Raw genomic sequence first — 576,716 nt, forward strand, 5'->3', positions numbered from 1 at the left:
TTCAGCCATTTCAGTCATGTCCAGCTCTTTGTCATCCATTTGGGGGTTTCTTGGCACAGATACTAGAGTGATCTGTCATTTCCTTCTCCAGCTCATTTTACATATGAGGAAACCGAGGCAAACAGGGTTAGGTGTCTTACTCAGTGTCACACAAGCTAGGAAGTGTCTGAGCCAGATTTGAACTAGAAATGTGAGTCTTCCTGACTCCAGACCTAGTACTATGTGCACTGTGGCATCACCTGTGGTCCTTCATATCAGAGCTATCTAAAAGGAGACTTGCTTGCCTTGAGAAGTGGTGGCTTCCAAAGAAGCAGAGACTGGATGATTACCTGGTAGGTATGTTATAATGTAGATTTCTTGAGTATATGAATTGCACTGGGTAACTTCTGAAGCCCCTTCCAACTCTCAAATTATGTGATTTTTAAAAGGGATTATGTACTAAAGAATAGTAAAGTGATAAAAGTTCATCCAGTCATGATATGAAGAAGAGGGCAATACATTCCACCTTGTGGCCTTTAGTCTCTTCATCTGTAAAATAAGGAATGTGAATTCCGCCCCCCCCCCAAGGTCCCTTTCAACTCTACATATATAATTTTATGACTTATGAACTTATTATCTTGTCAGATGAGTAATGGTGGCTGGCAACTCCTTGATGAGGGATACTAAGCTGAATATCTGCTTAACAGAAAGGACTGCTGTTTCCCTGAGTCATGTCAGGTGGGCAAAAATGATACTTTCAGAGGAAGTTTTAAAGTATTGCTAAGGATTTGGAAGAAATGGCATAGACCAATATCTTACACTGTATACCAAGATAAGGTCAGAATAGATAAATGATTTAGACATAAAGGGTGATATAAGTAAATTGGGGGAACATGGAAAAATGTATCTGTCAAGATCAGTGGATAAGGGAAGAGTTTATGATTGAGATGAGATAGAAGGGATCATGGGAAGTAACAAGGGTGATTTTGATTACATGAAATTAAAAAGCATCTGCACAAACAAAATGAATGTAACCAAAGTTAGAAGAAAAACAGGAAAATGGTGGAAAATTTTAGATCAAATTTCTCTGATAAGTGCTTTATTTCTCAAATATATAGGAATTGAGCCAAATTTATAAAAATGGCCATTTCTTAGTGGATAAATGATATAAGAATATGAACAGGCATTTTCAGAAGAAGAAATCAAAGTTATAAAGTCACATAAAAAATACTCTAAAATCACCACTGATTAAATAAATGTAAATGAAAACAATAATGAGATACCACTTCATACCTGGTCTGGTTAAGATGACAGAAAATGACAAATGCTGCAATGGGATGTGGGAAAATTGGAACACCAATGCATGTTGGTGGAGTTGTGAACTATCCAAACATTCTGGAGAAACAATTTGGAATGATTCCCAAAGGACTATAAAACTGTGCCTACCCTTTGACCTGCCAAAACCACTACTAAGGCTTGTATCCTAAAGATCAAAGAAAAAGGGAAAAGGACCTATTTGCACAAAAAATATTTATGTCAAGCTCTTTTTGGTAGTGACAAAGTTTTGGGGAATTTTAAATAAGTTTTGCTATATGATTGGGTTGAGTTGATTTTTTGAGCCCACCAGGCATTTCATTTATTTATTTCATGTTCACTCATGCAAGCATTTCCATATTAGCCATATTGCTAAATAAAACAGATCCCCCCCTCAAAACACCAATAAAATAAAGTTTAAAAGTATGCTTTGAAGCAACAGCCTTGGATTTAGGAGGACCTGTGTTCAAATCCGGCCTCAGACACTTAACACTTACTAGCTTTGTGACCCTGGGCAAGTCACTTAATGCTCATTGTCCTGCCCCCCCCCCCAAAATAGTATGCTTTGATCTGCATCCAGACTCCATCAGAGTGCGCTTGCTCTCTCTGCCCCCCCACATCTCTGTCTCTATCTGTGTCATTCTCTTGATCAGAATAGCTAATCTTTTCCAGTTGATTATCATTACAATATTGGCTGTTACTATGTACAGTTTCTCCTGGATCTACTCACTTCACTTTGCATGAGTTCCTATAATTCTTACCAGATATTTCTGAAAACATCCTGCTCATCATTTCTTTTTTTGTTTGTTGGGGGTTTTTTGTTTTGTTTTGTTTTTGGGGTGTTTTTTTTTTTTTGTGGGCAATGGGGGTTAAGTGACTTGCCCAGGGTCACACAGCTAGTAAGTGTCAAGTGTCTGAGGCCAGATTTGAACTCAGGTACTCCTGAATCCAGGGCCAGCGCTTTAATCACTGCGCCATCTAGCTGCCCCGCCTTCATTCATTTCTTATATCACAATATGTGATGTATGATTGTGATGGAATACTATTGTGCTATGAGAAATGATAAGAGGATGTGTATGTTATCCCTTTATATGTATTCTTATACATATCAATCTTCATATACACACATTTACACATCTACTATACTCTATATGTTGTGTGTAATGTTCACATATAATGTGTATGGTGTACGTATATACACAGTATATATACTCAGTGTATTGTAAATGTACTTATATACATATAAAGGGATCACACACACATTTCCTATATACATGATGCATATGTATATACATGTATATGGATTATATCCACATGTACCCATACACATTGCCTTTTTATCCTCACGACATCCCTGGGAGGGGATAGGTGCATATGAGTGTGTGTATCTGTGTACAGGTTATGGACTGTAAGCTCAAGGTGAATCAATAGCATGATATTTCAAACTATATTACCTTTGGCCATAAAAAGAGAGCCATAGTTCTTATGAGAAGGGAGGTGAATACCACTCCATTCTGTCCTGGGTAAACTATATCTGGAAAATTTATTGAATTCAGGCTGCTACATTTCAGGAACTATATACTGACTAGAAGGCATCTGGATGAAAGCAATCAGGATGTTGAAGAGAATGGAGACTGTGTCATATAAGAATTAGTTGAAGTTATATATGTTTAGCCTGGCAAAGAGAAGACCCGTGGAATATACACTCACCATCTTCAAGTCTTTCAAGGAGGATCATGAAAGAAGGATTCAGTTTATTCTGCTTTCTCCCAGAGAACAATTAGGAGTAGTGAATGGAAGTTGTGGAGAGGTCGATTTAGATCAATGTAAGGAAAAACTTCCTAAAATTGAAGCTATCCAAAACTAGAATTTGCCTCAATTTTTTAGGTAATTGGTGTCCCCTTATTGGCAAGGTGACCATAAGTGAGAGGACATTCTTTGTCAGTTGTGACTTTGATCTAAACGGTCTATGAATTCCCTTCCAGCTCTTAGACTCAGTGTTTTATTAATAGTCAGACATGATTATCAAAGTAGCTTGCAATAATGATAAGGTGATACATTAAAAAGGCAATTCATGGGGGCAGCTATGGTGGCACAGTGGATAAAGCAAAGGCCCTGGATTCAGGAGGACCTGAGTTCAAATCCGGCCTCAGACACCTGACACTTACTAGCTGTGTGACCCTGGGCAAGTCACTTAACCCTCATTGCCCCCACCAAAAAAAAAAATTAAATAAAAGGAAATAAAAGGAAAAAATAAAACCTAAATGTTTTTTTTAAAAAGGCAATTCATTTGGGTCCTCTGCAATTCTATGATCTTTACATAACCAGAAATTATTAGATACACATCATTAATGAAAACTGACATCCACTTAGCCATCTGTAAGTTAGTAGTAGATCTTTTATTCATTAGAGATCTTGTAGAATATTCCTTTTGTGAGGATGGAGTAGGGTCCGATGTGTATCTTCACATGCGTATACTTCCATATTTTGAGAGATGGGGGAAAATATATTACAACCTGGTAGAAAAAGATGTTTTATGTTCCACATGGGAGGCAGGATGGTCAGTGGAGGGAACACAATTTGGCAGAAAAGGACCTGGGGTTCAAACCTCAACTGACTGTGACTTTTGGACAAGTCACTTAACCAATATGTGTCTCAGCTTCTCATCTATAAAATGAGGGAGTGCGATCTAGATGAATTCAAGTCCCTTTCACTTCTAAATTTATTATGTGAAGCAAGTCAAGTTTAACTTATGGTATCAGAATGCCCTGGAAAGAACTAAAAAATGTTACCTTCTCTCCCTTTATGAAGAAGTGCTGCCAAAAACATTATTAGATATTTCCTCTCTAATCTTGTTTTTAAATTTTAAACTACTGAAAAAAACCCAGCAGGTCAAGCGATCTTGTAAATGATTTTATTTTAGCACCTTTAAAATTTCAAATCAGGATAGAGACTAGACCTATTATTTTATTAGTATAGGACCTCCCTATGAGGAAACTCCCTTCCATGGCAGGTTAACTAACACCTCCCAGGTGAGTATAGAGCCTGAGAAAGGGACTCGAACAAGGGTCCCCAGCTGTGTAATGGGAAAACGAAGAGGTCAAGGATTTGTAGACTTCATAGAAGCTTCCTGCATTTACATCAAATATGTTCTTTGAGAAAACAATCTCTAGGCTCTTTGGACATGTTAAGCACAGAATAACATTGAAAAAAAAAAAGAAAGAAAGAAATTGTTTTAACACATTGGGAAAAGACTAGTTATTTTGTAGGATTCCTCCTGAATCATCTGTGTGTGCCATTGCCACATATTTAGAGTAAAGAAGCAGAACTGGATCAAAGAGGAAAGAATAGTAAAAATTTGGTGTGCAATTGAAAGAATTCAATCATGAACTATTTTTTTAAAAAAGTAACTGATAATGAAAAAAGTGGGTAAGGGCACCCAGAAAAGACATCATTGATAATGATGTTGAGATAGAAGTTACTGGTGTATGGGGCAGCTAGGTGGTGCAGTAGATAAAGCCCTGGATTCAGGAAGACCTGAGTTCAAATCTGGCCTCAGATACTTGACACTTACTAGCTAGGAAAGTCACTTAACCCTCATTGCCCTGCCCCCCCCCCCAAAAAAGTCGTATAAATCAATTTCTATAAGGCGGTCAAAAGCAAAAAGAAAAAATCCTTAGTTAGCAAACATTTGACTTGTTTGACAAAGAAAGAAAGATGGTGGCCAAAGCCAACAACAATTAAGAATCCATCAGTATTTATTGAGCATAAGGGCTTATGTTTTGCCAGGCACTAAGCTAGAACTTGGGGATACAAAGACAAAAATCAAAAGTCCTTACCCTCAAGGTTATATTCTACTAGGGAATAAATAACCTGTATATCAGTACAAGTATTGTACAAATATTTCCTATATGACAAATGTACACAAAGTAAATGTTTTCTTAGAAGAGACAATTTGTACTATATAAATTAATCTACAAAATAAATACAAATAATGTTGTCCACCTCCTTATAGAGAAGCGATAGAATGAACATGCAGAATGGGGCAAGTTTTGGGCCAAGCACCTCCTGGATCACTGCCTTGTCATAGCAGAGAGGCTTGCATAGCTCAGTGAAACTATGAGTTGTGCTATTTAGGGTTACCCAAGACATACAGGTCGTACTGGAGAATTCTGATCAGAAGTGATTGACTGGAGAAGGAAATGACAAACTTCCAGTATCTACTAACGAAACCCCACAGACAGGGCCTGGTGTGCTTTGGTCCAAGGGGTCACAGAGAGTCGGACAAGCCTAAAGGACTCAACAACGATGTGAAAATTTGTTCTGCTTGAGTACACATATTTATTACAAGGGGGGTGTTTTTCCCTGGGAAGGAGAGAAAATAAATGCTTGTGAATTAGGGGAAAATAAATTGTGCACATACACACGTGTGTGTGTATACACACGCACATATACACACATATGTGTTGTGTACATATAACATGTGTATATGTATGTATATGCATATATCTATATAGTGGGGAGCAAGGGGGTTCAGGAAAGGCTTCAAGTGGCACTTGTGGAGTCTTGAAGGAAGCTAGGGATTAAGTACGGTGTATTCCATGTCTGGGAGACAGCCAGTGCAATTAATGGAGGTAGAAGAAGATGTGTTATATATGAAGAAGGCCAGTTTGGCTAGATGGTAAAGATGGGTGTGGGGAGATATATACTTATAAATTTCTTTGCAAAAACTGATAAAGATGAATGTTGACTGATTAGAATGAAACCGTATTAAGCAGAGGAAAATAGTGGAGGGTAAAAACTGATCCTCCTAAATGTTACTTTTACAAAATTCAGAAAACAGTGGTTCTTGGAGTCAAAAGACCTACTAGCATTTAGATCCTGGTCTTGCGCCTTTCACATTATTTGACCTTGGACATGCTGTTACTTTTCCCCATCTGGGCCTCAGTTTCTTCATCTTTAAAATGAACAAATTGAACTCGAAGATCTTTTGTGTCCCAGCTCCAAATCCAGAGTTTATGAACATCAGGTGTTAAAGATGGAAACTTTCAGAGAAAATGTACTGTATATTGTCATCATTTCATACTTTCTTCTACCTTTCTAACAAAGGAGCGACTTGTGGTGGAGGGTGGTGTGTTAACTGTAATTGTTGTTGGTGGGTTTTTGCGGGGGGGGGGGAAGTTGTGGTTGTTTTTTATTGTTCTGCTCACACTCTTGTATATCACAACAGACACTAACACAGACGATTTTTTTTAACAGTTACCAAGGGAGAGGGTGAACATTTTCTCCTGTAGAATAAAGCACGTATACAGTTTGATCCTTTCTCCTTTAAAAAAATGAAAACTTATCCTGTTGCTATTGCCTGACAAATAAAGGCCGAGTCCGCAGCCCTCTCGCCATCTCCCTAGTACGCTACTCTCTTTAGGAATTGCTTTTCCCCTTCCATTAAGAAATTCCCTGCCTGGCCGGGGCACTAATGCACACTAAGACAAGTGGGATGGTCCAAGAATTTTGAGAAAGTTCCCGGCAACTGATGCATGCGCCCCTCCTTTGTGCTTGGGGCTTTCTCATTGGTTGTGGACCCCCGCGGCCCCGCCCCCTTTTCGTTAGTCACCGGGAGCCGGAGCAAGTGGACCGCGAGACCATTGTGACACCACTGGCTCCTCACAGGGGGGCCCCCCCCGCCCCTGCTGGTATAAAAGGCCCCGTTTGCGTTGAGTCAGTTTACAGGAGCCGCCGGCAAGGGGGCAACGAGGAAACGCTTAGAGCGTAGCTGAGAAGGAAAAGGTGTGGAGGAGCCTGGAGAGAAAAGAAAGACTTAGCTGAGGGCACATTCCCTGACCCCGGGGATGCCTGTGTCTCCTGGAGGGATGCACACAGCGCAGGCTTCGCGGGAGCCTTTGGAGAGATCGGGAAGGCGGGGGGGGGGGGGGGGGGGGGGGATAGCGGCCTTGCCCTGCCCGGGAAAAAGGGTTGAGGCTTGGGGGTGATGAGGGAGGGGGGAGAGGTATACCCTAACACGTGGGGTCTCAGAGGTGGGGGATAGGGGAGGGGCAAGGACGAGAAGCCGGCAGATTGCCGCCTGTAAGGGTTGGATCGGGTCGACTGCTTTTATATAGAGAAGGTGTGAATGTAAAATCAGCGACTTCGAACAAAAAGAAACACATGCAAAAAGAAAATAACCCCTAACTAAATGGTCAAAAAGAGTGAGGCTAAAACCACCTAGACTCGGGTTCCCAACTATATTGGGGTCTGAGAGAGGAGTATACTTTTGGGGGCTTCTTTTCCTAGGAAGTCCTGTTCTATAAAATCCCCACCCCGCGCCCCCAGTCAAATTTAAAGAAAAAGAAAAGAGAAGAAAATTCAAACTTAGAACTGGGCCAAAATATTAGTTTGTTGCCATTTTTAAATGTTTTCAGTTTTATTTCGTTTTACTTTTTTTTATGGGTCTTATGAGAAGGGCAAGATTAGGCATCGTTTTTCGTTGTGAGAACTAAAACCTCACTTGATTTTTCCCGTTTTGTGTGTAAATTATACCCCGGTAACTCTGAGGGCCTTTGCTTTTTTGCCCGTTAGTTCAGAGCAAAGTGCTCATTTAATTAAATGAAACTATGAAAATTGCCTGGCTTCTGCTCGCCACACCTCCACCCCCACCTTTTTGTTTTTTCTTCAATGTTCTTATTGGTCGAGTTTTTTCCCAAGCTGACTAATAGCAGAGTGGGGCCTAACCCTCAAAGCTCCTTGTCCATCCCACTGACAAAAGGGTGGTACAGCTTTTTTTTTTTTTTGCTTTTTTTTTTGTGTGTGTGTGGTATGTCAAGAATTTTTTAAAGAACTTTTTAAAAATGTTATTTTGTTAAGTAACTTTTCATAGTTTTAAGAAGCTTAATATTTTTAAGGTAACCATCCTCCGAGGCCAGTATGAAAAACCTTATTTCTAACAGTAATGGGAAATGTGTTTTTAAAATAGCTAGTAATTTTGCTATTTCAAGTTGCTCCTGTATTAATAGGTCAGCAACATCTGCTTTTGCCACCAAGGAAGCAAAACAGAGAAGGCTGTGGGGTCTCACTACTAGCCCTACCTAAATAAGGAGAGGAGAAAAGTGTAGGAGGGGAGGAAGTTGGAAGGGGAAAAAATATGAGTCACATGATAATTATATGCCTTCTCTGCCAATAATACAAAAATGGAATTAATCTAACCTGCATATAACATTTGCTGTGAAATAAGGAAGAAGTGACTCTTCATTCTTTTGGAGCCCTTTGTGAATCATTTCATTCATACTGGCGAAGGTGAGAGATGATAATCCGGGATATTTTTTTTAGAAAAAAAGATTTATTTACTGTTGCTTTTTTCATGTAGAAAACTACTTGTTTCAAGCCCTACCCTGCCTTTTCCTTATTTGAACCATCAGCAAGATCAGCACATAAAAACCAAAGATGAATGTCTACAAATTTGAAATGAAGGTAGTAATTATATTAGGAGGATGAATTCATTCATAGAAATTTCATTCATAGCATATTCAGTGGTAGGGAATATGATTTGTTCATAGAGAACACATTTGTGACTCTATTTCTCTTTGTTGTAGTTGAGAGAAAATCAAATAACAACATCGGCATCACCACCATCTGCCAAAATGATTTCTTCAAAACCGAGACTTGTGGTTCCTTATGGCCTGAAGACTCTACTTGAAGGAGTTAGCAGAGCCATTCTCAAAACCAATCCAGGGAACATCACCCAATTTGCAGCTCTTTATTTTAAAGAGCTTATTTTGTTCAGAGAAGGTTTGTTTCTTTTTTAAATGTAAGATTCTTTTAAATTCATTACTTGGCAAACAAAAGCATTGAATGTAGACATAAACTATCTTCTTTATTTCCCTTTTATTTTTTTCCTTCAGCAAATTCTTCATTGGATATAAAAGACTTGGTTAAACAATTTCATCAAATCAAAGGTAAGAGAATTTTGCTTATCATGACTTCTATTTTTTTTTTCAATTTTTGCAGGTCAATGAGGGTTAAGTGACTTGCCCAGGGTCACACACAGCTAGTTAAGTGTCAAGTGTCTGAGGCCGGATTTGAACTCAGGTCTTCCTGAATCCAGGGCCGGTGCTTTATCCACTGCACCACCTAGCTGCCCCTTATCATGACTTCTAGACTTTTAATACTTAGTTTAAGTTATTTTGCAATACCCATTGTAACACATTTTGGAGGATTTTCCAGTCTTTAAAAACTTCACATATTTTCAATTATAATTTTTTTGCTTGAAGATTTTTTTTTACCTAATAATTTTCCCCAATTACCTGTAAAGATGGTTTTCAACATTCATTTTTATAAGATTTTGGGTTCCAAATTTTTCTCTGTCCCTCCCTTCCCTCCCCCCTCCCCAAGACAGTAAGCAATCTGATATAGGTTATACAGGTGAAATCATGTTAAACATTTCTACATTAGTCATGTTGTAAAAGAAAAATCAGAACAAAAGGGAAGAACCACAAGGAAGAAAAAACAAAAAAGTGAAAATAGCATACCTCAATCTCCATATTTCTTTTTTTTTCTTCTTTTTTGCAGGGCAACAGGGGTTAAGTGACTTGCCCAGGGTCACACAGCTAGTAAGTGTAAAGCATCTGAGGCTGGATTTAGAACTCAGGTCTAACTGAATCCAGGGCTAGTGCTTTATCCACTGCACTACCTAGCTGTCCCTTCCATAGTTCTTTCCCTGGATGTGAATGGCATTTTCCATCATGAATCCTTTGGAATTCAGTTACATTTTTTTAAAAAATCCTTATCTTGCCAGAGAGAGAATTTGGAGGTTTTAACCATTAGATACATAACAAAGTGAAGCTTTAAAGACATGTCTTTTTTAGGAGATTTATTAAGAAAAGACTTGCTACCCTTCTACATTTTAGAGAACTTAAAACTTGTTTCAGTAATTTTACTCAGACTCATTTCTAAAAATAATAGTAGTGGTAATAATAAGATATAGATGTCATATCTGCAATTCCATTTTAAAATCTTTATTGCAAATAATAATCAATAGTTCACATTTTGAAAAGCACTTCTGTAATGAAGTGATTTAAATTTTGATCCTCACAACACAAATAGGTAGGTACTTATAGTCTTTTTTATAGAAGAGGGGAAGTAATTATAATATAATTACATCAACAATAATAACATCATATATAAAAGTGCTTTGAGCTTTACAAAAAGCACTTTGCACATATCCTTTTGAAACTTTGCAGCTCAGGAAATTTAGCAGACCAAATTTTCTCCCCAAGTGCAGTTCTAGCTCTTTTTTTATAATTACTTCACCATATGTGTCCAAAGGCCTCTCCAGGGCCCATATAGACAAGTATATCTCTGCATAATTCTGTTAAATGAGACAGGGTCTATTGTCTAAGGTATTAAACCCAGGTTCCTGACTCTTAAGTCCAGCCACCACATTTGATTCTCTTAATAGTTTAAGAACAAGTAGTAAGGGACATCTAGGCGCACAGTGGATAGAGCACTGGCCCTGGAGTCAGGAGTACCTGAGTTCAAATCCAGCCTCAGTCCCTTAACACTTACTAGCTGTGTGACCCTGGGCAAGTCACTTAACCCCAACTGCCTCAGTTGTTGCCTTTTAATTTAGAAAACAGAGAATGGAATTTCTCCAGGGAAGAAAGCATTGGGAGCATTCCTTACTCTGCTAGAAGAGGATAAGCTAATAATTATTAACATTAAGATCCACCCATCTGGAGAGCAATTTGGAACTATGCCCAAAGGGCTATAGAATGGTGCATATGGGGACAGCTAGGTGGCACAATGGTTAAAAAGCACTGGCCCTGGATTGCGGAGGACCTGAGTTCAAATCTGGCCTCAGACACTTGATACTTACCTGTGTAACCCTGGGCAAGTCACTTAACCCCTCATTGCCCTAAAAAAAACAAACAAAACACACACACACACACACACAATACCAGTGCTAAGTTTATATCCCCAAGACATCCCCAAAAGAGAAAAAAGACCAATTGTGGAGAAATATTTATAGCAGCTCTTTTTGTGGTGGCTAAGAACTGGAAATCAAAGGAATGTCCATCAATTGGGGAATGGCTAAACAAGCTGTGGTATATGATAGTGATGGAATATTATTGGGCTATAAGAAATGACAAGCAGGATGATTTGAGAAAGGCCTGGAAAGACTTGTATGAACTGATGTATAGTGAAGTGAGCAGAATCAAGAGAACATTGTGCACAGAGACAGCAATATTGTTTGATGAAGACTTGTGAATGACTTGACTATTCTCAACAGTACTATGATCCAAGACGATCCCAAAGGACTATTGATGAAGCAATACTATCCACCTCCAAAGAAAGAACTGATATTGATGAAACACAGACTGAAGCATGCTATTTTTCACTCTTCATTTATTTCTTTTATTCAAATTTTCCTATACAAAATGACTAATATGGTAATGTTTAACATAATTGTACATGTATAACCCATATCTGATTGCTTGCCGCCTCAAGGAGAGGGGGAGGAGAGAGAGGGAAGGAAGGATAAAAATTGGAACTCAAAACTATAAATAAAAATGTTTATTACTTTAAAAATTATTATTAACATTAAACATGTAAAGCATATTTATTTATACATCAGTGTTTTAGCATTCTTGGAAAAACTTGTTCCACTAATTGATAGAAGCTATAAAAGTTATATTATGGTAAATGTGTGAGGTTTTTAACTTTAGCTCCAGAGGCTCAAAATGCATTCCTGAAACTTGTAAAAATATCTAGACCTTAAGAAGGGAGGTATTTTATTGTGTTGAGCAATGCCCACGACGAGAGGAATGATGTTGAATCAAGCGAGCTTAGACCTTGGAATCATCTGAGCCCTAGGTGTCCCCAATGTGGTAATCACTTGGCTTTCAGTTTGAAGATATTGGTATCTTGTTTAGTTTAACCTAGGTCAGAAATATCATTGTTTTGAAGCTAAATTAGTGAAATTATTGTTTTTGCAAACCTATTTAAAGCTTAAATTTATCCATACATATAAATATTGACTTATGATATTGATTATCCCCACAATGCAAGCCAAGACTACACTTTCTTAATCCTTCTATATCTGAAGCCTAAGACATATTGCTTCATGGATGACTTGTTTGTATCCCTTTCATTAAAGAAACTGGCCATGAATGATCAGTAGGCATTTAAAAATACTGTTTTGTTGTTCAGCAGTATGGTGGGGATACCTAAGGATAGAATTATATGGCCTAATAAAGTCTTCATGTGTCAAATTGAAGAAGGGGAATAGGTAGAACTGGTAGCAGCTTTGTGATCTGAACTGAGCCACTGGCCCTAAAAGGATATTAAGAATGTTTGTCAAGCCAATCACGTACCTGTTAAGGCTTGGGAGACTCTGAAGGGGGCCCCCAAGGTACCAATGTAGGAGTGGAAAATGAATGTATGTGAGCAACCGAAACAGAATCATAGCATCGCTCTTAAGTAGTAGTGCAACTTAATGTTTCAATTTCATCTTTCCCAAGTAGTACTAATGGGACTGATATGTATAAGCTTGTTTATGTCTAATGCTAGGATGGTGTTCTCCTCTTTGCTTTTGTCTTTCCCTGTGGTTATTTTGCCACATGGTAAAGACAGACTGGACATCCATCCACGTCTTATCTCTGAGTTTGGAAGTAAGATATTTAATTAGCTAGAAGTTAACTTCCTCAAAGCGTAACACTTGTGAAACAGCTGAGAGTAGTCTGTTCTTCAAATCTATTTCTTACTGGAAAATAGTATGGCAGAAACTAGGTATATACCAACATCTCACACCATATACTAAAATAAGGTCAAAAGGGTACATAATTTACACATAAAGGATGATACCAAAAACAAATTGAGAGAATATGGAATCATTTATCTGTCAGATTTATGGGCAGAGGAAGAATTTAACAGGGGCGGCTAGGTGGCGCAGTGGATAGAACACCGGCCCTGGAGTCAGGAGTACATGAGTTCAAATCCGGCCTCAGACACTTGACACTTACTAGCTGTGTGACCCAGGGCAAGTCACTTAACCCAATTGCCTCACCAAAAAAAAAAAAAGAGAGAGAGAGAAAGAAAAGAAAATATAGAGAGTAAAACAAAATGTAAAATAGATCATTTTGACCATATAAAATTAAAAAGGTTTTGCACAAACAAAAGTAATGTAACCAGATTACAAGGGAAGTAGAAAAAACTGGAAAGAATTTTTGAAACAAATATCTCTGAGAAAGGAGGCTCCATTTCTCAATTATATAGAAAACGAGTCAAATTTATAAAAATACAAGTCATTCCCCAATTGATAAATGGTCCAAAGGATATGAACAGGCACTTTTCAGACAAGAACTCACTACTGATCAGAGAAATGCAAATTAAACAATTCTGAGGTATCACGTCATATCTATTTTCTTTTTAAACTAAATTTATTTATTTTACATGAATTCATAAATCACTAAGGCTTTTTTGAAACCTTGAAGGTAGGTCATGCATGGACTTCTCTCCCTCGACTATTTGGTTGGCTTTTATTTATATGCATTTTTACATGGTTGCATTTTGGTGAAATTGGTGCCTTGAGGGTGAAAGATATATACTTTGCAGGTATTTTGACGCCTTAAGTCATCAGGAAGTAAAACACACATTAAGTTCATATTTTATGTCAGGACACTGACCTCAAGCTCAACATTCCAGAATAAATATAAAATCCTTTGGCATGAAAATAACATAAAATAATTAAATTATGTGTATAAAATCCTGGTACATAATTATTTTCATGCTGTCTCCTCCATTAGACTGTGAGACAGACTCCTTGAGAAACAGGGACTATTAAGGTCTATCTTTTTATTCCTAATAGTGTCTGGCACATAATAGTGCCTTAATAAATGCCTAATTACTTTATATTGATCCTGAAGGTAATAAGAGAATTATTGTAGTTTATTTGTTGGGAGATGGTGATATGAGCAGACTTACACTGTGATAAAATCACTTTCTCAGAAGTAAATAATGGACTAAATGTAGAGACTTAGGGCAGGGAGATCAAGGAGTTACTGTAGTTGTTCAGGGTGAGAAGATCTGATGAAACCTTGAACTAGGGTGGTGGTAGTAGCAGCCGCTGTGTAAGTAGAGTTAGACACCATGTGAGAGATGTTTTATGAAAGGTACAAATGACAGAAGGTTTTAATTGGATTTGGGTATGTATCCTGTGACGATGGAGAGGATTCTAGAAGGTGTTTGAAACTGTTGTCAATATAATTCCTTTCCCCTGCATTCTCATGTCTTTCTGACCTTGGAATTCAGCTTCCTCTTGCTCTTATAGGCTTTGCCATAGCTCTTCCTTTCAGACTGGTCACCAAGTTCCAAATTTCATTCATTCATTAAAACAAACATACATCTTTTAAGGTTTCTTTCTATTTATTCACAAGTTTCTGCGATAAGTGTGCGAATTAAAATGAAAAATGACAAACTTCTTTTAGTCCCTGCCCTTCAAGTAACTTTATATCTCCCTGTGAAGATACAAACATGTACACAGATAACTGAAAGGGCAATCTCAACAACGTCTTTTATGGAAATTTGAGAAGATGAGAAGACAGAATGGGGAGAGTTCTGTAAAAAGGCCGGGTAGGAAGGAGAGGAATTAAGAGTAACTGGAGGGGCAGCTAGGTGGTGCCAATGGATAGAGCACCGGCCCTGGATTTAGGAGGACCTGAGTTCAAATCCGGCCTCAGGACACTTAACACTTACTAGCTGTGTGACCCTGGGCAAGTCACTTAACCCCAATTGCCTCACCAAAAACCAAAACAAACCAAAGCAAAAGAGTAACTGGAAAAGCTTAAAGTTATATCTTAGAATGAGATTTGAATGAAGACTAGACTTGCCTGAGTGAATGCATGGAGGAGGCAAGTTGATAGTTGCACATTAGATAATTGAATGGTGTTTGAGGTATAGAGAAAAGAACCTGAGAGGAAACTTATGTCTAGGACTGGATGAGAGAAAAAGCAGAAACTGGGGTGGGGTGGTGGCAAAAGCCCTAAGGAAGGCAACACCAGCTAAAATTGGGCAGGTGGACTAGACTAGTTCAGTTGTATAGCTAATCTGTCTTTAGCCTTAAATTTCCAGGCTAATAATTTTATATTTTATCCTAGAAGGAATAGGGAAACCAGTGAAGGTTTTGAACAGGTTGGGGAGGATTTATGAATTAAGGAATATTATTTTGGCATCTGTGTGAACGCTGGATAAGAAAAGGAGAGAGAGACTGGGGACAGGGAGAACATTTTGGGAGGTTTTCTGTTACCCTGGTGAAAGTTTGGGGATCCAACCCCAAAGCAGCTTTGGGAAGAAAAAGAAATGGAACAGATACAAGAGAATGGTATGTAGTGGATTAAATAATTAAAGAATCCTGCTTTGGATTAAAATATTTTGGATATTTGAACCCTGCCCTTCCTGCTGTGTTCTATTTTTATCATTCTTTCTTACTTCCAATATCTCTTAAACATGTCCCTGCTCCCCAACTTCACACCCCCCCCTCCTCCCCCAGCTGCCACAGGATATTAAATTCTCTGGTGTTTAAAGCACTTCACTGGGGGGCAGCTAGTGGCGCAGTGGATAAAGCACTGGCCCTGGATTTAGGAGGACCTGAGTTCAAATCCAGGCCTCAGACACTTGATGCTTACTAGCTGTGTGACCTGGGCAAGTCACCTAACCTCGATGCCCCGGGGGGGGGGTTTAAAAAGAATAAAGTACTTCACAACCTGGTCCTTACATGCATTTCTAGTCTTCTAACACTTTACTTTTCAACATAGTAGACACATAGACTATCGGGCTAACACGTACTTGCTGTTTCTTGCACATGGCATATCTCCCATCTTCATGTCTTAAATATTCTTAGAGTATTCCTGACATAGAAAACAGCCCAGTCTTTCTTGACCCCTCTGCCTGTTAGCTTCCCTCAAAATTTCAGCTTAAATCCTACTTCTGCAGGAGAGGCCTTTTCCTGATTTCCCTAGACTCCTTGTGTGACTTTGGGAAATTTCTTTCTCTGGACCTCTTAATTTCTTCATCTGTAAAAGGAGAGGAATTAGATTAGATGACCTCTGGTGTATATTCTACCTCTAATATCTATGATTTTATTGTATTGCTTGACCTTTAAATATTTAAAATAACCAAGTTGCCACATTTTAAAAACTGTAATATGGAAACTTTAGCCACTGAAGCCAAGACCTATCTCTGCTGTCAAATCTGAGGTGGTCCTAAAATTCAGGGAGGGCAGAAGCAGGTAATTTGCTGCAGGCTGCTTCCTTTAAGCAGTGAGTGTCCCAAATACATTTTTTTTAATATATATCAGTTTAATTTTCCATAGACAAATAAAACTATAACTTTTAAAAATGCATCTTTTGCATTTCCTCATTTATTAAATTAAAGGGTTGTATTAGATTATTGTAAAGTCCCTTGGAGTCTTAACATTCTAGATAGTATATTGATGAAAGTGAATTGTGAATTACAGGTAATTTTCAAACAGCCATCCTTTCTCAACCTTTTAATAAGGAATTATTTTGTGGGCAGCACAGTTACTAAGGGAATAAGAGGCAGAAATAATACCAAAAATCATCTGGTGTTTTGGTTCTTACCAAAGCCTGTCTTACTTAGAAACACTAAGGGTTTTTTTTGTGTGTATTCAACTCTGACAAAATCAGTGTACCTGAATTGTAATATTTATTTTTATTTTTTAAAATATTTTTTCTTGTTAAGATTTGAGTTCCAAATTCTCTCATACCTTTCTAGCCCCCTACCCCATCCAATCAGAAGGCAATGATATCAATTGTACTTGTGATCTCATGCATATAATTCCATATTAACCATATTGCAAAAAACCAAAAAAACAAAGCAAGAAATTATACTTCAATTTTGTACTCTAGAGTTAATCAGTTGTCTCTCTGGAGGTGGATGTATTTTTTCATCATGAGTCCTTTGGAATTATCTTGGATCAAAAAAAAAAAGGGGAATTATATTGGATCATTTATTGTTCAAGTAGCCAAATCTTTCATAGTCGATCATCATCTTTACAACACTGCCTGTTACTGTGCACAGTGGTGATCTGGTTCTACTCACTTCACTTTGTGTCCACTTCATATAGTCTTGCCATGTTTTTTTGTTTTTTTTTCTCTTGAAAACACCATCTCCTTTATTGTTTCTTTCTTTTTCTTTTCTTTTCTTTTTTTTGGTGGGGCAATGAGGGTAATTAACTTGCCCAGGGTTCACACAGCTAGTTATTGTTTTCTTATAGAACAAGTATCAATCACAGTGATATAACTCCATCTTTCCAATGATAAGCATCCCCTTTGCCATGGCAAAAGAGCTGCCATAAATATTTTTGTACATAGAGGTCCTTTTTTCTTTGATTCCTTGGATATATAGACCTAGTGGTGTTTTTTGCTGGGATCAAGCCTTGGGGACATAGTTATAATTGTTCTCTAGAATGTTTGGACCAGTTTACTTATCTACCAATGTATTTATTAGTATACCTATTTTCATTCTTCCTCTCCAGCATTAGGGCACTTCTGATAGGTGTGAGGTAGTAACTCAGAGTTCATTTTTAATTTGCATTTCTCTAATCAGTAGTGATTTAGAACATCTTTAATATGACGATAGCTTTATAATTTGACCCAATTCTCTTTATATTTGAGAAATTAGGCTTTTATCACAAGAAACTGTTATATTTTTGATATTACTTCATTTTCTATGGTACTTTTAGCAAAATGTAGTTTCCCTTGATTGTCTTTTAAAATTAGGTCTATTTTTGCTTTTGCTTTGTTTAAGATCATGCTTGCTACACCTGTCTTTTTCTACTTCAGCTGAAGCATATTCTGCTCCAGCCCATTTAACTCTGTGTGGTGTGTGTGTGTGTGTGTGTGTGTGTGTGTGTGTGTGTGTGAGAGAGAGAGAGAGAGAGAGAGAGAGAGATGAGAGAGAGAGGAGAGAGAGAGAGAGAGAGAGAAAGAGAGAGAGAGAGTTTCTGTTTCAAATATATCTCTGGTACACAACAAATTGTTGGATCCTAGATTCTAATCCATGTTACTATCTACTTCTGTTTTATGGGTTAGCTCATCCCATTCACATTCACAGCTATGATTACTGTTATTTTCCTCCATCCCATAAAAATTCTCTCTCTCTTATTCTGTCCCTCCTCTAAAATCTATTTTGCTTCTGCCCACTGCATCCCTACATGTACCACCCTCCCTTTTATCAGTCCCCTCTTTCTATTATCTCCTCCCCCTCCTATTTTCTATTGGGTAAAATAGATTTCTGTGCCCAGCTGAGTGTGTATATATATTCTTCCCTCTTTGAGACAAATTTAATGAGTGAGGTTTCAAGCATTTGCCCTTTCCATTTTCCCTTCCACTGTAAAAGCCTTGTGTGCCTCTTTTATGTGAGAAAATTTTCCCTCTCCTTTTCCTCTTCTCCCCCTTTCTCACCCCTTCATTTTTAGGGGGAGATCATTCCAACATAATCAATTTACATTTGTGTTCTCTGTCTATGTAAACTTTTTAATTGCCCTAATGATGACAAATTCTTAGTAATTTATTCCATATAGAAATGTAAATAGTTTAACCTTATTGAATCTCTTATGATTTTCCGTTCATATTTATTGTTTTATGCCTTTCTTGAATCTTGTGTTTGAATGTCACATTTTCTATTTAGCTCTGGTCTTTTCATCAGGAATGCTTGAATAATAGCCACCCCCCTCAACCCCCTGAAGGTTATACTCAATTTGATGTGTAGGTTATTCTTGTTGTAATCCTAGCTCCTTTGCTTTTGAAAACCATATTCAAGCACCTCCATTTCTTTAATGTGGAAGCTGCTAAATCTTGTGTGATTTGACTTGGCTCCATGATATTTGAATTGTTTCTGACTTGCTTGCAATATTTTTTTCTCCTTAATTTAAGAGTTTTGGAATTGCCTATAATATTCCTAGGAGTTTTTCATTTTTGGATCTCTTTCAGCAGAGGATGTATATTCCTTCCATTTCTATTTTGCCCTCTGGATTTAAGATATTGGAGTATTTCCTTGATAATTTCTTGAAATATGATGTCTAGGCTCTTTTTTTTTGATTGTGACTTTCTAGTAGGCCGATAGTTCCTAAATTATCTCTCCTGATTTTTCAGGTCAGTTTTCTGATAAGATATTTTGCATTTTCTTCTATTTTTCATTCTTTTGACTTGTTTTATCATTTCTTGATGTCTCATGGAGTCATTAATTTCCACTGGTTGAATTCTAATTTTTAAGTAATTGTTTTCTTCAGTGAGTTTTTTTTTTACATATAAGGTATTTTATTTTTTCCATTACATGTAAAGATAGTTCTCAACTTTTGTTTATACAAGCTTTACAATTTCAGATTTTTCTCCCTCCCTCCCCTCCCTCCCCCCTCTCCTAGACAGCAGGTAATCTGATATAGGTTATATCTATATATCTATATACATATACATATATATACATACATATATATATATATATATATACACATAATAACATTAATCCTATTTCTGCACCCAAAACAAAAGAAATAGTATGGTTCAATCAGCATCTATACTCCACAGTTCTTTTTTTTTTTCTTGGATTTGGAGATCCTCTTCTATCATGACTTCCCTGGAACTCTTCTGTACCATTGCATTGGTGAGAAGAATATAGTCCATCACAGTAGGTCAACACTCAATGTTGATGATACTGTGTACAATGTTCTTCTGGTTCTGCTCATCTCACTCATTATCAGCTCACGCAAGACCCTCCAGGTTTCTCTGAACTCCTCCTGTTCATCATTTCTTACAGCACAATAGTATTCCATTGTATTCATATACCACAACTTGTCCAGCCATTCCCCAATTGATGGGCACCCCCTCAACTTCCAATTCCTTGCTACCACGCAAAGAGCAGCTATAAATATTTTTTGTACATGTGGGTCCCTTTCCCCCTTCCATGATTTCTTTGGGAAAAAGACCTAAAAGTGGAATTGCTGGGTCAAAGGGTATGCACAGCTTTATCGCCCTTTGGGCATAATTCCAAATTGCTCTCCAGAATGGTTGGATCAGTTCATAGCTCCACCAACAATGCATTAGTGTTCCAATTTTCCCACAGCTTCTCCAACATTTATTATCTTCCTTTTTTGTCATTTTAGCCAATCTGATAGGTGTCAGGTGGTACCTCAGAGTTGTTTTAATTTGCATCTCTCTAATCATTAGAGATTTAGAGCATTTTTTCATATGGGAATAGATAGCTTTGGTTTCTTCATCAGAAAACTGCCTGTTCATGTCCTTTGACCATTTCTCAATTGGGGAATGACTTGGATTCTTATAAATTTGATTTAATTCCTATATATTTTAGAGATGAGGCCTTTATCAGAAGTACTGCGCCTCAAAAATTGTTTCCCAGCTTTTTGCCTCCCTTCTAATTTGGATGCATTGCTTCTGTTTGTACAAAAATTTTTTAATTTAATATAAGTCAAAATCATCCATTTTGCATTTTATAATATACTCTATCTCTTGGTTGGTGTGAGTTTTTAAGTACCTCAATTTCATTTGCCCTATTCTTCTTTTTAAGGAGTTCTTTGTTTTGTGCTCTTTTTACCATTAGGCCAATTCTGTTTAAGATGTTATTTTCTTTACTGTTTTTGTTGACTCTAACCAAGCGATTAATCTCTTTTCATATTTTTCTTGTGTCACTCTTCCAATTTCACCTCTGCCATCCTTATCTCTTTCTTTAATGCTTCCTGAAATTCTTATTGGGTGTGTGGCCAATTAGCATTTTCTTTGAGGCTTTGGTTGTGGCTGTTTTTGCATATTGTCATCTTCTGAGTTTGTATCTTTGTCTTCCCTGCCCCCATAGTAGTTTTTATTGTCAAGTTTCTTTTTGTTGTTCTCCTTTTTTCCATCCTGTTTCTTGACTTTGAACTTTCTGTTAAAGTTGGACTCTATTCACCTGGGGGATGGGAAGCACTACTGAAAGCTTCAGGCTTTTTTTTGTGCTGCTGTTTTCAGTGCTAATTCTGGGGCTCTACAAACTTTCAGAGCTTCCAAGTTGGTATGTGTGGGGAGAGGTGTGTCCACTGCTCTCCTGGTCTGTGCTCTGGTTTTTTCCCTTTAAAAGGGCCTCTGGTCCCCTTCAGCCCCAAGACCCTAGCATTACTCTTGGCCTTAGAATTGTGACCAAGCTCCCTGTTCCCCTGATGCAGCAAGTGCTAGTGCTCCTCTTGGCCCTAGAACTGTGATCAGGGCCCCTATTCCTTGTGACTGACCACGTGGTCTCCCTGCTGTGGAACTGCAACCCAGAAGAAGTAAAATATAGGTGATAGAGTTGCCAGTCAGCAACAACTGTACCAATCCCAGCAGTGGATCACCTTTGATCTCTGTCCAATCCCCTTACCATTCTGGGCCAAGACACCTCTATCCTAGGAGTTTTCTCTAGGTACTGAAAAGTTGGGGTAGGGTCAGAGAAGAATATAGAATTAAGAGACCACTTCTTGGTTCTCGAGGAACTTAACCTTACTTCAATAAGTATTAAAATAAGTTGACTTTATTTAAGCTTCTGTGAATGGATTTTGGGGGTCCTAGACAAAATGAGTTAGATGTAATTTCTGGTTTTGTGGAAGCTTGAAATATTAGATAAACTTGAGAGGCTGAAACTACTTATAAATAACTAAACAAACATCAAAGTGTTACAGGAATCATTCCAAGGTATTTATAGAATGTACTGCAGAGGTTTCCCAGAATATTGTAGAGAGTACCCAGTTGCCATCTTACAGAAAAGTTGCGTGTTTAGACAGGGTGGCACCAGGGCAAATATGCTATCTCTCTTCTAGTTAGTAAGGAAGAATTCATAGTGGAAGGATGTGGTTTTCTGTGAGTTGTCTGTGACAGGATGGGAGAAGAGAGCTCTGGATGATCAGGAAGCACATGATCATGTCAATAAGGGAATAATGAGCAGGTGGGAACGTGTTGCTGGATTTCTGTACTTTTTCCTCCCCTTCATCCTCAATAGACAATTGTGGATTAAACATTTTATCTACTCAGTCACTAGAATTGAGGTAGCAGATATAGAGGGATGGTACAGAGATGTTTGCTATAGGAGAGACAGATTAAAACTGCAAAGCTCTAATGTCAACCTAGTGTGACATATAGCCTTTGGTGGAAATTCAAGGTCTCTTGAGTTTTCAGAAATAGGTGTCTCTAGCAAACTTGACTATGAAACAGATCTCTTAATATAAGCAAATCTATTTTCCCTCATTGTTTTCTTTTAAGATTAGAGATATTCCCCAGGGAGGGGAAGTGGCTAAATAAAGTGGTGGACCCAGTTTGGACATTATTGTGTGGTAAAATGCTTTTCTATCTGGCTTTGCTTATTCTGTTACTCCCCACAACATAGGAGTTTTGTTCCAGTCAGGAGATTCTTTTGATCTCCCACACTTAAAGTTCCCAGAATATAGCTAGTTTCTTGCTCCTTTTATCTTGGTGTAGTAGCATCTATCTAATTAGGTAACACTGTTACATTCTACCAGGATGGTGTGCGCCATCTGTTGGCCTGAAAATTTGGTAATGCTTTAGTCTTCATGTTCTGTAAAACAAATTAGGATCTTACTCAATCAGTTTCTTTAAATTCAAAATTTTGTACAAATTTCCTTAAAATGGAGGGTGGAGATACTTTTGTTAACAATACCATTATCAGGGCAGCTAGGTGGCGCAGTGGATAGAGCACCAGCCCTGGAGTCAGGAGTACCTGAGTTCAAATCCAGCCTCAGACACTTAACACGTACCAGCTGTGTGACCCTGGGCAAGTCACTTAACCCCAATTGCCTCACTTAAAAAACCAAAAAAACAAACCAAAAAACCCCCCAATAGCATTATCATTATCCTAGAGAGTAAGTCCTTTAAGGGCAGAGATTGTTTTGCTTTTGCATTTTTATGCTCAGCACCTAATACAGTGCCTCACATTTCATAAATGTATGTTGATTAATTTGATTCTCATCAATAAGTAATCAATGGATAAAGCACCAGCCCTGGATTCAGGAGGACCTGAGTTCAAATAGGACTTCAGACACTTGACACTTACTAGCTTTGTGACCCTGGGCAAGTCATTTGACCTTCACTGCCCTGCAAAAGAAAAATAATAATAATCAATGGAAGAGTATACTGAGAGTTTGGGGTTTTTTTAAGGTCTCAGCAAAGGAATTCCCACCCTGATTCCCCCAATTATTATAAATGTGATCAGTAGTTTCTTTTCCTTATAAGTTTACAACTTGCATAATATGCAAGTTGCATATTACAATTTGCACAAATTTGTGGTTGTTTTCCTGATGATGACAAGGTTTATACCATTTTTATACCTCCTTGTTACATAGCAGATATTTGCCTCACAAGGGTGGTGCAGAGGGTGAAATGAGATAATGTATCCCAAAGTGCTTTTTTAAATTTATAAAGTATCATGTAAATATAAATTGTCATTATGTCTGAACTAGATGTAAGTATAAGTTGTTATTATGACTTAAGCAAAAAAAAGTACTTTAGAGAGGCCCTTTGAGGAAAAATGTCATATTTGGATACTAATTCAATTGTCCTGAGGGATGGTGGGGGCAGTTAGGTGGTACAGTGGATAAAGCTACAGGACCTGAAGTTGGTAGGACCTGAGCTTCAAATCTGGCCTCACTTACTGTGTGACACTAGACTAGTCACTGAGCACCCCAATTGCCTTAAACATCCGGGGCCATCTCCAGTCATCCTGAATGTATATCTTGCCATTGGACTCAGATGGCTCTGGAGGAGAGGACTGAGGTTGGTGACTTTGCACAGCCCTCCCTCACAAATCCAGTTCACTGAAAGTCATGACATCACCTCCCGCTGTCATGATCTCTTCAAGAAGAAAGGACAGGGGGCGGACTAGTGGCGCAGTGGATAAAGCACCGGCCCTGGATTCAGGAGTACCTGAGTTCAAATCCAGCCTCAGACACTTGACACTTACTAGCTGTGTAACCCTGGGCAAGTCACTTAACCCCCATTGCCCGCAAAAAAAAAAAAGAAGAAGAAGAAAGGACAAGCAAACAAAAAAACAAGAGCTGCTCAAACCCTTAGGCATACATGTGAGTTTGAAGACTATAAATGTTCTATGATGTCATAAAAGCAGCTCTAAAGTCAGTGGGATGGGGGATGGGGCAGTACACATACCTGCGACTTACCTTTTAACCCTTCTGCTGTCATATTCTTTAGTTGAGAAATGGTCAGAAGGAACGCAAGAGAAAAAACCAGAGAGTGCAAAAGAGCCAGAGCCATCATCTCTGTTTTCCGAAGACCAAAGCGGAAAGAGAAAGTCTACGGACACGGAGGAGGGACAACATCACGGGCCCAATGTTTAGCAACAAAACAAACCAGTTCCCATCAGTTCACGCTGAACTCGCAGAGCCTGAAGAGATATCCGAGTCAGTCAGTGAACCCTCTCCCAAAGCATCCACCCCTAAAGTATCCACCCCACCATCTTCACCATCTCCACTGGCGGCTGCTTCGCCGGAGTTTTGCCTACGTGCCTGCCGACCCAGCACAGCTAGCTGCCCAGATGTTAGGTAACGTTTTCCATCTGTTCTTCTGAAGTGTTAATGGTGGATGTGGCCAACAAGTATGCCTTCTTTTTCCGATGTGTGCATGTCCCTAGAGCTTCTGAAGACGTTTCCTCGGCCTGCCTTTCAGATTTAACGCCTCAGCTTCTGAGTCAGAATCCATCCGTATAGAGTTAGGTTCCAAAGAAACTAAGGCTGAAAAGTCCCGGCTTCCTCACTCCCTTGCAGGGTGAACAAGACCTTCCTGCTCACGATCAAGCTCTGACGTCCCTTTCCAGGCTGATATTCACATTACATCAACCATTCAATATATTCCATCTGAATTGAATGAGCCTGAGACGGAAGGAGCAGCTTTTGTAGAGCAAATATCAGAGCACATTATAGTCCCTTTTAATGAAACAGTGGCAAGTCTTACTGAGACTGAGCAGCCACCATCAGAAAGCCAAATTCAGATAGCTCACAGACAGCCTCCATGGTGTCTGCAAAGTCTGTAGCCTCTGCAAAATCCATAGCCTCTGCAAAACCGTAGCCTCTGAAAAAATCCATAGCTTCTGCAAAATCCCTAGCCTCTGCAAAATCCCTAGCCTCTGCAAAATCCGTAGCACCTCCTGAAAAATCCATAGCCTCTGCAAAAATCCGTAGCCTCTGAAAAATCCGTAGCCTCTGCAAAATCCATAGCCTCTGAAAAATCCGTAGCCTCTGCAAAATCCGTAGCCTCTGAAAAATCCGTAGCCTCTGCAAAATCCGTAGCCTCTGAAAAATCAGTAGCCTCTGCAAAATCTGTAGCCTCTGAAAAATCCGTAGCCTCTGCAAAATCCGTAGCCTCTGAAAAATCCGTAGCCTCTGCAAAGTCTGTAGCCTCTGAAAAATCCGTAGCCTCTGCAAAATCTGTAGCCTCTGAAAAATCCGTAGCCTCTGCAAAATCTGTAGCCTCTGAAAAATCTGTAGCTTCTGCAAAATCTACAACCTTAGAGGAGCCTATAAAAGATGGAACACCAATATCCTTTTCAAAATCAGGAATTTCAGTTTATGAAGAGGCAGAAGTAGAACCTCAGCAGTACACCTCTGCAAGGTCTCTGCAGGCGGAGGCCTCTGCAAGGTCTCTGCAGGCGGTGGCCTCTGCAAGGTCTCTGCAGGCGGAGGCCTCTGCAAGGTCTCTGCAGGTGGAGGCCTCTGCAAGGTCTCTGCAAGGGGCAGCCTCTCCAAAGTCTCTGCAGGCAGAGGCCTCTGTGAAATCTCTGCAGGCAGAGGCCTCTGCGAAATCTCTGCAGGCAGAGGCCTCTGCGAAGTCTCTGCATGAGGAGGCCTCTGCGAAGTCTCTGCAGGCAGAGGCCTCTGCAAAGTCTCTGCATGAGGAGGCCTCTGCAAAATCTCTGCATGAGGAGGCCTCTGTAAAGTCTCTGATCATTGAGGGCTCTGTAAAATCAGTGCACAGTGCTGAAGGGTCTGTAAAATCCCTGTATATTGAGGGGTCAGCAAAGTCCCTGCATGCTGAAGGGTCTGCAAAATCCGTTCACACTGCTGAAGCATCTCCAAAATCTGTGCATACTGCTGAAGGGTCTGCAAAGTCCCTGCAAGTTGAGGGGTCTGTAAAATCTTTGCATGCTGAGGGGTCTATAAAATCTGTGCACACTGCTGAAGGGTCTGCAAAATCCTTGCAAGTTGAGGGGTCTGTAAAATCCTTGCATGCTGAAGGGTCTCCAAAATCTGTGCACACTGCTGAAGGGTCTGCAAAATCCCTGCAAGTTGAGGGGTCTGTAAAATCTTTGCATGCTGAGGGGTCTGTAAAATCCGTGCACACTGCTGAAGGGTCTATGAAATCCCTGCATACTGCCGAAGGGTCTGCAAAATCCCTGCAAGTTGAGGGGTCTGTAAAATCCGTGCACACTGCTGAAGGGTCTATGAAATCCCTGCAAGTTGAGGGGTCTGCAAAATCTTTGCACGCTGAAGGGTCTCCAAAATCTGTGCACACTGCTGAAGGGTCTGCAAAATCCCTGCAAGTTGAGGGGTCTGCAAAATCTTTGCACGCTGAAGGGTCTCCAAAATCTGTGCACACTGCTGAAGGGTCTGTAAAATCCCTGCAAGCTGAGGGTTCTGCAAAATCCCTGCAAGCTGAGGGTTCTGCAAAATCCCTGCATGTTGAGGGGTCTGTAAAATCCGTGCATACTGCTGAGGGGTCTGCAAAATCCTTGCATGCTGAGGGGTCTGTAAAATCTGTGCATAATGCTGAAGGGTCCGTAAAATCCTTGCATACTGCTGAAGGGTCCGCAAAATCCCTTCATGCTGAAGGGTCCGTAAAATCCCTGCATGCTGAAGGGTCTGCAAAATCCCTGCATGCTGAAGGGTCTGCAAAATCCTGCATGCTGAAGGGTCTGTAAAATCCCCTGCATGCTGAAGGGTCTGCAAAATCTGTGCATGTTGAGGGTCTCCAAAATCCATTCACGCTGAGGGGTCTAAAAGATCTTTGCATACTGAGGGTTCTGCAAAATCTGTTCATGCTGAGGGTTCTGCAAAATCTGTTCACGCTGAGGGTCTCCCGCAAATCTGTTCACGCTGAGGGGTCTATAAAATCCGTGCACACTGAGGGTTCTGTAAAATCTGTACATGCTGAAGGTTCTGCAAATCTCTGTGGCTGCTGAGGGGTCTGCAAAATCAGTGCGTCAGGGGTCTGCAATTTCTGTGCATGCTGAAGGGTCTCCAAAATCCATTCATTCTGAATCAAGGGTCAATTCTGCATCCCCAGAGGACACCACAAATGTCATTCCTGGGGGAACCCCCAAGTCAGTACGCTCCATGGTATCTGTAAAAACTGCAGCTAGTGGGGCCCCTCATGTCCCCAGAAGGTCTTACTGAAACGGAAAATGAGCCAGAAGGGAAATCGAAGGGAAGCAGCGCCCTGAAGAAGGTTTGGTGCCACAAGGTAAGAAAATTAGATATATTTCTACAATTTATATGACAGGTGGTGCGTCAGCTCCCTGAAGTCTGGTTCATAAGGTCTTTAACTTCCATTGTGTGTTTTTAAATGTCAGTTCCTTTTAAATGCCTTGTTGTGGTTTGAGATTTTACATTCATAGGAGTGAGGATTTTAGAAATTGAATCCAGACAATGTGCCAACTTGGCCATGCTGCACAAATACTTGTGGGGCTCATCAGTTTAAAACACAAAAAACTGAATGAAGAGTGCTGTGAAGGGCTTTCATCAGTTTGAAATTTCTCACTTCTGTGAAAGGAAAGTGTCATCTATTGCAACTGCATTTACATAGGTGGTGGCATTTAAACCTCCTCTTCAAAAATAGAAGGAAAATGGTGGTGTGTTTGACTGCTTTCGCACTGGGTTAGGAGAATTCTGCATCTGGGTTGGAGGAACTGGATCAGGCATTGAGTTCCTCCCCTGTAGTCCCCCCTGCACTTGGAAGCTTTCTGCAGCTGAGAAAGCAACACAACAGTTGACGGGAGAGAGGAAAAGTTGGGATGCGCTCTAATTATTGGGGGCATCACAGATAGCTTTCGTAGCTTAAAGAACAGTCAAATTGGGGGCAGCTAGATGGCACAGTGGTTAAAGCACCGACCCTGGATTCAGGAGTACCTGAGTTCAAATCTGGCCTTAGACACTTGACACTTACTAGCTGTGTGACCCTGGGCAAGGTCACTTAACCCCCATAGCCTAAAAAAAAAAAAAACAGTCAAATTATTGTCCACAAATTGACATGGTTCACCCTGTGCCTCTCCTTGAGGTATATTAATATCAGGCTGTCTTCTCAGCTGTCAAATCATTCCCATGATGCCCCTTGGTGCACTAATTGGTCCTTCCTCTCAATCCAGATATATAAGGTGGCAAATTGGCGCCTCCTTTACAACAGTCTCAGAAGTCCTTAAATTTTTCTTCAGTGGAAGGGACATGCATGATCCAATCCCCCCATTCCCTTCTGCAGAATCTCTCTCAACCTGGGCTCCTAAAGGAGCCAAGTGTGACTAGAAGTGTTAGCAAAGCAGGTTTTTAGAAAAATAATCAAATTCTGTTTGGCAATGTGAAAGAGGTTCTGTACAGATGCAAAAGCAAAGCACTGTGCTGGGGTTTGTTGCATGTGGGACGGGATGGTCATTAGGCTTGTGGTCTTAGGCAGTACTTCCATCCCAAGTTCCTGTCTGCAAGTACTTAAGTATTTTTAAAGGAAAAAACATCCTCACTTTTGAGCTGACATTGATCAGGTTAATGGGGCTTTTCCTTTATTGAAAGAAGGCAGCACTAGGGGGTAAATCCCCGGTGTGCTAAAGACAGCATGCAGAGTAAAGCAAAACTCAGGTACCTCTTTTTGGGACACATTAGGTCCTCTTTCTCCCTTCCCTGTTCTGGGATTCAGTTCCCAAGACAGCACCAGAATTGATATGATAGTCTCTGTGGGGTAGTTGATAATGTGCCCAACCTCTGGACCTCTCCCTTCTTTGAAGGGGGGCCCCTAGTGGGACCTTTAGCAGATTGTTTTTACTTCCGCCCTAGATCTATCATTTCAAACACCTGCCCATGCTGGAGGTGCTCTCTGGGGCAATGAGTCAGGGAGCATGGGTCTTTTCATATGCAAAGTTGTATGAATGGGAAGCTTGTTGGTACCCGGTGGTGACCAGAATACTTGTTCCAATCGCTTGGTAAAAGTGCCCAAAAGATGGCCCCGGTTGCTGACTCCCTCCAGTAAGGAAAATGTCATTCTGCAGGTGCAGTAAATGGCACCCATGTTGTTTTCAATAGTTCAGCAGATACTTTGTAACGCTGAATTTAATAATCACCGTCCTCTCTGAGATCTCTGCAGGAATCTAAGTCTGAAGGTTGCTTAAGCACAAAGAAACAGGAACTTGGAATGAGAGGGGGGTCTCCATAGCCACAAGCCTCATGTCCCTGCTCCATGCCCGCGAGCCCAGCACTGTCCTCTTTTGCAGCTGGGCGAAACACTCTTTTTTTCTTCATGTTGCCAACACAATTCTTGTAGCCCTCTCTATAGCATGCTTATGGCACATAGCGTTATCGCTTGTTGATATGTAAAAGAATTGCAAAGACATTTCTGTGCATAGCGCTTGATACAGAGACCAAACCTTTTATGCCTGCAATTGTTTTTTGTTTTTTTATAGCGATAGCAGCAAGCGAAGCAGGACAATCACCACCATATTCTAACATGTGGACCCTTTATTGTCCTAACTGATATGAACCAACAAAGCCGCCTGTCACCACCACCTGCACCCGCACCCGGGCCTTTTTCCCAAGCAACCCTCTATCTATCTAATGCTAAGGATCCACAGTTTCTGCAGCATCCACCGAAAGTTACTTCTCCAACTTATGTGATGATGGACGACTCCCAAGAGGACCGGTGCCCCACCTTTTATTTTAGTAGGCTCAAATGTTCAGGAAACACAGGAGTGGAAACCTCTTCCTGGACATGCTGTGATTACACAGCCAGATCCCTCCAAGAGATACACTGCAGTCCAAGTGCCCATTGCTGTTCCTACCCGAGCAGCAGAAATTCCAGAAACACCCCCCAGCCCCCAGAATGGTAGCTCTCCTCCAAACGGACAAGATCCCCCCAGGCACAAAGCCCAGTTTTCCTTTCCGTTGCTATCCCAATAGAAGATGTAGCCAAAAAGGGGTTCAGGATCTGGGGACAAACGTACTCCCTTTGCGGGAAGTTACGGTATTGCGGGAGAAATTACCGTGACTACTGCTCACCTTCGCAGACAGATACTTAAAGTGGTAGGTAAATTTCCCTACCATAGGGTGTGACCTTTGGGAGGAAGGAAGTCTGGAAATCTAACATTGAGGCTTCAGAATCTTGATTTGTTTCATCTAGAGAGTGACTTTTTTTTAAAAAAAGAAAAAAGAAAATTAAATTGAATTGAATCAAGTTAATGTGTGATGAGTTGGATATATTCTTAACTTGGCTCTATTCATTTGTCTCCCCAAACTTCCCCATCAATGATATTAAATGCCTGTCAGGCTCACATCAGGCCCACAGCAAGGACTCAGTACATAAATAAGAGCCAATCCCGTGATCCGCAAATTATTATAAAAAATACAAGACCACAGCTCCTATTTCCAAGAAGCTTACTGGGTGGGATAAGACAGATAAACTTGAAACACTTTGAAAACGACAAAATAAATGCTGCTGCTTCAAAAAAGGGTATGATAAAAGAGAATGGAGAAATCAGCAAGGGTTGGAGTTAATAGGGAAGGCTTTGATGAAAACCTCCAATGGCCCTTGAAAGGCAAGTAAAGATATGGAGTAACCAGTTGGACTGAAAATAGGATGAATAAAGGCACAAAAATAGGAAGATTTGGGGGGGGGGCGGGAAGGATGATAAGGAAGCTGGCCTGACTCAGAAGTGGGGCGCTGCTTGTTGAAAGCAGTAGAAGATGGCGTCAGGAAAAGAGAGGCCAGATTTTGTAGGGCCTTGAATACTGAACTGAAGAGTTTGGACTTGAATTGGATAGGGCATAGGGAGACAGAGGCTTTTGAGTAGGGGCGTATGTATAGTAGCGAAAGTAGGTTTTAGAAAGGATTATTAGTCTGGCAGCAACATGGTTTGGAAATGGGGAGAGAGTGACTGCCTTGAGAATGGTGAGAGAGGTTAAAGGAGGCACATACAGGATTTGATGAAGATGAGAAAAGGCAGGAGAATGGGAAGAGTCCAAGATGACAAGATTTTGAGCCTGGGAGAACACTACAGGGCTATTGACACCCCCCCCAAAAAAAAAGCAGCTCCCTTCTATGACACTAAAAGAGATACTTTCCTCTTAGTAATCCCGTGGCATAGACATTTCAGTCATGGTCATGGGATTGAAGGACCACAGGATTGGCACCCCCAGCACTCTTCACGGAATTGCTCTGCCTCTCAAATTTGCAAAGTTGTGTGAAAGATAGTTGGTGGTTGTCTTTTGGCAAGGAGTGGGTAAAGATGATAAATTTGGCATGAACACTGGGGAGTTTGAGGTGATAATTACAAGAATGACAGGAAAATACAGATCTGCATGAAGGCCATGGTAGCTGAAATAGTAAAGAAAGATACATATCTCTGAAGGAATAGGAAAAAGTATAAAGAGCATAAGCAGAAGGCTGAGGCCAGAGATGTTAGGGGATATGCTGTGTGGCTGGGAGGGGAGTGGAAGAAAAGTCAGAGCTCAAGGGAAGAGTGTTTGTCTTTATCAGATTAAATCTTTGTTACACGGACAGATCTTTTTCCATCTTGAGTCTACAGCCCATTTTATGACTTTCCCTCCAGTTTCTTGGCATGCTTATCAAAATCGCAGACAATATCAATCTGTGATTGGATTAAAAGATTACAGGACTGACTCAGATCTCTGTGTTCAGGACAGAGCTCCACCTGGTGTTCGACTAGCTGGGTGACCTTGAACTAGCTGCTTAAACCGTTTCAACCTTGCATTCTCATCGGTCAAATGGAGATGTAACCCAGTCCTACTTGACCGAGTAAACCAACCGTATTCAAGGTGCACTGTTCACAAAACGGGTGGCTGTGAAGAAAAAAATTGCCAAACTGTTAAGTGCTATGGAAATAAGTTCGCTCTTAGTCTTTTACTTTATGTGTCTAAGCGCTAACTTATCAAGAACAGAGACCTGCAGCATATTAATGATGCTTCATTTTAGGGAGATGTTGTTTTGGCCTGCTCATTGACTTTAGTACCAGATTTACTTTGGTAAATTTATATAATCCAGCCTCTCTCCACACCCCACCCCTTAACACATATATTTTTTGGGGAGGGGCACGGGGCAATGAGAGTTAAGTGACTTGCCCAGGGTCACACAGCTAGTAAATATCAAGTGTCTGAGGTCGGATTTGAACTCAGGTCCTCCTGAATCCAGAGCTGGTGCTTTATCCACTGTGTCACCTAGCTGCCCCCGGCCCATATACTTTTTTTTTGGTGAGGCAATTGGGATTAAGTGACTTGCCCAGGGTCACACAGCTAGTAAGTGTTAAGTGTCTGAGGCCACATTTGAACTCAGGTCCTCCTGAATCCAGGGCCGGTGCTTTATCCACTGCACCATCTAGCTGCCCCCATATACTTTTTGATCTAGTGACACTAATCTCTTTGGTATTCCTCTGAGAAGACAGGGCATCTCTTAGCTCTGGGCATTTTTATCTGGTTGTCCCCTATGCCTGAAATACTGCTCTTCCTCATTTCCCATCTTTTGGCTTCCATCATGCCCCTTCAAGTTCAAGCTAAAATTCTATCTTTGAAAGCCTTTCCTAATCCTTAATTGTAGTGCCTTCCCTCTGTTGTTCACTTCTTCTTTTTTTTTTCTGTACATAGCTTGTTTGTATATCCTAGGGTTACACAGCCAGTAAGTGTCTAAGGTTAGGTTTGAACACAGGAAGATGTCTTCCTGACTCTAGGCCTGACACTATATCCACTGTGCCATCCAGCTGGTATGGCTAGCCATAACCGGTCAATATACCTCCTCTTTTGTAAAGTCTGCCTCCTCCCAGACAATTGTGAATACTAGAATCTAGAACTTCTTTCTGGGGCTAATAATGAATTTCTTTATTTCTGCTTCATTCTTTGGAACACAGAATACTGCTTTCTTCCCAAGAAGAGCCAGGTCCAGTCCTCAGTGGGAAGAGCCTTGGGTTCATTTTATAGTTCTGGTGGTTTAGGGAGCTTTTTTCTTCCTTCTCTGTTTCATTCTTTTATCCTCCAATCTCTTGATAGTAATTTAGCTTTTTGATTCATGTCTTTGGTTTTTTCCTTTAACTCATTTTTTCCATCTTGTCAAGGAACCAGCTGCTCTGGCAAGCCAGAGAGTGGGAGAACCATTCTCTAAATCTCCTGGCAAGGAGACAGACTTAGGTTATAGCCTACGTATGCCCACAATTGTTTATATATGCCTTTCCATTGCTCTTTGGGTGACCTTCACTTTAAAGGCAGTTGTTAATCCAATAGCTATCTACAATAATTGCAAGAAGATTGTTGCAAAAATATCCATTTGTTTCAGAGAAATATTTGGAATCAGTAAAAGTACTACTCAGTTTCCCAAATGCAGCCTATACTTCTATTAAATTCTGGGCCTTCTTCATTGTCCAACTGCAATAATTGTCCAAGATACATATTCTTATGGATCACCTGTCCATCTAACTGCATTTTATAGTCTGAACAAGCATTCTTCATCCAACTGACTTTTCCCAGCTGGATAGTTAGAAATGCTTTGAATGATTTTGGATCTCTCTGAGAAAGCTCAGTGCCTTTTTTAGTGTAATTTTGGGAATCAATATCAAGTCATTGACAAAGAGGAATATTTGGAGAATTTAACCATCTATGTGGAATCCCTTTTCAATTGGAACTCTGTGCTGGATGTCCTTCATAACAATGACAAGTAACTTTTGACAAGCATGTTTTCATACTTTATGCTTTAAGTGATAATGGAGGGTTTTATGGTTATTTCTGTTGTTGCATCTTTCTTTCTTTCTTTCTTTTTTTTTTTTGGTGAGGCAATTGGGGTTAAGTGATGACTTGCCCAGGGTCACACAGCTAGTAAGTGTTAAGTGTCTGAGGCCACATTTGAACTCAGGTCCTCCTGACTCCAGGGCCGGTGCTCTATCCACTGCGCCACCTAGCTGCCCCTGTTGTTGCATCTTTCAAGGAATCTTCTATGATTTTATTTATTCATCTTATCATTTATGATTTTAAAATTTGCATGTGAGACATCTTTTTTTGGAGGGCATTTTTTTTTTTTTTTGCGGGGCTACGAGGGTTAAGTGACTTGCCCAGGGTCACACAGCTAGTGGCAAGTGTCTGAGACTGGATTTGAACTCAGGTCCTCCTGAATCCAAGGCCAATGTTTTATCCACTGCCACCTAGCTGCCCCGGAGGGCATCTTTTTAAGGTTAAATTTTGCATTAGCAAATCATCCCCTCCCCCCTTTTAATGTCTGACATTGGCTTTGAAGTCTTCTTAGACAACTGCTTTTTTTTTTTTTTTTGGCGGGGCAATGGGGGTTAAGTGACTCGCCCAGGGTCACGCAGCCAGTACGCATCAAGTGTCTGAGGCCATATTTGAACTCAGGTTCTCCTGAATCCAGGGCCAGTGCTCCATCCACTGCGCCACCTAGCCGCCCCCAACATCTGCTTTTAAAGATGTGGTTTGTCTCAGAGTGTCATTTGTGAAAACTTACCTATTCCCTTTTCATGCCTTTCTTCATGTCCTTGATGTATATAGATCATTCTTATTGTCTAGATTAAATAGTAAGCATATAGATGGGAATACTTAAGAGTAATTTTTAGCTTTCCTCTTTTTGGTAATAAGCTATGTAATTTTTTGAAGGGCTTGGTTTGATACCCTTCCCACTTTCAGGTTGGTAATTGATCCTTCAACATCCTCACAATTATGGGTCATCTTTCAGCACTTTCTTCTGTACTTACTCTAGCCCAGCTGTTTTTCCTATTTTTTATTTTTTTTATAGCCATTTCTACTTTCTCATGTAGCATATCAGGGGACTGGTTTTAGAGTCCAAATGTAGTGGCTTCACTGTCACTGATCAAGAAAACAGTTATAGAAATACTGACAGGTCCCCCCCCCCCATATTTCTTATGATAATTGTCCTCTCACCTTTGTCCTTAAATGCATTCAGAACGATCTGGTTTAATTTGATTTCAAATTTTTTGAAAATGTTTTCCCTCCCTACTGTCTCTTGCTGCTTTATACAATGGTATTGCCCATAATTACCTAGCATCCTCTTTTGAAAGATTTTACAAATAAGTTTAAATTCTAAACTGATGTTGCTTGTGACTGACATACCTCCCTACTTATCAAAGATATTGTGTTTGATGGCTAAGGTGGTTTATAGGATCTTTTGGAGGCCTTATTATGATGACTCTTGATTTGAATTGGTCAAACCTTCAGAAATGATGTTTCAGTACTGTTCTTTGATCAAGTTCACAATTTTCAACGTTGTTCTATCAATTTGGATCTTCCTAATTGGACATAGCAACTTTTTAGTTTTTCTGATTTGATTCTGACTGATAAATGTTCTAATACCACTAGTCTGTATACAGATAGTCAATTTGGAAATTGTCATCAGTAACCTATCCTTTCCTATAAGAATATAATCAACTTCATTTTTTTTGTCATGTAATTTAGCACTAATTATGTCCAGCACCTTTCAACTCTCTTGCAAAGAAAGTTTGATGTATTGGTGTAAGGCATCTGTGTAGTCTACCAGCCTCTAACCTTTCATTTTTTTACTCCCAAACTACTTTTTAAAAAAAATTTATTTATTTTATTTTTTTGGTGGGGCAATGAGGGTTAAGTGACTTGCCCAGGGTCACACAGCTAGAAAGTGTCAAGGGTCTGAGGCTGGATTTGAACTCAGGTACTCCTGAATCCAGGGCTGGTGCTCTATCCACTGCGCCATCTAGCTGCCCCCCAAACTACTTTTAAAGACATTTTTCATCGTCTTTCCATGGTCATGTTTGTACCGAAGTCATTAAGTTGCTTTAATTTGGAGATCCTTACCTAGTTCTTTGTAGCATTTTCCTCACTTTCCTCTGTGGGTGCATAATCCATAATAATCTTCATTATGTCATTTAGCAAATCTTTGTCCTGAGCAGTACAATGTGGGTGACCAAGTGCTCAGTGACTTGTTTTTTCTTGTTGCTTCGAAATTCATGTTAAAGCTAACTCTATATCCTTTATCTCCAAAGAGAACCCGAGAGCCCTGCATCCAGGTAGCTTCTAGTCCCTCTCATTTTGAGAGCTTATTTATAGTGAAAATGTCAACAGTGACATGACCCATTTCTACCAGTTATGTGTTCACCCAGTCATTGGCCAAGTATCTCACTTAAATTATAAGTATTTTAATCTTTATCATGGTCAAAAAACTAATTTGTTTTTGTTTGTTTTTTTTGCGGGGCAATGGGGGTTAAGTGACTTGCCCAGGGTCACACAGCTAGTAAGTGTCAAGTGTCTGAGGCCAGATTTGAACTCAGGTCCTCCTGACTCCAGGGCCAGTGCTTTATCCACTGCGCCACCTAGCTGCCCCAAAAAACTAATTTTTAACACACTGTTCTTATTGCTTATAGTCAGCTACCATAACCTTAGCAGTAGATGATGATATAGGCCGTTTTTTTTTTTTTGGTAGGGCAATGGGAGTTAAGCAACTTGCCCAGTCACACAGCTAGTAAGTGTCAAGTGTCTGAGGCTGGATTTGAACTCGGTCCTCCTGAATCCACAGCTGGTCTTTATCCACTGTGCCACCTAGCTGCCCCTGTATAGGCCATTTCATAGTTATCGTTTCATGGATTACTATGGCCAAAGATGTCATCAGTGGTCATCCTACCAAGTGAGGAGCTTCTTGGCCCTTAGCTGAGCTGGGAGAGGATTCTGCTGGTTCCTAGGACTGTTCCTGTGGGCATTAAATTTGTGGTTTAGTACTAATGATCCATTCCAATACCCATACCATTCACAGAAGCCCTATTCCAGTGTCTTGTATGAAGAATTATTGAAGGCTATTTAAGTGAAGTAAAAGTTCTGGCAGACTCTACCAACTTGGAAAGGCTTGATCGAATGTTATCTGTCACCTAGGCTTATCACTAGAATTTTGGCTACCAGGTGATGAAATATTTCAACCACAGAGAATCAGAACACTGCATTCCAAGATGAAAAAGAGGTCATGCTTTGTGTCAATGGATGGAATTCCTACATTAGTGAAATCAGGGGTCCTTGAAGTAGTTAGCAGTGGTGCAGTGCCAAGAGCAGAGGGGTTAGAGTCAGATAACCTGAGTTTACAGATGCTCGTGGGGCAAAAGGGTAAATCACTGGCTCTCTTTTGAGTGTCACTTTCCTCATTTGTACAGTTGAGGGGCTTGGCCTAAATGATGCCTGAAGGCCTTTCCTGATCAAGAGCTGTGATCCTATTTCATCAATTTGTGTTCCATTAGGAATTTTTGTTAGAAACTTTCATTTTAGTTCTATGCCTTCCATGAAGCAGATAGCTTATATTAATGGTAACATAACCAAGGTATTGGTTATGGTAATTGTTTTTGAGACATCAATGACAGGAGAGAAATCACACGGTGAAAATGAAAACACATACTTAGAAAATCAGGATGATTCTGAGTGAGATGAAGTTCCTTGGGCTTAATATGAGTATGACATCACACTGTTCTTACACTGTGGTAACCTTGGGAGGGAAGAATAGGGAGAAGACTAATAGATACTTTATTTTTAACCTGAAAGTATAATTCACAATAGACATATTTTAAAAGAATAGTTCAGTATCCAAATTTTAAATGTCCATAAGCCAGAGTGTGAGATGTCTCTTAAAAGATTAAGACCTTATTAAGAGGCAGATGACCTATCCTTTGAAGGAAAAAAAGTCACCCTGAATAACATCTGTGTTATGTTTTCAGGCTTTAGTCATTCAGAGGGATACAAAGTCAAGCCCAGCCTTTACATAGAGCACTGTAGAACAATCTAATTATACTCTGAAAAGTGTTACCAGGATTCTTTTATAAGGGCTGTAATGGCCACTGAACATATTTGAAGATCTGGTAGTTATGTCCCATACCCTTCAAAAAAAAAAAAATGCCACCACTGAATTTGACCCTGCTGAGAAGGAACCATAGAAAGTTACCTATGAGTTTCAGACTAGAGACCTGAAGGTATATGAAAATGTGGATTCATTTGCTAATTGTTAAATAAACCTGTGCCCGGTAGTAATTGAAAAACCTAGATCTTCCCAAGTTGGAGGCATTTATGCCACTTCCCCACTTCGCTTAAATTGGTGTGTGTGTGTGTGTCTGTGCGTGTGTGCGCAGACATACACAGCACATAGTGTGCTACCATACAGATAACTATTTCCCAAAGTAACCTCTAATGATTTAGGTCCATGTAAGCCAAGGTTGAAATAATCTATTTTCTATCACACTTTCTATCAATTGATAACATACCAGATTTAGCATGAAAACAGGCTGTTTAACATCCCTACAACCAAGCATGGGTCCAAGGTAATTTAAATAAAGACTAATCAATCATTCTTGAAACAGATGTGGATGAGAACTGTGGATCTGTAATCCACCACCCATTTCAACATGTTCAGTATCATGCCTAAATTTAAGCATTAAATATGTACATTATTCCCTTTAACAGATGCCGAAAATGCTGTTTGAGACAACGTTCAAGGTGGAATCCACCACCATGAATAATATATCAATAAACTTCATGCAAGCATTGCACTGCTTTCCTGTTCATTTTTTCTGACTTAGACATTCTGTAGTTTAGAAGGTATGCGAGCAATTGAATACTTAATGCTTTATTTAAAGTTAGTCGTAGATCAAATATGGAGCTCAACTTACATGACGAGATGGCATGTATGTGGGGGGAAGAAGGCTAACCATTCCCACTCCACCAACTCTGTTAGTCACATGTATTTTATAAACTGGCTCCCCAACTAGAAGACTAAACCAACATTTAAATTCTCAAGTGTAACTTGTCTAGTTTATATTTAATTCACATTTGTGTTACTAGAACTAATCTGTTAACCATTAACAGGAGAATTTGCTGTAATTTGACACTGCATAGCTCACAATGGCCGATACTGCTAGCTACTATACAAATGGGGTAGCCTCAGAACAGTAAAGGGAAAAATGATAACAGGAGTCATTGTTAGTAGGGTATATTTTCAATTTTAAAAGAAACCACACATCTTTGGAATGTTCTAAAGTCTTTATTTAGCAGCAGTTAAATTTTTTTATTATAACACCTGTTAACTTTAAGATAGCAATTAAAACATTTTGCAGGAGCTACTTAAGCACTCCTAAGCTATGTCCCAGTTTAGTGTGTGTGTGTGTGTGTGTGTGTGTATATATTATATATATATATGTTTTCTGTATATATATGTGTATATAAATACCACAAGATTTAATGTACCCCAATTAAAGGGGCAAAGCTACTGTACAACAGGTCTCCATACATATCTTGAGTACACGGGTGCCTTGTACACTTGAAATGCACAAGACCTCCTTTTTTTTAATATAGTTTGATACTTACAATACATACACATGTGCAATTTAATTTGTCCAGTGGTATGTACCAATGGAACTTGACATTTTAAAAGGCTTTTTTTTTGATGGTCAACATCCTACAATTTCTAGTGAATTTTTATGAATTAACAAAAAATTAATTTCTTAGGAGCATACATTTGTGATTCAAATTTGTATAATTTAAATATTTTTTGATGCCTTAAAATCAGACTGGTTACAGGAGGTGAAAGCAAATTCAATACACTGCACTGAAGTGAGTAAACATAAAATACCTTGCCTATTTATTAACCATTTTAATCCTTGAGAAATTTTAAATCAATAATAATTATTCTGAATATTCTGGACTTGAGGTCAGGGTAATGGGTGAAGAGGAGGGAATTAATAGAAAGAAAAGCTATTTTTTTAATTAATGAAGTAAATCTTTAGAAAATGTCATATCCTTTTTTAAGTTTGACCACATGAACATTTGGGTGTGTTCTCAAGACTCCTTTGTTACATCTACCATATTTGCATAAAAAACTACCTCTATAACCTGCTTTGAGAATCCAACTTATTTCCACAAACCTAGAGTTTCTGTGTGAGTAGCAATTTCCTTTAACACACATGGTAGAAACAGCTACAAAAATCAGATTCTCTAACAGGTTCCCCCTTATATAAAACAGTATCCCAAGTGAGTATTTTCAGGTAGCAAAACTATTCTTTTCCCCAAGTCTTTCAGAACCAATGCCACCAATTACTAGTTGTATGAAATGCAAATTTTCATGGGCAGACTTTCCTTTTTTTTTTTAAAGAGGAATAAAAACAAAGAAAAAAAATCCTTTAGAAACACAGACTTAAGACTGATTTGTGGATTAACCAATGGTCCTGACTGCGTTTTTAATAAATGTCAGGCAAATTAAAGTAGTTTCTGTCCCAGTAGCTGCCTGAGTAAAGCCAGTCCTGTGCTCCGTTGTAGGGATTGGGCCCTTGGTGGAACCACCTGTTGGAATAAAAGGAGTGGACAAGGTTTGTGATGGAAAGATTACTCAAAATGAAACAAACACTAAACTTTAGAATTCAAAACTGCTTTGCTGTAGATCCAGACTGAAGTTTAATTTGAAGAAATGTCAATGTTCACAAAAGCAGTCTTGAAAAACCAGTGACATTGTTCACCCTGATTTAAATAAACCATGTTTAGAAATGGCTGCAAAAGTGTTATTTCAAAGATATGAAAACAGAAATAATTTTTGTATCTGGACAAAGATGTCAGGTTAAAGGGTCTGTTAAGTATTTTCTTCAAAGCAGATTTGAATAAGTGAAACAATTTATAAGCATGCAGATTAACTTCTTGCCAAAACACAGAACCACCACAAGCAATACACCCCCCAAATACAACAAACCTCCACTGGCATATAGGAATCCTTGAAGCACTGGCTTAAAATTTTCTTTGTTCAGAGAACAGAACTATGAAAATTTATGACTAAGCATTTGGGTTTTTTTTGTTTTTTTGGTAAGGCAATTGGGGTTAAGTGACTTGCCTAGGGTCACACAGCTAATAAGTGTGAAGTGTCTGAGGCCAGATTTGAACTCAGGTGCTCCTGAATCCAGGGCCAGTGCTCTATCCACTGCACCACCTGGCTGCCCCCTATGACTAAGCATTTGAAAAACTAGTACTGATTTCCTCCTTTCCAGGTGTGGTCTTCCTAGAGGGATAGTAACCCAGTTGAAATGTTGGGGGCAGGATTACAGCCATTCCCCAGTGCTTCATAGTTTAGTGTATGGTACAACAAGCCAGTCAGTCTTGCAGAGCTGCCAGAATGAATGGTTTTGCTTTGTTTGTTTTCTCCACTTTCTTTCCCCATCTTTATAAACCACCTGCATCATCATGGAGTCTTCTAACCAGAGTTTATAACATGAAATCTGTAGCCCAAAATAACTCCATACAAAGGCAACACACCCAGATGACCCTGTAAACCTCCCTGGTAAAGGCACCTTTCAGCTCTAAAACTGCCCTCTTATTCTTCAGCTCTAACTGCATTCTTAGGTCATCCTGACCATGATAATCCTTCCAATGGAGAAGATACTCTCTTTTCCATTTGGAAAACCTACACTCTTGGGGTGCTAGGAAGAACTGAACTACCTGCTCTTGGAATCTATCTGTATTGAGATTTGCTACTAACAACTTAAGTCTATATGTTAATAAAAATGAGAATTTCTCTCAAAATTTCTTCACGATGGTTTTAAAAAGCACCTAAGCATTCAAGAAGAAAAAGTTGGGTAATATTTGAAACACTTCCCCAAAATAGATTGTCTAACATAAACAAAACAAGTAAGAACCTAGGGCATTGGGTTAACTATTTGCAGAGATGGAACAGTGATAGCTTGTCAAACCTGACTTTCTGATGACCACTTTTGTAAGAGGCTTAGTCTGATTTTTATGCTTGTATATTAGTTTAATTGCTTTTCAAAAAACAAACTATGAGCTCCCAGATATATTTTTTTTGGAGGGGCAATGAAGGTTAAGTGACTTGTCCAGGGTCACACAAATATTAAGTATCAAGTGACTGAGGCCAAATTTGAACTCAGGTCTTCCTGAATCTAGGGCCGGTACTTTATCCACTGTGCCACCTAGCTTCCCCCAGCTCCCGGATATCTTAAAATGGATATCCTTTGCCCTTTTTTTCAATTGTCAAGTTTGCCTCCCTTGGCTACCCTTGGCTACTTAGTCCATGTCTGTTTCCTTTCCCCTCCTGGTCTGGGATCAGGTAAAGCAAACAGATTTTAGGCAACTACAATTAATTTCTGCAAATATAAAGAAAGTAAATTTTCTGTAGGAGAGTAAAAAGGCCATTGTGCAGAAAAATTCCATTACTATCCACTGCTGCCTTTATAATTAGACTGATAATCAAGTTAACTACAGTATAAGTACATGATAAAAGTGAAGCATCAACTCACAGAACACTTCCACAAATGTGCAACAAAAATAAACTATTTCATTTCATTCAGCTCTGAGTTAGCAAAATACAAAATTAGGTCTCATGTGTAGCTAAGTTTGAGTATCAGAACATTAAGAAATATGATACTTCTATTTGGATTGAAAGTAATTTTCAATGTGTGTGTATATCACATCCACTCACCCACCTACCCACTAACTCACTCACCCACCCATTCATTTACTCACTCACTCACCCACCCATTCACTCACTTACTCACTCACTCTAGCAGCCTGTGCCTAGTAACAATAGTGGGGCTTTAATCATGACATTTACATGTTTCCTCTTCTACATGAAGAAGTAGGTACAATAAAGGACTCAAAGGGGTTTGCATCAAGTTTGCAGGAAATGAGACTGCTTCACAGGCACATCTCCTATGGTAATATCGGTGAGGTGGTCTGTAAAGAAAGTGGTTTATGAAAACAGGAGTAAACTGAAAAGCAGTAATGAAGAATTAGAAAATAGGGTAACTAAAAGTCTAGAGCCGTTAAAAACAATGAAGTAACAATGCCTGAATTACCAGTGGTCCCAAAATACCAGAGTGCTGTTTAAAATTATTCAGATCTCTTTTTATAATCAGTAAACACTTAATAAATGCTTGTTGGCTGACTGATTGATGTACCTTAGATTTAGAGGCAGAAGGACCCTTCAGAGATCATCTAGTTCAATCCTCTCAAAACCCAGAGATGTTAAATGACTTTGGCCTTCTCTTTTTTCTCTACACAAATAGGTATGAGGGTTAAATCATGTGTGTTTGTGTGAGTGAGAGAGAAAGAGCAGAGGGGAGAGAGAGAGAGAGGAAGAGAGGGAGGGAGGGAGGGAGGGAGGGAGGGAGAGAGAGACAGAGACAGAGAGACAGAGAGAGAGACAGAGAGAGAGAGGGAGGGAGAGGGAGGGAGAGAGAGAGAGAGAGGGAGGGAGGGACAGAGAGACAGAGACAGAGAGAGAGAGGGAGGGAGGGAGGGAGAGAGAGAGAGAGGAGAGACAGAGAGAGAGAGAGAGAGAGAGAGACAGAGAGAGACAGAGAGAGACAGAGAGAGAGAGAGGGAGGGAGAGAGAGAGAAGCAAGCATGAGGGAGATTATGAACTGTCTGTAAAAGAGATGGACAGAAGGTCAGGGTTAGAGGGAAAACTGGAATGCAAAGATGGAGAACAAGAGAAAGGATAAAATATTTACCTTAAATTTCAGGGATTTGGGGGTCAATGCTAAAAAGATCAATTAAGCAACCATCAAACAAACATAGTTCTTAACACTAGCAGCATGATTTCACAGTCCAAGGGACTAAATCAAATTAATTTTTTTCTATGAAAAATAAAGTCTAACTTTAAATTCTCTTTAGTAACTGAGACTACGGAAGACAATAACAATTAAAATCCACTCTGAGTAAAAATAAACAGGCTAACACTGTTATTCCTGTGTTCTCTACGATGCCTTTTCTTTTTCTTTCTTTTTTTTTTTTTTTTTTACAGATCAGGGCTGTGATTTATTGTTTTGTGATTTTTCTAGACTTAAGAAAGCAAAGTAGAAAATGTTAAGATTAACAAATTTAAAAGTATGTTTTGGGTAAATTTTTTTTCCCCTGGATGATGCCTTTTCTAAGCAGAGTAGTAAAGCAAGGACTAGACTTGGATTCAGAAGTCATTGTTTGGAATTCCAGGTTGCGCACTCACCTTTAGCCAAAGTTCTTTAAGCTCTGTGAATGTTAATTTCCTCAGCTGTAATATTGGGATGATTCAATGCCTCCCTCCAAAAAAAAGTATGTAAAGTGCTTTGTGACCATAAATTGACATCCAAATAGAAGCTCTTATCACCTTATCATAGCCCAATCCTTTAGCTGAGTCTAAATTTCACGAGGAAGGGCTTGCCTACATGGTCAAATCCAATTGGGGAAAAGTTCTGCATGATGATTCAGGGGGTACAAGAAAATGTGGCTGTTCAGAAAATATTCAAGAGTCACTTTTGTACCATATGACTAGTAAATGTGGGTAAAGTACTTTTATTGATTGACAGGAAGCAGTGAAAGTTTATCCCATTTTAACAAGATTAGTTTGTTAGCAAGTGACTATTTGAAGAACCACAGAGCTTAATGTGATTCTGAGCTGTGGCTTCAGTATAACCTGTAATTTAAACAAATGTTCTGGGGTGCTGTGGGTTTCCTAAGCTCTACTGAGAGACACTTTTAACATTAAGCATATACCTCCTTTAGAAAGAAGTCACGTTAACACAGACAACAATTTATAATTTTCTAGTGGATATAGTTCACCTCCTTGCTTCCTCACCACTAAAATTGCTGTTCAAATGGGCAATCTTCACATCCTTATTCAAACCTTGGAAAGAACTGAAGAGGCAACACAGAATAACAGGAAACATCCTGGCCTTGGAGTCAGGAAGAATTACACTCAAATTCTCTCTCTCTCTCTCTGTCTCTCTGGGGCCTTTATCCTCCCCGAGACTTAGGTGATTCATTTGTAAAAGGGAAAGTGTAGTATCTGTAGCACCCACCTCACACCAGGTGGTTGTGAACACCCTTTGTTAGCTTTATGTAAGTTTGTATTATAAATGCCAGTGATTATTACTGTTCTTATCTCTACTCTATTTCCCCCAACATTTGTCACAGTGCTCTGGTTGAGTCACAGTGCAGTGGTTGAGTTTTGTTTCCTTGTTCTTCCCCTTCCTGCTTTAGCCTTCCAGAAGAATCTTATAAAGAGCACAGAGAAGGTAGACAGGTGGTAGGCAAGAGTAGGAAAGATAAATGGAGACGAATGGTATCCGGCCTAATCCAATCCAATGGAGTGGAGGGGGCCTTCCCTCTAACACTTGGAAAGGAGTCACAAGTTCTGTAATTTAGGGTGTGGAAATGTTAAGGCCATTGTTTTCCACTCAGCTTTAATGTTAAGAAAAATATTATTTCCAAAATGATAGTTTTCCCTCCTAACTGGTGTAAAAATACAAAACCTTTTTTTAAAAAAAAAAAACCCAGGTAAGACCACTACCTTTACAAGAAAATTGTGATTTGTTATTAAAGTACAGTTTAAACTTGATAAGTGATCTCTTGATATGATGTTAGTTTCCTACAATAATGATAAATGAAAATCATTTGGTTCATGGAGTAAATCATTGGAACAGGTAGCATCTTAAGGAAGAAATTAATATTTCTAAGACTCCTGCATAAAAAAGGAATTATCTCAAAAAGATCTGAGAGTTTAAATGGACTGCAAGCACAGTGAATCAATAGGATGCTATGACAGCCAAAAACAGATGCAGTCTTGGGCTGCTTTAAGAGGCATCCAGAACTAGAGGTTGGAGAGTCTCCCTATGTTCTACCGTGCTCAGGCCACTCCAAGATTTATTATGGGTAATATATTTTAGGAGTAACAGTAACAAGATGGAGGTGCGGCAGCTAAGCAGCTAGGTAGCTAGCAGTGAATAGAGCACTGGCCCTGGAGTCAGTTCAAATCTCACCTTGGACACTTAGTAGCTCTGTGACCCCGGGGCAAGTCACTTAACCCCACTTGCCTTAAATATCTAGGGCCATCTCCAGTCATTCTGATAATATATCTTGCCATTGGACCCAGATGGCTCCAGAAGAGAAAGTGAGGCTGGTGACTTTGCAAAGTCCTCCCTCACTTTAATCCAATTCAGTGCAAGTCATGCCATCTGTCATGGTCCTCTCTGAGAACGAAGGTCAAACAACAACAAGGTGAAAAGCATGCAGAGGAGGGAAACCAGGATGGTGAAGACCTTGAAGATCATATGTGAAGACTGCTTGAAGAAAAAGAAGGACTAGATACTCCACTGAAAGAAGAAGAGTCCTGAGGAGGAGCACAAATCTACCAAAAGGTTCACAGACTACGGCTAGCCCAGATGTCCCAATCCTGTGTCACGGCTTGAGGAAATACAACAGAAGCTCCAGCACCAGCACCCCAAGTTCCCTTTGTTCAGTCGATGTCCACCTTAGGATCTTAAGATTTAAAGCTACGAGGAATTTAGAGGCCATTCAGTCTAAGTCCTTCATTCCACAGATGAAGAAACTGAGGCCAAGCAAGGTTAAGTCACCCAGGAGCCAGTATTCAGTCTCAGGATCTCTGACTCTAAATTGAGTTCTCTTTCCCCTTTCCCCTGCGGCCTCCTCCCAAAGTACATAAGCTGCTTCTTACGAGGTCATTTCTGTTCCTGTGCCAATCTCCTCCCCTGCTGCTCTTTAGTTCTTTACATACCCTTACTTAGCAGTCAAGTTTAATGGGCCTGCCTAACTCACAAGACCCACGGGCAGGGCAGCCAGGCCTGTGCCCCATGTCTCTGCCCTCCTTCCCTGCCTCCCTCCCCCCCCAGCATTCCTTAGGATAGAGGAAGCAGAGTGAAGGAGGCATGAAATGATCATTTGTGTTTGGTGTGCTTAGGTTACATATGTACTATTAAGATCCTTGAGGACATTTATTTTGCCTAGCAGAGTACTTAGCAATACATACTTATACTATACTAAGTATAGTTAAGATATAAGTATAGTAGGACATAATCATTTAATAAATGTTTATTAAATTAAGTTTATTAAGACTTTTTTATTAGATAAATTTACCAAATCTATTAAATGAAAATGAATGAGAATCAGGCAATAGGTATAAGAAAAAATTTTTTAAATGCCATTCTCTCTGTGACCTTTCTGTTGAATTCTTCTAAGAACCTCTCTGTGGAGAACTGTGCTGCTGCATGGGACTGTGTGAGTTCTGTTTATTAATGTGGACAAGAGCAGAAAGTGGTTACGGAAAGGTGGCCAACTGGTTTTGAGGAATACAGATGTAGCAAATTCAAATTCAATGGAATTTTTATCTGACAGGTTTTGAAAATTATTTATAAGATAGTCCCAGAATAATATGCATAGATTCTACTCCTAATTTTATCACTCCATTCACCTATAAATGACAATAGTTAAATCCCTTGTTTCACACACCCTCATGCAAAAAACCAAAAACAAATCGAAACTTCAAAACAGCCAAAGCCAACCCTAAGACTAGGCAAATACTTATTCAATATAAGGTACAACGATGTTTAAATATTGATAAAAGAACCTGAAATGTTTGTCTTTTCAGACACATAATCTTCTCTCCTACCTATAGCAAACTTTTCCTGCCTATCCCTGAATGTCCCTTGTACTTCCTTGGACACTACTCAACTGCTGCTCCTCTGCCCACCTGCCCACAGGGGCTCTTCCTCTGTTTCTCCACAGAATCCTACTACAAACTAGGATGGGGACAGCTTTAAAAAGCAGTGGATTGTTCTTCAACGGAGGCTTTTCAGCAAGGCTGGCCAACCACTTGTCAGAGAAGTTGAAGGAGGGTTTACTGTTCACCTCTGGGGTGGACTACGTAGCCTCTGGTGCCCCTTCCAGCCCTGATGCTGTGACACAGTTCTGGTCACGTGACTCCCCTACTCAAAAAGCTTCAATAGTCCCTGCTGCCCCTGGGAAAAAATGTAAATTGGGCCTGGCATTTAAAGCTTTGATAACCAATCCAAGCCACCTTGTCTGACACTTCACGCTACTCCCGTTCTCGTTTTCTACATTCCTGTCTACCAGGTGGCTCAGCATTCTTGTTCCACTCTCCCTGACTTTCCATCAGTTGCCTCCATCCCCATCTCCCCATCCAGGCCCAATCTAGAACGCCCCCTGCCCTCCCACAGTTGTGTCTCCTAAGAAAATGCCTTGCCCGAGTCTCCCAGTAGCAGATGCTCTTTCTCACCCAAATCCCCATGCATTTACTGATCTAAATTGTAGTCTGCACCTCCTACCATGAGGGCAGGATTTTATTTCAGTCAGTCTTTGTACCCCCAGGACCTATCACAGTGACTTAGTATAATACAGTAGGTGCTTTAAAATATTAATTGAATTGAACTGTTCATTCAAGAGGTCTTTTCTTTTTAAAAAAAAAGAATAAATTTTGAGCTACACGTCAAGGAAGATAGTTCCCCAAATGGAGACTATTTTAAAGAAATTTTCAATATCTACCTCAGGTTCTCTTTAATCAGCTCCACACAAAATGAGAACCTGATTTGTACATATCTCTATTTTCTTAGCCACAGAGAAGATAGTGCAGTGGGGTAAAGCTGAGGATAACCAGCTTCTAAAAGCTTCACATCAAAAGCAGAACTTCTCCCAAATCACAGAAGTTAGTGAAGAAAGTCTCAGCACAGCTGCATTTGCCAAGAGTCCCAGGATTTTGGTTTAAAACAAGGGGCACAGTTATACTGCTGATCTCAAAAGGAGAGGGAGTAAACACACTCTACTACTTAGGCCTAGCAAAGTAAACCACTTCAAAGAGCAGGCAAATCAAAATCAAGGCCATCACAAGCAATCATAAATTATCCAACCTGGGACCCTGATCCATGGGGTTTCTTCTGTTTTAAAATGGAGAGGGTAGGGGAAAGTCAGTCAGTCATCAGTGCAACGAGACATTCAAAAGCCACATCCAGTAAAATGCACTCACTGAGGGATAGGTTTTATCTGAACCTTTTTTTCCTCATGTACAAATGCAGAGATTCCTAAGGGTCAGAAATTCCCTGCAAGTCCACCTGGTTAAGGTCTTTTGATATAAATCAGTGTGGTCTTTCTAAAGTTTGCCTAATCTCTGACTGTTTCTACAGAGCTATTTAATGTCCTGGGCTGTGGACAAAGGTTTGCGTAACTGCTCTTAACAGGCTTTTATCAGTCCCAAACTGAGGGATTCCCAAAAGTGATCTTTCTAAAGTCCAAGGGAAATGAGGAACAGAGAGGAGAAGACAAAAGAGAAGATTCCTTTACTTCTCTTTTATTGAAAAAACTTACCAAGCCCATGGCAGTCCTAGATCAATTATGCCTATATACATCAATATTGGTTCAGAGCTGTGATTTCAATGGTGTAGAAACTCCTGTTGAGGAAATTTCTCCCCAAACAGGCCAGTGGCTGTTCTGCAAAAGTCTTACAAGAGTTTCCAGGGAACTGGACATAAGTGACTTGCCCAGAGTCAGTATGTGCCAGTGCTGACATCTGACCCCAGGTCCCCAGACTCCAAGGCCTCCTAACCTCTCCATAATACTTTATATTTTATAAGATAGTAATTCTAGGGGCAGCTAGGTGGCACAGTGGATAAAGCACTGGCCCTGGATGCAGGAGCACCTGAGTTCAAATCTGGCCTCAGACACTTGACACTTACTAGCTGTGTGACCCTGGGCAAGTCACTTAATCCTCATTGCCCCGCAAAAATAAAATTAAATTTAAAAAAAAATTTTTTTAAAGCAGCAATTCTGTTCCCCAAGAGCAACAATACTCCTAATTATCTCAGGACCATAATACCCAGAACTGCTTTGTCATTGGTGCCTCAAACAGACTGTAACCCTTTCCTTCCTCTACCAAATGTGATGCCTCTCACCACCTTGCTCCACCAACTGTATTCCCAAAAACCACCTTGATCTCCTCAGATAAACTCTATTCCTACCTGGATCAGAACAAGTGGCCAGCCCGAAAGCAGGCTTTCCCATAAATATCTGACTCTGGTCTATAGGTGAGTGGACACCGTGTTCTCAAGGGAGACAAAAAAGCATTTATTGGTAGTAATGACTGACAGTAATGAGTGCCAGGCTTCTCTCCCTCATTTTGGACAAGCTCAGCAATGCCTGAGCTAAGCCCACAAGACAAATAATTGAGTCCCACAGGCCTAATGCTTCACTAGGCCTGGTGCAGAGCCTGATGTTGTGCCTACAAATATAGCAGCTGGTGGTGTATATTGCATGGCTTATTATTCATGGTAGAGTGTCTCTCAAACATGAAACAGGACATGAGGAACAATGTACATGATTTATGAAGAGAGACAACACAAGATAGAGACCAAAGAATTGTCATCATGGGTTGTTTCCTATCTGAAGGAACTGGGAATAATCCATTATCCTGTTCTAGGCAAATATATGTTGCATCTAGTATTTGGTCTTATTCTTTTGTGTGTGTGTGTGTGTGTGTGTGTGTGTGTGTGTGTGTTTTGTTGTTGTTGTTGTTTTTTTTGTTTTTTTGTGGGGCAATGAGGGTTAAGTGACTTGCCCAGGGCCACACAGCTAGTAAGTGTCAAGTGTCTGACGCCACATTTGAACTCAGGTCTTCCTGAATCCAGAGCCGGTGCTTTATCCATTGCGCCACCTAGCTGCCCCCTGGTCTTATTCTTCATGGTGCTCTGGATCTAGTTCATTAGAACTGCGTTTCCAATCATGACATCAGAGAGAGAGCTCTGTTCATAGTTTCTAATTAATGGAATTTGGGCTTGTTAGTCTCAACATAGTACTAATGAAGAAGAGACAGTAAGTGTGGCCTCTGGGGGTAGGGGTGCTGTAGAAAGAAGTTGGTAGCTTTCTAAAAGGAAAACTTTCTTTTTTTTGTTTGTTTTTTGGAGGGGCAATGAGGATTAAGTGACTTGCCCAGGGTCACACAGTAAGTGTCAAGTGTCTGAGGCTGGATTTGAACTCAGGAACTCCTGAATCCAGGGCCAGTGCTTTATCCACTGCGCCACCTAGCTGCCCCCAGAAAGCTTTCTTTTAAAAAAGAACCCCCTTCTAGGGTGTTATCCATTCACAGACTCAGTTACCAAGCCAGGTCAGCTTCTTTGGATCTGCATGCTGTTGGTTCCAAAAGGGACTGGTCCCATGAGTGTGCAAATCTAACACCGCTCCTGAGGGTAGCTAAGATAACTAACTCCAAGTGTACGTCCTCTGGCTAGCTAGTGGGCCCATGGTATCATTTTTGGATATAACAAACAGCATATTCCTAATGGATCCTAAAGGTCCAAATAGAGGGCTGGGTGAAAGAGAGTTGTGCACCCCTCTGGGTGTACTGTCTTTTTCCTGCAAAGCTGTCAACAAGCTCTCAGCTCTCAACGCTCGCAATTCCTATTTGACAGGAATAACCTCTAACCAACCCCTTACTTACAGAGTTTGAGCTCAGACTGGAAAATAAAGATCTATATTAGGAATACTGTTATTAGTGGTGGATTTTAGAAATAAAATTCAAAATAAAAGTACTGCCAAATGATTTATTATTTTTTTTCTCATCTCAAAAGTAAGGTTTCCACAGGGAAATAGAAGCACACATGAGGAAGAAGTATAATATAATGGAGAGAGGACTGGCTCTGGAGTGTGGGAACATGGGTTAAAATGCTGCCTCTCATATCTGTCTAGTGGCATTGGTGCAGTCTCTCAACCTCTTGGGCCCTGGCTTCCTCACATCTAAAATCACAGTCGGGCTGGATGGCACCTGACATCTCTTCTAGGATCCTGTGACTGGAAGACTAAAAAAAATGGACTGGAAGACTAAAAAAAATGGGCCAAGCGAAGGATGCCCTTGTGGTGGTAAAGCAAGCAGAGTGCTAAGCTTGGAGTGGAGACCTGGCTTTGAGCTGTGCCTTGGCTGCAGAGCACTTCTTGGACTCTGGGCAGGCCACTTCTCTCATGGACTTGAATGCATCATGTATAGAGGGGAAAAGGGTGAAACTGGATGATCTCTAAGGTTCCCTGGAGAACAAAAGAGTCTGTTTCTATAAAAAAAAAGCTTCTAAAATAATTTTGACATTTTTCAAAAATTGGAAAAATTTTTAATTAAAATTTAAAAACAAATTTAAAAATTGATCAAAAGACAACATACTTTTAACATATTGTACTTCCCAAACTGAGGCCAATTAGACCAGAAATTAGAGTCCTTTTCCATAGAGCCTCCAATTTGGGAAAATTATGTTTATTCTGTTCTCTTTATCCTACAGTGTTATCAAAGTGAAAGAGGTTCTAGTCCTCATCCTTCAGTCCAAGGCAGAAGGGCCAACAATAACAAATATAGTCAAAACATTTACCCTTTACTTGCTCTTTCGGTTTCCAAGCAGAACTCAAGATGGTACATTATGGTTTGGTCATCTATCAAATCCATTTTCTTTTGAACTATAAGAGCATTATAGGAATGTGGGAAATGATAAGAAGAGTACTCATTAATTAGCTACGACAGGGTTTGCAGCTGTAGCATTAGTTTCCTTTCCTACTGAGGAAAGGTAGAATTTGTTCTACTTAGCTCGTATTTATGTAGAGTTTCACGGTTTGCAAAGTACTTTGATCACCAACTATGAGGTAGATGAGGAATGCTTTGTTGTCTCCATCTTTTAGAATAAGAAATGGAGATTAAGTGACTTGCCCATTCATAATCACCAGTGTTTGAGGTTAAGACTTGAATTGCCAGGTCTATAAGCAGACTATAAACCCAGTGCTTTATCCTCTACTCTATAATAACTGTCAATTTGCAAAACAATTATTTAATTAGGCATTTACTTGTGATGATCGTCAGTATTCCCAAAATAACCAGTACATCACCCTTTCCAGATAATGACCATTTCTATGAGCTAGGGCCAGCCATTAGAAATCATTTTTCTTTTCCTCAAGTTCCAAATGTGGACTTTCCTAAGCATTTTCAAACCACCAGAAACCAAAGGAAATAGAAAAGGGAGCACTGTAAAAGCTGAGGAGACACACTATTCCCTTTTCCCCCACACATGGTTCAAAAGCTGTGTGTCAAGGCAAACGGTTTGGTGAACACTGGTCAGTAGCTATTTTTTATTTTTTAAAGCACAAATGGAACTAGAATGAGACAGAAACCTGGTGCCTGTGCATATTCCAAAGGGGGGGGGACCAGCCATACTTTTATGCTCATCTGGATCTGCTCTGCTGCTAAAAATAGGGAGGGGGCTGGACCTGTGACTTCACTGGTATAGGGACCTCCCAGGGGAAGGACATTTCTCCTACCAATGCAGCCTGACACCTTCTCCACAACTTAGCATCTCAGAGAGTTACCTAGAGCACTGAGAGGTTCAGTGATTTGCCCATGGTCAGCCAGCCAGGATGTGTCTGAGATGGGATTAGAATCCCAGATCGTCTTTGTGCTGAGGCTGGCTTTCTAGCACTTATGCCACATTACCTTTCACCCACTAAAAACATCTGACAAATGCATACACCCCCTTATAGTCACACACCTTGTTTTCCAGTCTTCTTCTGACTTGGACCTATTTTTGCGGGCTGCTCTTTGTTTTTCCTCTAGCCTTTTCTTTTCTTCACTAGCTTGATCTAAAAAAAGAGCATTTAAAAACATAAGCAACTCACCACGGTTTAGAGACAAAGAAATATTTCAAATAGTTCACTGAAGAGTCATGAAGAAAATTTGGGACACATAAAAATATTGACTTTGTATGAAAAGGAGACTCCATTAAGGTCTCTGACTGTAGAGACCTTGTAGAGTGTAATATCTTGGATGCCACCATCTCTGCCTCCTCCCTCCATCCTCAAGAGTCTCTGCCTCCTCCCTTTCCTCACAGTCATTTGCTTAGACCACTAATTCTTAAAGCATAGTTCAAGGACCCCTATCGAGGGCTGTTGAGACCCTTTTAGGGGTTCTCTGAGATCCAAACTACTTTCATAATAATAACTAAGATGTTTTAATTTCTGTTTGTTTGTTTTTTTGTGGTGAAATGGAGGGTTAAGTGACTTGCCCAGGGTCACACAGCTAGTAAGTGTCAAGAGTCTGAGGCTGGATTTGAACTCAGGTCCTCCTGAATTGAGGGCCGGTGCTTTATCCACCTAGCTGCCCCCTAAGATGTTTTAATTTCTAATATGGTGGGTATCAATAACTATAACTCACGGAAATAAAAAAGCTTTTTGGAGGGCCTCAACAATGTTTAAGAGTGCAAAGAGGTCCTGAGACCACAAAGTTTGAGACCACTTGGCCTTGACCCTGCAAGCACCCTTATCCCACTCCTGCTCATGCTACAGTTATGTATTGACTTGTCCCCTCCCTGTATTAGAATGTAATCTCCTTAAGTGCAGGGTCACTGTTGGATCTCTCTTTGAATGCCTAGTGCTTTGCACATAGTAGGTATTAAATAAATGTTGAATTAAAAGGTTTTCTTAAAAGTATTATCTGGCATAATAATACAAAGATAACATGGTTGGAGGAAATTTCTAAAATAAAAAGGGTTGATAATTATAATTAATTACTGCTAATTCTGTAGCATTCTGTCCATTTGAAGACGCCACATTTTTGGAGGAGCAGTGGCAAAGTGAGAGTAGTGGGTTCTCCAAACTGTGCCAAAGGAATTCTAGTTAAAGAAATTAGAGATAGTTCTCTATGGAGAAGAGAAGAGACATTATGTAAAATTAGAATTGGATTTCTGTTGCTTGGCCCCAGAGGCCAGAATTGGGCCAGTGAATAGAATCAGTAGGAAGGCAGATTTTAGTTCACAATAAGGAATATACAATTCCTAATGATTAAAGCCATACATACACACAAACATGGTTTGTGCATTGGTTCATTTTGCTGAAATCCCCCCCCCCCTTTTAAAACCTTTGGTATAAGTACAGGTTTACTAGTTAGGGGAAGTGGAATATGTTGAGAAATGATTTATACATTAAAAACAAAATACATCAATAAGATATTAAATTTAAAATTTTAAAGCCATCAATGAAAGGAATTGAGGGCTTCAAAGGATAATGGGTTCCTTCAGCACTGGAGGCCATTGGGCAAAGGCTGGATGACAGCTCATTGTGATGCCTTAGATAAGATGCATGGTTCAGACAAGGGTTGGGCCATGTGACCTCTGAGGTCTCTTTTCTTCTGACAGCAACTCCAAGGTTTAGTCTAAGGAATAGAGCCTTCCTTTGTCCTTAAACTGGGCTGCCAGGGGAAATACAAATAGCCCCAGAATCTATCACTTCCAGAATCCTGTCATTTCATTGTGTGAATGCTCCTGTCATCAAGCCCATCCACTCTTTGGGAGTCCATCTTCATCAGTCCCTGTGGCCAGAAGAATTCGTCAGTCACCTGCTATTCAACCTCTGGCGATGAGTTTCTACCCCCAACCCTAAGAAGGCTAATCATTAGATACAGAATTTGCTGATGGACACATTGCCAGCTTGATAGGACTTGACTGAGCTCACATTCTACTAGCACAGCCTTCAACAATTAGGGATCAGCTCCCCCAAACAATGAGGCATTGGAGAAGGATTTTAGTAGAGGACTGAAAAAATGTCCTGAAGTAATAAAAATTTAACCTGGGGATGGCAAGGATGCTGTTTCCTAATTTGTTCTGACTTGTATTCTAATTCCAGTCATATGGAATATATTTAATTATAAGTAAAATCACACTAGTAATGAATAATTCTATAAATTAACAAAGTCCACTTTAAAAGTTGGAGAATATCTTTAAATCTCACAATTACATTAAGTACGATGCTAAACAAATACCTAGAAGAAACATAAAATAATGGGCCCCTATTCATACAAATAATCAGTGATATTACTTAATGTTCTCAGAAGTTACCTATTTCTCCATTCTCCATTGCTCTGATATCAGGTCGTAACCTGCAGTCAGTCTTAGGAATCACACTCTCCATTTCTTTATCGACTTCATTCAAAACCATAGCAAAGCTAGTAAAATTATACATCTGAAAGGAGGAAAAATGAACAAAATTATGCACAGCAAGAAATGTTTTGAAAACAAAATGATAAGTCCCTAATATGCGATGTTTACTTAGCAGAAATACTCTTGTTAAAAATACTAAATTGGAGGATACATCTATACGTTCTTTAATTAAATCTAATTCACTTAAGGGTTTCAGCTTCAGAGATCTAAGGTCAGTCTTCCTATCCCCAGCACTATGCACAGTGCCCGGGACATAGCAAATATTTAATAAGTACTTGTTGATCAATATGCCCAATTTCTGAACCAAAGTTCTCCCCAGAAAATAATAGTTGAAATGTATGTATTGCTTGAAAGGTTTTCAAAGTCCTCTAAGGAAAGAGGGGGAGCAAACATTTATTAAGCAAGCTTTTATTAAAGTTATGTACCAGGCACTATGCTAAGCACTGTACAGATATCACCTCATTTTATCCTTACAACAATCTTGGGAGGTAAGTGACGGTATTATCCTCATGTTGTGATGAGGCAACTGAGGCACAGAGAGGTTAGGTGACTTGGCCAGAGTCATGCGGATAGTAAGTGTCTGAGGCCAGATGTGTCACATTATGTTATGTGAGCCTCCTCAGTATCCTATGAGGGGTATTATAATTCTCGTTTTATATATGAGGGAGAAGAAGTTCAGAAATGCTGATGTCCTTGTTCAGGATCCCATTGGCAGGAAGCATCTGAACTCTGGCTCCAAGTCCAGCATTCTATGAGCATGCTGCACCCAAAATATATAGATAGTAATTAGGAAAAACATTTACGTTTCCTCTTCATCATGGAAATCACTGTTTCTCTCCATGCCAGTGGCTCGTTCATACAGGTTGGGCTGCTCAAGCCTGACAAGTGGCATTACCAGGGCTGGCCTTTCTTTTCCACTGGCAGATGAACTAGGTGCTGGGAAAACACTCCCGACTTTCACCATCAACTCCAAAGTACCTTTTCCACCCAGATGCTACAGTGTATGAAGTTCTGCTCTTGGAGACTCACTGTCTAGTCTATGCAATGCAAATTTTTCTGGGAAGGGTTATATGTTAAATAATCGTAAAGGCAGTGTGGTAGAATGGATACAGTCCTAGACTTGGGAGTCAAAGAGCCCTGGGTTCAGATCCTGCTTCATATACTAACTATCTGTGTGATGCTGGAAAAGACATTTAAGTTCCCTTGTACCTCAATGATTTTGTCTGCAAAATGCAGGGTTTGGAGAGGATGAAGAATCATGATCTAACCTGTGCAGAGTTGGGAGGCCTTGGAGCTATCCTCCAGAGCAAAACACTTCCCGGGATGACGTGCACACTTTCAGAGTCTGGCAGTGGCATTTCATCCGGTTCCTCAGAAGTGCCCATCTGTAAGAAGCAAACATATGAGCAAAATGTATATGCAACTTTACCTTTTGAAATTTTACTACAGATTTATACGGTATTTTGAACTATTTCAAAACACTTTTGCAAAATTACTTTCATCTGTCAGGTGCCCTTGTAAACATCTTATCTCTTCTAAATGTCTAGACTGCAAGCTCCTGGATGGCAGAGACTATGTTTCAGTTAGCTTGTTCGCCTCCAGCACCCAGCAGATAGAAGGTGGTTAATAAATGTGATGTTTAAAATCTAGCATGTAGGGGCAGCTAGGTGGCTCAGTGGATAGAGCACCAGCCCTGGATTAAGGAGGACCTGAGTTCAAATCTGTCTTCAGACACCTGACACTAGCTGTGTGACCCTGGGCAAGTTACTTAACCCTCATTGCCCTGCCAAAAAGAGAGAGAGAGAGAGAAAAAAAAATCTAGTGTGTGGATTGATGCAGACTAAAACTCCTCTGTATATGTTTTAGTAGAGGGTCTTCTGGAGCTACCGCAGACCAAAATAAATAAACAAACATGGCCAAAAACCCCCCTAGCTAGGCAGCTCTTTAGAGGGCAGAGAGATATGGAGTCTCCTGTCACAACCTCTACTCTGCCAGCACAGCCTCTGAGAGAGCAAGGGTCAGTTCTACACTATGATGAAGCATCAGAGCACTAAGGCTTTCCTGGTAGGCTTGCTCATCCTGTCCTATACCTGCTGGGCCACCTATCTGCGTTATTTCTCTCTACCTCCTTGGCTTGGCTGCAGAAAGATACTGTCCAGGTGTCCTGCCCCGGGCCTTGCAGTATCTGATCTTAGTTGGTGTCAACCAGCTGACTGAATTTGGTTCATTCAGGGAGATCCAACTGCTCTTTAATGCTGTTTAAAGAAGTTTGGTGTTACAGAGGCTTGGGAGTCAGAAAGACCTGAGTTCAAAGCCTTCCTCAGACAGCTCTGTGACCCTGGGCAAGTCACAATTCTGGGTATCTCAGCCTGCTCATCTCTTAAATGTGTTTAATAACAGTACGTAACTCCCAGAGAACTGCTATGAAGGCCACATGCAAGAACTCTGCAAACCTGAAAGTGTTATTTATGTAAGTGCTAGCTTCCTGTTATTTAGTAGCACATTCAGAAGGGTCATGGCAGGTCTCTGCCCAGCAGTCGAACAAAAACCCTTCAAAAATCAGAAGGTAGTTAGTACGGCTCCTCTTCCTCAGGCCAAATTTCCCTGGCTATCTGACTCTGAAGAGGAGCAGCACGATTGATGCCGGCCCAGCCTGGCTCCTCCTCTTGGGATTAGCTCCAGGAGTTTCTGCTTTGGAGCACATTGGAACCATGACCTGCCTCTAGGGGGAGCTCCTCCTCTTTGCATCTGGCTATTTGCTGGACAGCTTTCACAGCTCTGAGAGGCACTAGTGCATGATGAGGTGCAAAGAGAGATCTCAGTGTTCAAGAAGGAGACTTCCAGCTTTGGCTCAGAGAAAAGAGATCGGACCCAATAATACAATAGGAAGGGTGAGAGAAAACCAAATCCAGTCTAAGGTGGCTGTTACTAGTCTCTCTCTCCCCCTCTCTATTCCTCATTGGTTCTAGTCTACCATGTTTTATATTGCTGGAAGGTTTTCAAAGCACTGTACATACATTATCTCATTGAATCCTCTCAACCATTTGGTTTTTGTCTTTGGATGCCCAGCATCTAGTGCTAGACCTGGCACAAGTGCTGGATGGCACTTATGTGGTTGTTGAATGAATGAACTTTTCCATTCCAGGTTCAATGAGATAAAAGTTCTAAATATATTCCAAGACTTTTGATGAAAAGAGGTGAAAATCACCCCATACCCTATTAAAGGGTATGTCCTAACGTGTCAAAATCTAATGTATTCCTGGCTAAAATTTATGTGCTAGAAAAAGATCCAAGGAAACATGCAACTGTAGCAAGAAGAAATCTCTGTGAACATGACTTTACACATGGTCCAATTGCATCTTGCCTGTGAAGAGAACAAGGTGGCTATGACAGTGTCTGATGTTGCTGTGAATGCAATGTTACCTGTTTGCTGCTTTTCTTCTCATCTGCATTCTTCTTGTCATTCTTCTTACAAGCCTCAAAGGTGGCAGGGTCAATGCTGTACAAGCACTCTGTCCACTTCCCATAGAGGGCCCGCAGCTTCTTTTTGCTGTAAACAGAGGCTAGTGTTACCACAAGGAGCCAGGGATCTGCTGTGCTCTCAATTATGGTAGTCAGAAAAACAGACAGAAGGTCAAACTACATTTCAACTTCTTGCAACACTTTGGCATGAAGTTGTCCTCGTAAACTTATTCACAATTTTCTTTTTTTGTTCTTGTTTTTTTTTCCCCCCCCATGATTTGTTTTTAATGTGGAAGCCTATTCCCTGTTTAGTCCATAATTAAAAATAGGAATAATTACCTTTTATCCTGAATGTAGCCTTCAACTTTGTGTAATTCCTTTCCAAAGAGGCCACATGGCTTGAAGTTTAATATACATTTCTCCCCAGTTCTATGAAAAAGACATCAAATTTAGATGACCAATCTATATTTATTGAGCAAACATTTATTAAGGACATGTCACAGAATGAGGTAAATTGTCCAAACAGACTTACCTGGACAATAATATTAAAAGTTGGATAATAAAGGTGATAATAAGAAGTTAGATGGGACTGGATCTATTTGTTTAACATAATAACAAATGCTCCCATTTACCTAACAGAGTTATAAAGAAGTTTCTTCACAACTTAGGAGGCAAGTAGTGTAACCATTATTATCTTGATTTTGCAGCTAAGGAAACTGAGGCTCAGAGAGGAGGTAAATACCTATGGGTTACAAAGTTATCTAAGTGTTGGGGTCTGGATGCAAACCTAGTGCCCCAACACTGATAAGTTCAGCCCTCTTTCCACTATCACTATATTGCTGTTACTTATATATTTTCATCAATTCCCACCATAGCTATTCTATTCTGAAGCTCTCAGATCTACCATTAGGCGTCATTAAAAGTCTAACTTACTTGTGGTTTGTGATTTCCATGTTGCCATACTGCTCAATCCAGAGTTTACCCACAATAATGTTATGCACGCAGCAAGTAGGATTTGTCCATGTATAGGCTTCATTGTGCCTATAAATTTAAGGGAGGAATTATGATGTAATTGAATATTATGTTATAAATATTATGTTATTTGATTTAGCCAATCAATCACTGCCTTATAATAGAAAATATCATAGAATATATAACAAGCTAGTCTCCTCTAAATGATACAGCCTAGGAAGTTTAAAACTAGCACTCTAATCAAGGTAAAAAACAAACAGCTGTGAATAAGAGGGAAGATTTAGCATTGATTGGTATTAGCATTTTTGATTAACCAAGTGCTAATGCCATTCTGCAGGCTAAAAAAACTTAGGCCTTCCACAATGACATTTAACAACCAAGTAATGTGCACAAAATATTTTCTTCATCAAAAGAAAACAAGTTAGTTTATAGAAGGGATTGTGGATTCTACTATGAGGCTTATACCTCAAGGAAGCCACCCATAAGAAGGAAGTCTTCATCTAGAGCAAAGTATTTTTAGTAGCATTTTTTGTGATAACAAAGAACTGGAAACAAAGTAAATGAGCACCTAAAGGGAAATGGCTATAAAAATGTGGAACATAAATGCCATAGAATTATCATTGTGCTGTTAAAGAATGATTATTATTATGAATACAGAGAAGCATGGAAAGATCTACAAAAACTGATGTAGAGTGATGTAAGTAGAGACATGAAAACAATAAATACTATGACTATAACAATGTAAATGGATTAAAAGAAATCACAAGTGAAATGGCAAAATTACAAAGAATAAGACTGTCTCCAAAGAAAAGAGTGGGAGGTCTATGAGTGTGATACGTTTTTAGACTTTTTCAGTATAGTGAATAAATGAATAAAAGCATTTATTAAAGTTTTTACTATGTGCAAAGCACTGTGATAAGTGCAAGAGATATAAATAGAAAAATGAGACAGTCCTTGTTTGCAAACAGTTCACAGTCTAATGGGAAAAGCAACACATATGGAAGGTCATCATTGGTATTGGGCAGTTATGCTGATATTTTCCTCTTTTCTATTTTTTTTTCCTTTTAGAAATAGTATTTGTTATTTGGGATAACTCTCTAGGAGGGGTTGGGGAAGGGTACTGGAGGAAATTATGCTGATGTTAAAAAAATATCAATAAAATGTTTTAAAAAGAAATAGTTTTATATATTTCCAAAATTTAAATAAACTAGTAACACGTTTATTTTAAGCACTTAGTGTGCAAAAAGTTAAACAATTTGTGTGAAAATAAGATAGGATGCACACAAAAAATGGAATATATACTAATGTGTATTCTGAAAACAAATATAGATGACAGGAATAATTCTGGACACTTCCCTCAAACTTCAAACAAACTATTATCACTAAAAAGTTTATGTGAAAATAACTAAAAGATACCTCTCCTCTTCCTCAAATGGAAATGAAATAGAAAATCAGAACAAGGTCCCCAAAGGCTTTCTATAGAAATTCCAAACCAGTTCATCAAACAAAGCAGGAAGAATTGGTGTGCTGTGAATGCTCCTTCAAAAAGCCCAGATTAGTACCCAGGCTTGATTTTATCATAGCTTTTGTTCTGATTTTAAAACCCTCATTTAGAAAAGGAAAGTAATTAAAAGATTGGATTAGGTTATCCTTAAAATATCTTCTACAGTTATCCCTTCCATATTGTGACTTTCCCTATTATAGTTTTGATATATCGCAGGTTGGCATAAGAAATTAAACGGGAAATTTTTGGGAGTTTTGCAGAAGCCACAGATGACACACAAAGGCCAGAAGACAACACAGAAAACATTTAGAAACTCAGAATTGCATAAAATAGATACATAGTATTATATTCTATCAACATATTTTATCTTTTAATACCATAATTATTCAGACTTCTCTTATATAAAGGAAGAGCCAAAAATTTTTATGCAGAATTTTTATTGTAGAAGCGCCATGCCCCTAAGTCCCATGATGTTGAAGGGATAACTACAGTTCCAAAATTCTATGATTCTATGCATTTGTTAGAAATCCTGAAGCCATGTTCACAATTAATAAACATGTGAAATGATGACAGAACTTAATTCATTTTAAAAAATGGCTAATTACAGACCAAAACACTGTTACTATGATTTACAAATGTTGCTTGGCAAGAATTGGGCAAGCATTTATGACTATACATTATAAAAGATTAATTCCATGTTGACAGTGTTCATATCAAGTTAAACTCACACGAACCTAATCAAGAGTTAGAAGGGACCTCAGAAGTCTGAATCTAAATAAATCTAAGTCCAAGAATTAGTTACCTAAAGCATGAATTCCCAGCTACAACATTCCCCACAAGTGGCAAGTCAATCTCTCTTTAAATTGCTTCAAGTCCCAGGGAACTCAATACCTTCTGGGGCAGCCTACTCTATTTCTGTACAGTTCTAGGTGTCAGGAAGTTTTTCCTCCTGAAAACTTTCTTTTCTGAAGGAAAAATAAACCTCCCTTTAAATTGAGCTGAAATGTACCAACTGAAACTTCTTTCCTTTAGAGTAAAGGTGAACAAAGTTATTTCTTGTTTCATATCTCAGTCCTTTCAAAGATCTGGAGAAGCCATCCAGTCTTTGTTAGGCTTCTACTTCTTCAGGAAAAACATTGGTGAAAACGTCAACCCATGATAATATGGTCTGGTTTTAAGTGTGCTCACTATCCTCATCACCCTCCTTTGGACACAATTTAATGTCAACATCTCTCCTAGAATGTGACCCCCAGAGTAAGAAAAAAATAGATACTGTTTTAGTTAATGTAGAATAAGAGTGAATTTCCTGAGTGCTTTTACACACGAAGTACGTTATTTGTTTTTTGGTTTGTTTGTTTTTTTAATGAGCGAGTTTTAGCTTTAGAAAGTGTGTGTGCGCATGTGCGTGCTCGCTTGCACATGCACACAGATAGGGAGGCTAATGACATCATAATAACTTACTCAAGAAGCTCCAAAGTGATGGTTCCCTTGGGTTCAGCTTCCACACTCTTACCCCAGAACTTGAGTTTGGGATAAATTGATCCATGAAAGATAAAGTCATTGTTTAATCCTTCAGCATGAAATGCGCTCACTGGAGGATGATGGCTCACCTGCTCTGAGATAAGTCTGAATCCAAGATCATCTCTTCAAGAATTAAAAACAAAAAATGTTGTCAGTTACCTTGTTCTATAACAAGTGAATTGCTAGTATTTCAGTCATTATACAGGAAAGAGCAGAACATCTTTACTGAAGATAACTGGATTTCAGTCTTGATTCTAACACTTCCTAGGTGTGTGACTTGGGGCAAGTGACTTAAACACTACCATAGTTTTTCCCAATGGGTACAAAAGCCTGTCTCACAGGCTAAACCCTAAAATGCTCCATCTTAGATATTGTTATTTCCGATAGAACTATTTTGCATCTTTAAAAGATGCTAGGTAAATAAACCTGCATTATAATCCTAATGTACAAAATACCTGTATAATAATTGGCTTAAGTCTGTATTAGCATTTTCAGGGTTGGTGAATCAAGACCCATTTTCACATCAACAACTCTTCATGTCAAAATTATTATCAACACATAAATGTGTGGGAATAGTAATGCTGACTATGGAAATTTAAAGCCCAACACTTCAATTCACTGTGGGGGGAAAAACAAACTAAAACCAGGTCTAGACAATTAAAAGCATTAGAACATGCAAAGTTGGATCTAGGGCTTTAAAAAGCAAGCACTGGCATGAGAGGTAGGGGAGGGAGGAAATGAATGTATGAAATATGAGCATCAAGAAAGATTCCTTATAATAATAATCATATATATATATATATAACCCATATCTGATTGCTTGCTGTCTCAGGCAGGGGGGAGAGGAGGGAGGGAAATAGGGATAAACATTGGAACCCAGAACTATAAATAAAAATGTTTATTACAATGGCAAAAAAAACCCAACACAACATAAATTAAGGTTTGTCCTGATAATTTGCTTCTTGTTTTAGAAACAAAGGGAGAAATTGGTGAATTAAAAATTTTTAAAAAGATTCCTTAGAAATCACACAAATATGCCCAAAGACACAAGCACAAGGAATTAAATAAAACTGTACTTTTTGTTCTATTATACATGGCTGCATATACTAAATTCTGTGATTTTCTATGTTTTTGAGAAATTTATTTGATTAACAGATCAGGTCTAAGGAAGTAGAGTAGATCTTAATTAGCCTTAATGATTAAATTATAATTTATTCATTTTCAACTTGAATAGCATATTAATCCCTAATATTAGTTAAAATAATTTCTTTTAGTAACTTTAGTGTTATCAACAAAAGTTTTTTTCAAGTAAAGCTTTAAGTTGTTCCCTTGTTTCCTAAGAAGACATTAAAATTGCCTTTTGACTCAAATCAAAATTTTTCTTAAGAAAATATTTTAACAATCAAATTCTGAAGTCAGATTCTAAAGGCAAGACTATGTAGGAAAGTTAGGCAACACTTCATTAAAATAAAATAAGGTAAATAGGTAAAAAAGAAACCAGAAGTTGTAAAGAAAACAGAACAAATCATAGGCCATACTCTAATTATTCAGATCCCACCAAGCGGGCTACCTTGTTTTCAAATGTAATGACAAAGAGATCTTTACCGGACTAATTCATATGTCTCTCCAAGCAGTGGGTTGAAAGGCTTCCCGGTGCGTTCCCACTGAGAAGCAACAGCAGATACAGCAAATGCGGCTACACACTAGGGGACAGAACATTGGCACAATGTTTATTGAACATATTTACTATGAAGTTATTTTTGAGTAGTTTGTTTACTCTGGATTCCCAAATCCTTCCATAACACCCAGGTAGTCTATGTGGACAATGGCATTAGCGGTATATAGAAAAACTAGGGTTTTTTTTGTTAAACAAAAATGACTTTGATCTACCAGTAAATTCTGGTTTTATGATCTGCCCCAAAGAGTCCTGAATTATCTGAAGGACTTTATGAAAATTTGTTCTTTTAAAAAAACATGAGCTAAACATATCTTAGGAAGATAAGAGAATGTGGTAAGAATAGGAAAAACCCCCAACAAAACAAAACCATACAATGTTTGTTCCAAGGGGAACTGGGACAATAAAGCTATATGATTGAAAGGAAAAAAACTGATTCAGTTTAAAATACTATGCACTGTAACAAGAGAAAAAAATGTGTATTTAAGAAGACTAGGTGGTAGCTTGTATAACACTGAAAAGTGTAAATTTTACATCCATGCTTTTGTTCATATCACAGCATGCTTTGTAGTGAAGAAGAGTCCCTGGAAGTCAGGCCTTTAGACTAGTTACCTGGTCTCCTTGGGGATTTCTGCTTCTCTTTTTCCTCCACCTCCTCACCTTCTTTCTTATTTTCCCAGGAATCAAATCTAGTGATAAAGCTGATAATCTGACCCTCCTAATGCCCTGTCAGAAGGGGCAGGCAGCAAATTGCCAACTTGGGACTGAAGCTGGAAAATATGGAAGTCTTGGAATGTGTGTGTGTGTGTGTGTAGAAATGGGGAGGACTTTAGAGGCACACCTGGCAAAATTTGGGGAATGCCACACCCATTAAGAACATGAAGGACGATCCATGTATACTGATAATGGCAATGATTTTAATTCAAAGGACATGTGGTTTAATTCCTCAGTTTTTATTTTCTTTTATAAAAAATGATAGAATCATTTTTAGAGCTATAAAGGATTTTAGCAAATTATCTAGTACAACCTCTTCATTTCACATATAAGGCAACAGCCCCAGAGAAGCACAGTGCCATGCCTAAAGTCCTACAGATAATGATTACAGAGCTGGGATTTGAACCCGGATCCTCTACCTCCAAATCCAAGGCTCTTCTCACTATGCCATATCTTTCAAGGCACCCTGAAAAATTACTAGTTTTTACCAATGGGGAAATCCAGTTTCACCTAATAAATTATGATTACATATTCAACTTTTGATTATCCAAGGACACATTATGTGACATTGTGGACCCTTAAATAATTTTCTTCAGTGTTAGCTATTTAACTCTACATATATAACTTCATTTACTACAGGATAAGACAGAAAAAGTGTAAACAAGAAATGGATGTGTGAGAGTCAAGAGACCCCAAAAGATATTTAGTTAGGGAAGGTACAAACCAAAGGTATCCCTTTTTTTTTTTAAGTGAGGCAATTGGGGTTAAGTGACTTGCCCAGGGTCACACAGCTATTAAGTGTTAAGTGTCTGAGGCTGGATTTGAACCCAGGTACTCCTGACTCCAAGGCCTGTGCTCTATCCACTGCTCCACCTAGCTGCCCCTCAAAGGTATCCCTTTAAAAGTTCCTTTTATTTACTTTAATCTTATTCATACTATGCTACTCTAAGTTAGTCTATATTCTGGAAAGAACCATTTCCTGGGTTCAATTATGTGTATAATTTCATTTCCCCACTTCAGACCAAACTGAGGATCCAAAATGGCAATGGAGTGGAAGTGTGTGTCTCCTTGTATACTTTTATTGTGATTGACTGCTCTATCAGTAATTTTTATGCTACTACTAAACCCAATAGCTAGATTACAGGAGGTTATAATTAGAGGGGGCTATAGGTTTCTGTTCTTAAAATCTTGAATGCATTATCATAGGTACTTAACCAAAAGAGAAAAGAACATATCTAGTGTTCTACATTGCCCCCTGTAGACTATATTACCAGTACCAGGCAAAGTTTATGGTATATAGCCAGCACTAAAAAAATAGCTGTTGATTGACTGTTGACAATTACGGAATCAAGTTTTTAAAATATTTTTCTTTTTTTTTGAAAACTTCATAAAAGAATGCACTTAATATGCTTTGGGGGCACAGAACCAATACAAATCAATATACTTAAAAATAATTACATACTTGCATCCTTTCAACTGCATCAGAAAGTGCACTGGCCTTGTGGATGAGGTACGTATGTTCCATATATTCAGTTAATCTCTGTAGGAAGCTCAAGGGTTCATTAAATATAACTGGCATCGTGATCTTGGACAGCTCCTATTTAATAACAAGGTTAAAAAGTTAAGTTTGTACATTCTAAATGTTGGATCTCCCCCAGTATCTAGCACAACACCCTGCACATAGTAGGTGCTTAATAAATCTTTGTTGAATAAAAAAATGAAGAGAAATACTGAACTAGAGAAATTACTATTATGGTTAACAGTGCTGGAGTACGAGGACCACAATTTTTAAAGTATTTTAAGTTTTGAACAGTAAAATGCTGGGCAGTGGACAGAAACTCAGTAGAAAATGAACTGACGATCAAATTGGTTTGCTTAACTTGAATATTCTCAGTTTCTAGTGTGCCCAAGATAAATCCCTGGTGCATATACTGCACACTTACCAGTGTAACCACTGAAAAGCTATGGAACGAGGAAGTGAAAAGATAGTCTTCTAAGTAGAGAAAGAATAACTTATTGCATTTGATCCTTATGAACCCTGTGAGGTAAGCATTGCTATTTATCCCTATTCTATAGATGATGAAACTGAGGATGAGAGAAGTTAAGTCACTTACCTAGAGTAATATAACTAATAAATTTCTGAGGCTGAATTTGAACTCAGGTCTTCCTGATTCCACATCTAATAAACTATCTGTTGAGCCACTCAGCTGTTCAAGGTAAGGTACTACATAAGTACATGCAGAATACATACAAGATCAATTAAAGGTAATTTTGGCAGAGGAGGCACTAGTGGCTGGGACATCAGAAAAGCCTTACGTAGAAGGTGTTGCTTTGAAGGAAGCTAGAGATGCTAAGTGGTAGAGGTCAGCAGGGAGAAGATTTCAGACATAGGGGATAGTTTTTACCAAGAGGGAAACCCAGGAGATGAAATACCAAGTCCAATATAAGCAAGTGGACCATTTTGGCTGGACTACAGCGTAAGTGAAAGAGAGTAAGTAATAAATCAAGAGAAGGAGAGAGTAATGAGGAATAAGAAGGTGAGAGCTGGTCAGGATGACAAATTCCTTTCACACATGTGGCCTAAAAAGAAGTAGTTGCTCTGTCTTGCCATGGAGAATCTGGGACACTTGAGAAGAAGCATCAGCTAGCTTCTCTAGGAGAGGCAGTGTGATGTACCACAAAGAATTCTGAAGTTGGACTCAGGAGAATAATGGGTATTGAGACCCAGATCCTATACTTCCTAACCCTTCATAGCTTCAGTTTTTCTACCTACAAAATGAAAAGAATAACACTAACTACCTCCTGGGATTGTGGTGAAAAAGCATTTTATAAACTTTAATATCATATACTTTAGTATGATATCATTCAATCCCATTCAGACTCCCAGATCATGCTTCATTCACTCCAGCCACCCACCAGGATGCCAGGGCATAGCATAACTCTCTTCCTAACATCTCTCCTCTCCCTCCTGTTTCTCATGGAATAATAATAAATCAATATATCTTTTGCTAATGGAATGATCATGACAGTCTACTTCCATCTCACACAATTCCCAATCACTGTGACTGTTGAGACCAAAATTCCCCACCCTGGATATCACTCCTCAATCAATGTCATAGTCCTTAATAGAACATAAGCTCCCTGAGGGCAGGGACTATCTCAGTTTTGTATTTATATCTTTAGTGCCTGCTTAGTAGGCATTTAATAAGTTTTATTTATTAGACTGGGAAAAAAAAAGAGGTGAGAGTCAGATTGTGAATGAGTTTAAGTGGCAAACAAAGGAATCTGTATTTTATCTTTGAAGTAACAGGGAGCCAATGGAGCTTCTTGAGCAAGGGGTCAGATCTGTGTTTTAGGAGTGTCACTTTGTCAGCTGTGTGGAGGATCTGGGAGAGGAGAAACATGAAACAGGGAGACCAATTAGAAGGCTTCTAGGATAGTCCCGGGTAGAGGGCCTAAAGTCAGGTAGTGGCCATGAGAGTACAAAGAAGGGAACAGATACCAAAGATGTTGTGGAGGTAGAACCAAGACTTGGCAGCTAATTGGATATGGAGATGAAAGTGAAAAATTGAGGATGACTCAGACTGTGACTCCTGGGTGACTTAAAGGATGCTGGTGCCCTCATCTCAAATAAAGAAGTGGAGGGTTTAGGGGAAAGATAATGAGTTCTGTTTTGAACATGGTAACTTTGACATGCCATAGCTAGTTCAAAAGGTTAAAAAGTTGGTGATGGGAGACTAGAGTTCAGGAAAGAGACTCGGGCTAGATAAAGAGATCTGGAAGTCTGCTACATAAAGATATTAATTGAACCCATGGACACTTATAAGATCACCAGGAAGGAATAGGGTGAATAAATATTAGGCCCAAGACAAAATCTTGGGATGAATCACGAATAGAGACATAGATGTGAATGATCTTCAAAAAATACTTGGGAGGGGCAGTTATGTGGCGCAGTGGATAGAGCACTGGCCCTGGAGTCAGGAGTACCTGAGTTCAAATCCGGCCTCAGACACTTAACACTTACTAGCTGTGTGACCCTGGGCAAGTCACTTAACCCCAATTGCCTCACTAAAAAAATAAAATTAAAAAAGTATTTAAAAAAAGACTTGGGAGTTGTTAGAAAATAGGAGAATGAGGAGAGAGCAGTAAACACTCTGATATACAAGTGATACTTAATAAATCTTTGTTGAATAAGTATATGAATTTACTTTTGATTAATTTATGCTCTAATTGTCCAAAATGAAATGAATGTAACATGTTTTGCAAACCTTAAAATGCTCCATAAATGTCAGCTGTTATTATAACATTCATTTATATTGTTTGCTGTTATTTTCTATGTATTAGTCTTTTGTCTTCTTAACTATACTTTATATTCCTTGTGGAGCCTTAACCTTCCCCTTTATCCCAGTCAGTACACAGGAAGTGGTAGGCACACAACAAATACTAAATAAATATAATGAGTGTAAAGTAAAAATCCTCCATGATTATTATTGAGCTTCTACCTCATAACCCAGAACTATAAAATTATCACACAGATTGGAAGGGTAAAAAATTAGGGAGAAGTTCTCTTTTCCCAGTGCTCCAGAATCTAAGCTACATTATGGTGCAGAAATTTTTTCCAATGCATAAAAGAATTGGCTAGAAAAGAGGAGGTAGTGTAAAGAAGGAAGAGTATGACTGGAGGCCAAGGCACAGGCCTAAATTTAAATTATGGGTTGCTGAGCAAAGTTTTGTAAACGGAATCATGCTGTCATATTACTGTACATTTGCCCAGCACCTTGGAGAGGTACCTCTTCTCATATACTGTCTAGACTTTATAGAAAGTAACTGCTGATTATGGGTGCAGTAATTCAAGAAGAGGAAGATAAAATAACAACTGCTGCTGCTTCTCATAGTAGTTAGGAAGGATCCTATCAAAATCCTTTTGGGTGTTTCAGTGTGACCAGATGGATGGATATTCTGTACAGAACCCACAAAACCTGAGGCAACAGGGACTGTTACTAAAATAGGTACCCACGGCCGAATCACAGCTGCTCTCTGACCAAGAAGTTATGTAAGCAATTTAATTTCTAGTTCATGTCTTTTGTGCTTTTTCCCCCCACTCACACCTCATTTTATACAAGTAAAATGCATTTACACATTTGAAATTAAATTGCAAGAAGGAGAACAGTAATTATCTAGAAAATGTATTTTGTCTTTTTTCTGGAAAACATCATATGGCAGAATACTTAAAAATACTTAACTTAGAGTAGTGTGCTAATTGCCTTGGGAATTGAATAGATTGTATTAATGGTATAAAATGAGAGACTGGAGGAAGAAGAAAAGGAAACCAAGGAAGGTAAAGTATTTCAACATGTACTCTTCCTTAACCAAGGGGGCTCAGGTAGGAATGCTTTCATTAATATCTATTTTTTTCCTAGCCCTGCAACTTTTTTTCTCCTCAGAGGTCATTTAGTTTAAGCATTCATTTGGCAGATGAGGAAATGGAAGCTGACAGAGGTTCAGTGATTTGTCCAAGAGCACACAACTAGCCTACAGCAGAACAAGGTTTTAAACCCATGTTGTCCGATTCCAAATCTTGTGCTTTTTCTATTGTACCATATTATTACTTCTTTGCTGCTAAATCCCGCTCCACCTCACTAAAGTTATAGCAGACAGAATACATTTTTGAAGACAAAAGAGAATAAGAACCTGTGTTCAAATCCTGGGTAAACAGCATGCAAGGCACAGTGACCCGGGTAACAAAGAGACTAGAGCTCAAGTTATAAGGATGAGCTGAAGAAACCAAGGATATTGTTTAGTTGCAGAAGACTTCATTAAAATTTTCTTCAAGGATCTGAAGAGTTCTCATGTAAAAGAGGGATTAACATCATTTCACTTGGCCCCAGGGGACAGGCCTGAGAGGTAGAAGGATCACAGGAGATAAAAAGGACAATTTTGATTGCATACGATTGAAAAGCTTCTATACTAACAAAATCAATGTAGATAAAATCAGCAGGGAAAAAGTTAATTGGAAATAAGATATTAATAAGATAGAAGATTGAGAAATTATGCTATTCAAGATGTATAGGGAAATGATTCAAATACATAAGCAAAAGAATCATTCCCCAATAGATACATACTCAAAACATATGAAGAGGGATAGGGAAGATAGTGACAGTGACACCAAAGAAGGAAAGAAAGGAAATCACTGAAGCATATTTAAAAATGCACAGAAGAGAACAAAGTGCAGAGGTTGACACAAGACAAGTGGTACCGGTTTGGAAGTGAAGGTACTGAATTTATTATTTACTTAAACATCAAGATGTACATAACAGATTTTGTGGTTTCAAATTGCAATATTTTATCTCTTCTGTTCCTGTTTGTTGGGGTTTCTTAAGTTCAAAATAACAAAAAGTGAAAATTATTTTAAAAAATCAAATAGATAAGGGCTCTAAGGAGCATGTATTTAATTTCATCTCAACTGGTCTGCAGTTTTTTCTGCTTTTATCTAAATTTAGTTCTGAGTATTGAAAAATCTAATTTTCTTCAGCAGGTAATAGGAAACTCAATAATACACAACTGAGTTGCGGTGGCTGGGTGGTACAGTGGATAGAGCAACGGACCTAGAGTCAGGAGGACCTGAGTTCAAATTTGGCCTCAGACACTTGACACTTACTAGCTGTGTGACCCTGGGCAAATCACTTAACTTCAATTGCTTCCCGCCCCCCCCCCCCAAATATACAACTAGGTCTTATTTTCACTTTCAAATATAGTTATACTTAAAACATCTTGGGAAATCAGAAAACTAACTCATTTTCTGACTTTGTTTTGTGTAATGTAATCTACATTTCATATCTATATTTATATCCCCAAACATTTCTAATAAAGGGAATCAATAATGGATATCATAATGATCACACTTTGAAAAGAATTATCAGTACGGCAGATTTAATCAGTAGAATTAAATATTCACATCAGATAGTCTCACCTTGTGACCCAGCTGAAAGCTAAGGTTTAAATTTATCCATGCAAATTAATAACAACCAATGATGAAACTGAAGAAATTCTTAATTGCATTTGCCTGTCAGGTGATAAAATAAGAGCAGGGAGCAATTTCCAGAAAGAAGATTTTTAATTCTCTTGAGTACTGTTAGACAATCTTTAAACAACCTGAAGATAGGTCAAAATCTGGCTCCCCACAAAAAAAAAACCAAACATTTTGTGAATTAATTTTTTTCACCTGAACATCTATATATTAAAGAATAAAATCTCTGGGAACAGAATTTTTTTTTCTTTGTAGTCTTAGCATCTAGCACAGTGGCTGACAGTGGGCACTTAATAGATAATTGCTGAATCACTTAATATGTCAATAATAACTTGATCTTGGAGAGAACATCAACTCCAGTTAGGGCTAGTTTTACTGGTACCATAGCAATATGTGATCTAATACTGTTAGTCAAGTTCTTGGTACAAATGATGAACAATAAACATTTGATTCTATTTCTTGGCTAAACTATCTTTTAGCTGCTGGTCCCACCATAGCCTCCTGGTTCACAAAGCATAGCCTAAGGAGAATGCAATGTGTGGGGAAAAGGCCTATATTATAGTTTGCCAAGTAAGAGGAAAACATGAAGGAGAGGTAAGAGGAGAAAGGAAAAATGAAGAACAATGTCGCTGTGGGATTAACAAACTATTCAGCTGGTAAGGAAATAAGGCACAAAGGTTACAAGCTATTAAGCTTTTCTTAAGATTTCTGCATAACTACAATGATTGTAAAGCTCTTTTAGAGAACAATCAGATTCTCTGGGAGATTTAAGATTGGATTCCATTTTATTGAAAAAAAAATGCACATTACTTAAATGTTATATAATCCATCTTGATGGCAAAAAACAAGGCCCAATTAGGCCCAGCAAGTATTCTCCAAAACAGGAGTAGGAAAAAAAAAATGCAATTGGATTTGGGGTTTCTTGGCCTTCTTGGTGCTAGAGTTTTGTTTTGTTTGCATTTGACAGGTATCTTGATGAAGTCAAAAGAGCAACTGATTTCTATTTTTGAAGACTTCTGGGTCTGTTGTATACTATCTTGGGCAAATCACTTAACTTCTTTAGAGCTCAGAGCCCAGTATCCTTTGTAAAATGAAAGGCTTGGATTAGAATCTGATTTTCACTTTATTCTCCCTCCTTACTGATTGCAAACATGTAGAGTCAATCAAAACATATTTCCACATTGGCCATGTCAAAAAAAAAATCTGACCCATTCTGTACTGAGTTCTTTACTTCTCTATTGGGAGGTGGGTAGCATGTTTCATTATTAGTCCTCTGGAATATTAGTTAGCCAATTATGCTAAGAGTTCAAGACAATGGGGCAGGTAGGTGGTACAGTGGATAGAGCACCGGCCCTGGATTCAGGAGGACCTGAGTTCAAATCTAGCCTTAGACACTTAACACTTACTAGCTTTGTGACCATGGGCAAGTCACTTAACCCTCATTGCCCTGCCCCTCCCCCCAAAGTTCAAGACAACAGTATCTGGACACATTTATTTACCATATCTTGTTCATCCATTCCCCAGATGATGGGTAACCCTGTATATTTCAATTCTTTGCCACCTCCCTTGGAGTCTGTTTTGCTTAGTTCTCCTTTAATCTACCTTTGCTGTAATTCCTGCTGCCCATTCTCCCTTCTCCCTTTCCTAGTGGAGTAAAATGTATTTCTGTCATCTGTGTATTTGTGTGTGTATTTGTACTTATTTTTGACCAGTTCAACTCAAGCACCAGCTACTCCTCCCCATCCCATCTAATTGAACCCCCCCAATATGTGAGATACATCACCCTAACTTTCCTTTCACTTCTTCCTGCCCTCCCCCAGTGTATTCCTCTTTTTCTTTTTTCATTTTTCTCTTAAGATCACCAAGACATGACAGATTCACTCTCAAGTCATGTCTATTTGACTCCCTCTATGACCTCTGATGATGTTAGTAGGGTTCAGAAGGCTCATGTATAATCTCCTTATAGTCGAATGTAAGCAGTTTATACTTTTTTATTCCTTTGTTCTTATTCATTCCTATGTTCTTTTTTATGTTTCTCTTTACTCCTATGTTGGAGCTTCAAATTAGCTATACAACTCTGGTCTTTTCAGAAGGAAAGTTTAGAAGTCCTCTATTTCATTAAAGATTCTTATTTTATTTTATTTGCCTTTGGGAATACTGTATTTCAAGTTCTCTGCTCCTTTAAAGGGATGGCTGCTAAATTATGTTCTCTTGACATGTTAGTTCCTCATTACTTGAATCTTTCTGGTTATTTATAGTATTTTTCTTTGTCTCAGAAGCACTGGATTTTGGCTATCATGTTCTTGGGAGTTTTCCACTTAAGGTTTCTTTCAGTAGGTGACTGTGGATTTCTTCTAATTCTACCCTGATCTCTAGTTCTAGGTGATCTGAGAAGCTTTCCTTTAAGATTTCTTGAAATAATATGTATAGGCTCTTTTTTTTTTTTGGTGGTGGTGGTGGGGAGGTGTTTTCATATAGTCCAGTGATTCTTAAATTTTTTTCTCCTCAATCTGTTTTCTAGATTAGTTAGTTTTTTCTTTCTTTTCTTTTTCATTTTTTTCTTTTCTTCTCTCTCTCTCTCTCAAGTGCCTGGAGGTTTCCACTTCAGGCTTTAATTAGTTAACTAATTAATTTTAATTCTGAGAGATATTTCCATATTAGTCATTTTGTTTAAGAAGATTCTAATAAAAGAAAAAATGAAAGAAAGAAAGTAAAAATAGCATGCTTAAGTCTGTTGTCAATTGGTATCAGTTCTTTCTCTGGAAGCAGATTGTATGCTTCATCATTAGTCCTTTGGGATTGTCTTAGATCATTGTTTTGCTGAAAATAGCTAAGTCATTCACAGTTATTCATTGAACAATCTTCTTGTTGCTATATAAAACATTCTTCTGGTTCTGTTCACTTCACTATACACCAGTTCATGTCTTTCCAGGGTTTTCTGAAGTCAGGTCACTTGTTTTTTGTTTGTTTTGTTTTTTTGCTATGAGATGCCTCAGATTTTATTTTTTTTTAAATCTTTTGACTTTGCTATAATATTTTGTTGTTTCATGGAATCACTGGCTTCTACTTGGTTCATTTCAATCTTCAGGAAGTTTGTTTTGCTTGGGTAATGTTTTATACCTCTTTTTTAATGTAAAACACTACCATATTTATTGTTTTGTACAAGAAAACTTGAATAAAAGAAACAAATGAAAGAAAGTGAAAAATAGTATGTTTCAGTCTGTGTTCAATCAATATCAGTTCTTTCTTTGGAGGTGGATAGTATGCTTCATCATTAGTCCTTTGGGATTGTCTTGGATCACTGTATTGCTGAGAATAGTCAAATCATTCACAGTTCTTAATCAAACAATATTGTTGTGTCTGTGCACAATGCTCTCTTGGTTCTGCTCTTTTCACTATAAATCATTTCATACATGTCTTTCCAGGCCTTTCTGAAGTCATCCTGCTTGTCCTTTCTTATAGCACAATAATATTCCATTACCATCATATACCATAGTTTGTTTAGCCATTCCGCAACTGATGGGCATTCCTTTGAGTTCCAATTCTTAGCCACCACAAAAAGAGCTGCTATAAATATTTTTGTTCAAATATGGTATTTTCTCTTTTGGGGATGTCTTCGGGATATAAACCTAGCAGTGGTATTGCTGGATCAAAGGATATGCACAGAATTTCTCCCAAAAAACCCCTAAACCCCAAAACCTCCAAACAGCCAGAAAACAACTCCTGGAGCAGCAGAACTCACAAAAAAATGGCTGAGATTATTTTCCAGCTAAAGATACCACAGAAGTTCGGCAGAAGTGTGAGCCAGGCTGAGAGTGGAGTCCAGCCTCACATTGCACCAACACAGATACTGCACCAGAGAAACTTACCCCCAAGCCTCCAAATCAGCTGTAGTGCTGTCGTCTTCTAGAACTAAGCTCATGGTCTGGTGAGAGGGCTGAATGGCTGGACAGGAGGGTGGTGGTGATGGTGGTGGTGGTGTCTAAAGGGGTGTATGCAGGAGCTAAGGGGGGATTTAGATGTCCTACCCCAGTAGGGAACCAGGAAGAAACCATGAGCGGTGGTGGCCCAGGTAGGGGAGGGATCCAGGCTCATAGGAGCTAATAACCACAGCACACAAAGTTTTGCTCTCTGGTTGATTGGCAAGTTGGCCTGCGGTTATCTACAGACCAGAGAAAGGGTCAGGTGAGTAAAACCACTTACCCTCATTAAATCATAACACCCGGAACCCCCAGAAGCTTGGAACAGTATATCCTGGAAGCAGGACCCCCACACTAAGAAAGAGTTAAAAGTCAAGTGAAAGACAAGCAGGATGAGCAGGCAGAGAAAATTGCGAACCATAGAAAGCTTCTTTAGTGACAAGGAACATTGAGGTGTACCCTCAGAAGAGGACAGCAACATCAGGGCCCCTGCATCTAAAGCTTCCAAGAAAAATATGAATTGATCTCAGGCCATGGAGGCACTCAAAAAAGACTTTGAAGATAAAGTCAGATAGGCATAAGAAAAAATGGAGAGAGAAATGAGGGTGATGCAGGAAAGACATGAGAAAAAAGTCAACAGCTTGAAAAACCAAATAGAAAAGCTTTCTGATGAAAATAATTGCCTAAGAATTAGGATTGAACAAATGGAAGCTAGTGACTCTATGAGAAACCAAGACACAATAAAACAAATCCAAATGAATAAAAAAATAGAGGGCAATGTGAAATGTCTTCTTGGAGAAACTGTTGACCTGGAAAAGATCCAAGAGAGATAATCTGAAAATATTTAACTACTTGAAAACCATGATCAAGGAAAGACCTTAGACATCATCTTCCAGGAAATTGTCAGGGAAAACTGCCCTGATATTCTAGAAGCTGAAGGTAAAATAGAAATTCAAAGAATCCACTGATCACCTCCTGAAAGAGATCCCAAAACGAAAACTCCCAGGAATATTATAGCCAAATTCCAGAACTCCCAGGTCAAGGAGAAAATATCACAAGCTGCCAAAAAGAAAGAATTCAAGTGGAGCTACAGTCAGGCTAGCACAAGATCTAGCAGCTTCTACATTAAAGGATATGAGGGCATGGCATTGGGATTACAATCAAGAATCACCTATTCAGCAAAACTGAGTATAATCTTTCAGAGGAAAAATGGGACTTCAAAGAAAAAAAGGACTTTCAGGTATTTATGATGAAAAGACCTGAACTGAATGGAAAACTTGACTTTCAAATACAAGACCCTAGAGAAGCATAAAAAGGTAAACAGGGATGATATCTGCAAAGTATTTATTTTTTGTTCATCTCTTTTTGTGGGGTGGTTGGAGTTGGGCGACATGCCTGGGTTCATAGTGGTTGAGTGCCTTCTGTCTGAGGCGAGATTTGGGCTGGGTTCCCCCCTGGGTCTGGGGTGGGTGTTTTGTGCACTGTGTCACCTAGCTACCCCATGATGACATCTTTAGGGTAAAATTGAGGGGTGAGAGGAATGAACAGGGGGAAGGGGAAAAGCAGAGGTAGCATGGGGTGAAATCCTACATGAAAGAAACAGGAAAGGGCTTATGGAGATGGGGGAGGAGCAGGGCAGTAAATGAACTTTACACTCATCAGAATAGGCTCAAAGACCTTAATCTATCAGAGTAGGCTCAAAAAGGGATTAACATACACACCTAACTGGGTGGAGTAATCTATCTAACCCTGCAGGAAACTAGGAGGGGAAGGGAATAAGGAGGGAGGGGCAAAAGAAGGGTGAGCAGATTGGGGGAGGGGGCTGTCAGAAGCAAATCCCTTTTGAGGAGGGATAGGGTGAAAGAAGATAGATAATAGAGTAAATATCATGGAAAAGGATGGAGGGAAACAATTAACAATAGTAATTGTGAAAAAGAGAAAAGGGAAAATAATTGTACAAAAAATATTTATAGCAACTCTTTGTGGTGGCTAAGAATTGGATATCAAAGGAATGTCCAACAATTGGGGATTGACTGAACAAGCTGTGGTATATGATTGTAATGGAATATTATTGTGCTATAAGAAATGACAAGCAGGATGATTTTAGAAAAACCTGGAGAGACTCATATGAACTGATATATAGTGAAGTGAGCAGAACTAGGAAGACATTGTGCACTGTGACCGCAGTACTGTTCTCTGAGCTACTGTGAATGATTTAACTACTCTCAGCAATGCAATGATCCAAGACAATCTCAAAGGGCTAATGATGAAGCATATTATCCACCTCCAGAGAAAGAACTGATATTGATTGAACACAGACTAAAATTTTTAAAAAAGAGTACTTGTGGATTGTACATATATAACCTATATTAGATTGGTTGCTGTCTTGTGGAGGGGGGAGGAAAAGGAGGGAGGGAGAAAAATTAGGAACTCTGAATAAAAAAAAATTAATGTTAAAAAAATTAAATAATATTAATTTTTTTTAAAAGGCTATGCACATTTCTATAGCCCTTTGGGCATAGTTCCAAATTGCCCTCCAGAATGGTTGGATCTTTTCACAACTCGAGCTTTCTCACATCCCCTCCAACATCCAATATTTTCCATTTTTGTTATATTTTCTGCTGACAAGTGAGAGGTGATAGCTCAGAATTGTTTTAATTTGCATTTCCCTGATCAATAGCAATCTAGAGCATTTTTTCATAAGATTATAATTAGCTTTGATTTCTTTGTCTGAGAACTGCTTGTTCATATCCTTTGACCATTTATCAATTGGGGAATGAACTGTATTTTTATAAATCTGACTCAGTTCTCTATATATTTGAGAAATGAGGTCTTTATCAGAGATATTTGTTTCAAAAATTCTTTCCCAGTTTTCTACTTCCCTTGTAATCTTGGTTACATTAGTTTTGTTTGTGTAAAAGCCTTTAAATTTTACAATGAAAATGATCTGTTTTATATTTCATTTCATTCTCTATTTCTTCTTTGGTCCTAAATTCTTCCTCTGCCCATAAATCTGACAAATAAATGATTCCATACTTTTAATTTGTTTATGGTATCATTCTTTATGTGTAAATCATGTACTCATTTTGACCTTATTTTAGTATGTGGTGTGAGATGTTGGTCTATCCCTAGTTTTTGCTATACTGTTTTCCAGTTTTCTCAGCAGTTTTTGTCAAATAATGAGTTTTTGCTCCAAAAGCTTGGATCTTTGGGTTCACCATATACTAGATTGCTACTTGATTTAATATAGTGTAATTTCTATCAATTCTATTTCACTGATCTACCTCTATTTCTTAGCCAGTAGCAGATTATTTTGATAATTACTGCTTTATAATAAAGCTTGAAATCTGGTACTGCTAGACCACCTTCTTTCACATTTTTTTTTTCATTGATTCCATGATATCCTTGAACTTTTGCTTTTCCAGATGAATTTGGTTGTTATTTTTCCTAGCTCTATAAAATATTTTTTGATAGTTTGATTGGTATATGTTTTATACCTCTTCTGTCATGTAATACTAATTCCTTTTCCAATTATCTCTTCCATAGCTCATTTCTTTTCCAATTTCTTCTTAAAGTACTCTCATTATAAAATGTTATAAAAACATTGTTTCATCTATTTTAGCCTCTTGCTTCATCTTCTATAGGCATTCTATTTGAGTTTATGCCCAAGTTGTGTTTTTCTCTGGGGATTTGCTTATTGTTTTAAGAGACAGTTTCTTCTTCTGGGTTTGTGTCTTGAGATCACCTCTCACCACAATAACTCTTTATAGTGGGATTCTTTTTCGTTTTTCCAATGTTCCAGTTAGTTCCTCACTTCAGATTTGATGCTAAGGCTGGGCTCTGCCACCCTTGTGGAGGGAAGGTCTAGGCTAGTCCTGTTGCTGTGTTTTTAAGATACTGAATGTTGTGTAACTACAGGATCCCAGGACTGAGATGGGAACCTGCAAGCTTTCAATGTTCCCAAAGTTGTTTGATCCATGGCAAAGTTTGATTGCTGGCTCCCAAGTCTCCCCATCCCATGGGTTTGGGTATGAGCAAGAGTGGGCTACCACTGGACTCAGTCCATAAATGCTAGCCAAAAAAACCTGTTAGTTCAGAGTGGAAAAATGTATAGGTTCCCCTTCAGTCTGGGATTTTTCCCTGGTTATTCCTCTGCAGGCTGAACCAAATGCTAAAATTTGAGTCTGCTCTGCAGATCCATAGGACACCACTGCTGCTTGCTTGTGAAATTCTTCCTTTCTAGATACACTACTCAAGGCCTTCCTCCCTCTAACCTGGAATACCACTCCTTTGGTCCCCTTCTCAGTCATCTCTGGACCTGTGAATTGGAATTGGGTAACAAAGTTTGCCAGTTTGTACCTGTCCCATTGCTAAGGTCTGAGACTTCTTCTCCTGGTGTACAGTTTCTCTGTGGGCAGTGGAGTGATCCCACCTAGGTACTCCTGGCCTAACCTCCTTCTCAGAGTCCTCAGACCTCTCTGTCTCCCTATGCTGAGCTGGGCAGGACAAATGATTCATGGTGACTTTTCTCTAGATTTCCCCATAAAGATTCTGTCTAGTATGATTTTTAGATTTTTTTAGCAGAGTTTAGTGCAGGGAAGCCTGCTTCCCACCAGTGTTGCATCACGGTACCATACCCATGATTCTAACTTTGAACAAAGTATAGGGAAGTCCAGTTTTGGAGAATGGTGTGGGAAGTCAGAGATGATAAAAAAACTGTGCACTTTCAGACTGTTAGAATCAGAAATGCTTTAGTCATTAAATCTATCCTACCTGACTACAGGATGAAAAATAGCTAAATGATTCTAAATAAAAAATATTCTGTTCTGATTTTTTGAGCTTACACCACTCCATTCTAATATTCTGATCATGAGACAGGCCACCACAAACACTTTGAGTGCACTGTGATAATATACAGCAAGAGTAAAAAAAAAATCAATTGTATCTTTTGATCCAGAAATTCCATCATTATGATCCCCCATCATAAAAGCATAAAAGGAAAAAAAGGCTCTATCTGCACACAAAAATTTATAATTATTCTATTTAAAACAGCAAAAACAAAATCCTTAAAGCCAAAGACACACACACACACACACACACACACACACACACACACATTTACAAATACTGGAAATGGTTGGATAAATTTTGGCTCATTAATGTAATAGATGCTACACTGTAAGTATCTTGCAAATATCTATTTATTTATGTGTTGTTCCCTCATTAGAATGTAAGCCCACTGAGGGCACAGATGATGGTTGCCTTTCTTTGTCTTAGTGCGCAGGGTAGTGCTTGGCATATAGCAAACACTTAATAAATCATGTCCATGTAATGTAATAGATGGGGGAGAAGGCAGGAAGATTAAGAATTACCACATCACTGGGGCAACTGTTCTGCAAGAAGACATGAAGAGATTAACTAACTTCCTCTATGTCCCATGGCTAGGATGTGCCAAAGGTGAGACTTGAATCCAAGCCTTAACACTTCTGATGAAAAGCAATAAATAGGAAGCATTGAAATTTGAGAAAATAATGGGGTTCTGGGGGACCCAAAGAGCCTTTTCTGACCTTTCTTAAGGCCACCCCTGAGTCAGTAAAGTTGGACCTAAGACTCTGAATACAGACAATAGAGATTAAAACCACACCTACCTGAAAGCCTTTCCCCTCAAAGGGTCTGTCCTCTGAACTCTTACCTCAGCACATACTGTTCATGGACCACCCTCAAGTCCAGTAAACCAATAGATTTGAATGGTGCTAGCCAATTACCTTGAAGCAGTGTGGGAGGGCCACCTCTCCTCCGGACCCAAAGGAAGCTTATGCTCACTCTCTTTCTTGGCCTGGGGTTTGTGGAAGAATCAGCCACGTGGCCCGCTCTCTCTCCTTTCTGAACTTTCTGAGTCACATGCTCTCTCTTTAGTAATATTTAATATGCTTTAATAAATGCTTAATGCCCCAAACTGATACTACAGCCTCTAATTTCTAAGTAGCTAAGTTCCCTAAAACTTGGGACAGAGATAGGCACCCCCATATAATTTCAAATGACATAGAAGAAAATATGAAAAGACCTATATGAGATGATGCAAAGCAAAATAACTACTACCAGAATTGTGTACCTACTGAATACAATCTGTTTTTGTTCTTCTTCTTAAAAAGAAGAAAAGAAAGTCAGAAGTAGCATAATTTCAGACAGATGTGGCATGGAAGGGGTATGTTTATTGTTTTTAAATTAATTTGGTTCTATGTTGTTAAATGTTTTGAGTTTTATGTAAGATTGTGATTCTTATTTTCTACTTCTGTTTGTTTTGTTTATGGTTATTTAGTTTGTAACGAAGTTTTTAAAAATCCTAATTAAGAATCCTATAAACCTATATTACACATCATAAATAAAGAACGTTAACTATTCTAGATTTATGGCCAAGTCTTAGTTATGTATATTGTGAAGTACAAGATGCTAGCACTCTATATTCTAATCTACTGTGCATTCCTTAAGTTAACAGCATCTTTTTGGGGGAAGACTACAAATTTGAGACTCATTTGATCCTGAAAGTAATAGGGAAGCACTGGAGTTTATTGAGTAGGGAGGTGGTAACATGATTGGACCTAAACTTGAGCAAAATCACTTTGGTGACTGAAGAGAAACTGAAATGTACTTTAGGTTTAAGATAGCAACACTGGACTCTAAACAAATCACGTGACCTTCTTGGACCTGTTTCTTCATGTAAAATGAAGGAGTTAGACTACATGATCTTTGAGGTCCCCTCCAGCTATATATTTATGATTTTGTTAACAAATTAAGAAAAAGCTTCATGAAGCCCAAGAGACAAAGTTAAGGGGTAGGCCATATGCAGCAAAAGGAAAGGAGGTTAGCTATGAAGATTGTTATTTTTTGTAATGTGTTTATAAAGTTGTTAGGGAGGAAAAATTTTTGAGATACTGCAAAAGGAGTCTTAAAAACTAGAGTCTTAAAATTTCACAAGAACACAAATAACCCTCTAATTTTGGGATGACCTTTCTTTTCCATCCTTTCTTTGCTGTAAACCCGACCTCTAGATATAGCTATTTTTCCAGCTTCTGCTTGGGTTTGTCTTTCTTTTCTTTTCTTTCTTTCTTTCTCTTTCTTCCTTTTTGCAGGGGTTGGGGGAAGAAAGGGCTGGGAAGTAAGGAAATTTAATCCATTCAAAAATAATCTTAAAAGAACAAAAAAGGGGGCAGCTAGGTGGCACAGTGGATAGAGCACTGGCCCTGGATTCAGGAAGACCTGAGTTCAAATGCAGCCTCAGACACTTAACACTTACTAGCTGTGTGACCCTAAGCAAGTAACTTAACCCCAATTGCCTCACACAAAAAACAAAAACCAAACCAAAAAAAAAAAAAAAAGAACAAAAAAGTACACTACTCTTTACCCCTAATTACAAAGCTCATATTTGTCTTTCAAAACATGTTACTGAAGATACTGTGGTTTGATACTCAAACTGGCAGGTGGTAACTAGTTGGCACTCATCCATTTCAGTGATCTGGTGTCTGTTCTGACTCTAAGACCTGACAGGAACATTACAACAGAGTTGGCATTTCTAGAGAAGCTTGACAATCTCCAATCAAACCACATTAATGAATGTTTTCTACTACCCTTGAGCTTCTGTAGTTTGCTCAACAAAGAACACACCCCTATTGGCACTTGCTCTGCAACTGTATTTTCATTTAGCAAATTCTGAGAATTATTGGCAGCTTTCAAAGTATGATAAAGACAGTCAAATGCCATGTAATTTTTCATCTTTTCAGAGACTGGCTCATCTAAATTTAGACAGGATTTCTGCTACCTAGACACAGACCCCAAGGAATTTTTGGCCACCAACGTAAGCAAATAGTTGCCAGCCCAATAAAACTGCCACTGAAATGGAGCAGAAAAAGGAAAGGCATCTGCACAAAAGCCAGAAGAATACATAAGCAAATACAAAGAGTTTTTTGGGTGAAACTATAAAACATGTTTGGAATTTTAAACTAAACCTTTGATCAGGTAGAAGAATTTAATGAAGTATGTTATCCATTTTTATCAACTTGAATTTTTAACTGCCGTCATATTAACATTTTATGACAAATGCCTAATTTCTCTAAAATGATACATAAGCCTCTTTAAACACGAAGGAATTTTGTTTTTATTTTAAAAAAAAAATTTAGGAAGGTTAGTGGACACTCCTTCAGGGCCTAGGAATAGCAGGGTAAAAAAACAATAACAAAAAAACCCTGCAGCTTCAAATTTGGAACCATACTTCTAAAGATAATATGGAGACCAATAAGGAAGCATGCTAGGTAGACCCAAAATGCAAAATGAAATATGCATTTTTTGGACACTGTTTGATAATACATATTTGTTATAGGGGTTTAGGTATTCTTTTTTCCCTCCTATGGTGGGTAGCAGGATTTGAAAGAAGATGGGAGTAGGAATAGTGTTGCCACAACAAAAAGAAGAGAGGGTCATGCATTTTTTAATGCATGGAAGAGAAGAGAAGGAATTCCAGAAGGAAATACAGACAAGAAGAATGACTTTGAAAGTTACATTTCAAATTAATCATACATTTAAAGGGAAAAGCAAATTGTATATAACTGTGATTTATAGTTTCATGTACAATCCTTTTTTCTTAGCTCTGTTCTGTGCATATTTCAGAAGTTGTATGACCATGTTCGACTCCAAGTTTAAGATAAGAGTGATATTTTATACAAAATAGAAGCTATGTAAAAAATAAAGTTTAGGAAACTATGGGAAGGCAACTGATATTATTTTATGTATTTTCTAAAATTTTCTGTACATAGTCAGGGAGGGAGGCTCAGTTGCTAATGATCTTTGGGAGCTAAATTTAGTATTTTCAAAATAAAATTCAACTCAACAAGCATTTATTAAGACCCTCCTATATGTCAGGTACCACGATAGGCAAGCATACAAATTTCAAGTAGTCCCTTTCCTCAAGGAGCTCATATTTTATTGGGGGGGGGGTGAGATAAAACATGTACAAACATAAGTAAACACTAAGTCGTTTGAGGGAGGAGAGTGCATTACTAACCAAGGGAATCAAAGAATGCTTCATAGAGGAAGTGGAGGTAGAGAAGGATGTGACTTGAGCTATTAGGAAGAAAAGGATCCTTAGAAGATGACTCATGGAAGTGAACTCCAGGCACAAAGACACATGGAGAAGCAGGAGTTACAAGGATGAGTTTAGAGAAAATCCAGTCCTATGGAGTCCAGCTGGATTAGAGTCCAGAGTTCCTGAAGGGACCAGAAAGGTGGGTAGGGCCAGATTACAAAGGCCTTAAGTATAAGTCGGAGGAATTTATCATTCTGATGCCTGGGAAAGCTCTCAGAATCATGTTACCCCATGTAAAGATAGAGGAGACAAAATAGAAAAATGTCAAAATGGTCAGTACCCAAAAGGGCCTCAAAAACAGAATAAAATTAAGAGGTAGCCATTATCTTCTAGTATAAAGGAAATTTCCAGTATTTCCTTTAGATTGATACCTTAGTATAAAATTGTTTAATTAAAAAGGTGAATCCCAGTCAGGAGCAGATTCTTTGAAAACTCTAATACTCATATGTTAAATTAAAAAAAAAAAACAACAAAAAAACCCTATCACACTTGTTGGACAGAACTGATTCAAGTTGGGTGTTGAAGGGAAAGGATGGGAGTGAAGAGAATGTAAAAGTATTATAATATGGGAGATAGAACCTTATGCTCAGTCAAATCTGAAGACATACATTAAAGGCAATAATGCATTTGTCTGTAATAAATAACAAAGGGGAGAGTTTCAGAGAAACCTGGGAAGATTACTTTAAATGGATGCAGAGTAAAGTAAGCAGAACCAGAACAATTTGTGCAATAACAACACAGTAAAGACAAACAATCAGAACTCTTATCAATGCAATGACCATCAATGATTCCAGAAGACTTATGATATGCATAATACTTAGCTCCAGAGAAAGGCATAATGGACTCATGGTTTAGAATGAGACAATTCTATTTTCAATATGGCCAAAAATAAAGGTAATATAACCAATAGTTTAAAACTGTCTTAGCATAGCGTATATTAGAATTTCCATTTCTGTAACCATCTCCCCCATACATTTAAATTTCACCATGCTAGTTCTATGCTTTGTGTAAATTTTTGAGATACTTAAAAAGTTATACGATTAAACACATTTCTATCTCATACTCTATTACATAATTCACTTGTTTATTTACCATTCCAATGCATTTTCTAAGGATGCTCCAGATACTGAAGTCATTTCTGGAAAACATTGGAGAGGGCAAGCTTGTTCTGGGAAAAGAAAGAAAAACAGAGATTGCATTTCAGTGCTTGTAACTTAAGGAAAGAAAGTCCAGGGTTATTTATGGCAGTATTGTATTCAGCCAGATGCAGAGAGACAGGAAGAATGAGCAGCTGGAGCTTTGCCACAGGTCAAGCAAATGGGAGGCTGTCCCCTGTATTTCACTGCTATTTTGGGTACCTTTGGGGTTTCTAAGGAGAATAGTTAATGAATAATTCTATCTTTTCAAGACTCTTTTAACCTCAGTTCCATTGGCCCATATATTCCACTCTAAGCATATTAGAACTATAACCCTTATTTTGGAGTCTGCTGCAGGGTTATCTTGTAGATTAAATATATTTTATGATCTTTTTGGAACTTCAAAACTAAATTCCCTTGGACAAGGTCTGAGACAGCTCAGCTTTATACTAAAGCAAGGTATTCAATCCAATTTAACTCAACACAAACCAAAAAGATGCTATTATAGTCCAAAGATATATTGAGAAATGTTAGCAGACATCTAAATAACGTGTCTTGTCATTCTATGCTGATAAATATCTTGGTCAAAAGGCCACCAACAAGTCTTTTTATACAGGTCTGGAAAAATGTGAATCGAAAAAGGATGACAAGACTATAAAAGCAAATTATTAGGGCAAAGTATAAACATTAATTCCTTTTAGAGCACAAATGTTAAAAAAAACCAAAACCAAAACACTACAGTTTGTTGACTTTAAAAAAAACAAAAGTTTATACCATGTAAGAATCTTTATAGTCTTCTGACCTATAAAATGTTTTTCACACTTAATTTTTAAGTTAGGAATATTTACTACAAATTTTAATGGTGAAATTCTTAACATTTTTCTATTGATATCTAATATACTCCAATGGTACTTCATTTCCCCCCTCCCCCCAAATATGCTAGTTGATGACCACAGATGGTTTCTAAATTTTTTTTTTGGTGAGGCAATTGGGGTTAAATGACTTGCCCAGGGTCACACAGCTAGTAAGTGTCAAGTGTCTGAGGCTGGATTTGAACTCAGGTCCTCCTGACTCCAGGGCCGGTGCTTTATCCACTGCGCCACCTAGCTGCCCCCACGGATGGTTTCTAAATGACACATTATTCAACTATCCAAGAACCAGCAATCTTCTGAGATATTAAAATGAGTGAGCCGGATAATAGAACTAAAAATCTATTGCATAGTAATCTGTTTATTTCTGTAATTAAATCATTTACATTTAATATTCAGTCTTGGTGCTATAAATAAACTTATTTATCCATGAAAAAGCCAAATCAGAAAAGTAACATTTATGACTTCTAAAACACTCTAAGAAAACATTGTTGCTGAGTGTATAATCAAAAGGTACTTTCAGGCCATCTTTTTTTCCAAGCCTAAAATACAAGTGCTGTGCATTTTTTTAAAAAATAAAAAGACAATTTTAAGGGGGGAAAAGAAAGTGCAGAGTAATGGAAAATCATATTTGATGGACAGAAGTATCCATTTTTTTTCCCCAAAGGATAAAGCTTTCAAAGTTACTGGATAGGAAACTTTGTGTTTTTATAGTATTTGTATATTTTATAGTATTACAAGCAACAGCCAAGATTTGAAATCATTTTTAGATTAGAAACCATCACAGAATTAGTCTGCAGGTAATCTTGTCCAAGAACATTCTGCTATTTTTATTTTCATGGCAATATAAGCTTGTATTGTGTTTTACAAAGGAAGATCAATGCTTAACTTATCTAGAGGTTAGACTTCCAATAACCTTAATTATCCAGGACACAGCCACAAAAGAGGAAGGGAAAAAAGCCTTTGAATAGCAAATGTTATCACAAAGCCCATGCACTTTACTTTATAGGAAAAATGAAGTCATCTTCAAGCTCTCGCTAGGACAACTTATTTGAAATAATTAAAAGCAGGAGGATACACATAGAGAGAACAACAGAAATGATAGCTTACAGCAGTGAGGACAGAAGAACAAAAAAAGGCAGACAGAAGAAATATAAAAGCATAGCAATTTGGAGCCACTTGGTGTAGGGGCAAACAGCCATACACACCTCATTAGTTCCTAAGGACATCACTGTATTATGCAGCAGTATAACTGATGTTCATAATGATGTCTCTGAGTCATTAAAAAAAGGTTAAAATCAAGGAAATGAATATAATTTAAAAAATTTTAATAATAGAAACTTTAAACATGTAAACCAATTATCTGTAAGTTCATTTATAAAAACACTTCATACTCAACCAAGCCAAATAATAATAATATGAAATAGGAGAAATTAAAAGTAGCCATTTAGATTTTTCAGAATATATGTGTGTGTGAGTGTGTGTATGTGTGTGTGTAAAAATCCCATTATTCCCGACTTCCTTAGAATATATTTAAGAGCCCCAGGTTCCACGCTCATTGTTTTCTTTGCCTAGATAAGAAATATCCTAAAAGAATGACTAGGAGTAAGATGCCCTGGTTCAATTAACCAAACATATTAATGATATTAAGGGATTGTACAATAGTACAAGAATTAGCTTTAAAGTGAAAATATCAGTAAACCAGTTTTGTTTTTTTTCGGACAGATTCTTTTCAATAAGTTAACTTCTCTCCCTTTCCGGGGATTACACAGACATAGCCTGTCTCAAATTCAATCTGCTTTAGTTTGCAAAACTTTGAATATCCAACTTTGTGCAGTTCTTCCCTACTTTGAAAAAGGGTTAACAATGGCAATAAGTCTTTAGGTACCCAATAGCAAAACAAAAACCAAGACAAACCAAACAAATTTAAAAATCATGTTAATTTGGTCAACTGGATTAGAGAATAGTGGGCCATCTATCAGTCAAGAAGACTCAAGTTTAAGTCCTGTCTCTGACACATACCAGCTGTGTGATGCAAGGCTAATCACTTAAAGGGGAGCAAACCTCTGAGTAACAGGTAAGTTGCATATCACCAATGGTTGAAGAAATTTTCACACTAAGAATATTCATAGGTCCAGACCAAAATTAAAACAAAACAAAAAAATAACTAATTTTCTCCCTCAAAAAAATCCACCTCAAGACCTAGTTAATTTAGTTTGTAAAATCAAAATGTCTGATTGGCATTAGAAACATCAGAGAAATGGTGGCTTTAACAATGTATGACAACAAAGGAAGAGTCCATTAATTTCTTCAGGGGTCTTTGGATTTATATTATTTTAAGTACATTTTAATTTAGGACAATTTAAAATATGGCTTTAAAAATTATTGGGCTTTGGAACATTTGCAGAATCACAGCAGCTCTGAGCTTCAAGGGACGTGAGGTCATTTAATCCAATTTATTCATGAAAAGGAATTCTTTGTACAACATGAAAAGGTGCTCATCTAGTCTCCACTTGAAGACCTCTAGTGATCTATTCCAATCCAACCTAAGAGTTATTTTTTAAGAGCTCAAATTACAAAGTCAAAAAAAGTTCTTGTCCTCAAGGAGATTACATTCTCTTAGGGAGATGAGAGATATAAACAGATAAATATATACCAATAACAAAAGGAGGAGGAGGAGGGAGTTAAATACTAATAATTAGATTCTGAGTATTAGCAGGATTGCAAAAGGCTCTCCATAAGAGGTGGTAGAGAAACAGAGCCTCTCAGGAAGCTCAATACTCTAAGAGGAGACATTGAGTACAGGAAGGAAAGTCATTATAATAAGCCTGGAAAAGTTGGTTGGAATCAGATCATGGAAGGCCAACTAAGGAGCCTGCACTTCATCCTAGAGGCATTCAAGGTTCTTGGGCAAGGGAGTGAAATATTCAAACTATGTCTACTACCTAAGCAAAAATAGAGAAATCTAGAGATAGGGTGCCTGGGGTGGGGTGGAGTGGAATAATGAGTTCTGTTGTGGGTATGTGGAACTTGAGATACCTCTAGAGCATCCAGGAAAAGGGCACAAAGACATATGCACAGAGATGAAAACCAAACCGAAGGGAGGTAGGAAACATTACTGAGAAAGGCTATAGAAACTGAACAGAAGACCCAGAATAGTTTTGGGGAACATTAGTTTTGGGGAACAATAGTTTTGGGGAACATCCTTAATTATGGAGTGGGTACCCAATATCTCAGCTTTTGCTAAGGCCTGTCAATTTCATCTTCATTCTCTTCTCTGCCACTGCCACCACTCTAGTATAGGCCCTCATCACCTCACACCTTGGTTACTACACAGTTACTGATGGGTCTACCTAGCTCAAGTCTCTCCCTACTTCAATTCCTCCTCGAGTCGGCCATCAAAGTGATTTTCCTAAATCGGCTCTAACCATGTCACCCTCCCTCCTTTCCTACTGCCTCCAGGAGCAAATACAAAATCCTTGGTTTGGCATTGAAAACTCTTCATAACTTAGCCCCCTCCTCCTTCCTTTCCAGTCTTCTTACATTATACTCTCTGCAATATATTCTTCAATACAGTGACACTGGCCTCCTGGCTGTTCCACAAGTCACTCCCTCTCTCAGCATTTTCTCTGGCTGCCTCCTGTGCTTAAAATTCCTTTCCTCTTCTGCTCCAACTACTCACCTCCTTGGCTTCCTTTAAGTCTCAAATAAAATCTCACTGTCTTCAAGACTTCTTCAACCCCTCTTAATTCCAGTGATATTTTCTATGTATCCCATATACAGCTTGCTTTGTCTATATTTATTTGAATGTTGTCTCCTCCTTTAGACTGTGAGTTCCTTGTGGGCAGACACCATCTTTTGCCTCTTTTTGTATTCCTAGCATTAAGCACAATGTCTGGCATATAGTAGGCACTTAGTAAATGTTGACTGATTGATTGGTCTAACAAAAGAGACTAAGAACAGTCAGAAAACTAGGAGATCTGTGACACAAAAACCCAGAGAAAAGAAATTATCCAGGAAGAAGGGGTCTGATTGACAGTATCAAAAGTACTAGAAAAGTCTGAGAAAAGACAACCATATTGAGCAGCTAAGAGATTGTAATAGCAACTCTGTAAGAGAGCAGCTATAGCTAAGATGTGGAGGAGAAGATGAAAGGGAGGTAACTAGAGGAGAAGGCTTTTAATAGAAGGCTGTTTTTTTGTAAAAGGGAAGAGAAATTTAGGAAAATAGCTTGAGGGGACAGAAGTTAAGGTTTTTTTAAGGATGGGCAGAGTTGGATGTGATTGTAGACAGTAGTTCAGGAAAGCTAAAAGAATAGAGGAAGGAGGGGCAGCTAGATGGAGCAGTGGATAAAGCACCAGCCCTGGATTCAGCAGCACCTGAGTTCAAATCTGGCCTCAGACACTTGACACTAGCTGTGTGACCCTGGGCAAGTCACTTAACTCCGATTGCCCCATAAAAAAAAAAAAAAGAATAGAGGAAGGAAAGGGCTGAAGGAGGAACCTGCTAGAGGAGGCAGAAAGGTAGGCAATCAGGGCACAAGAAGAGTGACTGGCTTTGTGAAGAAAAAGACTTCTTCATCACAGACTAAAGTACAGCAATTGAGAATGGAGTACACTCTATTTTAAAGTCAAGGGAATTTAACATACTGGAAGGGGAGAAGGAATGTATGATGAATAGCTTTTATTTCTCAAAAAAGTAATGTGCCAATTTTTCTGACACTGAGAGTACAGCCTGGAGAAGAATGAGACATGGCTGGCCTAGGCATCTTCCTTCAAAAGATCTTCTGAAAGGAGCCATCTAATTAGTGGGAAAAGCTGAAGGGGTAGAGGAAACTTCTAATGTGTAAATTCCAGGGTTGTACAGAGCCTCCGGGATGAGAGGGCTTCTGGCACATGGGAGACAGTTTGGAGTTCAGTCTGCAGAGGAGTGAGAGTAGTTATTAGCTGATATCTCTGGAAAGATATTTATTATATTATTATATTATATTTATATTTATTATATTATAGTATTTGTTTTTACAAATAGAGGTTCACCTCTCAAGTTATAATAGCAAAAGGAAGGTCTAGAAGTGGCAGGGAGAAGCAAGGAGTATGTATGTATGTATGTATGTATGTATGTATGTATGTATGTATGTATGTATGTATATACACCTCATTACTTTTCTGGTCCAGAGTGTTGGCAGGGAAGGAGAATAAGAAGGGACTGGAGAGGGTAGTCTACAAGGTAGACTGGAATATATACATTATATAAGAGGAGTAATGTCTAATAAGCCTAGAAAGATAGGGTGGAATCAGACTAATAAACCCTTTATCCTACTTGGTCACAGAAAACCATGAGACTTCTCCATGAGAGGAGTGTCATGGTCTGATCTGTGACTTAGGAATATAAGATTTGTTCTTCCCCCTTCCTTTTCTTCTTCCGCCTTGGAGGCCATGTCAACTCTAAGTTGCCTTGGTCTTCTCCACACGGCAGCCAAAATTGATTTCTCCTTCCTTGAATATTTAATACCACCCTCATGTAGAGGAAGGGGAGAGGAAGAGCAATGGATTCACAGGTTTGAATAATGGCTCAGTTCCTTACTTCCAGTGTGATCCTGGATAAATCACTTTGAATCTTAGTTTCCTCATCTGTAAAATTAAGAAGCAATACTGGGAGGGGCAGCTAGATGGCGCAGTGGATAGAGCACCGGCCCTGGAGTCAGGAGTACCTGAGTTCAAATCCGGCCTCAGACACTTAATACTTAACTAGCTGCGTGACCCTGGGCAAGTCACTTAACCCCAATTGCCTCACTTAAAAAAAAAAAAAAAAAGCAATACTGGAGCATCTCTAAAACCTCTTCCCACTTTAAATCCTTTGGTTCTATCTGAACCATTCCTCAGCATGTAGTATCAGGTGATCAAAGAATCACCGAAATAGAACTGAAAGGAACTTCAGAAGCAATCTTAGTCCAACTTCATAATTTACAAATAATGAAACTGAGACACACAGAGGTTGTGACTTGATAAAGATTACAAAGATAGTAGGGATCAGAGGTATTCAAGTCAACAAATATTTAGTAAGTAATTTTTATGTGCCAGGCATTGTACTAAGCATGGGGATAAAACACAGAAAAACAACAAAAACACCAGAAACCTTTCCTGCCCTCAAGGAGCTTATAACCTAGCGGGGCACAAACAAGATATATACAGGATAAACTGGCGATAACTTTAAAGAGAAGGTACTAAGATTAAGAAAGACGAGGAAAGGCTTCTTACAGAAGGCAGGACTTAGTCTGAGACTTGAAAGCCAGGGAAGCCAGGAAGTGCAGGTAAGGAGAGCAAGAGTTCTAGGTATAGGAGAACAACCAATGAAAAGACAAGAGTTGGGAGATGGAGGGTCTTACATGAGGAAAATAAGGAGGCTAGAATACATACAATATTGCAGATTACATGGAAGAGAGTAGCCATAAGAAAATTGGAAAGGGAGGAAGCAGACAGGTTATGAAGGGCTTTGAACACCAGAGAATTTTATATTTGATCCCAGGGGTAACAGGGAACCACTAGAGTTTGTTTAATAGGGGAATGAAATGGTCAGACTTGTGCTTTTAGTAAGATCACTCTGACAGCTGAATAGAGAATGGATTGGAGTAGGAAAAGAGTTGAGATGGGGAGACCAAACAGAAGGCTATTGCAATTGTCTAGGAATGAGGTGCTTAGTGCCTGCAGCAGTCTAGTGGGAGGGTCAGAAAGAAGGGGGCCTATTCGTGAGATGTTACAAAGGTAAAAATGAACAGGTCTTGGCCACAAATGGATAGCTAAGCTCAGTGAGGAACTGAGGATAATACTTAGGCTGTAAGCCTGGGGTACAAGGGGGTGGTGTTGCCCTCTACAGTAATAGAGAAGCTGGGAAGGGGGAAAAAGTTTAGGTAGACATATAATGAGTTCGGTTTTAGAGACATTGAGTTTAAGATGTCAATGGGACATCTAGTTCAAAATGTCTAATAGGCAGCTGGAGATGTGAGACTGGAAGTTGTAAGAGAGGTCAGGGCTAGAAAAGTGGATTTGAACATTGTTAGCACTGAGATGATAATGAATTCATGTGTGCTGATGAGAACAACAAGTTAAACAGTATAGAGGGAGAACAGAAAAAAGTCCAAGACAAATTCTTTGGTTTAGCCAAGTTTAGTAGGTATGACTTGAAAAAAGACCCAGCAAAGAAGACTAAGGAAGAGTAATGAGGTAGGTAGGAGGAGAACCAGGAGAGTACTGTAATGAAAAGCTATAGAGAAGAAGGTATCAAGGAAAATAAAGTAAATGAGTAAATTATGCTGTCAAAAACTGCAGAGATCATGAAGGATGAGGACTAAAAAAAAGGTCATTAGACAAAATCAGAAACTCTGAAGAGAATAATTTTGGCTGAATAATGAGGTTGGAAGGCATGCTTTAAAAAGAGCTAAGATGAGAGTGAGATGAAAGGAAGTAGAGGCACCTATTACAGATAACATTATTAAGTTAAAAAATATAAAAGAACTGATTTTTTAATGAAAATATACAATGACCTCCTGATCTACCTGTTATTCATCAGATTAGCAGCCACTTTATCTTTTACTGTTTTACCTAGAAACATCTTTCTAGAGTCATTCAACAGCCTACTAATGAAAAACAAGAACACAACAGACTATAGTTTACCATATTTGGTGACCTCATTCTTACAAAAAATTTTAAGTCAAATTCTAGCATTTAAATGCCTTGCTTAAAATAAAAGCCTCTCCCACTAAAATACCTAAACAATGTGAAAATGTTAAAAAAAATTCATAAAAAGCAGCATAATCTTTGAATTTTCTTTTAAGGTAAAATAACAATAACTTTAATAATAATAGGTGTTTTTTTTCTTCCACTCATCCATTCATGGCCTTAGAGTTTCTGTGATCTCTAAACATTTATACTCTTAGGAAGGAATAAAACAAAGAACATCCTCTGGAGCACTTAGATTTAAGCATCTCAGAGGGCCTCCTTACTCCTTTTTCTAAAGACACACTCCCCACCTTTCCCCAGTAATGTTCCTTTCAGTTGTGAATTAGCACATTCTTTCAATACTTGTAAGCATTTATCCTATACAAAACACTGGGTTCAACACTGAGGGAATTTGTGTATTAAAGGGAAAAAAAGCAAGAGTCTTTACTGGCATGAAAATCTTCCATTTGCTCAGGCCTGTGATTTCAGTGTTTTATGGAATTCTCCAGAGAAGAAACTCTCTGTCAATTCAGATGAGCAATGGCTTCACCATTTATTGTTTGAGAGAGTTGCCTGAATCACTGAGAGTAACGGAAAAATTACTTGCCAAAGTCACAAAGCCAGGAGATGTTGGTCTCTGAGGCCGATTCTTCATGCAAAACTACTTTTCAATATTAAAATAACACTAGTCAAGAAATAAAATGAGGTCTCCTTAAACTTAAGTGTGGAGATGACATTACCCAGATTTTAAAGTATAATAAGAACATAGTTAATCAAAAGATCATTTCTTTCTTTCAGAAATGAAACAGTTGCAGGATCTTACTCTCTGCTTGCAGATAAGTTATGCATAACCCTTCCTTCCCATTACACCCTCCCCACCAGGCATGTCAAATAAATTCTAGGTAATCCGAAGAAGGAACAACACTTTGAGGTGGGAAGATCAGGGAAGGCTTCATAGAGAAGGTAACAGGCTAAGATAAGGTTCATTCTAGTCATGGAGGATGATTTTACATGGAAATAGGAGATGGAATGTCAAATTTAGGTAATAGTATTCTAGTGTGGCTAGAATGCAGACTGTATAAAGGGGAGTAATAAAAAAGGCAAACAGAAGCAAAATGCTAGTAGTTAAAGAGTTCAAGTAGCTTTTATTTTTATTCATGAAACAATGAAAAGTCACCACAAGTTTTTGAACAGAGGAATGAGAAAGTCAGCCTTAGGAAGATTATTTTGGCAGCTGTATGGAGAATGAATTGAAGGAAAAGACTGCAAACAAGACAACAAAAGGTAGTTAGAATATACCAGATGATAAGTGAGGGGAGCCTGAAGCAGAGTGATGGAGAAGGTGGATAGAGTAGCATTCTACTTATACTCTCTTCTAAAATGCATTAAGAAGTTGATTGTCTGGGGCAGGTAGGTAGTGCAGTGGATAAAGAACTGGCCCTGGATTCAGGAGTACCTGAGTTCAACCGGCCTCAGACACTTGACACTTACTAGCTGTGTGACCCTGGGCAAGTCACTTAACCCCCACTGCCCCGCAAAAAAAAAAAAAAAGTCAAAGATGACACTGATTTTATGACCCTTCATGACTGCAAGTATAGTGCCTCAACAGATATACAGAATTCTCAAGTAAATGTGAGTCTGGAGCAATCAGCATGGTGAACTGGAAAGATTTTTGGATTTAGAGTCAGAACACCTGGGTTTGAATCCCTTCTCTGTCATTTGTAATCTAGGTCATCACCATGAAATCATTTAATGTTTCTGGGCCTCAGTTATTCCATCTGGAAAAAAAGAGGGGGTGACCTAGATGATCTTCTATGAGTATTGCAAATTGTCTACTGAACATTTTACACTGAATATCCTGTAGGTATCTCAAATTCAACATGTCTAAAACACAATCATCATTCACTTCATCTTGCTCAGGCTCAGTCCTACCACATCATTTGCTAGTTATTTCCATGCCTCACCACCTGTTCTCAAACTTTAACTCTGATCTGGAATTCAAGCTCCCACTCCTGAGCCTTTGGGTTGGTGAGCAGTCAGTGTGTGTCCCCACTACCTATCTATCCATATCTTCCTCCCAACCCTTCAACTTCAAGTCCAACAAGTTTTCCAATTCTAAGCCAACACCATCATTCCTGAAAAGGATGTCAATAAATTGCCCTATGACTCCTATCACCATTTCCTCTGAATTTCCTGTCCAAAACACTTGATGCTGGTCATTACTTGCCAGCGTGTTGTCTTCCCCTAATAAGTAAGCCTGAAGATCTAGAAGGCAAGATCTATCTTGCTTGCATTCATATACTCAACACTTAGCACACTGCTCAACACATAGTAAGCATCTAATGTTTATTCACTCATTCATTCATTTTTGCCCTCAAACCCTTAATCTTAATTTCTCCCTAATGTCACTATTTCTGTGAAGATATCACTAACCTCCCAGGTTAGAAACCTGGGAGTCTTCCTTGGCTCCTCACTCTCCCTCACTACATTTATTTAATTATTTGCCAAATCTCATCATTTTTACCTATACATCTTTCATCTGTTACCTTCTTTCTACTTATATACCATCATCCTGGTTTATGCTTTCATCACCACTTGCCTGTACTTCAAAATGAAAACTTCCTAACTGTTCTTCCTGACTCAAGTGTCTCTTCTTTCTAATTTATCCTCCCCAGTTACCAAAACTCTAACCATGTCACTACCCTATTGAATAAGCTCCAATAGCTAGTTTCTATTCCCTCTAAAATCAAATAAAGACTCCTTAGTTTGTCATTTAATGCCTTACAACCTGATCCCAAACTACCTTTCCAAAATTATTATACATTACTTCTCTTCACACACTCTGTAGTCCAGTCAAACTGGTCTTCATATGGTTCCTCAAAAACAATACTCCTCTTCTGTCTTGGTGCCTTCTGTACTGGCTATCTATCCTCCCATGCCAAAAGGTAGCCTCTTCTCATTTCTACTACTTAAATCTCTATTTTCATTTAAGACTTATTCAACTGCCTTATTCTTGATTTCTTTTATAATCCTATGTATTTTATTTTATGCATTTAAAAATATTCTAAGGAAATCCATAAGCTTCACTAGACTTCCAAGAAAGTACAGGACACAAAAAATAGTTATGAACTGTTTCCTTAACCCACTAATTGCCACTTCCTTCCCCCACCAAAAATCAACTTTTATTTAACTCTGTGTATATTTTCTGCATAAGTATATACATCAGGTTATCTTCTCCTGATAGAAATATAAACGCCCATCTTCCCCCCCCCACATCCAGCCAGTGTTTGACACATAACAGACACTTAATAAAAGCTAACAAATATTGACTGACTGAGTGCTATTCTGGACATAGTGAGTTTGGGCTACAGTTTGAATGGTCTAGTCAACAGCTCCATCATGAGCATACCTATAAAATATAAAATTTAAAAATTGCATCAAAACTTCTGGGACAACCTGGGTATGCATAGGAGTATACACACACACACACACACACACACACACACACACACACAGTCTTCTGTGTAAAGATAATTAAACCCAAAGGAGTGGATGAGATCACATGGGGAGACTACAGAGAGAAGAAAAGGCAGATCAGGATACAGACTAAGTTTTTCTCTTTCTAAGAGGCTGGAATCTGAGTCCTCTGTATAGACACACCCTTTCCAGTGTTACTACATGCTTACAGATAAACACATCTGCTAGAACAACAGAATAGGCACCTCTATAGGAAGAGTGTTATAAATGCAACAGAAAGCCAATTGATTTTCAAGGGAGGGCACACTATTAGAGCTCATTTTAGATCCTTTCTTGTCTTCAGTAGCTGGCCAGATGACTTTATAATAAGGCTTTGCTGTATTACAGTATGATTTGGGCAGAATATATTAATGATGCTATCGTCAAGTAATGTTAAACAAGTTACGCATGTATGATGTTAATTCTTTATGGTTAGACAACTTATATTCACCAAAAAATTGTTTCAGTATTATTTTCCTATTTTAAAAAAGGCTAAAGGATATTTTAATAATAATACCCAAACCATATAAAGGACTATCATGAATTTTGGAAAGAATACTAGATCTGAAGTCAGAAGACCTGAGTTTACTTTAGGCAAATCATTTAACATCTCCGACACAGTCTCCCCATCTGAAAAACAAGGGGGTTGGACAAGAGGACATCAATCTCTCTCTCCAGCCAAAAGTCCTATCATATTCACCCTTATGGAAAGCACAAGTGAAAATGCATTTAAATAGGTTGCAGGGTCCCCTCAACAATCAGTATTTAAAAGAGGACTGATAATGATACAACTAGTTTAGTTCATAATGTGGCAGCCAGGTGGTGCAGTCCACAGACTTCTAGACCTGGAGTCCAAAGACCTGATTTTAAATCTGGTCCCAGACACTTACTAGTTGTGTGACTCTGGGCGAGTCACTTAACTTGTGTTTCTCTCAGTTTCCTCAACTGTAAAATGGAATAGTAATAGCACCTACTTCACGGGGTTGTAGTGAGGATCAAGTGAGGCAATATTTGCAAAGCTTTTAACACAGCTCCTGGCACATTATTGTTGTTCAGTTGTGTTTAACTCTTCATAACCCCATTTGGAGTTTTCTTGGCAAAGATACTGGAGTGGTTTGCCATTTCCTTCTCCAGTTTGTCCCCATTTTACAGATGAGGTACTGAAGCAAATAGGGGTTGTGACTTGTCCAGTGTCACACAACTAGTAAATAACTGAGGTTAGATTTGAACTCAGATTTTCCTAACTCTAGACCCAGTTCTCTAACCACTGTACCATCTATCTGCCCCACAAACTTGCTTACAAAGTTTTAGTCTAATGTAATTGTAAAAGCCTGCAATGTAAAGTCTGAATTTAACTCTAATATGCTGAATGCCTTATATAATTAATGCTCAATCAATGCCCCAAACTGGACCAGTCTATCCAACCAGGAAGCCTAAAATATCTACTAAAAATTAACTGCTACAAGAAACTTCTGGCCATCAACTGGATAAATGACAATGATTAAAAAGAAACATAAGAGCTTCCTATAATAATTGCTAAATGGTAGTATTAAGTTGTCATTTGTAAAATCTAAATAAACTTTCTGGAATCAGGATTTCATAATCTTAGCTGAAATTATTATAGGGTACAGTTCCCAAAATTATACTGGAAACAAATACAGAAAGGGAAATATGGTATAGAAATTAACTTGCTTAATCCCATAATGTGTTAAACATTCTTATTTAGAAGTCATTTGAAAAATATCAAATTCCAGTGCTAGAAACTGACCACTCCTTTCTCTATTCAGGATTTCTCCTTACTAGGACATAAAGAACAAAACAATACAATTTTCTCCATACCTAAAAAGCCAAGAGTTGAAGCCGACATACAGAACCATCCATTCTGATTGGGAAGTATAAAAGGTGGGCTGTGTAGTTTACTTAAATATTTCTCTCCATTATGCTAGTTCTTTTCCTGTTAACTACTGACCCAGAATAATTAATAAGCTGAATTCTAAAAGGCAGGGACAATTATATTCTTTGTGTTTATATCCCCAGCAACTAGCACAGTTCGTGACATAAAGTAGGCACTTAATATATGTTTGTTGAATTGAATTTAATAGCTTCTTCAAAGTCCTTCCCACTGAAAACTAAGGCTCCTCCTTTTACCTTAAAAAGTTTCAAATACGGGTTGGTCATTTTTTGCTATAATTCAACTATCTCTGTCACATCACGGGCATCAGAGTAGCATTTTAAAAAAATAAACATTTTTATTTAAAGTTTTGAGTTCCAAATCCATCCTTCCTTCCCTCCCCAAAGTGATAAGCAATCAGATATAGATTATACATGTGCAATTATGTAAAATATTGGGACACCTAGGTGGTGAAATGGATAGAGCATTGGCCCTGAAGTAGGGAGGCCCTGAGTTCAAATCTCACCTCAGACACTTACTAGCTATGTTACCCTGGGCAAGTCACTTAACCACAATTGCCGTAAAAGCATCCGGGGCCATCTCCAGTCATTCTGATAAGTATTTTGCCACTGGATTCAGATGGCTCTGGAGGAGAGGGTGACTTTGGTGACTTTGCACAACACACCTTCATATATCTAATTCACTGCAAGTCATGACATCACTCTGATGTCATGGTCCTCTTGGAGAATGAAGGACAAACAAAAACCAATGTAAAACATTACCACATTAGTCATTTTGTATACAAAGACTTGAATAAAAGAAAAAAATGAAAGAAAGTAAAAAATAGCATTCTTCAGTCTGTGTTTATTCAATATCAATTCTTTCTTTGGAGGTAGATACAATGATTCATCATTAGTCCTTTGCGACTGTCTTGGATCACTGTATTGTTGAGAATAGTAAAATTCAACAATACTGCTGTCACTGTGCACAACATTCTTCTGGTTTTGCTCCTTTCACTATATATCAATTCATAAAAGTCTTTCTAGGCCTTTCTGAAATCATCCTGCTTGTCATTTCTTATAGCACAATAATATTCCATTATAATCATAATGCCACAGAAAGCAGCATTATTTTTAATTGGAAGTACAGTAGAGACAAATCTGACCTTTGAATTAGAAAGACTTGTATTCAAGTACTAACTCTGATGGCAACTAGCTGTGAGACTTTGGACAAGTCATGTAACCTTTCAGGACCATGGGCAACTCTCTTAAGACAGTAAGTTACAAATATCTGCTTTGGTGGAGGGAGTTTCCCAAGAACTCCAAGATACTGATGAAAGCCCAGGTCTATACCAAAATTTCTATATAGGATGATTTACATACAAAAATATGAAAACAAAATAAGTACCTAATATTTGGAATAACATGAAAAACTCAGAGAAACATGAGAAACTTGCATGAAACTGATAAAGAGAAAAGAAAAACAGGGTAAAATAAAAATATAAAATAAGTCAACATGGAGCAGAAAAAGTATTGCAGTCTAATACCATGTTTGTACTGTACTATCAAAGTTATATCAGTGTCTTTATTGTCTGTCTAAAATGGATAAACTGGTTGTTTTGTAAAACTATCTGCTTTTTTGTTTTAGGGTATTCACTGTAAGTATCTGTTATGTGATGAAATAATGGGATTTGGCAGATACTCAAAGACCCACCTGGAGATTAATCGAGACTGATTGAATCAAGTGAGAGTGGTTGACTGTTGATTAAGCCTACTTCAAGTTAATTGGATTGTAATCACACCTGGCTATCCCTTAAGAAGGTATTGTTCTCAGAAACTAGACTGTGAACTCAACTTGAGAACACCTTCAAAGCCAATGGATTTGGATGACGCCAACCAATCACCTTGAAGCAATGTGTAAGGACTGCCTCTGTTCCAGAACTATAAAAAAGCTTCCACAGTCAGCTTGAGAAGGAGTTCCTGATTAAAACAGGCTTGTGGGAGAGTTCCTGATTAAAGCAGGCTCGTGGAGGAGGATTTCAGGAAGAACCCAACCAGGCTGGAACTCTAGGCTAGGTAGGACTTCTTTTTCATAACCTTCTGAACTCTTTGTAAATATCTGTATGTTTTAATAAATGTTTAATGCCCAAAGACTGGTACTGAAGCTTTTTAATTTTTGGCGACCACAATTAAGATTTTAAACATCACAGTTAAAACATATCAATTTAAAAAAAAATTATTAATTGGATAAGTATGAACTGGGGAGCCCTAGGTGCTTGTGAATAAAACAAAACTACAGGCTTATAAATGGATAACCTGAAATCTAAAGAACTTTGTGCAAACAAAGATCAGCCAAGTGTCCCTCTAGTTATGTGTACATGCATGTGTATGTTATATGATATATGTATGCATGTGGCTGTGTTTAAAACTTTAAAAGGTGTAAACAAACCCCATGTCATTTTGCAAACAAACCCTATGTCATTTAGGATACATATTAACATTTGGAGCACTTCAAGAGTCTGCTATAATAATAACTAAGTGCTCAGTTGTATTAAAATTTTTTATATATCATTTAGAAAACAGAAATCAAATTTCTGAAATCCTGAGTTCAAAATTATTAATACTCATGTTCTGTACTATAATTTATTAGTGATTTCGTAAGTGGGGACTCTTTCTAACACTACAGATTATAACCCCTCTATACCTCATATGTACTTTTTTTTTTTTTTGGTGAGGCAATTGAGGTTAAGTGACTTGCCCAGGATCACACAGCTAGTAAGTGTTAAGTGTCTGAGGCCGGATTTGAACTCAGGTCCTCCTGAATCCAGGGCCAGTGCTCTATCCACTGTGCCACCTAGTTGCCCCTCTCATATGTACCTTTTATGAACTATGGGTGCTGAAAAAATCCATCACCTATTACCTCTGGGGATAGGTCTTTTAACAAAACCAGTCCATTCCAGCTTGACCGAACATATCAGACTTTACAACTCATTGGGTGTAGCTTTCAAGAGCCCTCCAAGCAATCAGATCTAAATAATTGAGAAAATATCAATTGCTCATGGATAGCCTGAGCTAATATAATAAATATGACAATTCTACCTAAATTATTTTACTCATTCAGTGCCATACCAATCAGACTACCTAAAAATTATTTTATAAAGCTAGAAAAAATAATGACAAAATTCATCTGGAAGAACAAAAGGTCAAGAATATCAAGGGAACTAATGAAAAAAAAATGCACAGGGAGGTAGGCTAGCTGTACCAAATATGAAGCTTTACTATAAAGCAGCAGTCATCAAATATTTGGTACTGGCTAAGAAATACCATGGAAGGTCAATGGAAAAGGTTAGGCATAGGAGAGACAGTAGTAAATGACTTTAGTAATGTACTGTTTGATAAACCCAAAGACTCCAGCTTCTGGGATAGGAACTCAGTATTTGACAAAAACTGCTGGGGAAACTGGAAGATAGTATGGAAGAAAGTAGGTAGAGACCAACATCTTACACCTTATACTAAAATAAGGTCAAAATGGGTACATGATTTAGACATAAAAGTTGATACCATAGGTAAATTAGGAGAGGAAGGAATAGTTGACCTCTCAGATTTATGGAAATGAGAACAGTTTATGACCAAACAAGAGATAGAGAATATTATGAAATGCAAAATGGATGATTTTGATTACATTAAATTAAAAAGGTTTTGTACAAACAGAAGCAATGCATCTAAAATTAGAAGGGAGACAGAGAACTGGGAATCAATTTTTATAGCCAGTATTTCTGATAAAGGCTTCATTTCTAAAATATATAGGTAACTGTGAAATTACTGACTGGATTCTGATCAAATCTAGGTATAATTTTCTTCTATGCACGCAAATCCTTTGGGCTAAACGGAGTATATTTTTTAAGCTGCACTCCTCTGCTGGTATGTTCTGTAACATCCTGCAGGGGGAGCAGTTTCTGCTGATCTAATTCTAAAGAGAGGTCCAGATCTGTTTCTGAACTCAGGTCATCTCCAGTCGAGGGAGCAGTCTTAGTGTCTCTCTGAACACATGGCCTACTATGGTCATATTCCTTTCTCTCTTTCCAGCTTTTTAGGGGACAATGCCATGTTACAATAATGATAATAGAATAACAATTATAGTCATTTGAGCTATGATTATACTACTGTAGTAAAGTCCAAATTTAGTTATAATGCTTCCAGTAATATTAGACATGTGCTCAGTGAGGGGGATAGGCTCTCCCATTCCATTATTCCAAAGATTTCATACTGTATGGATAAGGAGAAAACCTGTAACACTATGATGAAATACTGAGTAGATTATTTGCTTGAGCTGGGACATTATGCAGTCCCAAAAGATTCCAATGAGAAGAGGCATGAGGTAAAAAAATATTCAATCACGGAGCAGTTTAAAATGGACTGGCTTTTCTCTGACCAGCAAGATAAGCGCTAGTACTTGAGATAAGGCATTCAGAGGCTTTTAAAAGCAAGGGAGAAAATGGCCAAATAAGGGAGGCAGTGGGGCAGGTTAAAGAGATCCACCAGGTTAGTTAGCTCCTGGCTGGCCTGCCATCTGTAAGGGCTGAATTTAGTATGGGGAGAGTTAATTGGGTGGCTCGCCAAAACACTGGGGTAAGAAAGGAGATTAATAGCCTCTTTCAAAAAACAAATTTAAAACACAAGTGAAGTTAATAAAGCTAGGGCCAATGGAAAAGGGAATAGAGGAAGGAAAAAATATAACCTGCAAACTCACCACCACCCAGAAACACCAGTTTCAAAGAGAATCAGCTGGGCAGCATCCCTCTCCCTCTCTTGCTCATGCCAAAGTGTACTCTCCTTCCTTCTCTCTCCCAGAAGCCCCCTCTCCCACAGGAAACAGGGCCGACCACACATAGCCCCAAGCTAATTGGCTGGCAGCTCTGACTGACAGAACTAACAAGTGTCTCTACAGAGATAAGTTCCAGACACCCAAGACCACCTGACCTGTCCTCACTGGGCTTCCCTCATTATAATCTGGCCAGGCCTTTGCAGGTGCTCGGGTGTCCAGTGCGAGGCCAGCACGCACGGGCGCGTGCTGGGGCCTCTAATTGCAGCCAAAGATGGGGTCACAGAAACCCCAAATCACAACCAATTCCTTACAGAACTAAATCAAATTTATAAGAATGCAAGTCATCCACCAATTGATAAATGGTCAAAGGATATGAACAGGCAGTTTTCTGATGAAGAAATCAAAGCTATCTATTACCATATGAAAAAATGCTCTAAATCACTACTGATTAGAGAAATGCAAATTAAAACAACTCTGAGGTACCACCTCACACCTATCAGATTGGCTATGACAAAAAAGGAAAATAATAAACGTTGGAGAAGTTGTGGAAACATTGGAACACTAATGCATCATTGGTGGAACTGTGGACTGATCTAATCATTCTGGAGAGCAATTTGGAACTATGGTCAAAGGGCTATAAAGCTGTGCATACCCTTTGACCCAGCAATACCACTATTAGGTCTTTTTCCCAAAGAGATCATAAAAAAGGGAAAAGGACCCACATGCACAATTTTTTTTTTTGTGAGGCAATTAGGGTTAAGTGACTTGCCCAGGGTCACACAGCTAGTAAGTGTTATGTGTCTGAGTCCAGATTTGAACTCAGATACTCCTGACTCCAGGGCTGGTGCTCTATCCACTGTGCCACCTAGCTGCCCCTACAAAAATATTTATAGCTGCTCTTTTTGTGGTGGCAAGGAATTGGAAATTGAGGAGATGCCCATCAATTGGGGAATGGCTGAACAAGTTGTAGTATATGATTGTAATGGAATACTATTGTGCTGTAAGAAACGATGAGCAGGTGGATTTCAGAGAAACCTGGAAGGACATACATGAACTGATGCTGAGTGAGATGAGCAGAACCAGGAGAACACTGTACACAGTATCAACAACATTGTATGTTGATCAGCTGTGATACATTTGACTCTTCTCAGCAATACAATGGTCTAAGATAGTTCCAAAGGACTCATGATGGAAAAGGTTCTCCAGATTCAGAAAAAAGAACTGTGGAATCTAGATGCAGATTGAACCATACTATTTCCACTTTTTTTTGTTCTTCTTTTTGAGGTTTTCCCCTTTTTTTCTGATTCTTCTTTCACAGCATGACTAATGCAGAAATATGTTTAATGTGATTGTACTTATATAATCTATATCAGATTGCTTGCTGTCTTAGGGAGAGTGAAAAATTTGAAACTAGAAATCTTATAAAAACAAATGTTGAAAACTATCTCTACACATAACTAGAAAATAATAAAATACTTTTGTGATAAAAAATAAAAGAAAAATTTGGAACTCAAAAAATTTTTACATGTGATTGGAAAATAAATAAATAATAAATAATAAAATGAAAATAAAAAAGAACCCTCCAAGCAATGAAGAGGCATTAGAATAATTCAGTCCCAAATTCCTAGGTAATGCAAATAGAAAAGGAAATCAAACAGGAGTATATTTTGATAATTTGTAGCTGATAAAGGAATCAATATGTAGTCTTTCTGGCAGTTCAATTTTACAATTGAACTTTTATGACTATTGAGTAATAATTAATGATTTGTCCACTTATCATAAAATGGTGTATTATTGATGCGTTTGAGTTGGCTTGGTGAATAAAGAACAGGATATGTGAACTTCACAGCAAATTTCTGAAATCTAGTATTTATCCCATTATTCTAATATCCAGTTAATTTTAGTCATGTAGTAACATAAACTTGTTTATTGCTAGTGTTTAATTCATTACTATTATTTCATTAAAAGCAAAAGCTTAAAATTTCAGTGTCATAACCCCAATCAAAATTCATATTATTGACAAGTGTTCATGAGTGCCTACTGATAAAGCATATATTTTCTTTTCCTTTTTAGAATATTGTCCTTTTTGTTTGCAACATAACATTTGGTTTTTTAAAATTACTTTGCCCTAAGAACAACACCCTCAGAGGCAAATTTGAAAATCAGATCCTTAAGTGAATAGGTCAGCAGTTCTCAAAGTGAGGTAGTATTTGGATGCCATGGGTCACCAGAGAACCTTTCAGGGGTACTCCATGTCAAATCTATTTTCAGAATAATACTGAGATGTTATTTGCCTATTAAAAACTCCCTCCCTTTTATAATTGCATATTTGTATGAGGCTGGATTTTCCTTATGTACTTCAACCAAAACAATCTATCACAACTGACTGAATGCTGAAATGGATATGAGAATTTCAGCTGCCTTCTATTAAGCTAGACATGAAAAAGATTTGCAAATATATGTAAAACAATTCTACTTTTCTTATTAAATTATCTTTCTTTTGGAAAATGTTAATTTCACTAAAATGGTTGTATTAGCATATGGGTTTATCATTGTTATTTTTAAAGGAATTCATAAATATCTAAAAAAATTATGTTTTAACTTCTAACAACATTAAATACCTATAATACTAACCCACATAAACAAAAGTTCTTTGGGTTCCTTAATAATTTTTAAAAGTATAAAGGTTCAGATTAGATAACATAAAAGAAAAATGAGAAATGCTGGAAGGGAGGTAAAAAAAAATAGGTACACTAATGTACTGCTGGTGGAGTTGTGAACTGATTCAACCATTCTGCTGAACAATTTCGAACTATGTCTAGAGGGCTATAAAATTGTTCATACTCTTTGATCAAGCAACATCATGACTAGGTCTATATCCCAAAGAGATAAAAGGAAAAGGACTTAGATGTACAAAAATATTTAAAGTAGCTCTTTTTAGGGTGGCAAAGAATTGGAAATTGAAGGATGCTATGAATTGAGGAATGGATGAACAAGCTATGATAAATGATTATGATGGAACACTATTGTGCCATAAGAAATGACGAGGGACATGGTTTCAGAAAATCCTAGGAAGACTTATCTGAGCTGGAGCAAAGTAAGGCCATTGTACATAGTAACAGCAATACTGTAATGATGATCAACCGTGACTTAGCTACTCTGATCACTACAATGTTCCAAGACAATTCTGAAGGACCCACAATGCAAAATGCTATCCACCTTCAGAGAAAGAACTGATGAACTGAGTGTAGACTGAAGTATACTTTTTTCACTTTCTTTTTCTTGCCTTTTTTTTGGTAACATGGCTAATATGGAAATATATTCTGCATGATTCCACATGTATAATTGATATCATATTGGTTACCTTCTCAATAGGTGGGGGAGGGACTACAAGGAGGAAAAGAACTTGAAACTCAAAATCTTTTTTAAATGAATGTTTAAAATAAATAAAGAATAAGACCAATAAGCTTGAGAACTGCTGGAATAAGTATTTGTTTAGCACCTACTTTATAGAGGAGTTATAATTAGGCTAAGTGCTTGGGGCAGACTTCATTCAAATAAAATTTAAAAGACTATTATGAAATGGAAATAAAAGAAGTAATGAAGTGGATATTGAGAAGGTTTTCTTAACCTAAATGAAAGCATAATGAGAATATAGTGGCTTGGCTAGAGTTGCTCTTAGAGCAGGGAGAAGCTCTGTAACTATAATCTTAGAGAGAGTTACCTCAGATACAAAGCAGAGCAGGTAGACTGTACTGAGGACCTCCGTTAACAGTTTCAAAAATATAAGTAAGAAGCTAAGAACAAATCTGTTTCCCCTATTGGGAAAAGGAGCTCAAAAGTATAATTTTTATCTTTCAAAAATAGGCCATTACTGTTGCAAATAGAATTATATTGGTATCATAATTATGAACTGAGTGAATACATTATTATAGAACACATGAACAAAAATAGGCAGAGGTTGATCCCATAAAAAAAATGGTGGTGGAGAGTGGAAATCAGAGAACCTAAGATTGGATCCTAGATCTACTACTTACAACCTATGTGACCTTGGAAAGGCACTTCCCCTTTGCAGATCTCAGTTTCTTTAACTATAAAAAGGAAACAGGAGGTAGAGTTGACTCTTTTAAAAGTCCTATGATCCAGGAGTAGGTATTTGGCAGGGGCCCTAGAAGGACACCTGACCCTGAACAAGAGTGTCTGTGCAGAGCTTATTGATTTCTATAACTTTGTGTAAGTCTGGAGTCAGACTTCTGATAGCATTAGACTACCTGAAAAAGTACAGGAGACAAACACATAAATACCCATGAAACAGTGGCTTGGGATGAAGGACAAAGTCATAGACATAACAGATGTGACAGACTAAAGAGAATGCAGAGCTGGACTGGATACTAGAACCCTCTATATAAGAGATACCATTTTTTCTTGCATCTTCAGAGGCAGTGAGTTTTTTTAGACCTCCAAGCCTCCTCCAAGTCACATCCCCTATTTTAGAGTAAGCAGAATCTGATCTGTTTGTGATCTACAGTCATTCAGTTCAGCCTGATTTAAGTTCCTTTTTAAATACTGAGCTATTTTTTCTGCCTAGCACCAGAAGTCTAGAATTTCCAGGGAAAGAGTTGAGTTTCTGGTTCCTTCCTGACAGCTGACACATAATACTACCATGGTATTATCTAACATGTGTGTAAGTTTCCCTTCTATTTATTTTCTGAGTGCCCTAAGCATCAGTGGAGTAACTCTTCACCCTAGAATGAAAGCAATCTTTGCTGTCTATAGAGACCAAATAAAATCAAAATAATCTACCTAGGGCAGCTAGATGGTGCAGTGGATAAAGCACCAGCCATGGATTCAGCAGGACCTGAGTTCAAATCCGACCTCAGACACTTGACACTAGCTGTATGACCCTGGGCAAGTCACTTAACCCTCACTGCCCCGAAAGAAAGAAAGAAAGAAAGGAAGGAATCTACCTAATCAACCTCTGAGACACAGATGAAGTAGGGTTCACAGAGTTAGTGGGTGAATGAACCTTCTCTTGGTATTTCTTTTTTTGCAGGGCAATAAGGGTTAAGTGACTTGCCCAGGGTCACACAGCTAGTAAGTGTCAAGTGTCTGAGGCCAGATTTGAACTCAGGTCCTCCTGACTCCAGGGCCTAGCTGCCCCCCTCTTGGTACTTCTTAAAAAATCTTCACTAGATCGTATCATCTACTCAAGCTGTAATTCTATACCTCTTCTCTTCCTTTCTTAGCCAAATTCTTAGAAAAACAGTGCACACTCATTGCCTCCACTTCCTCCATTCCTCAATCCTTTGCACTCTAACTTGAGATCTTATCAAGCAATTGACACAGTCTTCTCCATAGCTGCCAATGATTTCTTAATCACCACATCTGGTCATCTTTCAGTCGTCATCCTTGCTTGACATATCTGTTGCATTTAACAGTTCTGACCACTCTCTCTTCCTCCTTTACACTCCCCCCCCCCTTGCTGAGAGCTTTGTAACAATGCTCCTTAGTTCTCTTGCTACCTGTTCCATCACTCCTCATTCTCTTCTGCTGGATGATCATCAATATCACATACCCTAACTGTGGGTGTTACACAAAGTTCTGTCCTCTTCCCCCTGTACACTCTTGGTAATGTCATCAGCTCCCAATAGTTTTGTAATCATCTTTATGCAGATGACTCACAGATCTATCTATATCTCTATCTATGTATCTCCAGCCTTAGTCTCTCACCTGAACTTTAGTTCTGCAACTTGCATTAGACATTTTCTTTTTTTTTCTTTTTTTTTTTAGTGAGGCAATTGGGGTTAAGTGACTTGCCCAGGGTCACACAGCTAGTAAGTGTTAAGTCTCTGAGGCCGGATTTGAACTCAGGTACTCCTGACTCTAGGGCCGGTGCTCTATCCACTGCGCCACCCAGCTGCCCCACATTAGACATTTTCAACTAGATATCCTGGAAGCATCCCAAATTCAAATGAGTCCAAACTAAAACATTAAATTTCCTTTGAAATCAACCACTTATCTAAATTCCCCTATTTTTGTCAAAGGCACCACCATTCCCAGGTTCATAACTTCAGCATTATCTTCTCCTTACTCTGCCTCAACCCATATAGCTAATCAGCTGCCAAACCTTGCCATCTCCTATTCAAGAGATGTGAGGGTATAAAGAGACCACTCAGTTCAGGTACAAATCATCTCTTGCCTAGATTATTGCTACTGCCACCTAATTGGTCTCCTTGTCTCAAGTAATTTCCCACTCCGAACTACTCAGATTTGACCATTTCACAACCTACCTACCACGGTTGTTGTGAGGATTAAATGATACCTTTAAAGAGTGTTGCACAGTGCCATGGCAGGCGTTTTATAAATTCTTGTTTCTTTCCTTTTATTTAATAAACTCCAATGGCTCCCTATTGTCTCTAAAATTTAAACTTTTCTGGGATGCCATAAACTTGCCCCAACCTACGTTTCCAAACTTACTGTGAAGTGCCCCAATCCCAGCTCTACAATCAAGCCAAACTAGACTTTGTCCTGTTCCTCTCACAAGACATTTGCTCATCTGCATATCTTTGTACTGGTCATTTCCTCCATCCCTGAAATATGTTCTCTCCTTATCTCTGGGTCAGAGATTCTATTTTAAAGCTGTAACTGAAGTACCACCTTCCACATGAAGTTTCCTAAATTCCTCAATTGCTAGTGGCCTCCCCCCGCCCTTTCTCAAACCACCCTGTAATAAACTACTTTGTATTTATAGTCTATGGATATGTAGACCTGTACTTGTTGTCTTCCTGGTTACAACATATAATCTTTGAAAATAAACTTTTATGCCCAAAGGACTACAGAACTGTGCATATCCTTTGATCCAGCAATACCACTGCTAGGTTTATATCCCAAAGACATGCCCCAAAAGAGAAAAGGACCTATTTGTACAAAAATATTTATAGCAGCTCTTTTTGTGGTGGCTAAGAACTGGAAATCAAAGGAATACCCATCAATTGGGGAATGGCTAAACAAAGTAGTATATGATGGTAATGGAATATTATTGTGCTATAAGAAATAACAAGCAGAATGATTTCAAAAAAGGCCTGGAAAGACTTGTATGAACTGATATATAGTGAGTGAAGTGAGCAGGACCAAGAGAACATTTTGCACAGAGACAGCAATATTGTTTGATGAAGAACTGTGAATGACTTAACTATTCTCAGCAATACAACGATCCAAGACAATCCTAAAGGCCTATTGATGAAACATACTATCCACCTCCAAAAAAAGAACTGATATGGATTGAACACAGACTAAATCATACTATTTTTCATTTTCTTCCATTTTTTCTTCTTATTTAAGTTTTCTTGTACAAAGTGACTAATATAGCAATGTTTTCTATATTTGCACATGTATAATAACCCACATCTGCTTACCGCTTCAGAGAGGAGGGGAGGAGGCATAAAATTTGGAACTCAAAACTATAAATAAAAATGTTTAGTGTTTCTTTTAATAAAAATAAGGTTTGTTTCATTCTTTGTATTTTTATCTCTAGTACTTAGCACAGTGCTTAGAATACTGTAGGTCTTTAGCAAATGCTTACTTATAAATGAATTGACTCCCATAAGACAGGTAATAGAAAATATTTTCTGTAGGAAAAAGGACTAAAATGTTCTAATTTTTTATGCTAGAAGATGCAAAGTTATCATTTTATGTAAATGTTTGCTTGCATCAGGTACTTCATAAATGTTTGTCGAACAGATTGTACTGAAAACCAAGTGCTATGTGCCAAGCATTATGTTACATCCTGGAGATACAAAAAGAGGTAAAAGACAGTACCTTCCTTGACAATTAACAGACATATATACATACGTATCATGCATATAATATGCATACATACAATTAACACATATGTATATATTTTTTTAAAGTTTATATACAGGATAAATAGGAAGTAACAAAATGAAGGCAGTAGAATTAAGATGGGTTGGGAAAGGCTTCCTGTAGAATAAGGGATTTTAGTTGGGATTTATCAGAAGCCAGGGAAGCCAGTAGGCAGAGATGATGAAGCTGAGTATTCCAGGCAAAGGGAACAGCAAAAGAAAATGCCTGGAGGAAAGAGATGGAAGTGTCTTGTTTGTAGAACAGCAAGGAGGCTAGTGTCATTTGATCCTGCAGGTAACAGGGAAGCACTGGGGTTTATTGAGAAGAGGGACAGTAACATGAATGGACCTGAACTTTAGGAAAATCCCTTTGGTGACTGAAAGGAGAATGAAATGGAGTTGAGAGAGACTTGTGGCAGATATACCCAACAACTACCTTCTGCAACAATCCAAGCATGAGGTGACAATGGCCTATACTACACTAGTGGCAACATCAGAGGAGAGAAGAGAGTGCTTTCCATAAATGTTGCAAAGGTGAAATTGGCAGACTTTGGCAACAGAAGGGGGTGGGGTGGAGAGGTGAGGGGTGAGAGAGAGTGAGGAGTCAAGGATGACATCAAAGTTAAAAGCCTGAGACTCCAGGAGGTTGGTGTTGCCCTCTACAGTAATAGGGAAGTTTGGAGATGGGGAGGATTTAGGGGAAAAGATAATTCAGTTTTGGACATGCAGAGTTTAAGATGTTTATAGGACCTCCAGTCCAAGACTCTGAAGGGCAGTTAGTAATACAAGACTGGCAGAGAGGTCAGGTAAATAGATTTGAGAATCATCGGTATAGAGATAATTAAATTCATGAGAGCTGATGAGATCACCAAATAACGTAACAAAGGAAGAGGAGAAGGACTAGGACAGTACCATCTGGGACACCCATGGTTAGTGGATGTGACCAAAATAAGGATTCAACAAAGGAAATTGAGAAGGAACAATCAGGTGGGTAGGAAGAGAAGGACAGCAGTGTTTCAAAAATCTAGAGAGAAGAGAGCATCAAGGATAAGAGGATAATGTACAGTGCTAAAGGCTGCAGAGAGATTAAGAAGGAGGGCTGAAGAGAGGTCACTGGATTTGGCAATTAAGAGTCCACTGGTAACTTTGGGGAGAACAGTTTCATTTAAATGAAGCCAAAAGCCAGATGGTAGGTAGTTAAGAAGAGATGGAAAGGAAAGGAAGTGGAGGCATCTCTTATAGGTGGCTTTCTCATGGAGTTTACCCACAATGGCTAAATATAGGAAGATAGTGGGAATAGAAAAATATGGGGTAGACATGGGGATGTTTCTAGGCATTAAGGAAGCAGTTAACAGACAGGGAGTGATTGAAGATAAATGAAAGCGAAGATTAAAAAAAGAGAGAGTGTGAAGATGACAAAGGGATCAATCAGTTGGAGGACATGGGATAGAAGGGGACTGCTTGTGCAGGCAGAAAGGTTTGCCTTGGCAAGTAGTAGAGGCACCTCTTCATGTGAGACAGGGTGAAGAGGGAGATACTGGTAGAAGGCATCCAAATGATATGAGAACAGAGAACTCTTGGTGAATAGTCTCAATTTTTTCAGTCAGATATAAAGTAAGTTTCTGAGCTGAGAGGACATGGGGGAGTGGTTTCTATGAGAAGCTTGAGGAGAGATATAAAGTTTTAATGAACTGCTATGGAGAGTGGAGGTATAGTAATATGGCTTGGCAGCAGTGAGAATCCATACATTAGCATTTTTGTACATCATCTGTAATTATAGTAACTTTGTGTTTGACAAAATTTTGTGATAAGAATTCATTATTTGGTTCAAATTATTGAGAAATCTGGAAAACCGTTTGGCAGAAATTGGGCATACACTAATATCTTAAACCATTTACCAAGACAAGGTTAAAATGAATACATGACCTAATATAAAGGGAGATATTGCAAGAAAATTAGAACATGGAACATACTATCTATCAGACTTATGGATAGGAGAACAATTTATGAATAAACAAGACAGAGAGCACTGTGAGGTATAAAATGGATAATTTCAATGACAGTAAATTAAAAGGGTTTTGTATAAATAAAACCAATGTAGCCAAGATCAGAAAGAAAGCAGAAAATTGGAGAAAAAACCATTTATAGACAGTCTCTCAGATAAAGGACCTGTATGAAATAATGAAAGTGAAATGAACAGTACCAAGAGAACATTGTACATAGTAACAGAAATACTGTCCTAAGAACAACTTTGAATGACCTGAGTATCAAAAATACTCAAACCAACTACAAAGGACCCATGAAGGAAGACAGTATCTACCTCTAGAGTATATTGTATACACACATACACACACACACACACACACACACAATCAAAGCAAAAGGTCTTAAGGACTTGAACTAGGGCTTACATAAGTAAAGAATAGTGGATGGATGGGAGACATGTGGATGTAGAAATGATAAGGTGTGGCAAATGACTAAATACGTGGGGTAATGGAGTGTCAAAGTTGGAAATCTGGATGACTAGAAGGATGGTGATGTCCTTGACAAAAGGTGTGGGGTTTTTTGGATACGATCAATCTGAGTTGGGGTTTTTTTTGGAGGTGGGGAGAGAGGGGAGAGAAATGGGGGAAGCTGACTACATAGATCTAAGAATCATCCAGAGAGGAGATCATTAAAGCCATAAAAAGCTGATAACATCACCAAGTGAGAGAGTGTACAAAGGGCACAGAAGAGAACATAGTACAGAGCCTTGAGGCATATGGGGTGTGATAATGGATGATGAGCCAGAAAGGAAACTGAGACAGGAGCAGGGATTTTATCTGTTTATTACCAGCATGGTCTCTGGCAGTTAGCATGTGCTTAATAAATATCTTCTCAGTGATTTAAAAGCTGTGCAGAAAGGAAAGTGAGGACAGATCACAGATGACAAATAGGTAGAGTAGCAAGGGGTAAGGAGACTAGAAGCCACAGTGATGGTAAAGAGTGAGTTTAGAAGAAGTAAGTTATGAAGAGAAATTGAAGGATGGATGGTTATGAGCAGAGTGGAGACTTTCAGAATTAGATTGAGGAAGAAGAATAGTTAGAGGTTATGATGAGGTCAAAGTTATGAGGGAAAAAGGAAGGAAATGTGTATTTATTAAGCACTTGTTATGTGCTAGGAATTAGCTATACAAATACAAGCAAAAAGAAAGGTGGTTGCTACCCTTCAGTAACTCACATTCTAATGGGGAAAGACAACACATAAAAGAGAACTGAAAAGGTAGGGTGGGGGTTAGATAAAGAGAAAGACCTTACCCTCTACATGGGTATAGTTTTGAAATCCAGAAGGTCAGGGACAAAGCTGGGAGGGGAATGAAGGCAGGATGATTTTGGTTTCTTAACAAAATGAAAGCTCTAAGAGGAACTCACCAATGGAATAAGGAGGGTGGGCCTCGCAGTGGAATATTGAAGGATGAGCAGACTGCAGGAATGGCAAACTATTCCAGAGTGTGGAGCCTCCAAGTGCTAAAAGGAAGTTACAGGAAATACCTATAGTAGAGGTGGTTTGGTTCTGAAGTTCAGAAAGTCAGGAAGAGGGACAAATGGAGAATGAAGGCAGATTGCCCTCGGGCCTCTCTCAAAATAGACACTCTAAAAGAAACTCATCTCTCTGTATGGCTGAAGTGTAGTGACACTGTGTTGATTGTGGGAGTTTGAAGGCCAGGTATTTTAAGGGACAACATTGTTAATACCTAAGCATTTAAGTGTGAAGGTAGGGTTAGTCTAGAGAGAAACACTGTGAGTCCTTGACAGACCTTGAAGAAGATGAGAGAATGGTGTGAGGGCCAATAAAGATCTACACAAACTGATATTTTACAGGCAAAGTAAAAAACTCAAAGGAAAAGAAGCTGCTGAGTGATGAGGGGAGAGGGAGGATCAGAAGTGAGAACTTAGATCAGGAAGTATGCCTATTTCTTTTTGCATAATGTGTTTGGGAGTGGAAAGACAAGTGGGCTAGAGAGGCCCTCGGGGATGTACACATCCCATATCATGACCCTCTGAATGCTATGGTAATAAAATTCTGGTTCACTTTCTGGATACCCCATTTTGAGAGCGATATTATGGAGGTAGAGGACCTCAAAAGAAGATCAGTTTAGATTATTGGGATGGCTGGCTAGAGGACTCAAAATCATGGTGTATGAGGAATAGTTAGAAAAAAATAACCCTGGAGACTTATCCTGGGGCTATCTTCAACCCTTCTTTTGAAGAATTATGGATTTCAGCAGAGGCTGAAAGATTTCTTGTTAAAGATTTGTAAAGAGGGGAGTCATACGATTTAAGGACTGGATGAATCTAAGAGCTCACTTGGTACAAATCCTCATTTTATTCATGAGGAAACTGAAACCAAAAGATTACGTGATTTCTCAAAGTCACACAAGTTTAGTTGAGAAACTTCAAAACTTCCCTTCTAATTTTGGCATTCTACAGTATCAGAAGGGAGATTTAAAGCACTATGTGAATGTGAGTTGTTATAGATTTTGTCATCATTTCAATAAGTTAAAGGGCTGGCTCCATCACTTCCATGATGAGATTATTCTTATATTACACTTTTGGAGATGATGGGGGAAAATAATGCATTTGGGAGATGCAGGGAGAAGAAATGGTTTCTTCATTAAATGTTGCTCAGTGAGAACTAATTTTCATCCTGCATCTATCTGATAAGATAAATGCATTCATGGATCTATTTAAAATCTGACTAGCTCTCAGTATGTTCTTGGGTCCTTTTCTATGTATGTGCTATTACTGTTAAGAAACTTATGGGCAGAGCCAAGATGGTGGAGGAAAGGCAGTGAGCTCCCGAACTCATGACAAGATCACTCCGAAAAACATCCAAATAACGCCATAGGAAAATGCCCGGAGCAGCAAAACTCACAGAAGAATGTGCTGAAATCATCTTCTAACCAAGAATGACTTGGAAGGTCAGAAGGAGGGAGCTGCTGTGCTGATACAGGAGTTGGGCCCAACCCCACAGTCACCCTGACACAGATCCAGTCTGAGGAAGTGTCCTCACCAGAGAAGGAGACCCCCAGAGTCTCTGAATCAGCTGAAGCATCAGTGTCATCTGGAACTAAGCTCAGAGTTTGGTGAGTGGGCTGAGCCCTGGGCAGGGGGAAGACTACAGGGGTCTATGCTGGTGCTAAGGCAGAACTTGGATTTTACACCCCTGCTGAGAACCAGGAGGTAGGCTTGAGTAGCAGTGGCTCAGGTGGGGGAGGGGCACAGGCTCATCGGAGCTGACAAACACAACATACAAAGCTGGTTGATTGGCAAGTTGGTCTGGGGTCATCTAGGACCAGGAAACAGGCCGGTGGAGGGAAGAACCTGATTCTCCTTAAATCATACCACCTGGGACTTCTTAAGCTTGGGATACTGCAGTCTGGAAAGAGTGCCCCACTTTAAGGAGCTAAAAGTCTAGTAAAAGAAAGGCAAGATGAGCCGACAGAGAAAGGTGAGGACCATAGAAAGTTTCTTCAGTAACAAGGAAGACCCAAGGGGCACCCTCAGAGGAAGATGTCAACATCAGGGCCCCTATATCTAAAGCTTCCAAGAAAAATACGAATTGGTCTCAGGCCATAAAGGTGCTCGAAAAGGACTTTGAAGATAAAGTTAGAGAGGTAGAGGGAAAAAGGAAAGAGAAGAAACTTATATCACCTGAGTAATGTGGAAATGTTTTGCATGACTATACATGTATAACTTATATTGAATCGCTCTTAAGGGAAGGTGGGGAGGGAGGAAGGAGGAGAAATTTGGATCACAAAGTTTGAAAAATCAATGTTAAAATTTATTCTTACAAGCAATTTGGGAAAATAAAATTCTAAATAAATAAATTTTTAAAAAGAAAGAAACTTATGTCACAGGTTCCTAGAGGCTAGATCCATGTCTTATTTGATATGTAACAGCATTTAGAATAGTGGCCAATAAATGCCTTGGAAGCATAATCTCGTCCTCTGCTTTGCCATTACATAAATTAAAGAGAAAATCAGTCCTTCGAGTGGGAAGGGACCCGAGAGTCCATTTAGTCCGAACCCTAATTTAACAAGAATCTCTTCTAATACAACCTATCAAATGATCATCCAACAAATTCCATTCCACCCTGACACAGCCCATTCTCCTCTCCTATAGCTCTAGTTGTTTATATCTAACCATAATCTACCATGCTGAACCTTCCATTCGGTGTTCTTCAATCTACTCTCTGAGACTAAACAGAACAAGTCTAATCCCTTCTGTCCATATGAAAGAACTACAAGAAAGTAATGGAAAGTTACACTTAAAGAAGAGTAAATATATACAGTTTATATTAAGAATGGAAAGGTTGCAATTTGGATTGGTGAAGGAAGTCTCTACACTGATGAAATTTTATGTCCTTAAAGTTTTACATAAGGTATAATAATTTCTAACAATAACAATTTTTAAATTTTAAAAATAATTTCTTATTTAATATTTGATAAGGGAAATATTACTAGCATCAGAACTTTTCTTATGGAACCTCTTGTTTCATTCTGTTGTGGTAAAAAGTTTTAACAGTCGGTTAGATAATGGAGAGACGCCAGTTTTTTTTTAGGACCGCCCTTTTGGGGAGGAGACCACAAGTAGGGTAGATTTATGATCTAATATCCAATTTTAATCTCACACTGTAGAATGATTCTGCTAAATATATTGGAAAACACTCCTCTATCAGTCACCAGGAAAGACAAGTAGGGTTCAGTTAATAAGTGCTTTATACCTACAGATTTAATACTTATTAAATCGAGTAAATTCATATGTTATACAAATGTCACATTTTGTTGAGTGAACAATTCAGAAATAGCATGCAGAAATTTCTTGTAAAGATAAGATCTATAAGAAATATGTAAAAACTTTTAAAATAACTCTTTAATCAACAGAACTATGCTACTCAAATGCTGTATGCATTGCCTGATGAACAAAGTAATCCAGACAAATGAAAAGTGTACCTGGTTTTTGCAATAAATGCAATATGGAAAGTTGTATGCAAACCACTTTTTAAAAAACAAATAATGTTTTAAAGTATAGGCAGTGTAGCATAATGCATAGAATGCTGACTAGGAGACAGGAGGATCTGGGGTTTAAGGTCTGCCTCTAACACATGATGACTATGTGACATTGGGCAAGTCACTCAACTTTTCAGTGCCACAGGCAGTTGGCTAAAACTGTAAGATAAAGAGCAAAAGATAATCTGCACTGGTAGAGGGGTTCTCAGTGTAAGAACCTTATGCCAAGGAAATAACAGGTTGTGTCCCCCCCACAGGAAAAAAAAAAGTTTTTAATGCATGCACCAAAGCAGCTCACTATTGAAAGGAATCTGGTGGTCAATTTTTTTTTTCTGAAAAGCATGTAATTGACCCTTAATTTATCTATTTTGCAATTATAATTTTTACATATCAGGTACATCTAGAATAAGGAACACCTGTATATGAACACAGAGAAGTCCCAAAGAAAGGTAACATTGAACAACTCCTCATCCCTTGAGGTAGTGTTCTCTTAAAGGCAAACTTTAGATTGGCAGTGCTCCAGTGAGAAAAAAAAAATCTGCTTCAATGTATTTGTACATATTAAATCCCTTATGCCAGCAGAAGCCAAGGTAGATGTCTGTTATTTGGCTTAGTATTTTTTCAGAATGGTAAATGCAAATCTGTAATTAGTGAAATATATAGACAAACTGGAAATGAGATTTCCTAAGAATACACACACACGTATACTTTCTAATAAACAAATGAAGATTAAAAATTAGGGATTATATTTTTAATAAATAATAATTTTTTACTCTGTCATTTTTGTAAAGTTAGGGCTATTCAAGAACAATGTTTTGCAATTATCAAGCATTTATATTTTCTCTATCCTACATCCCCCCATGTAGTGTGGGAGAAGAAAAAGAAAACACTTGTAACAAATAAGTATAAAGCAAAAAACAAAAAACCTACCCATATTGGTCCTAAGTGTTTATAGAGCACAATGAATGAAATAGGAAAGTGATATTTATATAAGACATTTAAACTCTTGTGATCAGTAGAAAGTAATGAGACCTTTGGATGAGGAAAAGTGGTATCAGGGGACCAGAGAATGAATAATAGAGCTAAGAGCCTCTAGTCACCTCTTGTTTACAGTTCTGACACTTAAGTTTATAGGCAGTTTTTGGAAACCAGCCAAATTATTGTTTCCTAAATAGAAAGAAACTCAATTTAATTATTCTAAGAGATTTAATTTATAAAATATGATACAAAATATGTCCAGTAACAGATTTTACTAGATAAGCATTTTTCTTTTCTACATATTCCACATCATTTTCCTACATATTCCACATATACTTTTCTACATATTCTACATACTATTATTCCAATAGTGAAGTTTTTATTCCAACCCTCTTACTGAAATGCCAGTTCAAAAGATAAAATGTTGACTCCTAGGGCCCACTCAATGATCACTTCTAATGAGACAAAAGAAATAATAAGGTCATGAATAATGAGAGCTAGTAGGGATCACTAAGATTATCCAATGAGAAAACTCAGGTGGGGGGGAAGTGAAGTGACTTATGAAGAGATAAAGATAGGAAATGTCATTGCTGGGATTTGAACCCAAGTTAGCCGATTCTAAGTTTAGCATTCTTTCTTCTGTATCTGCTTAATGTAACAATTTTTACTCATGAGTCATCACTCCTGGCAATTATCTTCATCTTACAATGCAAAATAAGATATATACATGTCCATGTCTAAACATTCTTAAAAAAATTAAATTTTCAATATAAGAATAATATTCATTCAAAGTTTTCATAATATTTCTAAGAGATTTGAAAGTGATTTTTCTTAGGATCTGGAATGTCAATACTAAATTAAATAAAATATTCTAGGCAGGAGGATGAGATCAAAATAATTTTATTTCTAAGTCTGCAAGTAACCTCTAATGGTTATTCGTTTTTAGTCTTGGTACTTTTAATGTGCTCTATATTTGGCAAGGTTGGATGCTTTGTTCCTATCAACAGGGACTGGTAACCATAGTACCTAAAATCTATCCATCTGATTTGAAGACTAGTCTTATATATTCAAGAAATTATATGAAGCAGCAGAATTTCTTTGAATCAGATGAAAACTGTTTAGCACAATTTGCACATACTTGGCCATCATAACTCAAGATATAAATAGTGTTCAAGTTTGAAGAGATCTCAAAAGCCATGTGTCTAACCAGATACCTGAACAGGTATATCATGTATTATTATACAACATGTTAAATACCATGTATATAACACCCCCAACAAGGTCTTTAAGCAAAGGTCAGATGACCACTAGTGAGTGAATCAACTGTTACTGAAGACAACTGATTTTAGTTTGGGATAGTTTTTTTTGGCCGGGCAATGGGGGTTAAGTGACTTGCCCAGGGTCACACAGCTAGTAACTGTCAAGTGTCTGAGGCCAGATTTGAACTCAGGTACTCCTGAATCCAGGGCCGGTGCTAATTCCACTGCGCCACCTAGCTGTCCCAGTTTGGGATAGTTTTAATTATTAGGAAGTTATTCTCTATAGTGAGTATAAATCTGTCATTTTGCAGTTTCAATCCACTGCTCTTAGCTCTGCCATGGCAGAACAAGTCTAATCTGTCTTCCCACAGGGCAGCCCTTCAAATACTTAAAGGTAACTATACTATGTCCCCCATAAGTCTTCTCTTTTTCCAAATGAAACATTCCAGTTCTTTTCACTGATTCTCATAGGGCATGATCTCAAGGTCCTTCACAATCCTAGACCCCTTGAATAGGTGTTAATCAATGTTCTTCCTAAATGTGAAATGCAGAACTGAACACTTTTGGACACAGGTTGCTGAAATTAAAGAAACTACTGTAAGCTGCTGACCTCCAGTTTCACATCTCCGCTGCCTTTCAACATCTCAGAAGTATGCAGACATCTTAAACTGAAGAGGTCCAGAACTGAACTTTTTATATTTTTCCCTAAACCTCCCCTACTACTATTACTAGAGAGCAAACACCATTCTCCCTGTCCCTCAGGCTCTCAACCTAGGAGTCATCTTGGATTCCTCACGATTTCTCACCCCCCTTCCCATATGCAAGCTGTTGCCAAGGCCTGCTGATTTCACCTTTGCAATATCTCTCCTCTGACATTGCTACCACTGTAATGCAGGCCCTTATTCACCTCACATCTTGACTACTGCAATCGCCTGCTGGTAGGCTGGCCTACCTCAAGCGTGTCCTCACTCCAATCTATCCTCTATTCAGTCACTAAAGTGATTTTCCTCAAGTACAGGTCCAACCATGTCCATCTACCTACTATCAACAAACTTCAGTGGCTCCCTATCACCCCCAGAATGAAATATCAATGCTCTGCTTTGCATTCAAAGCTCTCCATATACTAGCGCCCTTCTAGCTTTCCAGTCTTTTTGTACCTCACTCCCCAGCATGTGCTCTTTGATCCAATGACACTGGCTTCCTGATTGTTCCATGAACAAGACACTCCATTGTAAGGGCTAAAATTCTAGCTAGTCTGTCTAAAATATCTCATGAGTGGTCGCCAATAAATTATAAGCTTTAGCAAGAGTTCGACTTTTAAGCATTTATTAAGGAGAGTAAGAATTTGGTAAAGAGAGAGAGAAAGGGCTAGATTCCTCTATCTATTAGAGGGAGAAAGCATTCCTAGCTCCGCTTTCTGCCAGAGTCCACATGAAAGAGAGTGAGCCAGCGCACCAGCCTCCCCCTTCTTCCTCCCACAAGCAAACGTCACTTCCTGATGCCAAAGACCAAGACGCATGGTCCTGCCCTCAGAGGCCCTCTCCTCATGTTGGAGCTTTCCTACACTAAGTCTCCAGTAGGTGGCATCATTCCAATCCTTACACCATCTTGTGGCACTTTCTCTGCCCCCCCCCCATGTCTGGAATGTTCTCTCTTCTCCCCTCTACCTACTGACCTTCCGGGCTTCCTTCAAGAGTCAGCTAAAACCTCTTCTTTTACTTCTCTTCCTCATCTTTTATTTCTAGTTCTTTCCCTATTTATCCTGTATTAGAGCTTGCTTTGTAAATGTTTGTTTGCAGGTTGTCTCCTGAATAAAACTGTAAGATCCTTGGGGGCAGGGACTATCATATGCTGCTTCTTGTATCCCCAGCACTTAGCACAGTTCCTGGCACATAACAGAAGCTTAATTCATAGTTCAGAGAAGATGGCCTGGAGTAAATTGAAGGGTGGAGAGTTTGGAGGTTACAGTGTAGATAATGGGTAAAGTTTAGTAAGGGAGAGGTGGAAAAAAATAGTTTATAGTCAGATAAGAAGATGTAGAAATTCTTTAAGTTTGAGATGGGACATTTGTGGGCAACAGCAATATCTAGGGTATGACCATTTTTGTATGTTTCTGAGATGGAATGGAGGAGCAGGTAATAGGAAGTGAGTAGGTGAGGAACTAAATAGTTGAAATGCATGCTGAAGACCTCAAGTATGAGGGCAGGAGTTGGGAGGAGAGAAAAGGCTTGAGGTATATACCACACTTGTTAAGAAAGGAAGGAGAGGGGACAGCTAGGTGGAGCAGTGGATAAAGCACTGGCCTTGGATTCAGGAGGACCTGAGTTCAAATTCAGCCTCAGACACTTGACACTTACTAGCTGTGTGACCCTGGGCAAGTCACTTAACCCTCACTGCCCTGCAAAAAAACAAAAAAAAAAAGAAAGGAAGGAGAGTGGCCTGGGGTTCCTGTAGACAAGAGCTACCAGGTTTTTGAGCGGGTGGAAGCAAGACTCTAGGAGGATGGGTTACTAAGTGATAGAGATAGAAAAAGAACCTGGAAGTCACTATGGGGAGCAAGAAGTTATACCAATTCCCTCATCTCAACCATAAATTGAGGGGAATGAGTAGTAAGGGGCTAGCCAGTCATGGAAAGGGTGGCCAGGGAAGCTGTGCCATCAGGGAGGAGCCAGATTTCAGTAACAGCTCAATGGATTTAGGATGAAGGGAAGTTTGTTACCTATGGAACAGGCATTTTAAAGGGCACAGTGGAAGTGCTGGTTGGTGTTTGGTTGGAAATATTGGGTGAAGAGGGTAAAGGCAGATGAGAATAAGGAATCACTTAGTGAGGCAGGGGAATGGGATTTGGATAGTGACTTACGGGGGTTCTGAAGCACTGGAATGTGTAAAACACGACTGGGTGTAAGAAATGTTCATCATTAGTGGAAGCTACCACTCCTCTTCCCAAAGCAGGCTGGGATTTGGAAGAAGGCACAGGGTTCGATGGTAAGATGGGAGGGTCCATTTCATTACTCCCTTGTCTCTCCAAAGGCTGGCACTGGTGGAAAAGAAACTCTAGGTCTCTACTTTCCTCTTCCTCTTCCCATAACAGACAAGCTCAGTGGGCAGCAGGAGATGGAAGACCTGAGGTCACGGGGAAGATTGCTCCTCATTGCACTGGAGGAAAAGGAGCCAGGAGGGCCTTTTGTCTCCTTTGGTTCAGTGACAATGCCACAACAGGTAATGGAAGGCAAGGGTCAGAGGAAAGCCAGGGGAAGTTTCTTTGGGGCAGATAAAAATTGGACCAGATCCCTTTCCTTCCCTCAGGGGACATACAAATCAGGAGGATGGTACAAAGTAAGTTATTTGGTGAAGTCATATAGCATTATAATAATTATTAGTAGTAGTAGGATTAAAACATAGGTCTTTCCTGACTCCAAAGTCTAGTTCTCTGTCCACTATATCAAAACTGTTTCTGCAGTGTTTTTTACTTTGTATCTATCTATGTGGTTCATTTTTTAGTTTCTTACACTTGATTTTACTTTTGGTAAGCAATTTCTTTTTTTTTTTTTTAAGGCAATGGGGGTTAAGTGACTTGCCCAGAGTCACACAGCTAGTAAGTGTCAAGTGTCTGAGGCCGGATTTGAACTCAGGTACTCCTGAATCCAGGGCCGGTGCTTTAACCACTGCGCCATCTAGCTGCCCCTGTAAGCAATTTCTTTATTAATTACTTTGAATGCTATTCTTATTTTCTAATCTCATCCAATTTATTGTCATTTCTGTACCTGATGAGCATTCAGACATTTCATTCATGCAAGAAAATGATAAAAGTATTAGTACTTATCCAGTACTGATCCATTTGAAACACCCAACCCTTCATACAATTATCTAGTCACCTGACGATGTTTCAGATTAGTAGTGTCTACAGTGTTTAGGAAAGCCTAATCAGGGATTCATTGAAAGAATGTGGAATGTTTTAATTTATACCTGTTTTCTTTACAGAGTTAGCGTGGATTTCAAGGCAGAGGGGAAATGTAGAAGGGAGTTTGTAACAACTTTAGTAAGTGAAAATCATTGGTTCAGACCATCTCTTTCTAGCTCATTTATAATTATATATTAATAATGAAGGACACGATTTTATGAGAGTGAGGAACTAATGGTGTGATAAATCTCTCCACCAATAAAAACTTTTTTATATGATTAGAAAGGTAAGTCCTAGCCTAAGGTAGAAAGAGAGGACTGATTTGCCCAGGATCACACAGCCTAGTAATGAGGCAGGATTTTAACCCAGGTCTTCTGAGTCCAGGTTCACATTCTTTCCATTACCTGCCTTGAGAACAGAATATCACATGAGAAAATAAAAGTTTTAATAACATTTATTTAAATTACATTTTTTGTTCCTCAGTTTTCTATCTAAAACATTATCATATGAAATAATTATTTCAACCCCACATTTAAATAGATTTTTGATTTACAAAGCACTTGTTTCACAACCATCAGTGAAATAGATAGTTAAGTATTATTTCCATATTACTGATAAGAAATTTTGATCAGTCAAAAAGATTACGTCACTGGCCCTAGTGTTACTCTGGCTAGAGTCAGGATCTGAACACAAATCCCCTGAGCCAAAATCCAGAATTTATTTTGCCAGGATTTATTCTGCACTGTCACACTGATCGCTGCCCAAAGCTATATTCTTTTAGGAAAACTCAATTTTTTTTGATGGATTTGTGTATAACCTTCCATATGCTTTTACAATTTTCGTAGCTTACCTTTCTTACTTTTAAAGTATGAGAACTACATATGCCCTTTTTCATAATCCATACATTTTTTCTATCTTTGATGATGGCTTCAAAAATACATCTGATAGTTTGTAGTGACAACAGCAGAAAAAATACTAGGACACAGGTCACTAGATTCTGCTGACTTCAAACAACAAAAACAAAGTGAGGAGTGTTTAAGTGCTCTGACAACTTTTTTACATGTTTGATCTCTCATACTAAACATATATCACAGATGAGTTTTTTAACATAAAGACAGGGGTAGGAGGCAGGAAGAGACAATACAAACGCCTCTTTTATTGAAACAGGTGTCTTATATCAATTTTTACCACCTTATTTATCAAACTTACATTTTCCTTGGCTGGCTTGGATTTTTCAAATTTACCACTTAGGCCTGTGTTTAATTCCTGATCTGTAATAATGGGCAACAAATTCCAGAATAATACAAGTGTGTATATTCCATCAGAACTGTAATACTAGGCACAACCCTTAAAAAAATCTTCAAAAGATGATTTTATGTAGAGAAAGAATATATTAATTAGGCAACTGGACCACAACAAATATATAAGTAACCCCTTCTGACATTATTATGAAGCACTTTCCAAATAACCAACACAAACAAACAAAAGAAAGAAACAAAAACTCTTTCCAGAAGAAAGCAAGTAGAACTGAGGATGCATTCTTGATTGTGAAAGAGAAATCCAATAGTAAAAAGAGAAACTAGGGGTATTATATTGAAGGAGAAAAGAACAACAATGCACAATTTAAATTCTCTAAAAAGGAAGCTATGGCAAAGTAGCTAAGAAATCTGGATGTGGAATCAAGAAGACTGCATTTAAAACTTGCCTCAGATGCATAACTGGGCAAGTCACTTAACCTCTCAGGCCTCAGTTTCTTCATCTGTAAAATGAGAATAATAACAGTAGAGCTACCTTGCCAGGGTTGTTATGTAGATATGATGAGAAGCTAGTAATACCTGGTATTTAAATAGCACTTTAAAGTTTACAAAGTTCTTTACAAATATGGTCTCATTTAATATTAACATCAACCCTGGGAGGTAGATACTATTATTAATCCCCATTTTACAGATGAGGTTACTGAGACAGAGGTTGAATGACTTGGTCAGCATCATACAGCTGATATATGTCTAATGCAAAATCCGAACTCAAGTCTTCCCAACTCCTGGTCCAATGCTCTATCCATTGCTCCACCTATTGAAAGTGTTATGCAAAATCTGAAAGTGCTATGTAAATGCTAACCATTATTATAAATGCTAAGAATAAACGGCATGTTCATTTCATGAGTTAAACTCTGGCATTCAGGCTAGATGTGGTATCTTTCACTGATCCGTGATGGATTATTCTCCAGTAGAAAAAGAGTTACAAGTCTTGTTACTCTTTATAACTTTCTACAATCTGCATCTCTCTTTTACTAGTTTCCTATTTCTCTGAATTTCTTTTTTGGTAACCGGCTTGAATTGTATTTTCTAAAAAAATTGTTATTTGCCTTTCAGATCTCTCTACAATTCTGGCTTAACCATTTAAAAAATAAATTTGGATGCTAATGCATGGTTGGTGGAACTATGAACTATACTAAAAAATAATTTAGAATTATACAAAGTTACCGAACTGTTCATATCCTTTTAACCCAGAAAAACTCCCCTATTGGGAAAAGAACTTGAGAAGGTCAATGGCAGAAAGAAAGGGCCCACATAAAATAAACTATTCAAAGCAGCACTCTAAAAAACAATGAATGTGAGAAATTCAGAGAAAACAAAAGGTTTGTATTAATTGATGGATAATGAAGACAGTAGGGAGCCAGAACAATACCTATGCAGTGAGTACATTAATAGAAATCCAAATGACACAAAGATAACAAAATTATGATGAAGAATGTGAGACACAGAGACTTCTCCATCTCATTTCTACCCACCCCTCAGGAGGAGTAGTGGCTTTGCAAGGGTGGGCAAGTTACTTAGAGCACTCAGTGCTCTAGGGTCAGTGGTTTTCAGAAGCAAATAGAAATGGGGGCAACTACACACACATAAGGCTCCTTGTGAGTCACACACTGACTTAGTTTTAAATGTTAATATGATGTAAATTTTGTTGCATTTTTATTTATAATTTGAGTTCCGAATTTTATCCCCTCCTTCCTTCCCTCTCCTCCTGCTCCCTGAGGTGGTAAACAATTAGATGTGGGTTATATATTTGCATAATATGTAAAACATTACCATATTAGTAATTTTGTATAAGAAAACTTGAATAAAAGAAAAATGAGAGTGACAATAGCAAGTTCATTCTGTGTTGAATCAATATCAGTTCTTTCTTTGGAGGCAGATAGTATGCTTCATTATTAGTCCTTTGGATTTGTCTTCTCAACTATTTTAATCTGGTTTAAACTATGCTGTGGAGTACGGTGGGCCACATGTGGCACATACCAAGTGTGGACACCTCTAGGCAACTCTTTAAGACTATAAGTTGCAGAAAAGGTGATGACATGCACTGGTAAAGGGAGTTTCCTTTATTCAGAAGTTCTTTTTAAGAGTGAAATCACAGGTCTAGCATCAGTATCTCTCCTAGGAGAGGCAACATGATGTGAAAGAGAGAATTCTGGAGCCCATTATACCTGAGAACAAATTCTGCCTCTGACATTTGTAAATTGGGTGGCCACGGGAAAGTCACTTAAGCTCTTAGCCTCAGTTTCCTATTCGAAAAATGAAAGGGCTGCACTAGAGGTCTCAAAGTCCCTTCCAGCTCCCAATCTATGATCCTATCTATGCATTTAGATTAAGTGGAGTGATGAATCTTGGTTCCACAGGACAAATAGTGAAACAAAAGCAAAAATTTTAGTTGGACGGGACTTCAGTGGAATCTCTATAATTTGTTCGACCACCATCCAGCATTTGTTTAACCAGCTCCAGTGAGGGGAGGCCACTACCCAAGGCTGCTCACCCCATTTCTGGAGAGCTCTGATTGTCAGGCAGCTTTCCTAAGAGATTCCCCTTCTCTTGCCAGAAAGGTGGTAAGTTATAGGAACAGTGTGCATTCCAGTCTGTCAGAGGTAGTTGCTGCCTAAATTCTTAGTTATAAGGAAGAGCTTTATGGGAAAGGGCAGAAGGGTTCAGTGGGAAGTGACTATGGCCAAAAACAGGCAGAAAGTACCAATAAACCACTTAGAAAAGAACAGACTAAAGACTCCGTGAAGGCAAGATAAAGAAGTTTGTGACAAGGCATCCCCATACTGCAAATGTCCTCACTGTGATCCTAGTCAGATATACTACTTAAAAGAGTACTCTAGGGGCAGCTAGGTGGCGCAGTGGATAGAGCACCGGCCCTGGATCAGGAGACCTGAGTTCAAATCCGCTCAGATACTTAACACTTACTAGCTGTGTGACCCTGCAAGTAACTTAACCCCAATTGCCTCACACAAAAAACAAAAACCAAACCAAAAAAAAAAAAAAAAGAACAAAAAAGTACACTACTCTTTACCCCTAATTACAAAGCTCATATTTGTCTTTCAAAACATGTTACTGAAGATACTGTGGTTTGATACTCAAACTGGCAGGTGGTAACTAGTTGGCACTCATCCATTTCAGTGATCTGGTGTCTGTTCTGACTCTAAGACCTGACAGGAACATTACAACAGAGTTGGCATTTCTAGAGAAGCTTGACAATCTCCAATCAAACCACATTAATGAATGTTTTCTACTACCCTTGAGCTTCTGTAGTTTGCTCAACAAAGAACACACCCCTATTGGCACTTGCTCTGCAACTGTATTTTCATTTAGCAAATTCTGAGAATTATTGGCAGCTTTCAAAGTATGATAAAGACAGTCAAATGCCATGTAATTTTTCATCTTTTCAGAGACTGGCTCATCTAAATTTAGACAGGATTTCTGCTACCTAGACACAGACCCCAAGGAATTTTTGGCCACCAACGTAAGCAAATAGTTGCCAGCCCAATAAAACTGCCACTGAAATGGAGCAGAAAAAGGAAAGGCATCTGCACAAAAGCAGAAGAATACATAAGCAAATACTAAGAGTTTTTTGGGTGAAACTATAAACATGTTGGGAAGTTTAAACTAAACTTTGATCAGTTAGAAGAATTTATGAAGTATGTTATCCATTTTTATCACTTGAATTTTATACTGCCGGCATATAACATTTTATGACAATGCCTAATTTCTCTAAAATGATACATAAGCCTCTTTAAACACGAGGAATTTTGTTTTTATTTTAAAAAAAAATATTTAGGAAGGTTAGTGGACACTCCTTCAGGGCCTAGGAATAGCAGGGTAAAAAAAACAATAACAAAAAAAACCCTGCAGCTTCAAATTTGAACCTACTTCTAAAGATAATATGGAGACCAATAGAAGCTTGCTAGGTAGACCCGAAATGCAAAATGAATATGCATTTTTTGACACTGTTTGATAATACATATTTGTTATAGGGGTTTAGGTATTCTTTGTCCCTCCTATGGTGGGTAGCAGGATTTGAAAAGAAGATGGGAGTAGGAATAGTGTTGCCACAACAAAAAGAAGAGAGGGTCATGCATTTTTAATGCATGGAAGAGAAGAGAAGGAATTCCAGAAGGAAATACAGACAAGAGAAATGACTTTGAAAGTTACATTTCAAATTAATCATACATTTAAAGGGAAAAGCAAATTGTATATAACTGTGATTTATAGTTCATGTACAATCCTTTTTTTCTTAGCTCTGTTCTGTGCATATTTCAGAAGTTGTATGACCCTGTTCGACTCCAAGTTTAAGATAAGAGTGATATTTTATACAAAATAGAAGCTATGTAAAAATAAAGTTTAGGAAACTATGGGAAGGCAACTGATATTATTTTATGTATTTTCTAAAATTTTCTGTACATAGTCAGGGAGGGAGGCTCAGTTGCTAAATGATCTTTGGGAGCTAAATTTAGTATTTTCAAAATAAAATTCAACTCAACAAGCATTTATTAAGACCCTCCTATATGTCAGGTACCACGATAGGCAAGCATACAAATTTCAAGTAGTCCCTTTCCTCAAGGAGCGCATATTTTATTGGGGGGGGGTGAGATAAAACATGTACAAACATAAGTAAACACTAAGTCGTTTGAGGAGAGGAGTGCATTACTACCAAGGGAATCAAAGAATGCTTCATAGAGGAAGTGGATGGTAGAGAAGGATGTGACTTGAGCTATTAGGAAGAAAAGGATCCTTAGAAGATGACTCATGGAAGTGAACTCCAGGCACAAAGGACACATGGAGAAGCAGGAGTTACAAGATGAGTTTAGAGAAAAATCCAGTCCTATGGAGTCCGCTGGATTAGAGTCCAGAGTTCTGAGGGACCAGAAAGGTGGGTAGGGCCAGATTACAAATGGCCTTAAGTATAAGTCGGAGGAATTTATCATTCTGATGCCTGGAAAGCTCTCAGAATCATGTTACCCATGTAAGATAGAGGAGACAAAAATAGAAAAATGTCAAAATGGTCAGTACCCAAAAGGGGCCTCAAAAACAGATAAATTAAGAGGTAGCCATTATCTTCTAGTATAAAGGAAATTTCCAGTATTCCTTTAGATTGAACCTTAGTATAAAATTGTTTAATTAAAAAGGTGAATCCCAGTCAGGAGCAGATTCTTTGAAAACTCTAATACTCATATGTTAAATTAAAAAAAAAAAAACAACAAAAAAACCCGATCACACTTGTTGGACAGAACTGATCAAGTTGGGTGTTGAAGGGAAAGGATGGGAGTGAAGAGAATGTAAAAGTATTATAATATGGGAGATAGAACCTTATGCTCAGTCAAATCTGAAGACAAACATTAAAGGCAATAATGCATTTTGTCTGTAATAAATAACAAAGGGGAGAGTTTCAGAGAAACCTGGAAGATTACTTTAAATGGATGCAGAGTAAGTAAGCAGAACCAAACATTTGTGCAATAACAACACAGTAAAGACAAACAATCAGAACTCTTATCAATGCAATGACCATCAATGATTCCAGAAGACTTATGATATGCATAATACTTAGCTCCAGAGAAAGGGCATAATGGACTCATGGTTTAGAATGAGACAATTCTATTTCAATATGGCCAAAAATAAAGGTATATAACCATTAGTTTTAAAACTGTCTTAGCATAGCGTATATTAGAATTTCCATTTCTGTAACCATCTCCCCCATACATTTAAATTCACCATGCTAGTTTCTATGCTTTGTGTAAATTTTTGAGATACTTAAAAAGTTATACGATTAACACATTTCTATCTCATACGCTATTACATAATTCACTTGTTTATTTACCATTCCAATGCATTTTCTAAGGATCTCCAGATACTGAAGTCATTTCTGGAATCATTGGAGAGGGGCAAGCTTGTTCTGGAAAAGAAAGAAAAAACAGAGATTGCATTTCAGTGCTTGTAACTTAAGGAAAGAAAGTCCAGGGTTATTTATGGCAGTATTGTATTCAGCCAGATGCAGAGAGACAGGAAGAATGACAGCTTGGAGCCTTTGCCACAGGTCAAGCAAGATGGGAGGCTGTCCCCTGTATTTCAACTGCTATTTTGGGTACCTTTTGGGGTTTCTAAGGATAAGTTTAATGAATAATTCTATCTTTTCAAGACTCTTTTAACCTCAGTTTCCATTGGCCCATATATTCCACTCTAAGCATATTAGAACTATAACCCTTATTTGGAGTCTGCTGCAGGGTTATCTTGTAGATTAAATAATTTTAGATCTTTTTGGACTTCAAAACTAAATTCCCTTGGACAAGGTCTGAGACAGCTCAGCTTATACTAAAGCAAGGTATTCAATCCAATTTATACTCACACAAACAAAAAGATGCTATTATAGTCCAAAGATATATTGAGAAATGTTAGCAGACATCTAAATAACGTGTCGTGTCATTCTATGCTGATAAATATCTTGGTCAAAAAGGCCACCAACAAGTCTTTTTATACGGTCTGGAAAAATGTGAATCGAAAAAGGATGAACAAGACTATAAAAGCAAATTATTAGGGGCAAAGTATAAACATTAATTCCTTTAGAGCACAAATGTTAAAAAAAAAACCAAAACCAAAAACACTACAGTTTGTTGACTTTAAAAAAAACAAAAGTTTATACCATGTAAAATCTTTATAGTCTCTGACCTATAAAATGTTTTTCACACTTAATTTTTAAGTTAGGAATATTTACTACAAATTTTAATGGTGAAATTCTTAACATTTTTCTATTGATATCTAATATACTCCAATGGTACTTCATTTCCCCCCTCCCCCCAAATATGCTAGTTGATGACCACAGATGGTTTCTAAATTTTTTTTTTGTGAGGCAATTGGGTTAAATGACTTGCCCAGGGTCACACAGCTAGTAAGTGTCAAGTGTCTGAGGCTGGATTTGAACTCAGGTCCTCCTGACTCCAGGGCCGGTGCTTTATCCACTGCGCCACCTAGCTGCCCCACGGATGGTTTCTAAATGACACATTATTCAACTATCCAAGAACCAGCAATCTTCTGAGATATTAAAATGAGTGAGCCGGATAATAGAACTAAAATCTATTGCATAGTAATCTGTTTATTTCTGTAATTAAATCATTTACATTTATATTCAGTCTTGGTGCTATAAATAAACTTATTTATCCATGAAAAAGCCAAATCAGAAAAGTAACATTTATGACTTCTAAACACTCTAAGAAAACATTGTTGCTGAGTGTATAATCAAAAGGTACTTTCAGGCCATCTTTTTTTCCAAGCCTAAAATACAAGTGCTGTGCATTTTTTAAAAAATAAAAAGACAATTTTAAGGGGGGAAAAGAAAGTGCAGAGTAATGGAAAATCATATTGATGGACAGAAGTATCCATTTTTTTCCCCAAAGGATAAGCTTTCAAGTTACTGGATAGGAAAACTTTGTGTTTTTATAGTATTTGTATATTTTATAGTATTACAAGCAACAGCCAAGATTTGAAATCATTTTTAGATTAGAAACCATCACAGAATTAGTCTGCAGGTAATCTTGTCCAAGAACATTCTGCTATTTTTATTTCATGGCAATATAAGCTTGTATTGTGTTTTACAAAGGAAGATCAATGCTTAACTTATCTAGAGGTTAGACTTCCAATAACCTTAATTATCCAGGACACAGCCACAAAAGAGGAAGGGAAAAAAGCCTTTGAATAGCAAATGTTATCACAAAGCCCATGCACTTTACTTATAGGAAAAATGAAGTCATCTTCAAGCTCTCGCTAGGACAACTTATTTGAAATAATTAAAAGCAGGAGGATACACATAGAGAGAACAACAGAAATGATAGCTTACAGCAGTGAGGACAGAAGAACAAAAAAAGGCAGACAGAAGAAAATATAAAAGCATAGCAATTTGGAGCCCTTGGTGTAGGGGCAAACAGCCATACACACCTCATTAGTTCCTAAGGACATCACTGGTATTATGCAGCAGTATAACTGATGTTCATAATGATGTCTCTGAGTCATTAAAAAAAGGTTAAAATCAAGGAAATGAATATAATTTTAAAAAATTTTAATAAATAGAACTTTAAACCATGTAAACCAATTATCTGTAAGTTCATTTATAAAACACTTCATACTCAACCAAGCCAAATAATAATAATATGAAATAGGAGAAATTAAAAGTAGCCATTTAGATTTTTCAGAATATATGTGTGTGTGAGTGTGTGTATGTGTGTGTGTAAAAATCCCATTATTCCCGACTTCCTTAGAATATATTTAAGAGCCCCAGGTTCCACGCTCATTGTTTTCTTGCCTAGATAAGAAATATCCTAAAAGAATGACTAGGAGTAAGATGCCCTGGTTCAATTAACCAAGACATATTAATGATATTAAGGGATTGTACAATAGTACAAGAATTAGCTTTAAAGTGAAAATATCAGTAAACCAGTTTTGTTTTTTTTCGGACAGATTCTTTTCAATAAGTTAACTTCTCCTCCCTTTCCGGGGATTACACAGACATAGCCTGTCTCAAATTCAATCTGCTTTAGTTTGCAAAACTTTGAATATCCACTTTGTGCAGTTCTTCCCTACTTTGAAAAAGGGTTAACAATGGCAATAAGTCTTTAGGTACCCAATAGCAAAACAAAAACCAAGACAAACCAAACAAATTTAAAACATCAGTTAATTTGGTCAACTGGATTAGAGAATAGTGGGCCATCTATCAGTCAAGAAGACTCAAGTTAAGTCCTGTCTCTGACACATACCAGCTGTGTGATGCAAGGCTAATCACTTAAAGGGGAGCAAACCTCTGAGTAACAGGTAAGTTGCATATCACCAATGGTTGAAGAAATTTTCACACTAAGAATATTCATAGGTCCAGACCAAAATTAAAACAGAAACAAAAAAATAACTAATTTTCTCCCTCAAAAAAATCCACCTCAAGACCTAGTTAATTTAGTTTGTAAATCAAAATGTCTGATTGGCATTAGAAACATCAGAGAAATGGTGGCTTAACAATGTATGACAACAAAGGAAGAGTCCATTAATTTCTTCAGGGGTCTTTGGATTTATATTATTTTTAAGTACATTTTAATTTAGGACAATTTAAAATATGGCTTTAAAAATTATTGGGCTTTGGAACATTTGCAGAATCACAGCAGCTCTGAGCTTCAAGGGACGTGAGGTCATTTAATCCAATTTATTCATGAAAAGGAATTCTTTGTACAACATGAAAGGTGCTCAGCTAGTCTCCACTTGAAGACCTCTAGTGATCTATTCCAATCCAACCTAAGAGTATTTTTTAAGAGCTCAAATTACAAAGTCAAAAAAAGTTCTTGTCCTCAAGGAGATTACATTCTCTTAGGGAGATGAGAGATATAAACAGATAAATATATACCAATAACAAAAGGAGGAGGAGGAGGGAGTTAAATACTAATAATTAGATTCTGAGTATTAGCAGGATTGCAAAAGGCTCTCCATAAGAGGTGGTAGAGAAACAGAGCCTCTCAGGAAGCTCAATACTCTAAGAGGAGACATTGAGTACAGGAAGGAAAGTCATTATAATAAGCCTGGAAAAGTTGGTTGGAATCAGATCATGGAAGGCCAACTAAGGAGCCTGCACTTCATCCTAGAGGCATTCAGGTTCTTGGGCAAGGGAGTGAAATATTCAAACTATGTCTACTACCTAGCAAAAATAGAGAAATCTAGAGATAGGGGTGCCTGGGGTGGGGTGGAGTGGAATAATGAGTTCTGTTGTGGGTATGTGGAACTTGAGATACCTCTAGAGCATCCAGGAAAAGGGCACAAAGACATATGCACAGAGATGAAAACCAAAACCGAAGGAGGTAGGAAACATTACTGAGAAAGGCTATAGAAACTGAACAGAAGACCCCAGAATAGTTTTGGGGAACATTAGTTTGGGGAACAATAGTTTTGGGAACATCCTTAATTATGGAGTGGGTACCCAATATCTCAGCTTTTGCTAAGGCCTGTCAATTTCATCTTCATTCTCTTCTCTGCACTGCCACCACTCTAGTATAGGCCCTCATCACCTCACACCTTGGTTACTACACAGTTACTTGATGGGTCTACCCTAGCTCCAAGTCTCTCCCTACTTCAATTCCTCTCGAGTCGGCCATCAAAGCTGATTTCCTAAATCGGCTCTAACCATGTCACCCTCCCTCCTTTCCTACTGCTCCAGGAGCAAATACAAAATCCTTGGTTTGGCATTGAAAACTCTCATAACTTAGCCCCCTCCTCCTTCCTTTCCAGTCTCTTACATTATACTCTCTGCAATATATTCTTCAATACAGTGACACTGGCCTCCTGGCTGTTCCACAAAGTCACTCCCTCTCTCAGCATTTTCTCTGGCCTGCCTCCTGTGCTTAAAATTCCTTTCCTCTTCTGCTCCAACTACTCACCCTCCTTGGCTTCCTTTAAGTCTCAAATAAATCTCACTGTCTTCAAGACTTCTTCAACCCCTCTTAATTCCAGTGATATTTCTATGTATCCCATATACAGCTTGCTTTGTCTATATTTATTTGAATGTGTCTCCTCCTTTAGACTGTGAGTTCCTTGTGGGCAGACACCATCTTTTGCTCTTTTTGTATTCCTACATTAAGCACAATGTCTGGCATATAGTAGGGCACTTAGTAAATGTTGACTGATTGGATTGGTCTAACAAAAGAGACTAAGAACAGTCAGAAAACTAGGAGATCTGTGACACAAAAACCCAGAGAAAAGAATTATCCAGGAAGAAGGGGTCTGATTGACAGTATCAAAAGTACTAGAAAAGTCTGAGAAAAGACAACCATATTGAGCAGCTAAGAGATTGTAATAGCAACTCTGTAAGAGAGCAGCTATAGCTAAGATGTGGAGGAGAAGATGAAGGGAGGTAACTAGAGGAGAAGGCTTTTAATAGAAAGGCTGTTTTTTTGTAAAAGGGAAGAGAAATTTAGGAAAATAGCTTGAGGGACAGAAGTTAAGGTTTTTTTAAGGATGGGCAGAGTTGGATGTGATTGTAGACAGTAGTTCAGGAAAGCTAAAAGAATAGAGGAAGGAGGGGCAGCTAGATGGAGCAGTGGATAAAGCACCAGCCCTGGATTCAGCAGCACCTGAGTTCAAATCTGCCTCAGACACTTGACACTAGCTGTGTGACCCTGGGCAAGTCACTTAACTCCGATTGCCCCATAAAAAAAAAAAAGATAGAGGAAGGAAAGGGCTGAAGGAGGAACCTGCTAGAGGAGGCAGAAAGGTAGGCAATCAGGGCACAAGAAGAGTGACTGGCTTTGTGAAGAAAAAGACTTCTTCATCACAGACTAAAGTACAGCAATTGAGAATGGAGTACACTCTATTTTAAAGTCAAGGGAATTTAACATACTGGAAGGGGAGAAGGAATGTATGATGAATAGCTTTTATTTCTCAAAAAAGTAATGTGCCAATTTTTCTGACACTGAAGGTACAGCCTGGAGAAGAATGAGACATGGCTGGCCTAGGCATCTTCCTTCAAAAGATCTTCTGAAAGGAGCCATCTAATTAGTGGGAAAGCTGAAGGGGTAGAGGAAACTTCTAATGTGTAAATTCCAGGGTTGTACAGAGCCTCCGGGATGAGAGGGCTTCTGGCACATGGGAGACAGTTTGGAGTTCAGTCTGCAGAGGAGTGAGAGTAGTTATTAGCTGATATCTCTGGAAAGATATTTATTATTATTATATTATATTTATATTTATTATATTATAGTATTTGTTTTTACAAATAGAGGTTCACCTCTCAAGTTATAATAGCAAAAGGAAGGTCTAGAAGTGGCAGGGAGAAGCAAGGAGTATGTATGTATGTATGTATGTATGTATGTATGTATGTATGTATGTATGTATGTATATACACCTCATTACTTTTCTGGTCCAGAGTGTTGGCAGGGAAGGAGAATAAGAAGGGACTGGAGAGGGTAGTCTACAAGGTAGACTGGAATATATACATTATATAAGAGGAGTAATGTCTAATAAGCCTAGAAAGATAGGGTGGAATCAGACTAATAAACCCTTTATCCTACTTGGTCACAGAAAACCATGAGACTTCTCCATGAGAGGAGTGTCATGGTCTGATCTGTGACTTAGGAATATAAGATTTGTTCTTCCCCTTCCTTTTCTTCTTCCGCCTTGGAGGCCATGTCAACTCTAAGTTGCCTTGGTCTTCTCCACACGGCAGCCAAAATTGATTTCTCCTTCCTTGAATATTTAATACCACCCTCATGTAGAGGAAGGGGAGAGGAAGAGCAATGGATTCACAGGTTTGAATAATGGCTCAGTTCCTTACTTCCAGTGTGATCCTGGATAAATCACTTTGAATCTTAGTTTCCTCATCTGTAAAATTAAGAAGCAATACTGGAGGGGCAGCTAGATGGCGCAGTGGATAGAGCACCGGCCCTGGAGTCAGGAGTACCTGAGTTCAAATCCGGCCTCAGACACTTAATACTTAACTAGCTGCGTGACCCTGGGCAAGTCACTTAACCCCAATTTGCCTCACTTAAAAAAAAAAAAAAAAGCAATACTGGAGCATCTCTAAAACCTCTTCCCACTTTAAATCCTTTGGTTCTATTGAACCATTCCTCAGCATGTAGTATCAGGTGATCAAAGAATCACCAGAAATAGAACTGAAAGGAACTTCAGAAGCAATCTTAGTCCAACTTCATAATTTACAAATAATGAAACTGAGACACACAGAGGTTGTGACTTGATAAAGATTACAAAGATAGTAGGGATCAGAGGTATTCAAGTCAACAAATATTTAGTAAGTAATTTTTATGTGCCAGGCATTGTACTAAGCATGGGGATAAAACACAGAAAAACAACAAAAACACCAGAAACCTTTCCTGCCCTCAAGGAGCTTATAACCTAGCGGGGCACAAACAAGATATATACAGGATAAACTGGCGATAACTTTAAAGAGAAGGTACTAAGATTAAGAAAGACGAGGAAAGGCTTCTTACAGAAGGCAGGACTTAGTCTGAGACTTGAAAGCCAGGGAAGCCAGGAAGTGCAGGTAAGGAGAGCAAGAGTTCTAGGTATAGGAGAACAACCAATGAAAAGACAAGAGTTGGGAGATGGAGGGTCTTACATGAGGAAAATAAGGAGGCTAGAATACATACAATATTGCAGATTACATGGAAGAGAGTAGCCATAAGAAAATTGGAAAGGGAGGAAGCAGACAGGTTATGAAGGGCTTTTGAACACCAGAGAATTTTATATTTGATCCCAGGGGTAACAGGGAACCACTAGAGTTTGTTTAATAGGGGAATGAAATGGTCAGACTTGTGCTTTTAGTAAGATCACTCTGACAGCTGAATAGAGAATGGATTGGAGTAGGAAAAGAGTTGAGATGGGGAGACCAAACAGAAGGCTATTGCAATTGTCTAGGAATGAGGTGCTTAGTGCCTGCAGCAGTCTAGTGGGAGGGTCAGAAAGAAGGGGGCCTATTCGTGAGATGTTACAAAGGTAAAAATGAACAGGTCTTGGCCACAAATGGATAGCTAAGCTCAGTGAGGAACTGAGGATAATACTTAGGCTGTAAGCCTGGGGTACAAGGGGGTGGTGTTGCCCTCTACAGTAATAGAGAAGCTGGGAAGGGGGAAAAAGTTTAGGTAGACATATAATGAGTTCGGTTTTAGAGACATTGAGTTTAAGATGTCAATGGGACATCTAGTTCAAAATGTCTAATAGGCAGCTGGAGATGTGAGACTGGAAGTTGTAAGAGAGGTCAGGGCTAGAAAAGTGGATTTGAACATTGTTAGCACTGAGATGATAATGAATTCATGTGTGCTGATGAGAACAACAAGTTAAACAGTATAGAGGGAGAACAGAAAAAAGTCCAAGACAAATTCTTTGGTTTAGCCAAGTTTAGTAGGTATGACTTGAAAAAAGACCCAGCAAAGAAGACTAAGGAAGAGTAATGAGGTAGGTAGGAGGAGAACCAGGAGAGTACTGTAATGAAAAGCTATAGAGAAGAAGGTATCAAGGAAAATAAAGTAAATGAGTAAATTATGCTGTCAAAAACTGCAGAGATCATGAAGGATGAGGACTAAAAAAAAGGTCATTAGACAAAATCAGAAACTCTGAAGAGAATAATTTTGGCTGAATAATGAGGTTGGAAGGCATGCTTTAAAAGAGCTAAGATGAGAGTGAGATGAAAGGAAGTAGAGGCACCTATTACAGATAACATTATTAAGTTAAAAAATTATAAAAGAACTGATTTTTTAATGAAATATACAATGACCTCCTGATCTACCTGTTATTCATCAGATTAGCAGCCACTTTATCTTTTACTGTTTTACCTAGAAACATCTTTCTAGAGTCATTCAACAGCCTACTAATGAAAAACAAGAACACAACAGACTATAGTTTACCATATTTGGTGACCTCATTCTTACAAAAAATTTTAAGTCAAATTCTAGCATTTAAATGCCTTGCTTAAAATAAAAGCCTCTCCCACTAAAATACCTAAACAATGTGAAAATGTTAAAAAAAATTCATAAAAAGCAGCATAATCTTTGAATTTTCTTTTAAGGTAAAATAACAATAACTTTAATAATAATAGGTGTTTTTTTCTTCCACTCATCCATTCATGGCCTTAGAGTTTCTGTGATCTCTAAACATTTATACTCTTAGGAAGGAATAAAACAAAGAACATCCTCTGGAGCACTTAGATTTAAGCATCTCAGAGGGCCTCCTTACTCCTTTTTCTAAAGACACACTCCCCACCTTTCCCCAGTAATGTTCCTTTCAGTTGTGAATTAGCACATTCTTTCAATACTTGTAAGCATTTATCCTATACAAAACACTGGGTTCAACACTGAGGGAATTTGTGTATTAAAGGGAAAAAAAGCAAGAGTCTTTACTGGCATGAAAATCTTCCATTTGCTCAGGCCTGTGATTTCAGTGTTTTATGGAATTCTCCAGAGAAGAAACTCTCTGTCAATTCAGATGAGCAATGGCTTCACCATTTATTGTTTGAGAGAGTTGCCTGAATCACTGAGAGTAACGGAAAAATTACTTGCCAAAGTCACAAAGCCAGGAGATGTTGGTCTCTGAGGCCGATTCTTCATGCAAAACTACTTTTCAATATTAAAATAACACTAGTCAAGAAATAAAATGAGGTCTCCTTAAACTTAAGTGTGGAGATGACATTACCCAGATTTTAAAGTATAATAAGAACATAGTTAATCAAAAGATCATTTCTTTCTTTCAGAAATGAAACAGTTGCAGGATCTTACTCTCTGCTTGCAGATAAGTTATGCATAACCCTTCCTTCCCATTACACCCTCCCCACCAGGCATGTCAAATAAATTCTAGGTAATCCGAAGAAGGAACAACACTTTGAGGTGGGAAGATCAGGGAAGGCTTCATAGAGAAGGTAACAGGCTAAGATAAGGTTCATTCTAGTCATGGAGGATGATTTTACATGGAAATAGGAGATGGAATGTCAAATTTAGGTAATAGTATTCTAGTGTGGCTAGAATGCAGACTGTATAAAGGGGAGTAATAAAAAAGGCAAACAGAAGCAAAATGCTAGTAGTTAAAGAGTTCAAGTAGCTTTTATTTTTATTCATGAAACAATGAAAAGTCACCACAAGTTTTTGAACAGAGGAATGAGAAAGTCAGCCTTAGGAAGATTATTTTGGCAGCTGTATGGAGAATGAATTGAAGGAAAAGACTGCAAACAAGACAACAAAAGGTAGTTAGAATATACCAGATGATAAGTGAGGGGAGCCTGAAGCAGAGTGATGGAGAAGGTGGATAGAGTAGCATTCTACTTATACTCTCTTCTAAAATGCATTAAGAAGTTGATTGTCTGGGGCAGGTAGGTAGTGCAGTGGATAAAGAACTGGCCCTGGATTCAGGAGTACCTGAGTTCAACCGGCCTCAGACACTTGACACTTACTAGCTGTGTGACCCTGGGCAAGTCACTTAACCCCCACTGCCCCGCAAAAAAAAAAAAAAGTCAAAGATGACACTGATTTTATGACCCTTCATGACTGCAAGTATAGTGCCTCAACAGATATACAGAATTCTCAAGTAAATGTGAGTCTGGAGCAATCAGCATGGTGAACTGGAAAGATTTTTGGATTTAGAGTCAGAACACCTGGGTTTGAATCCCTTCTCTGTCATTTGTAATCTAGGTCATCACCATGAAATCATTTAATGTTTCTGGGCCTCAGTTATTCCATCTGGAAAAAAAGAGGGGGTGACCTAGATGATCTTCTATGAGTATTGCAAATTGTCTACTGAACATTTTACACTGAATATCCTGTAGGTATCTCAAATTCAACATGTCTAAAACACAATCATCATTCACTTCATCTTGCTCAGGCTCAGTCCTACCACATCATTTGCTAGTTATTTCCATGCCTCACCACCTGTTCTCAAACTTTAACTCTGATCTGGAATTCAAGCTCCCACTCCTGAGCCTTTGGGTTGGTGAGCAGTCAGTGTGTGTCCCCACTACCTATCTATCCATATCTTCCTCCCAACCCTTCAACTTCAAGTCCAACAAGTTTTCCAATTCTAAGCCAACACCATCATTCCTGAAAAGGATGTCAATAAATTGCCCTATGACTCCTATCACCATTTCCTCTGAATTTCCTGTCCAAAACACTTGATGCTGGTCATTACTTGCCAGCGTGTTGTCTTCCCCTAATAAGTAAGCCTGAAGATCTAGAAGGCAAGATCTATCTTGCTTGCATTCATATACTCAACACTTAGCACACTGCTCAAACACATAGTAAGCATCTAATGTTTATTCACTCATTCATTCATTTTTGCCCTCAAACCCTTAATCTTAATTTCTCCCTAATGTCACTATTTCTGTGAAGATATCACTAACCTCCCAGGTTAGAAACCTGGGAGTCTTCCTTGGCTCCTCACTCTCCCTCACTACATTTATTTAATTATTTGCCAAATCTCATCATTTTTACCTATACATCTTTCATCTGTTACCTTCTTTCTACTTATATACCATCATCCTGGTTTATGCTTCATCACCACTTGCCTGTACTTCAAAATGAAAACTTCCTAACTGTTCTTCCTGACTCAAGTGTCTCTTCTTTCTAATTTATCCTCCCCAGTTACCAAAACTCTAACCATGTCACTACCCTATTGAATAAGCTCCAATAGCTAGTTTCTATTCCCTCTAAAATCAAATAAAGACTCCTTAGTTTGTCATTTAATGCCTTACAACCTGATCCCAAACTACCTTTCCAAAATTATTATACATTACTTCTCTTCACACACTCTGTAGTCCAGTCAAACTGGTCTTCATATGGTTCCTCAAAAACAATACTCCTCTTCTGTCTTGGTGCCTTCTGTACTGGCTATCTATCCTCCCATGCCAAAAGGTAGCCTCTTCTCATTTCTACTACTTAAATCTCTATTTTCATTTAAGACTTATTCAACTGCCTTATTCTTGATTTCTTTTATAATCCTATGTATTTTATTTTATGCATTTAAAAATATTCTAAGGAAATCCATAAGCTTCACTAGACTTCCAAGAAAGTACAGGACACAAAAAATAGTTATGAACTGTTTCCTTAACCCACTAATTGCCACTTCCTTCCCCACCAAAAATCAACTTTTATTTAACTCTGTGTATATTTTCTGCATAAGTATATACATCAGGTTATCTTCTCCTGATAGAAATATAAACGCCCATCTTCCCCCCCCACATCCAGCCAGTGTTTGACACATAACAGACACTTAATAAAAGCTAACAAATATTGACTGACTGAGTGCTATTCTGGACATAGTGAGTTTGGGCTACAGTTTGAATGGTCTAGTCAACAGCTCCATCATGAGCATACCTATAAAATATAAAATTTAAAAATTGCATCAAAACTTCTGGGACAACCTGGGTATGCATAGGAGTATACACACACACACACACACACACACACACACACACACACACACACACACACAGTCTTCTGTGTAAAGATAATTAAACCCAAAGGAGTGGATGAGATCACATGGGGAGACTACAGAGAGAAGAAAAGGCAGATCAGGATACAGACTAAGTTTTTCTCTTTCTAAGAGGCTGGAATCTGAGTCCTCTGTATAGACACACCCTTTCCAGTGTTACTACATGCTTACAGATAAACACATCTGCTAGAACAACAGAATAGGCACCTCTATAGGAAGAGTGTTATAAATGCAACAGAAAGCCAATTGATTTTCAAGGGAGGGCACACTATTAGAGCTCATTTTAGATCCTTTCTTGTCTTCAGTAGCTGGCCAGATGACTTTATAATAAGGCTTTGCTGTATTACAGTATGATTTGGGCAGAATATATTAATGATGCTATCGTCAAGTAATGTTAAACAAGTTACGCATGTATGATGTTAATTCTTTATGGTTAGACAACTTATATTCACCAAAAAATTGTTTCAGTATTATTTTCCTATTTTAAAAAAGGCTAAAGGATATTTTAATAATAATACCCAAACCATATAAAGGACTATCATGAATTTTGGAAAGAATACTAGATCTGAAGTCAGAAGACCTGAGTTTACTTTAGGCAAATCATTTAACATCTCCGACACAGTCTCCCCATCTGAAAAACAAGGGGGTTGGACAAGAGGACATCAATCTCTCTCTCCAGCCAAAAGTCCTATCATATTCACCCTTATGGAAAGCACAAGTGAAAATGCATTTAAATAGGTTGCAGGGTCCCCTCAACAATCAGTATTTAAAAGAGGACTGATAATGATACAACTAGTTTAGTTCATAATGTGGCAGCCAGGTGGTGCAGTCCACAGACTTCTAGACCTGGAGTCCAAAGACCTGATTTTAAATCTGGTCCCAGACACTTACTAGTTGTGTGACTCTGGGCGAGTCACTTAACTTGTGTTTCTCTCAGTTTCCTCAACTGTAAAATGGAATAGTAATAGCACCTACTTCACGGGGTTGTAGTGAGGATCAAGTGAGGCAATATTTGCAAAGCTTTTAACACAGCTCCTGGCACATTATTGTTGTTCAGTTGTGTTTAACTCTTCATAACCCCATTTGGAGTTTTCTTGGCAAAGATACTGGAGTGGTTTGCCATTTCCTTCTCCAGTTTGTCCCCATTTTACAGATGAGGTACTGAAGCAAATAGGGGTTGTGACTTGTCCAGTGTCACACAACTAGTAAATAACTGAGGTTAGATTTGAACTCAGATTTTCCTAACTCTAGACCCAGTTCTCTAACCACTGTACCATCTATCTGCCCCACAAACTTGCTTACAAAGTTTTAGTCTAATGTAATTGTAAAAGCCTGCAATGTAAAGTCTGAATTTAACTCTAATATGCTGAATGCCTTATATAATTAATGCTCAATCAATGCCCCAAACTGGACCAGTCTATCCAACCAGGAAGCCTAAAATATCTACTAAAAATTAACTGCTACAAGAAACTTCTGGCCATCAACTGGATAAATGACAATGATTAAAAAGAAACATAAGAGCTTCCTATAATAATTGCTAAATGGTAGTATTAAGTTGTCATTTGTAAAATCTAAATAAACTTTCTGGAATCAGGATTTCATAATCTTAGCTGAAATTATTATAGGGTACAGTTCCCAAAATTATACTGGAAACAAATACAGAAAGGGAAATATGGTATAGAAATTAACTTGCTTAATCCCATAATGTGTTAAACATTCTTATTTAGAAGTCATTTGAAAAATATCAAATTCCAGTGCTAGAAACTGACCACTCCTTTCTCTATTCAGGATTTCTCCTTACTAGGACATAAAGAACAAAACAATACAATTTTCTCCATACCTAAAAAGCCAAGAGTTGAAGCCGACATACAGAACCATCCATTCTGATTGGGAAGTATAAAAGGTGGGCTGTGTAGTTTACTTAAATATTTCTCTCCATTATGCTAGTTCTTTTCCTGTTAACTACTGACCCAGAATAATTAATAAGCTGAATTCTAAAAGGCAGGGGACAATTATATTCTTTGTGTTTATATCCCCAGCAACTAGCACAGTTCGTGACATAAAGTAGGCACTTAATATATGTTTGTTGAATTGAATTTAATAGCTTCTTCAAAGTCCTTCCCACTGAAAACTAAGGCTCCTCCTTTTACCTTAAAAAGTTTCAAATACGGGTTGGTCATTTTTTGCTATAATTCAACTATCTCTGTCACATCACGGGCATCAGAGTAGCATTTTAAAAAAATAAACATTTTTATTTAAAGTTTTGAGTTCCAAATCCATCCTTCCTTCCCTCCCCAAAGTGATAAGCAATCAGATATAGATTATACATGTGCAATTATGTAAAATATTGGGACACCTAGGTGGTGAAATGGATAGAGCATTGGCCCTGAAGTAGGGAGGCCCTGAGTTCAAATCTCACCTCAGACACTTACTAGCTATGTTACCCTGGGCAAGTCACTTAACCACAATTGCCGTAAAAGCATCCGGGGCCATCTCCAGTCATTCTGATAAGTATTTTGCCACTGGATTCAGATGGCTCTGGAGGAGAGGGTGACTTTGGTGACTTTGCACACACACCTTCATATATCTAATTCACTGCAAGTCATGACATCACTCTGATGTCATGGTCCTCTTGGAGAATGAAGGACAAACAAAAACCAATGTAAAACATTACCACATTAGTCATTTTGTATACAAAGACTTGAATAAAAGAAAAAAATGAAAGAAAGTGAAAAATAGCATTCTTCAGTCTGTGTTTATTCAATATCAATTCTTTCTTTGGAGGTAGATACAATGATTCATCATTAGTCCTTTGCGACTGTCTTGGATCACTGTATTGTTGAGATAGTAAAATTCAACAATACTGCTGTCACTGTGCACAACATTCTTCTGGTTTTGCTCCTTTCACTATATATCAATTCATAAAAAGTCTTTCTAGGCCTTTCTGAAATCATCCTGCTTGTCATTTCTTATAGCACAATAATATTCCATTATAATCATAATGCCACAGAAAGCAGCATTATTTTAATTGGAAGTACAGTAGAGACAAATCTGACCTTTGAATTAGAAAGACTTGTATTCAAGTACTAACTCTGATGGCAACTAGCTGTGAGACTTTGGACAAGTCATGTAACCTTTCAGGACCATGGGCAACTCTCTTAAGACAGTAAGTTACAAATATCTGCTTTGGTGGAGGGAGTTTCCCAAGAACTCCAAGATACTGATGAAAGCCCAGGTCTATACCAAAATTTCTATATAGGATGATTTACATACAAAAATATGAAAACAAAATAAGTACCTAATATTTGGAATAACATGAAAAACTCAGAGAAACATGAGAAACTTGCATGAAACTGATAAAGAGAAAAGAAAAACAGGGTAAAATAAAAATATAAAATAAGTCAACATGGAGCAGAAAAAGTATTGCAGTCTAATACCATGTTTGTACTGTACTATCAAAGTTATATCAGTGTCTTTATTGTCTGTCTAAAATGGATAAACTGGTTGTTTTGTAAAACTATCTGCTTTTTTGTTTTAGGGTATTCACTGTAAGTATCTGTTATGTGATGAAATAATGGGATTTGGCAGATACTCAAAGACCCACCTGGAGATTAATCGAGACTGATTGAATCAAGTGAGAGTGGTTGACTGTTGATTAAGCCTACTTCAAGTTAATTGGATTGTAATCACACCTGGCTATCCCTTAAGAAGGTATTGTTCTCAGAAACTAGACTGTGAACTCAACTTGAGAACACCTTCAAAGCCAATGGATTTGGATGACGCCAACCAATCACCTTGAAGCAATGTGTAAGGACTGCCTCTGTTCCAGAACTATAAAAAAGCTTCCACAGTCAGCTTGAGAAGGAGTTCCTGATTAAAACAGGCTTGTGGGAGAGTTCCTGATTAAAGCAGGCTCGTGGAGGAGGATTTCAGGAAGAACCCAACCAGGCTGGAACTCTAGGCTAGGTAGGACTTCTTTTTCATAACCTTCTGAACTCTTTGTAAATATCTGTATGTTTTAATAAATGTTTAATGCCCAAAGACTGGTACTGAAGCTTTTTAATTTTTGGCGACCACAATTAAGATTTTAAACATCACAGTTAAAACATATCAATTTAAAAAAAAATTATTAATTGGATAAGTATGAACTGGGGAGCCCTAGGTGCTTGTGAATAAAACAAAACTACAGGCTTATAAATGGATAACCTGAAATCTAAAGAACTTTGTGCAAACAAAGATCAGCCAAGTGTCCCTCTAGTTATGTGTACATGCATGTGTATGTTATATGATATATGTATGCATGTGGCTGTGTTTAAAACTTTAAAAGGTGTAAACAAACCCCATGTCATTTTGCAAACAAACCCTATGTCATTTAGGATACATATTAACATTTGGAGCACTTCAAGAGTCTGCTATAATAATAACTAAGTGCTCAGTTGTATTAAAATTTTTTATATATCATTTAGAAAACAGAAATCAAATTTCTGAAATCCTGAGTTCAAAATTATTAATACTCATGTTCTGTACTATAATTTATTAGTGATTTCGTAAGTGGGGACTCTTTCTAACACTACAGATTATAACCCCTCTATACCTCATATGTACTTTTTTTTTTTTTTTGGTGAGGCAATTGAGGTTAAGTGACTTGCCCAGGATCACACAGCTAGTAAGTGTTAAGTGTCTGAGGCCGGATTTGAACTCAGGTCCTCCTGAATCCAGGGCCAGTGCTCTATCCACTGTGCCACCTAGTTGCCCCTCTCATATGTACCTTTTATGAACTATGGGTGCTGAAAAAATCCATCACCTATTACCTCTGGGGATAGGTCTTTTAACAAAACCAGTCCATTCCAGCTTGACCGAACATATCAGACTTTACAACTCATTGGGTGTAGCTTTCAAGAGCCCTCCAAGCAATCAGATCTAAATAATTGAGAAAATATCAATTGCTCATGGATAGCCTGAGCTAATATAATAAATATGACAATTCTACCTAAATTATTTTACTCATTCAGTGCCATACCAATCAGACTACCTAAAAATTATTTTATAAAGCTAGAAAAAATAATGACAAAATTCATCTGGAAGAACAAAAGGTCAAGAATATCAAGGGAACTAATGAAAAAAAAAATGCACAGGGAGGTAGGCTAGCTGTACCAAATATGAAGCTTTACTATAAAGCAGCAGTCATCAAATATTTGGTACTGGCTAAGAAATACCGTGGAAGGTCAATGGAAAAGGTTAGGCATAGGAGAGACAGTAGTAAATGACTTTAGTAATGTACTGTTTGATAAACCCAAAGACTCCAGCTTCTGGGATAGGAACTCAGTATTTGACAAAAACTGCTGGGGAAACTGGAAGATAGTATGGAAGAAAGTAGGTAGAGACCAACATCTTACACCTTATACTAAAATAGGTCAAAATGGGTACATGATTTAGACATAAAAGTTGATACCATAGGTAAATTAGGAGAGGAAGGAATAGTTGACCTCTCAGATTTATGGAAATGAGAACAGTTTATGACCAAACAAGAGATAGAGAATATTATGAAATGCAAAATGGATGATTTTGATTACATTAAATTAAAAAGGTTTTGTACAAACAGAAGCAATGCATCTAAAATTAGAAGGGAGACAGAGAACTGGGAATCAATTTTTATAGCCAGTATTTCTGATAAAGGCTTCATTTCTAAAATATATAGGTAACTGTGAAATTACTGACTGGATTCTGATCAAATCTAGGTATAATTTTCTTCTATGCACGCAAATCCTTTGGGCTAAACGGAGTATATTTTTTAAGCTGCACTCCTCTGCTGGTATGTTCTGTAACATCCTGCAGGGGGAGCAGTTTCTGCTGATCTAATTCTAAAGAGAGGTCCAGATCTGTTTCTGAACTCAGGTCATCTCCAGTCGAGGGAGCAGTCTTAGTGTCTCTCTGAACACATGGCCTACTATGGTCATATTCCTTTCTCTCTTTCCAGCTTTTTAGGGGACAATGCCATGTTACAATAATGATAATAGAATAACAATTATAGTCATTTGAGCTATGATTATACTACTGTAGTAAAGTCCAAATTTAGTTATAATGCTTCCAGTAATATTAGACATGTGCTCAGTGAGGGGGATAGGCTCTCCCATTCCATTATTCCAAAGATTTCATACTGTATGGATAAGGAGAAAACCTGTAACACTATGATGAAATACTGAGTAGATTATTTGCTTGAGCTGGGACATTATGCAGTCCCAAAAGATTCCAATGAGAAGAGGCATGAGGTAAAAAAATATTCAATCACGGAGCAGTTTAAAATGGACTGGCTTTTCTCTGACCAGCAAGATAAGCGCTAGTACTTGAGATAAGGCATTCAGAGGCTTTTAAAAGCAAGGGAGAAAATGGCCAAATAAGGGAGGCAGTGGGGCAGGTTAAAGAGATCCACCAGGTTAGTTAGCTCCTGGCTGGCCTGCCATCTGTAAGGGCTGAATTTAGTATGGGGAGAGTTAATTGGGTGGCTCGCCAAAACACTGGGGTAAGAAAGGAGATTAATAGCCTCTTTCAAAAAACAAATTTAAAACACAAGTGAAGTTAATAAAGCTAGGGCCAATGGAAAAGGGAATAGAGGAAGGAAAAAATATAACCTGCAAACTCACCACCACCCAGAAACACCAGTTTCAAAGAGAATCAGCTGGGCAGCATCCCTCTCCCTCTCTTGCTCATGCCAAAGTGTACTCTCCTTCCTTCTCTCTCCCAGAAGCCCCCTCTCCCACAGGAAACAGGGCCGACCACACATAGCCCCAAGCTAATTGGCTGGCAGCTCTGACTGACAGAACTAACAAGTGTCTCTACAGAGATAAGTTCCAGACACCCAAGACCACCTGACCTGTCCTCACTGGGCTTCCCTCATTATAATCTGGCCAGGCCTTTGCAGGTGCTCGGGTGTCCAGTGCGAGGCCAGCACGCACGGGCGCGTGCTGGGGCCTCTAATTGCAGCCAAAGATGGGGTCACAGAAACCCCAAATCACAACCAATTCCTTACAGAACTAAATCAAATTTATAAGAATGCAAGTCATCCACCAATTGATAAATGGTCAAAGGATATGAACAGGCAGTTTTCTGATGAAGAAATCAAAGCTATCTATTACCATATGAAAAAATGCTCTAAATCACTACTGATTAGAGAAATGCAAATTAAAACAACTCTGAGGTACCACCTCACACCTATCAGATTGGCTATGACAAAAAAGGAAAATAATAAACGTTGGAGAAGTTGTGGAAACATTGGAACACTAATGCATCATTGGTGGAACTGTGGACTGATCTAATCATTCTGGAGAGCAATTTGGAACTATGGTCAAAGGGCTATAAAGCTGTGCATACCCTTTGACCCAGCAATACCACTATTAGGTCTTTTTCCCAAAGAGATCATAAAAAAGGGAAAAGGACCCACATGCACAATTTTTTTTTTTGTGAGGCAATTAGGGTTAAGTGACTTGCCCAGGGTCACACAGCTAGTAAGTGTTATGTGTCTGAGTCCAGATTTGAACTCAGATACTCCTGACTCCAGGGCTGGTGCTCTATCCACTGTGCCACCTAGCTGCCCCTACAAAAATATTTATAGCTGCTCTTTTTGTGGTGGCAAGGAATTGGAAATTGAGGAGATGCCCATCAATTGGGGAATGGCTGAACAAGTTGTAGTATATGATTGTAATGGAATACTATTGTGCTGTAAGAAACGATGAGCAGGTGGATTTCAGAGAAACCTGGAAGGACATACATGAACTGATGCTGAGTGAGATGAGCAGAACCAGGAGAACACTGTACACAGTATCAACAACATTGTATGTTGATCAGCTGTGATACATTTGACTCTTCTCAGCAATACAATGGTCTAAGATAGTTCCAAAGGACTCATGATGGAAAAGGTTCTCCAGATTCAGAAAAAAGAACTGTGGAATCTAGATGCAGATTGAACCATACTATTTCCACTTTTTTTTGTTCTTCTTTTTTGAGGTTTTCCCCTTTTTTTCTGATTCTTCTTTCACAGCATGACTAATGCAGAAATATGTTTAATGTGATTGTACTTATATAATCTATATCAGATTGCTTGCTGTCTTAGGGAGAGTGAAAAATTTGAAACTAGAAATCTTATAAAAACAAATGTTGAAAACTATCTCTACACATAACTAGAAAATAATAAAATACTTTTGTGATAAAAAATAAAAGAAAAATTTGGAACTCAAAAAATTTTTACATGTGATTGGAAAATAAATAAATAATAAATAATAAAATGAAAATAAAAAAGAACCCTCCAAGCAATGAAGAGGCATTAGAATAATTCAGTCCCAAATTCCTAGGTAATGCAAATAGAAAAGGAAATCAAACAGGAGTATATTTTGATAATTTGTAGCTGATAAAGGAATCAATATGTAGTCTTTCTGGCAGTTCAATTTTACAATTGAACTTTTATGACTATTGAGTAATAATTAATGATTTGTCCACTTATCATAAAATGGTGTATTATTGATGCGTTTGAGTTGGCTTGGTGAATAAAGAACAGGATATGTGAACTTCACAGCAAATTTCTGAAATCTAGTATTTATCCCATTATTCTAATATCCAGTTAATTTTAGTCATGTAGTAACATAAACTTGTTTATTGCTAGTGTTTAATTCATTACTATTATTTCATTAAAAGCAAAAGCTTAAAATTTCAGTGTCATAACCCCAATCAAAATTCATATTATTGACAAGTGTTCATGAGTGCCTACTGATAAAGCATATATTTTCTTTTCCTTTTTAGAATATTGTCCTTTTTGTTTGCAACATAACATTTGGTTTTTTAAAATTACTTTGCCCTAAGAACAACACCCTCAGAGGCAAATTTGAAAATCAGATCCTTAAGTGAATAGGTCAGCAGTTCTCAAAGTGAGGTAGTATTTGGATGCCATGGGTCACCAGAGAACCTTTCAGGGGGTACTCCATGTCAAATCTATTTTCAGAATAATACTGAGATGTTATTTGCCTATTAAAAACTCCCTCCCTTTTATAATTGCATATTTGTATGAGGCTGGATTTTCCTTATGTACTTCAACCAAAACAATCTATCACAACTGACTGAATGCTGAAATGGATATGAGAATTTCAGCTGCCTTCTATTAAGCTAGACATGAAAAAGATTTGCAAATATATGTAAAACAATTCTACTTTTCTTATTAAATTATCTTTCTTTTGGAAAATGTTAATTTCACTAAAATGGTTGTATTAGCATATGGGTTTATCATTGTTATTTTTAAAGGAATTCATAAATATCTAAAAAAATTATGTTTTAACTTCTAACAACATTAAATACCTATAATACTAACCCACATAAACAAAAGTTCTTTGGGTTCCTTAATAATTTTTAAAAGTATAAAGGTTCAGATTAGATAACATAAAAGAAAATGAGAAATGCTGGAAGGGAGGTAAAAAAAAATAGGTACACTAATGTACTGCTGGTGGAGTTGTGAACTGATTCAACCATTCTGCTGAACAATTTCGAACTATGTCTAGAGGGCTATAAAATTGTTCATACTCTTTGATCAAGCAACATCATGACTAGGTCTATATCCCAAAGAGATAAAAGGAAAAGGACTTAGATGTACAAAAATATTTAAAGTAGCTCTTTTTAGGGTGGCAAAGAATTGGAAATTGAAGGATGCTATGAATTGAGGAATGGATGAACAAGCTATGATAAATGATTATGATGGAACACTATTGTGCCATAAGAAATGACGAGGGACATGGTTTCAGAAAATCCTAGGAAGACTTATCTGAGCTGGAGCAAAGTAAGGCCATTGTACATAGTAACAGCAATACTGTAATGATGATCAACCGTGACTTAGCTACTCTGATCACTACAATGTTCCAAGACAATTCTGAAGGACCCACAATGCAAAATGCTATCCACCTTCAGAGAAAGAACTGATGAACTGAGTGTAGACTGAAGTATACTTTTTTCACTTTCTTTTTCTTGCCTTTTTTTGGTAACATGGCTAATATGGAAATATATTCTGCATGATTCCACATGTATAATTGATATCATATTGGTTACCTTCTCAATAGGTGGGGGAGGGACTACAAGGAGGAAAAGAACTTGAAACTCAAAATCTTTTTAAATGAATGTTTAAAATAAATAAAGAATAAGACCAATAAGCTTGAGAACTGCTGGAATAAGTATTTGTTTAGCACCTACTTTATAGAGGAGTTATAATTAGGCTAAGTGCTTGGGGCAGACTTCATTCAAATAAAATTTAAAAGACTATTATGAAATGGAAATAAAAGAAGTAATGAAGTGGATATTGAGAAGGTTTTCTTAACCTAAATGAAAGCATAATGAGAATATAGTGGCTTGGCTAGAGTTGCTCTTAGAGCAGGGAGAAGCTCTGTAACTATAATCTTAGAGAGAGTTACCTCAGATACAAAGCAGAGCAGGTAGACTGTACTGAGGACCTCCGTTAACAGTTTCAAAAATATAAGTAAGAAGCTAAGAACAAATCTGTTTCCCCTATTGGGAAAAGGAGCTCAAAAGTATAATTTTTATCTTTCAAAAATAGGCCATTACTGTTGCAAATAGAATTATATTGGTATCATAATTATGAACTGAGTGAATACATTATTATAGAACACATGAACAAAAATAGGCAGAGGTTGATCCCATAAAAAAAATGGTGGTGGAGAGTGGAAATCAGAGAACCTAAGATTGGATCCTAGATCTACTACTTACAACCTATGTGACCTTGGAAAGGCACTTCCCCTTTGCAGATCTCAGTTTCTTTAACTATAAAAAGGAAACAGGAGGTAGAGTTGACTCTTTTAAAAGTCCTATGATCCAGGAGTAGGTATTTGGCAGGGGCCCTAGAAGGACACCTGACCCTGAACAAGAGTGTCTGTGCAGAGCTTATTGATTTCTATAACTTTGTGTAAGTCTGGAGTCAGACTTCTGATAGCATTAGACTACCTGAAAAAGTACAGGAGACAAACACATAAATACCCATGAAACAGTGGCTTGGGATGAAGGACAAAGTCATAGACATAACAGATGTGACAGACTAAAGAGAATGCAGAGCTGGACTGGATACTAGAACCCTCTATATAAGAGATACCATTTTTTCTTGCATCTTCAGAGGCAGTGAGTTTTTTTAGACCTCCAAGCCTCCTCCAAGTCACATCCCCTATTTTAGAGTAAGCAGAATCTGATCTGTTTGTGATCTACAGTCATTCAGTTCAGCCTGATTTAAGTTCCTTTTTAAATACTGAGCTATTTTTTCTGCCTAGCACCAGAAGTCTAGAATTTCCAGGGAAAGAGTTGAGTTTCTGGTTCCTTCCTGACAGCTGACACATAATACTACCATGGTATTATCTAACATGTGTGTAAGTTTCCCTTCTATTTATTTTCTGAGTGCCCTAAGCATCAGTGGAGTAACTCTTCACCCTAGAATGAAAGCAATCTTTGCTGTCTATAGAGACCAAATAAAATCAAAATAATCTACCTAGGGCAGCTAGATGGTGCAGTGGATAAAGCACCAGCCATGGATTCAGCAGGACCTGAGTTCAAATCCGACCTCAGACACTTGACACTAGCTGTATGACCCTGGGCAAGTCACTTAACCCTCACTGCCCCGAAAGAAAGAAAGAAAGAAAGGAAGGAATCTACCTAATCAACCTCTGAGACACAGATGAAGTAGGGTTCACAGAGTTAGTGGGTGAATGAACCTTCTCTTGGTATTTCTTTTTTTGCAGGGCAATAAGGGTTAAGTGACTTGCCCAGGGTCACACAGCTAGTAAGTGTCAAGTGTCTGAGGCCAGATTTGAACTCAGGTCCTCCTGACTCCAGGGCCTAGCTGCCCCCCTCTTGGTACTTCTTAAAAAATCTTCACTAGATCGTATCATCTACTCAAGCTGTAATTCTATACCTCTTCTCTTCCTTTCTTAGCCAAATTCTTAGAAAAACAGTGCACACTCATTGCCTCCACTTCCTCCATTCCTCAATCCTTTGCACTCTAACTTGAGATCTTATCAAGCAATTGACACAGTCTTCTCCATAGCTGCCAATGATTTCTTAATCACCACATCTGGTCATCTTTCAGTCGTCATCCTTGCTTGACATATCTGTTGCATTTAACAGTTCTGACCACTCTCTCTTCCTCCTTTACACTCCCCCCCCCCTTGCTGAGAGCTTTGTAACAATGCTCCTTAGTTCTCTTGCTACCTGTTCCATCACTCCTCATTCTCTTCTGCTGGATGATCATCAATATCACATACCCTAACTGTGGGTGTTACACAAAGTTCTGTCCTCTTCCCCCTGTACACTCTTGGTAATGTCATCAGCTCCCAATAGTTTTGTAATCATCTTTATGCAGATGACTCACAGATCTATCTATATCTCTATCTATGTATCTCCAGCCTTAGTCTCTCACCTGAACTTTAGTTCTGCAACTTGCATTAGACATTTTCTTTTTTTTTCTTTTTTTTTTTAGTGAGGCAATTGGGGTTAAGTGACTTGCCCAGGGTCACACAGCTAGTAAGTGTTAAGTCTCTGAGGCCGGATTTGAACTCAGGTACTCCTGACTCTAGGGCCGGTGCTCTATCCACTGCGCCACCCAGCTGCCCCACATTAGACATTTTCAACTAGATATCCTGGAAGCATCCCAAATTCAAATGAGTCCAAACTAAAACATTAAATTTCCTTTGAAATCAACCACTTATCTAAATTCCCCTATTTTTGTCAAAGGCACCACCATTCCCAGGTTCATAACTTCAGCATTATCTTCTCCTTACTCTGCCTCAACCCATATAGCTAATCAGCTGCCAAACCTTGCCATCTCCTATTCAAGAGATGTGAGGGTATAAAGAGACCACTCAGTTCAGGTACAAATCATCTCTTGCCTAGATTATTGCTACTGCCACCTAATTGGTCTCCTTGTCTCAAGTAATTTCCCACTCCGAACTACTCAGATTTGACCATTTCACAACCTACCTACCACGGTTGTTGTGAGGATTAAATGATACCTTTAAAGAGTGTTGCACAGTGCCATGGCAGGCGTTTTATAAATTCTTGTTTCTTTCCTTTTATTTAATAAACTCCAATGGCTCCCTATTGTCTCTAAAATTTAAACTTTTCTGGGATGCCATAAACTTGCCCCAACCTACGTTTCCAAACTTACTGTGAAGTGCCCCAATCCCAGCTCTACAATCAAGCCAAACTAGACTTTGTCCTGTTCCTCTCACAAGACATTTGCTCATCTGCATATCTTTGTACTGGTCATTTCCTCCATCCCTGAAATATGTTCTCTCCTTATCTCTGGGTCAGAGATTCTATTTTAAAGCTGTAACTGAAGTACCACCTTCCACATGAAGTTTCCTAAATTCCTCAATTGCTAGTGGCCTCCCCCCGCCCTTTCTCAAACCACCCTGTAATAAACTACTTTGTATTTATAGTCTATGGATATGTAGACCTGTACTTGTTGTCTTCCTGGTTACAACATATAATCTTTGAAAATAAACTTTTATGCCCAAAGGACTACAGAACTGTGCATATCCTTTGATCCAGCAATACCACTGCTAGGTTTATATCCCAAAGACATGCCCCAAAAGAGAAAAGGACCTATTTGTACAAAAATATTTATAGCAGCTCTTTTTGTGGTGGCTAAGAACTGGAAATCAAAGGAATACCCATCAATTGGGGAATGGCTAAACAAAGTAGTATATGATGGTAATGGAATATTATTGTGCTATAAGAAATAACAAGCAGAATGATTTCAAAAAAGGCCTGGAAAGACTTGTATGAACTGATATATAGTGAGTGAAGTGAGCAGGACCAAGAGAACATTTTGCACAGAGACAGCAATATTGTTTGATGAAGAACTGTGAATGACTTAACTATTCTCAGCAATACAACGATCCAAGACAATCCTAAAGGCCTATTGATGAAACATACTATCCACCTCCAAAAAAAGAACTGATATGGATTGAACACAGACTAAATCATACTATTTTTCATTTTCTTCCATTTTTTCTTCTTATTTAAGTTTTCTTGTACAAAGTGACTAATATAGCAATGTTTTCTATATTTGCACATGTATAATAACCCACATCTGCTTACCGCTTCAGAGAGGAGGGGAGGAGGCATAAAATTTGGAACTCAAAACTATAAATAAAAATGTTTAGTGTTTCTTTTAATAAAAATAAGGTTTGTTTCATTCTTTGTATTTTTATCTCTAGTACTTAGCACAGTGCTTAGAATACTGTAGGTCTTTAGCAAATGCTTACTTATAAATGAATTGACTCCCATAAGACAGGTAATAGAAAATATTTTCTGTAGGAAAAAGGACTAAAATGTTCTAATTTTTTATGCTAGAAGATGCAAAGTTATCATTTTATGTAAATGTTTGCTTGCATCAGGTACTTCATAAATGTTTGTCGAACAGATTGTACTGAAAACCAAGTGCTATGTGCCAAGCATTATGTTACATCCTGGAGATACAAAAAGAGGTAAAAGACAGTACCTTCCTTGACAATTAACAGACATATATACATACGTATCATGCATATAATATGCATACATACAATTAACACATATGTATATATTTTTTTAAAGTTTATATACAGGATAAATAGGAAGTAACAAAATGAAGGCAGTAGAATTAAGATGGGTTGGGAAAGGCTTCCTGTAGAATAAGGGATTTTAGTTGGGATTTATCGGAAGCCAGGGAAGCCAGTAGGCAGAGATGATGAAGCTGAGTATTCCAGGCAAAGGGAACAGCAAAAGAAAATGCCTGGAGGAAAGAGATGGAAGTGTCTTGTTTGTAGAACAGCAAGGAGGCTAGTGTCATTTGATCCTGCAGGTAACAGGGAAGCACTGGGGTTTATTGAGAAGAGGGACAGTAACATGAATGGACCTGAACTTTAGGAAAATCCCTTTGGTGACTGAAAGGAGAATGAAATGGAGTTGAGAGAGACTTGTGGCAGATATACCCAACAACTACCTTCTGCAACAATCCAAGCATGAGGTGATAATGGCCTATACTACACTAGTGGCAACATCAGAGGAGAGAAGAGAGTGCTTTCCATAAATGTTGCAAAGGTGAAATTGGCAGACTTTGGCAACAGAAGGGGGTGGGGTGGAGAGGTGAGGGGTGAGAGAGAGTGAGGAGTCAAGGATGACATCAAAGTTAAAAGCCTGAGACTCCAGGAGGTTGGTGTTGCCCTCTACAGTAATAGGGAAGTTTGGAGATGGGGAGGATTTAGGGGAAAAGATAATTCAGTTTTGGACATGCAGAGTTTAAGATGTTTATAGGACCTCCAGTCCAAGACTCTGAAGGGCAGTTAGTAATACAAGACTGGCAGAGAGGTCAGGTAAATAGATTTGAGAATCATCGGTATAGAGATAATTAAATTCATGAGAGCTGATGAGATCACCAAATAACGTAACAAAGGAAGAGGAGAAGGACTAGGACAGTACCATCTGGGACACCCATGGTTAGTGGATGTGACCAAAATAAGGATTCAACAAAGGAAATTGAGAAGGAACAATCAGGTGGGTAGGAAGAGAAGGACAGCAGTGTTTCAAAAATCTAGAGAGAAGAGAGCATCAAGGATAAGAGGATAATGTACAGTGCTAAAGGCTGCAGAGAGATTAAGAAGGAGGGCTGAAGAGAGGTCACTGGATTTGGCAATTAAGAGTCCACTGGTAACTTTGGGGAGAACAGTTTCATTTAAATGAAGCCAAAAGCCAGATGGTAGGTAGTTAAGAAGAGATGGAAAGGAAAGGAAGTGGAGGCATCTCTTATAGGTGGCTTTCTCATGGAGTTTACCCACAATGGCTAAATATAGGAAGATAGTGGGAATAGAAAAATATGGGGTAGACATGGGGATGTTTCTAGGCATTAAGGAAGCAGTTAACAGACAGGGAGTGATTGAAGATAAATGAAAGTGAAGATTAAAAAAAGAGAGAGTGTGAAGATGACAAAGGGATCAATCAGTTGGAGGACATGGGATAGAAGGGGACTGCTTGTGCAGGCAGAAAGGTTTGCCTTGGCAAGTAGTAGAGGCACCTCTTCATGTGAGACAGGGTGAAGAGGGAGATACTGGTAGAAGGCATCCAAATGATATGAGAACAGAGAACTCTTGGTGAATAGTCTCAATTTTTTCAGTCAGATATAAAGTAAGTTTCTGAGCTGAGAGGACATGGGGGAGTGGTTTCTATGAGAAGCTTGAGGAGAGATATAAAGTTTTAATGAACTGCTATGGAGAGTGGAGGTATAGTAATATGGCTTGGCAGCAGTGAGAATCCATACATTAGCATTTTTGTACATCATCTGTAATTATAGTAACTTTGTGTTTGACAAAATTTTGTGATAAGAATTCATTATTTGGTTCAAATTATTGAGAAATCTGGAAAACCGTTTGGCAGAAATTGGGCATACACTAATATCTTAAACCATTTACCAAGACAAGGTTAAAATGAATACATGACCTAAATATAAAGGGAGATATTGCAAGAAAATTAGAACATGGAACATACTATCTATCAGACTTATGGATAGGAGAACAATTTATGAATAAACAAGACAGAGAGCACTGTGAGGTATAAAATGGATAATTTCAATGACAGTAAATTAAAAGGGTTTTGTATAAATAAAACCAATGTAGCCAAGATCAGAAAGAAAGCAGAAAATTGGAGAAAAAACCATTTATAGACAGTCTCTCAGATAAAGGACCTGTATGAAATAATGAAAAGTGAAATGAACAGTACCAAGAGAACATTGTACATAGTAACAGAAATACTGTCCTAAGAACAACTTTGAATGACCTGAGTATCAAAAATACTCAAACCAACTACAAAGGACCCATGAAGGAAGACAGTATCTACCTCTAGAGTATATTGTATACACACATACACACACACACACACACACACACACAATCAAAGCAAAAGGTCTTAAGGACTTGAACTAGGGCTTACATAAGTAAAGAATAGTGGATGGATGGGAGACATGTGGATGTAGAAATGAAAAGGTGTGGCAAATGACTAAATACGTGGGGTAATGGAGTGTCAAAGTTGGAAATCTGGATGACTAGAAGGATGGTGATGTCCTTGACAAAAGGTGTGGGGTTTTTTTGGATACGATCAATCTGAGTTGGGGTTTTTTTGGAGGTGGGGAGAGAGGGAGAGAAATGGGGGAAGCTGACTACATAGATCTAAGAATCATCCAGAGAGGAGATCATTAAAGCCATAAAAAGCTGATAACATCACCAAGTGAGAGAGTGTACAAAGGGCACAGAAGAGAACATAGTACAGAGCCTTGAGGCATATGGGGTGTGATAATGGATGATGAGCCAGAAAGGAAACTGAGACAGAGCAGGGATTTTATCTGTTTATTACCAGCATGGTCTCTGGCAGTTAGCATGTGCTTAATAAATATCTTCTCAGTGATTTAAAAGCTGTGCAGAAAGGAAAGTGAGGACAGATCACAGATGACAAATAGGTAGAGTAGCAAGGGGTAAGGAGACTAGAAGCCACAGTGATGGTAAAGAGTGAGTTTAGAAGAAGTAAGTTATGAAGAGAAATTGAAGGATGGATGGTTATGAGCAGAGTGGAGACTTTCAGAATTAGATTGAGGAAGAAGAATAGTTAGAGGTTATGATGAGGTCAAAGTTATGAGGGAAAAAGGAAGGAAATGTGTATTTATTAAGCACTTGTTATGTGCTAGGAATTAGCTATACAAATACAAGCAAAAAGAAAGGTGGTTGCTACCCTTCAGTAACTCACATTCTAATGGGGAAAGACAACACATAAAAGAGAACTGAAAAGGTAGGGTGGGGGTTAGATAAAGAGAAAGACCTTACCCTCTACATGGGTATAGTTTTGAAATCCAGAAGGTCAGGGACAAAGCTGGGAGGGGAATGAAGGCAGGATGATTTTGGTTTCTTAACAAAATGAAAGCTCTAAGAGGAACTCACCAATGGAATAAGGAGGGTGGGCCTCGCAGTGGAATATTGAAGGATGAGCAGACTGCAGGAATGGCAAACTATTCCAGAGTGTGGAGCCTCCAAGTGCTAAAGGAAGTTACAGGAAATACCTATAGTAGAGGTGGTTTGGTTCTGAAGTTCAGAAAGTCAGGAAGAGGGACAAATGGAGAATGAAGGCAGATTGCCCTCGGGCCTCTCTCAAAATAGACACTCTAAAAGAAACTCATCTCTCTGTATGGCTGAAGTGTAGTGACACTGTGTTGATTGTGGGAGTTTGAAGGCCAGGTATTTTAAGGGACAACATTGTTAATACCTAAGCATTTAAGTGTGAAGGTAGGGTTTAGTCTAGAGAGAAACACTGTGAGTCCTTGACAGACCTTGAAGAAGATGAGAGAATGGTGTGAGGGCCAATAAAGATCTACACAAACTGATATTTACAGGCAAAGTAAAAACTCAAAGGAAAAGAAGCTGCTGAGTGATGAGGGGAGAGGGAGGATCAAGAAGTGAGAACTTAGATCAGGAAGTATGCCTATTTCTTTTTGCATAATGTGTTTGGGAGTGGAAAGACAAGTGGGCTAGAGAGGCCCTCGGGGATGTACACATCCCATATCATGACCCTCTGAATGCTATGGTAATAAAATTCTGGTTCACTTTCTGGATACCCCATTTTGAGAGCGATATTATGGAGGTAGAGGACCTCAAAAGAAGATCAGTTTAGATTATTGGGATGGCTGGCTAGAGGACTCAAAATCATGGTGTATGAGGAATAGTTAGAAAAAAATAACCCTGGAGACTTATCCTGGGGCTATCTTCAACCCTTCTTTTGAAGAATTATTATGGATTTCAGCAGAGGCTGAAAGATTTCTTGTTAAAGATTTGTAAAGAGGGGAGTCATACGATTTAAGGACTGGATGAATCTAAGAGCTCACTTGGTACAAATCCTCATTTTATTCATGAGGAAACTGAAACCAAAAGATTAAGTGATTTCTCAAAGTCACACAAGTTTAGTTGAGAAACTTCAAAACTTCCCTTCTAATTTTGGCATTCTACAGTATCAGAAGGGAGATTTAAAGCACTATGTGAATGTGAGTTGTTATAGATTTTGTCATCATTTCAATAAGTTAAAGGGCTGGCTCCATCACTTCCATGATGAGATTATTCTTATATTACACTTTTGGAGATGATGGGGGAAAATAATGCATTTGGGAGATGCAGGGAGAAGAAATGGTTTCTTCATTAAATGTTGCTCAGTGAGAACTAATTTTCATCCTGCATCTATCTGATAAGATAAATGCATTCATGGATCTATTTAAAATCTGACTAGCTCTCAGTATGTTCTTGGGTCCTTTTCTATGTATGTGCTATTACTGTTAAGAAACTTATGGGCAGAGCCAAGATGGTGGAGGAAAGGCAGTGAGCTCCCGAACTCATGACAAGATCACTCCGAAAAACATCCAAATAACGCCATAGGAAAATGCCCGGAGCAGCAAAACTCACAGAAGAATGTGCTGAAATCATCTTCTAACCAAGAATGACTTGGAAGGTCAGAAGGAGGGAGCTGCTGTGCTGATACAGGAGTTGGGCCCAACCCCACAGTCACCCTGACACAGATCCAGTCTGAGGAAGTGTCCTCACCAGAGAAGGAGACCCCCAGAGTCTCTGAATCAGCTGAAGCATCAGTGTCATCTGGAACTAAGCTCAGAGTTTGGTGAGTGGGCTGAGCCCTGGGCAGGGGGAAGACTACAGGGGTCTATGCTGGTGCTAAGGCAGAACTTGGATTTTACACCCCTGCTGAGAACCAGGAGGTAGGCTTGAGTAGCAGTGGCTCAGGTGGGGGAGGGGCACAGGCTCATCGGAGCTGACAAACACAACATACAAAGCTGGTTGATTGGCAAGTTGGTCTGGGGTCATCTAGGACCAGGAAACAGGCCGGTGGAGGGAAGAACCTGATTCTCCTTAAATCATACCACCTGGGACTTCTTAAGCTTGGGATACTGCAGTCTGGAAAGAGTGCCCCACTTTAAGGAGCTAAAAGTCTAGTAAAAGAAAGGCAAGATGAGCCGACAGAGAAAGGTGAGGACCATAGAAAGTTTCTTCAGTAACAAGGAAGACCCAAGGGGCACCCTCAGAGGAAGATGTCAACATCAGGGCCCCTATATCTAAAGCTTCCAAGAAAAATACGAATTGGTCTCAGGCCATAAAGGTGCTCGAAAAGGACTTTGAAGATAAAGTTAGAGAGGTAGAGGGAAAAAGGAAAGAGAAGAAACTTATATCACCTGAGTAATGTGGAAATGTTTTGCATGACTATACATGTATAACTTATATTGAATCGCTCTTAAGGGAAGGTGGGGAGGGAGGAAGGAGGAGAATTTGGATCACAAAGTTTGAAAAATCAGTGTTAAAATTTATTCTTACAAGCAATTTGGGAAAATAAAATTCTAAATAAATAAATTTTTAAAAAGAAAGAAACTTATGTCACAGGTTCCTAGAGGCTAGATCCATGTCTTATTTGATATGTAACAGCATTTAGAATAGTGGCCAATAAATGCCTTGGAAGCATAATCTCGTCCTCTGCTTTGCCATTACATAAATTAAAGAGAAAATCAGTCCTTCGAGTGGGAAGGGACCCGAGAGTCCATTTAGTCCGAACCCTAATTTAACAAGAATCTCTTCTAATACAAACCTATCAAATGATCATCCAACAAATTCCATTCCACCCTGACACAGCCCATTCTCCTCTCCTATAGCTCTAGTTGTTTATATCTAACCATAATCTACCATGCTGAACTTCCATTCGGTGTTCTTCAATCTACTCTCTGAGACTAAACAGAACAAGTCTAATCCCTTCTGTCCATATGAAAGAACTACAAGAAAGTAATGGAAAGTTACACTTAAAGAAGAGTAAATATATACAGTTTATATTAAGAATGGAAAGGTTGCAATTTGGATTGGTGAAGGAAGTCTCTACACTGATGAAATTTTATGTCCTTAAAGTTTTACATAAGGATAATAATTTCTAACAATAACAATTTTTAAATTTTAAAAATAATTTCTTATTTAATATTTGATAAGGGAAATATTACTAGCATCAGACTTTTCTTATGGAACCTCTTGTTTCATTCTGTTGTGGTAAAAAGTTTTAACAGTCGGTTAGATAATGGAGAGACGCCAGTTTTTTTTTAGGACCGCCCTTTTGGGGAGGAGACCACAAGTAGGGTAGATTTATGATCTAATATCCAATTTTAATCTCACACTGTAGAATGATTCTGCTAAATATATTGGAAAACACTCCTCTATCAGTCACCAGGAAAGACAAGTAGGGTTCAGTTAATAAGTGCTTTATACCTACAGATTTAATACTTATTAAATCGAGTAAATTCATATGTTATACAAATGTCACATTTTGTTGAGTGAACAATTCAGAAATAGCATGCAGAAATTTCTTGTAAAGATAAGATCTATAAGAAATATGTAAAAACTTTTAAAATAACTCTTTAATCAACAGAACTATGCTACTCAAATGCTGTATGCATTGCCTGATGAACAAAGTAATCCAGACAAATGAAAAGTGTACCTGGTTTTTGCAATAAATGCAATATGGAAAGTTGTATGCAAACCACTTTTTAAAAAACAAATAATGTTTTAAAGTATAGGCAGTGTAGCATAATGCATAGAATGCTGACTAGGAGACAGGAGGATCTGGGGTTTAAGGTCTGCCTCTAACACATGATGACTATGTGACATTGGGCAAGTCACTCAACTTTTCAGTGCCACAGGCAGTTGGCTAAAACTGTAAGATAAAGAGCAAAAGATAATCTGCACTGGTAGAGGGGGTTCTCAGTGTAAGAACCTTATGCCAAGGAAATAACAGGTTGTGTCCCCCCCCACAGGAAAAAAAAAGTTTTTAATGCATGCACCAAAGCAGCTCACTATTGAAAGGAATCTGGTGGTCAATTTTTTTTTTCTGAAAAGCATGTAATTGACCCTTAATTTATCTATTTTGCAATTATAATTTTTACATATCAGGTACATCTAGAATAAGGAACACCTGTATATGAACCCAGAGAAGTCCCAAAGAAAGGTAACATTGAACAACTCCTCATCCCTTGAGGTAGTGTTCTCTTAAAGGCAAACTTTAGATTGGCAGTGCTCCAGTGAGAAAAAAAAAATCTGCTTCAATGTATTTGTACATATTAAATCCCTTATGCCAGCAGAAGCCAAGGTAGATGTCTGTTATTTGGCTTAGTATTTTTTCAGAATGGTAAATGCAAATCTGTAATTAGTGAAATATATAGACAAACTGGAAATGAGATTTCCTAAGAATACACACACACGTATACTTTCTAATAAACAAATGAAGATTAAAAATTAGGGATTATATTTTTAATAAATAATAATTTTTTACTCTGTCATTTTTGTAAAGTTAGGGCTATTCAAGAACAATGTTTTGCAATTATCAAGCATTTATATTTTCTCTATCCTACATCCCCCCATGTAGTGTGGGAGAAGAAAAAGAAAACACTTGTAACAAATAAGTATAAAGCAAAAAACAAAAAACCTACCCATATTGGTCCTAAGTGTTTATAGAGCACAATGAATGAAATAGGAAAGTGATATTTATATAAGACATTTAAAACTCTTGTGATCAGTAGAAAGTAATGAGACCTTTGGATGAGGAAAGTGGTATCAGGGGACCAGAGAATGAATAATAGAGCTAAGAGCCTCTAGTCACCTCTTGTTTACAGTTCTGACACTTTAAGTTTATAGGCAGTTTTTGGAAACCAGCCAAATTATTGTTTCCTAAATAGAAAGAAACTCAATTTAATTATTCTAAGAGATTTAATTTATAAAATATGATACAAAATATGTCCAGTAACAGATTTTACTAGATAAGCAATTTTCTTTTCTACATATTCCACATCCATTTTCCTACATATTCCACATATACTTTTCTACATATTCTACATACTATTATTCCAATATTGAAGTTTTTATTCCAACCCTCTTACTGAAATGCCAGTTCAAAAGATAAAATGTTGACTCCTAGGGCCCACTCAATGATCACTTCTAATGAGACAAAAGAAATAATAAGGTCATGAATAATGAGAGCTAGTAGGGATCACTAAGATTATCCAATGAGAAAACTCAGGTGGGGGGGAAGTGAAGTGACTTATGAAGAGATAAAGATAGGAAATGTCATTGCTGGGATTTGAACCCAAGTTAGCCGATTCTAAGTTTAGCATTCTTTCTTCTGTATCTGCTTAATGTAACAATTTTTACTCATGAGTCATCACTCCTGGCAATTATCTTCATCTTACAATGCAAAATAAGATATATACATGTCCATGTCTAAACATTCTTAAAAAAATTAAATTTTCAATATAAGAATAATATTCATTCAAAGTTTTCATAATATTTCTAAGAGATTTGAAAGTGATTTTTCTTAGGATCTGGAATGTCAATACTAAATTAATAAAATATTCTAGGCAGGAGGATGAGATCAAAATAATTTTATTTCTAAGTCTGCAAGTAACCTCTAATGGTTATTCGTTTTTAGTCTTGGTACTTTTAATGTGCTCTATATTTGGCAAGGTTGGATGCTTTGTTCCTATCAACAGGGACTGGTAACCATAGTACCTAAAATCTATCCATCTGATTTGAAGACTAGTCTTATATATTCAAGAAATTATATGAAGCAGCAGAATTTCTTTGAATCAGATGAAACTGTTTAGCACAATTTGCACATACTTGGCCATCATAACTCAAGATATAAATAGTGTTCAAGTTTGAAGAGATCTCAAAAGCCATGTGTCTAACCAGTACCTGAACAGGTATATCATGTATTATTATACAACATGTTAAATACCATGTATATAACACCCCCAACAAGGTCTTTAAGCAAAGGTCAGATGACCACTAGTGAGTGAATCAACTGTTACTGAAGACAACTGATTTTAGTTTGGGATAGTTTTTTTTTGGCCGGGCAATGGGGGTTAAGTGACTTGCCCAGGGTCACACAGCTAGTAACTGTCAAGTGTCTGAGGCCAGATTTGAACTCAGGTACTCCTGAATCCAGGGCTGGTGCTTTATCCACTGCGCCACCTAGCTGTCCCAGTTTGGGATAGTTTTAATTATTAGGAAGTTATTCTCTATAGTGAGTATAAATCTGTCATTTTGCAGTTTCAATCCACTGCTCTTAGCTCTGCCATGGCAGAACAAGTCTAATCTGTCTTCCCACAGGGCAGCCCTTCAAATACTTAAAGGTAACTATACTATGTCCCCCATAAGTCTTCTCTTTTTCCAAATGAAACATTCCAGTTCTTTTCACTGATTCTCATAGGGCATGATCTCAAGGTCCTTCACAATCCTAGACCCCTTGAATAGGTGTTAATCAATGTTCTTCCTAAAATGTGAAATGCAGAACTGAACACTTTGGACACAGGTTGCTGAAATTAAAGACAACTACTGTTAAGCTGCTGACCTCCAGTTTCACATCTCCAACTGCCTTTCAACATCTCAGAAAGTATGCAGACATCTTAAACTGAAGAGGTCCAGAACTGAACTTTTTATATTTTTCCCTAAACCCTCCCCTACTACTATTACTAGAGAGCAACACCATTCTCCCTGTCCCTCAGGCTCTCAACCTAGGAGTCATCTTGGATTCCTCACGATTTCTCACCCCCCTTCCCATATGCAAGCTGTTGCCAAGGCCTGCTGATTTCACCTTTGCAATATCTCTCCTCTGACATTGCTACCACTGTAATGCAGGCCCTTATCACCTCACATCTTGACTACTGCAATCGCCTGCTGGTAGGTTGGCCTACCTCAAGCGTGTCCTCACTCCAATCTATCCTCTATTCAGTCACTAAAGTGATTTTCCTCAAGTACAGGTCCAACCATGTCATCTACCTACTATCAACAAACTTCAGTGGCTCCCTATCACCTCCAGAATGAAATATCAAATGCTCTGCTTTGCATTCAAAGCTCTCCATATACTAGCGCCCTTCTAGCTTTCCAGTCTTTTTGTACCTCACTCCCCAGCATGTGCTCTTTGATCCAATGACACTGGCTTCCTGATTGTTCCATGAACAAGACACTCCATTGTAAGGGCTAAAATTCTAGCTAGTCTGTCTAAAATATCTCATGAGTGGTCGCCAATAAATTATAAGCTTTAGCAAGAGTTCGACTTTTAAGCATTTATTAAGGAGAGTAAGAATTTGGTAAAGAGAGAGAGAAAGGGCTAGATTCCTCTATCTATTAGAGGGAGAAAGCATTCCTAGCTCCGCTTTCTGGCAGAGTCCACATGAAAGAGAGTGAGCCAGCGCACCAGCCTCCCCCTTCTTCCTCCCACAAGCAAACGTCACTTCCTGATGCCAAAGACAAGACGCATGGTCCTGCCCTCAGAGGCCCTCTCCTCATGTTGGAGCTTTCCTACACTAAGTCTCCAGTAGGTGGCATCATTCCAATCCTTACACCATCTTGTGGCACTTTCTCTGCCCCCCCCCCATGTCTGGAATGTTCTCTCTTCTCCCCTCTACCTACTGACCTTCCTGGCTTCCTTCAAGAGTCAGCTAAAACCTCTTCTTTTACTTCTCTTCCTCCTCTTTTATTTCTAGTTCTTTCCCTATTTATCCTGTATTAGAGCTTGCTTTGTAAATGTTTGTTTGCAGGTTGTCTCCTGAATAAAACTGTAAGATCCTTGGGGGCAGGGACTATCATTTGCTGCTTCTTGTATCCCCAGCACTTAGCACAGTTCCTGGCACATAACAGAAGCTTAATTCATAGTTCAGAGAAGATGGCCTGGGAGAAAATTGAAGGGTGGAGAGTTTGGAGGTTACAGTGTAGATAATGGGTAAAGTTTAGTAAGGGAGAGGTGGAAAAAAAATAGTTTATAGTCAGATAAGAAGATGTAGAAATTCTTTAAGTTTGAGATGGGACATTTGTGGGCAACAGCAATATCTAGGGTATGACCATTTTGTATGTTTCTGAGATGGAATGGAGGAGCAGGTAATAGGAAGTGAGTAGGTTGAGGAACTAAATAGTTGAAATGCATGCTGAAGACCTCAAGTATGAGGGCAGGAGTTGGGGAGGAGAGAAAAGGCTTGAGGTATATACCACACTTGTTAAGAAAGGAAGGAGAGGGGACAGCTAGGTGGAGCAGTGGATAAAGCACTGGCCTTGGATTCAGGAGGACCTGAGTTCAAATTCAGCCTCAGACACTTGACACTTAACTAGCTGTGTGACCCTGGGCAAGTCACTTAACCCTCACTGCCCTGCAAAAAAACAAAAAAAAAAGAAAGGAAGGAGAGTGGCCTGGGGTTCTGTAGACAAGAGCTACCAGGTTTTTGAGCGGGTGGAAGCAAGACTCTAGGAGGATGGGTTACTAAGTGATAGAGATAGAAAAAGAACCTGGAAGTCACTATGGGGAGCAAGAAGTATACCAATTCCCTCATCTCAACCATAAATTGAGGGGAATGAGTAGTAAGGGGCTAGCCAGTCATGGAAAGGGTGGCCAGGGAAGCTGTGCCATCAGGGAGGAGCCAGATTTCAGTAACAGCTCGATGGATTTAGGATGAAGGGAAGTTTGTTACCTATGGAACAGGCATTTTAAAGGGCACAGTGGAAGTGCTGGTTGGTGTTTGGTTGGAAATATTGGGTGAAGAGGGTAAAGGCAGATGAGAATAAGGAATCACTTAGTGAGGCAGGGGAATGGGATTTGGATAGTGACTTACGGGGGTTCTGAAGCACTGGAATGTGTAAAACACGACTGGGTGTAAGAATGTTCATCATTTAGTGGAAGCTACCACTCCTCTTCCCAAAGCAGGCTGGAGATTTGGAAGAAGGCACAGGGTTCGATGGTAAGATGGGAGGGTCCATTTCATTACTCCTTGTCTCTCCAAAGGCTGGCACTGGTGGAAAAGAAACTCTAGGTCTCTACTTTCCTCTTCCTCTTCCCATAACAGACAAGCTCAGTGGGCAGCAGGAGATGGAAGACCTGAGGTCACGGGGAAGATTGCTCCTCATTGCACTGGAGAAAAGGAGCCAGGAGGGCCTTTTGTCTCCTTTGGTTCAGTGACAATGCACAACAGGTAATGGAAGGCAAGGGTCAGAGGAAAGCCAGGGGAAGTTTCTTTGGGGCAGATAAAAATTGGACCAGATCCCTTTCCTTCCCTCAGGGGACATACAAATCAGGAGGATGGTACAAAGTAAGTTATTTGGTGAAGTCATATAGCATTATAATAATTATTAGTAGTAGTAGGATTAAAACATAGGTCTTTCCTGACTCCAAAGTCTAGTTCTCTGTCCACTATATCAAAACTGTTTCTGCAGTGTTTTTTACTTTGTATCTATCTATGTGGTTCATTTTTTAGTTTCTTACACTTGATTTTACTTTTGGTAAGCAATTTCTTTTTTTTTTTTTTAAGGCAATGGGGGTTAAGTGACTTGCCCAGAGTCACACAGCTAGTAAGTGTCAAGTGTCTGAGGCCGGATTTGAACTCAGGTACTCCTGAATCCAGGGCCGGTGCTTTAACCACTGCGCCATCTAGCTGCCCCTGTAAGCAATTTCTTTATTAATTACTTTGAATGCTATTCTTATTTTCTAATCTCATCCAATTTATTGTCATTTCTGTACCTGATGAGCATTCAGACATTTCATTCATGCAAGAAAATGATAAAAGTATTAGTACTTATCCCAGTACTGATCCATTTGAAACACCCCAACCCTTCATACAATTATCTAGTCACCTGACGATGTTTCAGATTAGTAGTGTCTACAGTGTTTAGGAAAGCCTAATCAGGGATTCATTGAAAGAATGTGGAATGTTTAATTTATACCTGTTTTCTTTACAGAAGTTAGCGTGGTTTCAAGGTAGAGGGGAAATGTAGAAGGGTGTAACAACTTTAGTAAGTGAAAATCATTGGTTCAGACCATCTCTTTCTAGCTCATTTATAATTATATATTAATAATGAAGGACACGATTTTATGAGAGTGAGGAACTAATGGTGTGATAATTCTCTCCACCAATAAAACTTTTTTATATGATTAGAAAGGTAAGTCCTAGCCTAAGGTAGAAAGAGAGGAACTGATTTGCCCAGGATCACACAGCTAGTAATGAGGCAGGATTTTAACCCAGGTCTTCCTGAGTCCAGGTTCAGCATTCTTTCCATTACCTGCCTTGAGAACAGAATATCACATGAGAAAATAAAAGTTTTAATAACATTTATTTAAATTACATTTTTTGTTCCTCAGTTTTCTATATAAACCATTATCATTGAAATAATTATTTCAACCCACATTTAAATAGAATTTTTGATTTACAAAGCACTTGTTTCACAACCATCCAGTGAAATAGATAGTTAAGTATTATTTCCATATTACTGATAAGAAAATTTGACAGTCAAAAAGATTACGTCACTGGCCTAGTGTTACACTGCTAGAGTCAGGATCTGAACACAAATCCCCTGAGCCAAAATCCAGAATTTATTTTGCCATGATTTATTCTGCACTGTCACACTGATCGCTGCCCAAAAGCTTATATTCTTTTAGGAAAACTCAATTTTTTTGATGATTTGTTTTAATACCTTCCATATGCTTTTACAATTTTCGTAGCTTACCTTTCTTACTTTTAAAGTATGAGAACTACATATGCCCTTTTTCATAATCCATACATTTTTTCTATCTTTGATGAGGCTTCAAAAATACCATCTGATAGTTTGTAGTGACAACAGCAGAAAAAATACTAGGACACAGGTCACTAGATTCTGCTGACTTCAAACAACAAAAACAAAGTGAGGAAGTGTTTAAGTGCTCTGACAACTTTTTTACATGTTTGATCTCTCATACTAAACATATATCACAGATGAGTTTTTTAACATAAAGACAGGGGTAGGAGGCAGGAAGAGACAATACAAAAGCCTCTTTTATTGAAACAGGTGTCTTATAATCAATTTTTACCACCTTATTTATCAAACTTACATTTTCCTTGGCTGGCTTGGATTTTTCACATTTACCACTTAGGCCTGTGTTTAATTCCTGATCTGTAATAATGGGCAACAAATTCCAGAATAATACAAGTGTGTATATTCCATCAGAACTGTAATACTAGGCACAACCCTTAAAAAAATCTTCAAAAGATGATTTATGTAGAGAAAGAATATATTAATTAGGCAACTGGACCACAACAAATATATAAGTAACCCCTTCCTGACATTATTATGAAGCACTTGCCAAATAACCAACACAAACAAACAAAAGAAAGAAACAAAAAACTCTTTCCAGAAGAAAGCAAGTAGAACTGAGGATGCATTCTTGATTGTGGAAAGAAATCCAATAGTAAAAAGAGAAACTAGGGGGTATTATATTGAAGGAGAAAAGAACAACAATGCACAATTTAAATTCTCTAAAAAGGAAGCTAGTGGCAAAGTAGCTAAGAAATCTGGATGTGGAATCAAGAAGACCTGCATTTAAAACTTGCCTCAGATGCATAACTGGGCAAGTCACTTAACCTCTCAGCCTCAGTTTCTTCATCTGTAAAATGAGAATAATAACAGTAGCTACCTTGCCAGGGTTGTTATGTAGATATGATGAGAAGCTAGTAATACCTGGTATTTAAATAGCACTTTAAAGTTTACAAAGTTCTTTACAAATATGGTCTCATTTAATATTAACATCAACCCTGGGAGGTAGATACTATTATTAATCCCCATTTTACAGATGAGGTTACTGAGACAGAGGTTGAATGACTTGGTCAGCATCATACAGCTGATATATGTCTAATGCAAAATCCGAACTCAAGTCTTCCCAACTCCTGGTCCAATGCTCTATCCATTGCTCCACCTATTGAAAGTGTTATGCAAAATCTGAAAGTGCTATGTAAATGCTAACCATTATTATAAATGCTAAGAATAAACGGCATGTTCATTTCATGAGTTAAACTCTGGCATTCAGGCTAGATGTGGTATCTTTCACTGATCCGTGATGGATTATTCTCCAGTAGAAAAAGAGTTACAAGTCTTGTTACTCTTTATAACTTCTACAATCTGCATCTCTCTTTTACTAGTTTCTATTTCTCTGAATTTCTTTTTTGGTAACCTGGCTTGAATTGTATTTTCTAAAAAAATTGTTATTTGCCTTTCAGATCTCTCTACAATTCTGGCTTAACCATTTAAAAAATAATTTGGATGCTAATGCATGGTTGGTGGAACTATGAACTATACTAAAAAATAATTTAGAATTATACAAAGTTACCGAACTGTTCATATCCTTTTAACCCAGAAACTCCCCTATTGGGAAAAGAACTTGAGAAGGTCAATGGCAGAAAGAAAGGGCCCACATAAAATAAACTATTCAAAGCAGCACTCTAAAAAACAATGAATGTGAGAAATTCAGAGAAACAAAAGGTTTGTATTAATTGATGGATAATGAAGACAGTAGGGAGCCAGAACAATACCTATGCAGTGAGTACAGTAATAGAAATCCAAATGACACAAAGATAACAAAATTATGATGAAATGTGAGACACAGAGACTTCTCCATCTCATTCTACCCACCCCTCAGGAGGAGTAGTGGCTTTGCAAGGGTGGGCAAGTTACTTAGGCTCTCAGTGCTCTAGGTCAGTGGTTTCAGAAGCAAATAGAAATGGGGGCAACTACACACACATAAGGATCCTTGTGAGTCACACACTGACTTAGTTTTAAAATGTAATATGATGTAAATTTTGTTGCATTTTTATTTATAATTTTGAGTTCCGAATTTTATCCCTCCTTCCTTCCCTCTCCTCCCTGCTCCCTGAGGTGGTAAACAATTAGATGTGGGTTATATATGTGCATAATATGTAAAACATTACCATATTAGTAATTTTGTATAAGAAAACTTGAATAAAAGAAAAATGAGAGTGAAAATAGCAAGTTTCATTCTGTGTTGAATCAATATCAGTTCTTTCTTTGGAGGCAGATAGTATGCTTCATTATTAGTCCTTTGGATTTGTCTTCTCAACTATTTTAATCTGGTTTAAACTATGCTGTGGAGTACGGTGGGCCACATGTGGCACATACCAAGTGTGGACACCTCTAGGCAACTCTTTAAGACTATAAGTTGCAGAAAAGGTGATGACATGCACTGGTAAAGGGAGTTTCCTTTATTCAGAAGTTCTTTTTAAGAGTGAAATCACAGGTCTAGCATCAGTATCTCTCCTAGGAGAGGCAACATGATGTGAAAGAGAGAATTCTGGAGCCCATTATACCTGAGAACAAATTCTGCCTCTGACATTTGTAAATTGGGTGGCCACGGGAAAGTCACTTAAGCTCTTAGCCTCAGTTTCCTATTCGAAAAATGAAAGGGCTGCACTAGAGGTCTCAAAGTCCCTTCCAGCTCCCAATCTATGATCCTATCTATGCATTTAGATTAAGTGGAGTGATGAATCTTGGTTCCACAGGACAAATAGTGAAACAAAAGCAAAAATTTTAGTTGGACGGGACTTCAGTGGAATCTCTATAATTTGTTCGACCACCATCCAGCATTTGTTTAACCAGCTCCAGTGAGGGGAGGCCACTACCCAAGGCTGCTCACCCCATTTCTGGAGAGCTCTGATTGTCAGGCAGCTTTCCTAAGAGATTCCCCTTCTCTTGCCAGAAAGGTGGTAAGTTATAGGAACAGTGTGCATTCCAGTCTGTCAGAGGTAGTTGCTGCCTAAATTCTTAGTTATAAGGAAGAGCTTTATGGGAAAGGGCAGAAGGGTTCAGTGGGAAGTGACTATGGCCAAAAACAGGCAGAAAGTACCAATAAACCACTTAGAAAAGAACAGACTAAAGACTCCGTGAAGGCAAGATAAAGAAGTTTGTGACAAGGCATCCCCATACTGCAAATGTCCTCACTGTGATCCTAGTCAGATATACTACTTAAAAGAGTACTCTAGGGGCAGCTAGGTGGCGCAGTGGATAGAGCACCGGCCCTGGAGTCAGGAGGACCTGAGTTCAAATCCGGTCTCAGATACTTAACACTTACTAGCTGTGTGACCCTGGGCAAGTCACTTAACCCCAATTGCCTCACTAAAAAAAAAAAAAAAAAAAAAGAGTACTCTATACCACTAATTCATCGATACTACTTACACTGACATCATCATACTTGGACTTCTCAAAGTACATTCACACATATTATTTCACTGGACTGATATGATTAGTGAATTTCTGTCAAGTGGTCAAAGTTTATCATTCCTTTTTAGGTAACTAGATTTTGCTAGGTTTGTGGGTACATGTTTTCTTTTGAGAGCACACATTCAGCCCTGGATTCACAAAGGAGTCCACAACAGCTACCCAAAGACATCAGGGAATACACTGTAAATGTATATTTTCTTTTAAGTGAAAAGCTCTTGTTACTGGCAAGTTTGGGGCATGTCTTCTCCGCCCCACCCCTTTTTTATATTTACATTTTGTTTTTAAGATTCTGAGTTCCAAATTCTCTCCCTCCCTCCCCTCTCCCCACCTTGAGAAGGCAAGCAATTTAATAGATTATACATCTGGAGTCAAGGAGCTTGTCTTCTAATGGAAAAAAGAAGAAGCTTTGACAACTTAGCCAATACACGAACTTGTCAGAGTAAATTCTTGTATATTTTTAGTGGAAAGGTTGTGCAAACTATCAAAATGTATGAGCAGGTTATTTTTCCCCCAGATGTCTTTCCACTGAGGCAGTAGTAGAAAGTAGAGAGCTCCTAGAATCTACTAATTGAACAGAAAATGTATGCTTCTAATCAATCTTCCCTAAAAATCATCATGAAAGGAAAGTGATATGTCCAAGTAATACTGTAACTAAGGAAATAGCCAGGATCATAGATTTAAAACTAAGAGAGATCTCCAAGGCCATGTATTCTAACCCTTTCATTTTACAGATGATAAACTAAGGCCAAGAGGTTCAGTGCCTTAGACAAGGTCACTGAGGTTACAAGGGGCAGAGCTGAAACTTGAACTCAGGTCTTCTATAAATTGAGCATACTTTCCCTTGTTCCATAGTGGAGCCTCTACCTGTCATCTATAAGTGAGAAAAAGCATTGAAAAACTTATTTCAAAAAAACCTCCTTCATAGTAGTTTTTACCTTCCAGAGAAATATTTTACTTAGGACATATACTCAATTCTTTACTAATTTTTTAAAAATTGCTATATTAATGTGGCATTCACATACTTAATTGTCCTGTACTTTATGCTGAAACTGGAGAATGGTGGTGTCTATAACATCTCATTAACTCTACAAAGTCTCTGATTAAACTACCAAGGGGATAAGAACCATACTAAGGTTATTAGGCAATGTAAATTAGATGTGTGCAGCAAAGAGAGGTTCTTATTAAATTGTCTTTGTTTAAACTTAACTTAATTGTGTCATCGGGCTGGCAATATTACCATTCATTGTTAATAAAATCAACAAGAAGATCAAATGACTGGAAACTAAAATAGCAATAGAAGGCATCATCATAAAAGATGTATGATGAAAAAAAAGAACCCAGCATCAAATTCAGTAGGCACATTTAGACAAGTCTAAGTCAACAGAAGCATTTATATATTGTCTGCAATGTAGTTTGCTGATACAAATGGAAAAGATCAAGATTTTGTGCCTTACTCCTCCAATTTCTGCATGCTTCTCATAAGAAGGAATAAGAAAAAGCACTTGACAAAAGCAGTGGCACATTGAGATCCCAAGGGGAAAAAAGATTTAGAAAAGGAAAAACCTTTTATTGAATCCAAACAAATTTTATTTTATAGCACAAAATTCACAATTATTGTATATTAAAATAGATTATCCTACCTGTGTTTTTTGATGCCGTTGGACAGGGAATCTCCACCACCACAATCCTTTCCTTCAGACATTCTGCTTTTTCTATTGTTCAAATGTTCTCTCCTCTCGTCAAATGAACGTGCTGTTACTGTTTCCAATCTACTTATGGACTGTTCACACTCTGAATCTGTAGTAGAGGAGGTGCATATTAATGACTAGATCTTTGATGCTAGACTTCAAGAAACAACAGATACCTCCCTCAACGAACCTAGCTCTGAAACATAAGTAGATGACTTTGTCGTTCAGATAGCTTGTTAACTTCCCCTACAGGGATTTCAGAGAATCTATACAAAGTAAATAAAAGTTGACATTTTGCGAAGCATTAAGTTCTGCTTGAATTTATAGAACTAATGGTAAAGAAGATAAGAAATTCATTCTAATAATTAAATATGTCCCAAATGCAAAAAAATCTATATTTAGTCTTAATTATACTGATCTAGATAAAAATCTAAGTTCACATAAAATGTGTATTTGAACAGGTTGGATACTTTTTTAAATAATTCCATTGTTTTTTGAAAAGCTTACTTTATGTGACAAAATAAAATAATCCCCATCAAAAATCCAATAAAAATACATATATGTTGGTTTTCTCCATTATATATACTGACTACTACTAGTTACTTTTTTATATGGTTTGTATTTACTTCCTTGTGAACATACCAGATTTCCACAGGAGATTTGAAATTCCTAGAAGGTAGGTACTGTTTTATTTTTGTCATTGTATGCCCAGATAGTAAAGTACTTAGTAAATGTTTGATGAATTATCTCATCAGATCCTTTTAAAAAGCCTTTAAGGTAGCCTACCTATTACAAATGAAGAAACTGATAAAGAGGTTCAGTCACTTACCTAATATCACTCAGCTCATAAATAACAAGGGGGAGAACATAGCTCTTCAGAATATTTAGCTAAGTCCTTTGTCCACTATACCTAGGCAGGTCAGTTTTTCTGAATCCCCATATGAACAACTTATAAAACTGGGAGATACTAAGTTTTTATTAGAATGAAAGTTAATTTAATAATTACCACTGCAAGTATTTATATGAAATTATCACTGTGGGATATCTCTAGCTTGCAAGAAAGCACTAATATGCATTCAAGTGGATTTCCTAATCAAAGAATTCACTCTTAATTCCTTAGTAGGAACATTATTTTCTAGTACACCCTTTCTTCTTCTCTATTGTTTTTATTCTTCCAAAATAATAAGCATTCACAATGTCTTATTATAGCACTATACTTATAATCTATCAAAAAGTATAATTAGTAGCTGTACAAAAGTACATGTATGTTTTGAGCATAAACCTCTTAAATAATCTTATCATTTACAGAAAGACTATTTTAAGGTCATCATAAGCCATGCTGTTTCCTTTCCCATTGTTTTTCCACTGATAGGACCTTTCCCCTTCAAATCTTGCACAGCATGCTGTTTTGCAACTCCCTGATTCACTTCTAGTGTATTATTTTCTATTATAATACTCTATGTCTGTTTCTTATCCCCTGACTATGTTGCAAGCCCCAAGAAGGGAGTGTCCATGGGTTATCTAAACCAGAAGTATCAAACTTCTCTCTGAGTGCTAGGGGAAACTAGACTAAAATGTAACTGAGAAATGTTTAATAAAACAAATCAAAATACAACCCAGATAATGTTAATTCATAGGCTTCTATGTCAATATGCAGCCAGAAATTTTGATTTGGGTTTGACACCATTTATGTAAACAATCTCTACAAATGCCCAACTGCCCTGCGCTGTGTGTTCACCACAGCAAGAATATAACAGGGAAAGGCAGTGAGCTCTCAAACTCACAACATGATCGCTCCAAAAAACATCCAAATAATGCCAAAGGACAATTCCTGGAGCAGCAAAATCCACAGAAGAATGTGTTGAGATCATTTTCCAACCAAGGACTGCTTGGTAGGTTGGAAGGAAGGAGCTGCTGTACTAAGACATGAATGGAGCCCAACCTCACAGTCATGCTCACACAGATACAGTCCCAGGAAGGCCTCGCCAGAGAAAGAGACCCCCAAAGCCTCTCAATCAGCTGCAGCAGCAGTGTTGTCTGGAACTAACCTCACAATCTGGAGAGAGGGCTGAGCCCTTGGCAGGGGGGAGATTACAGGGGTCTCTGCTGGTGCTGAGGTGGAACTTGGGTTTTTCACCCCTGCTGGGAACCATCAGTGGCCCAGGTAGGAGAGGGGCACAGGCTCATCGGAGCTGACAAACACAACATACAAAGCTGGTTGATTAACAAGTTGGTCTGGGGTTATCTATGGACCAGGGAACAGGCCAGGCTAGTGAAGAACCTGCCCCTCCTTAAATCATACCACCTGGGACCCCTGAAGCTTGAGACAGTGCAGCCTGGAAACAGTTCCCCACTTAAAGGAGCTAAAAGCCAAATAAAAGAAAGGCAAGATGAGAAGACAGAGAAAGGTGAGGACCATAGAAAGTTTCTTTAGTAACAAGGAAGATCGAGGTATACCCTCAGAGGAGGATGTCAACATCAGGACCCCTATATCTAAAGCTTCCAAGAAAAATACAAATTGGTCTCAGGCCATAGAGGTGCGCAAAAAGGACTTTGAAGATAAAGTTAGAGAAGTAGAGGAAAAAATGGAAAGAGAAATGAGGGTGATACAGGAAAGACATGAGAAAAAAGCCAACAGCCTGAAAATCCAAACAGAAAAGGAGATACAAAAGCTCTCTGATGAAAATAATTGCATAAGAATTAGGATTGAACAAATGGAAGCTAGTGATTTTATGAGAAACCAAGACACAATAAAGCAAATCCAAATGAATAAAAAAAATAGAGTGCAATGTTAATTATCATCTTGGGAAAACTGCTGACCTGGAAAATAGATCCAGGAGAGATAATTTGAAAATTATTAGTCTACCTGAAAACCATGATCAAGGAAAAATCATCTTCCAAGAAATTGTCAGGGAAAATTGCCCTGATATTCTAGAAGCAGAAGGTAAAATAGAAATTCAAAGAATCCATTTATCACCTCCTGAAAGAGATCCCAAAAGAAAAACTCCCAGGAATGTTATAGCCAAATTCCAGGGCTCCCAGGTCAAGGAGAAAATATTGCAAGCTGACAAAAGGAAAGAAATCAAGTACTGTGGAGCCCCAGTCAGGATAGCACAAAATCTAGCAGCTTCTACATTAAAGGATCAGAGGGCATGGAATATGACATTCCAGAGGGCAAAGGAATTGACATTACAACCAAGAATCACACATCCCACAAAACTGATCAAAATCTTTCAGAGGAAAAAAATGGGACTTCAATGAAAAAGAGGACTTTCAGGTATTCATGATGAAAAGATCTGAACTGAATGGCAAATTTGACTTTCAAATACAAGATCCTAGAGAACCATAAAAAAATTGGAGTTGGGGGACATACCTGGGGTCGTGCTGTGGGTGACTGTCTTGTGTCTGAGGCCAGATTGGGGCTGGGGTCCCCCTGGGTCCAGGGTGGATGCTTTGTCCACTGTGTCACCTAGCTACCTCATGATGACATCTTTAGGGTAAAATTGAGGGGTGAGAGAAATGCACTGGGGGAGGGGGAAGGGTAGAGGAAGCATGGGGTGAAATCCCACATGAAAGAAAGAGGAAAGGGCTTATGGAGTGGTGGAAGAGATGGGGAAGGAGAAGGGCAGTAAATGAACTTAACATTCAGGCTCAAAGACCTTAATCTCATCAGAGTTGTCTCAAGGAGGGATTAACATATACACCAATTTGGGTGGAGTAATCTAGTTAAACTAACTGGGCAGTAAATGAGCCTAACATTCATCAGAATTGGCTCAAAGACCTGAATCTCATCAGAATTTGCTCAAGGATGGAATAACATACACATTCAATTGGGTGGTATAATTTATCTAACCCTGCAGGAAAATAGGAGGGGAAGGGGATAAAGAGAGAGGTGCAAAAGAAGGGAGGGCAGATTGGGGGAGGGGACAGACAGAAGCAAATCCCTTTTGAAGAGGGATAGGGTGAAAGAAGATAGATAATAGAGTAAATATCATGGGGAAGGGAATAGGATGGAGGGAAGCAGTTAACAATAGTAATCGTGAAAAAGAGAAAAGGGGGGAAATCGTACAAAAATATTTATAGCAACTCTTTGTGGTGGTTAAGAATGGGGAAATCAAGGGAATGTCCATCAATTGAGGAATGACTGAAGAAGCTGTGGTGGTATATGATTGTAGTGGAATGGTTTTGTGCTATAGGAAATGACAAACAGGATGATCCCAGAAAAACCTGGAAAGACTCATATGAACTAATGTATAGTGAAGTGAGCAGAACTGGGAGGACATTGTGCATAGTGACAGCAGTATTGTTCTATGAGCAATTGTGAATGACTTAACTACTCTCAGCTATACAATGATCTAAGACAATCCCAAGGGACTAATGATGAAGCATACTATCCACTCCCATAGAAAGAACTGATAAAAAGAGCACTTGTAGATTGTACATATATAACCTACATCAGATTGGTTGCTGTCTTGTGGAGGGGGGAAGAAAGCGAGGAAGGGAGAAAAATTTGGAACTCTAAATCTTATGAAAACAAATGTTGAAAACTACCCTTACATGTAATTGTAAAAAAATAAAATAAATGTTTTGAAAAAAAAGAATATAACAAATATTTTGAGATAAATAACTTATAGCATAATAATGTATGTTCACCTCCACACACCCCAAATAAATTTGGTTTTTCATATAACCTTTGACAAAGATATAGCTACTTCTAATAGATCTAAGAGTATTTCTGCTTCATCAGTCATTTTCAGCAGTTAGTCAAAGAAGAAATGCACATTAGTGATAACACAATTTTAAAGGCAATCATGGATTTGTTCTCAAGAACAACAAAAAACAAACAAAATGATTCCAAAAGAATAAGAAAGGACATGGATAGTATTCTCCCCACAAGACACATGACCAAGAAGAAATCTGTATCTACTATCTGCCAACTTTCTCACCTCTTTAAAATCTTTTTAAAGAATTATCTATCCAGGCATCAAAAGTATCTTCAATGAAAACATGAGTTGTCAACAGGTGGTTTTCACAGACAATTTTGTACAGCAGGTAAAATCTATATAGTCACACAAGTGAGAGGCATAGAGAACATAAAATCTAGTTGTGTTTATAGTTTAATTTTAAGAAATTTAGCTTTGTAAAATAAAACGCATTGTTGAGGCCTGTCCTCTCAAGCCAGGTGTCTCCTGCTTATACATTAAAATTACACAAGATTTTGAAGGATATAACAATTGAGCTAACTTTCAATAATCTGAATTACTGACAACAATCAAGGTATGAATTATATGCACATTCACCAGAAAGGTCTAGTATGTATCATGCAAGATGACCTGCCCAAATTACGTATTAAAGAAAAATACTCTATTGAGGTAAAGTTCACCAGTGCTTCTACACGGAGGAGAAGCCTGACTAGTTTCAATAAGCTCCAGCACACCATAAAATGTTTTCAGTGAAATCCATGCAATGCAAGAAATACTGTGTTAAATAAATACAGTTTTAAAGCAACACAGGTAAAAACTTATATTACCTATACTCTGAAAGGCAGATCAAGAGGCAAGATGTCATGTAAAATCAGTCCATGTGTCTATATCTTAAGAAGGCAGAACAATATGGATGGCTTTGCAGTCAGGACGACCTAAGTCAAGTCTTGCTTTGTATGTGACTACAACTCTATAAACTATAAGTTACATATGAGTAACCTATATAGATCAGTGAAGAGAATTCTATACACCAATTAAACCTCACTTCTAGATCAAGATATGGACATAAACACTCAAATATATAGTATAAATATCCACACACATACATCTTGGACAGGTACTAAAAATGGACAGTGAACTGGATCCAGAATTAAATATAAAGTTACACTGGATTACATTTGGGAAGTAATCCCAAAATGCCTGCAGCTACAAAAACTAGCTCTTTAATATCAGTATTCTCCCAATAATGCTATGTGGCTTTAAATCATAGAACTTGGTGATCTCCAAAGAATCAAAATGGCAAATTACCCAAGAAACAATGGTATGTGTTGACTGCAACGTATAACCAATGAGAATGGTCACAAAACATTACTGAATGTGTTACTGGAAAAGGAAGTTGACAAGCCATATGATAAGAATGGGAGACAACAGATGTACAGTCTCACTAGTCCAATGGTGGCCCTTAGACATTAAAAGAATAAGAGGACATTCTTGAGGGCACCGAGGATGTCCTCTAGGGAGGACTGATGTTTGAAAATCACAGAGGATGAGAGAAATGTGGAGGGCACCACATCAAGCAATGAGAAAAATAAACAAATCTTTTTGTTGTTGTTTTTGGTGGGGTTTTTTGCATGTGTTTTTTGTTTTTGTTTTTTTGGTGAGACAGTTGAGGTTAAGTGACTTGCCCAGGGTTACACAGCTAATAAGTATTAAGTGTTAAGTGTCTGAGGCCGGATTTGAACTCAGGTCCTCCTGATTCCAGGGCCGGTGCTCTATCCACTGCGCCACCTAGCTGCCCCAATAAATCTTTATTAAGCATATATGTGCAAAGCACTGTGTTGGGCATTCTGGGGGATAAAAACAAATATAAGACATGATGGCTGCTTTCAAGGAGCTCAGAATCAAAATGTGGACTAGATAGATAGACAGATAGACAGAACCAATGATGAAAGACAAACTATAATGCAGTCCCAAGTAACCAATATAATCAGATTAAATTTTCTTTGCTAAAGCAATGACAAACATTTCACAAGACCAGGCCTTGACTTGGTGAATACAGTAAGTACTAGATGGCAGGGCACTCTAACCTGTGACACCGGCATAGTGAAAGAAAAGTACAAAAGAAGGAAGAGTAATTTTGAGGGTACTTGTCTAGATCAAGGACACTGCTGCCATCCATCTTGTGAAAAGCTCATAACCTCTGTGGTGCCTTGTGTCTCAGAAATTCTAGGTGCTCAGCAGCAAGATTACAAGACTTGAAACAAAAGAGTCCCTTGGGTTATACACAAAGCATCCACAGGAGGATGTCCACAGCAAGAGAGGCAAACGTACCCCAGAACATCCAGACATGCTGCTTTCCTAAGAGGAAGTCTTTTTACACTTTTCTTCCTCTGCCTCTACTGCTCTGACTCTAAGTAGTTTCACAGAGTTGTCTCATACACAGCAGTGAATCGTACTTGTGGCCCATTATGTGCTAGCAGGAGGCAGCCTCAGCATGAGGGGGATCTGGTGCCAGCCACTCCTCAGGGTCCCTGCATACAGAGGCCACCCCTCCAGCTCCGCAGCTTCGACTGAACCACGTTCTTAAGATCCCAGGTTCTGTGTCATTATTCAGGGGAACATGTACACCTAAGCAAAATGAACTCCAGACATGAAAGTAACATTTCTTTTTTTTCAAGTTTAAAATGGTAATTTATTTCTGCTCAATTTTCTTATAGTATCTGTACATTCCTGTTCATTAAACATTTTCTCCTTTATTTAATTTTTTGTATATATGTCATACATCCCTCCCCATCAGATGGGAAAGTAACATTTCTAGGAAAATATAAACTCAACCAGTTTGGGCAACTATAGAAATCGTCATAACCATCACGAAAGTGTATAAAGTCAACCTCTACCCAAAGTTACAGTAAAGTCGTGGAATGATTTGTTAAGCACTACCGTGCCTAATATTACCTCAACTCTAAAGAAAGTTACCAGACTTTTTTTGGCCACAAATCATCAACTAGGTCCTGCCCACAGGTTAGCATGAGTCCTTACAAGACAATTACAAGTGCTTTGCCTAAGGGTATTACACCATTAGTGTAGGGGTTCTTAACTTTTTTTTCAGTCATAGGCCTCCTTGGGATTCTGGTGAAACCTCTTATCACAATTATGCTTTTAAATATACAGAATAAAAGGCATAGGATTACACAGGAAATAATTATGTTGAAATACAATTATCAAAACAAGAACCTCTGCCTATGTTTAAATCAATACAGAAAACTTAATACTAGGTATACTCCTTTCAGAACACAATTGTGCCATCATCTGTGTAGTTTTTTAAAAAATGTCTGGAATTATCAACTATACTTCCCATAGACATCAATTTCAATATCACTGATTTGTCAAGTTATTATTTCCCTAAATTAGTGGATAGAAAGCAAATCTCAAAGCCAGGAAGACTTGGGTACAAGTTATATTTCTGACACATACAGATTGTGTGATTTTGGGCAAATTTCTTAACCTCCTAATGCTCTGGGCAACGCTCAGAGATTAAAAGCTACAGAGAAAGTGCCAACTTGCATTGGTGGAGGGAATTTCCATAAGTGGAAGTTCCCCTCACAGGTTAAGTCCCTGTTGTTATTTTTTTCTATCCAATGGTATTTCAAAATGCACCATTTAAACTTAATTCAGCAAAATTTACAGTTAAATTGCAGACCATGTTAACATTAGCTGGGCTTCCTTTATCTTCCTGAACCTTGTGTTAACAAAATGAGATTCTAACAAATGTATCTTAGATTTTTAACACATTTCTCAAAATAATAAGTAAGCCTTAAAGTATTAATATGGAGAATCTCCACTGATTGGTGCTCTATCTCAAATTAATGAGATTTTAATAGGAAAAAATCATTTATATCACACCTGAGAAGGACAAGAATTCATAAAGGAATGGCCATATATTTTATATGAAACGTTCATATGGCTAACCTGAAGATCTAACTATACTGCATAAAAGAAGTACTCTAAAAGAAATGCTTTGGTCTCAGGGCCACTTTATATTCTTAAAAAATTAGGCCCCTCCCCCCAAAAGCTTTTGTTTATTTGGATACTATTTATTATGTTAGCAACTGAATCTACTATTAGACTCAGAATTTTACTATATTAGAATTATTACGTTATTAGGACTATTGCCCATCTTAGAATTAGAATTTGCTATAATAGAAATTAAAATATCTTAGCATTATTATGAAAACAGTTTTGATCTTATGAACTCCCTAAAAGAGTGTTGGGGACTTTGGAGGTCCTTGGAACACACTCTGACAACTACTGCTCTAGACTATAAATAAAGCTCTTAATTTTATAAAACAGATGACCTGTTTAAAGTGCAATTTAAATAAGGTCCTTATACAGATGAATTATCACTTAAAAACAGAGTAAAATAGTATGACTAAAAAAACAACAGAGAGACATTTGAAAGGAAATATTTTCACAGCTTCTCATATTCAAATATCTGCTAAAAGTAGGACTTAAAATCATCTGAAACGCCTTGCTTTTTTTCCCTCTTATAAAAGTTTTATTTATAAAGCGTGCGCGCGTGCACACACACACACACACACACACACAGAAAGAGAGAGCGAGAATGGGTGTGTGACTTTTTTTGGTTTGTTTTTCTTGCTTAAATAATTTGTTTTTTGGTGGGGCAATGTGGGTTAAGTGACTTGCCCAAGGTCACACAGCTAGTGTCAAGTGTCTGGGGGTTAAATTTGAACTCAGGTCCTCCTGAATCCAGGGCCAGTGCTTTATCCACTGCACCACCTAGCTGCCCCTGAAAAACCTTACAAACAACCAATATATAATCTGTATCTACACATCACGGCTATCATCTGTATTAGAATGGAATGCTAAAACACACTGTACTAACAGTGTTTTGACCAGTGTTTCTGTCAATCCCTTACATGATATGAAATTTAAAAATTAAAGTATGCTAGGTTTAAAAAAAAAAAAGAATTTCCCCCCCAAACAGATTGATTTTCAGAAGTCTGGAGAATTGAGAGAACTCTTTGAAACCATCCAATCAGTTTTTAGAACTGAAGAACCTTTGAGTATTTAAGTCTTTAAAAATCCTTATTACATACATATATATGTATATATACGTGTATATGTGTGTGTATATATATATATATGTGTGTGTGTATATATATGTGTATGTATGTATGTATATATATATATATATATATATAAAATAAAATTCAATAGTACTTGAAACTAACCCTACAAAAACCCTGCATTTTCAATGAACTTTGAAAACAAAATATCAGTGAATAAAATGTTTAGTAAACACTATGGCAATATTAAACCATCAAGGATAATCACACAAAGCTCATGCTAATAATACTAGACTTAACTTTGTACTCTGCCTTCGCTGGAAACATTTCAAATGTGTCCTCCCCAAATTAATCTCAAAAATTTGCTCCAGCATGATAGAAAGATACAAATATATAGATAGGCTTCCAGATTTCCTGAATCCCTAAAAATAAAATAATTACTTAGGTTGATTATAGAAGAAAAAACTATAAGCTATTTAAAATTTACTGTAAACTGGAAAGGACAAACACAGAAAAGACTGTCAAGAGACTGTAACAATGGTCTGGAGAGGAAGTAACTAAAGACTGAAACACAATGCTGCTGGCAGACAAAAAAGCATTAAGAGAAAAGTTTCAAGTAGACACTCTCCAAATGAAGACCAAGGTCAAAATTAGTTGCATATAACAGTAGTGCTTAAGAAATAACTTAAAGTTACTAATTCCCACATAACTAAAAATACCATGCTAGATGAATACAGAGAAACATGGAAAGATATATATGACATGATACAGAGTCAAGTAAGCAGAGCCAAGGGAAAAAACCATACATGGTAACTACAATGTAAATGGAAAGAATGACACACCCCCAAATCAAAAGTGATACAACAAAATTAAAAAGATCAAGCATGGCTTGAGTGAAGAGAAATGAAAAGACAACCCTAACTTATCCCTTTCTTCCTGGAGGTGGGAGATTAAACAGCGGTTATATATTGAAAAAGTCTGAAAACATGTGCAATGTATCCATCAGTTGTATTGACTGACTTTCTCCCCTTCCCCTAAACAAAATACTATTTGTCATATGGAACGGTTCCTTGGGAAGGGGGAAAAGATACTTGAAATAACTACAGCAATGAATGAAACAGAAAGTATCAATAAAAACTTTTTTTTAAAAACCTAACATGCTTTTCAAAGGCTAAAAAAAATTTACAAAATATACATGATCATTCCAACCAAATAAGTAAAGATCTTCAGCACTCAGTCTATCCATAAGAAAGTTTCCCACGTGTTACATTTTAGACTACTAAATTCAGGATCTACAATCTGTTCTTTTGAAATTCTTAGCCCATAAAGTTTTTCGTGAAGTATACAGAAAAATTCATTACACTAGAGAGCAATTCTAGACTGCACTAACAAGTAGTCAGTCAACATACATTTATTATGTTTGCTTAGTGCTGTGACAAACACTAAGAGATAACAAAGAAGGCAAAAAGTAGAGTTCTTACCAAGAAAGAGAATTCATTCTAACGAGGGAGACAATAATTAGGTAACTACAAGACACATCTACAGTTAAGAGGTGAAGACACTAATGGTTATGGGGGAGGGACTCAGGGAAATGCCTCCCACAGAAGGTGGAATTTTAGTTGAGTCTTGAAGGAAGCTAGGGAGCCTAAGAAGTGGAGGTTCCAGGCCAGAGCATTCCAGGCCTGGAGGACAGCCACTGCTAAAAATGGGAGATGAACGATGAAGTATCATGTTGAGGAACAGGTGGAGTGTGGTATGGGGAAGGGAGAAAAGTCTAAGAAAGGGGCCAGGCTACGCAGAGCTTAAATGCCAAAGGGGAGTTTATATTTGAGTTTAGAGGTAATAAAAGAGCCACTGGAAACTATGGTCCAAGAAGGTGGCTTTCTACAGAACACTTAGCCAGCTGAGTGGATGAATTGGAATGAGAAAGACTTGAGGCTCAGAGATGCATTAGGAGACAACTGCAATAGTTTGGAGGGGAGTGATGAAAGCATGAACCAAATTGGCGGCTGTGTGAGTAAAGATTATGGGGTATATATGAAAGAAGCCGTAAGTGTAGAAATGAAAAGAATTGGCAATGGCTTGTGGTGAAGAGTTGAGGATGTGAACCTGGGTGACTGGAAGAATGGTAGTGCCCTTAATAGTAATAGGGAACTGTGAAGGAGAAGTGTGTTTGATGAGAAAGAATGATCATCATGGGTGCTCAAATTATTCAACAAATTAAAAACATATAACCTTAGGAACAGGGGATGTGAAGTAAAACCTGTGAAACACTACTCAAATTCACTGTAACATAAGTAAATAATTAGATAAGCATTAAGAATATAGAAACTATAAGTTCCTTTTATTTTCTTGTATCCTTCTAGAGAACACAGTGCAATCCCATAAAGATAGATACCACTCAATAGAATTTTCCTATCTATGGAAATCAAGCAATAAAACAAATACTGAGTACTTATAATGCAAAGAATCATGACCTCAAGAAATTCAGAAAGGATCTGAGTAGATAATTCACTTTATTTCACTGTTAAATGCAATGTACAAAGAAAGAACAACACGTATAATGCACTTTTCTAGATTCTGGGGAATACAAGATGAAAATGACAGTCCTGCTCTTAATGACCACACAATCTCATATGGGGTAAAAAACTGTTCACAAATAAATTTGATAAGAGGTATAATTTAATAGGACAAAGTGAAGAACTGAAGTGCTATGAAAGAATCTAAGAAGGGACATATCATTTTCAACTAGGAGAAAACATGGAGGACTTCACAGAAGAGGTGATTTCTGAACCTAGAAGGAAAGGGTTTCAACAGCTAGAAGTGGAAATTAAATGCACTTTAAGGTATGAAAGAGCCTGCATGAAGGCTGAGAATCAGGAGAGGGACAAGGTAAGAAAACAGTAATTCCTTTTGGCTATTATACCCATTAAGAATATAAAATAATATTGAAAAACTGGGTTTACTGCAAGATGGTACAGTACCTTAAACAAAATTTGTTTATCATACTACAGGCACGAGGAAGTTATTGAAGGTTTTTTAAAATGATAATCATTTTTATTTATAGTTTGGGGTTCCAATTTTTATCCCTCTTTCCCTCCTCCCCCCTCCCTGAGGTGGCAAACAATCAGATAGGGGTTATATATGTATAATTATGCAAAAAATTACCATGGGGAAAAGGACCCACATGTACAAAAATATTTATAGCTGCTCTTTCTGTGGTGGCAAGGAATTGGAAATTGAGGGGATGCCCATCAATTGGGGAATGGCTGAACAAGTTGTGGTATATGAATGTAATGGAATTCTATTGTGTTGTAAGAAACGATGAGCAGGCAGATTTCAGAGAAACCTGGAAGGATTTGCATGAACTGATGATGAGATGAGCAGAACCAGGAGAACACTGTACACAGTATCATCAATATTATGTGTTGATCAACTGTGATAGACTTGATTCTTCTTAGCAATACAATGGTACAAGATAGTTCCAAAGGACTCATGATGGAAAAGGCTCTCCAAATCCAGAAAAAAAAAGAACTGTGGAATATGGATACAGATTGAACCATACTATTTCTTTTCTTTTTGGTGCTCTTGTTTTTCTTTTTTGAGGTTTTTCCTTTTTGCTCTTATTCTTCTCTTATAACATGACTAATGCAGAAATATGTTTAATGTTATTGTACATATATAATCTATATCAGATTATTTGCTGTCTTGGGGAGGGGGGAAGGAAGGGAGAAAAATTTGAAACTAGAAATCTTATAAAAACAAATGTTGAAAACTATCTCTACATGTAACTGGAAAATAATAAAATACTTTTATAATAAAAAAAAACCCAAAACATTACCATGTTTGTCATTTTGTACAAGAAAACTTGATTAAAAGAAAAAAAATGAAAAAAAGTGAAAAATAGCATGTTTCAGTCTGTTCCATCAATATCAGTTCTTTCTTTGGAGGTGGATAGTATGTTTCATTAATAGTCCTTTAGGATTGTCTTGGATCATTGTATTATTAAGAATAGTTAAGTCATTCACAGTTCTATTGAAGGTTTTTAAGCAGAGAAGTAACATGATCAGACCCACATACTAGAGGGACAATCTGAGAGCTATATGAAGGATGGTGTGATAAGACATAAAAAAAAGTGAAAAGGGTGAATACCAAGATATTAAAAAAATAGGAGGTGCCACAAGGCACTGTACTTAAAAGATGATAGCTCTAGCACTGGAAGGGCTCTTACAACTCTCATTATGGAGATAAAGAAATTCAGACCTAGAGGTAAGTCATTTGTCAAAGGTCATGTAAGTAGTAAATGTCAGCACCAGGATGTGAACCCAAGTCTCATGACTTAAAAGTTAATTATACTCGTGGTGCTGTGTTTTCAAAAGATGACTGTGGATTTGACTGGTCTAGATAAAAATACAGTATGCCGTGGAATCTTATGTAAAAACAAAAAGTCATTGGGAGGAAGGGGAATCCTAAAATGGATAGGATTCTGATGATATAAACAATTCTAATGAAAAAAGAACTTATTAACAAACACATATAAAAACAATGGAAAACAGATAAAAGATGATAAATATAAAGGGATAGCACAATCCTGAAGCAATAGTGTCAGGAAAATTAAAGCTCACAACCACCTGAAGTTAGTGAAAAGCAAAGACAGAGGGGGCAGTTAGGTGGCACAGTAGATAAAGCACCAACCCTGGATTCAGGACGACCTGAGTTCAAATCTGGCCTCAGACATTTGCCACTTACTAGCTGTATTACCCTGGGCAAGTCACTTAACCCTCATTGCCCCACACCACCCCCCCCCAAAAAAAAAGAAAAGAAAGAAAAGACAGAAATAACAGGAAGATCAAAGATGAGACAAAAATACTACTATGGCTGAGTAGGCTGATGATAAAAAGATGTTCAAGATAAAGCAGCACTGTTCACATCCCACAGTTTTTCTCTTTTCTCTAATAACATTTTTAGACTGGGAAAAATAGAATAAAAATGGCCATCTAGGACTTAAAACCCAAACTAAGTGAGAAGATAATAAAAGAACACCTAACTTGTCTCAGTGAGTCCAAATCAACAGTCCAAACAAATTACAATACAAAGTAGTGAGCTACTTCAATTGATTTTTGAAGAAACATGGAGAACGGGAGAGGTACTGCAGAATCAAAGGAGTACTTCTCCAAAAAAGTTTTTTAAAGAAAGAATAGAGTGGATTAAACTCCTAGCAAAATTCTAGAATGAATTTTAAAAGGAATGGTCTATAAGCATTTAACACATGGAGAAAAGTGGCAGCAAGTTCATGTCAGATCAATCTTATATTCCTTTTAAATTTGTTGGTTACTAAACATAAACATAATATAGTTTATTATTTCACAAAGTCTCTTACATTTTCTTCGTGTACAAACCATAAATGTGAGTTAGATGAAAATAAAAGTTATGTGGAATGAAACTAGGTTGAATATCATAACAAAAAAATCAGTGATTAATGGATCAATGACAACCTAGAGTAGGGGTTCTTAACCTTTGTTGTGTCAGGGACCCTCTGGCAATCTGGAAAAAGCTATGGATCTCTTCTCAGAATATTGTAAATGCACACAACAAAATATAAGATCAAAAAAGAAAACAGTTATAATGAAATATAATATTCATGGATCACAAATTAAGAAACCCCTAGAGGAAGAGCTCTAGCAGGATGTTCAAAGCTCTGTCCTTGGTCCTGTCCTCATCAATGACCTGAAGACAAAGTTGGCATACTTATCATGATTTTTAGATTTAAAGTGAGAAAAAATAACAAAAGATGATAAAGTTATTATATAAAGAGATCCTGAGATGCTAAAACCTTTGACTGAATATTATGAGGTAAAATTTCTAGGGATAAAGGGAAAGCTCTAAACCTGAGTACTAAAAATCACCCACTCATCTTCACAGCAAATCTCTCTAATAAGATCTCATACCCAGGATACATACAGAACTAATTCAAATGTATAATAATAGCCATTCCCAATTGATAAATGGTCAAAGGATACAAACTGGGAAGAAATGCAAGTTATCAACAAACATGAAAAAATGTTCCAAATAATTAGTAAAATGTATATTAAAGGAACTCAAGTTCTATTCCATACCCACTAAAATGGCAAAAATGGCAAAAAAGGAAAGTGCCAATTTTTGGAGGGCTGTAGGAAAACAGTGTACTACTATTGATGGAGCTATGAAACTGATCAAGTCATTGTGGAAAAACACTTTGGAACTATGCCCCCAGAAGACATTCAACTGTACATATATATGCTTTGACCCATAAATATCAGTAGTAGGTATATACCCCAAAAGAGATAAACAAAAGAGGAAACAGACACATATTTACAAAAATATTTATGTCAGTGAATTTTAAATCAGCAATTAATAAATTTTAATTTTGACCAAAAAGAAAGAAAGAAATGACAAAATAGATGGCTTCAAAGAGACCTGGGAAGACATGTATGAACTATTACAGAGTGAAATGAATAAAGTCAAGAAAACAATTTATACTCTAACAACATCACAAAGAAGTACATCTTTGAAAGATCTGAGAACTCTTATCAATGTAATGATCAACTCTGTATTCAGAGGATTGACAAAGCTTGCTACCCACCTCTTGACAGAGAACTGAAACCCTCAAGACTAAAAAGAAGCCATACCATCCAGAATTACACAGATGATAGTCTCAAAGCACTCTGACCTTGAATACTTATCTTCAATTGTCACTATTACATTTAAAATACACAACATAGAAGTCTTGTCATTTCTACCTCCCTGGCATCTCTTGGATATGTCCCATTTTTTCTATTCACCCTGATTCAGGTTTTCATAATCTCTCACCTGTGTTATTGCAATTGCTTTCTGGTTAGTCTCCCTACATCAAGAGTCTTCTAACTCCAATCTTTCCTCCACACAACTGTCAAAGTAATCTTCTTAAAGTGCAGGTCTTTTCAATATTCAATAAACTCAATTAATGTCACGCCTTACTCAAACGCTAACATCTCCCTATACCTCTAGAATAAAATATAAATAAGCTCCTCTGTCTGGCATTTAAAGTTCTTCACAATATGGTCCCTTCCTGCTTTTCCTATCTCTTTGAAACTTCCTTCAAGTATATGACATAAGAATATCTGAGAACCTTTACTGGCTTTCCTAGGATGAACTATTAGATTTTATGGTAAATTATTCATGAACACTTAAACTAAAATAGCACTAAGAGGAAACACTAGCAAGCAAAAAATCATTAGCATGTTGCTAAAAACAACAAAAAAACCCATTAAGAGTGAACAGATAGTAATAAAAATCATGCATTAAGAATTTCAACATTCAAAAGTCACCATTTTTCTGTAACTTAGATGTATGCTTAAATACAAAGAGGACAAAAAGTTTTGGATTTTGAAATTTTGGGGAGGATAAATTACTATCTAACTTATAAAACAATTGATCAGAAATATTTAGTATTACTCATTTTTCTTGTCATATTTTGCATATTTCCTATGTATTAAGGTTAAACCCTTCCTCCAACTCCAGGGACATGAATATTCATAACTAACTGATAAATTCAGCAACACTGCTGCCATATTACTAAGAGTTATGGAGTAAGTGTAAAATGTCACACTTGTTAGATACTTTATTTTTAAGAATACAGACAGTTCTCACTTTATATAAGTTCACATTACACAAATTTGACTTTATGTAAAGAATTGTGAAAGTAATCTGAATGAGAATTCTGAATGAGGATCTTATTGAGCTGCTTGCTGCTAAGATTGCAAAAGAAGAAAGGGAAACTTCAAAACCCAAGGTCAAACCAAAAAGGTTCACAATGAAACAGTTGGCAGAAGCAATTTCATCATGAGTAAATTTTTTTCTTGTATTGAAAAGATGGATCCAAATTCTTCAAGACTTTTATAAGTTCAAACAGTAGTTAAAGACAATATTACTTGCTTTCATCAAATATATGAGGGAGAAAAAAGAGAGAGCCATTGTCCAAATATGATCTTGACAGCACCGAGGGAATTTGGATTAGGATTCTTCCAAACAGACCTTGAAAATGTACCAGACTGAATCTGATCGGGAAATCCAAGAAGTCAAACAGGAAGTGCTTTTTCCAGCCCAGGTTAGCATATGAACACAAACAGAGAGGTCTCTGAACATTAGGGACAGACTTGGTCAGGAGCATCCCTTGCAGAGCACTTCAGTGCAGGTACAAGCTATGCAGTAGGGCAAGAGAAAATTGCACAGCCATACTGGGGCAAAGCCAAGCCATACTAGGGCTAAGTAAGATTATGCAGAGTGTGAAAACACATGCCAACTCTCAGCTCTGACAGAACCTGTTCCCTAATGGAAGAGGCTAGAACAAACCTAAGGCAGTGTACAAAGAGTAAGTTTAGAAGCAAGCAGTAACAGTGTGGCTCAAAATCTAAGAGCGAAGCAGGGTCTCAGCTCCAATTTCTAGTCCTGTCTAAAGCTCGCAAAATAACATCCAACACAAGAATCCCAGACCCAAGGGAAGCCAGTAGTTTCAACATTTTAAATGAGCAGAGCTCATTGCTAAGATAAATCATAACAGCTGTGTACAAAAGCAATCTACTGCTGATTAGACCCAAATTGATCTTAGGAACTTACAGAGCTCAGAACAAGGGAACAACAATCAGCTATTGGGACAGCTAGGTGGTGCAGTGGATAAAGCACCAGCCCTGGATTCAGGAGGACCTGAGTTCAAATGTGGCCTCAGACACTTGACACTTAACTAGCTGTGTGACCCTGGGCAAGTCACTTAACCCTCATTGCTCCCCTGCCCCCCCAAAAAAATTGGGGGGGGGGATACAGAAAGCTTGGAGGCTCCCAGCAAGACGTGTTTCTAAGAACTTAGAATAATACAACACTTAATATTCCAAGAAAGCAGTAACAAGACAAGGCCAGATCTTCCCTCTAGAAATGCTGAAAGCCCAATCCTAAGTGAGAAATAAGAAAGTAAGATGGAAAAATATTCAAATAAAAAAAGAATCCTATTATTAAAAGCTATTCTGGCTAAAGGGATACTCAAAACACAGCCTCCAAAGAAGAGAATGACAAAACATCTAGAGTCAAAGACTCAAAGAAAAGTTCAGTTAGCCACAAATTCAACAAGAATTCCTAGAAGAGCTAAAACAAGGGTTAAAAAAAAGTTTAAACTTTTTAAAAAATAAATGAAAGTGGCAGAAGAAAAAACTAGAAAAGAAATGAGAGCTTTCAACAAAAATTGGAAAAGGATTAATATCTTGGGACAAGAATTACAAAATATTCCCAATCAACAAATTCTCTGAAAATTTGAATTATATTGAAACCAATGACATCACAAAAAGGCAATAATTAGACTACTTGAAATCCATGACAGAGAGAGAAAGAGAGGACGAGGGCGAGAGAAAGAGGGGTGGGGAGGGAGGGAGGAGGAGGATATATTTGAAGAAATCTTAAAAGAAAACTGCCCAGATGGACTGAATTTTTATCAGGAAATCCAATATAAAGTCACAATGAGTCATTTTTTTTCCAGCCTAGGGTGGCTTGGGGAGGCAGCCAGAGAGATATGCAGATACTAGCTAGAGATGGGATCTGGGAAGGAGTAAGCTAAGTAGAAAATTTTAGCATACATCAATTGAAAGATAGCCAATAATGGACAGCAGGAAGAGATCCCAGAGGGTCCATTAATTTTTTCAGGGTGCAATAATGGGTAACATGAGAGTTCTGTCACTCAGAGAGTAAAGTAGAAATAGAAATACACCTCCTAAAGAAACCTCAAAATAAAAACTGCCAGGTACATTATAGACAAAATCCAGAGTTCCCAGGTAAAATAAAAATATTGCAAGAAGCCAAAATATTTTTTTTAGACTTCAAGTACAAAAAGACACAGAATCACACAAAATTTAGTAGACATTGCTATGAAAAAATGGGGAGCTTTGAATAGGTTTACAACCAAAAATAACCCAGGCAGCAAAACAAAATGATCCTCCATAGGAAAATGAACCTTTAAAGAAATGGAAGAATGTCAAATATTCCTGATGAAGAAACCAGGTGTGTGGAATTTTTGAAGTTTAACCAGTGGTGTCAAGAGAAGTATAAAATGGCAAACATGAGCATACAAACATAAGGGATTAAACTAGAATAATTAGTTATATTTTTATATAAGGGAGGTAATACTTGTGTCCCCTATGAACATTAAAATTATCAGGACTCGCAGAGAGCCTAAGAATAAATTTGATGTTTTTAATAATCTTAAAAGGAGAATGGAATAGGTGGGGGAAAGGAATACCTTGGGAGGGAAGTGAAGGGAAAGGAAGAATAGGGAAAAATAGCTCACAGAAAATGAGGTTTACCAAAAATCTATACAACAAGGAGGGAAGGAGAGGGAGAGAATAAGCATTTATATAGCACCTACTTTATGCCAGGAATGGTGCTAAAGCACTTTTAACAAGTATCTTATTTGATCCTCACGAAAAAAACTTGTGATAGCAAGTGTTATTATTCCCCTAGCAATCAAACTACTAAAGGATTACTTTATAGAGCTAGAAAAAATATAACAAAATTCATCTATAGGATTCACAGTTAAGAATATCAAAGGGAATCAGTGAAGAAAAGAATGGGAAGGAAGTTGGCCTAGATGTACCTGATCTCAAACTTAAACTACAAAGATATAATCATCACAACAATTTGGTACTAAGAAATAGGTTGATCAGTGGTATAATAAACAGAAAAAAATGAACACAGTAACCTTACACAGTGTTTCATAAACACAAAGAGCCAAGTTATTCAGGCAAGAATTCACTATTCAACAAAAAACTCTGGAAAAACTGGGAATCAGTCTGGTAAAAACTAGGTATAAACAAAACATCTCACCCCAAATACCAAGACAATCTCTGAATGGGTACATAATTTAGACAGACATAAAGGGTTATATTAAAAAATTAGAGGAAAAAGAAATTACCAGTTAGGTTTATGTATAAGGGAAGAGTTTGAGACCAAATAAGAGATAGAGGTTAGCAGGGGATAAGTGGACAATTTTGATCACATAAAATTTAAAAGATTTTGGACAAATAAAATCCTAACAAAAAGAAGGAAATTGGGGGAAAAAATCTTTGCAGCAGGTTTTTCTGACAAAGTTCTCATTTCCAAGATATTTGGGGAATTGATTCAAATTTGTAAGAATAAGAGCCATTGCCCAACCTGATAAATGGTCAAGGCAGAGGAATAGACAATTTTCAAAGGAAAAAATCCATGCTATCACTAACCATAAGAAAAAATGCTCTAAGTCACTAAAAATTAGAGAAATGCAAATTAAAACAACTCTGTGGGACTATTTTACACCCATCAGATTGGCAAAATGTATTTTTAAAATGACAAATGCTGGAGAGATTATGGAAAAACAAGTATTTTAATGCACTATTGATGGAGCTGTGAACTATTCTAGGCACTCTCTGAAGCAATCTGTAACTATGTCCCAAGAGCTCAACAAGTAAATCCTTTGATCCAGAAATACTACTATTAGACCTATACCCAAAGGAAAACAAATAAAGAGAAAAAGGACCATACGTACAAAAATATTTATAGGCTCTTTTTTTGTGGTGGCAAAGAACTAGAAAATAGATATCTAGCAATTAGGGAATTACTGAACAAGTTATAGTATAAGTGCATGATGGAATACTATTATTCCATAAGAAACAATGAAGAGAATGTTTTCAAAAAATTTAGGAAGGCTTCAATTCGCACAATGATAATACTGTAAAAACAAACAACTTTGAAAGACATAAGAACTCTGATCAACATAATGAAAGCAACCAAAGTTCAGAGAACTCATGATGAAACATACTATCCACCTTCAGATAGAGACTCAGAGTGCAGATTGAAACATAAGTGTATATGTATACATACACAGTATATATACATACATATATATATATATATATATATATATATATATATATATATATATATATATATATGTACATGTGCATGAACCTGGTTATGCAGCAATTTGTTTTGCATGACTTGTAATAATTGTAATGGCTTTTATTTTTCTTGCTTTCTCAATGGGAGGGTAAAGAAAGTTGGGAGGTAGAGAATTTGGAACTTAAAATTGAATTTAAAAAAAGAAAAGAAAACTGCTCGGATTTTCTTAGACTAGAAGGCAAAGGACAAATTCAAAGAATCCACTAGTTAACTCCTGAAAGAAAGCCCAAAAGTAAAGCTCCCAGGAACATTATAGTCAAAATACAAAACATCCAGGTTAAAGAAAAAATATTGTAAGCAGCCAGAAAGAAAGAATTTAAATACCAGGGACCCATAGTCAGGATCACAGATGATTTGGTAGTCACCACAATAGAGGCACAGAGAGCTTGGAATATTACATTCCAGAAGGCTAAGAATATATACCAAGAATAACCTCACCAAGAAAACTGATTTTAATCATCCTGGGGGGAAAAAACTGGACATTTTATAAAATAGAGAACATTTAAGTATTCATAATGAAAAGGCCAGAACTGCAAAGAAATTTTAAAGCCCAAACACAGGAGTTATAAAAAGGTAAACATAAAAGAACAATGATAATGTAATAAACAAAGAGAAAGTATAAGCACATTCAAATACAGGGAGATAAGACATATATCTGTTCCCTCTGAAACCTATCATTATCGGTTTTATTGAGGGAATGATACAAGACCTGGGAGTGGTTCTGTTATGTCTTGATGATCTTAAAAATGGAAAGGAAGAGGAAGAGGAATACACTAGAAGGAAAGTTTAGGGAAAATTATCTCACATAATCAGGTTGAACAGGTAGGCATCTATATAGACAACGAAGAAAGGTTAAGGGGAGCAAATAGCATTTAAACCCCACTCTCACTGAACTGCTCAAAAGAAGGAAGAATACACACACTCACATATATGCATACATATATACACACTGTATATAAAAATCCATTTCACTCAACAGAAAAAAAGGAGGGAAAGGGGATAAGGAAGGATAAGTCCTAAGCAAAACAAACTCCTAACTAAAGATACATAAAGATATTGATAGTTTTTGAGATAGCAAACAATGGGAATCTGAGGTGGTGTCCATCAACTGGGTAATCACTAAACAAATTATGGTATATAAATAGGATGGAATACTATTGTGTGGTAAGAAATGATGAAAGTGGTAGTTTAAAATAAATATGGAGAGATGCATATGAACTGATACAGAGTGAAGTGAACAGAACCAGGAGAATGATTTATACAATGACAATCTGGTCAAGGCAAAAACGTAGGAACTTAGGACTTAGGAGCCCTGATCAGTGTAATGAAAAACCAAGACGCCAGTGGATTAATGAAGAAATGTATTACAGAATGAGACATATCTATGTTTTGGACATGGCCCATGCAGAAATTTATTTTTCTTGACTATACATATTTATAACAGAAATTTCTTTTGTTCTCAACTGAGGGAAAGATGTGGGAGGGAGAAAAGGCAGAAGTTAACTTTCAAAAACAAACATAATGTCCAGAATTAAGAAGTATTGACACTCCTACTATGTTCCTTGTTTGGACCACTTCCAAAATTCATCGCTCAGGTGTAGACAACATATTTTAAGAAAGACAATGATAAGCTAGAACTCATCTAGTTCCGGATAGAAAAGGGACTCAAAACCAAGCCAAAGAAGAACTGAGATCCAGTCCCTAGGGAACGGAGTCAGAAGGTGAGCAATAGGGGAAAATATTGGAGGGGGGCGGAGAGGAAGGAATGAAATTACAAGATCTTATGAAGAAGAAAACTGAACGACCTTGAACATAAGCAGATAAACCAACAGGGAAAATATTAATAGCAGAAAGAAATATAGCCTCCAGATCTAATAAACAAGTTTAGGCATCTATCTATAAATAGTACAAACAAAGGAAAAAAGATCTGGCATTTGATAAGACAAAGGATCTTGTAGAATTTGAGAACAAAGAAGAACAATACACTATTTCAGAGTGTTTTAGAAGAAAAATGAGAATTATGAAAGGAGAATTTATGGCTTGCAGAGCAAAAGATAATGGGCAGACTAGAAAACCTGGTATTTGTGATGGCAAATCTTACCACAGAAACAAAATAGACAATAATCAATTTGAAATATGTGTATTTACACATAAATGAAGAACAATCTAGAAGAAGAACAAAATACAATACCATTAAAAGAAAATATACTCTCTATTCAAGCAAAACATACTAAAATTGAAGACAGGATACAAAGGCAATTTAACATCTCCTAGAAGAACATGACAAATCAAAAGGAAAATGAGTGAATTTAGTAACCATAATCAAGGAACTTTTACCTTTTTTCATTCCCATAAAATGAAACGGATATTGATACCTACCTTTGAGAGTAGTTACGTGATCAAATAGTGGTAGTTTTCTTAAGAAAAACAAAACAGGGCAGCTAGGTGGCACAGTGGATAAAGCACCAGCCCTGGATTCAGGAGGACCTGAGTTCAAATCCAGCCTCAGACACTTGACACTTACTAGCTGTGTTACCCCGGGCAAGTCACTCAACCCTCAGTGGCCCGCAAAAAACCAACAACAACAACAAAAGAAAAACAATCACATATGCATAATAAAGTATGAGGGATTCTGTACTTACCTGAAAGAGCATCATAAAACTCTTCCTCACTAAGGATGCTGAGAGGTGGAGATCCTTTAACCAGAGACTGCTCTAATTCATGATGTTCTGTTGCCAGAGTCTCTAATGCTTCTGATAAGATTTTATTTTTCTCTTGCTCCTGTTCTAATTTCAAATTCCTCACCTAGAAGTAAACAAACAAATAAAAATTAATGTGATTCCATTCTACCTAGAAAGCCACTCCCAACTGGCCTTTGGTCAAGTTCAATTATACTAACATAAGTGATCATGCCATATATTCCTGGATGAAATTTAAAAATTATTACACTAATTTGGTTCTTCCTATGGGTCCCTTTCTCACAATAGTTCCAATAAAAATAGATTGAGAACTCAAAAAACGAAAATGCAATTGCAAGCAATCAGCATTCCATCATAAAGATCCAATTATTTATTGGTTCTGGAAGTTGAATAAAACCCAGAAAATACCCTTCTTTTAAATGACTAAATTATGGAATCCAGCCCCCCCATATTGACTATATTAATGAAAACTGCTATTATATGTGTGTGTGAATGTAGTAAGATTATTTTTTATTAAAAAGGATTCAACTTCTTTATAAAATTAAAATAATTCCATATAGCAGAATTCTACTGATAAATACATTAAAAGAAATATTATTTCTTTTTTATTTTGAATTAGAAGGGATGGATCACTGTGTAGGAGAGGTGAGAGAGATATGTCTAAAAATGAAGATAATATAAAAACAAAATGTAGCAATAACATTTCTTTCTTTCTTTCTTCTTCTTCTTCTTCTTTTTTTTTTTTTGCGGGGCAATGGGGGTTAAATGACTTGCCCAGGTCACACAGCTATTAAGTGTCAAGTGTCTGAGGCCGGATTTGAACTCAGGTACTCCTGAATCCAGGGCCGGTGCTTTATCCACTGCGCCATCTAGCTGCCCCACACAATAACATTTTAAGAAATAAAAGGAGCAGATATTACTGGCCAGATTACACCTAAAAGCTTGTAAGGCAAATGAAGGGGAAACAAGTTGCTAGTGAAGGACACTGCATATTAAACACTAATTCTAATTATCCTTTTAGAGTACCCTGATTTGGTGAAACAAAAAAGTATCAAAGTTAAAAGATCTTTAGTTGGATCCTTGTTTACAACTCAACCTCCAATCACCATAGGATACAACATAGTAGGCATGCTTGTCATGTAGTCATCCTGGACCAACCTCAAAAGACCAGGCCAGATTTCTAAGGACTAACATTTCTGAAATTTGGCTGTTACTTATTCAGACTTGGAAAAATAGCAAGTCAGATGTCAGAAACTGGATCTGTCATAGGTAGATACACCAGTCCCAGAATTCTAGGGATACTTTGTATTAAAACCACAAATACCCAGCAATCTCCTTGTGCTGAGTCTTGGGTGCTGTGGAACTAGCTCACAATTCTTGTTGTCCTGTAAATTCTTCCTATTGCTATTGTCTCAAATTACTCCCATTCGAATTGTAGTCCTTAGTTTATTTTACTCCCTAACTTGTCTTTCACATTACCTTCTTTCTGCAGCATACAATAATGCCTTTTGAGTCTTCCATGTTTCACCCCAGAACACTTTTCAACCTGTTCTTTTAAAGGGCCTGACAAAGCACTGGGGCATGGTACTCCTTGAATCAGTGTCACAAAATATAGGAGCTCAAAAGGTCCATGATGCAAGTAAAAAACCTTGTTTAGTGAATAGCTAAATTCACAGTAGAAGTAAAATTAACCTTTTGCCATCTGGGGACTAGTTAGGGTTCCTAAGGCATCTTACTGTTTATCATTATGGCAACTAGACTGTCATTATTAGAGCTACAGTAACAAAAATAGTACAACAGTTAAGCAACAGTGTACATTGACAACATGTAAAGCTGAAAAATTAAGTGAAGTGCATTTCCAGTGTCTTTAAATTTCCTGCATAATATTAAAGTAAATTTAAAATTTTTTCTCTGTAATCTGAGCTGCAATTTATATTATGGATCAAGAGTATTCTCTTAGTCTGGATAAAATCAGAACTTTAAAATAACCGATCTTTTCCAAATAATCATTCATTCAAATAGGCTATTTTAGAGCAATCCATTTTTTTTTCAACAGACAAGTAATGTGAAGTTTGGCACATTGCCCAAAATGACTCCTACTCTCCTTGAATGGGAAAAAAATGTCTGACAACCCTTCATTACATTATCTTTGCATAGTAGTCCACAGACAAATTTTCATGCAAAAGAAGCCAAATCAAGTCAATTATATTTAAGCAATGTGGTCTCCTGCCCCTCCCATCACTTCTTTAGTTTTCAAAATATTAGAATATTAAGCCCTCAAAATGCCATGATAAAAAGAAAGCAAGCTCTAGCAACAAAATTATTCAAGAAATAGGAAGTATACTTATTTAATACATACATTCATTTCAGTGGAGCTCAGTGATGAATAACAAAAAAGAAATAAAGCCCAAGAAAGAAAAGATATAAGCAAAAAAAATAAAAACAAGTCTACATCAAAATCCTAGTTGTCTTTTCAACTTAAACCGTAACAAAATAAGTAGCTCTCCAATTCTGTGACATCTACATCTGTTCTCACTTATTCTAAGAGTAGGAGTAAAAAAGGGGGTAGGGAGGAAGGAAAAGTGGGTCTTGTTTTTTCTGTTTCTTATTTTATTTTTTCCTCTTTCAACTTATCTAAGGACACTTTTACAGTTTCAAAATTAGTTTTTCTGCAAAGAAGAAACTTCCTGAGATCAAGAAAAACCCATCGAATGAGAATTTTTAAGTCCCCTATGTACAATCTAAAATTTTATCTCCATGATAAGGAATATGAGAGAAAAAAATATTGGGCAAAGCTCTTTCATCCTCTTACATAAGCATGTGAGTATATGTTAACACAACCTTTCCTTCTTGGGTTTTGTTTTTTGTTTTTTGTGAGGCAATTGGGGTTAAGTGACTTGCCTAGGGTCACACAGCTAGTAAGTGTTAAGTGTCTGAGACCGGATTTGAACTCAGGTCCTCCTGACTCCAGGGCTGGTACTCTATCCACTGCACCACCTAGATGCCCCTCAATCTTTCTTTCTAAAAACAACTATTATCTTTCTTTTGTCTTTTGCCATTTTATGCTTTTAGAATTCGGAATGTCACCAGGATAACGGAACTCCCAACACTCTATATACCCTCACACCTCCAACTCAAAAGACTTCAGATATACACAGAAGATTATTGTATAAAAGAAAAAAATCGATATTCTTAATGCAATGCTTTTACATCAGTAGCTGTCTAGATTGTGTGTCTAAAGTATAATTTCCCAGTATGGTATAGTGAAAACAACAGTGGACTGAAGTTAGAAAAGTATGGTCCGTTGTTGCTCTGCTGCTTACTACCTGAATGGCAGAGCTTCTTAAGTCACTTCAACTCTTGAGGCTGTAGTTTCCTTATTTGTAAAATGACGGGACTGGATTAAATAACTTGTTAAGGGTTCTTCCTTGTTTTTTCATGCTATGATTCAACTTTGATACGACTGCCTAGATTTTAAGTTCCTGGATAGCAATATCTATCTATCTATCTAATCCATTTATCGAAGATTTATCTGACTTATAGCACAGTGCAATCATTAGACATAATAAGCTATTAATATTTGCTGAGTAGAATTTAATGAAATCTGTATAATGCCTTTTATATGTTAATTGCTCAATAAATGTTTATTAACGATAATTATTATGTAAAAACTTCCTCCACCTATTTTACCTATGTGACACAATGCTCAATTTTTTTGAAAGGAACAAAAACATTTCTTCCCAAGAGTAATACTCACAGAGTTAGGGGTAATAATTTACTCCAAAACTAGAACATTTCTAAAACAGTACTTTAATTTCATTTAAAAATTTATTTATTCAACAAGTCTTTATTGAATGTTTGCTATGTGCAAGACACTGTATTAATGTGTGATAACGTGTGAAGAATTATATTGGGTAATCAAATTTTGAAGGGGTTTGAATGAGAAGTGAAGGGCCCTGATTTTTATTCAGTAGGCTGCTGAAGTTTTTTTTGAAAGCTCATGTGAGATGATCTCATCAGATGTGCTACAGTTAAGTTAAATCTGGCAGCAGTGTACAGGTAGGAAAGGGCTTACTTAACATCACTGCATACAGAAAGCAATTAAAAAATGTTTTTAGAATTAAACTGGATTTTAGCCATATACTCTGTATAAAATGTAACTTATTATTTAACTACATGCCCTATGTTTTGAGATTAGGCAGGTAGGTAAAGTGCAATGAAGTGAGAAAAAGTGAAAAATAATGCAAAGAAAAACTTTAAAATGGGACACAGATACTCATTATTCACAGCACATAGTGTCCAATTATCCCAAGTTTAAGACTGGTGAGAGTCTGGACTTGTGGGTCAATCTTGTCTAGCTCTTTTGACTGACCTTATTTCCATTAAGTACAGCTGCAATAGATTTCCTCATCTCTTCTTTGCTACCGAGTGCAAAGCTGTACAAAATAACTATTACTTGAGATTGAGATTGGAGGTACTATTCTGTCTCCTTAATGAGCAGGATTGATTTATACCCTGCAGTTATACAAATGAAACAACATTCACTTTTAATGCCTATCTAGAAATACATACTTCAATATTTTTACATTCAATTACTCTACAAGTTATAAAACTATAGGTATTGACATAAGTCTAGAAGTTAAAATCAAATCTTTTTTCTAAATAAACATTTTTATTTAAAGTTTTGAGTTCCAAATTCTATCCCCACCTCCTCCTCCCTTCCCAAGGCAGTAAGCAATCATATATTAGTATATTTAAAAGAAAATTCTATTCTCATTAAAATAAATTGGAAAAAATAATCCAGAAAATGAGCCTTTTCCCTTTGTTGTAATGGAACTTAACATACATGTTACTGTTTGATGGTCAGTCATGTCTGATTCTCTGTGACCCCACTGACCACAGCAAGCCAGGCCCTTCTATCCTCCACTATCTCCCAAAGTCTGTCCAAGCTCACATTTGTTGCTTCCATAACACTATCTAACCATCTCGTCGTTTGCTGTCCCCTTCTCCTCTTGCCTTCAATCTTTCCTAACATCAGAGTTTTTTTCAGTGAGTCCTGTCTTCTCATTATATGGCCAAAGTCTTTTAAGCTTGAGCTTCAGTATCTGACATCTGAACTAGAAGGGATGAGTCTTCCTGACTCTAAGTCCAGCACTCTATTCACTGTACCACCTCGCTATCCCCTTAACATACACATTTGCAGCTAAAGATAGATGCTTATGGGGCAGCTAGGTGGCGCAGTGGATAGAGTACTGGCCCTGGAGTCAGGAGTACCTGAGTTCAAATCCGACCTTAGACACTTAACCCTTACTAGCTGTGTGACCCTGAGCAAGTCACTTAACCCCAATTGCCTCACTTAAAAAAAAAAAAAAGATAGATGCTAATGGACAGACACAAGCAGCATTCTTTCTGCAGAAGAATCTATATGGATAGCATTTTAATATTTTGGTTTCTATTTTGAGAAATGTTATCTTCCATCTTTCAAATTAAATTATTCCGGTTCAGCTTGACTTTGGTGACTTCATTATTCTTCGATCTGAAGTACCAGCTATGGAGAAAACTTTGGCCTGTGTTACAAAATGCATGAAGCAGTGACACATTATGACAAACAGAAGAGAATGCAATATCAGGGAGCTCATTTAAAAACTCAGTGATAGTAGGCTGAATTAACAAAAGTTATTTTAAATTATGAGTTCCTTGAGTTCCAAAAGGAAACAGGTGAAATTAACCCAAGGTTAATTTCTCCTTACACTGTGTTAACTACTATTACCGTAAGACAGAACTTTTTTTCAAAATATCATGTTGTCCTAATGCCGCTCCTTCCACAACAACAGCTATCTGTTGGACAGCACCAATGGATGTCTTATCAGAAACTCAAACTCATCATGTCTGAAGCTTTATCTATTATCTTCCCCACTAAACCTATTTGTCTTCCAAATTTTCCTTTCTCTTTTGAGAACACCGAATTTCTTCCAGTCACCCAGGTTAGGTTAGCAACCTCATAGTTGTTCTCTACTTTTCATTTTCTCTCTCTTAGCCCCAAATACAATAGTCAAGTCTTATCAATTCTACCTCCAGGTCTCTTGCATTCATTACCTTCCTTCTACTTATAAAACTACTCACCTACTTCAATCCTTTATCAACTTTCACACCCTAATTGAACTGTTTTTGTAACTCTTGATTGGGCTACATGCTTCTAGACTTTCTTCTGATAATCCTCATTCTCATCAGCTTTAAAATAATCTTTCTAAAACAAAGGTCTGAAAATGTCACTCCCCTGATAAAATAATCTTCAGTGGCTCCTTATTATAGTTTAAGATATAATACAAACTTATAACCTCTGAGTTTGACACTTAGAAGTCCTTCACAGTCTGGCTCCTGTCTACCTTTCTGGACTTACTTACATATTACTACCCTTAACAAGCTCTACATTACAAAGAAAATGCTGCTGCTCCCCAAACTTTCTATTCCATCTCCCATGCTCAAAAAATTCACCTCCACCTCTTGGAATCCATAGCTTCCTTCAAGGCTTAGATACTACCTTCCATAAGAAGCTTTGCCTTTACATTATCTTATATATCTGTATATGTGTTGCAGAAGTCTCTCTTCTCCCCCTCCCCCAATAGAATATAAATTCCTGGAGGGCAAGGACTATTTATTATTTAATCTTTTTCCATGTCCAACAACAGCTTGTTGAATGAATACCAGAAACAGCATCAGCTTTAAAACAACCTGACTAACTTTAACATTTCATCTTAAAATGAAATGCCTGAATATGAAAATAAGTACTGTCTCTAAGATGTCAATAATAGTTTGCTACCTTATATGTCACATACCTGTGATGCTTATAATCAAAGTATCTGGGAAAAACATAGTTAAAGGCTAATTTGTTATTCCACTTTCAATTATTGTTTCCCCAAAAACAACTAACACAGCTGAGAGACACCACATGTGCAGAAAATCAAAATCAAAACCCATCATGCTAGGATCTGATTAAGTGTGTATTTTCAGTAAGTTTTATACACTGCTCCTTTAATTACATGCACAGGCCCTACTCCAGAGTTTCCCAAAGTAATTTGCCATGGAAAACTTGAGGGTTTGAAATGTGTCAAAAGAACCCATAAATGTTAGGTTTGGAATAAAATGTCCCTCATAGGTTATTCCATTAATGAGGTGCAGATAAAATAAACATGGGAGAAATAAAAAAGATGATAAAAAGTGAGGCTTCATGAATTATTTATAATAATTATGAAAAAATTTAAAACCCTTCTATTAGTGTGGTGTAATAAAAAAGAAAAATGTCTGAACAACAAATAGAGAGAGTGCTGAAGCTGGGACCAGAAGACTTGGGTACAAATATTGGCTTTACCACTTACTACCCATGTGACCTTGGGACCTTTCTATGCTTCAGCTTCCTCCTTATCTATAAGCTGAAGGGATAGAACAGACAGCATTGAAGTTGTCTTTCAGCTCTAAATCTATAACCCTATGATAAGCCTGTCTTTATTGGACTGAAGTGGGCTGCCAGTTCTTTAGGCTAGAAAAACGAGGCACTATTGTAGAAAAATTATCTATTAATTAACTATCCATAAGCAAGGCTATAGGATCATTTAGGATGGTTAAGTGGTGCAGTGGATAAAGCACTGGTGCTGGATTCAGGAGGACCTGAGTTAAAATCTGGCCTCAGACTCTTGACACTTACTAGCTGTGTGACCCTGGGCAAGTCACTTAACCCCAAATGCCTTAAACATCCAGGGCCATCTCCAGTCATTCTGATGTATATCTTGCCACTGGACCCAGGTGGCTCTGGAGGAGAGAATAAAGTTGGTGATTGTGCACATCCCTTCCTCACTTAAATCCAATTCACTTCAAGTCATGACATCACCTTCCCATGTCATGTTCCTCTTCAAGAAGAAAGGACAAACGACAACAATGACAATATAGGATCGTTTATCTACACAAAGACAGGAAAGACACAGGGAGATTAAGTGACCTCTCCCAAGATCTCAGAGGTAGTCGACAGTAAAGGTAGGATCTGAATCCAGATCATCTGACTCTAGAAACAGCGTTCTTTCCATTGTGCCATTATACTGCCTAAATAATGAAGTACCACAATCTTGGAGAATATAGTACTTACTGTCTTTCCAACATGTGTATCAATACATTCCAATTCGCTGAGTAGGCATAGATTCTGTATAAAATTATTCTTAAAAATAGTGAGATGAGAATTTGGGACTATTTCCATCAGCACACACCTATTTCCAATTTTCCTCAACCCTTTTTTTTTTTTTTTGTGAGGCAATTGGGGTTAAGTGACTTGCCCAGGGTCACACAGCTAGTAAGTGTCAAGGGTCTGAGGCTGAATTTGAACTCAGGTCCTTCTGAATCCAGGGCCGGTGCTCTATCTACTGTGCCACCTAGCTGCCCCTTCCTCAACCTTTTTTATAGACAACCTTACTTTTCATTGCAACACTCATCCCATACTTCCTAACAAATATCTACACTTCACTTTCTCTAGCCTTTACACATTTGCTCACAGAGTCCCTACCTCAATGCCGCACAGATAGCAGGAGACTAGGAGGAAAGAAGAGGAATTGGTTTTGTCAACTGCTACTAAAAAAAGCCCTGAGGCACATTCACAGAATCATCCCAGGTGCCAGCTCTGGACCAGATTTGAGTTTTTGTCTTGTCCACTCCCTTTCTACCCAAAGCTGGTGCCAACTTCCTCTTCCTTACCTCTCTCCAGAATTAGTGGGAGAAAGCACTGGACTTGGAGTGGGGGAGATGTGAGCTTGAATCCCAGCACCAAAACTTATTAGCTGTATGACCCTGGGCAAGGCCTTTCCCTCTCTTGCCATCAATTTCCTCTTATGTAAAATGTAGGTCCTATTACTTAAATTACCTACCTCATAGAATTCTTTTGAATAAAATGCTTTGTGAACCTTAATGTGCCACGGAAATGTCAGTTATTTTTGGCCACACCAAAGAATAAACAAGAAACTCTTCCTCTCCAAACCTTCACAACTTTCAAGTCTATAAAAAGGCCTTCAAATATTTGGATATGGCATGAGTTCAAATTTCCCTGGACAGCTTTTAAGAAAAGTAGGCCATCCAAATTATCCAAGCCATCTTCTAAATTCTAACAACAGTGATGCAGTTCAGTAGCATGGTGGATAAAGTGCTAGGCTTGAAAAGTGATGAAGGGCTTCAATAAAATTCTGTTTTAGACACTTAACTGCCTGTGTGACTTTGGACAAGTCATGTAACTTTTCTTTGTTTCTCTTTTCTCATCTGTAAAGGGACTCAATGACCTCTAAGGTCCTTTCTAGCTCTAAATCTATGAGTCTATGCTAATGGAATGCTCAATTCACATTTACAGTTAACAAATTAATTTGAGGTGAGTTAAATCTATAAAACCATGGAGCTGTGTTTATGTGTTTTATGTACACTGAGATCCCTTTTATAACTGATTTACAGAGTATAGTGATGCTCATTTTATGGAATTCAGGATGTCACACTATTATTTCAAATACAGATTTATGATCTTTACATTTCATTTTTATGCTTTTTAATGATTTACTATTGCTCAAACCTATGGGTTATTTAATGTCAAGTCCTTGGTCAAAATAAAGAGCCACTAATTATAAGAGCATTCCCATTATAAAATCCAATACACTTTAGGGTTGATGCATTTTACAGTACACTTTTCAGGGATACAATTGAAGCAAGAAACTAGGCCTCATACAGAACTCTGCCAAATGATGGGGGAAGGGGGAGGAGGTGGAGAGAAGGGACTTGAGTGTCCAATAGCACTGCTATATGCTTAGCATATTTTAATAGCATTAGTGATTATCAGTATTAAGATACCAACACCACAAGAAACTAGGAGGTTGTTAGGATGTTCCTTCCAACTCCCAAACTCTAAAATTCTAAAATCCCATCTTCTTTACCAAATATGTAAAAGTCCACATCATGATTCTTGAGATTTACAAAAGTAATACTAATTGTCAGATGTGAAAAGCATTTTATCCAAAAATGCATTGAATTTAAGTGGTTATTTCTGTTTCAGTTAAATTAGTTGTTTCCTAGTCCTACAGAGAGCATCTCTTAAGCTTCTGTGAAAGAAAGGCTCAACTTTTCACAACATGTGACGACAGTTGTTATAGAAAAGAGGTTGGGAATATTGGCAAAAACTGAAAAATCTTTCTGATTAATGAACTGGAAATTATTTCTAATAATGTTTATAAAGAAAAAAATGCCTCCCCTGATTTGTGAACACACCATAAAAAGCACAAATTTTCTTGGCTATGACATTTTTCCCACATTAAAAATCAAAATTTGGAAGATGACTACATCTAAAACAACCCACACTGCATGAACAGGTTAAACAACTGTCACCATGAACAATACTGAGCTTATCAAACAGAAGGTCAGCCAAAAAACCACCCCCAGCACAAGAAACAAACACATACGGGCAATAATATCCACCACACTGGAAAACAAACAGGTGACTAGAAGGAAAACATTTTATATAAATTATTGTGATGACTATTTCTTTAGAGGAGCAACTAGAATTATTTATACTTCAGAACAATATGAAACCACATGCTGATTCACAAGAAGAAAGCACTAATTCTCTTCCTTAAACTTTATTATTAATATACACTGACTCCAGTTAAAATAGGTACTTTAAAATTGTGCTCAACAGATTCCAGGGAATGTTTTCTGGTTAACTGAAGGCTTGGAAGAAAACTTTTCATTTCAACGTTTACTACTGAAAGTCTTTCGAAAATTTATGTGTGTCCATTCTAGTAGAGAGCAATTTGGAATTATGGCCAAAGGCCATAAAACCATGAAACCCTTTGATCAAGCAATACCACTGATAGGAATGTATCCCAAAGAGATAAAAAACAAAATATAAAAGGAACTATATATACAAAAATATTTATGGCAGCTCTTTTAATGGTGGCAAAGAATTGGAAATTGAGGGGATCCACTCAATTGGGAAATTGCTAAACAAGTTGTATATGATTATGATGGAATACCATTGTGCTCTAAGAAATGATGAGCAGGAAAAACACCTGGACTTACATGAACTGATGCAAAGTGAAATGAGCAGAACCAGGAGAATATCGTATATACTAACAGAAATATTGTTGATCAACTGTGAATGACTTAGCTATTCTCAGAAATACAATGATCCAAGAAAACTCTGAAGGACTTATGATGAAAAATACTATCCATCTCCAGAGAAAGAACTGATGGAGTCTGAATGCAAATCGAAGCATACTTTTTCTTTATTTTTCTTGGAGTTTTTTGGTCAATTTTTTCTTTCACAACATGACTAACATTGAAATATGTTTTACATGACTACATATGTATAATCTATATCAAATTGCTTACCTTCTCAAAGGGAGAGGGGGAGAATTTGGAACTCAATGATTTTACAAAACAAATGGTAAGAATTATTTTTACATGTAATCAGGGAAAAAATAAAATATTAAATTAAAAAAATTTCACTATATACACATCATGTATATACACATTTGCATATGATATATGTGTGTATATAGACACATTCATACTCATCCAGAGACATACCTATATGTATTCATACAACCACATATATGTGTGTGTGTGAGTGTGTATACATGTATATGTATACTATATATGTGATTTGTTTTTTTCACCCTGGGTGACATGCTAACACAAAGCTAATTCTAGACTGTCTTCATTAAATGCTATAGTACAGAAAAGAACACTAGGTTAGGAATCCAGCTGAGTTCAAATACTGATTCTGTCACTACTGTCTGACCTTTGAAAAGTTACAATAGGTGCCTTCAGTTCCTCTCCTTTCACTCTCTTTTAACTCCTTACAATCCAGTTTCTGACTTCACCATTTCCACTGAAATTACTCTGTCCTAAGTTAACAATGATCTCTCAACTGTCAAATCTAAAGGCCTTTTCTCGATCTCCTTCAACATCTCTGTAAGCTTTGACAAAGATGATCATCCTCTTCTCCTGGATATTCTATTCAGGTTTATGGGACACCACTATCTCCTGGTTCTCATCTTACTATCAGATTGTTCCTTTTCAGTTTCCTTTCTGGATCTTCATATCCACTAGCCATGGGTGTCCTACAGAGTTCTGTCCTGGGCCTTCTACTTTTCTCCCCCTACACTACTTCTTTTACCTAATAATACTGTCATCTCACATATTTTACTATCATCTCTATGCTGATGATTTTCAAACCTACTTATCTTGCCCTAAATCTATCAACCTCTAATCTCACATCTCCAACTTCCCTTCAAACATCTTAAAATGGAAGTCTAGTAAATATCCTCAACTAAGTATGTACAAAACTGAACTCATTATCTTTCCCCCTAAATCTCCCCCCCCACCCCCCTAACTTCTCTATTACTGTCCAGGATAACACTATCCATCAAGCTCACAATGCGGCTGTCATCCTGGTTTCCTCCCTATCTTTAACCCTCAATATCCAAACTGTTGCTAAGGCTTATTGGTTTTACCTCTGCAGAATCTCTCCAATACATCCCCTTCTCTCCTCTGACAGTGCTTCATCACTTCACATCTAAACTACTGCTATAGCTGATGGTATTTCTCCTTGACCTAATCCATCCTCCATTTAGCCACCAAAGTGATTTTTCTAAAGCACAGGTCTGATCATGTCACTGCCCTACTTAATAAACTCAACTCCCTGTAGCCTCCAGGATCAAATACAAAATCCTGCTTGGCATTTAAAGCCCTCTTACCTTACCAGTCTTTCTCCCCCACCCCCCGCCCCCCCACTCTTCAATCCAGTCACACTGGCTTCCTTGCTTTGCCACAAACAAGATATACGATCTTTCTCTCAGCTCCAGTAATTTTCTCTGATTGTCCCCCATTCCTGGAATGCTATCCTTCCTCAATTCTTTAGCAACTAGTTCTTTCTTATTGGTCAAAAATGGATCCAGAATAAACCATTTCCCTTCTCCTTTCATACACTACCTTCTGAAGGATAAAATCATCAGAAATATATCTCCACCTGCAGGTACCTCAAACTGATCATGTTCCCAACTGAATTCATCATGACTATGAAAACAATACAGCATTCTTTCCTAGTGCCAGTCACTCACTGATTATGCCACAAATATTTCATGCATAGTCACCCTACCATAATGGTTTCAGCATTTCAAAAGTTTTTTCCTCTCTTAAATATGTCCTAGAAGATGGCTTAAAATGGAAACATTGCCAAACTCCCTAACTAGTTTTCTCACACTGATTAAAAACAAAAAGACGTCAACTTCTCCTGTTTCTTCAGGTTTTTACAATTCCATAGAACTTAGGGTTGAGAGGTAATATTTACTGGATTATATTCCTTAAAGAAATACTTGTTTGGGCAGCTAGGTGGCGCAGTGGATAGAGCATCGGCCCTGGAGTCAGGAGGACCTGGGTTCAAATCCGGCCTCAGACACTTAACACTTACTAGCTGTGTGACCCTGGGCAAGTCACTTAACCCCAATTGCCTCACTAAAAAAAAAAAAAGAAAAGAAAAGAAATACTTGTTTTGATATACAATAATAAGAAGAAGAAATTGCAGGAATTGACACATTTTAATGGTTTACAAAACAGTTTCTGCACAGGAGTGTTGTGATAAATGTTTTTCAGTTTACAGATGAAGAATCTTCTTAGAAAGGTTAAATGACTTTCTCATGAACTCATGTAACTGATGTCAGTTTCCACCCCATGTCTCCTAACTCCAAAGTTGAAAACTATTTCCTCTATCATTTACCAATTACCAAATTATTCTGATGCATGATATACCTTTAAGTACACGTGGAAAAGATCTGCAAGGTTTCAGAAAACTATAAACTTAAAATGAGTCAATAATGTGATGTGACAATCAAAAAGGTAATGTTATCCTAGGTTCCAGTAATAAAGGCCCAGTAGCCAGAACAAGAAAGTCAATAACAATCCTATTATAGTCTTTCTTGTTTAGACTATGTCTTGGAGTGCTCTGTTTACTTGGGTGCCACATTTTAGGAAGGATATTGATAAAGTGAAACACTTTCAGTTGAGGTTGATTAGGACTGGAAACCATGCTGAAGTTACTGCAATAACTAGGGATGCTTATGCTGGAAAAACATAAGAATTGAGGATATGACAGATGCTTTTTAAAGTATTTATTAGGGGCAGCTAGGTGGTGCAGTGGATAGAGCACCGGCCCTGGAGTCAGGAGGACCTGAGTTCAAATCCGGCCTCAGACACTTAACACTTACTAGCTGTGTGACCCTGGGCAAGTCACTTAACCCCAATTGCCTCACTAAAACAAAAAACAAATAAAATATTTATTAGACTGTCACATGGAAAAATAATTAAGCTTGTTATATTTGGTCTCAGAAGTTAAAATGTGAGTAGCCAAACATTGAATAAGTAAGGCTCTGGTTTGCTGTAAGGAAATACATCCTAATAAGCATCACTTTGGTGGCTGAATGGAAGATGGACTGGAGTGGGGAGAGACTTGAGGCAGGCAGACTTACCAGCAGGCTATTAAAATAGTCCAGGTATGAGATGAGGAGGGCCTGCATCAGAATGAAGGCAGTGTCAAAAGAGAGAAGGGGTCATATTCAAGAGATCCCACAAAGGTGGAATCAACAAGTCTTTGCAACAGATTAGATATTGGGCATCAAAGATAGTGAGGAATTAAGAATGACAACTGAAGCTGCAAGGCACAGGGACTAGGAGGACAGTGCTGCCCTTGACAGTAATAGAGAAGTTAAGAAGGAAGAGTTAAAAGGAAAAGAGTGAGTTCAGTTTTGGACAAGTGGAGTTTAAGAATATGTATTGGACATTCAGTTTGACCTGTCTGAAAGGCAGCTGGAGATTTGAGAAATGCTTTGAGAGATCATAGATTTCCTGTCCTTAGAAATTCCTAAGAGAAGCTATAAAACCATACATTAGAAATGTTGTAGAAGAGCTTCTTTTTTTTTCTTAATTTAATTTTAATTTTTTTGGTGAGGCAATTGGGGTTAAGTGACTTGCCTAGGGTCACACAGCTAGTAAGTGTTAAGTGTCTGAGGCTGGATCTGAACTCAGGTATGTAGAAGAGCTTCTTAATGAGGTAAGCATTGGGTTAGATGACCTTCAAGGAACCTTCTAAATCTTAAATTCTGTTAAAATCTTCAAAGGGCTATTTATAGAGCAATAATTATGGATAACAGGGATTAGGGAAACAAGAAGCTGGGAGGGATGTTGATTATAACAAGTCAAAGTAGAGGGGCAGGACCTTGATTTATTCAGAATTTATTTAATAGAGGTATTTATACAACTAACCAGTTCTTAGGTTACAACTGGAATCTCAGTGTGACAGAATAAGGCAGACAATCTTATTAGTGCTGTTGAACCAGTTCCAAAACTGTCTGAATTAACAGCATTTCATCTAAAGTGACATTTGCAAAAGAACTACTCATCTTCCTTCATGAAAGTATCAGATGTTTCTTTGAAAACAAAAAGAATACACTCACTGAGTTCTAGTAATTGGAAAAACTACAAGGGACAAGGAGGCAAATTTTCCAGAGTATCCACTGCTCATATTGAGTTAACACATCTAGGCACTTTGTTGGGGGAAAATGAATAGAATGGTGTTGCTCCTCTTATGTTGACAATCTAGATGAAAAATTTTAAAAAACAAAATAAAATTCTGAAACAAGAAAAGCATGAGCATTTGTAAAACAATGTACAGCTAGAAATAGTTGGAATATATGAACAGAATAAATATATAAAGTAAAGTAGTGATAGGAACCAATTAATCAACAAATATTTATTAAGTGCCTACTATGTAGCAGGTATGTTACTATGCACTGGGGCTACAAAGGCAGAAGTGAAATAGCTCCTCCCCGGAAAGGAGCTTCCAGGAGGTGTTAGAAACATGAAAGGCAGAAACAAGGTAACCTTGGAGAGGGAGGAGGCTTTAGCAGCTGGGAGTGTAATGGAAAGGTCTCAGGCGGAAGGATGCAGAGGTGATGAGTGAGAGCATTCTCAGCTGTGAGGGAGCAAAGAAGGCCAGTGTGGCACCACAGAAGAATAGGGCCAACTTGTGAAGAGCTTGAAATCCTGACTAGAGGAGTTTGGGTGTGATCTTAGAGATAATAGCAAACCACTGGAGTTTAAGTGGGATAATTCAAAATACATAATTTTTGACATGAATTAAAAATGACATCAAGTTTATGCTTTGGGGGAGAAACCACTTAATGAATGAATACAATGATCTACAGCTCTCAAGAGAAACAACCTGTGTAACCACCATGGCTGTGCAAACAATGCAGCATTCTTTCATAGTGCCAGTCACTCCCTGCATATTCCACCAATATTTCATGCAGTCACTCCTCCTGCTTTGTTCAACAGCTTTGGCATTTTTAAAAGCTTTTTTGTATCTACTTTCACTCAATTTGCTTTTTCCCCCCTCAAAGCAAAATGGGAATAGGAATAAAATGGCAACACCATACACCACCTACAATATTTTTCTCCCACTGATGAAAAAGACAATAGTGACATATTCTATATCACTGAATTTGCATAGCTCCACATTTTTATGGCTCCAAGATAGTATTTGCTGGACTCTTCCTAATAGAATGGCTCATTTCAAAACACAGCTACCCAATTAATATAAGGTAATGTTTCAGTAAAAATTTCAAGTTGCTTTTATGCTTCATTATGTAAATTAATAAGGAACCTAGCTGTCATCTTTCTGAATTGTAATGGCAAGTAATTTAGCCTAGTTGTAAAAAATGGTAATTTTCCTAATTATGAAAATATTGTTTTGTAATAGAAGCACTCAATATATAAACTATAAATTCTAACTGTGCCTTTCTGGGTGGCTCCAACTTTTTTTTAATTTAGAAAATGGATTCTGGCTATGGTTTTCCTTCAAGTTTTCATTTTGGGACCTTTTGCAGGAGGCAAGCAGTGAATTCTATTTGCACTTTTCCCTCTGCTTCTAGTAGGTCTGGGCAAATTCCATTCAAGATTTCTTTAAAATATGGTGGTTGTTCAGTCATTTCAGTTGTGTCTGACTTTTTGTGACCCCATTTGGGGTTTTCTTAGTAATGATACTTGTGTGGTTGGCCATTTCCTTCTCCAGCTCATTTTACAAATGAAGAAACTGAGTCAAACAGGCCTAAATGACTTACCCAGGGTCACATGGCTAGTAAGTGTCTGAGGCCAGCTTTGAAATCAGGAAGATTCATCTTCCTGACTTCAGGCCTGGCTCTCTACCCACTGCACCACCTAGCTGCCCTGAAATAAGGTAAAGAGGCTCTTAAAAAAAAAAGTAACGGCTTTCCAACAGCCCAATGATTTTTAGTTTGTTTCCCACCCCCCACCTCCCACCCTTGACCTGTCTTCCAGGTCAATTGCTTTGGATGTGAGGTGCCTTTTATTCTTGTCTCAAGGTGTCATTAATTTCTATTTGGTCCATTCTAATTTGTAGGGAATCTCTTGGGTAAGGTTTCAAACCTCTTGTAATAAACTATTAATTCTCTTTCCAAGTCTTTTCTCTAGCTCTCTCATTTTTTTCTAATTCTTTTCTCAAAAGATCTCATTTGGGGAAGCTAGGTGGCGCAGTGGATAAAGCACTGGCCCTGGATTCAGGAGGACCTGAGTTCAAATCCAGCCTCAGACACTTGATGCTTACTAGCTGTGAGACCCTGGGCAAGTCACTTAACCCCAATTGCCTCATAAAAAAAAAAAAAAGATCTCATTTTATTTATTAAGATGATTTTTAAACTCTTGCTTCATTTCTTCTACACATTCTAGTTGACTCTCTAGCTGGTCATGCTGTTTTTTTTTCTTTGAGGTTTTGCTTGTAGGTATTGTGAATTTATTCTTTTTGTCTGGGTTTGTGTCTTGAACATCCCTGACTTTTTACAATGGAGATAAACCCACTTACAAATTCTTTACAAACAGGTGTGTCTGTGTGTCTGTGTCTGTGTCTGTGCACGCACGCCTGTGTGAACATACATCTTATTTGGAGTCAAAGACCAGGGTCTGAATCGTGCCTCTGACGTGAAATATCTGCGTGACCCTGGGGCAAGTGATCTAACTTCCCTGGGCCTGAGGTGTTCTCATCTGTGAAAGGAAGAAGGTTGTACAAGATGGCTTTTAAGGTCCAGTCAAGCTCTAGATGTATGATCCTATTTAGATCATAGCTCATATATTTAAGCATGGAAAGAACCTGGGGGTCATCTAGTCTAATTTCCTCGTTTTACAACTGAGGAAAACGAATCCCCAAAAGGTTGTGACTCACACAGGTCACAAAGGTAGTAAGTTGCAGAGTCAGAATTTAAACCCAAGTCCTACTTTCTATCTGATTCTGGGAAAGTAATTTTATCTCTCTGTGTCTTCATTTTCTCATCTATAAAATGCAACCGGACTGGATGACTTATAAGGTCCCTTCCTACTCCAAATAAGATGGTCATCGAGCTTCTATTTAAATATCTTCTGTCCCCTAGGACAGTTCAGCCCATTATAATAGCCAGACAGATTTGATTTATTAGAAAGTAACTTCCTATTAAACTTTGAATAATCACCAATGTCATCTATTTGGGTACTTCCTCCACCAACATAGGTCACAACTTGCTATCCTGAAAAACTCTTAGCAATATTTTACTGCAAATTCTCAACAGAGGACTTAGTCTAATAAATGACCTTTCTCTTGTTCGTGTCATATTTCAAGGTTAAAAGTATATCACTCTCATCAACCAGCCCACCTCCTTTGCCAGTTGTACATATCCCAAATGATGCCAAGATACTTTTAACTTTGCTTTTTGCATAGTGACCTTTAGTAATATGTTAAGAGCCTGTTTGTACCAACCACATAAATTTCCCTTAAGTTGTCTACAGTTATAATTCTTTTATGACTATATTCCACAACCCTTTAACACTGCAAGAAGAATCATAGAGTTGAATGTTTGCATTAATGTGCAATTGGGAATTATTGAAGGAATGGTGTAAAATTTCCCAAAATGCATTCTCTAATTACCCCCCTCTCAATTTTGTCCATTCATTATCTAGTTGAAGTATTTATTCAAAATACATGTATTGATGGACTGATGCCATGGGTTAGCCAACCAGCTTCATGAAATAATCAGAGAAATAAATGATGGGATGGTTTTTTTTCATTCTCTCTTTTTAGGGTTTTAACAGTATGTATAGTTAAAATAATCTCTTTTGACTTATTTTGAATTTCTCTGGAGGAGTTTTGTAATGTTTTAGAGCTTGATGCCATTAGTAGTATGATAGTCATTTGTAGTAGTGTGATGCCATTCATGAATAAGGAGAACTCTGACTTAAATAGGAAATTCTACTTTCACCTTGACCTTATAAAGGACAGTTCCTATGATATTTGCTAATACCTTTGGCAAACACTTGACTCTATGTCAATACTCAGTGGAATCCTGACTGAAGTAATCTCTGGAGTCATGTCTGTCATGTAAAAACCACTGAGAGAGCCTTTGTCTCAGGAGAGCCTTTAAGCCTGCAGTTTACTGAGTCAAATGCTTTCTCAAAATCAATAAACAATAAACAAAAAAGAATCTTATATTTTTTACACCTTTCAGTCATCTGTGACTATAAAGATGTAACTGGCTGATGAAAAGGGCTACTTGTTCCTTATTGTGATGCCCACAGTAAATGCACAGATCACTCTCAGATTTTGTAGAGAAAAAAGCAGGCACATGGCTCAAGAGTTGCTAATGTCTTCTAGGTCACTTATTTTTTACCCTCTAATAAAAGCACAGCTGGGGCATTATTATTATTATTATTATTATTATTATTATTATTATTATTATTATTATTTTGATACCTTTCCCTCTGAGAGATAGTGAAAGAAAATGCTTACATGCTTTTAAAACTTTGACATTTCTGGTGCAATCAATCAATCAACAAACATTTATTGAACCTACAATGTGCCAAGCATTGCTCTGGGCACAAAGGATGGAAAAATAAAACAGTAAGTCACTTATTCTCAAAGAGTACACAAATTTTATTGGTGGAAACACCATATTAATTTATAAGAATATATAGAATAAAGAATAAATGTTAGCTAAGGGAGAGAGGGCACTAGCAATTGCAGGGAGGAGCACCAGAAAATGCTTTATGTAAATAGTGCAGCTGAGTCTTGAACACTGGAATAATAGATACTTATTAATAAATACTTATTGATAGATTGACTATAGGAATAAATGTATCCCTAACAAATAGAGGTGAAGAGGGAAAATGTTTGAGGCACTGGAGTTGGCCAGCATGAAGGCACAAAGATGAGAGGTACAGTGTTAGGTGAGCACCATAGAGAGAAGATCAATTTGGCTAGACCTTAAGAATGTAGGAAGGAAATATATAATGAGATTGGAAATGTCACTTGGGACTAAGTTGAGAGGCCAAAGAGAGGAGTTTCTATTTGATCCTAGAGGCAAGAGAAAACCACTGGAGTTTACAAAGTAGGAGTCAGGTCTGTGCTTGAGTATTTTGGCACCTGGCTTTAGGATGGATTGCAGGGGGCAGCAACCAGAGGTAAGGAGATCAATGAGGAGGTTATTTGATAGTTCAAGTAAGTAATCAGGATTTAAACTAAGGCAATTGCTCTGTGAGTAGGGAAAGGGGAATAAAAGAAAGGCAATACACACTTATTACACATAAACTATGTGTCAGGCACTGTATTAAGCACTTTACGACCATCTCATTTAATCCTCACAAATACTTTGTGAGGTAGGTGATATTATGATCCTTGTTTTACAGTTAAGAAAACTGAGGCACGGGGCAGCTAGGTGGTACAGTGGATAAAGCACCAGCCCTGGATTCAGGAGGACCTGAGTTCAAATCCAGCCTCAGACACTTGATACTTACTAGCTGTGTGACCTTGGGCAAGTCACTTAACCCCCATTGTCCCATAACAAAAACAATAGAAGAAGAAGAAGAAAAAAAGAAAACTGAGGCAGACAGAGGCTAAGTGACTTTCCCTTGGTCAAAAAATTAGTAAAGGTCAGAAGCTGTATTTGACCTTAAGTCTTTCTTTTTTTTTAATTAATTAATTTTTTAAAGTGAGGCAATTGGGGTTAAGTGACACAGCTAGTAAGTGTTAAGTGTCTGAGGCCAGATTTGAACTCAGGTACTCCTGACTCCAGGGCCAGTGCTCTATCCACTGCACCACCTAGCTGCCCCAACCTTAAGTCTTTCTAACTCCAGGCACAGCAGTCTATCAACTGTGCTATCTAGTCGCCTGAGTAGAGAGGAGATCTGATGCAAGAGATATTAGGGTGGTATAAAAAAGGCAAAATCTGGCTAGTGCCTGGAGATGAGGTATGGAAGAGTTAGGATAATGGATGAAGATAATACTGAGGTTGTGAACTTTGGAAACTGGAAAGATCAAAATGACCTCAACAGAAATGTTGTTTAGTTGTTTTTTAGTCATGTCTGACTCTTCGTGACCCCATTTGCAGTTTTCTTGGCAAAGATACTGGAACAGATTGCCATTTCCTTCTCTAGCCCAATTTACATATGAGGAATTGAGGTAAACAGGGGTGAATGAATTGCCCAGTTGTCACACAGCTAGTCAGTGTCTGAAGCCAGATTTGAATTCTGAACAATGAGTCTTTTTGACTGTAGGCGCACCACTCTATCCACTGTGCCACCTAGCTGCCCCATCAACAGAAATAGAGAAGTTCAAAAGGGTTTGGGAAAAATATTTTAGACATGTTGAATTTGAAACATCTGTCTTTCACCCTCCTACAACTCCATCTTCTTAAAGGCTATTTCTATATCTTTCTTATACTGAAACAAATCTGCCAACTCCTAACTCCCACTCAATGGTCCTAGTTCTACTCTCTGAAGGAAAACAAAAGAAATCTCTATGTCCATATTCCACATGACAACTCTGGCAAATCTGAAGATTGCTATCATATCTCTTTCTTTAATCTTACCTTTCCCGTATAATTATCCAAAATTCTTCAATTGTTCTTCATGACCTGACTGCCAAGCTCCATTTCATTTTGTTTTTGTTACCCTACAGAAGCATTCTTGTTTGTCAGTGTACCCCTTAAAACTCGGTGCACTGAACTGAACACGCAAAATAATCACAAAATACAATGGAACTATTAATTCCTCTTATTAGGAAAACATACTTTGACTATGGTAGCTTTAAGATTTCCTTAAAAATTTTGGATGTTGGAGGGGATGTGGGAAAACTGGGATGCTAATCCAGTGTTGGTGGAGTTGTGAAAAGATCCAACCATTCTGGAGAGCAATTTGGAACTATGCCCAAAGAACTACAGAACTGTGCATACCCTTTGATCCAGCAATACCATTGTTAGGTTTATATTGCAAAGACATCCCCCAAAAGAGAAAAAGACCTATTTGTACAAAAATATTTATAGCAGCTCTTTTAGTAGTGGCTAAGAATTAGAAATCAAAGGGATGCTCATCAACTGGGAAATGGCTAAACAAGCTGTGGTATATGATGGTAATGGAATATTATTGTGCTATAACTAATGACAAGCAGGATGATTTCAGAAGGAAAGACTTATATGAACTTATATTAACTTATCATGTTATATAATGTTAATATATTCTGTTATATTAAGACTTATATTATGTATAGGGAAGTGAGCAGAAGCAGGAGAACATTGTGCACAGTGATAGCAATATTATTCAATAAAGAACTGTGAATGACTTGGCTATTCTCAGCAATACAATGATTCAGGACAATCTCCAAGGACTAAAGATGAAGGATACTATCCACCTCCAGAGAAAGAACAGATATTGATTGAATACAGACTGAAGCATGCTATTTTTTCATTTTTTTCCTTTTCTTCTTTTCTTCAAGTTTTCATGTACAAAATGACTAACATGGAAATGCTTTACATAATTATACATGTATAACTTATATCTGCTTACTGCCTAAGGGAGAGGGGATGGGAGGGAGGGAAGAATAGAATTTGGAATTCAAAACTTTAAATAAAAAATTGTTTTAAAAGATTTCCTTAGGTATCTTTTTCTATTAGCCATACCAATGCAATTTAACAAGTATCATTAACCTTACATTTTACTAGAGATATAACATTTATACAGATAAGAAAATTTTAGGTGGGAGAGAATACTAACAACTAGGGGAATCCAGATAGGTTTCCATAGGAGGTGGTACCTGATATGAGACTTGAAGGATGTTAAAAATTCTAACTGGCGTAATTAAAGGGATAGTACACTTTGGGTAACTAGGTGACACAGTAATATAAAGCTTGGAATAAGGGCCTGGAATTTGACCTGAGTTGAAATTAAAATTCAGACACTTATTAGCTGTGTGACCCTGACCAAGCCCCTTAACCCTGGTTGCCTTAGTTGTCTCGTCTATAAAATGAGTTGGAGAAGGAAATGGCAAACCACTCCAGTATCTCTGACAATAAAACTCCAAATGGGGTTACAAAGAGTCAGACACAACTGAACAAACAACAACAGCAACAAACACTTCATGTATGGGGAACAACATGCTGTGCAAAGGGAAATGGAATGTCAGTTTGAGGAAGTAACTAGTGGGCCAGATAGATTGGAACATATTGAAAAGGAGAGTTATATGAAAATAGTGTAGATAACTAGACTAGAATTCTGTTCAATCATTCCAAAGAAAAATGGATCTATACAAGAAAAGTCACTACACTGTGCCTACCAGTGGTACCACAACTGGCCATGTGCCAAGGTCAAAGAAAGAAGAGAAGGCACATGTACAAAAAACCCCCAAAGTTGTGAGAGTAGAAAAGAAATAGAAGCAAAGTAGGTGCCTATTAATGAGGAAATGGTTGAAGAAACTGTAGCACATGAATTTCTGGAACATTACTGTGCAATAAGGATGAATATGAACAACTGTAAGAAACTTGAAAGCACCGGTATGGGCTAATCCAGTATGAAATTAGTAAAACCAAGGATAGGTACACAATGATTGCAACAATGTAAAGAAAACCCATTTTAAAAGCATCAAAAATCTGATTGATGCAATGGCCAGTCTCAATTTCAGAGAACTGTAAGTGAAGTAATGCCTCTCTCCTCCCTTTTGAGAATGGGAATGAAATATATGTTGTTATACAGGGTCAATATGTTGCTTTCCTTTGCTTGACTAACTCTTTATTACAAGAAAGAGTGTAATTAGAAACGAATTTAAAACTCATCAATAAAATATTTTAAATTGATTTTAAGGTAAGAAAATAAGCTAAATTCATATTGTGAAGGGCTTCAAATAACAAACTGGTTAACTTTAACCTGTAGTCAAGTAAATCCTTGGACCTTTTCTTCACAATGACATACCAAGCCATATAGCTCTGATAGAATGCTTTGCAACTGATTTTCTAAACCAAAATTCAGCATTTTATATTTGCTGTGATCAATTTCATCAGATCTTTTTATCCAAATTTCTTATCTTTCAAAATAATACTAAATACTAATTTGTCATCCATTCTATTAGCTCCCTCTCCTATTATCCTTCCCTTGCCCCTAGTACCTTAGGTATAGATAGGTATTCCATAACCTTTTCTTGCCCAGAATGAAGCTATCACATAACTTCCAGGTCTTTTTCAAACTGTGCCAAAATATACCCTGCCCCAGTGTATTTCAAATTCTAGGTTCCCTTTTATGTACTGTCTTTCTCTATTCCAATGCAAGCTCATCAAGGCGGGGACTATCTAGCTTGCTTGTATCTGTATCTAGCACTTGGTACAGTCTTCTGCACATTTTATAAGGGCTTAATAAATGTTTTTCCCATGCATTTAATCATTTGCAAATAACATAAAGGGCTGAAAAAGCTATCACCAGCCTGACAATGATTTATTATCAATACTACTTCCTGATAGTTATTAGATTAATTTCAAATCTATCTAACTACTGTGATGTAGCCTATATTTCACCAACTTATCCACAGATATTATGAAAAAACTGTTAATGCCTTGCTGAAATCAAGGTATATTATGTTTAAGGTAGATCCAACAATAAAGAAATGATGGTAGTTCAACTTGATATTTTTAGTGAACACATGATAACTTCATCACATTCTTTTCTAAATGCTCACAAACTAATTAATAATCCATTGGGAACTCATAACAGACTTATTAATCTCTAATTCATTCAATCAATCACATTTATTAAACACCTACTAGAGAAGAAGTACCAGAACAGATGAAATCATGAATACAGAGGTAAAATATCCTAGCTCCTTATCTATGTGGGCTCATAGTTCTTTAGTCCCTTTCTTCAGTCTTTGCTTTTACCCTTTCTAGTTTAAAAACCTTTCTAAAGACAGAAGAAAAACTGCCAGATCTGCCTTCTCTTTTATCTATAAACACTGTGCCAATTTCATCATACATAAAAATGAGCAGTGTCCCCATGATGCTCAGTTGTAGAGTAACTTTAGAGATCTTTTTGTCAGAAGCATCATCCCCATCCCTCTATGGGGAATCCCTCTTAGAATCTTAAGATGACATGTTTAGAAGTAGAAGAGACCTCTACAGTCATAAAGTCCAACAATCTCATTTTACATATGTGCAAAAGGAGGCCAATAGAAGTGAGATGACTTGCTCAGAGTCACGTTTTAAGTGGTAGAGCTGGGATCTGAAACCAGGATCTCTCATTCTAGAAGCCATACTTTTCAGTGCACCATATGGCTTCCATTTGTAGTCTGTGCAAGATGCCAAACAGCCTTCATGGTAGCATCAAACATCCTACGTCTTCCTGTTTTACACCTTACTTTACATTATAGACTCTTTTAAAAAATTTTTTCTGCGATTGTAGCTATAAAGCAACCGTGCATGATTGAACATATATGTGGGAAATAGCTAATTAGAGAAAAGCCTTTAGAACTTTGTTTTTCTATTCCAAGTCATAAGGAGCTAGAATGATCTCAATGATCAAAACTTCTGAAAATGCTTAACTCCTTGAAGAAATATGAATATCACATCAGATCACAATAAATTCCAAACTGAAAAAAGATCAAAATACAAAAAGTCCACACCACAAAAAATTAAGAGGTGAATTGAAGGTTAAATCTGTCATATTAGTGGACATGGGAGGAATTTATAATTAGATATGAGATAATGGAATTCATGAAATAAAAAATAAACAATTTTGATAATATAAAATCAAGTGGCAAAAATTAAAAGAAAAGAGAGATGAGACACATACTCTCAGACCAAATCAATATGTTGGTTAGCTTTGCTGAATTGACTTTTTTTTTTTGTATTCTCTGTTATATTAGTGAGGGATACATTCAGAAATGAAAGTGATCCAAAAATAAAAGGTGTCGATGGGTTTTTTAAAAAGAAGAGATAAAAATGGGATAAGTCTTAAAATATCCATGAAAAGAATAACACATCCAGAATCTACAGGGAACCAACACAAATCTATTTAAGGGACAAATCTGTCTCCAATAGACAAATCAAAAGACAAGAAGATATAGTCAATAACCATTTATAACATGCCTACCAAGAACAAGACATTGTGCTAAGTGCTGGGAACACAAATAAGAAAAGAAAAACGATCCCTGCCTTCAAGGAGCCTACACCTTAATTTGGGGGGGGGGCACGAGTGGCTCTACCAAAGAAAACCCTAAGTAGGCCCAGAGCATGGTGTTCACAGACTTGAAAAAGCATAGCAACTGAAGGTAAATGAAGAATTACCTGGAAAGTTCTGAGCCCTCTAAAAAGGTAGGCTCCACCCTCCAGAGGGGAAAAGCACCTGTGGATGCTAAGGAAGTGTCAGATGCTTCTTAATTAGGGAAGAAAAAACAACAACCAAGAACCCTGTAGCATTTCTTCACATTCATCAAATTGGCAACGATAATAAAACATGGGGAAATTAAGTGTTGGAGGGTCTTCATGAAAATCAGGGCTGGATTTGAACCCTGGTCTTTCCACCTCCAGACAGGTCAATAAAAACAAGTAAAGATTTGTGTATAAAATTCTTCATAACAGCACTGTCTGTAACAAAAAACAAGAAACAAAACATGTGTCTAGTAATTGAGGAATCAGCCTAAACAAACTGATTTAAAAACAAAAACAAAAAACAATCCACCAGGAAACCAAAACCTACCCTTCTGGGCATTTTGTTACCTGTCCTATCACTATAAACATTTATATGTATGAATGTATACATATATACATACATACATACATACATACATACAGATAGAAAGAAAGGTAGATACAGTTCAAGTGTGTTTAAAGTCTCTATGTCACTGATGAGGAAAACCAGAACACTAAGGTACGATGAAAAAAATTAGAATGCAAAAAAGGACTCCAGAGAATTCATTCTTGGGACAAGTGGTTCAATAAGCAATTATTCTAACAGCAAGGAAGTCACCAGCCTGGGTTATATAACATTTGTTTTAGAATGACTAACAATTAAGCCCCACCTTCAATCTATTAAAAAGTATTACTGGTGTCACCCTAATTTTACCATCTTACTTCCTACTACTACTATATAACTAAATGATTACTCATCTCCTCCTATTTCTCCAGCTGTGCTGCTGCCCAACAAAGTTGCCAGTGTCCTTTTCTCAGCTGCTTCTTATTCCTATGAGTGATCTCCACTTCATTTCATCTTCTAAAACAGCTTAAATGCTACCTCTTTCTAAGAACCTTTCCCAGAAAGCTACAGTAGCTGCTCTTTTCCCACTCCTCAGTCCTTACACAGTTTATATATTTCTCTTTTACATTTGTTTCATTCTGTATTATAGTCATTAGTATATTTGTCTTTTGCCAAGAGATTGCAAACTCCACACAGAAAAGGACCCTGTCATTCATCTCTTATTTACCAGGTTCTGTGCAGAGAGAAGACCCTTAGAAAATACTGAAGGGAATTACTACACTTTAAAACAAATTACTCATAATACACAATACCAAAACCAACTTGTGTTTGCTATTTTAAAACTGGTTGAAAATCAATAGCAGTGGGGCAGCTAGGTGGCGCAGTGGATAAAGCACTGGCCCTGGATTCAGGAGAACCTGAGTTCAAATCCAGCCTCAGACACTTGACACTTACTAGCTGTGTGGGGGAGTCACTTAACCCCAATTGCCTCACCCCCAAATAACCCCCACTTAACCCCCACTGCCCACCAAAAAAGAAAAGAAAATCAATAGCAGTTTTTTGTTTTGTTTTGGGCAGGACAATGAGGGTTAAGTGACTTGCTGGGTCACACAGCTAGTTAAGTGTCAAGTGTCTGAGGCCGAATTGTAACTCAGGTCCTCCTGAATCCAGAGCAGGTGCTCTATCCACTACACCACCTAGCTGCTCCCTCAATAGCAGTTTTAGTAACCTCCCCACCCCATCCCCACATACACACCTTGCACCACTTGCTCAGTTCAGTAGTCAACAAAAGGGGTAATAACTCACATAAGATAAGGATGAGACAGCAAGAAACAACAGATATGAATGGGGCAAATACGGGTAAAAGGAAATGTTGAAAGTCTGTCAAGATAACTTTGTGCTGCAAAACCAGTAGAAACCATCTCAAGATCTAGCAGCTTCTACATTAAAGGACAGAAGGGCATGGAATATGATATTCCAGAGGGCAAAGAAACTGGGACTTCAACCAAAAATCACATACCCAGCAAAACTGTGTATAATTTTTCAGAGGCAAAAATGGGATTTCAATGAGAAAGAAGTCTTTCAAGTATTTGTGATGAAAAGACCTGAACTGAATAGAAAATTTGACTTTCAAATACAAGATCCTTGAGAAGCATAAAAAGGGCAATGAGGGTTGAGTGACTTGCCCAGGGTCACGCAGCTGGTGTGTCAAGTGTCTGAGGCTGGATTTGGACTCAAATCCTTCTGAATCCAGGGCTGGTGCTTCATCCACTGAGCCACCTAACTGCCTCCCAGTTATTAATTTTCCATGCAAAAGCTTTAGGCATTATTTCAACTCATGGTACCTGTGGTAAGGCAATAGCTATCCCTAGTTTAGAAGCAAGTTAACCTGTATTCCAAAAAGTGATTTATAAATCAGTTCATTGAACCTCAGAATGCTTTCCCCATAGAAAATAACCACATGGAGGCTGAATTTCCAAGCCATCCACAAAAGACTTAAATCCATAACGTCTCCAAAGTGAGTAAAGCATTGATAGTGCTAAGGAAAGAAAATGCCATATAAAATAATATTTAGGCAGGGAAATGCATTCCAGATTTCACGTTGGGATATCTGAAACGTGCAGCCCTTGCTGGAATGGGATCTGAGACTCTCTCCCCATGCCCTTCCAACTTATTCAGTATTGTGGTACTTCCTATGACCTGGAGATAAGTTCTAGTTGAGAATGAGGGTGGGGAAAAATTGGTAGAAATATCCAGACATATTTCTTGGTCAGGAAATTGTTATTTGTCCTTCATTTTCCAAGCAGACCATGACATCAGGGTGATGTCATGACCTGCACTAAATTGGATTTAAGTGAGGGAGGACTATGTAAAGTCACCAACCTCACTCTCTCCTCCAGAGTCATCCCAGTGCTCTGTTCACTGCACTACGTAGCTGCCCCTGGTCAGGGAGTAGTTCCTCTGTCCATCCTTGACTGTCCCCAGGGATGAGCTCCTAAAATTGTGTCTTATCCATCCATCCATCAATCCATCAATCTATCCATCTACCTATCCATCCATCCATCCATCCATCCATCCATCCATCCATCTATCTATCTATCTAAATCCAATGTCCTTTAGAAACAGACATTAAGTTATTTGCTCAGGGTTATGTATCAAGGATATTTTAGAGTAGGTATTTCTGCCTGTATCTTCTTGATCCCATGCTCAAAAACTGTATCCACTCTGCAACATCACTTTTATACAGCATTAGACCTTAATACATAATCCAAATATATTTTTAAATGGAGGAAATTAAACCATACTCAAGTTCTGAATAATGTTTACCACCATAAAACAGTTTTCTCCTATAACAAACATTTTGAATTGCATGGAAATTATTGGGGAACTGAGTTCAAATATCAGCTCTTCTACTCTCAACCTTTGTAATAATGGTTGTCACTTTATCGTTTGCTGATGCTGACCTTAGCCCTGGTCAGTCAATGATTAAACTGTAAATAGCTGATTCAGGATATAATCATAAACACATATGCATACATATGCTTTCATATATACATGTGCTTATACATATATACACATATGCTTTCATGTACACAAATATGAAGTGTCTTGACCAAGTCAATTGGGATGTTTATGTGTGTTCACATGTACACAGTGTGTCTGTGATTCCTTCACCTTGAGCGCTCCCTCCATCCATACAGTACATAGCACTTCTGCACCTTCCCATTCTGTGTATATATTCCTGATCCTTTGATGATTACTTAATCAATAAAAGACCAAGCCAAACAAAGAAACAAACAAAAACTTTTGGTTTATCCAACATTTCAATTTCATCAGTTAAAGACATAAATCTATCGATCAGTTATTCCTAATTTATATTAAATGACTATTCCAACTCTTTTTCTGGTTACACATGTCCTCAGTGACACATGTATATCTATATCTATATAAAGATATATATCTATATATCTATATCTATCTATCTATATATATAAATGTCATTGATGACACGTAGGTTATACATGTATCTCCTAAAATATTTTCTTTCTCAGGTCAAATTGTCACAATCCTAGTTTTCACTTACTTCCCAGGCATGTATTTCACTTATGAAAGATTTTCACGTAATCAAAGTTGGATATTTCAGGAGAGAATATATGTGCAACAAGAGAGACAGGTATACGTAAGTCCATGGTTTGCTTATGATGGTGACTATGTAGAGCACAATTACTAGGCACAGTCCAGTATTCATCCTCCCTCCCTCCTAATTTAACCTAATTTAACTGAACTTATTTATCTTTTTATCTCACTCAGTTGAACTCACCTGTGGCCTAGCACAATCACTGGCTGTCTCGGAACCATGAGATATGGTATGATAACCTTTCCATAACATTTTCAGGTGTCATGAACACATACTAAATTTGGCTTTGATCCAGACACATGGTGGTAAAGTGTTACAGATTGCATAACTACCTCAACCCTCTATTAGAAGTCTAAGGATATAAAGGAAGGAATGTAATGGAATTTATTAATTTGATCACTGACAATGCTATGCTAAGGTTTAGTAAAAATACAGCAATTCAAACAGTTAAAGAAGATAATCCAGCTTTCCAGACCAGAGTCCAGAATTCAGACCAGAGTCCAGAATCCAGTTTTCCAGACCAGAATCCAGTTTCCTCTTGATGACATCTTACCACTTCAAGAAGACAAGAGAACTCAGAGACTATATATGAACTGTTTTGCTTTATTAGTTTTTACTATCTCCTTTCTGTTATAATATATACTATCTGTAACATGTACTCTCTGCAGAGGCTCTCCCTTTGCAAGACTAATGTCAAAGCATCAGTTCATGAGGAAAAAAAAAATCACCCCTCTGGACAAAACTTTCCTCTCTTCCTTTTCTATATTGTTATTCACATATTATTAGTTAGCAATAGTTATTATATTCTTTTTACTGTTCCATCAAGGAAACATTCCGTTTCTTGAGGAAGCAAAGGGGGGAAATGTGGTAAAAAAAAATATGAAAGTTTTTTAACAGTCGGTTAGGATAACTGAAAGACGCCAGTTTTTTTTAAGGACCACCCTTTTGGGGAGGAGACCAATGGCATGAGCTACGCACGCCAGTCCGCCTGCTGTGCACTTCAGACTGCCTGCTAGCACTCCACTTCCGGGGTGCGAGCTTAAAAGGCAAGGAGAGAACGGAAGTGGAACTTTTTTCCTGCTCTGCTGGTCTCCTGACTGCGCTGCACAGGCTGATGCTGATGAGAGTTCGACTGGGCCCGGCTCGCGGTTAGCAGCAGCACTCGCTTGACACAGTCTCTCTCTCCCCAAAGGTGGCCTTCTCTTTTGGTGAGTTTTATACAGAATATAGACTAAGCTTAGACTTAAGATGATTTGTATTTTGTTTCTACTTTCCTATCCTTCTAATCAACATCACCTTGTGACTACCATACAATAAAAGCTCTAACTAGAAAACCAGAAGCTTTCTTCCATTTACTAGTCTGGGAGATAAATTAAGGGAAAGGTTAAAGAGGGGAGATTTATGATGTAATATCCAATTTTAAATCTCACAATTGGAATATGTACTTTCTGAATTTTTGTGCCAGGGGCAAGTTGTGGTTCAGTGCAGGGGATACAGGAAGAAGGGAAAACATTGAGGAAGAAGTCAGGATAAGGAAGTACAGTCCAGGATGATTAAGATATTTCTATGTGGATGAAGAACCAACTGTAGCCATTCAGGGAATAGGGGAAGAGAAAGAGGGAGGGAGCCACAAGACAAAGTGAACCTAAAGCAGATTGGTGCTCTTGGTGCCTTTTCATTTTCAGCACCCTTTCTATTTTTCTCTAAGATCACTGAGCTTAACGTTTCTTATTGCTTAGGTTTGCATGAAATAATGAAGAACCAAATGAGCAGAAACGAGAAAACATTGTATAAAGTAAGAACAATAATGTCTTGAGAATGACTTTGAGTGAATGTCAGTTTGACTGTTATAAATACCCAAACTAACTATAAAGGACAAATGAAGAAAGATGCTATATGCATCTAGAGGAAGAACTGATAAATAGAAGTTTTTGTAGAATAATTTACACATACACACACACATATATCTATATACTTATTTGTGTGTAATGGTAGCCATCTCTGAAAGGAGGGAGGGAAGAAAAAAGGGAGGGAAAAGGAAATTGACATGATAACTGTTGTGTATTTAAAAGAGAATAGTGAGTTGTACATAGTGAAGTTGTGGCTTCATGTACAATCATCCTTTATATTGTACCATGTTATGAAAATGCTTGTTGTATTCCACAAAATAATTAAATAAATAACTGGATTTAAATTTTAAAAAGAAAGAAAGAAACTTAGAGCAAGAGAGAGCTTAGTATTAACCACAAATCCATTTGTGTTTAGAAATGAAGTATATCCTGCTTTCTCAGTGAAGTTTAGGTACATGCTTTTGGGGCCCCTTAATTTTTATATTTAAAAAACACTTCCTGCTATGCAATGACATTTTTAGTTAATTTTACTTTCAAGTAACAAACCTAAAGTTTTAATAATGAGTGCACACATTTTCATCTGTGTACATGCAGGTGTATGTGTAAACACCGTATATATACACATGCACTGAAGCTGCCAAAATCATTCACATTGGGGCGGCTAGGTGGCGCAGTGGATAAAGCACCGGCCCTGGATTCAGGAGTACCTGAGCTCAAATCTGGCCTCAGACACTTGACATTTACTAGCTGTGTGACCCTGAGCAAGTCACTTAACCCCCACTGCCCAGCAAAAAAAATTTTTAAAAATGTTCCAAAATCATTCGCATTAAAATGTGCCATTCAGTGACATTTTTACCCAATTTTGCCTTTAGGAAATGATGGAAAGAAATATGATTTGCAACAGTACCACAAGAAGGAAAGGGAAAGGAAAGGGGTGGAGGGGAGAAGGAATAAGCATTTATTAAGCACCTATTTTGTGCACTGGATAGAGCACTGGCCCTGAAGTTGGGAGGACCTGAGTTAAAATCTGACCTTAGACACACTCGCTAGCTGTATGACCCTGGGTAAGTCACTTAACCCCAGTTGTCTTAAACATCTCTAGTCATCCTGATGTATACCTTTCCACTGGATCCAGATGGCTCTGGAGGAGAGTGTGAGGTTAGTGACCTTGCACAGACTTCCCTCACTTAAATCCAATTCACTGAAAATCATGACATCACCTCTTGAGTCACGGTCTTCTTCAAGAATGAAGGACAAACAACGACTTTGTGCCAGGCACTGCTGAGCACTTCTGCGAATATCTCATTTGATCTTCACAACAACTTTGTAAGGCAGATGCTATTATTATTGCCATTTACAGTTGAAGAAACGGAGGCAAAGAGAAGTGAAGTGACTTACCCAGGATCACGGATCTAGTAAGTGCCTGAGGCTGGATCTGAAGTCAGGTCTTCCTGACTCCATGCCTAGCACTCTATCTACTATACCACCTACTGCCTCCCAAGAGCAAACTAGTCTTCGCAAGTTAGTCGATGAAAGGAAAGAAATATAAAAACTGCCAGGAGAAAAAATACTTTTCAATAACCCCATTACTGATGCTGCATGTTAACATAGCTAGAAAGAATATAAGCTTCCTAACTCTTAGTTCTATGATACTTAATCATCCCCCATTACTCCTTAGCTCATTTGGAGGGGCCTCTGATGACAGGCTATATCAACATGTCAAACTGTAACGTGAGGTGAGACTGTATTAATGTTGTCCATGTGGTGACTACTGATCCAAATTACTTTATTCTTGCCCTTACACAGAAAACTTCAGAAATGGCCATGTCCGTAACTGACCACACCATAAATTATTATATCTGATTTATATCTGCAAGAAAAAAAATTGCAATACTCCCAAACCATGCAATTTCTTGATCTTGTTTTTTCTCTGGGGGAAGGCACTGTGCCTGACTTCATATTAAAAGGCTTAGGTGGAGGGAGGGTTAGATTGGTTCTGTTTGGCCCCTGAGGGCAGAACCAGAAAGGACAGGTAGAGGTTACAATGAAGGAAATTTAAGGTCAGTGTCAGGAAGGTAGAATGGGCTGTCTTGTGACATGAAGAAGTGCCACTGCACTCCCACAAAGGGTTTAAAGGAGAGTCTTGGACAATCATTTCTGGGCTATGTTATGGTGGAGATTCCTTTCATGTAAGGGGTGACAAATGGCTGCTGAGGTTCATTCCAACTTTTAGACTATTTATTTCTATGGCCTTACCTCTGAAGACATACCTGTTACTATTTCTTCTAATGCCTAAATAAAGTCACCACCCCTTCTCCTCCTCCATGGACCCAGAGGCAGTGCTTGGTAGTGAACTTTGGGGCTTGGCATTTCTGCATTGACTAACTTTTTAACTAAGTTATGTGATCTTCAAATTTGCTGACTCTGTCACCATACTCATCAGAACCTTCTTTTTTGTCTAATTTATATTTCAGTAATTGTTGCTGTTCATTTGTTTCACGTGTTCAACTCTTTGTGGCATCATTTGAGGTTTTCTTGGCAAAAACATTTGAGTGATTTGCCATTTCCTTCTCCAGCTCATTTTACAGATGAGGAAACTAATGCAAAGGGAGTTAAGTTACTTGCCCAGGGTCACACAAAGTGTCCTAGGCCAGATTTGAACCCAAGAACATGAGTCTTCCTGACCCCAGGGCCTGGCATTCTATCTACTGTGCCACCTAGCTATATTTATGTCCTCCAATAATGCCTCTCTGACACTATATGTGGTCCTTATGAGTTAGTGTGGCCAAAAAAATTTATAAGCCTATAATTCCTCTAATGGACAATATAGTAAATCTTCAACATTTATGCGCTTAACTTTCTTGACTTTTAAATCTCGGCATGATTTTATTAGTAACATCATTTCTACTTTTGCACTGGCAACCATGCACATTTGCAACTGTGTGCAATAGGGGGAAAAAATTAGAGGAGTGATGCAGCAACTTTGTGGAGTGTCCTAGTAGGCAGTTCAACGGTCTTGCTCGCCCTAACATTATAAAAGAGCTCTGTGTGCATTCACTGCATATTTTCATTGTTTGCCTTTAAAATTCAAGTTTTGTGGGGTAATTATGCCCCCAAAAGCATAGTGCAAGTCCTTTGGGCACTAAGCCCAAGAATGCAAAGTCAGTGATGCCACTTAGAAAATAAAAGTGTTAAATAAACTGCATGCCTGAATATCTGCAGACACTGTAGGCTGGGAGTCGCTTAAGGATCTCAAATCGTTCACAAACCAACATCCCTGATGGATTATTTCAAACTGATATGTCTTTCAAGATTTCCAATGCCAACCACCAACCTTGAAGGACGGTGTTGGAAGTGATATTGAGACCTTAGTTTTCCAGATGAATTTTGTTGTTATTTTTTCTAGCTCTATAAAATAATTTTTAGGTAGTCTGATTGGTATGGCACTGAATAAGTAAATTAATTTAGGCAGTATTGTCATTTTTACTATATTAGCTCTGCCTATCCATGAGCAATGAGACCTTAGTTTTCAGAGGGCAGCCAATGTAAAAAGGTTTACAGCAGTATAGTATACAGCACAATGCCCTCATTCCACCATCTGACACAGTAGAAAGTAAGATTCAAGTTAAAAAATGTTTTAGTTTTAAGTATTTTATTTGCAATACAATATTTATGGTCTGTAGACTTCATGTGTTACAAAAAGTGAACGTTGTCTGAAATCAATGGTTTTTTTAATTGAGATGTTAACACAAAAGGTCTCAGAATTCTAGGGGCTTACTAGTGAGAAATAATGTTTTGAATGTTACCAATTTTCTTTTGTGTACTGAATTTTATGGGTTATTACATGGTTACAGTATTCAAAAAAGATTATGTTATCAGAATTAATGTTTTATTATAAAGAAGTGTATGCAGAAAAGCATATTTTTAGTAATCTCTAGCAAAAGATTATAGGTTCAATTTATTAACATTCACATTTTTTACTTTGGTGCCATTTTCTAGAAACATTATCTCCACAAAAGTTGAGGGAGGACTGACTGTTTAACACATCAACAAACCTATAGCCAAAGCCTTTCCTGCCTGGTAGAACCTTCGAGAGATTATGCTCTATTGACATAGGCTTCTAGAGACCTGGATCATGTCCAGTGACAGAAAACTGCATTAGAGTAGAATGTCAGGAGAGGTTACTTAGTACATAAAAAGAGAGAAACAAAGAAAAGGTTGTTAACAAGAAAATAAAGGAAAACATCCTCAAACCTGGCTCTCATTTCCCTTTCTTATTTGCACACAGAGACAGAAATTTTCTTTAAAAGTCTAAAAATCATATCTTAAACACCTCTAAGCCCTTTTTATCTAGCTCCCACAATTCTATTACCTAAAACAATGAAATCTAAATATGCAATGTGTGCATATGTCTTATTTTCCTTGTTTGTTACAGCCCTCAGTTGTAGAATGGATGTTTTGGTAGTACTTTACTATGTCCAGAGCCAAAGATACTGCAAGGAATACCTAACTTATAAAAACCAGTCAGACTCTGGTTTAGTACTTCAGAATCATTGACTCTAAGGCTTAAACAGCCCTTAAGAAATCAAATAGCACTGCTGTTATTCCATTTCCACATACAAAGATGTTGAATCAATGAAATGTGACTGAAAAACTGGTTTGACCCAATATGAACAAAGCATAAACTATAAGTGAATCTTCTTATATCATTTAATTTAGCATTTGACAGAGTATGTGGGCAGCACTGAGTAGTGGATAGAGAGGTGGCCTCAGAGTCATGGAAAAAAAAAAAATCACAGGTCCAGAACAGCAAAAACCATATTTTCGTCTCCTTTAACTGAATTTTCTGTTTACATTGCATACATTTTACACATAAAGTCTAGGCAATTAGAGTAGTAAAAACAACTGAATTTTAAGTGGCTAAAGATCATCTGATACAATGTAAAAATAATGATGAATCATAAGCTGGTCTGAAATGCAGTAAGACAAGGGTGCCTCTGATTAAGTACTGGTGTTAATATCCCTGGTCAAGTCCCTTATCTTCTTGGCATGCTAGGAAACTCGTGTGACTACACATTTTATAAAAGGTGTTGACTTGCATTAGTACAGTTTCCTCAAGCAATGATATCACAAATCCAATCCCAGTCCTCATTCTACAGTTTGTATCCTCAGTCAATAAAAACGTAATGCCATTTAGCTGAAAAACCAGTAAAATTATATAAATTCATCCTCTACCTTGACACATTCCACAAAGACATTCAACACAGTCATGTATGCATAAAGTTATTCGTATTATTTCTAATATGAGGGTTGCCAACTGTGGTATACAATCTAAGGAGAATTAAAGAAATTTTTAAAAAGCACAAAGACTGTTATATGTATAATATATGTGTGTGCATATAAATATATATATATATATATTTTCTCTCTCCCTGCTCTGAATCACAGTCATAAGCAAAGTGACTAAAAATATGTGCATTTCTATTGTTGGGCTTCCTTAGTAGATTAAAAAAATATCTAATCATCTTTGCATCAAATATCTGAAAAAAGTATATCTAAGATGTAAATGAGTAAATATATAAGACCAAGAGGTATTCCCCAGTGGATAAATGGTCAAAAGATAAAAAGTTTTCAAAAGAAAAATTACAAGCTATCAACAATATGAAAGTGTACTCTAAAACATTAATAAGAGAAATGCATATAAAAACATCTCTGAGGTTTCCTGCCATACTCAACAAAGGACAGAAATAGTCAATGCTGGAAGGGCCTTAAGAAGAAGGCACAGTAATACAGTTTTGTTAACCTGTGAATTTCTCCATCCAGTCTGGAAAATAATTTGAAAATATGTGAATCGATGTAAAACTGTTATAGCCTTTTATGCAGAGATCCCACTGCTGAGCACATATTCCAGGAGGTCAAAGACAGAAAGGACATACATACATACAAACACACATACACACATACATGCACACACACTACTTTTTCTAGTTAGAAAAAAACTGGAAACAAAATAGGTGCTCATTGATGGGGGGGATGATTGAACAAGTTATGGTTTATGAATTTAACAGAATGGTAAACAAAACAAAACAAAACTGCCAATAGATTCACCACTACCATATAGAAGCATGAAATAATGGAAATAGCTCTGCATTCAGAGGTACAGGGTTTAGACTTCAATCCCAGCTTTGCCATTGTAAGATGAGTAATCTTAGACCAACAATTAACGTCTCTGGGCTTTAATTTTGGCATTTGGAAAAAGAGGGGTTGACCTAGGTATCATCTTTAAGGTACCTCCAAGCTCATATCTAAGCAAGAGATAATAAGGATTTGAAGTAAGGCTGTATAAGTGGGAATGAATGGTAAAGGGAGTTAGTATTGCAGATATGATATGAAAGACATTGCAGAAGTAGAACTGATGAGGCTTAGCAATTGATTTGATGACTCAATAAGTATTTATCAAATGCCTAGTATGAATGTATCAGAAATTGTGCTAGGGATTTTTTTTTTAAAGACAATTCCTGAGGGCAGCTAGGTGGCACAGTGGATAGAGCACTGGCCCTGGATTCAGGACGACCTGAGTTCAAATGTGGCCTCAGACACTTGACACTTACTAGCTGTGTGATCCTGGGCAAGTCACTTAACCTTCATTGCCCTGCCCCCCCCCCCCCAAGACAATTCCTGCTCCCAAGGACCTTAAATTGAATCAGGAGAGACAGCATGTAGGTATATAAGTATAAGAACAAATATATACACAATAAATAAAAAGCAGCTAAATAGGGGCAGCTAGGTGGCGCAGTGGATAGAGCACCGGCCCTGGAGTCAGGAGTACCTGAGTTCAAATCCAGCCTCAGACACTTAACACTTACTAGCTGTGTGACCCTGGGCAAGTCACTTAACCCCAATTGCCTCACTTAAAAAAAAAGCAGCTAAATACAAGGTAGTAAGAGAAGGGTTTAACAGCTGTGGGGGTTGGGATCAGGAAAGATATGTAAAGTATGAGCTGAGTCTAGAAGTGAGGGGATTTTATGAGGTAGAAGGGATGGCAGTTAATACAAAGGCACAGAGATATAGGAGGTGGAGTCAGGGGCAGAGTGAGGTGGAATAAAGAATGACTTAAACCAGGGAGGCTAATTAGGTCACAGAACAAGTCTGGGTGAGAAGTGAGGAGGGATTGGTGTGCATAGAGTTTACATATGAATGGGAGACTAGAGATACCAGTGACAGAAATGTCAGAGTGAAAAACAGGTTTAGAAGAAAAGATGAATTTATTTTGTGACTTGTGAAACATTAGGCAACAATGGAACAACCAGGTGGAAACCTTTCTAGCAGGCAACTGGAAATCAAAGTCTGGATCATGGCAAAGAGATCACAGCTGGAGATAAAGATCTGGAAGACATCTGCACAGAGATTCTAGTTGAAGCTATGAGCATAGGTGAGGGAGAAGTGCCCTGAGAGAAGAGAGCCCAGGAGAGAGCATCTGGGGACATTTCTGTAAAGGAGATGGGAGAAAGAAGTGCCAATAGAGACTATAAGTAGAAATCAATTGTTCCTAAAAACTTAAGTATATTTTATCTGGGCCATTTTATTTGATAAGTGGAGTCTGGAGGGGGAAAAAAAAGCAAATCATATGGTTCAGAGAAATGATTGCTGAAGAAATTGACTTTAGTCTTTTCAGGGAGTTCTCAGGCAACTGAATCCTGAAGTCATAGCATTTAAGTGATTCTTACGCTTCTGGGTACTTTAAGGTCCTCAGCTGTTATTATTTATTGGAAAGTATTCAAAATTGTCTTTAGATTAAAATTATGGTCATCTTGGCAGAGGTGATGGACAAGGTACAAAATGAGTCACAGAATCTCAGAAATGGCCAAAGAGTTGTGTGTGTGTGTGTGTGTGTGTGTGTGTTTGTTTTGGTTTGTTTTTGTTTTGGGTTTTGCTTTACATCCCCGTGACAAGAGATTGCCCCTATTTGGCAGAGGGTAGTAAGAGTTTAGTGGGTAGTACAGAGATGAAAAAAAAGAGCATCAATAAAACATTTTAAGTGCATAAAATTTTTAAAAATTGCATGAGGATATGGGGCAGCTAGATGGCGCAGTGGATAGAGCACCGGCCCTGGAGTCAGAAGTACCTGAGTTCAAATCCAGCCTCAGACACTTAACATTTACTAGCTGTGTGACCGTGGGCAAGTCACTTAACCCCAATTGCCTCACTTAAAAAAAAATTGCATAAGGATACAAATAAAGCAACTTTATAAACTTGTTAGATGTATGTGTCTATACATAAGTATTCATAAACAAAAACAAGCTGTACGTAACAAAAGTTCACATTTTCTTATACAATCCTCTTTCTTATTCTTCTTGGCATATCAAAATGCTTGTGCTTGTTGATGACTATTAGATTCCTAATTTTTTTGGTGTCCAAGGTCATTAATTTTTCTGTCTGTATTCTTCTGGGTGACTTCACATAACACGAAGATTATTTTCAAATGCTGGGGTGTAGCGATAACATCTTTGTTATGAATTTTTGTGTTATGATAAGCAAAATACAGTACTTTTAGATGACCTTAAGCAAATCCCTTGATCTCTTCTGGCTTTAGTGAACTCTCTAGACTAGGTGATCTCTCAGCTCCTTCAGTTCTAAATCCTATGATTTCAATGAAGCTATTTCGTTCATTCATGCAGGAGGTAATGAAGAATTAAACCAGGGTGTAGCCTTCAGAATGGTGGGGAGGAGGAGGAGGGTACTTGCTGTAGTACAGAGTAAAACGATTAATGCTGGAGGCAGGAGTACAGTAATGGTAACTTAATTTGTTACAAGAAGCAACATGATTTGACCCACACAATATACCTTAATCTATGGCATGCTGTTAACCTTTGAATTTTAGGATGATGCCCATAGCAGAAAGTGCTACTGGCCTATAGATCTGGGAAAATGGGATGGGGGTGGGGGTGGGGGAGGAGAATGAACATTTATATAGAGTCTACTGTGTTTCTGGCACTGTGCTAAACACTTTGCAAATATTGGTTTTCATTCCACAAGAATATCATGCCTTCCCCAGGATAAGCTGATCACCTGAAATCTCATCACCATGCAGCAGACTCAGGTTTTGGATATCAACACCTTCCCCTCTCCCCTCAGATTGGAAGGCGGGAGGGGAAGAGCAATACATTCCTCCCAATGCATTCCTTTATAAAGAGCTCAGAACTTTGCAAGTAGCTTCATTTTTCAGCAGCAGCTCTGCTTGTTTTCCACTCCAGGGAACATCATGCGCTGGGGTAGGGTACCCCCTGGTGCCTTTCCCCACCTGGACTTCTTTTCAGCTTCCTTTTGTGGATTGTCTTCTACCCTGCCACCACCTTCCTCCCCTTCCCCCAACTCCCTTAGAATCTAATCTCCTTGAGGGCAGAGATCTCTTTCTTATTTGAATCTCTAGCATTTAGCCAGCACCTGGCACATAGTAGAAGTTTAATTATTGTTCACTGACTTGAAATGAAGTCATCCTCATAACTACCCTGCAAGGTAGACGCTGTTACCATCCCCATTTTACAGTTGAGGAAAATGAGGCAAACAAAGGTTAAGTGACTTGCCTAGAGTCACAAATCTACTAAGGGTCTGAGGCAGGATTAGCACTCTGGTCTTCCCTAATCCAGATGCAGTGTGTCCTTCCAGGGCACCACCTTGCTGCCAAATAGGCAAACATACCATCATCTGACTTGCTGTCCTTTCCACATTACACTGAACCAAAACATTCTCGGGTTGGTAGCTTCAGTGATTTTTTTTGGGAGGGGGGGTGAGGCAATTGGGGTTAAATGACTTGCCCAGGGTCACACAGCTAGTAAGTGTCAAGTGTCTGAGGCTGGCTTTGAACTCAGGTGCTCCTGAATCCAGGGCTGGTGCTCTATCCACTGTGCCACCTAGCTGCCCCTTCAGTGATTTTTTTAAAAGCTTATTATTGTTGGGAACTTTGCCTTTTAAACCAATGTTCTTCTTGGTGTCTTTCACCAAACATACCTATATTTCACTTTTCATGTGACCATCGTATCAACTTCGGTGGCTTTCTAGCCAGACACAGCTTTTCTCTTGCCTTCTAATTTGAAGTAATTCCTTGAAGCATTTCTTTAGTCCACTCCGTTCTGGTTTATGCTCCTGTCAGCTCACCCTGTATCAAATGTTTGAGGGAACTCCCTGCTGCCATCTCCCCTCCTAATGTTTGGAACAGTAAAACTAACAATAAGCATTGCTTTAGTCCTGATTTAGCAGCACTCCAGGACTTGGATATCAAGTAATTCATTTACTTACATTTTCTTTTCAAGAAAAAATATTTAAAAAAAGAAAGAAAGAAAAAATATAAATCAAAGCAAGCCATCATTTAATAGGTGCAAAGCTTCCATTTAAGATTGTCATTAGGGCTCTTAGTATACGTGTGCAAGTTTCATCTCTAATTTATTTACAACAAATAATTATTAAATGCCTTCTATATGTAAGGTACTGTGGTAGGTGCTAGGGATACAAAGATGAAAAATACAGTCTCTGCTCTCCGGGAATATTTCGCCTATTGAGGAGGTATATGACAAATCTATATGATTTAAGGCAGAAACTGAAGGAGGAAAAGGAGAACCAGGCAAAGTGCGATGAGGAATCTGAGGAAGGCAAGAGCTCGTTCATCTGGGATGATTCAAGCAGGGCAGACTTGATAAAGGGAACATATGAGTTTGACCTTGAAAGCAGTGATGTAACAAATGGCTATTGTAGGCACAGGACTAGAGCACCACACATTGAGAGCTGGAAGGACCGTCCTAAAACGTAATCCCGTCCGTCCCTGTTGTTTTACAGAGTAGGAAACTGTCAGAAGAGGGATTCAGATGCTGACATCAAACCCAGGGCTCTTTCTACTATTACCATTTTTCACCTAACTGGTTTCTCCACCTCTAGTCAATCAAGCTTCAATTTATCCTTCACACTGACAAATTAATTTTTAATTACACAGGTTTTCTTACTTCAATGCTCAAAAATATTCAAAAACTCCTTAGTATCTACTAAGTAAATGATGAATTCTTTAGCCTGGCATAAAAGACTCTGTAATCTAGCTCAATTGAGGGAGTTGCACACTTCCAGGGAAGGCATCATGGTACACTGAAGAGAACCCTGAATTTGGAGTCAAAGAACCCAAGTTCAAATCCTGCTACCATTTATGACCTCTGACACCGTGGTAACTCCTACTAGAGACTGTCTCTACCTTTTCATGACAAGGTGTTCTCCGATCTGTGTGCTGCTCCCTCTCACTCTCTTCCTCCATCGATATTATTCCCAGGAACCCTGGGTTTCCCCCAAAGGCTCTGTCATGATCCTTCTTCCTCTCCCCTTTTTACAGTCTATCATCAGTTTGTGATTTCATCCACTCCCATGTATTCAATTACCATCCCTATGAAGATGCTTCCCAGGTCTATCTTGTTTTCTAGTCCCACCCACATCACGAATGGCTTTTTGAACATTTCAAACTGGAAGTCCCATAGACGCCCCAAACTCAGCAAACAGAGATTAGGACTCATTATCTTTCCCTAAAAACCCTCCGCCCAGGCAGCTAGGTGGTGCAGTGGATAGAGCACCAGCCCTGGAGTCAGGAGGACCTGAGTTCAAATCCAGCCTCAGACACTTGACACTTACTAGCTGTGTGACCTTAGGCAAGTCACTTAACCCTCATTGCCCCACCAAAAAACAAAACGAAAAAAAAATAAAACAAAACAAAAACAAAACCCTCCCCACTTCCCAACTTTCCTATTACTCTGGAGGTCACCACTATTTCCCAGTCATCCAGCTTGCCACTTTGGTATAATGCTCTATGCTTCATTCGCCCCACATAGCCAATCCATTATCAGATCCTGTCATCTCTACCTTTGAAACATCTCTCCTATACATTTGCTTCTCTCAAATCAATCAGCCACCACTCTGGTACAGGCCCTTATCATCTCTTTTCCTAGAGTACTGAAATAGCTTTCTAATTGATCTCTCTGCCTCAAGTCTCTCCCTGTTCCAAGCAATGCTCTGCTTAGCTACCAAAGTGACTTTCCTAAAGAGCAAGTCTGACTATGTCATCTCCCTACTAAATCAATTCCTTAATACCTTCAGGATTAAATACAAAGTCCTCTGCCATTTGAAGTCCTTCACAACCTAGCCCCTTCCCACCCTTCCAGTTTTCTTACACTTTGTTTCCCTTCCATGCACTCTACAATTCAGATAAGCTGACCTACTTCTCACACACAACATGGGATCCTGACTGTGCCACTGCACACCTGGAATGCTCTCCCTCCTCACCTATGATGCCCAACTTTCCGGCCTTCCTTCAAAGTTAAGCTCAAATCCTACTTTCTACATGAGACCTTTCCTGGTCACCTTCTCCCACCCTGCCTTCCCTCTGAGATTATCTTCCATCTCTTCTTTATATAGCTGGTATGCACATTGTTATTTACATATTGTCCCCTCCATTAGAATGTGAGCTCCTGGAGAGTGGGGGCTGTTTTTTTGCTTTCTTTGTATCCTTACAGTCTTGTACATAGTAAGTGCTTAGTAAATACCTGTTGACTATTTGTGTGGCCTTGGACAAGCCACTCACCCTCTCTAGGACTGAATTCCTCATCTATAAAATGAGGGGGATTGTTCTTGTAGCCTCTAAGGTCTCTTTTTCTAGATGTACCAGGTGAGGAGGCTAATTTCACACTAGTTCCCCTTAGGTACTTTATGATCCTGCCATGCTAGCTGCCTTGTCCCAAACCTGATCTATCCTTTCCTTCCCATGTACTCATTCTGCATTGCTCCTATGCAGAGAATTTCCTTATCTCACACTCACATCCATTTCTTTAAGTTGCAATCATAGCCATTCCTTCAAGACCCAACTCAAATACTACTTACTCAATAAAAATAGGCCTGATCCTTTAAACTGGATTTCTCTCTGTTCACTTTATAACCCTATCAAGAACTTAATTCTTTGCATTATATTTACTGATGTACCCACTACTAGATTGCAAGCTCCTTCAAGGGAGAGATCGTGTCATCTTTACACCCGTATCTTCTTTTGCACATAAAGGCCTGTAGAATATATGCACAATTGATAGTTTTTACTTTAAAAAAAAAGTTAATATTGTTGGTAGTGTTAAGGGCTAAAATTCTAGCTAAACTGTCTAAAATACCTAATGAGTGGTCGCCAATAAATTATAAGCTTTAGCAAGAGTTAGACTTTTAAGCATTTATTAAGGAGAATAAGAATTTGATAGAGAGAGAAAGGCCTAGATTCCTATCTATTAAAGGGAGAGTGCATTTCTAGCTCCCTTCTCCGCAGGAGTCGTCAGGAAAGAGTGAGAGAATCAGAGTGCCAGCTCCCCCCTCCTCCTCCCACCAGCAAACGTCACTTCCTGATGCCAAAGAAAAGGCTCCTGATCTTGCCCTCAAAGACCTTCGCTTCATGGGCGGAACTCTTATACAGTAAGTCTCCAGCAGGTGGCGTCATTCCAATCGTTACAGTAGATAATTCATACTAGCATTTATATAGAGAATATACTTGGAAATATCCATTGTTTTGGATACCATGGAGAGCAGCTACAGCACAGAAAAAAAAATAAAGGCAGATACACAAAAATTTACAGCAGACAAAACATAAGAAAGAAAGCCACTAATTAGACCCATGACCTCAAATGTCTATATACAAAGGTAAACAAAGAATAGCTAACAAGTTCAAAAGACAAGGAAAAACTCTAGTTTTTAGTATTTTTTTGTGAGCAGATCCTTGCATCAGTTACCAGTATGAGAGGGAATTGTCATGAGTTTTATTGTCAATGATGTACCCTCCGTAAAAACTCAATCTTAAATGGTGTAATTCAATAGTTCATCATTGCCACTGGGATGACAACTGAAAATGCAACAAACTAAATTTCATTGATGTGAGAATTAATTCCTAGTACTTAAGCAGTATGAATTCTGAGAGAGTTCAAACTAATAGTAAACACTAAAGTATTACAGTAAAAATTTTTTTGTAAATTAAATTGCCTTTTCTCTTTGACATATTAAGATTTTGGAAATGCCTTTATCTTTTAACTCCTAATATAATTTTAAGTTTCTATTTCTGTCATCGCCCTAATCCTGCAATTCTTATCAAAATGCTTCCTTTTTTTTAACCAGATGACTGATTTCATTGGTATAAGGAAGTCCCAGTAAGAATGAAGACCAGCATCTGCTCTAGAACTTATCACTTTAGAAAACTGCCTAATGCTTTCTAAACAAACTCATCAATGGGAATTCTATAACTGCAGACACAATTACAATGCAGTGGAAAGTGCACTGGATTTGAAGTCAAACAAATGGATGTTAATACTAGCTCTGCTACTTATGACTTATGTGACTCTGGGTCAGTCACCTAACCTCTCCTAGCCTCAGTTTCCTCTTCTGCAATTTAAGGAGAGTAACTACATAGCCTCCAAGGTCCCTTCCAAGTTTGTGATCTCATGATGATAAGATGAACTATAAAACTTGGTGCATGGAGGCAGATTTCATCTGTTCCACTGAGACTTGATTCTCAAGAGTCAAGAGTTCAAATCTTGCCTATTTGCAAAATATGGGGTTGATCTAGAGATGAAACTGTAAGACCCCTATTAAGAACAGAACTTTAAAAGGGCAGGATTTATTCAATACATCTTGACAGGAATATCCTTCCCAAGTTATATTCCAATCATGAGTCTCTTGGATCATAGATCTAGAAATCAAAAAAACTCTAAGTCCATCTAGTTCAACCCTCTCGTTTTACAAATGAGAAAACTAGGGCCCAGGGAGCTTGAATGGCAAAACAGGATAGCTAAAATGGCAAGGTGAGGTATGTAATGCCACGGATTAAGGAAGATTCATGTAAGTGTAATGTTTAAAATCTAAATGTGTTGTCTAAAAAAATCTAATGTGTGGTTGCCTTAAATTAGAAGCTTTAGCACTAGTCTTTGGGCATTAAGCATTTATTAAAGCATACTAAGTATTAAAAAAAAAAAGAACACATGGAGTCCATGGAGGTCCAAAACATTCTTTGGTAGTGGGGAAGCATTGACTTTCTCAAATATCTCCACATAAGAAAATACAGGAACCAGAGGAGAGTAAATATGGTAGAGAACATTTGAGTGAGGATGATCATATCACTATTATCATTAGAAATTGATGAGGATTTGGAGAAACTATTCATAAACCTACTATGAAGTCCATTACATATTTAAAGTTACATAATCTCAACTGGGTCCTGACCACAGCAAGGCAATTATCTTTTATCTCTTATCAAATCAGTTTACTCTCCCATGAACCACAGCAGTTATTCCAAAGCTTCTCTTTCCTCCTACAGCCTCCCATGGTACCCTCTCAGGTGAGGACCTTCCTTACCTTATACTTCTCTTTTCCCTCTACACTATTTCACCTGGTGATCAAGTGGATTCACTCTTATCTCTATGCAGATGATTCTCAAATTTCCTGAGCCAGCCCCAACTGCTGTCTTGACTGTTTTACTCCAACTAAACATCTCAAACTGAATAGCCAATAGACATCTTAAACGCCACATGTCTAAAACAGAATTCATTATCTTTTCCCCTAAACCTTCCCTCCCACACACAATCCTAACTTCTCTATTACTGCTTGAGGGTACCACCATCCTCCCTGTAAGCCAGGCTCACAACCTAAGTATCAGCCTCAATTCCTCACTCTCTCTCACAGACCCTACCCAATCTGCTGCTAAGGCCTATTGATTTTACCTTCCTGACATCTCTTGCCTACACTCCCTTCTTTCTCCTGACACTATGCCCTCACCTCCTCATGCCTGGACTACTGAAAAAGCCTTCTGGTTGATATGCCAGACACAACTATCTTCCCACTCCAGTCCATCCTTTATTCAGCTGTCAAAACTTAGCAGTTTCCCCCTCCCCCAATCAATAAATTCCAATGGCTCTCTACTATCTCCAGGGTCAAATAAAAAATTCTGTTTGGCATTCAAAGCCCATCACAACCTGCCCTTGAACCATCTTTCCAGTCTTCTTAGTCTTCTTACACCTTATACCTCTCTACATACTCTGTGATCCAGATATTGGCCTCTTTAATTTTCCTTGAATAAGCCACTCCATTTCTCAACTCCAGACATTTTCTCTGATCATCCTCCAAGCCTGGAATGCTCTCCCTCCTTATCTTTGCTTCATGGTTTTCCTAGATTGCTTCATGTCCTAAGTAAAATCTCACCTTCTACTGGAAGTCTTTTCCACCCCCACTCCCCTTAATTCTGATGTCTTACCTCTGCTGATTAATTCCAACTTATCTTGTGTGTGTATATGTATGTATGTACATATGTACACACACACACACACACATCTTGTTTACATGTTGTTCCCCCATTATATTGTGGGCTTCATGAACGCAGGGACTTACTGATGATACTTCACTGAGAAGATGGAGGCCATTTATTGTAAGCTGCTACTTCTCCCCTCCTCATCTCACACCATTTAGATTGTCTTCCTCTACCATCTCCCCCCCTCCCCCCCACTGTTCATGGGAAGAGGTGGCTCTTCTTGCCAAGGCAAACGCCTCCACATTCATCTTATTCAGTCAGTCACCATTAATTAAGCACCTACTACGTACAAGGCACAGTGCTAGTCCCTGGGGATACAAAGAAAAGCAAAAGAAAGCCCCTGCTCAAAGTCTAACGGGAGAGATAATATGCAATTAGGTACAAAAAAAGTTCCATAAAAGATGAATAGTAAATAATCTCTAATGAGCTCCAACTGCCTCTTTAATATCTTACACTGGATAACCCATGAGCATATCCAACTCCTATCCAAAACAGAACTCTTTCTCCATCAAAACCTCCCATCCTTCCAGTTCTCTGATCATCTCACTTCACTCCACATATCCAATCTGTTGTTGCCAAGTCTTGTCATCTAGACCTTCATAACAGCCCTCATATATGCTCCAAACTCCCTCCCACCATCCTGGTATAGGATGGATATGATGGACACATCATCACCTCCCCTCTAGACTATTGCAATAGCAATAGGTTTTGCCTCCCTAGCTCAAGTCTCTCCCCCCTCCAAACAATTCCTTACTCAGCTGCCAAAGCAACCTTCCTAGAAAACAGAAGTATGACCATGTCACCTCCTTACTCTAAATATTAGTGGCTCTAGGATCAAATAGAAAACCCTCTGTGTAGCTTTTAAAGCTTCTCACACATCACCTGGCCCCCTACCTTCCCAGTCTTCTTATACTTTACTCCTTTCAACGAACTCTACAATTCAGCCTTCTTGCTGTTCCTTGAACCTGCTGAATTAATTAATCCAACCCCAACCCCCCAGCCCTATGACCTGGCTGGCTCTCCTCCCTCTTCCTACACCTCCTGATTTCACTCCATACTTGGCTGAAAAATCTACCTTCTGTAAGAGGCTTCTTTTCACCCTACTCCCACCCATATTGCTAGTGCATTTCTTCTGAGATTACCTCCCATTTACATTTTTTTCTCCCATTTACATTTAATGTTTACGGTATGAGATAGATATAGATATATCATATATGTATGTATCCTCATTAGAGTGTGAACTCCTTATTTTTGTCCTTCTTTGTATCCCTAGCACTTAACATAATGCCTGGCACATATCAAATATTTAATAACTTTTTTCCTTTCTAAAGATGATCACAATGATATTGATGATGGTGGTGGTGATGATGGTAAAATGAAGGACTTCTATTATCTAGATAGTTGCTGGAATACTCTCTACCCAATCCAGAACAACCAAGATATCCTGACTTGATAAAAAGGGCAGCTGCTAGTCTAGATCTGATGCTCAGCAACAAGGAAAAAGTGGTTGCTGGGATATAAATAATGGTAATATGAGGGAAAGGGTGAATTGATAATTACTTTATGACATTATAAAATGGGGCACACACCTACTTCTTTGGGTATTCACCAAGAAAAACCACAATGGCAGCTAGAATTGAGGCTACACCTCAATAAGAAACCATAATAAGACAAAAAAAGGGTGTTGGCATAAATAAGCACAGAAAAAAGAGAGACATGTAGTAAAAAGAGGTACAGAAACAGGACCGGTCAGAGATAGGGTAAATGAAGGCAAGGCACCAGGGGAAAACATGGGGTGGGGGTGAGGCACAAAGTATAACTCAAGTATTCATGGATTAAAGTTGAGAGGATTTGGCAGCCTCCACCCAGATGAAGATGGAAGAGTGCTTGGGTCCAAGTGGGAGTCTGAGTCTCATTTTTATATGGTTTTTTGGGGAGAACAGATTAATGCTTATCTGTGCAACTATGGGATTAGTTCATTAACATCTCTAGAATCCCTCAAAATTGTAAGTAAAACTTTACCACGTCATCTTAAAGTTATCAGCACCATTTGATGTTCTGCCGGTCTTAGTACAAATGCCTGGAACTTGTCTGAGATTTGCATATCATAGAATCAGAAGACCTGTCAGGCTAACCAGAAGGCCAGCAAGGTCTAGATAGCTTCCCCTGATTTATTACCAGGATGTGATTTTGGGGTATAATATATGATACAATTTGTAAATTCTGCTCCTTTGATCTTTGGGAGGGTTTATCTGTGACCGCTTGGTTTCCATTGCAATCTTCCTACTCTTGCACTACATACTGGCTACTTATACTCACTAAACCGACCAGAAAGGGAGAGGATGGTCAGGGAGGCAAGAAAAAGATACAATTTTAACACAAGGGGTCATTTCATCTTAGTTTGTGACAACGGCAAATTTAGCATTACTTTGATACATACCATAGATTTGGAAAGGATAGATGTTTTTTATTTAAAGGGGGCTGAGAGAAAGGATAAGATCACATGAACTAAAATTCTGTAATGGAAATTGGCGCCCAAATGCTGAAAATCTCTCAAGACACAAAAGAAGAAGAAAAGTTGAGTTGTCCAAAGAGACTAATATTGAAGTACAATTCACTCCAATTCTATAAGGGGTTTCATCAATAAGATTAAGTTTTATACACACACACACACACACACACAAGACACAAAGGGAAGAAAGGAAGGAGCAATGAATAAAAAACAAAACAAGATTTTAAGTGCTCAGCCACAAGGCTGTTCTGGAGTTGGGGGTAGTAACAATTTCATCAGGGAAGGGAGTGACTGGTGAAGAACTCCTTCAATTAATACAGATTAGTATTTGCTCTATAATTTACAGTCTTAGAGAGTTTCTTGGATCACTAAGAGGTTAAGTGACTTGTCCAAGGTCATACAGCTAATATGAGACAGGGACAGCACTTGAACATTGAGAGTCAATCTACGTCCAGCTAGGGGAGGTATACAGGATAAAGAAAACCTTGGGAAAAATCAAATATGTAAATAAAGATAAACTTAGAAGCAAAGGCAACCGAGTAGGCAGAATTTTCTTTACCCAAATTATTCTATTGCTCTCAAATGCTAAAATGGAATATATGGTCAGATGATTTGTATTAAGATACAATAACTTTTATTTCGCATTTGGAGTTTGGGCCCTGAAAATACAATAAAAACAACATGTAACAAAAGGCCAGTCACTGTCAAATAGCTATATCTAGGAAAGAGAATTAAGACCACAATAAAATCCTTATAACTTCTCAAAATTTTAGGAAACAATGTACAAAATTCTGAACTACTTCACTATGGTTGGACACATGTTAGTCAATTAATTCTTTTTTGTTTGTTTGTTTGTTTTTCGAGGGGCAATGGGGATTAAGTGACTTGCCCAGGGTCACACAGCTAATAAGTGTCAAGTGTCTGAAGCCAAATTTGAACTCAGGTACTTCTGAATCCAGAGCTGGTGCTTTATCCACTGCACCACCTAGCTGCCCCCTAGTCAATTAATTCTTAAAGCTACAGTATAACCCAAGGGTTTTCAGACATTTTGAGGTTGCAGAAGCAGTGAATGCCAAGCTTAGATATGCAGTCTTGGGGCAAGGCTGGTAGGTGATGAAACACAAATTATATTTCTGTTTCCTTTCACATGGAGGTGTCTCATGGTCCTATCCACAACAAATAGACAAACCTAACTTACAAAATCAAGGCAAAATTTAGAAAGAAGTAAAAATGAATGTTGGTTAGTCTTGAGTTGGAAACTATGAAGATTTAAGTAAACTCTAAGGACTATTCTGTAATGATTGTGACTCAAAAATCTAAACAAAAAAAATAGCAGCTGCACAATGTTCTTTACACAAATTCTTCATCCTCTTTAGAAACTGAAAATAACTTGATTTACTAGTCTACTTTCTTCTCTTTTCTTTAAAAAGGCCTTGATTGTTCCCCATTCTTGAGGTGTTAATGTGAACAAATAAAATATTTCCAAAAGAAGTTTCTAAAGCATAAAAAATGTAAAGGTGAAATAAATAATGAGAACATTCAATTGCAACTCAAGATGTGTGAATACTGAGCTGAAACATACTGCTTCCACCTGTGTAAGCTTGGGCAGGTCACTTATTTCTCTGGGCCACAGTTTTCCACACTAAAATGAAGGAGGGGGAGCAGCTAGGTGGCACAGTGGATAAAGCACTGGCCCTGGATTCAGGAGGACCTGAGTTCAAATCCAGCCTCAGACACTTGAAACTAGCTGTGTGACCCTGGGCAAGTCACTTAACCTTCATTGCCCCACAAAAACCAAACAAACAAAACACAAAAACCAAAAGAACAATAAAATGAAGGATGCAGACTAGATAACCTCTAAGATCTTTCCAGCTCTAAATATATGATCCTATGATTAATATGGGAAATTTTTGATATCAGAAATGTATACTCAACAGTTCTCTATATATGAAATATCAAGATTAATGCCAAAAGAGAATAACCAATACAAAAAATAAAGCTGGGATATAGTATGCTAAAAGTTTATAAAATGATAATTCTCATTTACATGATCTGAAAAGTTTACAATCTAATCCAACAAATATCTAAGGCTCCTATTATGTGCAAGGCACTGTGCTAGGTGCTGGGGGTACAAACATAAACTGAAAAACACTCCTTGACCTCAAGGAGGTTATATACCTTACAGGGCCATGTGTGCTTTTCCACAACCACCCTGTGAGAAAATCATAAGGGTTATGGTTATGGTGAACACAGACTTGTTAGCCAAATCCCAGATTACTAGCATGAGATGGCAACTCATTTAAGCTTTGAAGAGGACATCTGTAGGACAAATTAAAGAAAATATTACTTAGTTCATCTGGTAATAAAATTTATAGAATAAACTATCCCCAAAGGTTATACCAACCCCAAAATATGAACATTTTTAAAAAGTTTTTTTTAATTAATTGATACAACAACAATAATAGCCAATTAATTTAAATAAGAACATTTTGGTCACATAGCTACCATTTTGAGAATGAATCCAAAGACAATAATCTCCTGCAATGTACCCCTTGGTACCACAGTCAGAAATAGAACACTAAGAGGGATGACTGACAGACCTGCTTGAGATGGTATTTCTGTGAAATATTTAAAGTTACAATTGAAAGTTAATTCTATTTTTACAAAAATAGCCAAAGCAAAAAAATTCAAAATAATGAATTATCCACAGCTTTATGTGCACTTAAGAAACTATATATTGTATTTATGTAAGTTAAGCAATACTAAATTCTTCTCTGACATATTTGAAAAATTTCCCTGATATGTAATTGGAGCTGTTTAACCTGGTAGTTTAAGTGACAGAAATGCAATGGTATTTTTTAATAATGAAAATTCCATAAATGATAATTATGTATTTTGCATGTACCTTAATATCAGAGTACATTTTAAATAAATCAATTATTAAATGTGTGATGTTGGGTATGTTATAGAAGGGACTACTTTCAGGTACAAATTGGATTAAATGATCTCTGAGGGCCTGATACTTTGTGATTCAAACACTGAGTAACAGTGCTTTTGGCACATGTGGAATGACCGAAGTATGAACTTGAAAAATTACACCTTGATGAATTTTAAAACGTGTTTTAAGGGGGCTGCTAGGTGGCGCAGTGGATAAAGCACCAGCCCTGGATTCAGGAGTACCTGAGTTCAAATCCAGCCTCAGACACTTTACACTTACTAGGTGTGTGACCCTGGGCAAGTCACTTAACCCCCATTGCCCTGCAAAACAAACGAACAAAACGTGTTTTAAAATAATTTGTCCTCTCCTTTTTTAAAGGTATATAGATGAGGCATATGGATTTGCATTTGACATCTTTATAACCAATGTAATCTCAAAAACCTACAATTCCCAGTCCTCCAAAATAAGGGAAAATAGATTACAAAACATGACTGCTTTAAAGGTCATAACTTCTTTAAATAAAACAAATAAGAGATACTTAATTTACAACTGAAATGGAATTTCAGCTTGAAATAGAATTATACTGAGCCAAAGGACAAAAATAGCTCTTCATTTACCCACAGTTTGTACATACTAAATATCCACTGAAATGAAAATGAGCTGAACTTGCCAAAAATATCAGCATCTAGGCTGAAACCAAACTTTAATGAAACCAGAAAGTGAAAGCAAAGTTAACATTTCAATCCAGAGACTCTAACCCACCACTGTATACATTATCTCCACCAACACACATTTCAAGCATTTTTCTATTTTGGAAGAGCTGTCCAGATAACAGAACTATGCCTTCAAAAATCAAATACTGTACTATATTCAAAATAAAATCCAGAAATTTATAACAGCTTTTAAACAATGATCAAAATGGGTTTTTTAGGCATTCAGCTACATTTATCTTCTCTTCATATCTCCATCCCTCCCTCCATTTGGGGGCCCCCCTCCCTCCCCAGCAAATCATCACCAGCATACCAGGATGCATATAGCTATATATTTCTCAATGATTTCAACCAAAAGCTCAAAAAGAACGCTTAGGGATAAACAAAAAATGTTAACTAATACTAAAAATTTAAAGTTAAGAGCCTCTTAACACCCATATCATTTCCATTTCTTTCTTCCGTACATTTTTTAAGCTTGGTTTCTAAACAACCCACGGTAAGTTCATCTCAATGTCAACCGGGATAGTGATAGGCAACAAATCACTAACTTGGAAGGTTATTTAGGACAACAATTTCTTTCATTGCCTCCTATCCTAGACCCATTTGAACTGTTACCAGAATTTAGCAAAAAATAAACAAACAAAAAAACTCAAGGGGTATTTAACTCTTCTTCCTTCTCTTTACCCGAGCAATACCTACCCCACCTCCCAAGAAGACAACCTAAGCATTCACCTTGCAGTATTTTCCTAAGTCAGGCACGACAGGGGTCAGCTTCCTGTTCTTCACCCCACCCCAACTAATTCTCAGGGACTGCGCACCCCCCCCCCCAAGGCTGGCCAGAAGCCATTCATGCAGATTCTTGGCTCAAGTCCAGTCTTTCTCTCCTTTGCAACCCATTTCAGAGGCTGCTAACCTGGCCACATCAATAACAACCCCCCACCCCCACCCCCGCCCCTCCTGCATACAAGCTTGAATACAGCTGGCTCCTTCGGACAGTTTCCCCGGATGCCAATTCAGTCCTAGCTGCTGCAGCAGCACCCCCTCCCCCATCACCCCCTTCCCAAGCTACAGCACCCCTGACCCTGGGCGGCCCCGCAGGATCTCCGGGTGCCCGGGCTCCGCTAGTTACCTTCTTCAGAGCTCGGCTTCAGAGACCAGCAGCAGAGCCACGCCAGTAGCTGCAGCCTTCAAGGTGGACGCGGGCTGCAGCCTCTCTACAAAAAGCTTATCACGAGAGAGGCGAGTCAGGGTCCCCGGGCCCGCTCCGGCCCCTGCACGCAGGCGGGACAAGTACTTGGAGTTTGTGGTTTCGGTGGGCGCCAGCCACGGGCCCTCGGCTCCCCGCAGAAGAGGCTTGAGCCGTCGGAGCTGCGCCCTCGGCAAATGGCCCAGGAGCTCTGCTTTCCTGCTCTGATCCTGGTCTTCTGCCCTTGTCTCCCTCCCTCCTTGCAGACAGGCACCGAGTCACATGTAGAAAACGGGAAAGGCGGGGCAAGCCGAGAGTGGAGGGAGGAGCGACCAGAGCCCCTGCAAACAACCCCTCAGGAAAAGGAGCAGAGCGGAGCAGCTGTCCGGATTTTTCTGGGACGGGAAGTAAGGAGCCTGCTACTTGGATGCAAGGAGCAGAGGCGCCTGCGAGGTCCTAAAGTGGGCTGTGTCCACAAGTACGCCCAGAAATGTAGGCTGGATCCGGACTTGACCCTCATCACCTTCTTGAGCTCTTCCCCAGTCGGCTTTTGCACCTACAGCCCCACCCCTTTTAAAAGTCAAAACAATCCTCTCCAACCCCTCCCTTTTGCCCTGAAGAAAGCTGCTTTGCTCTCATTTATTAACAGGACACACCAGTAAGACTTGCTGAGAACCTTTCGCAAATGCCTTCTCACTCACAAATTTATACATTTGAACCAACTTTCTAAGTTAAAAAAATGTCTTTTGTCCCCTCAGAAACAATTATGGTTCACCTACATAAAATCGTTTCTTATTAAAAATAGAATAACTGGATTTGGTGGGTTTGGAAGACTGTGCCTTTGCCTCTAAGGTCAGGTTCCATCTAGTCTGTATCTTTAAGATAAATACTCACATGTATTACATTATATGCGTGCGTGCGTGTGTGTGTGTGTGTGTGTGTGTGTTCCCTCATTAGAAAGTAAGGTCTCTGAGGGCAGGAGTTGTTTTTGCTTTTTCTTTAAATCCACCCACATTTAGCAAAGCACCTGCCCCATAGTGGGTAGTAAGCACCTCATAAATGCTTTTTGATGGACTGATTCGGGCAAAGTGAAAGAAGGATCAAAGTTTGTGCACAACACAATGAACACAATAAATGACTCACTTAGATTATACTTATACAGCAAAACCCCAATTACTCTGAATACTCAATAACTGAATTCCTGGTTAACTGGTAAGGGAAAGGACTAACAACTTTCAAACACTTATGAAAATCTTTCAAAAACATTTTTTAAACATGTCAGGCTACATTGTTGCCTTATTAAATACTCAATAGTGCCTATTAATGAACCTCTCTGATAACTGAAGTATTTGCAGCATTTCAAGGGCCATTACTGTAAATATAAATAAAAATTACTATGCAGGTCCTATGGATGCACCTATTGAGACTTGCATTGAAAGCATACCTAACCCTAAAGCTAGATTTGCTGAATCTTTCTTTTTTATTTTTTTGTTTCGAGAAATAGCTCTTGGGGGCATCTAGGTGGCGTAGTGGATAGAGCACTGTCCCTGGAGTCAGGAGGACCTGAGTTCAAATCTGGCCTCAGATACTTGACACATACTAGCTGTGTAACCCTGAACAAGTCACTTAATCCTCAGTGCCCTACCAAAAAAAAAAAAGAAAAGAAAAGAAAAAAAGAGGAAGGTACTAGAATTCAGAGGGTTTGGGAAAGGCTTCCAGTAGAAGATGCTATCTTAGGATGGCTTTAAAGGAAGCGAGGAGGGAGAGCATTCCAGGCATGGGGGACAGCCAGAGAAAATGCCCAGAGCCAAGAGATGAAGTGTCTTGTCTGTGAAACATCAAGGAAGCCTGGGTCATCAGACTGAGGATTACCTGGTAAAGGGTACAGAGAAAGAGGACTAGAAAGCTCAGGGGGCAGAGAGTGAGGGTTAGGTTATGAAGGGCTTTGAATGCCACACAGGATCATGTATTTGATCCTAGAAGTGACAGGGAACCACTGGAGTTAACTGAATTGAAGGGCAGGGGAGTATGGTATGGTGTGACATGGTCTACCTGTGCTTTCAGAAAACCTCTTTGGCAGCTGAATGGAGGATGGACTGAAGTGGGAATATGAAAAAATGCTCCAAGCCACTAATTATTAGAGAGATGCAAATTAAAATAACTCTCAGGTTCCACCTCACACCTATACCTGGCAACACTGACAAAAAAAAGGCAATGACAATGTTGGAGGGACTGAGGGCAAAGTCACATTGATGTACTTTTGGTGGAGTTGTGAGTTAGCCATTCTAGAAAGCAATTTTGGAACTGCCCCCAAAGTTAGTGTGTATATATTCTTTGACCTACCAAATACCAGAAGGAGGCCTATTCCCCAAAAAGGTCAAAAAAGAAAAGGTTTTATAATATTTTAATAGATCTTTTTGTAGTGACAAAGAACTAGAAATTAAGGGGCTATGCATCAATTGAAGAATGCCTGAATGATGACATATAAATGTAATGTGTTGCAAAAAATGAAGAGACAGTTTCAGAGAAGCCCAAGAACACTTTTATAAAGTGATCTGAAGTGAAATGAGCAGAGTGAGAACAATTTATACTATAACATCAACAGTTTAAAAATGAACAACTCTGAAAGTCTTAAGAAGTCTTATCAAATGAATGAAATGACAGCCATGATTCTAGGAGATGGATGACAAATACTGCGACCTACCTACCACCTGACAGAAACGATGCAGAATGAGGCACATTGTTAGACGTGGTCAATATTCTCTCCCCACCTTCTCTACAACAGGGATAGGGGAGAAGGGAGGAAGGTGGAAGAAAAAAAAATTATTAAAAAAAGAAATTGAGGTTAAGTGTTAAGCAACTTGCCTCAATCAAACCAATAGTCAGAGCCAAGATTTTCAACTCAAATCCTAGGACTCCAAGTCCAGCTATAATTAGGTATGAAATAGCTCTAAGCACTACATTTCTCTCAGAAATAAAAGGTATGCCAGTAATGCTTTCTGTTGTCAAATCATAATTCTTTGCTTCTCGTGGTCACTTCCAAATTCTCCCTGTGATCACTCAGCAATTTCTCCTCCTTTGAAGTTTACTGCCATCCAAATTTATTACCTATTCCTGAACCTGACTGTCATTACCAGCAAACCAGTAACACTAAGTTCCATGCTTAAATTAGTCTCCCTCTTCACCAAAACTCCTGACCTCATACTAGGAACTTCAAAATATATATTGATTTTCCCTCAAATATTCTAACTTGAGTTCCTCGATCTCATCAACTATCAGGACCTACATTTTATAATCCTCAAGTATACATAGGAAAGGTCACATTTTTGATCTTCCATTACCCAAATGTATTTCACCTCTATGTTCAGGAACTCTGAAATTTATCTGATGACATGCTCAGCTGAGAGCTTACGACATACCTGGCCAAAGAAATGAAAGCTATTCACAGAAACCTTGAATATCCCTCTAATGTCATCCAGTACTATTCTGTCTTCTACTCCAGAGACACATTCTTGCCAAAGCTAACTCTTCTATATGTACACTTGATCTCAGGTAGTCCTGTCTTCTCCAAGCAGATTGCCTCCGTTATCATCCTTATTCTCTAATCTTCAATCTCTTCCTATCTACTGGTATTCCTTCCATGCCACTACAAATATGCTCCAGTGTCCACATCTTTAAATCATTTGATCTGATCATCTGATCTTGACCATGACTTCCAAATTCATCATTCAACTGAAACTGATCTCTCCAAAATTACCAGTGATCTAACTGCCAAATCAGATAGCTTTTTCTCAATCCCCATCCTTATTGACTTGTCTACAGCATTTTGACACTGTTGACTACAATCTCCTCCTGCACACTCTCTTCCCTCTACGTTTCAATGACACTGCTTTCTCTTAGTGCTCCTACTACTTGTCTGACTGCTCCTTCTTAAATCTTTGGCCAGATCTTAAGCCATGAACCACTCATTAGTGTCCCCAACACTAACTAGGCCCTCTTCTCCTTTCTCTATGCTCTCACTTAATAATCTTATCAGTTTCCCATGAATTCAATGATTATCTATATTCAGTTAAGATCAGATCTTATATCTAGCCCAACTTCTATCCAATGCACCAGTCCTGCATTACCAATTGTCTACTGAACATTTTGAACTGTATGCCCAACAGGCATTTTAAACTCAAAAAGTCCAAAACAGAATTCATTGTTCTTTCCCCTCAAAACTACTCCTATTTTTAACAACGGATGCTGTTGTTCAGTTCTTTCAGTTGTGTCTGACTCTTGGTGGCCCCATTTGGGTTTTGCTTGGCAAAGATACTGAAGTGGTTTGCCATTTCCTTCTCTAGCTCCTTTTGCAAGTGAGAAAACTGAGGTAACAGAGTTAAGTGACTTGTCCAGGGTCACACAGCTAGTAAGTGTCTGAGGCCAGATTTGAACTCAGGAAGATGGGTCTCACTGACTCCAGGCACTCTATCCACTGTGCCACTTAGCTGCCTTTTATCAAGGGTAATATCATCTAAAACCCCATAACCTATTTCTATCAAGGGCCAGTCACTTAGGCCTTTACATCCTCTCTCATTCACCCCACGAGTCTAATCTATTGTTAAATTTGTATTTTCCAATATTCATGCAGCCATGACCCTAGTTCAAGCCATCATAATCTCTCACCTGAGTTATTATGATAGCCTACTACTACCTGGTGTCACTGCACAAGTCTATCCTCATTTTTTTTTAATCCAATTTTGTTTTTCTTAATCAAGTAAAATCCACCTTCTCACCCTTCACCCTGAGACAGGAAAAAAATCACAAAACTATTACAAACATATAGCCAAACAAAACACATTTCTGCATTGACCATGTCTAAAAGAATATATGTATAATTTACACATATGCACAGATATATAGATGTCAATACATATATACATACATCTATATATAGACCTGTTATACACATGTATATCTATCCATCCCTCCATCATTTATTTATCCATCGCTCCATCATCATTCATCCATCCATTTATCTACCTATCCCTCCATCACCTATCTATCCATCCATCCCTCTATCTTCCATTCATCCATCCAACTATCCATCCACCTTCTGAGTTTTTCCCTTCCCTATCAGGAGGTAAGTAGCATGTTTCATCATTTTTGTTGTTGAGTTATTTTAGTCGTGTCCTACTCTTCATGGCCTCCTTGAAGGGTTTTCTTGGCAAAGATACTGGAGTGATATCATTCCCTTCTCCAGCTCTTGTTATAGATGAGGAAACTAAGGCAAACAGAAATAAGTAAATTGCCCAGGGTCACACAGCTAGTAAGTTTGAACTCATGAAGATGAGTCTGATTTCAAGCCCAGTGCAGTAGCCACTGTGCCACCTAGATGCCCTGTTTCCTTATTAGTTCTCTGGAAAAAATGACTGGACATTATACCAATCAAAAGTCCTAATGGGTCTTTCAAAAATGTTTATCTTTACAATATTATTGTTGCTGTTTATTTCTAACTCTTCATGACTCCATGAACCATACTATCCATGAGGTTTCCTTGGCAAAGATACAGAAGTTGTTTGCCATTTCCTTCTCTAGTGGATTAAGGCAAACAGAGGTTAAGTGACTTGCCCAGAGTCACACAGCTACTAAGTGTCTGAAGCAGGATTTGAATTCAGGTCTTCCTGACTCCAGGCCCAACAATCTATCCATTATCTCACCTAGCTGCCTATATTTGCCATAGCAGTAAGGTCCATCTAGCTTTGATCCCATATTCCACTACAGGTTTACTTGTTAGTCTAAGAAAATAATGGGCTTTGCCAACTCCCAAAGGCCCCAGTTGGGAATTATTTGGACTGCTTGGATTGACTGAGATTGACTGACTTCGCTGATTAGCGTACTTAAAATTAATACAATTGAAACTACACCTGCCTGACACTGAAGAGGGTGTGTGTTCTCAGAGACTTCGGACTGTGACCTCAACCAAGGGTCTACCCTCAAGTCCAGCGAACCAATGGATTTGGGTGATGCTAGCCAATTAGCTTGAAGCAGGGTGGACGGAGAGAAAGCTTGCTCAGTTCATTGCTCGAACAAGCTTGTGATGGAGGAACTGGAAGAAGAAGCTGGCCAGGCTGAACTTTTATCTCTCTTCTAGGGTAGACAGGCATTTTCTTGGCTTTCTGACCCAGGTGTTCTCTTTTTTACTAATAAATTCTTAATGCTAAATCTTCTAATTTATAAGTAAACCCAAGCTAGCTTTTCCTACATTTGGGAGAGGAATAAGGTGACCACACATTAGATTTTAAATGTTACATTAGGCTAAAGGCTAAATGTCATCACTCTGCTACTAGGATCACAGCTACACAGTTATACTTCTGTAACTTGCTCCTTGCTAAGAACAGAGCTACAGCTTATGTTTGTGACCCTTCCTATCTACCCCTGTATGTAGGATTCAGAACTGGATAGAAGGTGAAAAAGCTGCCAGGTAGTACCCATTCCTGTACCCGGGCTTATTCTGGGATTCCCTGAAATCTCTTTCTGTCCAGTTTCCCTGTCTTGGCCTTCTTTCAGCTCCTTGTGCTGAAAAGTTCTATGTTGTACTCACTCCTGGCCAGACCCTGCCCCCAGTGTATGAAGACCACCATCTCTCCTTCTAAAGTTGCCTCTGACTGAAAAAAAAATTCACTATGGCTTTTTCTTTGCTTTCCCAATCAGAACTCAAGTCTAGTGCATTTTCAAGATTGCTGAAAAGGGATAGTGGAGAGCTAGGTCAAAGGCAGCTAGATGGCTCAGTGGATAGAGCACTGGCCTGGAGAGAGGAAGACCTGAGTTCAAATTTGACTTCAGACACTCACTAGTTGTGTGACCTTAGGCAAGTTACTTAACCTCTGTTTGCCTTAACTCACTGAAAAAAGAAATGGAAAACCATTCCAGTATCTTTGCCAAGAAAACCCGCTTTGGGGTCATGAAGTGTTGGACATGATTGAATGACTGAACAAGGCTGTACTTCTCACCTTTTTCCATGCTTCTCTTAAGATCAAGACACAAAAGAACTACTCTCAGGCTTCCTGTCCCATTAGAGTCCTTCTAGGACACTTCATGATGACAAGTTTCAGAGATGACACAAATATCATCTCATCATATTAAAATAAGTAGTTTATCTTAGTTTAGTCCTTTTTAATCTTTTTATATTTCTGTTTAACTTTAAACTTCAAAGTTCTATGAAGCTTCTATGCAGTTCCACTCTTTTCATCAGGAATCCTTGGAAGTCTTCCATCTCATTACAGGACAATTATTTCCCTACATGATTACACTCATTTTTGCTGGCTAAGTTATTCTTGTCTGTAAGCCCATATCCTTTGTCCTCTTAGAATATCTTCACACTCCTAAACATTGCTAAGTCATGTGGGGTCCTGACCATGGATCCCTGATACTTAAATTCTTTCTTTCTGACTTCTTGAAACATTTCTTTTCTCTGACCTGGGAGCTCTGGATTTTGGCTATCATGTTCTTGGGACACCTCATTTTGGAGTTTCTTCAGAAGTTGCAGGTGAATTTGATATGTACTTTGCTCTCTGGCTGTACACTAAGTACTTTTCTTCTAAGATTTCTTGAAATATGAAATATTGTTTTGGTCATGGCATTCAAGTAGTATAATGATTAAAAAAATTTTTTCTCCTCAATCTGTTTTACAGGTCAGCCATTTTTGCTATGAGATGCCTAACATTTTCTTCTATATTTTCAATCTTTTTGCTTGGTTTTAATATTTCTTGATTTACTATTTATTTAATATTGTCTCAGAAGGTTTTTGGCTTCAATTTGGTCTATTCGAATTTTCAGGGAATTTATTTGGGCAAGCTTTTGTACTTCTTATGCCAAGCAATTACTTCCATTTCCAATTCTTTCTTCCATAGCTTTCATTTCTTTTCCATGTTTTCTCCTTAAGAACTCTCATTTCATTTAAAAAAACATTTTTAGCTCTCCCCCCCCCCCCAATGCCTGCTTTAATTCTTCCAGGAATTCTAGTTGAATTTGTCCCTGGGCTGTTGTTTTTTGCTTTGTAGGTATTTCACATACAGTTAATTACGTCCAACGTGTTAAAACATTCCTAAAAGGAGCTATTTTTCTTTGTATTAGAACTTAGAAGAGTATGTGACACTAAGTATGACATTAATAAATGCCTATGGATGACTATTTGATTATAACCACCCATGAGAGTGACCTGAAATGAAGAAAAACAAATCATAAGAATCTGCCAGCTACACGATAGCTTCCCCACTTAGGGACTCAGTCTCCTCATCTGTAAAATGAATGAGTTGGACTAGATGACCTCCATGATTACTTGTAGTCCCAATATTCTATGAATTTATAAATTGGCAAAATAATCTGAGGCATAATTTTGACTCAGTTAATCTCCTGCTCAAAATCCTTCAGTAGTTCCCTATTGCCTTTAGAATGAAATATAGACTGTTTACAGAGTCTTTTACTTAAGCCTCTCCACATTCTGGTTCCAACCTACTTTTCCAAACTAATTTCACATCATTACCCTTTACACACTACAAGCTGAATTTCTGGGTGCAAATCCTATTATCCAAGCTATTTCCAAACCTGATATTTCATCTTCTCATTCTACACTGGGAGAGGCTAGATACTTGAAATGCACTCCCTCCTCATCTTGTATTTTCCTTCAAAATTCAACTCAAGTATCTAACTCCTCTCAGAAACCTTTCCACATCTCACAGAGTTTTTAAAACTTCATCTCTAAATACTGCCCTCCCCCACCAAAAAAACCAACCCCAGTTTCTGATTTAGATGAACAATATTGTAAAAATTCACAGTACTACTTAAATTGTGAAAAAAAAAACTTTCATCAATATTTTAGTTTTGGGGCTCTATAGTAGGAGACTACAAATCTATAACTTTGGGTTAAATCTATAACTTTGGGTTACTTATACCTACCCCTTCTTGTTTGGTGAAGAGATTAAGACAATCATTCAAAGCTGCACAAGTTTCTCCAGAGGCTTCAGAGACAGCTTCAACTTTCTGAAGAAATGATGGAAGGATTTCTATAAACAAAAAAAAGCAACAAAATTAATGGGATTTTAGCAACCTGACATTACACAAATAGCTTCAAATACTATTGATGTGATTCTGTCTTTGAACTATACTGAGCAAATGATACAGAATCCATCATTATAAGCAGTTATATTACTGATTGAGGACTATATACCAGTTGTTGAGGAAGATACATACACACACACACACACACATATATATATATACACACACACATAAGATTATAATAATGATGATCATTATAAGATACTAATAACAATGATTATTATAAGATTATAATAATAATAACCCTATACTTGGTTTCAAAATCCAAATTCACAAATACAAGATGCAGACCTAATTCCAAAGAACAAACAGTTCCTGAAAAAAATATGTAGAGATTTTACTGGAATACAAGTAGAGTCAACAGTGTGACATGGCAAGTCAAAAAAGCTTATATAGGGGGCAGTGGATAAAGCTCTGGCCTTGGATTCAGGAGGACCTGAGTTCAAAGCCAGCCTTAGACACTTGACACTGTGTGACCCTGGGCAAGTTACTTAACCCTCATTGCCCTGAAAAACAAAAAACAAAAACAAAAACAAAACAAAACAAAAAAGCTTATATACTCTTAAGGTTCACTAAAAGAGACCTATTGTCTAAAATGAAGGTGGAGATAGTACCACTATACTCCAGTCAAATCACATCTAGAATTTCTGAGCACATTTTTAAAAGGGTTTTAACAAAATGGAGAAACATGCAGGGGAAGGAAACCATGGTGGTGAGGTGAATAGGAGCTGTGGAATAGGAAGATCAGATAAAGGGATTAGAGATGTTTATTTGAAAAACAGAATTAGGTAAGTACAGTCAATCTTCAACATTCCCATATTTAACTTTCATATCTTCAAGGATTTGCATAATTTCATTAGTTACCTCATTTTCATATTGGCAACTATGCACATTCATGGTTATGAATGGTAGAGAAAAAAACAAGAGGTACAACACACACAATTTTGTGCAGTAGCTGGTATCCTCCTAGGGGCTTCACTGGTCTTGTTCACACTACCATTGTAGAATAAAGACCTCAGTATGCATTCGGAATGTCAGAGGTGATGCCTAGATCTCATCAGTCTCAGTCTTCCAACAGCAGCAACTAAAGTCCCAGCAACCTCTCCCTTGGTTCTCAGAGTGGGCCAAGATAGGGAGGTATACGGCAGTATAGTACTGTTTGAAATCAATGGGCTTGTTTGTTTGTTTTTTTAACTGAGAAGTTAGCACAAAAGGTCACAGAATTCTAGGGAATTAATAGCAAGAAAGAATGTTTTGAATGTTACCAATTTTATTTTGTGTAATGCATTTTATGTGTTATTTCATAGTTACTGTGTTAGGAAAAGTGAATATTAACAGAATTAATGTTTTGCTATAAAGAACTGTATGAAGAAAAGCAATTTTTAGTGAAAGATTACAGTTTGGGGTTGTCATGAGAACCTAACCCCCTATTTCCCATAGGTTCAATGTATCAACATTTTTCTTACTTTCATACTATTTTTTAAGAATTACCCTCAAGAAAAAAATTGAAGATTGACTTTATATGATAGTGTTTTCAAGTACCTATCTAAAGGGCTATTATGTGAATAAGCTATTCTGCCTATCTCCAGAAATCATAACTATAAGCAATGAGTAAAAATTGGAGAGAAATGGGATAAAGTTTGATATAAAGAAAAATGGCATAAAAATAGGAGCTATCCAAAAGTGAAATTAGGCCAGTATAGTGGTAGCACACTCCTCTAATCCCTGCTGAGAAGGGAGAGGTTAGTGGATTGCTTGAGTTCAGGAGTTCTGATAAGCGGTAGGTAGTATCCACAGTTAGTCTGAAGTCAATATAGTAAGTCCCTGGGTAGAAGGGGCCTAAGGAAAGAAGGAGGGAAGAAAACAAGCATTTGTTAGACACTCGTGAGCCAGCAAGCACTGTACTAAGCACATTACAAAGATCTCAATTAATCCTCATGACTCTGGGAGGCAGTGCTGTTATGATCCCCATTTTATTTTACAGTTGAATAAAAAATAAGGCTGAAAGGGTAAGGAACTTGCCAGGGCCACACACTGATATCTGAGGCTGGATTTTAACTAAAGTTCTTCCCAATTGCAGGCCCAGAGCTCTGTACACACAGGTGCCACCTGTCATTGTTGGGTTCAGGCCCACAAGAAGTGGGGCAGGGAAGCAACAGTCAGAAGAACCTCAGTTCCTCATGTTTCCTCATGGAAGGTCTAATGTGAACTCCAGAGGACCAGTTGCAGGCCATGTCAGAGAAGGGATTCATGTTCAGGAACAGAGGGAAGAAGATGGCTTTGAGGTCTCTTCCAAATCTGAGGCTCAGCGATAACACTATGTGCCATGTCTGCCATAGAAATTCCCTAAAATAATCTCTATTCTCTGAGTTCTCATGAAACTTTGGTTACATTTCTCCTATGCATTTACCACAAATCAAATTTATACAGTTATTTGTGCAATGAATTATTTATTTTCCTGACTAGATTATAAACATCTTTAGAAATCATCATATTCAGTTTTGTATCCTAAATATAAATGCTTAATGAATATTTGTTAGAGCACACACCCATCACAATTATAATCTTACATACTTCTATTTAGTAATACTTCCTTAGTAATAAAGTGATTTAAGATTTTATCCTTAATAATAAAACCTAGACTACAAAACAGATGAATTTCAAAGAATGTTAAATATGACTTGATAAACCTCATTATGATTCTTTCAAACATAAGACAAAAGCTCCTTTAATATTTAACTGTGTAAGAGTAATTATGAGGCAAAAGACCTGACTAGCCCTTTAACAGATGGATAGTAGAGTGCTATATGCTAAGTCATCCAAGATAAGGTATAACAAATAAGAAACCAATGTATGCCTGTAAGAAATTTGTAATTTAATCTAATAATTTCCTATTTCCTAAAAGAAGTATAAGAACTGAAACCAATAATCCTGACATTTATTTTTTTAAACCTTTAAAAATCTGTACAATAACAATAATGATAATAAACTTTTAAGGTTTCAAAGCACTTTACATATTATCTCATTTGAATCTAAGGACCCAGAGAGCTAGGTGCTATTATTATCCCTGTTTTCTAGATGAGGAAACTGAGGTTAAGAGAAGTTAAAGTCCTGTTCAGGGTCACAGAGTTAGTAAGTATTTGAGGCAATATTTAAATGCAAGTCTTCCCAACTCTAAATTCAGCACTCTCTCTGCTATGCCAATTAGCTACCTATATAATCAAGCATTTAGTACAATGCAACACATGTGCTGAGTATTTAATTATGCATTTTCAAAAAATAGGCATAATTAGGATAGTGAAGGGGAAGGGAATAAGCATTGATATAGTGCCTGCTATTTGCCAGGTACTGTGCCTAAACACTATTTTTTTAAACAAATGTTATCTCAATTATCCTCATAATAGCCCTGCAAGATAGGTGCTATTATTATTAATCTAATTTTACAGTTGAGGAAACTGAGGCAAACAGAGATTAAGTGATCTGCCAAGGGTAACAGAACTAATAAGTATCTGAGGCCAGATTTGTACTCAGATCTTTCTGACTCCAGGCCCAGCACCATAAAAATATCCATTGCACCACCAACTGCTTCTGTTAGGCATACTTATGATTGTCCAAATAAAGCACGTGTTGCTAAAACAAATAGTTGACTTGGTTTTTTAATTTGTTTTGTGTGTAATCTCTCAAGGACCTGAATTGGCAGAAAATTCCTAAGAAAAATGACACAGCAACAGCAAGCCAATGTTGTGGTCTAAAACTAGGTTAAAAGTTATGTAATTGCACTGAAGAACTACAGTTCTCAAAAAGCAACCACAAACAAATTTTATTAACAGAGCCTGGTGAGAATGTACATATTATCATACAGGCACCTAGTAGAAGGCATTGGGTGTTTAATATTTGACATGGTACTGTTTCTACTTTGCTATTTAAAAGGAAATAAAATTGATATAGAAAAGTACCTATAATACTTAAATACATTTTGCCATTTAATAATTCATAACTAAAAGACAGCAGCCATTATGTTTTTGTACATATAAGCAAACAGTTATTTTTACTGCAAGTTTACTCTGAAATCTGTAATTTTTTAAGCAAAAGAACAGCCTTTTGGCAGGGGGGGGCAATTGGAGTAAAGTGACTTGCCCAGAGTCACAAAGGTATTAAGTATCTGAGGCTGGATTTGAACTCAGGCTTTTCTGACTCCAGAGTCAGTGCTCTATCCATTGCACCACATAGCTATCTCTAAAAATAGCTTTTAAAAATATGAAAATTGCTTTGTGATCTCATCTAAAATGCTTACATTTTAAAAGATATACTGGGGGCAGCTAGGTGGCATAGTAGATAAAACACCAGCCCTGGATTCAGGAGGACCTGAATTCAAATCCAACCTCAGACACTTGACACTTAATAGCTGTGTGACCCTGGACAAGTCACTTAACCCCAATTGCCTCACCAAAAAAAAAATAAATAAATAAACTGGGGGTGGTTAGGTAGCACAGTGGATAAAGCAATGGCCCTGGATTCAAGAGGACCTGAGTTCAAATATGACCTCAGACACTTGACGCTTATTAGCTGTGTGACCCTGGGCAAGTCACTTAACTCTCATTGCCCTGCAAATAAAAACACACACACACACACACACACACACACACACACAAACACACACGCCTGCCTTTCTGATGACAGGTTACACTTAAAATTTGGGAAGTTATCAATTTAAAATTAATAGGACTTATAGAAAGCATATTTATAGTTCAATGCTATCCCCCAAAAAAACTATCAAAGGGATACTTTATAAAATTAGATAAAATAATAAAAAATAAATCAGAGAAAAAAAGAAAAGGTAGCAATGAAGGGGGAATAACAATTCCAGACTTCAAGCGATATTATAAAGCAGCAATATTCAAAATCAATCAATCAATAAACATTTATTAAAAGTCTACTATGTGGGGCAGCTAGGTGGCGTAGTGGATAGAGCACCAGCCCTGGAGTCAGGAGGACCTGAGTTCAAATCCAGATCAGACACTTAACATTTAATAGCTGTGTGACACTCGGCAAGTCACTTAACCTCAATTACCTCACCAAAAAAAAAAAAAAAAAGTCTACTACGTGCCAGGCACCATGCTAAGCACTGGGGATACAAAAAAAAAAAGGCAAAAGACAGTCCCTGCCCTCAAAGCACTTATAATCTAAAAGGAGAGACATTAAAACAAATATATATAAAAGCAAGATAAAAAGGATAAAAAAAGGAAAAATTAACAAAGGGAAGGCACTAAAATTAAGAAGGTTTAGGGAAAACTTCCTGTAAAAGGAAAAATTATAGGACTTAAAGGAATCCAAGGAGTTCAGCAGTCAGGGTGGAAAAGGGAGAACATTCAAGGGATGAGCAATAGCTAGAAAGAATTCTGTGAACAGAGACGGAATACCTTGTTCATGGAACAACCAGGAGGCTAGTGTCACTAGATGGAAGAATACATGTTCAGGAGTAGGGTGTAAGAAGACTGGAAAGGTAGGAGGGGGCTAAGTTATGAACGCCAGAGTATTCTGTATTTACTCCCGGAGGCAAGAGGGAGCCACCAGAGTTTACGGAGTAGGAGGAATGTGACATGACTGCACCTGTGTTTTAGGAAAATCACTTTAATGGCTGAGAATAGATTGAGGTGAAGAGACACTTGAGGCAAGCAGACCCACCAGAAGACTACTGCAGGATTCAAGGCATGAGGTGATGAAGGCCTGCACTAGAGTGGTCTTCAAAAAAACTAATAAAATGGATAAACCCTTAGCTAATAAAAAAAAAGAATAAAGTAAAATCAAATCAATAAAACAGCAAATGAACAAGGTAATATCACAACACAAGTAGAAGAAATTAAAAAGGAATTATCAAAACCTATTAGGTGCAGTTACATGCTAACAAAACTGATAACACAAAAGAAATAGAGGAAAAGCCTCAAAAATATAAAATATCCAACCTATCAGAAGACCAGATAGGCATCTCAAATAACTGAATCTCAGAAAAGAAAACAGTTCTATCTGCAAAGAAACAATCAAAGAAAAAATTTCTTGGACCTAATAGATTCACAGGAGATTCCTATCAAACTTTTAAAGAAGTTAGTACTGGGGGCAGCTAGGTGGTGCAGTGGATAGAGCATTGGCCCTGGAGTCAGGAGTACCTGAGTTCAAATCCGGCCTCAGACACTTAACACTTACTAGCTGTGTGACCCTGGGTAAGTCACTTAACCCCAATTGCCTCACTAAAAAAAATAAAATTAAAAATTAAAATTAAAAAAAGAAGTTACTACTGATACTTTACAAATTATCTCCCAAAATTAAGAATCCTGTAAGAATCCTTTTTAATGAGACAAATATAAGTCCTAATTCCTAAACCAGAAAAGGATAATGATACATGGGAAGAAAACTATAGACCAATATCATTAGTGAACACTAATTCAAAAATTTTAAACAAAATCCTATCAAACAGACTATACCAACATATCTAAGAAAGCATTATGATTAAGTGGGATTTATACCAGGGAAACAATGATGGTTCAACCTAAAGAAAACAACATAATTAATCACATTAAAACCAAAACATCCATAACCACATTATCATCTCAGTAAAGAAAAAGTCTTTGACAAACTACACTTTTATGCCTAAAACTCCACAAAATATAGATATAAACATTTTGGCATTGGTTTAAAAAGCAAACACTATATGTCAATGAAACAGACAAGACAATGGAGAAACAAATAATACAATGGAGAATCAGAAACAATTGAATTAACAATCTAGTATTTGATATACTAGAAAACACAAATAACTTAGGAAAGAACTTACTGGATAAAAACTGTTAGGAAAATTAGAAAGTAGTCTGATATAAAATAGTCTTAGATTAACATGTTACAAAATATTCCACAATAAATTCTAAAGTGGATATTTGGCCTGACTATCAAAAGAGAACAGATAATATACCCTTCACAGCTGTAAGTAGGAGATGTAGTTTTAACCATGTGTGACAGAGGCAAGAATAAAAGATAAAATAGTTAATTTTGATTATATGAAATTTTAAAGCTTCTGCACATACAAAATCAATGCATCTAGATTAAGAAATGGTCAAATGGTAAAAAATATCAATATTTTCAGATAAGGCTTTAGTATTCAAGATATATAGGCAAGAGATATGTATATATACATATAGATATATCAACCAATCAATAAGCATTCATTAAGTGAATACGATTTGCTATATAGCTAATCCCATCACTTCCTAGCAAATAGAGGAAAAAGTAATGGAAGTGGTGTCAGATTTTATATTCTTTGACTCAAAGATCATTGCAGACAGAGAATGCAGCCATGAAATTAAAAGACACTTACTCCTCAGAAGGAAAGCTATGGTAAATCTGTACAGCATACTAAAAAGCAGAGACATCATCTTGTCAACAAAGGTTCATATAGTCAAAGCTATGTTTTTTCCAGCAATGTGGGCCCATGAGAGTGGAAATATAAGGAAATATAAGGAAAACTGAGTGCTACAGAATTGATGCTTTTCAATTGTGGTTCTGGAGAAGGCATCTGAGAGTCACTTAGGCAGCAAGGAGATCAAATCAGTCAATACATAAAGAAATTCAGGCTATTCACTGGAAGGTCAAATACTGAAGCTGATGTTTAAATACATTGACCACATAATGAGAAGACTGGACTCACTGGGGAAAAAAAGTGATGTTGGGAAAGATTGAAGGCAAAAGGAAAAGGGAATAGCAGAAAATGAGATGGATAGATAGTGTCATGGAAGCTGTGAATATGAGCTTGAACAGACTTTGGGAGATAGTGGAGGATAAAAGGGCCTGGCATGCTATTCTCAAAAGGGTCATAGAGAGTCAGACACAACTGAATAACCAAGCAACAAATGTGCCAGGCACTTTGCTAAGCAAAGGAGATACAAAAAAGGGCAAAAACGAGCACTTACCTTCAAGGAGATTATAATTTAAAGAGGGAGACAACATGAAAACAAATAGATAAAAGCAAGATGTATACAGGATAAATATGAAAAAAGGTAAAAGGGAAAGCACTGGAATTAAGATGTGTTAGGGAAGGCTTTCTGGGAAGGCAGGATTTTAGGACTTTAAAAAATCCAGGAAGGTCAGTTGTTGGAGCAGAGAAGGTAGAAGATTCCAAGAAAGAAAGGACAGCCGGAGAGAATAACCAGGGCTGAGAAATGAACTATGGCCCATTGGCCAATGGACTAATAATGGACTATAGACAGTGGACTGAGGAATGGACTACAGTCAAGAGGCCAGAATTACTGTATAAAAGAGTACATGCTGGGAAGTAAGGTATAAGAAGACTGGAAAAGTAGGGGAGGGCTAGGTTATGAAAGACTTTGAATGACAGAGTATTTTGTATTAACTCCTGGAGGCAACAGGGAATATTCTGAGTAGGAAGGTTACCTATGTTTAGGAAAATCACTTTGGTGACTAAATAAAGAATGGACTAGAGTGGGGAGAAACTTGAGGCAGGAAGGACTACCAGCAGTCTATTGCAATAATCAAGCTATAAGGGGAGGAGGGTCTTTACTAAAGGGTTAGCAGTGTCAGAGGAGAGAAGAGGAATATACAGGAGATGCTACAAAGGTGCAACGGAAAGATTTAGCAACAGCTTGGATATGGAGAGTGAAAGATATGGAGGAGTATAGAATAACTTTTAGGTTGCAGCCTGAGGAACTAGGAGGATTGGTGCTACTCTCTACAGTAAGAGAGGGAGGGTAGGGTTTAGGCAGGGAGGATTTAGGGGGACAGATAATAAGTTCTGTTTTGGACATATTGAATTCGGTAAAAAAATTTTTAATTTAAAAAATTTTTTGATGGGGGGGGGGAGCGGGACAACGAGGGTTAAGTGACTTGCCCAGGGTCACACAGCTAGTGTCAAGTGTCTGAGGCTGGATTTGAACTCAGGCCCCCTTGAATCCAGGGCCGGTGCTCCCCCTCCCTCAGGGACATACTGAATTGAAGATGCCTAATCTACAGTTTAAGATGTCTGAGAGGCAGCTAGGTGGCGCAGTGGATAAAGCACCGGCCCTGGATTCAGGAGGACCTGAGTTCAAATTGGCCGTCAGACACTTGACACTTACTAGCTGTGTGACCCTGGGCAAGTCACTTAATCCTCATTCCCCCCCACCCCCACCCCCAAAAAAAAGATGTCTGAAAGGCAGTTGAAGATACACGATTGGAAGTCAGCAGAGAGATTGGGGTAGGAAAATTAGATTTGAGAATCTTAAGCATAGAGATGGGAATGAAATTCATGGGAGCTGATAAGATCACTTAGTAAAGTAGTAAGAAGAGAATGGAGTTCAGGATAGAACCCTGAGGGATGCCTAGAGTTAGAAGGTATGATATGGAAGAGGATCTAGTAAAGGAAAATGAGAAAGAGTGATTAGATAAGAAGGCATAGAACCAGGAGAAAGTGGTATCCCAAAAATCTAGAGATCAAAGTTTCAAGGAAAAGAAAGTGATTGATTAATAGTGTCAAACGCTGCAAAGAATTCAAGGAGAATGAGAACTGAGAAAAGGCCATTGGATTTGACAACTAAGAGAGCATTGAAAAAAATAAAAATCAAAAAACAAAATCAAAAACAAAAAATAAATAAATTAATTTAAAAAAAGAGAGAGAGAGAGCATTGGTAACTTTGGAGAAAGCAGTTTCAGTGGAATAAGGTCAGAAGCCAGACTGTAAGGGGTTAAGAAGAAAGTGGGAAGAAAAAAAGTGGAGGCAACTATTTATAAATAGCCTTTTAAGGAGTTTAGACACAAAGGACAGAAGGTCCAAGTGAGGGTTTTTCAGGATGGGGAGATACCTTCCCCAACTCTTGCAGAAGTGGAATATTATATTTTTGTACTTTTTCAATGTATTTGTTGGTTTTGCTACTTTTCTTCTTTCTTCACTTAATATTTTTTCTTTAAAAATATTGTCATATAAGATCAGGGGTGAAGCAAGGATGCCCATTATCACCACGACTATTCAATATTGTACTAGAAATGTTAGCTATAGTAATAAGAGAAGAAAAAGTAATTGAAAGAATTAAAATAAGCAACGAGAAAACAAAACTATCACTCTTTGCAGATGATATGATGGTATACTTAGAGAATCCTAGAGAATCCACTAAAAAACTAGTTGAAATAATTAACAACTTTAACAAAACTGCAGGATATAAAATAAACCCACGTAAATCATTAGCATTTCTATATATTATCAGCGAAGCCCAGCAACATGAGATGAAAAGAGAAATTTCATTTAAAATAACTGTAGACAATATAAAGTATTTGGGAGTCTATGTGCCAAGACAAACTAAGAACTACATGAACACAATTACAAAACACTTTTCATACAAATAAAATCAGACCTAAACAATTGGAAAAAATATCAATTGCTAATAGGCTGAGTCAATATAATAAAAATGACAATTCTACCTAAGTTAATTTACTTCTTCAGTACTATACCAATCAAACTACCAAAAAGTCATTTTATAGAGCTAGACAAAATAATAACAAAATTCAACTGGAAGAACAAAAGGTCAAGAATATCAAGGAAATTAATGAAAAAAATGCAAAGGAAGGTAGTCCAGCCATAATAGATCTCAAACTATATTATAAGGTAGAAATCACCTGGCTAAGAAATAGAATGGTGGATCAGTGGAATGGACTAGGTACACAATACACTATAGTAAATGACCATAGTAATTTAGTGTTTGATAAATCCAAAGACCTCAGGCTTCTGGGTCAAGAATTCACTATTTGACAAAAATTTCTGGGAAAACTGGAAAAGAGTATGGCAGAAACTAGGTGGACCAACATCTTACATGGTATACCAAGATATAGTCAAAATGGGTGCAAGAGTTAGACATAAAGAAGAGCAAGGAATAATTTATCTGTCAGATCTATAGAGAAGGGAAGAATGAAAGACCAAACAAATGACAGAGAGCATTATGAGATGTAAAATGGATAATTTTTATTATATTAAATTTTAAAAGGTTTATGTAAACAAAACCAATGCAATCAAGATTAGAAGGAAAGGAGAAAGCTGGGAAACTTTTTATATTGTGTCTCTAATAAAGGCTTCATTTCTCAAATTTATAGAGTTGAGTCAAATTGATAAGAATATGAGTCATTTCCCAGTTGATAAATGGTCAAAGTATATGAGCAGACAGTTTTCAGATAAAGAAATTAAAGCTATCTTTGGGCATATGAAAAAAATGTTCTCAATCACTACTGATTAGAGAAATGCAAATTAAAACAGCTCTGAGGTACCATCTCACACCTATCGGATTGGCTAATTAGACAGAAAAGGAAAATGATAAATTTTGAAGGAGATATAGGAATATTGGGACACTAATGCACTGTTGGTGGAGTTATACACTGATTCAACCTTCTCAAGAGCAGTTTGGAACTATGCCCAAAGGGCTATAAAATCATGCATACCCTTTGACCCAGAAATACTAGATCTATATATTAAAGAATTTTTTAAAGGGAAAAGTACCTATTTGTACAAAAATATTTATAGTAGCTCTTCCTGTGGTGACAAAATTGGAAATTGAAGGGATGCGCATTAACTGGGAAATGGTGAACAAATTGTAGTATATGGATGTAATGGAATACTTTGTGCTATAAGAAATGATGAGTAGGCTGATTTTAGAAAAACCTGGAAAGACTTACATGAACTGATGTAAAGTGAAATAAATGATTAGAACCAGAAGAACATTGTACACAGTAACAGCAACATTGTATGATGATTAACTATGAATGATTTAGCTATTCTCAGCAATAAAATGATCCAAGATAATTCCAAAGGCTTCATGATAAAAAAAAAAAAACACTATCCATATTCAGATAAAGAACTGATGGAGGGGTAGCTAGGTGGTGCAGTGGATAGAGCACCGGCCCTGAAGTCAGAAGGATCTGAGTTCAAATCCAGCCTCAGACACTTAACACTTAATAGCTGTGTGACCCTAAGTAAGTCACTTAACCGCAATTGCCTCACCAAAAAAACCCAAAAAAACAAAAAAACACCACTACCACCTGGTGGAGTCTGAATACATATCAAAGCATAATATTTCTACTTTACTTTTTGTATTTTTTTGTTTTAGTTTCTTTCTTCTTTCACAACATGACTAATATGGAAATATGTTTTACATGACTGTACTTGCTTACTGTCTTAGCAAGGATGGAGGTGAGGGAGAAAGTGAGAAAATTTGGAACTCAGAACTTTTTTAAAATAAATGTTAAAAATTTTCTTTAAAATTGTCTTTACAGGTAGTTGGAAAAAATAAAATACTATAAAAATATTCTATTACATAGGATAAATCTCTGAGAGGGTGAGGCATACTAGGAAAAATTTAGGTCATATAAAAACAAAAGATACCAATAAAAATTATTTTTAAAAATAATAAAGTTAACAGGGACAGAATAAACAAAGTAGTTGTTTTCTTCTCAAGGCAAGAAATATAGTATAAATAGCACTCAATGTCTATGTGTTTAGATGGATAAAGATGACAAAAAAGGAAAATTACAAATGCTGGAGAAGCTGGGAACAAAAGGCTACTCTAATGCTCTGTTGGTGGAACTGTTAATTGGTTCAACCATTCTGGAAAGACATTTGGAAAAATGACCAAAAAGTAACTAAACTCTTTATACACTTTGACCTAGAAATACTACTACTAGGCTGAAACCCCAGAAGATGAAAGAAAAGGGAAAACAAAGAAAGAGGTTCATTGAAGCATTTTTAAAGACATAGAACAGAAGGAAAGCCAGAAGGAAACTCGGGGGAAAAAAGCAGAACAGCTTTGAAAGTTATACATGGAATTTATCATGTACTTAAAAGGAAAAATTAAGCTATATCGAACAGATTTTCAGTTTCATGTACAATCCTATTTTTCTGTTATACTTTATTTATGGAAATGCTCATTTTGTTTTGTAAGTTCAGAATTTTTGAAAATTAAGTTACAAGAATTAAATTATTATCTAATAAATAAAGTTATAAAATACTAAGTCTGACATTCAATGCTTTCTATAATTTTTATTGAACCAACTTTTCTTTACTATATAAGCCATATATCCTCTAGCCAAACTGGTTAGCTTGTCAACCAAATACAGCCCAAATTTTCCTGCCCCAGAAACTATTCTCATGTTTTTTCTCCTTGCAGAACAATCCTCTCCCTCACATCTTAGTTTCTTTAAATGTTAGCCATATTTCAAGTATCAGTTCAAATGCTGGAACTCTATGAAGATTTCCCTGATTACTTCTGGGAATGAATTCTTTCTCTTATGAATTTCTGCATCACTTATATTATATTACTGATAATTTCAGATAGGAGTAACTCTTCCACCCCCCCCACACACATACACACAAAAAAATCACTGATCTTTTTAAGAACTAAAAACCATTGGGAAGATGATTTTCATTGTAATATATACACCATATTCAACACTTTGACAAACATTTATTAAGCAACAATTATTTGCCAAGGCACTGTGCTATACACAAGACAAAGATAAATGAGATGCTGTCCCTGGTTCTGAAAAAGCCTGTAGTTCTAATAAAGGCAATATAAGGTTAAAAAAAATCATAACATGAAGTAGCATATGCTAAGTGATCAGAAGAGAAACAAAGTATTATGACAGGTTTTGGAGGAAGAGATCAATATAGCCTGAAAGGTTCCAACTCTTTTGCCAGGCAATCAAGGCTTTTTACAACTTGGAAAACACTCACCTTCTTTCCAGCCTTAAATCATTCTTCACTACTCCCCGAACAGGTACTGAGATTTCTCAGATCCATTCCTTTAGCTATGCTATTCCCTATTCTTGGAGCATTCTCTGTCCCTCTCCCCCACTTCACCTGATGATTTCCTACCCAACCTTTAAAGCCTCCAATACTATCTCCTCTGTGGAGTCTTCCCTGATCTCCTTGCTTGGTAACCTCACAAAACACTTCATCTACTAAATCTAATAAAATCATCACGTAATATTGTACACTATAGTCATCTAGGCTGCAAGCTTCCTCAGGGCAAGGTCTGTGTCCAAACTAAACAATCACTACATCATCAAGAAAAGTCCTGTCAGCTCTTATGCAAGTACTCAGACTAAGAGAATCCTGAATGTGGGACAGGCTTTATTTGATCTGACAAAAAACAACAACAACAACAAAAAGTCATCAACAATCAACACAATGTTCCTTCCTTCCTTTCCAGTCAGCCTTTAATGGCCTACAGAGTCCTCTTGATTCACAGTACTGCCCTGGAGTTGAAGTCCACTTTCTCCACCTTCCATCCCCTGAGAAAACTGTTCAGAGCCCACCTCTCCCTCTAAACCTGGAGAGTCCATATAACTCCAAACACTAAGCCACCACCTTGCTTGGTTTAGGAGCTCCTCTGCTGAGGAGATCCAAGATCCATGATCCAAGAACTCAGCCTTGGCACTGCCACTCCTACTGCCTGCTTGGATTATTGTAATTCCATGCTTTGCCCAGAAACTCCTTGCTGCTGCCTTTAACTGCTACCATCCCTAGGGTTAGGTGTTTCCCAGGAGGGATCTTGGAAATGCACAGGCTTCACCTCCAAGAAACTAAGTCTATGTGTACAGCCTCCTCTCCTCTCAATAACTCCCAGTGCCTGTTCTTGCCATTCATCTGTTTCTGCTCTCCTCCTTACGGTCCAAGTCTAAGAGCATAAGCCAAGTATATAAACTGAATCAATCATCCTTCATTGGTGTTAAGAAGGAAAGGGAAGTACCCAAGGCCAGATAAATTAACATCAGATATTCATCAAGGAGTTAAACCTTTTGGGGAATAGCATCCCCTTAAAGAAATACAAGACGGGCTCAGAGGGGCTTTCCCAGGTTCCTCCTGGGCATACTGACTACAAACGTATTACGCTTTTATTGCCAAGAACCAAAAGACAATTTTGCTACCATATGAAGTGTCCCTTTAAACACATCCCCGACCAAAAAACCTATCACAGATAACTCCCTAGCTTCCTGTGTGAGAAATCCACTGGATAAGATAGCTAACTTTTAACACTTGTACTCAAAGTTCAAAAGACAAAACAATCACCCTCTAATGCCCTATAAGCTTTAATAGTACTATGCTTTACAAAAAATTTTAATAAATATTTGCATTTGCTAAATTATTCCAGTTTTAGTATATATCTTATCATACATGGTCAATTAGAGGACTAATAAGCAAGTATTTGCAACAAAAGAACAAAATGAAAGGTGCCCTCAATATGCACAGAACAGCTCAGTAGAAAAGACAAAAATAGAATTTGAGACTACAGAAATAGCTATGAGAAAAGTGTTTGGTAACACCACTTATATTCTGCTGTCCCTGCCACCTGTTCAGCTTCCCTTCACTGTCACTCCCCAAAAAGGACTGTACCATAGGGTAAAAGGTCAGCATCTTCAAATATATCAAGTTTGTATGGCAAAAAACAAACCAAAACCAAAACCATGTAATCCTTAGGGTGACAGTAAGTGGCTCCAGCAATACCTGTTCTAAAAAACACTTTATCTGGGAACCCCTGGATCAAAGAACACAGATGAACAGGATATGTTCTGGGAAAAACCATTAGACTGAGCAGGACAGGATTTCACCAGAATGGATTCTGCTTTCATATACTTAAGAGTGGGGCTAAGGGCATGCATGGGGAGTTTCTAAAAAAGAAAGAATGACAGGAAAAGAAGGTGGAGAAAAAGTGATTTGAAATGAAAGGAAAATTATTTCTATGTTGGGGACAGAGGTATGTCTGTTTTATATAAATATCATTCCACTTGAACTTCTGGCCAGAAGGGTAGTCAGCAGCAACACCTGAGCTACAGTATCTAAGTTAATTATATTTTCTTCACCTCATCAAAATGAACCATTATTTTTATCACCTTGATTACAGATCTATAGACTTTTTTTAGTCTTTTCTATGACATCTTCCAAAGAAAGAAATCAAATCTTGACTTATTCAGGTACAGGTCATATAATTTGAGAATTCTTCATTCTTTCCTCAACCCCTTTTAACCTGGCTTTTGTTCTCCCCCCACCCCCACTCTAAGAAAACTGTTCACTTTTAAGATCACCAATAACTAATTACCAATTCCAAAGACTTCTTTCCCATCCTTATCCATGAGCCCTTTGAAGGTTTTTCAAATATTGACTATTGCTTTCTAATTGATTCTCTCCCTCTCCTTTATTGCTTTCAGAGATATCAAACTATTGGTTTTCCAACTCTATAACTATTTCCTTCTTTCATCATCTTTCCAATACCTTTGTGAGGGCCAAAATTTGATATATGGAGCATTATTTGGGTGACTCACCAGAATATTGGGGTCCCGGAAATAATGAGGGACCTTTTAGGCTCACCCTCCCCTCTGAACTGCCCTTTTTAGATATTTCTCCCAGGCCAATAAGAAAGGAGCCTTTAAGCTTTAGTTCACAAAAGGATCCGATTTTATTACTTGGGAATTAATTAAACAACAAAGGTAAAACTAATAAAAATCAAAGATAAGAAAATAGGAAAATAGAAATACAGATAAATATTCTTAATTCTAAACCTATACAACTCTTAACCTATGCAATCCTCATACCATTTCCAATTAAGCTAGTTCAAAGGAATTTATGGTTTTCCATAATTAACTCACCGAAGCCTGGACAGACTACAGTTGCCCTCACCCGAGACAGAGAACTCACACCACCACCTCAAGGGGAAAAGTCCACCTAGTGTTCCACAAGAAGCCCCCACCTCCCTTCAGGGATCATTCAATCTTTCCTCCCCCAAGAGGAGAGGTCCTTCAAAAACTGCCTATGGAGAGTTCTCCTTCTGACCTCAGTAGCATACATAACCTCAGAGTGGGCCAGGTGTGGCCCTTCCCAAATGAGTCAGCTAAAAACTGCAATAATAACTTTATCACCAATCATTTTTACCACACCTTAATGTGTGTGTCTTGGTTCTCTCCTTTTCTCTCTCTTGGAAATTTCATCCACTCCAATAGCTTCAATTACAGTCCTGACCTCTCTTTTCTGAACTTCACACTTATAGATCCACTTGCCTGGAGCAGATGATCATTTAAGTTTTCCATCAGCACCTCACTGATTTCAGCATGTCCCCATATTATTCTCCCTACAAAACTGCTTGGCTTTCTGACTTCATTTCTATCTATACTACCTCCATAGATCCCTATCTCTCATAGTTGAAGGTCCCAACTTTCACCTTTCCTATCCAATCAGCCTCCAAATTCCTGCCAGTTCTACAGCTTCAAAATATCTCCAGGGGCAGCTAGGTGGCGCAGTGGACAAAGCGCTGGCCCTGAATTCAGGAGGACCTAAGTTCAAATCTGGCCTCAGACATTTGACACTTACTAGCTGTATGACCCTGGGCAAGTCACTTAACCCTCATTGGCCCACCCACCCCCCAAAATCTCCACTCTATACTCTCCATTTTAATCCCACTTGTAGTACCTGAATGCTGACCTTCAGCATCACCCACCTGAACTACTGCTACAGCCTTCTACAGGGGTATGCAGATATGTGTGCCAAAGGAGAGCAAGAAGAAGTGGGGGAAAGGGCTCACGGGAGCTTTCCCAGTCTCTGGGGATCTCCAAGTCACACCTGATACTCCTGCCTTCCTTCTTTCATTTCCCATTCACTTTCTGCCACTTTCATGAGGCTCTGGTATAAGAGAAAAAAAGAGACAAATTTAATGATGTGATCACCCCACAGCACAGTCCTGGGGCTGTTCTACAAAGGTTTCCCAAATGCCCTCTACAGCATTGCCTCAGTGGCACTTCTCAGACAGTCCAGTTTTTGTTGGGATCAAGCATACTGATTAATTCCTGCCTCTGCTTTTGCCAAAGGAAAAATCAACTATACATTTTTTTTCCATTTTAACTTTTTGTCCCCTTTCTTTCCCATAGTTCAGCCCATAGAATATGCTTCATATTAGCAAAGAAGGCAAACAAAAAGTTATATTTTAAAAGGATATGCCTCTGGTCACCAATCCTGAAATACAACCCCTAGTTATTCATGGCTAAGGATAAGGCTAGGGGAGCAGTATTCAAGTGGAAAGATGCCTTCTTAAAATCCAAAAATATAAGGCTGAAAAGGTTGTTCTAAGTTTTAGAAGAAGGAGAAGAATGTGGCTAAAATAAATTCTAGGCAAAGTTTGTTGGGAGATTTTTTTAAGTAAAGCTAAGTTTTCAATTTAAAAAAATTAAGTTTAGTTAAATTCTAGTTTCTTTAGTTCGATAAATAAAAATAAAGTTCTTTATGGTTGAGCTGTAACTTACTTAGAGAATTGCAAGCTCAGAGCCAGGAGAGCCTTTGGGGCTTCCAGTAATGAGATGAACTTCCACTACACAAAGGGTTTTTTTGTTTGTTTTTAACTGAGCACTACTGTAGTAGCAGGAGAAGTTGGTGGTAGCAGCATGCACTTTTCAAATGAGCAAGATGAAATGGCAGCTGGAGTAGGAGACTAGAGCCTGAGAAATCAAGTGCTGAAGCAAAGATTTGCTGAAGCAAAGTAATCTGTGAGGCCACAACCTGAAGCCACAGGACCAGCAACCTGAGAGCTACTACTGGAGCCTAAGGTATGGACCAGGGGTTGCTGACCTTCCATTTGTAAGAACAAGGGGTACCAGACTGCAAATCACAGTCTCCAGTGCCTACTCCTATTCTCTACCTAAGTTGGGCAGAAGATGATTCCAAAGCTTACTCTGTTCTGAAATGTTACTGTCCAACGTCTGTTTAAATAGTTTGATTTTTTTTCCAGTTAGAAATTCAACTAATATGACTGCTATTGAACTGCGTGCTTTCTTATTTGAAAACATGGGGACTATAGCAAGGAGACAGTGTTTCCATGTTAGTAAAGAGAGATAGAGAAAGGACCACTTCTAGTTCTAAATTCTGAGATCCAATGCTTCTGGAATAAGAGCAACATAAAATGGTACTTTAGAAAGATGGTCTAGGATTAGTGTATAGAAGAAATGGAGGGGTATAGTTTAGATTCTGGGATAACAGTAAACTATTCTAAGAGTCTGTGCATTGAACTAAACTGTCGGGGCAAGAAGAATGAAAAATAACAACCGTGATCCTAATGTTACTCCTGTTTCATTGAACTCAAAGCCAACAATTACTACGCCAAGATCTGGACTTTTTCAATAGGCATCTTAAAAAGTCACTGACAAACTATATCAGCGATGTGGAACAGCATGTGGGTGTATCTGGGTTTTTTTAAGAAACGTGTTGTACAAGGTTATTTTGTGCAATTTTTTTTTGAAGTAAAGTCAAACCAGTTAATTCTTCTTATAAAATCTGTGCTATAACCCACAACTCATTTTCATTTATGAAGAAAAAAAACTCAACCCAAATCCATAATTTAGATTGTATTTTTTTACCTGAAGCAGACCTTTCAGGAGTCAGTGTTTGCAATTAAGTTTTGAGTGACCATATTATTTTAATGTAGGTATATGATATACTATTATCAGAGAGCATTATGCATTATTGTTTTATTTTTAATGAGTATTAATAAAAGAGTACATATAACAGAAATATTGTCATCCACATTCTCCACTAGACATCTTGTCAAGTTTTCCAAACAAATACTAAAAATTCAAACCACCTGCTAGCTTATTAAAAACAACACTTTATTTTTTAAATTAAATTAAATTTTTGTGTGGCAATTAGAGTTAAGTGACTTGCCCAGAGTCACACAGCTAGTAAGTATCAAGTGTCTGAATTCAGATTTGAACTCGGGTACTCCTGAATCCAGGTCTGGTGCTTTATCCATTGTGCTACCTAGCTGCCCCAAAACAACACTTTAAAAAATATGTTATGCTTATTTAGTTTCATCTGAGTAAGAAGGTAACCTTATAAAAACAAAAAATTTTAAATTGAAAATCAAAACTTTGCACCTTAAAACTTTTAAACAAAATATTTGTTTATGCCCCTTTTACTATGAAAATGAAAATAATATATTTCCACATGGCATAATTCTAAGTAAAACATTTTCTCAAATCTAAACACAAGTTATTAATATAGTATATTTCTAAATACACATTAATCCTCCAAATAAGGTAAAAAGCATTACTTGCTCTACTATGGAGCAACACACATGTAGTATTTCTCTCTGGGCTCACTTTTCCAACTTCTACCAGCACACATTGGCTGGACCTCCAGAGAGTGACTGCCTTTCCCTACAGAGTTACAAATGTAACCCTGAGGGGCTGGTGGTGGTGATTTTCTAGCACTATTGCTCATTAGTACCAAACAGTGTGCCCTGCACCCACCCGCTCCCCCCCCAAAACCCCCAAAACCCCCAAAACACTTTTCAATAAGCAGGCTAAAGTTAATAAGCTTTTGGGAGGTACCAACAAAGATGGTATAGTAGGAACAGTCAGTACAAAGTGATCCTCAGAATTCTAGTAACTCCCATAAAGAAACAGAAAGTCCAGGGGAAAGTGAGCTCAAACTTAAAGATAACATGTGGTAAAGGAGTAATTCATAATTTCAGGTTATTAGTTATCTTCAGGAAGTTCCCTTGAGTATATGCAATTCTCTGTCTCAAACATTACGAAGGATGTTTTTATACCAACTTTTCTTAGTATGTTATATAAGTAAATAATCCTATCTGAAGGCTAATTAAGTCTGGCTGGCTAGTAATTAACAGGGAGCATAATCAATGGGTGTTCATGATTCACAGCATTAGAAACCACCCAAATCCTTCAGCCCTTGATAAATCTACTAAGTAATATTAAACTTTGCTATTACTCAAGGGTATTCTATGAATTTGGTGTTTTAAAATAATGAGTTTTAAATATTATTATTTCTTCTAACAGGTAATCACCAAATTGAATACATTGTTCTGTTTGTTGTCCAGTTGTTTCAGTTGTGTCTGATTCTTTGTGACCCTATTTGGGATTTCCTTGGTAAAGATACTAGAGTGGTTTGCCATTTCCTTTTCCAGCTCATTTGATAGACAGGGAAACTTGAGGGAAAGAGGATTAAGTGGCTTGCCCAGGGTCACACAGTTAGTAAGTGTCTGACACTGGAAGATGAGTCTTCCTAACTCCAGGCCTGGCACTCTATACACTGCACCATTCAGCTATCCTGTTCTATTTATATCCAGATGAAGTGATTTTAGGATTAAAACTGGTTTACATTTTTGTAGAGAGGCAGCATTGACACAGTAGAGAGAAAATCAGTCTCCAATTCAGGAAGACTTGGGTTCAAGTTCTACCTCTGACACACTATCATTAGACAAGTCACCTAAGCTCTTAGGACCCTGGGCAGCTCTTGCAGACTGTAAGTGGCAAGAAAGTGCCAAAACACATTAGTAGAAGATGTCTCCTCATTCAGGAGTGCCCTGTATCAATGAAATCCCAGGTCCAGTCCTTATGTTTTTGAAGGCTAGGCATAAGGGAAAAAAGAAAGAATATCAGCTAGGAGGCAGAGGGAGTTAGAACTGTGCTGAAAGAAACTAGTCCTGGATTCAAACTTCTTGTTGATTATAGATAACCTAATAGATCAGAACTGACTACATTATAAATTTTTGTAACAAGAGATTTTAATAAGTATAATCAATTTCTGATTATCTGCATTAAAAGAGGTGGAGGTGGGGAAACAGAGGCAGTGATAAAAGATCAACTCAAAACACTGGTAAGTGGCTTTGAAATGTTGCAATGCCATCAGGCATAAAAAGAGAGACATATTTGTATAAATATATACACTCATTCTCAAATATGTATATGTATACTACTCATCTATGTATGTACATGTGTACATATATCCACCCACATATACACAAACCTCACTTTATGTTAAATTCTATTTCCTTACTTGATCCTGCTATGGTAAGAAAGATAAGACTGGGAGTTAGTTAAATTCTTTCATGTCGATGACATAATCATGTGTGATACACTAACAGACTTCCCATTAGCAAACCAAAGTGATTAAAACTCTAAAATGCATTATCTTAATAATTTTGTTTTATTTTAATGACAAACACTTGAAGGATTAAACTAGAAAGCAACCTTCCTCAATAGGCAGTAGCTAAAAAGAACTTTTGTTTCAAAAATAGTTCCAAATCTAAAACAAAATCTATTTAAAATTCTCAAATAAATGTAACTATTTATTTTAAAACTACTGAATTATTTAGCAAGTACTGCAACAGTTTGTATTAAAATGTAATGTACCTAAAACATAGTTTTGATTATATATGAAACTGCAAAGATTTTACACTAATAAAATTAATGCACCTAGGATAAGAAGGGAAGAATTTAATGGGAAAAATATTTTCATCAAATGTATCTAATAAGGGTTTGGTATCCAAGATATGTAAATAATTAACACACATATGATCAAACGTCATTCCTCAATAAATTAGTGGGAAAGGGATATAAACAAATTGTTCAAAAGAAGAATTGAAGATTATCAATAATCACATGAAAGAATGCTCCAATCACTAAAAATAAGAGAAATGCAATTCAAAGCAACCCTGAGGTTTCTCCTCACATTCTGGAAATTGGTGAAGATGACCAAAAAAATGGGAATAGTCAACGTTGAAAAGGCTGTGAGGGGGAAAAAAACCCACGCCAATACATTATGGATGGAGCTGTGAATCAGTACCATTATTCTGAAAAACAATTTGGATTTATGTAAAAAAAGTGACTAAAATAGTCATACCTTTTTACCCAGAGATTCCATTACTAGACATATACCTCAAGGAGGCCACTGACAAGAAGACAGTTCCTGTATATAAGTCAAAATATTTATAGTAGCACTTTTTGGATAACAAAGAATTGGAAACAAAGCAGATGTCCATCAATTGGGGAATGGCTAAACAAATTGTGCTACATAAAATAAAATATTACTGTACTATAAGAAAAGATGAATATGATAAATACAGAGAAGTATAGAAAATCTTATATGAGCTGATACTGAAATAAACAGAACAAAAAATATATACACATATACATACACACAAATGGAAAGAACCACAAAATAATCAAAAGTTAATGTTGCAATATTATAAAGAACAAGCATATCTTGAAAGGAGAATATGAGAAAACAATTCCACCCACCCCTTTGCAGATGTAGAGATGTACAAGTGCTGCACATTGTATATATTTTCAGACTTTTTCAATGTATTGATCAGTTATGCTTATTTTTAACTCTTTTTAAAATTTGTTTGATAAAAAATAATATTTGTTATATTGGATGATTCTGAGAGAAGGGTAAGGATTCTGGAGGAAACTATGGTGATGTTATAAAAATAGTTAATAAAAGCATTTTTAAAATGTAATGTACACCTCCCCCATCCCCTTTTTTTACCTTTAGCCATGTCACACTCCTTAATCATTTTGAAAAAGTTGGAAATCTCTCTATCTAGTCTCTGTTGGCATTCTTGTGCTTTCTGAAAATAAAATCAAAGATAATAAAATGAAAAATGTTTATAGAACAGCCTTACACCCCTTACCTTAATTATCGATCTCAAATATTTACTGATTACTTAATTTAGTTGCAGACTAATAGATAACATAATATTTTTAAAGAAAGTTAATTATAAAAACAATAACTAATAGACTTATTTCCCTGATGGGAAAAATGGTGGTGGTGGTGGTGGGAATTTCTCTATGAATTTAATAACTTAAACTTTCACTATGACTTTTGAGAAAACATGTATGCTAAGGTCTTCCATGGCTCTAAATTAATTAAAGATAATAAAACATACACAATACAAATTTCTATATACAGAAATTATATCTATCTTGAGATAGACAGATAGCAATAGGTATATATACATAGGTCTGTGTTTCATGTGGTTATATTTATGTATATACCTATATCTATCTACCTTGAGATTGATAGATATATGTACAATATGCATAGCACAAAGTCCTATATACAGAAATTATATCTACCTTGAGCTAGCTAGAGGTATATACATAGAAATAACCACATGAAACACAGATCTATGTATGAACATATAACTATCTATCTTAAGGTAGATACAATTTCTGCATACAGAAGTTTGTATTGTGTATATACACACATTTCTATGTATATTTCTATATATCTCTATTTATTTATCTATCTCCTTAAACTCTTTTAAAATAGTCCCTGCACATGTTTAAAATGCTTGGTAAATGTAATTCTTAATTTGTTTTATAAAAAGTTTTGGCATAAGTTATTAATTTTAATAAGAAATGACACTTCTTAAAAATATATTTAAAGAGCTGGATTTTTTTTAAACTACAGATGGTACTAACATTTGGAAACCATAAGTTGATTTTACTTCAGCATTCTATGTATGTTCAACTCCCACCTAACTGGTCCAATGAGGCTATTATCAAAGCAAGACAACGCTTGAGAAAAAGGAGAAAAATGTCAATTTTAGAAATAAATCTTCATTTTACTTGGGATCTCTGCACATCAAGATGCTTAAAAGCAACACAGAATTAGGATTCTCTTTCCTTGAATTATATAATGATCACTGTTGTTGTGTCCTCTCTTTTGCAAATTTAAAGGTTCCAAAATAAAATTCAAATGAATCATAAACCTTTTTATTCTTTTGTTACTTTAAGAATAAGTAAGGGGGCTAGGTGGCACAGTGGATAGAGTACTGGCCCTGGAGTCAGGAGTACCTGAGTTCAAATCCGGCCTCAGACACTTAACACTTACTAGCTGTGTGACCCTGGGCAAGTCACTTAACCCCAATTGCCTCACTTAAAAAAAAAAAAAACAAGAATAAGTAAGGGGGCAGCTAGGTGGCACAGTGGATAGAGCACCGGCCCTGGATTCAGGAGGACCTGAGTTCAAATCCAGCCTCAGACACTTAACACTTACTAGCTGTGTGACCCTGGGAAAGTCACTAAACCCCAATTGCCTCACTAAAAAAAAAAAAAAAAGAATAAGTAAGTAAAATTATGCCTACAAATTCTCTCTGTGGTGGAAAAAGAAATTGGCATAGTGCTAGCTATATCACTGCTGAATCATTTATTAACTACTAAAATGACCTGCATTCTTAGTAGAATTATATATCAATATGCATCCTCCCCACTGTGTACCTGTAATCCTGCCTCACCATTCCCATCAATGAACATCCTGCTGCCCCCAAACTGGCTCTACTCTTGCCCAATGTTTCAAGGTGACATGGGTAAGCACCTTTCTTCCTATTTCATCTCATGCATTTTTAAGCATTAATGAAGTAAGTTTAGCTCAACTGATGCAGAATTATTCATGCTGCAAGATAAGTTCCAATACAATTCTCTTCTTAAAAAAAAAAAAAGCCCAACAACTGTAGTGTTCTTTGCATTTCCAGATAAGTACTAGAATATAAAAAAACTTCTTATATTAGTTAAGAAGGGAAGATAATTTTTAATTGAAGGCTAAAGAAGAAAAATAGACTACTTGCTACTTTTTGAGACATGAGGATTAGGGACAAAAAAGGGAAAAGGTCAGTGAAAATGTGTGCTGCAACCAAATGCATCACTTTTAATTCATTAATAGAAAATAGCCACTATCGGTATGTACATATTTAGCCTGTGTGCCCATGTGTGATCCAGTGTCATTCTTCTCTCATTTCCTCTCCATGATGAAAGCAAAAGCCACACTTAAAAGTATACCCTGTCTTCACTTACAGACCATGTATGTGTAATAAATGTGGAAATGCCTGAGGTCCTGTCTCAGTCTTGGAAGGTATATCCTTAAAGAGAAGAAGTGATATAGTCTAATCATCTTTACATAGTGGAAGTGATTGATATCTTTGCTCCATTTATCCATCTGATGTATACTGAAAAAGGTTCCTTGATCAATACTTAAATAGTTTTAAAAGGTACCTAAAAAGATCAGCGGGAAGATTCCAGCTACATGTACAATTTTAATTGAATACAATAAGTATATCTTTATCCCTAGTACCATTTCTACTATATTAAGTAGTTTAGGAAAAAAACAGAAAGGAGGTTATTATGACAGTACACAAAAAAACCCCACATTCTCTAATTTGCTAGGATTTTCACCAAATGACAATCATGTATCAGGAAACTTTTACATAGGTGAAAATTTAAGTGTTTGCAGCTACTAAGCCTCCCCTTTAATTTGTAGTATCATTTATACTTCTTAGACATGCTTTAACACTATCATTTAAGTCTTACATAATATTCCAATACTGTTCATCATCTAATTTTGAATTTCCATAAGGGGTCAGGGCCCCTCAGGGCTATCGCTAGAAATCCCACAAAAAATTTTTCACTCCTCAGCATCATAAAATGACAGTGAGTATCCACACAGTGCTTGAACCTTCCTCTGTTTCTTTTTCTCCCTTTTTAATTTCTAAAATTAAAATGTTCAGTTTGATGTTATGGCAAAAGCTATAAACTCTGACTTCCCTTTTGCCCCTAAGGCCTACCTAGATGTACAAGGCAGAGTGCTAATCTCGAATGGCACAGGATTTTGTTACTTGAGGAATTAAAAGGAGGGAAGGAATTTAATCTGAAAGAGGCCCCCTTTGGAAAGGGCTTCATCGAGGTCAAGACAATCACCAACAGCATAGTTACCTTCACCATTGGGATATTTTCTTCATATTAGGGGAAGTTAATTCTTTGCCCAAACCTTCCAATGTTAAGAAGGTTTTTTTCTCTGCATTATTGCCAATTAGACAAAAGGCAGAGGGATCCATATTTCTATATAGATTTCTTATATCCCTTAGCACCTAATACAATATTTTACATTTTTGATACTTGGTGATAATAACCCAGCCTTGGGAGTAGGGTGGAGAAACAAGTCTGGTTCTAGTTTACTCTTCACTCCAAAGGATCAATGGAAGCCACAAGTCAGTTCTATGATTAATTTGGAGGTATAGAAGTTCATTTTAGAGTGATCCTGAGGGGGTCTGAGGATACCCTGAGAAACCACAGGGAAGACCTATACCACCATATATGCCCTAGAACTCACCTGGCCTCTCAGACACTCTCTGCATCAAGCATAGCTTGAGACTAGATTGGACATTCCAGTTCTCCTCAGCAGACTTCCTAGATCAGTCTCAGACTGGGCCAGTTTTAGACTGGTCTCTAGAGGAAAGGAGCCAAGGGACTGAATTCATTAAAGCTTTCACCTACTGGCATTCAAAGTTTTGTTGGCTATACATCTACAATCCCTGACGGTAGTAAAAATCTGCTAAAACAATTTTGGTTTTAAGTAACTTAAAAACTAAAAGCTATCTTGGACCTGAAGACAACATTAAATTCAACAAACTGACAGTTTGTGAGATATAACTAAAGAAGAGAGTTGTAGTCTTCAAGATCCATTGTACCTGGAAAGTTAGTAAGGCATTTAGTTATGTCCAATTTCCTTTATGAGAATCTTATGGATGTCTAAATCCTAGTGAAACTTTTAGTATACTGGATTGGTGTTTTATGTTTTATTGCTTGTTTTCCAGGATAATTAGTAGAAAAATATTTTACATGTTGCAAACCGGCTAGTGAGCTAAAATATTTTTTTATTTAACGTTCTACTTTGAAGCTTAAGTGTGATTTTTTAGTCAAACTACTTTAGGTTACTCCTGATGAACAAAACAGATAGGTTGGATTTTTTTTTAATACTAAGATGCTTTATAATTGAGTAACAATGATACTGGCATCTCAAAAATTATATCACAAGAACATAAACTCTGGTAGCTTCTACAAAGCTATTAATGCTTTAAGTATTGCTTTGGCAATGAAAATAATGTCTGCAGTCTGAAGACCAGAATAACTAAGTGGAGAGGTTCATTGCTAGAACGTTCATCAGGTGAATTATTTTTTACACAGGAACTCATAAAACTCTCTACTAAAGTGAGAAAGCGTAGCTAACCTGCATGGGTAAAATTAGTATCCACACACTAAAGAAATTATGAATTATTTTAAGTGCTGACCTATGAAATGATATGCTTTAAAAGAAAGCATTGCTTCAAACTATTCTGTCATGAAAATTATATATGTGTGTGTGTGTGTGTGTGTGTGTGTGTGTGTGTGTGTGTGTGTATATATATATATATAACTTCAAATTATTCTGTCATGAAAATTATATACATATATATTTATGTGTATATGTATACACACACATACATATATAGGTCAGTAACAGAACAAAAGAACTACTAGTAATATCAGTTCTTAATAATATGTAAAATTGTTATCAAATTATGAAATAACTCAAGTTCTTTTAATTTTCCAAACAAACAAACAAAAGCCAGCCTAGTGGCCAAGCAGTCAAAATGCTTTTTCCATTTGGAAACATCATTGCTTAAATAAAGGATAGCCTGGTGTATGATACATTTAAATTCAATAAAGTTGCCTACTCAATACATCCTCACCTTATTTGATTAATAAAATAAAAATGAAACATAGCAACCAAATTTCTATTTTTTTGTCAAGAGTTAATTATCTTTTTTTAGCTCTATTTCTTCTACCCTCTACTCTTTTGTGCACCAGATGCATGAGAGGGACAGGTAGCATCAAGGCAAAAAAGGCCTACAAAAAAGTAACTATTTCACTTGAATTAAACATTATGACATTACTCCACCACATCAATCACTAAAACAAAGGAAGGCATTGATGTCACATCAGATGAAGACCTTACAAATTAGATACTGACACACTATCTTACCTCTAAGCAGTGTAGTTAAAGATTACAAGTGGTTTTAAATGAAACTACCAACCAGGCTATACATCGCTATGGTTGCATTATTTAAACACTAAAATATGCAGTGAAGTCATAAAGGGCAGGAAGGTATGCAGTAGCCAGGCTCCCCCTGCTGGCAGAAGTCTTTTGCTAGAATGATAATCAGCAATACACAACCAAATCAGTCCATTGGGTATATGAGTATTTATAGATGTTTTTCATGACCAGACTTATGATTTCATTGATGTAGGAAATTCCCAGTGAGGAAACTTCCTCTACCAATCTAGACTGGTGACTATTCTACCACTTTTTAATCTTAGAGGTTAAATGACTTGCCTCGGGATACAAAGAATATGAGAAGCAGGTCTCAAACTCAGGACATTCTAACATCAAAAACAGTTCTCTAACCCTTACACCATACTGCCTATCATAAAAACTATCAAAGCACTCTGTGGGGTAAATATTACTATGACAGATTTAACAAGAAAGAAAAGAAAAAAAAAACATTTCTACTTTTTTGTAAGGGATCAATTTGGAAAACTTCAACTATTTTGAAGTTCTTAAAGTTAGAATTAGCTGTGAATGTAAGGTTATCTTCATATATTTATTTACCTGTAAAGATTCCCTCAAATCTACTGTAGAAACAGCATCATCTTCCTCTTCATCATCACTTAGCTGATCCTGAGAACAGTAGTGAGTACTATATGCAGAATGCTCTTCTATTGCTTCTAGCCAGCTCTGATGCAAATTAGATATGGAAAAACATTTTCACAAACAAAAGAGATAATACAATAATTTAACTATCTTGGAAACAGAAAGTTACATGTGAAAAATTAATACTAATGCCTGAAGAAAGAAATAACTCACAATAAGTCATTTGTCCTTGACATGAATAGATAGGAATTTCTCTAAATATATTTAGAAGAAAAAAATAATTTATTCCCTAAATTTCTATTTTCACTAATATTACCATTCACAAATGCAACTAGAGATTGAATAGCGGTGGGCACCAGAAATAAACATCTTATAGGATGAGCCCAGACAGGATTTTATCTATCTATAATTTAAACTGTAAGCACAGTAAATTAAAGACACCCAATTTGGCAAACTGTTTCCTTAATACTCTTAACTTTTATTGTGATTTTGAAATTACTATTTATATTAGGCCATGAGAATACCAAGCCTAAAAAAAATTGGTCTTCATAACATTTTATTTTCTTTCAACATAATTCAGTCAAATCTTGTCATTTTCTTAAATGCTAAGAAATATGTGCATATGATCTTGATGGTTTGGAGAATTTTATTTCTCCATGACACAACCAAATTTGGCACTGCTAGATGCAGGACAAGTCACTTAATGCTCTTTCATGTCAATTTCTGATGTACAAAAACAAGGATCTGGCTATCTTGATTTGCAGGAATACAAATATCGCAGTAAAGTGGATGAAAATTGAACTTCTGCGGATGTACACACTCTTTTCCTATTGATTAATTTTACAAAAGCAGAGATATGATCCCACAGAAACAGTCCCCTAAAAAATGTTAACTTTTAGCTATAAGTTAAGAATGTGTTAAAAAAAAAAAAGTGTTCCAATGGTGGACCAGTACTATAATAAGTTCATGTAGTACCATTGGTTCAAAGTGAGAAGGGACTTTATATGTACATCATGGTATAACTTAAGGTGCTTACATGCCTACTGGAAATATAAGTTCTCACAGAGTTCATATTTGTTGTATGGTGCATAATTTTCATTACTTTCAACCCCCTGGGATCTCTAACTCCATCATTCAGGTCATCTATAACAAAGCGAACATCCTCTAACGCTCTGGGATGCTGTGACTCCCAAAACTCTACTCACCATTTCCTTTTTTCTAGATTTTTACAATGTTTAATAAAATTAGGCAGCAATAATCACACTTGAACAATAAGTACCAATATCTTACTTGTCTTGTTCTAGCTTAAAAATTCAGTGAGTTGAAGATTGTAAAGTAAGTTAGTTAACTACTTTATTGAGATCTAAACTGTACATATTTGGTTTACTTAGAACAAGGCAAGAAAGTAGAAGAAAATTTTTAGTATTTTGAAAATAAAATATGTAAATAATTGAAACAGAAAATTCCTAGTTTTATTCAGAGAAATGCTTGTAACAGACTGAAAAATACTTTGCAATTATGCAAAGGCCATGAACAAGACTTCTCAAATGCTATGTAAACTGATCAGTTAACATATCATTCAAAGGTAAGCACTGTAAGGTAAGCAAGATACTAAAATATAAATTATGTAAACATTTTAAAATTCTGAATGTTTTCAAACATATTTTAAACTCTAAGAAAAAAAAAGTAGCTTGGGTATTTTACCTCTCTTGACTGTTGAAGGCTATTCTTAGGAACTCTGAAACCAAGCATACTATCATCAAAGCATTTAACAAAGAAAAGGCAGCTATCAGTGGGTTTTACCTGAGATAAAAAGAAAAGGAAGTAAGCTGATCAATTTTCATATACAAAAACAACAACAACAAAAAAACCCCAAACACATCTCTAACAGTATCTCATTATAAAATTCTAAAAGTATGAAATACCTTAATACCTAGCTATATAATTTTTAAATACTAGCTAAAAAAAAAAGAATCTGTGGTTAAAAGGAAAAGTTTAGTCAATTTTGAGGGAAACAAGTCAAAACTGAAAAAAACAACAGATGCTTTAAACCATTATAGAGATATAAATTATTATATACTGTGATTAAGTATACTTTCCAAAATTTATGGAGATGGAAAATGACATAGGGGCAGAACTAAAAGATGACAAAGTAAAGAAGAAACTTATTAGAGTTCTTCCAAATTCACCTCCAAACAACTATAAAAAAATTCCTCAAAACGAATTCTGAAGGTGGCAGAACCAACAAATGGATGGGGTGAAACAATTTTCCAGCCCAAGACAATTTAGAAGGTTGGCAGGAAAGGTCTCTCTCACTCAGCTAAAAGGGGAGTTCAGTCCTGGGCAAGTGGCATCTAGGCAAGCCAACAGCAGCCTACCCATAAGAAGCCAGCAGGGCCCTGACCCTTAGCACAGCAGGTCAGCAGAGAGGTCCTGTGCCTCCCAGGTGCAGGAGGCCAGCTGGGAGGCCCTGCACCCCTGCCCCATACCCCCAGCACAAGAAGCTTGGAACAGTGCCTTGTTTGCCCCAGGAGCAGAGCCCAATTTTAAAAATCATGAAATAGGCTGGAAAAATGAGCAAAAAGCAAAAAGGTAGAATTAAAAAAAAAAATCTGACCACAGAAAATTACTATGGTAACAGGAACAATCAAAACACAAACTCAGAAGAGAACGATGTCAAAATGCTTACATTTGAAGCTTCAAAGAAAAAAGTGAATTGATCTCAGGCCCAAAAAGGAACTCCTTAGAAGTTAAAAAGGATTTTAAAAATCAAATAAATGAAGCAGAAGATAAATTAGGACAGGGGCAGTAATGTAAGAGAAACAGGAAAAAAAGAATCAATAGCTTGGTAAAGGAAGCACAAAAAAATGGGAAAAAGTATAAATCCATTGAAGAAAAACATCTTAAAAAATAGAATTGGCTAAATGGAAAGCTCACTTTAGAAAATAATTCCTTAAAACTTGAATTGGGGGGCAGCTAGGTGGCACAGTGGATAAAGCACCGGCCCTGGATTCAGGAGGACCTAAGTTCAAATCTGGCCTCAGACACTTGATATTTACTAGCTATGTGACCCTGAGCAAGTCACTTAACCCTCATTGCCCCCCAAAAAACAACAACAACAACAAAACTTGAATTGGGCAAGTAAAAGCTAATGACTCCATGAGACATTAAAGAGACAAAATCAAAAGAATGAAAAAATATAAGAAAATGTCGAATATCTCACTGGAAAAATAACTGACCTGGAAATTAGATCCAGGAGGGATAATTTAAGAATTCTTGGACTACCTGAAAGCCATGATCAAAAAAAGAACCTGGACATCATATTTCAAGAAATTATCAATGAAATGAGACCTTAATCAGACTAACTTACTGAAAAGATTTTCTAGTTGTTCCCTTTTAAATTTAGCTTTATTGTTTGCTTTTTGCAAATATTTTTAATTTCATGTAATTAAAATTGTTCAATATATCTTCTGTGATTTACTCTACTTTCCTCTATCTACAGACCTAAGAGGTAACATTTTTTCTATATTTCCCCAATTTCTTTATGATATGACATTTTTTATCTAGGTGCTTATTTATATATAAGTAGCAAGGTGTTTGCCTAAATTTAATCTCTTCCAAAGTACTGTCCAATGTTCGCAGCATTTTTTTGTCGCTTAGTGAGGCCTTATCCCAGTAGCTGAGATCTTTCTATTTACTAAATATTACATACACACACAAACACACACAAACACACACACACACACACACACACACACACTCTTTTGTATTCTGAGTACTTATTTTATTCCATGGATCAGTTTTTCTATTTTGTAACCAATACTAAATTATTAGAACACATTACTTTATAGTATAGTTTGAGATCTGGCACTACTAGGTCCTCTTCATTCCCATTTCTTTTCATTATTTCTCTTGAGATTCTTGTCCTTTTTTCCCTTTATAGTTATTATTTCTTCTAGTTCTATAAAATATTCCTTTGGTAATTTGTTTGATATGGCAATGAACAATCAAATTAATTTAGGTAATATTGCTATTTTATTATATTGTCTCATCCTACCCAAAAGCAATTAACATTTTGCTAATTATTTAGATCTAATATTTCTGTAAACATTTGTAGCTTTATTTATATAGTTCTCATGTGTATTTGGGAAAGTAGACTCCTAAGAATTTCATGTGTTCTATTAAATTAAATTTCTCTTTGTATTTCTACCTACTGGCATATATTATTGGCACTATACATAAATACTGATGATTTGTTTAGATTTATTTTATATTCCTCAAGTTTGCTGAAGTTATAGTTTTAACTAATTTTAGTTTGGCTCTTTAGCCTTCTTTAAGTATATCATCATATCATCTGCAATCCAAGAAGTTTATTCTTTGCCAATGGTTATTCACTCAGTTTCTTTTATTTATCTTATTGCTACAGCCAGCATGTCCAGAACCGTGTCAAACAGAAGTGAATGAACACTGTTTCACCCTTGAATAAACTAGAAAGGATTCTAGTTTAATTCTGTTACATAGAATGGTAGGTCTTGGAATTAGAAATATACTTTTTATCATTTTAAGGAAAGGTATACTTATTCCTATGTTTTCTGGTATTTTAAACAGAAATAGGTATTATTTTGTCAAATTATTTTTCTGCATCTGTTGTATTGGATAATTTTTGCTGATTTTGTTATTAATATGATTAAATATAGTTTTCCTACTATTAAAACCATCTTTGCATTTCTAGTATAAATCCAACCTGGACATAATGCATAATCTTTGTGCTTTGTTGTTTGCCAATAATTTATTTAAAATTTTTTTCATCTAAGTTCATTAAGGATTTTTGTTTGTATTTTGTTTTTCTGTTTTGATTCTCCCCAGTTTATGTATCAAGACCATATCTAGGGGGGCAGCTAGGTGGCACAGTGGATAGAGCACTGGCCCTGGATTCAGGAGGACCTGAGTTCAAATCTCGCCTCAGACACTCAACACTTACTAGCTGTGTGACCCTGGGCAAATCACTTAACCCTCATTGCCCCACCAAAAAAAAAAAAAAAAGGCCATATCTATGTCATACAAGGAAGTTGGTAGGAGTTCTTCTGCCCTTTTTGCAAACAATTTATATAATAATGGAATTGTTATTTGGCTATCTGAGAAGAATCTTTTTTGAATGCATCTGACCCTGGATTTTCTCCTTGGGAAGTTAATTTATAATTTGTTCAATTTCTTCTTTTGAAATTGGGTTGTTTAAACTCTCTATTTCTTGTTTTGTTGAGTGTTTTATGTTTTTGTAAATATTTCATTTGTTTGTTTTGTTGACATATAGTTGGGCAAAATTGTTTCTTTCTTTTCTTTTCTTTTCTTTTTGGTGAGGCAATAAGGGTTAAGTGACTTACCCAGGGTCACACAGCTAGTAAGTGTCAAGTGACTGATGCCAGATTTGAACTCAGGTCCTCCTGAATCCAGGACCGGTGCTTTATCCACTGTACCACCCAGCTGCCCTGAAATTGTTTCTAATAATATCCTTTATTTCTTCTTCATTTCTTGTCAATTCTTTTTTATTTTTAAAACTAGAAATATGGCTTTCCTCTTCTTTTTAATCAATTACTTAGTGGTTTATCTTTTTCCTCCCAAAATACATCCCTACTTTTATTGATTAATTAAATGGCTTTGGGGTTTTCAATTTTATTAATTTTTTTCTTTTATTTTTAGGATTTCTATTTTGATGTTTAATTGAGGGTTCTACATTTTTTTTATTTTCTAGTATGTTTGGTCGTGGTCTCAATTTGTTGATTTGTTCTTACTCTTTTTTGTTAATAACAGCAGTTAGAGATATAAATTTTCCCCTAAGGACTCATTTGGCTGCATCCTGAAAATTCTAGAATGCTATCCCACTGCATTATCTTTAATGAAATTATCTGCTATTTCTATGGTTTGTTCTTTGACCCACTAATTCTTTAAAATTAAGTAGTCTAATTTTTAATATTTTCCCAGTAGTCCTTTCATCTTATTGTATTATGATTCGTCAAGAATTGGTATAATATTTCTTATTTTCTGCACTTCTTTTATGATCATATCCTAAGAAATTATCTTTTTCAAAGGTGCCATGCACAGGTTTTTAAATAAGTATACTCTTATATTTCCATTCAAAAATTATCAGAGGTCTATCATATCTAATTTTTCTAAAATTCTATTCAGGCACATAGCTTTTTCTTGTTTAGATTTACCTACTGCTTATAGAGACAAACTAAGGTTCCTCCATTAAACTAGCCCATTTTCCTTGCAATTAATTTAATTTGTTCTCTAAGCATTTAGAAGCTATGCTGATGCGTATATACTAAGTACTGAAATCAATTCATTATCTTTGTTATCTTTTAGCAATACATAGTTTTCATTTTTAACTTTTAATTATCTATTTCTGCTGCTACCTTTTCTGAAATCATAATTATTATCCTTGCTTTTTTGTGTTCAACTGAGCCATAATGGATTTTTTTCCAAGGTTTTGGTTCAAAAATACATTCACCTCAGGAGGTATAAGTATAGGAACTGGAAGGAAAAAGGGAAATATGAGAGGAAGGGTTAATTTAGGGAAGAATTAGTCATAAACAAAACTAACCTTAAGGTTGCAGAAGGGAGAGTGAAAAGAATGGAGGGTAATAAACACATAATCATCATAACTGTGAATGTGAATAAAATGAACTCACCCATAAAATGAAAGCGATTATTAGAATGGATTAGAAAACAAAATCCAACAATATTCTGTTTAGAAGAAACATTTTAAAAATAAAGACACCCACAGGGTCAAAAAAAAGGGGTTGAAGCAAAATCATTACACCTCAGTTGAACAAGAAATAAGCAAAAAAGCCCACGTGTGACAATTGTGATTTTAGACACAGCAAAAACAAAAACAGACTGACTTAAAACATAGGGAAGCTATATTTTGTTGAAAGGTTAACAAAGACACCGAACCGATTTCAGTACTTAGCATATATGTACCCTATCCCCAATCCAATAAACTCTAATGGCTCCCTGTTCCGTATATATCCTCAGTATCAAATTTTTAAAAACCCACCTCTGTACAGTCTTTACAACTTTTCTCAATTTGGCCCCTTCCTATCTGGTCTTCTAACACTTCACTCCCCTCCATGATCCAGCTATCTTGATGAATCTACAGTTCCTTACACATTACACTTCCAACTCTCACCTCTGTGCTTTGTACAGGCTTTCCCCTATGTCTATAATTATCTCTCTCCTCAACTCTCATTCCTAGCTTCCCTGGCTTCCTTCAAGGCTCAGTTTAAATTCTACCTTCTATAGGAGAGCATTCCCAGTTCCAGTCCTTTTCTCCAGCCCCTCTTCAGTCTCCATTGCTCTAAGATTACTTTCCATTTATATTGTATGTATCTTATATGTACAGTTATTTGCATGCTGTCATCCCTATTATATAATGTGAACCCCTTAACACCAAGTACAATGTTTTTGCCACAGGGCCAAGCATAGGACCATGTCACACACAGCATCCCCCATGCCCCTATCCCTCCCATGCCTTCTCTCCTCAATAAATTCAAATGATTCCCCATTGCCTTCAGGATCAAATACAAAATCGTCTATTTGACATTCAAAGCCCTTCATAACCTAGTCACCGCCTTCCTTTCCAGTCTCATTATACCTTACTCCCTGCCAAGTACCCTATGATCCAGTGACAATGACCTCCTGGTTGTTCCATGAACTAGACACTCCATATGTCAGTCAGTCAGCAAACATTCATTAAGTGCCTGCTATGTGCCAAATTACCAATTACTAGAGAACAAACTGTCAATATTTGCTAGATTATGGAGAAAGCAAGGGAGTTCCAGAAAGACATCTACTTCTGCTTCCTTGACTATGCTAAATAAAGCCTTTCACTACATGGATCACAACAAAATGTGGCAAGTCCTTAAGGAGATGGGAATATCAGATCATTTTAATTATCTCCGGAGAAACCACGGAACAACTGATTGTTTTAAGACTGGAAAAGGAGTATGACAAGGTTGTATACTGTCACCTTATTTACTTAAATTATATGCAGAATACATCATGTGAAATGCCAGGCTGGAAGAATCAAAAGCCAGAATTAAGGTTGCTGGAAAAAATATCAACAATCTCAAATTTGCATGGCAGAAAGTGAAGAAGAATTAAGAAGCCTCTTGATGAGGGTGAAGGAGGAGAGTGTAAAAGTTGGCTTAAAGTTTAACATCGAAAAACAAATATCTTGGCAACCCATGAAATTAAGAGATGCTTACTCTTTGAAAGGAAAGCTATGGCAAATCTGGACAGCATACTAAAAAGTAGAAACACTGCCTTAACAACAAAAGTCCATAAAGCCAAAGCTATAGTTTTTCTAGTCATAATATATGGCTGTGAGGGTTGGACTACAAGGAAAGCTGAACACTGCAGAACTGATGCTTCCAAATTGTGGAGCTGGAGAAGATTTTTGAGTCTTTTGGACAGCAAAGAAATCAAGTCGGTCAATACTTACATTAATTCAAACTATTCACTGGAAGGTCAAATACTGAAGCTGAAGCTTAAATACTTTAGACACATAATGAGACAACAGTACTCACTGGAAAAGCCCCTGGTGTTGGGAAAGATTGAAGGCAAAAGGAAAAGGGGACGGCAGAGGATAAAATGGATAGATAGTGTCATGGAAGCAATGAACATGAGCTTAGACAGACTCTGGGAGATAGTGGAGTACAGAAGGGCCTGGCTATGGTCCATGGGTTCACAAAAAGTAGGATGTGACTGAATGACTCAACAACAACAACAACAACGTGTCAGGCACTGCACCGTGCAACTTACAAATATCACCTCATTTGATAACTGAGGCTTATCCATTCTCCAATGAAAAATGGTCAAAAGATATGAGTAGGCAGTTCTCAAGGGAAGAATACAAGCTATCTTTAGTTAGTCAATTAATAAGCACTTATCAAATACCTACTATGTGCCAGGCACTGTGCTATGTGCAAGGGTTATAAAAAGAAGCAAAAGATAGTCCTAGACTTCCATGAAAAAGCTATTCCATCTCTTAGCTTGTTTTGCTTATTGTCTCTCTTATTAGGTTGTAAACTCCTTAAGGGCAGAAATTGACTCCTGCCTCTTTTTGTATCCACAGTGCTTAGCACAGCATCTGGAACATAGAAGGTGCTTGATATTACTGACTGACTTTCACTGGAGAGGATACAGATGTTGGATGTGGAATAGTGCATATACTGACAGATGGGGTTAATGTGTCTGTTGGTTAGGGTTAACTATTTTATCTTCATCATTAGAAAAGAAGTCACTGTGGAAGGCACTGGCAGAGGGGTATATTCAGAAATGACTGATATAAAAACAAAAGGTAAAAAACTTTCAAAATTCAATTTAATTTTAAAATTCAAGCTAAACTGTATTTACAATATTCCCTTGACCACTAGTTTGGTAACTGTCAAAAAGAGGAAAATAAGGTAGATGGCTGCATGTCAGGTATGTTACTGCAGAGATTCCTTTCAAGTATGATTGGACTAGAGAACTACTGAGAACCCTTCCAAATTTCATATTCCATGCTAGTGTACTCTCGTTGACAGAATAATAATAATTATTATTATTATACACTCTTTTATCCACTTTCAGTTATCATCATCCAAACACCTCAAGTAGCAGTCCTATCTTGTTTCTCCTCCATTCCCTGAAAAAAATGAAAAATCCCTTTGCTGTCTTTAATTTTTCTTAGCAGCTTGAGCTCCTGCTAAGTTCTATATTCATCCTACTTTACCTAAATCTTCCTTCAATCTTCTGCACATTTTGGGGGGGAAAGGGTTTTGTGCAGAATATATAGCCAGCTGTTTCTCTTTCTCACAAGCCTTATCCTGTTCCCCCATTTCTTCCTACAAGTCTTGTTTTCTTATTCCCTGCAACATAGGTAATGTGAAAGATTGGGGGGGGGCGGGATGGAAGGTGAATGGCAGCAAACACTTAAGACTTAGAACAATAGTAGGAGAGGGCACAGAGACCTGTTTCTAAAGGAGTGTGATGGTATATGGAGTCAAGGAGCAAGGTCACACCAAAAGATGGGGATCCATCTTCTACCTTACTGGGGAACCTCAAAGATCTCTGATTTTAAGGGAAGGTAACTGTATCTGACAGAGGCTTCATAATGGGAAAGCAAACCCCTCATAATGGGGACAAGTTCACCCCATAATGCTTTTCTATGTACCACATGCTAGGGGTCACTACCTAGAATCACTTCTCCACCTATGACCGCAATCACAGACAGGATGGGTCTTTCTGAGTTTTCTAGCAGTGCTTGCTTCTCAACACTTATTCTTCAGTGTCTGGGTCAAAGAGTTGAAGAGATGGTTTAGATCAGCCAGGAGCATCAGCTCATTTTCATAAGAGTTGTCAATCATATACCCTGAAGCAGAGGCTGATGCTGCCTTTGGACAATACAGTCAGTCCTTCCAAGAAGGCAATCTCACTAATAGTCTAGTGGGTCTTGTTAGAAATGTTTTTTCTCAAATTCTGCTCCTAGAAACTGGGATAGGTGTCATTAAAATACTTGGCAAAAAGAGTTTATCTCCATCATTGTCCAGAATCTGTGTACAGAGAAGGTTCCAGGGTCAACACTTCCATATTGCCTTGAAGCTGGTCTGCATATATCTTTAAGATTTTAATTTGATTGGTGACTTCTCTGTGCATCCACAAAAGTCTCTTCAGATAACTTCAGTTTGTGTCCTCACTTGGAATTGTTTCTTTTAAAAAATAATCTTCGGGGCGGGGGGGGGGGGGCAACTAGGTAGTGCAGTGGATAAAGAACTGGCCCTGGATTCAGGAGGACCTGAGTTCAAATCCGGCCCCAGACACTTGACACCTACTAGCTATGCGACCCTGGGCAAGTCATTTAACCCCCATTGCCCCGCAAAAACAAAACAAAACAAAACAAACAAACAAAAATAATCTTCAGAATTTCTTCAAAGTTTCCTATCCCTCCTGGATGGCTTCCTTCCCTCTCCCCCCCCCCAATAAAATTTTCCTCCAGGGAACCCTACCTATCCTTTTTCTGAGTCATCTGAAATCTGCTCTCCCACAATCTCAATTGCATGTAAGATTAAACCCCTTCTCCATCAGAAAATCCTAGTATTAATAGTGGCCACTTTCCCCCAAAGTACTCATAATTTCCACCCCATTTGATTTGTTCCCTGTGCTATCTCCTATAGAAGGATATACACATAGTTTTCTTCCTCCTCTAACCTTTTTAGTTTAAAGCCCATTTGATTTTAGTTTAAAGTACTGTTTTAAGACATCTACTTCTCTCAATAATTACATCCAGTTCCCAATTTTCACCACCTCTCCATCTTCATATGTAATGAACTAGCAATCTCTTCCTTCTCATCCTCCTTCTCTCCATACCTTGAGCTGAGTAAATTCCTTCATTCCCACATATTCTCTAATACAATTAAATTAGTATTTTGCCCTTCCTATGTAATCACTTCAACTAACAAGGCCTAAGTCTTCCTAATTCAAAGAAATAAAATGGTCCATTTTTTCAACATTTCTCTTTCTGATACCATTTCCAGAAAGAGACTGTGGGACATGGCAAAGACTTCCTTTATTATATTATGTTATGTTATATAATATCATCTGCTGCCTCTTCTTTAACTGTAAGCCATCACTTCTAATTTATCATTTTGTTTCCTACTTGCTTTTAAGTTTAGTGTTCTGAATGCGAGAGGTTATCAGAATTTTCAACACTAGATAAATAAAAGCATTAGAAAACTATGAATTATAGAATATAAGTTATACCTATATTCAATTATAAATAGAAAAATATTTTAATAACAAATATAATGGGTTTTTAAAAATTATTTGTGGTCCTGTTCCCATTTCCCACTGCAGCCCATAATTTGTTTTGAAAAATCTGAAGTCTGCCCCACCCCATTTTCAAATCTCCAGAATGGCAAATTCCCCAAATATCATTTTTTAAAAATACAAATGTAGGGGGCAGCTAGGTAGCACAGTGGATAAAGCACCGGCCCTGGATTCAGGAGTACCTGAGTTCAAATCCGGCCTCAGACACTTACTAGCTGTGTGACCTTGGGCAAATCACTTAACTCCCATTGCCCCACCCAAAAATAAATAAATAAATAAATATAAATGTATTGGTTTTCACACTAGTATTGACATTTCATGTAATGCCAAATTCTAAACAAATTATTCCTATTATTGCTTTTCAAGTCTTGGTTAAAATTGTTTTTTAAAGGTCAAAAGGTCAAATTTTCTTCTTACCGTACATATAGCTTGAGTCAAATGTTTGCATCCTTGGCGGTGAGCATTATTCACTGCATCAGGCCTTTCAAAGGGAAAACGATGAAAAGAAATATTTAAAATCTATCTAGTAGATCTGAAAACTTTAAAATTCAGTAAAGATACATGATACTTACTGTTTCCTATACCATGAAAGAACTCCATGTTCTAATACTACCCAGCACAGCCTCCAACCAAAAAATCTTGAACTCTAAGGAGAAAATGAACCATTTAACAAGCTGGAATATAATTTAAGTCCAAATATAAGAATTTTCAAATTTATTACTGCCATTATCTTTTTAGAATGAACTTTTTAGTTAAATGGTATAAGATATTACTTAAGGATCAAATACAACCTTAGGTGCTTCATGAAATGAAAATAAAAACGTTCTTGTTGTTCTTTGCATAATAAAATGGTTATCTGTTGATGATTAGATTCAAAAATTTTTAAAAGAATAAATAAACAAGTGTCATACTAGTCAGAACAATGGTCAATACAAATAAGTATTCTTTCTCTGACAGTTATAAAGGAAGATTTTATGGGGCAGCACAAAAGGTATTTCTTAATGATGATGATTTTGACACATACCTCACAGAAAAAAATCTAATATATATCCAGAAGGAGTACGTATGTATATGAGTAAATTTTTATTTACAGAAGAAAATCTTCAAAGATGGCTCATATTAAAAACTGAACCATAAGATTTGTTACAAATAGGCTGTAAACTATTCAAGGATATCATCCTCTCCATATCATAAAAACTACTCAGCTCTTAACATGATGGAAATATTTCAGAGCAAGCTAAAAGCACATATAGACAAAATTCATGCATTAAGTGGGAAGTTAAATTATATGACTCCTAGGGAACCTTCCAACTTCATGATTAGATGTTGTTTTTTTAACAAAAATTCACTAGCTGAAGCTTCCAAGGCCACATCTTATCTGCTTTGAGATTTCTAATAAGCAAAATAAACCAAGAGACCTACCTTCCAAAGAGGACCCTCGTATCGTTTCAAAACTTTGTAGACAACCTATTTAAAATATTTCCTCATTAAAATGACATTTTATGACATCATGCTTTTTCTTTCTAAAATTACTACGTCTGCAAATATTTGATACTCTCACACATACCTTATTACCACCAAGTGCATTTTTCATTTCTAAACCTTGGGCTAGGTCAAGGGGTCTTTGATCTATATAAAAACAATGAAAAAAAATACATACAGAGTATAAAGGTATAAGAAGGCTAGTATTCCAATTGTGACATATAATTAGCATTTTCTATTCTATCACCATTTCTTTTGTACTCTATTATAATTGCCTACATGAATTTCCCACTATATATCACCACTTTGGTTTTGTCCTACAGATCATTCTTTTCGATGGCTATTAATTAATCTATAACAAGATTTAAGATAATCCTAGGGGTCTTGGAATTCTAGGAGGGAAATGAACCTCAACATAATTTCCCCTAACCAGCTGCATGCTCAGGCAAGTTTTTAGAAGTAAAAAGAAACTTATTGTTTCATTAAGTGGAAAGTAGCAAAAACATTCCAAAAACTGAGGTTCACCTTGGCCTCTTGGTCCTTGGTCCAAGAGTCAGGGTTCAAAGCTTATACTAGAGCAAAAGACTAGCACCACTGAGCTATATTTTTGTACATGCTCAGAATACCATATGTCACCAAATAAATGTTAAAACATGGCATGGCATCTTTGAGATGATTTATTGGTAGGCATAGGGATGAAGTGACTTCATTGGTCTAGGGAACTATCAAGTGAGGAAATTCCCTCAACTAATCTAGAGATGACTAGGGCTGTGAGAAATTAAATGATCCAGGGACAACTAGGTGGCGCAGTGGATAAAGCACCAGCCCTGGATTCAGGAAGACCTGAGTTCAAATCTGGCCTCAGACCCTTGACTGTGTGACCCTGGGCAAGTCACTTAACCCCAATTGCCTCATCAAAAAAAAAAAGAAAGAAAGAAATTAAATGATCCACCCAAGGTCACAGTCAGTATGTATCTGAGGCAAGACTTGAGGATGGCTCTCTATCCACTGTACCAGGCTACCTCTCTATCATAAAGAATAAGTTTCTGGGGGGCAGCTAGGTGGCTCAGTGGATAGAGCACCGGCCCTGGATTCAGGAGGACCTGAGTTCAAATCCAGCCTCAGACACTTAACACTTACTAGCTGTGTGACCCTGGGTAAGTCACTTAACCCCAATTGCTTCACACCAAAAAAACAAAACAAAAAAAAGAATAAGTTTCTGGACAGCCAAACAAAAGTGAACACGCTGCTCTGGGCACCATGAAATGACCAAATATACAAGACAAAAAAGATCCTACCCTCAAAGCTTTTACAGTCTAGCTGGTAAGATAGATGTACAAAAGAACATAGCAGAGTTTAGCTCAGTTATGTTATATGCTCATGATTTTCATCAAACAAACCCATTTCCCAAAGGTAATGGAACCCTTCCTAGGACAACTGTATATCAATATTTAATCAAAACAACAATTAGATACTGCTAAAATAATATTTGTGTTGATTATAAATAATCTCTGTGAGGAAATGTGGAATAGTGAGTGGATAGAGTCAAGTTCGAAGCCAAGAACTAGGTTCAATCCCTACCTCAAAAACAGACTGTCTGTGAGAGCCCAGACAAACCAGTTTCCCTTTCATGGCTAGCTCTGGGCTACTCTCTAGGACACAAAGCTAAAGAAAGTTTGCTGAACTGCATTGATTGAGAAAATCTCCTTACTTGTGAGTTCCCAAGATCACTGAAATCACAGGTCTAGTCTCTATTCCTAATTAATTTGGAAATAAAATTAATGTTTTCAGGTGTGTGAATGTTTTTTCGCTTTGAAAATTAAATGATGGACCCTCCTATTCAATAATTTAATGAAAGGTCTTTGGTAAAGATGAATAATGACACATATGATTTTATTGAATTTATAAATTATGAGATGATAAATATTTAAATTCACCACTGCTTACCATTTTTGTTTCTTAAATTGAGGTCAGCGCCACTTTTTAGAAGTTTTAAGGCACACTGCTTGTGGGCACGATAGGCTGCACAGTGCAGAGGTGTATTTCCCATCTGATCAGAACAGTTAACATTAGGAGGATTTGGTCTGTTGAGCTGAAAATGACGGGAATGTTTAAAATAACTTTACATGTTAATTAATCAATTAAGTACTACACATTCATTCCTAACTAAAATCTCATTAATGAAATAACAGTGGTTGTTTCAAAATGGATATATTTATAGATTTGAAAGCTCATCAGATATCTTCTGATCTACAGTTAATTTCACCAATATTCATTCTTTATTCTCAATCCCCCATTTTAGATAACAAAATATTACTATATATTATAGAAATATTTCGGAAATACAACATATATTTTGTCATTTTGAAGCATTTAATTTCTTTTCATTTTGCAAAATTTTAAAAATGTTTTTCTTTAAAAAGTCAGGAGCAGCTAGGTGGCACAGTGGATAAAGCACCAGCCCTGGATTCAGGAGTACCTGAGTTCAAATTTGGCCTCAGACATTTGACACTTACTAGCTGTGTGACCCTGGGCAAGTCACTTAACTCCCATTGCCTCACCAAAAAAAAAAAAAGTCAGGAGCTAAAAATTTGGAATTCAAAGAAATTTTTGTTCCAGTTCAATTAAGAAGCCAAATAACATCTCAGTCCTAGTCAGAGAGAAGAAATTCAGGACCAGTTAAGAGTTTGAGGCTTAATGAGCCTTTGTGGGAAACAGGATGAAAGAAATAATAATATGAAAAGAAAAAAGTAAGAGGGAAACAAGGACTGTGAATTTATTACTATCCTGACAACTCTGGAAGGTAAATGCTATTATTATCTCCATTTTACAGATGAGGAAACTGAGGAAGAGAGGGGTGAAATTATATGCCCAGTGTCACACAGCAGTCTAAGGGAAGATTCAACCTTAAATCCTCCTGCCTCTAACTCCCAAACTCTCTCTGCTGTGCCACATAGCTGCCTATGAAGAAGGTACTGGACATACAAAGATAAAAAATAATAGCCCCGGGGCGGCTAGGTGGCGCAGTGGATAGAGCACCGGCCCTGGAGTCAGGAGTACCTGAGTTCAAATCCGGCTTTAACACTTAATACTTACTAGCTGTGTGACCCTGGGCAAGTCACTTAACCCCAATTGCCTCACTAAAAAAAAAAATAATAATAATAATAATAATAGCCCCACCAGGGGAATTTAGTCTATTAAGAGGAATAAGACAAGTACAGAAGAGACATAATATAGGTACAGCCTGATAAAGGCAGAGATTTTACAAAATTACAAAAAGAGAACCGTTTAAGACTGGTGAAATCTTCATAGAAGAGGTGGCACCTGAATTGAGGGTTTAAGAAGTATTTTTAAAAGCAGAGGGAATTTATTTTTAAAAGGAAGGAATGACTTCCAGATATGAATGATGACATGAAGCAAAAGGCAGAATGATGAGATCAAAGAAGAGCCAGTCATACAGTATAGCTAGAAAGTAGAGTATGCAGGTGAATAGTGGTGAAATGTGACTGGAAAGGAAGGATAGGTTAGAGTACGATTGTGGAGTGCTTTAAAAGACAATCTAGGGGCAGCTAGGTGGCACAGTGGATAAAGCACCGGCCCTCGATTCAGGAGGACCTGAGTTCAAATGTGGCCTCAGACACTTAACACTTACTAGCTGTGTGACCCTGGCCAAGTCACTCGACCCCAACTGCCTTACCAAAAAAAAAAAAAAAGACAATCTAGGGGGTTAATATTTTATTCTATAAGCAATATAAAGCCACTGAACCCATTGTGGAAATTTATTTTGATTTGGGGACCTTACCTTTGGGCTGAGATTAGAAAGCCTTAGGTCCTCAGGTTTTTCTTCTCTGTGTGGGAAGGGCTGATGCCCCTCCCCCTCCGCTTCAGCTGAGCTAAAAAAGCCCCATGGTCTGTACAAGATGCCAGGTCAGACAGCTGGGGGAAAAAGCCCTGGCTCCCTCCGCCCCGAGCAGATCTATCCGAGAGATCCTGGGCTTGTCCAGGCCAGCCTCTGGCGTAGCCCATGCAGAGGCCCCTGGAGCCCTGGGTATGGTATGCCTGGGACGCTCGAGCATCCCCCCAGCTGCAGCCCTAGTGTGGCTGGCAGATTAGCTTGGTGTGTGGGGGGGCGCAGGGAGCCCCAAGGTTTGAGTGGAGAGAAGGAAGAGATATATACTGGAGAGTTAGACACTGAGGGAGGTGGCAGAGAACACAGAAGCGGTCAGCACAAGGTACAGGTTGGAGAAAACGAAGATTAAGAGAACAGAAAGGCTGGAGCACTGAGACAGGGAAGAAGAAAAAGCTAAGAGCAAGAAGGGATGGAGGCCGATACAGAGCAGGGAGGCTTTTCAGTGAGGGGAACACTAGAAGAAGGTCCACTGGTACGCAGGAGGAGGCTACAAAAGCTGTAGGCACAGCAGGTAGAAAGAGACGCGCCTCAACACAGTCAGGTTGTACATTTTATTTCCCTGTATTCTTAATTTTAAATTGTATCTCATAAATAAACCTTCTGCTGTCAAAATGGAAGAGGCTTCTTAATCTTTTGCTTATCAATTTGGGAGCAGTGTGGAGAACTTTATAAACAGCCCATATTAAATTAATAGCAGTCAGATAGCCAGTGAGTCAAGAGGCCACAGATTAGTCCCCACAAATTAGCCCTAGTCATTTAAAATATTTTCACACCATAAAAGATAGTTCTCCAAAGTGTTTTAGTCTTGATCATTAACTCTCTTAGAAAAATACTAACAATGTATGAAATTTGTTGCAAAAGTCACTTCGTGGTTTGCTTAGCCTTTTAAAAAAATTATTATCATCATTATTATTACCAATGCGGTCAGTCCTGCTGTGTTTCCTTCTCTTGCTGCTTCCAAAAGCAATTCTTCAAATTTTCTTTGCTGAGTTCTTTCTACAGCTGTTAGTGAAAGGAATGCATTTTAATCTAGTCTAAGTCAGAGTATCATTTTTCAAAAATTTCAATTACAAAAAACTGAAGTAAAGTGAAGACTCCACCTTCTCTTCTATCTAAATAAGGAGCATTTTCCAAGTATCAGTACATGTGTGCATGCTGCTCTGCATTTTCTATGACCTTTCCCTCACTAATTCTTATTATTTTAATTATGAGCTCTATGAATATTACTCTCAAATCTCTACCTTGTCTTCATGTCTCTCCCAAAGCCCAGTGTTCCATTTTCAAATACCTGTTGAATGTTTCCACTTTAATATGTTTCATCAAGGAAACACTCTGTGTTCCTTGAAGAAACAAAGCAGGGAAACTACAAATTTATCCTCTAAAACCTCAAACAGGCCCTCCCTACTACTTGGATATTCTTATGTTCATCCCTTATTAACTCCATAACAAATTCCCTAAAGATGCTACAGCAGATCTTTTCCATATTCCTCAAGTCCCCAGTCCTGCTAACACTCTTCATTCTCAGTAGATAACCTTAATCCTATGCTACTTAAAACATCAGACATGTAACATAAAGTCACTGATTTTTCTCCTACATAAAAATACATAATAAATACATAAATGCACATAAGGACACACTCCTATTATCCATGCCAATTATCTCCTCGGCAGTCCAGCGAGGTAACATTTCTTCCATTTACCCCAGATTTTAAACTTTGGTTCATCACTCTCCTTTACCCCCTTCTTTCATCTCCAAAGAATCTTAAGATCCTAGAGTTAAAAAGCAACATAGGAGGAGCAGCTAGGTGGCACAGTGGATAGAGCACCGGCCCTGGAGTCAGGAGTACCTGAGTTCAAATCCGGCCTCAGACACTTAACACTTACTAGCTGTGTGACCCTGGGCAAGTCACTTAACCCCAATTGCCTCACCAAAAAAAAAATAACAACAACAACATAGGAGTGATTTAGTCTTAACCATTGCTGCTATACAGTAATCCCTCCTAAATTATCTGGGAGGAGTTCTCATCTAATGTCTGCTAGAACACTTCTACCTGCCATTTCATTTTTGGACCAATCTTTTTGTTAAAGTTCTTTCCAATAGTTTACTACTCTTTCCTATAGCATTTAAACTCTTTCATGTGATAACCATTCAAATATTATATGACCACTATAATCTGATTTTCAAGTCTTCTTTTCCTTAGGATAAACTTCTTATGGAGATGCTTATAATTTTTAATGGATGCTTTATGGTTTCCATTTTGTATTTTGACTGTTATAAGGATCTTTTTGTTTCCTTCTTCATCGTTAGTCATGTTCTATATAGATTAAGTTTCTAAAGAGCTAGTTTCTGAACAGGTAATATGTTATTGTATTTACAGGCAAGATTTTATTACCTTCAAGCATGTTTCTTATTTCTTTGTCATGAGTAACTTCTTTTGCTGTCTGTCCACTTCCATTCACAACAGCAGCATCAGCATTATGTTCTAAGAGAAGCATTACCAATTCCTAAAAAAAGTAAAGAAATTAGTCTTAGCTATTACTAAGGCTTAAGAACAATAGGCATTCTGGTGCTGAGGTATAAAGACAAAGCATTATAGAAAATATTTCTGAACACTTTTATTATACCTACAAATGGCCAATCTAACCACATGTGGTATAACTGATTTTACTGTAATGATTGCCTAACTCAATTAAAATCATGGAATTGGTTGCATATATAAATAAGACATTTAAATTCTTTTCAAGGGTAACTAGATTGTGTATGCTTGTGTGCATGTATGTAACAGCAGCAAAAAAAGTCACTCCAATTCCAAAGAAAAAAATGAGAAGAAAGTTCAGAAACAAACTGCAGAGATATGGGTAGGACCCCACTACCAGACCAGGGTTTCATTTCCAACCTCTAGGTCAATCTGAAGCCTACAGAGAGTAAATAAGGAAGGAATCCCAGACTAAATGGAAGTCTAAAGTTACAGGAGGAAATGGACAGTAAAACTTTACTAGTGGGGGACCTCAACTTTCTAACCCACAAAATAAATAAGAAAGAAGTTAAAGAAATTAATAGAATTTTAGAAAAGTAGATATGATAGCCCTCTGTTGGAAAAGGAAAAAGAAAAGAAAGGAATCTTTTTCTCAGTGGTACATGGCACCTATACAAAAACTGACCAAGTATTAGGGCATAAAAACCTCACAACCTAATGCAGAAAAGCAAATACTAAAAGCATTCTTTTCAGATCATAATGAAATAAAAATTACAATTAATAAAGGGTCATGGAAACATAGATTAAAAATTAAATGGAAACTAAATAAACTATTCCTAAAGAATGATTGCGTCAAAGAACAAATTATAGGAAAAAAAAATCAGTAATTTCAATAAAGAGAATGACAAGACAGCATACCAAAATTTATGGGATGCAGCCAAAACAGTAATTAGAGGAAAATTTATATCTCTAACTGCTTACATTAATAAAATAAAGAAAGAAATCAATTAATTGGGCATGCAACTAAAACAAGGAAACCAGAAAAAGAACAAATTAAAAATCCTCAATTAAACTGCAAATTAGAAATCCTGAAAATCAAGGGAAAACTAAATTCCATTTAAAATAACTGAGGACAATATAAAATATTTGGCAGTCTACCTGTCAAGACAAACCCAGGAACTATATAAATGAGATTACAAAACACTTTTCATACAAAGAAAAATGGAAATGGAAAAATGGAAATGGAAAAATGGAAAAAATATTAATTGCTCAAGAGTAGGCCTACCAAAATAAGATAAAAATAACAATTCTCCTACCTATATTAATTTACTTATTCAGTGTCATACCAAAGTACCAAAAATATTTTATAGAGCTAGAAAAAATAACAACAAAATTCATCTGGAAAACCAAAAAGTCAAGAATATCAAGGGAACTGATAAATGGAAGCCTATTACTCTGAACAAGCAAAGCTTTTTGGTTGCCTGGGTCCAACAGTGGCCTATTGCTGCTGAGGCCCAAACTCGGGTCAGAAATTTGCAGAGAGGCCACAAGTAGACTTTGTCCTGAATCAGCCTCATTAGACGCTTTTGAAAGCCCTGAAAGCTTTGAGGTTCTCATCCTGAGTTATCTCCAAGACCCTGAAATAACACAATATTCAGTACCACAAGAAAACAGCAATAGGACCAGCCCAGATATTCCCTTCATAAGTGTGTAGAGTTCAGTCCTAACATCTAGTCCAAAGTCGGGGCAACTATGAAAGATCCTGAAAGACTTCCAAGCCTGGAACAATGAGGAAACAAATAAAGAATTGCACCATCATTAGCTATTATGGAAAGAGGGATGCTCAAGACACAAAACCAGAAAAAAAGAATGACTTTTAAACATTTATAAGCAAAGCCTCAAAGAAAAACACAGCATGGGCAAAAATTCAATTAGAATTCTTGGAAGACATGACACAAGAATCTAAAAAAAATTTAATGCTTTTTACAAATGAAATTAGTGCAAAGGAAAAAAATGAAAAGAAATGAGAGCAGTGGAAGAAAAAGCTGGTGATGAAATTAACAGCCTGGCACAAGAGACACAAAACCTTTACTTCCTGAAAATTTGGATAAACCAAACTAAGGCTGATGATACCAAGAGATAAGAAATATTAAAAGTCAAAAGACTGAAAATATAGATGAAACTATAGGGTCTCTCACAGCAAAAACGACTGATTTAGAAAACAGATCAAGGAGAAGATATTTAGGAATCACTGGACTATGTAAAAGATGTGACCAAAAAAAAAAATGAACCTAGACATCCTATTTACAGAAATCATAAAAGAAAACTGCCAAGGGGGCAGCTAGGTGGCACAGTGGATAAAGCACCATCCCTGGATTCAGGAGGACCTGAGTTCAAATGTGGCCTCAGACACCTTGACACCTACTAGCTGTGTGACCCTGGGCAAGTCACTTAACCCTCACTGCACCGCAAAAAAGCAAAACAAAACAAAATACAACACAACAACAAAAAAAACCCCAAAAAAACAAAAAGAAAACTGCCCAGACCTCTTAGAACCAGAGGGGAAAGTGGAAATAGAAATACTCCACCAATAACCTCCTGAAACAAAATGAAAATTCCTAGGAACATCATAGCCAAAATACAGAGCTCCCAGGTCAAAGAAAAAATACTACAGCTAGAAGGGGAGACTTCAAGTACCAAGGATCCATTCAGGATCATACACAATTTAGCAGCCACCACTATAAAGGAAAAGACAGTTTAGAATATGGTATTCCAGAAGGCAATCACTTAACTAGTAAAACTACGGGGTGAAAAATGGATCTTTAATGAAATAGAGGACTTGCAAACATTCGTGATGAAGAGACCAACACTATATAGAAATTTTGAAGGTCAAACACAGGAGTCAAGAGAAATGTAAAAAGGGAAATATTAGCAAGTAGTCATACAAGACTAAACCAGGATAAATGTTTTACTTTCTTACATGGGGAAATAACAAATATCCCCTCAAAAGTCCATCATCATTCAGAGTTATAGGGAGAGTCTAATCAAACAAAGCCTAGGACTGGTTCTATTATGTCTTGATGATCTTTTTTTAAAATAATAAACATTTTTATTTAAAGCTTTGAGTTCCAAATTTTAATCCCTCCTTTCCTCCCACCCATCCACCCTCCCTAAGGAGGTAAGCAATCAGATATCGGTTATACATGTGCAATTATGTAAAATATCATCCTATTAGTCATTTTGTATAAGAAAACTTGAATAAAAGAAAAAAATGAAAGAAAGTAAAAAATAGTATGCTTCAGTCTATGTTCCATCAATATCAATTTTTTGGAGGTGGATAGTATGCTTCATCATTAGTCCTTTGGGATTATCTTGGATCACTGTATTGCTGAGAATAGTTAAGTCATTTACAATTCTTCATCAAACAATATTGCTGTCTCTGTGCACAATGTTCTCTTGGTTCTGCTCACTTCACTATACATCAATTCATACAAGTCTTTCCAGGCCTTTCTGAAATAAAACTGCTTGTCATTTCTTATAGCACAATAATGTTCCATCACCATCATATACCACAGCTTGTTTAGCCATTCTCCAATTGATAGGTTATTCCTTTGATTTCCAAATCTTAGCCACTACAAAAAGAGCTGCTATAAATATTTTTGTATAAATAGGTCTTTTTCTCTTTTTGGGAATGTCTTTGCAGAGGTATTGATGGATCAAAAGGTATGCACACTTTTATAGCTCTTTGGGCATAGTTCCAAATTGCTCTCCAGAATGGATCTTTTCACAACTCTACCAACAGTAGATTAACATTCTAGTTTTCCCACATCCCCTCCAACAATGTCTAGACGATCTTAAGAAAAGAATGGAAAGATAGGAAGAGAAATACATGGAGGTGAGGGAACAAAGGGAAAATAAAGTTAGAGAAATTATCTCACATAACAAGGGAGTACATGTAGGTAACTATAAAAACAAGATGGAGGAGATGCTAGGGAACAGCTGACATGAGCCTCCCTCTCATCGGAACTGGTCAAACAAAGGAAGAATACATACACACATGCACATAGCTGAATATAGAAATTATTTCACTCAACAGAAAAGAGGGAGTAGGAACTAAAGGGAGTATAGACTGAGGGAGAGATTAGTCCTAAGCAAAACAAACTCTAAAGATGTACAAAAATATTTATAGCTCTTCTTGAGGTGACAAAGAATGGGAATCTGAGGATCAATTAATGGTCAAACAAGGTATCATATATAAATATAATAGAATACTGTCATACTATAAGAAATAAAGAAAGGGACGTTGGCAGAAAAATCCGGGGAGATTTATATGAATTAATGTAAATTGAAGAGAACTAGGGAAACAATTTATGCAATGACAACAATATAGTAAAGAATTAGGGACTCTGATAACTGTAATTATCAAACAGTTGATAATTGATGATATAATCATCGACTTTGATTCCAAAGGACAAATTGAAACTTGTTACCTACCTCCTGATAGAGAAATGAGGAGTCTTTTAGGGGAGAAAAGTAAAGAACAGGTAAGGCAGCCCGAGCTAAGTGAATAGCAAAACTATGTAGACAATTCCCAAATCTACATATACAACCATCCTCTCCTGTGTTCATCCTGAATCACCTGAGCTCAGGCCCACCTGGATGTCCCATAAGGATCTCAAATGCAACATGTATGAAATGTAACTCATATTTCCCCTCATCCTGCCTCTCCTAAATTCCCATTTCTAGTATCTCAGGTTCACAATACTGGGATCATTCTTACTTCTTCATTCTCCCTGTGTGAAATCTGTTTCCTTGCCTTGTCCACAACACATTTCACATCCATGCCTTTCTCTCTACTCGCAATACAACCACTCTAGTTCAGTCACCTCTTACATGGAATATTCACAAAAATCTCTCCAGTCTTCCTGATTCTCTCCCCTCTTCCTCTGTAAAGCTACCAAAATGCTACGCCTGAAGCACAAATCAGACCATGCAACTCTCCTCAAGTAGTTTCTTTAGAAGCAGCAGTGTCTCACTATTGCCTTTAAGACAAAATAAAAACTTCTCTATCAGACACATTAACAACCTTCAGTCTTTCTCTAAGCCATGGTTTCAAAATGATTTCCCACTCCTTTCCCTCACATATCCTACTATACACTGCTGTCCTTGTTATTCCCCAAGTATAACATTTCCCCAAGTATAACACTTTTGCACATGCTGGTGCCAAAGCCTGAAATGCTCCCCCCTCTTCTTACCTAGGACTCAAAATCCCTGGCTCCCTTCAAGGCTCAGCTCAAGTGTCACATACTAATAAACTTTCCTGATACCTCCAGTCCTTAGTGGTTTTCATCACTTCAAAACCACTTTATGTTTCTATTATGTATTTCATATTTACTTATCTGAGCACATATCCCCTTCCAGTAGAATGAAAACTCTTTGAGGAGCAGGACTTTAATTTTTTGCCTTTGTAACCCAGTACCAAACCCAGTGCCTGGCACAGTATAAGTGCTCAGTGAATGCAGAATTAAATTAAACTTGGAATTTAAAGATTTATCCGTATGATAAAATATTCGTGTTTTACACCCACCAGTCAGCTGCAGAAGAACAGTACATATAAATTATCCAGAGATTACACTTGGCACCAGAGCATTCCTGAATATTTTCATAAGGCCTCTAAAGGAGGGTAGAATTATCTAGCCTCATCAAGAAGCAATTCTTAATACCAACTTTATAAATAACTCAATGTTTTGCTAGCTCAAAACACTGAAGAATATAAATAGCACTTGAAGTAAAATGATTAAAATCGGCATTGTCCTCAATTTAGCATATAGTTATATTAACCTTCTTGCTCAAGGCAAATATTTAAAATACTACTTAATACCCCCATCCAGTATCTCAAACAAGATCTATAAGCTTTTAAAAAAAGAAAAGATATAACACATAATAAAGCTTCATATCTTAGAAAGTCTAAATCAAAACAAAATCCTGGAGGCTTTTCATTTATTCATATTTCCTGCAACATGTTCACAGATCTATAAGTAAATTCAAAGATGAGAAATTGCTAAGATTTTTGGCATGGATTTGCTTTTAAGATTCAGAATGAATACTGTCACAGTGTTTCATAGACAGCAGCACTATTTTAGCTTATCAAAAGATGAAAGAAGTAAACAATATAACTGACAACTCCTAGCATTCTACTAAAAGATTGAGGGTGTATGGTACTATAATTGAAAACAGCAGGTAGGGAATTTTTGACTGAATCAGTCAATCAGACTGACAGGTGTAAACAAGGTCCACACCTGTCTTGAATTCATCAGTCACTTAATGATTTAAGCTAAGAGCAAACACAGGACGCATTTTGGGATTGGTTGACTAGTCAGTCATACCCTGTGAGGCTTAGATAAAAAACAAGATATTTTAGAATAGGGGAGTAGAGTATTGCATTTGGAACCAGAAGTCCTGAATTGAAATTCTGTCTGTGACATTTAGTCTCTATGTAACCTTGGAAAAGTAATTTAGTCTGGCCTCAGACACTTGGCACTTACTAGCTGTGTGACCTTGGGCAAGTCACTTAGCCCTCACTGCCCCGCAAAAAAAAAAAAAAAGAAAATAATAAAAGTAATTTAGGGATAGATAGGTGGCACAGTGGGTAGAGTGCCAAGCCTGGAATCAGGAAGACTCATCTTCATGAGTTCAAATCTGGCCTCAGATACTTAATAGTTATGTGACCCTGTGCAAGTCACTTAACCTTGTTTGCCTCAGTTTCTTCATCTGTAAAATGAACTTGGGAAAGAAATGGCAAACTATTCCAGTATCTGGGCCAAGAAAACCCCTAATGGGGTCATGAAAAATTGGACATAACTAAAAACAACTGAACAAAAAATTCCAGGATTGGGACATTCTGGTGGTAGTGAGGAGATTTAGTCAAGCCCCTCATATGAAATTATTCCAGTAAGGTGAGCCTTGGTCTCACCTTTCTCCTTCCCATCCCCCATGGCCACTCTCTACTGACCAAAGGAAGAAAAAATTGTGAACTTAGAAAGGTCAGAAAATTTGAGACTTCTATCTGTGACAATAAAAGTGTCCCTAGATTGCACTGGCTGATGGCAGTAAAAGCTGAGACGGCCTGAGAAAAGGTCTCTACAAGGAGCCCAGAAAATAGCTACAACATACCTCAGGAGAATTTAATGAGGATCCCACAAAGAGGAATAAAGGACTTCCAACAAGCAAAAGCTATGATTTACCCATGTCACATGTGCTCTCTAATAGGAGGAGCCCATTTGTCCCTAGGCTCTAGCTATAACTGTGGCAGAGTGTGCCCCCAGTTTGGGGACATCTTTGGTATTAAATGTCTTCCCATTCTAGCTCAATAAATATCCATTTCTAAAAGGTAAGTAAGTTTGGCTGGCTAATTGATATCAATTGATAATGGAAATCACACTGGTACACCAAAAAAAAAAAAGAACTTGAAACCAGGAGGGGCAGCTAGGTGGCACAGTGGATAGAGCACTGACCCTGGAGTCAGGAGTACCTGAGTTCAAATCCAGCCTCAGACACTTAACACTTACTAGCTGTGTGACCATGGACAAGTCACTTAACCCCAATTGCCTCACCAAAAAAAAAAAAAAAAAGAACTTGAAACCACACTGGTAGTGGCTTCTAAGGTCTAAAATTCTAGCTGTGTTGTCTAAAACCTAATGAGTGATCACCTTAAATTAGAAGCTTTAGCAAGAGTTTAGACTTTTAAGTATTTATTAAAGTATATTAGGGGTTAGTAAAGAGAAACACGTGGATCAAGCATGAGATTTGTCTATTCTCCCTATTCTGCCTGTCCCTGACTCTCTGATGCCAAGCCCAAGTCTGGAACAGACAATGCTGATTTTATTCATTTTACTTCAAGTGCTATTTATATTTTTCAGTGATTTGAGCTAGCAAAACATTGACTTATTTATAAAGTTGGTATTAAGAATTTCTCTCACCATAAATGATGGTGAGAGAAAAACAATCTCAACCTTCAAGATTACTTCTAGGACCCTGCCTGAGGGAAGAAGTAGCTAGCTGCCCTCTGGGCACCCAACCTGCCTATGGGAATAGGGAATGAAAGAGGGAACTCAAAGCCTGTATCTCAAAACCTGTCTTATACAACTACTTTCCCAAGTTAACAAAGACTTGGGTTCAAAGCTACAATACAGATTCGGAACACTCTATCACCTCATAATTACACATAAAATGGAAATGGTTCAGAGAGCACTAACAAAGGGAGGAACAAAAAAAAAGGAACTTAAGAGAAAAGGGTAAACAAAAGACAAAGTGATTTAAAAGTATTCACTTATATAAGGATTATTACATGGAAGACAGCTCTTCTCCACCTTCTCCTTTGACACCATCTGGGTCATGTCAGACAAGTCTTATAATCTTACTGGCCCTCAGTTTCCTCCTCTGAAAAATAAATTGGATTAGAAGGCCTAGGAGGTCTGTTCTTTACTAAGGTAAAATGACAAAAAATGAGCTTCAAATGGCAAGAAATATTTTCTTCAAACAAAGACAACATCCACAACAAAAGTCCAATTTTGATATACTTCATCTTGGCAGCTGCAAATGTGTTGATCTAGAAATGAACTTGTGCTAATCCAGCATAAAGGAAAGAGCACTTGCTTTGGAGTCAGAGGATCTGAGTTCTAATCCTGCCTCTATCACTATCTACATGACCTTGGGCAAGTCACAATCTCTGTGAAGATTCAGTTTCCTCATCTATAAAATAAGAAAGGTAGACTATAAGGCCTCTAAGGTTTCTTCTAGCTCTATATCTATTATTCTTCGGCAAGTTGTATACCAAGCCTGAACAAGAAAAAGAGAGAGATCCCATCAGAAAAAGTGCTGCAGAGAGTGGGTGGGAGGGTGAAAATACTTACTTTGCTTCTGTTTTCTCCACCAAAGAGAACAATCTTTGGATTCAAAAGGACATTACAAAAAGAACAGGAAGTTGATACCAAAGATAAGTAGAGAAATAGTAAAATAGTACCTAATTGCCCTTGATGAGATGGAAATCACTTGGCCCAAATGTAAACTACATGTTTGAATACTAAAAGAAATTAGAGGTGTGATTACTGAGTCACTTTAAGGTTTGCAAAGCACTTTACATATGTGAGCTCATTTTGTCTACACAACAACCCAAGGAAGTAGGTGCTATTATGAGGAAGACAGGGGTTAAATGACACAGACAGTGAATGTGTAGAGGAGGCTGTGAATTAAGATCCTCCTGATTCCAAGTCTGACACTCCTTGCACTAGGTCACATAGGATTTAAGAATGTAAAATGTTCAAATTTCCAAAAAGAGGAACAGATTATTAAAGAGATGGTTAGTGAACATCTAGAAAAAAGGACAAGGATCACAGAGAGTCAACAGAGCTTCATCAGGTCATGTCATACTAAGCTTTTGACAGGTTTACTAGACTGAGAAATCAGAAGAATGCAACAGATATAGCTACTTAAGTTTTAACAATGCATTTTAAACAAAGTATCTCATAAATAAGGAATAGACCTGGTGTAAATCCATCAGTGCAGCAAACTGATGGGTGAAGAAACCCTCTACCAACATAGGTTCACACCATCTCTACAACTTATTTTAACTGCCTAGGCTAAGTTACTTCTAAGCGATGATTTTCCTATGGTCATATAGTATGTATCAGGGGTGGAATTTGAACCCAGGTCTTCCTGTCATCAAGGTCAACTCTCTATTCACTATGCTAATACTACTTCTCATTTATAAGTATTTCACAGATCATTATTAGAAGCATTTCACAGATAATTATAGAAAACATGGAGATATGTAGATCAAATGATAATTCAATTCAGTGGATTCTAAACTAGCTAAATGTCCAGACCAAAAGTATAGTTATAGATGGTTCCATGTTATTTAGGAAGGAGGTTTCTAGTGGAATGCTTCAGAGATCTGTGCTTGGCCCTGTATTCTTTAATACTTTTAAGAATGACTTATACAGGGGCAGCTAGATAGAGCACTGGCCCTGGATTCAGGAGTACCTGAGTTCAAATCGGGCCTCAGATCCTTGACACTTACTAGCTATGTGACCCTGGGCAAGTCACTTAACCCCAACTGCCTCACCAAAAAAAAAAAAAAAAAAGAATGACTTATACAAAGGCATCAATAGCATACTTATCAAATTTTCAAACGACAAAATTGAAAGGGATAGCGAACATGCTGGATTATAGAATCAAGATGGAAAAAAAATTTGGAAGCTAGATGTTAATGCTGAATCTTAATAAGATGAAATTTAACAGGGATAAATGGAAAGTCTTGATCTTGGGTTCAAAAAATCAACTTCCTAAGTACAAGATGGGAAAGACATCTGGAGGTTTTAAGTAGATTGAAGCTCAATATGAGTTAAATGCTTTCTGCCACCATCTCCTCCTTCACCTGTCTCACATGAAATTATCTTTTTTTAAATCAAAACAACACCCTCTACCTTCAAAACCAATCCCTTTCCATCCTATATCTTCCAACAGATCTGTCATCCTCACACTCTCAATTATCTTCAGTCTCTCCCTGTCGACTGACTCCTTTCCTACTGCCTAAAAATATGCCCATGTCTTTCGCATTCTCAAAAAACTTTCACTTGATCTGTCCATCCTCTATCTCTATGTCTTCTCTGCCCTTTGTGGCAAAACACCTGGAGAAGGCCATCTACAATAGAAGGCTCTTCTTTCTCTCCTCATTCTCTTCTTAACCCCCTATAATCTGACCTTCCTTCATTCTCTCTCATCATGCCACCAAAACTGCTCTCTCCAAAGTTACCAGTGACCTTCTAATTGCCAAACCCGAAGCCTTTTCTCTATCCTCATTCTTCTCCACCTCTCTGCAGCCTTTGATGCTGATGATTACCCTCTTCTCTCTCTCAGTTTCCAGGACACCACTCTCTCCTGGCTCTTCTTCTACCTATTTGACTGCTCCTCACCCTTCACTGCTGGATCCTCAACCAGGTCACAGCTTCTAACCAGAGGTCAACAGGATCTTGTCCAGGGCCCTCTCCTCCTCTCCTACACTACTTCACTTGGTGATCTCATTAGCTCCCATGAATTGAATGACTACCTCTAGGTTGATGATTCTCATCTTGCTTTTTCACAAACAAGACACTCCATCTCTAGGCTCTAGACAGTCTCTCTGGCTGTCCCTCTTCCTAGAACTTATTTCTTCCCCATCTCTGACTCCTGGCTTCCCTGGCATCCTTCAAGTCCCAACTAAAATTCCACCCCCTACAGGAAGACTTTCTCACCCCTTCTTAATTTTAATGTTGTTGTTCAGTCGATCTGCAGCACTATCTGACTCTTTATGACTCCATTTGGGGTCTTGGCAAAGATAATGGAGGTATTTGCCATTTCCTTCTCTGGCTCATTTACAGATGAGGAAACTGAGACAAATAGGATTAAGTTACTCGCCCAGGGTCACACAGCTAGTAAGTATCTGAGGTCGGATTTGAACTTAGGAAGATGAGTCTTCCTGACTTCAGGCCTGGCGCTCTATCCACTGTGCCACCTAGCCACTAACTCTAGTGCCTTCCCTCTTTTATTTATTTATATTTATCCTGTATATAAACGGTCTGTACATATTTGGTTGCTTGTTGTCTCTATCATTATATTGTGAGCTCCCTGAAAGCAAGGACTACCTTTTGCCTCCTTTTGTATCCCCAGCACTGAGCAGTGAGTGGCACATAATAGGCACTTAATAAATGCTTATCAGCTGACTAAGAGGAGCACACTAAGGAAAACTAAGATGATATAAAAAACAAAGACATCAATAAAAACTTATTTTTTAAAAGCTATTTCAAACCTTCTCCTCCCTTTTCAAGCCTTATACATACCACCCTCTCCTGACTTCAATTTTTAAGCTTAGGAATTCCTATTTTATTGGAAAAATTGAGGCTAGAAGAGTTCCCTCTTCTCCCACTCTCTTTAGTTCAAAATCCTTTGACATCATCTCTGTAAAAAAAATTAATTATTAAATATAACTAACCTGGAAAAATTATAAGTATAGAAAAATTATAATTGGGCCATAAGTCCTGCCGCGGTCGCCATTCAAATGTAGAAATATTTTTACTGACTGGGGATAATTTGGGGGATAATTTGATTGGGGTACTAATTCTGGGACTTTTGACTATTTGGCTCTCTGACTGCTGTTAATTTAATATAGGCCGTTTATAAAGTTCCACCACACTGCTCCACTCCCAAATTGATAAGCAAAATATTAAGAAGCCTCTTAACTAAATAATCAAAGCAGAGTTTATTTATGAGATACTATTTAAAATTAAGAATACAGGGAAATAAAATGTATAACCTGACTGCATTGAGGTTTGTCTCTTTCCACTGAGTCTCAACCTTTTTTTTTTTTAATACAATAGGGGCCTTATATATATATATATATATATATATATATATATATATATATATATATATATATATATATATATATATATATATATATATATATATATATATATATATATATATATATATATATATATATATATGGTGGGACTGCTAGGTAGCACAGTGGATGAAGCACTGGCCCTGGATTCAGGAGGACCTGAGTTCAAATCCAGCCTCAGACACTTGACACTTACTAGCTGTGTGACCCTGGGCAAGTCACTTAACCCTCATTGCCCTGCCCCTCCCCCCAAACGATATATATATATATATATATATATATATATATATATATGTGTGTGTGTGTGTGTGTGTGTGTATATACATATTTATATACACACATATATGTATATGTATATTTACACATACATATAAACATAAACACACTTCCTTTTTCCATTTTGTATATATATCTTCTGGCTTTATCACTGAACTGAAACAACTCTCTCCAAAGTTAGTAATTGCCAAATCCGTTGGTCTTTTTGCTGCCTTAGTTGTTTTTGACCCTTCTCCTGCATCTGGCACTGCTGATCACTCTCCTCCTAGATACTTTCTCTTACCTGGAATTTTGTAAACCACTCTCTCTTGGTTCTCCTGCTCCTGTTTGTTTGTTTTTTAATTATATATATTTTTTCAATCAGCAAAAATTTGCTTTTTTAAAGCAATTTTTTTTGTTTCTCACAAAAACTCTTCTTTCCCCAATTGAGAACCAGAGAAAAACAAACTCCCTTTTATAAACACGTGTGGTTAAGCAAAGTAAATGTCCTAATTGGTAATGTCCAAAAACAGATGTCTCATTCTAACTTGTGAGTCCTTTACCTATTGAGAGGTGAGATCCTGCTGCCTTTTCAAACATTCTTTCTCAATCTCCCTTGCTAACTCATCAAATATATCATGCCCTCTAACTGTGAATGTTTCTCAAAGTTCTATTCTACGTCTCTTCTCTTTTATACACTTGACATGATCTAATCACCTCCCATGGGTTTAATTAACATCTCTTTGAAGGTGACTCCAAAGCCTATATATCCGGACTCAGTCTCTTCCCTGAATTTCAATCCCATATCACCAACTGCCTACTGAACATTTCAAACTGGCTGTTCCAGAGACATCTTAAACTCAACCTGTCCAAAACATAACTCAGCATCTTTTCTACAAAACCTTCCCCTCCTCTAAAACTTCCTTACTTCTGTGTAAAGCACCACCATTTTCCCACTCTCCCAGGTTTATAGCCTTGGTGTTATCTTCAATTCCTCACTCTCCCTCAACCCACATACCCAACAGCAGCCACCAAATCTTGCTATTTCTACCCATCTGATTCTTTTTCTCTACTCTGCTACCTTAGCTAAAGCCCTTATCACTTCTTAGATTATAGCAACAGTCAATTAATTGGTCTCCCTGCACCAAGTCTTTTATCACTCCTGCACATCTTACAGTCTGCTGGTAATCTGATTTTCCTTAGTGACCATTTGACTCCTCTATTCAATTAATATTAGTGGCATCCAGTCACCTTTAAGATAAAATATCAAACTTTTCCATTTAGCCTTGAAAGACATTCACAATCTTGCTCCAACCTACCTCTCCAAGCTCGCTGGATATTACTTCTACTCCATTATGCTTTGATCCAGACAAACTGGACTTCTGTCTGTTCCTAATACAGGACATTCCATCTCTTACATGTCTTTACACTGATCCTACTCCATTCCTAAAATGCAATCCCTCTTTATCCTCCAACTAAGAGAGACCCTTTAAGACAAAGTGCAAGTATCATCTCCTGCATAGAGCCCTTCCTAATTTCCCAACTGTCTAACTACTTTGTTTATATTTCCATTTATTAACTTACTTACTTTATGTCGTGTATATTTTTATGTATGTGTCTCTCCCATTAAAATATAAACTCCTTGGGAGTAGTGATTGTTTCATTTGTTATGCTTGTATTTCTCCTACATAGCATAGTGCCAAGCGCATTGGTTGTTCAATTGTTCTTCAGTTGTATCTGACTCTGTGACCCCATTTGGGGTTTCCTTGGCAGAGACACTGGAGTGGTTTGCCATTTCCTTTTCCAGCTCATTTTAGAAATAAGGAAAATGAGGCAAACAAGGTGAAGTGACTTGCCCAAGGGACACCAAAGAGACAAACTGCCTTGCTAAGGGTTAAGAGAAGGCTTGATGGGTCCCTCTGTTACTTTGCATTTGACGGTTTTAAAATTAAAAAGGGTAAAACTAAGAAAATGAAAAATTATATAAATTTGGAGATTGTAATGATGGAAGGAGGACAGTAGATTTCACAGGAGAAATGTGAGAGTTAGGGCTTTTTATGTACCATGTGAATCACTGAGTCAGAAGGCTCTTACTTAAGATACTGAAATATAATTATCATAGTGAGAGGCAGGAGGACAAGAGAAGTCAGAAACTTTGTAGGGAGGGAGAACCTGAGCAAAAGTGAAGTGGGAATAACAAGCTACTAGTTTGGAACTGTGGCAGTTAGAGGGCGTCAGAGGTGAGAAGGATTCAGCTGAATGATTCCTGATTGGCTGGAGGGAAGTAATTTCAAAGAGCTCCAATGACATCTATGACCCTTTAGATCTAACCAGAGTTGGAGCAAAGGGAGGCTTTCCATAAGGGCTTATTATTGCTCTCTGCTGTCAACTCTGGCTTGAAAAGGAAAAGCAGGAGGGTTTTGAAGTGGCTTTGTCATCCTGGTAAAAGGAGTTATATTGCTATTGGCTCTCCTGTAATTGGGCTGCAGATCATAATTGGTTGTTGTCCTTCCTTCTTGAAGAGGACCAAAATGACATCACTATGTTAGAGTCAAGTTACGGTGTATCTGACTCTGGTTGATCAGACCAATACAAGCTGAGCATGTTCTACCACAGATTGGGCTATTACAAATAGTCCATGTGAACATTTGGGTTGGATTCTCAAAATTTGTGTATCTCACATTTCTTCTGAGCTACTTCAATTCTACTTTATCTACTATATCCAATATAGAGATGTAGGAGTCATGTGCATAGAAACAATAGTTGTACTCATGTTAGTTAGAGAGATCATAGAGAGGATGTAAAGAGGGAAAAAGGGCTCAGGACAGAACCCTGGGGTACACCCAGTGATGGTGGGAGAACAAGGTTGATGATCCAGGAAAGTCAATAGTATTATATCCTGCTGTTGTTGTTGTTTGTCTTTCATTATTGAAGAGTACCATGACATCTGGAGGTGATGTCATGACTTCTACTGAATTGGATTTAAGTGAGGGAGGGCTGTGTAAGGTCACCAACCTCACTCTCTCCTCCAGAGCCATCTAGGTACAGTGGCAAGATATAAATCAGGACGACTGGAGACGACCCCAGATGTTTAAGGCAACTGAGGTTAAGTGACTTGCTTAGGGTCACATGGCTAGTAAGTGTGTGAGGTGAGATTTGAACTCAGATTTTTCTGATTCCAGGGCCAGTGCTCTATTCACTGCACCACCTAGCTGCCCCATCATCATTTCCTGCAGAGAGGCAAAGAAGGATAAGGTCTGTAAAAAGGAGAGCAATTTCAGAGTCAGATTATAATCCATTAATAAATGAGTAAGCAGAGAGAAACTGGGAGTTAAACATTTTAAATTTTGGTTATGAAAGGAATAATTATAGGACAATATATTGAGGAGACATAAGGGTCAAATGAAATTTTTTTTAAAAGGATGGGTTAGGGGCACCTAGGTGGCATAGTGGATAAAGCACCAGTCCTGGATTCAGGAGGACCTGAGTTCAAATCTTGCCTCAGACACTTGACACTTACTAGTTGTGTGACCCTGGGCAAGTCACTTAACCATCATTGCCCCGCCAAAAAACCCCACAAAAAACAAACAAAAATTTAAAAGTATGGGTAAGATGTTCCTGTTTAAAGACAGCAGAAAATATGCTGACAGATAAAAAATAAGTAAAGATTAGAGTGTGAGAGGCCACAGGTGATAAGCAATTAGAACCAGAGAATTTAGAACAAGACAAATCTTTAAATATCATCTGATCTAGGGGTTCTTACCCTGGGATCCATGGACCCATTCCAATACCCTCATTTTCTCAAAATAGGTTCAGATAGGCAAAATGACTGGCTCAAATTCAAAAAAGGCAATGATCTGTAATGTGGATGATCCTCCAATTCTAAAATCCTGGGATCCCATTTTTTTTTTTAGTGAGGCAATTGGGGTTAAGTGGCTTGCCCAGGGTCACACAGCTAGTGTTAAGTGTCTGAGGCTGGATTTGAACTCAGGTCCTTCTAAATCCAGGGCCGGTGCTCTATCCACTGCGCCACCTAGCTGCCCCCGGATCCCATTTTTTTAAACACAAAAATTCACCCTAATTTGGATTATGAAACCAAACTTCATAGTATATAAAGGTCCCTGTCCAACTCTCCAGAGATCTTTGTAACCAATCACTGACACATATAACCAGTTTGTCAGTGGATGTTGTCAATGAATAAATAAGAAAACTAAAGATCAAGTTTGCAGTTCTAATTTTCAGTTTTGAAAAAGAATAATCCATTAACGCAGATTCTTCCATCCCATCACCTTGTATGTTTTATAGATATGTCAAGATCCAATAATACACAAAAGTTAGATCAGAACCAAACAGAAAAAAAAATAGTACAGAAAATGAACAAAATGCTTTGCTTCCAATTTCATCAGCCAATTAGCAACTACTTCTTGATCATGGCACTATTTGTTATCTCTATTACACAACACATATCCCACAAGATGTTTACAATAATTACTGCTCTTAAGGTTCAGCTTAGTGCTGAAATGGAAAAAAAAAGTGCTTTTGCACACATAAAATGAATTAAATTCTCTGGTTATGGATATAAGGGATTGCGTCTTTCATAGGCAAACAGTTTGGTACCTGGAAAGAATAGGAAAAGAGCTTTGGTTGAATAAAAACTGCTAAAGAAACAGCTTTCCTATAAGTGGTAAGCTACTTGCTTGCAAAAGCAACCTGTGGCTTAAAACACTTTGTAAAGGCTATAGGGTGAGGCCTCTTTTATATGAGTATAAAGAAACACAGCTATCAGCAGTACAAACTGTGAAGAGTGGGCCTCTTTGGCAATCACAGAATGGGTGGAGCTCCAGCCGGTCCCTTGGTTCATTTGCATGCAACTGTTTTAAGAGTTAAGATGGCAAAACTTAAGATGAAAAAGCATCTAAATGTCTAGGAACTATTTATGATTAAATAATGACTCGATTTCAAAATGCAGATTTGGGGAGTTTTACCTCATAAGTAAAGAGATTCACTGAGCACCAGGAGTCTCTGCTTTAAGATAAGGAAAGTGTGTCAAGGTTGAAGAATCTGGCAAGTGAAGACTAAAGAAACAGCAGGGGGTAAAAAGGTCAGCTTTGTTTGAGTTCTGTGAAGAATGGTCAATCAAAGATAGATGGTGGAATGCTAGACTTGAAGTAAGGAAGACCTGAGTTCAGATCTGTCCCCAGATATTTAGTAGTTGTGTGACCCAAAGCAAATCACTTACCCTCTTTCTGTCTGCAAAATGGGGATAATAATAGCACCTCCCTCCCCTGGTAGTTGTGAGGATAAAATGAGATCATGTTTTAAGCACTTCTCAAACCATACAGCAGTATATAAATGCTATTTATATAAGGCTTCAGCCAAGAGATTCCTGATTGCCTGAAGACAGACTGAGCTAATTAGACAAGAGCTTCCATCTAAGCTATTTCCTTTAAGCACCACCTACAGCTGGAGAGAGGTCATGCCAAAGAAGTATATGTGCTGCTTCCTTCAGTATGAGAGGGAATAGCAGAAAAGATAGACAAGCTTTGCAACTGGTTTGCTGTGAAGTGTTTGCTACAAGCATGATGCTGAGTGAATACCTGGGTGAGCCTGTCTGTATTGGCCAGAGACAGCCAAGCCCAATGGGCCTGACAGTTCTGTCTTCAAGACATCTGCTAGCTAGATTAGGAGTGTAACACTTTCTCAGTGATTTTTTCAAGAATGACTCTAAATTGAAAGAACTTGTTCCAAAGAAGAAGAGAAGACTATTTCTCCAGCTAGAGATTGATGAAGATCAGAAGGAGCAAGTTAGCAGAAAAGTAGTTTCATGTGGTACAGATGCTCCTGAAAAGACTAATGACATCCAAGCCTATAGTCCTGAGTTGTGAGTTAGCCCCCAACCTATAGGTTTTCTTCACCAGTGTGTCTTATGCCAGGTTTATTTAAGTTTATGTAAGATACAGTTAGGTAATGCAGCAGATAGAGCACTGAGTCTGGAGACAGGAAGACAAATTCAAAATTGCCTTCAGACACTAAAGAGCTGTGTGACCTTTGTGACCTTGGCCAAGTCACTTAATCTCTGTCTCAGTTCCCTCAACTATAAAATGGGGATAATAGTAGCCTACCTCCCAGGATTATTGTGAGGATCAAATGGGATAATTTTAGTAAAGTGCTTAGCACAGTGCCTGGCACATAATAGATACTACATAAATACTAGTTAGCTAATAGTATGTAAATTATGTCCATTTATCCCTATGGATACTTGGTGGGAGAGCTGACCCAGGTTATGTATGGAATATGATATAACTGATTATTCCTACATTTCTTTTATTTATCTTTAATGCCTATAATATATGGGGTATTATTGATTTTACCTTATTATACATTAAACAATAATCTACTCTTACCTGTGGTTCCACTTGGCAAGGTTACTCTTTGATACACAGTGACATCTCTTGATCCCAGGCTTTGGAGCCAATCACATTCTCAGAGAATGATATAATCCCGGCTTGAAAATGATTGCCTTAGCTAAACACAAGGGAATCTAAGTAGAAAATAAGAGGAAATAGGAAGATAGATGGGCAGAGAGAATTTTGTGGATTCTCACAAATCACATACTTGGAGAAAAAAATTAAAATCATATTGGTATATTCTTTTTTAAAAGGCAGCAATGTATAATTCATGTTAGAATTTTTCATAAAAATATTTACACAAAAATTATAATTCAAAGGAAGTTTAAGGTTCAGTTATATGGAAAATTCAATCATGTGAAGTACCTCATTCTGCAATTATGCTGAATTAATGAGATATTACTTAGAATGACCAAAAATGTCAGTGAGTCCATTGAATAATGAACAAATAATCTTGTATAAGTCTATCAAAAAACAGAAAGTTGGTAGTCAAAAGTATTTATTAAGCTTTTATTTATGTGCCAGGCATTGTGCTAAGCACTGGGGATACAAAAGGGCAAAAAGACAGTCTCCGCCCTCAAGGAGCATCTGACATTCTAATGGAGAAAACACCATGTAAATAATTAGGTACACGTAGTCAAGAAGCCTTTCTCTGTGGGTGAGAGGAAAACCCTCAATATTTACAGAAGCAATATTTTGAAACAAAAGTGGAACTAGTGGGGGGAAAGAGTGTGGGATTAGTTTGGTCCTAATGTTGCACCACCCACATCCACTGATTTATTCCCTGCCAAAATATTTGGCAATTTATAGACTCATGGCAAAGATCCAAATAGTGATGGACCCAAACATAAAGTTTAAATTTTAGACTAAGTTGAGACATCCACAAAGAGTCAAACAAAGTGAGTTGGTTAGGTTAAAAAAGAAAAAAGCCATTCCAACTAAACCAAAGTGTTACTTGGGCAAACATTTCTGGTAGACTATTCATAATAGGAGGAAAGGCTTTTGAATTCCCAAGCAACTGTTAGATGTCAACTAATAAGGATGACAATGTTACAGAATCAGTAGAAAGAAAAATTAAATTAGCACTGAAGCATTAGAAAACCAAAATCTAGTACCCTTCCTGGTTTTTATATTACTTTAGGATAGCTTTAGGGCAGAAAAGAAGGAGAATCTGCTACCTTCCTGCTCTCACAATTCAACTAATTATGGCAGCAATTCCCTTCATAAGTGGGACTTCTCTCTCTCCTAGGATCAGGGCTTATTAATATCTATATATTTGTTCAATCATTTCAGCCGTGTCCAACTTTTTGTAGCCCTATTCGGGGTTTTCTTGCCAGGGATATTGGAGTGGTTTGCCATTTCCTTCTCCAGTTCATTTTACAAATGATGTAACTGAGGCAAACAGGGTTAAGTGATTTGCCCTGGGTCACATAGCTAGTCAGGGTTGGAGGCCAGATTTGAACTCAAGTCTTCTTGACCCTAAGCCCAGCACTCTATCCACTGTGCCACCTAGCTGCCCTCTATAGACTTAATGTTATCAGACAATTTCTTTGCATGAATCTCTAAATTGTTAAATAATGAACCTTATTCACAAAGTTGTAAGGACATGTCAGGCACCACGATGTAGAGTGATAGAGGTCAGAAAGGATACTTCCTCTCCTTCAGTGTTGTAAACCATATGCATATTAAGCCTCATAGACCTAAAAAGGTTATCAAACTAGTGATTCATGTCATAGTTCTCACGTGGAACAGTTAGGTTACCAGAAGCTACTAAAAGAGGAAAGGTAGCACTTACTTTTCTTGTCACAGCAGCTATACTAAGAACACAGGATCCCAGTCACTACAACATTGTCTTCAAACAGGCAGAGTTTGAAATGAAAAAGACAACACTAGGGAAACCGCTTTGAAAAAATAGGAAAGTTCATCTCTTCTGATCTTTCACAACAAGTCTTTCCCAACTCCCCTTAGTGCAAGTACCTTCCTTCTAATTATCTCCAATATGACCTGTATTTTATTTGTACACAGATATTTCTGTGTTGTGTCATGCATTAGACTGTGAGCTCTTTTACAACAGGGACTTTTTTTAACCTTTTTATATCCCCTAAGCACAGTGCTTGGCATGCTTAATAGCTGCTTAATAAATACTTAGTGACTGACAGACTAGTGGGTAAAGAATAAGACTAAAAAAATAAGCCAACTATGCATAATGTTTCATTGGATACTATCTTCTGTTTAGAGGGGCTATTCTTATTTAATTAACCTTACTCAATTAAAATTGAACACCATAAGAAAGACAGATATGCAAGAAAGGGTTAGGTAACCCAATAGAATCCTGGATAACTATACACACATACACACACACATCAATATATATACACACACATGTGTATATATGTATGTACACACAAACATCAAGGATATCTATATCCTAGAGATGAGAATGTGTATACACACACACACAAACAGAGGCACAAAGAGGGAGAGACAGAGGAGGGGAAGAGACAGAGATAGAGAGATATTAGAGATGAGAATGTATCTAGCATTCCAGTCCCTGAAATGTAAAATACAGGGCACAGATGTATGGTTTAAGCTTATATTTAATTCTCATAAATAAGAAATAATAAACTTATAGGTCTTCTAATGAAGTAAGCTCATATTACAGAGAAGGGCAGATGGGTCAAGAGCAATAAATTAGCTAATGTCAAGTTCACATAGCTAATTAACAGCATAAATATCCATGACAAAATAAGAAAGCATTTTAAGTCCTTTATTATTTTTGGTTTTATCATAATCTTGAATTAAATATAACTATCAGAGGAAAACTGAAAAACTGACCATTTATAATTGAATGATGTTGACAGATTACATTTCTATTTAATTTATGCCAAAGAACACTAGAGGTCTCTAATGTATGTAGAAAAACACTAGTCTTTGAACACAATTATGGAAATTTAACTGAACAAACCAGAAGAACATTGTACACAGTATCATCAACAACTGTGATAGACTTAATTCTTCTCACCAATACAACGGTACAAGAAAGTTCCAAAGGACTCATGATGGAAAAGGCTCTCCAAATCCAGGAAAAAAAAAAAAGAACTGTGAAATATGGATGCGGATTGAACCAGACATGCTATTTCTTTTGTTTTTGGTGCTGTTGTTTTTCTTTTTTGAGTTTTTTCCTTTTTGCTCTGATTCTTCTCTTATAACTTGACTAAGCAGAAATGTGTTTAATGTTATTGTACATATATAACCTGTATCAGATTACCTGCTGTCTTGGTGGAGGGTGGGGAGGGAGGGAGAAAAATTTGAAATTAGAAATCTTATTTAAAAAAATGTTGAAAACTATCCCTACATGTAACTGGAAAATAATAAAATACTTTTATAATTTAAAAAAAAGAAAGAAATTGAACTGAACAATACTTGAAGAAGAAACATGCCCAAAACAGAACTCATTTTCTTTCCCCCAAAACCCAAACTGCTTCCAAACTTACCTATTTCTGTTGAAAGTATCACCATCCTTCCAATCCATCAGGTTTGTAACCTTGGTGTTATCCTGAGCTCACTCTCTCATTCCCACATACCCAACCAGGTGCCAAATCTTGCCATTTCTACCTCAACAACATCTCTCACATCTGACCCCCACCTCTCTACTCAGCTACAGACACCTTAGGCCCTTATCACATTTCACTTAACATTACTGCAAAGTCCTCCTAAATGGTCTCTCTGCCTCATCATTCCCCATTCCAATTAATCTTCCACATTAGCTGCCAAAGTGATCTTCCTTACTGACCTTTAACTACCCTCTCTAGTGGCTCCCAACTGTCTCTAGGATAAAATATCAAACTCCTCCATTTAGCCTTTAAAGACTCTCATAGTCTGGCTCCAACCTATCTTTCCATGCTCACTAGATATTACTCCTCCTGTGATCCAGACAAATGAACTTCTCGTTGTTCCTCTGTTTCTCATACACAGCAGCTCCATTTCATATCTCAGGGAGAATAGCCAGAAAAACAATATAGAAATTGGTAAACCATACTCAAGTAACAGTTGCCTTTAAAACAAAAATGAACAAAACAGAAACTGTGAAACCCTATGTGAGAATAAAAAACTAAAATACTACAAGATTTTAAGAAATTTTAACTGTTTCCTACTATTCAAAATAAATGATGTGGAAAACAGGTCAAGCAGTGATAATTTAAGAATTACTGGACAACTTGACAATCATGACCAAGAAAAATCATGGACACTACATTTCATGAAATCAAATTAAAACAGCCCAGATATATTAGAACCAGAGAGCAAAGTGAAAAATACAAAGAATCCACCTATTACCACCTATAAGAAATCCTAAAATGAAAACTCCTGGGTCAAAATTTAGAGTTTTCAGGTTAAAAGAAAAAAGTACTACAAGCAAACAGAAAGAGTCCAAGTACGAAAGAACCAAGGTCAAAACCTAAAAACTACCAGTACATAGGAAAAGAGAGCTTGTGTCACCATATTCTAAAAGGCAAAAGATAATGACCTACAACCCAGAATAGCTTAACCAGCAAAACTCACTATAATCCTATAGTGGAAAGAATTGCCATTAATAAATACTGAACTTTTAAATATTATTAAGGAGGAGGACAGAGCTAAGTAGAAACTTTTAAGTGCAAACAAAGAAATCAAGACAAATCTAGAAAGGTTATTACAGCTGAGCAATTGGGAGTTTACAATGCTGAATTACTTACAAGCTAACTGAAGGATAAGAAACAAATGTTCCGTCAGAATCCAAAATTAATTAAGATAAACAGAGGGTCCAGGGTATAATTTTGTTCTGTTCTGATGAATTTAAGAGAATACCAAAAATGGAGGGGAAAAATAAATATAATAAGAGGGAGGGAAAAGACAGATCAATAAACTAAGCATGCAATTAAAAAAGTAGAAAAGCAAAAAATCCAAAAGTCCTAACTAAACACCAAAAGGAATCTAAAAATCAAAGAGATTACAAAATTGAAAGTTTAAAAAAAAAAAAAAGGTATTGAATAGGGGCAGCTAGGTGGCACAGTGGATAGAGCACCGGCCCTGGAGTCAGGAGGACCTGAGTTCACTTAACACTTACTAGCTGTGTGACCCTGGGCAAGTCACTTAACCCCAATTGCCTCACTGAAAAAAAAAAAAAGGTATTGAATTGAAATATAAAATAAACAGTTCTTTGGGAAAAAAATCAATAAAGGAAAGAGCTATTAGGTCTGATTTTAAAAGAGAAAAGAAAATTAAACTGCCGATATCAAAAAGGAAAAAGGAAAAATCATAACAATTCAAGATAAAAAAGGAAATTTTGAGAAATTATTTTGTCCAATCATATGCCAACAAAACTAACAATTTAAATGGCTGCAAACATAAACATTTAGATTAACAGAAAAAGAAAGAGAATTTCAATAACCCAATCTCATAAAACAAAATGAACACCAGAAAGAAAGAAGCTGAAAAGCCACAAAGGAACTCCTAAAGAAAAAAAAATTCAGTGCCAGATGGATGTTTAAGTGAATTTTATTAAAACAATTCATTCAAATATCATATAAACTATTTGCAGGAAAAAGAAAGGATTCTATCAAACTCTTTCTATGATAAAAATGTGGTCATAATATCTAAATCAAGGAGAAACAAAGCAAAGAAATAGAACATAGACTAATCCCCAATATCAAGGTGAAAATAATAAATGAAATATTAGCAATGAGTATACAATATATTAAAGTTATTGTTTGTTTTAATTATGACAAGGTTGGTTTTATACTAGGAATGCAGTTACTTCAATATAAGGAAAACTATAAGCATAACAAACTACACTGATAACAACAAAAAAAATTAAATCAGACGCAGAAAAAGTCTCTGACAAAATACAATGCACATTTCTGTTGTATGAAAAACTAAAAAGTATAGGAATGAATGGACCATTTCTCGATATGAAGTATTGTATCTATGAAATAAAACCAGTAGCCAACATCATATATAATGAAAAAAATGCTAAAGACCTTTCCAAAAGGATCCAGGGTAGTCCTTTATCCCTACTATTATTTTTTTTTGCATATTTCAAGAAATGCTAGCTGTAGCAAGAAAGCAAAAAAATAAATAAATAAATTGTGGGAATATGCACAGGAAAAAGAGGAAACAAAAATACCACTTTTTGCAGAGGATATGACAGTATACTTAAGGAACCCACAAGTTTCAAATAAAAAAATGAATTTAATCAAAAACCTCAGCAAAACAACAGGATATAAAATGAACCACATAAATTATCAACTTTTCTAAACACTACCAACAAAAACCAGTAAGGAACAGATAGAAAGATAAATTCCATTCAAAAACATTACAGAATGTGAATAATAATCAGGTTCTACCTACCAAGACATATACAGGAAATCAAAAACAACAACTATAAGAAATAATATATATGTAAATAACTGGAGAAATATTAATTGCTCACGGCTAGGCCATGCTGACGTTTGGGTTTTTTTTAATGACATTTATCTTCATATTCAATATAATGCTAATCTTTAAGTGGTTGGGGGTGAAAATGACAAAATTCATCTAGAGGCACAAAAGGTCAAGAATCTCAAGACAACCCTGAGAACATGTGGAATAGAAAAGAAGGTGAGCTATTTATGTAAATGAGTGAGAGATTCAGGGATAAGGAGGCTAAATCCTGCATGTATATCCACAAAATATGAAAAAGAATCCAAGGTAAGCCTATAGAACATTCAATGAATTCTCTATAAAGAATTTAAGAAAACGCATGGATAAGAAGCATACAGGATGGGAAAGCATAGCTGGGTTATGATCAGAGTGATGAGATTACTGAGCCAAAGCATATGTCACATGCATAATGAATATGCCATCCTCTTCCAGAAAGAGAACTGATAGTCTTAAGGTCCACAATGAAGCATACTTTCTCCAATTTTTCTTCTTGCTTTTTCCCAGCCTGGAACATGGCTAATGCAGAAATTTGTTTTTCATGTCTATACATGTTTGTAATGGTTTTTATTTTTCTTGCCTTCTTGATAGGTGGGGGAGGGGGAAGAGAGGTAAAGAATTTGCAAGTGAATTTTTAAAAAATGTTTAAAGAAAAAAAGAATCTAAGTAGCTTACAAGAGAGAGTCAATCATATGATCAACTGACAACATACAATATTTCTTAGGGTGGCAGAACCAAATTTAAATATAATTTGGAAATATTTAACAAAATAAATATAGAATTTTTTCTAAAAGAAAAAGTGTATGTCACAACTTATTTTCAACACTCAGCTAATACCCACCTCAAAGGTTGGCTAAATGTAAATCTCAGAAATATTCACAAAAAAGTGATCAGACTTTTATGATTTCTTCTTTCTTGAACAATCTTATAAACTATTCACATGTCAAGAGACAGTTTTCATATAGTTTTATTCATCCTGAATGGTGACTATTAGCATTTGGGGCAAATAGTAGACATTTATTATTGCTGTTACTGTTGTTGAAGACTAGTCACATGCTAAGTCTAACAAGAAAGAATGAAATTATAATTTCTTGGACCACTAACATCTGCTATAATAACAGCCAACATTTATATAGTACTTTAAGGTCTGCAAAGCACTTTACACATTTTATCTCATTTTATCTTCACAAGAACCTGGAATGTAGAAGCTATGATTATCCCCATTTTACAGAAGAGGAAATAGAGGATGAGAAAGGTTAAATGATTTGCCCAGGTTGTCCCATACTTAGGATGTGTCTGAAGCAGAATTTGAATTTGTCTTCCTAACTCCAGGTCCAGTGCTCTGTACACTGAGGAACTTTGACACATCTCTTTTATATTCATTACAGTGAAGTGGCTGTCAATCCTTTCTCCAAATATGTCTTAATTATTCAACAAATTCAATTCCAAAGATATTATGTAAATTATTGAGCAAGGACTCACACAGTTAATGCTTTCACAAAGTACTGCCTTTGAGTATTGTGTATATAAACAGATATATATATACACACACACACACACACATACACTTAAATATATACAAATATGTTTGTAAATATGACTAAGCATAGCCTCTCTTTTAAATTAAAAATGAATAGTTTTTTCCAAATATGAAATAAGTGGCCAATATGATTTTGTTCTTGTTCAGTATTTCAATCACGTCTAATTTTTTGTGACCCCATTTGGAGTTTTCTTGGCAAACATCCTAGAGTAGTTTGCCATTTCCTTCCCCATTTTACAGATGAGGAACTGAGGCAAACAGGGTTAAGTGACTTGCTCAGGATCACACAGCTAGTAAGTATCTGAGGCCAAATTTGAATTCAGGAAGATGAGTCTTCCTGATCCCAGGCCTGTCACTCTATCCACTGTGCCATTTAGCTGCCCAGGTCAATATGATAACTATCTTCAAAAATTTGAAGGGCTGTCATGTAAAAAAGGAATAAATTTGTTTTGTATTCTTATAGAGAACAAAAGTAGGAGTCAAATTTCCCCTCAACATAAGAAAGAACACTTTATGACTTAGCCCTAACAATGGATGGTGTTGGCCCAAGGGGAAGTTCAGTCCTGATCACTAGAAATATTCAGAGACTTAATAATCATCTGTCCTAGTTGCCATAGACATGATTCTTGCATAACTGGGAGCATGAATTAAATTCTAAGGTCCTTTAACTTTATTATTCTATAAGTTTATGAAAAAGAATGCTAATGAATTTGCTTAAGGGTTCTTCCTTTCTATAGATATGAACCCTCATTTCTAGTCTTTGGTATAATGTACAATATCAAAATCATGTCCTCTCTTCAAATTGTTTCACATTTGGAAGGTGCGTATTTTCATTATATACATGTCATAAATACAAACCCATACAAATAGATGAAGTCATGGTGTGTATATGGAGTGACACACATAGATGCACACAATCTTTTTTTACCTTTCGTCCTGTAAATGCTGCACGATGAAGTGGAGTGTCTCCCATATCATTTAACACATTTACTTCTGCACCAGCCTAAAAAATAAAAGTGTTTTAACAATTAATTAATAATTAATTGTTTTGATACATAAACAAAAGTCAGAATTCCACAGACATTTTCTAAACCTCCACATCAGGGTGCAGCTTAGAAGGAAAGCATGCTTCATTAGGAGTCATAGGACTGCCTTTGGGCTTGTTTCCTTATCTAAAAGAAAGCTTCGTAAATTGTGGGTCACAACCCCATATGGAGTCAACTGAATGTGAGGGTCATGAAAAATTTGGCAACAGTAAAAGGTTATATAAAACAGTAAAGGTTATATAAAACAGTAAAGGTTATGTAAAACAGTAAAAGGTTATATAAAACAGTAAAGGTTATATAAAACAGTAAAAGGTTATATAAAACAGTAAAGGGTTATATAAAAAAGTAAAGGGTTATATAAAACAGTAAAGGGTTATATAAAACAGTAAAAGTGATATAAACCAGTAAAGGTGATATAAAACAGTAAAAGGTTATATAAAACAGTAAAAGGTGATATAAAACAGTAAAGGGTGATATAAAACAGTAAAGGTGATATAAAACAGTAAAAGGTGATATAAAACAGTAAAAGGTGATATAAAACAGTAAAGGGTGATATAAAACAGTAAAAGGTTATATAAAACAGTAAAGGTTATATAAAACAGTAAAAGGTTATGTAAAAGGTGATATAAAACAGTAAAGGGTGATATAAAACAGTAAAAGGTTATATAAACCAGTAAAGGTTATATAAAACAGTAAAGGGTTATATAAAAGGTGATATAAAACAGTAAAGGGTTATATAAAACAGTAAAAAGTTATATAAAACAGTAAAGGTTATATAAAACAGTAAAGGTGATATAAAACAGTAAAAGGTTATATAAAACAGTAAAGGTGATATAAACCAGTAAAAGGTGATATAAACCAGTAAAGGTTATATAAAACAGTAAAAGGTGATATAAACCAGTAAAGGTGATATAAACCAGTAAAGGGTTATATAAAACAGTAAAAGGTTATATAAAACAGTAAAAGGTGACATAAAACAGTGAAGGTGATATAAAACAGTAAAGGGTTATATAAAACAGTAAAGGGTTATATAAAACAGTAAAAGGTGATATAAAACAGTAAAAGGTGATATAAAACAGTAAAGGGTTATATAAAACAGTAAAGGGTTATATAAAACAGTAAAAGGTTATATAAAAATTTCTCGGGCAAAAAGGGGTCAAGAGTAGAAAAAGTTCAAGAAGCCCTGATCTATACAATGTGGGGGTTGGACTAGATGATCTTTAGGTTCTCTTCCACATCTAAATATGCAATTCTATTACAGAGCATTATGGGTTACATAAAAAATCAAGATAACTCTGTGCCATTATGAATCTTTGAATCTAATAAGGCAATATAACACACAATAACCATAACAAAAAATGGGGAAAAAAATAAATATGAAGTGCTACTTGACTTATGAGGAAGGAAAAATTATTCATTCCTATTGGGACCAGGGAAATCTTTAAGGATGAGATGACCATTTTGGAGGATATTACAGGACTACAGAATTTCAACAGGTGTACAGTTGGAAGGAAATAACATTCACAGGATGACTAACATGACTAGAAGTCAAAGAATATACACAATGGATATAAAGTAATCCAGGAGAGTAGAGCAGATAGAACATAAATGCATTCAATTATCCTGTATAAGGAATTAGTCCTTGTAGACAAGGGCTCCTTAGCTTTGTTTGTGTCATAGACCACTTGGCATTCTGGTGAAGCCTATGAACCCTTCTCAGAAAAACATTTAAATGCATAAGATTTCGAAAATATGTAGGAATGCAAAAGGAAACAATTATACAGAAATATAATTATAATTGTCATACCCTTTCCTTTTTCTCTATTCACTCTGCTATCATTCTAATTCAGACTCTTGTGCCTGAATTAGTATACAAGACATCTAAACGGTCTCCCTCCCCCTCCAGTATTTCATAGGGATCAGGACTTTGGAAATAATCTAGTCCAATCCCCTCATTTTACGGATGGGAAACTGAGGCTCAAAGAGATAAAGTAACTTTTTTTTTTTAGGGCAATGAGGGTTAAGTGATTTGCCCAGGGTCACACAGCTAGTAAGTGTTAAGTGTCTGAGACCATATTTGAACTCAGGTACTCCTGAATCCAGGGCCGGTGCTTTATCCACTGTGCCACCTAGGCTGCCCCGATAAAGTAACTTTTTCATGGTAACACAAGAAATGAGCTACGAAGCAGAAACTCAATGTGTTATTCACACAGCTGCCAAATTATCTTCCTAATACACAGATCTAATCACAGGACCCTCCTACTCAAAATCATTCATTGACTCCCTATTTCTTCTCAAAAACTTCAATGGATCTGTGAATTTGAAATGGGCATTCCCACCCATAATACATTCTGGGACCCTGTCCTGCCTGCCTACCTTGTTGTGACTTGTGCAGACATGCCCTCCACATGTTCTCCAGAGGGCATTCATCTAACTTGATTTCTTTTACCACTACAAGGACGCTAATAGAGCAGTTGTCATTCCTCATAACCATCCCATCTCCTATTAAGTGCTACATTTCTTTATACCATTTCCCCTCTGTAATTCATTGTTACCAAGGTGCCAGAGCCTTCTTGCACCCACCATGCACATTTCCATTACCCTTAGGGGGACCATCAATTTCAAATCCTATGAGACTTTAATATTTTTTGACTCATGGCCATATGAAACATTCGAAAAGTGATGGTATTTAAAAGTCTTTTGTTCTAGGGATGAGGTTAGGAGTCATTAAAAGAATTTTGCCTTTTCAAAAAAGACAATGTCAGCCTACTTTTCTTTTATTCCTGCTATATTCTGGGCTTAAATAATCACCCATTTGTAGTAGTCATCCCAGAGAGATTTATCTTTCCATAACCATATCTGTAGGTATCTTTATTTATGTGTGTGCATATGTATGTATGTATGTGCATGTGTATACACACACACACAAAAATGGACAAACTCAATTGATACATTTTGTATCATCATCTGGATAATAGGCTTTCTTCATTCACTTGGTTTCTTTCTTCACTAAAATGGCTGATTAGGCCAATCTCTTTTGAATAATTATGGCTCTCATCAAAGAATTCCAAAAGTGTTCCAAAGCTCAAATCATAAAGTACGATATCATCTACAAACAGGAGAATCTGGAAGACTTTGCCACCTAAAAGGGCATCCCTCCTTTACTTGGAGTCTAAGCTAGGTCTCCTCCCTGACAGTGGCAAGCACCCTTGGTAAGCACATCTCTGCTTAATGTTTTACTTGTGATGATAATAATAATAGCTAGTATTTATACAGCATTCTGGCTTATGAACCACTTTACAAACCTTATCTCATGTAATTTCATTAACAACTCTGCGAGTTAGATTTTATTTTTATCCTCATTTTACAGTGGAGGAAACTGAGGCAGTTTAAACTTGGAGTTTCCTAACTCCAGATCCAGTGTTCTATTCAATGAGCCAGCTAGCTGCTACCTGATCAGTCGTCATCTGTGTTGTTATATTCTTGGGTTCTCAGGGGAGAAACTGTGTTTCAGAAAAGCTTCTAAGATAACACTTTGGATTAGCAAATTAAAATGTGTGTGTATGGGGGGGGGGGGGGGCGGGGCAGTGTTGTTAACAGTTAACAAATGTCCTGACAAACAATAAGTACAGCAAGCCTCTATTTCCTACTGAATAAAATACTAAATCCTTCACTGGTCTAGAATTTAAGTCGCTCTTCTGCACTCAGATCCAACCCACCTTTATAGGCTCATTTTACTCTACTCTTCATGTATTTTATGTTGCATCCAAAATACAAAGGATTGCTAACTGTTCCTAATATTGTCCTACGGTCTCACTTCTATGCATTCCCAATATGCTACCTCCTGTGCCTGGAATATAATATTCCCTCCTCATCTGTCACTTTTTACATCTTCTTACTTGAAGACACAACTCAGGTGCCACCTGCTTAAGGAAACATTTTACTAATCTTTTCTCCTTAAATTTTCTTAGAGCACTTTAGCTCTGTCCTTTGTCCTTATCACAGTCTACTTATTTGCATGAACTTCTGATCCTCCCAACCCCATTAGGGTCTAATATCCTTGAAAGCAGCAGTTAAATTGTTTTTGATCATTGTATTCCCAGTGTCTTAAACACTAAAGGCACTTAAATAGGCTGACCTGAATTTGAGATAAATTGGAAAAAGAAAGAAAACATGAAAAGCTTTAAAGCAATATTTCTCTTGGTCTCCTGACATGTGGTTAACAATGCAGCATGCTACATGACAAGTCATCCTCTTTTCTGTACATACATCTCTTTAATAACTCTTATGCTGCTTCTAATAAACACTTTTTATTGCTTACCTCAGACCCAGCTTCCTGCTTCCTATAAGACTCAACTCAAATCTCATCTTTCGCAGGAAGCCTTTCCCATCCTCTTCCAATCCCTTCACCTCCAACTGCTAGCATTTTGACACTCTACTGGCTACTCAAGGAGTTTACACCGAGAGAACCAAGAGTCAGCATTTATCATTGGCCTAAAAACTGTGATTCTTAGCATTGTTTCCCTCCCTGTCCGTTACTCTGATATCGTCACGATAGATGATGAAGGCTCACAGGAACAAGGATAATTTTGTGTTTTTAGTTTGTTTCACAGGTTGCCTTGGCCAAAGAATTCATCACTAAGTAGCCAGCCTCTTGGTGATGAGCCTCTTTATACTTGGCTAGGTTGGTCCTCAGAAGTTGTTTGCTACTAGTACCATACTCAAAGCCTTTTGAACATGGTAGAACTTGCCAGAGATTACACTCCACTATCATACTGGTTGAGAAACCAGGGTTGTATCCACACCATGAAGAGTAGGACTTTTATGGATCAAATACTTCACAAACTAAAGAAATTTTATAGACACTATTTTTTAGTTTAACACTTCTTGGGGCGGCTAGGTGGCACAGTGGATAAAGCATCAGCCCTGGATTCAGGAGTACCTGAGTTCAAATCCGGCCTCAGACACTTGACACTTACCAGCTGTGTGACCCTGGGCAAGTCACTTAACCCCGTTGCCCCACAAAAAAAAACAAAAACAAAAACAAAAAAACCCACTTCTTAAAGAGTAGTTAGCCCCCTGAATAAAAGCAAATGACTAACTGAAAGTGCAAAATTTACATTGAAATAGGAAAAAAATATAAGGTATGACCTGAGTTTTTTTAGCTCTAAAGCAGAAAATTTGAAACTCAAAAATTTTTGAAATTAATGTTAAAAATTGTATTTGGGGGAAAAAATGAAATACTATAAAAATAATAATTTAAAATTTTATTATAGACTACTAAGCATAAATCTTTAAAATTAAAAACCATAACTATACCTTCAACAAATCCTGTACCACTTGTCCATGTCCAAAATAGCATGCCAAATGAAGAGGAGTCCAGCCCAAATTAGATTTACTTCTCCCTAAAAATGTTAGCAGAAAACAAATTGTAGGTAAATGAAGATTTTCACATTCATGATTACTATAATAATAGTTGTTCTGATGTTATCACCATAATGAGCTGTTTTTGAAATCCTCCTGCACAATCTACCCCAACACTGCTTAGCCACATTGCAATGAAATCTATTAAGTACATATGATACATCCTAGATATGGTCCTGGAAACTCATCTTTATTAGAAGAGGGAATTTCCTCTCGGGTAATTCTCTATACCAATGAAATTATAGATCTGGTCAAAAAAAAAATCTATGTGTGAAAGACAGCATGAAGAATACTAGACCAGGAATCAAGAGAGCCAGATCTTAGTCATTGACCTTCCACTCACCTGTGTGACCTTGAACAAGTTACTTAACTTCCATGAAATGCAATTTCTTTGACTGCAAAATGAGATGACTGAACTAAATGATCTAGGTTAGCTTCCATTGCTGAAATTCTATAATTCTAAGTCCTCAGGTATTCAAGTATTGTACAGTATCAATGTATAAAAACCCTTTTTGAATACTTGTGCCAGGTCAAATATTCCTAATACACATTTATGTTTTTCAAAAATGTTGCATATTTGTTGTTCTGGGAAAATTGATTTATTTGGTATAGAATGTTTCCTGTAGTAACTGAAGAGATGTAGCTGGCAAGCCTAGTGGCTAGAGTAAAATCACTTGAACACATTCCCAAATGAATAGCCCATGGTATGGAAAGGAATACAAGCTGAATCAGAATTACAGGAAGGAGAAAGGGAAAAAGTCCCCACAATGACAACCCAGTTCTTAGTATTAGGCTGAATAGCAACCATAAAATGACAAGGTGCATTTCTCCCTGACAGGAGAAAAGTTAATGACACAAAAGCCCAGGACAGAGGTAGCAGAAAGCTCACAAAGCCCTTCAGATACTGAATCTGTGTAATTCTGCTGCCCTAGAAAATGGAAAGCTTTCTTGACAGGAGGCTTGTGTATACATCCTTCAAACTATGTAAAAAGTAATTCCATTCTGGTTGTTCCCAGATCAGAGCACAGGTCAGGAGAGCAGGGACCACACCTCTCCTTAGATCATGTCACCTTGGAAGAACTGAAAACTGATAGAATCCCAGAACTACCTCTGAGAACAGTAGCACAAAAGAAACTGAAGCTTGGGACAACGCTCCCTATACTAAATTAGGCATAGCCTAATTTTAACATAAAATTAAAAGTCAAGAAATAGGTTGAGGCAATGAACAAACAACAAAAAAGAACCTGACCATAAAAGGCTATTAGGGTGAAAGGGAAGACATTTGTCTTGATCTTTGCTGTCACCCTAATAGCCTTTTATGGTCAGGTTCTTTTTTGTTGTTTGCAAGATTAAATGTTTCATCAGGAATCCTATTTTCAAATAGAAGACAAATACAAGACTCAAAAGAAGGTAAACTGGAAAAAGAAATTATAAGGGAGTCAATAGTTTAAAGTGTTTACATTCCTACATAGAAAGATGATACTTGTAACTCCTAAGACTTTTATCATCACTAGGGTAGTTAGGAGTATACATAGTCAGAGGACACACATGTGAAGTGACTATGATGGGATAATTATCTAAAAAAAATAAAATTAAGGGGTGAAAATGAGGAATGCACTGGGAGAAGCAAGAAGGAAGATGTAAAATAGGGTCAATTATCTCATATAAAAGAAGCATGAAGGGCAGCTAGGTGGTGCAGTGGATAAAGCACCAGCCCTGGATTCAGGAGGACCTGAGTTCAAATCCAGCCTCAGACACTTGACAGTAGCTGTGTAACTCTAAGCAAGTCACTTAACCCTTATTTGGGGGGCAGCTAGGTGGTGCAGTGGATAAAGCACTGGCCCTGGATTCAGGAGGAACTGAGTTGAAATCTGGCCTCAGACACTTGACACTAGCTGTGTGACCCTGGGCAAGTCACTTAACCCTCACTGCCCTACCAAAAAAAAAAATTGTTACTTGGGACAGCTAGGTGGCACAGTGGATAAAGCACTAGCCCTGGATTCAGGAGGACCTGAGTTCAAATCTGACCTCAGACACTTGACACCTACTAGCTGTGTGACCCTGGGCAAGTCACTTAACCCCAATTGTGTCACCAAAAAAAAAAAAAAAGGAAGAAGCAGCATGAAAGATCTTTTAGAGGGGAGGGGAAGATGGGAAGGCAGGAGGTGGTGGACAAAACTTGAACCTTACTCTCAGCAGAACTGAGATAACATACACACTCAGTTGTGTATAAAAAGTAGGAGAGGAAAGGAATAAATGAAGGGCAGGGCAGTGGGAGGGCTGACAAAAGGGAGAACAGATTCAGGGAGGCAATAGTTAGAAAAAAAATCAGAAGCAAAACACTTCTGAGGAGACACAGGGTGAAAAGAGAGAAAGAGAGAAGGGTAAACAAGGGGAAAAAATAGGATAGAGAAGGCAATCCTAGTAATCATAACTATAAAAAAAATTTCACAAGGTTCTCCAACAAAGGTCTCATTTCTCAAGTATATAGAGACCTGAGTCAAATTTTTAAGAATACAAATCATTCCCCAATTCATAGTCAAAGACAGTTTTTGGAAGAGGGGGAGGGGGAGGAGGGGAGGGGAAGGAGGAAAGGGGAGGGGAGGGGAGGAGAGTAGAGGGAACCTACATGTACAAAAATATTTATAGTAGCTCTTTTAGTGGGGGCAAAGAATTGGAAATTGAGGGGGTGTCCATCAATTGAGAAATGGCTTAACAATTTGTGGTATATAATTGTGATGGAATACTATTGTGCTATAAGAAATGAGGAGCAGGATAATCTCAGAAAAACCTAGAAAGGCTTACATGAACTAATAAAAAGTAAAGTGAACAGAACCAGGAGAACATTAATAGCAATATTGCAAGATGATCAACTATGAATGACTTAGCTATTCTCAGCAATACAATGATCCAAGACAATTCCAAAGGACTTATGATGAAAAATGCTATTCATCTCCAAAGAAAGAACTGATGGAGTCTGAATGCAGATCAAAGCATATTTTTTAAAAACTTCATTTTTCTTGGGGGTTTTTTGGTCTGTGTTTTCTTTCATAACATGACTAATATGGAATATGTTCTGTATAACTGCATCAGTAGAACCTATATCAAATTGTTTACCTTCTCAATGAGGAGAAAGGAAGGGAGAGAATTTGGAACTCAAATTTTTAAAAAAAACAAATGTTAAAATTTGTTTTTACATGTATTTGGAAAAAAATAACCTATTTTTAACAAAGAAAATGTATGTTCATTTTTTTAAGAGAAGATGCAGGGAGATGCTTCAGATATTTCACAAAAGGTTGTTAAAGTTTATAAAGGAAGGCAAATCCAGATTATGATGTTACTACAAACCATTTATCATCTTAGCAATATTAATATTATCATGCCTACATAAAAGTGGCTAGCAATGGAAGGCTAATGTGAAAAATTAGAATCTAATCAAAACTTACCTTTGCAATTAATATTAGCAATCACCTCCTTTCGCTCCATGGTTTCTAAGATCTTCCTAACTTCCTCAGTGTTGCCATTTCTGGCATTATGGAGAAGTTGTTGTTCTGCTTCTGTACTCATTTCTAAATAAAACAGTAGAGAATGTTCCCATTACAAGAACAATGCATGTGGATACTACAAGAATATTAAAAAATATCTTTTTCCCCAAAGAGTTAAATATTTTTTAATATATATTATCTAAATCATCCCCTGAAAAATGATAAAGAAAAATAGAATTATCTTAATTTTGTACATAAAAAAACAGACAGTTGATTAAATGAAAGTTGAGAAGTAGATTCAAGTCACTCTGTGCTCTGTTTTATTTTCTACACCAATAACTTAAAATTTTTGAGAAGTTAAAATATATCACTATTAGGTTTGTAGGAAGATGGTGACATAAGTAGAAGGTAAAGAAATAGTTCCCATTAGACCCTATAAAACATCCAAAGAAATAAAAATCTTTTAAAATAAGAAAAACAAAGCTAAGTTTAAAGCAATTAGCAACTAGAGAAAAATTCTGAGAAAATTTTTAAATTCTGCTGTATAAAAAAGTATGGGAAGAACTATAGGAGAAATGTGCCAAAGCAACAACTCAGGTCGACAATGAATATGTTAAAGAAAAGAAAAATATTGGAACTTGGATAAAAAAAATATCCAAAAGAAAAAAAGAAATTTGCAAAAATAGTGTCAAAGTAAAAAACAAAACATATACTTAGATTCTAGAATCTTTATTTTATAACAAATTTAAGCCTTTTTCCCCTCCAAAGACAGACAGTATAACAACAATCCTTCAATGAATTTATCAACAAAAGACCAAATAGCAAAGATTAGGGCAAAGAAACTGCTGAATTGGAAGTTCAGAGGAACTGGATTTGAATCTTGTCTCTGCTACTTATTACCTGCATAAATTTGGACAAATTGAACTCTAAACCTCAATACCTCCTCTGTAAAATTAGGGACTGAACTAGGTGACCTCTAAAATATCTTCTAGTTCTAAATTATGATTTCATGAATTAGGGGGAAAAAAAAAATCCTTCCAGTGAAATATAGAAGACTCCTTCCTACCAAGATACTAGCATAGTTCTACCTACAGATGACCACATTGCATATATAGAAACACAAACAGCCTCAACAACAGAACTGAGATAAATAAGCCTCATCAAGAAGAATCACAAAAAAAGTAAGGCACATTCTTAAGCACTATCAATAAAGGCCAAGAGGAACTATTTTTTAAAAAATACAATTTAGGGGCAGCTAGGTGGCGCAGTGGATAAAGCACAAACCCTGGATTCAGGAGAACCTGAGTTCAAATATGGTCTCAGACACTTGACACTTACTAACTGTGTGACCCTGGGCAAGTCACTTAACCCCAACTGCCTCACCCAAAAATAAATAAATAAATAAATGCAATTTACAGTGATGACAAAAAATCACAAATGTTATTAAAACAATTCTGAAATAAATCAAGGAAGAAAAATTGGAAGAATATGCTTTGTATATAGATAGGATGGAGGCAGTGTCAAAACTGTAAGTTAATTTATAGGTATAATGTGAAATCAAGCAAAATATTAATGAGTTATTTTATAGAAACTGAATTAAAATGACAAAATTTATAAAGAGAATAAACAGAAAAAATATCTGAGACAGGCAGAAAAAAAACAACTGAGAGAGACATGCACACCCATTTAAAACAAAACCAGAAATTATCAAAGCTATCTCATGGTAGACAAAAAAAAATGAAAAATGGATTAATGGAACAATTGAAATCCAAAAAATAGAACCAAATGTACATTATAGTACTTGATAAAGCTATAGATGATTAAACATTGGAGAAAGAAATCATCAAGAGCAAGAACTGTCTTGATTTTGTATTTTTATCTTCAATATCTATCCAGTTTCTCCCGCACATGGTCCCTTCTCTCCTTTAACAATTGGAATAATGCCACCTGCTGGAGAGTTACTGTAGGAAAGCTCCGCCATTAGAAGGCATCTGAGGGCAAGTCATGTGGTTTTCTTTGGCATCCAGAAGTGACGTTTGCTCATGGGTAAGGTCAATCAAAGGTACCAGCCAATCAACTTGAGGAGCCTCCCATTTCTGGGAGGAGGACACGAAGTAGGAAGTGGGTGCTGGGGAGGGAGGGGTGTCTTCCTTTTTTGATTCCTGACCTCACCATGGCAGGTTGGATGACAGGGTCTCTTAAAAATAGATTTTTACCTTTCTCTCTGATCCTAATGCTCTTTAATAAATACTTAAATGCTGAAATACTCTTGCTAAGGCTTATAATTTATTGGCGACCACTCATTAGATATTTTAGACAGCATAGCTAGAATTTTAGCTCCTTACACTCCTCTCATACTGCCACCACCTTGGTTCAAATTCTCATCACCTGACATCCAGACTATGACAATAACCTGCTGTTTGGCCTGTCTGCCACAAAAGTCTCCACTCCAGTCCATGCTCCATTCAGCTGTCAGTGACATTCCTGAAGTGCAGATCTGACCTTGTCACCAACTACCCTTCCCAATAAAAGCCAGTGGCTTCCTATCACTTCTTGATTAAATATAAAATCATCTAGCAATAATCCACAAAGCCCTTCATAACCTACTGTCCCCAAACATTTTCAGTCTTCTTATACCTTATCTTATCACATGCTCTATGAACCAGTGATGCTGGTTTCTTTTCTATTCTTCAAACAAGACACTTTATTTCCTGACTTTAGGCATTTTCATTGGTTGATCCCAATGGCTAGAATCTTCTCCCTCCTCATCTCTGTCTTCTAGCTTCCTTTAAGTCCCAGCTAAAATCTCATCTCCTAAAGTAAGCCTTTTCCCATCCTTTTTATAGTCTATTTTTTTTGGGGGGGGGGGGGCAATGAGGGTTAAGTGACTTGACCAGGGTCATACAGCTAGTGTCAAGTGTTTGAGGCTGGATTTGAACTCAAGTCCACCTGAATACAGGGCCAGTGCTTTATCCACTGCACTCCTCCTATCCTTTTTAATTCCGGTAGATTCTCATTCTCTGCTGAGTATCTCCAATTTATCCTAAATATAGCTTGCTTGTAAATAGTTATTTGCATGTTGTCTCCCCCATTAGATTGTGAGCTTCTTGACAGTAGGGACTGTGTTTTACTTTTCTTTGTATCCCCAATACTTTGCACAGTGCCTAGCATGCAGCAGGTACTTAATAAATGTTTACTAATTGAGGAACTAACTAGTAAGTGCTTAAAATGCTTTTTTGCCCATTCATTCACTTCATATATTATGCTGTAACCAATGATATAAGCATTTTAAAACAAACAAAATCAGAAAAAATATTTATCAGATTAAGAAAATAAGATATTTTACTGAGGACAAAATGTTCTTTCCAAAATGAAAAGGAACTGATTTTATCTGCAAATAGTCTCAGAATAATGTAACCTGTCTGGGTTTGATACCAAACTCTCTGCAGGTTCTTTTCATATGATTTTTGGCCACTGCAATTACAAAGTAACATAGAGGATCTAAAATTTTCATTAGATGCAGCAAAAAGCAAAACTAACAGGAGAACAAAGAATGACATAAAATGCTGTTGAAGTAGAAAAGCAAGCTAGAAGATAACTCAACTGGAAAACTATTTGGAAATAATGTTAGACAAAGTTACAATTTGAAAGACAGGGAAAAAAAAGGAAACAGAATTATAAGCATCCAGAGCACATTTAAAAAGAAAATAATCTTACTATATTTCAATAAATTATTTAAGATAACTTCCCATTTTTCAAAAATAAATGATTCAGGGGGCAACTAGGGTGGCGCAGTAGATAAAGCACTGGCCCTGGATTCAGGAGGACCCGAGTTCAAATCCAGCCTCAGACACTTGACACTAGCTGTGTGACCCTGGGCAAAGTCCCTCATTGCCCCGCCAAAAAAAAAAAAGTTCAAAAGAACAAATCCACAGAACTGTGATAAAGAGAAACCTAGAAATTCAACTCTGCCCCACAGATTAGGAGACTTCCAAACTACAGCATAAAAAGAAGACATATAAATTAGAATCCAAAATAAACAAAAACCAAACCAAACCAAAAAAAGCTTGGCAGATTAGACTAAAAGGCCTGCATGATTCATACCAGACATCACTAACTGCCTACAGGACATTTTAAATTGGATGCCCTAGTGACACTGCCAATTCAATATGTCCAAAGAACTCATTATCTTCTTCCCCAAATCAACCCTTCTACCAAACTACCCTATTTCTGTCAAGGGCACTAACCATTCCTCCCGGTCTACTAGGTTCATAATCTCAGCCTTATACTTGATACACAGGCACACACACAGGCACACACATACACTCCACTCATGCCATTTCTACCTCCACAACATCTTTGACATCCAACCCCTTTTCTATTTACACAGCCATCCCCTTAGTTAATAACCTTATTGCCTCTTACCCAGACTGTTCCAAAAGCCTCCTATTTGGTCTCCCAGACTCAAGTCTCTCCCACAGCTGCCAAAGTAATTTTTTTTTTCCTTAAACAAATCTAACCAAATCACTATCCTACTCAAACTATAGTCACTCCCTCTTGCTGTTAGGATCCAGTCTAAAGCCCTTCACAACGTAGGACAACCTATACACTTCTAGACTTATTATATAGTACTCCCCTTTCTGTACTTTATCCTGCTAAACTGTATTTTTCTCTGCTTCTCACATGCAATACTCAATATTCCATCTCTGTGTCTGCACTAGTCATCTCTCATGCTTGGAATTCACTCATTCACTACCATCTCATAGAATTTCTCTCCTTTTTCAAAACACAGTTCAAGTTCTATCTTCTACATGAAGCCTTTTAAGATTCCCCAATTGCTGGCACACTCCTTCACTAACTGCCTTGTATTTATTCAATATATACACATATTTCTGTACATGTTTTCCCCAAAAGAACGTCAGCTCCTTGAAGTCAAAGATTACTTCATTCTTTTATCTTTATAGTCCCAGGACCTAGTATAGTGCCTGGCTCACCTCAGGTGCTTAATAAATGTTTGCTGATTGTATCTCCTTTGATTGTCAGATTAACAGTCTAGCAGCCAACTAGCTACAGTCTATGGATACCCAAAGGAACAACCATGAATAGGAAAAGCATGCCTAATGAGAAGCCAAATCTAATATTAAATTTATAGAGATAAATAAAAAGTCTTAAAATTGATTCTAGAAATCACCTTCAAAAACATAAAATGGGATAACATGGCCAGACAACAGTTTATAGGAAAAATTTCTGAAGGATTTTTAGTAGACTGCAATCTGTGAATGAATCAGTAGGGCAACACAGCAGTCCAAAAAAGCTATGTTCTTGGGGGCAGCTAGGTGGCGCAATGGATAGAGCACCGGCCCTGGAGTCAGGAGGACCCGAGTTCAAATGTGACCTCAGACACTTAACACTTACTAGCTGTGTGACCCTGGGCAAGTCACTTAACCCCAATTGCCTTACTTAAAAAAAAAAAAAAAGCTATGTTCTCAAACTGAATTAAAAGAGGCATAGTATCTGGTATCACCAAGAGGATAGTCTCACTAGTCTCAATGAGTCTGCCCTGGTCAGAGCACTTCAGTAAAGCTGTGCCCAGTTCTGGGTATCACATTATATAGAGATATTCAGAGGAGGATGACCACAATGGTAAAGGACCTTTGGACCAATGTCATAAGAGGATAGGTTGAAGTAACTAAAAATATTTAGCATAGAGAGGAAAAAACGTAAGAGAAACATGATAGCTACATACATGTATTTGAAGGACTAACAGGCAGGAGATTATACACATTCTGCTTGGTCCTGGAAAGCAAAACTAGGTACAATAAGTGGAAATTGCCTAAAGCAGACTTCAGTACAATGTAAGGAAAAATTTCCTAACAATTAGAGCTATCTAAATGTGGAATAGACTAACTTAACAGGTAGTGGACTCCCCAACATCAGAGGCCTTCAAGTAAAGGTTGGATGAGTTCAGATGATCAAACAGGTTGATGTACAAGTAATTTTTTTTAAAAGGCTGAAAATCCCAAGCAGTATGGAAAGTAGAAGAAATTCTGCAGTGACTAGCATCAAGTACACAAGATTTATATTTCTACTACAGTTGAGTGACTATTACCTGTGTAGGCTAACCTCTCTTCTGAAGAAGGTAACAGGATGCAAAGGGTGCCTCTCTTCATTCCAAGTTGTTATAGAAAACAAAACTGAGGCTTTGATAGAGGGGAAAAAAAAAAAGATCTGAGGTGGAAAAAGGACTTGACCTTCCTCAGGATTTGGAGAGCAGAAGATTGCTATGGGGAGAAGAAATGGAAGAAAATGAATACCTATAAACTTGGAGCTCAAAAACAGATTTGAGCTTCTTCCTGAAAAAGAGGGAGCTGGATGCACTAAAGCCAAAGAAACCACTTATTCTCCAAAAGATAATATAGTAGAGCCAGAGAAATGACTGAATTGAAGATCAAATAATGTACTTGCATTTCTAATGCATGGGACAGTAACTCATGATGGAAAAAGAGACAGAATCACTTCATTCTTATTTTGTTACCATTTTCTCTACCAAAGAGAATGACCCTTGCACTAGAAATAACAGAACAAAAATGGCTAATGGAGAGCTGAAACCCAAGATAAAGAGAGAGTAAAAAAAGCATGTAGTTGTTCTTGAGGAATTCAGTCACCTGGCCCAGATGAGCTACATCCTTGCATACTAAAACAATCAATAGGTACAACTGATAAACTTGATTAGTCATATCTGAAAGAGGGCAGAGACAAGATGGCACAAAAGAGGCAACAATCCATCCCAACTCTTCCAACATTTCCCTACAAACAATTTAAAAATAATGTCAAATTTAATTTTGGAGCCACATAGCCAACAAATTGTGTTTATGTAAATAAATAAATTAATAAATTAATTAGTAAATAAATGGATGAATAAATAAACGAATGAACAAATAAATAAATATAAACGAATGAACGAATGAATGAGTGAAATTATTTAGGTATATGTTGCACTGAAGGACCCTAGATTAAGCTCTTTTCCAGATTTGCCATACTCCCCCCTTGTATAACATTGTCAATAATAAAACTGAGTGTGTCAATGCAGGTCAAATCCTACAGCTTCTACCACATGAAAAAGCTAGTTCTATCTTGATACAATAGACCACAGTCTGAAGACACATAAAGAATGTGTTTACTAAGCACCTACTATGTACCAGGAGCTTATTGACTTCTCTCTATATTATACTTACTGTAAACTGGTATCAGACAGGAAACCTACAAAATTATCAATAGGGTATTTGCTCATGTGTATAAAATTGGCTTTGTTTTGATGCATTTATATACCACAAGTATTACCTTCTACATGAAGTCTTTCCTGTAAAGAATTGTTATTTGAGATTTTTATGCCTAGGCACGCACTGGCCTGGGGCTCCGCAAACTGCATGGTGCTCCACTCACTGGTTGTAGCCGTTGCCAGGGCTCTGGCACCTCACATCATCACCACTCGCCAACGCGTACATGGGCCTGGCAAAATTATAATGATTGGAAACCTAGTGAGGGCAGTCATGTGACTGTCAGAGCAGCCATCCCATTGGCTGGGGCTGTGTGGGGTGTTTCTAGCTTTGGGGGAGGAGAATTGGACATTCAAGGTGGAAGCTGGAAAGTGACAGGCGTTCTGCTGCGTATTTTCAGCTGATTCCTGGGCGGTGGTATTTTTTTAGGTATTATAATTTCCCTTTCCCCATTTTATTTCCTTTCCCTTGATCCTACTGATCCTCTTTGTGGTTTTTTTTTTTTTAAGTTCGTTCTTGTTAAAATAAAGCTTGTTCTGTTTTGAGGGAGGCTGCCAGTCTCCTTCCTTGCCCCAATATTGCAGCAAGCCGCTTAGCTAGCACTCCCCAATTAAAAATTGGTCCCTACATTCCTGACCCTTTCAACTGCTAGGGCTCCCTCAAACTACTTTATATTTAATTACTCTGCATGTATTTTTCTTTATATTTATTCTTCATATGCTTAATATGTATCTTTGTTTTCTCCCCCATTAGAATGTAACTCCTTTTGAGTCAGAATTGTTTCTTCTATTTTATTTGTATTCCCAGCACCCACAATACACACAAAAAAATCCTATGACCTTAAAAATATTACATTGTGGGGGCGGCTAGGTGGTACAGTGGATAAAGCGCCGGCCTTGGATTCAGGAGTACCTGAGTTCAAATCCAGCCTCAGACACTTGATACTTACTAGCTGTGTGACCCTGGGCAAGTCACTTAACCCCCATTGCTCCGCAAAAAAAAAAAAAATATATTACATTGATAGACTTCCAGGTCATGTGAGCATAAGATGGCAAACTAAGTATTTTTGTCAATCCCCACAACTTATTAAACCTTTTCAAAACAGAAATTATGCACCAAAGATAAAGCAATTTCAGCTATTTTCACAACCTATAATACTTAGAATCCACAAGAAGGTAGCCCCTCTCCCCCTCCACAAAGCCCAACAACTGATGTTCACTCAGCACTCCTCCCCCACCTTCCACATTACTGGCAGTGAGGCTGCACTAGCAGACTCAAGGACACAACACAGGCTCACATCAAAACCCTGTATCCTGCATTCCCTTCCCTTTTTCCTGTGTCATTGAAACCCCAAAGACTCCAGAAGGCTGCATAAGTTTGCTTGGGCCTCAATAGCCTGCCTGGCCTGCTGGGAACTGCAACTGGAAGCATTAGCACTGTAAAGGTCTGAACTGCTGATGCCAGGCCAGAGAAATAAGGAATAAAGGGAGTGGGATCGGTCACCAGGACAGGGCACCCTGCATGTGGGGAATTATGCAGCACTACCCAAGCCTGAGGTAAAGAACACACCATCCAGCTGATGTAAACTGTGAATTGCCCAGTGTGGGAAGCAGCTGAGACACTTTGAGATCCAGCCCCAATGGAAACCACAATCAGAGGGGAGGAACACAGGAAATAAATGACAAAGAAAATAATTGGGGGGGGGGGGGGAGACAACAGCTGAAAGTACCCAAGATTTCTGGAAGGTCTCTCAAAGACCTTAAACATAAAGAGATAAATCTACAAGAAAAACAGTAACAGAAGGAAATGTCACTCTGTAGCTGTTACTGTCTACATTTATTTGCTCCTCCTGCAACTGTTGCTTGGGGTGTTCGAGAAGACAATAATTTCTTTAGTTCTTGTTTTCTTTCTAAAAATGTTTCAAACTCTTCATTATTGAAGGTCCATCCTCTGTCCTATATGGTTAAGCTCAGATTTGCAAGGTAGGTCACCCTGGGCTTCATCCTGAGCTCCAAACTCTTTGGAGCACAGTGGGTGTGGAAAAATCTCACATAGCATTATTCCAATGTCTTTCTCTTTGTATTTGATGATCTTTTTACATACAAATACTGCAAAAAGAAGGGACATGAAGAAGACCCTGTGGAATTTGAAGAAAACATTCAACCACAACACACTATTCCAAAGTGGTTTAAAATAGAAGTGACAATTATGAGAGCAGAATTTGTGTACTGCTGTGTTTAAATCATTGTGCTGAACTGCATTTTCTAAAATTATTGCTATTTATATGTGAATGGCTATTGCACATGTTTTGGTGGTAAGCATTTATTATTCATTAATATCATATATACCAGGGGAGAATTGATCTTGAGTCTCCCTAACTTCCCCACTAGTCTCAGGCCTTCAGGCCTACATACCTACATACCCCTAAGAGGGAGAGCAAGCACCAAGAGACAGCATTTGAAGCCAAGGGAGTCGGTCTGGGAAGCCAAGAGAGCCAAGATGGGGCAAAGAACTCAACCCAGTGTGGTCAAGGAGGTTTATCCTCTTTTGATAGAGGCGGGTCATTATACATAGACAAAGCTAACTGGTCAGCATCATTCAATTCCATTGGTAGACATGACTTGAGAGTGGTCCAAATTAAAATGAACTCTACCAGATGACATAATGGAAGAGACTCTCTCAGAAGGAAAAGTCCAAGTCTGGTACCTAGGTGTGGTTTAATCCCATCAGCTCAATTTAGCTAAACAAAAGAATCAATCTCCATTCCTTTTGTTTCCTTAGGCTTGCCCCAAACAAGATTGGCTGGAGTTCCTGGACTTTGGGGGAGGGAGGGGGAAGAAGGGACAGAAACTGATCTGTGGGTACCCCCAAGAAATTCCTTATTAATAATTATTTTCTCACACTGCACAGCAAAAATAATGAGCAGAAAAGAAGCTGAAATATGCAATGGCAAGCCTCACTAAAGAAACAAAAGAGAACAATGGACTGGGAATGCAAATACACAGAAGTGAAGGACAACCTAGAAGAAAAGCATTATAGTTGTTGTTGTTTTAAAATAAACTCACTCTACAAACAAAACATACTTATCTCAAAGACAGGATGTGTAGAGATAACCTAAAGTTCACAGACGTCCCAGAAGAACAGAAGACAAAAAAAACCCCAACAATGAAGAAAATAATAGAAGAGAACTATGCCCAGAACTTCTACACAGAAAATGAAATCCCATTTGAAAGAATTCACAGATCACCTCCAGGAAAAAACAAAAACAAAACAAAACAACCTAAGGCTTCGAACTCCAAACACATAGTGGGAGTGGGATATAGTGAACTTGAGTCAGTTCAGACTCTGGAGGCTGAGGTCTGGAAAGTGCCCAACACCCCAGTCCCTGTTATTGCTAGACCATTCTGTTCATATTCCATCCCGTTGCTAAAGCAGCCCCCCCCCGCCCCGTTTTGTGGCCAAGCAGGGTGCTGTAGCAATCTCCCTGAGAAACACATATTTTGCCCTACTGTAAACATGGTATACCCCAACCCCCTCCTTCTTGCTGTCTCCTGTTAGTGCAACCCCACACTGGTACTAACCCTCCCTTCTTGCATTCCAAAGCCCCCTAGCTTCTGGTAGCACTCCTCCCTCTTCGGTAGCTTCACAACCACCTGCCCCCTCTTCATACAGGTAGAGTGGTTTTGCAACTACCTGCACCTTTTCCCCCTCCCCTTCCCTCAGCTCTCAACCTAGCTGAACATGCCTCCATACCCTAATCACAAGCTCAACATGAGTACCAGGTGGGACAGGATTGGATGTTAGATTGTGAGCCCACCATGAGAATGAAATAAATCTGTCTCTGCTTGACTCGGTGATCTTGAATTATTTAGGTAAACTGAAGCAACTATTCTGTACATAGTGGTTAAATAGAAAGATCATCACATACAAAGGGAAGGACATTGGAATAATGAAACGTGAGATTTTTCCACACCTACTAGCAAAAGGAGGAGGGAATGACATAATGTGCTTCACAGAGTATTGGAGCTCAGGATAAAGCCCAGGGAGACCTACCTTGCAAATCTGAGCTTAACCATACAGGACAAAGGATAATGAAGAAGAGTTTGAAACATTTTTAGAAAAAAACAAAACCAAGAACTAAAGAGATTATTGTCTTCTTGAATACCCCAAGCAACAGAATTGCAAGAAGATCAAATAAATGCAGACAGTAATAGCAACAAAGTGTCAACAGAAAGACCAGTAAAAGATTTCTATCTAAAGGTACATAAAGAGACAGGGGGAAGGCAGAAATTGGGTAACTGTAACAATGTAAAAGTAGACAGGGGCATTGTGGACAGAACCTAGCAACACCTTGCCTAGGAGTGAATGTTTCTTTTGGGGGGCTATATTATAAGATGGAAGGTACATAAAAGGGGGAGAGAGGGACAACGACATAGTAAGGAATGAGTGATGTGCTGGGGTCAAATAAAAGGTTAGGAATGAAAGAGGGGTAACCTCCGTGGTCTCAAAAAGAGAAGAGCCTGCAAGGGGGTGGGTAAGAAGGATGGGGACAGGAGGGAGGAGATTTTAAATGGGGAAGGGAAGAACAAGGAAGCTGTAGTTTGGAGGTAGGCGGGAACCTACGGATGAATGCTCTCATTGGGTAAAGAAATATAAGGGCACACAAAATGAGGCCTGGGGAACTGATGCCAGAAAAGTCTACTTGTCAGGGGGAGCAAAGTTAGAACCCCTGGAGGCAACTGGCACCTAGAAGAATAAGATTTAGAAACAATCAAGCTCAATAACTCTGTGTCTGGTAAAGTGGAAAACATAAATTACCTAGAGGAAAACCTCCTATCTGATTAAAAAAAAACTGCTGGGAAAAATGGAAAATAGTCTGGCAGAAATTAGTCCTAGACCAATACCTTCCACCACAAAACACTGTAAATGGATGTGACCTTAATATCAAAGATCATACCATTAAAAAAAAAAATAGAAGAGAAAGAAATCATTTACCTCTCACAGCTATGGGCAGAAGTTGTCTTTTTAACCTGAGAAGAAATAAAAGCAATTGTAAAAGATAAAATGGGTAACTGATTATCTGAAGCTGAAAAGCTTCTCCTCACACATGCAGTAGACAGAGTACTGGCCCTGAAGTGGGGAGAACCTCAGTTCAAATGTGGCCTCAGACACTCACTAGCTATGTGACCCTGGGCAAGTCACTTAACCCCAATTGTTTAAAAAAACAAACAAACAAAAACCATCTAGGGCCATCTTCAGTCATCCTGATATATATCTTGCTCCCAGATAGCTTTGGAGGAGAGAGTGAGATTGGTAACTTTGCCTGGCCCTCCCCTCACTTAAATCCAATTCACTGCAAATCATAACATTACCCTGATGTCTTGTCCTCTTTGAGAAGGAAAGACAAACAACAACAACAATCTAGGATAAGAAATGAACTGGTTGAATGGGAAAATTTTTTATGGGTTTAATAATTTCTATTTAATTTATAGATTAAATTTACGGATTAAAACAAGCTTTTCCATAACATAGTACAATAAAAAAAAAGATGATTTCACATGAAACTATAAATCTACTATGCACAACTTGCTATTCCTTTCAAATATACAACAAAATTACCGTGTAAATTTTTTTTTCTTACCCCCCCCCACCAGAGATGGCTACCATTAGACCTAAATAGATGTGTGTATATGTATATGCATATGTAAAATTATTCTATACATACTTCCATTTATTAGCAAATTTCTTTGACAATACACAGGGTTTGATATCCAAGATAGGTAAACAACATATACATAAACATACACACACACACATCTACATCTGTACAGATAGGTATAGAAATATATATATAATAGCCATTCCTCAATAGGTAAATGGACAAAGATTATAAACAAACAGTTCTCAAAAGATTTGCAAATTCACAACCACACGAAAAAATGCTCAAAAGCACTAATAAGAGAAATACACATCAAAATAACCCTAAGATTTCACCTCACACCCTCAAAATTGACACAACTGACAAAAATTGGGAACAGTCAATGTTGCAGGGATTGTGAGAAGCTAGGCATACTAATATATTGTTGGTGGAGCTATAAAATAGCACAACCATCATGGAAAGCAATTTGGAATTATACAAATAAAATGACTAAATTGTCTATATCCTTTGAAACAGAGACTTCATTTCTCTAAAATATTTATATCGACTTTTTGTGATAGCAAAAAATACAGATGCCTAGTGAGAGAAAATGCTTACATGTAGCTCTTCTCAAAGATAAGGAAAACAAGAAGGGGAGAAAGGGGGGATGTTGATAGCTAGCTAGAACTAGTTGGAAATGGTCCAAGCCAGCAAGGTGGGCAAGTCAGCACTTTTGGTGAACCCAGTTGCTACTACACATGCTAAAACAGCATTAATGAGTTCATGAAGATTATCTTTCCACCCCTGGGCAGGATTTGATAGCCATTTTCTGAACATTTGAAGTATGAAAATATATGTAACAGGAGGGGGGAATCATATTAAGGGGTTACATACGTAGACTTCGGGGAATATTGTGAACCTCCCATCCAATTGGGGAAAAGAGAGGAGGGACCTTACATGTTAAGAGTAGGGATATAAACTTGACTGTGACTTTGCTCAGGTGCACTCCTCTGAACATGCTCAAGGGAGCCCATTTGTGGGAGAATGTAATTAAAAGCCTTCATCTATTATTGCAAGTCTGATTATTCGTAAGTACTCATTATTTCCAACACTAGTGATTGGGGAATGCTAAACATTAGTGATACATAAATGTAATGGAATACTACTGTGCTATAAGAAATGATGTATAGGAAAAGCTTTCAGGTAAGTGTGGTTTTTAGTGAGGTAACTTCCTGTAGGTAGACAGCAAGGTCAAGAAATTCTCCTGACTCTGGGCTGGCCCCAAGAAAGGTCAGGCAAGGCTCTTTGGGTTAGGCCCTGGGGGAAGGAGGGGCACCTCTGGAAGTCCCCAAACCCCATTATTTTCTCACAGAAGCAAAAATTAAATAAAATTTAAATATAAGTGAAATATTAAAAAAAATGATGTATATAATGAATACAGAGAAGCATGGAAAGATCTATATGAACTGAAACAGAATTAAGTAAGCAAAGCCAAGAAAACAATATACACAGTAACTACAACAATATAAAGGAAATAACAACTGTTATGGGGCTGGGAATTTCTGTCCATTTCCCTTCATACCTGCAAAACAGGTCCAACTGCAAAATGGTATTATAGTTAAGGGTCCTGTGCACTGGCCAATTTTCTTGGTATTCCAACTGACCAGACAATGTTACAGTAAAAGATCATGCATTTCTTTTTCAAATTTGTAAGGTCTAATTTAGTCCAATTTCTCAGGATGAACCCTAAGGGGGAATCCTTCGAGACACCCTCTCTGCCTCATGGGTGTACCCAGATATCATCCTGTCTAAGGAGATTTTAAATTTGATTGTCTAAATGTGGTTCAGACATTAGTTTGAGCTTTTTTTTTTTTTAAAGGAGGGAGATGTTGGCTGCTCATCTCGTGAAAAAGCCAAGCGCTGACAAGGGATAGACATACAAACACAAAAGTTCTTACCCAGATTTATAGAAGATCAAAATAGAAGTTTCAGGTTCCAGAAGGTTGTGGCAAGAGGAAAGAGAAATTTCCCATGCCCTACATTGGGCGCCAAAATTATATCATGGAGGAAATTGGTGGTGGGGGTCCATAGATATTCCTCTTTAAAGAATTTCACCCTCTCATACACAAATCCAATTAGAATAAAATAATCTTTTATTAAGGTACTAGAGAAAGTTGACCAAGAGAGAAGTCAAACTTCTCTAGATGGGAGATAGTTTCAGAGACATGGTTCTCTGGTATACCTATCTACTCAAAGAGGAGAAAGGTCATAGCTTTTCTAGATGGTTGATGTGGTGATCATCTGAAATTGAAATGTCCCTTACTGGGGGTGGGTTGGGAGAAGTCAGGGGAGGGGAGGGTGTTCTGATTTCTGGAGCTATCTCTGTCCCCTTGGTGCCACTCGGGCAACAGCCATGCCTAATAGGCTTATCTTCCTTAACCCAGTTAACCCAGTTAACCCAGACCCATGTCCTTTAGTTAAGCTGGCCAGTTTAAACTTTAATAGTCCCAAATTCCCAACCCCATAACAACTATACACCAAAAAAATCCCCAAAATAAATACAACAAAATTATAAAGATCAAGAGGGATGCAAATGAAGAAGACACCTCCAACCAACTCCTTTGTAGAGGTGAGGTCCACAAGTATTGCACATGCTTTTGGATTTTTTCAATGTATCAATCAGTTGTGGTTTTTTTCCCTCTCTAAGAAAATGCTATTTGTCATAGGAGATGGCTCTAAAAAAAAGGGGGAGGAATACATGCGCTATGATGATGATATAATAAAAAAAATCAATTAAAAACTAAACAAAAAAATAGTACCTTAAAGAAATACTTTTGATAATAAAAGACAAAGAGCAAATAAAGCTTTGTTCTTATCTGCCACTGAAAGGGAAGCGAGAAATTATAACCCACTCTCTAAATGTATTAAGAGTCAAAACTAATTCTGTGTTTACACTTTAACACAACTTACCTACAAATAAACTGTCTACTATTTATGCTTGGAAATTAAAAAAAGAAAGAATTTGAGGTATTTGTGTCACATAAAAAACTCTTTAAATATTTAGAAAGGTTTAGGGCAGAATAAAGGTTCTGTCTCCACAACATCCAAGCCACATCATAAGTATAAGCAAGCAACCTCCCACATGCCACAAGTTCCCAGTAATAACTGACCATATTGCCTCTAAAAAGAAACATGTTGTCTCTCAAGGCCACTTCCGGTATGGCTTCTAACTACGCCTCTCTTTAAGACTATTTTCACGTATGATTTTAAACTATGACCCTTCCAGCAAAAGCTCCCCTTTTACAGCTATCTCAGAAAATAAAAAAAAAGTCACATTCAGGGGCAGCTAGGTGGCGCAGTGGATAGAGCACTGGCTCTGAAGTCAGGAGGACCTGAGTTCAAATCCAGCCTCAGACACTTAACACTTACTAGCTGTGTGACCCTGGGCAAGTCACTTAACCCCAATTGCCTCACCAAAAAAAAAAAAAAGTCATATTCAAAGAATGTGAATTAACAAGAAATGTTGAGAATAATTTGTTCTCAAAAAGTTTGAGAAATTAACTTGTGATATGGAGACTTTCCTTGATTCTTCAGACTTCCATGATTAAGTTCAACTTTTAACTGCATATAATTCTTTTTATTAGAAAATGAAATGTAGTGTTTACATTTTTATTAAACACTAATTGACATAGCTACTTGAATTGAGAATTGAATTTGCTAAGTACATAAACCTTGTAAATCCTAACTTACCAGCAGGTCTAAGTGAAGAATTGATTGACTCTTTTGTCCCAGCCTTCCTGAAATCCTATTTGAAACAGAGAAATGTGTTGATTAAAGTGTGACCTTTTATCTTTTTTTTTTTTTTTTTTTGCCAGGGCAATGAGGGTTAAGTGATTTGCCCAGGATCACACAGCTAGTAAGTGTCAAATGTCTGAGGCCAGATTTGGACTCAGATCCTCCTGAATCCACTGCGCCACCTAGGTGCCCCCAGTGACCTTTTACCAAACACTGAACACCTACCATATTCCAAGGCCCTGTAACTCATGCTGCTTCAGTTTTATGACAAAGACCAGGTTGGAACAAACCAGAACTAACTTTCATTTTGAAGACTGCTCAATACAATTTTAATAGCTGCTTTCATCTCTTAAAATTCATTCAATTTCCAAAGAGTCAGAGTAGAGAATTTCTACAAAGGGGCCATCTAGAATAAAGTATCTGTCCCTTTCCTCCAATGAGGACAACAAAGAACCAGAAGATTAACATTGTATACTCTTACAAATTCACTTAAAATGTAAGTCACCATCCTTGAAGAATGAAAAGCATAAAAAATCAAGAGCTATACACATTTCTAAAGTACCATTTTAATTATTTGTCATAAATCAAAATCTCGGAAAACATGGCAAATAGATAGCTTTTAGAATTACCAAATAGCTAGTGTTGTATTATCATAACCAATGGACATATGATTAACAAAGATACTATAATAAAACACTGATCATTCAACATGCTGACGCCATACTTGGTATTAGATGTTTTAAATAACACACCAAAGTACAGTATTTGGGGAATTTAGGATCATAAAGAAAATTAAGTATTCTAATAAGAAAAATGCATTTGATATCTGAACACTTCTGAATGCATAATAAACTAATGTTCACAAGAGATCACCAAGTAATTACTTAATAATTGTTTGATATTTAGGTATTATTTGATTTTTTAAAACTTCATTAAGCACCCAATTATGTATAAGGCATTGTGCTAGTTACTGGGGATAAAGTCAAAAGTGAAATTCCTACCTCATAGACTTATACTCTACAGGGTAGTATGTATGTTGGGGTAAAATACAAGGTACTCGAGTAGGAAGAGAACTTTAACAACTGGGATGGTGAGGATTAGGGTAGCTTCCATGTAGGCCTGGTACTTGAGCTGAGCTTTAAATGAACCTGAACAGATGAGAAATTGCATTTCAATACTGAAGCATTGTGCAAATATAGGCCAATTTGGCTGGAATTTGGAGTTCAAGTAAGGAAGTATGCTGAGATCAGGCTGGAAAAGTAGGGTGGAGCAAGGTTTTTGTGACCTCTAAAGTTGTTTTTTGGTTTTGGGGTGGGGGTGGGAAGAGGAACAGCTATGCCCTGGTAAAGTTTATATTTGTATCTATTTTCTGAATTTAATTTTTAGTTCTAAATTTTCCCCTTCTTCCCTTCTCCACTAAGAAGAAAAATAAAATAACCATTCCAAAAGGTAATGTAAAGGGGCAGCTAAGTGGCGCAGTGGACAGAACACCAGCCCTGGATTCAGGAGGACCTGAGTTCAAATCCAGCTTCAGATACTTGACACTTATTAGCTGTGTGACCCTGGGCAAGTCACTTAACCCTCATTGCCCCGGGGAGGGGGGGTGGGGGGGAAGCTTAACACCAAAATGTAATGTAAAACAAATTTTCATGAGCCATGTCCCTGGGGAGTGGAGAGTAAGAAATAGAAAAAAAATGTCCTTCAATCTGTACTCCAAGTCCATCAGTTGTCTTTCTGGAATTGAATAAAACGTTTTATCATGAATCCTTTGAAATTTGGGTGGGTAATTGGGATGAATTGTTACTTCATATTTCAGATTTAATTATCTTTATAATATTCCTCTTAAGAGGAACAGCTATGCCCTGGTAAAGTTTATATTTGTATCTATTTTCTGATTTTTTTTTAGTTGTATGCCCAATTCAATGATCTGCTTTTGTTTTTTATTAATATAAGAGTGTGAGTGTGTGTGTTATTTCCTTCTGTACTGCTTTGGCTATATACTCCAAATTTTGTTATGTTGGTTCATTGTTGTCATATATAATAAAACTGTTTCTATAATTTGTTCTTTGATCCATCTATTTTTAAAAATTAAGCTATATGGGGCAGCTAGGTGGCACAGTGGATAAAGCACCGATCCTGGTTTCAGGAGTACCTGAGTTCAAATCCAGCCTCAGACACTTGACACTTACTAGCTGTGTGACCCTGTGCAAGTCACTTAACCCCCACTGCCCCACCAAAAAAAAAAATAAGCTATTAGATTTCCAATTAATTTTTAATCTATGCTTCAAAGATCCTTTATTGAATATAATTTTTATTGCTTAATGGTCATAAAAATGCACTTAGTATTTCTGCTTTTCTGTATATTTCTGAGATTTTAAATGCCCTAATAAATGGCCAATTTTTGTGAAGATTCCACACACAGCTGAAATAGATATACTCTTTTCTATTCTAATTCAGTATACTCTAAAGATCTATCATATCTAATTTTTCTAAAATTGTATTCATCTCTTTATTTAATGGTTAGATTTATCTAGATCTGAAAGGGGTAAGGAGGTTCCCCAATATTATAGTTTTACTGCCTATTTTCTCCCATTTCACTTACTTTTTTAAGAAATTAAATGCTATCCATTTGGTACATATTCTTTTTTCTATGGTACCTTTTAGTAAAACACAATTTCCTTCTTTATCTTTTAATTATGTCTGCTTTTGCTTTGTCTAAGATCATAATTGCCACCACTGGCTTTTTTACTTCAGCTGAAGAACATAACAGATTTTGTTCCAGCCCCTTATTTTAACTCTATGAGTAGCTTTCTGTTTCAAGTATTTTTCTTGTAAACAATATATTTTGTCATATTCTTTGTTCTAATCCATTCTGATATTCTCTTCCATTTTATGGATGACTTCATCCTATTTACATTCAGTTATGATTGCTAACTATTTGCCTCCATTCTATTCTATCCATTTTTTTTCTTTTTTACCCTATTCCCTCTTTAAGAGTCTGTTTTGTTTCTTGTCATGTCTTCTTCTCCCTCCTCTTAACCCTCTTCTTTCCTATTTCCCCATTAGATAAGATGACTTTCTATACCCAACTGTGCATATGTATTCTTCTCTCCTTAAGCTAGTTCAGATGAAAACAAGGTTTAAATTGCCTAACTCTCACCCCCTGCCTCCTACATTGTATAAATGCTTTCATGCCTCATTTATTTGAGGTAATTTTCCCCATTCTTCATCTCCCTATCCCCACTCCCAGTGCATTACCCTTCCTCACCCTTCCAACTGTCTTTTGAGATCATCCAAACATACCAGATTCATGCTCAAGCTATTTGTCTAATTAGACTCTAAGACTCTTGGTGAGATTACAGGTATCATCTCCTCATATAAAATGTAAATAATTTAACCTTTTTTAGTCCCTTATGATTTCTTACTCATATTTAACTTTTTATGCTTGAGTTTTGTTTTTGAAAGACAAATCTTCTATTCAGCTGTTTTTTCTTAAAAAAACAACAAAACTTAAAAATCCTCTATTTAATTAAAAGCCCATTTTTCCCCCTGTAGGATTATACAAAGTTTCACGGGGAAGGTTATTCTTGGTTGTAATCTTATGTCTTTTGTTTTCCAGAATATCCTATTCCAAGTCTTTGGTCCTTCTACAGTGATGGCTGCTAAAATTGTGTGATCCTGACTATGGCACCATGGCACTTGGAATTCTTTCTTTTTGGATGCTTGCAGTATTAGCTCCTTGACATGTGAGTTCTGAATTTTTGCTACAATATTCCTGGGAGTTTTCATTTTGTGGTTTCTTTCAGGAGATAACCAGTAAATTCTTTTAATTTCTACTTTGCCCACTGGTTCCAATTAATCTGAACAGCTGTCCTTTATAATTTTTTGAAATATGATATCTAGGTTCTTTCTTCTTCATGGCTTTCAGGTAGACAAGTGATTCTTAAATTATCTCTCCTCAATGTATTTTCCAGCTCAGTAGTTTTTCCTGTCAAATAGATCATATTTTCTTCTATCTTTTTCCAGTCTTTTTATTTCTTGATGTCTCATGAAATCATTAGATTCCATTTAGAATGTGAGCTCCTTGAAGGCAAGTACTATCTTTTACTTCTTTTTGTGTCCCCAACATCTAGCACAGTGCCTGGCAGGCATTAAGCATTTTTTAAATGTTGAGTGAATCTAATTTTTCATGAGTTATTTTCATTTAGGTTTTGTACCTCTTTTACCAAGCTAATTCTCTTCATACCTTACCAAGTTAATTCTCTTCATACCTTTCTTGATTATCTCTCATTTCCTTTCCCACTTTTTCCCCCTCTACCACTTTTTGTTTTTAAAATAATTGTTTTGCTCTTTTTAAAATCTTTCACTCTTGCTTTATCTCTTCTAAGAATTTTTGTTTCACTTGTGCCCAATATGCATTTCTTCTTTGAAGTTTTGCTTGTACATATTTTCAAGTCGTTGACTTCTGTTTTGTATCTTATGCTTCCCTGTCACCAGAGTAGCTTTGTGGACAGGTTTTTTTGTTTGCTCATTCTTCTAGCTTACTTCTTGACTTTGGACTTTATGTTGTGTTAGGCTCTGTTCATTGGGGGGGGGGGGGCGGCACGGTTAGGGATAGAGGTGTCAAGTTTAAGCTTCTGCTACTTTCACAGCCCATTCTGGGGCCCTGCAAATTTTCAATGCTTCCAAAGTAGTTAGATACTGGAGAGGTTTATTCACTGCCTTCCTGCTCTGAGCTCCTCAAGCTCCCACCCAGGTTTGGGTTTACTGGTTTGTATATAGTTGAATTTCAGTAGACTGTTAAACTCAGTCACTATCTGCCCTTTGGGAGATTCAGAGCAGGTACTGCAGGTTCAGAGCAAATGAACTGCAGGCTCCCCTTTGGTCTTGTTTCCTACCCTGGTTTTTCCACCAGATTTCTATGTTAGATCAAGGATTTGAACTGAGTTACTTCTCAGCTCCTGGCCTCAAAGCCACACAGTTTCATTTCTGAAATTTTTTTTTTTGGCTCAGTACTCTGCTAGGGCCCTAAGCTCAGTTGCAGCCATTCCTCTGCCCTGGATCTATGACCTAGAACTGGGTAAGGGGCAAAAGGGTAGCCATGTAGCATCTGGTCCTGCTCCCATCACTAGTTCAGGGTTTCTCCTGGGATCTCTCTCTGTCTTGGTGTTTCCTTGCCCCAGTGTTATCTCTGTTCCCTTTCCATACCTGGGCACTGGAATGCTCCTGGTCAAGTCACTGCTGCTACTACCACCATACTATGTTCCTGTTGAGCTCCTACCCCAGTGTCCAAAGACATGTTTGTCTTCCTAAGCTGACCTGGGCTAGAAAAATGACTCTGACTTTTTTGGCTTTCTTTATCAGAACTTGGCTTGCAGCGTTTTCTAGGTTGTCATGGAGGAGGTTAGCATACCTAGGCAAAAACACTTTCATTTTGCCATGTTGACTGTGCCCCTGTAGCTCTTAAAATACCAAGCTGAGAAGTTTGTATTATCCTAATGAAAGTCACTGTAAATTTTTAATTAGGGGAGTGACATGGTCAAACCAGAGCTTGAAGATTATCTCTGGGGGCAGCTAGGTGGCGCAGTAGATAGAGCACCGGCCCTGGATTCCAGAGGACCTGAATTCAAATCTGGTCTCAGACACTTAACACTTACTAGCTGTGTGACCCTGAGCAAGTCACTTAACTCCAATTGCCTCACCAAAAAAATAAAAGAGAGAGAAAAGAAGATTATCTCTGAACTTGAAACTGGTGTCTATAGCAATTCATTTTGGGGGGGGGGGTGAGGCAGTTGGGGTTAAGTGACTTGCCCAGGGTCACACAGCTAGTAAGTGTTAAATGTCTGAGTCCGGATTTGAACTCAGGTCCTCCTGAATCCAAGGCCGGTGCTCTATCCACTGCGCCACCTAGCTGCCCCCCAATTAATTTTTAAAAACACAGAGAAGAGAGAATTATGTGGTGGTCAAAACTATTAAAAGCGATACTTGGGTCAAGGAGAACAAGTACTAAGAAAAGAACCCCAAATTAGCATTTAAGAAACCACTGATCGTTTTAGTGAAACTTAATTCAAGAGCATTAGAATTGGAGCCTGATTTTAAGAGGCTGGGAAGTGGTTGGCCCAGAAGTATATGGAGTGAAATTAAACAACTCTAGGAGTTTTGAAGAGAAACACATAAGATTTATAGATTGATATCTTGAACACATAGTAAAGAAAAGATTTCTAAAGAATGAGGAAGATCTTTTTATGTTTATAAAGAAAGAGCTAGTAGAAAGGAATAATCAGTGGTATAAACTCCTGAATCAGAGGTATAAGAAGTTGGATTTACTCTGAAAAGGCAACTGGAATAAAGCAAGACAGAATGGACAAAGTTATACAGGTGTTTTGAGGTGTGAAATAAGGGAGATGAGGTAGTTTATAACAGATGGTTCTCAATTATCTCAGTAAAGTAGGTAAGGTGATCTGATGCAGAGAAGGTGATAGGTGAGGTACTGGAGAATCTAGGAGAGAAAACATTTGAAAAAGGAACTTTGAATATGACAATCAGGGATAAATACAGGATTACCATGCAAGAGTGAGGGCCCAGTTGAGACTAAAGCACACGAATTTACAGTAGATCCAGTCAACATCATTATGTGACATCCTTCAGTAGTATTCAGAGCACGGAAGAGAAGGCAGATGGTGGGGTTGAGAATTGGTAAGATATGATTGGCAGTAAGACAAGACAGCAAAGGATTGAAGCAGATAAAACAATATTTGTTTTACACAAAACAATATATGTAATTTGGGGCCTATTATGGGGTATAGAAAAGTCACAAAACCTGGCAAAAACATGCATACCTAAAAATGAAGGAATACAGATATTTCAAATTCCATAAAGCTGAAATAAAGTCTTTAAAAGACAGTAATAGTTGTTATAGCAAATGCAAGGTACATGTGTGCATTTAGAGTAGAAAAGCTAATGATGTTTAACATACCCTTACTTCTAAGAAAGGTCATGACCTAAAACACTGTAGCCAAAAACAGCAAGATTAAGTGAAACAAGTAATAGAATCTTAATTTTTTTTTTAAGCTAGCCCCTTTTAGGGGCAGCTAGGTGGCACAGTGCCTGCCTTGGATTCAGGAGGACCTGAGTTCAAATCCAGCCTCAGACACTTAATACTTACTAGCTGTGTGACCCTGGGCAAGTCACTTAACCCCAATTGCCTCACTAAAAAAAAAAAAAAGCTAGCCCCTTTATCAAAAAAGGATCAAGAAAATGTTAAATGTTAATCAATTTTGAACTCAATTAAACTTTATTCTTAATGTAGAATGAATATCCCTTCAATCCTCCTTTGTCCTCTTTTAAACACATACAAATATACATATATGTCTTTTAGAAATGATAGTAAGAAATTATAACTAAAGTTTATAAACCACTGAAAAATGTTTATTTTATTCTTTATCTCATATTAAATAATTCTATATTGTTGTAATAGTGTGCAAAGTGCCATCCAGAATATCTTCAAAATACAGACTTGTTCTCTAGGCACTTGTCACTATATCTTTATTGAAGGTAGTCTTAAAAAAACAATGAATATTTAATTTAATCCTTATAAAACTGTACAAAATGTACAATAAGTCCTAGCTTATCATGAATATTCATTTTAAAAAGCTGCTGTCTGATGATCAAAGAAGACTAACAGCTTTAATAGTAAGTAATGGAATGGCTACAACTGCAACTTCTCTCCTTTTCTCTCTGTTCAGACAGAATTGTTAATTACTGGCCCTTTCTTTCAAGGCTCAGATCAGTTATCTTCTCCACAAAACTTTTCCTGGTTCCCCTAGATAAAAGAGATCTTTTCCCTCTCAAATATTTTATAGCACTTTCCCTGATATGAATTCCTCAGTAAAGTGTATCCTGCTCACTTTTATGTGAATTATGCCATAAAAGAGAAATGAACTATTCTATCGCTGATTTCCATTTCCATCTAATTAAATTTCTATAGTCTAAGGGGCAGCTAGGTGGTGCAGTGGATAAAGCACCAGCCCTAGATTCAGAAGGACTCAGACGCTTGACACTAGCTTTGTGACCCTGGGCAAGTCACTCGACCCTCATTGCCCTGCCCCCCCCCCCCAAAAAAAATTTCTATAGCCTAAATTTCCTGCAAAATACACCTAGAGGAACATGGGTTCTAGTAGATCAGAATTCTCAGCCAAAGCAGTTTCAACATGTGAAATCATAAAAAGCATGCTAGTTTTATAGTTTGTGGGAACCTCAAAACAAATATATTTAAGAGAAGAAAAATGAATTAAAAACAATATTTAGGGGCAGCTAGATGGTGCAGTGGTCAAAGCACCAGCCCTGGATTCAGGAGTACCTGAGTTCAAATCCGGCCTCAGACACTTAACACTTACTAGCTGTGTGACCCTGGGCAAGTCACTTAACCCCCATTGCCCCGCAAAAACAACAACAACAACAACAACAAAAACAATATTTAAGGGGGGCAGCTAGGTGGCACAGTGAATAAAGCATTGGCCCTGAATTCAGGAGTACCTGAGTTCAAATCCGGCCTCAGACATTTGACACTTACTTAGCTGTGTGACCCTGGGCAAGTCACTTAACCCCCATTGCCCCACAAAACAACAACAACAAAAAAACAATATTTAAGTAGAATTAACTACTTAAAATAGGGACTGACTTTATTTTTTAAAGTCAATCTTGGGGGCAGCTAGGTAGCACAGTGGATAAATCATTGGCCCTGGATTCAGGAGGACATGAGTTGAAATTGAGCCTCAAACACTTGACACTTACTAGGTGTGTGACCCTCTAGCTGTGTGACCCTGGGCAAGTCACTTAACCCCATGGGGGGGGGTGGGACACTAAAGTCAATCATACTAAAGTAATTTAGTTCATTTGTTCTGGGTATTTTTATTGGGTTTTGTTTGTTTGTTTGTTTTACAAATTTTCAAGTGGCAATTCATCAGAAACATCCATGCTGAGGGAAAGAGGAAGAAAGAGGAACATGTTGGCTGAGTCATGATATCAGCCAAAAGGCATTAGAACTCCCCACACTGCTACAAGGTTTTGCTAATTCAACAAGAGTTACTTATAGTGTGATCAGACACCTCAAGACTCCTCAAAAAAGGGCATTGTTACTTTAACTAAATCCGCTAAACTTGTAGGAGTTACCAGATAATAAGTTGAAAATTAGTTGCTGAAATTGTTGAGAAGTCTTTTGATGGCTCTGGTCTGCACCAGGAAAAGTAAAAACTAGAGAATGCTATTATAAACTTCCTCCCTTCTTCCTATAGATTTAAGTACTATTTAAGTAGTTAGGACAGGGAGGAACCAGTACTAGCCTTAACTTTTTAATTAGCAAAGAGGAAACCTTTCAGATGTTTTAAAATAAGAACCAGGATTTTTTTTTTAAAAGAACCAGGAATTTTTAGCTAAAAGGCTGGTTGTAATAACCTCCTACAGCAGGATTAGAAAGTAAGAATTACCCATCCAAAAGAGGAGCTGACATTTACAAGGCATTTTACCTAGGTTTTCTCACTTGCGCCTCAAAACAATCCTATGTGAAGCTAGGTACTACAGGAATTACCATTTCCATTTCACAGATGAGGAGACATTTAAAGGAATGAAATAAATCGCTCAGGGTGACATTATTAGTGTCAAAGGTGGGATTTGAATCCAGATCTTCTTTACTCCGAGCCCTGCATTCTATTTATTAAAAAAAAAATACCCCTTAATCGAAAAAGATTTTCCAAGGACAATAAGGCTTTTTTCCTCTCCAACAGAACGCACTAATTAACAACATTGCAGAAGCTAGAGGACAGAATATACACAGTAGAAAACTACCACCAACTCATGGTTGCTTTAAGTGACACTTTTTGAGTGAGACAGGTTTGAAACTACTGCAAGAGCCCAGGAAATCCATTACAACGTTCCAAAATACGGGTTTGAATTTATAAGTTGTATCGCTAACAGCTCAAAAGCACATTATCAAGTCTCATTCAAAAAAACAAAAAAAAACACCAAAAGCCAGTTGCTGACAAACTAGTGTGGACAGTTAAAAAACACTTTCAAAGGCTCCTTCCAATTAATGCAGCCTGTCAGACAGCTTTAAAGGCATTACCTTTAGTCACAAGGGACAGAAACAATTCCCGAAGGCGATTATCGAAGCTGTGCCCCCGCGTATCTTCATCGGCCCCCACTCCCCCCACACCCACGCCTGGAATCCATTCGTACAAAAACTCCGCTCCCGGAGGGATGGAGCCCGTGGGTCTGAAGTGAAACTGGTCACATGAGTGGCTCCTGACTCGGTGGAGCGAAGCATCGCTCCCCAGACCACGAGGAAATGGCAAGTCGGGGAAGCCCCCCCGCGCCCCGCCAGCTCCCCTCAAACACACAACAAACACACGCCAGTGCTTAGAAAGCCCGCAGGCGCCACCCCCGGGCCGCCGGATCCCGCCCGGAGCCGGGACCGATACTAACCGCTGGCTACTTTGGGCAACTAACTTCCCGCAGCGCGACTAGGCGCACAGCAGCCAAGTTCACGGCCAAGGGGCCGCCCCCGAGGGCTATTGTAGGGAGCTGGAGGCGCTGACCTGATGCGGACCCCCGCGGCGGACGCCGAGAAAGGGGCGGAGACCGGAGGCTGAACAAAGAGCGGGGGTGGGGGAGGGGAGGGGGCGTCACTGGGGACGGACGGACAGACGGACGCCTCCCGCGCCGCAACGCCTCTAGCCCCTTCCCCACTGCCCTGCCTCGCCCTCCCGCTCTGGAAGGCGGTCGGCCTGTTCTCGCTCCCCGCACACTCAGAGGGAGGTCTCCCCCAAGGCCGGGGCGCCGGGGCTCACGTGGCTTGGGATGGCGGCTCCGACCCCAGCCGGGTCCGTCTCTCCGTCCCTTCCTCCCTTCCTCCCTCCGCCCGCCTCCGCTCACGCGACTCGCGCCCTGCGCGCGCACCACAGCCTCGGTCCCGGCGGGAGCGCGCGCGCTTCCCGAGCCCCCTTTATTGTCCCACCACCACCGACCCCTCGGGGCACGTGACGGGCCCCCGAGCCGAGGACAGGCCGGAACTGGGAGCGCGAGCTCGTGAGTCCGCAGCTCCGGTCGGGTCCGGTCCTACATGTACTTGCAGCTTTAAACAATCCCATAGACTACAGAAAGAGAACCAAGCTTGGGGGCGCCGCTAAACCTCACCCTAGTGGGGATGCACTGACCCTAGGGGAGCTGTCCACAGTGGGGAACCTGAGAGCTCAATGGACTGCTGCAAAACTCAAAAGGGTGGCGTGTTGCACCCAAATGGAGTTCAGCTTTGCATGTGGTTCCTAATGCTGCCTTAAAAAAGAGGGTTGCCATCATTTTTTTTTTAATGACCTGGGTTTAAATAGTTTTGTTAACCTTGGGCAAATCATTTCCTCCCCTAGGCCTCAGTTTCTTCATCTGTCAAATGAGGGAGTTGTACGAGAAGATGGTTTTCCAGGCCCAGATCTCTGACCTTCTGATTATAATCTTTCAGTAGTAGAGTTCTGGTAGAGTAGGCTTGAGGATGAAAACTAAATTGCTACAGAACACAGCACCCTACCATTGTTATGTGAAATGGGAAAACTAGCTCCATCAGTGGTGAGTAAAATGATCTGTTTGGTTTTGTTTAGTATAGCAAAGGAAAAACAAAATGGAAACAAGACAACAGAGGAAGACTACATTATTTTTCTGTTAAGGAGATCGATGGTTACAAAGCTGAGCTTAACTCCTTTTACATGAAAAGCAATAAACTAAGAGGATTCTATTGAAATAGTACAAACCTATAAGCTTTAAGATTTGCAGTATATATACACACACATACAATACATATAAGATTTGGCAGAAACAGTACAAGTATATATGTACACCTACACATGCATACATACATACATATATACATACATACAAGTGTGTGTATATATGTGTATGAAGTATATTTGTCCTTTGTTCTCAAAGAGGACCATGACATCATGACTCACACTGAATTGGATTTAAGTGAGAGAGGGCTGTTGCAAGCTTACCAACCTCACTCTCTTCCCAAGCCATCTGGATCCAGTGGCAAAATATACATCAAGACAAATGGAGATGGCCCCAGATGTTTAAGACAATTGGGGTCAAGTGCTTGCCAAGGGTCACACAGCTAGCACCTTCTGAAGTGAAATCTCACAAGTACTTTTAGCAGTACATAGACTATATAGGCTATATGCTACATGAAACGATAATTACTAACAATAATAGCTAACATTTATATAGTACTCACTATGTGCTTTGCAGCTATTATCTCATTTAATATTCACAACAACCCAACTCACAACTGAGGCAAAAAGGGTTAAGTGACTTGCCCAGGGTTGCATAGCTTGTGTCTGAAACCAGATCTGAACTCAGGTCTTCCTCACTCCAGGTCTCTCCTGGGTTGAAAGTCAAGTTATATATGTCATCTAAAGGTATTTTTGAGGACATATGACTTAAGGATAGGGGAGACCACCAATAAACTTCCTATAAACTCCAGGTTCTATCTACTGCACAGCCACCAACTAATATATCTTACTTTATATGTCATAATACAGTGTTTGATTGGAAAGCAGCAGCTTTCACTTCCTATTCCTTCATACTACATGTTATAGTAAACGTATTCCTAAAACAAAAGAAAAACAGACAACTGAAACAAATTAGGATAGTTTTCTCCCCAATATTTTCTAGATTGTCTCAGTTTATGGTTTTGCCTTGGTTATGAAGATTTGACTGGTAGAAACAGTCAATTTAATTCAGTGAATATTAAATGATTACTATTTGTAAATTATGTTTTAATTGATCAACAATGTTCCTGGTCTATTTTACCTGTCATCAAAAAAATGACAAAGGTATCAGTTAGTTTAGAAATAAGTAGGAATGAAAGCTATATAAAGAGAAAAGGATAACTGAAAAATCCTCTTCCTCCTCACCTTATTAAATAATATTTCAGGGGCAGCTAGGTGGCACAGTGGATAGAGCACCAGCCCTGAATTCAGGAGGACCTAAGTTCAAATCCGGCCTCAGACACTTAACACTTACTAACTGTGTGACCCTGGGCAAGTCACTTAACCCCAATTGTCTCACCCCCCTAAAAAAAATTTCATATTAAGCATAATTAGGTAAATTGGGTTAAAAACAAATCCAGATGACATGTCCTTTACTTTCTACATTAAGAAAGAGGCCACAGGGGCATCTAGGTGGTACAGTGGATAAAGCACCAGTCCTGGATTCAGGAGGACCTGAGTTCAAATTGGGCCTCAGACACTTGACACTTACTAGCTGTGTGACCCTGGGCAAGTCACTTAACCCTCATTGCCCCACAGGAAGGAAGGAAGGAAGGAAGAAAGAGAGAAAGAAAGAAATGAGAGAGAAAGAAAGAAAGAAAGAGAAGGAAAGAAAAGAAAGAAAGAAGGAAGGAAGGAAGGAAGGAAGGAAGGAAGGAAGGAAGGAAGGAAGGAAGGAAGGAAGGAAGGAAGGAAGGAAGGAAGGAAGGAAGGAAGGCCACAGTTAAATTTTCATACAAATTTCTTAGAATTACACTTTGAGGAATAGTCAGAATACTCCTTCATTCAAGTAAAATAGACATTAGATCAGGCATAACAAATGTGTTGTTGACTGAGATAAGCATATGTAACTGACTACATTATTCATTTAGAACTATGATAAATGATATACAGATATATACACACATACATTTAAGTACTGTTAAAACTCCTTGAGAGCAGGCATTATTCCACTTTTTATATCTCTAATACTTATCAAAGTGCCTTGCATCTATTACAGTTGATATTAAGATGACATAACTGTTTAACTAAATTGATATTCAGAGAACACTTAACTGCCTAGAGAAAAAGAAACCTCAGAGCCCATGTGCTTTAGCTTATCCGAGAAGAGAGAAATGAAATTGAGAATAAAGATAATACAACTCTTACTTTTTACCCAATTTCCTCCATTCACAGTGCTGTGTATTGTGTTTGACAATTGTCAATAAAATTTGCATAATCTATTCCCTGGTAACAAATTATTTGTTTTAAAATTTCTATCCAGAAGATGGGAGAAAAAAAATTATAAGTAGTTCTGATAGATCTCTGTTATCTGTTATGTGAGAAATAATTATTAATAATGAGTTTTCTTGGGGAGACCCAGATCAGTTTTAGCCCTCTCTCCCCCTTGCCCCAGAAAGTCCAGTTCTTAGGAACTAGCTAAATTGAGCTGATGGGATTAAGACACCTAGATCGGAGCAGCTAGGTGGCTCAGTGGATAAAGCACCAGCCCTGGATTCAGGGGGACCTGAGTTCAAATTTGGCCTCAGACACTTGACACTAGCTTTATGACCCTGGGCAAATCACTTAACCCTCATCACCCCGCCAAAAAAAAAAGACACCTAGATGATGGACTTTGCCTTGAACAACTTGGGGGAGAGTCTTTTTGCACACTTCCCCCTGATGTCAACACAGAGATTATTTTAATATGGACCACCCTTAAGTCAGCCAATCAATGGAATTGAATGATGCTAACCAAATAGCTTTGATCAGTGTATAGAAACCCGCCTCTATCAAAAGAGGATAAAAGCTGAGAACATGCAAAGTTCCTGGCTGTTGTCATCTCCTTTAGCTAGGGAAGGCTGGTGAGCACTCTCCTCTTAGGACAGGGTAGGCTGGTAGGATGTGTGCTCTCTCTCTTAGAAATATGGTGCCAGGGGTTTTCTTGGGCTTGTGCTGAACTGCCATGTGGTAAATTCTTTACTAATATTCAATACTTTAATAATAAATACTGGGGGCGGCTAGGTGGCACAGTGGCCCTGGATTCAGGAGGACCTGAGTTCAAAGCTGGCTTCAGACACTTGATACTAGCTGTGTGATCCTCATTGCCCCGCAATAATAATAATAATAATAATAATAATAAATACTGCCAAAACGGATGCAATAGCCATTAATATATAAGTAGCAATGATTTAGGAAACAGTTATTATCTTCCTGTAAATTCCAAGCAGAGGTCCTATCCTTTTGCTGAACTTTCTCTTACCCTGACCAGAACTTTAAAAGCTTTTTAGAAAAAATTTAAGCAGTCACCTGCTTCAATTCATACAAGTTTGAGCCTTCCTGACCATATTTACAGCACCTTTCTTCTCCTTCATATACATTTTCATTTTATTGCCCTCATTGCCATCTCTTTCATCTTTTACAATTTTTAGTTTGCTGATGCTCATCTACATAGATTCCTTTAGGTACAACCCCCTCTTTTTCCTTATCACTGTCTATGGTCTGCTAAACTTTCTCTTTAGTCTCAGACTGCTGTATCATACTTATCACTAAACTCTTATCTCAAGATAATGAAGCACTGATAACATTCTCAGCAATCCTTAAGTCATATGTCCTCAAACATATCTCAAACAAATATAACTCTGTTTTCAATCCAGGAAAGACCTACATTCAAATCCTGCTTCCAACACTTACTAGCTGTGTAATCATAAAGAACTTGTATAACCTTTCTGAGCCTTAGTTTCCATAAGTTGGAGATAATACTTGCCTCAAAGGGTCATTTTCTGAATATTACTTAAATCATCATATGTGAATTGCTTACATTAAAATGCTGTAAAAGTGACAGCTATTGAAAAAGCCCAGGCACAATTAGTTAATTAATAAAAGTATTGCTTTTGGTGTTTTCAAATGCTTTAAACCATTGCCTCCAAAATATAAGAATCATTAAAGGGGAACACTATACAAGTACTTGGGGAACAACTAACCGTGCTCCCACCAGAATTTGAACAATTATATTTAATTAAATCTGGGAAGCCTTCCATAAAATTTTCAGAGATGGGATGACTAAATCTTATGAAATATGTTTGCATGCTAGGATAACTTTGGTTCAGGAGTATTTTGAATGTGCCCATTCCCATTTTACCACAATTCCCATCCATTCCTTGTAAAACCCAATTCCTGTTGTTTGCATCCCCTTCAGAGTTGTCCCCAAGCCAGAAACAACTACAATGTTTCCCCAGTTTTTTGAACGCTCCTCAGGTGCTGGTGTTGCTTTGAAGTGCCAGTGAGAATACCCTTCAGCCTTGTTAAATCTTATTGAAAGGAGGATTTTATGGGCTGGGACTTTGGAGAGGGTTGGAAATAATGACTGGCTAGAAAACTTCCTGAAAAGTAGGTCAAATATCACCAAGCAAATCCAAATAAATTGTTGAGGTAAAGGGAAATTAGATGTTCCATGTGCCTGCATATACTAAGCTTGGTAATTACTATGACATTTGGATACATGCAAGCTGTGAGAAATTGTAGAGAATAGGAAAGGTACCAAAAAACTGAAGGAAAGAAAACAGTTTCCCTATTTTAAAAAAGTGGGGAAAGATGGATACTAGAAATGGAAGAACAATGAACTTGATGTATATCCAAGAAATGACTAGTTGGTTGGTGTACTTAAAGGAGGACGCAGTGATCCCTAAGAGTCATCATAGGGTCACTAATAAAAAAGGCCTGCCAATCTAAAATCATTTCATTTTTCAAAGGACTACTAGATTCGTAGATCAGAAAAATGTTATAACAAAACATGTGATTACAGCTGATTAAAACTAGAATAAGCCCTTTATAGCAAGAAGAGATTAGACAACCATATGTCAAGGTTAATGCTTTTGGGTACCCCAAAGAGATTAAAGGAGGAATAGTACTAATATCTATAGCAGCTCTTTTTGTGGTGTCAGAGAACTGGAAACTGAGGAGATGCCCATCAATTGGAGAATAGGTGAACAAGTTATAGTATATGAAAATGATAGAACACTATTGCACAGTAAGAAATTATAAAAAGGACAGTTTCAGAGAGACTTGGGAAAACTTGTATTAACTGATGTAGAGTGAAATGGGCAGAACCAGGAGAAGAATTTATACAAAAACAATATTGTAAAAACAACTCTGAAAGACTTGAGAACTCTTATAAATACAATTACCAATCACATATCCTTAGATCTATGATAAAACATGATACCCACTTTAGAGAGGTGATGAATTCAGTGAAAATTGAGGGTTTCTTTTTTTTTTAACATGGCCAGTTTGGGAATTTGTTTTGGTTGGCTCTACATATTTGTTACAGGAGCTTTGGGTTTTTTTTCTTTTTCACTTAAGGGAGGGGAGAAAGAGATGACACATTTTGACTAAATGAATAAAAGAAAAGTTTATTTTTTAAAAATCTTGTCAAGGATGTATAGGTGAAATAGAAGGTTTTGTCGATCTCAAAGATTATAAGATTCTATGAATGGTACAGCCAGTAAGTGCTATATGAATTCCAAAGACAGAACTAACAATAATTACTTTAATAATAAGGAAATACTTTATGGAAATGGTGCAACTTTGGTTGAGCAAAGAAGATGAATAAGACAGAAAAGAGGTGGGAGGAAATTCCAAGGGAGGAGAATAGAAAAAAAAATGTCTGGGGGCAAAGGGCATAAGAGAACAGTAGGAAGTAAGACTAGAAAGGAAAATTAGGTCAAATTTTAGAGTTTTAAATGTCAAGTTAAGAAATTTAAATTTTATTTGAAAGGCAATGAGGAACCATCAAGTATTTGAGATAATAATATCATGATGAAATGCTATTTTAAGAAGTATAACTTGTTGGGAGAGGTGTACAGAATGGATTGGAGAGCACAGAATCTATAGATGAAGAAACTAATGAATATTAAAAAATCACATTCAAAACAAAAACAAACAAAGCCACATAATAGTGATAAGATTACAAGTAGCCTTTAACATAAATCCAATGCTTATTTTGGGGGAGGCATGGAAAGGCCCCTTTTTAATAATAATAATAATTAGTATATCTTTAAAAGCTAGCTTTATTTAAAACAAGAAAACACTATGTTTTTCCAGTAATACAAAGGTAAAGTAAAAATGAGCTCCCTCCACTATTCTTTGACATTGTTAAAAAACAGATATTTGTCTCCCACAGAAAACAGAACAGAGTGAGGTATTGTCTAACAAGACAAGCACACATTTTTATTCTGACCAGCAAGCAATACATGCATGCATGAGAACTTCTTAAAAGTTCAACTCAGGGGCAGCTAGATGGCGCAATGGATAGAGCACCGGCCCTGGAGTCAGGAGTATCTGAGTTCAAATCTGGCCTCAGACACTTAACACTTACTAGCTATGTGACCCTGGGCAAGTCACTTAACCCCAATTGCCTCACTAAACAAAAAACAAAAACAAAAGTTCAACTCAGACTTGGGGGAGGAGAATATTTAAGCAGTTGAGTAACATAATTGTTAAAAGAGGGAAGGGGGGGTTTCAGTCAGTCCCTGGACAGTTAAGTTTTATGTCTTAATTGCGATGTCATTCAGCTTAACTCCCTGCTTCCTGGTTTGCAAGAGGATACTCTTAATTCCATTTGTACAGTGCAAAGCAAACAATGTGATAAAGGAATGCTGAAACAGGGAGTCTTTTGCAGATAAAAATGTCTCTGGAAGTTCCATCAAGTACAGATAAGGATGTCACAGGAAAGGAAAATGGTCCATAAATTCTAAAATGTCTCAGGAGAAGATTGCTTAGTATGTGCTTTTATTCTCCTCAGAGAAACTCCTCAGAGTTTATGACTGCTTGTGTATCCTGCCAGTTTCATTCTCTGTCCCCACAAAGGTTTTTTGATATGTTAGGCCAGGTTTTCATACAGTCCCTTGTGACAATTGGAGTGATGCCACCTACTGAAGAGTTACTGTAGGAAAGGTCCACCATGAGAAGAAGGTGTCTGAGGGCAAGCCACATGGCTTGGAAGGTCAGTTCCTTGGTGTCAGGAAGTGACGTTTGATGTTTCCAGTTGAGACAGGAGGCTTGTGGGACGAAGAAGGGGTGAGGTGTGCTCTTTCGTCAGGACTCTCGTGGAAAGTGGAGCAAAAAAATGCTGGCTCCCTGAGATAGATAGATGTAGGCATCTAGGCCTCTTTCTCTCTTGTCACCAAATTCTTATGCTCCTTAATAAATGCTTAAAATTCTAAAACTCATGCTAAAGCTTCTAATTTATTGGAGACTACTCATTAGATTTTTAGACAGTATAGCTAGATAGCAACTTTACACCCTCTAGAAAATAAGAAAGTTCTAACAAAACCTTAATCATCTCATTGGCACATGAATTTTCTAATTTTGTACAATATAGAAATATGAAAAACAGCAATAGACAAAAGAAAATAAAGGCAAAAATATCGGCAAGGAGGAGACAAAATTATCCTTCCTTCTAAATGATAATGATGGCATACTTAGAGAATGCCAGAGAATCAATAAAGAAACTAATTGGAACAGTAGTTTTGGTAAAGTAGAAAGATATAAAATAAATATACAATAACCACTAGCATTTCTAACTAACCTTCTCAAAAACCAGGAAGAAATAATAGAATAGAATCTCTCACTCAAAATAACTATGAAATAAATACATAAGATATCTGGTAGTCAATTGACCAAGACATACTTAAAACATATGAAAAACAATAACAAGCATTCTTTAGAGGAGAGGCCTACAAACTATAGTCCTAGACCATTTTGAATGGTGAGCTTAGAATGCTTTTTTACATTTTTAAGTAAAGTTTTTATTTTACTTTAAAAATATAAATATTCTTAGCTCTTGGACCTTACAAAAACAGGCAGTGGGCTGGATTTAGCCATTGGGCATGGTTTAGTTTGTCAACCCCTTGCTTTGTGGAAATAAAGGATGACTTTGTTTAAATTATTGAAGGAATGATTATTAATCATAGTTAGGCCACACAAAAATTATGAAAAAATTTTATTTCTACCTAAATTACTTCACAGACTTGGTGCTATACTAATCAAACTACAAAGGGATTACTTCATGGAGTCTCAGAAAATAATAACAAAATTCCTTCAGAGGAACAAAAGTTAGACTATCTTAAGGAAAATAATTTTTCTTAAGAATAAAGGTGGGGGGGTGGCTAGGTGGCGCAGTGGATAAAGCACCGGCCTTGGATTCAGGAGTACCTGAGTTCAAATTCGGCCTCAGACACTTGACACTTACTAGCTGTGTGACTCTGGCCAAGTCACAACCCCAATTGCCTCACACACACACACACACACACACACACACACACACACACACACACAGAGTAAAGGGGAAGGGGCAGAGCCAAGATAGTGGAAGAAAGGCAGTAACCTCTCTGAGCTCCCCACATAATCACTCCAAAAACCTCCAAATAATTCCATAAGACGATTCCTGGAGCAGCAGAACCCACAGAAGGATGGGGTGAGATAATTTTCTAGCCAAAGACGGCTTAAAAGGTCGGCAGGAAAGGTCTGCTGCACTAGGGTGGCAGTGGATCTCAGACCCACCACCATGCTGATACAGATCCAGACCCAGGCAGGCCACACTAGAGAAAGAGACCTCTGGAGCTTCTGAATAAACTGCAGCTACAGCTACTTCTGAAACTCACCTCATGGTCTGGTGAGAGGGTCGAGCAGCTGACGGGGGGGAGATTACAGGGGTTGATGCTGGCATTGAGGTGGAACTTGGTTGCTTTGCCTGTGCTGAGAACCAGGAAGCAGTCTTGAGTGGTGGGCCCAGGTGGGGCAGAAGCCCATGAATGCCTGAAGCTAGCAACCATAGTGAGACAGAATTCTGTTTCTGGGTTAAAGAGCAAGCAATCCATCTACAGAGAAAGAACTGATGGTACCTGAATACAGAAGATCACACTGTTAAACAGATATCCCAAAGAGGTCAACAGGAAAAAAAGGAAAAAAGATACATATAAACCAATTTACACAATTTTACTGCTCTTTTCTACAAATCTAGTACAGGCCTTCATCACCTCATGCCTTAATTATTTGCAATAGACTGCTGGTAGATCTGCTTGCCTCAAGTCTCCCTTCTCCAATCCATTCTCCATTAAGCCACTAAAGTTTTTCACTAAAGCTCAGGTTGGATCATGTCAGTCCCTTACTCAATAAACTCCTATGGCTCCCTATTGCCTTGAGGTTCAAATGAAAAAATCCTCTGTTGTTCAAAGTCCTTCAAAACCTAGTTCCCTCCTACTTTTCCAGTGTTACACTTTGCTCTCCATGTATACTCTTCCATTTAGTGACCTTGACCTCCTTGCTTTTCCACAAATAAGACAACACCATCTTTTGGCTTTGGGAATTTTCTATGGCTGTCCTCCATGTTTGGAACACTCTCCCCCTTTTACTCTGACTACTGACCTCACTGGCTTCCTTTAAGTCCCAACTAAAATCTCACCTTACACAGGAAGTCTTCCCCAACCCCTCTTAATTCCAGTGCCTTCTCTCTGTTATTGCCTATATATCTTGTTTTTCACTTGCTGGTTTCCCCTATTGGACTTTAAGCTTGTTAAGAGCAGGGACTGACTTTTGTTTCTTTTTGTATCCCCAGTGCTTAGTATAGTGCCTGGCACAAAGTAGGTGGTTAATAAATGTTTACTGATTCATTGATTACTATATCATATGATCCAATTTCATAGCAATTCTGAGCCTGGATCATTGAACTGATTTGAGTCAGGCATGGCCTGGAGCAGAGGGGAAAATTGAGCATGGTATGATCCATGCTTTCAATATTGGGAAAGCAGATTTCAAAGTTTTCGGAGAAAGAATATATAGGATTGCATAGATTAAAATTCTACAGGGTAAATCCAAAAAAGAATAGGCTGTTTTCCAGCCTCAGCCTTCTCCTGTTGTAAGAGAAGTTTCACAAAAGAATCATAGAGGCAGTAAATTCTTATAGCAACAAATTTTTGTTGCAATACATTTATATTCATATAAAAATCACTACAGCATAACATGAGGCAGGGGTGTGGGGATAGGGGGTGTCGAGGTCAAAAGAAAGCACTGTATGGGGCAGCTAGGTGGTACAGTGGATAAAGCACCAGTCCTGGATTCAGGAGGACCTGAGTTCAAATGTGGCCTCAGACACTTGACACTTACTAGCTATGTGACCCTGGGTAAGTCACTTAACCCTCATTGCCCTACAAAAAAAAGGGAGAGAAAAGAAAAAGAAAGCACTGTATCTTATTCACCAGGGCTCAAGGCTACAGCTAGAAGGGAAAGGATTTTAGCAACGACCCTATGAAAGGCTACTCAGACATGGCATAGCCAGACTATGACAAGTTCTTATTACTTCTCAATAGATAGATGGAATGCCCAAGTCTTTAGTTACTTCCATACCAGGGTGACTTGATGAAATAGGAAAAAAAAAGGGTAACTGGCTGGTATAAAAATATGTAGCAGAGGCAGCAAATATGTAGATAGACCCACTGATTGAGTTGGTGAGACAAGCTTACAAGGTACTTGGGGACAAAGAGCATGGTTGATTGTTGTATAGAGTTGGAGCATGCATAATCACTGGTCATGAGAATCTAGAAAAATGGATTTCACACTTAACTAATTCCATGGTGGAAAAAAACAACAACTCCAACATGATGGGAGAGATATTCATGTAGTGAGACAAAGCACATATTTTGGAGGGGATTTTACAAATAGAATAGAATTCAGGATAGTTTTAGATAAGTAGGCAAGGAGACTACATGTGTTACTCAATAAATTCCAATGGCTTCCTATCACCTCCAGGACCAAATAAAAATTCTCTGTTCAGCATTCAAAGCCCTTTATAACTTGACCCCTTCCCACCTCTCTAGTCTTCTTATACCTTAAGTCTTTCTCCCCTTTAATATTCTGCAAGCCAGTGACACTGGCCTCCTTATTGGTTTTGGAACAAGACACTCCATCCCTCAGCTCCAGGCATTTTTTTCTGGCTATCCTGCATGCCTAAAACATTCTCCCTCCTCATCTCTGCCTCCTGATTTCCTTGGCTTCCTTTAGGCCCCAGATAAAATCCCATTTTCTACAGGAAATCTATCCTGATCCCTCTTAATTCTAGTACCTTGCCTCTGTTTGATTATTTCCAATTTAATCTCTATATATTTTGTTTGGACAGAATGTTCCATGTTATCTCCTCCATTAGAAAGTAAGCTCCTTGAGAGCAAGGACAATCTTTTACCTTTATTTGTATCCCTAGTATTTAGTACAATGTCTGGCACATAGTAGGTCATCTTCTTCTTCTCCTCCTCCTCCTCCTTTGGTGAGGCAATTGGGGTTAAGTAATTTGCCCAGGGTCACACAGCTAGTAAGTGTCAAGTGTCTGAAGCTAGATTTGAACTCCGGTCCTCCTGAATTGAGGGCTGGTGCTCTATCCACTGTGCCACCTAGCTGGCCCCATAGTAGGCTCTTAATACATGTTTATTGATTGGCTGAATGATTTTCATCTAATATGTGACTGACACTGATATAGTAAATATAAAGTCAAACTTCATAGAAGCTTTACAGTGAAATATGTTTCCTTCATACAGACATGTAAATATATGTATATGTGTGTATATGTATACATTCATATATATATACACATATGTATGTGTATATGTAGGTATGTATATATACATATACTCTCTCTCTCTCTATATATATATATATACACATATCTCTCTGTCTTAAGTATCTACCAAGTGTGGAAGAAACACCCTTTATTTTATCCAACTCTATGTTTTATCCAATGTCTGTCAAAGACCATTTGTTAATATATAAACATTTCTTGTTTAGGTGAATGAAGTGGAGTCTTAGAACCTAGAAGAATGCAAATTCCCCACAAATCCCCCAAAATAAAGCTTTAAAAATATACCAGTTTAGAAAGATATGAGGAGGATGAGCTGTAGATTCCTCTGCCTAGCCTGGGGCTTCATAGAAAGATGGCCAGATCCTGCAGATACCCTGAAGCCAGGGTAGGCAAAGCAGCCCCATAGGAACCAGAGGGGAGTTCCCAGTAAATAGAATGGCAGGGAGTGAGCCAAGCAGAACTCAATGTGGGGGAGGAATGTTGAGGGAGCTGGAGGGGGGAGGGGTGGTAGCCTGAGAGTTCAATGGCAGGAGAAGGTCCTGAGGCAGAGAATAACCCAAGGTGAGCCTGAAGCCCTATGGCAGGAGAGAGTCCATGAAGTCCCAAGTAGGGAACAGTCACAGACAGAGCCTGACTTGGATGGTGGCCTAGACACAGAACTCCAAACAAGAGGGAAGCCCTAGACAGAGTTCAGCAGGGGACCAGTTCTGAGTTCTGTGACAAGAACCCAACAATAGGGGAAGGGGACACAGATAGGCACCAGCTCAGGCCTGTGGCAAGAGCCAAGTCCTATAGAAATGGAAAGACAAAAAGGATCCTGTGGAGCCCAACAAGGGGGTGAGAGGAGGGGAGCAAGACTGAAGAAAACAAGAGGAAGCCTCCCGTTTTCTGGGCCCCAAAGTTAGCCCAGAAGACCCACAGCAGTAGGAATCAAATGCCCTAGTAGTGGGGCCACTTGGAGTCCTGGCCACAGTGGAATAAAAGCTATGAATGTTGTCCAGGCATTCCTGGCCCAATGTAGTATCTAGGCAGCCTAGGCCTGAACCACAGCAGGAGAGAAAGCCAAACAATTTCTATAGAAGAAGGCCTCTAGTTTTAGCCATCCCACTCAGGACCCAGGTGGCCCTGTTCCTGCTACCATTAGGAGTACGGGTCAGATATTGACTCAAGCAGAGACCCTTCAACCTAGACACCAAGGCTACTGATATTGGCAAAACAAAGACAATACTGAATACTATAAAGACATATCTTGAACTGAGAAATGTCCAAGGGGTAAACCCTGAAGAAGAGAATAACCCCACAACAGGTCCAGAGAGAACCTGAGAGGGAAAAAAAAAATGTCCTAGCCACAAGGATTATAAGTATATTACCTATAATAACAAAATTCATCTGGAAAAACAAAAAATCAAGAATATCCAGGGAAATAATGAAAAAAAATTCACAGGAAGGTGGGTTAGCGGTACCAAACCTGGAGCTTTACTATAAAGCGGCAGTCATTGAAACTATCTGGTACTGGCTAAAAAATAGAGTGGTAGATCAATGGAATAGGCTAGGCTCAGGAAATGCAGTAGTAAATGACACTAGTAATGTAGTGTTTGATAAACCCAAAGACTCCAGCTTCTGGGATAGGAACTCAGTATTTGACAAAAACTGCTGGGAAAACTGGAAGATAGTATGGCAGAAATTAGGCATAGACCAACATCTTACACCTTATACTAAAATAAGGTCAAAATGGATACATGATTTAGACATAAGAGGTGATACCATAGGTAAATTAGGAGAGAAAGGAATAGTGTACCTATCAGATCTTTGGAAAGGAAAACAGTTTTTGACCAAACAAGAGATAGAGTATATTATAAAATGCAAAATGGATGATTTTGATTATATTAAATTAAAAAATTTTTGTACAAACAGAAGCAATGCATCCAAAATTGGAAGGGAGGCAGAAAGCTGGGAAACAATTTTTGAGGCCAGTGCTTCTGATAAAGGCCTCATCTCTAAAATATATAGGGAATTAAATCAAATTTATAGAATCCAAGTCATTCCCAATTGAGAAATGGTCAAAGGATATGAACAGGCAGTTTTCTGATGAAGAAACCAAAGCTATCTATTCCCATATGAAAAAATGCTCTAAATCTCTAATGATTAGAGAGATACAAATTAAAACAACTCTGAGGTACCACCTGACACCTATCAGATTGGCTAAAATGACAGAAAAGGAAGATAATAAATGTTGGAGAGGCTGTGGAAAATTGGAACACTAATGCATTGTTGGTGGAGCTGTGAGCTGATCCAACCATTCTGGAGAGCAATTTGGAATTATGCCCAAAGGGCGATAAAGCTGTGCATACCCTTTGACCCAGCAATCCCACTTTTAGGTCTTTTGCCCAAAGAAATCATGGAAGGGGAAAGGGTCCCACATGTACAAAAATATTTATAGCTGCTCTTTACGTGGTAGCAAGGAATTGGAAGTTGAGAGGGTGCCCATCAATTGGGGAATGGCTGGACAAGTTGTGGTATATGAATACAATGGAATACTATTGTGCTGTAAGAAATGATGAGCAGGAAGAGTTCAGAGAAACCTGGAGGGTCTTACGTGAGCTGATGATGAGTGAGATGAGCAGAACCAGAAGAACATTGTACACAGTATCATCAACATTGAGTGTTGACCTACTGTGATGGACTATATTCTTCTCACCAATGCAATGGTACAGAAGAGTTCCAGGGAACTCATGATAGAAGAGGATCTCCAACAACAAGAAAAAAAAAGAAAGAACTGTGGAGTATAGATGCTGATTGAACCATATTATTTCTTTTGTTTTGGGTGCTGTTGTTTTTTTTTTCTATTTGAGGTTTGCATCACTGCTCTGATTCTTTCTCTTTGTAACAGGATTAATGCAGAAATAGGATTAATGTTATTATGTGTATATATATATGTGTGTGTATATATCTATATCTATATCTATATGTATAGAGATATATAGATATAACCTATATCAGATTACCTGCTGTCTAGGGGAGGGGGGAGGGAGGGGAGGGAGGGAGAAAAATCTGAAATTGTAAAGCATGTATAAACAAAAGTTGAGAACTATCTTTACATGTAACGGAAAAAATAAAATACCTCATACATTAAAAAAAAAAAAGGTAAAAAAAAATAAGTATATTACCTTAGGGGGCAGTTAGGGGGCATAGTGGATAGAGTACCAGCCCTGGATTCAGGAGGACCTGAATTCAAATCCACCCTCAGACACTTGATACTTACTAGTGTGTGACCCTGGGCAAGTCACTTAACTCCAATTGCCCCCCCCATATATATATATGCATATATACATATATGCATATATATATATAAGTATATTACCTTGAAGAAATAAAACAGACTCAAAATCAAATAACTTGGAGGGGAGGGGGAGGGGGAGGAAGAATGGCAAGAATAATTGATACCTTAGAATATACAGTAGAAAATATTACCCCCAAACCGAATGCCCTGAAAATTAGAATGGGCCAATAGAAAACAATCACTTAATGAGACAACAAGAAGCATCAAAACAAAATTAAAAGACTAAAAAAACAAAAGACAATATAAGAAATCCAGTATCAAAAACAACTGATCTGGAAAACAGATCAAGGACAGATATTCTAAGAATTATTGGATTATATGAAAATCATGGCAATCATATTTCAAGGAATTATAAGTGGAAACTGCCCCAAGCTTTGAGAACCAGAGGGCAAAGTGAAAATAGAATCAACTGGTCACTTAAAAAAACCCTCTAAATTAAAACTTCCAAGGATGGCATAGTCAAAATTCAGAGCTTCCAAGTTAAAGGAAAAATACCATAAAAATCTGTTACAGTGAAATTGGTGGTGGTGGTGGTGGGGTCCTTAGGTATTCCTCTTTAAAGAATTACACCCTTTCATACACAAATTCAATTAGAATAAAATAATCTTTTATTTAGGTGACAGAAAAAGGAGACCAAGAGAGAAGCCAAGCACTTCTTTCAAGGGGAGATGGTTCAGAGATGATTCTCTGAGATACCTATCTCCTCAAACAGGAGAAAGGCCATAGCTTTTATAGATGGTAGATGGGGTGATCACCACCTGACAATGGAAAGTTCCCCTTGGGGGCAGGGGAAGGCTTAAGTGAGGTGGTTGTTAGACTTCTGGAATTATCTCTGTCCCCTGGTACCACCTTATCAAAAATAGGAAAACCAGAAATATTAACCACATCATTTCCTAACCAATCTGATAGCTGTGAGGTGGTACCTCAGAGGTTTTTTTTTTTAAATTTGCATGAATAATAGGTTATAAATGACTTTAGAATTCAACCAGAAGATTTTGTATTTTATCCTGAAGGTAATAGAGAACCAGTGGAGAGAGAGAGAGAGAGAGAGAGAGAGAGAGAGAAGACATTTTCATATCTGCACTGTAGGAAAATCACTTTGAAAGCTGAATGGAGGGTGGACTAGAGTTGGGAGAGACTACAGGCAAGGGAGACCAACCTGCAAACTATTGTAATAGTATATATGTTAGGGGATGAGGGCCTATACCAAGGTGGTTGCAGTGTTAGAGAAGATAAGGGGGTGTGGGTGAGAGATGTTATAAAGGTAAAATTGAGAAGCTTTAGCAAGAGATTGGATAAAGTGGGTGAGAGAGAGTGAGGAGCTGAGGATGACACCTAGGTTGTAAGCCTGAGTGACTGGATGGTGGTACCCTCAACAGTAACAGGGAAATAAAGAAGATATGGAAGGTTTGGATGATATAATGAGTTCAATTTTAGATATGGTGAGTCATGCTATCCACAGAACATCCATTTCTGGATGTCCAATAGGCAGTTAGAGATATAAATTTGGAGGTCAGCCGAGGTTTGGATTGTTTATATATTATATATTATAGTTTATGTAATTACTATATCATATTTATATTGTTAACATGGTTTATTATATTTACAGTCTTCCTTTTATTGAACCAACAACCATCCATTCCTGGTATAATTCCCATCTGGTCATAGTGTGTGTTTATGTTTGTGTGTGTGTATGTGTGTGTGTGTGTGTGTGTATGCATGTATATAGATATATTTTAATATTTGTTATAACCTAGTTTGCTAATTTGTTTTTGTCAATGTTTAATTAGGAATATTAGTCAATAGTTTTCTTTCTCTGCTGTGCATCTCCTTGCTTTAGGAATTAAGACCATATTGCATTTTAGAAAATAATAGAAGGGTCCCTTCTTTCCTATAATGCGAGTTATGTAATATTAGAATTGTTTTTTGAATTCTATTATTTGTCAATTAAAGAATCGTAAATTGATTTGGCCCTGGGAGATTTTTACATTGGACGTTCTTTTGTGACTTCTTTAATTTCTTTTGCTCATATTGGGTCATTTAGATAGTATATTTCTTATTTTGTTAATCTGGTTATCTTATTTTTTTGTAGGCATTCATCTATTTCCTCTAAATTATCATTTTTTTTAGCTTATAATTGGGCAAAAATAGCATCTTTTAATTTCCTTTTTAATTGTTGTGAATTCTTTCTCATTTTTGATATGAGCAATTTAACTTATCCTCTCTTAAAATTAGATATGCTAACTTTTCATCTATTTTATTAGCTTTTAAACAGCTAGTTTATTCATTAGTTGAATTTTTTAGAAAAATTTCCATTTTATTAATGCTCTTAACTTTCAGAATTTCTACTTTCATGTTTATTTGGGGATTTCAGATTTATTGCTGTTTGATGGGGTTTTTTAGTTGTATTTTAATTTGTTAATTTGTTCTTTCTCTCTTTTGATGATGAAAGCATTTCAAGATACAAAATTTCCCTAAGAATTGTTTAGCTACATCTCATAAGATGATGCACATGAGTTATAATGTCTACTGGACATTCTGTTTAACATGTTTGATAGATAGTTGAACATACAAGACTAGTCCTCCATCTTGTTGTTCATGTAACTTGGAAGTCCTATTTCCTCTTTTGTTTTTTTTTTAGACGGGTCAATGAGGGTTAAGTGACTTGCCCAGGGTCACACAGCTATTAAGTGTCAAGTGTCAGAGATTGAATTTGAACTCAGGTTCTCCTGAATGCAGGGCTGATGTTTTATCTACTGTGCCACCTAGCTGCCCCACATTTCCTCATCTCTTACAGCACACTGGTGTTCTATCCCATTTGTGTACCACAGCTTATCCAGCAACATTTTTTCTGTCACACGAAAAGAGCTGTATTAAATATTTTTTGTACATATAGGATCTTTCCTATTTCTTGATCTTTTGGGGTATGGTCCAAGAAGTGGTATGTAGTTGGGTCAAAGAATATGCTCTGTTTAGTTATTTTGGGGTATACTTCCAAATTGTTTTCAAGAAGGTTGTACCCATTCACCAGGTCCACCAATGTGCATCAATGTACCTGTTTTCCCTCTAACATTTATAATTTCCTTTGTAGTAATATTAAGTTTTAGAGAATGTTTCAATTTTGGTTTTATTATATGTTTCATGTATAACAACTAAGCTTTTGAATTTCCTTAGACATGTTTTTAAGAACTTTCATTGTTTGATTTGTTTATTGACAAAGCTATTTTAAAGTTAGTTAAGCTCAATTTTGTAGGAAATTTTCTTGTCAGATCACCAACATCCACATATCAACCTCTGAAAAGACTTCTATTTCATGACTACACCCAGAGGACATCTGAGAAAAGACTTTCAAAGACTTTAAATGAACAGTTTTTGTTTTGTTGATTTTTATTCCTTCTGTTGTTATGTATACCATTTGTAATATGTATTCTTTGCAGAGGCCCTCCCTCTGCAGGCCAGTGTCAAAGTGCCAGTTCATGAGGGACTTCCCCTCTAGACAAACTTTCCTCTTTCTCCTTTTCTATATAGTTATTAACATATTGTCTGTTAGCATAGGGTATTATATTCTGTTATTTTGACTGTTTCATCAAGGAAACATCTCGTGTTTCTTTTTTTTCTTTTCTTTTCTTTTCTTTTTTTTGCGGGGTAATGAGGGTTAAGTGACTTGCCCAGGCTCACACAAGTGTCTGAGTGTCTGAGGCTGGATTTGAACTCAGGTCCTCCTGAATCCAGGGCTGGTGCTTTATCTACTATGCCACCTAGCTGCCCCCCATCCTGTGTTTCTTGAAGAAACCAAGGGGGTACTATAACGATTGGAATGACGCCACCTGCTGGAGACTTACTGCAGGACGCTCTGCCATGAGGAGAAGGCATCTGAGGGCAAGACATGCGACTCTTTGGCGTCAGGAAGTGACGTTTGCTTGTGGGAGGAAGAGGGGGCGAGGCTGGCGCTCTCGCTCTCTTTCCTCAGGACTCCGGTGGAGAAGGGAGCTAGGAATGCTCTCTCCCTTTAATAGATAAATGAATCTAGGTCTTTCTCTTTCTCTTCACCAAATTCTTATTCTCCTTAATAAATGCTTAAAAGTCTAACTCTTGCTAAAGCTTATAATTTATTGGCAACCACTCAGATATTTTAGAGAGACTAGCTAGAATTTTAGCTTCTTATACTTTTTATGTTATCTTTGCTACTCTGATGGATATAGGATAGAAGCTTAGAGTTGTTTTAATTTACATTTCTTTAACTTAGTAGTGATTTGAAGCATTTTTTTTTTTCATATGCTTATAGATAGCCTGGGTTTCTTCCTTTGAAAACTATTACCTGTTCATATCTTTAGACCATTTATTAATTGGCACTTTTTCTTATAAATTTAAATCTTTATTGGAGAAACTTCTTCCAATTTTCCCCTAAATTTTTCTCTATAAATTTACTTTATAAATTTGTTGTACAAAAGCTTTAATTTTTTAAATTAGATTTATCCATTTTATCTTTGATTCTTGACTTTACCCTCTTCATATGAATTTCATTATTATGTTTTTCTAGTTCTATAAAGTAATGCATTGGTAATCTTCATCATCTTCCATGGCTTCAATGTCATCTCTATACAAATGATTCATAGTAATGTGATGAAATAATGAGATTTAGCAGATACTGAAAGACCCACCTGGAGAAGTGGATCAGTGGAATAGAATAGGTACAAATTACACTATAGTAAATTACTATAGTAATCTAGTATATGATAAACCCGAAGATCCAAGCTTTTGGAATAAGAACTCATTATTTCACAAAAACTGCTGGGAAAATTGGAAAACAGTATGGCAGGAACTAAGTATAGACTAACATCTCACACTGTATATTAAAATAAAGTCCAAATGGGTACATGATTTACACATAAAAGGTGAAACCATAAACAAATTAAGAGAGCATGGAATAGTTTATCTGTCAGATTTATGATCAGAGGAAGAATTTAGGACCAAAGAAGACATAGTGAACATTACAAAATGCAAAATAGATAATTTTGATTATATAAAACTAAAAAGGTTTTGCACAAACAAAACTAATATATCCAAGATCATAAGGGAAGCAAAAAACTGGGAAAGAATTTTTGAAATGATTATCTCTGATAAAGGCCTCATTTCTCAAATAAATGGATAACTGAGTCAAATTTATAAAAAAACAAGTCATTCCCCAATTGATAAATGGTCAAAGGATGTGAACAGGCAGTTTTCAGACAAAGAAATCAAAGCTATCCATAATCACATGAAAAAATGCTCTAGATCATTATTGATCAGAGAAATGCAAATTAAAACAATTCTGAGTTATCACCTCATACCTATCAGAATGGCAAATATAACAAAAAGGGAAAATATTGGATGTCGAAGGGAAATTTGGGAAAACTGGGATGCTAATCCACTATTGGTAGAGTTGTAAAAAGATCCAACCATTCTGGAGAGTAATTTGGAACTGTGCCCAAAGGGCTATAGAACTGTCCATACCCTTTAATTCAGCAATACCACTGCTAGGTTTATATCCCAAAGACATCCCCCCAAAGAGAAAAAGACCTATTTGTACAAAAATATTTATAGCGGCTCTTTTTGTGGTGTCCAAGAATTGGAAATCAAAGGAATGCCCATCAAATGGGGAATGGCTAAACAAGCTGTGGTATATGATGATGATGGAATATTATTGTGCTATAAGAAATAACAAGCAGGATGATTTCAGAAATGCCTGGAAAGACTTGTATGAACTAATGAATAGTGAAGTGAGCAGAACCAAGAGAACCTTGTGTACAGTGACAGCAATATTGTTTGATGAAGAACTGTGAATGATTTAAGTATTCTCAGCAATACAATGATCCAAAAAAATTTCAAAGGACCAATGATGAAGCATACTATCCACTTCCAAAGAAAGAACTGATATTGATTGAACACAGAGTGAAGCATGCTATTTTTCACTTTCTTTCATTTTTCTTTTATTCAAGTTTTCTTGTACAAAATGACTAATATGGTAATGTTTTTACATAATCACACATATATAACCCATATCTGATTGCTTACCACCTCAGGTTGTAGGGAGGGGAGTGAGGGAAGGAGGGATAACATTTAGAACTCAACATTTTAAATAAAGGAGTATTTACTGAGAAAAATAAAGTATATTAGCTTTTCATACCCATAAACAATATTACTTAAATTATTTGGATCTGAGTTTATTTGTATAAAAAGTGTTTTATGTTTATCTTAGAGAGTTCCTGTGTCTGTTTTGGCATATGTGTGTGTGTGTGTGTGTGTGTATACACATATATATATATGCTCAGGTATTTTATCCTGTCCAGTTATTTTAAATGGGTCTAAAACAATATGAATACTATTGCCTGACCCATAATTGTTTCTAGAGAGTTTTACTTTTTTTTTTTTAAGTGTTCAGTTGGGGATTGGCAGTTGGAAAGAGTGAGATAACAAATGCTTGTAAAAAGAAATTGAAATTCAAAGTATATATAATATGGTATATGTATTATGTTATGTCTTATATAACATAATTATATTTTATATATAAAGCATTTCTGCTTAGAGTAAGTTTCAAAGCAAGAGATTTCATTCCATCTGCTTCAAGAAACTTCCAACTTACTTTTTGTGGTAATCATAAAACCAAAGAAATATTCCAAAGCAGAGTAAAAAGAAATACCTAGTGATGTTAATGTTAGGACTTATCCTTGGAGACCTATCTTTCAGGGAATAAGGGGTTCTTTCTTTTGGTCAGGTCCAGGGTAAACAAAAGAATCATCTCTCTTGATTTGGTCCATGATTAAAGAAGGGATACTTCCTTTAGTTAACAAAAGAATGTTCCTCTAATGAGTAGTTCTGATATCTCTGGGAACTGAGTAAGAACCTTAATCTTGATATCCACTACAATACTTGATCTTGATATGGGTCTTGATTTGGAAGGAATCAATGGAGGCTAAGAACAGTAGACCATATATACCATTACAACATAAATTCTTAATTTCTTTTGGGCAGACCTGAGGCCTAAATGCTATATACTTCCCTAGAAGGGAGAGGTTGTTATGGGAAGGTAGTAGTTGACTGTTTATCAGTAAGATTCTTGGTCTATGCTAGCAGTTGTATTGTAATTACAAGTTGGGGGAATTCAGAGTGTTTTTCATAGTTGGAAATAGCTCAAAGAATTTTCTTTAAAAGTTATCTTGGGGGCAGCTAGGTGGCGCAGCGGATAAAGCACTGGCCCTGGATTCAGGAGGATCTGAGTTCAAAGCCAGCCTCAGACACTTGACACTTACTAGCTGTGTGACCCTGGGCAAGTCACTTAACCCTCATTGTCCTGCAAAAAACAAACAAAAAAAAGTTATTCTCATTTCTAATTTTCTCAGCATTCCTCTTTATAATTGGTTTGTTGAGACTATAGTTTTTGTTAAACACAATCTTTCTACTGAAGATACCTAAGTAATAAAACTAAACTCATTCAGCATTTTAAACTATTTGTGATAAATTGTTACTAGTCTTAAGCAAATGAGCATAGATATTGGTGTAATCCATATAAACTTGAAGGATCATTATCCCAATTCCTACTCCCTCCTTCCTCCATCTCCTCCTGTGGGTTACATTTCCCTCTCAGGAGTGATATCTAGGAACACCACTAAGAAGTTGGGGTGGGGATGGCATAGGGGATTCTCTAATGTCATTAGCTTTAGCTTTCACTAGGGTACTTTCCCTCCTGCCCCCAGGATTATCATTTGAGAATCAATTATTAAGTGAGCCTTAATAAGTTTTATAAGATTTTTTACTAAGGTGGTACAGTAGAAACAACTGGTACAAAACATCCCTTCAAAGATCTGTAGTACATTTTCTCACAGGGTCCAGGAGAAAGAGGGCTCAAGCTCAGAGAAACACATGTAGCAAAGTAGAAACTTCTATCCTGGTGTGTCAAGATAATGGAAGTGGTAGATGAGGAAGTTAGCAGATACTTAAGGGTCCACCTGGAGATTGATCTAAACTGATTGATTAAGTGAGAGTGACTGCTGACTAGCTTGTAAGCACATCTGCCTGGTACTTAAGAGGTATTGTTCTCAGAAGCTAAAAACTTTGAACTTTCCATTGAGACTACCTTCCAGTCCAGTGAACCAATGAATTTGAATGACGTAGCCAGTCAGCTTGAAGAACCTCCCATTTCTGGGAGGACATGAAGGAGGAAGTGATGCTGACGGGGAATTCTTCTTTTTGCTAGAGAGATCGATGTGGTGGCAGGACTTCACATGGAGTTTAGGAAAGACTAGGATTTCCATGCTATAGGAAATCTGTTCTCAATCTTTCTCTCTTTACTATCTTAAATCTTTTAATAAGCCCTTAAAAGCCTAAACTCTTGGTGAATATTATCAGTGATTTTAGCCAGTTTCCCCCAAAACTGGGTGTGGGGGGGAACAGATTAGAATCCACATTTAGATTTTAAACAACACACTGGTTTCTGGAAGTCCTTTTCTCTCATTCATATGGTGCTCAAGAAATTCACCTTAACATGATGAGTATGCAATCTGGGCCTTAGCTCCCAGTGGAGATTATGCAGCTAAATGCGCACTATGCACCCATAGGTGGGGATAATGATGACAGGGACACTTATGGAACATGGGAAGTCCAAAATTGTTCCTGCTGCTGCAAAATTCCCTAGGGTGGGCTGAATCAGATTAAAATGCAATAAGAAGTGTTCAACAAGGTCAGCTAGGTGGCACAGGTGGATAAAGCACTGGCCCTGGATTCAGGAGGACATGAGTTCAAATTAGCTCAGACCCTTGACACTTACTAGCTGTGTAACCCTGGCAAGCCACTTAACCCCAATTGCCTCACACACACACACACACACACACACACACACACACAAAGAAGTGTTCAACAAAATAAATAAAATTACAATATAACATATATAGTTAATTTGTGGTTTTAAAGAGGATCCGTTTCTATTTGAGTTGGATACCCTGGTTTAGACCTTCAAAGTTCACAAGTCTTCTTCCCTAGGTCAAAGCCAAAGCTAAGACCTCTCCTTCCTCCTACCTCCCCCCAGGTGTTTTCTTTCTCTGGGAGTTTAGCTAGAAGGCTATTCGTCAATCAACCTTCAAGAACTTCCTATTCCAGATAACTTGTTTTTTATACAGAGCCTAAAGGCACTACAAGTTGCTCAATCACTTGGAACAGACTGTTGGCAATGTTAGATCTGTTATATTTGGAACAGACTGTTCCAATGATTGAGAGATTGTTGTCATGCCTTCTAGGTCCAGTGGCTGTTGAAAGACTTTTCAGGAAGTCTGTGATGTATAATTGATTGAAACATGTTTTTTACTAGGTAAGGTATCAAGGTTAAAATGGTATGGGGTGGTTTCAACTCCATCTTTATACTTGTACTGTGGTAGGAAGAATTACTAGCTGTGTGACCCTGGGCAAAATCACTTAACCCTGCTGGCCCTCAGTTTCCTCATTTGTAAAATGAACTGGAGAAGAAATGGCAAACCCTCCAGTATCTTTTGCCAAGAAAACCCCAAATAGGTCATAAAGAATTGGACATGACCAAAAAATGGGCTGAACAAACACTGTGGTAGAAGAATGCATGAAATGGTTCTTTTTAGAAAGCTAAATTTTCTTTTGTCTTATTGTGAACACAACCAGTGTGAAATAATTCTGCAAAGAGCCCTGAATTCAGGCTTCAGCTTGATTTCTAAGTATAAACTATTAGCAAGACCTTCTGATAAAGGGAGCTCTAAGTTCATAGAAATTTTCTTCATATGCAAGGAAATTTCAGACCAAGAGTAAGAACAAAAGCTCTGATACATAGCATTATGATACTCTGTATAAAGGGAACTGAAAAACCTTAAAGTAGCAGAATAGATGTTTTTGTTGGGCTCTATGTTTCCGAGACAAAATAACATCCCAGAGGGCATGGATACAATACAGTAAAAATCTATAATGCCATCTGGATAGAGGTTGAAGTGAAATTTTAGAATTTGGTAAAACTCAAATGATCATTGCTAGATGCTGTTGTTTCTAGGTTTAAACATTTTCCTGGAGCCCTAGATGATCTATGACTTGATACCAAAGCAGTCCAGAAGTGACTTTTTTCCATGGGTACCTGGAGTAGTTTTTCACCATCAGGGTTGTACTATCTAGATTCAACTTCCTTAAAAGTAAGTGGTTACAAAATTATCCTTTCCTTCCCCTTTTTTCACCTCCAGTCTCACATGAAGAGCTAGTTTTTCTCTTTCCCAATACTGAATATTTGCTCTTGGTCTCAGTTTCTTCCTTCCAACAGACTATCCCCTCCACTCATTCCCAACCTCACTCTAGTTCAATCTCTTTTTTGCTGCAAACACACTAATCATTCAGTCACCCTTAAAAAAACCTTCATATGATCTTATATCCATTGACTATATCCCAAATCTCTCTTGCCCTTCTTAGCTAAATTTTTTGATAATGCTATTTAATTCCTCTCCTGTCATTTTCTTCTATACCCATTGCAGTCTGGCAACTGAAGCTTGAGGCTGCTCTCTTCCAGAGTTCCAGGGATCTTAGAATTGCCAAATTCTATGGCCTTTTCTCATTCCTCACCCTGACTTCCCTCCAGCATATTATACTATTGATCACCTTCTCTCTAGATAATCTCCTAAGTTTTTTTCATAATTCCTTTTTTCCTGGATATCCTCCCACTTTTCCCACTGCTCCTTCTCACACTCCTCTGCTGGTTCTTCATTCATGTCCATGCTTACTAACTATGGCCATTCCCCAAGGTTCTGTTTCTGGGTCTTCTTTTTCTATACTCTCTCACTTGGTGACCTCACGAGGATGACAGCTGCACAGTGCAAAAGAGTCAGGAAGACCAGTTTAAATTCTACTTCAGACACTAGACTCAGTTTCCTCATCTATAAAATGGGTATAATATTAGCACCTACTCACCAGGGTTGTCGGGAACACAGCTCAAATGCCACTTTTACATGAGAACTTTTCTGATCCTTGATTAGATATAGTTCCCTCTAGAAATCAGGAATTACTTTGTATGTATTTCATGCTTATTTGTATACATGTTGTTCCCCGACCTTCCACCCAGAATATAAAACTCCTCCAAGGGAGACTTTTTATTTTTGTCTTTGTATCATCAGTGTTTGACACACAACAAGCATCTGATCAGTAGACTGTCTTTTGCCTGCTCACAAACATCCTTAGCTTGGTCAAATACAGGAAAGTGACCCATCGGGCAAGGAGTGACTTTTGCCTGGAACCCCCAGGATGGAGTCAGCTTCTGCTTGGTGAGAGAGAAGGGTTTGGGCTGTCTGCAATTATTAATCAATAATGGCCAGCGTCTGTAAGAGAGTGTGTTAGGATCGGCAAAGAACCCGTTTTCTCATTTGAGGCCCATATCAACTCTAGGAGAAAGGTCCTATTCATAGTAGAGTTGGCCGGAGTCTGGAAAACCTAAGTTCAAATCCTGCCTCAGCTACTTAATAGTTGTTTGGCTTTGGGCAGGTTCTTTAGAAAAACACATAAAAACACCTCTATCTGCCTTAGTTTCCTCATTTGTATCATGGGGGTAACCTCTCAGGGTTGATATTATGAGGATCAAAAGGATATTTGCAAAGCGCATTGCAACCCTTAAAGGCCTACATCAATGCTATCGATCATTATGGTGTTATTCCCATTTTATTATTGAGGAAAACGAGGTTTAGGGGTCCCAAAGGGGCTACGTGCCTGGGAGAGAATTTGAACTCATTACTACAGGCTCAGCGCTCTTTCCACGACTATACTTGGGAGATAAGAGACGTAAAGCGCTCTGTAGATTGTGAAGCGTTCAGCGGACTAGACGTAAAGCGCTCTGTAGACCGAACGTAAAGGGTTCGGTAGAAGATAGACTTGAAAGGGCAAGCGGAGGCTCGCAGGTACGATTGCGGAGGCCTGGGGTGGGGGTGGGGGGTGGGGCGCCCAGCCCTCTCCGCCCAGGTGTTCCCTGACCCGGAAGCAGCCGCCCGCCCGGACCAATACTTCCGGGTTTCCTGGCGTCACGTACTTAAATCTGTTCAGGCTCTTTCTCGTCTGGGAACCGGCGGGGAAGCTTGCTAACGACAGCTCATGGCTGCAGCAGAGTCCGACAGCAGCCAGAGGCAGGTGAGGCCAGGCCCGGGAGGACCCATAGAATCGAGAGCCGGAGGGACCTGGAGACTCCTCTCGGGCGTCCTTATTCCTTCCGGTCATAGTGACACCTCAGACCGTAGCCTGAGCCCCACCTAGTCTGTGCTGCTAGAGGTCTGCGCGGGGGACTGGGGCTCCTCTCCACCCCCGCCTTTTCCTTCTCTGAAACTCCAAAGAGGCCCAGCTAAATGGGACTGGCCCGGCCACGAACGTGTTGGGCAAGGTCATTTAGCGCTCTGGCTCTCAGTTACCTCGTCTTTGAAATGAGCGTAAAGACTCCCCCCCCCCCCCCCCGCCCTCCTCCGGTGTGCGCATGTGCAGTGTGCACTCGTTAACTGATGCGCCCCGGAGAAACCCAATGGAAATGAGGATTGTCGAACTCTATTAACAAGGTTGCCGTGTCAAGAATCCGTGACAAAAGTGACAGGCACGTGATAACTCTCATGGAGGGAATCCTTTTAGGATCCCACCCTCACCTGACACCGCTTCTTGCTTTTTAGTGGGATCGATCTTACAGCAGGATATTATCCTAAACTATGTATTTTTATTTAGTTGACAAGTTTTGTCTAAAACCTGTTTGGGTCTTTGATTTGTTTCAGATTGAAGAAATTGAAGCACTTTCGTCTATATATGGCGATGAGTGGTGTGTTATTGACGAAGCTACAAGAATATTTTGTATTAAGATTAGCGATAATTTAGAAATCCAAAATGGACACTTTGCTTACAGGTATCCCCCCTCACCCCTTTTTCTTGTAAAGTTGCTGTACTTTCTCTGTCATGACTGCCCAGTATTTTTATGCTTTTGTCAATTCTTGACTGAATATGGATAATTACATTTCTTATTGTTCTCCAACCTTATGTTAACCATAGTTTAAACAGCTTTCTCCAGTGAAATGAGTAGTTGATGATTTAACAGTATTTGCTTTTGTATCGTCTCCATTATTGATTTGAAAGGAAACTTAAAAATCTCTGCTTATTAAATACTTTGCTGATTTTCAAGCATGTATCTATCAGATTTATTTTTTGTTTGGTGATTTTTATCTCATAATTAATTGCACATGTGTAAATATTTACACAAAATGTACAAGCATATAGTACAAATGTAATATCGTAGAAAAAATTTGTGAAATGATAATCAACTATAATTCTCTTTATATCCCTAGCATTAGGGTAGGTTCCTCAATTATTCCCATCCTTTAAATTAAATCCAACAAACATTATTAATTGACATCTACTGCTAGGCAACATGTTAAGTGTTAGGGAGTAAAAAAAACAGTCTCTGCTCTTCAGGAGGTTACGTTGTGCTGAAGTGGGGGTTACAGAAGGCAAGCAGATTATGTATATAATTGATACTTTGAAGATGAAGGGAGAAACACAAACACTGCAGAGATCAGGAATAAAACAGCCTTGAAGGAAGCCAGGAAGTCTAAGGGGTAGAGGTTGAGTTAGGAATGCACTCAGGGCTAGGTTACTACCTGCAGTCAGGAGATTGTAATGCTGAATCAGAATAGCAAACCCGTTAGTTTAGACAGAGGGAGTCAAGTATGGTACACCTGGAACCAGGCTGTGAAGGCTTTGAATGATAGACTTAATAGTATGTTTTGTCATTTTTATACTAGAAACAACAGATGACATGATCAGACTTGTGCTTTGGGAAGATGGTTTTAGTATATGTGTGAAAAGCCGGTTTATACAGGGGAGACACCAGAATCTGGGAGTTCAGCTAGGAGACTTGCAGTAGTCCAGACAAAAGACAATTTGGGTATGAACTAGTGGTGGTAGTGTATGAAGACACAAAGGGATGGATTATGGATGTTATGCTTTTCTACATTTATTTTCAAATGTCATTGCTTCTTTCAGGAAAAGTAATTGGCCCCTTCTCAGTATCTTTTTTTTATTGGTGGGGCAATGGGGGGTTAAGTGACTTGCCCAAGGTCACACAGCCAATAAGTGTCACATGTCTGAGGCCGGATTTGAACTCAGAAACTCCTGAATCCAGGGCCAGTGCTTTATCCACTGCCACCTAGCCGCCCCCTCATATCTTCTTAAGAAATAGCAGTATATCAATAGCATGTAAACTCTTTGAGGGCGAGGATTAAATCAGGCAACCCTTTTGTTGTATCCGTGGGATCTAGAACAGTACCTTGCATATAGTTAGTTGTCTCTTAATAGATGTTTATTAAATTAACAACTACTTAAATAAAACTCATTTTCAGAGAGAGGAAGGGAAACTAGAAAGCATGTATTATTAAGTATCTGTTATGCTCCAGTCACTGTGCTAAGTACTTGACAATTTTATCTCATTTGATCCTCATTACAACCCTGTGAGCTTGGTGCTTTTGTGATCCTCCCATTTTATAGTTGAGAAGAATGAGGCTAAGAGAGGTTAAACTGACTTGTCCAGAATCACCAGTAATATCTAGTAATAACTGAAGCTGATTTGAATTCAGGTTTTCCTTATTCTGTAGCTCTCTCTGCTGCCCAGTATGCTCAGAGACGTAATAATAAAGAACAAGTTCATTGGTTAATATCTAACATAGGAATGAATTTATTTCCTGGAGTTAGTAATTAAGGGATTTGACTAGTGCATGTGTTTCCTGTAATTTTTTTGAGCCTTGATCTTAATAAAAATCAACACTTAATTGCTTTACAGGTGATTCTGCCTTCTGACTATCCAGATACAGCTCCACCCATTTATCTAGTTTGAAGTAAGCAAGGCTTCTATTTCATTTTAAAAAATTATACTTAAATTACTTTTAAAAAAGATTATTTTCATGCATAGTATGTTTTTAGGGCTTTGTATAGATGTTATTTAGCAATAGATGATAAAATTATGTAAACTTTATCAACTTGTAAAGCATTGATTTAGAAAATGAATAAGATAAAAGCACAGTCCAAAAAAATATAATGAAAACACAAGAGAGTAAATGTAGAAAATAGTTACAGGCGGGGTAGCTAGGTGGCACAGTGGATAAAGCACCAGCCCTAGATTCAGGAGGACCTCAGTTCAAACTGGGCCAGCCACTTGACACCTACTAGCCGTGTGACCCTGGGCAAATCCACTTAACCCTCATTGCCCCCCCCCCAAATAGTTACAAGGTTATCCTTGAAAATGAAAAATGAAACCTGCTTTAAACAACCTTAAATTAATGTTGCTTGCTTGTTAGCTTTTGTACAAAAAAAATTATTCTAACTATAACTATCCTGGAAAACTTATATATAATTGGATTTATGAAAAATATGATTATATGAAAAATGATAGATTAGAAAAATTATAATTGGGCCGTAAGTACCCATCGTGGTCGCCATTCAAATGTTAGAATATTTTTGAATTGACTAACTTAATTTTGAGAGGCTAATCTGATTGGAGAACTAAACTGGGTACTTTTGACTATTTGGCTATCTGACTTCGTTAATTTAATGTGGGCCGTTTATAAAGTTCCACCACACTGCTCCCAAACTGATAGACTAAAGATTAAGAAGCCTCTAACTAAATAATCAAAGCAGAGTTTATTTATGAGATACTATTTCAAATTAGGAATACAGGGAAATAAAGTGTACAACCTGACTGCTTTCCTGGGTCTCTTTCCACTGCATCTCTTTCGCTGCACACTTCGAACTTCTTGAATACAATAAGGGCCTTAGCCGCCTCAGGGCAAGTTACACTTTCCCTGGTTTGTATTAAGGCTCCTAACCTTGTCAGCCGGGTCTCTCCTTTACCGAACGGAACTCTCCTCCGTCCTTGTCCGGGCTCCCCTCTAGTCAGCCTCTCTCCTAGTCCTTCTTCGAGTTTCCTTCCTCTAGTCCGTCTCCTCCATCCGTCCTCTAGTCTGTCCTTTATCTAGTCCGTGTCTCTCCTAGTCAGCTTCCCTTGCTCTAGTCAGCCTTCCTCTCCTTAATCTCGTCTCTCTATCTAGTCCTCCGTCCTCGCTCCTTCCTCTTTAGTCAGCCGTTCTCCCCCTAGTCCCTCTCCCAGGTCTATATATACCTTTTCTTCTCTCCACCCAAATCTCGGGGCTTCCTTCGCCCCCACAGACCAAGCTAATCCACCAGCCAGAGCTGCGGCTGGTGGGGGGGGGGTGCGCTCCAAGTTTCACGTGCCTCAGCACAGGCTATCTGGGATCCGCTCAGGTCGGAGGGAGCTGGGGGCTTTTTTTTCCCCCCAGCTGTCTGACCTGGCATTTTGTATAGCCCAGGGGCTTTTTCCGCTCAGCTGAAGCTGAGGAAGAGTGGGAGACCCTGAGGGCCTAAGGCTTTCTAATCTCAGCCTAAAGGTAGGGTCCCCAAATCAAAATAAATTTCCACACCTTGAAAGGAGTTTGGTTTCACTTTAACAAAAAGATCAGGTTCAGCTTGAAGTAGAGGTTTTGAGTTGGCAAGTAATACAACTTTGAATTAAACCTTAATGTCCCCTTGGAAGAAAAACAGTAATCTAAAATTCCACTTATTTTGGAACCTTGGAGTGTATTGAGAATGTTAACGAAGAAGATAATGCTCATCTGCATATAATATCTAGAAAGGAGACCCTGTCCTATTCTACTCTGCAGAGGTCTGATGACATATGGCATTCACTTCTGGACTCCAACTTTTAAGATCAATAAAGATGAGAGTAAGACAGGCTTTCTTTTGCCTTGTCAAAAGATAGATCTTTCTAGTGACTGCAGCTGTTAACAAGTGGAATAGGCTTCTGTGGAGGTTTTTAGGCAGAGGTTGATAATTGAAGGAATTCTTGGTCAGGTATGAGTTGGACTAGATGGCTACTAAGGTCTCTTCCAACTCTGATCAGATTCTAGGATTTTGGGATGTTTTCACAGTTGTTATATAAGGTAAATGCTTCTGGAAAAGAAAATGAAAAGCCTTCGATTAAATTGATCATTGTTCCCTAAAAAATCTCAACATAAAGTAATTCAGTGATGTGCCTCTCATTATATTTATTTAATTACAGTGCTCCTTGGCTTAGAGAACAAGATCGGGTGGAAATAGCAAACGGCCTTGAAGAAATATATGTGTAAGCAAGACATCATTTTTGGTTTTAAAAATTTCCTATCATGCTTTATTATTTAGGATGCATCCTATGATATGTGAAAGTAACTTTTAAAACTGTTATAAAACTACCTTCCCAGTAAGAATAATAAATATAGACTTAATCTCAGATAAAAACTTGGAAAGCTTTGTGGGAAAAACAAATTTTATTTTGTAGTAAGATCAGAATATGATAATTAAATATCTAAAATCTTAAAGAACATGCTATAGCTAGCGAACATCAATGCAGTTCCATCTTCTTTCATTTGGACATTTTTATGGATTAGATAAAAATGGGAGTGCAGCTAGGTGGCGCAGTGGATAGAACACCGGCCCTGGAGTCAGGAGTACCTGGGTTCAAATCCGGCCTCAGACACTTTACACTTACTAGCTGTGTGACCCTGGGCAAGTCACTTAACCCCAATTGCCTCACTAAAAATAAAAACAAAAACCAAAAAAAGGATAAAAATGGGAAGCTTGAAAAAAAAGAATGGTTCTAAGTAATGCATGTGTAATATATATATATATATATATATATATATATATATATATATATGAATAATTAAGTTTAATGCAATGAAAATAATAGGCACTTAGTAAACATTTGCGTGATAAAATGAAAATTGCTTTTTCTTTTAACACTTTTACATTGGACTGTCAGATGAAAGTTCTCTTGTTCTTCTAGTACTGTTAGCAGCGCTCCAAAATATGGTACTACTTGTAAATTGGCAAAGAAAGAAGACCAGGATAGAGCTCCAAGGACTGAATTTCAATTTTAAAATATATGTTGGCTTTGTTAATTATGGGGTTTCATTAATTTTCATGTTCATATACATACACACAGATGCAAATCTACTAATACTCATTCAGGCATTTAAGTAAGTATGATATATAGTTATTTGATCCACCCTGGGGTACTAGACCTAGTGATATCAGGAGAAACAGGAGAACTCAACAACTTCCATAAGAAAGCCCCACAATGGAGGAGACTATAGAGATTATTGAGTATAACCTCATTTTATAGAAGAGGAAACTGAAGTAACCTCTCGCCTAAGTTTTAGATCTGTTATCCAAAGCATACTTCAATGAACTCTTTTAAATAACAACAACAATCACAAAAGTTTGATTGAGTGTTGTACAAAAGTCCTGTGTGATGGCAATCCTTTACCCTTTTTTGTTTAAAGATTCTTCTGAGTGGGGTGGTATTCTATGAAGTCTTTAGACCTTTGCTAGAAGCTGACACCACCCATTTCAAAGACAATTTTCCTTGACAGAGAGAACAGATGCATGGTAAGAGTTGAGCAGTTGTGTCATTTTTTTTTTTTTAGTTGTGTCATTTTTATGTTGTATGCTATCCTTGTTCCATCCACTACAAGCTGAGGGCCTAACAAGCTGTTTTCATTGTCCTTAAGATTAATGTATAGTCTCAGCTCATTCTGATTTTAGTGCCTCTGACAATATTCTTAAAGAAGAATTCTAATTTTTTTTTTTAATTCATCCTCAACTATCTGCCTTTGCGTTCATTATTTTACACGTCTTTTAAAATTCTGAGTTGGAGGGGCAGCTAGATGGTGCAGTGGATAGAGCACCGGCCCTGGAGTCAGGAGGACCTGAGTTCAAATCTGGCCTCAGACACTTAACACTTACTAGCTGTGTGACCCTGGGCAAGTCACTTAACTCCAATTGCCTCACCAAAAAAAAAAAAATGCTAAATAAAATTCTGAGTCGGTCAATGTATTTCACTTAGGTCTCTTTTGATAACTGACTTTTCTTCATCATTGTAATTGTTTTTGTTTTCATTTTTAGAATTTTATTGTTGAAAGCTTTTTATGCCTTTTGCATTGCTTTCCCCTGTAGAATTTTTAGTGGCAAGATTCACCTTTTCTTTTTGTACACCTCTGAAAAAACCCTGCTTTCCTAACATCTAACAGCCCAGCCTTTTTCCTTCCCTCTCTTGCATTCTAGGATGGAGCAATGACTTGGTTCTACTTCAAAATCAGGTTCAGAAATGTATATTGTTTGGTCATTTTCTATACTACCTACAAACATGCCCATATCTTTCCCATCCTCAAAACACTTTCACTTGATCCTTCCATTCCTGCTAGCTATCATTCCCTGTATCTTTTCCATTTTGTTTCTAAAGTCCTTGAGAAGGCCATCTGTAATAGGTGCCAACACTCTAGTGCAGGTCCTCATTACCTCACACTTGGACAATTTCAATGGCTGACTGGTTGGTCGGCCTTCCAGAAGTCTTGCCCCTCCAGTCCATCCTCCACTTACCTCTCAAAGAGATATTCCTAAAGTTCAGGTCTGACCATGTCACCCTTTACTAAATAAACTCTAGTTTCTACCTATCCCCTCTAGTATCAAATATAAAATCCTCCTTCACATTTAAAGCCCTTAATAACTTGTCCCTCCTTCCAAGTCTTCTTTTTAGTCTTCTTATAGGCTCCCCTTTCCCTTCCCCCACAACATGCTCTGATCCAGTGACACTGGCTTTTTTGCTGTCCATTTCCCTCGCTATTTTCAAAGGCGATCCCCCTTGCCTGGAATTCTCTCCCTTCATATTTCTGCCTCTTGGCTTCCTTGGCTTCCTTCAAGTCCTGAATAAATTCCCACCTTCTCTAGAAAACCTTTTTTGATCTCTAATGCCTTTTCTCTTTTGATCACCTCCAACTTATCCATTAGATTTCTTATCCATACATAGTTTTTTGCATGCTTTCTCTTCCATTAGACTATGAGCTTCTATAAGGCAGGAACTATCTTTTGCCTTTCTTTGAATTGCCAGTGCTTAACACAGTGTCTGGCACTAGTAGACACTTAATAAATGTTTATTGACTGATCTCTCTGCAGACAACTTTCAGATTAAGTTGGGTGGGTATGACCTGTTCTTGATGAAGCTGTGTTGGCTCTTTGTAATCACTGTGCTTCTATTTCTAGGTGTTCATTAATCATGTTTATATGTTCTAGATTTTTTTCAGGAATCAAAGTCAAGCTGACTGACCTCCGCTATATTTTCACTTCTTAAGTCCTGAGACACTTTTCCCATTCTCCATAATATTTCAGAAATCATTAACATTGACTTCAGTTTATCTGACAGTTCTTTTAACACCTGAAGACATAGTTCATCTTGTGACTTTAATTCATCAAGGACAATTGCATGCGCTTTTCCTAACTTCCTACTTTTCATGTGTTTCACGTGACTTTTGTTCTGTGCTTTCCAATGTAAACATCATTCTTTTTTTGGCACAGAAAACAAGCAAAATAAAAGTTAAGCAGCTCTGCCTTCTCCTTATTGTCATTTATTGTTGCGTAAACTGTAAGAAGTGGTGATCTTCTTTTCCCTGATATAGCAAAAAACAAACACTTTTTTATTGTTTTTCTTAGGTTTCCTCATCATCCTCATCTCATTCTGAGCGTTAGCACTCCTGACACTGTTCTTGAGGTTTTCTGTTTTTGTTTTTGTTTTTTTGCTTGGCAGTGAGGGTTAAGTGACTTTATCAGGGCCACGCAGCTAGTAAGTGTCAAGTGTGTGAGGATTCAAACTCAGGTCCTTCTGAATCCAGTGCCAGTGCTTTATCCACTGCGTCACCTAGCTGCCTCTGATGCTGTTCTTATAGGCTGGTGCCATGGTTCATCACCTGTGCTCTTGCTTCCATCTTATGTATGTACCTAGTTCTATGTGCATCCATGTCAGTCAGTCTTTTTTTTTTTAAACAACCTAAGGGAATACTTATAAAGTATGTTGAAAACCTTGTAAATGTTAGCTATTCTTATTTTTTTCTTCACTGAAGTTGGTTCTCTTCATATTTTCAGAATATCACTTAATACCTTCCCATTAGTCTGGTCTGACTTCCTGGTCTTATGTAGCTTTCTTTGGAACCCTTTAAATTTGATCTTCCTGAATCTGGGGCATGTCAGACTAGCTTTTCTATCCTTTCCTTCCTCTGTCTCACAGAAACATTGGCTTTTTTCCTGTTATGTAGTAGATTGCTAATTTGGTATCATATACACCTTTACAAAAGTCATAAGCTGGGGGCAGCTAGGTGGCGCAGTGGATAAAGCACCGGCCCTGGATTCAGGAGTACCTGAGTTCAAATCCGGCCTCAGACACTTTACACTTACTAGCTGTGTGACTCTGGGCAAGTCACTTAAACCCCATTGCCCCGCAAAAAAAAAAAAAATATTACAAAAGTCATAAGCAATAAATAAAGGACATATATAATCCCAACAGGTTCTCTCTCACATAGCAAGTTTCATTGCTCATAATCAAGACATGGTACAGTTATTTTCAAGTTAAGCCCAATATCAGCAATTATTGGAATGTTTTTCAATTAGGGTACAATGATAATTTATAATGTGTGTGTTTTGAATCCATTAGGCCCAATACAAAATATTTCTAAAAGCTTCCAGTGCTTTTATTTTTAGCTTAATATGTTCCCAAGCAAACATCTAGTAGTTACAGGCAGTTGTTTTAGCAAGTACTTACCTAGTTGTGGGAGATGTGGGGGCATTGGTATCAAGAATGGAAAGGTCATGCCACTGAAAATCCACATGGGAGAGTATATTCTTCACTTCATGGCTCTCTGGTCATTGTCTAACTTTATCAGGCTTTATATAAAGTTCTAAAGATTATCTGGGCATTTGTTTATCAGCAACAGTAATAAAAACATTTTTATAAAAGTATTATTGACACTAAGAAATATGAAATCACACAGTGTTCCAAGTTCAAGATTTCCATCTCTGCTGGGACGCTTGTTCCATGTTAGGTTTCAGGAGGAAATGGCTAGAGTAGCATTGGCAACAGGAGAAAATGTGACATCTGTGCCCAAGGTCTTGAAAGGTGTCCAGGCATGGAATCTCTGTGTGCCTTAAATGTAAAGTGGGGCTGCTAGGTGTCCCAGTGTACAAATCTGGCCTCAGACACTTACTAGATGTGTAACCCTGGGCAAGTCACTTTACCCTGTTTGCCTCAGTTCTTCATCTGTCAGATAAGCTGGAGAAGGAAATGGCAAATCACTCCAGTGTCTTTGCCACATGAAGTGAGACATGATTGAAAAACAACTTAAACCACAACAGTGCTGTTGCTCTTATGGTAACAGTTGTCCAGCGTCCTGTAGTGGGAGATTTTCCTTGAAGTAGAGTGTAGCTCCAGGATATATCCTCTTCCAATTAGAAAGGAAAGGAGATTCATCTTATGCTGTTAATAGGGTCTGAGCAGGCCCACATTGGATATAGCTGGTATCAGTGCTCAGGATCCCAGTTGTGTTTGATAAAAATACAATTCACAAAGACTTCTGCTCACACAGAAACTACTTAGACTCTCGAATGTCTTTTATACTTGTTTTTGAAAACCAATCTGTGCCTCACAGATTTTCCTTTCTAGTACCATGGTTGCGGATTACAGCATTTGTGAGATTAGGCATAAAAATCATTAGTGTCCTAAATTCTCTGATTTTGGTCTAAGGGGGAGGGGGTGTATGGGAGAGATTACTTCTAGAGGAGGACAGCTCTTCCTGGGGTTAAAGACATAGCTCCTGTTAGAATAACAATCAAAGAAATAAGGGAAAACTAAAAAATGACTCCGACCAGGCTGGGGCCTCATCGTAACCTCTGCTGCTTCTTAAGTGGAAACTCAGGACCTAGAAGCCAAATGACCTGTCTTTTGATCACAGGCTAACAAGCCTGGTGTGGATGTGGGGATGTGAGCCCCCTTCCATTTTTGTGAATTTGAGAGGCTGCTGGGATAGGGAAATGAGGGCTGACCTCAGGGAAACCTGGGTTCAAGTTTTGCTCCTGACTGATTGGCCTTTCCTGGGCAAGTCTCTTAACCTCTCAGTTCCCCAGGCAGCTTTCTAAGATCATACATTTCTCAGTTGTCCATCTGAGCTCCCTACAAGAATGAATTCCCAGCTTTGGTTAAAATAAAGCCACACAAGCACCCGCACCCCCTCCCTCCACCCCACCCCCCAACAACCACCACCAAAATCCAAACCCTTCAGAATTATATTAACAGTTGGGCAAACCAAATTTTCAAGGTTAAGAACTGTTATCTTTTCAAAGCTAGAAATATTGGGACTGACTTCCTGCATCTTGATTCTAAATTTTTAAAATTACTTTAATATAATGACAGTATCCTAAATTCTGTCAATGGACAATTTTTTCCTCATTCACTTTTTTTTCATTAGGATTAGATTGCACTGAACCAAACCAATTTTGATGTGAAAATTAATTACTTTTCACTATCAACTTTAAGGGTTCTAAATCATAGCATTAAAATTAATTTTCTAGGTCATTCAGTCAGGTACCGTACTTAGTGCATGTAAGCATAATAGTCCTTCAGTTGTTCAGGGGAAGAATACATGGACACATTTTGCGTTCCAAAAACCTCATAAATTTGGGATCATTTAGCTTTGATGATGATAATTTGTCTTAGTGGATTGTATTCAGCAGTTTATATTTTTACAGTTTTGATGTTAAAAAAACACCACTATGGGGGCGGCTAGGTGGCACAGTGGATAAAGCACCGGCCCTGGATTCAGGACTCCCTGAGTTCAAATCCGGCCTCAGACACTTGACACTTACTAGCTGTGTGACCCTGGGCAAGTCACTTAACCCCCATTGCCCTGCAAAAAACAAAAAAAACAAAACAAAAAAACCCACCACTATAAATGTGCAGAAAATACAAATTATTTTTCAGGAAAATGAGAATTATCTTGGTAAAATAGCTACTCGTATGATAAGTTATGTGTATTACATAGGGTTGAAGTAGTCAGTACAGATTTTGAGAGAATGTCTGTACTCTGCCATCTACTTACAGTGTTGGGAGACAAAAGAAAAATCGTGTTTGCTCAAGAAAATTCATTCTGGTTATCGAGAAAAAATCCAGATTATTTAAACTCTCAGTTTCTAGTTTAACAACACACAGGAAAGGATATTGAGAAATCTAGCAATGAAATTGAATATATAATATAATTGTAGCAAAGTGTAATCGTGTTCTTGCTATAATTTGTACATGAAATTAAAGATCCTGGAGTCATGAATTTATCTTCTTGTTCAGGACAGCAAATCTCAGGGACAAGAGAAAGCCTTTTACTGTTTTCTCCTTCTTTATTGATCAGTCTGAGGAAAAACAGACTAAAACTCTGAAATCAAACTCCACTTCCGATTAGTTTGAGGAAGAGTTATTCCTAAACAATTTTTTTGGGGGAAGTGGGGCAATGAGGGTTAAGTGACTTGCCCAGGGTCACACAACCTAGTAAGAATTGCTATTTCTTTTTAAAGTGACTCCAGTTTTATTAGGGGCTGTTTTTCTTTTCTCACGAAACAGGTTATATCACATATAAACAGACATAAAAGACAAGGAAAGTGAACGGCTGTTGGTGTTCACTCATCTATAAACAGACTTAATACAAAGTTAGCTAACTTTTCTGAGATATGTGCTGCCTTGTAACTTTATCTACTCCTTAAGGAGGAAAAGAAAGAGATGGTTTTATCTTCTGGGGTTTTTTGAGTGTTCCAGTTTGGCTAAACTGGATAGAGCATTGACTTTCTATACTAAGTTAGAGCTGTTCCTATCTTGAAAACAGTTAAACTGTTTTGAACAGCTCTTTTTTGAATAACTTTGGCTTGTTTCTTGCAGTTACCCCTTCCAAGATCTGTAGTACATTGCTAAATGGGGAAATGTGGTACAGAGACCCCATTTCATTTTCTGGGTGTCTGTTTTAACTTATGTTGCTGTAGTATCTCTCTTTTAAATTTAGCTAACTAGATCATTGGTCATAATAGGGAATCCTTGGGCCCAGTGTTGCTGAATCACATAGAACTTCAAGTCAAGGCATCTGTATACCAGGGGCTCACCTCCTTTATGAAGGGGTGAATTGTGAGTGTCTTCCCGTATGTCTTCATTTGAGTTATGCTTGAGCTTCATAATTTGTTATGTTCACTTTTGGTTTTTTTGGTGTATGGTCATTTTTTCCATTTACATTATTATGAGCACTGGGTATATTGGGGGTTTTTTTTGCTCTGCTTACTTCATTCTGCATCAGTTCATGTAGATCTTTTCCATGATTCTCTATATTCAACACATTCATCATTTCTTATAGCACAGCAGTATTCCAGTTATATCCCTATACCACAATTTATTTAGCCATTTTCCCTATTGACAGACATCTTTGTTTCCAATTCTTTTCGATCCCCAAAAGTGCTGCTATAAATATTTGGTCTATATATGGGGACTTTATTCTTATCATGACTTCCTTGAGGTATAAGCCCAATAATAGATTTTCTGGTTTAAAGGGTATGGACATTTTAGTTACTTTATTTGCAAAACTCTAAATTGGTTTCTGAAATATTTATATCATCAGTAGTATATTACTGGGTTTATCATTCCAAAACCCTCCAATATTGACTTTTATCTTTGGTAGTATGTGTAATTCCTAGGCTTGTTCTTTATGATGTCTTAGCACAATGCCTGGAACACAATAGGGGCTTAATAAATATTGATTGATTGATTGATTGATGTCCTAGTGTAAAAGAAGGAAAACAAGAATCAGCAACCTTTTTTTTTTTAACTATAATTCACTTTTTTCTTATCATTTCTTATCTTGCATGCAAATATTTTTTAACTCAATGCAAAGAAGTTGACAATGTCTTGAAAACAAAATATGTTGGGGGGGGTGGGACAAACCCATTTGTAATTTGATTCTGAAATTGCTTAATGTAAAATGATGATTAAAATTTCAGAGGCCAAGTTAGAGTAAGAATGGTCCATTTCATCTATTGTTGAAATACTAGAAAAGTTCCATTTAATTTACTTTGGCCATATTCCTTTAAGTTCCTATTTTTATATCTTTCTTTGATCTCTTAAGTATATAAAAATACTGTTACAGGTAACTCAACCCATTATCTTTTTGTTGATATTCACAGAACTAGTTAAAGCACATCACTTTCATTCAAGCTGACGTCATTCTTTGAATAAATTCTATTTCATTCAGTTTTTTCTCTGTAATAAAACTTCACATAAGATGTAAAGTCTTACCTTGCTTCTGGTAGCATGTAAGATAACTTGTAAATCATTTATTTTTCTTTAAGAATGGCATCTAGTCATAGTCAACCTTTTAGTAACAATCTTGAAAAGCAGTTGAACTCCCCCTGCTGGTTATTTGATAGCAGTTGCAAATAAGGTCCTAAACGAGGTTTTCACAAAACAAAGAGAACCATATTATTGTAATTTTCATAAAAAATGTAAAGCAAACATATGAGCTTTTAGTCCCAGTAAGGATGATGAGACCATCTGAAAAAAACAAAAAACAAACCCAAAAATAATGCAGGTAGAAAAATAAACTGTTATATATTTCATAATTTAATTTGGTTGTATATAACAAAATTTGTAACATATACATCTTATTTACATTAAAAGTAACACGGGAGCTAAAGAGGTCTCAAAACCATCTAGGCTAACCTATACCTGAACAAGAATTCTCTGTACAACACGCTTGACAGATTTCTGAAAATTTCCACAAGGAGTACCTTGGAGCATTTCAATATTTTGAAAATTAGACATGAATATCATTTAGGTGATATTAATAATATTTGTAGTTGTTAAATCTTTGCAAGAATTACCAAAAGCCCCTTTCTAGAAATACCAGCAATGGGAGCTTCATGCAAAGGAATCACAGCCAGTGAAGATAAAAGGACATAAATTAATTTATAAATATAATGCAATTTATCATATAAATACAATCTATGAAGAAAACTTTTTTGGGGGAATCTCAAAGAATTTGATAAGATGGATTGTATCTTAAATTTTAGGACTATAAATTGCATAAATTCTTACCATCATCATATAATATTATTTGTTATTTTATTTCTTTACATTTTAAAGATATTTAGTGGTACAAAAGTATGCTTAGAGTTGTCATAATTAAATCTCAAATCAAATCTTATTTCATATTAATAATTGGAAGAAAATTATAAAAATGCTGTTTAAATTTAAAATGTCTCATATTTTCCCACTTGTGGTTATGATCGTATTAATGGAAAAACTGTTGAAGGTAATGTAAATAATAATGTAATGAACATATGTAATGAACAACACATCACTTCTCTAAGAAAACCCAAAACTACTGTAATAGCCTGCTGGTTGGTCTCCCTGCCTCAAATCTCCCCTGTCCAGACTATTCTTTCAAAGCACAGATCTGACCTTGTCACACTCTACTGAGTAAACTCCAGGGATTCCCTTTCACCTCTAGAATCAAATGTAAAATCCTCTGTTTAGCATTTAGTCCTCCTCTGCTCTCCCCTGCTTCCCCCAATCCTCCAGCTGTCTTACACCTTTCCCCTCCCTCCTTACCTACCTCTAATCCCTGACTGGGCTTTGCCACAGGCAAACTGAGACCTGAGAAAGGCCTTAGCTTTAAAGGCCAAGGTCTCCTACTGCACCTGGGGCCATCTCTAATTGTTCTGATAATGTATCTTGACCCTGGACCCAGTTGAGTCTGGAGGAGAGAGTGAGGCTGGTGACTTTGCACAGCCCTCCCTCACTTAAATCCTATTCATTGCAAGTCAGACATCACCCTAATGTTATGGTCCTTTTCGAGAATGAAGGACAAGCAATAACAACCACCCCAGCCTCACCACTACCCCATGTCTCTTGGCATTTTCTTTGGTTGTCCCCTTTCCTGCTGTTCAGGCAATAGGTTATAAAGATCCTTGAGGGCATGGATTGTCTTTGCCTTTCTTTGTATCCCCAGTGCTTAGCCCTGGGCCTGGTGCCTTAGTAGGTGCTTAATATATGTTTATTGACTGACCAAATAGATGGATTATCATTTGTATTACTGCTTATGTACAGATGGTTGCTTAAGTAATTGTTGTTGGGTGAAGTGATAATAAGGGGTCTCTAGAGGGTTCTGCAGAGAAGGAATTATGTTTGATTATGAAATAATATGACTCATTTTCTAACATAATCATACCCCTTTTTGAACATTCTTAGAATGCCTCTAGGACTTATAAAATCTATCCATAACTGTGGTAAAACTTTGGAAGGAGGATTTGTCTTTTGGAAATAGTCAAGCATCATTCTGAGCCAAATTATATGAACAAGGTTAAGTTGTTTAAATGCCATTTAGGGTAAAAAAATGAGGTGTGTGATTATATATAACGGTTTTTGTATTGTGGTAAAATATGAAAGTTTTTAACAGTCGGTTAGGATAACTGAAAGACGCCAGTTTTTCAAGGACCACCCTTTTGGGGAGGAGATGAACAGTCCGCCTGCTGCGCATGTCAGACTGCCTGCCGGGTACAGTCCGCCTGCTGCGCATGTCAGACTGCCTGCCGGGTTTTTTTGACTTCCGGGGTGGAGAGAAGCGGAGGAGGCTTTTTGCCTGCTTGGCGGGACTCCTGGCGGCGCAGCACAGACGGTCTCCCTCACTCCAAAGGTGGCCTTTTTTGGTTTGGTGAGTTTTTATAAGAAATATAGACTAAGCCTAGATTTAAGACGATTTCTACTGTATTTCTACTTCCCTATCCTTCTAATCAACAACACCTTATATACAATAAAGGCTCTATCTAGAAAACCAGAAGCTTCTTCCATTTACTAGTCTGGGAGATAAATTAAGGGAAAAGTTAAGTAGGGGAGATTTATGATCTAATATCCAATTTTAAATTTCACAGTATGACTTACTGACTACTGAAGACAATTCCAAAAGAGGAGTTACCAAAACATTTTAAGTAGTAGCAGCATTATCACCCAGGCTCTCCTAACCCTCGTGCCTCTGAAGTGGTATTATAAGTAAATGAGGGGCAGCTAGGTGGCACAGTGGATAGAGCACCAGCCCTGAAGTCAGGAGGACCTGAGTTCAAATCCGGCCTCAGACACTTAACACTTACTAGCTGTGTGACCCTGGGCAAGTCACTTAACCCCAATTGCCTCACTAAAAAAAAAAAGTAAATGAACACATTTTTGCCACTGAATTTTTTCCCCTTTCCTCTTACTTTTAATCAGAGCAGCAGCCAAGTGCAGAAAATATATTATCCATTTGTAAAGTCACCAACTCCTACTTCTCTTTCATCTCCTTGTTTCCATTCTTTCTAGATATGTAAAATAAAAACAAATTCATAAACCAGTATGCTGAAGTAAGCATCTTGTTTTTCAGAAAAGAAAAGCTACAATATCAAATTTAAAATAATTATAATAGCTAGCATTTATTAAGTACCTGCTGTGTGCCACATGCTTTACAAATATTCTCATTTAATTATTACAGTAACCGGGGAGGGAGGTGCTGTTATTTTCCTCATTTCACACTTGAGGAAACAGTGTAATGACCTGCCCAAGGTCACATTAGCTAGGTGTTTGAGGTTGGATTTGAACTTGTCTTACTGATTTCAGTCCTAGTGCTCTATCCATTGTACCATCTAACTGCCGGTTTGAAAAATGTTCAGTCTTTCAGAAAGGTTGAAAAATCTGCAGTGATTTTTATTTAATAGTTATACTCTCGGGGCAGCTAGGTGGCGCAGTGGATAGAGCACTGGCCCTGGAGTCAGGAGTTCAAATCCGGCCTCAGACACTTAACACTTATTAGCTGTGTGATCCTGGGCAAGTCACTTAACCCCAATTGCCTCACTTAAAAAAAACCCAAAAAACTAAATAGTTATACTCTCAAATTTCTGATAGGTAGATGGTAGTAATTAATTACTCTGCAGTTAGGCATAGTTGTTCAACGTTCAGAAAGATGTTTTCACTTAACTACTCCTTTGTCTACTTTGTAAAAGAGCTATAACATCCAAATACAGAATTCCAAAACAATACATTTTACATGTTTGTTTCTAGAGCAGAGATAACATAATTCCCACATAAGCTATTGTATGTAAGTCTTGTTATTATTATAGCTTGCAAAACACCTCCAGACTGTTACATTTAGATATGCTCAGATAATTTTCTTGAATATGAGAAAGAAGTATTTTGAAATAATTGGCTTACTTTTTTCTTTTGGATTTTTTTTTCCAGACAGAACATTGGTGAAAGTATTCTTTATTTGTGGGTGGAGAAAATTCGAGAAGTTTTAATAGAAAAATCTCAGCTGTCAGAATCAGGTAGGTTTTAAAATTTGACTTAAGTTTCTTTTTAATGTAGTAGTGACTAAAAATTCACATAGGCCTCCAAACTCAGAAGGATCACTGTCTGAATCCTAACTTAAAGATTTATGAGAAAAGTTTCTATTGGGAAGTTTTTCCTTTGCTACTTAGAGACACACACACACATAAGTTCCATGATTATTTCTAGCCTTTGTGAGATTTAAAATTGGATATTAGATCATAAATCTCCCCTACTTAACTTTTCCCTTAATTTATCTCCCAGACTAGTAAATGGAAGAAGCTTCTGGTTTTCTAGATAGAGCCTTTATTGTATATAAGGTGTTGTTGATTAGAAGGCTAGGAAAATAGAAATACAGTACAAATCGTCTTAAATCTAGGCTTAGTCTATATTCCTTATAAAAACTCACCAAACCAAAAAGGCCACCTTTGGAGTGAGGGAGACCGTCTGTGCCGTGCCGCCAGGAGTCCCGCCAAGCAGGCAAAAAAGGCCTCCTCTCGTTCTCTCCACCCCGGAAGTCAAAAAAACCCGGCAGGCAGTCTGACATGCGCAGCAGGCGGACTGTACCTGGCAGGCAGTCTGACATGCGCAGCAGGCGGACTGTTCATCTCCTCCCCAAAAGGGTGGTCCTTGAAAAACTGGCGTCTTTCAGTATCCTAACCGACTGTTAAAAACTTTCATATTTTACCACACCTTCTAGTTTCATATTTCAACAATTCGATAGATACTTTGCAGAACGTTATAAAACGTGTTTTTGACTACTAATAAAAACTGACATTTGTGTAGCATTTTAAAGCTTGTTTTATACACCTTATTTTTTCGTTGATTGGTAATTTGAGCTTGTTATATTTTCCTCAACCCCAGAAGAATACTTGAACATGATTGTTTGAACTCATCTGTTATATGAAAGAACAGATTCTAGAATGGTTGGCCAAATTAATTTGGGCTTGGAATACTTTGGGGGTTGAGAAATGTTTATAGAAGCCAAAAACAGTAATCGCTGAAAGGGGAACAATGTGGGAAAGCTCATCACATTCTAAGATCTCAGGGCAAGCCAGGGTGGGATCCTTGGAATCCCCAGGCTCCTACTTTGCATGTGACTGTACTGAACTATTATAGCCTTGCTACTATTGTTCCATCTGATAAGCGTGGAACATCTGAATAGCATAATGGATGAAGATCTGAGTTCAAATCTTGCCTTAGGTACCCATTAGCTTTTTGTCACTGGGCAAATCACTTAATCTCCCTAAGCCTCATTATCTTCTTCTGCAGAATGAGGATAGTAATGTTGGAAGGCTAATAAGAGTACATACATCAAGCATTTTGTAAACCTGAAAGCATTACAGAAATATTATTCCTGTTGCTTATAGAGCTGAAAGTACTATATAAATAATGTTGTTCTTAGTGCTTATCTTTTCTTCTCACCTTACCTCATTACTCTTTTCACATTGGTCAGCTTTCTCTATAGCTTGCTCTTGATCAAGAACAAAGCTGACATAAAAGTAACCCTCCCATTGTATTTTTTGGAATCCCACAAAACTATCACTGGCTGTTTTTATTTTAAGAAAAACAGAACTATAGAACTCCAAGGACCATGCTTTTTAGAAATATTGAGCTCATCATGGTACACACTGGGTATGGAGTCAGAGGCCATGGGTTCAAGTCCCACCTTTGCCACAAACTACCTGTATGACTTTGGGCATATCACTTAACTACAATTTCCTTTCCTAACTATCCTACCGAGTAACTCAGAGTTCTAAAAGTAAAAAAAGATTAATTTAAATTTGATTAAGACTGTGCAATATAACACTTTTTATCAGTGGGGAATGGTTGTAAAATAAAAACTCAGCACTAAAAACCTAAAAATTGCAGAAAGATTGAGTACCACTGACCTAGCATCTCTTGGGAACTGCTTCAATCTTAAATTAGTTGTTTTAAAGTAATATTTTTACAATTCCATAAGGCTTTTATCTAAATTCTACTTTATTAGCAGTTCTTTAAATAAAACTTTACTGTAATCTCTCCATGTTTCCATAATGATATTTTAAAATTTATTTGGATTTCATTTAGAAAAAAAATTTTTTTGTAATCTTGTTTTGGAGATTTCATTGGAAAATACAGGAATTATTTTGCAGAATAAGAGGGATAACTTATAAGTAGAGGAGCCTGGATAGCTCTTTTTGATTTTCATGTGTAGGCCACCTACTTGACATAGTTTAGACTAAGCCTGTTTTGCAAATTTAGAGACTAATCTTTGGAAACTAAGAATTTTTTGTTTTGTTTTTTAATTTTAAAATCATAAAAGTATTTTATTATTTTCTGGTTACATGTAGAGATAGTTTTCAACATTTTTTTGTTTTTGTTGTTGTTGGGGTTTTTTTTGCGGGGGGGGGCAGTGAGGGTACAGAAAGCAATTTGATATAGGTTATAAATGTACAATCACATTAAACATATTTCTGCATTAGTCATGTGGTCAAAGAAGAATCAGAACAAAAGGGAAAAACCTCAAAAAAGAAAAAAACAACCAAAAAAAGTAAAAACAGTATGGTTCAATCTGCACCCAGATTCCACAGTTCTTTTTTCTGGATATGGAGAGCATGGAAACTAAGACTTTTAATGTCTAGTATGTATCTACCTAGGCCCAAACATAAAGAAGACAACTGAAGAGGAAGATGCTGACAATGAAGATGATTGCTTTTTTGATTATCAGTCAAAAAATACAATTGAAGTCCTGGATTTTGTTATCACTGAAAGTCAATCAGGTATATTGTCACTGAATATTTAGCTTATTTGGAAAGTATAGCCATTACATCATTATCACCATCATCATAACTGACATTTAGATAGTGATTTAATGTCTTCTAAAATACTTAATATGCATTATTTCATTTGAACTTTATAGCAATTCTGCAAAATAGATGCTGTTGTTATTCCAATTTTATAGATTAGGAAACTGAAGCTCAGTAGCATTTGAAAGAGTGTTATGAAGTTAAAAAAAAATGCAGTGTAGGATAGTATCAAAACTCCAAAAGTTTGAGAAACTCAGAACTAAGCATTTTTAGGAACTTCATTATTCTTAACTTGGCAGGCTGGTTTTACAATATAATAATTTTGCAGTCTCAACCATTTTTGTCTTAAGTTATTTCGATTTAGCAACTCTTTTAATAGTGGTTTACTGTTATCTGCCCCTATTTTCCAAGTTATATTTTAAAATTTGTTTGAAAATCTGTAGTTTCTATAATAAATCTTTTCCAGCTTTTATTTGAAAATATAAATAGGAATAATTTGGGAAAAATAACAGAACTACTAACAAGTAGACTGTTCAGTTTAAATGAATTTTCATATGGCTTCATTCTCAGTGAAATAGACAAAGGTCAATCTTTTGTCAACGTGGAGGATAAATGTTGTATGGAACTTGAAGATAGAGGAAAGAATTTGGAGAGTGAGGTGGAAAATTATTTACTGTTTATTAAGGTCCCTTAATCCCCCCAGTATTTCTTAGAAGTTGAAAATAAGTACTTATTAAAGAAAATAAACCATGTTTTCAACATTTAGATGTAGAAGAACTACCACCAATTAAGCATGGAGTTCCAATCACTGACCGAAGAAGCACTTTTCAAGCACATTTAGCTCCTGTAGTTTTCCTAAAGCAGGTAAGGTTACAATATTAAAATTGACATTTGCTTTTTTATGCCAAAGTAATTAGAATTAAATTTAACTGTTATCTTTATTTTTACTTTTTATTTAATGGCTTTCCTGTTAGATGATATACTTTATTTTTAATTATTATAAAAGTATTTTATTTTTTTCCAGTTACATGTAGAGATAGTTTTCAACATTTGTTTTTATAAGATTTTTAGTTTCAAATTTTTCTCCCTCCCTCCCCTCCTTTCGCACTCCCCAAGACAGCAAGTAATCTGATATAGGTTATATATGTACAATCACATTAAACATATTTCTGCATTAGTCTTGATGCGAAAGAAGAATCAGAGCAAAAAGGAAAAACCTCAAAAAAGAAAAACAGCACCAAAAACAAAAGAAATAGTATGCTTCAATCTGCATCCATATTCCACTGTTCTTTTTTTTCTGGATTTGGAGAGCATCTTCCATGATGAGTCCTTTAGAACTATCTTGTACTGTTGTATTGCTGAGAAGAATCAAGTCTATCACAGTTGAACAACACATAATCTTGATGATACTGTGTACAATGTTCTCCTGGTTCTGCTCATCTCACTCATCATCAGTTCATGCAAGTCCTTCCAGATTTCTCTGAAATCTGCCTGCTCATCATTTCTTACAGCACAGTAATAATCCATTACATTCATATACTAGATGGTATATTTTAAATCCATTTTTCCTACTTTAAGATTATTTTGACTCATGTTTTATATGCATACACACACAGACACACACACACATATAAACATATATTTATGTATGTTTGCTCTTGTTAGAGGTAACTTAATGCATTTAGATTTGCTTACCTTTAGCTCCTGGTCTAAACATTGCTCTTAAATGTCTTCTAATTTGGGAAACATTTTATATGCATTGTTAAAAACCATATAACACAGTATGCTTTAGAAGTCAGTATTTCAGAACAGTCTGTGTTTTTATCTTGGGCTGTTGCTTCTACTTAGGCAAATTACAGTCCCTTCAAGCTTTAGTAGAATAGTTTTCAGTGCCCCATTCAGGAAGACCTCTGGATGACCCTGGGCAAGTTATTTAACCTCTGTCTGCCTTGGTTTCCTCATCTGTAAAGTGGGGAATGATAAAAATAAGAAAAATAATAACACTTACCCCCTAAATTTGTTGTATGAAGTGCTACATAAATGCTATCTTAATATTATTATTAAGAGTAAAATTTGTACTCTGTGGTGTTTTCTACTTATAGGTATCCAAGAAATATGTTGATTTCATTTGATTTGACTTCAGAGATGGAATCAAAGATACCAATTCCAACTTCTCCATTCCAGATGACAGTACTAATTTTTCATAGCCAATAAAAACAGGGTAGAGAATATTTTTAATCTAAAATCCTGTGAGATCCTCTATGGTTGAAATCTCAAGTAAAAGATATGAATTTATAGAAATATAATGTCAAAATGATGAAAGATTAGCTCTAAAAATTAACATGAGTCCTGGAGACTCTTTGAATACTTTTATTAGCATGACAGTCTGTATTAAAATGCTTTAAGATGAACTTGTTTCCTTATTTGTTTATATAGCATTTACAACTATTTTTGTATGAGGAAAAAAAATTGTTTTTATTTTCAAGGTGAAAATGGTTCTTGCCAAATTATATGAGAATAAGAAAATAGCCAATGCCACCCACAATATCTATGCTTACAGGTGAGTCATGATCAGAATATAACACATATAATTGGTGAAAGGGGGTAGATAATTTTTAAAAAATCTTAATAGTATTTTACTTTTTTCTAGTTACATGTAAAGATAGTTTTCAATATTTGTTTTCATATGATTTTGAGTTCCAAATTTTTTTCCCTCCCCAAGAGAGCAAGCAAGAGGGGTAAATCATTAAGGGCATGTTGTTTTTTTTTTAAAGCCAGGCAAACTACCACAGATCTGAAAAAGAACCTTCTGGGGGCAGCTGGGTGGCACAGTGGATAAAATACTGGCCTTGGATTCAGGAGGACCTTAGTTCAAATCCAGCTTCAGACATTTGACACTTACTAGCTGTATGACCCTCGGCAAGTCACTTAACCCCAATTGCCTCACCAACAAAAAAGAAAAAGAAAAAGAACCATCTGTATCTGAAGTAAATGAAATTGCAAATAAATGAGAATTTTAATTGTCAAAACCTGAATGAACTCAAGGAATGAGGCATTCGGAAGAGTTGTTTACCATATTGTTTGAGGGTTTGGTTTACTTTCATCTATCTCGTTTGTTTAAAAAACAACCTCAGATTTGAAAGCTGTATGAAAAACCAGGATTTGTTTTACACATTTTTTTTTGGAAATCTTTCTAAAAATATTGCATATATCCTTGACTCTTTAAGCAGAATCTATCAAATACCATTTAACATTATGATAGTCAGCTATAAACACCAGTATATTAAAAACCTGTGATTTCACCTGTGCGGGAACTGCCATAACCTCAGAACCCATCTATACTTTTAGAGTCTTAGAGATTTTCCTGAGATGCACATGATTTCATATAGCTAGTAAGTATTAGAGGCAAGGTTGGGACTCAAGTCTTCTGTGTGTCCAGCACTCTTATCTACTGTGCCATGCCACTTTAAGAACTAGTTCAGTACAGCAGTTCGCAACTCTATACTATATGCTTTTTGAGTTTTTGTGTTAGCTTTTTTAGATAGATTGTAGAACTGTCAGCTATCACTTTTTGCTCCCATCAATTTACCCTATTCTCTCCTTTTAATTTGTTGCCTCTAAATCATCTGTGTTTGCTTCAAACTTTTCTAAAGTTGCATGTGGTTGAGAGAAGCAGGGAATGGGCAGGAGTGGTATTTGGTGTTTCTGAGGGTAACATTAGCCGAAAGGAGGTACTTACCTTTTCTTGATTTTTCATCATTTTGGATATTTCTTTTGTGTCTGCATATCACAGCCCCTTGATGCTATAGGAGATGGTCTTCTGGAGTTGTCTGTCCAGGAAAACTTATCACCTTGAAGCCAACTTTTAGCTGATGATCCTCTAAATTGGACCTTAAATTGGATCTGGACCTTGAATGCGCTTGTATTCAAAACCTTTCCATCTTAGCAAGACCTGACAGCTTGTGTTGCATTGGCATAACCTTTGAAAATCTAGGGATTTCTCAATGCTACAATGAGGTGTCATACTTGTACTTTAGCAGAGGGGTTGTCCCTAAAAATATGCTAAATAGATTAATAAGAAACAATGGAGAGTAAGCAATCCGATTTATGGGCTCCAGGTATAATTATTTACAAATATACTAATTTTGAAATCTTGGAAACATCTGCCAATAATTCAGGGTAATTGTTTAATCTTGTTATGATATCTGGGGGCTCTAGACTTTAATAGTAGTATATATGTTTGCAGAATATATTGTGAAGATAGGCAGACTTTCTTGCAGGACTGTGAAGATGATGGTGAAACAGCAGCAGGTGGACGTCTCCTTCACCTTATGCAGGTAGAATTAAGAAAAAAACTTTCTAAGCACTATCTTTTTGTTTTTCTCAATACTAGGAAAAATGTATTTAGATAAAATCAAAGCAGTATACATCATTTCTAATCTAACCTTTGAGTGATTTTTTTTTTACATAGATTGAATTATATTTTGATTCCCTAAGATTGGATTAAAAAGAGGAAGGATAGATTACCATGTTAATAGGGACAGAGAACAAAAAGTTAATCTCAGCATTGCTTTGAAATCCATTTATACAGCTGGAATTGATGCTCTTTGGGCAATTTATCAACTCTGTTGCTGCTTCCTCTTTTTAAAACCTAAAGTTTTTCATTTCCTCAATTTCAAATGTAAAAGTTATAGAACTCTATGTTCAGAACCTTAAGTGAAATGAAAATTTTGGCATTTTATAACTGTTGGAAAATGTGTCTTATCAGTTTGGGAAAAATCAAATGTTTTATGTTTCATAAACATTTATGTGGCAAGAGAAAAAAATGAATATTAATATGTTTTGAGAATATGCTGTGGAGAAAGATAGACACTCAGGATTTTGAAAGCATTTTTGATGTAGCTGACCTTTGTCTTTAAGACTGATAAACTATCCTTTTTCCTTTTAAGTAGTTTTTTAGAACAAAATTTTTGAATTTAATAAATTTAATAAGTGTCTATTTAAATTAAATTGAATTACCCTTTTTGGGTCTCATTTTAATTATCTGTAAAATGAGGAGGATAGATCAGATGCTCTCCAATAATACTTATTCCAGCTCAAAAATTGCATGATTCTGTATGCTGACTGCAGGTCTCTTTGCTAATCTGAACCTCTTTCATATAGTCCCAGTGCTATGCCTGCAGAAGTAAACTTCTAAGTACTGTTATGCTATATTTTATATGAACAGTTGTTTTCTTTTTCCTTTTAAAGCTTGTATTTATATATGTAAATGTCTAAATAATTGATAGCATGCCATAGTGGATAGAGAGCTGGAACTTCAAAGTCAAGAAGAATGAATTTAAAGTGTATTTCAGACATTTGCTAGCAGCATGACCCTTAGGCAAGTCATTTACCAAATCAAGGGCTTTAGACACCTCTTAAAACTCTAGCTTGAAGGTAGTTTTGCTGCTAGGGAGTGCTCTACACTAATGAAATTACAGATCCATCCTAACAATAAATAATTATGTGTTTTAAAAATACAGATTTTGAATGTACGGAATGTTTTGGTGGTGGTATCACGCTGGTATGGTGGTATTTTACTAGGACCAGATCGTTTTAAACACATCAACAACTGTGCCAGAAACATACTAGTGGAAGAGAACTACATAAGCTCACCAGTAAGTTGTTACTGATAGTATCTAAAGATATTTTTCTTACCATGTCCTGTGAGGTTTGAACAAAATACAGTTGGAAAATTGAAACTGTTAAGCCATGTATTTCACATTTGGTTGGTTCTCAGATAGGCCTTTTGTGGTTACAGATTCTTTAAGTTATAGAATTAAAGGTGGTGTGGTATAGTGGAAAGTGCCCTTGGCTAGTAGTGAAACTTATTTGTTACAGTTTTACCATTAACTAGAAGAGTGACTTTGAGCAATCGCCACCCCTTTGTGTTTCAGTTTTCTAACTGGTCAATGAGGGAGTAGATCAGATAATAGCTAAAGTCCTTCCCACTTTCAGAAACTTGATTTGACCATGTCACTTGGAGCTACCTTTTTTCTGGAACAAGATCTTTTTATTTTTCCTATAGCAATTGGCCTTTAGTGTGGAGGGATGTGATAATGCTTTGTCTGCCCAAAATATTTCTTAGGTGTCTACCTACAAATAATCCCTCACTGATTTCATAAGCTCACCTTCCTTCTGGTCACACTGGTCTAGCAAATGGGATCCTGCCACATATAAAAGATGAAGCCTTGGTTATCAGGCCTTTGATGATTTCAGCCAAGTTCTGGTATCTCCCTGTTTCCCATCTTGGAATCGGTCTAGAAGACTTTAGGGTTTTCATCCTTTATTATTTACTAAACTATCACTGATCACTGACTCCTATCTCAAGGCTAAGGGGGACAACCTCTTGAACTTTCCTAATCCCTGGGTTCAGAGATATGCTCTACCTGATCCATAGCCACCTTTTTCTGCCCCTGTGATTACAACTGAATATATTTCCTCCTGACTATCTATTTCTTGTTCTAACACATTCCAAAACAGAAGAGTACATTTTCTAAGGTGGTGTATGAGAAAAAAAAGAATGTATAGATTTAGAAATAATTCAGCAGGATAAGATAATTAAAAGTACATAAAAATTACTTTTAGAGGTAAAAGAAAACTACTAATTGCCACACCAGACAGTAAAATTTGTCAGGCTTAGCTTTTGCCTTCATCACATCATCTTTAGGTTGGGAAGATTCAGCTTGCTTGTGATTTCCATATAGTAGTAAAATCTTTGGTCCCAAAATAACCTCTGCTGAATCTAACAGGTTACCATCCGTCTTCCCTGAATGGAGAGGGGAGGGAAAGTAGAAACAACTATAACTCACAATTAAAGTTTATCTGATTATTTTCAAAACAGAATACAACACACCTCTGACAATACCCAAACATGAGCTTACTTTATTGTAGAATTCATATCTCCTGGTAATAACTTATTAATCTTCATATGCCAATATGACATTTTTTGGTAGGATCTATGCTATTTTACAACATAACCAGTATATATATATATATATATTGAACAAATTAATTAATCACTTATCATTGCCATGTTTTTTCCTGTGGCTCTGAAAGTCTTACCATTCCTACTAAAGCTTGGTACACATTTAGGTTAATTAACAAAAAGTCATATTTTTACTTGGAAAATATTATGGAATCTAGAAAATATCTTCTCAGAAGTATAACGTGATTATTTAAAATATTTTAAAGAACACAAAACTGTGATCCTATAGAAGATTTTGAAAGATTATCAGTGGTAGATAATCACTGATAATTTTTGTGTGTGTGGACATTCCACTTGAAATGAAGGTGTGAGGAGTTTGTGGGGTTTTTATATTTTTAATCTCTATTGTCACCATTATCACCATCTTCATAATTGATTTTCATGAAAACTTTTTTGGTTATAACCTGATCATTATTACTTCTAAGATCCTTCAATATTGTTTTTTGTAAAACCATGACTTCTGGAGGAAATTTGGTTATTTTACTTTATCTCTTTAATAATCGGTCAAGGAAAAAATGTTTAAGCCAGTTATTTATTTTTTTCTATATGTATTTTACCTGTGAATATTCCTTTTGTTGTAGAAGAAAATTAAGCACATTTGTATTCTGACAAAATATATTTCCTATGCCCTTGAACTGTCTTCTTCACTGAAAAATAACCATATTGATTTTTTTCCATTTTCAGGAGGAATCATCCAAGCAGCTGGGAAAAAACAAAAGAGTAAGAAAAGACAAGAAGAAGAGTGAACATTATACTTGAAAATTTAGCTTTTAAATACTTTTGTTCAGATTATATAATTAATCATCAAGGAATACTTTCTATAGAGAAGATCCTTGAACAATATACTTTGTGACTACTCAACCCAGGAGTTCAAGGAAACACGACATGAATACCAGCCAGGATTTTCACTTATTTCTTGATTGTTCCAATTGTTCAAAAATGGAGAACTTATGTACTCATATTTGTCTGAGGACAACTCAGAAGAATTAATCAAACCTAATCATCATTGCTTCTAATTTTGGGAAGAGAGCAGTTGCTCTAAGTATCAAGTGAATTACCTGTCCTTTTGAATTACTTGTCAAGTGCCTTTCTTATGTGGCAGAAACTATCTCTGGAGAGTTTCAGTACTTGATGTCTTATCACCTGGATTCTTGTTGAGTTAAAGGAATATTATATTTTACGATACTTTACAGAAAGTTTGAATGAACTCCTGGAGAGCTGTGTTTTTTGTTTGTTTTTTGTAGTTCAGAAAGCTCACTTTAGTTTAGAGTGTGCATTTCTGAATAGTGTACATTTAGTAAAAATCCAGCTAATATCCATCAATAGAAAAGTACTAGAGATAGTCATTTGTTTAACTCAAAATGAATTATGCAAATGTCATACCTGAGACTTGGTAGAGAGTCTGTGGTGTTGAAATTCATGGAAGATATTTGCAGATCTGCATCTTGATTTTTGTACCAGTAATGCAAAGCAATAAAAGTGCAGTATCAGCAGGCCTTTTTTCCTAATGAGACATGAAAGTGCAGCATTCTTTTTCTTTTTAAAACCTAAAAGCGTCTTCTTGTGTAGAGTTTTCATTATGGAATTTGCAGTATCCCAGAACATAGGCCAAGTGAATAGGCTAGGTAGGGGATAGAAAAGCACAGTGGTGATGTGGATGTGCTACCATAAACAATCTGTAATTATTGTCAGTGGCATTCAGGTTACTGTCCTCTTCTGTGCTTAGATACAAAATGCAATGTTTAGTTAAGGATTTACTAAGCTTCCCTACGCTGAGGTTAGACAAGGTCTTGGGTGGAAAAAGAATAGACTTTTTTGACTGGTAATGGCGCTGCTTTGTTGGATTTGTGATCCCATGAGTATAGGAATTCTTTCCATGGGGCATATGACAACCCATCCATGCCTTCCTCACCTGTGCCATTCTTGTTTATTTCATTCAATAAATATCTAGCTCAATACACTGAACACCCTCCTCTAATCTAAATCTAAGAAGGGTTCTTAGATTTCTAGGGGTCCTCTGAAATTTTGAAGGGAAAAATTACATCTTTATTTCAATATAACTAGCAGTATTCCATATAACTAGTTACCTTGGTAATCCTAGGCATTTTATATATTTAAAAATATGATTCTGAGAAGGAGTCTATAGGCTTCACCAGACTGCCAAAAATTTATAGTCTTCAAGAATTATTTGGAGGTATTGAGAAAGTTATGACTTGCTCAGGATTACATAAACGGATATAACTTGAACTTAGGTCTTTTCTGTATAAAGATCTCTGGTCCCTGATTCTTAGAATAGAATTACTGGGTCATAGGATATGAACAATTTTTGTGCCTTTTGTTACATAGAGAGGGAAGCATGGTTAGAGAGCATTAGGTGAGGATAAGGTGAGGCAAAAACAAAAGAGATATTGTAATGGGAGTATAGGACGGATTACCCTGTCAGGAGGAGGACATAGATAGGTATTCAGAAAAAGGCCACACACCTGGCACACAGTGATGGTTCTGGGAAGCAGCATGGTGTAGTAGGAAGGAAGGGACTTGAACTTGGAGTCATAGAAACTGGGTCTGAATTCAGCTCTGTCACTAAGTAGGGTGACCTTTGGAACATCACTTAATCCATTTCGGCATCAGCTTCCTCATTTGAAAAAATGAAGGGTTTGGAACTGGGGAACTTTGGGTCCCTCTCATCTCCAAATCTATTAATTTCTGCCTCTGGCTGACTATTGTGAAATCTACTGGAGTTCTTTCTCTCCTAAAAGCAGAATGGCTAATGCATTCTTAGCTCGATGATAGTTTCATTCTTCAAAAGGTGGAGCAAGCAACAAAGGAAACTATTATGCTGTTATGGACCTGGTTCTGACCCACAAGGAGAAGGGCCAAGTCTGTCTTATAGCTTGTGACTAATAAAGGGACTGGAAGGCCTATCCTTGATGTAAACTTTAGGTTTGGAGAGAGGTTTTCAAAAAGTTCATAAGCAAGCTAGGATCCCATCCTGAGATTCTATAGGCAAAATAGTCCCAAAGAGGGTTGGGAATCTCTCATGGTGAAAGTCTGACATCACGGACATCACAAAACCATTCCATTGAGAAATGTGTTAATACACAGGGAACTAACTGATCAAGATTGATGTTGAACAGAATTGCACAGAATATGGAAGCAAAAGTGCAAGTACGGCATAAATACAAAAGATTTGTAAGATTAGTTTCTGAAATACTAAAGCTCAGAATGAGCTGAGGCTGGTGATGAATGGGTGAGGGAAGGCAGAAGGGCTCAACTGTTTTGTATCTGTTTTCTTTACTTAGGAGAATGCACTTCAGATTGGGCAAGATAGGGAATTTTATTTCATCCATCTATATCTATCTACCTACCTATCTCTATCTATCTATCTATCTATCTATCTATCTATCTATCTATCTATCTATCTATCTATCTATCTATCTATCTATCTATCTATCTATCTATCTATCTATCTATCTATCTATCTATCTATCTATCTATCTATCTATATCTGCTGGGCAGTGAGGATTAAGTTACTTGCCCAGGGTTACACAGCTAGTAAGTGTCAAGTGTCTGAGGCTGGATTTAAACTCAGGTCCTCCTGAATCCAGGGCGGGTTCTTTATCCACTGCCTCACCTAGCTGCCCCCCAAGATAGAGAATTTAAAAAATAAAAAGATTAAAAGGGACTTAGACTCTAAGATAAGTGAAGGGATGACAAGAGAGTAGTTATTGCCCCAGATTTGCTTGAGTCATTTGGCCTTGATAAACATGGCTACTGAAAAAACTGGTGGGTATGATTGCCTATTTGGTGTCACTGACCTTTGAAAAACTGGAAGAAGGGAGAGGTGCCAGAAAAATGGAGACTGGCAGATGACCTATTTTCCCCAAAAGCAAGCATGATGAATTCTCAGGCTGGTAAGCTTGACTTATTGTTAGGAAATGAATGTATTTTTGACGTGGTGGTTTAAGAAGAGTCAGAAAGGGAAGACTCACTAAGAACCAGAATTGATTTATTCAAAACAGCTCATGCTGTTGTTACTGGCTTCTTTTTTGACAGTAGTACTAAACTACTGGGTAGCTGTGTGACACAGTGGCTGGGCCTCGAGTCAGAAAGACTCATATTTCTGAGTTCAAATGTGGCCTGCCTCAGACTCTAGCTGTCTAACTCCGGGCAAGTCATTTAATCTTGTTTGCCTCACTTTTCTCATCTGTAAAATGAGCTGGAGAAGGAACTGGCAAACCACTTCAGTATCTTTGCCAAGAAAAACCTTTGTCATGAAGAGTTGGACATGATGGAAATGACTGAACAGCAACAATTAGACTGCTAGAATAGGGCAAAGCTGTAGGCACAATACATCTGAATTTCAGTGAGGCATTTGACAAATTCTAACCAATTTGCTAGGAGCAGCCAGGTGGTCTAGCATCAGACTCAAGTCAGAAAGACCTGAGTTCAAATCATGCCTTACACACTGAACTAGCCATGTGACCCTGGGGAAGTAACAAGCTCTCTTTGCTTCAATTCCTTCACCTGCAAAATGGGGATGATAATAATAGCAATTACCCTTGAGGGTTGTTGTGAAGGTCAAATGAGAGAATATCTGTGAAGCACTTAGCATAGTGCCTGGCACATAGTAGGTGCTGTCTAAATGTTCATTGCTATGATAATCATGTTAACTTGTGGAAGAGATGGAGATATGCAGATAAGATAATAATAGTACAGCCAGGTGGGTGGATTGAAGACTCAATGGCTGGATCCAATTTTACCAATAAACAAATTAATGCAATATTGGAAGGAAGTCCATTGTGCCAATGCCCAAGGCATCTTCTGTCTTTGGCCCTTTGTTATTCAGGATTTTTATCCCTGGTATGGAAGAAAAGGTACGTGCCAATGTTGCCCTGTTGTCTCTGTCTTGGCTTTTCTTTCAGGTCTCAGCTAAATTCCCACCTTCTTTAAGAAAGCCTTTCTTAGCCCTCCTTAATGCTAGTGCCTTTCTTAGGAGATGACCCTCCAAATTATCTTGCATATGTATTAGTTGTTGTTTGCATCTTGTCTCCCCATTACCTTGTGAGTTTCTTGAGGGCAGAGCCTGTTTTCACCTTTATATTCCTAAGTGCTTATTAGTACAGTGCCCAATACATAGTAAGGCTTAATATGGCTTTGATATGCTTAGCACATGTAAGGATGACGTGAAGTTGGGAGGATTAGCTAATACAGACAATACACTCTGGATCCAAAAATATCTCAACAGACTGGGCTGTGGGGCCAAACATCATAATATATAATCGAATAAGGAGAAATATAAAATTCTATACCTGGGCTAATGGGGTAAACCTCACAAAAGGAGGGCTATAGCTAGTCAGTCGTTTGTTTGAAAAAGGTCTGGGAGTTTGAGTAGACGGTGTGGGGTCAATAGCAGTTAACAGCGTGTGACATGGCAGTCTAAAGAAGAACACTATCTTGGGCTGGATTCATAAGGTCTGGATAATTGGTGTTATAATTCTGAGCTATCAAGTGGGATTATACTTGTAAAGTGCTTAGCACAGTGTTTGACACAATTATTAGGTGCTTAACAGATGTTCTCTTCTGGCTTCCTTCCTCTGCCCTGGTCAGGCTCCATCTAAAGTATGAGGTGCTTTATTCTAGGTGTCTCACTTTAGGGACATTTACAAATTGGGTCATATCCACAGGAGAGGACCAGAAACCTTCAACATGAGAAGTGAAGGGACTGCAGATATTTAACCTTGGAGAAGTGTAATAAAATAATGGGATTTGACAGATGCCCAGGGGCCCCACCTGAAGATTGATTTAGAATTGATTGAATTGGGTGAGACTGAGAGACTGACCGAGAACCTACTTAAGAATGATTGGGGCATGGGGCAGGTAGGTGGCGCAGTGGATAAAGCACCGGCCTTGGATTCAGGAGTACCTGAGTTCAAATCCGGCCTCAGACACTTGACACTTACTTCTTTGTTGTCTAAACTCTAAATGTGATGTTGTGTGACCCTGGGCAAGTCACTTAACCCCCATTGCCCTGCAAAAACAAAGAATGATTGGGGCAGCTAGGTGGCGCAGTGGATAGAGCATTGGCCCTGAAGTCAGGAGGTCCCGAGTTCAAATCTGGCCTCAGACACTTAACACTTACTAGTTGTATGACCCTGGGCAAATCACTTAACCTCAACTGCCTCACCAAAAAAAAAAAAAAAAAAAAAAGAATGATTAAATCGAGACCACATCTGGCTGGCCCTGAGTGGCGTGTTGTTCTCAGAGGCTGTGGACTACGCCATCAACAGGAGACCACTCTCAACCAATCGGCTTGAAGGACCTTCCCTTTTGGGGAGGGAGACAGGAAGTAGGAAGTTGAGGCTGGCTCGCTGGATCTCTCTTTTTGTGGAACTGGTTTGGTCATGGCAGACAGAGAAAGGGAGGGTCCCCCTTTTCATCCAGGACTTTGGTGTGGTGGGGGGACTTCATGTGGACTGCTAGGAAAAGCAAGGGTTTCTCTCTGGCTATACCAAATAGATCTAAACTAGGGTTTTCCATTCTCTCTCTTCATTAACTTCTAATACACTTTAATAAATCCTTAAAAGACTAAACTCTTGCTGAATTTATTAGTAAATCTTAGCCAGTTCTCCCCCCTCCCCCCCAGTTTGGGGGGGGGTAGATTAGGACCCACATTAATTTTTAAACATCACATTTAGAGTTTAGACAACACAGAAGAAAAGATTTAGGAAGCACATGATGGTTTGTTTGTTTTTCAGGTTCCATAGAAGACTTTAATCTAGAAGAGACTTCTATTTGATCCCAAGTCAAAGGCAGGCAGATGGCAATGGTGGAGAAAACATGGGGTCTGGGTTTCAAATGTGGCCTCAGACAGTTACTAGTCATGTGACCCTAAGCAAGTCATTTAACTGCTGGCTGACTCAGTTTCCTCAACTCTAAAATTGGGATAATAATAGCAATTATCTCTCAGGGCTGTGAGGATCAAATGAGATGATTTGTAAAATGCTTAGAGCAGTGTGGGGCACATAGTAGGCACTTAGTATTGTAGGTCTTCAAGAAGAAGCTGAGTATTTGTTGAAATTGCAGAGATGATTGCTGTTAGTTACAGTACCTCTGCCATACCTGCTACATTTGAAATTCTGTGATTCTGCTCTCCAAGAGGATTAAACCAAATTGTTAGGCTACCAGTATATAATAAATATTTTTTACCTAAATTGATTACTTATGTATGGAGCAAACTGCCTCAGTTTACCCAAATAACTCGAGGAGACCACCAAGTCAAGCAGAGACAGATTTATTACATTCCCATAGGAATGGGCAAGTTCAATACCTGAACTGCGCCAGCCAATACATTCCTTGACCTTATATAGGAATGTTAGTCAGAGGGGACATCCCCACACACACTAGGTCGAGCTCACAATCTAACATCCAATCCTGTCTCACCCAGGGTGCGTGTTCAGCTCGTGATCAATGTATGGAGACATGCATACGTGTTCCAGGAACAAGGGGGAAAAGGGGAGGGGGAACAAGGTCAAACCAAAGGAAGAGGAAACAGGGGAGTGACAGTCAGATGTTTCAGATCTCACAGTTCCCACTGACTCCCCTCTCCCGGCCCCTGTCTCTAAAGATATTCAACCTGAATAACAGGAAGAGTCACTCAGGTGCTTCAGCATTGTTAAGGATGACAGGGTTAAAATTTATCTTCAGCTATGTTGGGAAGTCAAAGAAATAGAATAAAGAATAAAAGAATAACACATTGTTGGGACCCTAGGGTCAAGGGGATTCTGCTCTGAGAAAAAGAGACATGTCACTTAACATCTGGTCTCAACTCAATTGCTGCATCCTGTGCCAAGCCCCGTCCTTTCTTCTTGAGTCCCGAGTATTGAATTGGTGGGTTAACTCCCTGACCCACTGACTGGGGTTATGACACATGATGGATTGCAGACAAAACTAATATGTAGCTGACAAGTGGGGAGACTGAGCAGAAGTAAAAATACTGTTAATTGGCAATAAAACTTAAAGGAGACAGTGAGAATTTGACAAGCAATAAACTTCTAAACGAACTATACTGGGGCAGGGCTGGGTACCTTCCAGACCCCATCCTCAGAGTTTAATCTGACTCAAATCCATAATCATATCATACACTTAGAAGTAATTTCTACCCATCAAGGCTCTAAATCAGTGGAATTTTCCTCTTTTACCAAAAGCAGAGTGGCTGTTAATATAGGCTTCTGTGTACTGATTTATGATTAAAATATTCACTGATCTAAAATGTTTTATAAGTAGCGTCCTTTGGTGATAAGTTTTGTTTTTATAACCTCCACATCGCAGGGCAGTAGGGGTGTGGTGGCCCCATGAGCTGGAAAATCTGTGTAAAATATTTTGGCCTTCATACCAGAGAAGCCTAATTTTTTTCTTTTTCTTTTATGGGATGTTTTATAGTATCTAATTGTAAAATTTGGGTTAAGTATTTGGTCACAGGCTTTGTGTCATCTGCTGGCCTTCACATGTCTTCTATGGCTTTCTCAAAACTCTCCCCAAATTCTCATTTAATTTCTTATGCCAACCTGCAATATATCAAAACCAGAATAGGGCAAGTCATGATGTGGAAGGGATAACTGTATAGCGGATTTGATTTAAAAAAAAAAATTTTTTTTTGGTGAGGCAATTGGGGTTAAGTGACTTGCCCAGGGTCACAAAACTAGTGAGTGTGTGTGGATTTGATTTTTAAGAATTATTCCAGCATCACATTGAATGGTCTCAATTTTTTCTGTGAGTTATAAGGCAAAGTTCTCAGCTGAGAGATAGGGGGACAGGGAGCTGTGAGAGGAGGGATGATAAGGTTTGGAAGAGCCGCTATGGATAGTGGGATAGTTAGTTGATAAGGCAGGATTGCCTAATAGCAGTGAGGGCCCAGTTGAGGTTGTCTAACATAAGTTTATAGTAGACCCAATCAGAATGGTTGCATGATTTTCTCCACCTTTGTTCAGTAGCACATGTGTAAGTGTGAAGGTGGGAGGCACAGGGAATGATCCAAGGCTGAAGCATGGTGGGCTAAAATCAGTAAAATGATAAGGGGGCTAGGGACTGGAGGACAATGTAAAGTTGAATCGATTCACCAAGGGGAAAAGAGTAGAGACTGGCTAGTGCAGGGCAGATGCCCTGGGAGAGAATTGAGGAGTCAAGAGATTGGAGGTCACAATGTGGACAAAGTAGGGTTTGGTGAGAGAGGGAAGGCAGAGGGAGGGGTGGAAAGCCAATAGATTTTGGTCAGATAAGGGGATTTGTGAAATAGAGGTGGTACCTTTGTGGCTAATAGCAAAATCAAGGGTATGAACATCTTTGTGTGTGGCTGAATTCAGGTGGAGGAGTAGGTCATGGAACAGAACAGGTTGAGGAACTGAGTGGTCAGGGTGTTCAAGGGAGTTAGTATGTATGTATGAAGTCTCCTTGTATGAGGACAGGAGTTAGGGAGAAGATAAAAATTGTGAGACATGTCTCAGATGGGAGTGACCTAGAGGTCTGTAGACAATAGCTTGAAAGTTAATTACTTCTATTGTTAGCAAAACCTGGTGGTGGGTGGAAAATGTAGTCCATTTAAATGAAATCAAATGAAAATATGTGATAGCATGCCATTTTATAATAGCATCTCAGTTAAGGAAATGTTGGATATGAGACCATGCTCAAATGGTTCTGTGACTTCATCAGTTGGGTGTTCCCTCCAGTTAGGCAGGTCACAACCCAGCCATGCCTGTCCATCTGGTCTGACTGTTGTCCATGGCCTCCCATTAAGTTCACTAGAGAGGGTCTATCCAATATACTAGAGGCCTTTTTTGCTTTCTCCTGATAATAAAAATAGGTAGCATTTATGTAGTGTTTTAAGGTTTGCAAAGAGCTGTACATGTGTTAGGTCATTTGATCCTCACAACAACCCTGGGAGGTAGATGCTATTATCATTCCCATTCTTCAGATAAGGAAACTGAGACAAATGGTAGTTAAGTGACTTGACCAGTGTCACATAGCTAGTGAGTGTCTGAGATAGGATTTGAACTCAAGTTTTCCTGACATCCACTCTAATACCAAGCCACCATCCTGAAATTGCAAACTTACAAGTGGAATACTCCACCTGTGATCCTTCACCCTTGCTTCATGCCCAGCCCCACAAAAGATGGTCATACCATTGAACTTGTCATTACCCATAAATATACCACCTCTATTTTAAAAATCCCCTTACCCGATCACTATCTATTGGCTTTCCACCTCTTCCTCTGCCTTACCTCCCCAAAACCCTCCTCTTTGTCCACACTGTAACCTCTTATCTCTTGACCTCTCAATTCTCTCCCAAGACATTTCCCCCACACTAGCCACTCTCTCCTCTCCTATGATAGGATGACACATCAAAAACATCCTCAATTCATGCATAAATTATTCTGATAAAGTGTATATACAGATGGGAAAGTAGTCATATAGTTTGGTAGTTGTTAATGTCCTATCAGCTTTTTTAAACAAAACATTAACAGGTTCTGAGATTTTTCCCTTATGGCTCTAACATCTTTCACTCCTTCAGATAAATAAAAGAGTGACTGATTTGCCAAGTATATTAAAAAAGTAACAGAAATGTGTAGGTTTTCACAAGAACGCTTATATCTCCAAAATTTTGTAAAAATTGGAATACATGATTCTGTGTTACTTTTAGGTGTTATTATGTCCTAAGTCAAAGATAGAGAATATCATGGCTAGGAATGTGATGAACAAGAGTCTTGATTTGTGTGTTGAGGCTCTTTTAGCAAGAGTACTCTCAGCAGAGCTGCATAAAGCGGCCGTCTGAACCAAATGGAATAAAAAAAATGTTAATGTTGCAAATATTGAACATGGTAATAAATTATCTGAAGTTCATAATATATTCTATAATGTTGTTAGTTCTCCATGAATTCAGTGAAGGGATAGGTGTGTTCTCAGGATTCAATTGCTAGAAGAAAAAAAAATTAAGGACCTTTCTAAATGAGAAGAATTGAGTTTGGTGATTATCATTAATGTTGGACTGTTGTAATATAAAATCACAAGCTCAAAGTTAGATGGGTATCTAGTCCAATCTGTATAAAAAAAAAAATCTCCTCTAAGACAAGACCTTTAATGTGCTAATTAACAAATTGATATTATCTGGGGGCAACCCATTACTCTGATACCAGTTCTGAATTGGTTGGTTTTCCTCCTCTTTCTATCAAGCTCAAATTAGCTTCTTTGCAGTTTTCACCCAATTATTTCTAATTCAGCTCTCAGAGGTCAAGCAGAACAAGTTGAATCCCTTTTCCCCAGGATAGTCCTCTTTATGTTTTTAAAAGACAGCTATCCTGTTCTTCCTTAGTCTTTGAGCTAAATGTTCCTAGTTCTTTTCATTGATCCTCATGTGGCATGATCTTAAAGCCCTTCACTATCCTGTTTTCTGTCCTCTGGCCATTCTTCAACTTATTCATGCCTTTGCTAAAGTGCAGTACCTAGAATAGAATGCAATATTCCATATATGTTCTGACCAGGGCAAAGTACAGTGAGACTGTCACTACCATCTTACACTATTAACTCATATTGAGATTTGAAACATTAAAAACTCTTGGATCTTTTTCAGATAAAAAAGCATGTATTCATGTGTCCCCCATCTTATTCTTTTACATATGTCTATATATCTCTCTCTGTCATCTATCTGTCTGTCTGCCTAGGTATCTCTCTATGTATTTATCTATGTATCTGTGCATCTATCCACCCACCCACCTATCTATCCACCCACCCACCCACTTACCTATCTACCTACCTGCCTATCTGTGATCTTACCAAAGTACAGGTCTGACCATTTTACCATGCTACTCTATAAACTCCAAATGTTCCTTACTGTCTCTAAACATAACCTTCTTGGGTTGGCTTTTAAAGATCTTCACAAACTGGCCCCAAGCTACTTTTTAAACCATTACATATTACTTTCCTTCCTGTACTCTATGATCCAGTCAAACTGGACATTTTGATATTCTTCCTGTACAACACAGCATTTCTCATCTCTGGTACCTTTGTCTCTGATGCTTGGAATGCCCTCCCTCTTACTTCTGCCTTTTAGAATCTTTTGTTTCCATTTGCTTAAGTACTAAAGGAAGCCCTTCCCTGATCCCTACTACTGCTTGTGCCTTCCACCTTCCAAATTTGCCTGGAGTTCATATAAGTATATATATACTTATCTTTCTTGGTAACATATAAGCTCCTTTTAAGCCTGTATGTATAGATTTGGGCTATAGAAAATTAAACATACCATTCTACAATTTATTACATTGAGGAGACTAATGGAGATGATTAATACTTTTTCCATGAAAATAACTTCCAAGACAAAACATGCCTTCCATGGCCACTCTCCCTCCACCCTTTCAAGGATTCTTTCATTTTTTGTTTTTTTTTGTTTTTTTAACCCAAATGCCCAAAATGCCTGACATTATGAATGCTTAGTAAATACTTGATTGGTTGATTGATCAGCACATCAAAGATCTCTGATTTCATGTGTAAGGATTTCCTCCATCAGTGCAGATTGAAACTTGCCTATAACTCAGTAGGCAAGTTTGCTTATAACTTAGGCTAGGGGGTCTTCTCCCTTCACCCCTGGTCATATCACATCTGACAGGCTAGCTTGGTGGCAAGATAGCTTATGATTAAAACTTCAGTAAGTCTTTTGAAGGCTCATAGTAGATGACTTGCTCATGTTTACACAGCTAGTGTTAGAGATGAGATTTGAATCATGTCATTTCAACTCCAACTCTATCCATTGTGACCTATGTATATGATGCCTGTATATAAAAATACCCCCAAAATAATAACCAGTTAAAACGCCCAATTTGGCCATGGCACAAAAGAGAGGGCATTAAAATATCAGTATACTTTTGAAGTTCTGAATAGTTTTGAAAGATGGAATATATTAGTTTTCCCAAAATAATTTTTTTTCCTGTGGCCAGGTTTATACCATAAGGATATAATTTGAATTCCCTATTAAATACATTTTAAAGGCCAATTTAGGAGCATATAGTATCTGCCTCCAAACATGGGAATAACCATGTCAAAATACAGTCTGGTGTATTGAATGATACTCTATAAAATGAACATTAATCAAATAAGATAAAGATGGTATAGGGGTTCATAGCAGAGTTTCTGTGTCACTTTCTGTTGGCATTGGATCTTTCAAATTAGATTGCCAATAAATTCTCTTAGTGAGACTCATTCTACATATGTTCTACATTAAAAAACCACATAGTTCTACATAATTCAGTTTAGTATGTATATATGTACATATATACGTTATAGTTTGGTGTATCTGAGGACTTGAAGCAATATGGTACAGTGGGGAAATTGATGGCTCTTAAGTTGAAAGACTTAGCTTTGAACACTGCCTCTGATACACCATCTCTGTGAATGTGGGCAAGCGTCTTAAACTCTCTGGGCCTCAGTTTTCTTATATGTAAAATTAGGGAGTTGGACTGGAGGATCTCTGAGGGCCCTTTTTGCTCTAGGCTGATCCTATAGTTTGGAGACTTTCTATTTGGATTACTGACTTGGAACAGTTTTCAAGGAATTTCATTTGTGGACATAATGTTTGCCAAGTAGCAGTACATATTCATTACAGAGGCATATTATGCTTCATATTCTTTTAAGTTATGCCAAGGGGGGTTCTGATGAAATTTCATATTGTTTTCAAAGGCTTATTTATTATTTATTTAAAACCAGCCTGGAATTCTATATAGAGTGTTTTTCTTAGAAACAACTTAGTTTGATTTTAGTGATTTTGTCATAACCCTATATTTATAGATTTGAGCTACATAAAACCACTTAAAGTTAAACACATCATTCATTAGTTTATCCTATTTAAGAGACTAATGGTGATCTTCAGCATGAAAATAATTTCTGAACCTTCTGTTGCACCCCCTTCCCTCTACCCTCTCAGCTTAGTTCCTTGCTTCATACTTCAGTGAAAGAATGGAGATCATTTACCCAGAATTTTCTCTTCTCCTCCCTCCACTTCTCTTATCCCTCAGAATCTTCCCCCACTATTTCCTCCTTCACCAGTCTCTCATGAAGAGGTAACCCTTCTTGCCAAGGCAAACTCCTCTACATTCACCCTTGATTTCATCCCCTCCAGTATTCTCTAATAGATTTCCCCACTGAGTTTGCTTCTTTCATGCTCCCCAACACGTTAGACCAGGAGAAATCTGCTTGCTCCTTGCTTCCCATTTCCAGATTTTTCTTCTGTAACAGCAATATTGTTTGATGATCAATTATGAATGACAGCTATTCTCAGCAATACAATGATCCAAGATAATTCTGAAGGATTTAGGATGAAAAATGCTATCTAACAGCAGAGAAAGAACTGATGGAGTCTGAATGCAGATCAAAGCATACTTTTAAGCATTTTTTTTTGCAGGGCAATGAGGGTTAAGTGACTTGCCCATGGTCACAAAGCTAGTAAGTGTCAAGTGTCTGAAGTCAAATTTGAACTCATGTCCTCCTGAATCCAGGGCCAGTGCTTTATCCACTGCACCACCTAGCTTCCCCCTCAAAGCATATTTTAAAAACTTTATTTTTCTTGCTTTTTTTTTTTTGAGAAGGGTCTATTTTTTTTTTTGCAACATAGCTAATATGAAAATATATTACATGACCAAACATGGATAATCTAGGGTAAATTGCTTTTCTTGTCAAGGAGGGGAAAAGGGAGAGAGAGAGAATGTGGAACTTAAAATGAAAAAAATGAATGTTAAAAATCATTTTCACACGTAATTGAGGAAAAAAAATTAAAAAACCCATGTTGAATGACATGTATCTCATTTTATTCCACTACCAAACCTAAACTAATAGAGTACTTGCAAGAGTTAGCCCCTTCTATCACAATCCTATTAGGAGAGAGCTCAGGTACAGGTAAGATTTTACCTGTGTCCCTACCTGTGTGTGTTGGGGAGGAGCAGGTCTGGGGCTACATGTAGCTTTTGATCGATTCTAGAGGTAATTGGGAGGGAAATGGTGTTGTTGTTTAGTCATTTCAGTTGTGTCTTACTCTTCATGACCCCTTTTGGTGTTTTCTTGGCAAAGATACTGGAGTGGTTTGCCATTTCCTTCTCCAGCTCATTTTGCAGATGAGGGAACTGAGGCAAATAGGGTTAGGTGACTTGCCCAGGGTCACACAGGTAGTAAGTGTCTGAGGCTGCATTTCAACTCAGGTCTTTCTGACTCCAGGCCCAGTGCTCTATCCACTGTGCCTGGTTTCTACAGCAAAACCTCATTCCCAAGAACAAAGAAGACAGAGTTAGCATGATACCTTGGGTTCAAAAGAACACAGGTATGCTCACCATATCAAGCATATCAGATTATGTCCCATAAACCAATCAGTCAACAATTTTTTGGGGGGTAAATGAGGGTTAAGTAAGTCAACAAACTTTTATTACATACCTACGCCATGCCAGAGAAATGAAATTCTTTAATTTCAGATTTTGTTAGGCATATAGTATCCTTGGACCCTATTCCAACCATGTTTCCGTGTTCTTACACATTGCTGCATACCTTCTCTGGTTTTTTGGACTTCCCTGTTTCTCAAGGCCGCTCTTGCCTTGTATTTTGTGCTTGGCACCTGAATAACCATTTCTTCCTGCTTGTGTGACCTGCCTCTTATTTTTCAGAACTGAAACTTTATCAACTGGTCCCAGGGAAACTGTGTCTCCCAGGGACCCTAGCCAGCAGGCATAGCAGACAACTTAGCTGGTGCTCTTTGCCATCTTTCCCTCTGTTCCCACCTTCAGAGGAAATAGCATAGAGATTGCCATTCCGAACCTTGGAAACCTTAGCTTTGGGCTAGAATGTGAGTGGTCTCTGAGCTCTTAAAGTAATTTTGACTTGGCATAGTGAAGGAAAATGGGGTAACTTCCTCCCAAGTATCTTTTCCCCTTCTCATTGTTATGAGGCTACCAGGAAAGAATAATTCAATGTTAAATCAGACAGAAACACGATTTGTAATCATAGATCCAGAGCTATAAGGTCATGAGAGCTGAAACTTAAGTGGGTGTCAGGAACTGAAAAAAGGAGAGATGATCAATAACTAACTCTGGGGTTAACAGGGTTAGCAGTGACAGTGAGGCAAGGCAGAAGGTTAAGTAAAAGTCCATGTAACTGGAGGTCTTCATACAAAGGCATTTAATAGAAGGGATTCTTAAGGCACAGGTTAGACTAAACAGCCTTTGAAGTCTCTTCCAACTCAGATTTGGTGAGCTTCAAAAATAGTCAGAAACTATGATAATCCGAGGGATCAAATGAGGTTGCTAGTAATGGAATGATATTGTGTTAGCCCCAAAGATACCAATTTTTTTTGTGTGTGTGTGTGGGGCAATGGGGGTTAAGTGACTTGCACAGGGTCACACAGCTAGTAAGTTTCAAGTGTCTGAAGCTGGATTTGAACTCAGGTCCTCCTGAATCTGGGGCCAGTGCTTTATCCACCGCTCCACCTAGCTGCCCCAAAGATACCAAAAATTGGTAAGTTAGGTAAGAGCCTCATGTTACACTTTGTATAGTTGGTAGAAACTAGGGAAGTTGGGGTCCCAATCTTTTTCATCTAGACAGAGACAGCAATACTTAGGTTTACAGAATTCTCCTGACTTCAATTAATTGCACTATGAACATTCTGAGACTAGAAATGGATAGAAAAAGGAAGTAGCATTTAGGGACTTTTCTTCGAATCTAGCTTGCTCTTCATGGTTTTTACATTTTACATATCTGCCTTCTCCCATCCCCTTTTTCTCTCAGTGCAGATACAAATACCAACCAAAGAGTTCTTGCCCTGCTGAGGAACTGGAGATATTTATTTAGCAATTAACAGAAGAGGATGAGAATCCATTTCTAAATGCTCTATAGCTGTAAAGAGCTTGCCTTTTAACTGGACTATTTTTTTTTTTGTAAACTTGGGACTTTCCTCTAAATCTAGCTTGCTTTTTACCTATTTTATATTTTCCTCATATAGACCTCCCCCATCCCCTTTCCCCTCATTGAGAAGGCAAGAAAAATAAAAATCATTGCAAATATGTTTTTTTTTTTTAAGTGAGGCAATTGGGGTTAAGTGACTTGCCCAGGGTCACACAGCTAGTAAGTGTTAAGTGTCTTGAGGCCGGATTTGAACTCAGGTACTCCTGACTCCAGGGCCGGTGCTCTATCCACTGTGCCACCTAACTGCCCCTGCAAATATGTATAGACAAACAAAACAAATTTCTCATTAGCTATATTCCAAGATGAATTTTAACCCTTAAGCAACTCAATCCTGTACATTTCACAACACAGAACTTATGTTTTATGAGGAAATCTACCTGAATCCTCTAATGGAAATTATTATTATTTTCATCAATATTAGTATTATTATTATTTGATATCAACTTGGAATTGTTTTACTTTAAAAAATCTGAAGTGTGTTCATAGTCAAAGACAATTCTAGTCTGTTTTGATATTTAATGTAACACTTAAAACCTGAAAAAAAAGAAAAGGAAATTATTTTTAATGTTTTAATAGGTATTTAAAAATTGGTCAAGGCTATAAATCTTGGCCTTGACCAGAGAAAACCTCTAAAGCAGTGGTGCCAGATTCAAATAGAAACCATTCCTTATGGCCACATGTTGACTTAGAAAACCACAAATTAATATTATCTATGTTTTATTGTATTTTTATTTATTTTCTTAAAGATTTCCCAATTACTTTTTGGGGGAGGGAGTGCAATGAGGGTTAAGTGACTTCCCCGGGGTCACATAGCTAGTAAGTGTCAAGTGTCTGAGGCCAGATTTGAACTCAGGTCCTCCCATATACAGGGCCAGTGCTTTATCCACTGCACCACCTAGCTGTCCCCTAATTACATTTTGATTTGGTTTCAGCAGCACTAGGGAGTTTTGTATACAGACATCTCTGATCTAGAGAACACCTAGGAGCGGGTGTATAGTTGTGAACTGAGTTACTGGGTATAGACTTGAAGGAAATGGAGGTCATTTGCTATTTGCAAATGTTGGACAGCCAGAGAACCATGTTCAAAAGCATGAAGCAGCTAAAGCTAACAGACAGAAATAATAATTTGATGAGTTGGTTTAAGAAAGACCAGTTCCTGGTTTTAGAAGTAGATTCATCCTATGGCTCTTTTTTTTTTTCGTGTGTGTATGTGTGTGTGTGAGAGGCAATTGGGGTTAAGTGACTTGCCCAGGGTCACACAGCTAGTACATGTTAAGTGTCTGAGGCCGGATTTGAACTCAGGTACTCCTGAATCCAGGGCTAGTGCTCTATCCACTGCGCCACCTAGCTGCCCCACTGTGGCTTATTGTTGAAAAGACCAGAAACAACCTAGAAGAGGTAAAAGAGTGTATTTTTAGGGAGTAGATAAAAAGGAGGATAAAATCCATTTATGACAGCTAGTGAGTCATAATCTGGGGACAATACAATGGAACAAGAGGTAAAGGAATGATTTTTACTTCTAGGTAAAAAATTTACTCCTAGATAATTTTATTCCTAGGTAAAAATCACCTAGAAGTAGATTAAGCATTATTCACAGGATACTTAGTTGGGACAGAAGTAGCAAATATTCTAGGTCATAGTTTTGCAAACCGTGGGGTGCAACCTCTTAGGGAGGCACAAGACCTTCCAGAGAGTAAGGGTATGAAACTGGCCAAAATGACCAGACGTTTTCTGTCCTTTTCTGATGAAAACTAAGTCAGCATCAAAGTCAATGAATGTGGATCCATTCCAACTGACAATGAACACGGTATAGTGATTATTTAACATGCTATGTGCAAACCAGGTCAAATTAGGATTGATGTCTGTCAAATATTGACATGGGAATGACATACCACTGCCCCTGCCAGGAGGTATAGGTAAATTTTGAATGTAAAATATATGAATTTGAAAAATGTATAAATAATCTATGTGGAAATGAAAAGGGTCATACTATTTCTCAATGTCATTCATTTTGGTAAACAAAATACATAATAAACTAGATTTCCTTTCCACCCCCCCAAAACTCTGCCACTTAAAAAATTGGAAAAAATCCTTTGAAAATAGTTTTAATCGGGGCAGCTAGGTGGCGCAGTGGATAGAGCACCGGCCCTGGAGTCAGGAGTACCTGAGTTAAAATCTGGCCTCAGACACTTAACACTTACTAGCTATGTGACCCTGGGCAAGTCACTTAACCCCAATTGCCTCACTAAAAAAAAAAAAAAAGAAAAAAAAAAAGAAAATAGTTTTAATCACTGGATACTTTTAACAATGGTATTTAAACGTAATTGTCTTACATTAAAAAAAAATGAAATAATCTGCCTTTGTTATGGATAAACACGACTAGATTGAAGGAAAAATCACTACAGTAGCTGAAACTAGTACAAGCAAAGTCAATAGGACATTTTAGCAGAAATATAGAAATTCAAAGTAAAAAGCTCAAATGTAGAAAATATGATTCAATTATTATGCTATAAGAAATGTCAAGCAGGATGATTTCAGAAAGGACTGGAAAGGCTTGTATGAATTGATGTATAGTGAAGTGAGCAGAACCAAGAGAACATTGTACACAGAGACAGCAATATTGTTTGATGAAGAACTGTGAATGACTTAACTATTCTCAGCAATACAATTATCCAAGACAATCCCAAAGGACTAATGATAAAACATACTATCCACCTCAAAGAAGTAACTGATATTGATTGAACACAGAGTGAAGCATGCTATTTTAACTTTCTTTCATTTTTTTATCCAATTTTTCTTATACAAAATGACTAATAGGATAATGTCTTACATAATTGCACATGTATAACCTATATCTGATTGCTTAGCACCTCAGGGAGGGGTAAGGGGAAAGAGGAAAGGAGGGATAAAATTTGGAACTCAAAACTTTAAATAGATGTTTATTATTTAAAAAATAAACATATTATTTAATGCAAAAAAAGAAAAAAAGAAAATATGATTCAATGTATTTATCTTTGCTTTGGGGTTTACAAGTACTTTTATTGATGGAGAAGAAAGACCATTTTCCCTCATATGAATGCATTAGTAGCAGATAGCATGAAATATAAATTGAAGTTACATCTTGAAAGTGTATATGTAAAATATGTTGTCAATCTAAGAGAAATTTTCCAGAAAAATTAAATTATTTTAATTAACTTTTTTCAGAAGCTAAGTCTGTGGCATCAAAAGGATTGCTAGCACACATAAGGTGCCTTACAGAATTGTTAAATATAAATGCCTTATTTAATAGAACAAATGATCCTATTTGCAATCATTGATATCAGGTCAAAATAATGCTTGGGGAATAAATGTAAAGCATCTTCAAATTGTTCTACTTGAGGGGCAGCTAGGTGGCGCAGTGAATAGAGCACCAGCCCTAGATTCAGGAGGACCTGAGTTCAAATCGGGCCTCAGACACTTGACACTTACTAGCTGTGTGACTCTGGCTAAGTCCCTTAACCCCAATTGCCCCACAAAAAAGAAAAAAAAATGTTCTACTTGTAGGAACAAATGGAACAGGAGAACATATAACGGGAAGAAGAATTTTCCATATGTCTGAAGACATTTGCAATTAAATTCTTGAGAAACTAAAACCTCCTTATTTTCTACAAAACCACAGATATAGTCAAAGATACTTGTTTACATATCTGTACCCATTTAAACTGAGTTAAGGAAGACTTGTTACTTTGTAAACATGTTGATAGCAATTCCACATCAAGAGAAATTTCAATAATTGATCCTTTTTAATGTTTCTTTTTTAAATCCTTTTTTAATCTTAAAAAAATTTGTTATTTTCCAGTTACATGTAAAGATGGTTTTCAATATTTGTTTTTATAAGATTTTGAGTTCCAAATTTTCCCCCCTTTCTCCCTTCCCTCCTCCCCTCCTCAAGACAGAAAACAACCTGATGTAGGTTATATATGTACATAGTTGATCTTTTTTAATGAAAGTAATATAATATTGGGGAATTGCATTGAACTTTGCGTTGGTGGAGGTCAGTCAATAACAGAATGAATTGCGGGTATATAATCACCAGTAATCTCTTAATTTGGACATACTGTATGCTTAAGTCAATCATTTGTATCAAGAAATATGAGTGAAAAACTGCATGCAGGTTTTCAAGTTATTGTAAGAGTAATGAAGTTTACAGTTAAAGGGAAAGTTCTTTGTAAAACTCTGTAATGAGGTAGGGAAAGAGCATAGGGCATTTCTATATTATTTTGAAATGTGCTGACTTTCTTGTACCAAGATACTTTTGAAGGATAATTGAGCTAAAAGAAGAAATTTCCTGTTGGAGGGGCTTCAGAGAGGCAGACATATTAACACATTGTTGTTGAAGTTATGAAAATTGGTTCAACCATTTGGGAAATAAATTTGGAATTGTACTCTAAAATTTACTAAAATGTACATAACCTGTCAGCCAGAGATGCCACTTTTAGGCCTATACTTCAAGGAGGTCAAAGACAGAAAAGCCTTGTATAAATGAAAATAATCATAACAGGACTTTTTGTGAAAGCAAACAACTGAATACAAAGTAGATGTTCATCAGTCAGGGAATGAGTAAAGAAATTGTGGTACATCAATGTAATGCAGTATGATTATTCCATAAGAAATGATAAATATGAAAATTTCAGAACAGCATGGGAAAACGGAACTGATGAAGAGTGAAATAAGAGGAACCAGGAAAACAATATACACAATGACTGTAACAATGCACAAGGATCAATGACCACAAAATAAACTGCAAACAATTGAAACTGAACTCTATAGAAATGTAATGAGCAAGCTTGTCTTGGAGGAAGAGATGAGCAAATGTAACTACCTCACTTTCAGTTGATGTGTTGGTTGGTTTTGAAGAACTGTTTTTTCCTTTTTCCTTTTTTATTCTTTGTTAACAAAGGATGGTTCCAAAAGTAGAAGATGTGCTAGAAAGATATTTAGAAAAAACCCACAAACCTCAAGATATCAGAAATTAAAAGCTGAGAAATTTTCATTTATCTGCATGATAATAATAAAGCTGAAGCAAACTCATTTTATAACAATAACTTCCTACTGAAAATTGAACATTTGGCGGATTTTTTGGAAAAATTTGGCACTCAATATATGAATGCAAGTTTCTTAAATTCCTTCTCAGATTCAGAAAGATAAAGTGAATACCTTTATGGAAAAGTTGGAGGTATGTACAAAAAATTCTCAAAGTAATATTTTTATGTATCTCATTAAAAATACCTTCTCTGCAAATAAAATTTAAAAAAGTGTTTAGTCATTCTACTGCTTTACAGAAGCAATTTTAATCTTCATTTAAAGACATAGATATTTCTACATATGAAAATGTAAGGAACCCATAAGCAAAATAAGATACATTTGGTCTAATTCCATTGAAAAAGAATGATTAATAGACATCTTGTAATTTTACAGAGAAATTATTTGAAACTGAAAATCTTATGCTTTAGCAAGAAGAAAGAATTCTCTCATTTATCAAGTGAGATAGTACCAATTTCACTACCATTTCTATCACCTTATATGCAATTGGATTTTCTGATGGAGCTGTTATAAAAAACAAAATATTGGTCTCAGTGGTTTAAAATGGTTATATGAATAATAATATCTACATGTGAGGAAACTTTGTGCCACAAAATTATGTATATATTTTGACTTAAGCATATCATCACTAAGTTTTTATTCCCAAAGGTGTCAAAGAAAGAGGGAAAAACCCATATATAAACATCTCCTCCCCTCTTTTTATACACACATACATATATTATGGCAGCTCTTTTTGTTGTTGCAAAGAACTAAAAACTAAAAGAGGACCTATCAATTGGAGAATGACTGAACAAATTATACCATAGGAATTTAATTTAATATTTTTGCACCATAAAAGATGACAAAAGGATAGCTTCAGAGAAACCATGGAAGACTTGTGCAGACTTATGGAGAGTCAAATAAACAACCAGGAGAGCTATTTATTACAGTAATAACATTGTAAAAAACCAAACAAACCCACCACCTTTGAAAGACTTAGGAAATTTATCAGTGAAATGATTAAGCAAATCTCCAGAACTCTGATAATAAAGCATGTTATCCACCACCATTCAAGGTGTAGAATGAAGTATATTTTGGGGGTATTTGCCAAGGTATGAATTTTTTTTTTTTGCTTGACTGCATAGTAGTTACCAGGTTGGGATTTTTTTTCCAGTTTAAAAAATAGCTGGGGAGGAATACATGGGAGAGGGGGAGTTAGCTAGCAATAGTATTATGTAAAAATTAAAAAGAAGAAAAGAATGTATAATCCTTATTATCTGTCCTACTTTGTATATGAAAATGCTCATTTGATGTTTAGTTCAGGATAAGAAAATTAATTTTTTAAAAAAGAGAGGAAAGAACTTTTGTACCCAAAGTCCAATGATCACATTAATACTATTATACTTATTGTTTTGTTGTGATTATGAAAATGAGAAATATATTACATGTACATTGTTTTGTTATAAAATTGTAATAAATTCATAATTTTATTCAAATATGATATAGGTTAAAATATATGGGTGGATTATTTTATGAAAAATGTGGAGGGTGATAATTTTTTTTTGTAGTAAAAAAGGGACAATCTCTCTGCATAAAAGTTTGGAAACTTTGTACTTTGTATTGGGTACAATGCAGGAACTTTGTTTTGGCAAGGGAGTACAGATAATATAGAGAATAAGATTTCCTGATGCTATGACTCATAAAAATTTCAAGCAACGTGGAAATATCACAAAAGCAGTATTGAGTCAAAGTAGTGGAATCTTTGGGACCAAAGTTACCTCTTCTGTAGTAATTAGAGAACAGAAAAAAAGATTAAATATAGAATGAGAACTTAAAAACTCAAAGTCATAATCTAGGTATTAGTGTATATAAACTTAGAATGATTCTGCATCTAATTTTTCATAGGTCAATCAATGAATGTATATTTATTAAGCACTTTCTAGGTACCAGGCATTGTGCTAGGTGCTAGGGAGACAAGACAATGAAATAGTCCCTGCCCTCCAGGACCTTACAGTGTAGCTAGGAGAGACAATATGTGTGAATATAGGTATATAGAAAATGGATCCAAGACCATTTTGAATGATTCAAGTCCCCAAGCATTTATTGTTGAATAATAACTTTAGAATTGAGAGAGTCCTTAGAGATCATTTAGTCCAACCTCATTATATTATGGTGAGACCTAGACAACTCAATTCAATATACTTTCCATTATACTACTTGCTTTCCACACTTCAGATTAAAGAATTAAAAAAAAATTAAAGAATTCACAACCACATGGTTACTGAAAACTACCTAAGATGGAAGATGTGATTTTTCTCTTACTGTTGGTTTTTTGCCCCCTCACCATCACTGATGAGAAAAATTCTCTCTAGATACTATCAATAATAATTTGTTGGTGAACTTGTGTGATGCTGTCCCACCATCATGTTTCTGGTACAGTTGCTGATGTACCTTCATACCAGTGGGAGACTACCAACATAACATTTCACCATAATGTTGCATAGATGTGGACCTAACCTCCCACTTTTCTCTTTTCTATTTGGTTTGCTTGGTAATTTAATCTATATCCACTTTATCAAGTTAGGGGGTTTCCCAGAGTGGGTAGCCATGGCTACAACTAAACTCTCTTGAGGGACTGGGATAACCCTGGTGGGAGGAATACACACCTACTAGGCATTGTAGGTTTTGAAACCCTACCAGTGTGCACCCCACTTAACAAATCAACCAACATGAATGACGTTAATTAAAAAAAATAAATTTTATTAATATTTTGGGTTATCTATATGTCTATATAATCTGTCTCATAGTCATCATACATTTCTAGGAACTGTGTCCTCATATCAGCCATATGCAAATTAATCATTTGGAAACAGGATACAATCTTTACCCTAAGTTCCTTCCTTTTGGGGGCTTCTTTTTCTGGGTTTCTCAACTGCTTCTTTGTTCCTGACCCTTTTCAATTAATTAAACTGTCCATCTTAAAGGAATGTCATCTTGCAATAATAGCAGTAGTAGTAAAAGCTGGCATTACTGATGACAGCTACTTTAGATTTGACAAGGATTTTCAATATGCTATCTTCTCTCATCCTCACAACCCTGTGAAGTTCCTATCACAAATATTATCCCACTTTTATAGATATTGAGGCCAAGGTCCAGAAAGGCTATCTGTCAGATAGCTAGTAAGTGTCTGAGGTGGGATTTGAACTAAGGTCTTCCTAATTCCAGGTTCAGAGGGTGCCATTTAAATGCTTCTGTATATAAGAATATTTTAAGTGCTGAGCAAGAGGAGATTACTTGTATCTGGAAGTAACTTTACTCAAGCTTTTGAGGTTCTGATCAAATAAGTTACAATATGTAAAGTGTTTTGCAAACCTTAAAGTGATATATAAATGCTTGCTAGTTTTTAAAGTGCTGTATAGATAGATGTTAGTGAAGAAGAATAAGAATAAGAATAAGAATCAAATCCCTAGTTTGTCAGAAAGAAAAGGTTAGGAAAATCCTGAGTGTAACAACAAACAGGAGTTTATTGCTAACATCCCAGTCTTGTGTGGGGAGACAGCCTACTGCCCCAGGTTTTCTGAGTACAGGCACATTAAATCATTCTTGCTGCAGTCACTTTTTGATCAGCAAGCCCCATTGTCTTAGTGGCTACCAGCTAATTTCTGTTTGTTAAATATGTATGCCAGAAAAAATGGGACATCTACTCACATCTACTCTGGATCCATATAGTCAACCCTTCCACATCAGGACTTTCCCCATCGCAGTTTCCATACACTAGGGGTCAGCATAGGAATTTTTTTTTTGGACCGGGCAATGAGGGTTAAGTGACTTGCCCAGGGTCATACAGCTAGTAAGTGTCAAGTATCTGAGGCTGGATTTGAACTGTACTACCTAGCTGCCCCATATTGCTCCTTTTCTTACTCAACTATTTCATAGCTCAGTGATTCTTTCAATTCTCATGGGAAAAAAGATGACTTATTCTGCTCCTGGACTGTACCCCAATGCTTAAATTATTAGGCTATCTCAACTGTTCTTAATTTATTCTCGAGAAGTACCGGGACTTATGCCAATGAAATTATGCCAAGAGTCCTCCAAACAGTGCATGATTTACACTAGGAAAATGTATCCTCTCCACCCCTCTCTTCTTCACTAAAATCAAGGCAATTTGAAATGATATAATTTCCATATAATTTGTGGCCAATCAATGAACAAGCATAAACACTTATTTTGAAAATAAAAGGATGTACCCTTAAGGAACTTATATTCTATCAGAGGAGGCAATATATACAAATATAAGTGTTTATAAAATACATCCCCTGAGATACAAGATAAATGGTGGATTGGAAGGGGAAGAGAGGGTGTATCCCAGGAGGATACCTATGCCAAGGCAGAGAGAAGAGCTGCCTTGTGTGAAGAACAGCAAGAGAGCCAGAATGGTTGAACAAAATGAAATAACCAATAAACAATCTGTAGGGAAAGAAAGCCAAGTCTTAAGTCAGCATGCTGTTGCTGTCCCTGAAAACATCACATTGGGAGTAACTACAAGGGAAGCAGTGGACAATGCATTTAAAAATGTACAGATGAAAACATCCGGCTATTTCTAAACAGCAAACTTTTTCAGATTCATCTGAAAGGAAATTGTTACCACAAGTTTGCTGTATCAAGAACCAGGAAACATTGTGAAATAAGTACTAGATTAAAAAAAAATAAAAAGAACTTCACTTAGTTTCAGAGACTGTATTTTTAACTGCCCTGTTAGAAAATTTACTTGCTGGAAGTGACTTATTGGAGTAATTGAATACATTGAATTTCTTCATTGTTTGATATGAGTAGCAGCAATGCAAACCAGTACCATGCCATTTAACCCAGAAACTGTGGTAATTCTGTCAATTCTGATGACTTTTCTGGCCTTTTCTATCGTGCTAGGAAATGGCTTGATTATTACAGCATTTGTGGTGGACAAAAACCTTAGACATCGGAGTAATTTTTTTTTCCTTAATCTGGCCATTGCTGACTTTTTTGTGGGTAAGTTGTTATATATAATTATTTGAGAATATATCTATATTGATAATGATTTATTTCTTAAAGATACACCTTGCTCTTTTAAGGCATAGGGAGGGGTTAAAATAAAGAAATGGATTGTGTTAAGGCTTATGAAATGCCAAGTGGAACTCTGGGGAAGATGCTCTTCTTAAAAGTAATATAAGGGGGGAATTTTTTGTAAGAGAAGATTTTATTTTTGCTTGTGTAGAAGAAAAATAATTTATTGAATTTTTTTCCAGATGACTCTAACCTAGTGGTTGTATGTTCTTGGAGCTTTCCTCTCCATGTTTGGATTTTTATATATAGCTTTTTTAAAAATGAAAAGTTTTTTTTGCCTTAACTTCATAAAACCATAACATTAGGAGATAGTTAAAGCTAACCAAAAATAATCAATATATTGAATGTTTTTAGTTAATAGTCAATCATATATATGCATGTGTATACACAAACACATATACATGCACACATACACACATACGTATGCACATACTACACACTCACATATATATTGCGTTATGTTTCCTTCTCTTGCTTTAAGGCTCATTTCAAGGGCTACCTCCTCTGTAAAGCCTTTTATAATTCCTCCCAGAAAAATATATGTTATCCCTCCTTAATTTTTCATAGAACACTCTTTAAACCTCTCCTTTGTTCCCCTCACACTCTTACCTTATAATGCATTGGTTTATATATTTTATTTACCTTAATAGTTTGTAAGGTTTTTGAAGGTAAAGACTATTTTTCGTATTTGTATCCTTGACACTTTGCACACCATGTGTACTTGATAAGTGTTTGTTGAATTGAATGGAATGTAGATAATACTAAAGCTAATCTCCCTATAGTTTGAATTCAATCTTCACTTCCCCTATTACTTCACAATTAAATACAAACTCCTCTGCTTGACCCTTCGCAACCTGGTTTCAATCTCCATTTCCAGGCTTATTGAACGTGATGCCAAACTGTCTGTCCTTCCTGCTTTTCCTCTTCCACACCATTCTAGTTCCCATCTCTGCCCTTGAATAGATTGTCCTCCAAGACTGGGATGCACCCCCTTCTTTTTAAAAATTTTTTTTTTTATTTTGTAGGGCAATGGGGGTTAAGTGACTTGCCCAAGGTCACACAGCTAGTAAGTGTCAAGTGTCTGAGGTCAGATTTGAACTCAGGTACTCCTGAATCCAGGGCCGGTGCTTTATCCACTGTGCCATCTAGCTGCCCCTATACCCCCTTCTTATTTCTACCTCTTTTCCTTCAAAGTTCTGCTCCTTTAAAGAGCACTTCCCACATGAGGTCATTTCTAATCCCACCAAAATGGCCATGTTTGTTTGTATTATATGTGTTCTGTTCATACTTAAATGATGACACGTCATTCCCTTGATGCCATGGAACCCTTTGGGGTGTGTTTCATCCCTGTCTTTGCATCCCCAGCATCTGGCACAGTGGTAGTGCATAGAAGATGCTAGATAAGTGGTTGTTGGTTGATTTAAGTACCTTTGGGTCATCATAGTCATGAATGTCAATGTTTTTTGTAATGTAGATTATAGCAATAATTATTGTTGTTCAATCCAGTCTGACTCTTCTTGACCCTGTGGACCATATTGTCCATGGAGTTTTCTTGGCAAAGATACTGGAGTAATATACCATTTCCTTCTCTACCTCATTTTACAGATGAGGAAACTAGGGCAAACAGGGTGAAGTGACTTGCCCACGGTCACAGTCAGTAAGGTCTGAGGGCAGATTTGAACTCAGGTCTTCCTGACTCCAGGTCTGGTGCTATATCTGTTGTCACCTAGCTGCCTCATGAATTGTAGATGTGTGCAACTAATTGTTAATAGAGTTCTTGTCTTTCGGATGATGTATTGTGGAGTTTATTACTTAAATTTAATCTCACATACTCGAACAAAGGGTAAACTTTTCCTCTTGTTTGTTTTATCATTTTTCTTGGTATGCATGTAATGGGTTGCTTTCCATTGTATGTCTTTGAAGGTGATTCTGCTTTGATTAGGGGGAGGGGCTGGAGCTGTGATTTCATTTTTTTTTTGTTTGTTTTCTTGGTGAGGCACTTGGGGTTAAGTGACTTGCCCAGCTGTCACACAGCTAGTAAGTGTTAAGTGTCTGAGGTCAGATTTGAACTCATATCCTCCTGACTCCAGGGCCAGTGCTCTATCCACTGTACCACCTAGCTGCCCCCTCTGTGATTTCATTGGCAGAAGAAACTCCCTTTACAAGTTCAGGTCATCATCTTCTATTTCACTTAAAGTTTGAGAGAGTGCTTAGAAAACAAAGAGGTTGGGGGCAGCTAGAGCACTGGCCCTGGAGTCAGGAGGACCTGAGTTCAAATCCAGCCTTAGGCACTTAACACTTACTAGCTGTGTGACCCTGGGCAAGTCACTTAACCCCAATTGCTTAAAAAAACAACAAAGAGGTTTCAGTGACTTGGCAAAGGTCACACAGTCAGTATGCATCAGAGGCAGTACCTGAACCAAGAGGTCTTCCTGGCTTCAAGGCTAGCCCTTTATCTATCATGCCAAATTGTCTCCCTCTTAATGATTTCTTATGTGTATGTGAACACACACATGTATATGCACATGCATACATGTATGACTGCACATACATGTAAATACAAGTATAGGTGCAAGCACATGTGCATATATGCATATAAACAATGTGCATATGTATTTGGGAACACATATATAATTGCATCTGCATATGTGTATTTGTAGATGCATGAGCCTATGTGCACATACCCATACAAATGTATTTTATATGCAGCATATATGTAAACAATGTACAGACAAGCCACATTGGTATATGTAAGCAATGCGCATGTACCACATGTACACACATTTGCACATGTATATGTATAAACACAGTGCATATGTGTTTATATATATATATGTATGCATGCATACACACAATGAATAATTAAGAGGGAAGCATCTTTGCATGGTATGTATATCGGCAGATATACATATATAAAGCACATGCATTGCATACATGCACACAAAAATCCATGTGTATATAGACTGCAATGTAATAAAAGACACACATATGCATATATATGTATATGTACATACATATGTATATGTATATGTCTATATGTATAGTTGATGGGTAGCAGCTGCTTGTGGCTACCAAGAGGAATGAGATCACTTCGATGAGAACCAAAAGGACTGACTATGCATGGTGGCACATTCCTGAAACCCCTGCTACTAGAGAGGCAGAGGCTGGTTTGGTAGTGCTGAGCAGCTCCTGCAATAAGAAAACTGGTGTCATAATCACTTCATCCTGCTTTTTCATTCCTTCCAAACTGTACATCAACTGGGTAAAGACCAAAGTTCTGGGTTCTTGGCTATGGAGAGCCTTGAACCTGGTTTGTTTTGCACCCAAATGCACTGCTAACTAAATAATTTGTCTGAGTGCAATTCCCTGGTTCACAGATGAGGAAAATGAAATCCATTTAAGTGACTTTCCAAGGGTCAAGTGCCTCTTCCTACACAAGACCTTTTCTGATTGCCCTAAATCCCCTTTTCTCTACTTTGTGTAGAATTATTTATGCACACGTTTCCCCGAATGGATTATTAGGCCCCTTAAGGTCAGGAACTGTTTTCAATTTTGTGTTTGTATTACTGGTACCTCCCACAGTGCCTTGCTCATGGTAGGCAGCATGGTAGGTGGCAAAGCCTCAGACATTTGTCAACTCTGTAACCTGGACAAACTACTTAACCTCTGTCTGCCTCAGTTTCCTCAGTTGTAAAATAGGAATAATGATGGCACCTACTTCCCAGGATTTTTATGGGGCTCAAATGAGATGATATTTCTTGAATGTTTAATATAGTACTAGCACATTGTATGGACTTAAAAATGTTTGTTTTCTTTCTTAATAAATGCTTATCGATTGATCAACAAAGCATGTCATTTTTACTATCATAAACATCCATACTCTGTGGACTCAGACTAAGCTATATCCTTTCTGTGTGAATTCATCTGTGTTGTTTTTGTCTTTCTTTTCACAGGTGCAATCTGCATTCCTTTATATATCCCTTATGAAACGACAGGTAAATGGAGCTTTGGAAGTGATCTCTGTCTATTCTGGCTAGTTATTGATTATCTTTTGTGTACAACATCAGTGTATAACATCGTCCTCATCAGCTACGACAGGTACCAATCAGTCTGCAATGCTGTAAGTAGAACATGTGCATTTGATTATTTCCCTCCTCTTTAACTTAAAATGTAAATTCAAATTTGGAATCCTAAAGCAGAAGCACTCCCTCCCCCCTCCTTCCCCCAGTAAAAAAATCCGGGAAATAGCAGAGAAAGCACTTTCCTTTTGTGGTCTGTGACAAAATTTCCATCTTCTCTTGGTAGAAATTACAGCTGTTACTTTCACTCATGTGTTTTAAAACTCCCTGATACAACAGATTGCTTGATGTCATGGGGAGGGGGGAGAGAAGGGAAGGAAGGAGAAAAATTTGGAACTCAAAATCTTACAAAAATGAATGTTGAAAACTATCTTTACATGTAATTGGAGAAAAATGAAATACTATTAAGTGAAAAAAACCCTTTCTGATACAAATGATGTGGTATGGTGTTATTGAGTAGGCCACCTTCTGGGGGATAAGAAGTTCAAGGAGAAACCAAGGGAAGTGTGCAAATGATCTGCACCAAATCTGCACCAGTGGGTGTGTACAGGAAGAGGGATTAAGATAAAGATTGCATACGTCTGGTCAGCACAGTTCTACTAGTGAGTTGAGAGCTAAAGTGTTCCTTAGACAGAAATAGGAATTTGATTCAGTGATCTGTCCATCAGTCAAAAGTGCTGCCTAGAGATGAAGAGATGAGCATCCTCTTCTCAATTCCCTTAGTTGTCCATTATCCCATTTGACCTTATGCATAATGGAAAGGAGATCACTCTCCAGCATATTGCATCATATCATTACAAGGGCTGAGCGGAGCAATTAAAAAACTAAACACAGTTTAGTGTGATCATCTGGGTATTGTTACCATCTTCATAATCATTAGATTTAATTCAAGAGATATATTAATTAGTGGTACAGGAAGCAGAAGGCAAAAAAAACAAACAAACTGAAATAGGAACTTGTGGTCAGCACCATATATATTTTAGTTTAGTCTTGGAATTACTAATAGTTTCTCCAAGAGTTACTTCCTAGGAAATTTTATTTAGCCTATAATAGTTTTCACTGGTTTCCTTTCACTAGACATTCTCATTATGGAAGAAAGAATTCCCCAATCAATTCAATCTAGTGAGCATTTGTTAAGTACCTTCTATGTGCCGGGCACTTAAATAGGGGTTAGGATATAGTCCCTGCCCTCAAGAAACTTTTGTTATAATGGGAGGAAACAAGTTACATACACTTAAGATAATGCTACACAACACACAGATATGTGTGTATGTGTATGTATGGATATATGTGTATATATCTATATGCATAGAGTAAATCAAAGTAATTTCAGGGACAGATGGAGAGTAGCCACAATTGGGTAGGAGTGAGGGCATCAGAAAGATTCCTGTAAGAGGTGATGCCTGAATTATGTTTTGAAGGAAGACAGAAGTTAAGTGGGAAACAATAGCTTGTGCCTAGGTATAGATGGAGGAGGTGGAATATTATGCATGGGAGCTAGTGAATAGATTAATTTGGTGGGGACATAGAGTACATAAAGAGGAATAATCTGAGACCTGTATAGATGTATAGGTTGGTGCTAGCTTGTGAAGGGTTATAAATGCTAAACAGTATTTTATCTTGGAGGCAATTAGGAGTCCCTGAAGCTTCTTTAGCAGGATGTTCACATGGTCAGACCTGTATTTTGGGAATATCATTGGCAGGTGTGTGGATGATGGATTGGAAAGGAGAGAGAATAGAAGCAGGGAGCCCAATTAGAGGCTATTGTAAGGGTCCATGTGAGAGGGGATGAATGCTTGTCTAAGGAGGTGCTCAGGCGAGTAGAGAGAAGGGAACAGACATTTTGTTGAGGTGGAGTGATCAGGCCTTGATAATTAACTGATTAGATATGGGTGGGGGCTGAAGGACAGTAAAGAGCTGGGGGTGGCTCTGAGGTTGTGAACCTTGGTAACTCAAGTATGAGTTGACAGAAATAAAGATGCTTGAGATTTGATGTATTGATTGTATCCTTTCTTAAGAATGAAAAAAACCAAACACTTGTACTTCCTTGGTTTGCAAAGTAAATATCCACCCCATCAGTTGCACTGGGTTTCAAGGTAGAGAGATGGAACTTCACACTCTGTTGATCTAACTATGGGGTTTATTAATATTATACAAACTGATGGAATGGATAAAGGCTACGGAGGATGCATTTGCCCTAATCATCCCTGCCACCTGGGCTCTTGATATGGCATCTGGCTCAGAGAGACAATGCAACATGTGCAAGTGTCCCAAGTAAGTGGCAGCTAGGTAGCACAGTGCATAGAGTTCTGGGCCTGGAGTCAGGAAGACCTGAACTCAAATCCAGCCTCTGATACTTACTAGCTGTGTGAACCTGGGCAGGTCATTTAATCACTGTCTGATTCAGTTTCCTCAACTATAAAACGGGGTAATAAGAGCACCTAACTCTATGAGTTATTGTCAGGATTAAACGAGATATTTGTGAAATGCTTAGAACAGTGTCTAGCATGTGGTAGGTACTTAAAAATACTTGTTTCTTTCTTCTTCCCTTCCATCCCCTCTATCCAAGCAACTTTGCCCCGAATTTCATTTACAGTCTGGTTATTGATAGCCTGAGGGTATGGGGTGGGGAGAGACTAGGGTCTATGTGGCTACAGACTTTTACAAAGGTACTGATTTAGGGTAAGCAGACCCTAATCACTATCGAATACTCCCATCATGAGGTCCCACCTATGGATAAGCCCAGGGATTGCTAGAGTTTTTTTGTTCTAGGGGTTACACTTAATGGACTCATCAATCAATTTAGCTGTCCCCCCCCCCCATATGCCTCTTCCTCTCTGAGAGATTAAACTGAGTTTAATGAGATTTTATCCCCCACCAATAAAGGCTTTTGGTACATAGCACCATTACTTTTTGAAAAGATGATATCCGTATGAAGTAGGTTGATGTAACACCTATTGAATTTTGTGATCTGTGACTGCATTTATAAGAATCACATGCTTTCTTAGACAGTACATCTCTTCTCTACAAGAAGAGCTGAATGACAGATTTTTATTTCCTGAAAGTGATTTGTTTGATTTCTTTTAGATAGCGTATCGAACTAAACAAACATCGATCTCAAGGACAGTCACTTATATGGTAGCCGTGTGGGTATTAGCATTCTTGATACATGGTCCAGTAATCCTACATGGGAGTAAAGAGAAGAGCAAGAATACAGAATGCCGAAACCAACTTTTTTATACTATCCATTACATCGTCATCACTTCCATCTTGGAGTTCTTTGTCCCAACCATCTTGGTGATCTATTTCAACTGTTGCATTTATTGGAGCCTACAGAGTCGCAGTCGAGCCAGAAGCAACCCTGTTCCTACCCCTAACATCCCTTCTCCAGTCGAAGGCAATTCAGTGACCTGTGCATTCTTTTCAAAGGAGTGTCTTCCTAAACCTGATGAAGAAGTTCCTTCCCTTTCTGTGAAAAAGATGAGAAAGAAAAGTCTTTTTGATGTTTTAAAAAGCCAAGCAGAGGATGAAACGGCTTCTGTTGAATTGTCCTCTTTATCCCACTCAAATTCTGTGCCTGTTGACTTGAGAGCTCAGCGTGAACTGCTCAGAGACAGGAAAATAGCCAAGTCACTTGTTGTTATTTTGGGGGCTTTTGTCTTTTGCTGGGCTCCCTATATTTTGTTCACAATTGTTCTTTCAGTTTGCCAATATCCTATAGACAATCCCTGGTATATTTTTACATTTTGGCTTCAATGGTTTAATTCCTTTCTCAACCCCTTTCTGTATCCTTTGTGCCACAAAAGATTCCAGAATGCTTTAATGAAAATATTTTGTAAGAAAAAGCTAACAGTTTCATCACAGGCATCACTTTCTATTTAAATACAATGTAGGAAAATCAGAATCTCACCTACTGTATATGAGTTTATTTCAGCTTACATCTACCTGTACATTGTGGTGTTCTCTCTGCCTCTACCCTCCCCCTTCTCCCAATGGGAAAAGGGGAATCATCTGCATTTTTGGATAATTACCTGCAATAGTTCTGGATAATTCTAGAAATAAGAGACATATGAGAGACAGTATGGCATAATAGTAAGGAGATCTGGGTTTTAGTCCTGTCTCTGCTGCTAATTTGTTTTGCAACCTTGGGCAATTCACTGGGTTTTTCTGGGCCCTAGGTTCTTTATGTAGAATGAAGGGGGCAGGGGCCAGCTAGGTGGTGCAGTGGATAAAGCACTGGCCCTGGATTTAGTAGGACCTGAGTTCAAATCTGACCTCAGACACTTGACACTTGCTAGCTGTGAGACCCTGGGCAAGTCACTTAACCCTCATTGCCCCGCAAACAAACAAACAAACAAACAAACAAAACCCACCAAAAGAACAAAAAAAGAATGAAGGGGATGAACCATATGATCTCTAATGTTCCTTCTAAAGTTCTGAACCCTAATGCTTTTAAAAAACAACAACAACAAATCAAAATGTATTATATCATCAATTCAGAGATGGAAAGGATCTTATTAGCCATCTAGTCCAACACCCTTATTTAACACATGAGGAAACTGAGGCCCAGAGAGGTGAGGTGTCCAAAGCCAAATAGCTAATAAGTGGCAAAGATGCATCATAGAAATGTATCCTTTGAGGCCAGATTCACTGGCCTTTCTACTACCGGTGACCGCCTGGTAGATCAGTCATGATGTCTTACAAACATACTATATTTATTCAAGTTACTGTCTCTCTAGGTTGTGAGATTACATGGATAGTGAAGAGCAAAGTTTTTCTGATCTCTGTATATACTTGCATTTTATTTTATCTTTGGGAATTCTTTTACCTTGATCAGTCATGGAAGTAAGAAAGAGACAGAGACTAGTCTGTTATTTTATTGGTATGTGGAGCTCTCAGTTAACTCCTTCTACCAGTGCAGGTAGAAGAAATACTGCGTTTTTGATTACAGAGGTGCCTAAAAGCTTTCATGATAAGATTGTATATACCTGAAGACAGGAGCTTTGTTACATATTACTTTTGTAATGTCCACAGGGAGGGGCATAGTTTTCAATAAATATGGAATGTAATGGATGAGTTGAAATACCAGGATGTGACTTTGGGCAAGGTACAATTTATTTGGGTCTGGGTTTCTCATCTGTAAAATGATGAGGAGACAGAATCATATGATATGTTTTGGGCTCCTTCTTTTGTGTTTGTCCTTTCCTGATCATAGGTGAATGAATACTTATCATGAAATGGAGACTATACAGCCTTGAAAGCAACCTTGTAAATTGAGAGGTCCAGAGGTCCCATTGAGTAAGGGGAGAGAAGCATCAGGGGAGGAGTCCCTAGAAATGACTTTCATTGACAAGAGGGTTGGCTCAAGTACTAGCAGTAGGCATTGGGAATTGTTTGGACAGTGCAGAGCCAAGGTGAAATGCAAAATACATGAAATCTACAGTACTACAAATGCTGTCCAGCAAATACAATTCTTAAACCTAAAACATTTAAACCTGAATTTTACTTTCCGCTGCATCAGATGGTGGGTGATAGGGCTTTGTATTGTATAACAAATCCTCCACTTGTTAACACTAAACTCAGGGCCAACAGTGGCTGCAGACATCCCCAAGTTTATCTAACACCTTTATTTTTTCACTAAGTCTCATCACTAACTTTGAAAACCTGGGTTTAGAGACCTAAGTACTTGCACAGCTCTTTGGAGGCAAAATTGCAACACAAAACTTTATTTTAAAAGGCAAACAATGAAAATATGCAAGGAATGCATCAGGAGCTCTTTACTCAAAAATGGTAGGGTAAACAAGTGAAGTACCTAGTAGGATACCATTGACTCTACAAACTTGCATCATGCCTCTCATTTTTTTCTCTACTACACATAGCTGAAGTGAAAGCAAAAATGAAGTTACTAATAAAATCCTTATGAATGTATAAATCATGTAAGGTAAATGCAAGAATGTTGAGGATTGACTATATATATATACATGTATATATATGAATATATATATGAACACACATATACAATCTACATGTTTACACATATAATGACTGAATATACAGCATAATATATACACACATATATAACTAATACAATAAAAATAAGTCATAAGCTGAGCATAGATAGGAAATAGGTCTACATTATTCATTCAAATGTGGTTGCTGTGATGACAACAGATGCATACTCATAATTATAATTTAAAGCAATAAGACAAGCTTTTTTTTTTAAAGTTCATGGTTCTTTCTCTAGAGAGTAGGAACATTGTCTTTGCAAAATGGTTAAGTGGCAGCTGAGATTATCACTTCTGCAATACAAACAATTGTAGTATATAATAAGAAAACTACAGAGTGTGCCCCATGTGCATGTGCCCCAGCAGTAGAGGGAAAAAGGTAATGGGCCTCACAGAAAAGCAAGCAGTGCCCAGTTGTGTGCATCTGTCTTCCTTAATTGCCCAGTTTGGCTTTCCTCAAGAGGTAACACAACCCCTTTAAGGCTCCATCTTAAATCAGGTACAGCCAACTCTAATTACCCAGGGGCTGATTAGCTGCTCTGTGTATTAGTCAGGTCCTCTTCTTAGCTTCTTGTTTTTGCTACCTGCCTTAGGTAATGATTACATAACTTACATTTACATAGCTTCTTAGTTTTAAAATTCCTCACAGAATCGCAGAATCAGAGTTGGAAGGGAACTCAAAGGCCACCTAGTCTAATTCTTGAACAAGAATCCTTTCCACAATCTCCCTAGTGTTGGTCATCTAGCTTCAGTTGGAGGCCACCAGAGGTGGGAAACCCATTACCATTCCACTTGAGCATGGCTCTCATGATTATATCAGGCTTATATTTGTTTCTTTATAACTTTCACCCATTGTTCTTAGCTCTGTTCTCCAGGGTTACTCAGAACAGAAATAATTCCATGTGATAGCTCTTAAAATATACATGAGTCCAGCTCTTCTCAAATCTTCTCTTCTCCAGGTTAAAGTTCCAAAGAATTTAAATATACTCATTCTCTGATTTGTTCTTTCAAACCTTCACTAGGGGTTGGTCAAGGAAAAAGAAGGGGCATTGAAGCCAGTGGATCTGGCTAATTGTTCGTAGCTTAAGACAAAGATTTCATCGTCTCCTTGGTTCCAGTCCTTTCCCTCTCTATGCCATCTTTCGCATCACTGTCAAAAGAATCTTCCTAAAATACAGGTCTGACCACACCACCTCCATGTTAAAAAACCTTCCGGGGCTCCCTATTGCCTCTAGAATTAACTACAAACTCCTCAGCCTGGCATTTAAAGTATGCCATAATCTACATTTAACCCACCTTTCTTGACTTATTTCAGATTAATTCCCTTCATCAACTTGATGTCTAGTCAAGTTGGACCTTTGGTCCTTGAACAGGAAACTCTTTCTCCTGCCTCTGTACATTCACACAAACCACTCTCCCCTGCATTGAATTGAAAGAGGAGGTTAAAGCAACATTGTATGATGATCAACCATGATAGACTTGGATCTTCTCAGCAGTGCAATGATCCAAGACAATTCCAAAGGACTCACGATGGAAAAAGCTCTCCACATCTAGAAAAAAGAATTGTGGAATCTGGATGCAGATTGAACCATACTGTTTCTACTTTGTTTTTGTTTTTTGTTTTTTGAAGTTTTCCCCTTTTGTTCTGATTCTTCTTTCATAACATGACTAATGCAGAAATATGTTTTTTTTTTTTTTTTTTTTTTTTTTTTTTTTTTTTTTTTAGTGAGGCAATTGGGGTTAAGTGACTTGCCCAGGGTCACACAGCTAGTAAGTGTTAAGTGTCTGAGGCTGGATTTGAACTCAGGTCTTCTTGACTCCAGGGCCAGTGCTCTATGCACTGCGCCACCTAGCTGCCTCTCAGAAATATGTTTGATGTGATTGTACATACATAGCCTATATCAGCTTGTTTTCTGTCTTGGGGAGGGGGAGGGACAGGGGGGTGGGAGAAAAATTTGGAACTCAAAATCTAATGAAAACAAATGTTGCAAACTATTTCTATATGTAACTGGAAAATAAAAATTACTTTTATGATCAAAAAAAGAGGAGGTTAAAACTTCTAGTTAAAATGGAGTCTTTAACTCAGGGCTTCTTAAACTTTTTCCACTTGTGACCCCTTTTTGCCCAAGAAATTTTTACGCAACTTCAGGTATATAAAATAGGCATACATAACCTTTTATTATTGCCAAATTGTTCACGGTCCCTGCATTCAGTTACGTGACCTCATATGGGATGATGACCCACAGTTTAAGAAGCTTTGCTTTAGATTTTCTATGCTACCCTAGCCCTTTCTTTTACCACGGCCATTAAGAAAGAAATGATTACAAAAATAAATTGAACCCAAATCAAATATAGTTCTGAGGAAAAATTTGCTGAAATTAATTTTTATTTGTGAAAGGCCAGAGGTTTGATGAGCTTAATCAACTTGATGAGGTTATAGGGTGTGAACCTTTGTCTGGAATCAGGAAAGTTCTTCCCAGTAGACAGTATGGCTAGGGACATTGGTGCTTTGTTCGAAGGTCATAAATAACTTCAATTTAGATGTTGGTAGTTGGATTTGCCTCTAAGATAATTGGCTGTCTGGGTTTCTGGAAGATGGGTTTTTATCAGAGGAGCCATCTCCCTCCATCCTCTATAAAAGTGAGTTGACGGAGGGGCGGAGGGGCGGCTAGGTAGAGCAGTGGATAAAGCACTGGCCCTGGATTCAGGAGGACCTGAATTCAAATCTGGCCTCAGACACTTGACACTTACTAGCTGTGTGACCCTGGGCAAGTCACTTAACCCCCCATTGCCCTGCAAAAAACCCCAAAAAACCAAAACCCAAAAAACCAAACCAAAACAAAAAAAGTGAGTTGACGGACTAGCTTGGTTCTTTTTGGAATACCCTTTCAGAAGGTAGATTGGCAAGTAGCAAAGCTGATCTGGTTTTGTTGAGAAGGAAGCTTATATCTGAATATTGTGTCCACCCCCAGGTGCTGGTAATAAATGGTTTTGAGCAGAAGCTCAAGGGAACTCCACATATAAGAGCACTTAGCTCAAGAGGAGAAATCCTGAAAATGTATTTTCCTAACTCAAGGGACCGTAGCAGCTAGAAATGGGATAGAGTTCCTGCAAAAAAGCAAACGAAGTAGTAACACTTATGTGGTCCCTTTTGTGACCTGAGAGCTTCATGGACAGTGTTCCTGATCTTGAGTCTCCTATGTAGGGAATAGGGGATTTTGAATTCCTAGGTAATGAGATCCCAGAATATAGATTTCTAGTGTACATAATCTAGATTTCTTGGGGGTTGCCTAATGAATGACTACAAACATAAGAGTTGCTTAAGGTCTAGAATCCAGGAATAGGACCTGTTAGAGGAATAAGAGGATCTTTTACATAGTTCCTGATGAGTTTTACCTCTTGAAGGAAGATGACCATCTATGTGACCCCCAAAGTTGAAGGAGCAGTGAAGGAAACCCATGACTTGGGGGCATAAGATATCTAGATTCTTGCTACTCCACACTATTAAATTGAGTGATTTGGACACATCAGGATGAATGAGAAGGGAATTGTTTGTTTAGTAGCTTTCAAACTATGTCTACTTTTCCGGGAGTCTCAACCACAAGATGAGGAACTGAAGCAATCAGGGTCAAGTGACTTGCCCAGGGTCATACAGATACTAAGTGTATGAGGCCAGATTTAAACCTATAAATATGAATCTTCCTGATTCCGAGCCCATTGCTCTATCCATTGCATCACCTAGATGCCCCTTGGGAGCTAAAAATCCTGTTTATTCACACTTGGCTCAAGCTATACCCAGGTTTTATATTGTATACATTCTTGGAGTAGCTTTTTGTGAAGACAGTGATACAAAGAGCAAAAGTAGCCATTTGGGGGTCAAACTCAAGGATTAGACCTTGTCTATGTTGAGTTTTGTGGGAGACCTGGGCCATTAGACACACTTGAAGTCTAAAATCAAGACAGAGGAATAAAAGATTCAAAGTACTGGGTTGTATTTGGTGCTTTCTAGTGGAATATAAATTAATTGATGAGAGAATAATTTCAATTTGTATTTTATTCCCTCAGGGACTGTGATATTAAGTGGTTCTACTATCCTTGATGGAGAAAAGTTTGTTAAAATGTTTTTTGCAAATAACTTCTATTTTTCTACTGTTCGAAGCCATCTTTTTTTGCTTTCTTTATTCTTTAATGTCCCTGGGCTGACTTTACATAGTTCGCTATTTTGCCAGGCTTTATTTAAACTGGTTTTACTTGTCATTGCTTCTCTCTACTTCACAAAGTGATACTACTCATGAGCTTTATATTCCATGTCAGCCATCTCTTCTCTGTTTGACAAGTATGTTTGCTCATTGTTTAAGATACTATCTCCAAAGTGCTTGTAAAAAGGTAGAAATGGCACAAAAGAAAACAAATATGGGGAAAGTAGCTAGATTGGATCAAGTATAATCTGTGTTGGAGGTGATGCATGGTAAGGACATTGAAGGGATGACATATAAAACATTTGGAGACGGGAGGTCATCATAGAAAAATTGAAAAAATCTTGGATCTTATTCATATTAGAAAAATGTGACAGAGAAAACATCAATAATTGCTGTCCTATATGCCTACTCTACCCTCTCTACAAAACTTTTATGTGTCATCCTTAAGTGAAATGATTAGGGAATCTTTGATGAGGGCATTGGTGGGAAAATAGCAGGCTTTTCCAACTGCTATTCTCTACCATCTCATTATTAACTGAAAAATGTAGAGAACACAATATTCCATTGTGTTTATTGTTTATTGAGTGTGAAAAAGCATTTGATTCAGTAGAACAGTAAGTTACTACGCAAGCTCTTTTACAGCAAGGTGTTTTCCTTGCTGTAATGTATCAAGATCATTCAGGATTCCTTGGAATATGTAACAATAGAAACAACCCCATTCAATGATCTTCAGACAACAATTATCACATGAGGCATAAAATAGAGAGATGTATGTTTACCACTGAGATGGAGGAGAGCTGAGGGAAAGTCCAGGTCAAGTAGAGATTCCCTGTGGATACAGATGACACTATGCCAATTACATTATGTCTCTGGATATCTCAGGGAGAGTTCAATAATCTTTTGAAGGAGTCTGAATGTTATCTATAATCATGAAAAAATATTCTAGATCACTATTGATCAGAGAAATGCAAATTAAAACAACTCTGAGATATCACCTCATACCTATCAGAGTGGCAAATATAACAAAAATGGGAAATATTGGATATTGGAAGGGATGTGGGAAAGCTGGGACATTGATCCACTGTTGGCGGAGCTGTGAAAAGATCCAACCATTCTGGAGAGCAATTTGGAACTATGCCCAAAGGTCTATAGAACTGTGCATACCCTTTGATCCAGCAATACCACTGCTAGGTTTATATCCCAAAGATATCCCCCAAAAGAGTAAAAGACCTATTTGTATAAAAATATTTGTAGCAGCTCTTTTTGTGGTAGCTATGAATTGTAAATCAAAGGAATGTCCATTAATTGGGCAATGGCTAAACAAGCTGTGGTATATGATGGTGATGGATATTATTGTGTTATAAGAAATGACAAGCAGGATGATTTCAGAAACGCCTGGAAAGACTTGTATGAACTAATGTATAGTGAAGAGAGCAGAATCAAGAGAATATTGTGCACAGAGACAACAATATTGTTTGATGAAGAACTGTGAAAGACTTAACTATTCTCAACAATACAATGATCCAAGACAATCCCAAAGGACTATCCACCTCCAAAGAAAGAACTGATATTGATTGAACACAGACTGAAGCTTGCTATTTTTCACTTTCTTTTCTTTTTTCTTTTATTCAAATTTTCTTATAAAAATGACTAATATGGTAATGTTTTATATAATTGTACATGTATAACCCATATCTGATTGTTTGCTGCCTCAGAGAGGGAAGAGGGGAAGTAGGGAAAGAGAGATAAAAATTGGAACACAAAACTATAAATAAAAATGTTTATTACTTTAAAAAAACAAGAAAGAAAAAAACAACAAAGGAGTTTGACCTATTCATCGACACAGGAAAGACTATAAGTGGATGATGAATGCCTATTTCCCAGATGTCAACATTCATTTGGATTGGACACTCAGCTAAACTTGTCTAACAGCATGTGTATCTGGGACAGAGAGCAGATGGACAATAAGCTGAAAAGGAGTTGAAAAGGGATAGAGAAGGTAGGCTATATTGTTTTTGGGGAATTGTAAAGTTCTCTTACTGACCCCAAGTTTCTCATGAAAGCAAAGGTCTATCTTTTCAATACTAAAATTTTGCCTGTATTTCTATATAGTGGTGATACACAGAATACAGCTGCCTCCAAGGAACTAACAATGAGTATCTCACAGAAGACAGGACAAAATGGTGCTATCAAGAAATCAAATGGTAGGAAGTGAAGATGGGCTGGTCCTATCCCAAGGTCAAAGGATGACAGGTGGACAGCCAGAGTACTCCACTGAGCTGAAATTAATAAGATGAAATTCAGTGGGGATAAATGTCTTCTACTCAGATATAAAGAATCAACTTCACAAATACAGGATGGAGGAGGTGTGGTTGAAAAAAAGATCTGGGAAATACAGTGGAGTACAAACCAAATATGAACCCACAGTTTGTCATGGAAAGGAAGGATGCTGATGATTGGGCTACATTAGGAGAGGCATGACTCCCAGAAATAGGAAGGTAATGCTGTTATCTCACAGTATCCTTTCCTCATTAGGCCTCATCTGGAGTATTGCATTCAGTTTTGGGTACCATGACGTCCTTCTTGAGAAGAATGTTAGTAAGAAAGTGTCTCAGGGTCCTTTCCAAATCTCAAATTCTTTAATTCTGTCATCCTAGATGGGGGATCCTAGATCCATCTTCTGCATAAGTACATGTAAGATGTGAATCAAATTCTCTTCCATACCGGGGAAGCAATCAGATCAGAGATGTGAGACTGACTTTTTTTTTTTTTTTTGGAGAAATCAGACCCTGAGTTTTTTTTTTTCACCAGTGTTTCCCAGACTCTCCAGTAGATGTCAGTAATACCACATGTTTCTTCCCCTTCTCTATTCCTTTGCATGGTCAATCACTAAATGAATGTGTACCATATCATTTAAATTATATTATTACTATGAAATGAAACATTTACAACATATACCAATTAAAACAACAATCAAATCAAGAATATGGCAAATCTCCAAATGAAACCCCAAATGTGAAACATGTACATATTATCAATTTAGGGAGAAAAACCTCCCCAAATATTATAATATATACTTTATATACAACAAAATAACATCAAATGAACAAAATTTAGGGTTTTTCCCCATTTCCCTTCCAAATCCACCTGTAGCTCTAATATCTTTGTCTTTGTCTTATTTGATATAGTATCATTTCTTTTGTTTAAATTTTAAAAAAGAAAAATATAGCTCTCATTTTAGTTATTTTCTGTTGCTTCAATTCAGAAAGTGAATTCAACAAAGACATGGGGAAGAGGAAAAATATACTTAAAAGCCATACAGTAAATCTGCCTCAATGTATGTGAGCATATACCTATATACCTGTAAAAACACAAATATAACTAGCTAGTAAAAGTACTACAGAGAAATCTGGAACCTCCACAGATGCAAGTCTATCAACAAAGACTGAAAATGAAATCAAAGCAAACAAAGAAAAATTACCTTGAAGTTTTCATTGTTATCATTTACAAAATTATCCATTGTCATGAAAAAGTCACTAAGAACAAAAAGTATTACAAGAAAATTGCTATCTACATTTTTTTGATCACTCTTCAGTATCTTTATTCACAGAAATATGCAATCTTAGTGATGGGAGGCATGAATCCTCTTTGTAATCCTCCCTTATAACCCAGCATCTTCTTTAAGACCACTAGTGACATCTGCAAAAGCAGTACACTCTGTTTTTGGACAGTTGTCATGACAGGCAGCATGAAAGAGTGCATATAGAACTGACCTTAGAGCCAAGAAGACCTGGGTTCAAGTTTTGCCTTGAACACACTGATTTCATGACTTTGGACAACACAATTTCTCAGTGTTCTTGGCAACCCTATAAGACTATAAATTGTAGAGAAGGTGCCAATCTGCATGGATAAAGGGAATTTCCTCATTCAGGAGTTCTCTGATCCAGTGAAATAACAGGCCCTATTCCTTTCTAAGGGCAGCTAGTTGGCTTAGTGAGTACAGCGCTGGGCTTGGAGTCAGGAAGATGAGAATTCAAATTTGACTTCAAACACTTACTTGCTGTGTGACCCTGGTCATGTCACTTAACCCTGTTTGCCTTAGTTTCTTCATTTGTAAAATGAGCTGGAGAAGGAAATGGCAAATCACTCCAGTATCTTTGCCAAGAAAACCTCAAATGGGGTCACAGAGAGTTGGACAAGACTGAACAACAATTGAACAACAAGAAGAAGCCCTATCTAATTATTAGGAAGATGTTTCTTACATGGCATAGATGAAAGAGCACTGGATTTGTTGTCATAAGACCTAGTTTTTCTTTGGCAATTATTGCCTATGTTACTTTGGGCGTGTCAATTAACCTATCTATACTTCAGTTTACTTATCTATAAATAAGAAGATTGAACTAAATGATGTCCCAGATTCTTTCCAACCCTAAATTTTATGGCCCTAAAATACTTCAAGACATCCAACATATTCCTTCCTAAGTCTTTTCTTCTTTAGGATAAACATACCCATCCAGTTCAACTAATACACACATGGCTCCAGGTACCTCAGGGCCAATGGATTTTTTTTTTACAAAGATTTCTTAATATTCACTATGATATTCAAATGTTGTACATTCTTCTTTTGTTATTCTAGAACTTACCTAAAACAGCTCCTTTAGTCCCACCAAAGAAGACATTCCCTGAACATACCTTATACAACCCTGCCCTCCCCGAGCATTTCCTTCTATAAATTCCCTTCTAATCACTGCAAAATATTTACCTTGTTATCAAAGCTAGGCCCATATATCAACCTCTCAGAGGTCTCAGCAAGCAATTAAACTATTCATATTTTAAGTAAACTAATCTTTCAAAATTTTGAAGTTAGAGGAATAATAGAGTAGGGTAGCAATAAATATTATACAATCTGAAGCCTGGAATTTTCAGGAACACTCAAGTTGGAGCATATCATGTTTGGTGGCAACACATTTTAACAAAGTAGGGTGTCACAAGCCTAGTTTTATTAGACATGGCAATTATTACTCAGTCAAAAAAGAAAGTAAAAGGCAAAGTTCTAGAGGTCATGTCTGGAGTAAGGAAATCCTCAGATGTTGGAAAAATGCCCCAATAAATCTTGAATATTAGCCTCTTAACTGATTGTCTAGTAATGTGATAAAGTTTATGCATTCTGTTCTAATCATCCTATGATTTTTTTTTATTGTTTAACATTCCCTTTTTTTGTGTAGGAATAAAATTACCTGTTTTATAACAGACATATATTGGGGACTTCCTTTACTTCTGCCTTAGTGGTGGTGGGGAGGGGAAATGACCATAGGATAGAACTAAAGGTGGATTTGTTTCTCAGAAACCTGAGGTAGGGAGGGAATGAACCACTGGGGAGCCCAATTCTCCTATCAAGCAGGAAACCCTGAGTGAGAGATGGTAACAGGGAAAACCTTGAAGGCACATAACGGACAGGTATTGGTGGTCTTCAGCCCTTCTGGCCTCAGTTGAACAGTGCCTAGAGACAGTGATAGATTAGGAAAGTTGTGTATTCTCACTGTCGGCTTCCTTTTATCTCAGCCTCTTTTCATCCTATTGCAGTTTGGCTTTTGACTTCATCATTTGATTGAAAAGGCTCCCATGAAATTTGCTGGTGACCTCTTAATTGCTGAATCTGATGGCATTTGCTCAATCCTCATTCTTCTTGACCTCTCTGCAGCATTTAATACTGTTGACCACTTTCTAGATCCTACTGTATACTTTCTTTACTCTGGGTTTTTGTGGTTGAGCCTTAGTTTTTCTTTACTGGGTTATATTAGATATATTCCATAGTTTTATCTTGAAAATTTTCTTTTCTTTTCTTTTCTTTTCTTTTCTTTCTTTCTTTCTTTTTTTTTTGTGGGGCAATGAGGATTAAGTGACTTGCCCAGGGTCACACAGCTAGTAAGTGTCAAGTGACTGAGGCTGGATTTGAACTCAGGTCCTCCTGAATCCAGGGCTGGTGCTTTATCCACTGTGTAACCTAGCTGCCCCTTTTTCTTTTCTCTATATTCTTTCAGTGACCTCATCAACTTCCCTGGGGTTAATTGTTCTGCAGTGCTGGATGGGCACAGGCATAGAATGCATCAATGTATTCAACTCATTCGAATTCCCTATGTGAGAAAGTCTGGGGAACTTGTTTCTGGGAGAGTAATAATGGTGTGTAATAGAAGTGCCTTGGAGAGATGTTGGAACAGGCATAGATATTCTAAAGCTGATTCTGGTTGGCAAACTGAATGGTGAATAGGAGACTTTTTAATTGGATGTGGAGTAATTTAAAAAGTAATAGCAACCAAAGTCTTGGCCATTTTCTCTTAGCCACTCCCATTTTGGTTTGATTCCTTCACTGATGTCATCTGGTGGGAGACAGTGTGTAAGGGGAGTGTCTTTGAGCCCTCCCTACTGAAGTCAACATTTAGTTGCACAAAATGGGCCTTGGTCCTTGGCCTTTCAATTTATTCTTTTCCCTTCTAGGTGAAGGTATTGGAGACTCCAACCATGTGAGTTTGGAAATATCAGGATAGTGAGTATCCTGGCATCCCAGCATCCTAGTTTCCTGCCAGTCCAGCATCCAGACATCCTGATGTCCCAGTGGGTTTGCAGACAGTCTAGTACTGATATCACAAGAAGCAAGGTGTGTCCTTTGGAATACAGCCCAGTGGGAGCTGAGATAAGGACTCCTCAGGTAGTCATGCTATATCTGGTTATGAAGTTGGTAGAACCAATGTTATAAAGAAACTAAGCTAAGTTTGAGCACACTCTTCCCAGAGACTGAGGTGAGTTAGGGGAAAGTGTGACCCCCTCAGGTCTTTGGGGGGAAACTTTGTATTTTTTTTCCTAGCTTATATCTTTGAAGTAAATAATCCTTTGCAAAAGCTGATTGATGTTTTTTTGCGCTTTTTTTTTGGGGGGGGCAATGAGGGTTAAATGATGTGCCCAGGGTCACACAGCTAGTAAGTGTCAAGTGTCTGAGGCCAGATTTGAACTCAGGTCCTCCTGAATCCAGGGCTGGTGCTTTGTCCACTGCAGCACCTAGCTGCCCCCCGATTGATGTTAAATGGCTAAATAAAATTGGGGTGCTAGTTCTTGGCATCTAACAGTGTGGGGAAAAGAACCAGTGGGTAGCTTAAGCTGATGGCATTAGAGAAAGACACCCCAAGTGTCACAGAGTACCCCTGGATCCCTGAGGAGGAGATGTAGCTAGTCTGGCTCTGGGAGTGTAAATCAGTGATTGCTTGTTACATAGCTACTTGATCTATCTAATTCAATAACCCTTAGCTCTGTCTTAAGCTACAGTCCTATATCTTTTGTTATTGTTCATTCGTTTCCATTATGCTGACTCTTCATGACCCTATCTTGGGTTTTTTTTTTTTTTGGGTGAGGCAATTGGGGTTAAGTGACTTGCCAAGGGTCACACAGGTAGTACATGTCAAGTGTCTGAATCTGGATTTGAACTCAGGTCCTCCTGAATCCAGGGCTGGTGCTCTGTCCACTGCGTCATCTAGCTTCCCCTTGTTGGGGTTTTCTTGACAAATACACTGGAGTAGTTTACCATTTCCTTCCCCTGTCCTGCATCATCAACTGCTTATTGCCCATTTTGAACTGGATGTCCTCTAGGAATCTCAAATTCAACATGTCTAAAACACAATTCATAATGCTTTCCCCCAAACCCACCCCTTTTTTGAACTTATCTATTCCTGTTGAGAACTACACCAGCCTTCTAGTAGGAAGGAAATAAACATTTATTAAACACCTACTATGTGCCAGACACTATCCTAAGTACTTTACAAATATCTCTTTAAAGCCTTGCAACAACCCTGAGAGGTAGGTATTATTTTTATCCTATTTTACTGATGAGAAAACTGAGGCAAACAGTGGTGAAGTAACTTCCTAAGGGTCATACATCTAGTAAGAGTCTGAGGCTGGATTTCAACTCAGGTCTTCCTAACTCCATGTCTATTCCTTGCTCTACCTAGCTGCCAATCATCTGTGATGGCAATCTTTAGTTATTCTTTATTCTTCACTATCTCTCACCCCACAGACCCAGTCAGTTGTCTAGTTTTGTCAATTCTACTTCCATAGCATCTTTCACATCTGTCCCGTTCTCTCTACTTACATTTGTTTAGGCCCTTTTCATCACTCCCCTGAACTATTGCAATAGCCACTTATGAGGTCTCCCTCCCTCAAGTTTCTCCTTTCTCTAGCCCAACTCCATCTCACATCCCTAGCTGACCAAGTCATTTTCCTAAGTGCAGATCTGACCATTCTACTGCTAAATAAACTCCAGTGGTTTTTCATTACCTCTAGGGTCATATACAAACTCCTCTAGTTTGGGATTTTAAGCTCTTTACAATCAGATGGCAATTTATCTTACCTTTCCTTATTATCTTTTATTCTCCTTCATGTAACTTCTGGTGCAGTCAGATTGACCTCCTTACCATTCCTCACACATGCCCTAGAGCTCCTGGCTTGGTGCCTTTTACATTGTCTGTTCCCCACTACCTAGAACATCCTCTGTTCTCACCAACTCTTCTTGGAATCCCTGTATTCTTTGAAAGTTCTAGGGGACAGCTAGGTTGTGCACTGGATAAAGCACTGGCCCTGGATTCAGGAGGACCTGAGTTCAAATCCAGCCTCAGACACTTGACACTAGCTGTGTGACCCTGGGCAAGTCACTTAACCCTCATTGCCCCGCCCCCCCAAAGTTCTAGCTCCATCTTCTATAGGAAGTCTCTCTTGTTACCCTCAGTTGCTAATGCTTCCCTTTAAAATTGCCATGTGTGTATAGAATATATACATACATACACATATATATTTATCTCTCTGTGTATGGATAGACTGGAAGCTTATCAAAGGTAAGGGACTATCTCGTTTTTGTCTTAGATTCTCCAAGACCCATCACAATGAAAGTCACTGGCATGTAGTGGGCGCTTAATAAGTGCTTGTTAACAGGTTTATCGACTGTTTCTATATTGAGGTCTTAGAATATGGAAGTAGTAGCCCTGCAGATTGTTAGGGAAGAGATGTGGATTATGAAGAGGAAGCAGAAGGGAGGTTTCCAGAGAATTTATCCCATTATCCAGCTATGGTCAAAGAGGGTCATGGGGTCGGGGTGTGGCAGGGAGAGAACAGGTTATTTTGAAAAAAAAATATATTTTTTTCCAATTACATGTAATACAAATTTTAAATAAATATAATAAAATAATAATTGTTTCTTTAAATTTTTGAGCTCCAAATTCCTTCCTTCCCTTCCTGTGCCCTTCCTCCTCCTTGAGATGGCAAGCAGTTTGGTAAAGATTATATATGTGCAGTCGTGCAAAACATTTCCTTATTAGCCATGTTGTGAAAGAAAATACAGACCCCCCCCAAAAAAAACTGGCAAGAAACAATAAAGTAAAAACAAGTATGCTTCAATCTGCATTTAGATTTTGGAGATGGATAACATTTTTCATTATACATTTTTCGAAATTGTCTTGGATCATTGTATTGCTGAGAATAGCTAAGTTATTCACAGTTGATCGTTGTACAATGTTGCTGGAACTGTGTACAATGTTGTCCTGGTTCAGAGCAGGTTATTTACAAGAGTTATTGGGCACTGCTTTGGGCTCATCTAGGACTGGGGTCACTTCTCCTATGTAACACAATCAGTGTTCAGAATATCATGTCAAATGTCCCAAATCCTGTAACAACATGGTCAGATAATGAAAGGTGATAAAAACCCTGACTGTCTCTCTCTTCCTGAAGACTGTGTCTCTTCTCCACACTCGCGGACTTCAAGGGATCTCTGTGCAAAGAGAGCTCCCCAAAGACCTGACCTCTTCACCCCTCCTCATAATTTCAGTTGGGCGTCACTAGCTTTCATATCAAGAAGGAGTTTAAAAATCAGCCATGTTTTCATCCTGCTGGCCTGTTTTCTTCTGATTAATAGGCTGTTTTAGGCTGTAAGGGACCTACCAGGATGCTGCCCCTGAGGCTTCTCGTCTCTTAGTCCCACCCTCCAAGTGTCTTGAAATGAAATCCAGTTTTCCCTCTCGACTAAGACTGGTAACAAAAGCAGCAACCATTGTCCAGAGGGATTAGCCTAGCGTCTGGCTGACCTTGCCAGGAGGAATTTTTTCTCTTTAGCTTGCATCTCCTTCCTGTCTACCTTCAGGCCTTTACTCCTGGCCACTGTCCCCTTTGACCACCCTGAATAAATCTTCCCTGCATCCATGACAGCTGCTGATTTGGCTTTTTTCTTATTTTTTTTAATTGAAAGTAAATCTTCAAAGAGGCCCAGCCACCTGAGAAGCTCTGATGAGGGCTACAGCTGGGTAAGCTAACCTCTAGCTGAAGTGCTGCATTTTAAAATGTCCCCCTCCTGCTTGGCAGCAGAAATCATGGGGGCTTTGTGGGCAGGCAGGGCCATTTAGCTTTCAATTTGGCTTTTGCATTAGAAAGGTGAAATCTGAACATTGGCAAGTGGTCATGAAGTGATTTTGAAAGCGGCTGCTTAACCTGAGAGAGGATGAGGAGGGGTAAGAGGGAAAGGGAAGAAAAGATCTGAAGTAGAGATGCCCCAGGTTGTATGGGGAATATAGGCATTGGTTGAATTCAGAAGAGAAGCCTGAGAGTACCTTCATGCTACTCTATTGTAGTGTATATATATATATATATATATAAAATCATACTTGTGTTGTTGAGAACTGTGGGCATTTTTGCAAGAAGAAAATGATTTTTTAAGAGGGAAAAGAATATTCAATTTATCCTTGTATGTATGTGAAGCTGCCATGCATGGGATAGAAGACTGTATCAGGAATCCAGATTCTGAGATTTCATTCTCCTACTTTTAGTGGGTAGTAACCAATGGGAGAGGAGAGAGGGCTATACAAGTGACATTCTCTCTTTGTCTCTCAAATTCCTCACCTGTAAAAATAAATTGAATATAGGTAGGTTTCCCTTACTTTATGAAATTGATTTCTTCTAGCAAAGTGGATTATGAAGCAAAATTGTCAAAGCAAATCTTTTCTCCCTTCAGAGATCTGTACTCTCAATACTAGATATTCATTCCATCCCCCATCACCCTCACTCTTCCCCTCCCCCCGCCCCACAACTACCCCTCTCTGGACCCATATGGTGGGCAGATATTAGGCATGTTGGGCTTAGCAATAAACCAGTAAATTCATGGCTCTTGGTTGCTGAGGTTATTACTGGCAGTTTTATTTCTTTTGCAGAACTCTAAGACTTTTCTTTCCCTCTCTCTTCCCTTCTTGCTCCTTTCCTCTCTTTCCCTTACTCTTCTCTCTTCTGTTCTCCTTTCTATTCTCTCTGTCCACCCCAACACACACACACACACACACACACACACACACACACACACACTCCCTTTACCTCTTGCTCTACTTATACTTCCCAAATCATAGTAGTACAAAGACCCGTGGCACAGGGAGCAGGGATGCCCTTCTTTTACCAACGAACCCCAGCTTTGGAGTCAAGTTCATGTCTTGGGGCATTCTAGACACACTGAGGAGAATCAGACTTTTTTTATACTCTCTCTTATTATGCCCCTACTCCTGAGCCCTGGGGGAAAATCTCTTAAAGCTTAGGTTTGCCTGATGTCTAAGGTCTTCCCCAAAGGGATTAAAATTTTCCTTCCAGAGAGGTACTTAATATATAAAGTAGATCAGGTATAGGGCAGTTATTTGTTTTTTCTACTACAAAATAAATGCTCACAACACCAAAGATTTATAATTGCACATTGACAAATACTTAAAGTAGGAAATAGTAGTTTGTAGCTCCCAATATACTCCTTGGGATGTTAATACTTAGAACAGGGAACATTTTGTGGAACTTTTAAGCAGATAATTTTTCCTCATCTCTGCATTGCCTGAACAACTCACTCATGGTCCATATTCTGTAGGAAGGTAGCAATGGATGATTCATTTCCTGTCAATGGTTACTTTGTTTTCTAAGAATATGGACCTTCAGGGACAACTACACACAAGGCATTCAGAATCTAGATGCAGGAGCTCTGGAACGGTTGAATTAAAGATATTGCTGCCAAGTCTAGAAACACCAATCTCGGGATTATTGTTCATTTGCCTATACTCAGGGAAAGAACTACAAAGGGGAAAAGTCCACCAGAGACTTGAAATCTAGTCTCAGGTTCATATAGGCCAGCTTATGAGTTTGCTGCCTTGTGTGGGCATTCATGATTGCTGCTGGAGGAGAGATTGTTTTTTCACTTGAAGTCCAAGGTGGACCTCAAAGAGTCTGACATCCTCAATAATTGCAAAGAGAGTGTTCAATAGCAGAAATTGTCTCTTCTTCTAACATTTACTGAATGGGCAGCTCTTTCTGATCTGCGGCCAATTCCTTGGAAGAACCACTCCCAGCCTCTTACCTCTATCACAAGGACCAATCAGGGGGTTGCTTCATCAAATTAAGTAACATATATAAAGTACTTTGCAAACCCTAAAGCATTATATAAATGTTAGTTAATATTATAACAACAATAATTGTTATTGTTATCTAAAGTCCAGGTTCTTCATTGATGAGCCAAAACACATAGAAGTGGCTAAAGGAGCTCAGATTAGTTTTCTTCATGCCCCAAGAGATGGCCCTAGCATCCTAGTATTTTATCAATTAGAGTAAATTTTAAATTCTATACACTTGAGGGGCAGCTAGGTGGCACAGTGGATAAAACACAGACCCTGGATTCAGGAGGACCTGAGTTCAAATTTGACCTCAGACACTTGACACTTACTAGCTGTGTGACCCCGGGCAAGTCACTTAACCCTCATTGCTCCCCAAAAGAAAGAAAGAAAGAAAGAAAGAAAGAAAAATTCTATACACTTGAAATGAGGGCTATTATTCACTACAAATGCTAAAAAAATATTGAAAAGCCCTGGAATTTCTGGATCAAACATTTTATAAAAACACAAGGGCTTAGTCGACAGACTTATAGAACTGAAAGAGGCTTCTTTATAAGTTTTTTTTTTTACATACCAATGAATGCATGCTACAGTGGAAAGAGCCCTGGATTTAGAATTAAAGGGCTTGGGTTCCAATCCTGACTCTGCTACTGACTACATGTGCCATAGTCAGCAAATCATTGCCTCCCTGGACTTCAGTGTCCTCCTCTATAAAATAAGGAGAGTGAATTCAATGACATCTAAGATCCCTTTAGGCTCGAAATCTATGATCCTATCATCTTGTAATTTCCCCAATCTACCCTAAAATAGAAAATAATGTCTTCAGTAGGACCATTCTTTGATTTTCTTATAATATGATTTGGAAAACCTAGAAAGAGTAGGGGAAAGATATCACTCAGTTCTAAATGATTGGCTTTACTCCTCCCACTTCAAAGATCTATGATTTTATCAATGTATATGTAATCTAATATCTTCTAATATATATCAATCTAATAGATAATAACATATTAGATATTTGTATATCTATTGTAATAATATATCATCCAAAATAATATACTTAATCTAATTTATAATACAATCTAATATATATGCATACCTAAACTAATAATCTAATAACATCTAACATATAATCTAATAGGTAACACATGTATATCTAATAAAATATCTAATAATATAAAATAATAATAATGTAGTATATGGTATAAATCTAATCTAATGATCTAATAACATCCAATAACAAGGAACACTTACCTCTCCCTACTTTGGTACAAGAGTTTTGTACGTAGCTGTGGTCAGGAAAAATCATCATCACCTGATGGGCAGCCGTCTGCTAATAAACCTCTGAACTCACATAGGCTGGTCATTGGGTGATGCATATTCATACAGCCTCACCCTCTATTTAAACTTGGTAGGACCTGCTGGTCCTTACCTGCCAATCCTTGCACTTTATTAGCATAGTCTTCACCTTCATGCCATGAGAAGGCATCAGAGTGGGGCATGAGAAGAAGGTATTACTATTGGCACTAATATCCTTGCAACGGTTTAGAATAACTAGGGATACTTTGGTGTTTTTAACAACCCTCATAAACAATTCACTTTGACTGGTGAGATAGCAGGGATAAACAACTAACTTTAGGGACTGCCAAATGAACTATTGGTCTAATTCAGACATATCACTCAAACTCCCTGATGACACCCTCTCAGGAAATGAGAAATAGTACCGGTTGGTTTTGATGGCTGAAAACATAACTTCTTAACTAAGTTTAATTTGCCCTTCTAAACTCTAAGGTGAAGCTAAATTATCTCGGTAATATACGTAATGAGAATAATTAGATGCAAGAAGAACAAGCCTGCGTGATGTAAAAAATGGGTTCCCAGAGTGTTTTTAAAGATTAGTGAAGCTTGGGAGTGCTGTGTGATAGTCAGAGAATATATTCTTAGCTTTCTGAACTGGTTCCATTTTCTTCCATTCTTCGATTAGTCATTAGTCAGCATGGGGAAAAGGGGAATATTTAGAGAGAAATGAACGGTTATTAAAAAGGGCCAAGAGAGCAAATTTTCAGAGCTAGAACACTCCCAACCAAGCCATTCTGTAAATAAGCAGGCCCACTGGAGTTAGCACACATACCAGCACCTGTACACCACCTGGACATAATTAGCATCCCTAAACTCACAGCAGAGAAAGTACTAAAGCAAAAGATGTCAGAAAAGTGAACAGTCTGTCCTCTTGCTCTGTTGTGCACAATTAAAGGAATGGGTTTCCTGTAAGAATTATGTAATGGAGATGACGAAGGATTTCGATAAACAGAACTAGAAAGTCATTAGGTAGCCATCTGCTTATCTTCTCTTGCGTTTGTCTCTCTTGAACTGCATGACATGTTTGGTGGTGGAAATGGAGGAAGGGAGTGATGGAATGCAGTCAGGGGAACTCCTGGTTGGATCAGTACTAAAAATCATTTAACAGTATGCAAATTGAACCATTCTACAGCTAGGATTTCCAGCACAGATGCAACTACCAAATAAGCAGATTTTGCAATGCATGAGGAGTTGAATGAAAAATGGGGAGCCAGAAATCACAACCCCTACTTGCAGGGTTAGTAAATACTCAGTGGAGGAATGAAATGGAATTAGGAAGTGAGTTCTGTGACTCTGTAAACCATTTTCCGAGTCCCCCTCTAACTACAGGTAAGTTCTCTCAGCACTATCATCTACACTGAGGAAGGGGGTGGTACAAAGTACTGAACTAGGAGTCAATAAGACCTGGGTTCAAATCTTACCTTTCACACTAGCCAGACAAATCACATGACCTCTGTGAGCCTCAGTTTTCCTATCTCTATGATGGAGATGATGACGATATTAATAATTTTCTTTATAATTTATAATTTCTCTTGAAATTAATTTCTGATGTCTTTAGATAACTAGGGGTGTTAGTATTTGATACTGTCGATGCTCCCTGAGTCTGGGAAGAAGCATACATTTACCTCATAGACAGTGTTACATTTAGATACCAATCAGAACAGAATATAGTCCCTACATTGTGGGGTTGGTATGAGGAGCAAATGCTATAATGTATATAAAATGTTTTTTCAAACCTCAAGTCATTACATCAATGTTCAATATTATTATAATCTCCTCACTCTTTACTTTATCAGGCAGACATCCATCATAAGCCTTTTTTAAAAATAACATTTGATTTTATTTTTTCCCCAATTACACCTCATAAACCTCTTGACTTAGCTTCACAGTTTGAATCTTTGTCTTTGGCTCCCTGACTAAAAAAATTTCCATTTTTATCATCAGCCAATATCTCTTTGACAATAATATATGGTCATAGGATTTTTAGGTACCTGTGGTGATAGAATTGAAGATAGTTTTAGAGAATTTACATGGGGAAACAGATGAATGTACAGTGAAAAATATAACAGTGCATTTAGTAGGGCAGTGTCAGATCAGAGAACATGCTGCCAGGCTAGAGAATAGACAGATACTATTTGGTGGAGGAAAACAGTTTCAACTGTGATTTAAGGAAGTAAAAGAATGAATCATCACAATCCAATCTAACAAGCATTTGTTAAGCACCTACTGCATGAAGGGCATCATGTTGGATAATGGACATGCAAAGAGAAAAATGAAATAGTCTCTGACTTTAAGAAACTTGCCTTCTGCTGGGGAGGGAGGTGGTATAACGTGTAAACATAGGACCATAGACAAGATTATTTGGGGTGGGAGAGAACACCAATAACTAGGGGATCAGGAAAGCTTCCACTAGCTGGAAGGATAATGTGCTAGATGACCTTCAGGTTCTTTTCAGCTCTTGAGTTGAGCTCCTACAAACCAGACATTTGAAGTGTTCTGGGCAAAAGAGATTTGAAAACTTATTATTTTTAGTGAGGCAATTGGGGTTAACTGACTTGCCCAGGGTCACACAGCCAGTAAGTGTTAAGTGTCTGAGGCCAGATTTGAACTCAGGTACTCCTGAATCCAGGGCTGGTGCTCTATCCACTGCACCACCTAGCTGCCCCGAAAACTTATAAGGTAAAACTGACTGAAGTATAAAGAATGGGCTACAGGGATAATGAGGCTTGTTGAATAAGTGTAAAGAAAACAAATGAATACACAAACCCAACACACTGAAATGAGGGTCTTAGCATCAATTTCGATTCAAATACAATTAATCAATGAGTTAGAACTTATTAAGTATCTGCTATGTGTTAGGTTCTGGGCTAAATGCTGGGGATTGTTGTTGACAAAAATAAATAAAATGAAACAATCCCTACCCTTAGGTGCTTACATTTTATTGGGGAAAATCATGTTTTATATCTATATCTATATCATCTATCTCGATCTCTATCTATCTCTTTATCCATCTCCATCTCTATCTCTATCTCTATAATCTCTATCTATATGTGTGTGTAAGCATATATAGAAAGTATACATATACATATAGATACAATGCAGCACATAGTTAAATATAAGGTAGTTAAGGAGGGAAGACGCTAGCAGTTGAGGAGATGAGGAAAGGCTTCATGCAGAAGGTGTGGGGGCAGCTAGGTGGCACAGTGGATAGAGCACTGAGACTAGAGTCTGGAAGACATTCTTCTGAGTTCAAATCCAGCCTCAGCCACTTACTGGCTATGCAACCCTGGACAAGTCACTTAACCCTATTTGCCTGCATTTCCTCATCTGTGAAATGAGTTGGAGAAGAAAATAGCAAACCACTCCAGGATCTCTGATCAGAAAACCCAAAATGGGGTTATGAAGAGTCAGGCATGATTGAACAGCATTAACAGAAGGTGGTACATGAGATGAGCTTGGGTCCTGAAGAAAGTGAGTCATTTTATGAAATTTTCTTAGAAATGGTTGTTTTCTCCATAGAAATAACATGTTGCTGGCTCATATTATGATAATAACTTTACTACTATTCTGCTTTTTAACTCTAAGATAAGATCTTTGGCTATCTCAACAGTGATGTTGGGAGCACTAAAGAGAAACTCTGAAACTTTAGAGAAATGACTAATTCTCTGGATAAAAGATAGTATCTAAATGTAACCATGGCTTTTGTCTATGAGGTAAATTTATGCCACTTCCTCTCCCCTGCCCCCAAGTCACACAACTGTCTACTTGTTCATGCAGAGGTCACCACTTTGGGCTCTAAGTAAAAGGGAACTGAAGGTATCCTGGTTACAAACTTGCATGGTTAAATAACTGCTATAACAATCCATACTACTCTCCTCTTCTCTCCTAGCTTCCCAAATTGGGAAGAACTACGAAATCCCAGAGGGCTTTTCATCCAGTCCACCCCTTGTCCTGGAGTGTTATAAAAAAAGATTTAAAAAATAACTATTCTATGCCTAATATCATTATTTTTCCTTCATAGAGTCAATTTTTCTTTAATCTATAGTTTACATGCACAAATAATTTCTCTGGAAATTGATTTCTGATGTCTTTAGATACCTAGGGGTATCAGTGTTTGGTACTACTGATGTTCTTTGAGCCTGGGAAGAAGCAACAGATTTCAAACTTAGGAAATATGAATGATAGTACTGATTACTGAACATCTTTGAGACAAGATCATCTTCCCTCTTGAGTCTTCACTTGTGGGCGTTTTGACTAACTCATCTGTGTTTGAATTTTGGTCTTCCCTTTCACCATAAAACTTGTCAATGGTAAGGTTCCTTTTTTTTCTTTTTTTTTCTTTTTTTTAGTGAGGGAATTGGGGTTAAGTGACTTGCCCAGGGTCACACAGCTAGTAAGTGTTAAGTGTCTGAGGCCAGATTTGAACTCAGGTACTCCTGACTCCAGGGCCGGTGCTCTATCCACTGTGCCACCTAGCTGCCCCGCCTTTTTTGTTTCTTGCTCATGTTGTAGGCTGCCACTGAGTGGAGCTTTGCTGAGGTGATCTGCCAGCTGAGACGAGTGGTGCTAAGCCACACTGAGATGAGCTTTACTGAAGTGAGCCGCCCTCCCCTTTTACCCCAGGTGAGACAGACCTTTTCTGAAGTCTTCTAAATTTTCTCATGTAGCAGGATTTTGTCTCTCTTTTTGTAGGTTCTGTAGTTCCAGAATCTGTTTAGAGGCTTGGTTTAATGTTGTTTTTGAGGGAAATATGGGAAAGCTCAGGAACATTCCTAGCTTCTCTCCGCCATCTTGGCTCCACCACCAGAAGTCCATGATCATGAACATCTTTGAAAAAACAGAGACTGCTCAGATGATGGTAATGTCTATAAATTTATTTTTCCTTCCTTGGACTTGAAGCATCTTTAGCTTCCTTCAAGACTCAATTTGGGCCTTTTCTGACACCCCCAATCAAAGCTTTCTCTTTCCTCAAATTATATTGTATTTATTAATCTGTGTCAATGTTATAAATAGATTGGAAGCTCCTTGATGCCAGGGATGACTTTATTTTTCTTTTGGTCATATCCCTAGCACCTATCATAATGACCTGAAATATTAGGTATTTACTAAATTCAATTCTCTACTTCAAAAGTGAGTCAATTTCCCAGCTCAATGAGAGTTATGGGTAGGCTTAATGAGAAACTGTCTTTAGAGAGCTTTGCAAATTTGAGTGAGTGATGGAGTCAAGGATCACGGACACTAGATTTGGAGGTTATTCCAACTGCCTCAAATGAGAAAACTTTTACTTAGGAGAAAACCAAGGTCTATGGAAGACATGCAACTTGTCCAAGATCACACAAGTAAAACACTAGGAGTAATCCTGCTCTTCTGATTTCTGAACCAGTACTCTTTGCAGTGGACCATACCCTCTACATCATGTAAACAACTAAAGGATTGACTTGGTCTTGTTACTGTGAAAAATATGCTTATTTTTGCTTGTTTTTTTTTGGGGGGGGGAGTGAGGCAATTGGGGTTAAGTGACTTGCCCAGTGTCACACAGCTAGTAGTCAAGTGTCTAAGGCTGGATTTGAACTCAGGTCTGCCTGAATCCAGGGTCGGTGCTCCATCCACTGTGCCATCTAGCTGCCCCCTGCTTGCTACATTTGGGTGTAGCCTTGATCAAGGGTTCTGCCTTGATTTCTGCTGGTGTGAAGAGAGGGTAATGTTGGAAGGGGTCTACAGTTGGCTCAGGTCTTTTGAACTGACCTGTCTTTGGATGAAGGTAAAGAGATGAAGTTGATATGTTTGTGATAGTAGGTTATTTATTTAAAAAGAAAACCCCAAACCGCAAAAGTCTGCTGCTGGAGACACAGGAGTTGTTGTCTAGGGTGTCCATGGGCATCTCAAGAGGACACCCAACACAGTCATTCAGCAATAGCACATAGCTGCATGCATGGGGAAAAGCAGCAATTCACTCCCCAAACAGCTCCAACAGCTGCTAATCAATCTGGTGCAAGCTGCAGGTTGCCGGACTAAATTACTGTTGAACAGGCAGAAAGAGCACAATTTGTCAGTCAGCATTGAGCTTAAATGAGCAGAGATGCCCATAAAGCCTGTAATGTAATTGTAATTAAGAATTATAGGCAGCCAAATTCAGCTGATTCCTTAAGGTGCCAATGACCTAGCTCTGAGGAACATACTGCGTGTCCAAAGCAGGAGGAAACAAGGCTTTCATTATAATGCCCTCTAGACCCCAAAGAAATCTTCATTTATGAAATGGGATGGGGTATATGTAAAGAGGGAAAGTATCTTCTATTTCTTTGCTCCTTTTTAATCAAGTCCCTAATAATCTCCTAATGTAGTTGGGGGGATCAGCTCTGTGAAGACACCTCAGGTCCTAAGGACTTCTTGTCGCTCTAAGGCAAAGTATCAAATTTATGGCCTGAAAAACTCTGGACAATACCCAAGCCAAATTAAATTATAATTGGAAAATATTGAACAAAACAAATAAAGAATACAATGCAACCTAGATAATGTTGATTTGTGACTTTCTAAGTCAATATGTGCCCCACAGAGATGTTTCTTTTTGAGTTTGACACCATTGCTTTATGTTATACTCTTTAACTAAGATTTCCAAGTCATTGGGACATATTTTAATGGCTGACAGGCTAGTTTTCCTTGTTACCTTGGTTTCTTAGCAGGCCCCAGCAAGGAAGCTATGCATATTGGGCCTAGAGGGCTTAATTCAGCAAACATTTATTAAGTACCTGTTTTATGCCAGGTACCATGTGCTGGAGACATGAAGACAAAAATGAAATAGTCTTTGCCCGTAATGAGCTTATATTCTCCTGGGAGTATAAAACATGGTACAGAGATAAGTCAATAAAAGATGGAAGGATAGAATGCCGATGACTGGGAGGATCAACAAAAGCTTCCTATATGAGGGGCAGCTAGGACTCCTAGATCTGCTTTGGAAGGTGCTCAGACAAAAACTTGGTCACTATTCTGGATTTCAAAAACTTTGTTTCTAGAGATTGACTTTCCACTTTTGTTTTATGTGTCCCTTGACTCATTTAAGGGAATTCCTTCTCCAGTTTAGACTTACTGCTTTTCTTTATCCACTCTAGAACTCTGTCCAGGTCTAGTCTTCTCACCCAGTGCCCTATGCATCAATACCATTCCAGCTGCTAGACCTTCACCTCAAATCATCTTGCATTTATTTTGTATATCTTTTGCATTTAATTGTGTGTGTAATGGGACCTTGGAGCATGCCTGGATCTCCTAACAAGGAGGCACCTTGATTCTCTGCATTTCCCTACCCCATGGTCTGGGGTGGGGGTGCATGGGGGGGATGGTGAGTAGCCTCCTTCAATTGTCTGTATAGCTGGAACAGGATAAAGTCTTTAAAACCGCTACACTGGGTCATTCTTACTCTCTTTCCTGCCTATCTATCTATCTATCTATCTATCTATCTATCTATCTATCTATCTATCTATCTATCTATCTATCTATCTTTTTTTGGTAGAGCAATGAGGGTTAAGTGACTTGCCCAGGGTCACACAGCTAGTAGGTGTCAAGTGTCCAAGGCCAGATTTGAACTCAGGTCCTCCTGAATCCAGGGCCAGTGCTTTATGCACTGTCCTGCCTATATTTTTCTGGCTTTCCTCCTACTGGGTCCAGAGTGTAAAGACCACTCATAGTTCACCCAGAGTTCAGGAGTCATGAACTGAACCAGGAAGGGGGAATACCTTTTTCCCTTCTCCACTCCACCCCACTTTTCTCCTTTTACCTCATGGCTCTGAGAAATGGGTCTGGGATGGTTCTGTTTCTCTACTGTTTCAATGGTCCTTCTCAGTTTCAGATACAGACAATAATCTCCCCCAAAGGTGGGAGTTTGAGCCATGGTGACCTTAGAGCCAGGATTCTAGATGGGATGTTGCAGCCAACCAGCCTCCAGGGAATTCAGAGAAGCCAGGGTGCTTGGGACTTAAACCCTAGGGAGGTTTGGATTTGGAATTTGGAACTATGCTTTATAGGAACTGCGCTAGGCTATGAACATCCTCCCCAGAGACTGAGATGGTGTAGGGTGTGGGTGGTAGTAGGCAGAAGTTAAGCCGTATATCCTGGAGAGTGAGGTTGTATATTTATGGTTATACATTTGATGTAAATATTTGGACCCATGCTCTACAATTGAGAGTATTCCATAATTGGGGGCTGGAGCCATTGGCCTAGACCAGCACTTCCTAAACTTTTTCTACTCGTGACCCCTTTTCTCCTGAGAAATTTTTATGCAATCCCATGTACATGGGTATAAAAAATAGGTATACCTAACCTTTTCCTGCTGCCAAATTTTTTGCGACCCCCCACATTCAGTTATGAGATCCCTTATGGAGTCTCTACCCACAGTTTAAGAAGCTAGGACCTAGACAATGCCTAATCATGGGGAAGGGCTGAAATGTAACATAACTGGGCTCAGGATAGTCAGTGTTACAGATGTATCTCTCTCTATATTTTGTATACAGTTATATGAATTGATGTTGTAGAATGGAAGCTTCTTGAAGGCAAGTTGTGTTTCATTCTTGTCTTTTCTTCCCTAGCTCCTAGCACGTTGGTGACGCTGTGATATATTAGATGCTTAATAAAAGCTTGTTGGTTGATCGATTGAAGATTAGATCTGGAAGGGATACTCAGGATTATCTGATCTAATCCCTTCACTTAACAGATCAGGCAGATGAAGTCTGGAGTTGTGATTTGCCTTTGCTATATACCAAGCATCCCCTTTATGGGTCATTTCTCTCTGTGGCAGTTCTTTGTTCTTCCTTTCTTCCTGTCTCCCCTTGGGCTCTCATGCTGCCTTCTTGCTGACCAAGATCATTCACACCATCCTTAGTGGTGCCCTACATTCCAAAATTCTTTGGTCATTGTCTCCTACTTCTTTCAGTAGAGTTGATCTTTACTAAGTTTTAGAAATAAGATAATTTCATTAAAGGAACACTCACCATATATGTATAATATATGATGAATACCTCTTGCCATCTTCTCAAGTGTATTTGCATTTTTAAAAAGAACTACTTGTTAACCTAAATCAATCTGTAATTTCAGGTGGTATAACAAAATATAAGATTTCAGACAGTGAGATATTTTGGGGAAGGGTGGCCTTCCCAACCATCCTTGAATCACACCAGTAGGCAACCCCCAGGGGCACCAATGGTTAAGACTAACTTTGCTGGTAGACCCAGTATCTAGTCAGTCTTAGCTTGGGCAGTGAACAGTAGGGGTTAAAGTGTTCCTCGCTCTTCCAACTCCAATAAAAAGCCCCTTTAGTCTGGAGCCAACTTGCTTATGGTCCTAGTGGCAAAGAATGTAAAAGAGATATTTACAAATCTGTATAAAAATGAACCAACTTGTAAGATCTCCTCCCTTATTATAATTAGCTTTCACAAATTCCTATCCTGATGTCTCATCATGGGTGTGGAGGCGACCATGTGTTCTCAAAGGTGATACTACTTTATTTTTAAGCTCTGACTCATTCTGCTGGGCTAGAAAGTCTTTGAGTACAGTCCTAGAAAGAGACTGTATCTGCTTTCCAAGCACCAGTCTAAGGGATTAAGGAGGAGGTGAACTTCAGTAGTCTGGGCACTTGGTAATAGCTTATTTGGCTATGGCAGTCCATGAATACAAAATGGCGTCAAGTCCTTTGCAGCCCTCTTCTGTTTCTGCTGTGATGGGGGCAGATTAGTGGGTAAAGGGATAGAAGGTACTAATATTACCCAATTTTTAGATTGTTTATGTATTTAAAGTTAACTACTGATACTCTAAAAGTGAGATCCTTACTCAATGATCAAAGAATCACATGCAGGGCTATGCTTATTTAGACTCTTTAGAGCCAATTGTTTAAAATCTTCAATGCGAGCATTTACATCTCAAAAATCTATGAATTGGTGGCACAGTGGATAGAGTACTGGCCCTAGAGTCAGGAAGGCCCAAGTTAAAATCCAGCCTCAGATACTAGTGCTTGACCTTGAGCAAGTCACTTAATCCTGTTTTCCTCAGTTTCCTCATCTGTAAAATGAGCTGGAGAAGGAAATGGCAAACCACTTCAGTATCTTTGCCAAAAAACAAAACAAAACTCCAAATGGGGTCATGGAGAGTTGGACATGACTGGAACAACTCAACAACAAATTAGAGCTTGATTTAATTTTGTTGATTGCCTAGATTTAAGAAAGTGATGGAGAAAATAATGATAATATAGGTTAAACTTAAAAGTATGTCATGTTGAGGCAGCTAGGTGGTGTAGTGGATAAAGCACTTGCCCTGGTTTCAGGAGGACCTGAGTTCAAATCTGAGTTCAGACACTTGACAGTTACTCGCTGTGTGACCCTGGGCAAATCACTTAACTCTCATTGCCTGGCAAAATTTTTTTTTAAAAAGTATGTTATGTGTTTTCAAAGAGCTGATAGTTAAATATTACCAGCACACACCTGATCATATCCATTTTATATTCTCAACATTAAAAACAAACAAAAGCCAAGTGACAGCAAAATGGAAGGGTGGCTCATAGGTCCTTGGAGAAGCAAAGTAAAAGGGTTAGTAGAATAAATTTTATTGTGTATCTAATGGCAAATAGAAATATTCTTGCATGGGATGTGTGATCATCCAATATCGCAGTGCCCAAGATAAATATTTGTAAAACTGTCATAGCTTATGTGCCAATGCTGATTGTAGTGGGATGGATGATAGAGACATCTACAGAGAATTTGGTAAGACCTACCAAAATAAAATCAGTACGCAGCACCAGGGACATCCCCTCACCTACGGTCCCCTGAGAAGAATTGTACCAGATTTGAAATACTCTCTGGGTTTAGTATCCACTTAAAAACAAAGGCCTTGATGATGAATTCACCTTTACCAGCCAGCTGGAGAACATAGTTTAAATCAAAATCCAATAGTAAATAGCAAATTAAAATGACAAAAATGATCTCCCCTCACCGCCCCATACTTGCAGGGACTACACTTTCTCATAGATGACTATATCACTAATGGGGAAGGTCAGATGTGTGGAAAACATTAGTGACTGGAGAATATGTATAGAGGTTACACATGTGGGCAACATGTATGGCCAGGGAACATGTATGAAAGGCTCACGCCAGGAGCCTTTGTGACCAGGAAGCATCTCTGGAGGGCAGATTTGTCAGGAACCACTGTGGTCAGGGCAGAGGTGAATAGATGAGGAAGGCATATGTGTAGGGACACGTGGAACCAGGCCATACTAGGGCTGGGGCAGATCATAACACTGACACTGCAGGGCTACTGATGTTCTCTGGTGATGTCATCAAACGCTTTCTGCTGCTCTTTGCTAAGTATTGAACCTCCACTCCGCCCTGGAATTCATGTCACCTCTGCTGGCTATATACCCTGGTCTCATGTTCTCCAACTCTGTTTTCTTTTGCTCTTTACTGCCATTTGCTAAGGAGTGGAATCTAGAAAACTTACTCTTTTAACCTATAGCTGAATCCATGAGTCTCCACATCCAGTCAAAGAATCAAGAAAAAGAAGTAGAATGATCTAAGGTGGGATTAAGTATATATATATATATATTTTTTTTTTTTTGTGAGGCAATTGGGGTTAAGTGACTTTCCTAGGGTCACACAGCTAGTAATTGTTAAGTGTTTGAGGCTGTATTTGAACTCAAGTCCTCCTGAATCCAGGGCCAGTGCTCTATCCACTGCACCACCTAGCTGCCCCAAGTATATATTTTTGACTGTTATTGTCTGATTTGGGAAGTTCCTTGTCATGCTCATTTAATCATAAGACTTGGGTCCTTAAAATAAATTTTAGGGAATCTGTCTGAAATCCCCTCATAGGATCTGTGTGGAGGTAGAACTACACAAGTGAAACTCAATTCCAAGACCTTTGTCATGTAAATGAAAGTAGGTGAAGCAGGCAAGGTTCACATTCTTGCCTTTAAAAAAATTTGTGGCTATGTATATGCATATGTATGTATATGTGTATATACATATATACATATACATACATATGCATATTCCTGTATATTTGTGTACTAGCAACAAAATTCCTGACTTTTGTTCCATATATTGTCCAAGGTAAAACCTTACTGATCTTCCTACTAGCATATACTTTGATTCTTGGTGATGTCAAGGCAAAAGTAGACATAGATGACAAAAAATCTAACTCATGACAACTTCCCCATCTGTATCAAATTTTATAAGATAATCTAAATATGTACCAAGTGCATCATTAATGAGAGTATTAGAAGTAATGGGCAGGTTTTCACAGTGATAATCCACAGTAGACAAAGATGTAGAAAGTATAATATTATGCTATACTCATTATTTATTTATTTATTTAGACAAAAGGAACTTGATTTGGTAAGTAAAATGCCACCTCATTGGCCATCCTCAACAGGCTGTCTCTCAAGTATATGTCAAAATCATACAATATTCTTTGAAAGATATAACATTAAAGGTAACTTACTTAAGTTTCTCATTATTAATATCATATGAGGCATAAAACAGGAAGGCTTATACTTGGAAATGGTTTTTGCCACTGTTGTGGGGGGCCTAATACAAAGTCCAAGTTGAAGAAAGATTCCCTGAATATCAGGGGTTATTAATAATGTATATTTTTTGTTATTGTGAACCCTATGGACCCTTTCTCAGAATAATTGAAAAATTGCAGGAAATTCTAAATTTCAATTATAGGCTAATGAAAATAAAGATGCATTCTTTTCCTGTCCAAGTTTACAAATCTCCTAAAATCTGCCTTGGGAATCTGTGAACTCCAAGTTAATAACCCTTGCAAGAGATGGTGCAGACTTTTATATGTTCCCATTTTCAGATGACATTGTGGTGATTGCATCAAACCCTAGAACTATGCACAACCTTTTAAATTAGATTCATAATCATTCAAAAGAGTTCACCTTACCTATCCATACAGGAAAACCCAAGTGGATGAAGAAGAACCAGTGTCCAGACTATGATAAGCAGTTGCATAGACATTCTATAGCTATCAGTATAGATACCTTGGACAGATACTGCAAATGGACAATGAATTTTGGGCTCTGAATGGAAAAAGAGTGGGTTGGATTGCTTAAAAAATTTTTTTTGCAGGGCAATGAGGGTTAAGTGACTTGCCCAGGGTCACACAGCTAGTAAGTATCAAACATCTGAGGCTATTTGAAGTCAGGTCCTCTTGAATCCAGGGCCGGTGCTTTAGCCACTGCGCCACCTAGCTGCCACAGTTGGATTACTTTTGAGAAATTGTATAATCTTCTTAATGACCTCAAAAGTCTTTGTGAAACAAAAGTCCATCTTTTAACAACCAATATTCATTCCTTTTTATTCCTTCCTTCCTTCCTTCCTTCCTTCCTTCCTTCCTTCCTTCCTTCCTTCCTTCCTTCCTTCCTTCCTTCCTTCCTTCCTTCCTTCCTTCCTTCCTTCCTTCCTTCCTTCCTTCCTTCCCTCTTTTTAGACAAGGTCTCCCTATCTTGCCCAGGCTACAAATATGGTCACCAGTTATTGGGCCTAATCCCACTACTACTCAGCATGGAAGTTTTAACCTGCTCCATTTTCTTGACCTGGGCTGGATTGCCTTTTCTTAGGCAGCGTAGTGGCCTTTTGCTTCCAGGGGCTCACCATATTGGTATTAGACTACGTGAGGACACCTGATCATTTCTATTTTATTTTATTTTATTTTTGGTGAGGCAATTGGTATTAAGTCACACAACTAGTGTCAAGTGTCTGAGGTCGGATTTGAACTCAGGTCCTCCTGACTCCAGGGCCATTGCTCTATCCACTGAACCACCTAGCTGCCCCCAAACTGAATCCTTTTAAGCTCTATTGCAGCTCAGAACGCCTGCACTCAAGAGATCTGCTAGCCTCAGCTGCTCCCAGAAGTAGGGAACATAGGCATATACTAATGAAGATAACCAGTAATGCTAATATTTTTCTCATGATGTTATGAGGTTACCGATCATAGAATACTCCAGACTCCAAAGAACTGAAATTGAGGATCATTAAAAGGGAAATGGAGAGGTGAATATGGGGCATGAGTAGGCTGTGACACTTTATAAACAATGTAGTACAAAGAATAGTATCACAGAAATGTAAACCTAGAATAGGAGATTGGCTGGTTAGATGGTGAGAGTAAGGGATAACAAGTACACTATCTGTGTGTTCTTCTGGTAACCATGAAATGTGAAGGGAATACTAGGCAGGATCTCAACATGTTGGGTAGATCTCATGAGGCAAATTTATGGGAGAAATTAGATGAAAGTCACATAGGATGAGAAAGCAAGAAGTGGTTGCAATCTGTATCATTGGAAGAGATATTTACATTGATGAGATGACAGATCCATTAGAAAACTGGAGTGTCGTATTTACTAGTAGTAGTGGAGACTGATCCCCCACTCCCCATCTACCTATTTGACCACACATTCTCATAGTGGAATCCAGCAAAGTCCAATGCATAAGCTGTCTGAATATCTTGCCTTGAATTTGTGGAGAACATACTAGTATTAGGACTAGTTCTATACCATACAAGAAACTACTGGTAATGTTTTGATCTCATACTTGGAATGCAGACTAAAATGGTATCAATCTATGAAAATCAAATGAAATCTTATGGGAGTAAGTTAGGTCCAATGAATAAAATTATATAAAACAATTTCATACTTGACATTTACTGAGAGGGGCTTAACTTTTTCTACATATTTTATTCTGTTCTGCTGGTATTATTTATTCATGTCTCTTTCCCCATTTGGTTCACAATTTATCTTTTGGGAGACCAGAATTAAACTGTAAAAATGTATATATGTTAGACACTGTTTTATGTTCCATCAATGGGGAAGTCATCAAAATCTCTAGCAGACTAAGATCCATCCCATTACAGGGGTGATTTAGCTGAAATAAAATATAATGTTTAACTCAGGGAAGCTGGAAAAATGAGATTTAGGAATATAGAATTGAATAATAAGATGCTTAAATGACAATGTGGTTTCTTTGTCAAGTCCCAGTTGAAAGAATGTTAGGACCCCAGGATTATGAATGACTAGGGATACATGAGGATTCAAAATAACAAAGCAGGGCAAGACGAGCTTCATTTTCTGATGGTCACAGATTGTCCCTCTTACATGGATAGAATTAAATACAATAACCTCATTATTGTATGTCACAGCCTTTCATTTCTCCTTCATCTTGTGTCGTAAGAAAAGAGAAATGTGCAAGGAATTAAAAAACCAACAACACTGAACAGGTTAGGTTGTAGAAATGATAGACTTACCTCTCAAATCCCTTTGATATAGACCTTCACCCAGATGTTTCATAGACAGGGTGAAAATATACCAGAAACTCCTTAGGGTAAGAAAATTAATTAGAGATACTACTATACAGTGAAATAAAAGAGAGAGGGGAAAAAGGCAGCCAGACTCTGATGGGTTGCAATGAACAGTCTTGATTTCAGAGAAAAGATGATGAAACACATTTTCCTCCTCTTGAGTTAAAGAGGTACGTGTGTATGTGTGTGTGTGCTCATGTGTGTACATGTGATATACAGGAAGGTATGGATATGGAAGAAGAGTGTTTCATACACTGTCACATATAACCAGTTTGTTGTTTTTGCTTCACTGTTTTTCTTTGTTACACAAAATGGTCCAGCATTGACCTTTGATGGAGGAGGGAATGACCATGGTGATAAAACAAACAAACAAACAAAAAAGGCCACAGTAAAACAAAAAAGGGAGAAATGAGAAATGCAATTAGGGACATTGGCATTAAGTACATAAACATTTGGTATTAGAAGACCAAAGATGAAATAACTTCAAAAATGTTCTTTTGCAGGGCAAAACAGAGACTGATTGAAATTCCATTAAGATCATTAAATCTTTTACCTTCCCTTGGATATAGGAATTTGGGAAGGCTTCATTTCCATATGGATTATCTTGTTATGTTTGGAGCTCTCAAACACACCCAGTGGTTGCTGGGATAAATTTTCAGACAGTTACTATGTTGGAGATATATCCTAGACAGTCACAGGAAGCCCTTCTTAGTATCACCACAGTATCATGTTGTTTGTCCTTTGTTCCTGAAGAGGACCATGAATGACATCAGGGTGATGTCATGACTTGCATTGAATTGGATTTAAGTGGCACAGGGCTGGGCAAAGTCACCAACCTCACTCTCTCCTCCAGAGCCATCTGAGTCCAGTGGCAAGATAGATATCAGGATGACTGGAGATGGCCCTGGATGTTTAAGGCAATTGGGGTTAAGTGACTTGCCCAGGATCACACAGCTAGTAAGTGTCTGGAGTGAGGTTTGACCTCAGGTCCTCCCAACTTCCTGGTCAGTGTTCTATCCACTGCGCCACCTAGCTGCCTAGACAGAATCACTTAATATGGGTAAGGTAGAATCCCTAGTCAAAGTTATAGGCACATGTTCAGCATGAACAGCACATATATAAGCTAAAGGAAGAGGCTTGCCTACCACTTCAGGTGATGTAGTACCAGAATGTAGTCATATTTGATGAGGCAATGAGGGATTCACATTCAATGATGCTTTTATGAGATACTGCATTTAGCATATGCTATAGACATAATGAGATTCAATCATTTTACAAATGATCCTCTTTTTCTGTTCTTTGTACATGGAAATGGTTATGTTTGTTGATGTTTGACAAATTCAAATGAATAAAAAAAATAGTAAAAAAATGTGATATGAATTCAGTACTGTGTGAATGACAAGGAGCTATATGATATCACTTAAATACTTTCACATTTCCTTCCCTCTTAAGTGATACCCAGTCCATTTCCTGTTCTGATTGTACTTTCCTACTGATCAGTTAAACCATAAGCATTTATTAAGTAATAATTGCTAGGCATACAAATACAAAAAGTGAATCTGTTCTTACCCTCAAGGAAGTTATGCTTTATTAGAAGATGCAACATGTATAAACAGGATATTCACAAAAACATATACAATGATGGGGGAGGACACTCGTAGCTGGGAAAAAGCTCTCTTGAAGGAGATGGCATTGTAAGGTGAACCCGGATAGAAGGTGGGCATTCTTAGAGGTGAAGGTGATACCTTTTACAGTCACTTCTTGTGGGCAAACCCTTGATGAGGTAGCCTCATCACCTCCACAAATCTGTCCTTTGCCCTTTGTAACATCTGTAATTTTGATTCTTTGGAGAGTGTAGAGCTTAGTGATTTATAGCCATATCCATGGAAATAGCTGATTGTTATGCAACCTCCTTTCTGTCACATGACACTGGGGATTCATAGAGTTACTCTCATACTATTTTAAAATTTGTTGATGTTTTTCTCAAAACTGACAAAGAAAAGGAATAAAAATTAGTTCCCCTTAGTTGATTAGCCTCATAGCAATATGTGTATACTTGGAAGAGTCAGGTCAGTGGAGCTGAGAAAAAAAGGCAGTGGTTAGAGAAAACATTGAATAGAAACTAACTTGAAAGAGGAGAACTCACAAATGCAAGTGAGAGATGTTTTGACAGTAATGAGAGTTATGCTGGAGTACCAAAGGGTGAATCGACCCTTAAATTGTGTTCATTAAGTATTGTGTGCTTCTTTGAGGTTTATTAAGACCCTTGAGAAAAATGAACAAATTTCAGCATTGAGAAATAAAGATGCTTGTTTAGGATTACAGCATATCTCCCTCGAGTTTTAAAAAATGTTATTTTTGAGATTTTTTTTGGCATTTTGACATGCTGCAATCACAAATCCAGTCACAGCACAGTACTTCCATTAGAGAAGAAAAGTTTTTGGTTTTTTTTCCCCTTGTCTAAGCAGAAAAAAGAGATTGAAGGGAGATTTACATCAGCTTTCAAGAACTCATTGGTGAAGTGAAAAAAATGGGGTAAGGAGATTAAGATAATGTTTATTACCCGGAAAGGGGAACAGTTGGACTGCTGTCTCTTCCCAGAATTCACTCTCTGATCTGTGAGTGGCCTCAAGAGCCTAAAAACAGTGACCATGCCTTTAGAGAGACTTGGAAGGCAGGAGACCTCACACGAATAAAATATATCTGTTGGAAAAAAGGAATTTTGGCTTTTTCCCCCCCAAAGGATAAACTCCAAGGAACACAAAATTATTGGCCAGACAGTCTGGAATTGAAAGTTTTGTGAGATCTTAGGAAAATTCAGAATATGGTGGTAAACATATCCCCAGGATTTCAGGGATATTTAGGTAGTTTGGATGAGGTCCATTTCTGACTTGTTTCTTAATTCCCATCTTCTTTGCTTCTACACTGACTGGGCACAGTCCTGTACTGCACACTCTCTGCCTTTGAGGAACTTCATAATAACAATTCCCATTTGTGAAGTGCTTTAAGGTTTACAAAATGTGGTCCCAAAACAACCCTGTGGGGAAGCTGGGTGGTGAAGTGGATAGAGCACTGACCTACAGTCAGGAAGACCTGAATTCAAATGGAGGCTCAGATGCATTCCAGCTGCGTGACCCTGGGCAAGTTACTTAACCTCTGTCTGCCTCAGTTTCTTCATTTGTAAAATGAGGATAATAATAGCACCTATCTCCCAGGGTTATTGTGAAGATCAAATGAGATAATAATGGTAAAGCACTTAGCCTAGTGACTGGCACATAGTAATCATTATATTAATGTGAGTAATTATTATGATGTACTTATCTACATTTTAGAGAAATTAAGATTATTGAGTCCTGCTTGACCTGAAACATAGTTAGAAAGGAACAACTAGGCAAGATGGCTATAATCATGGTCTTTATTCCAATGGATAGGGGAAACATTTAGAAAAATTGGCCAAGAAATAGAAACTTAAAGACATTAGCCAGATTATTCCCAACAAATGATTTTTATTGTGCTGTTTAGAACTTTTGCTACAAATGTAAAATCCATTATAACAATGAAGGTTTATTTTTTTTAAGGCAAACCTTAAAGGAAAAGTAAGTTTAGTTAGTGTACACACTGAATTTCTACAGTGGTTATCTAATCTCTAGCAAGTCACTTTCTATTGCAGCTTTCTTTTCTTTTCTCTTTTCTTTTCTCAGCTCTCTCTCTCTCTCTCTCTCTCTCTCTCTCTCTCTCTCTCTCTCTCTCTCTCTCTCTCCCTCCCTTCCTCCTTTCCTTCCTTACTTCTTTCCTTATTGACCTATGGATACAAGAAAAGCTTATCTCTCATTGTGGCATACTAATCCTCAGTAAACTTACCATCTATGACTAAGTTTCAATTCATTTTATAACCCTTATTTTTACCCCTTTCATTGCTTAGAAGAGGTAAAATAGCTTTAAATACCTTTAAATAAAAAGAAAGATAAAAGGTATTGACTACTTAGGGTTTGCTTTCTTTAAAAAAGAGTCTAATATGATTTAAATATATACACATGAACACACATACACATGTACATAATACAAATATGTGCATCAATATACATGCATTCATGTATATCATATACACACATATATTTATATGTACAGATATACATGTATGTATCCATATCTTTTTTTTCGATATCTATCTCACCTTTTCCCTTATCTTTGATAATTCTTTGAGTATAAACCTAATAGTGGTATTTCTAGATTAAAGCGTATGCTATTAGTGTGACAGGTTGTGAGGGTGCTAAGATTGCCTTTTATGGTCCTGTAGAAGCTATATCCATCCACACTTGGCTCATCCCCTTGATTTCTTCAACCTATAGACAATCTGGCTGTTGTATAATTAATTTGCATCACTGGGACTGCACTGGTTACAGCAGGTAGGTTAGAAAATGGGTGTCTGAATATAATGACTATTTATTCTCTGCATGGACTGCAGGGCACATGCTTCTTCTTTTCTTCTTTACTACCCCAAACTTCAGACTTAACAAAGGGAGTCTTTTCAAGGATAACAGAAATAGAAATTCAAGGTTGTTGGTAAATGTATGCCTTTACATATTTTCTTCCTTTCCAATGGCTTCACTGAACAAGTCTAATAATTTTTCTTCCCATTTACAGCCCTTCATAAACTGAATATAGCTAACTTTCTACCTTCTCACTTACATCTTCTCTTCTTCCAAGAGCTCCAGTTCCTTAAATTGTTCCTTGTAAGCCATGAACTTGAGTTCAGGGTTCATTCCGATTTTTCTCCCTTAGAAACAATCCATAATATCAATTTCCCCTTCTGAAATGTGGTTCCCAAACACAGTACTTCAGAAATGGTCTAACTAGAGAACACTACCTAGTTCTGGATAATATGCTTATCTTAATGAAAACTAGGTTCACAGTAGGTTTTTGGGCCATCATATGAAGTTATGAATTTTGAATTCAATCATAGTGAACTCGCAGTCCATTGAAATCCCACGTCTTTCCCCAAACTGTTAATCTACCCATGTCTCCACAGCTTGTGTTAATAAAGCTGAATTATTGAATCCAAGTGTAAGACTTTACATTTATTTATATTATCTATTACTTTGTGTTATTATACTTTATCTTATTAAAATTGGTCCTTTATTATGGCCTGTTGAGGTCTTTTTTTTTTGGATCTTATTCTTTTTCCTATTGAGTAAACCATCCATAATAGCTTAAAAATATCTGCAACTATGACATTAATAAGAACAGTAAATAGCAAAGGTCAAATCAGACTTATGGGATCCTCCACCAAAAATGTCCTCCATGCTTTTCTTTTCTTTTTTTTTTTTTTGTTTGTTTTTTTAGTGAGGCAATTGGGGTTAAGTGACTTGCCCAGGGTCACACAGTTAGTAAGTGTTAAGTGTCTGAGGCCAGATTTGAACTCAGGTCCTCCTGACTCCAGGGCTGGTGCTCTATCCACTGTGCCACCGAGCTGCCCCGTCTATGCTTTTCTAAGTTTCCATTCAATCAGTTTTGAATCTATCCAACTATGACACTGCTCATATCTTTCTTCTTTAGTCTAGGAATAGAGATCTTTTGACCATATATATTTGCTAAAATATAAGTAAACAATATCCACAGCATTATTCTCATCTATGGGTCTAGTAACAATGTTTAAAAAACAAGAAATAAGGTTAATCTGTTCAGGACGTGTGCTTGGAGAAATCATATTTGTTCTTTATGATCAATGCTTTTCTAGATACTTACTTTCTTCAATAAAATGTTCTGTATTTTTGCCAAGAACTAAAGTAAAACTTACCGTAATTTGTACATTTTGTTTGATTTCTGTTTTTTGAAAATAAAAACCCCTTTAACATTTGTTATTCTCAGTCAATAAGTCAATAAAAATTTAGTTTCTACTATGTGTCAGACACTGTGCTAAGTATTGAGGATAAAAAGAAAGGCAAAAAATAGGCCCTGCTCAAAAGGGAGTTATGGGGGACATAATAAGGGAGACAACATGCAACCAACTATGTACCTACAAGCTATACACAGGATAAACTTGGGATGAACAACAGAGGGAAGAGGCATCAGAGTTCCCAGACAGAGAGAAGGTACAATAATTAGGTAGAATTGGGAATAACTCCTTATAGAAGCTGAGATTATAGCTGAGACTTGAAGCAAACCAGGAGTTAGAAATGAGAAGGGAGAACATTTCAGAAATGGGGACTAGCTGGTGAAGATATCTGCACTTGGGAGATGGAGTGTCTTGTTCAAGGAACAGCAAGGAGGTCAGAGTCACTGGATTGCTGAGTATGTGGTAGGATGTAAGACATAAGAAGACTGGAAGGGCACGGGTGGGATGCTTTGAACACTAAAGAGAGGATTTAATATTTGCTCCTGGAGGTGCCAGACAAGAAGTCACTGGAAGTTCTTGAGCAGGGGAGTGTCATGGTCTGACTTATACTTTAGGAAGATCTCTTTGGAAGCTGAGAAGAGGATAGCCTGGAATGGGGAGAGACTTGTGGCACCATGACCAGCTAGCAGGCTACTACAGTAATCAATCATGATGTGATAAGGGCCTGCACTAGCATGGTAATAGTGTAAGAGGAGAGAAGGGGGCATATATAAAACATATTATGAAGGTAAAATCAAAAGGCCTTGGCAACAGATTGAATATGGAGGGTGAGGGAGACCAAAGAGTTGAGGATGACATCTAGGTTGTGAACCTGGTTAAATAGAAGGTATTTCAACAGTACTAGGGAAGGTAGAAAAAGGAAGGGGCTTTGTGGGAAAGATGATTTCAGTTTTGGACATGTTGAGTTTAAAGTGTCTATTGGAACCCAGTTTGAAAGGTATAATAGAGATTTGCAGATGAGAGACTAGAAGTTAGTAGAGAAGTTAGGGCTGGATAAAGAGATTTAAAAATCATTATTGTAGAGATGATAATTAAAATCATAGGAGCTAGGGAGCGGCTAAGTGGCACAGTGGATAAAGCACCAGCCCTGGATTCAGGAGTACCTGAGTTCAAATCTGGCCTCAGACACTTGACACTTAGTAGCTGTGTGACCCTGGGTAAGTCACTTAACCCCAATTGCCTCACTTAAAAAAAAACACCATAGGAGCTGATGAGATCACTAAATGAAATGACATTCAGGGAGAAGAGAAGATGACCCCAGAGAGAACTCTATGGTACCCTTACAGTTAATTGGTGTGACCTGAATAAAGATTCAACAAAGGAAACTGAGAAGGACCAGTTAGATAGGTAGGAGGATAATTAGGAGAAAGTAGTGTTATGAGAATCAAGAGAGAAGAAAGTATAAAGGAGAAGAGGATGATCAACAGTTTCAAAAGCTAAAGAGAGATCAAGAAAAGGCTATTAGATTTGGAATATAAAAGGTTATTAGTAACTTTGGAGAGAGAAAAATTTTGGTTGAGTGATGGATTCATAAGCCAAATTATATCGAGAGGGTTAAGAAGAGGGGGAGATCAAAGGAAGTAGAAAGTCTTGTAAATGGCCTTCTCAAGGACTTTAGTCATAAAATCAAGGGAAGCTATGGAATGAAATAGAGTGAGGTTGGATGGATCAAGTAAGAGCTTTGAGATAATGGGGAATTCATGGGCATGTTTGTAGACAGTAGGGAAGTAGCCATAGAGAAGGAGAGAATGAAGATAGGTTAGTGTGGGAATGATAGAAGGGGAAAATCTGCTAGAGAAGATGAAATGGAATGGGATGCCTTGAGCATGTAGAAGGGTTTGCCTTAGTAAGTATAAAGGCCAACTCATCATATGAGACAGGACTTAATGCAGAGATAGTGGTAGAAGGTATCTGGGAGATGTGAGTTGATGAAGAGGGGAAAAATGTGAATGGTTTTAATATTTTCAGTGAACTATGAGGTGAATTTCTCAGTTGAGAGTTTGGGGGTGGGAGAGGGAGCTATGAAATGCTCAAGGGGTTATAAAAAAGATTTGGAAGAATTGTTGTAGTGAGTGGACTAAGGAGTTAATTAGGGAGATATAAAAGTTTTGCCTTGAAGCAGTGAGGGCCCAATTAAAATGAGGAAAGGTACAGTTGTAGTGGACTCAGTCAACATAATTTTGTGATTTTCTCCAGCCTCATTCAACATCATGTGAGTAGGAGTGAAGGCAGTAGATGGTGGAAGTGATTCAGGGTTGAAGGTTGGCAGGGCAAGATGGGTAAGAGGATAAGGGGGCAAGGGACTCAGAGAAGAGAACAGTGTAGAGCTGCACTGGTTCACTAGTGGGGAGGAGATAGGGGAGGAGGGAGGAGAGTATATCAGTACTCCTCTAATCCTGTAACATGTCTCCAATTCACCAAGGTATTTGAAAGATCAAGGACAGTGGCTCAATCATCTCATATGTCAGTTCTTTCAGGACCTTGGTGTATTGTTTATCTTCTCCTGGTGACTTGAACTCTTGGATGATAGCTAGGCACTCTCATACTATTTCTTTGTTTATTTTGGGTTTTGTCTCCTTATTGGACATTTTTGTTCTGCCCTTTCTAGTTCAGAGATAATATTCCTTAAGAGAGATGATGAAAGAAAATAATAATTGAGTAATGGCACCTTCTTTCTGTTTTTGATTATCATTGTCCTATCTATTCTGAGCAATGGGCTCTTCTTTTGGTCAACCCCTTTCTCCATGGTAGGCAAAAATTCCCCGTGGCTGATCTTTGGACTCATGGTTCTTGTTATTTGTCCTTCGTTACCAAAAAGGATCATGACATTGAGTGATGTCATGACTTGCAGTGAATTGGATTTAATTGAGGGAGGGCAGTATGTAAGGTCACCAAACTCACTCTCTCATCCAGAGACATCTGGGTCCAGTGGAAAAATATACATAAGGATGAGTGGAGATGGTCTTGGATGTTTAAGGAAATTGGGGTTAAGTGACTTGTCCAGGTTGACACAGCTAGTAAGTGTCTGAGGTGAGATTTGAACTCATGTCTTCCCAGCTTCAGGGCCAGTGCTCTATCCACTGTGCCATGTAGCTGCCCCAATTTGGGCTGCAGAGATTGGAGAGTGTGCTATACAATTTTTTTATTCTGAATAGAATTTTATTTTCCAATATATATATAAAAACAAAAGTTTAACATCAATTTTTAAAAAACTTTGTGTTCCAACTTCTCTTCCCCCCTCCATTCCCACCCCCCCACAAGAACTCAAGCAATTCAAAATAAGTTATACATGAATAGTCATGGGAAAATTCTCATATTAGCTAGTTGTGAGAGAAAACAGTCAAAAAACCCAAAACTTCAGATTAAGGAATTGTCAAAGAAGAAAAGAAAAAAAAATTAAATGTGTTTCCATCTGTTTTTGGATACTATCAGTTCTTTCTCTGTAGATGGGCTGCAATCTTCATAAGTCCTTCAGGGTTCAAAAAATCTAATAACTTCTTGACTTGTCTTTTTTTTTTTTTTTAGTGAGGCAATTGGGGTTAAGTGACTTGCCCAGGGTCACACAGCTAGTAAGTGTTAAGTGTCTGAGGCCGGATTTGAACTCAGGTACTCCTGACTCCAGGGCTGGTGCTCCATCCACTGCGCCACCTAGCTGCCCCTTGGCTTGTCTTAATGACAATTTCATGCTTCAAAAGATGGAGGAAGCTGCAAGGGAAAATTTTATTCTGGATCTGATTTTCACTAATAGGAAGAAACTAGTTGCTGGGGTGGAAATGATGAGAACTCTGGGGAAAGTGATCACTTCCTCCCAGAGTTTGTGGTAGAAGAGAGACTAGCTTGGCATATTCTGACATACATTCTAGACTTGGGAAGAAGAGATTCAGAAGAAAAACTAGTAGGATCCCAAGGACTAAAATACTTCAGGACAAATGAGCATAGTGGGGATGAAAAACTCTCCAGAAAGAAATTCTGAAGGCAGGGAGTCACTTCTGATGAGGAGCAAGATCAGAACTTGTTTGAAGAGATTGATGTGGTTGTAATAGGGACTCAAGATAAGACCTAGCTACTGAGAGGACACTCTACTGCACATTACAGAAATTAAAAGAGAGGCTTCTAATATGAACTTTGTTGCTGTTGTTATTGTTCAGTTGTTCTTCAGTTTGTCCTATTCTTCCTGACCCCATTTGGGGTTTTCTTGACAAAGATACTGGAGAGGTTTGCTATTTCCTTCTCCAGCTCATTTTACAGATGAGGTAACTGACGCAAACAGAGTGAAGTGACTTGCCCAGGCTCACACAGATAGTAAGTGTCAAGTCTTTGAGGCTACATTTGAACTCAGGTCCTCCTGAATCCAGGGCTGCTGCTTTATCCACTGTGCCACCTAACTGCCCCCATGATTTTGAATAAGAGCAGAAAAAGTTCTGCAACATCTTCTCTGACTGAGCCTCTATGATTTTCACTGATAAAGCCTCTTTGGAGACTTTTCTACAGAGGAGCTTAATTACGTTATCATCAGTGTGATGATAGTCTTTGACTCAGGGTTTCTGACTTCCTGCTTATCAAAAAACCTTGAAAAGTCCTGTGTTAAGCTGATACCTTGGTCTTGTGCTACCTTTCTTGAAAGCTTTACGTCATGAGACTTCTCTGACTCACCTCTTCCAGCTTAGCAAATGGAACAGTGATTTGTGCCGAAGCCACCCCAGGTTAGCTCACATTTTAAACTGGGCATGGTGTGGCCAGGAGAGAGACTACATAAATAACTCAGGCAATTCATAAACTTTGAACATGATAGGAGACTATCCTCTTTAGGAGTGAAGGCAATGTTAGATGCTGTCTATGTGCAGCCTGTAGTAGTTTTGGGAGAGATCAGCAGCTTCTCCCAGTTCCCTCAAGCATCAGCTATAAGCTACTCTACCATCAGTTTTATGAGTAAAAGGTCCTGACTACTCCCGGTTATCACAAGTGCTCTGAAATTCACATCATTTTCCTACCACTGGTGAGATGAAGTGGAACTCTGCGGCTAGGAAGAAATGCTCTGGGTTGATTGATATTAATAATAATAATATCTAGCATTTATATGGCACGTACAATGTGCCTATCTCATTTGATCCTCATAACACTTACCTGGGAGGTAGGTAGTATAATTATTCCCATTTTATGGATGAGGAAGCTGAGGCAAGCAGGGGTTAAGTGACTTGCCCAGGGTCACACAGCTAGTAGGTGAAGCTGGGTTTGTACTCAAATCTTTCCTGATTCTAGGCTAGTGCCACCCTGATTTGACTTCTTATTGCCACTCTGGTGAAAGTTTAATATAGCATGACTCATTAAAGTGACTTTAACTAAACTCAGTGGCAACAGGAAGTCAGATTTTTTTCCTGAGTAGGATGGAGGGCCCAAACCTTTAGATCTAATCTGATGATACCCAAAGGGGAAGAACCCTGAGACAAATAGCTCCTAGATGCTGTGAGGGCCTTCCAGAGGCATAGGGAGACTGACAAATAGCGGAGAACTCTTGGCAAATGGGGTTAACAATTTGATAAATAGTGACATGCCCAGGGTCCTGACCATTAGATAGGACCAAGCACTGGTCACAGCATTCTTACTGTGACAAAGTCTTGGTTGGTGAATCAAATAGGAATGTAAGCATCCAATATGGGAATTTCTGAAAGGTGGCAGCCTGGGGACAGTGGATAGAAAGAGAAGATATGTTCAGTATTCAAAGCAGAGACAGCTTGCTGGAAGAGAGCTCTCAATCCAATTCGGCATGTGTTTATGAAGTATCTACTTTGAGTCAGAGTCACTTCACCCTGTTTGCCTCAGTTCCTCATTTGTAAAATGAGGCTGGAGAAGGAAATGGCAAACCACCACAGTACTTTTGCCAGAAAAACCCCAAATGGGGTTATAGAGAGTTGGACATGACTGAACAACAAATGACTCAAAACCAAAAAAGCATATGTCAGGCATTTTGCTAGGCACCATGGATACAAAATTAAAAAAAAAGAATTAGTCCCTGTCTTCATGGGGTCTACGTACTACTGGGAGCCCTCTGAGCTCCAGGTCTTCTGGATTATCATAGTATGTGATAGTGATTTGGAGAACACTATGATGTAATAGGCAGCTAAGTGGTGTAGGGGATAGAGAGCCAGGCCTGGAGTCAGAAAGACCTGAGTTCAAATGTGACCTCAGATACTTACTAGTGGTGCGACCCTGGGCAAGTCATTTAACCCTGTTTGCCTCAGCTCCTTATCTGTAAAATGAGCTGGAGAAGGAAACAGCAAACCTCTCCAGTATCTTTGTCAAGAAAACCCCAAATGGGGTCATGAAGAATTGGACATGACTGGAACAACTCAATAACAGCAACAAATGATACAATGGATAGAGCACTGAATTTTGAGTCAGAATATCGGGGTTAAAATTCTGCCTCATATGCTTAATAGCTTTGTGATTATGAGCAAACTCTCTAACCTTTCAGAACCTGAGTTTCTTCATCTATAAAATGGGAATAATAACAGTTGTACTATGTCCCTCATAGGATTGTGATTAGTATAATATTTTGAAAATCTTAAAGTGCTATATAATGAATGTGTTATGACTATAGTGATCTCAGAGCTTCCACAATGAAGTACTATTTTACTGAAGAACTATTTTTTGGTTACTTGTTTTACATATAGGGTGAAATGGGTAAAATACATATACCACACATAGTAAGGTGAGGGAATTTCAATAACTTAATTCAACAAATGTTTATTATGCAAGGCACTGTGCTAGGTATATATACACATGTATATATGTATTATATAAAAATTATATACACATATATTTGTGATATTTATATATCTCTATATAATTATAACTAGATATATTAAAATATATGAATGTATACATAAACATTTTTTGGGAGGGGGCAATGAGGGTTAAGTGACCTGGTCAGGGTCACACAGCTAGTAAGTGTCCAGTGTCTGAGGCTGGATTTGAACTCAGGTCCTTCTGAATCCAGGGCCGGTGCTTTATCCACTGTGCCACCTAGCTGCCCCCCTACATACACATATTTATGTATGTACCTTGTTCTCAAGGATTTTACAATTTAGTAGGAGAAAGGATAAGAATAAAAATAACTAAGATAGTAGTGGAAATAAAATAAGTACAAAGGAGTGCTTTTGGGTCAAATTCTATGGGAAATCTGAGGGGCTGGGAAGTCAGAGATGTCTTCATGGGGGAGCTGGTTTATGAGTCTGATCTTGGAGGAAGTGAGCGACATCAACAGACAGGATTGGGGATTGGACAGAGGAATTTATTCCAGGTCCAGGGGACAGTATGGGCAATTTTTTTTGTACTTTGTTTTTGAAGAACACCAATGCATCATGATGTTGGGGTAAAATAGTAGATGATGGGTGATGTCTTAATTTGCGCATGAATTTGATTTAAGTGCAGCAGAGATGCACAAAGTCATCAGCCTCACTCTCTCTTCCAGAGTCATCAAAGTCCAGTGGCTGGACAAAAGTCAAGATGACTGGTGATGATCTGGAATGCAGTGGATAATCTTGGTGTCTTTGATGCCTAATTGAGCTCTAAGTGCTCCACAGTGCCTGCCTCAGCTGCCTTTATGACCAAAGGAACAAAATATTCTCATCTGCCCATTCCACTGGGGAAGTCTTCACATGCTTGGGGTGGACACCCCCATAATTCACCGATGGGTTTGAGGGCTGTCAGTTACTGTCAACTTGGTTCAGCCTATCTGCTGAGATGGTTTAACTGGGGTGTTTCTGATGTATCTATAGCTCCTTGGAGCCATAGGTGAGAGTTGGGTGAATCAGGTGGACACCAAAGGTGGATGAGCAGTCATGAAAAAGGCCTTTGCAAGCCCTTAAAACAGAGGTGCTGCTCCTCTCTGGCCACCATATATACACCATATGAGCAATAACTCAGAGCCAGAAAAGGGCAGGAGAAGAAGTGGGGAGGGAGAGTGGTCCAGTTTGAGTGGAAAAGAAGTTCTTATATTGACTGAAAAGAAGTGCAGTAGTAGAAAATAAGGATGAGCAGGTGGGTTGAAACCAGCTTGTAGAAGATCTTGAATGCCAAGACCAGGAACTGACACTTTATTTGCTAGGCAATCGGGAACAATTGAAAATTAAATGAACAACAATGAGCCTGTAACATCAAATTCATGGTTGGCTATGTACATGAAGGCACAAGGACAAAGAAGCTGAAGGTAAAATTATAGGGGGCATTTTTCTGCATATGTATGTATGCATGTATGTATGTATATATCTGACTTTCCCAATGGAAGACAATTCTTGTTTGGAATGGATTTAAGCCACGTCTGACATACCTATTTTCTCCACCTCTTACTCTTTATCAGTGCCAGCAGAGTACAGTACTAGAGGCATTACTCATACTGTCTCTTAACGCAGCACTTAACCTTACTTGTCATAGTTTCCAGAGGGAGATCAAGAGCATTGAAATTATGTAGGTGGCCCAATAAATCATGGTCATTTTTTGACATGACCATACAAAGTAGCTGGAAAAAAAACCTTGCCACAATGTCAGCTGAAAGTTGAAATACGAAGTTCTAACATATTAATTTTCTCTATTTGTTGTCATCCAGATTTTTCTTCCATCCCCAAGGCTTGCCTAGGTGAATAGGAAAGCAGGCTTGGCAACTCAGCAGGCTAAATAGCTTTGCACAGCTATACTTGAAACATGAAACAAAAGAAATGAAAACAACCAGATTTTAACATGGTGATTTTAAAGTGAAAGAATGGAGCTAATCTCATCCAGTGGGAAAAATAAGATCTCTTTGTTTACGTAGGACAGTGGGAGTGACAACATGCTTTCCCCACAACAACATTCCTTATGATGCAGATAAAGAAGCATCCTTATTATCATCATTTTACAGTTGGGGCAACTGAGTCCCAGAAAGCTTAGTGAGATGCTCAGAGTCATGCACTAATTAAGTGATGGAGCTGGAATGCAAACCTATATCTTTCCAGACTCCAAGTCTAGCATTTTCTCCACCCTATTGTCATAAAATAAGACAGATGGGAGGACCAGACAAATGACTACTTTGACATTTGCCCTGTGTATGTTTTTGCTTTGTTTGGTAAAGACAGTTAGAAGTGTAATGTATGCAAATGAGCCATTTTCTGCAAAATTGTTTGGTCTCCCTTAGACATATTTTTTTCCCCATCTTTCAGTGGCCTAGTTAGAATCTTAGATTCCTTTACCTATTGTTAACAAGAATCTCTGGTTAAGCCATTTTCTTCCCTGCCTCAAACTGAAGACTCCCCAGTTATGCAAAGGCTATTTGGGTACTATTTATACCTATAGAAAGAAAGAAAAAAAGATTTCTCTACTTTCTCCTGGGGAACAAAACTTCACGAGGAATTTTATGTTTTAACAGGCTGAGAAACTGCCTGACTTTTCAATCAGTAGATATGTCTTATGATTTTAGGGGATTTAATTGGAATGTATGTGTAATGTAACAGAGATAGATGAAGCCTTTAACTCTCTTATTAACACTCTATTATTGAATAAGTAACAGCTTGAAGTAGGATGGTAGATTTAGAGCTGAAAAGAACCTTAGATGACCTCTATTTCATTCCCTGAATTTTACCAATGAGGAAAGTGAGGCCCAGAAATGTCACTTGTCCAAAACCTCATAGGTAATAAATGGCAAAGTTGGGTTTTGGAATCTAGGTTTTCTGATGGATTCTATATCAGTTTTTCCACTGTAGCAGGATGAGCAGGTAGGGGCTACTTTTTTTTGGGTGAGGCAATTGGGGTTAAGTGACTTGCTCAGGGTCACACAGCTAGTAAATGTCAAGTGTCTGAGGCTGAATTTGAACTCAGATACTCCTGAATCCAGGACCAGTGCTTTATCCACTGCGCCACCTAGCTGCCCCCAGGGGCTACTTTTAACTACTAGTACAAACTCCTGAACTAGGCCTTCACTTGTTCTCTGGCCTGATCACTCCCTAGTCTGGAAGGGACCACCTGGGTGGTAGTTACACCTAAGCTGTCCCCATACAGTTGCCTTTATATCTCCCAGTTTTGGAATGTGCTTTTCTGATTCTGTAAATTGCCATCAACAGAAATGGCAAGAAAATCTGTTACTTTCCAATGGCACTGTGAACTTCTCAAACTAGCCACATGATACCATCCCATTGTTACTTATTATTTTACATTATATTGAACTGGAAGGAAAATTGGCAGTGGTAGCTAACTTGTCAGTACCTGGTGTTTGGTTTAACTGACATTTGTGTATCGTAACCTTGTGGACATTTTTATGCATAACACACAATTACTATTAATTCAATAAAGGATATTTAGAGAGTGTTAGCAAGGACTTTAAAAGCCCCATCCAATGCTGCATTACACTCCATACTCACTCTAGCTAAGTCCCCATAATTTGTGAGAGGGATCTACTTACTGAAAGTCAGCTAGTCTGTTTATGTAATCTTTGGTCTTTATGAGAGTGTGGCCATAAGATGGTCTGTAAAAATGACTATAATCTGTTTTTGGAGTTCTGAATTAATCCATAATATCATTATGATTCATATAATTCTCTCTGGAATAAACTGCAAGGATAATGTTTAAGAAAGAATGATGAAATCTTCCAAGGGGAGGAGAAAGGGGAGAGTTGGTCTGTTTTATATAGAGAAAAAAATTCATCAGGGACTGGAGGACGTTTAAGAGAGAAGGATGACAAGGCTTACACAGTATCATGTTTCCTAAGTGATAGACTTAAGAGAATTGGATCTCTGGTTGCTAAATTTTCCTGACTTCTCAGTGGAGAGTTGGCTCAAGTTTCATGCTAAGATTACTGCAAGAACTGAAAATTCTTTCCATCTCAAATGCAAATAAAGAAATCCCGAATGAGAGTGAAGGGGGTGGAGGGAACTGGGTTACTGGGCCATGAATAAACTAGGGCTGAATATGCCATTTAAAATGCAGAATTCTAACATAAAGGTCCTGCTCTAGTGCTTTATCATGGCAAGGAGGTGAACCTCAGTTCTTAAAGGTTATGCCAATAAAACACAAACTCAAGCAGGCTGGATCAAGCTGGTAAGACTTTGAATATGGCCTTGGGGACAGACTGGATGCTGTTGTTTGAGGAATGACAAAGTAAGTTCTGAGAGACTCCTACCTACAGGTGTGGCCACTAACTGAGGAATTTTTTTCAACTATAGTAACTCATGAAGACTCTTTCCTAAGGCATTGGATGGATTGGAATCTGCAATGGTGGAATTAGAGTCCATGCTGATGAAATCACAGATCTTTGAATTTGTGATGTATGATTATCATAAAAACAAATAAATACACAAACTACTTTGAGGAAGAGAGTAAATCTTAATGGTATAGATAATGACCATGTGTATGTAACTGATACCAGAGGAAAGTGGAAGTCTTTCCATTTATACTGATACAGGAGACTTTACCAGATGTCCTAGTTGAAGACAAGGGAGAAGGAAAAAGTGACCTTTTGACATAGTTAGAAAATTTGGGTTTGAGATACATCTGTGACTTATTTCTACTGTCCAGTAGTGTGCCGGAGCGGGCGTGGAAGGACTCTTGAGAGTTAATTGTTAGATTTTCAGTGTGAGCATTTATACCTCTGTAATTGGTAAGCACTACACTATTGTTTTATTGATTGTATAGACTTAAGAGAGTGAAGGAGAAAATGTTAAAAAAAAGTAGATTAAACTTAAAAGCTTGTTGAGCCTACAATTTTCCCAGACCCCCAAAGAGATGGTTGGTAAACATTTACCAGCATACCCCTGTGAATATCTAACATTTCTATATAGTTGTTGTTCAGTCATTTTAGTTGTGTCTGTCTCTTTGTGACCCTATTTGGGATTTTCTTGGCAGAGATACTGGAGTGCTTTGCCATCTCCTTCTCCAGTTCATTTTACAGATGAGGAAAGTAAGGCAAACAATGTGAAGTGACTTGACCAGGGTCTCATATCTAGTAAGTGTCTGAAGCCAGATTTGAACACAGGTCTTCCTGACTCCAGGCCTGGGGCTCTATCCACTGTACCACCTAGCCTCCCTAACATTTTTCATAACATCTTGGGTATGTTAACTTCATTTGGTCCTCACAACAGTCTCATGAGGTATATGCTATTATTATGTTCATATTACAGAAGAGGAAACTGAGCCATAGAAAGTTTAAATAACTTAAATAGTAGGGGCAGAATTTGAATTGAGGTCTTCTTGATTCCAAATCCAATGTTTTATAGACTGTACTACCTTGCTGCATATCTACTAGCTCTGTAAATCTGGGCCATTCATATAACCAACCTCTCAGAGCCTTAATGTCCTCCTCGGTAAAAAGGGAATAATAATATTTACAGAATCTATATCACTGGGTTTTTGTGAGGAAGCTTGGTCCAGAGGTAAGAGTGTCAGGTTTGACCTGGATTCCAACTTTTGATTCTGTTTCTTACTATATGAGGTTGGGCAAATCACCCAATCTCTACCCAATCCTGTTTCCCTATCAGTAAAACGAGAGGGTTGGTCTAGATTACTTTTAAGGCCCTTTCCAGGTCGAAATTAATAATCCCATAACTCTAGACAAGATTACATATACACAATACATTCTGTAATTATAAAAGGCTATGTCAGAATGAATGACTAATAGGTCTCTGATATGAGGATAAACAGGTGACAAATGCTCATGCTTCAAATCCAAATCTGAAATGAGATTTCAACAAATAAACTCTATTGGAATTGGAGGAGCATTACAGACAAAACTATTGCTTATAATTGACCAGACATATCATTGACTCATAAAAATGTAAGAACATTTTAAATGGACATAGCCATGGAGTAAAAAATCTTTCAGAATATACTTTATGGAATAAATGAAATCATGTGAATAGGATGAAGAACATTCCATACCTATTGTCTTTTCTTTTGCTATTGGAGAGATGCTTTCACTGAACCTATAAGATGAACTCACATATTAATACTTTTATTGAAGCAGTCAGGTGATACAGTAGATGGAGTGTGGGATGTAAAGTCAGGAAGACCTGAGCTTAAATCCTGCTTCAACTTAGTGGTTGTATGACCCTGGGCAAGCCATTTGACCCCTCTAAGCCTCAGTTTCTTTATCTGTAGAATTGCGATAATATTAGCACATACCTCCATTACTGTGAGGATCAAATGGGATGATTAATGCAAAGTGCTTTGTAAAACTTAAAGTGTTATATGAATGCTAGCTATTATTATTAATTTCAAAAAGCAATCATTTTACCCACTCTGGATTAATTCACTAAATTCTAGTCATAAAAGAGTAATAACAAGAAAGTAACTTATTCTAGGATCATTTCTATCCGAACTCCAATGGATGTAATGAGGTGAGAAGGCTGAGGACAACAATAATAATAAATAAACAATAGGTACATTTTGAACAGCAAACTGGATGATGATGGATTTAGAAAGTATCCAGATAAAAACCTGTAAAATATCAATGAAACAGTTGTCATCTTCCCAAGGCAGTTATGAAAAGATTAACCCTTTCACTTAAAAAAAAGTATTGAAAGATAGTGCCAGACTAAAAAGTGAAAAACTTACAGAAATACTTCAGAAACAGATACCACTTCCCAGAGCCATGGTAAAGACTAACGGTACATGCTCCCAGACTTATTGAATGTAACCAATATTACTTTATCTTTAGAGGTAGCCTATGAAATGGCTAAGATCCAAGTGAGGAACTAAATGACCTTCATGGGCAACAACCACATGAACTCAACCAGCAACGTGTTGACAAATATACAAATAGCTGAGTCATGGATTTCTTTTTTAAACGGGAGTGAAACGATTTATGACAGTAACACAAGATCATATCCATGCTATTAGAAATGAGGTAAATAGTTCCCTTTAATACTCAGGACTTACTGATCAATACAGATTTTGCAAGGAAATGGTAGAAGCCATGTGAAGGTTGAAAAAATTTTGTACCAATTAAATACCAAGAAAGACAATACAATAGCTAGACTTAGACACTAAATTCTTCCCGTTTTCATAAAATAACATACAATGAATTCAAATCTCCCAGATCCTCTAAAATACAATAGATAAACTCACCTGGGACTAGAGTCTTATCACAGACAAAACTGTTTTTGATAGTTTCTCAGACATAAAATTGAATTATAAATATTTCTAAATTTTTATTTTGTTTATGAGCCTAACAATCATTAACAAACACAAATGTTTCAATATACAAAGAACAAGAGAGAGGATAAGAAACGAAACTTCTGTTATGTACAATTTGGTTTTAAAAATATATTATTAAACTTAACAAGGGAGTAACAAAATTGCTCTACTGTTCCATTTGTGTTTCTGTTTTTTGTTTTCTTCTGCATTTAAAAAAAAGATTTTATTGATGTTCTTTTTTTGTTGCTGTTGCATTTTTCTCTCTCTGTGTTCTAACTTACTCTTTCTTCCATAGAAGCCTTCACTTGGAATAGATACATATAGTGAAACAAAATCAGTGCATTGGCAGCATGTTTTTTTTTTATTAATTATTATTTTTTTTTTTACTTTTCAACATTTGTTTAGATAAGATTTCCAATTTCAAATTTTTCTCCCTCCCTCCCCCCCCTAGAAAACAGGTAATCTGATATAGGTTATATATATCTATATATATGTATATAATAACATTAAACATATTTCTGCATTAGTCATGTTATAAGAGAAGAATCAGAGCAAAAAGGAAAAACCTCAAAAAAGAAAAACAACAGCACCCAAAACAAAAGAAATAGTATGGTCCAATCAGCATCCATATTTCACAGTTCCTTTTTTTTTCTTTTTGGAGAGCCTTTTCCATCATGAGTCCTTTGGAACTTTCTTGTACCGTTGGATTGGTGAGAAGAATCTAGTCTATCACAGTTGATCAATACATAATGTTGATGATATTGTGTATAATGTTCTTCTGGTTCTGTTCATCTCACTCATAATCAGTTCAGGCAGCATCTTTTTAATAGGTGCCACCGTACTGAATTTTCATAACTGCTGTTTTAGGGATGTTTCTAAATAAATTCTGTTGGCTCTCTACTCTCTAGCCATTTCCTTCATAGCCTCACCAAGCTCCTTGCTGCCCACCCCTGAAACTGTGGTGGCATTTTATCCACTTTTATCCATGGCAATGTTTTATTGTCAGAACTTCTACCATGTATTCCCTCTGTTCTGATTGATGACTGCCTTTCCCCAACCACTGTTTCAGAGAAGCCCCAGACATGTTTCATTTTATTTCCTGTTCTCTATCCATTTTTTCTGCAGCTGGGCCAACTACCTTACTGGTGAGCATATGCCCTTCTCACCTTCCCCATCTATCACTCCCCCCTCCCCAATCTCATACTTCTGGAATCAGGAATCATGATCAGATCAATTTTGCCATTATTCTTGTATGATGTTTATCAATCAATTCCACTGTAGCCCCACTCTCTATCTCTGCAACTTTCCTAACCAAAGTGCTCCTTCCCCTAGCATGTGAGCTCCTTGAGGGCAAGGACTGTCTCTTACTTTAGTATTTATATTCCCAGGGCTTAGTTCAGCTGTTGGAACACAGCAAGCACTTAATATTTGGTTTTCGTTCTTTCATTCACTCATGTACTCATTCTTTTATTTTTAGTAAGATTTGTGACTTGTTCTTCTAACTCACATTAAATCCTGCTTCAGCTTAGTAGTTGTATTACCCTGGGCAAGCCATTTGACCTCACTAAGCCTCAGTTTCTTCATCTACAGAATTGGGATAATATTAGCACATACCTCCTAGGATTACTGTGAGGATCAAATGAGATGATAAATGCAAAGTGCTTTGTAAAACTTAAAATTTTACCCTATCTGGGTGGTTTCCAGTGCACAAATACTACTTCCTCTATTTTAGGGTTCTAGGATTAGCCCTGAAAGGTAGTAAGGGTTTTCTTTTCTTTTTGTCCATCAACAAAAATTTTTATAAAATGTATTTATTTTTAAGATTAATTTTCTTTTTCTTTTCTTTTCTTTTCTTTTCTTTTCTTTTCTTTTCTTTTCTTTTCTTTTCTTTTCTTTTCTTTTCTTTTCTTTTCTTTTCTTTCCTTCCTTCCTTCCTTCCTTCCTTCCTTCCTTCCTTCCTTCCTTCCTTCCTTCCTTCCTTCCTTCCTTCCTTCCTTCCTTCCTTCCTTCCTTCCTTCCTTCCTTCCTTCCTTCCTTCCTTCCTTTCTTTCCTTCTTGGCAATGAGGGTTAAGTGACTGGCTCAGGGTCACACAGCTAGTAAGTGTCAAGTGTCTGAAGCTGGATTTCAGGTCCTTCTGAATTCAGGGAAGGTGCTTTATCCATTTCCCTACTTAGTTGCACCCGAGATTCATTTTTAAAACATTTTGAGTACCAAATTCTCTCCCCTTTCCAGCCCCTCCCCAACCCATTGAGAAAACAAGCAATATGATACCCACTCTACATGTGAAGTTATGCAAAACAAATGTCCATATTAGCATTTTGTAAACAAAAAAGCTATTAAAATAAAATGAGGGGCAGCTAGATGGCGAAGTGGATAGAGCACTGGCCCTGGAGTCAGGAGTACCTGAGTTCAAATCCGGCCTCAGACACTTAACACTTCCTAGCTGTGTGACCCTGGGCAAGTCATTTAACCCCAATTGCCTCACTAAAAAAAAAAAAAAGAAAAAAAGAAAAAAAATGTTTCCATCTGCCTTTGGATTTCATTAGTTCTCTCTCTGTGGGTGGATAGCATTTTTCATTATTTGTCTTTTGGAATTGTCTTGGGTCATTGAATTGATCAGAATAGCTAAGTCTTTTACAGCTGATCATTGTTGCAATATTGCTATTACTCTGTACAATGTTCTGGTTCTGCTCACTTCATTTTACATTAATTCATATAAATCTCAAGTGTTTCTGAAATCAGATCCCTCATTATTTCTTATTGCATGACAATATTCCATCACACTCATATACTGCAACTTATTCAGCCATTTCCCAATTAATGGTCATCCCCTAAATTTCTAATTCTTTGTCACCACGAAAAGCTGCTATAAATATTTTTGTACTTATTGGTCTTTTCCCCTTTTCTTGATCTCTTTGGGATACAGACCTAGCAGTGCTATTGCTGGTTCAAAGGATATGTAGTTTTATAACTCTTGGGGCATAGAAAGTTCTTCCTTTATGTGAATTTGCATTATGCAAACTCAACTTTACATAAAGAATTCTGAAAGACAATATTGCTTGCTGTCATCAGATATATAAGGAAAAAAGGGAGCCATTGTCCAACCATCTCTCATCTTCATAAAAAAGTTTCATAGCCAACCACCAGTAATAAAGGCTAAGTGTAGTGTACAGTACTATGTATACTTTATAATTAATTTTGCCTTTCATTTCATAATTATGCTTGTTATCATGGTACAATATGTAATACATCTGCATTTTAGTACATTTTGTGACTCATTGAAAGGTATTATTTTGTGTATGCCTTTGTTATATAGCCTAAGTGAAGTGGCTTGGAAAGGGCAAATTCTCATTATGTAGAGGTCTGTGAAATGGTCTAATTAGGTAAAGTGAGAACCATCTGTAATTACAATTGTTCTTCAGAATAGTTAGACCAATTCACAATTCCAGCAATAGTACATTAGAGTCCCTAATTATTATTAATTATTAGTGCCCCTAATAAAAATATTTTCCACATCCTTTCAAGCATTTGTCATTTTCCTTTTCTCTCATGTTAGTCTGATAGGGTAGTAGGGTTTTTCTAATGCTATCAGCTTGAGTCTCCATTTTGGTAAGCATTCCCCACAATATAAACCACCCTGTACCAATTTAGTGTCATTGATATTAGTGATTAGCACCCCAATAACAACCTGACCAATGACTTTTCCCTCAATCACTAATTAACATCAATTACTATTTAACATCAACTGGTTACCAATTAATATCAATTAACTTTTACAAAGGGATATTTACTGAGAAAAAAAGAGCAAGAACAGAAGTGCAAACACATCCCCCTGAAAGCTCTTTCCTTTATACCTTAGTCTTTGCAGAGAGTTGGCTCAGACTTAAAGTGGTTTCTGTAAAACATTTGCCCCACCAAATTTACTTTTGAATAGGAGCATTGCTAGTGAATGGAGTTACTCCTTTGCCAGACAAATCTACCTGCCTGGTAGATTGATTCACAGTTGGGATAGATCCCATAGATTGCTCCTTGGGTTGAGTACCTCATATAGCTTGTTTTGGCAGCTACATGTGTCTCTGCCATGGACTCTTGTCATTAGATGTCTAGTGGTTTCTCCAACCCTCAAAGCCACATAACAACCAGGTCCCAGAAAGGCTCACTGACCTGGAAACAACATTTCTTCCTCTTCACCCAAACACACTCAGTTCTATCTCAGTAGGCTTTTCTTCAACAGGAATGAAATAGAACAGAGGACTATCACAGAAAATCTATGCTTTCTCTGAGGTAGAGAGCAAGGCTGTCCCATTCTGTACCTCACACTTCCATAGATAGGCTCATCATACATCTACATGGGTCTCCTGCATATGTTGCCAGGATTGAGCCCTTGATGGCCGATTCCCTGATATGCATATAAGAAGAAGGAGAACAACAATGATAATAATAACTAGCCATCACTATGTGCCAGGTACTGCTTTAAGTATTTTACAAATATAAAAGCTGGGATCTGAACCTCCATCAGCATCTTCACTCCATACAACATCATGCCTCACCAAGGATAAACTGACCACCTGAAATCTCAACACTGTCTTGATTTCTCATAAAGTCATTAGCTTCTATTTACTCAATCCTAATTTTTAAGCAATGATTTTCTTCAGAGAACTTTTGTACCTCCTTTTCCATTTGGCCAATTTGGCTTTTCAAGATGTTGACTTTTTTTTTTTTTCATGACCCTCCTGCATCACTCTCATTTCTCTTTCCATTTTTCCCTCTACCTCTCTTACTTTATCTCAGGCCATAGAGGTGCTCAAAAAGGACAGCATGTAAATAAATATGTACAAAGCAAGCTATATAGAGGATAAATAGGAGGAAATTAAGAGAACTAGGGGCCAAATTTAATATGTGGAGAGTTAATTGGGTGGCTCGCCATAATATTGGGGTTCAGAAAATAATGAGGGACCTCTAGGTCCAAAACTTCCTCCCCTCCAAACTGCCTTTTTAGATATTTCTCTAAGGCCAATAAGAAAGGAGCTTAACAGCCTCTTTTCCACAAACGAATCAGGTAAAATTAATAAAGTCAAGGACAAGGGAATAGAGAAAAAGAAAAATGGATAATTCCCCTAACTCTAACAAAAGCCTATACAATCCCCCAGCTTGATTCCAGTTCAGCTAATTCAAAGAGCCGGACTCATTTTATTAACTCACCATCTGGGGTCCGTAGTTTCAATGGGAGACAGCTGTGCAGCCAAGGCCCACAGGACAAAACCAACAGGAAAACCCTCTCTCTCCTCCAATCCCGGAAGCTCACTGACTGGCAAGAGACAGAGCTCCCCTCAGCGAGCATTTACTCTCCCTCCCCCAAAAGGGAGGTCCTTCAAACTGCCTGTGGAGAGTGGTTCCCCTGCTGACATCAGCAGCATACATCACTCAGGGCAGGCCAGGTGTAGCCCATATCCAATCATCCCTAGTTGGTTTCCCAAACAGTACTAGGCCATTAAGGTGAGACCCCCTAGGCATCTGTCAGATTCCATTATTTTACCACAGAAGGAAAGCACTGGATTTAAGAAGTATTAGGGGTGGCTTCCTGTAGATGGTGAGATTTTAATGGAGACTTAAAGGAATCCAGAGAGGTCAGTAGTCAGGGTGGAGGAGGCAGAGCATTCCAGGCCTGGAATGCTAGAGAAAATGCCTGGAGCTGAGAGATGGAGTGTCTTGTTCCAGGAACAGCCTGGAAGCCAGTGTCACCTGAAAAGTAGTATTTGGGAATAAAGTTTAAGAAGCCTGGAAAGGTGGGAGGGGACTAGGTATAATATCGTATCATCAAAGACTCATATGATTGGAAAAATAGACTATTTCCCTTTGCATATATAGGTTATATATATTCAATCATATAAAACATAGAATGTAAGCTTCTTAAAGACAAGAACCTTGATTTCCCCTTTCTTGTATCCACAGCTCTTAGCATGGGTTATGCCACATAGTTGGTGTTTAATCAATTTTATTGACTTGACAAAGTAAGCACTTAATAAAGGCTTGTTGACTGATAAAAATATTTTGAAAAACTGAATCTGTTTCTGTACTCCAGATTTTCTTTCCCATGTGATGCTTTTTGAGGGCTGACTCTTAGCATTAGACATCTTTCGTACTGTGGTGTTTTTTTTTTTTCCCCCCGGGCAATGAGGGTTAAGTGACTTGCTCAGGGTCACACAGCTAGTAAGTGTCAAGTGTCTGAGGCCAGATTTGAACTCAGATCCTCCTGAATCCAGGGCCGGTGCTCTATCCACTGCGCCGCCTAGCTGCCCGGTATTGTGTTATTATTTTTGTTTTTTAATTTGGAGGCAATTGGGAATAAGTGATTTACCCAGGGTCACACAGATGCTAAGTTTCTGAGGCTGGATTTTTATTATATTATATTTTATTATCCTTGACCTTTACTCTGACCAATTCTACTTCTCCCTACTTTCTAACTCTACTTGTACTCTTGTCTTATAATAACTTTCCATTCTTTATCTTTCCCCTCTGACCATTAAGCATCATTTTCCTGTTGCAATATTCAGTTGCTGAATCCCCACTAATCCAGTTTATAAAAGTACCAGTGGAGGAGCCTGGGGAAAAAAACACACACACTTTATTTTTAAAATTCCATATTCTAATTCCATTAGACTGCTAGTTCCTTGAGAACAGTGATTTGTACATTTCTTTGTATTCCTAGCACTTAGTACAGTGCCTGGTATCTAGTAGGTATTTAATAAAAGCTCATTGACTGACAGAAAAAAAAAATTCTCCCAATCCCTAAACCTCAAGAATACATGTCCTGGGGGCAGCTAGGTGGCGCAGTGGATAGAGCACCGGCCCTGGAGTCAGGAGGACCTGAGTTCAAATCCAGACTCAGACCCTTGACACTTACTAGCTGCGTGACCCTGGACAAGTCACTTAAACCCAATTGCCTCACCCCCCCCCCCCACACACACAAAAAGAAAGAATACATGTCCTCATTTCTGGGAGAAGTTAATCGCCTCTCTCAACCGCAGTTTTCTCATCTGTAAAATGGTAATAATAATTGCACCTACCCCATAGGGTTGTTGTAATGATCAAATGAGAACAGATATGGAAACTACTTTGTAGACATTAAAACACCATAAATGATATTATTATTATGGTGGTGGTGGTGGTGTTCAGTCATTTCAGTCATGTCTGTGATCCCATTTGGGATTTTTTTTGGCAAAGATACTGGTCTGGTTTGCCATTTCCGTCTCCAGCTTATTTTACAGATGAGGAAACTGAAGTAAGCAAGATTAAGTGGATTGTCCAGTGTCACACAGTTAGTAAGTGTCTGAAATCAGATTTGAATTCATAAAGATAAGTCTTCCTGACTCCAGGTCTGGCACTCTATCCACTGTGCCACCTAGCTGCCTTATCATTATTGTTGTGGTTATTGTAATTATTATTATTGATTAGTTGTTGTTCAGTTGTATTGATTAGTGACTGAGTGCAAACTACTCTACTTAGCTCATTTCTAGCTAGCTTGGGACCACTGGTCATACTTCACTTTCTCATCCTACAGAGCTATAACATCTAAACCATTCTTCCATTTGCATTCTGCTACACATAGGCTTCCCCACATCTGTACCCTCCCTCCCTAACACTTTCCTCTACTCTGTTTCCTTCTCTGGGAACAGCAATTAAGTCAATAGCATCATTGTTTTTGGAAAGGATGTGTCATTTGGTTGACTTGTATGTCAATTCACCATTCCTATGATTCTCTAGATAGATCAAAACTCTCTTCTCTGGTTACAGTTCCCTTTTATTTACTGTTCTCCAATTAGAATGCAAGCTCCTTGAGGCCAGGGACTTACTTTTTTTTATATTTATACTTAGCACAGTAGCTGGCTCATAATAAGTACTTAATAAATAGTTTAAAACAATTTCATTCATTCATTCATTCATCCTCAGGGGTAAGTGGAGTTTTCTGAGCATCTCTGCTGAGTACACTTAGTTACATAATATTTTGTATAAATGTCCCCAATATTTGTGGCTGCTTTGGACAAATTATTAACTAAGTGAGCCAATTGATTGTCTAGCCCAGTTTCCATAGTCACATTAAATGTCAATTGGAAAAGACAGGTTTTTTCCAAGCAGTTTACAACCCGTTTTAGCTCCTTTTCCCTCTACCACCCTGTGGTTTTGGTAACTGTATTAAAATGATTAGGGAAAAAGTGTTGTCTAATGAGATTAAAATGTGCAGCTTCTGATAAACTGTGACCAGTTCTTGGCTTTTGCAAGAACTGGGCATATTAAGATGTCATTAAGTGTTTTATCTCTTTTCTTTCCTAACATTACTTTAATGCTGTGTTCAAAGAACATTACTCAATACACTGTCAAGCTTGCTGAACTTTGAGGCCATTCTTTACTGGAGCATGTAATATTCATTCCTACTTTATAATGCTTGCTTTTCTGTAATTTACCGGGGAAAAAGTGTTTTACTGTGGGCAAATCATTTTAGTCAGGCAATCTGTGTCTATGGAGAAGTGGGGAAAAATAATTCCCATTTAAAAAATGCATTCTTCACAAGTCTGTGAAGTCAGTTGCATGGAGAGTACTGTTCCCATTTTACAACAGAATAAATCAAGGCACAGTAATCCTTGCCCAATATTCAAAAAGTTATCAGGTTCAGGATTTAAATCCAGGTCTGTGATTGCAAATCCAGTGTTCTTTCCATAATGTCATAGCTGTTTTTAGAATACTCTAGAAACCTCTCTTATTGTAGATGGAAAATAAAAGAGTATTTCTATAGTATAGTATTTGATAAGATTTAAAAAAATACTATAGTATTTAATAAGACTGGGCCAGCTAGGTGGTACAGTGGATAGAGTTCTGAGCCTGGAATCAGGAAGATTGATCTTCGTGAGTTCAAATCCATCCTTAGACATTGCCTAGCTGTGTAACCCCGGGCAAGTTACTTAATACTGTTTGCCTCAGTCTCCTCATCTGTAAAATGAGCTGCAGAAAGAAATGACAAATCATTCCAGTATCTTTGCCAAGAAAACCCCAAATGGGGTCAGGAAGAGTAAGACTCAACTGAAAAAATGACTGAACAACAACAAATTTAATAAGATTACTCGTCAGTAGTCACACCATTAAGTCAAGTCTTAGAGACTTGACAAATGTATTATCCTTCTTAGGGTGTGGAAGAAATGTCGTCTAGTTCAGCTGGGAGGGGATAGCTCTTGGAAGGGAACTGAAAGGGAATGAGTTTTAGCTGGAGGAAGTGGGATCTAAGTGAGAAGGAAATAAAAATAATCTGAGGATAGAGACTCTGGCTAAAAGAAGACATTGAAGAGTTTGTTTGGAGATTTTTATGAATAGAGATTATTCCTCTTTCTCCCTTTTCAAAAGACTTCCTGCCTTCATTTTATTTGTTGAATTCTTACCCATTCTCTAAAGCCCAATTCAGAAGCCCCCACCTTCCAGAAGTTTCTCCTGATCTCCCCAGGTGATAATTGCCTCTGGCACATTGCTTCTACCTTTAGACATGATTTTGCATATTGTAGTTATTTATATATGGAATGTGCCCCTACTATACTATAAGTTCCACTGGAGCAAGGAAAAAGTTTTGTCTTGAGTTTGTACCTTCATCACTGCCCTGCACACCTTCCTGCTCCCTTCATTCCCATAATACTCCTCAGCATTTGTTAGAATGTAATCCCCTTGAAAACAGGGATCATATCTTTTTTTGTTCTGTTTTGCTTTTGTCTCCTCAATGGCTAGCAGAGAGTCTGCTATATAGTATGTGTTTGTTGATTGATGGGAGGAAATTAATAAATGTTTTTCTAATTGAATTGAATTCCCTGGGATTAGAAAGAAAGAGCAAATGAATTCTTATGACTTTATCTGATTTGACAGTCATTTAAATGAAAACAATGAGAAAAGGGGATGGAGGAGGAATCTCCTGTGGAAGGATATTAAAAAGCTTCCTTTTTAGTTTTTCTAGAAATATTAAGAAATAATATTTCCTTCTAAAGCCTTTTTTAGACATCTGGGAAAAGCCCCTAGGAAAGGTGGGTTATTGATTAGGACAAAAGAACATAAAGACTTTTCTGGTGAAAATGGATGGAGGGTGATAACCAAATTAGGCAGTCAGCCAGTAAATATTATAAGTATGAATAATTTTTTCCTTCAACTCTTTTTTCCATAGTGTTTGCTCAAAGTGTGCTTCCTGTGACTTCGTTATTGTAGGGGAACTCCTGGTGTGTAATCTCCCTACACTAATGAATTATTCTTACTGGGTATTTATTAATAGCCTACATAATACATTAAAAAAAGGGAAGAGGGCAGAACTGAACTTGCACATTTGAAAAAACAAGGTTGATTCTGGTGACTGTGAATAGTTTGCTTTGTATTGATGAACCATATATTTCATTTCTTACCTAACTGCACCCAGGACTTATCTGCTATAACCTAGAAACTGCTTCATCCTGGAAGAGTACTCTAGCCCTTGAAATCATACCTTGGAAGCATTCTCTCAGCCCTCAATCTTCCTCTGATTGGACGACTCCTTCTAGAACCCTCATTTAAAGAGGGTGCTCTGTCCAGCCATGTCTCATTCCTTTCTAAGCTGTACCCCAAACTTTCTCTGTTGAGTCCCCAGACCTGGGACCTTGATCCCTCCCATTTCCTTTCTTTTCTTGATTCTTTTTACGTCTTGTCTTCCACCATTACCCTGTAAGTTCCTTGAGAGTAGGGACTATCTTTCTTTTTACTTGTATTTGAATCGCCAGGGTTTAGCACAGTGCTTGGCACATAGTAAGTGCTTAATAAATGCTTGCTTGTTGACTTATTAAGTGGTGCAAAAACATTTAAATTACTTTGTGGAGTGTTCAAATCTTACAAAGACCACAAACATTTATTTTGGAGTTCCAGGACATTAAGATTTATTAAGGTAAAAGGTTCTACTTTTTTGCCATGCCAGTCAGATATGTATTTTGAAGTGCCTTTTTTCTATCACCCATTCCAAAAAGATATCACTTCTGAAATGTGAAATGTAAAATGTGTGGTATTGATCCCTTGTGATTTAAGGACTTCATTTAAAATAAAATTACACTTGGATATTATCAGTCAGATCTTACCTTTTCATTCAATAACTTTTCTTTAAAAGTCTCAGTCAGGGTCAGAATGAGTTTGGCTTTGGTTATCCATTAGCATTTGGCCTTCCAGATCTAATTTTGCCATTTTGTGGAACACAAGTTTCTTTTAAGACACAATAGAGGTATACCAGAGAGCCCTTCATCATTCACCCATACACACAAGAGAATTATTTCAGTTAGACTGCATCACAGGGCTCTGTCTCATGGTTTCTCCTGAGACTTGTGGAGTTAATGAAGTAAATCAAAATCTCTGAGCAAAATTACTTTAGTCCCTGGTGGGGCATGTATATTGTAGGGGATGATGCACAGATATGGAAAGATGGTCACATAGCCCAGTGACAAAGATATCTGCCAAAATTCTGGCCAGGGTCGGGTTCAATACTTTGTCTTTGCAATATTGAAACCATTATTGACTATCAGCTTAGGTTTTAAGTTCACTGTTGGCCAAACTGGCTATTAATGTGAAAAGCAATGGCAGTATTCACCACAGTCCCTCCTTTTTTGGAAATTCATGTCTGCTGGAACAAACTAGAATCATAGAATCATAGTTCTATAGCCAGGAGGGACTTCAGAGTCCACATATACCAACTCTCTCATTTTATAGTTTCTATTTCCTCATTCAGAGAAAACTGAAGCCCAGGTTTAACACTGACTTACCCAAGGTCACACAAGAGAATGACTTTCTGGAGATAGCATGTAGTGAATGTCAATTCGGGTTATAACTTAGCTGGTTTCCAGGGTTTGTGGTTATTGCCAGGATCCTAGTTCATGGGATCTGGGAAGGCAAATCAGTTGTGTTTCTTTGCTATTAAACCAGGTGATTAATATCTGGGAAAAGATATTTTTTATATCACAATCATGCAATTGTGTCTAAACTGGGGAGCAGAAAGAGTCATTGAGGAAAACAAAATTGGAACCCAAGTCTGACTCCTCCATCCTAGAAGGCTAGACAAATTCCCATGATGCCAGATCATTGGTGGAACTCTCACACATGAGGCTTCTGGACAGCTTTTGATAGCCTCCATACTGTTATTAGCATCACAGGATTCAGAGCTGGTAAGCACTTAAGGTATCACCTTGGGTGTGTAAGAATAGCCTCAGAGAGGAAAATGAATTGTCCAGTATCACATGGTAATAAGAAGAGGAGGCAGGATTTGAACTCCGGGGCTTTTTCCATGAAAACAAAACTGTAGACTGGATTGGAGATGGGGTGGGAAAGGGAACAAATGACAAATTGAGTAAATTGCTGAACATCAGGCTTTTCTCCAATTCATATTTCCATCTCTGGCTCTGATTATTTTGTCTCAGACAAGAGAATCCAGCATCCTGTTTAAGGGATCTAATAAATGTGGATTAAGGGTCTACATTCAGCAGTATGCTGCCCTGTGGTTTTAATAACAACTCTTGGCCATGTCTGAAAGAAAACAGAGCTCAGTTCTGATTGCCCGGTGGCCTTTATGAGTGTCTCCTGTAAAAATTTCCAGCGGCACGATTATACTCTTTTTGTTTACATGTAGCATTTACTGTGCTAAGTGAATGGAAAAAGCTTGTCTCGTTTTCTTCTAAATAAATGTAAGTTATGTGATAACTGGGGTATTAACATTCTAGATACACCACAGAGACAAATTTTCAACAGCGCACCCTTTCTATCATATCCATAAGCAGCAAAACATAAACATTACCCCCAAAATGCAGAGCACACACATTTTTTTTTCTAATGGCATGAGAGTAAAAAACAAACAAAAAACCCTACTGACACCCCCCACCAATGTCCAGTTCCTGATTCAAAAGAGTGAAAAAAAATGCCCCCAGTTTCCATTTGCAATACTCCTAATTGTATGCTCTTTAAATACATTTTTATGTGCGGTTACAAATAGTGCTCCAATCATGTCAATATTCATAAGCACATATTTTCAACTTTCTACATACGTAGGCCCAGAGGGGAACATTTTGAGTGTGATGGGATATTGTATAAAGCAGTTGCTGCCTTGGAAATGGATCATTTCATAAAGTAGTGCTGTAAATATTTTTATTCAGCATACCAAGGTTCATTTGACAGGTCCCCACACTCCTCTGCCTCCGCTGAGCTGGGCACATTTCATTTCTTCTTTAGGCCTTGGTGATGTTGAAGTGGTTTGCTCCATATAACAATATTCTATGTTGCATAGCAAAGGACATGAATCAAATAATGATCAACAGTCTCTTGTCATGGCTGGAGCAAAGTGTGCTTCTCTACTTGACTACTTCATTCTCCCAGGAGAATGGGGTTTCTCCACCCCATTTTGATTCTTTGCTTTGGTTTAAAGTTAAATCGCTTTATGCCAGAATTATAGGGTTATCTTTTAAGCTGGCATCATGTTGGCATTGTTTTTTGGACAAAGACTTGACAGAATGAAAGAATCTTGGATTTGGAAGAGACCTCAAATTCAGCTGGGAGAGAAGTGAGCATGAATGGCCTAGGCATGTCCTGAAATGGTGTTTCCTGGCAGCAACTCACTAATTGGAAGGATCTTCAGGGTAGAGGCATCTTCAGGATAAGAAGACTCTGAGATAGAGGTAAAAAAAAGCCCAGAGAGTCAGGATTAAAGCTGGGAAAGAAATGTTACTACTATTATTACTATTATGCTTACATAGGCCATATTTTAGAGAACCTCTCCTATCAAGTACTTGATTTTCTTTTTTTTTTTTAACTTAAGTGCAAGACTTTATATTTATCCCATTGAACTTAATCTTATCAGATCATGTTCTTTGTGCTAACCTTTCAAGATCTTTTGAATCTAGGTTCCATCATCCAGCCTTAGCCATCTCCCCAAGCTTTATGTCATCTACAGATTTGATAAATAGGCACCTTTTGTTGAATTGTTGCCTTTGATTAGCTTGTTATTGGGAATCATAACACCATTGACCAGATTAAGAAGAAAATGTTAAGAATATAGAGCCAAACCCTTTTATTTTATAGATAAGGAAACTGAGATTCTAGCATCCACTAATTAAATTAATTTAACCAACATTTATTAAGTACTATTGTGCCTTGTGGGCTGTAGATAAAAAGAGTGTTTGTTTTTGTGTAGCTAAGTGGTACAGTGGATAAGAGTGCTAGGCCTGGAGTAGAAAGACTCATCTTCCTGAGTTCAAATCTGGCCTCAGACACTTACTAGCTAGTGTGACCCTGGGCAAGTCATTTAACCTTGTTTGCCTCAGTTTCCTCATCTGTAAAATGAGCTGGAGAAGGAAGTGGTAAACCATTCCATTATCTTTGCCAAGAAAATCCAAATGGGGTCATGAAGAGCCAGATATGACTGTAACAACAACAACAACAAAATTTGTGCTCAGGGAGCTTATATTCTTTCTTCTTTTTTTTTTTTTTGGTGAGGCAATTGGGGTTAAGTGACTTGCCCAGGGTCACACAGCTAGTAAATGTCAAGTGTCTGAGGCCAGATTTGAACTCCAGTCCTCCTGAATCCAGAGCTGGTGCTTTATCCACTGCACCACCTAGCTGCCCCATGGGAGCTTATATTCTACTTGGAGGAATACCATTCCCATTTTGCAACTTCAATGGGGGTATTAAACTGTATTGAAATTTGAACAATCTTGGTAATTCCCTGTGATGACAAAGTTATCATTAGAGCTCACTCAAGAGACTTTTGTTTTCCCTTACCAAGACTAAATTTTCAAGATTTGTGCCCATTTAAAGTTATTATAATGGTCAGCACTTTCAAAGGGACAGTGTTTTCACTGAGGCAGTGTGTTGTAATAGGGTGAGTACTTAGTTCAATGTCAGCAGACTTGGCTATGAGTTCCCACTCTATCATTTACTAGTTGTGAGATATTTGACCAAGTCAATTCACCACAGTGGGCTTCAGATTCTAAGCAATAATCTTGATTTAATCCATATGGAGAATTCTCAGTATGGTGTGGAAATTCCAATTCCCTCCACCAACACAGATAGGCAAGTCATCTATAACTTTTTTATTTTATGGGGCAATGACGGTTAAGTGACTTGTCCAAGGTCACACAGCTAGTAAGTGTTAAGTGTCTAAAGACGGATTCGAACTTAGGACCTCCTAAATCCAGGGCTGGTGCTTTATCTACTATGCCACATAGCTGCCCCCCATCTATAACTTTTAGTCTTGGGGAGTGATCTGGATATGGAAGTGTTAAGTGATATACCCTTGGTCACATTGCAAGTAAGGGCCAGAGGCAGAGCTTGAACCTGGGTCTTCCTATCTCCAAGCTGGCCCTTTAGCTGTCTCTCAAGCTATTATAATGGATGAGAAATTCCCCTACTTGTGTAGTACCCTGTTTTACCATCTTTGAATTCTATCCCAGATGTTCTGTGACAATCCAAGGTGTCTCTAGTTATGCCAAGGGCTGTTGTGAAATTCTCAAAGAAAGCTATCAAAACGGAATTAATTTTAGTTGACTTTAACTTAAAAAAACAACAGATCATATGATACTTTTCAAGGTTGGGGTGTATGGATATCATCAAATCAAATACAAGAGGTGATTGCAGGTGTCCAGAGGTGGGGAATCACTAATTTAGATAAAGTCTTTCTTTGGCATTTCCTTATCTCTTAGACCACTGTGTAATCTTCCCTCTGACAACTGGGTTCTCTTGACATTCAGTTGTTTGGGAAAACCTGACATTAGAATTGGTTCTGGTATGTCTAGCTGGAGCCATTACATTCTTTTGATGGGTTAGACCTCACATTACAGCATGGAGTACAAACCACACTTTGCTAGCAAGAGGCCCTGAGGCCTCATAGGGTATGAGGATCATGTTGTACTCTTAATCCATCATTTCAGTGATTCTTGAATCAGACTAATTTTCATTCTAATCTAGCCTCCAGCCCATCTGCATTGTAGCTGTAATAAAACTATTAAATGAATCTGCACACATTCTTTAATTTATTATTGGCTGTAACATTGGCATTATCATATTTCATGTAAGGCTAAGAGTATAATCACTGTACTGAAAATTTATTTACATTTGTTTTTTCCCCCCAAGAAATGCTAAGCCATAGTTCTATGGAGGGCACGAGTTAACCCCTTAGACAAATGAGGTGCTGTCAGGAGGAGAGTTCATTTTCACATGCAACTAGGGGGTACAGTGGATAAAATACTCTGGACTAGGAGTCAGGAAAACTGAGTTCAAATCCCAATTCACCCACTACCTGTGTGACCCTGGGCAAGTCACTTAACTTCTGTTTGCTTCAATTTCCTCATCTGTAAATGTGAATAATAATGGCACCTACCTCCTAGAGTTGATGTAGGGCTCAAATAAGATCATTGTAAAGCATTTTTCAATTCTTATAGGACTGTAAAAATGAGATGATAATGATTATACATTTTTCCTAATTTAAGATTTTTAAAAACCAGATAACAAAGAAAACTTCCTCGAACCTTGAATCATAACAATTTGGAACTAGCAGGACCCTTAGAAATGATCTTATCCACCTCTCTGTTTGTAAATCAGGAGCCTAAGATTCAGAGATGCTATAACTTTATCCAAGTCACATTACAAGTTAATATCAGAAGAGGGGGAAGAACTCAGATTCAGTGCACTTTCCATTATATCATGTTCCTTTTCTTGACTTGCTAATTCTTAGAATAGCAGGATCAATATTGGGTCATATTTTGTATGTGGTAGGAGGAGTTTGAGAGTGCCCTTCCCCCCAAACTGAACTAGACTCAAACGGATAGTCATAGGTATTTTGATAGTGGCAATAAAAGATGCCATCGAAGTGATTTAAAAGCTGGTATAATTGCCCATTTTCTTCTAAGTATTTCCAAAAGAAAATAGTACCATATCGTGAGACTTTTCACATAGCAAGCAGTAGAAGTATCATATCTTCAACATGATAGCAGAGGTGTTCAAAATAATTTAGTTGCAAAAGGACACTATTCAAATTTAACAAATATTTATTAAACTACTATGTGCAGTGTACTAGTCTTGCTAGGTTTATTATTACTTTATAAACAAAGCTATATAATTGCACCTTGTGGTTCAGCATGTCAAGCTCTGCATGTCCCCAGGTCAGGTTCCACCTTGGAAACCTCCCTCTCAAAAATCTCACTCTTTGCTTTCTTCAGCAAAATGTCTGTCTGATTGGCTTATCCTCCTCTTCCCTCTTCCTTCCTTTATAGGCTTAGCAAAAAGGCTACTCCCCTCCACTACCAGGCATCAATTCCTACCTAATCCATAGACTTGATCACTCATCTTCAAAGAAGTAAGAAAGATCCAGACCCCAGAGACCTCCCCATCCTCTTGATGAAGTGTTAATAGGCAAGTAGACATCTGCAGAAAGGAAGTCAGTCCAACATCCTAACAAAGGCTCACCTTTTGGTAAGCACATCAAGCTAATCAGACTCCCCATCCACTCTCTACAGAATAGATATTATTAAGTGTTATATAAATCAGAGGCAATGGGGTCCCTGGAGTCAGGAGTACCCAAGTTTACATCCTATTTTTGACTAGACACTGGCTAGGTAATCACAGACAAGTCATTTAACGTCTTAGTGTCCCAGGCAATTCTCTTGAAGATTACAAATTATTTAGGTGATTTGATGATCTGCCTTCCTATGTCTTTGAAATCATAAGTCTGGTGTATGCATATATACACACATCTAGTCCTATATTTGATACATACACATAACAGTCAATGAACATTTATTAAACATCTGTTGTGTGTCAGGGAAGCTTGGTGGATGGGTGGAAAGAATGCCAAGACCAGAAGACTGATCTTCCTGAGTTCAAGTCCGACCTTGGACATTTACTTGGCTGTAACTTGGGCAAGTCACTTAACTTTGTTTGTCTCAGGTTCCTCAACTGTAAAATGAGCTGGAGAAGGAAATGGCGAATGATTCCAGTATCCAAGAAAACCCCAAATGGGGTTATGAAGAGTCAGACACAATTGAAATGACTGAATAACAACTTTGTGTGTCAACCACTGTGCTAAGTGCTAGGGAAACAAAGAAAGGCAGAAAACAATCTCTACTCTCAAGAAGCTCACAGTCTAATGAGGGACAATATGAAAACAATTATGTAGAAAGAAGATACATAGGAGATAATCACAGAGGGAAGTCATTAGTAGTAAGGGGGACTGGAAAGGCATCTTATAGAAAGTAGGATTTCATTTCATTTATCTGAGACTTGAAGGACACCAGGGAAGCTAGGGAATGGAGATGAAGAGGGACAGCATTCTAGGCATGGAATGCATTGGGACAGCTAAGTAGCACAGTTGATAGAGTGCAGGACCTCAAGTTAGGAGGATCTGCGTTCAAATCATGCTTCAGTTGCTTATTAGTTGTGTGACCCAGGGCAAGTCTCAACTCCTGTTTGCCTCAGTTTCCACATCTGTAAAATGGGGATAATAATAGCACCTACCTCCCAGGGTCATTGTGAGGATCAAATGAGATAATAAATGTGAAGTTTTTAGTACAGTGTCAAGCACATAGTAAGTGCTATATAAAATGTCAGCTATTATATTAAAAACTCCAGAGATAGAGAGTTGTATACTAGTGACGGCATCGAGTTTGATGTCACTGGATGGTAGAGGAAGGACATGGAAGGGAGTAAGACATAAAAAGATTGAAAAGGTGGGAAGGTCATAAAGCCAAACACATAAACACATACCCCCAAACATATACATGTACATATATATATATATATGCATATATATGCCACAAAACCAAATATGAGCATACTTTTCTGTGTTTTCTGTACTGGAAAGAAGATGCTAAAGTTAATTACACAGACCATATTTTTTCATCATGGGGGTTTTTGTCAGATCCAATAATATATTTTCCTTTGACATAGAACTGGACAGCTCTTAAAGACAAATTCATATACTTAGAGGATATGAAATTCAGAAGAAACTAATTTAGGCTTTGAGAGAGAAGTTAATGGAATTTTAGAATTTTAATACTATTATGGACCCTGAGAATCATCTAGTCCACTCCATGGCTCCAGAAAAGATTACATTTAATATATTCCCGATTTTTGTTTGGCTTCAGGAAAGGAGATTCCATTGCTTCCCTCTTCAGCTTTTTCTGCAGTATTTGAATCCTCAATGATGAGGTCCCAGATGAGGGGGTGGTATATTGTATAACTCCAAAAATAATGGTTAAGTCAAATAGCATATGTTTATATGTGTATGTTTTTTCTATACATACTTATTTATGGCATATGAAGAAGATAGGATTGAATTATTTTCCCCCAAATTCTTATTTAAATTTTGTCATCTTCACATAGGAAAGTAGATCAATAACCCTTTAGTATTCTCTGTACTTTGAAGCCACTCTGAGCTTCCCATGCTGGACTCTGTCCAATTCTTGCTGCCACCAACCAAGGGAATAGTAGAATAATGGAAGATTCTCCTTGCTATAGTGCAGCATTGAGATCACAGCCTTGTCACTCATTTCTGTATTGATACTCCATTTTCTCTGTAGTAGGCCAATACCATGTCCTTTCTATACTCAGTCAACTGTTTATAGAAGAAAATATACTTTGGTCTGTTAAATATGGGGTTATAAGTAATTTGCAGATGGGTGATTTTTGGATAATGGTTTTTGTTACTGAATCCCTTGTATATATCTTAATATATAACACTTTCCTTTATAATTGTGATCTGTTTTGCCAGATTGTTATCTCTGGGACACTCCTATTTGGCGAATGGAGTTCCTTTGTAATCGTTCACCTGTATGAAGCAGGCTAGCCAGCTAACTCTTAGCCATTATCACTGGGGACACTCATTCTTTTCTTGCTGAAATCCAGCTGCAGCTTCTGGCTCAAGGTTAAAAACAAACAAACAAATAAACCAACCAACAAACTTTCTCAAGTCACCTGTGTCCTGAATTATACTTCCATTCTGTACTCTACACTCAAAAACCATTCAACATGAGTCTTTCCCTTAATAATTCATAGTTATATGATTCTTTAAAGTCTACAACAATCTTTTCTTGCAAGAATCCTGTGAGTTGTGAGTACAAGTATTGTTTCCCCAATTTTACAGGTAATGAAACAGATGCAGAAAGATTTAATAACTAGTCCAGGGTCACAAAGTAAGTGATTGTGAGAGTTGGATCTTTCTATGTCTTTTTTCCTCCCCTCCCCTCTCCTTCCCTCCCTTCCCTTCCCTTCCCCTCTCTTCTCCTCTCTTCCCTTCCCCTCTCCTCTTCTCTCCTCCATTCCCCTTCCTTTCCCTCCCCTCCCCAGACTTGATCTCCCTATTTTGGCCAGGCTGGAAGTACTACAACCATTCACCATCTGGTTCCATTACTGATCAACATAGAAGTTTTAACATGCTCCATTTTTCAGATCCAGGAAGAGTTTACCCCTCCTTAGGCAGCCTGGTGGCCCTCTACTCTTGGAGGTTCATCCTATTGATGCCAGATAATGTGGAATCCTAATTGTCTTTGGTCCTACTACAGCTGAGAACTCCTGAACTCAAGCAGTCTGCTAGCCTTAACCTCCTGAGTAGTAGGGAATACAGTGTGTGCCACAATACCCAACCAAAACCTGTCTTCTGATTACAAGACCACCATGATGCACTGCCTCCCAAACCTGAGTCTAGTTTCATCTGCTCCCCTCTCTTCCATCTCTAGTGTTGGCTTGTTGAATGCCTTTCTTTTCTACTACTCTTAGCTCACATTTAGAATGATCTTCACTAACTGTTGTCTTGTCTCAAGACAATTCCTTTGCTTAGTTCATGTTATGGGTTTTCCCATTTACTATTGTTTTCTCCTTAACCACCTCATTAGCTTCAGCATCTGTCCCTCTTCCAAACTTCTATTAAGCCCTGTATACTGAATGACCTTTTTTCTTATTGTACTGTTTCAACCTACCCATCTATAGATTGATCTTCAAATACAGATGAATGATTATGAAGTAACTCCGCTAGCCAAATAGGAGTGTCCCAGAGATAAGAAATACACCTTAGGGATTTACTGATTACATCTGCCATTGAAACAATTCCTTGTATCAATCAAAAAACATTTATTAATTTCCTATTATGTGCCAGGCACTAGGCTAAGCCTAGTCTGATGGGGGAGATGACATGTAAATCAGTAGGTCCTTAGAAGATATATTCAGAGTAGATGGGGGCTGGTAATCTCAGAGTGGAAGGTGCTAGCAGCTAGAGAGAAAGGTGGAAGAGGGTCTGTAAAGAGGGTCCTGAAGGTGAGATTTGAACTGAGACTTGAAGGAAGGCCAGGAAACAAGAGGTAGTAGTGAGGGGGAAGAGCATTCCAAGATATGGAGAATAGTCAGTGCAAAGACATGGAGACAGGAGTGTCATGTGTGAGGAACAGCAAGAAGGCTATTGTATCTGTATCACAGAGTGTGTGGAGGGGTGTATTATAGAATCATGGTTGTAATTTATGAGGATTTTTAACCTTTTTTGTGTTGGGGACTCCTTTGGAAGCTTGTTGAAGCCTATGGACTCTTTCTCTGATTAGCATTTTTAAATGTATAAAATAAAATAGGATTACAAAGGAAACCCATATATTGAAATATAGCTAGCAAAATATTAAGAAAAATCCAAGATCAGAGATCCCAGTTTAAGAACTCTTGTGGAGCTGTAAGGGATCTCCAACCATTATTTTGTCTAGTGTCAATGTCTTCTGGAATGAAAGGTGTTATTATCTTTGTTTTACTACTGTAGCAATTGTGGCAAAGAGAGGAATTAGCAATTTACTAATTTCTTCCTAGCTATTAAGTGATGGAATGGGGACTAAAGTCTGGTTCTCAAGCTGTGCAGTGTAGTGTTCCTTCCATTTTACCCACTGGAGGGGAAATCTATATGACTCTCTGGGCTTGAGCTCAGAGGCACTGGGAATGTGCTAGTGGCAGAGGAAGGATCCTTTCTGTCCCGTAGGTCATGTAACTCATTCCTTCTTGAATCTGAAGGAGACAAAGAATCATAACCTGTACTTGGTTGTTCAAGAAATAATTTTCTTCCTTTGTAAAGCACTTTGAAGAAATGAGGTTAAGCCCTTACTGGCCACTGGATGCCACTGTTGCTCCACAAAATTGATCTGTGAGGGACGTTTGCCATCTCGGCTTTTGTAGAGCAGAGCAGTTTTTCCAGACATTTTAACATGCCTCTGATTTGCTAAATTCACGTTACAAAAGTGTAGTAAATATTTTATACCCTGAATTATGTGGTGAAGTGACATTTGGGTGTTTTCCTCTCAGTACCAAAATGACCTGGTAAAAGTTATTCCCTTCAGCCTTTGGAGATTGAAGGTTCTTTACCAGTGAATTGAGCTTTTCCAGTATGAGAACCCCTTTTTTAACACTTCCACAATTCCTGGATTCCCATAATATTGTTACTGTGCTACTGGTATCATTGATTGAGAAAGGCATACTGAAAAATGCTACTATGAATTTAATATACCCTAATATTCCAATGGATTTATGATCAGATCAATACATTAGACATTTCCTGAAATGATGCATACCGCAATCTCTTCATTTTCCTATTCTCTGTGACTCTTGTCTATGAATTTCTATATATTTCCAAAAGAGAGGGTGTCCAGCCTATGTTCTTGGGGCTTTCCTTCAAATATAACAGGGGAGGACAGCACATGAGCTGATCACTGGTTGTCCGTCACTCTTACTTTGTTATTGTCCTATCTTCCCACCCCCTCACCCACCGACCCCAGTCATTTGTTTCTCTTATGACATTCTTCACAACACTTCTGCACGATTCCTCTTTTGTAACATATTGCAGACTGCTCAGGTCCACCGTATGCCCTTTGGGAAGTCCTTCAATTATCTGAAGACTATTTTTTCATGATTAACAGTCATACAATACCATGGAAAGAATATTGGTGTTAAAAATATGAGCCTTTGTTTGAAGAAGAAGCTTGGCATCCTTAAGAGAATGGTGCAATTTCCCAAAGACAATCTAGATGTCTTTTCCTATTGAATTCTAGGCCCAGTTCATTGTCCATTTTTAGTGTCTGTCCCAGATATACGTTCTGATGGATGGGCTCTATGCATTGTCTATCCAACTGTATGATAAACAAAATAGGCATTATTTTCATCCATTTGGTTTTTCCTTTGAGGAGAGAGGTCAGACTCTTTTAAGTGATTTTGAATCCTCTGTAATGTTGTGGGGATGACTGAAATCAGCATGTCACTTGCAAACAGGAGAATGTAGAAGATTTTATCATTTATAGGGAATACCTACCTCTTCAATTTGGGCTTTTTCCTGGACTTACCCCCTTGTCAGTTGTGGACATCTTTGGTGAGCCCAAGTCTCCTGCTTTTATGCCTTGCTTCCTATTAATATAATAATTAACAATAACTCTAATGAGAGTTATAGAACAAAGTTCTATATATACAGTATCTCAGGTAACATTTGTCAGGGTCATGTATGATTTGACATATCTATGAGAGACTCTTGTTGGAGGAAGGTGTTCATGACATTTCACTTTACCAAATTAATTTTTTTTACATATAAGAAACACATACAGAGAAATCATGTCTATCTATTTCAGTTAATTATATATTATATATTCATAAAATGTGCTTTGCTATGAAATATCACTTGCAAAAGTATGCCTGTTCTCTTCTGATATTCTCATTAAGGATATCCTAGATGTATGTATGAATTATGTTCTTAACATTTTTTGCAAAATTAGGAAATAGGCATAGGGTAGTTACTGATGTTCTCTTGATGCATTTCTTTCAAAGTTTTGAGTTTTGTTTTGTTTTTTGCCTTTAGTATGCTCTTCTCTTTCATATACTTTAAGAATTGATCCCTTAGAACCCTCAATATTGGGTCACATCCAGCACAGGCCTTCTCAATGTGTACTTGTTTTCTAATTTATCCAGTTTTCTCATCTTTTTTTTCTTTAGTGCCTTTTCCATTTCCTCTGGCAGGACATCTAGTACTGTGATGATCACATGTGAATATGGTGGCTCCACTGTCCTTGATGGTGAAAAAAGTTTGTAATAAGTCTACAGATTTTTTCCATTTTCCATTTGTTCATTGTTCTCATTCCAATTTCATCCTTTAAAGTCCTTAGGATGACTTTGCTTGGTTGCATCTATTTGCCAAGTTTTCTTTGAATTAGTTTTTCCTTACCCTGCTTCTGACTGTTTTATGAGGTGATACTGCTCATAATCTTCTACCATCCTTCTCCATGAAATTTTATTAAAAAGTTTATGCTCTAAACTGGTTTGGCAATTATATTTCTCAATTTGGTAAGGAGATCAAAAGTTTAGTGGCTAAAATGGCTTCTAGACTCATTTAGTTTCCATTATAAGAAATAATTAAAATCCATAGAGTTTCTGTTTTAAAAATTGTTATAATCAATTATATGTTGTAATCTCATAATCAGTGTTGATGTCATTTCCTCCATCTACTTCTCACTTTTAATATCAATAACTCATTTAATTAGATCATATTGGAGTAGTTTTAATTGAATGTCATATATATTTTCTCATTTTAGTTTTCTAGTTTTGTGTTTTGATCTTTTCCCTGATATGTCTGTGGTGTGATTATATACAGACCCCTGAATAACTCTATCTGTAATGAGTTGTTTCTTGTCTGTTAAAATATAATCTATTTCATTTTATGTAATGTCAGTTGGTACTTGCTATGTCTACTTTGTTCCTCACTCTTTTCTCAATTATGTTTAGATATATAGTCAATAATATGTGGACCTTTCACATTCCTTATTCCTGAGCCATATTTTTCAACTATTTTCTTCTTTCTCCACCTTTGCATTGATGTCACCAAATATTGGAATGTTGATTTCATTAGGAACTTTTTAGCATGATTTCTGATGATCTGTATCACCTCATCCTTTGTAACAGATATTGGCAGTAAGTGGCAATTGATGTCATGGTGGTTGCTTAAGAACATTGCAATATGAAATGACCAAATATCCCATGAAATTATATTTTTTGTTGCCTTCAGCTCCTTTGTTATTTAATGTAGAACCTGAAAGTCATCCTTCCATTTAGCTTCAACTTCTTTTTGTTGTCTGGTTTTATTTATAGGGAAAATATCAAGATTGAAGTAAGTTGTTTTCCAGTAGCATAGTTTGCTTTTGGGTAATTGGACAAAGATCTCACAATTAGAGTATTACCAACTTGTTAATATTCATTTGTGCTCTAAAAATTATGTGAGTCTTAGTATTTTCTGCCCCCTTTTCTTTCACTTTCCCACTGTCACTATAGAAGTGATCTGAGCAAATTGAAGGGCATTTTACATTTTTATTTGTTCCACAGGTTGCAGTGACCAAAGGATTCATCACGAAGTGGCCAGCCTACTGATGATGAGTCTCCCATACATACCCAGCCTGGTCCTCAGCAGCAGACACAGTCTATGACTGGAACTGTACTTAAAAATGTTCTAGCAAGGTAGAACCTGTCAGAACTTAGGTATCTTGCTGGTTGAGCTTATGGGAACCTAGGATCAACTATGACTAATCATGGGAGCAGAGCTTTGTGGAAGATGAATTCATTAGTGCTTTTAAATAAATTTATGTTTTCTTAATGTAACACATATAGACTCTGGGACCATTTTCCCAATCCCACCAGAGTATATTGGATACCCAGACCATGACTACTGCTGCCTTCAGAATTTTAATGGCAATCCTGAGGAGTTAGAGGGTTTCTATCATTACTGCCACTCACAAGTCTCCAAATAGTATATTCCCACCAATCACTAGTTAATATTTCTTCATTGTCATTTAACTAGTGATTACTGTCTTAATATAATATTGACCAGTTGATTTCTCTAATCGGATGGTGTGCGAGGGGGTGTAATTCTTTTTTTCCCCTTTTCTTTTCCAGGGCAAGGAGGATCACACAGCTAGTAAGTGTGAAGTGTCTGAGGCTGGATTTGAACTCAGGTCCTCTTGAATCTAGGGCCAGTGCTTTATCCACTGTGCCACCTAGCTGCCCCGGATCAGTTGATTTCTCAATGTCAACTAACAAATTAACATCAATTGGTGAAGATATAGGAAGAAATGAAGTACAAAAACTTCTGAGGCCCTCTATTCTCTAGTAACTCAGTCTTTTGGGAGAGGGGACTTAAAATTAAAGTAGTGACTACTAAAGACCACCATTTTATCTCCAACTTTGCTTCTAGGTGCAGCATAGATAATGAATGAGTTTCTTCTTTGCTTATAGAATACAGTGTCTCAGTTGCTAGGTCAATTCATTGCTAGGCTGGTTCAGGTAGGTCCTCAGTGAGTGGCACATCATTGGGCTTGTTTGCTCTGGCTATAAGCACATTCTGCTATGGACTCTAGTTGCTAGAATTCTGGTGGTTTTCTCAACCTTTTGGAGCTCACAAGGTCATGACCTTTTCTGTTCTATCTCACACATTTATTCACCTGTGAGCTGTTGCTCAGTTGTTTCAGCCATTTCTGACTCTCTGTGAACCCTATTTGGGAGTTATCTTGGCAAAATACCCGAGTGGTTTGCCATTTCTTTCTTCAGCTCATTTTATAGTTGAGGAGCTAAGGAAAACACGATTAAGTGATTTGCCCAGGGTCACGCAGTTAGTAAGTGTCTTGAGGCTAGATTGGAACTCAAGAGGATGAGTCTTCCTGATTCCAAGCCCAATGCTCTATCTGCTGTGCCACCTAGTTACCATCATCTGTGAGTAGGAAAGAATAAACACAAGAGAGACAGAAGAAAAATAAATGTAGCAGTTCCATGTGTTTATGTCTCCATGGTGACCTGGGTATAAAGATAAGATAGCCTCAACTTCTCTCCCTCCCAATCAGAGGCTTATAGCATTTTGTTTTCCTCCTCACTCAAAAGCTGCCAGGAAAGAGAGGCGCTGTCCATTCCAGCCTTTTGTATGTACCTAAAGTTCCAACTCAGCAGCCAGTGAACAGGAAACAGAGGATTCCTGTGCATACTCTGAGGTGGGGAAAGGTCTTCATTACATGTACCCTGAAGCAGATTTACTAAGCCTCCATGTGGTCTAATACCAGACAGAGAATATTGCGCATTCTCTTACTGGGCCTTCACCAGCCAGTCCTTCAACTACATTGATGGGAACAGTATCTCCATACTTTTGATAAAAGTGAGACCTATTATTTATTCAGCCCCCCAGAAGAAAGGTACATTTACTTCTTCTGCTGGGTTATTTAATGAGATGATTGGTTCTGTTTCCCCTGTTTCAGAGATCAGATAAAAATGTCAGTACTGGAGGTACATATGGATTTGCAGACTCCAGCACCCCCTAGACTGGGTACCACTGTTTTTTTTTTTTAAGATTTCTAAGGTACCTTCCAACTTTTATGACCTTTCCCCCCTTTGAACCTCTTCAAAGCTGTATTCATAAGGTACCACTTCATTATGTGAGAAGAGAAAAGAAAAGGGGAAAAGAATAAGCATTCATATAGCACCTCTTATGTGTTAGGCACTCTGCTAAACCTTTTCACAACAACTCTTCAAGGCAAGTGTTGTTATTATTCCCATTTTATAACTGAGGAAACAGTGGCTAACAGGTTAAATGACTTGTCCAGGGTCATACAACTAGTAAGTGTCTGATGCTGGATTTGAACATAGGTCTTCTGGGTTGTAGGTTTAGAGTTCTATCCAGTCTGCTAGCTGGAAAATTATAAAGTGTGCTTTGTAGCATATGCAGTATGTGGGCAGGGACTGTATCTTGGAAAAATCATAGAATTTACACTTTTCAGAATGATGTGAATTTTTTCTGTTTTCATGTCCCCATCAACATTTACTAGTCAACTCATACTGTGTCTTCCCTACATTCTGTATTGTGATAGAAACAATGTCCCAGACAACTATCTATCTGACTTAGCGTTAGAAATTCCAAGAATCACTTTCACTTTGTATGGAAATGAATCTGAAGCAGAGCAAGAACTAAGCAAAGGAGGCAAGGTCATTATTTTCAACTCACCTGGCCCCAATTCCAGTCTTAATTAGATTTAATAGCTTGCAATATTCGTTCCAGGCCTTGAGGTACATTTCAGATGTGCAATGGTACATAAGGGCTGTCCATTAGTTTTCTCTTACACCTCTCTTATAACAAATAAATTTCCTTTTGCAGTTGTTCATTTCTTTGATAAGATCTTAAAATTTTTTTATGAACTTAGCAATAATCAATTAACATTTTAATATGTGAAGAACAAGAGGCTTGTCTGAAAAACTATGAATTGCTATGTAGTTTTAAGAGAAACATAGCACATATATGTGAAAATTTAAAAGGTACAAAAGTGTTATTTGTTGCTTTTTCTCTGCATTTTCCAATATTTTATTAATGTTCTTTTTTCATAACTATCATTACTCACTTCTTCCCCTTTCACCCCCAATAGAAGAGCTCTCCCTTTCTGTCTCTCTCTCAAACAAATATGTACAGTCAAACAAAATAAATTAACACATTGACCTCTGCTTCTTCTGTGCAATTCTTCACTGGGGATATGCTGAAGCTATTCACGTTCATCATTGCCTCTTAGGTGACCTGACATTTTAAATCTTTAAAGATAGCCATATAGTATCACCAAGAGAATACCAGTGCTAAAAATGTGGGCCTTTGTTTCAAGAAGAAGCTTGGGGGAGGGTCACTAGAAGTTGTTTAGTTTTTCATATGTGGTCCATTCCTTCTTCCTTCTATTTATTTTGGGGTCCAGTTTATTGTCCATCTGTCAAAGATGCATGCTAAAAATCTCTATGAGGTTCCTATCCAATAGCATATTGTAGTTTGTACATCTGATATACTTTACCACTTTGTTTTGCCCATGAACATAGTAAGGTCAAACTCTTTTGACTGAATATATATCTAATGTCCACCAGCAGGAGCATCTGATGGATCTTGTCAAGTAGAGGCAATTCCTCTTCCATTTATTGGACATCCTTCGTTGCAGTGACAACCACCTTTGGCAGACATGTATCTCACTATTTTATGCCTTGCTAGACATTAATAAGCCAGGGATTATTGAACAAAGGTAACTGTGTTATTGAATCTTTCAAGACATTTAAAAATATTTGGAGATATGTTATTGGAGTGCCATTAAAGACATGTTTTGATCCATAAAATCAAATGCTTTTTTATGGTCAGCAAATAATAAATACAGTGGAAATTCGAGGAGGGAGAGTGCAGTAATAACTTGAAGGGATAAGGGAAAACTTCCAGGAAGAGGTGGTCCCTGAGTAGAGTGTTGAGGGAAGAAAAGTTTCTTGAAATGTTTTATGAAACAAGGAGGGAGTAATTATAGGGATTGAGGATAGCATGTGGAAATGCAATCGATTAATTGTTCAACATTTATTATGTACTTATTATTTGTCAGATACTTAGGAGATGGAGCATTCAGCTCTGGGAAGAGTTGTCTAGTCAGCCTGGATTGTAGATTTTATGAGTAGGAGCAGTATGAAATATGGCTAGAAAGTTATGAAGAAGCTCAATTATGGAGAACCTTAAATGACTGAGAAGTTTATATTTTGTCTTAGAGTTAATGGGAAGGCATTGGAAATTTTTGATCAAGGAAGTGACATAATCAGACCGGTTTGAAGACATTTTGAAAGCTCTGTGGAGAATAAATTGGAGAGAGTAGAGGTTAAAAGCTTGGGACCTAATTAGAAATATATTACACTAATAGTCTAAGTGAGAGGTGATAAGTGTGAACTAGGGTTTATGGTACACATGTCCAGTTGACAAGACAGCTCATTGGATATGGGTTGGGTGAGAGAGAAGAGCCAAGGATTACTTGGAGATTACAAGTATAGGTGACTGGATATACAGTGGTGCTCTCAACTCAGGGAAAAACTCCATAAAGATTTATAAAGCATTTCCCCCCTTTCTACTCCAACTCCCATTTTCATTAGACCTTACTGCCTCTCCTGACCCCTTCTTAGTAAATGACTGATTCCAGCTAAAGCTAAGATGGCAGTAGCCAGGTCAATTAGCCATCATCATCTGTTTATGTCCCCACTTGTTTCTCCTTAAATGCCCTAGTTCATGTTGCCTTCAAATGCAGGAATGGTGGTGTGATTGCTCAAACTATATTCCATGTGGTTTAAAAACTACTGATAATCTCATATATTGAATTCTATTTTTCCACTGATTTCTGCTTATCATTGCAGATAGATTCCTTCAGAAAACTCTTTTTGAAGATGAGAGCCAATGTTATCTGTTTCTGATCTCCTCCCTAAATCTAGTCTAGGGGTCAGCAAACTATAGTCCACAGTCTACTTTTCTATGTCTCAAGCTAAGAATGGTTTTTATCTTTTTAAATGAAATTTTATTGTGTTTAAAAGTACAAAAAGCATTCTTAGTTGCTGTGGGACCCAGATTTGGCCCTTAGGCTGTTTGCTAACTTCTGTGCCTCCCTCCTTCCACTTTTTACCCATTCTATTCTGAGAGTAGTACAAGAGAATCTAGACTAACTCACACATGTACCCTGAAAGAAGATAATCAGAAAGCAGTGAAGATACAAAAAACTCATATATGATCTTCCTTTGTTCCCTAGTTCTTTTTTTTTTTTTTTTTGGTGAGGCAATTGGGGTTAAGTGACTTGCCCAGGGTCACACAGCTAGTAAGTGTTAAGTGCCTCAGGCCGGATTTGAACTCAGGTATTCCTGACTCCAGGGCCGGTGCTTTATCCACTGCGCCATCTAGCTGCCCCTGTTCCCTAGTTCTTGAGGTGCATGAAACTTGTTAACACTTTCAGATAAATCTGTGAATTTTCCTTAGTTTATTCCTGGTAAAGTGTGATGTAGCAAAATAAAGGAAGACTGAGCAAGAATAACAGAAGGTAGATGGGGATTAGGAAGAGAGCAACATTTGAATGCAAACCAACAAGAGACTCAGGAAGAGTAAAGCTCTAAAGAGGGAAATACTATAATTTGGAGTCTCAAAACTCCCTATACAATGCCTTCTCTGGAGCAATTTGTACTGTCACACAACTACTCCAGGTTCAAGGTACCCTGTAGGTCAACACTCCTAAAACTGTAGCACACAAGCCCCCACTGGTGCATTTACATTTAATAGTCAGTTAGAGAAAAAATTGGCTTATAGCAAAGGCACTTATTGAGCTGGCATCATAAAAAGAGTAGCTACAAAATATTCTGCCCATAAACCTTGGGTACGCTATATCACAAATACACTTAGTATCAATGGGAAGATTGGGCACACACATAGTATACATTGGTAGAGGCCTTCCCTCCCTTCCTTCCTCCGTCCCTTCCTTCTTTCCTTCCTCCCTCCCTCCCTTCCTCTCTTCCTTCCTCCCTTCCTTCCTTCCTTTGTCCCTCCACAAGGACAATCATACACTTACATGTGGGTGGTTGGCCCAAAGGAATATATATTTTTTGAAAAAGAGCTCTATTAAACCAGGTTTTGATAAAGTCCATTCAGATTCAAATGGAGCTACTTAACTATACTTTAAACTCAAGTCACTCTGGCTCTCACTAATTGGCCAATAATAAGTTCTAGCCCAAGCCTCTGTCAGTCATTGTTAGGGTTTTGATGGCTCAGAGAGAGTGTATATATAGCTGTTATTCCTATTCTGGCCAGAAACCCTGAGGGGCTTCCCTTCCCAGATTAAAAAAAATTTTTTTTTTTGAGTAGGTAAAAGAGGCCATTTTTTTGGGCTTCATTTCTTATCTAGCCTTAATCGCCTAAGGGGTATTGCTTCAGACAAACTGAAGAAATTGGGAAAGACCTTAGCTTAAAAAGGCCAAGGTCTCCCACTGCATCCAGGGCTGTCTCCAGTTGTCCTGATCTATGTCTTGCCACTGGACCCAGATGTCTTTGGAGGAAAGAGTGAGGCTGGTGACTTTGCAGCTCTCCCTCACTTAAGTCCAATTCACTTGAAAGTCAAGGTGTCACCTTCCTAATGTCATTGGTCCTCAAGGATGGAGGACAAACAACAACACTGGTAAAGGGGCACACATGGTCCAGCTAACTCATATCTCTGGCAATACAGGGCCCCAGTGACCTTTCTTTTTGTGAGGTGTCCTCATGATGCTCTCCCTGGGCATAGAGCCTATGCTGGACAGGTTGCTTAATTGGGCTCCCTAGGCTTATTTGTCTCCATACTCAAATCCTAACAGATAATAGCAATTGTTATTTATATAGTACTTACAATGTTCCAGGAACTGTGATAAGAGCTTTACAATTATTATCTCATTTGATCCTCACAACAACCCTTGGAGATAGGTGCTATTATTAATCCCATTTTATAGATGAGGAAAATAAAAATTAAATGACTCAGTGTCACACAGCTAGTAAAGGTCTGAGGCTGAATTTGAACTCAGGTCTTTCTGACTTTAGGACTAATACTCTATCCATTGTGCCACCCAGCTTCCAGAGAGGATTATTTCTCTCTGACTCACATAACTCCTCTGGTCTCTTGTCTTGGCTAAAATCCTATTGGGTGAGTGATTCTTTTTCAAGATGCCATGTCCCATGGTGGGGAGGGGGAAGGAAAGAAATTCCCTTCCCCAATAACAAACATAAAGCAATTATCTTTAAACATGTATTTTCTTTCATAGCTGGCTCTCTTCTCAACTGCCATAGCTCATATTCCTCAGAGCCATCTCATACCTTGCATGACTTCTTTAGGGTATGTGATTTATAAAGGGCAAACAAAGGTATGGCTGAGTCTTCAGCTCACCAATGGCTAGTTGCCCAATAATTCTATCAAGTTTTATTTGAGAACTTCTTCACATTTCAAAAAGGAATAACAAAGTGTAATCACTTTGTTTAAGACCATAACCACCCACAGTCTCTGTTTCATGCCCCTTATATCTGAGGAATTGGGCTGGGGGAAATCAGCTGATTGGGGGGGTCTCCTGATAAAATCCTTCCCATTCCACATAAATGCAAATTTAACATAAAAGAGAGCAAATGCATTTTCTTATTTGAAAGTGTTTTTTTTTTTTTTAAATAAAATTCTGCATTTTGGATTGTGGCATAGTGAAGGATAACTGCATATGGCACACTGGTACCCCCCAAAGCTATTCTGATCCTCCTTGAAAGGGCATGGGAATGCTGAGCAACCAATTTATTTGATGGGTGCTTTGAAGGGATGGGACTCTGACATCCCCACAGGGTATAAATGTTTAAGTTCATGGCTATAAATTTAGGATCACTTGAAAAGACAACATGGGTGCATTCATGTTCTCAGTTTACAATACCTTTCCACCTGAGTGCACCTCCTGTCATCCCTACTGAGCTTTCACATAATTCACCCAGATGGTTAAATCGGTTTAAAGTTCATATACTGTGTAGTTACAAAAAAGTCATCTGCAGAATCAATTTTCCTTTTACTCTTCTAATTACAGATGGCACACTGGTAACATCTCACCTCAGGCTAAATCTTCCTTGACAAACATGGAATATTCTGTTATCATTTTTATCTACCACATCTAAAATTTTAATTGCATATAAGACTTTAGAATTTATTTACCTATTTTACAACTATCAATTTAATAAGCAGGAGTCAGTAAGTACCCTATGCAAGGATTATAGCAAATTACATTCTTTTGCTCACTTTGCCAAAGGTCAGGATCAAGTGATAAACAGAAGATGTGTTAGCCAACCTATTGCTTAACATTCTGTGGAATACCATCTGCATGCTGAGAAATACATGATCTGTCTATTTCCTCCAAGACCAATTATGAAGACTTTGCCAGCATTTATGTTGCTATGTTTATTATAGTGCTATCCAAATTTTTCCATTCAGTTGTAGTAGGTTGTAAATTCATAGATTTGTGAATTGGTTGAGCTGCTAAGGGCCTTAGAGATTACACCCATGCTGGTAGAGTGACTTGCCCAAGGTCACCCAAAGAGTGATTGGCAGAACTAGAATGCAAGCCTAGGTTGCCAGTTGGGACAGTGGATAGAACACTGGGGCTGGAGTCAGGAAGATCTCAGTTCAAATTTAACCTTAGATATTTGCTAACTGTGTAACCCTGGGTAGGGGCTATCTCTAGTCATCTTGATCCTATATCTTACCACTGGATCCAGATGGCTCCAGAGGAGACAATTAGGCTGGTGACTTTGCTTAGACCTGTCTCACTTAAATCCAATTCACTTGCAAGTCATGACATAGCCTTCCTGATGCCATGATCCTCTTTGAGAACAAAGGACAAACAACAACAACCCTAGGTAAGGGTTGCCTCAGGTTTTTAATCTGTAAAATGGAGTTAATAACAGTACCTACCTAACAGGATTATTTTAGGGATCAAATGAGATCATATTTGTAAAGTGCTTAGCTCAGTGCCTGGAATTTAGTAGGTACTTTTTCCTTCCCAACTCCCAGACCAAGGTTCATTATTTTTCATCATTTTATTCTTGAGTTTGGTGTTATTTCATTTTGTACACAATATTTTACATACAATAGGCATTTAATAAATATATACCAAATTGAATTAAACCAAATAGAAATTTCCCTAATAGAATGTAAGTTTCTTGAAGACAATGACTTTCATTTTGAAAACATTAGTCTAGTATTTTGCCTTGTAAATAAGTACTAAGTAAATATTTGTTGATTTAAGTTGAAAGAAATTTTTGAGGGAAAAAAAAAAGCCTCAGAATTTCCAATAATGGGGGCAGCTAGGTGGCGCAGTGGATAAGGCACCCACCCTGGCTTCAGTAGGACCTGAGTTCAAATATGGCCTCAGATACTTGACACTTACTAGCTGTGTGACCCTGGGCAAGTCACTTAACCCTCATTGTCTTGACAAAAAAAAAAAAGAATTTCCAATAACATTTACTAAGTCATTCCTTCAAGTGTGCCACTGAATGAAAGAGATAAGATTATTTTACTTGTGTACATCACTCATAGTTTAGCACCAAAACTGACTATAAAACCAGCCTAGCTAAGTTTGGAGAATCTCATCACTAGAAAGTTGGCCTTTTAGTGATTTTATATATGTATATCTATCAGTGAAAGATCACTATCTCTCTCTGTCTCTCTCTCTCTCTCTCTTTCTTTGTCTCTCTGTCTCTATCTCTCCCTACACCTACATCTACACCTATACCTATACCTACATCTATACCTATACCTATACCTATACCTATACCTATACCTATACCTATACCTATACCTATACCTATACCTATACCTATACCTATACCTGTATTTATACCTATACCTATCTACCTATATCTATATTGTATACAGCAACTTAGAAAAATCTGCCAAGGTGTTAAGGTCATGTGATTTGGGTGTGGGAAGAAATTACCCAGACCAAGAAAATCAAGGATTCTTGAAGAAGTATGTACATAAAAGAAAGGTAAAGTGCTTTGTTATCAAAGTCTTAAAATTACTTTCACCTGGAGAGATTTTTTTCAAAGAGGAACTTTGAATTACACATATTATTTTTAAAAACTTTATTAAAATAACTAGGTATTATCATTCAGTTATGTCTGACTCTTTGTGACCCCATCGACCATATCATTCCAATACTATCCATGGGGTTTTCTTGGCAGAGATTAAATGACTTGCCCAAGGTCACACAGCTAGTAAATGTCTGAGGCTACATTTGAACTCAGGTATTCCTGACTCCAGGCCCACCTCTCCATTCACTGAGGTATCCAGCTGACTCAAACTAGTGTATACACACACACAAATGTGAATGTATGTATAGATATGTATACACACATATATGCATGTATATCTATATATCTATGTGTATCTATGTATATGTATATATTTAAAACTCTCATTAAGAGTTATATACAATAAAGTAAAAGATGTGAAAAAAGTTAATACAATTGAAAGCTTAAAATTTTTTTTTTTTTGCGCAGGGCAATGAAGGTTAAATGACTTGCCCAGGGTCACACAGCTAGTAAGTGTAAAGTGTCTGAGGCCAAATTTAAACTCAGATCCTTCTGAATCCAGGGCCAGTGCTTTATGCACTGCTCCACCTAGCTGCCCCTAATGATTTTCTTAATTGAAAAATGACCTATAATACTAAGATAACCAATAAAATAGATCATTATCTAGCATCTTTGGATTTTAGCTAAAGTGGGAATTTTGGGCAGTTAGGAGGGCACAGTGGATAGAACATTGGGCTTAGAATCAGGAAGACTCTCCCTCATGGGTTCAAATCTGGCCTCTGACACTTACTAGCTGTGTGACCCTGCACAGGTCATTTAGCCTTTTTTTGCTTCAGTTCCTCATCTATAAAATGTGCCAGAGAAGGAAATGGCACACCACTACAGTATCTCTGCCAAGAAAACCCCAAATAGGGTCACAAAGAGTCAGACATGACTGCATAACAACAATGACAACAACAACAACAGAGAATTTTAGGATTTATTTTTGAAAGGACAAAACATTTAGAACAGACAGAAATAATTTCAGCATTGGTCATAGCATCTCAAAGGCAAATTGATATATATTTTGTCCTATCTAAAACAGAGGGTTTTTGTTATATCTGGATACACAGAGAGAAACAGATCATGTTTTCTAAAAAAGCCCCCAAAGTGAAGCCAGTAGTTTTGGGTTGTCTCTGTTTTTACGAAATCTTGGCTTAGCTGTTCCTTTTTTATTCATGGAGGGGCAGGATATTACAATAATTCCTATACTTCTCGGGAATTTTGTTTGGTTTTGTCAAAGTGTCACAATAAAATTCAAAGGCTGTTAAGGTACTTTTCATGGGGTTAACAATGATAACTTCAAGCTCTTCTCTCTACCTCCCTATACATACAAGGGTAGACATTGACCAAGAATAAAAAGCCAGGATTAAATAGTAAAGTTTTGAGCTTGTGAGGGCAAAAGAGAAATAAGACAGAAAGCCACCTTCCTCTTTTCTGAGGAACTCAACCAATTCAACTACTTTTTCTGTGGTTCCAAAGCTTTTCAAGAAAGTACATTCTGTCCTTTTTGCACTGCATTGTTGGGAAAGGAGACTGAAATAGTCTGGGTTCCTTTTTTCTCATCTTACCTCTATTACTTAAAGTAGGTATTTTTGGAGTTTGGGATGCTCTGCTGAAGACTGTGGGGACCAATTTTTAATTGGGGAGTGCTAGCTAAGCGGCTCGCCGCAATATTGGGGAAAGGAAGGAGACCGGCAGCCTCCCTCAAAACAGAACAAGATTTATTTTAACAAGAACGAACTTAAAAACAAAACAAAACACAAACAGGATCAGTAGGATTAAGGGAAAGGAAATAAAATGAGGAAAGGAAAATTATAATACCTGAAAAAATACCACCGCCCAGGAATCAGCTGAAAATACACAGCAGAACGCCTGTCGCTTTCCAGCTTCCACCTCGAATGCCCAATTCTCCTCCCCCAAACCTTAGAAACACCCCACACAGCCCCAGCCAATGGGATGGCTGTTCTGACAGTCACATGACTGCCCTCACTAGGCTTCCAATCATTATAATTTTGCCAGGCCCATGTAGACGTCAGCGAGTGGTGATGACGTGAGGTGCCAGAGCCCTGGCAATGGCTACAACCAGTGGGTGGAGCACCGTGCGGTTTGCGGAGCCCCCAGGCCAGTGCGTGCTGAGGCATAAAACCCTCAAATAACAATCAATTCTTTACAAGACATTACTGACCATTGGAGCAACATACAAAGCACAAATTCTCTTTAATACCCCTTTATTTTAAAATACATTTATTACTTTTATTCTTGGAGAGGTAGCTCACTTCATGGGAATCAAAGGACTGAGACTCAAATGTATCCTTAGGTACTTATTTCCTGTGTTACGTGAGGCAAACTACTTACCCTCTCTGATGCTGCTATTTTCTCCTTGTTTTTCTTTCTTTCTTTTCTTTTTTGCTGGGCAATGAGGGTTAAGTGACTTGCCCAGGGTCACACAGCTAGTAAGTGTCAAGTGTCTGAGGCCAGATTTGAACTCAGGTCCTCCTGAATCCAGGGCTGGTGCTTTATCGATTGTGCCACCTAGTTTCCCCTAGGGGCTGCTATTTTCTCATTTTAGACTAGATAGACCCTGAGGTCCCTTCCAGATCTAAATTTAGAATGCTATATATAATACCTCACAAAAGTAGATATACTTAGTTATGTGGAAAAGCTTTACATATTTCCAAAAGTTTAACTCTTAAAGCATTTGCTTATGTTTCCATATGAAAACTTCTAGTATTATAGTGTTTTGCAAAATGGTTTTTGCCTTCATACAGAGGAAGTAAAGGATAATTATCAGTCTTAGCTAGTGGAGTTTTGCTAACAGGTAATGCTATGCCAGGCTATGATGCTTTTCTGGAAAAGTCATGTAAGTGTAAACAACCTTGGGAGAATCACAGATTTCACAGAATCATAATCTCCTGGAGGGCAGGGATCAGGTCTTCATGGCGTGTGATATACTGGGAAGGGCATAGGAACCTTACTTCCTATGCTTTCTAGTAGTATGACCATAGGAGATTCACCTAACATTTCTGATCCTGTTTTCTTTTTTTTATATCATAAAAGTATTTTATTATTTTCTAGTTACATGTAGAGATAGTTTTCAGCATTTGTTTTTCCTAAGATTTCTATTTTCAAATTTTTCTCCCTCCGTCCCCCCTCCCCAAGACAGCAAGCAATCTGATATAGGTTATATATGTACAATCACATTAAACATATTTCTGCATTTCTGATCCTGTTTTCTTATCTGTAAAGCACAGATAATACTTATAGCAGGGCAGCTAAGTGGCACAGTATATAAAGCACTGACCCTAGAGTTGGGAGGACCTGAGTTCAAATCTCACCTCAGATACTTAATAGCTGTGTGACCCTGGGCAAGTCACTGAACCCCAATGGTCTTAAACATCTGGGGCCATCTCCGGGCATCCTGATGTATACCTTGCCACTGGACCCAGATGGCTCTGGAGGAGAGGGTGAGGTTGGTGACTTTGCACAGCCTTCCCTCACTTAAATCTAATTCAGTGCAAGTTATGACATCACCTTGATGTCATGGTCCTCTTTGAAAACAAAGGACAAACAACAGTGGTCAACAAACTCCTTCTCATACTCTGCCTTCTAGCTAAGGGGAAATAAGGGCTGTTCCCAGATTTCATATTGCCTTGGAGGCATTTGCACCTGGCTGGAATAGACTTCATCCATCTCTGCCTAGAGAAATCCTTTTCATTCAGGTCTTAGTTCAGTTGTCAACTTTTCTAGAAAATTGTCCTTGATCGTCGTCAGCTGAAAGTGATTTTTTCCTCATTGAGTTTTCCTAAAGCACTTCCTATTTCCCATTTTCCCCTCACATTGTATTTTGTCTATTATCTATTTGTGGAATAGTCAAGATGCATAGTAAATAGAGAGCTTTGGGTCACAAGTCTTGCTCCTAACATGCTGGCTGCAGGATACACAACTACCACTATATTCATCTACAAAGGTTAAATCACCTTTCAGGGTCCCAGACAACTCTCTAAGATGACAAACGGCAGAGCTGGTGCTCATCAGCATATGCAGATGTGGTTTCCTCCCAGAGAATTCCTTATGCTGATGTCAGGACAAAAACATACTATATTTTTAGAGAATTAAAAATTTACCAAATACTTTCTCATAACAACGCAGAAAAAATAGTAGGAATATTATTTATTTTGTTCCCGAAAGATTAATAGTAAAAAAATCTAGGAGTGAAGGCATTTTCTCTGTCTGTCTGTGTCTGTGTCTTTCTCTGTCTCTCTCTCTCTCCCCCCTCCATCATCAGTGAATTTAAAGAAATGAATTACTCTTGGAATTTTCTTGCAGGTTTTCAGAACCTAGTGAAAGGAATAGACCAGCCATTCTGAATAATCAAGGACCTAGAGAGAAAGGAGAAGAAATAGAGAAAGAAGTACTAGTTATTGTTTTCTTCTTCACCAGCCAACCATCATCAATGACAGGAAGGAGGCCCTTCCTTTTTTTTTAGGTCCTTCCTAATTTAACTCTTTGTCTACTCTGGCTAGAAAATGCAGACTTAAAAACAACTTTCTTTCAGGCAGGGATGGTGGTGCTGATAGGGGGAAGGGATTGGTATTCTAAAGCAGAAAAAGAGGAATGGCATGAAGGATAATTCAAGGAAGAACTTTAAACATTTTTCTGCACTAAGTATTTGGAGGGGACAGGGTCTGAAGAAGTGAAACACTTCAATAAAGAATGACCAAAAGGTCATTGCAAGCATTCTTTGAGAGTTGCTCAGAACATTGCAAGATTAAGTGATTTGCTTAAACTTACATAGCTAGTGCAAAGATTATATGTTGTCCTCTTCCTCTCCCTTAGGGTATCTACTTGGTGGAGCAGATAGAGCACTGGGCCTAGAGTTAGGAGGATATGAATTCAGTTTGACCTCAGATACTTATTAGCTATATGACCTTGGGTAAGTCACTTAACTCTGCCTCAGTTTCCCCATCTGTAAAATGAACTAGAGAAGGAAATGGCAAGTCACTCCAGTATCATTGACAAGAAAACCCCAAATGGGGTCATGAAGAGTTGGACGTGACTAATAGACTAAATGCCATCTTCCCCACCCACCAAAAAAATTTCCTTGAGGGCAAGGATTGTGCTGTTTCTTAAAAAATCCTTGGATGTATGGCCAGTGCCTAGCATAGTGGTGTAGGTACTTAATAAATGTGTGTGTGTGTCTGTGTGTAAATTGTGCTTAATCTGGAGTTATGAGGGTTTGAATACCCACTCTGCCAAGTACTGCTCATGTGACCTTGGGCAAATCTGGGCCTCGATTTTCTCACCCTTATATAAAATGGGAGATGGTTTATCTAGATTAGGCATTCTTTACCTGAAGTCAGTGAACTTAAATATGTACATATTTATATGACTGTATTTCAACATAATTGATTTGCTTTGTAAGTGTGTATTTTGTTTTATCCATTTAAAAACATTATTCTGGTAAGGTCCATAGGCCTTACCAGACTGCCAGAGGAGTCTATGACTCACAAAAAGGTTAAGAATACCTAGCCTAGGGGGCAGCTAGGTGGCACAGTGGATAAAGCACCGGCCCTGGATTCAGGAGGACCTGAGTTCAAATGTGACCTCAAACACTTGACACTCACTAGCTGTGTCACTAGCAAGTCACTTAACCATCATTGCCCTGCCAAAAAAAAAAAATGAAATGGAAAGAATACCTAGCCTAAATCATCTCTCAGGCCCCTTCCAAATCTAGAAGTATGATCTCATGAAATGAACTGATCTTTAAAAAAAAAATGTCTATTTCTGACATTTTTGTTTGTGCTCTAATTTAAATGATTTCAGTGATAATCAGGCTGCTAGTTGATGCAGTCAATAAAGCAACCTGGAGTTAGCAAGACCTGAGTTAAAATCCTGCCTTAACACTTACTGGCTGTGTGACACAACTTACTAGCTATGTTGAGAAGTTATTTAGCCTCTGTTTACCTCAGTTTTCTTATCTGTAAAATGAGACAATAGTGCCTACCTGACTGGGTTGCTGTGAGGATAAAAGGAGTTAATAATTGTGAAGTGCTTATTATTATCATCTGACCCTGTTCCCAAGCCCCAGGTACTTAATAGTAAATTTGGAAATTCGCATCAGTACACTTAAGAATGTGATCACATTCTGGTTATAAATTACACCTTGTCAAGAAACCTTCCCTTTTTTCTAGGGGTGGGAGATGGATGGACAATTTTCATCTTAGATTTACATGTTGATTTAGGGACTAATGCAACCCACCATTTTTATTCACTGTCTTAGACCTTTGCTTTTCTTTTCTGATTCTCGTGACCTCTTGTCATGATTGGGAATCATTTATATTTCAAGCTGTTCTTTCCCCCCAGGATCTTAAACATACCTAGAGTCCAATTGTTTTAGGTGTTGCTCTGATTAGCATCTTCCTTTCAGGCTTTAAATAGGAGGAAAGCAGTGGCAGCTTGGAAACTGAGGGTCCTGATGTTCACTAGCTGTAGGAGAGATGAAATGATGTTCCCAGGTGGTGGTATCTCTGGAAAACACAAAAAACTGCAAGGAGTGAACATTTAAGTTGAGTTAAAGTGTTTAAATGAACTACTAGGGTATTAAGTGAATGAAGATTTAAACAAAGTGGCTTTGCCTAGGGAAGTGTCACAACCATTTAGCCTGCCAGCAATGGAGGAGTTAAAAGTTTTAGGAACATGAAATGCTCCAAGAAAATGGTGAGACCCACCAGCAGTCTTGACCTTTATTTCCAGGGTCCAAATCCAGACAAGGGTCCTAATTAGCTGCAGAGGAATCAAGAGCTTTGGCAACATACCAGCAGACATAAAAAAAAAAAAGAATCCAGCAAATAAAAGAGCCATTTTCTGTCACAAAGGTTAAATAGGAGCAACATTTGTCCAACTGCTTGGTATTTCTGGCTCCCACTTAATCCCCTTCTTAAAAAAAAAAAATTCTTTTTCACCTAATTTCCCTGACTATGTATTATGCCCCTCAGATTTATTTTTCCCATTCTTACTACATTAATTGTAGGCTTTATTCTTTTTCAAGCTCTTTATTCTTTTCTGTTTGTCTAACATGTGTTCCTCTTAAATGTCTTAGGCTACTTTTTTATTAACATTTTATTTTTATGAAACAAAACTCTTCCCATTTTCCCACACTTTTTTTTTTTTTATAAAAAATCATCTTTCCCTGACTACTTCCCTTTTTATCTCTGACTTACTTTGACTTGAAGTGTTCTGGGCATCCTGCTGCAGACAGGACAGTCAGTCTATGGATTTCCTACCTAGAGAGCTCAAAATTTAAATTATAGATGAGACCCAAATTTTGAGCAAATTTACATGACAACACAACACATTGGCTCAGCATTTTACAGTGCTGAAACTATTCTAATTCTCTGGTTACTTTTCTTTTCCTTCCAATATTTGAAATTGGAGTCAGTTTGAATACAGGGGAACATGTACTGGCCCTCAGTGTTTGAGAAACTGGGCTCTATCTCTGACACTTACTATTTGTGTCATGTTGGAAAAGTCGATTACCTTCCTCAGCATTAGTTTCCTTATTTATAAAATGAGGAGAATTTTCTCTGAAGTCCCTGCCACATCTATGAAATTGATGTATTTTGCACTGTCTTGTTTGTTGCCAATCTGCTGTACTCTTTTACATTCTCAACCCTTTCATTCATTATTTTACCAAAATGCAACCCCTTAAAATAGAAACAGAATCAGATTTCAAATCAAGAAAATATTTTTATAACCTCAAAATAATTAGAGGCTAGAATTCTCCCCTTTTACTGTAGTTTTTCCACCTAAGAGAGTGATCAAAATGCCACAAAACAAAATTTAAGCCCAGAGAGGGAGGAGGCTTATCGTTAATACTCGATCATAAAAACAAATGTTGAAAACTATCTCTGCATGTAACTGAAAAATAATCAAATACTTTTATAAAAATACTCATGATCCTGTTTTTAAAGTGTTTGTGTATAGTTTCTAAGCAATAGTACTTCTACCACAGACTCAAATTTTTAAAATGCTTAACAGTTTCTTCATTTCTTGAGTTGAACATCAAAGCTAAGTCGCATTGCTGTCTGCTATGGCTTTTAACATTTGTACCTTTCTCTACTTCAAGGGGTGTGTATGTTTGATGGAAGAGGTGCAGCATATACATCTCATGGCATACTGATGAACAAAATTGTGACCTTTTTTTTGGTTAGTGGGTACTGTGTAATTTAATATTCTAAATGTGGGTTCTAATCTGTTCCCCCAGTTTTGGGGGAAACTGACTAAAATCACTGATAAAACGAGTTTAGATTTTTTAAGGGTTTATTGAAATATAGAAAGGGAAAGATTGAGAACAGAATTCCTACAACCTCAAAACCCTATCTTTCCTCAGCTCCTCTCTGTCATTCTCTGCCGTCACCACCAAGTCAGGAACCAGAAAGACAGTGCTCTTCTTGCAGGCTCCCCTTTCCTCCTTCCTGTCCCCTCCCAGAATGGGAGGTTTCAAGCTGGTTGGTTGATTGGGCCGGAAGTTCAAAGTTTTTTTAGATTCTGAGAACCATGTTTTCTTAACTACTCTCAAGTACCAGCCAGATGTGCTTAGAATCTAGTCAACTACTAATCCAGTCAAATCAGTCAGTAATCCACTCAGGTGGGCTCCTGAGTATCTGCCAAATCTCATCTATCACATTCCATTATCTTGACAGTACATAGAAGTTAAATACATGCTGCTCTGAAGAAAGTTCTGCTGTTGGCTATCAAAGAAGAGGGTATGTTTAGATATATAAATGGAGATGTATGTAGGTGAGAAGCATGTCTCTAATCTATACTAGTAATGTGACTATGACTGTATTTCAGGTACCTCAGACATCCAAATACAATTGGGTGGTCAGACTTACCCAGTTTTGAGACATCAGTCAAAGTTATCAGATACTCTCTGACTGTGAATTTTATTTTATGTTTAATTTAATAATAGCTAACATTTATATAGTGTATACTATATAACTATGCTATGTGACTTAGCACTATGCTAAGTGCTTTAAAATATTACCTCATCTGAGCCTCACTTTGGGAGATAGGGCTATTATTATCCCATTTTAAAGTCAAGGAAATTGAGGCAGTTGGAAGTTAAATGACTTGCTAGTTAGCATCTGAGATTGGATCTAAGGTCTTCCTGATTCCAGCACAAGGGCTCTATCTGCTATACCACCCACCTGCAGTCACAGTAATGAAAATTGTAGCAATGGACTTGATCACCCCTCAGGTCCTTTCCAACTTTGAAAGTTGGTTCTATAAGATGGGAACATTATAAAACAAATTCTGTCTACTTAGCTTTTCATGATAGAAACCAAAATTTCACTATTTCCATGAAAATAGTTTATAATCATGGAATATGTTCAACCTCTTTATTTTTCATTTATGAGGTGCTCAATTAGCCATCCCACTTAATCTGCTTGCCTGTAGTTGGCTTTGTTCTGCATTCTGTGATGTTTAAAATCTAAATTGTGGTTGCCTTAAATTAGAAGCTTCAGCACCGGTCTTTGGGCATTAAACATTTATTAAAGCATACAGGTATTAACATGGAGTTCAGAAAGTTAAGAAAAATACTATCTCGAATAGAGTTCCAGCTTGGTTGGGTTCTTCCTCAAGTCCTCCTCCAGGAGCCTGCTTTAATCAAGAATTCTCCAGCAAGCTGATTGTGGAAGCTTTTTATAGGTCTGGAACAGAGGCGGTCCTTACACACTGCTTCAAGGTGATTGGTAACTGTAACGATTGTAATGATGCCACCTGCTGGAGACTTACTGTAGAAGAGTTCCGCCCATGAAGCGAAGGTCTTTGAGGGCAAGACCAGGAGTCTTTTCTTTGACATCAGGAAGTGACGTTGGGTAGTGGGAGGAAGAAGGAAGAGACTAGCGCTCTGTCTGGCTCTCTTTCCTCTGGACTCTGGTGGAGAGCGGAGCTAGAAATGTGATCTCCCTTTAATAGATAGGAATCTAGACCTTTCTCTCTCTCTTTACCAAATTCTTATTCTCCTTAATAAATGCTTAAAAGTCTAACTCTTGCTAAAGCTTATAATTTATTGGCGACCACTCATTGGATATTTTAGACAGTTTAGCTAGAATTTTAGCCCTTAACATCGCTGTCCTCCAAATCCATTGGTTTTGAAGCTGTTCTTAAATTGAGTTCACAGTCTAGCTTCTGACAACAATACCTTCTTAAGGAATAGTCAGGTGTGATTACAATCCAGTTAACTAATCAGCAGTCAATCACTCTCACTTGATTCAATCAGTATAGATTAATCTCCAAGTGGGTCTTTGAGTATCTGCTAAATCCCATTATTTCATCACAATTCCATGGCACTTCTGTTGGGTCTCACTCTCTCATAGGTCTTTCTAGTGTGAGAAGGGCTATCACATACTTCTGTTTGGGGGAAAGACATAGCAGTGTCATAATGACTGTGTTTCCTGAATACAGGAAATCAGATCCTGTAATTATTTCATGCTCTAGCCAGCATGTGCTTTGTTATTTATGACGTACCCAGAGCTGGTGGATCACTCTGGTATGCTATTTCTACCTTTTGCCAGCCTGCTTCAAGCAGTGTGAAAGGCAACTTAAGCCTGGGAAAAGGAGTGGATGCCATTGAATGTGTCTGAGGCATCAACAAACAGACAAATGTTCTCACATG

At 37.7% G+C, this 576,716-nt stretch overlaps 4 protein-coding genes across 7 annotated transcripts; 3 read left to right on the plus strand and 1 right to left on the minus strand.

Annotated features, from left to right (window-relative positions):
- Positions 1-7,044: 7,044 nt before the first annotated feature.
- Positions 7,045-30,715, plus strand: CABYR (calcium binding tyrosine phosphorylation regulated). Its single transcript, XM_043977724.1, is given in 11 exon segments — positions 7,045-7,080; positions 8,880-9,075; positions 9,189-9,242; positions 24,543-24,661; positions 24,663-24,842; positions 24,844-24,892; positions 30,007-30,068; positions 30,070-30,231; positions 30,233-30,458; positions 30,461-30,516; positions 30,518-30,715. Coding segments are annotated over 10 exon segments (1,191 nt in total). The 5' UTR covers positions 7,045-7,080; positions 8,880-8,927; the 3' UTR covers positions 30,653-30,715.
- Positions 30,716-39,585: 8,870 nt separating this feature from the next.
- OSBPL1A (oxysterol binding protein like 1A) lies at positions 39,586-356,477 on the minus strand. 2 transcript variants are annotated; one of them, XM_043969582.1, is made up of 28 exons: positions 356,355-356,477; positions 352,804-352,889; positions 347,367-347,441; positions 319,258-319,369; positions 317,781-317,866; positions 314,902-315,046; positions 313,040-313,101; positions 312,895-312,939; positions 312,045-312,118; positions 311,890-311,953; positions 301,309-301,407; positions 299,563-299,688; positions 293,623-293,704; positions 270,114-270,220; positions 204,825-204,987; positions 180,354-180,510; positions 87,379-87,454; positions 67,666-67,800; positions 65,420-65,517; positions 63,755-63,937; positions 60,751-60,858; positions 60,157-60,246; positions 59,779-59,905; positions 57,624-57,740; positions 56,254-56,377; positions 53,914-54,004; positions 49,258-49,284; positions 39,586-40,900 (listed from the first exon to the last, which is right to left on the minus strand). In XM_043969582.1, exons 1-28 carry the CDS (start codon positions 356,473-356,475, stop codon positions 40,798-40,800), a joined length of 2,883 nt encoding a protein of 960 aa, XP_043825517.1. In that variant the 5' UTR covers positions 356,476-356,477; the 3' UTR covers positions 39,586-40,797. The 2 variants fall into 2 exon arrangements, with proteins under 2 accessions (XP_043825517.1, XP_043825527.1); XM_043969592.1 differs by lacking the exon at positions 49,258-49,284.
- Positions 356,478-411,883: 55,406 nt separating this feature from the next.
- Positions 411,884-441,470, plus strand: IMPACT (impact RWD domain protein). 3 transcript variants are annotated; one of them, XM_043979554.1, is made up of 10 exons: positions 411,884-412,002; positions 412,626-412,753; positions 416,972-417,034; positions 430,055-430,140; positions 432,781-432,903; positions 433,697-433,794; positions 435,417-435,490; positions 437,177-437,267; positions 438,453-438,587; positions 440,642-441,470. In XM_043979554.1, exons 1-10 carry the CDS (start codon positions 411,967-411,969, stop codon positions 440,714-440,716), a joined length of 909 nt encoding a protein of 302 aa, XP_043835489.1. In that variant the 5' UTR covers positions 411,884-411,966; the 3' UTR covers positions 440,717-441,470. The 3 variants fall into 3 exon arrangements, with proteins under 3 accessions (XP_043835489.1, XP_043835490.1, XP_043835491.1); XM_043979555.1 differs by lacking the exon at positions 416,972-417,034; XM_043979556.1 differs by lacking the exon at positions 440,642-441,470 and having other exon boundaries at positions 437,211-437,267; positions 438,453-438,582.
- A 25,384-nt stretch (positions 441,471-466,854) lies between these two features.
- Positions 466,855-475,062, plus strand: HRH4 (histamine receptor H4). The gene is made up of 3 exons (XM_043976539.1): positions 466,855-467,026; positions 471,055-471,221; positions 474,268-475,062. The coding sequence occupies exons 1-3, from the start codon at positions 466,855-466,857 to the stop codon at positions 475,060-475,062; spliced, it is 1,134 nt and encodes a 377-aa protein (XP_043832474.1).
- Positions 475,063-576,716: the final 101,654 nt, after the last annotated feature.

Source organism: Dromiciops gliroides, chromosome 1 (assembly GCF_019393635.1).
Source record: "Dromiciops gliroides isolate mDroGli1 chromosome 1, mDroGli1.pri, whole genome shotgun sequence".
Classification (NCBI taxonomy): domain Eukaryota; kingdom Metazoa; phylum Chordata; class Mammalia; order Microbiotheria; family Microbiotheriidae; genus Dromiciops; species Dromiciops gliroides.

Coding starts and splice junctions, on each gene's coding strand:
- OSBPL1A (XM_043969582.1), bottom strand. CDS start 356,475: ATGAGTACAGAAGCAGAACAACAACTTCTCCATAATGCCAGAAATGGC. Junction 299,689..301,308: donor GCCTTCAACAGTCAAGAGAG/GTAAAATACCCA, acceptor AATTTGCATCAG/AGCTGGCTAGAAGCAATAGA. Junction 59,906..60,156: donor GGCTACATTCAGGATAAAAG/GTAATTATTCCT, acceptor CTCTGTTTACAG/CAAAAAGAAGCTGCGGGCCC.
- IMPACT (XM_043979554.1), top strand. CDS start 411,967: ATGGCTGCAGCAGAGTCCGACAGCAGCCAGAGGCAG. Junction 430,141..432,780: donor ATCTCAGCTGTCAGAATCAG/GTAGGTTTTAAA, acceptor GTATCTACCTAG/GCCCAAACATAAAGAAGACA. Junction 435,491..437,176: donor CACAATATCTATGCTTACAG/GTGAGTCATGAT, acceptor ATATGTTTGCAG/AATATATTGTGAAGATAGGC.
- HRH4 (XM_043976539.1), top strand. CDS start 466,855: ATGCCATTTAACCCAGAAACTGTGGTAATTCTGTCAATTCTGATGACT. Junction 467,027..471,054: donor CATTGCTGACTTTTTTGTGG/GTAAGTTGTTAT, acceptor TTCTTTTCACAG/GTGCAATCTGCATTCCTTTA. Junction 471,222..474,267: donor ACCAATCAGTCTGCAATGCT/GTAAGTAGAACA, acceptor GATTTCTTTTAG/ATAGCGTATCGAACTAAACA.